General features: G+C 37.8%; 1 protein-coding gene, 4 long non-coding RNA genes, 1 other non-coding gene and 2 pseudogenes across 13 annotated transcripts; 4 read left to right on the top strand and 4 right to left on the bottom strand.

Annotated features, from left to right (window-relative positions):
* Window positions 1-10811: 10811 nt before the first annotated feature.
* LOC116589814 lies at window positions 10812-17221 on the bottom strand. The gene is made up of 3 exons (XR_004285404.1): window positions 16940-17221; window positions 11078-11146; window positions 10812-10914 (listed from the first exon to the last, which is right to left on the bottom strand). It is a non-coding gene; the product is annotated as an uncharacterized LOC116589814 (long non-coding RNA).
* A 14406-nt stretch (window positions 17222-31627) lies between these two features.
* Window positions 31628-41126, bottom strand: LOC116589813. Of its 2 annotated transcripts, none has more exons than XR_004285403.1 (4): window positions 41058-41126; window positions 35639-35811; window positions 33783-33939; window positions 31628-31794 (listed from the first exon to the last, which is right to left on the bottom strand). It is a non-coding gene; the product is annotated as an uncharacterized LOC116589813 (long non-coding RNA). The 2 variants fall into 2 exon arrangements; XR_004285402.1 differs by lacking the exon at window positions 31628-31794 and adding an exon at window positions 32341-32513 and having other exon boundaries at window positions 41058-41121.
* Window positions 41127-52347: 11221 nt separating this feature from the next.
* TCF12 (transcription factor 12) lies at window positions 52348-438126 on the bottom strand. 7 transcript variants are annotated; one of them, XM_032341444.1, is made up of 21 exons: window positions 437807-438126; window positions 436746-436842; window positions 435628-435700; window positions 275376-275449; window positions 234241-234343; window positions 166628-166692; window positions 136476-136611; window positions 132097-132149; window positions 99524-99629; window positions 98373-98512; window positions 97960-98104; window positions 97574-97638; window positions 88407-88485; window positions 80645-80718; window positions 79561-79632; window positions 78603-78809; window positions 70275-70389; window positions 69086-69248; window positions 64270-64502; window positions 57796-57949; window positions 52348-54707 (listed from the first exon to the last, which is right to left on the bottom strand). In XM_032341444.1, the coding sequence occupies exons 2-20, from the start codon at window positions 436818-436820 to the stop codon at window positions 57807-57809; spliced, it is 2121 nt and encodes a 706-aa protein (XP_032197335.1). In that variant the 5' UTR covers window positions 436821-436842; window positions 437807-438126; the 3' UTR covers window positions 52348-54707; window positions 57796-57806. The 7 variants fall into 7 exon arrangements, with proteins under 7 accessions (XP_032197335.1, XP_032197336.1, XP_032197337.1 ...); XM_032341445.1 differs by lacking the exon at window positions 437807-438126 and adding an exon at window positions 437400-437566; XM_032341446.1 differs by lacking the exon at window positions 79561-79632 and having other exon boundaries at window positions 437807-438124.
* Window positions 91272-117448, top strand: LOC116589816. The gene is made up of 4 exons (XR_004285406.1): window positions 91272-91360; window positions 111628-111835; window positions 114661-114712; window positions 117281-117448. It is a non-coding gene; the product is annotated as an uncharacterized LOC116589816 (long non-coding RNA).
* Window positions 294229-294335, top strand: LOC116592152. The gene has a single exon (XR_004286340.1). It is a non-coding gene; the product is annotated as a U6 spliceosomal RNA (small nuclear RNA).
* Window positions 328364-329234, top strand: LOC116589809 (annotated as a pseudogene).
* LOC116591977 lies at window positions 388215-388751 on the top strand (annotated as a pseudogene).
* Window positions 402147-416004, bottom strand: LOC116589815. Its single transcript, XR_004285405.1, has 3 exons — window positions 415907-416004; window positions 409532-409534; window positions 402147-402162 (listed from the first exon to the last, which is right to left on the bottom strand). It is a non-coding gene; the product is annotated as an uncharacterized LOC116589815 (long non-coding RNA).
* Window positions 438127-472193: the final 34067 nt, after the last annotated feature.

Here is a 472193-nt window from a genome sequence, read left to right as displayed (position 1 = left end):
CTCTGCTTTCCCAGTCCCCTAGGAATGAAGAACCTGGAAGTTGAATGTGTAAGAGTTTGACTACTGTGTGAAATTGGACGAAGTCTACAATGAAAAGAAATTGGCATTTCCAATAGATGGATGGTATTCAAGGCCATAATTAATGGCCTCCCTGTACCCACCCCTTGGCTTCATGACTTTGCAGCTCCTCCCATTAAGAGGTAGATATGATTTCTCTCCCCTTGAATCAGAGCTAGCCCTATGACTTGCTTGGGCCAACAGAATGCAGCAGAAGTAGTGATGTGCCATTTAGAGTCCAGGTCAGGAAGCCTTGAATGTGTCTGTTCTTTGCCTAGGACCCCTGCCTCAATCATGAAGACAAGCCAGGACCAGCCTGCTGGAGGAAAAGAGGACCACCGTGGGCTAGTCTGTGTAATAGAGCCAACTCATCCTGCTCAAGGCCATGCCAAATCCATTAGTTCTAGCTCTGGAACCAATCAGCTGGCCACAGAGTAAGCCCAGGTGAGATCAGCCAAGCTTGACCCAAATCACCAGAACCATTTATCCAACCCATAGTCATAGGAGCAACAATAAATGGCTACTGTTTTAGCTGCTAAAATCAGGGATGTTTTGTTACACGGCATTATTGTGTGATAGATAACTGATGCAGAATAGTTCACACTTAAGAGGCAAATGGGAAGTGAGTGCATGGATGGCTGTTGGAATGGATAGGAGGGAGTCGAGGAAACCCATATACTTTATTATTTTAATTATCAAAATTTCATTCTAGGGAAAATGAGTTCCTTTCCTCTTTTGATCTGTATGCACTGAGAATGCTTTTCGTTGGCTTCTTCCTGGTGTTCACTTGGGGACTAGAAGCAGGAATGGGTTCCAACACTGTATTTTCCTGAGTGGAAATAATTAATTCAATGTTTCCTGAAATGAGGAAGCCATCAGAGACCTGTTTTTTTGAACCTGCCGAATGGATCTGGTGTTTGCATTCTGGATACTGGTTTCAGGAAGACAAGCCTGGTGGAAAAGGTCTCTTGAGGAACACTGTGTTTGGAACCTCAAAAATAAAAATAAAGATAAGAGCCAATGTGACCCTGCAGTTTTGACAAACTTAGAAGTGAGGAAACAGTCAGGGAGCCAAGGGGCTGGAGTTGAGGAGACGGTGGGGCGGGGAGGGACACCTCGAGGCATCCCAAGGACCTGGAGGGTGATGACCAGCTCAGCCCATCACACCCTCCGCACATTCACATCTGTCTGGGACAGGTTTGGCCTGGCTCCTAACATTCCCTCCTAACTCATGTGGCCCCCTTCCAGACTAATTTGGCAATTGCTTGAAAGCACACTGAAGAATTTTCCTTCACAGAGATGAGGAAAAAGGACAGAGAGGTTGCTCCTGCCCCTGACCCATATTCGGATCCTCCTCACCATCCCCAAGGGCTACGGCCCCCCTCTTGCTGGCTGGAAGTGTAACTCCAGTGTTGTCGCTCTTGCCAAAACTCTATAATGGTCTTAGGGACTTCAGGGGCAAACGCTCAACATTTAAAATGGATGAATAGGCACCTGGGTGGCTCAGTGGGTTAAACCTCTGCCTTCAGCTCAGGTCAGGATCTCAGGGTCCTGGGATCCAGCCCCACATCAGGCTCTCTGCTCAGCGGGGAGCCTGCTTCTTCCTCTCTCTCTGCCTGCCTCTCTGCCTACTTGTGATCTCTGTCTGTCAAATAAATAAATAAAATCTTTAAAAAAAAATTTTTTTTTAATGGATAAATAAAATTTTAAGGGGGAACTTGGGAACCCCACACTGCACGTGATGGTGCCTCCTTGGGAAACATCTCCCTGTTCTTAAACAGCCAGGCCTACCGATGAGCTCTTCCCGGGGCACCAGCCATTTCCAAAGTGGCTCCTCTTTGAGCAAAGGAGAAGCACACCTCCTCCCTGCGGGGCCTTTTAATTTTCATTAAGCTCTGCATTCAAAGATGATTTTCCTGGTTTATCTGTTGCTCTCCTTCAGTTTATTCCTTTGGTCAGGACTTTCCCCAACCTCTGACCCAGAAATCCACTCTCCCTTTCCTACTCTGCGGTGAGCTTTTCCACGCTGCTTCTCTCACTGCAGCTCCTTGCTTACTCAAGGGCTCTAGTGACAGGACGCCCGAGAGCCTGGCCACATGGGATCGGCCCCTCTTCCGACCTTGGTCCCCATGGAAATGGCGGTGAAGCCAGGCTTGGATGATCAAGGCCACTGAGATCACTCCCTCCTGGGACGCGCCCACAGGACAGGAGGCAGAGAGGCCTGGGAGGTGCCCCCTGGGCAGTGGCAGCCAGCAAAGGGGTGGGAACGAGCCTGTGGGGTCCAGTCTACTGCTGACCATGGCAGGCCTGACAGTCACCTCGACCACTGCTTTACCTGTGATGTTTCTCTTTCAATGTCCCCTTTCATAGTTACTTTAAAAATAAACGAACATGGCAAGATGGACAATTTCCAACACACAAAAGTAGGAACAAAACAAGCCCCGCTCCCCATGCCTGTCCCCCAGCTCCCACAATTGTCTACTTCTGGCCAAGCTCCTTTCATCTGGACTGCCGCCCATTTCCCTCTCTCCTGATTTGGAAATAATTCCCAGGCTTCATTGCTTACCTTCCACCCCTGTAAATTCTTCAGTAATTCTAAAACGTAAGGACGCTTTTCCCAAAACACAACCAAAAAAAATGCTACTATCAGATCTGGAAAGATTCAGTATAATCCCTATCAAAATTCTAATGGTATTTTTCACAGAAATAGAAGAAAAAATCCTAAACTTTGTATGGAAGCACAAAAGACTCCGTCAAACTGTATTATAAAGCTAGAGTAGACAAAACAGTATGGTACCGGCAGAAAAACAGACATAGGGATCAATGGAGGTAGAATTGAGAGCCCAGAAATAAACCCGTATATATATGGGTATGGGTGTATGTGTGTGTGTGTGTGTGTGTGTGTGTGTGTGTGTGTGGTCAACTAATATTTGATAAGGGAGCCAAGAATCCTCAATGGGGAAAAGGTCTCCTTAATAAATCGTATAAGGAGACTGGATAACCACATGCAGAAGAATGAAACAGAACCCCTTTTCTACACCACTCACAAAAGCTAACTCAAAATGGATTAAGCTTAAACATAAGATCTGAAGCCATAAAACTCCTAGAAGAAAACAGGGAAGAAGCACCTTGAGATTGGTCTTGGTAATAACTTTTTTTAGACGTGACACCAAAATCATAAGCAATAAAGGCAAAAACCCATCAGCAGGACATCAAACTACGAGCTTCTGCGAAGTACATGTCCAAGAAAAACAGAAACATGCTCACACCAAAACGTGTACGTGAATGGGCACAGCACCATTATTCCTTAAAGCCCAAAAGTGGAGACAACCCAAATGTCCATCAACTGAAGGATGGATAAACAGAATGCAATCTTTCCAAACAATGGTTTATTGCTTCAGACTAAAAAGGAATGAAGTATTGATAAAAGCTACAATGTAGGGGTGCCTGGGTGGCTCATTGGGTTTAGCCTCTGCCTTTGGCTCAAGTCATGATCTCAGGGTCCTGGGATCGGGCCCCCGCATTGGGCTCTTTGCTCAGTGGGAAGCCTGCTTCCCCTTCCTCTCTGCCTGCCTCTCTGCCTACTTGTGATCTCTCTCTCTCTCTGTCAAATAAATAAAATAGTTAAAAAAAAAAATTCCTCACTCTATCTGATTAAGAAAAAAAAAAAAGCTACAACACAGACGAAGCTTTTAAACCTATGCTAAATGAATGAGCTGGTCACAGAAGACCACAAATAATTCCACTGATACGGAATGTCCAGAAGAGGAAAATCCAGCAAGACAGAAAATGGATGAATGTTTGCCTGGGCCTGGGGACAGCTCGGGGGAAGATGGAGGGACTGCTAGTGGGAGCGGGGTTTCTTTTGTGGCTGGTGAACATGTTCTGGAATTAGAGATGATGGTTGCACAAACTTGTATAAAGACTAAAAAGAGACCCCACTGAGTTGTACACTTTAAAATAGTGAATTTTATAGTATGGGAATTATAGCTCAGTTTGAAAAAATACAGACAGGGGGTGTCTGGGTGGCTCAGTGGGTTAAGTGTCTGCCTTGGGCTCGGGTCATGATCTCAAGGTGCTGGGATCGAGCCCCACGGCCCCATCTCACCTTCCCACCAAAGTATGAGGCCCCCATCCTCCACACTCTTGCCTGACACTTGCTACTCTCATCTTGGTGAGGACAGCCCTCCTCCTGGGTGTGAGTCCTTACACAGGCTTGGGCTGTGCTCAGTTCACAGGGAAGCTCAGACATGCTCTATGCTCAAGGCAGGCAGGCTGGTCCTTGGAGCTCCCCCAGCTTGCCTGTCGTGTTCCTGTGCCGTGTGCTGCACACAATAAATGCTAAATGAGACACAGTCTCTGTCCTCCAGGCGCTCGGGGTCCAGTCAGGGAGATGTGAACCAGCTCTTTCCTTGGCAGGACCAGAGGCCCCGGCAATGGGCTTCATTCAGCAGGGGGAAGGTTTGCTGCGAGACGGCCCAGCAGGAACAGGAACCAGGATACTGTCAGGAGTACCCCCCCCACACCCAAACCTCTCTTTCTCTGCCCCTCTCTGGAAGGGTCTGCTTTCTTCATTCCATACCTTCCAGCCACCAGGGGCTTCTGTAGCAGGCCATGGAAGACTGGGAAATGTCCGCTAGTCAGACCGGCTGTGACCAGGGAGAGGAGCAGGGGCTCATGGAATCAGAGAGAGCCTTCAGGGTGGTGGTGGGGGCAGTCAGGGAGGACACAGCCACATCAGAGGGGTGGGCTCTGCACAGAGAGGGGTGGTGTGCCTTCAACCCCAGAGAGTTAGAAAGACAGAGAAGGCAGGGCCTTCTAGTCCAGACACAAAGGCAGGAAACCAGATGTTCTCACGGCCTGATGAGTGAGTGACTTTGGAGAGAGGGAAAAGCAGACAAACAGAGAGGTGGTCCTCGTTGCACTGTTCTGGGTCGTGAGGGTTAAGCTGAAGGACATGGATCCCGTCGCACAGATTAGCTGTTTCCCAAACTTATTTTTAACCACAGAAACCTTTTGTTTCCATGTCAAATACTCCGCAGAAGCTTCAAGCTTGACTCGGGAAAGCAGGGCCAGTCTGGCCGGAGCAGAAGCGCCAACGAAGTGGCCCGGCCGGGAGGGGCGTCCCTTCCTCCCCGCATCCTCCCTTCCAAGCCCCACCCCCCCTTCCCCTGAGCGCTGAGGACCCCAGACAAGCTCTGATGGGAGCTGCTCTGTGAGGAGAAAAGAGTGGACAAAGGAATGGGTTGAGCCAGCTGAGGAGGGGAGCAGGGAGCCCACGGGCAGGTGTGGATGGCCTAGACTGGGCAGAGGCGGCCACAGGGGCAGAGAGGCTCTGAGAAGGAAGATCAAGGAGGGCTCGTGAAGGTCTGAGGAGAAAAGAAGGCTTTTTTTTTTTTTTTTTTTTTAAGATTTTATTTATTTATTTGACGGAGAGAGATCACAAGTAGGCAGAGGCAGGCAGAGAGAGAGAGAGGAGGAAGCAGGCTCCCTGCTGAGCAGAGAGCCCGATGCGGGACTCGATCCCAGGACCCTGAGATCATGACCCGAGCCGAAGGCAGCGGCTTAACCCACTGAGCCACCCAGGCGCCCGAAAAGAAGGCTTTTTAAGGGCCGATTGGAGCCTGGGAGCCGGGTGGATGGACGGTTGCGGAGCTGGGGATGCAGTCCGGGAGGAAGGCGGCGGGAAGCTTACAGACACGTTGAGTCGGCAGCGATGGCAAGCAAAAGCAAAACGAAACAGAGGAACAGGTGACCTCAAAGCTGCTGAGCAAAAGTGGGGTGTCTGCTGCTGCCCACAGAGGCCAAGCAAGGTAGTCTCCCCAGACGCCCCCCTGTCCCGATAAACGCCTAATCCAAGCAGTTTGCTGAGAACTTTCTGGACTTGGGGCGGGGGGAGGTTTAAGGCACAACACAGAGTTAATTAAATCAAAACCAAATTAGAGTAAAACCTTACCATTTCTATGCTGGTTAATTAAAAATAGCGACTATTTCAAAGCCACAGCTAGTCCCCAACCAACGTGTGGCCTTTTATTACTATTTAATAAAAACGCTGAGATAAGCTGAACCTGGTAAATGCAAAGTCCACTGGGGGTTGGAGAATTTTCCTTTTTGTTCTTTGGATTTCAAATTAATAAGGTTTTATTGTAGAAGAAGTTCAGGTACCTGTAGGCAGCAATGTCAGCAGAATGCTGACGGCCAAGAAACAGAGCTCTGAAATAATTCATTTTGCTTCTTGGCCTGGCAACCTCAGAGACCAAGAGCTGTAATTTCTAGGTTTTTTTTTTTTCCATAGAAAATTGCCTTTATATGCTAGGAGGATCTAGCTTACCCATACAAAACTAATTTTTGAAAAAGCTATATTCAGTCCACCAACTACTTGTTTTTAAAACAATAGTTAGCTGTCGTCACCAAAACAGAGCACGGGTCCCGGATGCTACCTGTGGCAGCTCCTTGGCGATCCTGGTCCAGTTCTGGGTGGGAAACCCCCACGGGGACCAGGCACGTCTGCTCATTTGTCATCCCAAACTGGAGTCTGTACCTGGCCACGGTTCTGGTTAGTGCGGCCGTGAGTCTGTGGAAGATGGGGGACTCTCTCTCTCTCTTTCACTCTCTCTCTCTCAAAGATTTCTGTCACTTTCAGGCCATATTCAGTCACAAAGAAACAAATGAGCACATTTGGAATTTGAGAATTCGTTATTCCCTTTTGATGTAATTAGCTCCTTTAAGAAGGCAGACACAAGTCATTCTAGAAAAAGCAATTTACGGTTTCTAGAAAAAGGGATTCCTTTATACTTATTGTTTCATCCCTGTTTGTCTATGTAGCTCAGTGTCTTCATCCACAGGGGTTGTTGTAACAAAGAACCACAGAGCAGGTGGTTTAAACACCAGAGACTTAACTTCTCACAGTTCTGGAGGCCACAAGTTAGTGATCAAGATGTTGGCATGGTTGGTTTCTCCTGAGACCCCTCTTTCTGGACACAGCTGTCTTCTCCCTGTGTCTTCATGTGGTCTTCTCTTTATGTATGTATCTAGGTCCAAATTCCCTCATCTTATAAGGACACTAGTCATACTGGATAGCAGTCTACTCTAGTGACCTCATTTTAATTAAATTATATATTTTTAAGATTTTATTTATTCATTTGACAGACAGAGATCACAAGTAGGTAGAGAGGAAGGCAGAGAGAGAGAGAGGGAGAGAGAGAAGCAGGCTCCCCGCCAAGCAGAGAGCCCGATGTGAGGCTCGATCCCAGGACCCTGGGATCATGACCTGAGCTGAAGGCAGAGGCTTTAACCCACTGAGCCACCCAGGTGTGCAATTTAATTATCTCTTTAAAGAGACTATCTTCAAGGGTACCTGAGTGGCTCAGTTGGTTGGGTGTCTGCCTTCAGCTTGGGTCGTGTTCCCGGGGTCCTGGAAGCAAGCCCTGCATTGGGCTCTCTGCTCTGCAGGGAGTCAGCTTCTCTCTCTACCTGCTGCTCTGCTTGCTTGTGCTCTCTTTCTCTGTCAAATAAATAAATAAAATCTTAAAAAAAAAAAACAAAAACTATCTTCAAATATAGCTGTATACTCAAGTACTGGAGTCAGGACCTCAACATATAAATTTGAAGGGTGGGGGACACAATTCAGCCCATAACATTTGGGAACTGGCATTATCACTACACAGACTAGAATTTAATCATTTGAAAGACCTTCCAGGTGTTGGTGAAGTGCAAAACACCTAAAAATATTCAAAGCCCTCCTGGGTGGCTCAGTCAGTTACATCTGCCTTCGTCTTAGGTCAATATCCCAGGGCCATGGGATCAAACCCCATATCAGGTTTCCTGCTCAGTGGAGCCTGCTTTTTCCCTTCTCCCTCTGCTGTTCCCCCTGCTTGTGCTCTCTGTCAAATAAATAAATAAATCTAAAAATATTTTTTAAAAATACAAATATTTGAAGCCCCTTAAATCCAAATTGTTAAATAAAAAATTAGTATTCCTACAGTGTGTAGAAATTATGCTATGTTTATTGGTCTTATTTGTTGATAACCTGCTTTTATATTCTCTTATAGAACTGTTAGAATTTCATGCTTCCTCATAAGGACTTGTACAGAAGGAAAGTTTTTCTGAGTTGCACAGCAATGAAACTTGAATACAAAATCTTCTATGAACTTCCTTTATAACTATATTTAAATAAATCATAGCAATTATTTTATATGACATTTTAAAATATTCATTGTTCTCATTTTTTAGATTTTGTGCCATAGTTATGAAAATAGATACCTGTCATCTTAAGATAATAGGTTTTTAAAAAGGTTTTTAAGGGGGGTCTGGGTGGCTCAGTCAGTTAAGCATCTGACTCTTGATCTCAGCTCAGGTCATGATCTCAAGGTTGTGAGATCAAACCCTGCATCGGGCTCCATGGTCAGCAGGGAGCCTGCTGGAGATTCTCTCCCTCAGTCCCTCCTCCCGCTTGTGTCTCTTTAAAATAAATAAAATTTTTTAAAAAATTGTTTTAAGGTATCTCTTAAGCTGTAATTCACAAAGTTTGTCACAGCACTTTATGGGTTTTTTTGTTTGTTTTTCCCCCAGCACAGCTTAGACTCTCTAGCACTCCATATTCCTTCTAGCAAATTCTCCATTACTGGATACTCACAGTATGAAGACTGGGCTAGAGTTTCAGAGAAAATAAAAGGTGGAAAGCACTGTTGAAGAGCTTTGGGCTCTCCCCCACTGGGCTGTTCCCTCCAGGAGTCAGAGTTCACCAATGAGGACTCTGAGGTATGCCCCAAGGCCCTGCCTTGCCCCCTAGCAGGAAGCCACTCTCCATCTGGCCCCTGGGCAACAAGCTGCCCCCACACACAGTCATACAGTTCATGCCTGAGTCCCTGAGAGCCTCCTTCCCCGGCTCCTTTCCTGACCCTTTGCTCTATTTCTGACCTTCTCTGAGTTATGGGAAGCAGGTGTTTTGGAGGTTGTTATGACAAGTAACTCTACTTGCTCCTTCACCTGCTCTCTGAAGGTAATCTTGGGCATGTCACACTGGGAGTTGTGTGTTCCCCATGTGGGCCTCACCCACTCGGGACTCTGGCTGCACCATTATTTCCTTCCATCAGGAAAGACCCATCTCTCCACATTTCAGTGCCTGGGGTCTCTATGTTGACTCCCTACTTCTCCTGGGGGATATTCCCCACATTTGTAGAGTATGTGACAGACACCCTCGTGGCCACAGTGGAGCCATTCTTGCCCCTATTGTGGCCTTCCTAGGAACTTCAAATCCAAGAACCACGTTAGCAATGGAGAGGACCCTTCTTCCATCAACAATGTGAGAGATCTTATTCTTCAGTTCTCTCCCCTCCTCTCTGTCCAACTCCAAAGCTCCTCAAGCTCCCAACCCCATACAGAGGCAAAGGGTAGACTGTGTAACGCTGCCTGCTTGGCCCCCCAGATACCTGGTCAAAGCCCACCACTGCTCTTGTCTGACCTCTGACCTCTTCACTTTCAACCCAGACCAAACACCTGTCTCTACCACCCACTCAGGCCAAGGTGGAAACTTCATTAAAGAATTCATCCCAGGGGTGCCTGGGTGGCTCAGTCGTTGGGTGTCTGCCTTTGGCTTGGGTCATGACCCCAGGGTCCTGGGATTGAGTCCTGCATCAGGCTCCCTGCTCTGCGAGAAGTCTGCTTCTCCCTCTCCCACTCCCCCTGCTTGTGTTCCTGCTCTATCTCTGTCAGATAAATAAATAAAATCTTAAAAAAAAAAAAAAAAAAAAGGAATTCCATCCAGTCAAGGAAGCACAGCATTTTCAGAGACAGACCAGATTCTATTAAAAGATCTAACAAGTCAAAATATTTTTAAAATAGTTGCTAGGTACAAAGGATATCTCTGCTAAATAGATGAATTAGTAAATGGACATGGGCGGACTGAGTGAATTCTTATGCAGACAGCAGCTGTTGTCATCGGGGGAACATGAGCAATGGACAGGCATGGACACAGTCTTGCTAGGCTTATCAGATCTTCAGTGACTTTTGGATACCCTTTCCCATCCTGTTCTGATAGCAGCCAATTGGGTGTGCAGCTGCTGTGCAATGGTGCCACCTGCTGGTCATTGTTAGAATAATCACCGTGGTCGCTCCTATCCCATCCCTAAATTCCTGAGAGACTGAAATTTCTGAAGGCTTCTGTTGTCTCTTGTCTGCCGACGGATCACCCCAAATGAAAGGAGTGAATATGGACATTCCCCTCTCTTGCTTTTGTCAGTCTAAAAAAATGAAATTGGTCAGTTGAGCAATATATCCACTGATATATGATGGAAACACAAGAGTTAAAAATAAGAGGTTCAGGGTCACCGGGGTGGCTCAGTCAGTTAAGTGTCCAACTCTTGATATCATCTAAGGTCTCGTTCTCAGGGTCATGAGTTCAAACCCCATGTTGGGCTCCACACCCAGTGTGGAGCCTTCTTAAAAACAAAATCGGTTCAGGTTCAAATCCCAGTTTGGCCACCTACTAGTTATAGGATGTGGGAAAGTTACTCAGCACACTTGGCACCCATTTCCTTATCTGGAGGATGAAAAGAAGCAGAGGATTCTTATGAAGATGACACAATACATGCACAACTGTGAGGGCAGTGCCAGGGGCAGGACAGGGGCTCAGAATCAAGCATGCACGTTGCAGAACCCCAAGCCATAGCGAGGCATCTTCTGAAGAAGGGCTTAGCCAGTCCTACCATCAGGTAGGTGGAATGTGATTGTCACTTGGTCATGTCCTACCTGTTCACCGGCAGTGGCCGAGGTTGTGACGGAGGCCATGTCTCAGCAGGTGGGGTTCAGCTCGGGGGCCACAGGCAGTGCCTGTCCTCCTGCCTGGCACTGGTCCAACTGAATGTTTAAACAAGGGGCCAGCTTCTCGGTCAACGTCAACCCAGGGCTGCTGGGGAACGTCATCCGAAAGTCGTGACTGCCAGTGGACTCCTGAGCGGGACCTGAGCACTCAGAGGCTCCTCACCCCCTCCCCCGTCCTTAAAACGTGGGCTCCTCTTACCTTGCCTGCTCCCGGAAGCTGCTCCAAGGACAGCGCCTGGAGATGAGGATGCTGTGGTGTTGATGACACCTGCACAATACACATGACGGAGCCCAATTAGGGCCTTTTCATAAACTCTTAAGATCTGGAGGGCAGGTGTTGGGATTTATTCAATCTGCTGCCCTGCAAGACAAGCCTCACATGTTAAGTTCCCTTCATTTTTCTTCAAATTGCCACCTTCCCCGGGCGCCTGTGTGGCTCAGTCGATTAAGCGTGTGCCTTCAGCTCAGGTCATGATCCCGGGATCCGGCCTTGGGTGAGGATCCCCACACTGCAGGGAGCCTGCTTCTCCCTCTGCCTCTGCCCCTCTGCCTGCTCATACTTGTGCACATATGCTCTTTTTCTCAGATAAATAAAATCTTTAAAAAACTAATTGCCACCTACGAGCGTAGAGTGGTCTGCCACTTTTCTCCAGTCGCTCCCTGTCCTCCACACGGTGGGGAGCAGTTTCAGATTAACCCAGGAAAGCTCCCTGGAGGGTTAGGAACCTAGAAGGGCTGAGAGGCAGCCCACGCAAACCCCTCTTAGCCTTGGTTTCTTGGTCTGTAAAATAAGGCTATTGTAACAAGGTGAGCTATTTGGTAAAATGAAAAAACTGGGGTTTTGTTTGTTCTGTTTGGTTTCGGGGGGGAGATGGAAGGGTCATTTGGCTAATAGTGCTTTTGCTCTGGATTAGCACCTTTCTTCCTCCGCGTTCTGGGGTAAGAGACCTCTGAAGGGCTGAGCTCTCCCACACACCTATCAGCTCCACAAGTCAAGGACTTTTATGCTTTACCCCTGGGGAGGAGGGAGTAGTTGAGTGGTCTTAGAGGGGAAGAGGCTGAGATTGGTATCTTGACTTAAAGAGGGGCAGTCAACAGTGCCCAGAGAGACGGGAGACAGGAGTGGCAGCCTCAGCAAAGGGAAAGGAATCAGGGTTGGGGGAGCGCCCGAGGTGGCTCATGGAGATGGGGCATGAATGGGGGAGGGGGGTTGAGCCTGGGCTAAGTGCCTGTGGGGACCAAGGCGACAAAGGGCCAATCACTCAGCAGTGTCCATGGTGTCTAAAAGCCCAGAGCAGCACTTCTCAGGTCCCTAGGACCCAAGGGAGCAGAAAAGGTCGCCAAACACAACAGATGGGATTTCCTTCCAAGCCTGGTAGAGGGAGCTGGAAAACCAAAGGAAACCGCAGACTTCCGGCCCAAGTCTCTCCAGCAAATCCACAGCCCGCCCAGGGCACAGCAGCCTGGGGGGTGGGGGTGGGGGGTTGCTGCCAGGAGGCCTGGGCGGGGCGGGGGGGCGGGGTGCCTGGCCACACGGCTCTATACCCACGGCCCCTTTCCTGGCCACCCCCAGCTCATGTATATAGACTTTGGCTACAGAAGATGTACACAAGCAGAAAAGGGCTCAGAAAGAGACTTTGAAGCTCCGCTTCCTGAGGCAGGATGTGCTTTTTTTCCCCAAGAAGTCCTGGCTCCAGAGCCCTCATTTCCAGCAGGAGTGTGGCCAGCCAGCTTGTATCCTCTGGCCCGGCGTGGACAGGGCGCTGAGGAGACAACTGTCCTCTGCGTCAGAGAGGGAAGGCCAGGGCTGCCCTTGGTGGCCTGGCTTGTGCCCGTCCCTCCCCAGGGAAGCTGCTTCCATCAGGCCCCAGTTAGGCACGTGAGGCAAGTCCCTACTGGGCACAGGGGACTGTGGAGACATAGCTTCTGTCTGTGCAGGAGGAGGCTTCGGGGAGTTCTCAGTGGCTCAGGTCTGCCCCTGTAGCCTTGTATTCTGAGAGCCCCCAACACCTCTCCACCCCCAGTCGCAAGCTCTCTGAGCCCCCTCCACTGTGATAATAAACCTGGCATGGGGAGAGGCGACGGCCTCCAACAGTTCCCCATCATCGCATGGTAATGTCCCCGTGAGCCCCAAAATGTTTCCAAAGAAAAACAAAGACACTGAAAAACCACCAAATAACGTGAAATCACCTTTATAACATGGGAAACGTGATCCTAGTTCTGTTTGTTCTGTAACACAGGTTTCACAATTAGGAACCGGGAACAAAGAAAAGCTCCAAGAATCACATTCTGGAGAAGGACCCCCTCTCCCCAGTCATCTCGATCAGGCCAGGCCTCTGTCTGTGGGCCCTCCTTCAAGGAAGCCTCCCTTCTTGGGGTGGCTTGGGCTGCTGAACCCACAAGCCCCATGGCCTCTCTTCTTTCTCTGGAGCCACCGTAAGCCCAGCCTTAACCACTTGGGGCCCTGTTGGCCCATGGGGCTGGTCCCGCCTGCCCCTCCTCTGAGAAGCCCTCCCCTTGCCAAGACACACTTGACATCCAACCCAGGAAGAGCACCCCTGGGTCTGCAGGGTGGAGAACGTGGGGGTCGGTGAGCTGGTTTCCTGCGTGGGTCCTGGTGTCCCTCCCTCTGGTCTAATGTGAGGAGGGCCAAGGGCCAAAGCCCCTTCTCACAGTGTCCTGCCTTGTGGGCTTTGCAAGCATCTTCCCATTACCACGTGACTCCCAGACCCCACGTGCAAAAGAGACCCCGAAAGAGATGTCCCTTTTGGCAAATGAAGAAACTGAAGAACAGAGAGGTTATGGAATCTACCCCAAGATCACACAGCAAGTCAGCGGCAGAGCCATGGTGGTTCCTCCGTCCCCAGGCCAGCAGGCCTGCAGACTTTGGAGTCATGATCCTCAGTTCCTCCATCAGCATCACCGAGGGAGATCTCCCTTCCTCTCCGGCCCTAGCAATTCAATCATATCCTCCCCAGGTGTCGACTGTGGGTTTGTTCATGGCAAAAGCTCCCCCGGGAGATTCCCTGAGCCGCTGGATTGGGGAATTCTTCTAGATTCAGGTGTAGAGGTCCCGTCTGCCTTCAGATCATGGGGCTGTGTGATTTTAATGAAGTCACTTAACCTTTCTGAGTCTCGTTTGCAAATTGTTGTGTAACGCTGCCCATCTTCCCGATAAAGAGCGAACAGAAGGATCTGCACACTAGATCCCCTCCGGAGACCAGATAACAGGCGTCACGAGATAGGATCGATTCTGGAAATATTCTTATAAGCTTGCAGTTTTATAAGCTCTGCAGTTATCAGATTCACAAGACTGGTTTTCTGTTTCTACCAGTCTTCATTTCAAAAATGGTGGTGGCCCTTCTGTGATACAAGTGTCCCCCACAGGGGCCACATTCAAGCTATTAGGCCACGGCAGTGGACACACCGTAGGCCTTCACTATACGTTGGCTGAGCATAATGGGGTGGGAGCTGGTGCTCCTTGAAGGCACCTGCCATGCCCACTTGCCCACCGGCCTCCCTGGTAGCTGGTGAGTCTAGGCCAAGGTTGGGGAATGAGGCTGTCCAGAGGAGCCTCACCTGTTCTGAGCCTTCACTCCAAGGGACTCTTAAAATGACAAGACAGCCAATACAGCGCTGGCTTTGTGGTTCAGAGAAGGGCAGGGTATCATTTTCCTGGGAGGAAAAATACATTAAAATAGGTCTTTCCCTCTCGGCAAAAAATAAGTAATTTCCTCCAGCAGTCTTAGCCAAGTTTTTTTTTTTTTTTTTTTTTTGCAAATAATCACTGGACAAGGACGCGTAAAAGGCCTGAGTGATCGTGTGGCAAAGGGCCAGCTGACGAAAAAGACAGCGGAGCGTAGGGAATCACTGTGGATTCTTGAGAAGGGAAGGGGCAATGACAAGCCCAGGGCTGGGGGCAGATGGGAGAGGATGATAAACCAGAACATGAGCAAGCCACTGGGGCTCTGGCTCCCTAACTGTAGGAAACAGAGTCCTGTGGTCACCTGGGCCTCCTGCCTCTTGAATAGCCACAATGTTTCCACCCCCAGAGATCACACAGTCCAAATGCCTCTTGGAAGGTGTCTCTTAATAAACCACTGTGCCTGAGACAGTATGGGCCTGCCCAGCCACAGGCTGTCCCATTTCTTTTGCACTGAGTCTTGAGGTCAGAGGTACCTCTTCATCTTGGAAGATCCTGTGAAGAGGCAATCGCCATCTTTCTGGGAAGCCTGTGTTCTCTTTGAATAGTAGTCATTATGATAACCATGACTGCCATTGATGGAAAACATCTGTGTGACTCTAGATCCATTTAGGACCTCACCCTGGCTCTGAGGTTCCCTACCTCTCCTTTGGTCACTTTGCCCTATATGCTGGCTTGAAGCTGTCCTTGAACTCAAGAGGTATACTTCTACCTCAGGACATTCGCACATACTGTTCCTGCTCTCTGGAATGTTCTTCCTGTTGGTGACTTCAGGACTTCCTACTGAAATGTCACCTTCTCCCTTACAGAGCTCCTACCGACCCGTACTCCCTCTTGATTTTTCTTTTAACCGATCACACCTGATGTATATACATTTGTTTCTTTGCCTGTTGTCTGTCACTGGCTACCCCACTCTTATTAATGAGCTTCTGGGTTTATTTTTTCCCCATTTCTTCCCCAGAGCTTAGAACTGGCTGGACAGTCACAGGCACTGGGACAATGTTTTGTGGAGTATTCCACCCCCCGCCCCGAACGGTCTGGGCATAGGAGAGCCCCTTGGTCTTATATCAGGGTCTCGGCAAACATCAACCCTCTGAAACCCAGAAGCAGAAGGGGTGACCTTGAGGGTCCTTACAGTTCCAGGACTCATACTCGGTTGGGGGAAGCCAGTACTGCCCCCTGGACCTGCGGACACAGGCTCCTTCCTTCCTTCAGGCACAAGCCCTTGTACCTCCCCACTGTGGGAGTTGCCCCTTCCTGCAGTCAGGAAGACCTGCCACCCCCTCCACCCATGCTATTGCACCCTGAGACTGCCTGTACCCACCTGCCAGCCCTGCTCAGTGCCCTGCTCTGCACTACTTCCTACCCGCCCCCTTTCCCTACTTTTAACTACTCCTCTTCTGCATTTCTTTATTTTTCTAAAAAAAAAAAAAGATTTTATTTGCCAGAGAGAGCGCGTGCACAACCAGGGGGAGAGGCAGGCTCCCCACTGAGCAGGGAACCCAGTGCAGTGAGGGGCTCCATGCCAGGGCTCGATCACAGAATCCTGGAATGATGACCTGATTCCCAAGCAGACAGTTAACCGACTGAGCCACTCAGGCACTAGAGTCTCTTTCTATCCAGAGCAGCGCTACCCTTTAGAATTAGGATGCAAGGGGCACCTGGGTGGCTCAGTGGGTTAAAGCCTCTGCCTCCGTCTCAGGTCATGATCTCAGGGTCCTGGGATGAGCCACGAATCAGGCTCTCTGCTCAGTGGGAAGCCTGCTTCCCTTCCTCTCTCTGCCTGCCTCTCTGCCTACTTGTGATCTCTATCAGATGAATGAATAAAATCTTTAAAAAAAAAAAGAAAAAGAAAAAAAAGAAATAGGATGCAAGCCACAAACACGAGCCACGTGTGTGATTTCACATGTTTTAGTAGCCATGTTTCAAAAATAAGAAGAAACAGGAAATATCATGTTAAGAACACGTTTTCTTCGACTCAGTATCCCGAAAGATACATAAATTCAGCACGTGATCATTGGAAAGGGCAGGATATTTTACATCTTTTCTTCCTAAGTGCTGGGAATTCAGCGTGTGTTTTGCACTCAGGCGTGTATCAGTTGGGATTCAATCACCTTCCTGTGCTCTAGTCACAGGTGGCCCGTGGCCACTGTCTGGGACAGTGGGCTCCTGAGGACACAGTGCGTCCTATGTGTTGATGAAGGAAGGTGAACTGTGGGCATGTGGGTGAACCGCTGGTACCGCTGGAGCGGGGGCCCCACAGTTCACGTGTGCGTGTGTCCGCGTGCGCGAGTGTCTGTGCGCGTGTGTGAGTGTGCCTGCATGAGAGACAGTTTGGGGCTCTGGAATCGGACCCACCTTGTGTCAGTCCCTCCTCTGCCGTCATCTCGGCCGGGGCTTGCTTCTCTGTGCAAGCGGAGGCGGAGATACCTCCTTACCGCGCGGCGTTGGGAAGTTTAAGCAGACAGCGCATGTGAAAGAGGACGGCTGGAGCCAGACTCAGAGAAGCTTCCCTTCTCCTTTCCGTCTCTGCTCACAGGGCTCCTGGGAGACCCACACGCGATCATGCTGCGGCAGAGCCCCGCAAGCCGCCGCCGGTCGGGGGTGACCGCCGCGTTCCTCCCGCCTTCCGTCCTGGCCACGTGCTCGCTGCGCCCGGGATGCGCAGGGCCCAGTGGTGGGTGCTTGTTCAGGGCTGCTTCTCCCGCCCGCGGCGCGGCGCCGCTACCGACACAGGACAGGTGCTCCGTATAAATATTTACTGAGCGCACCAATGAGAGATTGAATGGACGTGGGAAAGGTTGTAGCCTCTGCAGCTGTCAGTGCTTCCAGAAGCCGCAGAAGGCTCCCACCTGCGGGAGAACCCGGGTAGGGTGAGAAGGAAGGGCCCGCCCCGTGTGGCTTGGGCATCCCACCTGTGTCACCAGACTGAGCAGCAGGGGCTCGTGGCAGGGGTCAGTCTGGAGAGCTGTTCAGCTCCCTGGTGAGGGGGGTTTCCTCTGAGGGGCAGATCCCCTTCCTCCGTGCTCAGTACACGTATGCGGCAGAGACAGGCCTCAGGCCTTGGTTGTTTGTCTTTGGAAATGGCTAAAAGGCATCACCCAGATTTGTTTCTAAAATGAGCCTGGAAAATGTTCAGGGAAAGATTTATTTTTGCAAGCAGGCTTCTGCCAGACACAGATTGTATCTTCTGGGAAAATGCTAGGTCCTGTCTAATGAGGGAAAAGAAACATGAAGCAAGGCGGAACGTTTAAGTTCAAGGTCACTGCTAAGCAGGGCTAGGGTCCATGAGCCCCAGAAGGGCTGAGGACCCAGCTCTTGAGGGCTGATTAGGGCTTAAATGGCCTCCACCTGGAGGAGCCCTCTCTCTCACTTCAGGTAATAGGGCCATCGGCTGCACCCACCATGCCCCCAGCAGCTTTTCTGCAAAGTCATGTGGCAGGACACCAAAGCCCACTTCAAATGCCCCAGGAGCCCATGGTCACCTGCCATCCAGGGCATAGCTACATGATATCCCCCCAATTTCCCACAGGAACAGGAACATGATGTCCCCCTCCCCACCGCTTTCCTCAGGAACGGGGTCTGCTAAGTCAGGGAACCCCTGGGGCAGAGGTTCTTCCTCCCGGGTTGGGGTGCGCCAACCACAATCTAGAAGACCGATATCAAAGGGGCCCTCAAAGCTCCCTCACTAGCCAAGATAGCCGTAGAACTGAGTTCACTCCCAACCCAGTAGCTCATAATGAAAACTCAATCAGGGAGGTGTGGGGAGAGGAGTCCAACAGCTTTCCTGTCCTGTCCTGTCCACTCCCCAGCCCTCTTCTGGGTACATGAACTCAGCAGGTGCACGGATGGCGACTGTCATTGTCCAGGTTCTTGCCCCTCTTGGAAAGCTCCGTGTTTGGCCTCATCTCCTCACCAGGATTCTGATCCCCCTAATCCAGGGACCCTCAGGCTTCCCAGGGGCTGTAGCCACTTAGCCCCTCACTGTCCACACTGTCTGTGGGACCCTCACTAACCACCACCTCCCGACTTCCTCTAACTCTGGGCGTCCTCTCTGCATTTCCACACACAGCCCTGCTTCCCACCCACCCTGCCCTCTGTGAAGGCAGCGAGGGCGGTCTGCAAGCTCTTTTCAAGATTTCAAAAAGCCCAAAGGAAATCATACATTTACCTCAGTGAGGTTTCCAGACTAAATAAAACATTAGGTTTATTTGCTTTTGGCTAGAGTCATATCAACTCAGTGTGGTAACAGTGGTTATCTTGCCTGATCAGAAGCACTAATTGGCAGTTATACGTCTTTGATGAATAAAACTCAAAGAAACAAATTATTATTCAATAAGTGTAGTTTGTTGGGTAGATAAAAGCTTTCAAAACATGGAATCCCTTGAGGAAAGAACTAAAAAGGATCTTTCGTGGTGAAAAGGGCGGGAACCTCTGATCTACACAAATGTCATATTTTCTTTAGAGCAAAGCGCATGCATTTTTCCATCGGCCTTTGATGCCAGATTCCTCATTAGTGAATTTGACTTCACAGGGTTCCTACAAATAAGACATTGTTCATGGCAGTTTTTCCCAAAGACTGATTCACCAAACCCTGTTCATAGGTATTCCTTGGGAACTCCCAGGTAAGTGTTCGTGACCAAAAGAGTTTCGGAAAAAACTATAGAAGCAGAATGAAACCAGTGGTTATGGGATTTTTCAGAACTCTGAACAGATAATGTGCGTCAAGAATCCCAAGAGGGAGAGGGAGGGTATCCAGCATTCCCTGCTGTCGATTTTCTGAGGCACATCCTCAAGGAACAGGTGTTCCACAGAGAACACTTTGGAAATCATGAGTTTATGATGACAAAGGTGACCCAAGAGCCCATTGGCAGCCATAAGAACAAACAAAAATGGAGAAATAGGGAGACAGCGGAAGGGCAGAGGCAGGGAGGCCGCTGAGCGAGGGGTTGGGGTGCCAAATGCCAATCATGCCAGCCCTTCCGGTGTCACTCCCTCCCCCCTGCAGAATGGTGTGCCTTGGTGTATGGCTGGCAGGGCCTGTGACCCCTGTGACCTGGATTGAAAGGCATAGCTCCAGCGACTTGGGAAAGCCCAGCTTAATTTGATTTCCAGTCCTGGGTGTCCCCCAGAAGGATGGCAGGAAGTAGGGACTTTAAGAGCCTTCAGTTCAACCCCCACTCACTAAGATCCTCCTTCACTTCCCACTTTAGGGACTGGGGGGGGGTCCCTCTTTCTGCCACTGGGGCCACCCAGCCCTTTGAGGAATTCTAGTGAAGCCTCCTCGTGGCTCCCCAGCAGCGCCAACGCCACAATTCGCCACAATTCAGGGTGTGCCGTGATGGTGAGGCTGTGGGACACCTCCAGATGCAACATGAAAACTGAAGTGACCCCGCCCCCAGGTGATTCCCATCCCCCACCCCTCCAACCCCAAATGTGGAGACTCTGGGACCAGGCAGAAAAGGCCAGTGTGGAAGGTCAGGATACAGTCTTGTGAAGACTTTTCCAGAAGGATGCACACACCTGTGGCTGAGTTTGTGTTCCAGACCCCCTTGGCAGAGAGAGCAAACGGAGCAGAGAATCAGGAAGAGCAGACAGCGCGTCCTCGCAGGCCGCAGCAGGGGAAGAAGGCAAAAGGGAGAAAACCCTATATTCAGCTCCTACTGTGTATCTCTCTTATCTCATCCTCTTGAATACCCAGTAAAGGATATAAATCATCTCCATTCTACACGTGAGAAAACCGGGGCTCGGCAAGGCCCGCGGATAATTCATAAGCAACCTGTCAGGCCCACAGGTTACCCCTACGCTCTGCTGGTCCTAGGAATTCGAGAGAACTGACTTGGCTTACCGAGAGTGGGTGCCCAGCCAGCGATTGTGTGTGAGGATGGCCGTGTCAGGAAGAAGCCGAGAGGCTCTTCTGTGGCCCCCGCTTCTCCAAGGTCACCGGCAGGGGGCGTGAGTCCGTGAGCGACAGAACCTGAAGGCGGGCCAGGCTGAGCCCCAAAGGTGGGGCCAGAGAAAAGAGGAAGGCCTGACTGCCCACCGGGGGTTCGACCTTTGAACTGGCACAGGCTACATGGCAAGCGCATACTTCATGAATCCCTCAAACTGTGGCTGGAAATGATCGAAAAGCTTCATCAGAGAGAATCTAGCAACGATTTCCACTAGTGCTTTCTATCTTGAATGGTAATTTCACGTGCCTACTCTCATCCTGCAGGTTAACTGTCCTGGGAGGGAAGGCTGAGGAAGTAAGCAATTAGTGTTTCCGCCTGACAGATAGGGAAAGTGTGGCTCAGGGAACTGGGGGAAAAGGAGTCCTTGATGTCTTACAACTGGTGATTAACAGAATTCCTTACTTTTCTACACATTTGATACAGCACAATGGCTAATCTCTAAACACCTCTGAGATGAGCCATCCGGTGTCTCGATTTGCTCAGCCCAGTCAACATCTGTGACAGAACTAGAATTCGAGTCTCCTGGCACCAAAGGCGTGGTTTTCTCCCCTCTCACCATGTGCCATTTCCAGGCTTACCATGAGAAGTCACCTTCCACAGATTTCAAAGACTTTCCATACCCCAACGGCCTCCTGCCTCGGGTAACACTTACTGGGGTACTCAACGATAGTCACCCAAAGTTGCACTGACCAAGGTTTGGTGACTTCATACGCAAGCCATCTTCAGCCCAGGCAGTCTCTGGAATTTACCCAGAGGTCTTCTGGAACCACAAGCAGATGATCATTTAGCAAATTGACCCTGGCATTAATGGTAAATTTAACGCCAGCGCTTCTTCCCAGTGACCTCATTTGTTGAGTCAGACTTAATTCGATCACAATCCCCTGAGCTCAAAGGCCCAAGTCATCGGGTGGCACGTCTCCAAGGCATTCTCAGATGGGGCACTGCACTTGATCACCTTAAGGAATGGGGAAAAAAATTCTGTCAATCAACAGTTGCTGGTTTTCAGTGATGTATCCATTTGGCTACCCTCCCCCCCCCCTTTTTTTTAATGCAGGGAATTCAACCAGGTACTTTGGAATCAACACATTCATTCATCATTAATCTTCAGTTAATGTTGTCATCAAATGTCATAGGGTTGAGAGAAATTGAAATATTATTCTGAGGAGAAGACCATTCTAAAATCTCTGCTAGGGACAGGCAGCCAATTTAGGGCAGCTGAATTTAGGGGCTCTGTGCTTTCTGCCTGCTACTGACACAGCTTCCATTCCGTGGGAATAGAAATGGGCTGATTATAAAGTTCATTATTATGTTACCTTGGTGACAGAGACAATGGCACTTTAAGGCAGCAGAATAGAGAGTTATAGAGTTATCAAGTCACTTGGTTAAGATAAGGAAAAAAGAAACAAGATCTGGTTAAAATAAATAAGCACTGTGGGCCTACATCCAGTAAACAATTCTTTTTAATTAAGGAGGAAATTTAGAGCATGAAAGAAGAGAAAAGGGGCTTAAAGACAATTTCTGTCAGTGTGAGGTATTTTCAGGAAAGAATTAGGGCAACCAGGGATTATCATTTTCTTAAGCTTTTGATTGAAATCTCAGACTTTCATCCCTTCTGCAGTTAGAAAATCAAGAGGCAAATGGCGCGAGCTTCACAGAGGGGGGAACAAGAGGCCAGAAATAAGCTGGGGCTGTTGACATTCCTGGGGCAAAGTTAGCGGGAGGGGGGTGGCTGCTCACCCATCCTTAGAGTAACCCCTTTTTTTCCTACTTAGCTTCATGGCCTGGGTGCCTGCTTGCTTTAGTCGGTAGAGCACGTGACTCTTGATCCCAGGGTTGTGAGTTCAAGCCCCATGTTGGATATGGAGCCTACTCTCTCTCGTCTCACAAAAATCCTGACTTGGCTCATGTCTTGGCCACACAACAAATCGGATGGTTTCCAACATCAGTGTTCCCCCACAAGGCTGTGCCCTCTCGGTGGAGGTGGGGGCGGGGGGTGGGGGGTGGGGAGATGGTCAGGCCTCCATCCTGTGGTTCAGCCTTCCTCATAGGGCTGTGTGTATGGGGTGGAGGGGCTGCCTAATGGCAGGAAAGCTAACTCCTTGGGGCAGAACCATTTCTTTGTCTTTACCAACAAACTCACCGAAAGATGCTGGTCTTGGCTCTTAACTGTCCAGGTAGTTCGGTTCCTTGCCAGATAAAATAAATTCACTAAAGTCTCAGAATTAAAAAAATTCTATTTCTATTTTGCCATTGGGGAAAAATCTCTTAGCCCTGTAGGAGCACTCTAGGAAGGCCCTACCATGGAGTATTCCACATCATTAAAAAGGAGAAGATCCGTATCTGCTCACACAGAGGGATTTTCACAAGACATTCAGTGGTAGGAACTGTATTTGACATAATCCCGATTTTGCACAACAAACAGTGACTTAAAAGGAGCGACACCCTTTACGGGTCATGCTGTCTGAACCTGAACGCACAAGGAGAAAAGCACCCAGGCTTATGAGCACAGGGAAAGGGCGCGGAGGGGCATAAAAGAAGATGTTGTGAAGAAAGAATTTCTAAACAAGCACAAAATAGTATCTGTCGCCATTACAGATCCTCACGGAGGGTTAAAATGAAAAATAAAAGTGACTTTCCAGTTGAACTTCAGAGTTTTAGTTAGAGTCACTGTGGTACAGACAGACATTGCAGGCCTCCTGCCTGCAGATGAAGACAGAGGGATGCGAGACAGGGCTCGTCCAAGAAGCAGGGACAGCCCCCGCTAGGACAGCGGACAGGTGTCCTCCTCCTCCTCCTCCTCCTCCCTCAGTCCCTTCCCCTCTTCCTGCTCTGGCCCTTCCACATCTTCTCCCTGACTCCTCCTCTCCCGCACCTTTCCTCCCCTCCCCAGCAGGGTCCCTCCCCCTTCCTCTGCCTCCCCTCCCCCTTCCTCTGCCTCCCCCCCCCCTTCTCCTCTCTTCCTCTCCCTCCTCTTCGTCCAGGAAACCATCAGTGGCAGTGCAGCCTGCTCTTCACCCAGGGCCCTGGTGAACGGAGAGTCCTAAGCCTCTGGAGAGGGCAGCTCTGGTTCTTCTAGCTTCTCTCCTTTCCAGGATCTGGTGAGATCAGTGACCTATGGAAGGTCCCCAAATTTGTCACCCCCCATAACTGGCCTAGGACCCAATTCCCCCAACTCCATGTAGGGTTTTCTGCCGGCTCTCAGATCCCGCAGGATGGAGGGGAGAGTCCCAGCCGGTGGACTGTCTGTTCATGGGTCTCCTGCAAGGGAAGGTGGCAGGCAGGGGCTGGGCTGCCCTGGGCAAGGGGCTGAACAGGCCTGTGTGTTCCCCACCTCCAGGCCTTGTTCCATCTCCATTCCAGGCACTCAGTGAGGGACGTGGGCCACTCACCAAGCCCCACTCACCTGCCACCCCCCCCCGTCCCCCCACCCAGGCCTCTGCTGCTGAGAGCTGTGAGGGGCTGACGGGGAAGCCCAGGAGAGCAAGGTCTCCCCTGCCCCAGGCAGGCGCAGAGCTTCGGCTGGGTCTCCCGGAGCCTGTGTGCTAGGACCTGCTTCCTGCCCCTGATATCAGGTCTTCCCCGTCTCCCTGTGTCAGGGCATACCACTCACTGTCTACTTGCATAATCCAGAAACTCGGGGCTCAACCCCCACACATCTTCTCCGTCATCCACAGGGGAATGAATTGCCAAACCTGGTCACTTTTATCTCTAAAACTTGCCCCAAGTCCCTCCGAGTCCCTCCATTCCTGTCTAAGCTGCTCTCGCCTCCTAACGGCACCACAGCACCGTCTCCTATTAGGCTTCATCTTGACTCTCTCCTCCCTCTAGACTCACTGAATGGGGAGGTCTGGCCAGAAGGCAGGGTTGGGTCCTTCTCACACTTGGTGCTCCTAACACTTCTGGAGCAGTCACTCACTGCTCTAGGCCATTCTCCGCACAGCAGCCGAGATAATTGTTCCAAATGTAAATGTGATCTGCCACTCCCTCCCAAAACCCCCCTCAGAGGCTCCTCAAATGGCTTCTTTGATCCAGACACCCTCCAGGGGCTGTCTTCTGCCTGCCCACCCACCCGGCAGCTCACTTCCTCCTGGCCCCCTGATCTGGGAGGCCTGCCCCGACCCCCGCCTTCCCTGTCCTCTGCCCAGGCTCCTCCCCTCCTAGCCACACCTCCTTTCTTCTGCCCAGGCTCCTCCCCTCCTAGCCACACCTCCTTTCTTGACCACCCTCACTTCCCCATACCAGATGAGCTCTCAAGGAACCCTTTTTCTCCCTCACACTTCTCTGTTTGCAATTACACATTCATGAACACGATCATTTGATGAATGCCTCCCTCCCTGCCCCCTCCACGAGGGCAGAAGTTTGTCTGAACTTGTCATATTCCTAGCCTTCAGGAATATATGTTGAACCCAATAACCAGATAATTACAACACGTGTGAAGGTGAAGGCGATGATGGTGGATATGGGATTGGAAAGATCACGACCCCAAACTCAGTATTCCAGGAAGACCTCCCGAGAGAGGTGGCATTTTAACAGAGAGCTGTATGACTTACTGGATGTGTTCAGGCCAGGGCACTGGGGTGGGAGGAGGTGTACTTTGCAAGTAGAGAGTATTAACACAGGTGTGGAAGCTGGGTGGTTGGAACAATAAGTAATCCAGAGGAAATAGCAAATGGGAGATAAGACTGGAAAGATGAGCCGTGAGCAATCACAGAGCGTTGAGCTGCAGGCACGGAGTGTGGGCTTGAGCTGGGGGCCCCAGGGAATCCTTGCACGTTAATTTTGGCATGGAGAAGGCTTTGCTAACATTTCCAGTGCAGGTGCAGTATTTAAGCATGTCATCACTGGAAGGATCCAAACTCATTCAACTCATTCTAGTCCTGCCCCTTCAGTTGGCAGGTGAGAAAGTTGCGTCCCAGAGAGGGAGAGTGACTTCCCCAAGGTCAACAGCTGACTCCCTGTACAGCGCTCCTTCCAAAAGAAAAGGATTAATCAGATTTCAATCTCATTTTAACCCCTCATTACTTTTTTCTATTGTTCCAAGAAGCCAGCCTCCTTTTCTTTGCTCATTATTAGGAAAGAGTTGGCTCATAAACATATTCCTTCTGCTCTGCTGGCCACACATGTTTAGAATGCCTGGCTTCTGGGCCTAACTCTGGACCTTACATACACTAGGGACTTGGGTTAGTATATCCTCTCTGTGGACCTCAGTTTCCAGGCTGCTCTATGAACCCCAGGCTTTCTGGAGAGAGTCAAACTAGGGAAAGCCTTCTGCCCAGCCAGTCGTAGTGTAAATGAATGTGCAAAGGCCCCATGGCACCCTCAGGCTAATAACTTCATCCAGCTGGGCAGGCCCAGAAGTGGCCATGAAGACTCTTAACAGTAACTCCCAGGTGAGCCTCTCTGGGCATTTCTACATTTTTAACACCTGCCCTCAGATTTGCAAGTAGGCAAAGGGAGGTGTCAGGCATCAGCTAGAATTCTGTGTGCAGAACAAGGCTCTGAGGAAGCTGCTGGTGGGCCCTAAGCACGCACAGAATTGAAGAAGAAGAGGAAACATGCACAAACCAAAGCCGGTCATCATTCCTCTTTTAAACACTATTACATCATGTCGTCCCCAAGGACACACTCTGTTCATCCTGAAAGAACTTGTGAATCATTCTTTTTTTCTGAAAATGATGACTCTACAAATGAAGGAATCCCCATAGCAACCATTTTCTGTCCTCGGAGGCCTGCAGAGGAAGTACAGTGAGAGCTCTCCCCAAGAGTCTGAGAGACAAAGAAATTGGCCTAATCTTCAGATTTCAGCTGAGGTAGAAGCTAAAAGGAACATCTAAAAGGAAACAATAACCAGGGATATGGGTGTCGGAGCCAAATCCACGCGCCTTCTGAAGAAACGCGTGGGAAGCACAGAGGAGCAGGGCCGGTTTGCAGGCGGGAGAGCCCGCGCCATCTGCTCTCCTCAGGCGGTGGTTGGGCCTTGGCTGCAGCCCAGGCCTCCCCCCTGCAGCTGCTCAGGGAGGACTCCTTCCCTTCGCATCCCTCCTTTTCTGCCCCCCACCCCCGCTCCCCCCTCCCCCGCCTTTTCCCTTGAGTCGGGAAGCGTCCCCTTCCCTTCTCACCAGAACCACCTCAGGTCGGTCTGGGCCTCCACCACTTGCTTCACAGCGAAGACACTGGGCTGGGAGCCCTCCTTCCAGGGGAGCAGCAAGGTGGGGTCTGCTGGTCCCAGAAGTGAAGCGGTGTAGACGTGTGCGTGTGCGTGTGCGTGTGCGTGTGTGTGTGTGTGCAGTGACTGACTCCCACATGGCAATGACTGTCCAGAAGCTTCCAGCTCTCAGGAAACCAGTCTCTCTCTTCCTCACACGCCTGGTGGCTGCTCCTCTTGTCCTCCCCATCCATAGGAGCCTCTGCTGGAGTGAATTTGGTCAAGCACCTATTTACAGCCGCAGGGACTTCTGTGGGGTCCCTGCCAGGCAAGGGGCCAAGCGGGGGTGAAGTTCACCTCCTGGACTGTGGACACCTCCCCACATCCCAGGCCTACTCTGGACCCCCAAGGCATAGAGAGGCAAAAAAATGGGCTGGGGAAGGGTGGAGGCTCACCCAGTTGGATACCATGGTCAGGGGCTCTATCCTGCCTCCTGGGCCCCAGGATGTCTCTCTCTCTCTCTCTCTCCTTTGGTTCAGAGCCTTAAAGCACCCGTGATGGCTACACCATCCACCTCAGTGTCCATTCAGGCCTGCACTACACACCACTGTCTAGGACTGCAGAACCTTTTCTCTCGTCTCCAACCCCCCTGCTTTAAAGCTTCACATTGGGAATGCAGGCTGTCTGGGACATGGGCCTTCCAGGCCTGACTCCGACCGGGAGACTCCTCCCAGGTTTCCCTCTCACAGCACGAGGGGCCACCAGCTGCCATCCTGGTGAGCCCCAGCAGCTTCCTCTCTGCCCAGAAGAGACCTCCTTATCTTCCTCCCCTTCTTCCTCACCCACAGCCAGACGTCCACCTGGGGAGCAGGAGGGAGGGGAAGTACAACCATCCTCAGGGGAGGCATAAATCCCAACAACTATGCCTGCCTGTTTCCTGCTGGGACCCCCAGCATCCGGTCAGCAGACCTGGCCAGAGAGGAGGCGGGAAGGGGGAACACCATCAGTAAAGGGCGGGTGGGTTCTGCTCCGAGTGCCGGTTGTTGGAGTCTTTTCCTCGGGGCGTCTGCTGTTCACTGCTGTCACTCTAAAGAGAAAGAAAAACAAAGCACTCTCACTGCCCATCCACACTTTAAGGGAAAAAATAGTGCAAAGTTTTCACATATGCCTCTGTTTCAGGCTCTAAGACCACTGGCCGTCTCCTTCCCCACTTCCTAGCATCCCCTCCTGGATATTTGTTCCCGGGGCACCTCCCAGGCACCCATGCTGTGTCACCGCCTGTGTTTGTGGCTGGAAAGGAGGGTAGACAAGATCCTGCCTTCAAGTCTGAGCAACCCTTTCGGGGAGAGGAACAGACCCCTCAGGGAGGATGTTGTCAGGGTCCAGAGGAGAGGGTGCTGTCCGCCACCTCCCTCCTCCCTCCTACAGGCTTTCTCTTCTGGACTGAGGTTTAACAGTAAGGTTTTCACCTGGTGATGTCCTTTGGGCCAAGTCGGCCCTGGGTTATGATAGAGACAGTGTTTATATACATGTTACTCAAAATTCCACAGAAAGAAAAAAAAAAAAAATTCCACAGAAAGGGGGTTCTTCCCTCAGGCTGAGCACAACTCTCTCTTGCCCTGGCGGACGGCGTCCCCACTACACTGAAAGTCATCTGAAAGCCTGCTCCTCACCTCTGCCCCGACAGCGCCTGGGGAGCCCCAGGGGTGAGCCCCAGCCTGGCACAGAAGGGGGCCCATGGCAGAACCAACCTGGCAGGCAGAGGCGGGGGCCCTGCCTCTTCCCTCCTGGGTGGGCTCCACCAGAGATCGTCATGCCCTCCTGGGGGACTGCTGTGATGATCACAGACTGTGTGTATAAAACCGAAACCACACACGGCAGAGGGCCCTCTCATAATGGGTTTTCTAGAGAAGCATTTTGGTAGGGAGTTGAAATGTCCAAGAAAGAGGTTCTTTAGTCCCCAGACATTTTTGGATCCATGCTAGGTGCTGGGGCCCCTCGGAGTACTGGAGAAGGAGGGAACAGAGCCCGCAGGGCAGGGAAGCTGTGCGGGAATGGGTGGGCATGGATGGGCTGGGCAGCCCACCTCCAGCGAGCAGCCCGCCAAGGAGCCCGGGACATAGCCCCGCATCCAGCATTTGCCCTGACCCAGGCACCAGGGAGTCACAGAGGGCACTGTCTCCTCTGCCCTCAGATGGGGACCGAGGTGGGCGAAAGGGCCGTGGGGAGATTCACCAATGGGCTGCACCCCAGAGGACATGGGTGCAGCCCGCGCATCCTGTCTGCAGGCAAGGAGGCTGCAGACAGGACTGAGGCTGATTGGCAAAGACTCCTTATCGGCAACATGGGGGGGTGTGCAGGGCACCGGAGCCAGGGTGGCAGGATGTCCCGGATCCCAGGCTGGTTCCCCGGAGCGGAGAGGCGTGGTTGCAGACAGCACCCACAGAAACGGCTTAGTGTGGCCTGAGCCAAGCATGGCCAGGCCAAGGCCACCCTGACATGTACCTGGTGGCAGGAGGGCAAGAAACAACTTGCAGTGCCACTATCAGGCCCAGGGAGGCTGGGCAGGCATTGGATTTTCCACTGAGCAAGAGCCTCTCCTGGAGTATAAACCGATGGTATGTCCCATCCGCACAGGAGCCTGGAGGGCTTTTTCTGCTTCCAAATGAGGTGAATTCTATTTTCCATGACCGAGAACTTGCACATGGTGCCTAAGCAACTCTTTAAACCGGTGACGTGCTACAGTTCCAATGTGCATCAGCGCACGAGGGCACACACAAAAGCCGGCGTAGCTACACCGCAGAGGATGGTTCCACCCCTGGAAGGCTGGAAGACTGATGCACGCTGCAGCAGCGACAGACCCCAAACGTCTTGGGCTGTGGGACGGAAGCCTGACACAAAAGGTCACACGGTCTATGATCCCATTTGTGTGCCATGCCCATGGGAGGTAAGTGCGTGGAGCCCTGGGAGGGGGAGGGAGGACGTGGGCAGGACTGGTCCATGGGGTGGGGTTTGTCCCTGGGGCGATGACTGGATTTTGAAACTTGATATAAGTGGTAGTTGTGCAACATTGTGAATGTCCTAAAGGCCACTGAATCGGCCACTTTTATTTATTTATTTATTTTAAAGATTTTATTTACTTACTTGACAGACAAGTAGGCAGAGAGGCAGGCAGAGACAGAGAGAGGAGGAAGCAGGCTCCCCGCTGAGCAGAGAGCCTGATGTGGGGATCAATCCCAGGACCCTGGGATCATGACCTGAGCTGAAAACAGAGGCTTTAACCCACTGAGCCACCCAGGCGCCCCGAATCGGCCGCTTTAAAATGGTTCGTTTTAGGGGCATCTGGGTAGCTCCATCGGTTAAGCGTCTGCCTTTGGCTGAGGTCATGATCCCAAGGGTCCTGGGATCGAGTCCCACGTTGGGCTCCGTGCTCAGTGGGGAGCCTGCTTCCCCCTCTGCCTACCACTCCCCCTGCTTGCATGCACTCTCTCTCTCTCTCAAATAAGTAAAATCTTAAAAAATAAAAAAGATAAACTGGTTCATGTTATGATTTTATGTTATGTGAATTTCACTTTTTTTTTTTTTAGTTGGTAGATGAGAAAAATGGACAGAGCAGGTCTCACCATGAGAAGGAAGGAGGGACTTACTCCCCAGATGGCTGGGAGCTGCTCATAAAGAGGGCCTGGGTTGTCAGCACTGCCCCCCACCACCATCACGAGGCACCTCACCCACAGTCTTACCCCATCCCTGGGTGGCCACACCTGATGCCTGACTGACTAGGAAAGAGGAGGAAGGGGTGGTTTTCAGGCCCGACCCCCTTTGCCCCTGTGGGGCCACCCAGCCTCAGAGTGCAGAACTGTCTGCCCAGACTGCATCCCAGTGCCACTCCTCCTCTGCCCCTCCCTTCCCAGTTGCGGATCCCGGCCCCCCCCCACCGGCTCCCCCAGCAATCTCCTGCCGGCTGCCCTCCACCTCTGAGCCCAGTCAGCAGGCCAGAGACCCACTACAGTAGAGTTTCAGCTCTAAAAGCTTCACACAAAGCAGTGGGACGACAATCCAGACCACTTGGGGCCCAGGGGCCAGAAGGTTCTTCGCGTCATCAAGCAGAACAGACTGTGAGGGTCCGGGGTGCCTCCGGTGTTTCTGTTTTTATCACCTGAGGATCAGGTTTGGAGAGAGGGCCCTGTCGTGGCATTTCGGTTTCACAGTTGCTCTGGGACCCCGGCCAGGACAGGGCCTTTGGCTGGGAGAACTTTGGAAAGACATTCCCCCAACTGCCCTGAGCCCCCAGGTTGCTTGTTTCCAAGGCTTTTAAAAATAGAAGTGTGAAAACCGTTTAATTGCCAAGAAGCTGCGGGGTTCCGTGCTTCTGTGGCCATGGTCAAGTTGGAAGGCAGCCTTGGACATGTATGAGGAAAACAAGGCCCTGTTTTTCCCACTTGCCTGTGACTCAGACGGGGCCTCGTGCCAAGCGGAGTCACGTGCTGGGCAGCGGGCACTGGACAGGCTGTGTTTGTGCTCTAATGACTCAGGGCGGTGGAGGCTTCCGGAGCTGCCTCCCCTTCAGCCCCGTGCCGGGAGCAGAGGGAGGATTGCCCAGTAAATGGGGTGCAGATGGGAAGTGGGGATCCTGGGAACTCAGGCAAGGAATGAAGTCGCAACCTCAACGTTTCTGCAACTCCTCTTCAGAAAGAAAACCTCAGCGTCGCTTCTTGCCACAGGTCCGAGCAGGTTTCTTGAAAAAGCATTTTAAGAGCCTGGGACAAAGCCAGATAACGTATCAAGAATTTACTGAAAGGCAGCAATTTTTTTTTTTAAGATTTTATTTATTTATTTGTCAGAGAGAGAGCAAGAGCGAGCACAGGCAGACAGAGTGGAAGGCAGAGTCAGAGGGAGAAGCAGACTCCCTGCGGAGCCAGGAGCCCGATGTGGGACTCGATCCCAGAACGCTGGGATCATGACCTGAGCCAAAGGCAGCTGCTTAACCAACTGAGCCACCCAGGCATCCCATTTGAAACGTGCGAGATTTTGCAGGATCCAGGTCGACGTGTACTTTGGTAGAAGTGATGAGGTCAGAGTCAACTGAACAAAGGAGAGTGTAAAACCAGGTAGCACTGCGGTGGAGAAGAAACAGGCTTTTCCAGAACCATAAAAATCTTCCATTTCAATAGAGTAACTGATAAGCTGATGATAAACCATTTTCGGGTCTTCATGAAAAACCCCGAGGGAGTTTACCTGCCTGAAATGTATCTCCCCTAAACTTCTCCACGCCCTCAAAGCAATAAAGCTGTTTTGTTCAAAAGATGGAGGTTCAGATTTCATTTTACTACTTCAGTGAGATTTCTGCCATGTGAGTGAGACAGTGGTCAGTAAAATGCGACACCAGTTACTGAAAATAGCAATACGTTGATGATTTTGAGAATAAACTGAAATCATACACATGACGTTATTTTAGGCGAGGGGTTAAGTCAGTTTGCTTGGCGGAAGGTAATCTCGGACTCGGTGCCCTTGGCCACATTTCTGGGGGGTCATGCTTTGTGACGTGACCTGTGGTGTTCCATGCACACGCCGACACTGCGTCCAGCTCCTCGTCGAGGATAAATTACAGCGTCCACAGGGAGCATGGGGGACACCAGCAAGCTCCCTGCCTTCCTGACACCACCCCTCTGGGGCTTGGACCTCTCAGTGGAGGAGTAGGGGGAAGCGGGGGGCCGCGGTGTGTTCCCCAGACGTGTGACGTGGAGATGGCCTCTCTCTTCTCTCCAGGGTCCCTACTGAAAACTCCAGGCCGAGCTGACCTTTTCACACCTTGAAAATGCCTTCCCTGTTTTCCCTGTTGCCGTATAGATGTAATTAGGAAAACGTTCTCTAGTTTCTCATCCTTGGCTTTGAAAAATGTGCACACACACACACACACACACACAATCCCAAAGCCTCTGCTTTGAGGAAACACTGAGTAGTTATCTTGGGACTTGTTCAAACATGTCTTCTTTCTTTCACTGCTCTAGAGTAGCATGTGGGCATATGACCTGGGCAGCCACTGACCTGGGCCCACAAGGGCCACACTGGCTTAGCACTCTGCTGTCACACTGGATGAGCCTTGAAGACATTCTGCTCAGTGGGATAAGCTGGACACTAAAGGGAAAATGCCTCCTGCTTCCACATATATGAGGTACCGAGAACAGTCACGCTTATAGACACAGGGAATAGAGGGGTGACTGCCAGGGCCCTGGGGGCTGGGGAATGGGGCGTTATTATTTAAGGGCTACAGGGTTTCGGTTTGGGAAGATGGAAGAGCCTGGAGATGGATTACAGTGACTGTACAATACGAATGTAGTCAATGCCACTGAATCGTGCACCCCAAAAGGGTTAAAATAGCAAATTTTATGTTGTATATTTTGTACCCCAGTAAAAACAAAACAGAATTCTGCAGCTGTTTTGAGATTGTTCATCTTTTAACAAGAGGACCCTCATGTGCGTTTGCACTGGGGAGTTACATGGCTGGAACTCAGCGGGGTTTCTGGAACCCTGATGGACACGAATCCCTCAGGGGTTCAAAGATATGAGTTCTGAGTCACTCTATGGGGAGGGGCCCAAGAGTCTGCCTTTCTCACATGCTCCCAGGCGTTGCTGATGTGGTGGTCTATGGGCCACTCTCTGCAGCAGCATGGAGGAGTGAGATCAGGTTCGGATCCCAGGAAAGTTCCAGGCACGGTTCCTAAGGACCTTAGTCTGTTTTGAGGAGTGCATGACTTCTGAGGTCCTCTGGTGGCCACAGGACACACTGAAATGTGAGCCAAACACCTTGCTGCTCCCCCCACAAGGAGCAATAAAGTCACCACATCTTCCAGCCCTCTGGGGCCCCTTTGTTAGTTTGGTTAATGGGATTCCTGCCACACTTCCATCTCCAATCCTGCTCTTTGCTGTCTCTGGCAAAACAAGGAACTGACCCCAGAGGTGCGTCCCGATGCCATGTTGGCCTCAGCAAACCCCTTCAGGTCCTTGCCTCTTTTGCAGTCCCCAACTCACAAATTAGGCCTTGGGAAACATCCATAGTCCCAAGGCTTGGTTTGGCCTTGCCTTGTCCTACTCAAACACTCACCTCCGTCTCAGGGGCGTCCAAGCCCCCTCACCCGGCGGAGAGGAGCCCTGGACTTGTGTAGTCCACTGTGTGTGGCCCGGGACCCCCTGAAGCCAGCATGGTGAAGCCCAGAGTTCTTCCAGCATTTCTGTCTTTCTGACCCTGACTTCCTAAAGGGCTTATGTAAAGAATGCAAATAATAAAAATAATAATAGCTCACTGTGTCCATTGTTGACTTCCTGCATCTCTGATTTGACTTTATCCCTTCTGCCTGCTCTGTGAAGTTAAATAAAGGCCCTTTAAATCTTCCCCCCAATGCTGGCAGCTGGCACCAAAGCTCTGTGAGGAGAGGGCACTGGAGAGACACTGAGGAGGAAAGGGTGTGGCTCTGGGGTGCCCAGGCGCAGGCTCTACGACCAGCCTCAGCGGCTTCACTGGGTCCAGCTTCCCCTTCCACAGCCCGGGCCGCACACCCACTGCAGGCCAGAGGCGCGTGGTGGCCAACAGCACCCAGAACCATCAGCAAACCCATGCCTATGGGCTGACACCTTCTTGCCCAGCTTTCCCCAGCCCCCCAGATGGTGCATTCCTAGCAAGTTCCACCGCTGCAACACCATGGTGACTTCTGTGGTACCCAGTGGGCCCAGGTGTGCCCCCTATAACAGGTCTGGTGTGGGGGCCCTTCCCCCTCAGCCAGCAGCTTTTTACCAGTTCCTGTCATGTGCTCTGCTTATACTCCCTAGTGTTACTCCAATCCTCTGTTACAGCTGGTAAATTTTTATGTTAAACCTTCCCTGTTCAGAGGCGCCTGCGTGGCTCAGTGGGTTAGAGCCTCTGCTTTTGACTCAGGTCATGATCCCAGGGTTGAGCTCTCTTCTCAGCAGGGAGCCTGCTTCCCTGCCCCACCCCCACCCCTGCCTGCCTCTCTGCCTACTTGTGATCTCTCTGTCAAATAAATAAATAAAGTCTTAAAAAAAGAAAAAAGAAAAAACTTCCCTGTTCTGGGACGCCTGGGCGGCTCAGTTGGTTGGATGACTGCCTTCGGCTCAGGTCATGATCCCGGAGTCCCGGGATCGAGTCCCACATCAGGCTCCCAGCTCCATGGGGAGTCTGCTTCTCTCTCTGACCTTCTCCTCACTCATGCTCTCTCTCACTGTCTCTCTCTCAAATAAATAAATAAAATCTTTAAAAAAACAAAACAAAACAAAAAAAACTTCCCTGTTCAAATTACTGTGGAGTTTTCACTCCAGAATGGACCCTGACTGATAGACTCACATAGTAACATTTATATAGCATCGACTAGGTACCAGGTACATTTTTAAGCAATCTGTGAAATATTTAAGATATATATTCACTTAACTCTGAAAGGCAATAGGTATTTTTATTATCCCAGTTTATGAGCGGAGAAACTGAGGCACAGAGAGGTGCCTTTTCAGGAACTCTTCTTCCTGGTGTTGAATATATCCCCACCATGAGCAGGGTAGACTCTGGCTCTACTACTCCACAGGGCACTGGCAACACCCCTGTCATATCCCTGAGTGCCTGTCCCTGTGCCAGGCCCATCACAGAGTTCCGTAATGCTTCGTTACTGTTAGTATCGCTCATTCCCTGTTGCTCTGAGGGGAGGCTGGGCCACACTGCAAGGAGGGTCTCCCTAGTTGGCCACAAGCCGGTAGAGGCAGGGGGGCCTTGGTGGAGGGCGCTGGGTCACAGCTGAGCTGGCAACTTCAAAGTGCCTCCTACTTCAAGATTTCATGATTCCCTCAGGTCACAAGGGTTTGCATACTGGTTTCATGTGGGGGCCTCTTCGGGGGGCAGTGATTCCTGCCTGACTTCTGCTATCAAAACCATGAGAACCCAGGCTGGTGTCAACTTACCTCCAGGCGTCTCGGGGGTAGCCCTGGGGTATCAGGACCACGGGAGATGGGAAACGTCTCAGGACAGAACGGCAGGCGAGGGAGGCCCCCCCAGCGGAGCTTAACCCTGGGTTCCAGACAGAGCTCCATCGGGTGAGTGTGGGCCTGCAGCCTCCAGGACTCCGAACCGTTGACTGTTGTGGGCGAGGAAGGAAGGAAGCGATAAGTGTGTTTTGGACGGAGGTGCCTGAGAAGAAAGACTGAAGAAACGGGCAGTGAAGAACAATGTGGGGCCTGTTCCCCGCCTGCCCCCGGGAACTAAGTCTATTCCTTGTGAAGACTTTATCCCCCCCACTCCACCTTTTTTAAGATTTTATTTACTTATCTGAGAGAGAGCACGAGAGAGAGGGAGAGAACGCACCTGAGGATGAGCAGGCAGATGCAGTGGGGGGAAGCAGGCTCCCCACTGAGCGGGAAGCCAGATGGGGGGCTGGATTCCAGGCCCCTGAGATCAGGACCTGAGCTGAAGGCAGACGCTTAACAGACTGAGCCACCCAGGTGCCCGCCCCCGACGTTAAAAAAAAATCTTATTTTTAACGTGAAGATTTTCACAAGGGTCTTGGGGCGGCTCGGGGCCCAAGTAGCGGCTCCAGGGTCAGGGTGGAGGACGAGACCGGGAGTGGGAGGGGAGTCTTCCTAGCCACACGGAGCACAGTGGGACCCTGGGCTGGGGCCTCCGGGCTGGTGCAGCGCTGTTCCTGCTGTTCCTGTTACTCCGGCGCTCCCCCCTGAAGAGATGCAGGCCCAGGGGCAGCGCCTCGCAGAGGCTGGGAGGGGGCTGAGCTCTCAGTGTCTCTTCATCCACACAGGGCACCTCTGAAAGGCCTGTTGGTGGGCGCAGGCACGACAACGTCTGGAAGCTCCCAAGGGGACCTGGGCAATGCTTCTGGAGAGCGTCCCAGGCCCTGAGGTGAGCAGAATAAAGTGGGCAATGTGAGCCTGTATGCTAACGCAGCTCTCTGGGTCGGCATTTGCCCCGAGTGTATTGGGTTTGGTGAGGAGAACAGGGGCGCATGGTGTGCTTAGGGAGGTGAGATACAGAGGCAGGATGTCTTGGGAAGCTCTTACAGGAGTTCCCAGAAAGGCTTGCGGTCTGGTGCAGGCCCTTCCTGCCAGAGAACGGGGCAGCAGAGGAGGCTGTGTTTCGTTTTGTTAGGGAAGGCGAGGCACCAGACAGCCTGGCTCACTCCGGGTTTGAACTCTGCATCTGGGGGCCACCGGTATTCTGTACCAGCAACTCGGGGCGGAGCGGCCATCAGGCTGGGACTGACAGTTCCTCTGAAGGCCAGTCAGCGTCTGGAGATGGGAGCAGAGGGGTTTGCTTTGAAGGAGGTGAGACAGCTGCAGGAGTTGTCCTCTCTCACCTCCCTCAGCTTCTACCTGGAGGGGGTGGGGAGTGGGGGATGAAGGGGTGGGGCAGGGGAGGAAGGGGGAGGGATGGGGAAGGGGTAGGACAAGGGGCGAGTTGGGGGGAGGGTTAAGGGAGGGCCAGAAAGGCGCCCAGCCAGAACCGGTAGGATTAAGAAGTGACTCTGGCTCTTTCTGACTTTACTAGCAGAATTGCCGGGCTCAGAACACAGATCTGGAAGTGTAGTAATGGAAAGGAGCACCGACTTGGAAAGCGCCAAACAGTATTTTATCTTAAAATATATATGTATGTTTAATTTGCATTTGGCTTTGGAATCCTGGGAATAATTCTTTTTGGAAAAGATTACTCTTTCCCCACTTTATCCCTCTTCTGGCTTTTTGAAGAACTTGACTCAGAGTAAGCACCAGCTAAATGAGTGGGACAAAAAAATCTGGGGGTGGGGGTGGCAGAGCGGGAGGCCCCTTGGAAGTTAGTATCCTTTTTTTTTTTTTTTTAAAGATTTTATTTATTTATTTGACACAGAGAAATAGTGAGAGAGAGCACAGGCAGAGGGCGAGGAAGAAGCAGGTTCTCCACTGGGCTGGATCCCAGGACCCAAAGATGACAACCAGACCTGAAGGCAGATGCTAAACTAACTGAGCCGCCCAGGTGCCCCAGGAAGTTTTCAAGAATGTTCAAAAATCCAAGCACTGGATATGCGTAGACTAGTTCTGTAAAAGTTTCCTCTGAAAATAATTCTTTATGAGATTCTTCGTAAATTTAATTCATGAATTTGGAGTTTTAGCAGTTGAATAATTTTTGGAACAAGGATCTGAACTTTTGGTTGGAAAAGCAAATAATATCTGGGTTGAGGCACCAGGGGCCAGATAGGTCTGGGGGATGGAGGGCTGCTACTTTCTATTGTAATTTTTACATGGGAGTACAAAGAGTATCCATCAATTTAGATGAAGGGGCACTAAGTCCTTCCTGTTGATGATAACTATTTCACTAGCGTCGGGAGGCAGTCTTTTCAAGGGGTTGCCAAATGGATCCATCTGAGGAGAACCTCCTCCTCTCCCAGACAAGTGTTCCCTCTCCCAGTCTCCATGCTGGGCACACCTCAGCAGCACTTAGCCTGTCAAAAGCTATAGTTTCCATCAATCTACCTTATGGCCCCCCAAAATGTCTGTCCTTTTGTCAACCATTTCTGTGCTTGGAGATGGAAGTGGTGGGGGATATCATGGGCTGAATTGTGTCATTCCCCCCAACTCATATGTTGAACCCCCCAGTACCACAGAATGTGACTGTATTTGGAGATAGGGCCCTTGAAGAGGTAATTATGTTAAAATGAGGTGACTGGGATGGGCCCTAATTCAATGACTGGCATCCTTCTAAGAAGAGGAGATTGGGACACACATATGCTGAGGGGTGACCCTGAGAGGATAGAGAGGAGAAGTGGGCCAGCAACAAGCCAGGGAAAGATGCCTCAGAAGAAACAACCCCACCAGCACATTCCAGCCTCCGGAGTTGTGGGAGAATAAATTTCTGTTGTTTAGCCACAGAGTCTGGGGTGCTTTGTTATGGCAGCCCAAGCAGACCAACACCCAAGCAGACCAACATAGTGGGGGAGGTAACAAAGTGGATAGGGAAGAAGGTTCCAGAACCCTGAGGCGGCTAGTGCTGAGGACACTTAGGAGGGTGGCCTGTTAAAAGAAGATAAGCCTCGGAGCTGTTGGACTGGGAGACGGCCTGGGGGCAGGTCTGGGATCTGGAAGAAGAGCCCTGGAAGTCAGAGCCAAGATTCCAGATAGATCAGCCGGGGGAGGGAGCGCTGGAGGGGCTCACTTGCTCACTCCACCCACCAACATCCTGATGTACTGCCCCTCCATTCCAAAGAGGGTCGAACCTGTGACTACCAGGAACATGAAGAAATAGCCAAAAGTACTCGAGAACCATTTCCTAAGATGTGAAACACAAGCCAGGGTTCTGTTTGTTCTCTGGCAATGTAAGCATTACACATTTTTATTAAGGAGAGAAAATAAAAAGCAAAGACTCCACATGAGGCTCTACAGAGAGAATCCGAACACAGCAAAGTTCAAGGAATCTGACCTTTGCCAACACCGTAGCTCTGCGGCACCTCAGATGGCTGCCCAGGTGGACAGTCATGTCCGGGGGTTCATTAGGACTGTGGGGGGCCCTGAGCACTTTTGCCTTCACGGACCCTTTTCTACATCAAAATAGTATTTAGAGTTGTATTTTACAACCGTGTTGCTCTAAAGATGGAAGTGCTAATATTCTATATCAAAGTATTTTAAGCCTAAACGTTTGTCTTCCTTCTGATTTTAAAATAAATTAAAACATTCCCGGGGGGCCCCTTCAGTGTGCTGGGCCGGGGGAACTGAGCCTGCTTAGCCTCATCGGTAAATGGGCTCCGGTCCTGGTGTGCGGGCCCTTGGAGCTCCGAGGGGTCAACGAGGGCTGGAAGATGGAAAAACGGGCTTGGTTCTTGGCGGAACCCGGCAGAGAGTGTGGCACAAGGGGACGCGGCCGGGCCCCTGTCATTGGCTGCTGCGTAGTCCCCCAGGCAAGCCAGAAGAGCACGGGGCGCCTTAGCTCGATCTGCAGGGAAGGACCCTTGACGCTGCCTCGCCCGACCCACTCCTCGAGGGCGCGTGGAGTCTCCCTTCGGAGCGGGGAGGCTGGCGCAGAGCCTGGAGGCTGGCTGAATGGGGGGAGGGGGTCAGGTGTACGTGTTGGGGGGCATGGTGTGGCGCTCCGGGGCAGGAGGTGGGGAGGCTCACAGCGTGTGGTTTTGCTACCTCGCCCCCCAGGCCGGAACCCAGCAGAGACTCACTCTGTGTCTTCCCCGACACCAGCACAGTTCCGGCCCGTGGGCCACTGAGAGGTTCTTTTTTTATCGAGAACCACTAAGGTCGTGTCCACGTGACGGAAGACTCAACGAGCACCCCCCAGACCGAACCCTCGGCCCGTAGGTCACAACAGTTCCGGGCAGCAGGGGGCGCCCCAGCGCTGGAAGTTAGAGCTGGCGGGGCCAGGGATGGGAGCCTCGGGCTTGGGTGACAGAGGAGGGCAGGGGCTGCAGGAAAACGGGGGGTGGAGGAAAATGCCAGCGGGTTCGCAGAGTGGGCTATACCGTGACGCTGAGGTAGCAGCGGGCGGAGGCAGCTTCGGTCTAGAAAGCCCTCCCAGGCAGGAGAGGGCCGGTTTAAAAAATCAACTGTTTATCCGCCTCACCCCAACCCCACCTCTGAAAAGCCCTTTCCCAGCCTGGGATCTCTGTCCCCAGACTCCTTGCTTCCTCCCTGAAAGGGCAAGAAGGGCTCCGCGTCAGTCCAGGAACACGCCACAGCGGGCTCGTGAGTGATTGCGCGGAAAAACCTGAGGCTGACCCTCCCTTCCGGAGGCTTGGAGTCCCAACAGCCTTTCTGATCATGGCTTGCCTTTGCCAAAACATGAACAAGGAGGGGCGCCTGGGTGGCTCAGCCTGTTAAGCCTCTGTCTTTGGCTCAGGTCATGATCCCCGCGTCTTGGGATTGAGTTCCTCATGGTGGGGGGAGTGTCGTCCTGTGCTCAGCGGGGAGCCTGCTTCTCCCTCTGCCTGCCTTTCCTGCGTGTTCTCTGTCAAAAAAGTAAATAAAATCTTTTTTTTAAAACCCATAAACGAGGAAAAAGGATAGGATCCCCTCTTCAGAAGGGCCACCCCTGAGGCCTGCATAAAGCTGTCCCCCCAGGGGTCCATGTGGCCCTGGCAGCAGCTGGGGAGCAACAGGAGGGAGCAGTCGTGGGGGTGGGGCAGTCAGGTGTGGGTGCAGAGAAGCAAAGGGGGCCTGTGTAGGAAACAGAGGGCAGAGATAGGCAGCGCAGACACTAGAATTCTGAAAAACCTCCAACAATGACCCGGTTCTTCTATAAGCTCCCAGATTGCTGCATTTGCTTTGAAAGTATGGTGGGAAATTAGGCTGGGTCAGGAAAAGTGGGGTGCCAGAGGGAGAAGCGGGGTTAGGGCCTCACCTCTAAGGCCTGGGCCTCGTCCTCTTCTCTCTCAGCTTTCTCACAATTTATGCGGATAGAATATGAAGCCCAGACAAGTTGAGTCATTTGCTCAGGGTCACAAGGCAAGTGGGCAGAAAAATCTGGAAAGCAAGATCCAGATAACTGGCCCTAGGCTAGCGTTGTTTCCAGTCATGGAGCTGTTCTGAGAATGAGGAAAGCTCTCCTCAAGAGTGGGCTGCAGGATAGTTTCTCCGGTGTTCGATTCCCACGAGCTTTTTACAATCTTCCAAATCAGTCCACAAAACACGTCTCAGCAGAGCCCCTCTGGGCTCTCTCCACCTGACTGTCTCCCTTTCTGCCTGCAAGGCTATGCCTCCAGCAGGCTTTTGGTATTCTACCTCCAGAACTCCCTTCTCTTCTCTGGGTTTCACAGGACAGAAACAGGCGAACGCCAGCTCGGCTCCAAGCGGCCCCCTCGCAGGCCCTTCGCTCCCAGCACCGAGAGCCCTATGGTGGACCTCAAGGCGATCCCCGCAGGTGGTTTGATGTGTTTGTGGATCATTCCTGATCATTGGATTTAGCCTTTGCTGGTGCTCAGTGCTTTCCACAGTAGTCGGTAAACCTTCCCAGCAGCCCTCTCGGTTGAGGCCAGCTGTTACCTGCACTTCACAGATGAGAAGCTGAGATTTAAAAGGACTGAGTGGAATGAGGGACAAGGGACAAATCTTCCTCACAGAAGAATTCCATACATAAATGTGAAGACTCTTCCTTGTAAGAGGTGTGGCTGCATGCCCTTGTCCTCGAGGGTGGACTGGAGTTAGTGACTAGCTTCAGAGCCATAGAAGCAGGAAGGTGAGATGGTAGGTATGAGCTCAACCCAGACGCACGTCCTCACTGACCTCCTTTTCTAAGCCGACTAAGAAACATGATTTGTTTTTAGCAGGAACAAGGTTGAAGCCAGCATGCACTCACACTTAGGGGTCTCATCTGGGTTGGGCATGGGAAGGATTGGGGGGCAGGTCAAAAGGCCATGAGGTAGGGGGGCCGAAGACAGGGTATGGTGGGGGTGAGGGACTGTCAAAAGTGAAGCAGGACCACCAAGCTCCAAGGGGGCTGAGCGGTTGGTCCTCGTGCCTGCCCGAAGGAACACAAAGGAGGAGTGTGGGAAGGAGGATTTCTCCCTCCAGGATATATGGGATCGGGGTGCTGGCAACTGAAAGGAGGCTGGGACGGGGCATAGAGAGTCTCCCCACGAAAGGTCATCTGGTCGCATGTCACTCTGCTGCTCCCGATGCGGCCACGCTGGGGGGAGGGGGCACTAAAGAAGGCCTGGGGTTCTTTAGTGGGCCCTGGAACACTCTCCCCCGCAGGTGTGGCAAAACAGGGCAGGACAAGAGTTCCTGACACATGGGATCATAAGAGATGCAAGTTCACTTTTAAACTGTTTAGGGTCCTCAGCTACCTGAGTCACCTAGTTTCTAAAAGGACTTCGCCTTCCTTGCCACTTCCGCTGGGCTTCACTGAGGAGGGGGAGGTTGACCAGGCTCTTGTTCATTCAGCGGGGGGCTCTCTCCTCCTGCCCCCGCCCCCCACCCCATTTACAGCCAGCAGAGGGGCAGGGCTTCCATCCCAGCCCCGACTCTGAGAAATCGCCTCCCCCCCATCTGCAAATACGCACCCACTCGCAGGGGTGTGTGCACCCCCGAGCCAGGACAAAAGGACATTTCATGACGCAGTGTCAAGTCTTGGAGCAGAATAATATGCGGGCAATGTGCTCACGGGATTGGATGCCCCCTTTCCCTCTGTCCATCTAGAGTGATGCCGAATGACTGGTGAAGCCCCTGTCTGGCAAGAAGTAGGACCCAGGAGAGGAAGAGAAGTTAGAGGAAAGAGAACCACGAAGGAGAAGGGGTCCCCTAGTAGATGAGCTGTTGAGCGGCTCTCAAGCCTTAGTTGTAGGCTGAGTCTGCAGGACTCCAGGCATCAGGGAGCTGGGGGAGACAGTGCACAGAATGGGGTACAGGGGTTGTCTCAACACGTATACCTCGTCCTGCCCTGGCCAATCTGTGTTTGGAAGGTAGGACTTGAGCTAGGAGGAAGGTACTAAACTGTACATTTTCTAGACTGTGTGTGCTCCGCTGGCTAACACAGTAACATTATCTAGCCAAGAACCCTTTCATCGACAAGGAAGGACTCATACTCATGAAGACCAGAGATTTGGGGTGGGGGGGGATTATTTATTTATTTATTTATTTGATAAATATGTAGAGAGAGAGCACACAAGCAAGGGGAGGGGCAGAAGGAGAGAGAATCTCAAGCAGACTCTGCCCTGAGCATGGAGCCCGACGTGGGCTCCATCTCTTGACCCTGTGAACATGACCTGAGCTGAAACCGAGAGTTCGATGCTTAACCAACCGAACTCACCCAGGCTCCCCCAAGATTGAAGCTTTGAAGTGTGGTAATCATGTAGCATTGTAACTATGCATTAATTCACCTGCCTCTGCAACTAGGCAGTGAGCTCCTGGAAGGTAGGGTGAGTCCAGCCAGCACCCCATGGAGCAGAAGAACCACCCAGCAGAGTCCTGCCGGAATTCCTGACCCACAGAATTGGGAGAAATGAGAAATGTCTTGCAACTGGGTAACTGAAGGAAGGAGGGAACAGATAGGGGACTGTAGCTCGTCTGGGAATCCTGATTTATTTCTATGAAGAAGAATGAAGTCAGTGGCTGGAGGCACCTTATAGCGCCCTGATGGCTCAACAGACATCTGATTCCTGTCTCAGGAGACTCTAAATGGGTTCAAATAGAATTCAGCTCCATTCAGCAGCTCTAAGACTCGATGTGGTACAGTGCATCAGCTTCTGCTCTGAAGCCCCCAACAACGTGGGGCCCACAGGCCCCCAGGGCACCCACCAGTGGTTCTGACATGATGCTCTCTGATTGTCTCCATGGTTGGTCCTCCTGGACACCCTCTCTTCTGAGTTAACTGCTCCCTCCTCAGGTCCCAGAGCCTTTCTCATTCATCTCTTGGCCTTTCCTGCTGGTCTGTGCCATGACCGTCTTCATTTCTCAAAGCACCTAGTATGGCACCTGCCATTTCATGAAAATGTTTGAAGGGGGGGACGCACAGGGAGCCCCATCGCTCCCCCAGCTGGGAATGGAGCTCCAGGGGACTGGAATTTGTTTTCATGATTTTAACTTTTTATTGTGTGACAACATACAACTTTTTATAATATGGTTAACAGTGTTAACCATACACAAAAGTAGGAGCAATTGTAAGAACAAATCTTCATGTAGGTTCATCTAGTTTCAATGATTATCAATATTCTGATGTTTTTGTTTTATCCTCTGTACTTTTTTTTCCTGGAATATTTAAAAAACAAATCCCAGGTATCATATCATTTCACCCTAGAAAAAGTGAGAATGTGAGATTGTGATGTAGGATCAATGAACTTCGGGGTTAAACGAACCTCAGAAGTCATCCTGTGTTCCAGCAGGCCGGTCTGGGCAGTGGGGCCAGCCCTGGGAACAGCCCCCCGTCCCCGCCCAGGAGGGCCTGGAATGCACAGTGCAGCCTGTCATCTGCCCTCTGCTTCCTTTGCTCCAGCTGCTCTTAGGGACTGTCTTTTCCACTTTACAAGCAAGGCGGTTTATGCTTAGGCTGTCACTAGCCCATGGTCCCTCACCCTGCTGGTGGGGGCGGAAGCGGGATTCTCCCCCACTTCTTTGGAACCCCGCAGCCCGGGCTTGCTTGACTGCACCACCCGTTTGGGCCACACATCCTCTTCTCAGTTTACCAAGCCCAGAGCAGTCGCGAGCGCTCCCTTCCCAACAGCGAACAGCGGAGGGCAGGCTCCTGTGTTTCTCCTGGTTGGTGGTGAATGGTGCTTTTGAAAAGGTGGCTTGGTTAGGATAAATCTTCAACTGAGAGCTAGGTTTTAGGAAGAGCATGATATGAGTGGGAGATGGTTTTATGAGGGGGCTTCAAAGTGATCCTCAAGACACACACTATTGGGAACTTGCCGCCCCCACGCCCAGGACTGCTGGGTCTCCAGCCCAGCCCTGCCCACGCTGCCGTGAGTCTCATTCCCCATTGTATCTCCTGGCCTTTGATGTCGGCTAAACCCAATTCATCTCTTTCATATCACTACAAAGGAGCCTCCTAATTACTTTGTTTAGACAGCCTCTTTCCCAAATATGAAACATTTGGTCTTCCCAGGCCCCTCAAGCGCCCAATACCATCCAGGTTGTTGCAAAATCTACCTTCCCCACACTGGTTGGCAGATGCTTTCCTCTCCATTACTAGCCTCCCTAGGCAAATCTGGACATGTCACCCCCCCTCCACACACACATTCTTTCCCCCGTGCAGGCTGCTCTAGGATACAGCCCTTCCTCTGAGAGAGGGTCCTTGTTGGAGGGTTCTCAGAACTGCTGGAAACCTCTGGAGAAGTCTCAGGGAAATGACAATGCTTCCCCCCCTCAAGGACTCAGGGGTGGCCTGTCATTGGTGAGGAAGGCCTGTGGGAGAAGCTTTGCCCTTGTGGCAGGTCCGGCCCCTGGGCCTGGTTGGGGAAGAGACACCTCCTGGAGGAGGCTGTGTGTCTCATAGCCCCTCCTTCTCCTTCAAAAAACCACTCTCACTCTCCTCAACCCAATCTCAAGGGCCCTGCCACCCTCCCCTAGGTAGGGAAGGCTCACATTGCTTCTGATACTTCTCCCTTCTAATACCTCCTTCCTGGTCCCATGACCCTTCCCCACTTGGTGCCACAGGTACCACCTGAGCTACACTCCTCCACGTCACCCTGTCCTGCTGTCTCTCCATGATGTAGGCTGGTCCCCGGGGGGGTGGGGTGGGGAGGCTCCCTGCTTTGGGGCTGCTCCCTGGATGTCTCTCCTGTCTCCACATGGGTCTCATCTCTGGCTGAGCAGAAAACAGCCTGCTCTCCTCCTGCCGATGCAGGGAGCAGGGAAGCTGTCGGAAGGGACGCTGCAGCAAGAGTTTTTCCTTCTTTCCTTCACTCCCTTCCTCCCCTCCTTCCTGCCTTCAAAACTTTCTCCTTTCTTTCAACTTTTGACTATGAAACATGTCAAACATCGCAAAAGCAAAAAGCGTAATGAAACCCCACCTAACCACCGTCAACTCAAGCCAGCCTTGTTTCATGCGGACCTCCTCCTTCCGCACGACCCCTACTCCCACCCCCTGGACCACACTGGGGCTAATGCCAGGCACCGTTTCCTTCCGTCTGTAAACACTTCACCGTGCATCTCTAAAAGGCAAGAACTTTTAGAAAAACAACCACAATATCACTTCCAAAAATACAAACGATTATTTTCTTAATAGCATCAAGGGTCCAGCCGTGTTCAGATTTCCCCGAGGGTCTCGTCGCTGTACTTTCAAAGTTGGTCAGTCTGGATCTGGATCCAGACAAAGAGAGATCACACATTGAGTAGGGAGACTGGAAGGGGTTGACAGAGGCCACCCTGTGGTGTGGACGTGGGGTGGTTGGGGTGAGGAGGGGGCGGAGGATCCTCTCCATTCTCGCTCTGCTGCTAACCCTCCAGAGCTCATTACCAGCTCGCCCTTGAACCCTCACCTGCTTTCCTGGTCAAACTCAGTTTGTGGCATGGCTTCTTTGCGTCCCCATGCTGGCCATCACCCCTGGCCAGGGTCCTTGTCTCTCTGTACTGAGTCTCCTATCTTTCCCTGGCCACGCTGTTTGCAATGCCGTTTGTCTGTCTTCCCTCCGTGATCTCAGCAATGGTGGGGGCGGCACGTGCCTGGCACACCAGCAGGCCTATCAAATGTGGGTGGGTGGGGAAAGAACAGGAGTGCAAGTCATCATTTTCTGATTTGCTGCTTCCTCGGGTTGCTTTCATTGGGGGGGGGGGCTTGGAAGTGCCTCCTGTGTGCCATGCACCTCGGAATTCCTCAGTTAATTCTCACAATCATGGGAGCTAGTGTGATTATTATTTATCCCCACCCTACAGAAGAGGAAACTGCAGCTCGGTATGGTGGTTTAGTCAGATTTCAGGGCTGCAAGGTTATAGGTCCCTCCTACTTCACATTGCCCTCCCCACTACCAGGGAAGAGCCACTTGGGCTGTCAGTCCTAGCTGGAAAGTTCTAGAAAATGTCAGTAATAGAGCAAGAGGTCTCCTGCTTCCCATCTGCAGGAAATGGTTCTTTCACTATCTCTACTCCTGTCTTGCAGCAATTATCCCCTTCCCATCCAACCTTTCTCCCCCAGCCCAGTGGAGCTGGGTTCTCTGCTGGCGTCCTCAGTCCCCAGTGGATGGGCGAGCCTAGAGCAGGTACTTCAAAGCCTCCTGCTTAATTGTGCCTTCTTGTGCACCATTAGGCTGGGAACAAAGTTGGAAAATTAAACACGCATTTTCACAGGCAGTCCTTGCAGGAAGGCATTGTTTGTACTCAGGAGCTGGTTGCCCCAGGATGGGACCAGGAGGGAAGTACTCTGCTGCTAGGACCTGTTTACCTGCTTCCTCGTCCTCGGTTTCCTGCTCCTCCCCCTCCACCCGGGACAGAAAGGTCGATGGTTCTAGGGAAAGAATAGTTCCTTTGTGTTTTGTTTCTTCCTATGCCTAATTAGGAATTATGCTTGGGAATCAAGCTAATTAATCTCTGCCAACGCTGGGGTGAGATCAAGCTCCTCACACTATCAGTGTTGATCAATAACTCACTGCCGAGAATCTGAAAACAACTGGCCCCTTTCAGCGGGGGCTTTAATGAGGATGAGGTGGATGAGGTGGAATGGCCTGGGGGAGGCTAGAACGAGGAGGTGTGGGGGCCCGGTCTGACAGGATGGAGGTGTCGGGGAAGAGGACCCTCTAGCCTGCACCTCTGAGTGTGAGGTGGCCCCCACCGGGCAGCAGGGCTTTTGAATGTCCGAGGCCCTACAAGGCAGAGGTTGGAGCTTCATTACTGTGTTGCTCTCAACCACCACCCAGTTTCTCTGAGATCCAACAGTAGTCACTGGGAGCACTCAGAAGATGGAGAAAAACCGTCACAGCAAATGGCTGGGTCGTATTTCAGGTCAATGTGGTTCCTGCTGCACAGCCTGCTCCCAACACTGGGCTGCTGCCTCTGCCCATCAAGGACCAAAGGTTGAGGAGAGAAGACTCAGGCTTAAAGAAAAAGATAAAACAGGTTGTTGAAGGCCAGGGAAATGCGAGAAAGCAAAACAAACAAACAAACAAACAAACAAAAAAACCAGGTTGTTGAAGGCCAGGGAAATGGGAGAAAGCAAAAATAAATAAATAAATAAATAAAAAAGTCTCATAGGGCCCCAAGGGACCGTGCATGGAGCAGGGGAAAACGAGACTATTTAGTTTAAAAAAAAAAAAAAAAATCTGTGCTTTTTTTCAGAGAGGGGCTTTGCTCCAGACAGGGAGCCAAGTCTTCTGTTTCTTCCCAAGGAGACAATCAAGAAACAGAAAAGAGAAAGTGGTAGCTGAAAGAGACTGTGGAACTGAAGAAACCCAGAATGATTTTATGACCTTTGGAAGTCCTAGTCTCTATCATATCCAATATGTTAAGGGGCACCCGACTGGCTCAGCTGGTAGAGTGGGTAACTCTTGATCTCAGGGTTATGAGTTCGAGGCCTACACTGGGTGTAGAGATTACTTGAAATCTTATAAATCACTCCCCCCTCCCCAAACAAATATGTTAACATGAGCTCAAGTCCCACATTAAAAAGTATTTTTATTCTACTATGAAATTTTGATACTTTATAATTTTTAAAATTTTCTTTTTTTTTTTTTTAAAGAGATCTCATGACATAGGAGCGAGAAGAGGGGCAGAGAGGAGAGTGCAGATCTTGAGCAGACTCCCTGCTGAGTGTGGAGCCCAAAACCATGACCCTCAGCCAAAATCAAGAATTGGATGCTGAATGGACTGAGCCACCTAGGCGTCCCCATTTTTGCAGTTTTTTATTTTTAGCTCCATGTTTTCTCCAGTTGCAAATGTTTTCACAAGCTTTGAGGGCCTAGAAGCCTGTGTTTATAGTGCCTAAGGATAATAAAATGGTTCAGAGAGCCTGGAGACTTTAACCAGGACTGTCTTGCGGAGCATCAACCCTCAAGAGTGAGAAAGGAGAACCTGGCAGTATGTCGCCGTACCCCATATCGGTTTTTGTAGAAGACTGGAGATCTAGGGGTGCCTGGGTGGCTCAGTCAGTTAAGCATCTGCTTTTGGCTCTGGTCATGATCCCGGGATCCTGGGATGGAGCCCCACGGTAGGCTCCCTGCTCAGTGGGGAGTTTGCTCCTCCCCTCTGTCCATGCTCTCACTCTCTCTCAAATAAATGAATAAATATTCCTAGGGGGGAAAAAAGAGCCTTGATGTCTAGGCCACAAGGAACGGAAAAACCCTTTCAGGCTGTCCTCTGGAATAACTGATTTAAGAGGGAAAGAAAAAGAAGACAGGAACATTATTTCTAGTCCCATGGATGCCCCAGTATAGAGCAGAGGTAAGAGCTCCTGGGGCTGGGGGCATTCATAAGGGAACACCCCAAAAAGATGAGGAAGTAGTAGCCTTGTAAACCCAGGTGGCTGCAAAGACACAGATCTGGTAGGCAGCGACTGTCACAATGTCCCGTGAACATCAGAACACTGGACACAGCAACTTCTTCTTCAGGACCTGAAGAAGTTCACATTCAGATTGTACCAGTCTGCATCACAGCTCACAAAAATGGAGGAATGGGATTCACCCTTCTCAATAACATGTGTAGGTTTACTTGAATGTGGAATGGCCAGAGTTAGGAATGGCAATTTTTCAAACACCTATTGGTCTGTTAAGCTCTGCTATGGTCCCAGCGACTGCTCCGCAAACCCTCTGGGTTTTGCCAGTTTGTAGGAAGTAGCACTGAGGTGCCAGGGAAGCCCTGGCGGGCCACCTCCACCTCCCCTTGAGGGAGAACCTGTCGGGGGAATTCACTGTCAGCTTCCAGGCGCAGCACCTTTGCTGCAGTGTTCCCAAGGTCTGTCTTCCCAGGTGACTACCAGGAAATGCTTCGACACAACAGGGACATTACTGCCTCACCATTTCTGCCCAACACAAGAGCAAGGAGCGGTCTTCATGGACTCCATTGGACTGCTCGGGGACTTCCTCGAGGCAGCTTGAGGCTCTTCCTACCTAATTCTTTTTCCTTCTCCCTTCTTTCATGGATGTCAGACCTGTATCATGGTAAAGCCATTCCCTGACTACTCCTGATTCCTTTCCCTTTTGTTTCCCACTGGTACTACTGCCAACAAATCCCTCTAACTCCACGTTGGCATCTGCTTCCTGAGGACTCAATCTGATGCAGCTACCAACCCACACAGTGTAACTGGCCAAAGGCTACCAGCTCACTCCTTTGAAATGTGAAGGCTTAAACAACAGTCCTCAAAGGAGGGTGCTGAAAATAAAAAGAATGTAGACCACTTAGGGTAGCCTTAGGGTTGACTGGACCACCATGACCTCTCACAGGATGGCTAATGAGGATGATTCCTGGGAGTTGGTTTTAAGGAAAGCTACTATTTATTTAAAAAATATTTATCATTTATTGAGGACTTATGTGACAGGAACCATGGTAAGAGCTTTCCATACATTGTTTCATTCAATACTTAAACACAATTCTAATACCTATCTCCATTTTTCAGGTGAGGAAATGGAGCTAATTAGATGAGCTTGGATTTGAACTGAGGACTGTTTGATGCCAAAGCTAATACTCTTTAATCATGACACACACAAACAGTACACACGCGTATACACATGATGTCATTCAAACTTTGAGTTCCATAGAAGAAAAAACATATGAACCAGAGGAGAGGAAAAAAATGTGTAGAGGAAACAAAAACAAAGTCACTGAATAAAATTGGCCTAAACATCGATAAAGCAAGAAAAGAAAACAAGGGCAGGGAGGTTTTGTTGAAGTTTTAAATGTCCTGATCTGTTACTAATCATGTGCTCTTGGAGACATACAACCTCTCTGGGCCTCAGTTTTTATAATCTATTAATGAGGCAGTGGGTTAGATGGTCTCCAGATGTCACTTCAGGTCTAACATTATTTTCTTTTTAGAACTTTTAATTTAGTTTACTGTTTTTAATTTAGTTTTATTTAGTTGACTGTTTTAGAAAAATCAAAGTACAATGTTTAAGTGGTTTCTCCATATCCCCAAATTAGTAAAATGATCTGCTGGGCCTCCAGTGTGAACAGTGGACTTTACAATTAACCAAGAGAAGCAATTTGCCAGGATGCCAAGAGTGTGTGATCACAACCATGAAACTTTGTCCAAAAAGTTTGTCCACAGTTTGTCTCAGATTCTTGCTTGGCATGAAGTCCTCATGGATAGTCTCTATGCATATTTTTAGTGGTGATGGGTAGGTGGCATTGTGTGATTGAAAACCTAGATGAAAAGAGAATTTTTTAATCTGAAAACAGTAAATAATATCAGGCCCTACTTACGACAGAGGCTTTTTTGTTTTTTTTGGTTGGTTTTTGTGGGTTTTTTTTTTTTAAGGATTTTAAAAATTTATTTGTCAGAGAGATAGCACAAGTAGGCAGAGTGGCAGACAGAGAGAGAGAGAGAGAGAGAGAGAGAGAGAAAAGCAGACTCCCCGCCAAGCAAGAAGCCCAATTTGGGACTCGATCCCAGGACCCTGAGATCATGACCTGAACCGAAAGCAGATGCTCAATGACTGAGCCACCCAGGTGCCCCATGACAGAGGCTTTTTGTAAGAAAAGGGATTTTAAACACAAATTATTTTGAAAACTTAATTTGAAAAGCCTCATTTGAGCGTTTTCCCATCTTTGCTTTCCTCTCGATCTGCAAGAGAGTAGATCTGAACTACTAATCACTGTTTGGTCAACCTCCAGAAAAAGGCTAAAAGGCCACTATTCATAAAGAGGGCAAGGGGAGAAATACACAAGCCAGGGCAACTACAAAGTAGATTACCAACTTAGTTCCACAAGCCTGATTCTGTCCTGATAGGCTTCCCAGATAATATAGATAATGCAGATTATGAAAAAGCACTGTCAGCCTTAAAAATTCTCACTGCACACAAAAAAAGCAATTATGTGAGGTGCTAGGTATGTTAACTAACCTTACTATGGTAGTCATTTTTGCAATATATACAGATTTCAAAACATAATATTGTCCACCTTAAACTTACACAATGTTATAATGTCAATTAATTATATATTGATAAAGCTGGAGGAAAAAAAAGAAAAGCAGTGTGGGAGGAATCAGATGGTGACAAGAGCAAAATGCGTTATTCTTTTAAAAGAGGAATGTAAAAAACTCACTAGTTTACTATGTTAAAAAAAAGATGGCACATTTATTGCTACATAAATGTTATATACATATTGTGTTTTCTGTTACAGTGACAGAAAAAATTTTGAACTTCTTGCTGCTGGTTGAAAAGGTTTATCAATAATACCTTGAATTTGACACAGGATACAAATCTGCAATAAACCAACAATGGAAACTGGAGAACAAGATGAGAAGCAATTCATCTCGGACAATTAGCTCTTACAATACTCCATAGGTACTACACGGTATGCTAGAATCCTACTATGGTCTTAAAATGCTATTGTAAATTTCTGGTATTAATGAACAGGTTATGGTAAATAACCCTACATTTTTACTACCTAATATAATAAAATAAAGTAAGAAACTTTTTACTGAAAACTTTTCGATTTCAAAAATCTAGAAAGAGTAATATTTAGAATTCAAGAAATTTTCTTACAAGATTATTGTATAAAAGACTAGCTACAGTGAAAAATAAGCCAAATGTTTTTTCTTTCTATTTTATGAAGGAAAGCTTCTGGGCATACTGCAAAGTCTAATATAGCGAAAAAGACAACAAGCTCTGAAGAAAAAAAGGCCAGGCAGTGGCGTATGTTCACTCACACATCATAAGCAACAACTTCTGTTTAGCTGATTTAACACTGAAATGAAGAACAAGGCCACAGATAGAGTCTGATGTAATTGGAGAATATATGCAAATTAAAGTAACCAAAAAGTCCACTAAGTTCACAAAAGACGGATTTGTTAGGAATCATCCTGATTGGAGGATCTGAAGTCCTGTCTTAATTGTTTTTGTTCTTTCAAATTAACAGAAATCTTTACGTTACAGAGTGATTTGGGTCCATTCTTCTGTGTGCTGACTGCCTTTGTTGATATTGGCCATAAGGAATTATTAAGCCAAGACAACCTTGTTTAGCATGTTTTTCTCTCCCAGGGCTGTTGTGGTGGAAGACAGATTTCATGGAAGTTCAAAGTGATTATGATATCTTAAAAAACAACTCTGAAGGATTAGAAACAGAGGGGTGCCTTAATGTACTGTGCTAAGATGGACTGACAAGCACTGGTTTACGGCTAATCTGGCTCATCTTCTTGGGACAAGGGCAGATGGTTTGAGGTTGATTAAATCACCCACTGAATTCCTCCCCATTGACCAGCCATCCAAGTGACAGAGAAATAAAGGCAAGGATAAGGAAACACGGTGACCGTTGCTCTTGTATTCCATTAGGTAATTAGCCTCAGAGTGGTGTGTTCATTTATCACACTACCTGCCTTGGTGACTACTGGGTTTTGTTACGGTCACCATAATCACAGCCTGAAAATCTTCTTTGTATTTTAAATCCATTTTGTGCTTACTTTACAGCTAACACTTTACAAGTACTATATGTAGTACTTACTGCTTGGAAAACAAAGCAATTTCTAAGAAGTAGATTCTTCCCTTATAATTTACACTCTTGCTATTACAAGCTTTACTATGAAATCTAGAAGCTTGAAAAGTCTTGGTTATTATTAGAAATAAAGCAATGTTTATTTTGGGGAAAATCTAGGGGACAAAATTTCCCCCTTAAAAATCTTAGCTAGGCTATGGTCACAGATGGTCTCTGTTTATTTTTGTAAGGTAAATATGCAAAGCACATAGGGCTACATGAGGATTCTGGATTGTGACCATAAACTATTCAGCTTCAGAGACCAAATAAAACACCCACAAAGAGAAAATAAAAGTGAATGAAAAACGAGAGCAAGAGAAATGCTATACCAAGTAATATTTTCCTATTTCATGGAAAACACTATTCATATGGCAAAAGGATAGGAGAGGGCAAACAAAAGACTTTTCCCTTCCTTTTTAAGACACTAATAGGTATGCCGGGAATGCTAAGGGCCAATGGTTGTCACTGCTTTGTTCTGCACGTGAACAGCTTTAACGAATGCTGGCATCAGCTGAGTTTAGATCAGCTTTCCACATTAACTTTTTCCCTTTATATGTAGACCTTACAGTTCCATAACAATAAATAAAATTTGTAGTTACAATGCATTTGTCAATTCAGTTTAGGCACAAGGCAACTTCCACGATGAGTGGAGAGATCAAGACAGTCTCTGATTGTGCAGAAGCGACACACTGTTTGCAACAAAGTGATATGCTGCAAACGTTTCATGGGCTGACGTTCTATCTGATGAGCTTCCTATCTTCACTTCTGATGGAAGTGTTGACCAGTTGCTTTGATCGTAGAATTACATTTGAGTTTCTTGCTTCAAGTGTTTTGTTTTTTCTTCTCCCTCCTAACAGGTTTGTGTCTTCAGATAATCTGAGTTGTCCAGGTCCTTATGAGGAGAGGTCACCTTCTATCTAGCCTACTGATAACTCTGGAACTGGGGCGGGGAAAATCAAGGGAAAGAACAGAACCAGTTAGGACATCATCATTAAAAATAAATACCTCCCCAGAAAAAAAGTTGATACTGGCATTCCTCATTTAAACCCAGGTTTATACTAAATCAGCAGTCTGCTAAATGACTTATATAAGAGCTTCAAAATTTCTTTAAAGGTGTAATTGAAATGGTATGGTAAGATTTTTAAAGAAGATAATGTGATTACAGCAATCACAAGATACAGGATTATATGACAGCTGTGGCAATTATGCAAACTTCTATTTTGGCAAAATTCAAGTTGCCAATACCTGAGCTCTGAGGTTCCATTTATCCATTTTTCAGTGGAGAGACAATGGTAAAACATACACTTACTGATACATCTAGTCTACCCCATTGTCTTAATAGGTTATGTCTTCTCTAAACTGAAGGTTTCTGAAGGCAGGACCGTCTGGTATTTGTTTTCATAATGGTCCCTTCTCCTGGTCCACAGAAGTTCCTCAACAAATGTTTGTTCAATGAATGAATGATTGATTAAAATTTACTGGTATTAATACAAATTTCATATACATACAGTCTCAATATTCATAGCAGTAAACACTGTAATTTTCCATTTTGGCCACTTCTGATGAAAGTAATTTTACAAAGAATCATACATTTTACTTCTTTATTAAATAATAACAATATTGTTTTATAATAGAGTTATGCTCTTATAAATGGGTAACTGAGATAGTCAAAGCTACCTGGCCTTGTATCATGGGGTGGCAAATTCTGTGCTTTTTTAGTCAGTCATTCTATGGTCATTTATCAGCCATTTTGGTTCTAGAAGTAATTTCCCTGCTGCGCAGTCTTTTTGCTGGTTTTTAATTTGTTATTCGGTTCTATAAAGAACTGAAGGTTATAAGGTGAAACCAGACAACCACCTTTGTGAAATTAGCAACTGTTAAAACATATGTTAAGGTGATAAACACAAACCTATAAAATTTTATGGAACCAAGTAAATTTGCTACATTTCTTATAACCCCGAAACTTTTTCTTCCTTTTTTAAGGAATCTTCATCTCTTTTTGATAGGTGAGAATGCCTAGGTTTAATTTTAACTTAAGTGGGGGAATATCCTCATTCTCAAGAAAAGGGTAGAGACATGAAAGCAGTATCAGATATAAAAGCAGTAAAAGAACTGGAAATAAACATGGGAAGGAGAGAGATGTGAGGTGGGGAATGAGACCAGGAAGACAGTAAGAGGAAATAGGTACAACTAGAGAGAGACACAGGCTCTGTGATAAAAGTGACAACTCAACATCAAGTGCTCTTATCATAGCCTGGTGGCTACCTGGGACCTGAGCATAACAAGTTACCTCTCACCACTCTTCTTTAAAATGAGATGCCAATTTAGAAATATTGAAAAATAATGGCATGTTTTTATTTTAAAATGTTAAAGTCTATTTTTGAACAAAAATATCTATCTTTTCATGATAGTCTATATTGTTTACAAAATATGAAACAGTGGCTTGAGTATTAAAGGATCTGTAGGGGTGTCTGGGTGGCTCAGTCGTTAATCGTCTGTTTGGCTTGGGTCACGATTCCTGGGTCCTGGGATCAAGCCCCATGTCAGGCTCCCTGCTCAGTGGGCAGCCTGCTTCTCCCTCTCTCATCTCACACCCCACCCCCACCCCGTGTTCCCTCTCCTGATGTGTCTCTCTGTGAAAGAAAGAAAGAAAGAAAGAAAGAAAGAAAGAAAGAAAGAGAAAGAGAAAGAAAGAGAGGAAGAAAAAGAAAGAAAGGGGATCTGTAAGTTAACTAGCTCTCATCTGGTTTCTTTGACATGCATAATCTTTTAGGTTGCTGGGTACTGTTTTGTGGGGGAGTTGGAGGTGGGTTAGTTTTCTCCAGTGTTCCAGTGCTACAAGTATAAGTGACACTTAAATAATCACATTAACCCTTCTTCCTTTTGTCCCAAATGAACTCTTCAGTTTTGGTCTAGTTTGATCTTAGGAAGGATATATACAGAGGTGGTAGGAACCAAATTCTTCAGGAAAAGGTGAGTTAATGTTTGTGTTTTACAAAATATTCTATCAAATCCAGACTTTCAGCTCAGAATGAGATAGCTACAAAGATGACTAAATGAAATTGTACTTGACATTTTTTTGTGCTCCGCACCTCCCATCCATTCACCTTTATTTACTGCTTTTAATGTCCTGATGAAATTGAAAAAAGAACTATACACTGGTGTAGGCAGATTATAAAAATGAAGTTCCCAGATGTATCCCTAACACATGCTGCTAGTTAAAATACTTAATTACATTCTATATTAACTTCTTTCACCTAAATAATAACTACACAACTTAGGTTGTTATAGATCATATAAATGTAAATATTTAAGAAAAAGGATGATTCACATTAACTACTTGGGTGACAACCTCATATTACCCTCATCACACTGTTAAACAAAAAACATAAAAAAGTGAATTGTGTTTAATCCATGAAGGAAAAGAGAGAAAGAACAGTTTTCAACATGTAAAATTCCAAAGAGAAGGGCACTGTGGTTCTATCAGATGTAGTACCCTTTATATCCACTAGTAGATTCCAGAAGGTATAAGTGATATACTTATGAAAGAAGATGCATATTACAAACTTGCATTATTGATCCAAATGGAAGCAACTAGTAAGTGTATAAAGATTTCATGACAGGAAGAGGTGGATGGTTAAGAGAAAACTAGCTCCTGATACAGATGAGTATTTCTGAGTAGAGGAACGAGGACTCTGAGTGGTAACAAACTTAATTGACCGATTAGTCACTGTACTATTTTCTTCTTGGATCAGAGTAGTATTCTTGTGAGAGCATATACATGATGATCCAGAGCAGGAGAACCCAAAATTCTTTGTAAATTACAGGATACTATCCCACTATGAATAGTAATCTGATATTAAAGGGCACTGGCTCTCTAAGAACAGAAAAGTAAACTGTTGGGATTTCAAATTACATGTGACCTTTAGCATGACTACTGCTACTAGAGAATTCTGTTCAAAGGTTCTAACTTAGTTTCAGACGAATCAGGTAATTTCCTTGCACTTCCTCTTCATACCCAGACTTACCTGGCTGATGTTTACATATGACCCATAGGGTTGGTAGTTTCACTAAGCCCAGGATGGGTTCCTGGCAGTGTGGTTGGCGGCTCTGCCGATACGGCAGAAACTTTTTCTTCTTCCCTTCTCTTAAGGCAGGCTGCTTTGGGGTTAAGGTTCCTCTCTGAAACAGGGAAAAAATAATTTTTATCGTTACAGTGGTTAAGTTATGAATTAGGGACTCTTAGGTCTTAAATTGAACAAACTGCTCTTACGTTTTCTTTCTTTCTTTCTTTTTTTAAAAGGTTTTATTTATTTGACACAGAGATACAGAGTACAAGTAGGCAGAGCATCAGGCAGAGGGAGAGGGAGAAGCAGGCTCTCTGCTCAGCAAGGAGCCCGACAAAGGGCTCGATCCCAGGACCCGACATCATAACCTGAGCTGAAGGCAGCCGCTCAACTGACTGAGCCACCCAGGCATCCCTTATATTTTCTTTCTAAGGGGAATACCACTCTCTGCAATTTCATTCCCACAAGTAACATCACACAGAGGCAACAATGATGTGTTCACATAAACCTTCAGATTAAATAAGCCTCTAGTGAGTATTCGGTGTCGTCTTATTCTGCTTCTGATTTAGTTTTCTGGGTTTGGTTTGATCTATATCAACATCCAAAGGTAAAGGCAGTTCTTTTACTGCTTTACTCAAACATTCTGGCAAGTGCCAGTGTTAGTCTACCAAATCTCCTCAGTATCCTGCTAAGATATGGTACATTGGATTAATAGGAATGTGACATTCTCTTATGTACCTGGAGAGAGACATCTGTACTTTATCTAGAATTTTATCAGCTTAAAAAATGATAAAATAAATACCCTCAGCCATTCCTCTATAAAAAAATGTGCCAACTCCTTAAGGTAGAGAGGTAGCTGGCACATTATCTTGCTTTTCTACTTTTATATGTAGAACGAGATGATTGAATGTTTCTTTCTACTGTGAGGTGGGATTAAAAGGGTGATAAAAACCTTCTCTACTGCTTTGTATATATAAGATAGCAGAGACATGAGGCGCCTGGGTGGCTCAGTCATTAAGTGTCTGCCTTTGGCTCAGGTCATGATCCCAGGGTCCTGGGATTGAGCCCTGCATTGGGCTCCCTGCTTGGCGGGAGGCCTGCTTCTCCCACTCCCCCCTGCTGTGTTCCCTCTCTCGCTGTGTTTCTGTCAAATAAATAAGTAAATAAAATCTTAACAAAAAAAAAGCAGAGACAACTAGATGGAATTTTTGAAGTGGGCATTTTCAAGAGTAGAGGGTCTATGTAAAATAAAGAGAAAGAAAACTACTGGATTGAAAACCCACTGGATCAATATTCACTTGGGAATTATTTTTCATGATATCTTTTCCTTAAACGAGTATTTACTTATTTTTAAAGATTTTATTTATTCATCTGAGACAGAAAGACACATAGAGAGAGCATGAGCAGGGGGAGAGGGAGGAGAAGCAGACTCCCCACTGAGCCAGTACTACCGCACCCCCCCGCCCCAAACGCAGGGCTTGATCCCAGGACCTGGAGAGCATGACCTGAGCTAAAGGCAGATGCCAAACCCTCTGAGCCACCCAGGTGCCCTCCTAAATAAGTTTTACGGACAAGATATCCAACCCATGACAGCTTTTGGTTAGTTTTTTGTTTCTGATAATATCATAAAGTGAAAAGTTGTTAAATGCATTTTTGTGAACTGATTAAAAATGTCCTAATGAATGTAATATAAAAGGATCACTTAAAATTAGTCTGTAATGAAGGGGTGCTTGGCTGGCTCAGTCAATGGAGCATGGCACTCTTGAGCTTGGGCTTGTGGTTTGAGCCACACACTGGGTGTGGAGATTACTTAAAAATACATCTTGGGGCACCTGGCTGGTTCAGGTGGTAGAGCATAGGACTCTTGATCTTGGTGTCATAAGTTCAAGCCCCATGCTGGGTGTGGAGACTACTTAAAATCTATAAAGAAAAAAAATCTGAAAAAAATTTAGTCTATAATGAAAACCTATTTTGCAGAAGATGGGAATTTTGTTAGATTTTCTTGAAATGGCCAGCTGAATGCAACATAGCAGGACTCTTCTTTTTTATTTTTTTTTTAAAGAATTTATTTATTTATTTATTTTTTAAAAGATTTTATTTATTTATTTGACAGACAGAGATCACAAGGAGGCAGAGAGGCAGGCAGAGAGAGAGGAGGAAGCAGGCTCCCTGCTGAGCAGAGAGCCTGATGCGGGGCTCGATCCCAGCACCCTGGGATCATGACCTGAGCCGAAGGCAGAGGCTTTAACCCACTGAGCCACCCAGGCGCCCCAGGACTCTTCTTTTTTAATGTTATTTCCTGTAAGCCAAGTAAAATGTATTTGAACATGCGTTTATTTACAATACATATTTATACTCACTTCTAAGTTTCAAAAAGTAGACAAAAGACTTTATTATGGTAAACTCAGCTGATTCTATTGACAATTACTCATGCACAATGATAAAACTTCATTTTAGAGTTCTTATTTTCTCAGCCCCTCTATTTGGGAAAAGACATAAAGCCGCTTCAACTATTAAGAAGATCAGGGGCGCCTGGGTGGCTCAGTGGGTTAAAGCCTCTGCCTTCACCTCAGGTTATGATCCCAGGGTCCTGGGATGGAGACCCACATCATCCGGCTCTCTGCTCAGCAGGGAGCCTGCTTCCTCCTCTCTCTCTGCCTGCCTCTCTGCCTACTTGTGATCTCTGTCTGTCAAATAAATAAATAAAATCTAAAAAAAAAAAAAGAAGAAGAAGATCAATGAAGAAAGAAAGGTATACACTTATTTATTAGGATAAGTAGTAAGAAAAAAAGGCATGTTCATCATTATGTAAAAATACCAGGAATTGTTTTCTTAACAAGTAAATGTGCACTTCTAACTAATAACTAGAGTTCTGTCTTTTATTAGGTGTCATGTCCCTTTGCTGTGCAGAGAGCAGTCTTCTATAATGACTGGAGAGACTGAAAAGGGCATAAATTAACATGTTAAATCCAAAGAGGAGAAAGTTGAGATTTGAAAGTTTTCCAGCTGAAACAGGTTCACATTTATCTCATTAAAAAAACACTGCTCTTAGCTAACTATGACCTTGTGTCACACAAGGATGATCAGAATAGCTAGAGAGGACCAGAACCAAAAACTCAAGTTGGGTAATTATCTCGCAAGATTTCTACGGTCAGTCAGAAAAAGAACATTCAGGGCTGTAAGAATCAAGAGAATAAGCGCTAGAAAATGTTAAGTGAGGTTTGATCCAAAAAAGGCAAATGCTAGTGTTGTCTTTTAATACCCTCTGGTGTGTGGGATCAGCCCATGGGAAATGTATTAAGTAGCCAGAAGCCTTGATGTACAGGTGAGCAGCCATTACCTGCAGGGCATGAGAAGTGACTGTCTTTCTCACATGTCAATTACAGTAATAATATTATTGACTTCCAGTATGTAATTGAGGACTTAGCTGTCTTAAAATACCATCTTCTCAATGTACCTAAAGCTCAAATTTTGGCTAACTACACGGTCACTTCTTACATTATTATGACCAGATAAATATTCGTTATAATAAATATGTGGACATACTTGCAAGTCAAGAATTTTATATTTTTTCCTTACTTGTATGACTGCTTGTTTTTCCTGCAGTTAACACTTGCTTTGCTATTCATTTGCTAGTAATGCTAATTTTTTCCCCTCGACCCATGCTCCAAGAGAGCTAATAAATGCCTATCATCATTTTTTTTTTCCTTAAAATCTCAAACATACCATCATTTCATCTATTAATTCCATTTTCTTACCCTGGAAAGAAAATTGGGAAAAATCCCTTTCTTTTTTCTGCAGCTAACCAACATCTGTTTTTTTTTTTTTAAGATTTTATTTATTTTAGAGAGATACAGAGCGAGCACGAGCAGGGGTAGGGGTAGAGGGAGCAGATTCCCCACTCAGCGGGGAGCTTGATGTGTGGCTTGATCCCAGGATGCTGAGATCACGACATGAGCTGAAGTCATATGCTTAACCTACTGAACCACCCAGGTGCCCCACCATCTCCTATTTTCAATGTATAGGCACACTGATTTTCTAGGCCTAGTAGATCTTGTCATGAGATCTCCTTTTGATGCTTTCTGTGTTAGATTCTTTGTTTCTCGGATCACATGCCTTTATCTTTATTGATTATGTCCTTACTTGGCTAAAGCATATATTCCAGAAGCCTTCTGAGAACATGTACATAGGAGGTAAAATTTTCAAGTCCTTGCATATCCAAAATATCTTTATTCTATCTTCACCCTTTGATTAATGGTTTGGGTAGACACAGAATTCTAGACTAAAAATGATTTTTTTCCTCAGAATTTTGAAGGCACTGTCTTACTATGTCCTGGAATCCAGCATTATTGGTCTAGAATTCTGATGATATTTTGACTCTGAGGGATCCAACTTTTCATATGAGACAGACCTTTGCTTAATTCTCCAATATTAGCACCTGCCTACTTGTGATCTCTCTCTGTCAAATAAATAAATAAAAAATCTTAAAGAAAAAAAGAAAAAAAAAAAAAGTCAGTACCCATTAACAGTTACCAGAAAGTTATCAGGCAGTTGGATGAGCTTATGTGTTACATCTTCTCTCAGATTCAGCTTTTCTGCCCTAGCTACCTACAGGGAACCACTACAAAGTCAAATCTTACAAGTGAATGAGTAAAATCCACCCAGGCATGGTGGAGTTTACAACTTTTTTCAAACACAGAGGTATTTCTCATTTTGATGACTCAGATATAAGAGTCTGATCTTAAATGAGGTGTTTTTAAAAATAAAGGACTCTGTATTCTAGCTCTAATAAACAGCAGGAAGGAAAGCTGTACAGGGATAAGTTCTTGCATTGCTGCTGTCCAAACACACCAGGTGCTGACAACAGTTTTTACAGCAAATAGCTGGGTAGAGCCAGGGTAGAAAATATCTTGGGTCTGCAGAGCAGAAGGAGGAATGTACAGGGACCACAAAACACAAGTGCCTCACTGCCTTCAGAGTGAGAAAAAAGGTGTCAGACACAATGAAAAAAAACAAAAAAACCCAAAACTCTGATAAAGTGAGAGCAAATACTGAAGGCTCAAGGAATCATTGATCCTACCACAGATGAGTGGGCAACAATCAGACTCTTTGTGAGCATCCCAAGGGAGTCTATACATTCTTGAAAATCAGGTTTCATTAACATTCACCCTTTACAGATAGTCCAAGGGCCTTGACAGGAGCAAGTATCTGAGTTTAATGGTATACTGGTTATGCATGAAATAATCTATTCATCATCCTTATTAAATATATTGGAGGGAAGTGGATGGATCAATTAATTACTATGGTTAAGCTCTTCTGAAAGTATATTCAAGTTCTCCAAACTCTGGTTTCCTTAGTGTATTCCTGTTGTGACCAATGCTGAGGGTCCATGGTTATAGTTGTTAAGTGTCTGCTCTATTCATATTCTTTTTTCTTTTCTAACTTTCTTTAAGTAAAATCCCATATAAACATCCATTAAATAAGAAAGAGTTGTTCTTAATGAAGAGAAGCTAGAGGTAGTGTTTGGAACCCAAGGGCACATCTGTAATTCTTCACAAAAAGACTTAGGATAAAACATTCATAACTCTGAATGAGAAAACAAAGAGGAATATGAAAAAAATAAACAGTAATAAAAAGTTTCAAGGGCAGGAAGCTTATATTAATTGATAAGATAGGGTCCAGCATAGAGGTGATTTAGATAGGAGGTGTGCAATAAATAGTTGTTTAAAATATGAAGTTTCAAAACTTCTTCAAGATTCCATCAAACTCCTCAAAAGATTAAACAGTTGGGGGCACTTGACTGAGCCAGCAGTTGATAAGCCTGTAATAAACCACAATTTGCCCTGAGAAACACACAAGCATGTCGGTGCACATTAGGCCAAGAAGTTCATAGCATTCCTGATCAGGAATCAACAAATAAGCCCCGAGACCATATTAACCTGGGTATGAAGAACATCTATATGAAGTAAAGCTGGGAGGGGCCATGATCAGGCATCCTATTAATCAGCAGGGCCATTTTAATAGACAGCCCAGGGTAAAGTAGGAGAGAAACTCAGTACAGAGAATGGGGAAGACAGGAAGAAGCAGGGAGGAAAAGAGACCTAGGCAGGTAAATTCAACAGTGTGGGAGATCAGACTTAACATGAACAGGAACAAGAAGGGCATAAAGCACTAATGCTGAGCAGAAGGCAGAGGCTGGTTATTCTCTGCAACATTTCAAAGGGTTGTGCTGGTTTGTGGGAAGCACCAAGCCTACAGATATGGACAAATACTAGGAGGCAGAGGTGAGAGAACTACACAGAAAACTTGATGATGCAGTGGCAGAAGTAGGAGTTGAACCTAACAAACAACTTCCCAAGCAGAAGAGCAAGTGAAAAAAGAAAAGTCTGCCCACCTAAGGCAGAACAGTTATTTATCTTTGCTGAACCTACTTACCTCTGACTTGCTGTTCTAGACTAAGGATGACTGCCACGGCCTGATGAAGAATAAGGAGTTTTGTTTGGGGTTTTTCACTCTTTAAATGGAGCTGACACATTCGACCAAGCTCTTTGAATGCCTCATTAATATCCCGCACACGTAAACGTTCTCTGGCATTGTTAGCCATCCGCCTTTCTTTCTCCCTTTCTATCTTCTGTTCTGGGTTCAAATCCTCATCTTCATTAGTACTGCTAGAAAATGAAGTAACAACAATGTCTATTAGATCCCTATAAAAATTACCTATAAATTTTACCAAATAGTTGACATAGTTACAGTTAACATGATTTTATATATATATATAGATATATATCTATATATCTATCTTTCCAGTCTTTAATGCATATATATATATATAGTTGAAATTATATCACATACACTTTCAAAATTTTTTATTTATTTATTTACTTACTTATAGAGCAAACACATTGTATAAGTGGGGAGAGGGGCAGAGAAGAGGAGAGAGAGAATCCCAAGCAGACTCCACGCTGAATGTGGAGCCTGATGCAGGGCTTGATCTCAAAACCCCGAGATCACCACCTGAGCTGAAATTAAAATTCAGAGGCTCAACCAACTGAGCCACCCTGGCACACCACAACATACATTTTTAAATGCATTTTCCATTGCATATTCAGCATAAACACTTCTCCATACTAGCTTAAGTCTTTATAAACATAATTTGAATGACTACATAACATTCTAGGGCCTTACTACAGAATGTGATCAGCATCAGCATTACTGGGACTTGTTAAAAACACAGACTCTCAAAGTTCTACTGTAAGCCTATTGAATTGAAAGCTTTATTTTAACAAGATCCCTGGCTGGTTCATATGTACATTAAGGTTTGAGAAGCACTGTCCGAGTATACTAATGTACTATAATTTGCCTAACCTGTGCTCCTAAATATATTCCAAATCATCTCTCTCACATGCTTTTTTCCCCCCTCACCAGATGAGGAGGAAGAAAAGCTTAAGACACAGAATAAGAGAAGTATCTCAGAAAATGACTACTTTTTGTTTAAGAGAGAAATATCGTCAGTGGCGATGATTCTAAAACAGGCATGGGGTGCCTGGGTGGCTCAGTCTGCCAGGCATCTGCCCTTGGCTCAGTCACAGGGCAGGGTTGAGCCACAGGGCAGGGTTGAGACATAGTCTTGAGGTACTGGGATCAATCCCTGTGTTGCGCTCCCTGCTCAGCGGGGAGTCTGCGTCTCCCGCTCCCTCTTGTGCTCCCTCTCTGTCATGTGCACACTCTCTCTCTCCAAAACATAGATAAAATCTTAAAAAACAAAAAAAACAAAAAAAACCCCACAAAAAAACCCATGAATCAAATGGAACAATTTTTTGAAGGACAAATTGGCAAAATGAACCCAAAGCCTTAAAATGTTCTTTATATCTTGATCAGCAATTCTAACTTAAGAAATTCACTCTAAGGACATAATTAGGGATATGCATAGGAATTTATGTAAAAAAGTTGATAACAGAATTATTTATTCTATCAACTAATTGGGAGTCCAATAATAGGACACAGGTTAAATAAGTCACAGTACATCCAGACAATTGTCTACTGTGTAGTCTCTAAAAATTAGGCTGCAGATTGTGCTAATAAGTAAAAGATGCCAGACACAAGACTACATATTGTATGATTTACAAGAACCTCTAGAAAAGACAATGCTCTAATAATGAAAAGCAGATGAATGGCTGCCAGGGGATTGAAGAAGGGTACTGATTACCAAGGGGCATAAAGGCAACTTTTTGGGGTGGTAGAAATATTCTTATTAGTAATGTTGTGGTGGTTATAAGACCATACACATTTGGACAAAAACTGTACCCTTAAAATGTGTATTTTATTATATATATATGTGAATTAAACTTCAATAATGCTGACTAAAAACAAAGGAAAAAACATGTGAGAAAACTCAGGGACAGATGAAAATATGAAAAATACATTGATATGTGAAAAAGTTGATATTGTAAAACTGATAACCAATTTAATTCCAATTTATATTTATGGGATATCTATTCATTAAAGAGTAAATAGTAGTTAATTTTTGAAAGTTCAGTTTCCTGTGATTTTTGTGTTCTTTTCTATATTTTCCAAATTTCTGTAATGAAAACAGATTAAGTAATCAGATAAAAGCCCAAACATTTGAAGGAGATGATCTGGAATTACTTTTAGAAAATTCTATTTATTTTTCAGAAATAAATGACTGAGGAGTCTCTCAGAACCCTGAAATAATATGCACAAAGGAGCTCTAATAAACTTGAGTACTGTAATAAAGATTAAGTACATAATAGATTTTTTCTAGCTAATTGTCAAGAATTACATAAAAATATTCTTTTATATTAGAATCACTAGCTCTTTTATTCAAAGGAAACTTTACAGATCATCTAGCCCAAAGGGTTCCAAATGTGGCCACCCATCAGAATCTTCAGGGGTTCCTTAAATATATAGGCTTTGAAGGTCCCACTACCAGAGATGCTGATTTAGTGAGCTTGAGTTGGGACTAAGACAACCTGTTTTTCTAAAACATTTCAGGATTTTGTGCTTTAGGGCTGAGAACTACTGCCAGATCCAGAGAGATCAGTGATGATCCTAGCATTACATAGCTAATTAGTGGCAGTGTAATGACAAGGACCCAGGTAAGTATTCTATGGAAACAAGGCTATACCACACTCCTAAAATCATCATTATCATAATAGTAACTATAGTACCTTACAGCATGCAAAAAAGTGGCAAAGGGCTTTATATGCATCATTTTCAGTTTATTTCCATAAGAACCCTGTAATACTCTCTTTTTAGAGAAAAAAAAACCCCTGAAGTTCAGAGAGTTTTAACAACTTGTCCAGGGTAACTTGGCAAGTATGTGATGAAGCCATAATTCAATCAAGGACCATGATATTAATCTACTGATTATCATTAATTACTAAGCACTGCTGTTACTAGTAAACTATTATACCTCCTTTTCATTTTCTGATGACCTATAATAGGGTTCAGTAATCTATGGCCCATGAGCTGGCTTCTTGTTTTCTTACATAAAATTTTACTCAAAGAGCTATGCTCAGTTGTTTATGTATTGATTTTCGTTGCTTTTATCATAATGGCAGGGCTGAGTAGTTGTGACAGAGACCCACCCAATGGCCCACAAAACCTCAAATAGCTACTGTCTACCCTTTACATGGAAAGTTTGCTGAACTCTGACCTTTAAGGTGAAAAGATGAATAAGAAGGAAAGAGGCAAATTATTTCTCTTAAAATTCTATTTGAATAATAAAACTACTAAAGAATTAAGATGCCTCAAAGGAATAGTCTCTGGATTCTCTGACCCAATTTTTACTTCTTCATGCTCCTGTACAACTGAGTATAATGCATACTAAAATGATAATATTAAGGGACACCTGGGTGGCTCAGATAGGTAAGCATCTGCCTTCAGCTCAGGTCATGATCCCAGGGTCCTGGGCTCTCTGCTCAGCTGGGAGTGTTTCTCCTTCCCATTTCCCCCTCCCTCCAGATTGTGCTCGCTCTTGCTCTCTCTCAGATACATAAACAAAATCTTACCAAAAAAAAAAAAAAAATGACAGGGGCACCTGGGTGACTCAGTGGGTTAAGCCTCTGCCTTCAGCTTGGGTCATGATCTCAGGGTCCTGGGATCTAGCCCACATCGGGCTCCCTGCTCGGTGGGGAGCCTGCTTCCCCCTCTATCTCTGCCTGCTGCTCTGCCTACTGTGACCTCTCTCTCTGTGTCAAATAAATAAATAAAATCTTTTAAAAAAAATGACAGTATTAGAACCTTAAAATTTAATTTTTAGATTAATTTTCAATTTAATTTTTTTAGTTATATCTTCCACGCTCATCGTGGTCTTCTTTGTAGCCTAATTTAATACAAAGAACAATGTTTTAAATATCTGTGTGTGATATATATACATATTATTGATGCCAAAAAACCAGGGTATGCCAGAAATACACCAAACCATCTAAATTTAATGTAGAATTAGAAGAAAAATTCGAGGGAAGAACCTGAAAATCATTTGAAACTAATGTACTATGTATCAATATCCATAGTGAAAAGCAAAGTCAAGTCTGGTTTCTAGAAAATCTTCTCCAATATCAGTCCACCTGGAGTACTTCCTTTTCCATATTCTCCTCAAATCATTGTTTAAATCAGGAGTTGGCAAACTTCCCCTGTAAAGGGCCAGATAGTAAATATTTTCAGCTTTGTGGGCCATCTGGTCTCTGCTGTAACTACCCAAATCTGCCACCGTGTTGGGAAAGCAGCCATAGACCATATGCAAATGAATGGGGTATGGCAGTGTTCCAATAAAACTTTATTTATTAAAAAAGACCATGGGCTAGATTTGGCCCATGGGCCATAGTTTGCTGACCCCTGGTTTAAATCATACAACAGAGTTTTACCATAAACATAGCGTTAAAATAATATATTTAAGTATTTATTGGTGTACTGAATCTAAATGTCTCCAAATGTAAAATTTGACTTGTTTTAATTATTTTGTGCTCCAACTGAAGGGAGAGATATAATTCTTTTTTATATGTAGCCCCTAAAATACTGTGGTATAATGGAATGCATAATTTTGAAGTCAGCATTTTATGACCCACCCTTTTAGGGCTACTGTGAGCACTAAATGAGGTAAAATATGAAGTCCTAACACAGTATCTAGAACATAGATGACACTTAATAAATGCATGACACCCTTCAATTTTCCAAGCATTTTCACCCATGGCGAGTGAGTGAAATGTAATACCTGGATGCTAACAAATACCTTGTTCTGCCTCTAGATGAAACCTTGATATCTTTTTGGGAGGATTCATCATCTGATTTCATGTCATCTGATGAAGGAGGTTCATGAAGGTTTTCATCTTTTTCTTTGTTTTCAGTCTTGATTTCTGCTGGAACAACAGTTCCAGACTGACTTTGCAAGCCACCTAACAAAGAGGCAAAGAAACATAAATGTCCAGAATTAGAACTAAGACAGTAAAAAGCCTTCTAGATGGTGAATGTTTTTACTTGTTACAGGACTCTTACGGAAGTCTGAAGATGTATGATAATATACTATTTAGCGGTGGAAAGAACAGATCCACAAACCTTGGAGAGAATTACTTTTAAAGCATCTGTATTTAAAAGAAGTCTGGGGTGCCTGGGTGGCTCAGTGGGTTAAGCATCAGATTCCATGCTCAGCAGGGAATCTGCTTGAGATTCTCTCTCTCCATCGCCCCCCAAATAAATAAATCCTAAAAAATTAGTAAATAAATAAAAGAAGAAGTCTGACCTTGATGGTCACTCTAATGCTCACTTTAAGGCACTATTTAACAACTGAACAAATATGAGAAACCTGATGCAGTTTAGAAACTGACTTCTAAGATGCTGCTAAGGTAAAGGAAATAAGCTTTAACATTTTCCCAGATAAACACAATAAAATGGGTCATATGATTAAATATAACTGGGAAAACTTTACTTTGGTGGTCTTAAAATTAGTAATATATTTGTATTTATAAGCTCTATTATAACATTTATCAGTTTGTTTTTATCAGTTTATTGTTTGTCTGTCTCTCCAATTAAATTATAATCTTTTAAATAAAAGCTACTATCACTTGGAGCTCTCAACAAACTCAGAAAAATTCTTTACTGCCTCTAAGGACCATAAGGGCTCAGTCATGAGGGGAAGTGACTAGGAAAGAGATGTAACAGAAGCATGAACAGGTAAGATGACCAGAAAATACTGAACAGTTTGCATGTGGTTCTATCTGTCAATAAATATCTATAGTTGGCCCAGCCAAATAGGAAAATTGGAACTAAATACCTACCCTCTATATTCAGTGGTACTATTGTTTGGAATTGCCCCACCTAAGATGACTTTTGGTTCACAGATGTCAATCTGCTTGTAAGAAAGATGACAGTGTTCCAAATGATATCTCTGTATGCATTACTGCTGAGACCAACAATACAGTTACCTCTGTAATTTTCTTGTGTTTTGTGGTTCAAGTCTGTGCTTGAAGCAGTGACCGTACTAGACAGGACTGAATGATTGCCATTGAGATTGACAGAGTCTTCTCGATGAGTTCCAACCTAAAGTTTAAAAAGGAAAAAAAAAAAAAGTCAAGACCATTTAGGGGCAATGATTGTTTAAATTCTTTTAATGGGCTTAATAGAGAAAATGAAATCTATCATTCATCTGAATTTAACAAATTTTTTTGGGATGCTACTCTTCTGATTTTTGGATTTCAAATGACTTGCTGGTACCACTGCTTCTGAATCAAAATAAAAAAAAAATTCCAACTTTAAAATTTTATATTCCACAGAAGGTTGCTGTGTGAAGTGAATGAGCTAACAGAGATAAAGCACTCTAGAAACCATAAAGCACTACACATTATAGCATCTGTTAATTATCCTACATCAATCAATCTGCAAATCTACTCCATATGCATATTCCATATGTATGAATTTGCATTTAATAAAATATTGCTACACTCCAAGTAGTAACAGTATTTATCTATACTTTGCTATGCCCTTTCCTCACACACACGTACAGTTTCTTTTTTCTTCTTCCTTTGTCTCCCTCAAAAATTTTAAAAGAGCAGCAAAAGCAATATAAAATAAAATAAACTTAAAACAGAAGTTCTGCATTGGCAGGCAACAAAAATGACGTATTTTTATTGTTTTAGAGAAAAAGATGAATTATGCTAATTGCATAAATCACAATTAGCCTAAAATTAGAAGACATGCAAGTATCACCAAGTATTTTAGCTATAGTTGTATTTTTAGAAAAACTGGTTACAAATAAAGCTTTTATTAGAACAGTAGCACATGTGTCAACTACAAGATTAAGCCTTTAATTAAGAGGTTTATTGCTTGGAGTTATATATAAGAATCATTGTTTTTCAACAAATCCCTCAATCCCAGCAAACTCTTTTGCTCTGGATCCCTCTTGAGTAATTAATTTAGTTTTTATCTTTCATGAATTTGTACGGATTTTACCCTAAGAGGTATAAATACCCCTGTACAAGTTTATCCTTTGGTTTCCTGTGAACCCAACAAAAGGCACCAAAGCAAAGTTTCAGGCAACAGGCCATTTGGTACTGGACTAGATTAGAAAACATCAGGTTTTTCACCACCCTTTTAAAGAAATGTCTGCGCTCTGTCCTTACTCTTATCTTTCATGTAGCTTTTCTTTTTAAAAATTTCCAAGGAGGGAGGGTGGCATAGGAGAGGGGAGTAGGAGTGGGGAGAGAGATTCTTAAACAGGCTCCAAGCCCAGCATGGAGCCCGAGGTGGTGTTCCATCTCTCACAACACTGAGATCATGACCTGAACCAAAATCAAGAGTCACTTAACGGACTGATTCATCCAGGTGGCCCTTTAATGTAATTTTTAAAAACCCACTTAATGGGGACGCCTGGGTGGCTCAGTTGGTTAAGCAGCTGCCTTCGGCTCAGGTCATGATGCCAGCGTCCCGGGATCGAGTCCCACATAGGGCTCCTTGCTCAGCAGGGAGCCTGCTTCTCCCTCTGCCTCTGCCTGCCATTCTGTCTGCCTGTGCTCGCTCTCTCCCCCTTTCTCTCTCTGATAAATAAATAAAATCTTAAAAAAAAAAACCCACTTAATGTATTCCCTGTGTACTTCTAAATTTATTTAAGGATCAGTCATTGCTGAGGATTAGCTGCTTTCTTTGCTTGCTATAAACTACTTAATGATCTAAGAAGGTCAGTTTAAAAATCCCATTTATAAAAATAAATATAATATAAATACAATATACAGCTGCAAAATCTTTGGGACTTTAGGAGCCTAAGCCTATTCTAAAGATAAATACTACCAGAACAATATTGACTGGCTGAAGAAATCATTGCAGGACAAAGTAAAAGCTAAGATTTCTGTGTTTGTGTTTAGAATGTGAACTTAAAACAAAACTTCCCCTGATCTTTGGTAAATACGTGGTAAATTTTGTTTTCACCTACTATTCTGAGCCAAGTATTCATACCAAGTAACTTAAAAGAAAATAGTCTTTTAAAACTTAAACTTTTAAACATATGTGCATTTACTCTATACTGTATATGTACAACTCATTTTACAGCTTTGTAAGACAATACTGTCGAATAGTCACAGACTGAATTTCCATCCAACCAATAAGTGATGATGCATCTTCTGAATTCTTACTTCTTTTTATTTTATTAGTAAAAACAATTCTTTGATTTTCTGAATCATTATCTAAGTAAATCTTAGATTCCTTTCCCTGAAGGAAAATCGGATGGCTGATCAATTTGTTTTGGGATATAAACACCAACAAATATTTTCATCTCTTTGGAATACTATAAATTAAGTATTTTTTTGGATCCCCCCCCCCAAATATTAAAGCTTTAAATAATGGCCTCAGACTAGCAAAAAGCTTGAAGTCTGGAGTTCTTCATGTTAATGAAGTTAGCAGTAACTTTTTTTTTTTTTTTGTAACTTGATTCCCCTTGCAAATGGCCCTCATATATTTTCTGGAGAATTTGACTTTCACAGTTCTTAAAGTTCTATTTAACCCTTGCTCACACTGGCTCCCATGTCCTCCTTTTAATCTGCAGCTACCCATTCAAAAAGCTCTGTCCACAGACACAACAGGTGTATAAACAGTTCTTTGTCTGAGCTCAGAGACTGGGCCAGCCAGATAGGACCCTATGTTTAATTGTTCCTCTCGTTAGCATACAGCTGACAGGCTGCTGCTACTGGGGGAGAAGTAGGGGAAGGCAAACCCCTAGGCCTGCTATGCTCTATATTTCAATTATTATGAAGAGCTCTATTTCAGAATAAAAGGCCCATCTCATTAAATGACATCATCCTGCATTCTGAATCTTCACAATCTGTGTATGGCCTTACTTTTGTGGGAGCACCCAACAAGGGACCTGTTTTCATTTAATTTGGCCAATAGCCTTAGCACCCACAATAGAAAAATGCTAAATCTAATTAGTTGATGAATAAGAGGTCTTGTGAATTAAGAAGCAGACTGAAAAGTACTGAGTATGAATTCCTCTCTGATTCTGAATTCTATTCTAATAATTTGTTCCATTTGTACTGTTCACTGAATACTAATTAATTAAATTAATCAGTATTAATCTACAGACTGATTTTCTGTATGTATTTTGTTTTACCTAAAGAGGGGTTTTAGGCTAGAAACGGTAGAATGTGGTGCTTCTTTAATGATATTGCCATAAACATATAACCTATATGGTTTTCAAACTTAAAAAAGTTGCCATTTGGAACAATTCTGAATTTAAAAAATGGCATCGAATCTCTTAAAAATCACCATAATGTAGTTTTAATGAAAACAAAATTAAACTGCCCACTTAGGAAAAAATTGGTTAGAAAAAGTAAAATATAGTTAAAAATAAACTCCTTCAATTCATTTGAAACCTAGACGTGCAATTTCTATGGCATACACCTATACTAATAAAATTAAATACTGTCTAAATGTAAGGTTAAAACAATTCAAATTTGCTATGTGACAAAAGTGCTAACTTTGAATAAATATTACTTTATTTGCATGTTAGTCTTTAATAACTTCATCTTATGTCTCTTACAACTATTCTCGATTCCCTAACTGCTTTAAGATTTAGAAAACAGATAAAACATATATTTACATCATTATATAAGAGACTTTAAATCCTACAATTTAACACTATTTATTCTGCTGTCACAAAAGAACACCAGACATCTTCAACCATGGCTTAAACAAGAAAAACCCAAATAATTAAAAAAATTAAAAGAAATGGTTGGATTAAATTTCCTTAGTATTTATAACAAAGAAATCAAAAGACCTTATGGATAAGTTTTATATCATAAATAAGGAACTTTTTAAGATTTCCATCAAGCTTCCATTAATACAAAAAGCTTCTCATATAACTTAGTATGACGTTGAAATCACTCTTAGAGGAATGAGTACTTTCTGTTAAAGATAAAAGCGATATCATGAGCTATCTACACAGCCATAAACAGATATGACATACAGTAACTTTTATACTGTTGAGACCTTTTAATAATGTCCAGGTAAAATTAACAATTCTGGTCCTTTTTGGTATTTTTTCCAGTTAGTAGTTTATTCCAAGAGTTTATTCTTACACTAAATAAGTGGCAGCAAAACTGAAGTCCAATGTTGACATTTTAATAGTTCCCAAAACCCTGACTTTAAAATTTGAAAGTATACCAATCATATCCTAGTAAGACTATCTGACAAAAAAGTCTCAAGTTTTATAATTGCATTCAGCAAATATGAAGAAATCATCAAAAATGTTGAAAGGGAATATGAAATAAGTAAATGAAAATATCAATCCTATTAAAAAATAAGAGCAAATATTAAAACTATGTCAGGCTGGCTATACTAATTATATTTCAAAAAGCAGGAATTATTTATTTCTTAGTTTCTTTTTCTTACACAGTAATCCTTCTAAGAATTTAATTTTTATGTGTATTAGATAGTTAAAATAATGTTAAAAGCTTTCTGTAGTAGAAACCTCATTTACTTCTAAACTTTGAGGCTGGTCAAGTTTAGTTGAAAGTAACAGTCAAAATCCAGTCTTTTGATTTTGGCTTCTATTAACATATGTTTCTCACAGTTGGCAGTCTTATCTCCTTGGTGTGAAATATAAAAATCTTCTTCTGGAATACCAATTATTTCATCTATAAGACAAGAAGATGGCCCTTTCAAATATCAATACTATCAGCTATGGGTGACTATTATTGACATAATCTTCTTACAATAGAAAACAATGTAAAGAAAGTTTATCAGCAACTAAGTTATTTCCCTGACCAAGAGACACTATTTTGATTAAACCTGTCTATGTAGCCTGTTATAACAAGCAATCTTGATAGCATTCATTGCAGGTGAGCGCTGGGCTGTCTGTACCACTTTTTTCTAGATATCAACTCTTACTCTTCTACTCTAAGTGTATTCTGGCCTACCTCAAATATTCCAACTACTTCAACAAAACTCCCAAACAGATTTCATTAAAAAAAAAAAAAGGCAAGCAGTTTTAATCTACAAGAAAAAGAAGAAAACTTGCTAAACCCTTGTTACCTGCATTGGGAAGCTAATTTATGTTGTAATTCAAAAACTGGCAAGGTGTGAACTATTGGTTAAATCTGGTCCCGGTTTTTTTAATAAATTAAGGCACTCTTTGGTAAATGAAGTTTTAGTGGAACACAGCCACACCCATTTGATTTCATAATGTCTCTGGCTGCTTTCATGCTACAATGTTAGAGTTAAGTAGTTGTGACACAGACCATATAGCCTGCAAAGCTGAAAATATTTACTATCTGGCCTTTTTTTAAAAATAGATTTTATTTATTTATTTGACAGAGATCACAAGTAGGCTGAGAGGCAGGCAGAGAGAGGAGGAAGCAGGCTCCCTGCTGAGTAGAGAGCCCGAAGCAGGGCTCAATCCCAGGACCCTGAGATCATGACCTGAGCCGAAGGCAGAGGCTTAACCCACTAAGCCACCCAGGCACCCCTATCTGGCCTTTTACAGAAGAATGCTGATCCCTCTTCTAAATGCTAGGAGAGAAAGCAACATCATATTTAAAACTTGCAATTAGGATAGTGACCTACAGTAAATAAAGTCCCATGAAAACCAAAATTTTATTTGAATGTTCTGTGGAATTCCTGAAATGGTATTTATTAGAATAATTCTATTGTCTGCAACAAATAAATGGAATGATGAAAATTACATACTTTAGAGAGAAGCTGACCTTACAAATTCTATATGGCGATACAGAATGGTTTATAAACTGATATTTCTGTGGTTACTTCGTAATTTTGGCCACGTAACTTCCATTTTTAGAAACCTTTAAAACAAATACTAATTTATGTTAATATAAAGGAAAAATATAAAAACTACCAGAAAGTCAAACAGGACCAAAAAGGAAAAGTGATTTGAGAATGTAAAATTGTGTAATTTCTTAGTCATCATCAGTTAGAATACAGAGGGGCAGGAGGGAATAATAAAAGCAGGAGATTAATTCTTGGAGATGGCTGGCAATAGCTACATCACATACCTTCCAATATGAAGAGAGTTGATTTCACACAGGTGGGTTACTGGGCGTGTAAGAAGGGGGCTCCTGGCACTACTAATGTCCTCAGATAGTTGAAGAGCTGCCAGGATAAGAATCCTCCTCAACCAGATGCCTAAGACTTAGCTGGGAGAGTCCCTGGCTCACAATGAGCTTCATTTCATTCTATCCTTGGATCTTTTTGCTGAAATTGAGAACTGAGGACTCAGAGCTAAACTGTTCATTTCAGAAGGATGGGAGATGGAGAGTGAGTCACCGGAGAGTTTCAGATTTTTTTTGACAGTTAATAACTTTTATATTTTGAGGGTAAGCCTGGCAGAAACATCTGTGGATCCATTACTCACTCCACTACTGACTGAATCTGGATGGGATGGATCGAGCAGACGATGTCTGGCAGATTTTCACCAGCTCCACGTCTCGAAAAAGGCCAGAACTGGAGAGAGGATCTTGGTAGACATACTGAGCAATAGTGTGGACTTAGGTGCTCTAGAACTGTGGCTCAGACCAAGTCAGATGTACCTCCTAATAAGAAGACTTTTTCTATACTACATTTTTTTTTCCTTTTAAAAGAATATTTCTGGCAGCCTTTTTGTTGATGCTCTGAAGTAGGCAGCATATTCCTAAAGGATATAACAGAAGCTACTTTTTAAATTAAACTTCAGAGTAATATCTAATGACACAATCTTTCCCTCCAAAAGTCCTTCTAAAATGTACTAGATTTCTACATGGCTTTGGAGGACTGGGTTTTGAAAAGTCTCTTTCCAACTCACATCCAAAGTTCATAAAAACAACCTCCGAAAGACAAAAGTTTTTATACAAACTTGACATTTAATTGGGAGGAGCCAGAGATATATCAAATATTATATAGGAGCAGTGAACTATTAACAGGGAAGAATCAAAAGACAATTAAGAGGTGAAGGAATAACTTCAAATGTTGCAGTTCAGGCAAACTTGGGATTTAGGTATATTTAATTTTTAAGTCATTCTTGTAAAGAAGGATAAGCACTTATTTCAACAAAATAATTATTTGACATTCTGCATTTATATTTACAACAATGCTATCTTATTAAACTACTGATATTATTTTACTATTACTATTAACAGTGATAATACCCCCTTCTATTTCTATGACTTTCATAATTTTAAATGTTTCCACATTTTATTAGCGTACTGAATGCAACAAAAATTTAGAAAGAGCCTGAATTTCAAGTTTCTGACATTGCAAAAAAAAAAAACACAAAAAACAAAAAACAAAAAAAAACCAAACTGGTTGTTAAGATATGCAGGCATCTAATGTTACTTATGCTGCCGAAAACACTGTATTCAGGAAACTAGGCAGCCGTGTTTGATGTTTACTTCAGCTGCTCCAAAATGAGTATAAATGGCTGTCTGACATGTGAATGTGAAAATCTGGAACCAATCCTGTTTTATAGAACACAAGCCTTCAGCATTTGGGGCACCTAATTATTTTGGTGATAGGTGAATTTTACCCTTGATCACATGGCTTACAGCTAGAAATCTGTATCATAGGAGAATATTTCATAGCATGCAATAAATCCTAAAAACAAAGCTATAAACATTCAAACACACGGCATCAGTTAAACTGTGGGTTCAAAAAGAGCTTCATTCCTTTCAAAGACAATCTGGATAAAAAATAACATAGGACATGTAAAAAAATTTTTGACTTGCTAAAAAATTTTACTTTTTTCTCTCTAAAGAATTATTATGTTTTTAAAAAGATGGATTGAATTATCTTATTCTCTTCAGAAATTAACTGAATATTTTTTCCTTTCATTGTCATTTCAATTACAGCTATTCTTAAAATTACTCCATATTTTCTTCATTTGGTAATAAAGCTTAAATTTGGAGTGTACAAATAATTTCACATTCCTTCTGCCTTTGAAGGCTGGTCCTGAATTATAACAAACAGCCAGACCCCTTAAAATTCAGTTTTGCTTTACTGTTTTTTGCTCTTCAGACTTCCTACACACTATTTCAAGGCAAAACTGTTCTGGCCACACATCTGGAAAGAAAAAATCTAAGTTTAAGCTAAAATGAACTTGCAGAGAGTTTTAGCTCTTTGCACATGATTGTAGCAGGACTTTAAGGGCCAATGCTCTGCCAATGACCCTGTCCAATAAGTACTTTTTAAAAAAGGACTTCTCTTCCAAAGATTTCATGAAAAACATTTAGGACTATAGGCATTAGTGGTCATTACAAAAGAGATGAGCACTACTTTACCATTGAAGCAGATCGACTGCTTGTAACAAGGCTTGATCCACCATAGTTTGAATTGAGGCTTCCAATTGGTGCATTATGGGATGGTCCCAATAAACTGTGTATATCACTGTGACCAGCAGGCAAACTGGTGGACGGTCCCACAGCATGGTTCCGCAGCACATGGATAGCATCATCCAATCTGTCTAAACGATCCTCCATTCGAGACTGCTGTACAGATTGAAAAAAGACATGGACGTTACCACTGATATCTGTTAAATTATTAAACTGCTATGTTTCCTACTTTGGGATATATGGAAGACAGCAAGTAAAATGTACTATCATGTAGCTTCAAAAGCAACTACCTGTACTACAATCGAGAATCAAAGCAAGGATATTTGCTGACTATGCAAAATTAACAATGCTTCAGAAGCAAATCACTGCTTCATAAAAATCTATTTACCAATCTACCATGAGGCTATTTCTTTTAGCTTCCTACAGAAGATGAAAACTATTCTGCTGTGTCTGATAATTATTGGTAATAAAAACGGTAACGTGGACTTTAATACTGATCTTTGAGATGCAGGCAATTTAGAGAAGGGTCCTCAAATTCATCAAGTTTAAGCTGTAATTTTGTTTTAAGTGAACAAAGCATACCTATCTGAAATGGTGAACACATCCAAATATGCTCTTTCACAAAACTGAGGAAATGATATTGTCTGTGGATACACACATGCCCCATACACAAACATATTAGAATTTTAAAAATCAAAAGCACATGCCAGTAGAGCTCTTTTAAAAGGAAATCACTCTCAATAACATGAAAGAACAAAAGTCTATTCTTATATACTGTACAAAAACGAAAATGGTCATTGTGTGATTTTAAAAGACTTTGGAGTCTGTACAGGCTTGAGTTTAAATGGATAATAGGAAGTATAATTAACTGAAACACAAAAAAGGCACCATCTAAAAGAAATAGTACCTCACAGACATCCTTTAAGAAGGACATTGCATCTTGCAAATGCTCGTGAAGTTGCTGCTCAACTCGATTTTTCTGGCAAAGTCAAGACAGAACAGGAGGCAAAGCACAGGTTAAGATTAACTCCAAAAGAGATGAGGAAATAGCTGATGCGCATGTCAGCATAACATGTTAGTAAAGTTAACGCGGAGACCTGCAAGATCTACTTGTATTAAAGTATGAGAAGGCTGGGATTTAACAGCAAAGTTATAAGGTTAGCATCTAAACAGCACACATTGCTTATATCTGCTTGCAAAATATGAGAGAAGAAGACTTTCCTTTCAATTGTTCTGTTAGTCACAGAAAAAGAACTTTTCTATTTGCAACCTGGAATTATTGAATGATAGCATGACTTAGCATTCCATCAAGTTATCCCCATTTTGTTTTTATAATCCTTTGTAATTCTGTGGTAAGCATTGACAAGCAACAGCAGTTAACATTCTACCACAAATTCTTCATGCACAATACCTAGACAGGCTCTTTTATTCTACTGCTTTATTCATTTCGTTAAAGAACATTTTTGCTTTTACAATGAACACGATACATTTTTTAAAAAAAAGAAACATGGGAAATAACACTTTTCATGACAAATATAGCTGATACTACATTTTAAACTTTTAATAGGAATGTAATAAACCATTACAGAATAGTAACATGAGAAAGAATAAAATGTGCCCTTTTCCCCTGCTGGACTAACTTTCTTGCTTTTACTTGGTCTCTGTGCTTTTTTTGTTTTTTTGTTTCCTCTCATAGGTAAACATAAAAGTATAGAAGAACTGAACTCTAGATTTATCAAAGGAGCAAAAATCCTGTAACTCTATTTTAATACCAGCTGTCCTGAGACCAGAAGCCTGAGGTCCCAAAGAACAGATGGCAAAAGGCACACCCAATGTATCTTATATAGTTAAACTACATCAGGCCATTTGTTACTAAAGAATTTGTATGTAATGCTATCCTACTGTTTTTTCATTGTTACTCAAGATTTACTGAAAAAATGCACCCACACTATCAGATAAAAGTGACCCATTTATTCCTAAGAGGCTCTTACCAGGGAGTGGAGTGAGTTTTCATAGCTCGGGGATGAAGGAGCTTGACCTCCAGGTCTGGGCCACTGACTGGTACCTGTTGAAACAAAACACAAAACCACATATAGGTATTTTGGTTAATTCAAAGATCTTGGTAATGTTCTGAAAGAAACAGTAATAATGTTCTGTCGCTATATATAAACTTATGTAAGCATTTTTATTCAGCCTTCAATGTAGTATTGGCTACTTATAACCCCAATACATTAAAAACATTTTTTTCATTATTAATACAACAATGTAGGGAGTTGGAAAAAAACTATACTTTTTAAAAATACTTTAAAAAAATTTGTATTAGTTATTATTAACTACTGTTATTTTGTAACAAAAAAAGCAGGAAGAGACCCACGAATACAAAGTACTGATGGTTGGGAGAGGAGAGATGGGGGAAGGAAAAAGTGGGTGAAAAAGTGGGAATTATAGGCTTCCACTTATGGAATGAGTAAGTCATGGGATGAAAAGTACAGCATAGAGAATCTAGTCAATGGTATTGTAATAGTATTGTATGGTGACAGATGGTAGCTACACTTGCAGTGAGCATAGCACAATATATAGAGTTGTTGAATCACTAGGTTGTACACCTAAAATTAATGTAACATTGTGTGTCAACTATACTTCAAAAAACAAAATCAAACAAACAAACAAAAAAACCCCAAATTACTTTTATGTTTGTGTATTTTCAGACTTTATCCGTTAGCACACATTAACTTGAGAAAATGTGCTTAAAATATATGTAATTTAAAATTCTATTCCTTGGGGGTGCCTGGGTGGCTCAGTGGGTTAAAAGCCTCTGCCTTCGGCTCAGGTCATGATCCTAGGGTCCTGGGATCGAGCCCCACATCGGGCTCTCTGCTCAGCGGAGAGCCCGCTTCCTCCTCTCTCTCTGTCTGCCTCTCTGCCTATCTGTGATCTCTGTCTGTCAAATAAATAAATTGAAAAAAAAAATTCTGTTCCTCGCCCATGGCTTTACATAATCTTTATGATCGTGCTATTAATGACTATGTTAATATCCACCTGATTTTCTAGATCATAATTTATTTAACCACCATTATTACCTCACTATTGGATGTTTTGGCTGCTTTCAGTTAGCTATCACGAAAAGTATCACTATACTGTAAATGGTAAATACTGTTATTTTCTTTTTGGGAACATGTCTTGAGGATAAATGGCATTTCTTTCTTTCTTTCTTTTTTTAAACTAGAGCCCACCATGGAGCTTGAACTCATAAGTCAGATACTTAGGGGCGCCTGGGTGGCTCAGTGGGTTAAGCCTCTGCCTTCGGCTCAGGTCATGATTTCAGTCTCCTGTGATGGGGCCCGAATCTGGCTCTCTGCTCAGTGGGGAGCCTGCTTCCCCTTCCACCTTCCCCTCTGCCTTCCTCTCTGCCTACTTGTGATCTCTCTCTGTGTCAAATAAATAAATAAAATCTTAAAAAAAAAAAAAAGTCAGATGCTTAACTGATTTAGACACCTAGGCACCCCAAGGATAAATAGCATTTCCGAGTTAAAAGGTATAAGTATATTTATGATCCTCAAGTCACAGAGCCAAACTGCTTTCTAAAATGTCTTACTAACTTGTGCCATTAAATTATACACAAATGCACCAAGTTCAAATGTCTGCAAATACATTTAGGATTATCTATTGAATATTTTCCTGGTATAATTTACACTAAATTTGGAAAATGTCATTATGAAACTTGTTAAATGTTTACCCTTCAACTTTAGAAGGTAGCAATATAATAACATAAAGAGAAAGAAGTAGTTCAGAGTAGAAAAAAAAAAAAGGAAAAAAAACTATTAAAAAAATGAAAGGGTTAATTCATCCATGTGTTGGGGAGAACGCAGTGTTTAAATGGTCATGCCAAATAGTTAAAAAAAAAAAAAAAAAAACGACTGATCGAAAATACTATTTTCATGACTGTGCATTTGGAAACAAATTATTTATAGAAAATAACAAAAAACATTCACTTAATACATATTTTTGTTCTTAATAAAAGCATCACTGACAACCACTGTTGTATTAGAAATCCGAAGTTGGAGAACTTGAAGGTTACTTAATTTGTCTCATTTACTGCTAACTCAAGTTTTTTTTCTTTTTTAAACATTTTATTTATTTGACACAGAGAGAGAGATCACAAGTAGGCAGAGAGGCAGGCAGAGGGAGAGGGGGAAGCAGGCTCCCCGCTGAGCAGAGAGCCCGATGCGGGGCTTGATCCCAGGCCCCTGAGATCATGACCTGAGCTGAAGGCAGAGGCCCAACCACTGAGCCACTAAAGCTAATGTTAGTCTTAACCTATGTTCCATCAAGCCTATTGTTGCAGATTATTTGCTACATTTAGGAAGCACTGAAAACTTATGATAACTATTGTAACTATTATAGTTCACTTTAGCTGAGTAACTTAGTAATTGTATTCCCATCAATCATATATATTTTGCAAGTTGAAAAGTTGGATACATAGATTCTTAACCTGACTGTATTTCACAATTATATGCATAGTGTTGTGATTACATAGAGAAAATTTAGACACTAATATTGTAAAAAAAAAAAAAAAAGTATTAGTATACTTCATCAGCTAACAGGTTTTTTTGTTTTTGTTTTTGTTTTTTAACCTGTAAGCATATCACAATATTTTGAGGACAATTAAAGGTTTCCTGTGAGACATACAAAGACAATCCTATTTCAACTACACAAAGTATGGACAATCTAAAGCTGTACATTGGAACAGGATAATTTATATAACAAGCAGAATTCAGCAGCCATTAGTGTGTTCCAAGCATTGATGTAGAATTATGAATTTTATGTGAATAAGAGGTTAATCATAATCCATTTTGAAAAAGACTTTACTTTGAAAGTAGTTTCTTTTGATGTTTACAATATTTTATTTTCAAACATTTTGTTCCATCTTTACCATTTCCCTTTGGGTGATTGGACTGTAACAGGATACTAATCATCAAATTATTTAATCTGTATGGGATATTAATACAGGTTTTATGTTTAAACACCTCAGGATTATTAGCATGTATCTGCTTGGCAAAAGAGGCATTTTTTGTGGTTCTTCAACGGGTTTAGTGTTGAGGAATGAGATGTGCGAAGAGTTACTTAGGTAAGAAATCTCCTACACTCATTATTTTTTGATAATGATATGAAGAAACCATGCTAAGGTCTATATCCAAAATGTAATTCATTAAACTGGAAAAATACACTCAAAACTGTTTTGCATTGGGGGCGCCTGGGTGGCTCAGTGGATTAAGCCGCTGCCTTCGGCTCAGGTCATGATCTCAGTGTCCTAGGATCGAGCCCCGCATTGGGCTCTCTGCTCAGCAGGGAGCCTGCTTCCCCCCCCCCCCCCGCCTGCCTCTCTGCCTACTTGTGATCTCTCTCTCTGTCAAATAAAATAAATAAAATCTTTAAAAAAAAAAAACTGTTTTGCATTTAGTATAGACTGGGCTGCCCCACTGTGACACACTTGGTTAAAATAGAGTAACATGCTTAAATCACTGATACCTGCTTGAACTTCATAGAAAAGCCAAGTTATAGTTGATGGATGGAGCTCCTTGCACCCCAGCTGTCTTTTCAAAAATTCATGCTATTGTCCCAAAGGGGACGAATGGATAGAGTTAGTTCAGTAGCTGCTGTCATCTCCCTCTCTCTCTCTAGCCTGTAATCATCAACTGTAGCATTATTACACACACATGGAAGAGGATAGGGTTATTTCCTGCCTTCCTTCCCTGTCACCTGATATCTGGTATAGAAATATGTACTGACTTGGGACTTATCCTTTCCTTCTACTAGATAAGCACAAGCTTTCAACTGTTTCTGTAGTTAACAATTTCTATAATTACCTGCGCCTTTTAGAGATCACCCCAAAGAGCTAGTTCTTATTCAAGAAGGATTGTAATAAACTTACCTGCTATTAGAATTTAGTGACCATTTCCAGAAAACAAGGTAGCTAGGTGATTAGAATAGGAGAATGGAATTATCTGGCTAGAAAATGTGGATAGGCTTCTTTGATCACTAAATCTAAGATCCACCTAGTGTTTCTGATCTGTTCTCATTCTGAGTGGAACTTAGAGTTAACTGGTTAATAACTTTAGAGACTAGATACCAACATAGTGAATGGCTGGAAGAAATTCTTGAAAGACCATTCATCATGCATTTTCTAATTTTTTTTTTTTTTTAACTTGCTTCTCTTAGTAATCTTACCTTAAACTCAAATTTTCATGAGAGCCCTCATACTTAGAAAAGGTTGGATAATCCTTAATATAGCACGGAGTGCTTTGCATTCCATAATCTGGCTCCAGCCAACCTTTCCGAGTGCTTCATACTTCCATATGTGAAGAGATCATAATCAGTCATGTCCATGACTCTGGATGAAGAAGTCATGCGCTTTCTCGCATCTAGATCTTTGTTACACTCTTTTCTTTAGACCTAGAATCTTCCTCCTCTTTTTAAAGTCTTGATCTCTTCATGAAGTTTATCCCGACCACTCGAGCTCAGAGTGAATTCTGATGGCTGTATTTTTATGTGTTTATTTTCTCAGCTAAACTGAAAACATGCTGACATCAGATAAATGCCTAACACCAGGCACACTGACAGATAATAAAAATAAATATCTCATTGATTAAACTAGCCAAAACTAAGGAATCTTTTCTTCCTCTTTATTTCCATTGTAAATATTCTCAAGATTGCTATTGAGCATGGCAATTATTAAACCTTTATTTATTTATATTCTAGAAGGAGGTAAAGAAAGCAAAACAAATTTTGCTTGTCTACTCTCCAAGTTCCCTTGGAAAATATACCCTTTTGGGGCGCCTGGGTGGCTCAGTGGGTTAAGCTGCTGCCTTCGGCTCAGGTCATGATCTCAGGGTCCTGGGATCGAGTCCCACATCAGGCTCTCTGCTCAGCAGGGAGCCTGCCTCCCTCTCTCTCTTTCTGCCTGCCTCTCTGTCTCCTGTGATCTCTCTCTGTCAAATAAATAAATAAAATCTTTAAAAAAAAAACAAAAAAGAAAAGAAGAGAAAAGAAAATAAAACATATCCTTTTAAATACTTGTGTCGGTTCCCAAATGGCAACTGTAATAGACATAGTCATCTCTTCTACCTTGCTGCCAGAGCCCTAATTTTGTTCAGAAGGCGGATGGGATATCTGTCCTTTCCTGGTGTGAACCAGAAAAGAGTAACTCTATTCTTAGCTTTTGGGGTAAATCCTAATGTCTAAGATAACCATGGTGGTCCCATTTCTGTTTAGAGCAGGTGTGTTGGGGGCCCAATGCTGGCCAAGACTCATGAGGGCCAATCTGTTGAAGAAGCTTCTGAAAAAGATTCTTAAAATACAAGGAAAAGATGGTCTTTTTCTTCTACTGAACACTGTTTTGGCCACATATGGTACCTTGAACTACTGAACTTGCCACCAGCCTGAGGAAAATCTACAAAGCAGTAGAGCAGGAGTTCTGACATACTAGGGTCCAGGAACCTGCCCTGCCATGGGCTTCTTCTTGTACAAGATAAGCAATCCTCTCATTATTTAATTAAAGCCAGTCAAGACAAGAGTTTCTCTTCCTTTCAGCCTAAAGCATCCTGACTGATACAGTATTACCATCTCCGAAGTTCCTCATAAACATGCTCTAGGCAGATATACATGTTCTTGGCCTAAAATTTTCCTAAGGAAAATAAGTGGAATTTAAATAAGAATGATGGTTGCCTTAGAAGATGCCTGTGTGGCTCTTTGCCTGTTTATCTATCCTCACAGGCCGGGGCCAGTCTGACTGATGGGTCAGGCATAGAGAATAGGACAAGCATAGAGAGCACACAGTGGGGTAGAATTTTTTACTTTAGGTAACAGGCCACTACAATATAAGGTACCAAATGATTTCCACATATTGTAATAGAAGCTTTGGTTTGCTCCATCTTTTTCATTTTTCCTTCAGCTGTGAGTAATTTATCACATTGTGCTTTCCTTCCTCCTTCTCTCTTTTACATTTCTGTCAATTTAGGGTGTGTGTATATGTATGTCTGTGGTAGCAGGATGGAAATACTAGATACAGGGAATGGGAGAGATACACTTAAAATCAGTCTTTGATGTACTGTTTCAGTAGGAATATATGAAAGAAAGAATTTTTCTTTGATTATGACTGCTGAATTGAGAAGGAAGCCTATCAGTACCTTCGTTACACAACTTCAACAGACCACAGATATCTATTAATCAACTGAATTAAAGAGGGGAGAAGGATATTACCTATTAAACCCCAAATAAAGATGGAGGAGGAAATGTGAGATTTTACTTTGAACCACGATTTTTTTGAAAAATGTCTAAGTCTCTGATTCTCCATTTTAGTGATGTCTCCTCATTTTTAATCCCTGAACTCTGCTGCCCGACCTCCTCCCAGTATTAATTAAAACCAAAGGACACTTTTACAGTTTACTTTTGGCAGAGGGGATGAGGAGGTGGGAACACATAGTAAGGACAGATATTCTCATCTCGGATGAGAATAGGCTGTGGCAAAAATGACACCGACAATTTCAGTAAAACTGTGCCAGAAGGGTGAGTAGGGTTAAAGTTACATCATTCTTCCTGTAATTTCAGCTCTCTGTTAAATAACAACTTTAAGTCAATGGGTCTTTCATAGTCCTGACTATGTGGGGAACAGCTGTTCAACTTTTACTAGACAGCTGAAGCCATGGTGTCTGAGAAAGTGGCAGAATCCACTAAGAGCTGAAAGCAGCTGCCAGCAGTTCATCATCTCCACACTGGAATGCTTCTCAGCAGAGTCACAAAGCTGATACACAAAGCACAGGTGATAGCCAGGGCCCTGATATACCAGAAACCTTCAACAACGCAAAAAGGTTTAACAACAACAACAAAGCCACACGGACTTAATTAATGACTTGATCAGAAAAAGAGAATCAATTCTGAGGTCAACTGGTGGAGGAATAAGGCAATTTTTACCCAGTTGCCTAATGTCTTTTCCTCAAAACTAATGCATGTCTTCTTCAGCATGTTTTTTTCTCAAACACTGCTCAGAAAAATACATGACAAGTTTTAAAATTATAGCTTAATAAATACTAAAACTTTTCTTATAATTTTATTTATTCCTAGTATCTAAAAATTCCAATTTACAATAGTAACAATTGTACCTCAACAAATTCATACTGTAGGATAGTAACTGGAACTTGTTAGAGCAAATGTGGAAAAAAAACGGAAAACAAATCTAAACTGCTTATCTAACTCTACTAACAATATTCATCCACATTTATAGACTCTTCTTTTCCTTAGCAAAAAGCTACAGTATTATGAATAACTTAGTGAATCTGAAAATAAAGACAAACTAGTAGAAACTTAATCATTTCTGAGTCTTACACATGGTACAAGGAAAAGGCAGAGAACAAGAAAGAAGTTACATGTACTTCTAAATAGGGTAATTCTGTTTACTTCCTATGTCACCTTACCAAAAATTTTGATTTATCTCCTTCTCTATTTTGCTTTCATCCCAATTGTCAGCCTTTTTTACCCTGTTATAACAATTATTCTTAGAAATTATACCGAATTAAGAATTAGAGAAGAGTCAAACTAGCAAATATTATTCAAAATGAACAAGACTCGGTTTACATATTTTCTCAAAATTCAGAAAATTTTTCATAAATTTTTACTAGATTTTATTGGAAAATAAAAAAATTTCAAATATTTCAAAGCAGCCCCATACACAAGTCAGTAGTTAAAACAGAAGCCTACCTGTGAGAGGTGACGGTGATCCAACTGGTGTTGATGGATTTGATGGAAAACTACTGCTGGTATGGTCAGGAGAATAAATCTAACCAGAAAACAAAACATACATGTATCAATATGTGATAACAACAAAAATGGAAATCCAATTGCATGGAGTTATTCTTATAATCTAAGCTGCCACCACTAAAACTCAGAGTGAAAAACTGGTTTCATCAATTTAGTACTATCCATTACCTGAAGCTATACATGGTTTTAAAACCAGGATTAAAAGATATCTTATATAGTCTAGGGGCACCTAGCTGGCTCAATCAGTAGAGTGAGTGACTCTCATGAGTTTGAGACCCACAGTGGACACGAGACTACTTAAAAAAAAGTATTGCATATAATAATGAGAGGAATAAAACAGATTATATCTATTTATTATCCCAACTGAAAATTATTTAGGTTTCTGTTAGAACAAAAAAGAGAAGTGACTATAGAGTTAACACATCTAATAAACAATTTTTCTTGGGATGCCTGGGTAGCTCAGTTCTAAGGTTAAGCATCTGCCTTCAGCTCAGGTCATGATCCCAAGGCCCTATGATCCAGCCCCGAATCCAGGCTCCCTGATCAGTGGAGAGCCTGCTTCTCCCTCTCTCTCTGCTGCTCCCCTGTTGTGTGCTCTATGTGTCAAATAAATAAATAAAATCTTAAAAAAAAAAAAAATCTTTCTTAAATATATCATCCAAATAAATGGTATTCATTAAAAATAATTATCTCAGGAAACTATTATCTTTTGACAAGTCTTTAAAAACAGTTTTAAAAGCCAAAGAAAGTAATTTTTTAGAACAGATATTCTTTCTTTCTCATTTAATAAGTTCTCAGTTTGATCAACTACATTTTTGCCAAATTTAGCTTTAAATGATGTATCATATAAAATCAAACTTGCTACCAAAGGGTATTTTGTCACTCTTGAGGAAAGTGGAAGAAACCCTAAAGTCCTTCCGAAAACGTTCCCAAAATGATTTGTGGATTCCACCACCTAAGAGGTCCACTTTATTCATTCATTGAGAGAAAGCATGCAGGTACAGGAATGGGGGTGGGGGGCAGATGGAGAGAGAGAATCTTAAGCAGATTCCATGCCCAGCACCGAGCCTCATGTGGTATCGATGTGGGCTTGATCTCACCACCCTGAGATCATGATCTGAACTGAAATCAAGAGTTGGATGCTTAATCCATTGAACCATCCAGGCATCCCTAATGGGATACACTTTATTTTTTTTTTTAAGATTTTATTTATTTATTTGACAGAGAGAGATCACAAGTAGGCAGAGAGGCAGGCAGAGAGAGAGTGCAAGAGGAGGAAGCAGGCTCTCCGCTGAGCAGAGAGCCTGATGTGGAGCTCGATCCCCCGACCCTGGGATCATGACCTGAACCCTAGGCAGAGGCTTTTAATCCACTGAGCCACCCAGGTGCCCCTGGGATCCACTTTAAAGAGTATAACATCTGGATGCATAAATTTGGGTATTTTGGCTAAAAGTTTTGTTGGCAGTATTTTGTATTTATTTTATATTGCTAAAAAAAACAGTGACAGAGAATAGGGACAAGTTTACTTAATTAACCATTAAATATTTAAAAAATCTCTTTAATCCAAATACTAAGTGTTCCTAGGAAGTTTTCCCTAGGAAATTCTATTTCTATTCTGTAACAAGCATAATAAACCATCTTCACATCTTAGCACTTAACTTAGGCAAACAAATCAACTTATGTGGATGAACTGTGGTCAAACATTTTTAAAAAGGAAAACTACTTGTGGATGAAAGGAGTCCTCTAACAGAAATACCCTTGTTCTGTATAAGCTTAGAGCTCTAATGAATTTAAAGAGGCCCAAATTATGGCAAACAAGAGGGTCTCAGCATTGGTTTTAAAGACAGCATAATATGCTGAAAAAGTCAGATACTGGAACAGGCTCATGAGAAACAAAATTCAACAAGTCATGATCATTAAACATAACAGCTTTTATTTTTTAAAAAGAAGAAAGGACTAAGTGAATTGCAAGCAGCCAGAAAGCCCATTTTCCTTCTACTGCAAATGGATATACCTACCTCAAAGAAAATACACTAATTTGTATAATGTTACTAAATTCTAATTGTAAATGCCTTTAATCACGAACTCTCTCCAAACAGCCAGATCTAGAAGTTGTATATTCAAGTTAAAAAGCCATTTTGGGAAGGGAAAAGTATCGAGACTTTGAAAAATGTTATGGAAGGACTTAGTAACAGGGAAGGTAGTATTATTAAGATCAATACTGTTGATCTTACAGTTGTTACCTTGGAAAAAAATCAGGATGCACATGTGAAAATTAGCTAAAGGTCACATTTTTAGGAATAACTGATTTTTTTTAAAAAGATTTTATTTATTTATTTGACAGAGACAGAGTGAGAGAGGGAACATAAGCAGGCGGAGTGGGAGAAGAAGAAGATGGCTCCCACTGTGCAGGGAGCCTGACGCGGGACTCAGTCCCAGGACTCTGAGATCATGACCTGAGCTGAAGGCAGACAGTTTAACCGACTGAGCCACCCAGGCACCCCCTGATGCTAACTCTGATGAAACATGTTTTAACTGTAATACTGGTAATAGAGGGAAGAGTTGATACATGGAGAATGGGTGGATGAACAGTGAGAAGTTTCAGTTTCACGCAAAACTTCAGCATCAAGTAGACCAACTTGCTGTAAAGATCAACAGCATGAAAGGCCTGGAGAAACAGTGCTGCTTCTGTCATACCCTTCTGGTTTCGTTGTGTTTCTTCATAATGTTTACTTTGATCCTTAACTGTAGAAACTTGTTCACTTGTTTTATTATCTGACTCTTGCCTTTTCTCCCAATAGAATGTATGCTCCAGAAGAGCTAGGACTTTGTCTTATTCAGACAAAATCTGAAGTATACAAGAATTGCAGTATTCAGATTCTACAACAGTGATGGTAAATATATACTTGTTGAAAGAATGATAATTATCCTTGTGAGAAGTTACTGTTTGAGTATTTCTTTTAAATCACTGGATATAATACTTAGGCTCCATTTCTCTTTCACCCTTCCAGTTTTTTAATGTAGGTTTCCCTCAGAGCTCTAGTCTCAGTTTTCTTTTCTATCTACCTGTGTTTTATCCCTTAGTAATATCATTTCTGAAAGTATCAACTATGACAGCTCTATGAATGACTACTAAGTTGACATTTCTATGTGCATACTGGTTGCTGGACCTCTCCAACTGGACATATGGCTTCACCTCAAGCTCAATATGCAAAGCCAAACTTTGCATCACTGCCCCAAGCTTCCTGTCCTTCCCATATCTACTCCTCTGTTTCCTCTACTTCAGCACCAGCATTTTCATGGTTACCAAATCCACTCTCTCTCCCCCGGCTCCTACTACCCTCCCTCTAGGCTTCCCACCACAGACTCTAATACCTGAAGTTCTCTGTGTTTCTGGAATAGGAACAATTCTTTCTCACCGCTCTGACACTACTTTAAACCTTTAGTAGAACTTATGAATGGATCATTTAAGCCTTTATATTTCTAGTTATTCCCTGCTCCTTTTACCCCATATATAATTGCCTGAGCTACTGTCCCCAACCAGTTCTCAACAGTCAAATCCCACGAAGTACTTCCTGTTGCCTACTAAATAGAAGAGAATGACATTTGATGTCTTCCATAATCTGGACACAAAATATCTTTCTACCTTATAACCTAATTATAAACATTATGTACCCTATAATCTAAACAAAAGATGTATTTTTTTTTCATTTTCTGAACATAGTTTGTCCTTTCAAAATTTCTATTTTTTAAAAAATTTCTTCCTGATGGAATTCTTTTTTTTTTTTTAAGATTTTATTTGATAGAGAGAGAGAGAGAGATCACAATTAGGCAGAGAGGCAGGCAGAGAGAGGGGGGAAGCAGGCTCCCTGCTGAGCAGAGAGCCCAATGTGGGGCTCAATCCCAGGACCCTGGGATCATGACCTGAGCAGAAGGCAGAGGCTTAACCCACTGAGCCATCCAGGCGCCCCTCCCTGATGGAATTCTATACCACATGCTACAACAGCTCAAATGTCACCTCCCCATTTACACTCATCTTTACCTCCTTTATACTCTTAGAATAATTACACTGTTCTTGGGTCTTTTACTTCACAGTATGTTCTACACGATCATTTTTTATATACCTGTCCTATCTTCTCTCCTTGATTGTAAACTCTTTGAAGGCAGAGACCTTATAATGTTCTACATTGAATCAATCATTGCCTATCACTGTCTTATACAAGTAGGTGTTGAACAGTTTATTTAAAAAAAAAACCTGGAGTAACTAAACTGTACTTGAAATCTGCTACAGGTACTTTTTGATAAAAGGCAAGACTCAGTAAATGTGTATTTCTTAGTATTTACGCAATGGGGTTCAGTAACAGAAATACCAAAGGAGGTTAAGAGGTCCCATAAAGGTAAATTCACTTACAAAGCAGTTTTATGGTATAAGCTTTGAGAAAAATGGTATGGTGAGGTTCCATGATTATTTTTGACAATTAGTGTTCATGTATTAAGCTGTCCATATGACACTCGTAGGCAGGCATGAGTATAGACTATCAAGATAATCGAACGAGAACTTTAAAAAAATCACTGTAAAAACATGTATCAAATATAAAATGTATCAAGTATAAAAATATATAATTTTGGTGTTTTTTCAAAAACAGTTTCTCCGTTTGTATAATAAAAGGCATTTTCCTCCATTCACCCATCACACTGTCTAGTTCTCTTTTGCCCTAAATTAAAGTGATGGCAGGCAGAATTGTTATTAATATCTTTCCTGAACTGACAGAGAGCCTGACAAATTACAGGACTTTTTCTTGCCCCTTCTATTTTCATAGAAAGAATGGGTACTGGGGCGCTTGGGTGGCTCAGTCATTAAAACTGCTGCCTTCAGCTCAGGTCATGATTCTGGGGTCCTGGGATGAGCCCTGCATGGGGCTGCCTACTCAGCAGGAAGCTTGCTGCTCCCTCTCCCACTCCCCTGCTTCTGTTCCCTCTCTCACTGTTTTTCTCTCCATCAAGTAAATAAATAAAATCTTCAAAAAAAAAAAAAAAAAAAAAAAAAAAGAATGGGTATGTGGGGGATGTCTGGGTGGCTAAGTCAGTTAAGCATCATCTTCCTTCAGCTCAGGACATGATCAAGTCCCAAATCAGGTTCCTTGTTCAGCGGAAGTCTACTTCTCCCTCTGCCTGCTGCTACCCCCTTAACCCCACTTGTGCACTCTTTCTGACAATAAAATCTTTAAAAGAAGAATGGGGATGTGGGAAGAGGAGGAGCAAAACAACATTAAAAAAAAAACAGGGTAATACAGCTTTTTAGATCACAGATCATTTCATTAAACTTCACCTCTGTATGTATACTCTATCACTAAACCACATACAAATTAAACTTATTCTACAGAAATTGTTGTTACTTTAAGAAATCCTAAAATTAGACTTTATTTGACAAAGAGCATTCTAAAACAGGATTTCATTACTTCTTGTACTTTCTGACCTTAAGGAACGCCTACACTGACGTTTCAAAGAAAAAAAAAAAGAAAAAAGAAAAAAGTCAGTCACTTAAAAAATGGGGATGGGAGTGATTTAGAATGTAAAGCATAAACACAAAGTAAGAACTCATTCTGCATGCAGTCCATGGTCCTCATACTGTTAAATGACCAATGATGAATAACTCCCAATACCTTCTGCCAGGCTTAAACGGTAATATGCCTCATTTTACTCAACAAATGAGGCTCCTCCTCCTATCAGTCATGGTCCATTCCAATCAGCAGGGTGCCAATAAGCCAGAAGCTAATGAAAAGGGCCTCAGACAAAAAAGAAACAATGAAGGGCTCCCAAGCCCAACCTTGGAACTGTGAGCCCAATTTTTTAAACACTACAGTGCACATTTCAGTTAATCTTTATTATGCTAATGTTATTGAGTCTAAGGAACAAAGAAACTTATTTCATGAATTACTTTTAAACGTCAACTTCCCTGAATTTTCTTTTCTTTTGTTAGAGACTACTGACCATTTAACTATCCAGATTAAAACACACACACACACACACACACACACACACACACTCTCTCTCTCTCCTTCTCTCTCTCTCTCTCTCTCCCTCCTTTGCTCGGAGGTAGAAATCAAAACATAAATTATCACAAAGAAGTCTGATATAATCAACAAAGTTAAACAGTCCTCTTGTTTGATCTCCTCTAAATTAAAGACCAAGTGTTTTGATATGGTATTAGGCATTGAAATAAACCAGATGTTTCTTCCTCTATATAACTCTCCATGGGCACAATCTTAAAGGGTTATTGTCTGGCAAATGTTCAGGGAAACACATTAGAAATGGCACGAATACCCAGATTTTCCTTTCCTTCTATCTACCCTAGTTTATTATCTAAACTAATGCATAATCCACAGGGCTTTGGGAACTTTGTGTAAATACTTTCATGTACAATTCTCTTTCTAGCTATCCTGAGATTAAGACCACAATTATCCCGGCTTAAACCTAAAATAAAGGAACCTTTGCAAATGCATTATCTGGCCTTACATGTTTAATCACAGTATTCTGTGTGCTCTTTAATACCTAAACTAAAGAACAAAGGTTGTATCCTGTGATGTTTCACACATGAAAGACCTTCTAAGGCATGTATCAGACAACTGGGGAGCTAGAAATAACTTCTAATGACAATAGCATAGTGTTTTCTCCATCTAAAACTAGATGCTATATTAAAAATGTCATATTCTAAAGAACTTAAAATTTCAAAATACCCATGCTCACCATTTCCAAAGATCTGTAATACCTAACATAAAACTCTGATATGCATGTTAGACTCTCAAATGTAATCCTCAGAAAATTCCTTCTCCTCATCTCTTCTAATCCTTCCTACTCCCCATGTAATGTTTTTGTTTTTCAGTACATTCTGTGAGCACTAAAGTGAATGTGAGTCTGTAATGCAAGTTAGAGAAAGAATGTGTTTTGGGGAGGTGTTTGCAGGGAGGGGGCAGCAGATGGGTTGAAGGAAGGGATTTCAAGTGTGTACACTACGGCATGCAGTGATGGAGCAGATGGAATGCATCACCGTCAGCTATGACAGAAATGATTTATGGAATGACCTGGCTGCTCCTGCCTAGTAACAACACAGGATGACAGAACTGAGTTTCCATGACAACCAAAGCCCACCCACTAACTAGATTAAACATTCTTCCCTGGCTTCCACTCATGGAGAATTTGGATTTTTTTTCCCCTAATGCCAACTGGTTTCGCTAGTATACTGGTCATAAATGGGAAAACAGTCAACTACAAGAAAGGGTAACTGAAAGAGAGCTTGAAGGACAACCACCAAGAACATCACAAATTCTTGCCTGCCTACCTGCCAAGGTTCCTTTATAGAAGTTTCCTTGCGTAAAATCAACAGAAGACCTTTGAGAAAAAAAGCTCCCAAAATGCAGTCTGTACTTTTTCAACATTCTTTGTCCTCCTGCATGTGAAATATCTGCTACTGAATTCTTTCAGAATCAACAGAAAATATGGCAAGCCAATCAAATTCCTGGGAGGCACTCAGATTTAATATTAGAGAATAATTTTATTTCTAAGCAGGTAGTTTTTATCAGGTGGGAGTAAGTCCAGAACAAGTAGGACCACTTCCTTTAATCCTCAACATCCTGTGAAACCGCAGTCACTGTAGCAATTCTCTTCCTGGAGAAACAGTAGCGAAGATAGTTGGATCCAGGTTCTTACCTAATATATGTGGGCTTTACCCTTCCTAGCTTGGTGATCCCTAGGACAAACTACTTAATCTTTCTGAGCAGAAGTTACTTAACCTTTGAAACTTTAGTTCCTCATCTGTAATGTGAGGATAATAATGCCAACCTTACAGGGTTTTCTTGAGGATTAAATAAAACAAAGCACATAAATGCTTAGTATAATACCCAGTACCTACTAAACATTCAAATTATAGCTGATATTTTTGTGGGCTTTGTTCTTATCTTTGCTATTTTTGTCATATGATGTAAGACTGTATTCAACAAACATTTACTGAGCTCTATTTTTTTGTGGGGTGTTCCACTATGTGGTAGATGAATCTGCCTTCACTTTTATTTCTCAAGAAACTTGTACTGGGATGCAGAAGAAGGTTTATTTACAGAAACTTTATACAAAGAGGTTTATCTCCTTAAATGTTCAATGGGTGCTTCCTCTATAAGTGGTCTGCGTTCCTCAGGAACAGCCCTAAATGTGTCTGATAGAGTTAACTGCACTTCATAGAAAATGTAAGACAACTCTGGGAATTCTGAGAGGCATACCACTCAAAGGGAAAAGAAAAGAAAAAGCCTAAGGAGAAAATTCAGACAGTACAAAGCAGAAGTGCCTCTTTTAAACAATTAGATTTGGAGTCTTTGTGAATTACTGGTAAATGCTCTCCCAAAAGAATTCTGAAAGAACGGATTTCATTTTTAATGTTTTAAGGATCAGCTACTAAAACAATCATTGCTTTGTCATTAATATCCTGAGGTGATATAAATTAGCTGCTCAAGAAAATACTATGGGATTCCTTCAAATCAGTTTTACTCATGTTAGCATGAGTTCTTCAATAAATCTGGCTTTTTTGGGGAAGACTCTCCTATTTCTTGAATGAATCAGTTTAGATAATTATTTTTCCTTTTAAAAAATACGTAAAATACTTTCTGCCTAAGAAAAATTTCTTATGAATGCACTTTCTTCTGTGGGCCAGAAGAATAACTGAATTGTCTTTCTTGGTTCCATCTGACTTACGTTAAGTGGGCAACTAAGTATGTATTTAAAACTAATAAATAAATTTAACAATTAATCTCAGTAATTTTGGCTTTAGATCTAAAAACTCCCAAATTTCTCTTCTTTCTGTCTATTCCATCAAATCAAAGACATTTTTAAACAGAAATTAGAAGGACAGATCTTGTGAGAATGGGGTGAGAAGGTGTTCTCCTGAGTTATTTTAAGGGCAGCAAGAATTAATACACACTGAGAATAGTTCTAATGGAGATATGAAGTTGATTGCTTTGTAACTACACCCTCTAACTATGACACGTACTGTCCACAAAATAGTACCACTGCGTTTAGCAGTGTAAAGCTCATTCAGCAGAATAGGTAAAATCAATACTCACAGATGCCAAAGCCTTTCCAAGTGCATCACCTGTCTGTGAGCTTCCAGCAGCCGTCCCTCTGGTTCCTGAATATTTCAGGTAGAAAACAAATAAAGAATTTTAATAGGCAGGGATGCCTTTTTTTTTTTTTTTTTTTAAACATTCTGCCATGATTTCAAGGGTGTTCTCTACCATTATCTCACCCATTGCAGCAAATACTGTGTATGTGTTACGCTTAATAAGTTAAAGATGGGTTCGGTATCAGCTTCTACATTAACGAAAATTAAAAAGTTTTCCCTCCTTTCATTTTAAAACCCAATACTAAAAATATATTGAAGGATGGGGGGTTCACTGAAAATCCCCAAAGTAGGTTTTTAGGGAGTTCTGCCAACCCCCAAAAAGCTCACCTAGAATGCTATCTGATCCATTGATGGGAGGAGTGTGTGAGGCAGCAACATAAGGCGAACTGCTAGTACTGCCACGATGGAAGCTAGACATCGGTGGGAGACTCGTGTTTATGTCTGTTGGTGAAACTGAGTGCGGAGGATAGCTCTAGAGAAATGGGGAAAGAGACATGATCTATTAAATACATTTTCTAAATAATATGCACATATAACTGGACAACTACTATAACAAGTCAAAAAGAACATTTGTTCTACTATTGTCATTTACTTTTAAAAAGGCATGCTAAATGCAGTGAGCCTAGAAGTATTTCAAATGTCACTAGTTTTGGCAGAATCAAATCTTACACTTATAATCCAAAGAGAAACTCAAGTGAGGACAGGGTGTTTTTGCACCCTAGTCATGTGTTATAGCCTACCAAGCGGTCATGTGAATGAAGGCTGCCGTAACTACTGGATTGAGACATGTGGGAAGTGGAGGTGCCCAGAATTCCACCAAAACCAGGCTGGCTCATCCCATTTGATGAACTCCAAAGGTCAGAAGAATTGTGGGTCCCATCTAAGATGAAAAGAGAAATAAAAAATTTTCCTTAGCTAAAATTTATTTTGATGATGTTGTAAGACCTCAAAAGGATATCTTCCAGATACCTTTCCCCAACCCTTTCCAACCCAGTCTTCTATCTAGTTTTCTTCCATCAATTACTATTTAAAAAGAGGGAACAAAGCTTTATAGTTAGAGGGGGGAAAAAACTAATCTAAACTGTAGTAGGCATGTTGTTATAGAAATCCTTGGAAGATTTAAATTCATATCAAAGAAGATAATAAAAATCTCAAATTTGGGGATGGGTTGGATTTAATTTTGGTTAAATGGTATAATCATCAATATACAAAAAATTCTTTGTAACAAGCAATGTACATTATATCAAACATTCTGAAATTGTGGAATAAAGAAGTTTCTCTAAGAGTAAACATACGTAATTGATAATGACTATATTATAGACAGCCTTCAAATGAAATGTGTTAGCAATGACTTCACTCATCAGTGTAAAGACAAGGAAGCGTTTATGTAGTGATTTACTGCTCCCATAGTATATGCTTCCCATAGTCCAAAACCACAAGAGACCAAATAAAAATGATTTGCTAGAATGAATTAAAGGAAATGCAATACTTTTTTCTCTTAACAAGTCTTATTCTGTTCTTTGATATTCATTCTTTATATTGATCATTGTAGGGGTGCTAAGAGTCTGTAATTTAAATAAGAAACTAGAATCGTTAATATCTTTCATTCGTTTAAATTCTAAAATGAGAAAGAGTAGCTCTACTCATTTTTCTTAACTGAAGTCCTTTATAAGTTTGACCAATGGTTTGCTGGATAGTCCAACTACAGTGCTATCAGCAAAAACATCTTTAGAAATTTTAAACCTAAATTTTAATTTACTTAAGCCAAAAATACCTAGATAAATAACAACTGAACTCCTTTGTAGGTATTCTCTTTCCTCACAATCTTAAATATTAGCTAATACACAACAGATAACTGCTGTAGGATTGACAACTATTTGGCAGTACTTACCTTGCATAAAGAAAGTGCTAGCAAACATACTGGTTGGTGGCTTGGGAGATGGATAACTAGGAGATTCACGGTTGAAATCATCTGAATTTGGGGATGGTGCATATACCTTAAATCAAACAGAAAATTTAATTAAAATGTAAATGACAATCATATTTATCACTTAAGAAAAATGAGTGTTGTATTTCATAAAGCTTCATAAAGGACCTAAAAAGACCTAACTAATATCTATAAAGGGCTGCCACAAATCCAAAGAAACCAAAGAAACTAAATCCATTATATATAATAACCTAACTTCGTTACAATCTACATATTTGTTTTTAGCTGATTACTAGAGAAAAATACTACTCCAAATATCTCCATAATGCATTTTTGTGTGATAATTACACCAAGTGGTTGAATAAAGTCATAAAGGTTTACTTTGCTTACAAAACAAAAATCTAGGGCTCCTGGGTGGCTCAGTGGGTTAAAGCCTCTGCCTTTGGCTCAGGTCATGATCCCAGGGTCCTGGAATAGAGTCCCACATCGGGCACTCTGCTCAGCAGGGAGCCTGCTTCCTCCTCTCTCTGACTGCCTCTCTGCCTACCTGTAATCTCTGTCTGTTAAATAAATAAAATCTTAAAAAAAAAAAAGAAAAAAACCCCCAAATCTATATAAGCTCATGATTCAAAATGTGGTGGTGGAAACAAGTGTCTTTTGAATACAGGATGAAATAAATTTGGGGTTCATAAAATTCATTCTTTTCACTGTTTCAAGTTTTATCAAAGTTAAAATGAGTTAGATTAAAGGTTACTATACTTTGTTATTATTAAAGGATAACCACAAAAGGCACACAGCAAGTTTTCAGAAATTTGCTTAACTTAGTAGGATTAGCAAAATTAAAACAAAATTCTGCTGAGGGATTTTAATTTCAAGTAAACTTTTAAGTCTGGCATAGCTTTAAGAAAAATCTTATTTAGGGGTGCCTGGGTGGCTCAGTCAGTTGAAGGTCTAACTCCTGGTTTCACTCAGGTCATGATCTCAGGATCATGGGACCAAGCCCAGCACCAGCTCTGCAATCAGTGCAAAGTTTGCTTGAGATTCTCTCTCTCCTTGCTCTCTCCCTATCCCTACTCATGTGAATGCAAGCTCTCTCTCTAAAATAAATAAAATCTTCAAAAAAAAGAAAGAAAGAAAACTCAATTTGTCAGAGGAGTATTAATTTCCTTTGGTAACCTTTGCTTCAGATAAGCAAACTATGAACATTTTGAATTGGCAAATGGCCATCATTGCCACTTCCCTACAAAACTAAATGGGCATCTAAATAACCTTAATAATCAAAGCATGATAAGGCCATTCTCATGATGATTACTAAAATCAAGAAGGAAAACAAATAAACAACAATTAAGGTAATGCACATTCTCTAAAAGCAAAAGTAAACCAAGAGCCAAAAGAATGGAGAGGTGTCCTATTGTGAACAGTGTAGGAAACCGGTTTCTTTTGTTTAGTTAGATAAGGGTACATCTAATAAATGTCACTCTAAAATACACATCCTAAATATTCACTTAAGTGGAAGAAAGTAGTTACCTTGTTAAAGTTATGGGAGCATGCGTAAAAAGTCATAAGCATAGAAAATTTCTGGAATTATACATAAGAAACTTAGTGCATAGTTGCACCTCTGGACTTTGAATTGGGAAGGAAGACATTTACTTTATGTCCTTCCACATAGTCTGGTATTTTCTCCTAAGCATGTCTATGCACTAATAAAAAAGTTAAGGAAGCATACACACTGAGATTAAAATGCGAGCCAAAATTTTATTTTACATGAACTATTATTTATATTCATTTATTCTTCCTCTGAGGCATTAACTAACTATGGAGACTCTTGACAAATTACCCAAGCTTCCAAGACTCAATTTCCTCATTGCTAAGATGGTGCTAACAGTACTTGCATCAGGGGGTTGATGGAAAAATCGGATGAGATAACATATACAATGCTCAGCACAGTAAGCACCAAGCATTAGCAAACAGTATCTCAATCATTTCTGTCATTCTTGCAGAAGCTGTTATTCTACAAAATATTGCCCTTGTTCAGTTCTTGAATGGTGTTTCTTACAGTTTTTTGTCCGCATAATCCTACTTATAAATACAACTCATGCTAAATAAAAGATTAAAAAGTCTATTTTTACATTTTTTGCTAGTCAGCTTCATACTAGCACAGGTGTTTCTTTTCAGTGAACCGGCATTTAGGTTAGTTTCCTATAACATCCCACACACCTGTGGTACCTAAGTAGTTTGAGACAAGATGGATTCCCAAGAACTACCTAGAAAGATCGCAGATAAAGGAATATGGCAGATAAAATATCTTTTCTTTCCCATTACACATATTAAATGTATTTTTCTAGTTTAGTGCTATTACATAAGATAATGTCAGAACGAAATAAATGGGTATATACAAATGTGTTTGGAATGTATTATATAGACTGATGGGCAGGAAAAGTTTTCAGGAAAGGAATTTTGCACTTTTTTCTTTTAATCAAGTTTCAGTGTCTAAACTTAGCCACAGCCAGATGTCCTTTGTCTCCTTTATACAAAGATTTTTCCAAACTAGGCTGAAACTACAATGAAGAATAAAGTAAATCCAAAGACCCAGTAAGAAAATACAAATGAGATAAAATTTTGAAGAGAACATTAGAACATATGCTTTTTTGTCACAAATGCTTCTTTACTGTATACACCATCACTGATCTCAAAGTATGAAATACAAAATTCTCTAATCCTATCTAGGTTATAGACTGAAACAGTATGTAAGCCTCCAACTTATGGAAAAAAATCTCCAGTTGAGATTGTCATCTCATTGTCATCTCCAGTTGAGATGTGAGTTGTGTCATCTCACATACAAAAAAATCTACATAATTTGTCAATTTACATGCATAATTTGTCAGTTTATATTTACATATCCTATTCCCATTCAATTCACTGTATTCCACATGCTATACTTACACTTTAGAAAATTCGAAATGTTTGCAATTATAAAAGCAAATAAAGGATAAACCTGACTGTACTGATTTACAAATCAGAGTTAAATAAAGGAGAATATGCTGATCAGATAATGGTTAATGACTGCTGTCATGGAAAACAAGGAAACCAAGTCAAACCGCCAAAGCAGAAGAGACTGTCCTATTCCTATGTAAAAATTTTAAGCTGTATGGAAAAAAACAGGGCTCATTTTAGATGTAAAGTTTTTTAATGTTAGTCTTTATAAACAGACTCTGAAAAAGAATAAACAGACTCTTAAAAGATAGACCTTATAAATGAAAATGGTGAAAACTCTAAGCTATTAAAAGTTTATCATTTATTTACTAACATACGTTCAAAGTTTTTAATCATAATAAAAATGTTTTGAAAAACGTTATTCTCAAAGAGGCCCACCTAACAGCATTTCTAACACTGTCCAAATAACTTTACTTTTGGTATCTTAACCATAGCTTGCAAAAACATAGATGCAATGTTATGAAGCAGCAGTTGTGCCAGTCTCAATTTTTCAGATCAAAGAGTTCCTGCGGCAAAGCGCAACTGATGTGGTCTCAAAGACTTTATTAACTCCAGATGTAGGAAAATAGTCAGCCAATTCCACAAAAAGAGCAAGTCTCTTTTAGTTACAATCAGTGCTGGCCACAAATTAAAACCAGACTGCTTATGTCATCTGATCACCTGCACATAGATGCCAGTTTTTTTCCTAGTTAATGATCTAATCATACGTTTACATCTTAAGTATGATTTTGTATCACAACAAACAATCTTAAAATTAAGAGAAAGGAATATATACGCTTACATATGCTTTAAGATGATTAAAATCCACCAGGAATCAAACTATTTAAAAGAGAAATAGAGGGGCGCCTGGGTGGTTCAGTGGGTTAAGCTGCTGCCTTCGGCTCAGGACATGTTCTCAGGGTCCTGGGATCGAGTCCCGCATCAGGCTCTCTGCTCAGCAGGGAGCCTGCTTCCCTCTCTCTCTCTCTCTGGCTGCCTCTCCGTCTACTTGTGATTTCTGTCAAATTAATAAATAAAATCTTAAAAAAATAATAAAAGAGAAATAGAGGGGCATCTTGCAGCTGGTACAGTGTGTGACTCTTGGTCTTCGGGTTGTGAGTTTGAGCCCCACCTTGGGCCTAGAGATTAACTTAATTCACTTAATTAAAAAAATAAAATCTTAGAAAAAGGTACAATTAAGTAATTTAAGATATTCCATTAGAATGTGGTTGATATTTAGAAATTTTCTTTAGAATTCTAACTTCCATTTCAGAATGTCAGGCTCACAACTGTTACCACTTTATCCTCTTCACTCCCACTTTACTTACACTTTATCCTCTAGGAATTGTGATGAGAGAAATTCTGAGTTTCTGGTGAACAGAACTATACCATTTATTTCAATTTGAGTGAATATAAGTGAAAATCTAAGATACCTCCCTGTTAAGTCTAGCTGAACAGAACAAATCCACATCAGTATCTTTAATGTCCTCATCTCATCCTACCCAAACTTACTTTTTAAGAGTGACAGAGCATTTCAGGGATGAATATTTATAATCACTCTTTACAGTGGTTACACAATTATCCTTGGGATGTTTTAGCTCATTCAACCAACTGGGAGTCAAGTTAATAAAAACATGCCTTTTTACTTGCTTGGATGATTCAGTTTAGTCATATGGATAACTCCAAATTCAGGGCAGATCATTCTCTGTTTAGCTCGAAGGCTGGAACTGTGCACTGTGTTCTTGATTTTAGTGCATCCTTCCTGTGATTAATACTGGAAACATCCCTGTCAGGCAGGGAGCCATAACGATTTTCTGATAGTTTTTGAGAAAAGATGCAAAGAAATAGTAGCTTTTGCTAAAAAGACAGGTTTTCCTTTTTCATTTTGTTTGTTTTTTTAAATCTTGTCACATCCAGTGATGGGTTAAAAGACGATGTCACTCCCCATGCCTTTAAAAATAGATCCATAGCTTGTGTGGTGGCTGATATTTTTAAATGTCCCAAATGATGAGGAGATGAGTTGGGAATTTTCCTTAGTATGTGAGAATAGCTATAAATCTTAATTAAGATACCCTTCCACAGAAAATGAGAGGAATGCTTTAGATGAACACTATCCAATAGAGGTTTCTGTGATGATGAATATGTTCCACATCTGTTCTATACAACAGAGTCGCCACTGGTTACATGTGACTACTGAACACTTGAAATATGAATAGTACAGCTGAGGAACTGAATTTTTAATTTTACTTTAATAAAATAGTCATATGTGACTAGTGGTTACTATATTGAACAACATAGGTTTAGATCATTTTTCCTTACTCGGTTTAGAATTATATAAATTATTTTTAAAGAAATATTCTTGGACTCTTGTAAGCTCCAAAGCCTATGAAAACCAAAATCAGCCTAAACTGTCAAACAATTTAGGAACATCGTCAACTGATTTGGAAAAAAGAAAGATGGAGGAGCTTATCCATTTTTCTGAACATGCTCTAATACATGTAATCTCTATCAGAATTTCATTATGTTTAGGCTTCTATTAGCCCTACTGTCAAGATGATTTGAATAGCAGTTTTCTTTAAATTCTAGTAAGTATCATTAAACACTTTAATACATGCTAACATGGGCATCCAATATGTGAAAAGTCTAAAATAATAAGACAAATCACCTTCAGTACAGTCTTTATCAACTTACCAAAATAACAGAACCAAACATTTGGCTAGTTTACCCTACCATCATAATTTCAAAATAAAAGTATAATATTATATACAAGAACATCCACTTAATTTACCTTATTTTTATATAACTATATTTTGTATTAAATAATACGAATATCACAAGACATACCTGAGTATCTAAAAACCTGGAAAAAAAGTCTAGATCACTGGGAAAAAGAAAACCACAACCTAAGTCAAAGCCCATCTTTTTAAAAAATGTAATTAAACCTCCGGGCCAATAATTTTTAAGATATGCATGTTTAAAGATCAACACTTAAAAATTAAGAAAAACTAGGTAATTACTATAAGAATTTATTTTTTAGTTACTGCTGATTAACCTATTCAAGTTCCTCACATAATAATACAAACAACAGTTTCTATTTCCGAATTTTTGTAAAAAGAGGCTGTTTAAAAGAATAAATAAAAATTTGGCTTGGGGTGCCTGGGTGGCTCAGTGGGTTAATCCTCTGCCTTCGGCTTGGGTCATGATCTCAGGGTCCTGGGATCGAGCCCCACATCGGGCTCTCTGTTTGGCAGGGGGCCTGCTTCCTCCTCTCTGCCTGTGTCTCTGCCTACTTGTGATCCCTGTCTGTCAAATAAATAAATAAAATCTTAAAAAAAAAAATTTGGCTTTAAGAATTATACTGATTCAGACAGGATGCTAGGTAGGTGTTAGAAGAAGTTTAAGAAATTTCCTAAAAACAATTCCCTATTGATTTTTCTCATCATTTTGGGTCCATTATACTACTAATTTATTATCATTATACTACTAATTTATTCTACTAATTTACATATAAATACTGATCCAAAGTATAAATTCAAATACAAAGCATCTTTAACCTAAATGGCAAATTTTTGAAGTTTCTGAAATTTAGGTCTTCCCAATTTCCTTATTCCTTCTCTAATCAAAATTAAAAGAAATATAACCCCAAAGGAAGACATTAACATTTTTAAACAAATCTATGAAACAGTCTAATTTAAGAATTTTCTAATATCTAAGAATATTTAGATAACATTTAATATTTCAATGTTTTTAGTATTTTAATATTACATAAAAATAGAACTTTTGCCACTTTGCCAGAAAGTCCAATCTACTACTGGAGTTTTTATGGTAATTCCAAGCCTAAGAGGGAAAATGTTTAGACAGTTTCAGTAAGAATCAAAACCAAAGGCATCATGACACAGAATGTCTGAAGTACAAGGACTAATTCAAGGACGTACAAGCCATCTCTATCAAGGATTCGTTTTACCTAAGTAGCCTGCTAAAAACACAACTGGCATTTTAGTAAAAGGGATAAAAAATGCATGTTTTTATTTTCCTAAATAAAAGTATCAATGTCTTTTCCCAAGAATTCCCGGAGACATGTTTAGGGATGAAATAAAGTAAATTTTCCTAACAATAAGAAAACAAAATTCTAGTTTTCAGTACAAAGCAGCTTAAAATAAATTACTAGTTCTGCTGTCTAACAAGCATAGTTAGATATAACTGGTTTTCAATTGTGAGAAAAATGTCTTAGGAGGTCAAGCACATTTGTATTAATCTTAACATCACTGGGCATTTTTCACCTGTTCCTTTTATAATTGCTATCATTGTCATAATGACCACAGTTTTTCCCGAGAGATAAACTATGGAATTTTTAAGGGACTGATTCTGAAACTTGTGTTCTAGGGTAATATAGTAAACAAACCAATGAATGTCACTCCTTAGCTGCCTACATTTAAAAAAAAATTTAGATCCAACAATACAGAACCTGATCTCTTTCTTCCACATTCATGAACATTCATGAAAGGGATATAAGTTTCTTTCTAAAATATTAATAAAGCTGACCAGTGATGAGATACTCTGCTGGCAACACCTATAGTTTTAACTCTTTGGTATTTGTGTCCACAAATTAAAGGGGAAAAAATCCTTGGACTTATGTCTGGAATATAATCTCAGGCAGTTTGATAAAGAGGAGAAAAATCAAAGTAGGTTTAAGTTAAAGTCCTTGTCCTTCTATGTCGTTAGCATTGTATCTTTATAGAATTCTTAAATTAATTCTAGTTTTCCTCATCATACAAATGTTAGGTTTAACTCTACTGGGCCTAGAGACAAGCTGGAAACTTGAATTAATTCACTTGTACTTTCCTCTCTCATGTTAATTAGCAATAAATCCCCAATGGAACTGAAATGTAGCTCTATATACTTTCACGCTGGTTTCTGTGCTTTATTAAGTGAGAGTGTTTATTTGCAACACAAGGCTTAGATGTATTTACAACGAAATTTTAGCTGCTTCCTACTCTTAATTCTTATGAAAATACAAACTACATGGGCAGACAGGTGCCAAAACCATGGTTAAACCAATTTTCAGTACTATGAGTTCTATTAAAAGAGGAGACCATCGCTAGTCTGATTTCCTGAGTTTTTAAACAAACCTAGTTTAAAGCTCTTCATCTTAAACAGAAAGTAATAAATATCTGCTTGACTGACCACATCAATTTGCATTCATAAAACTATTAGTCTTATTACATATGCAAAATACATTAAGTATTTATAAGAATGGCCTTGTGTTTTCCTGTTACATTTTCTTTCCAGTGTAGTATATTTTGATACAAATTATAGTAAGGATAAATGAAGTCTGGCCCTTTGCTATGAAGGCTAGTTAACTTGCCCTTAGGAAAACCTGCTCTTGGGAGACAGATCTGGGTTCAATTCTGACCTCAGCACTTACTAACTGGCTGGGGCTTGAGCGAATCACTTAACTTCCCTGAACCTCATTTTCTTTATTTATAAAAGAATGACAGTAACAACTAAATGACAGAGTGGTTGTGAGTTAAATGAGGTCAACATAAAGCCCTCAGTGTAGCTCCTGACACAGAGTAGCCCTTATAATCATTTTAGTTCCTGTCTCTTCTTTCCCAGATTCCATCCAAAGAAGCTCAATATTAAAAATATTTCTAAGCTTGAGTTTCAAAACTTGGATTTCTGTGTTGTCTCTCATAAGATTAAAATAATCCCCTCATACAATTAAAAGAGCATCATGTCTGTACTTGCTACAATTTTTATACCTGGAACACTCTGTAGGATCTCTTCATTTCAAGGCCTAGAAAATGGAGGCTGATCAGATCAAAGGCAGGCCGAAACTCCAGAATCCTCAAGATGAAGAAAACAGTTTCCTCCCAAAACTTTACTTCCTTTACCTCTAAGACTTTCTACCTTTCTGCATAAAGGACACAATTTAGTCATATCAATGAGAAAACTGAATGCAGGCCAAGTTCTTTATACATAAAGAGCTCAGAAACTCATTTTTCCTTGCTATTTTTTAAATCTCAAAAAATTGATATTCCAAATGGTTTTCAGTTTCCTGTTTATGATAAACACATATTAATATTTTATAGTATGTTATAGAATACAAGTACACAAAGGCTACATACGATACAGATCATTAACCCCTTTCTTTATGAATAGTGGGAAAAATAGGGTTAACATCTTGGCTTTTCTGCATATAGATGCGCAAGCCTTTATATTTCAAACAATATACTGCTATCAGAAAATCTTAATTAATAAAATATGGAAAGCCTATTCTCTCATTAATCTGTTTTGTTTTTTTTTTTTTTTGGCTAGAGACTATTCAGTCTTACTGTTAAAGTATCTCAACCACCCTTAAATGCATGAAACCAACTTGAAAACTTAAAAATAAAAACTGGAAAAAAAGAGAAAGTATTTTAAGACCAGGACCACTTAGGATTTCTTGCTCCCTAATACCCACAATGGGATTTTAAAAATGAAATCAATGGGAACTTGTTAGTATTTCAAACTATTAATCTGCCCTATCATCTAAAATAAAATGTAAGGTAGGATTAAAGAGTGAGCTTAAATTTAACTTGTTCACTATGAAGATTATATAAGTATTCCATAACTGAAGTAAGGAAGTATATTTCACTTAGAGACTGGAAATTCTAAGTTAAAGTGTCAGTTTTTACCATGATATGGAGACATTCCCCAATATATATAGGAAAATGAGGCATTCACATAGTTTTTGGATAATGTAATTACATACTACATCATTTTCTTATTGAAGAGTTAATAAGAGAATAAAAGAAACTAGAGGTGGTAAAAGTAAAATATATATAAGAAAATACATTAAGACTAGGGTCTTATGATACAGAGAACTAAGCAATATATCAGCTCTTTGTGCATTTTTCAAGAACATAAAAGTCACCTTTGACCTAAATCAGGCACAGGCTATCAATTTTCAGGCTACACTTCTCTATCATACTAGCTATGTCATCTACCGTAAGTCTGGAAATACTTAATACAATCAAAGCTGTCCCCTGCCCCCAACCCAATGTAGAACAAAGAGAAATGTTGTAATAGAGTGTTCTGTGCTCTTGAAAGAATAAAATCTAAACTCAATTTGAGTTACAGGCTCTCTGCTTCAGAGGTCCTGTATAATTAATTTTACTGAACTCACAGACACATATACACACAATCTTCAAAATGTCTATTTTACTCAGAATTGGACATAAAAGAATTTTCACACTTTAAAGACAGCAAGGAAGCTATACAGAGATCAAGTAATTTCACTTACATTCTAGAGCTACTGCTCACATTTTCCAAAGCTCTGCTTATATGCATAGTGTGAACATATAGTTTTTAATGGGTTTCCAATATTTTGGCTTGATTATCATCTATTAGAAAAGCTTACCCTAAAGTTAACAACCAATTGCTAACAGAGTCCAAAGAGGCCTTCCCAAAGCAGTCAGAGAATGAAAAAGTGCTTTCATTAGTTCTCATGTACCCTGGTTAGAACCACATGCTACTGGAAAAGATTTTCAACTGGTAAAAGGGAAGGAACAAATATATCTGATTTTACACCTATTTTAGGAAAATGTGATTGTATTTTCTTTATAACTTCAAACATTAACATTAAAAATGCCTTTACTCCCAAACAACAACAACAAAATCACCAAAGTCATATATATATTTAATAAGACACCCGAGGGAAAATTTTTTTTTACAAAGACTGAGGAGGAAAATACTGAATTTCTGACATAAACCCAAGATTGTAATTCACTAGAACAACATTTTTACTATGTTGATCAATGATCTTATAAAAGTAACTGCTGATCTTCCAGTGAAGTTCACTTTTAGAATATATAAAATCCTCTGACTTAAAGATTCTTTTGCAGAAACATTCTGAATAATACTAAGTGATTGAAGAATAGAAAAGTCTTGCTTAGCAACACAGAAAGGTATTATTTTAAAACATCTAACCATGTGCTATAAATTGACCAGAAATACATTCTCTGGAAAATGTTTAAATGCATTCTTTGAAAAACAGTGATTTATTTTATGAATCTGTACAGGGTCAAAATTCTGCTTTGATTGGAAACAGATGGTATCCCAGTAAAGTCAGGCTCTGGACCTGAAACTCCAAACAGGAAATACGGCCCTCACTAGCTGACTGCTTCCCTAATCATTCCCAGAGCTTCATACTTGTTATTTTTATGAATATCCAAGAGGACTTTCATCTTTCCTTTCTATCTACAAAGCATCAAGCAATCCTCTCTCTCTGTGAGTGTATGTGTTTTATATATAGATTATATGTTTACAGTATTAAAAAAACATTGAAAAATAAGTACTTTCAAGCTCATTGCTAGTAAAGACATCAGGCATTAAAAATAGTAACTCACAAATTCAGGTTTATTTTCTATCCTATTTTAAAAATAAAAGCCAACAACTATTTAGTAACACTGTCGAAGGCAACTTCACTGACACTACTTACAAAGAAATACACAGTTTAAATGTATTGCAGAAAATGATAAAACCTCACAGGTTTTAGTAAAAAGCAATTAATCTACACTGTTTTCCATTAAACAAGTCAGTTAGAAGCTATATGAACAAAGAAAAAGACTTACCGTTTTCCCATTGTAGTAATACATCAAAGAATTGCTGCCCATTCCAGGGACAGGATAAGCACAATACATGTTGATTTTGAAAAGGTTAGTTTGCAGCTAATGCACACAGCTTCTCTCCAAGACATACATCCACACAGCCAAACAGAGTTAAGTCTTCAGCACTATGCATCCACACATGGATCTACTCAAAAGGAACTTATGCAAAATAGGACTGAACCAACTCACAGAGCAGAGAGGGAGGGTTTATGCTGTAAGTAACCTCTTTCAATTTCTATCAAGTCCTTGCATTCGTGGAGGATACCAGTAAGACAAAATTTGGGTATTTAAAAAAAAATACCAGTCACTTAGGAATGCTAAATAATGAAAAGAGATATAGTGTCCTAGAAATAAATATCCCAAATTGTTAATTTGGTCATATATATGATATATATACCTCTCTCTCAAAGAAAGGCAAACTGACATCTCTTAATCTGTTTTTAGTTTTAATTAGAGTACAGGTGGCAGGAAAACCCAGCTTGCTACACCTCTAGCAACATTACCATCTGGCCTGGTCTAAAGTTGCTTCCAACTTTGATATACACATGATCAAGCTATCAGGAATTGGAAACACTGAATCATGTGTAACAAGAAGGATCTAGACAGTTAAGCCTTGTACAAAATCACTTCCGGGAGAAAGCAGACCCGTCACGTAAGTACCCCTTAACTAGCTAGAACAAATCATGATTTTTTTTTTTAAGTTACAAATATCATATTGAAAAAAATGTTAAATGGAGCACATTTCATGTAAAAGTTCATTATAAAAACTTAAAAAAATTATCTTGAAAATAAATGTTTTTAAAAACAAACCTATTAGTACAGATTTTCAGTTATAGATGTCCTTAAATTTTTCATTCACAACACCAATTTAAAGTTTATAATGGACTACAATCTTCTAGACCATTTAATATGTAAAAGCAATTTAGTAGTTAAATACAGTAGTTTTATTATCCCTTATAAATAGTAGTAGTTTTGTTTTCCCTTATATAAAAGTATGAAAGGCTGGTATGTATAACAGATAAGATGTGTACTACAGCCGATAAACCAAAAAAGGTTTCTTAGATGTCTTTCTTCCATGTTTATTACTGCTCTTAAACAATATTTTTTATATTTATATTTTATGTTAATGATCAGATTTCTCAAAAAGGAAAAATAAGATGTAGGAATGAATGTCTCACCGACTTAAACATTTTATTATTCTTTTAAGTCAAAAGGTTTTAGGCACTGTCTGCAAATACATATTTTTCCCACATATTACTTTGTTATTTAAAAATTTTTCAATTTGTCTTTGCATTTGTCGGATTCTAACCCAGAGAAACAAAACAGAAACATTTCTCTCTTTTCTCCCCATCAAAACCTCTTTGTATTACTCTCTCTCCTCCCCGTGCCTTGTAGCTTCTAACAAAACTTTGCTAATCAGAGGAGAACTAACAAGCTGCAAAAAGGGGCACATCACCTTTTTTTAAAGGCACCTTTCATGAAGCAGAGGTCTTCTAAAAAATATTCCAGAATCATTCAATAAGAGGGCAAAAAATAAAAAACTCAACTCATTCTTATGAAACATACTGATTGAATTATAGTCATAAAACCAAATCAGACAATGAGGCCAGCTAACTTCACAATGTTTAAAAGCTGATGGTATCGGAGTAACAATAAAACCTCCCCACATTCTCCAGATACAGAAAAGACTAAGCAGCAGCTGCAAAAGAACATCACTGTACAGCAGACTATTAAAATGCCAGTCTGCAGAGTGGTTTGTAACTTCCTCCCCTCCTGAGAGACCACAAAGACCCATTTCAATCCTTAGAGAACTGTGTAAAAAGCTTTGATTTACAATTAACAATGCCAAGCCTTAAAACCATTCAAGTAAATTTTACTCTTTCATAGATATAGTCGTTCTCTGACAGAAGAGCTAGTCTTAAAAAAAAAAAAAAAAAAAAAAGGAAGGGAAATCAATCACCTTAAATAAAATTTCCTTTTTCTCTTAATAACAAAAAATTAAAAAATTCACTTTTGAACAGAAATTGAGGAGGAATGGGAAAAGAAGGAAGCCACAAGCACTGATAATACTTGAACATTTTCTTCCTACAATCATGCTCCAACTTGAGACAACTTTTATACATTGGTAACAACAACAACAACAACAAAATCCACTTACAGTAAAGCTCATTTCTCTGGGGCTTGCCAGAAAAGAGCACTAGTTTGTCTGATAAACAATATAATGTAAACCCAACTATACAATTTTTGCTATTAAAGCAGATGAAATTTTTAGTATTTCATCAACAGTTCTTTATTTTAGAGACAACTATATGGTACTCTGAAATGAATAAATAATATTCAGGCAAAAAAAAAGTTCAGAGTAAAGTCAGACACTATAATCTTTTACTGTTCTAAAGTAATTTATTAAGCAACTGGAGAAGTTTGCTATTAAAGCTGAAATCTGAATGTGAAACATAATAGTTTCTAAACAGAGTTAAGTAATTAAAAGCTCTTGCTTCTCCTTTTCATTCCTACTTTCAAAAGCAGAGATACAAAATCCATACATGTGTATTTAAGACACCTTCCTCTTCCCCAGTACACAACATATTCACTTGGTATACACTACTGCTGAAATTGAAGGTAGAAGCAGAAACTTAGATAGATCTACATATTTATGATATTAAACTAATTTTTCAAACATAGTAAATCATCAAGAAAGCGGTGGTAATCTAAATAAAATGTTCCCAGAGTCTACTTGTGTGTTATGGCAAGGTCTTTTGTTATCCCCAAATATTTTTTTGAAGTTGGCCTTACCCTGAAAAAACAAGTGGTTGACATAGACTGTCATTTTCTTTATCACAATTACAAATGATCTTTCATGATGTCTTTTTTCCTTCCTCAAAAATATTTTTTGAAAAAATTCTAATTTAATCTATGCAACAGCTGCAGCACAATTTTTCTTCTTAAGAAGACTCATATTACAGGAAAAAAAAGGCATATACATGGATCAAGTGCTGCTCTAGTGAATGCAGTTGTTTAATCTTTGCCTTTTTTTTTTTTTTTTTAAAGGAACATGTCAAGGGTTAATCCTGTGACTCAGTATGACAAAACGAGTCAGCTGGAGACAGGGCCACTTTTTAAACCTGATTTCAGACAGACGTGCAGTCTGCACAGGAGCTCTGAACTGTCCTGCACTTTTTATCCTGAATTGTTTCCACTAACAATTCTATGTAATCACTTATGTGTTATTCTAAGATGATGTGATCTGACATAATATTCATGCTACCTCATCTAACAATCTAAACTTATCAACAAATTTTATAACGAAATGGGCATTACTATACACATGAGGGACATGACTAATGAAAATATCACAAAACCCTGGAAAAACTGTGACTTGGACATACATCTTTTATTAACAAACTGATGATACTGGTTTGAGGACTACTGCATTTCACCGATTTTCAAATACAGTTCCCCTTCCTTCAATTGGTTTAGGATGTGATATTTACTGTCATTCCAGCAGCTGTCAAGCACAGACCTAAACTAGGTAAGACAAAGCTATAATGTACTTTGCCTAAGCAATTTTACTTCTTTACTTAAGATTTAGGAAACGGTGTTTTCAAAAAGTCTATTAGATAGGGACTTTCTGGAAGCTTCTGTTTAATTCCAAGCCTCCATGCAAAATTTCCTTCTTCCTTCTTATTTTTCTGTTGGTTGGGAAACAGACATATCTTCCCTGGAGAACTACGCAAAATTTCATGGGATTACCAATGCAATATTTTATTTTAATTTATTTTCTTATCTCTCCTTATCCCTATTTGGATCACTATTAACTCTCATACCTGTCTTGTAAACTATTCTTAAGCAAGAATATTTCAGAGTGATCTAAAATTCTAAAAAGTTTTCAAAAGAAAATTTTAACTGAATTATACATCTTGAATTAATTAGTTAATAAAAGCCAATTAATGGTTAATCTTATTGTACATTTTTCTAAAACAAGGAGGCAACATTCTGTTGTCCCAAGAGGCCAGAAGATCTGGCTAGAAAAGTGAATCTAAAACGCGTTAGAAGATTCTTCATGAAAAGTTTCAACATCATTTCTAAGTGAAACAATTCCTGGAAAATACGACTTTCAGAGTGATGAAGCCAAACAAAGTTCACACGTGAATAATTCTACAAATGAGCTCTGTGTTTTCTTAACCATGAAACTCAGTAAATAATGAATAAATTAATGGATGCAAGGGAGGTGGGGTGAGGATAGGTTTAAGAGGGATAATAAGTGATAGAATCTATGAGTAGGCAGATTCAAAGCAAAAGACCCTTCCCTAATGCCTCCTCATCCTGATTTAGGTTATAGAGAGATGACTTGTGAATGAATGTCGTCTCCTAAATGTGTAGTATTTTATTTATTTATTTATTTTAAAGATTTTATTTATTTATTTGACAGAGATCACAAGTAGGCAGCGAGGCAGGCAGAGAGAGAGAGGGAAGCAGGCTCCCTGCTGAGCAGAGAGCCCGATGCGGAACTCGATCCCAAGACCTGGGACCATGACCTGAGCCGAAGGCAGAGGCTTAACCCACTGAGCCACCCAGGCGCCCCAATGTGTGTAGTATTTTATTTAGGCTGGCTAACAAAATCAGATACCACAATACCAGGCTTTATATGTGAACACTGTATTGTAGATTTTTCTAGTTTATGGTGCTTTGTTACTAAAGTCATTCCTAAGTGTTCAGGAGGTTGCTTCTGGTCTTTTTCTAAAACCTTCACAATTTAGAAAATTTACTTTTGCAAAGGAGAAAACCAGCATATAAAACTCTAGCAAAATAATGCATCTCTCTCTCTCAGTGCACCTGGGTGGCTTGCTTAGTTGGTTAAGTGTGTGCATTTGGCTCAGGTCATGATCACGGGGTCCTAGGATCAAGCCCCACATCGGGCTCCCTACTTAGTGGGGAACCTGCTTCTCCCTCTCCCTCTACTTTTCCCCCTGCTTGCGCTCTCTCAAATAAATAAATAAATAAATAAATAAATAAATAAATAAATAAACAAACTTAAAAAGTAATGCATCTCTCTCAAACGAAATGATTAACATTCAAGGCATATTATTTAAAGATAATAATGCTACTGATGTTAAATCATGTAAGGCATCTTCCAATACAACAGTGTCATTCTAATTTTGCTGATACCATTCAATCAGTAAAGAGGCCTCCAAATACTGTTTTCCACTGTATGAAATCTTTAAAATCAAAGACTATATTGAGTGTTATATCCTCAGGTGATACTCTGAAAAAACTGTTCCAATTATGCCTTAATTTTGAGTACCTAAATCTTAGCCAAACCAAATAATAATCAGACTTAGAGTGGATGATATTGAAGGCTGGTCTGAATACTGATACAGTTTATTTTTATATTGACTGGATATGAGGAGCATCAACACACATGTAAATATACACTTCTCAGACCAGAGTAAAAACAATGCTGCAGTTCACAAATCATATTACCTGTCTCAGACACAGAACATTAGATTTCTTATTGCTTCTTTACAAATATCTCAAGTCTAACTTGAGTTTTACAGATCCTTAATGATTAACAAAACAGAAACCAACGATCTATATAGCCAGTGGTAAGAACCAGCTATATAAACTGCATTTATAGGGCAAAAGAACACTTGTTTAGTTCCTCTTTGACAACCATATGAATACAATGAGAATGTGTAAAAAACAACCCTAACTCCTGGAGAAGAAATCAAATAAATCTCATTTTGGGGTAAATAAATAGTATCCTCCTGATATCAATACGAAAAGAGCTGACAGATCATACAAAGCCTCTCAAAGGCTATCATTAGACACCCTTCAAATGAGATAGAACTGTAATTACTGAGAATATATAAAACCTGAAGCAAATTGTATGTTTCTTTTGATCACAAACTCACCATGACAAAGCAGTTTTCTTTGAAAAATTAAAGGAGGGGGTCCCCCCTCCCTAGTAATTCCTACATCTCTTGACTCTCCATTTCTTTCCCCACATGAATTGCAGTTTGTCACTTCTCATTTGCCACTTGAAATAACATGGTAAGAGAATCATTAACTATGCTGCAACTTGATAACTTTCCTGCAGATGGCTCTATAATCACAGGGCTGCCTAATGGTGTGTGTGCATGTAAAAACAATGAGGAGGATGACACCCAGGTTTTCAAATTCCTCAGTGAACCAGCACTTCTGAAGAGTTTTCAAGACAAAGTCTTTCACTATCGATTTATTAGGCAACCCAACAACAAAACTTTAAGCAAACAAATTTATTATTTAAAATCATCTGTAAAAGGTAAACAATGTGGTCTTGGGTTAAGTTAGCTCTCACTTAGAGAAAGTGCCACACAACTCTTTTTGTTTCTTCTATAGTTTTTTTCTTCTGAGTTGGAAAGCACTAGATCCTTTCAATTTATGAGAAATGGAACAGCAACACGGTACTAAGTCTTATTTTTAAAGAGACCAAAAGTAACACCTGCATTTTAGTCCACAGTCATTTCAAGAATCTGCAACCTAAAGCTCTAAGTAATTTATACATGAATCTATATCTGGCCCCAATCTATGATTTTAGTTTCAGTAAAAATTCTTGTCCGTGGTAGTAATTTTTAAATACTATATATCTATAATTAATTAAATATCTAGAGTCCACCAAATCATCCTGCCTCATATCTGTAATCAAGTAGTCATATATTCACTGGAAGAAATCACCCAGATCCCAAATTTATGGAAAAATCTATCTTAAAAAGAATGGTTTCTTACTATTAAGTTATGGTGAACATTCTCAAGAAAAGTCAATTAATAGTTCATTTTGAAAACACATCTAGAAGGGTATCATAAACAGGAGGAAATAAGAGATGCTGTCAGTTCAACACAGGACAAAGCAAAGCAAAACAAAACAAAACATAATTTCACTGGGAAATGCAATAATGCCACCCCAATAAGTGTCCTTTATCAGACAGACTAGGTCACAGATACAAAACTTTGAAAAAAGAAACCTGTTAAGTTACTTGTTCTACGTACTAGAAAACTATTAAAAGGAAACCTCACTGAAGTGAGGGGAGGCTGGAATGGGAGCCCTTTCAGTCAATGTCAATTACAAGAATGTTTGTCAATTATAGAGCCCTAAAAGAAGAATCCTCAACTGGAACAATCATCATTTACAGTGCCCAAAGGGAAAGACTTATATTGCATTTCCTATAAGAAACTGACTACCTCCACAGTTCATCAATGAGAAATCTTCACCCTGAAATCCTGCTTTCCTCTAAGGGGCTTTGCTTCAAAACAACCTTCCCAGCTTTCTTTTTCTTCCTAAAGTAACATTCCTTTCCTTTGTCGGACTTACCTATGGTTTTGTCATAGTTTCTTTGTCGTGAATTGCAATTCTCTGTTACTCCCAAATAAACTCATTTTTACTGGTAAAATAACTTTTATTATTAAGGTCAACAGTATCTGTATTACAAGTGCATATAATATGGCAGAAATATTCTCCCTACCACTCATAGTACTCTGTGAGATAGGCTGCTCAGGTTCCAGAACTATGGAGTCATACCATATAATGAAAAAGAGCACTGGATTAGGAGTCAGGAGATAGGGATCTAGGTTTTAGCTCTGTCTCTTAGAAGGTACGGGAGTTTAGGGTAGGACATTGCATTTCCCTGACTTGAAGTCTCCATTTCTGCAAAGTACAGGCATTAAATTATCCCAAAGATTTCACAGCCATTTCACCACCAATAAAATCTTTTACTATCTATTCCACCTCAAAACACTGAATCCCTTTTTTGCAAGAATTTTGTCTCTCAATTTTTAAAATTAAATTATAATGACTATTTTTCCCTGTTTAAAAAAACAACAAAGGGGCGCCTGGGTGGCTCAGTGGGTTAAAGCCTCTGCCTTTGGCTCAGGTCATAATCTCAAGGTCGTGGGATGGAGCCCCACATTGGGCTCTCTGCTCAGCAGGGAGCCTGCTTCCTCCTCTCTCTCTCTGCCTGCCTCTTTGCCTACTTGTGATCTCTGTCAAATAAATAAATAAAATCTATAAAAAAACAATGAAGCCATATAACTTTCATTCAGAACTTCTGATTAAAGGGGAAATGAAACTTTGCCATGCTGAGCTGAAATCATTCTAGTGAAAGAAATGTGATATCTTACAGATTGGATACTTTTATTTCAGCAAACTACACAATTTGTTAGTTTTAAAAAATATTTTACATCTTCTTATATTATTATTTTTGAAGACCCAGGGCTGTGACTCACTGGCATAGATGAGACCCACTGTCCACACCAAGCTTAAATTATATTTTTATAATTGTATCTGTGAGTGGCATAATTAAAAGCTTAAAAGCCTTACATGAAAGGTTGATCCAAAATGGAATTCAAAAACATAATTACAACTTCTTGGTCCCAAAGCTGACTCTAAATGCTTTACATTCTAATAACATTTTTGCTAGCAAATGAAATATCTTTATAAGGGGTTAGTTATATATTTCTATTACCTAGTAATATTTTCATTTAAAACTAACTTTTGGGGCACCTGGGTGGTGCAGTCATTTAAGAGTCCAATTCTTGATTTTGGCTTAGGTCATGATCTCAGGGTTGTGAGACTGAGCCTCATTTCAGGCTCATGCTCAGCATGGTGTCTACTTGAGATTCTCCCTCCCCTACTCCTCCTCACTTGTGTTCTCTAAAACAAATGAATACATCTTTAAAAAAGGATAAAACTAACATCTTTGTAAATAGCTATGCAGTGTCTAAAAATGGTAAAAAAGAAAAAAAATGAGGTTAACATTATACCAATAGGTAACTGCTCTTATCTAACTTTGTCTTTGTTCAATTAGCTCAGTATCAATTTGATTTCTTTTTTTTTTTTTAAAGATTTTATTTTTAAGTAATCTCGACATCCAGCATGGGGCTGGAACTCAGAATCCTGCGATCAAGAGCATACACTTCACCAACTGAGTCAGCCAGGGCCCAACAATTTTGATTTCTCAGTAATGTACAATTCGATCTACATGCAAGACATTTTATGTTTTTGACACAGCATCATCTGAAAAACAAAAGATTTTTGGCTATGTGCTTGAAATATACATGTAGGCCTCTACAAAGACGGTTTGTTATAATTTTAGCAAGCAACAAAAAGTTAAGGAGTCAATGGGGAGGCTATGGTAATTAAGTAGGCTGTGGCTCCTGCTCTATTCTGTAATAAAGAATTTTGGGCCTGTAAGTTGCTTCTTTGTGCCTTTTGGCTGGAGAATTTAGTAGATCGATAAAAGAGATTGTCATGTGGATTATAAACAGGTAATAATCATGTAGGCCGGTTAAGTTTACTAGATACAATAGGAAAGTAAAGAATGAAAAGCAGGTAGCAATAGTAGCTTTACAGTTGTGTGATCTTGAGAATGCTTGTTTACCCTAATATTGGTTATTTCAGATTGTAATAATTGATATACTATATAAATAAATATATAAATACATATATAAATAAATATATATAAATATAAAGGTTCAAACTATTATTGCTGTTAAAACTGGAATATAAGAACACAGCTATCAAATGCTAAAACCTCACATGGAAAACCAAATGCAGATCTTCCTAACTCTAATATATCTAACACAGGGAAAGACTGAATCTATATAAATGGAAAGAATTTCAGTGATCTTTGCCACTAAAAAGACTTCCACTTTTCTGATAAAAAATTGTGGAGATTTTCTTTTCCTCCCTGAAAAGCTTTATACAAAGTTTACGCGTGTTAAACACTTATAATATAGATGGATAAAATAAACCTAGTTCATCTTGAAGGATAAATTAATTTCAGATTACCCAGTATGTTGGTTGTGCTTTCTGAGATGACTCAGCTGAGCATGGTCCAGGGTGAAAAAAGAGCGATGCCTATACTGCAAATCATTTGAGTTTGTTCATTTATTCAACAAGTATTCACTGAGCATCTATTATGCACCTAGGTGCTGCAGATAAAGCAATAAACAACATAAAGAAAACTCCTGCCTTATTAAGTTTCTCCTGGCTAAAACAGATGAACAAATTCTAGTATATCAGAGGGTAATAGGTGTTATAGAGAAAAATTTAATAGGTTAGAAAAGGGGGGGTGATGGAGACATGTTACCATTTTATGTAGGATGGTCAAGATGCCTAGTAATAAAGTGATATATGATCAAAGAGAAAAGTAGGTAAGAAAACTAACTACAGGGATAAGTTGTGCTCTGGCAGAGAAAAGAATAAATACAAAGCCCCCAAGGCAGGCTTGATATATTTAAGGAGCAGTAAAAAAGGGCAATTGTGTGGGTAGAGGGTAAATTAGTAGAATATGGTATCTGTGAGGTGGTAAGAAATGCTACTGGAGGATTCTGAACAGAATATCATCCGATTCAGATTTTAAAAGGCTCTTACTGTGTTAAAAAAAATGACTGAAGGAAAACTGAAGACTAGTTGGGAAGATGTTGCCATAATTCAGGAAAGAAATAAAGGTGGGCCCGGACAGGGGTGCCTGGGTGGCCCAGTCCTTTAAGTTTGAGCCTTCAGTTCAGGTCATGATTCCAGGTCCTGGGATAGAGCCCTGCATTGGGCTCCCTGCTTGGCAGGAAGCCTGCTTCTCCGTCTCTCTGCCCCTCCTTCTGCTTGTATTCCCTTCTCACTATCTCTCTGTCAAATAAATAAATAAAATCTTAAAAAAAAAAAAAAAAGTGGGCCTGGACAATGATGAAAGCAACAGATGATGACAAATGGTCTAATTTCTGAAGATAATTTTAGTATGAGGAATTTAGTATGGGAAGATAACCACTGTTTCATTTTTGTGTCAGGGAAACTAACTTTTTTTCCCCTTTAGGAGTACGTTTCTTGTATTTTGGTTTTCCATACTCCTCTGTCACATGAGGATCATGACCAAATATTGTTAATTAGGTCAATCCTAGTGCTCTGTAGAGTAATGGCTGAACTACCTGTAATTTATTTTATTTATTTTTTAAACAAATTTACTCTTACTATTGTATATAACCAGGAATTAACTGCATAAATGAGGAGGAAAAGTAGGGCAAATAATTCAGTTTCTTACACAAAGGAAGTAAGTTCATATATTTTGATGATCTGAATAGCTGGAGTAGCAGGAAGATGAAAAGTACAGCTTGGAGCAGGAAGTCATTAACAGATGATGTTCCCCATCATAGATAACATAAAATAATGGCTCTACAGTATTTATTTTTATCCTTTTAATTTAATTCAAAAAGCATTTCCTGGATGGGCCCAGAGGGCAACAATTACTCAATAGAAAAAAATTGCAAAGTTACTTCTTTCCAAAGGCCGAAGTTATGTTTTGACTATAAGCATCGTGAAGACAGGGTACGAGGGTCCATGCTTTATTCATACTTAAATCTATAAAGTCTTAAATAATTCTTCTCTCATAATAAGCACTTAATATAAATTTACTGACTTCTATAGACTGGATTCATATTCCACTAACTGAAGATCTAGTAAATGGAGCCCACTCTTGTGTCAAAGTGTTTCTAACTCTAATCAAATTACTGGATTTTAAAATATAGAAATATCTTTGGTGATGTTGAAAAAAATCAACTTGATTTCAAATAGTATCAAGTTACATAGTTTACAAATTATGAAGCACAAGTCAGAAAACTTGATAAGATTTTAATTACTTATTTCTTATTAATACTGGCCATCATAAAGCTAAAAAGGGAACTAAATAAGCCATAAATATTAACTTAAATTTATAAATATAAATTTATATTTAAATATAAAAAGTGATTTATGAAAAAGTGATTTTTCTAGTCACAGGATGGAAGATTCTCTTACGTTTCATTTGAAGGTTTTATGTTTAGAAGTGTTCATGTTTCAACAGAATCTGTTTCACAATCAATCACAATCTAACAGCTTCTCAAGCTGTTAGAACAACCTTTTAGCTTTGGGTTCTCTGAGAAAGTTGGACCAGGATAAAAGATGATGATTGGGCACACACGTATCTAAGTTTAGGTAAAAAATTATAGTAGGGCTGTTTATATCAAAATCAAATTATTTAAGTACTTTAAACCCAATTGTTTAAAATAATCATTTATTAATATATATATTCATAGGCTTACTTTTGATGTAATGAACTCTCCTGCATATTACCTCATGTGACATTTAAATCCAGAAAAATTGGGACGCCTGGGTGGCTCAGTTGGTTAAGCAGCTGCCTTCGGCTCAGGTCATGATCCCAGCGTCCTGGGATCGAGTCCCACATCGGGCTCCTTGCTCCGCGGGGAGCCTGCTTCTCCGTCTGACTCTGCCTTCCACTCTGTCTGCCTGTGCTCGCTCTCTCTCTCTCTCTCTCACAAATAAATAAATAAAAAATCTTTAAAAAAAAAAAAATAAATCCAGAAAAATTATGACACCGTACCACCCACTTTATACATTGAGGCTTTACCACTATTATAGTTAGAGTAAGGTAAATAACAGTTTTGGAAAGTTTCTATCAATACAATAAACTCTAGCTCAGTGCCCAGAGCCTTCAGGAAATGAAGAAGGGACTAGTGAATATTATCAGATAATGAATCTAAAAAGCCCATAAGTAACCAGAGAACAGACCTAAAAATATTTAGGTTTATTTAATTTTGTTTCTCTTTGAGTCTGTTTTTCACAGAAACTATACTGTGGGAGTAAGAATGCATTAACTTTAAGCATATAACTTGTGTTAAGTCTAATGCAGGGGTTGGCAAATATGACTGTGGGCCAAACTTGGCCCACCACTTGATTTTACAAATAAAGTTTTATTGGAACACAGTCATGTCCATTCATTTATGTATCATCTGTATGTGGCTTCTTTCATGTTCTGGTAGCAGAGTTGAACAGTTGTTACAGAGACCATCAGGCCCACAAAGCCCAACATATTTACTACATAATCCTTTACACAAAAAGTTTGCTGACTCCTAGTCAAGCACATTGATGTAGAGTAGAAATATAGGCTATTAACAAAGAGATAAGCAAGTTCTAGCAGCAAATTTTTCAGAAACATAATTTCTAGAACCAAATTATTTTTGAACACTAATAAAATGTTGGCATATTATAGAAATGTTGCATTACATATTAAAATAATTACATATGGGTGCGTCTGGGTGGCTCAGTAGGGTAAGCATCAGACTTGGTTTCAGCTCAGGTCATGATCTCAGGGTTGTCAGACTGAGCCCTGCATCTGGCTATGCACTCAGCGCAGAGTCTGCCCGTCTCTCTCCCTCTGTTCCTCTTCCCCCCACTGTCAAATAAATAAAATCTTAAAATAAAATAAAACAAAACAAAACAAATACAGATGATAAAAGACAAAAACTCTGAATGGTCAGCACATTAAAATTTGTTTAAAATATATTTTATATACAAACAATGAATCATGGAACACTACATCAAAAACTAATGATGTACTGTATAGTGAACTAACATAATAAAAAATAAATTTAAAAAATAAAAAAAATCTCAATAAATAAAACAGTGGAAAATTAGAAACTATCGTTGGACTAACAGTGTTTAAAATGCTTCAAAGTCTAACTATGCATTTATCTATATAGCATAACAGTCCTTGAAATTAGGTACTACACAAATACAATGAATGACTTTTCAAAGTAAAATCACTACTGGTTAAACAAAGGGAGTATCAGAGATGGCAAATTTCAGGTCAGCAAATTACTTAGGATATAACTGCCTTCCTTAACTTAGAATGAAATTCAGAGCCCCAAACATCCCCAGTGATAAAATTTGGAATTTCTTAATTTGTTCCTTCTTTCCTATACTTGTAAAAATAATCCTCAATTTTATTAGATTCAAATGACAACAACAAAAACCCTTCCATGGTTCTACTGATGCTGAACATCCTGATAGTAGGCTTAAACTCTAAAAGTAGTCACAAAATTCAACTACCACATATACTTTAGAAACTACACAAATTATACACAAACACACATTGGGTCTTATCCTACATCTGGTTTGTGAAGTATTAAAGATCTGAAATACCAGCAACTGAAGAGTTTAATAAACCTTAAAAGGCAGCTCTGAAATTCAGACATTTGTTCTTTTTAAAAAGAATATTAAAAAAAAAGAGACGTTCTTATTCTTATTTTTTATTTATTTTATTTCTATTTTATATCTTTATTTTTTAAAAAATAAGAGACATCAGAAAATAATAAATATTGATATGGTTGTACAACCACATCAGTACAAAAAACTGGCTACACAGAACTTACTCACTGGTTACGTATCCTTCTACTTTCTGTCTTAAAATAAGATCAAAGACATTACTGGCTCATCACAAAAATGAACATCTTAGAACTATGGATTAAAAGCCTATTATCTATACCGATACAATTCAGACACTGTTCAGAACAGTGGCTACTGTCAGCATAAACAGAAGCTATTTCTTATTAATGTATAAAGAAAATCTTTCATTCAATGGCTAAACTGAATATAAGTTTGGAATGGATTATAGAACCATCCTCTTTATATACTAAGATTTTTCTGCTAGTCTGACCTATAAAGTCAGAGAAAGAATTGGCCACTTTGGAAGTTTTATATCACGTGGACTTCAAATAGAGACAGCTTATCTAACTGCCAGGAATAAGAAACTCTCAAGTACCTACAGTTGTTCTGTGGCCTCTATGTTTGTCTGCCAAAGGAGCTAAGCTAATACCTATTCCAAGTCGTTCAAAAAATGGAGGGTTCATCATAAAGCTCAGCTGAAGCTGTTGCTGTGTAACTACCGTTTATTCCAGAAGCACTAGGATTCTTGCTAGTCTTAAAGGCCTCAGATAATTGTCTATAATCACTCTGTTAGCTTCCGAGAGACTTGCATAAGACACTCCCTTTGTGAGTATTCTACTTGCTGCTCATCTTGTTTGCTATTTGTGTGGATTAACTTGGAAATAATAGTCACTCTACAGTTCCAACCCTTTACCTTTTTCTTCGTTTTTTTCCCCTTCCTTTACCTTTTTCTTACTGGCTTAGATTGCCAGTGATCTTTTAAATGGTAGTTTTCCAAGTCAAAATTCACACTAATTTTTATTTTTATTTTATTTATTTATTTTTTAAAGATTTTATTTATTTATTTGATAGAGATTACAAGTAGTCAGAGAGGCAGAGAGAGAGGAGGAAACAGGTTCTCTGCTGAGCAGAGAGCTCGATGTGGGGCTTGATCCCAGGACCCTGAGACCATGACCCGAGCCGAAGGCAGAGGCTTTAACCCACTGGGCCACCCAGGTGCGCCTCACACTAATTTTTAAAAAGCCATTCCTAACAATAAAAAATCCCATAAAAACTTGGGGAGAAAGAAGGCATCATTTCCCAAACTATAGCCAACTACCAAACGAAAGTCTAAGAAAGAAAAGGTGGATTCTAAGCTGCTCTGATTGACCTCAAAAGCTCAGTTCCTTATGGGTAAAGAGTGAGCCAAAAAAAAAAAAAAAAAAAAAAAAATTTCTTCTTGATGCCTGAGCTGGTAAAATACACTTCGAGAGTTTAAGTACAAAGCAAAAAAATTATGTGATAAACTGTATTGCTTTTGTGGGGGAAATTCATACACGCTCAAAAACAAAGGACAAAGTACAACATAGCATTTGATCAAGAAACAAACACTGCGTCATCAGCCTATGCCTGGGACTACAAGCCAGTTACATTCAAAATGAATTAATAAGTACATGCCACATTAAAGAAGATGTTAAAATTTGATGTTCAAGAGACGTTTTCAAGTGCTATTGAACAAAAACAAAACTCGAGGAAGAATTTGGGTCTAAAAAAGGCATTTTGGAATTTGTCCTGTGTGTTTATTTTCTGGTGATAAAAATTTTGAAAGTGTCTTGCTTCTTTCTTACTTCAGAATTCTGCATCTTCTGCAGCATATTAAAAAAAAAAAAAAGGATCTAGGTCTGAAAATACTAACAACAAATTAGAAGATAAAGAATAAAGAGCAAAGAAACTTCCTTCCATCTGAGAAATGCTTCAGAGGGACATAAAGATGTTAAACCAATGATAAAAATCCAGGATGGGGGGTGGGGGAAGAAAGCATAAACTCCTGATAGTTCAGAAGACAAAAATAAGTAGTATGAATTCTAGGCAGAATTTGATTCAACGAATTTTTTTCCTACAGGTTCCTTTTCTGAAGAGAATGCTTTCTAAACAACAAGCGCAGCTACAATTTACCACGCATGTACCAAGCACATACAATACATATACAAGTCTAGGTAACACAATAAGTTTTTTCTTTCAGTCTAACATTTATCCATCCTTATGTTTTCAAACTTTTGCTTGCTTTTCAGCAACATTTGATAAAAATGAAATGCTGATTTAAATTTCAGGCTGCAGTGTAGGAACTAGAAAAAATAAAGAATATTTATCGAGCATCTATTATATGCTGAGCACATGCTGGGCACAGGATACCTGGCACACTAACATTTGAGAGGGGCACTGTATTCTCCTTGCTGTTCAGAAAACTTAAAAGCAAGTTCTCGGGTTTTAAAATAAAACGTAGCTGAGGTCAGGTAAAACCCATTAACTCCTGGACTGGAAAAGATTGTGCTTTTCTACATCATCCTTTTGATGGTGATAGGTTCTTAAAAGAACAAAGCTAATTAAAAATAAATTTGATCAACAAAAACATAATGACAGAATAAACTATGGCTTAAATTTAATATACTAAACAGGATGTTTTATGAGTAAACCAAGATATGTAATAAGCTTTAACATTCAAAATAAACAGAAAATGGCCTTTGATATTAAATTAGGTTGCAATCTTGGTTGTATGTGTGATCTTAATATCTCTGAGTCTCAATTTCTTCATTTGTAAGAAGCGGGTATTAGTTATCTTAAAGAGGTGTGTTACAAAGATTAAAGATTAAGGTAATACAGATAATGGTGAACACAGATCCTCATATATGTAAGTCCTACACCTCTAACAGAGTGACACTGAGGCTATGAAGGATGCTAACACTGAACAACTGTTTCCTTTTTTTTTTTTTCCTTTTGGAATTATTGGAAAAAAATCACAACCGCCCCCAGTCCCTATACAGTGCTTCAAAATTTTCCTTAAACGTTGTATCTTGGTACAAATCTGATACAGATGAAAAACAACTGATGTACACAGAAGGATAAAGACTAAAGTCAGTGGTTAGAGAAGGGGAGAAGCAGCTCAGGAACCCTAAAAAAGGAGGAAAACACCTCACAAAGTCAAAACACCATACCTTCTGAAAGTCTCCTAGACAAACCTTAATAATTACGAATGCCACCTATTATTTATCAGCCAGGATACTTCAGTGACTGTTTATACTGTTTCATATCTGGACTGATTTTGTATGTTCCCCAATCCTCTTCTGGAGTGGGAAAGTGAGTCTGTTAATAGGGAAAGTACAAAAATTGTGTCTAGTATAGAATCCAGTAATGTCGTACTTCTAGATGTGTCCTGAGCATGTGTTTATTTTCTCATGTTTATGCCTTTCACGGTTCATCCTCCCTCTTCCTAACAGAAGAATTGCTACTTATCTTTCTGGACACAGTTCAGATGTCAACTCCCAAGGCCATTAGTACTTCCCAAGGTAGGATTAGTTCTACCTACTCTCTGTTTCCAGAGTGCTTGGTATACATCTTTACTTGCCTCACTGCAATATAATTAATTCACTGAATGCTTGTTTCTCATACTAGATGGTAAGTTCCTTGAAGGTACTGGTAGTGTGTGTATATGGTAGAATTTTCAATGTTTAAGCGTCATTCCAATGTTGTTGCTACCATTCTACATTGTCCAGTATTTCAACCTATCTAGAAAAGCAAGTGGAAAATGTAGTGTGCTTAAGGATGCTTTTCTTTTTTTTTTTTAAATATCAGGAAGGAAACTAGGATCATTATGCTTTTTGGTTAAGTGCTGGGCACATCAGGGTTTTTCTGGGGGGAGGTGGAGGGGCACATCAGTTTTAAAACTGTAAGTACTTAGCATTTTTAGACCTGAAAGGAAATTCAGATTTCCCACTTCAAACTTCCTAAGGGCTAACTGACTAAGCCAGAGTCATACAGTCAATCATTAACTGAGCCAGCAGATTTGAGCAGATCATTCTCTTAACCTTACTGACCATACTGCTTTAATGATGCCAACACACCCTTACTGGGACTTTATCCACAGATAGGAATTACCATTCAGTTGATCTGCAGAGAGGAATAAAGGAGCTTATGATACCTAAATTTATATCATGACTTACAAAAAGAAAAGGCCTCTTACCAATGCTATGTGGTCAACTAAGTAGATTATCAATGCCTTTTGCATGTTAAGTAACCCTACCTTCTGTTTTCCGTAGCAGTACAAGTAGTACAGTATTAACCTAGTTCTTCTACTGTTTATTTAGTAAAGGTAACATATATTTTACAGATGATTGAAGATATTTGGATAAGCAGCAAACTGTGAAATCTGAGATGTTACTGCCAAGTTTCTACTTTTGTTTGGGAAGTATAACATTCAAATGGTCATGAAATAAAATACACACAGTCCACATTTTAATACCTTTTTATGATTCATATTGTTAAACGTCTATACCCTGCATATATTTCAGTAAAAGCATTTCAATAGTAAAAGCACTGTAACTTTAAATTCCCATTTGCTTAAATACTGAAAAGGTAAATACTGTAACCATAAGTATTCTCAGAAGTTTATTATTTTGGTAATATTTATCAAAGTATCATTTTTAAAGTTTAAAAAAATTCTCTTTAAAAAACCTGAGATTTCAACATATCACTTAATCTAAAATACACTTTCAATTAATTAAAATGCATTTATTCTTTATATATCCTTAATAACATTCAATATGTCTAAATACTATTTTCAGCATCGTTTCTAAGTAGTGTATGTCAGATGCGGATGTTAAATATAGAATTGAAAACACTGAATTCTATTCTGTTCTGAGTAAGGTAGTTAGTAACACAATATATAAGTAGGCTTGGCTTATGAAATTTCCTAATGGTTCTCAAAGAAATCAAAGCTCAGAATTCAGTGCCCTTCCCCTTCTCTGTGGCTTGTCCTGACAACAGAAGACTAGTAGAGGGAACTACCCCCAAGCAGTGAATGCTGTTATGATTAGAACTGGAGGGAATATTGGTTACCTCTTGTGTGTATACTCTTTCCAGGCTGTTCTATTTTGTCTTTTGTTTTAAACAAGAAAAAACTACGAAACACTGAAAATAGGTTGTTTCTTAAAATCAAGGTCAGGCTAAGAGAAATAGGATGAATTTTTCATTTATAAATCTTATTTTTTTTCACCTGTGTCGTTCTGCTAAGTATTATATATATAAATATGCAATTTAACCTTTATTACTTTCATAGAATTATGGCAATAAATTACAAGAAAATTGCACAGTTACATGTTTTAGCAGTTCCGTCAATTTTAAATATGATTTCTGTTAATCTAGCAGAAATCATCTGTTTTACTGTTGAACCACCTACCCCAGCACAGCACACAACTGTTAAAATGTAAATTGCCCAACTATTTTTAGCTGTTGTGGAAAAAAATTCCTGTCTTCGGGAATAATGATTTGAGGCATTGTGTTCATTTTGTTTATCAAGCAGCTATTCAGCCTCTAGTGGGCCCAAGTGCTTATGCAAGCAAAAGCTTTTAAGAATGCCTGCAGCTGCAATCCAACCTTCCAGGTAGGCTGCAGGTTCAGAGCACAGCTGCCCTAGGCTGCATTAAACTCAGATCCATCTGGAATTGGGTTTCAAAGAGGATTTCAAATTTGAGTTTTCATGTATCACAAGGAAGAGAAGGCAGGGGAAGAACACCGGAAAGAAGGAAGGCAAACAACCAAAAAGATGCTATCTCTACTTCAGCTTTAATAAAAAATAAAAAGCTCAGACCCATGCTGCTCCTTCTAGATTACTACTTGCCAAGCCGGATATTCCATTCAGTGTATACTTCGATGAGCTGTGACTCATCCAGCAGCACCTGCGCCCATGTGTTAAGTACTGCCAAATAAAAGCCCAACATCCATTTACACAACAAAGAGATGTACCCTACAAGGCATGGGGCCTCAATCCAAAAGCCCCACTCCCCATTTGTTCTAAGCAAAGGGAAAGGAGAAAAAAAAAATCTTCCCTTCTCACACCAGAGATTTTTAAAAATGTAGGTGGATTTTTGATGTAGGTTAATTTACAAATACTTTTACTCTTTAAAAGAATAAAGTATGTTTAATAGCATAAACACCCCTACAGCATTAGATTATCACGGCCATTAATGATTGTTCACCAAACCTTTCCAGCCTCCTTCATGAAAGCTCTTTATTCTCAAAGGATACATTTTTTGAGCAAAGGGGGATCAACAAACTAGTTGCTTGAAAGCTTTCCTGATGCTAGGCTGAAGTTAGGAAAGGCTTAATGAAGGCTTTAAAATCCACAAGGGCTTCACAATGAACATCTGACTCGGTGATTTATGCATATTAATAACTTCAGTCCTACTGAGGCAAGCTGAGCCGAACATGTCCTCCGAATCTTAATGTCTTTAGCTCCACTGGGATTATTACAAATGTAAATTTCTAAGATTCTCAGCTATTAATCTCTGTCTGTCCTCCTGTTCAGCAACATAATGACTAATTAAACATCAAAAGACCTGTACAGGAGATCTTCTTTGACAGCTACCGGCCTAGTCCTCTTCCCAAGAGAGGAATTCAAATGACAGGGACACTGAGTAACAGCATATGAGTAAGCTACAAATTACTGCAGAGAAATCTGAAAACCTAACATTAAATGTGGATTTATCTCAATCAATGATTCCATTAAACAGTTAAGAGTTAATATGTAAAGTGTGCCTGCTGACGCCAATCGAATATATCCTTACAGCCAGCAAATATTGAATACCTGAAATCAGTTTCTTTACCACAAAGTCAAAAAAATGGGTACTTACTGAAGAAGGCAAACCAGGAGGCACCTTTCTGACTTTCTTTGCTTGCAAAGGATCTGCATTTGGAAAACAATATCATTTCATCAGAATTTCTATTTTAAAAGGTCTGACTTCAACTGAACAGAAATTTTTTCCTTCCAGTGCCTTGTTTTCCAGTACTTAGGAAAAAGCAAGGGCATATAGGGATCGGGGCTTCGTTCTTTCTGATGGTTCCTGGGCAAAACAGTTCTCCTAATGAAGGGATATATTCTGAAATACGTATCAGGTAAGTTTAGGAAGATGAAAAGCAAACAAAGTAAAACAAGAAAGAAAATAACAAACCAATAAGCATGTGTGAAGGGAATTAATATTTCTTAAAAACTCTTTATGTGCCAGGCTCCATACCAGGCACTTTACACCACATATCTCACTTTCACTTACAGAGGGCATTTGGTACAACAGGTCACTTTAATAATAAAACTGCTAAACAGAGACACAAATTCAGTGTCCACATCACATGAAGAATTAGGTTTAAAAGCATACTAACCAGACTGAAAGCTAATGCTGTGCTATAATTTATTATGTTAAAAATTTGAAATAAAATTTAATCAATGAAAAATTATGCTTGTAATCATGTCAGAGAAATGCTACATAAACTATTAAAATACAGGCACTGTCATATACAATGTCATCTAGTATTCTGTAAGAACACTTACTGTTTACAATGTGTGGTTAAAACTGCAAATTCAGTACTAACTGTTGGGTGATTTGTCCATGGGTGTTTATATTATTTCAAAAATAACTAGAAAAAGTCTATTTCTTTATAAGATATAAACGAGAACCTATTTTCACAGATAACTGATCAGCTTTACTTGGTAGTTTAATTTTACTTATCTAAAATTTAAAATTTAAATCTTGTTCATCTTATTTACTGTAAAAAAAAAAAGGTGGTAAGCGCAGCTTTCCAATCTTAAACAAATAATGGATGAAATTCAGGATTTTTCAGAGGGTTTTGCTAGTAATAAGGCTGGCATAAAGTATACTATTTTGCAAACCATAAAAATGAGAATTAAATAAGCATATTTTCCTGTGTCATAAATTATACGACACAGTAAGACACACAGTTGTTTAAGAAAGAATTATATTCGTATTTTAAATTAGGACAGGGCATCTTTACAATAAGGCTGCAAAGCTAAAAAAGTAACTTTAGAAGTAGCATGTGGGAAATTTTATACATTAAAAAAGGGGGCAAATCATTCATTCATTACTTTTTAAGTTCCTATACCAAGAGGCAGCCTATATTTCCTTAAAAGAAAAGTGCCAAGATAAACAATATCTGGCACACTCTATACTTATAAATCTTAGAAGCAAATTTTTTCTTTGTGAGGCTTTTCTAGAACCTAACTCTTCGAAACTAACAAATACAGTATCCTTTGAGCAAAAACCACACTCTATACCAAGAGAGTCAACTGAACTGCTCCTATCAGTTTGGAGCTCATCAATCTATTTTGGATTAATAACTAGCAGAAGATGTTTTATTTAGTTTAGGACAGTTTATACTGCCTATGTAAATAGAAATGTTTCTTATCTTTCTTCCTTTCTTTTTTTTTTAGTTAGAGAGGAGGTGGGGAGGGGCAGAGGGAGAGGCAGAGAATCAAGCAGGCTCCACGTCCAGCATGAAGCTTGACATGGGGCTTGATCTCACAACCCTGAGATCATAGTCTGAGCCAAAATCAAGAGTCAGAAGCTTAACCACTCAGCCACCCAGGCACCTGGAAATGCTTATTTTATATCTTTATCTCCTCACTGGCTGCCACTGCACAATTATGTACATAATGTTCTATTTAAAAACAATGAATTTGGGATTCACAGTTTACTTTTGAGGGGTTGCAAAGTCTAACAGTTTAGAGTAAGCTGGCTGGATTCAAATTTCAGCTCCTAATTTCAGCAGCAACAAATACAGTGGCTGTGTGAACTTGGGCAAGTTATTTTTAATCTCTTTGAGCTTCCGTTATATAAGATGTAAAAAGGGAGTAACACCCCTTAGAGCTATTGTAGTAAAGATAATATGGAAAGATATTTGGGGCAGTGCCTGACAAGAGAGTGACAATAAATTTTAGCCATTATTACTATGTTTATATTAAAATCTGTGGCAGAATATATATATACATATATATATATGTATATATATATTTAATATTTTATTTATTTGACAGACGGAGATCACAAGTAGGCAGAGAAGCAGGCAGACAGAGAGGAGGAAGCAGGCTCCCCGCTGAGCAGAGAGCCCAATGCGGGGCTCCATCCCAGGACCCTGAGATCATGACCTGAGCCGAAGGGGAGGCTTTAACCCACTGAGCCACCCAGGCGCTCCTGTGGCAAAATATTCTAATTTAGATAGCTAGATGCTGTTTTGCAGAATGCAGATTTCGTAAAGCATCTAAGCAGCTTGAGAAGATACTGAGGTGGGTAAAGATGATCTCTGAAGTCCTTTCAACTCTGAGATTTTATGAATAACTACAATGCCAAGAAAGAGTGGCAGAGTGATAAATGACAATGAAGAATGGACTAACACTCCACTAAGTGATATTCATACAGGAAATGAGCGGGCTTCCCTGGGTACCAAGTCTTGGCTAAGTTGCTAAGCTTCCTGGGTCTTGATTTTTCATCCGTAACACAGGTTAGTATTAAAACCTCAGAGAACTTTTGTAAAGATATATACCTGGCATGGAGGAGATAAAAGTATTGATCACTATCATAATCAAAATGAAAAAATGAAAATGAAGATACAAGTTTTAATTTCTGGAAAACTTGAGTTTTTATACCTCTACCCTAATTCCTAGTGAATCAATAACTTATTTTCTCCCTGAATTTTTAGTAATATTATATTGGTCCGTATTAGTGCTTTTTGACATAGTATATACTCACATAGCTTACTAACAAGATAATTCTCTAGTGACACTAACACATGTAGATTTCAATGAGTGTTCCTACCCTAACTCATTTGGTGGGAAACAAAGGTGAAGATGGAGAAAAGATGCTTTACAATTTATCATTTCTTTAATAAACATTATACTAGTCTACATCTTCTGGGCTTACTTTATTACACATATTAAGTCACCCATAATGCTGAGAGGTGGACATATCTAGTCAGAGCTCTCTATGCAAACATGATTATCATTGCCCTTTCATATATTCAAGCATACTCTAGACCCAGGGACAAGGGCTATTTCACAAAAATCTCGTTTTCACAGAAGGTAGATATATAAATTGGTATTTGCAGAATAAATAACTATACATATTTTCTTTTTTTTAAAAGATTTTATTTATTTACTTGACAGAGATTACAAGTAGGCAGAGAGGCAGGCAGTGAGAGGAGGAAGCAGACTCCCCACTGAGCGGAGAGCCTGATGCGGGGCTCGATCCCAGGACCCTGGAATCATGACCTGAGCTGAAGGCAGAGGCTTTAACCCACTGAGCCACCCAGGCACTCCTATGACATATTTTCTTTTAGTAGGATGTATTTATTTCAGAAGCTGGCCTATCCTTGATAGAATTATCCTGTACAACTTCAATTCTGTATAAAGAAGATTCCTATGAAGGAATCACCAATAATTCTCACACTTAAAAACTGCTTGGATAAGGTGCCAGAGTGTACCTGAGGCTTGCTATAAGCAGCAACACAAAACAAACTGGCCTGGTTAGGGTATGTATAAGGCGTAAAAGAAGGAAACTAAAGAAAATTAGGGTTCAAAACTTAATAGACACTGAGTTTCCTTTTGAGGTGATGCTTTGGAACGAGACAGAGATGATGGCTGCACAGCACTGTGAATACACTAAACTTCACTGCATTGTATATTTTAATATGATTGATTTACCTCAAATTTTTAAAAAATGGGGAGTAGAAAACTTCAAATGCAAAGGACCTTGATGTGGAGTCAAAAATTCTTAAATTTTATCTTGGATAAACCATCTACTAATTATACGAATATGTCCTCTTGAGCCTCATTTTATATTAAATCTAGTTATTACACTCATTGACCAGCAGGGCTGTTGGACCTAAGAGATGACAAAGTATATAAAACCACACTGTTAACTGTTCAGCATTATATCAATCTCAGTCAAAAATAAGGTATTAATATTAGCCCATGGCATTTTTATTATAATAGGAAAAACCAGTCCCACTTTTCACTATTTAGTTCCTCTTATGATGACCAAACAAGAATATTAAATTGATTGTTTATTAAATATCTGATACATTATTATATGCAAATTAGCCTTATTATCAACATCATATCTAAGAAACCAAATTCCTACTAAATAAAAGTGTAGCCAGAAGACTAAGAGTTTAAAAAACGAAAAGGAACATTTTTAAGAAAGGATTTGTTGTACAACATACTTACCAAGTGCTGTAGAATCATGGAGTGGTCTTCTCCTGGAACTTGAGGCAGAGAATGAGTAGTATGGTGTTCCAGGTTTTCCTGAAGAAGAGAGCTGTGCTGGGCTTCCAAGCCCCAGATCTTGTCTCAGGAGACTAGACTATAAAACAAAGCCAAGGAAAGAAGTTATCTTCCTACAGATACCAACCCAAACCTGAAAGTGTCACCACTTCTGAGTTACTCCCAATGGTTATTCAGAGGATGCCAGTACCTTCAACCATGCCTTGAATTTAGATGCATCCGATAAAATACTTGAGTTCTAGGAGACCATTGGTTTAAACTTATATTTTCTTTCCCTATCTTCATGTTGCCTGCTTTCTAGTAAATATTCAGATCTATGCAATCTTAAGGTTGAAAGACACTTTAGTTACAATGTGGTCCACCCATTAATCAAGAATATTTTTGCAAAATGGTCACCAAGTCTTTGCTTGAATGCTTTCATGACCATACCTGGCAGTCTATTCTGTTCTTTTTCCTTTTCTTTTTCCTTTAGGATAGCTTTCATTATTTGAAGACTGCCAATATTGTCAAGACTAGCCATTCCTGTTTTCTTCAACTGTGTCTCATGGCATGGGACTGAATGAAATCCTCATCATTTCTGACATAAGACCTCTGGATTTATTTTCAGTTTCTAAAAGTGTCTTGTGAAACAGAATGGATAACAATGCCCCAGATGTGGCCTGATTAGTGCAGAGTCATTTAAATAACTGCATTTAAATAACCCATTTGTGCTAGCTCGTATTAAAAGTTTAGGAGTGATATCACATGTTGTTACTCTTTACTGCATATCTTGCTATCAAATCCTGTCCCCTCCAACAGTTTCCTTGTTCAGTTGTGTTTTTTGTCCCAAGTGCAACAGTTAACATTTACCTGATAAAATTCATTTTCTTACATTTTACCCATAATATTCATTTCTGCTTTTTTTAGATTCCAAGTCTGTCAACTGCTGCATTTACTAGTCTTTCTAGTATTGGGGCATAAAAAATGGGATTAAAAAAAGACATCAGGATGACAAGGCTGAGGAGATCCCTATGCTATGCTATATGCTACAGTGACATGAAACTTTGTTAAGTGCGTCACTGAAATCCAGAGATTCAGCAGCCCTGACCTACTAAACCAGTGACCCTAACATAAAGCAAATGAAGTCAATTTGGCAGAATTTGGTTCCAACTTTCTAGTAGCAGACAGAAAAAGGCCTCAACTGGAAAGGGTGCTGGATACGGTTGAGAGAATGCTCTCATGTGAAAAGAGCTGTGATCCCTCTAATAGACTATCCTCCTACCCCAAATTTAATACCTACCATATTCTTAGTAGTTGTCCTTTTAGCCACTGATTAGCACAGAGGTACTGCTTTGGTCAGAAAAAATCAGAACTTTGTAATAGTGGTCATAGTAGCCCAGTTCCTGCTTCCATTCTAATAATCAAGGAAAACTCTCTTTCAGTTTATCACATATTTAATGATTTCAAGTATTTTTTGTTTTGTTTCAGCTTAAAAAAATTCAGCTGGAACGTACATAGCATACAATTAACCATTGCAAAGTTTCCACTCAGTGACATCTGGTGCATTCACCATGTTACATGACCATCACCATCTAGTTATAGAACATTTTTATCACCTCCAAAGGAAACCCTATTGCCATTAATCAGTTACTTCCATTCTTCCCCTCCTCTAGCCTTTGCAACAACTAATTTCCTATCTCTATCAATTCACCTATTCTGAATATTTCATATAATTTGGAACCATACGGGACCCTCTTTCACTTCACGTTTTTTGAAGTGCATCCTCACTGTAGTTTTTATTAGTACTTCATTCCTCATTAGGGCTGAATAATATTCCATTGTATAAACATACTATAATCTGTTTATCCATTCATGCATTGATGGGACATTTTAGTTGTTTCTAGCTTTAGACTACTGGGCATAGTGTTGCCATGAATATCGTGTATGGGTATTTGTCAGAGTACCTGTTTTCAATTCTTATGGGAGATACTCAAGAGCAGAATTGCTGGGTCATATGGCAATTTAAGGAACTTCCAAACTGTTTTTCACCATGGCGGTGTCACTTTACATTCCCCCCAGCAATGTAGGATGAGGATTCTAATTACATCCTTACCAACACCTGTTACTTGCTCTTTTTTTACCCCTTCTTTTCTCAATTATAGCCATCTTTGTGGGCATGAAATAGTATCTTATTGTGGTTTGATCCCCATTTCCCTAATGATTAATGATGTTAAATATTCCTTTATGGGCCTGATGACCTTTTGTATATCTTCCTTAGAAAAGTATCAGTTCAAGTCCTTTGATCATTGCATTTTTGAATTGGGTTGTAGTTCTACTGTAAGAATATTATACTGTAAGAATTCTTATATATTATGTTTTGAAAACTAGACATTTATTAGATATATGATTTGCATGTCCCATTTTGTAGGTTGTCTTTTCACTTTGTTAAAAAAAAGATTTTATTTATTTATTTGAAAGGGGGAGAGAGAGCATGCGTGCATACAGGCAGGGGGAGCAGCAGAGGGAGAGGGAGAAGCAGACTCCCTGCTGGCAGGGAGCCTGATGCAGGACTCCATCTGAGGACCCTGGGACCATGACTTGAGCTGAAGGCAGGTGCTTAACTGACTGAGCCACCTAGGTATCCTGGTCTTTTCACCTCTTAACATCCCTGAATAAACACAAGTTTTTAATTTTGATAAAGTCTAACTTACATTATTTTTTTTCTTTGTTGTGCTTTTGGTGTCATATCTAAGCATCCACTGCCAAAGTCAAGGTAATGAAGATCTATCCCTATATTTTCTTCTAAGAATATATAGTTTTAACTCATACATAGATCACTGACGCACTTTGAATTAATTTTTGTATATGGTAGAAGGTATGGGGCCAACTTCATTCGTTTGAAAGTGTATATCCAGTTATGCTAGCACCATTTGTTAAAAAGAACAGTATTTCCTTACTCAGTGCTCTTGGTACCCTTTGCTGAAAATCAATTGCTCATAGATACTTGGGTTTATTTCTGGACTCTCAATCTTATCCTATTTGTCTGTATGTCTGCCTTATGCCAGCTCCATAGTGTAGGTTTGTAGTAAGTTTTGAAATTGAAAAGACTACATACTTCAACTTTACTCTTCTTTTTCAATACTGTTTTGGCTATTTGGGCTTCTTTGAAATTACACTTAACTTTGAGAACCAGCTTTTCCATTTATAAAAAAGATACCATGGGAATTTTGATAGGGATTGCACTTTGAGGAGTTTTGTCATCTTAACGTCATTAAGTCTTCCGACCAATGAACACTGAATATTTTTCTATTTACTTAGGTATTCTTTAATTTCTTTCAGCAGTGCTTTGCAGTTTCCTGTATATAAGACTTACACTTTGTAGTTAAATTTATTCCTAGGTATTTTATTCTTTTTGGATGCTAAATGGAGTTGGTGACTTAATTTTATTTTTGATTTGTTCATTATTAGTGTATAGAATAGAACTATTTTTTGTGTGTTGATCATGAATCTTGCAACTATGGTAAATTCATTATTAGCTCAAATAGCTTCTTTTTTAGTTTTTAATTTTAATTTTTACTTTTTTTTTTTTTTAAAGGTTTTATTTATTTATTTATTTGACAGAGACAGAGAGAGAGAGACAGTGAGAGAGGGAACACAAGTCAGGGGAAAGGGAGCGGTAGAAGGCTCCCCACTGAGCAAGGAGCCTGATGTGGGATTTGATCCCAGGACCCTAGCGTCATGACCTGAGCTGAAGCCACACACTTAACCGACTTGAGCCACTCAAGCATCCCTAGACGTCCTTGTCTTTTTTTTTTTTTTTTAAAGATTTTATTTATTTGACAGATGGAGATCACAAGTAGGCAGAGGCAGGCAGAGAGAGAAGAAGGGAAGCAGGCTTCCCGCTGAGCAGAGAGCCCGATGCTGGACTCGATCCCAGAACCCTGGGATCATGACCTGAGCCGAAGGCAGAGGCTTTAACCCACTGAGCCACTCAGGCGCCCCCCTTGTCTTGTTCTTAATCCTCTACACCAAACATGGGACTCAAAGTCACAATTCTGAGAAAAAAAGTTACATGTTCTACTGACTGAGACAGCCAGATGACCCATCTTGTTCACAATCTTAGTGGGAAAGGCTTTCATACTTTTACCATTAGGCATGATATCAGCTACAGGTTTTTCATAAATGACCTTTATCGAGTAGAAAAAGTTCCCTCCTAGTCCTAATGTGTTAAGTGTTTTCATCATGAAAGGATATTGGATTTTTTCAGATGCTTTTTCTTCACTGATTGAGATGATCAAATGATTTCCCCCCCTTCATTCTGTTAATAAATTACAATGATCACTTCTCATATGTTGAACTATCCTTGCAGTCTTTTTTTTGTTTTTTAAAGATTTTTATTTATTTGACAGACAGAGATCACGAGTAGGCAGAGAGGCAGGCAGAGAGAGATGGGGAAGCAGGCTCCCTGGCAAGCAGAGAGCCCGATATGGGGCTCGATCCCAGGATCCCGGGATCACGACCTGAGCCGAAGTCAGAGGCTTTAACTTACTGAACCACCCAGGTGCACCTACCCTTGCATTCTTGAGATAAAACCTACTTGGATCATGGTGTATATTCCTTTTAATATGCTGCTAGATTTAGCTTGCTCTTTGGTAAAGGATTTTTACATTAATATACAAAAAAAGATATAGAGCTGTAATTTCCTTTTCCCTGGGATATCTCTGTCTGGCTTTATCCAGGGTAATGCTGGCTTCATAGAATAAGTGTTTATTTAAGAAGGATGGGTGTTAATTCTTTAAATGACTGGTAGAATTCATTATTGAAGTCATTTGGTCCTAGGCTTCTCTTTTTCAAAAGAATTTTTATTACTGATTCAATCTTTTGTTTTATCTCTGTTTAGATTTTTTATGTCCTCTTGAGTCAGTTTTCATAGGGTGTATATTTCCAGGACTTTGTCCATTTCATCTGGGTTGTCTAATTTATTAGCATACAGTTATTCATTCAATTATTTTTGTAAGGCTGGTGGTAATACTCCCTATTTTCATTTCTTATTTTAGTGATTTGACTTTTTTTTCTTAGTCAATGTAATTAGGTTTGACAGTTTTTGATCTTTTCAAAGAACCAACTTTTGATTTTTTGATTCTGTTATTTTTTATTCTCCATTTTTAAAATTTCTGTTCTAATCTTTATTATTCCCATCCTTCTGCTGGCTTTAGGTTTAGTTTACTCTTCTTTTTTTAGGTTCTTATGTTATGAAGTTAGGTTATTGGTTTGAGATCTTTTCTAATGCAGGTATTTACAACTATAAATTTTCCTCTGATCACTCCTTTGACTGCGTCTAATGTTTTGCTATCCTTTCCAGTAATTTTCATTTGATTTTTCAGTTTGTTTAAAAAAGCCTATTCAGCAATGCTGAAGCACACATGAGATAACTGATTACTAAACCAAAGATCATTACATCTTTCAGAAATGTTTATAATCAAGAAAATTTTTTCAGACTCATCAAAAGGTAAATTATTCTTTGAAGAGTTGGTATCTTCCTTTATAAAGGAGAAAAGTGAGGAAAAGAAAATTTCAAACACCAGATAATAAATATGTGTACATGAAAAGACTACATAATATCAATATAATTATTTAGTGTTTATTGCATAAATTCCAACAGATCAGAATTTATGATATGAGGCTCAACAGACTGGAAAGGAAGGTGTGATTATCAGACATAAAGGAGAAACAGTCCCTCTTACGATAATAATCTCCAGAAGAAATGCTGAAATTGAGAAAATATATGTAACACAGTTTTATTTCTATTTCTATAAGAAACCATTAGCAGTGACTCTCCTGATTATGTTACTCATGTGAGTAGTGCGACCCAGTAATCATCAAATCTCCAACACATTACACTGAGATTTCCATTGTCACACCTGTTTTGTCTTTCTTTTGTCATGCTGGGCACATTCAACATACCTAAAATAGCAATCAGAATATGGCTTATAGTATGCTAGATGGAACATATTATTACTAACACGTTTAAGGTCAGGGGTCATGTACCTTGAAATTTTCCTCTAAATATCACTGATCTTTTATTAAGATGTTCCCTCCTCAGTGTAAAACTTACTTTCAGGATGGCATGCTTTGAGGCACCTGCTATATATATTATATCATGTACATTTTCATGTAGAAGGGACAAAAGAACTTGGGTCATTTTACAAAATTAAACAAATTCAGACAGGAGATGGGCATATAAGATGATGATTTACAATAGGGGTCAATTTCAAGGCCTACAGGTCAAATTGTACCTGGTTTTGAAAATACTTCTATTAGAACACAGTCTCACCCATTCATTTATGTATTGGCTATGACTGTTTTCATGCTACCATGGGAAAAGGTTAGTAGTTGCAATGGAGATTGTATGGTTAGCAAAGCTTAAAATATTTACTATCTGGACCTTTTTGGAAGATGTTTATTGACCCACCAAATGCTTTGGTGGAGGGACAAAGACTAAGTTATGTCGAATGGTGAAGAACTCTTAAGTTTTAAGATAAAGACAGAGAAACTTTCAGATGAGTAAAATGTAGCCAGTGAATTACTTTTTCAAAGAAGTAAAATACAGTTATAATAAAGACTGAAAGAGGCATAAAATAATCTAAATGGTGAATAGGGAAATACATTTCTTATATTCCTAATATTCCTAAAAGTAGGCAGAATATCTACAAAAACTGTGATGTCCTAAAAACAGCATGGGCTTTGGAATTAGCTACCCTGAGTTCCAATCCTGACTGTATGATTCTGGTTAAATTATCTAACATTAATGCATTAGTTTCCTTTTGTATAATGGGCATATTAATAATTTGCTCACATGGTTGTCAGTAGAAGTAAATAAGGGTTAAGTAAAAGTGAGTATCATGGTTTTAGGCCCTAGTGAAAATAAAAAACTCAATTTCTTTGGGTTTTTCCCCATAGATTACCACATTGTAAGAGTCACAAAAGAATGAAAATGAGGTGAATGGCATTTTATATACTGTTTCCTGGGCACAAAACTCTATCCCCTAAGTCAGGAGACCTTGTCTGCCCTGAATCCAAGCTGGCTAAGTTACAACTCCTAATGGCTAGTAAGAAAGGATGTTGGAAATCAGAGAATGAACAGTTCCCTAGAGAGAGGGTTGACAATTAGAGGCTAAATTCAAAGAGGAGTGTGACAGATTCAAACTATACCAATCGAGATCAAGAAGAAATAGAAAACTGCCAACTTATTCTGAAAATGATTCAGCAGATGTCTTTGTATTATAAACTCACATACAACATACAAACATATACACATATTGAGTGAAAGAAAAGGAATGTGTATGCATAAATGTGGCGAAATATTTATGAAATTTCATATAGAGCCCATGGACATCTACTATATTATTCTTATATCTTTTCTGTGGGTTTGCAATTTTTCAAATAAAAAGTTGGGAAAAAATCAGAATAAATATCAAGGATTGACTAGCATACTTACAAATGTACCATCTCAATTAATATTTACTGCAATCTTATTATTATATAAATTATATGTTGTATAGATAACAAGTAGTAGAACCCTAATTTGAATCTAGGTCTGTTTAAGAGGCTCTTTCTTTATTACAAAGAAGACTTCCACGACAGCCCAGGAACCTAATTACCACTTACAAGACTGTTAACTTGAAAAAAGAGAAGTAACCTGTAAATGACTTTATGGATTACAATCCTAAAACTGTATTATCTATAGAATACATACTGGTAGGTTTTTCACATATGCATGAAATAAAGGAAGAAAAAAAGAACAAAGGTTTTTAGAAGAAAACCTTACTTGTTACCAATTTTAATGTTGATAAACCTTATGGTTAGGAAACATTCTATATTCTTGTTCTACGGCGAATATTAACACTAAAATCCCTCACTCAGCTGTCCTAATAAAAATAACCACATCTGCCTGTTCAGTCTGTATTATGATTTATAGGATTAGGTAAGGTAAATGTAGGAGAAATTGTTTCTTTTTAAGAACATAAGATAATATTCTATCCTGTTAATTCAAATGAATTTTTCAGGACTATAAGAAATACAAAAGAAGTTTAAGACAATATTTTCCTCACAAGGATTTGATAATCTAGGAAATAATACCCATGAAACTAATGGAAAATGACTAAAAAATCAAGGGCTAAGCTGTATAAAGCGTAACATTTTGATATTCTACCACTAATAAAATTATCTTTTATTTGATTCTTCAAACATTTTGGTAACACTAAAGCACGAATAATAAACTATTTTAACTTCTGCCCTAAAATAAAATTATCTATCAGCTCCTATTATTGATTTTCCTGCCTGCTTAAAAACAAATGAGAAGCATTATTGATTACCACTGATCTTGTCCTGGAGGTATCTCAGGCAAAAAGAATACACAATCCCCGAGGATACAGAACTAGGCAAAGCAGTTTTATTCTGCGGAACTGTCTTATTCAAGGCAGAATTAGTTTTCTGAAATGACAGACCGCTAAATTTCTTAACACAGGCTTAGAGGAGAATCTTTTTAATAGTCATCTAGAACCTCAACTATGAAAAATATATCTAATTACTGAAGAATAACCAATGAAGGTTCATCCCTGGAACACTAATACAGCCTAGATTATTATAATAAAAACTAGAGTAAGTTTCATTTTATTTTTTATATTTATTATTTGTTTTATTTTAAATTAGGTATGACAAACCTTTAGCCTTCCATAAAAATCCCTATTTTGTATGGAATTTTAGTAGTCTGTGATAAATATATATATATATTCATCCCACTCCCCCAGTTCTCGCTCCCTCTTTAAAGTGTTTGAAAAACACTGACTCTAAAATGTGAACTTAAAAACAGACTAGTCAGTGTAAGTCTTCATGGTGATACTGACTAAAAAGTAAAGGAGAGGAATAGAGTAGTGAGCTTGGCCAACATCATTTATTGATGTAACTTCTTAAGTATCTTGGAAGGCACACTAAATGTGATTTAATAGGAAATGCAGAAGAATATCCTATGTAAGAATGGTGGGGCTCAGCAGCCCAGAGGATTCAGAACTACACTGCAGTAATTTGGATATTCTTTACCCTTAAAAATGGAAAGTGTCTGAAATCTTGATAAACATAAATGTGCTTCCTCAGAACTGCTTTTCACCATTAAATGGCTTGGCTCAAACAGTACTAAATATACTTTGCTATCCATTCATAACTTCGGTTTAAATTAGGACCTAATTAACCCTATGTCAAAAATTGTTAGTGTCATTTTATGATCAGAATGAAGCACTAACTCATCAGTGATTTGTTTTCTAGAAAATTAAGATTCAAACTAACTAATGTTATAGTCACACATTGCAAAAACTTTAAAATATTTAACATGGACTTACAGAACCTCTGTTGTGTACTTTCTACACAGTTCTTTAATTTCATGCCTATTTTACAGCCCTGAGACGGTACGCAATTTTAATATATAAGGCAAGCAGCTGTTCCCAGATTTGTCTTTTTGAAAGGGGAGTGTACTAATTAAAGAGGTTAAAAAAAAAAAGTATAAAACACAATCAAGATAAAGAACATAAACTGTTAGAATTTCTCAGTTGAGTTCTTTATACTATATCATGCGTTTCTTTTGTCACTGAGGGATGAAGAAACAAAACTGTTCTAAGAGCAAAATTAGTATAGTTTTGCCGTATTTGTAACTTTTTTTTTTACTTGAGAAACATCACAGTACAAAGTCCGCTTGAAGTTTCAGAGATTATGACAGGGAAACTGGAGAGTGATAAAGAAGCCTCTCACAATCAAATAAACTCAGAGGATAAAGGAAACTAGGGCAAAATAGAAATGTAGGGCTTTTATATTGTACCAGTCTAATATTAATTTTTTACAAATAATTAAAAAACAGACTGTAATAAACTTTGAATTTGGAAAACACTGATATTTGTGAAATAATTGTATTATGATGCAAATTCATTTACATTGAAATTCCAGGGATATGTTAGCAATTATCAGCATGTTGTTAAAGAATTCTATCCTGAGAATCTCATTAGATAGTGATGCAAACTACAGTTGTTATCATTCTGAGAACAAAGGGATCTTGAATGAGTAATCAATAGCAACTGGCAGAAAATGAGACATTAATTATGATCCTCTCTAGTGTTTTGTCTAAGGCAAGATTTCATTAAATGCTTTGTGCAACCTGAATAGTTCCAAGTCATTACCAACACTTTGGACAATACATTAATGGGTGGGGGGGGTAATGAACAGGGAAATAAAGTAAAAGAAAACCTGAGATGTTTCCATTCCTTCCCCCAGGTCAATAAAAACACACCAACCACGACTACCCAACTGTTAGGCTTGTTCTTTTACAAGCCCCAAATCTTATAATCTCAACATGGTCTCTTGAAAATTTAATTATCATTTTCTCTACTTAAAGTGTCAGGCAGGTTTGAGAAGATAATGACAGTCATCCATCAACTGCATGCCGCCAAGGCAATCAGCCCAATCTTTAAGAAACTACCTATGTACTATTAAATTAGTAAAACATGGTAATCTTAGCAGTTTAAATTTCCCAATCTTCTTTAATTATCAGTGGCAGAGGGAAATTTTACTCTTACTATTTCATTTTCACTAATTTTTCTCTGAAATTTTCTCTCAAGTCCTGCATCAGCCAATGAAAAGGTATTGGAGTGGGAAGGTATGGGGTACAGATCAATAATGGAAAAATTGGGGGGTATAAAAAGAAAAATTATGATGAAAATCATTAAAAACCATTTTAACATATCCAGTGTTTAAATAATTGCAAATATGCAATGAGAATGACTTTCTTTTAGGTTTTTATAGGTTCCCATTAAGAGAGTCCCTACTTTCGAAATGCTATAAGGGATTTCTTGAAAGCAAACTTCTGAGGTTAGCAAGCCAGCATACTCTAAGCCCATCTTCTTCCTAAGTGAGCAGTTTTCTGAATGTGTGAAGTTGGAAAGTTCCTTGTTAAATATAGTCCTCTGAAAGTCTTCCTGCAAAGTTACAGTGTGCCTTTGAACCCTTTCTTTTATGAATAAAAAGGAGCCTGCTATGTGAGGTGCTAACCAACATTAGAAGAACAGGAGATAAAGAAATGTCATTTCTCTCCTGCTTTTGTGAAGTGGTATTATATAGTCCTAAGATTTTCAGCAGAGTTCTGATACTTAGAAACCACTCCTGGGGTGCCTGGGTGGCTCAGTGGGTTAAAGCCTCTGCCTTCGGCTCAGGTCATGATCCCAGAGTCCTGGGATCAACCCCCGCATCTGGCTCTCTGCTCAGCAAGAAGCCTGCTTCCCTCTCTCTCTCTGCCTGCCTCTCTGCCTACTTGTGATCTCTGTCTGTCAAATAAATAAATAAAATCTTAAAAAAACCCCAAAAAGCAAAATATTCCATATTAAAAAAAAAAAAAAGAAAGAAAGAAAAGAAACCACTCCTTTTCCTTTTAATGCTAGCTTTCACACCTTGTCAATGACTACCACCCCTTCCCAACAATCCCTTGCATTTTGAAGAATACAATTAAGACTAACATAAAAAACCTTACAGCAGCAGGCATGTAGTTAGATAAGCAATACTTTTGAATTGAAACATTCCCTACTGGAACATCTAGAAGTTAAGCTTTTTATTTTGGGAGTTTTCAAATATAAACAAAAATAGGGGGAAAAAAAAAACAGTATAATGAACCTTCCTATACCTCTCACCCAATTTTTTTTAAAAAAAAGATTTGAGAGAGCGCAAGAGAATGTGTGTGTGAGAGAGAGAGAGAGAGCGCGCACAAGCTCAAGCAGGGAGGATGCGGGGCTCAATCCCAGGACTCTGGGATGATGACCTGAGCTGAAAGCACTTGCTTAACTGACTGAGCCACCCAGGCATCCACCTTTCACCCAGCTTTAGTAACTGCCAGCATTCTGCTGTTCCTGCTTCATTTATTCTGCCAACTCTCAGTTCTTGGGATGGCCCTCACAATTGACAACAATATCTTACAATCATGTAATGCCCAGTCTGACATGTAATGCCCGGGTGACAAAAGGTCACCTCTTCTGTCAATTTTTTTCCTGAGATGGTGTCTAATCTCTTGCCATTATTTAATATACTCTTTTCTTCTAAAATAAGTTTCCAAAAGAATAAATTGACTTTTAACCAATGTTCCCAAAAAACACTGAGTACCACCAAAAGTATAATTAGCAAGTTTTATGGAGCGAACAGAAACAATGACGTTTTCCCCTGCCAAGTAACCTCTGCACCATCTTTCTTTGGCCTTTAGCAGAAGCAGGAAATTATACTTGCCTACTGCCTAATACTTTAGATGAGACTTTCATTCTACAAAGTAATTTATTTTACCTATGTTACAAACTTAGAAGCTCATTCTGCAGGTAGCTAGCTGATCGCTTACCCTGGTTATGTTTTCCTTCCTAGGTCACAGAATTCAGATTCAAAGATTATCTGAATACCCACTGTATACCAGTAAGCACAGCTCCTTCACATGCTACTTCATGAGTGAATCATCTTTTTGAGCTTCAACACTGATCCACAGACACTTTTATGTCTTTTTAACACTCCTGACTCCCAACAATCCTCCCGTCATCATCAATTAATCTACTGCTAAAAGAAGCTGTACGTACTGGAAACCACTTGACTCCTGCCAAATTTTAAGTCCAATATTCAACTCTGACATGACCTATTCTTACAACACTACTGCTCCTTTACTACTTATTGCACTTGTTCTTTTGTCTCGAGGTATTCAATATCAAGACTTTTTCCCCCAGTCCCAAAGTTTAATCACAGCTTCACTTCCTTCTTTTGGAAAACTAGCCCACAAAGTCTATTACTTTAATCATTACCTTGTCACTACTTCGGTTCTTCTATCCTTAGCCATTTACCAGCTATGAAACACTGGATAAATTACATACTCTCCGAGGCTTCAGGTTCCTCAGTTGTCAAATGTAAAAACAGTAACAGCAACAGTAGCAACACTTCTGTCACATGCAAGGACCATATGAAATGTCTGTAAGGTGCTTAGCACAAGGCCTGGCACTAGTAAACTATGATAGATGTTAGTCCTTATGTTTAGGCATACCTTGGTTTTTTTTTTTTTTTTTTTTTAAAGATGTTATTTATTTGACAGACAGGGATCGCAAATAGGCAGAGAGGCAGGCAGAGAGGAGGAAGCAGGCTCCCCACCGAGCAGAGAGCTGGACGTGGGGCTCAATCCTAAGACCACAAGATCACGACCCGAACTGAAGGCAGAGGCTTTAACCCACTTAGCCACCCCCAGGTGCCCCTAGGCATACCTTGTTTTATTGCACTTTGCCGAGACTGTACATTTTACAAACTGCAGGTTTGTGGCAACCAGGCAAGAAAGTCCATGGGCACCATTTTTGCAAGAGCATTTGCTAACTTTGTGTCTCTGTGTCACATTGGTGATATTTCTTTGAGAATTGAGAATTTTGGTAAAAATTCCTGCAATATTTCAAATTTCTTTAATATTACTATATTTGTTGTGGTGATCTGTGATCACTGATCTTCGATGTTACTATTGTAATTGCTTTGGGGCACCACAAACTGTGCCCATATGAGACAGTAAATTCATTTGATAAATGTTGTGTGTGTTCTAACTGCTCCACTGACCAGTCGTTCCCTGTCTCTATTCCTCTCCTTGAGCCTCCTGACTTCCCAAGACACAACAATATTCAAATTAGGCCAATTAATAACCCAACAGTGGCCTCTAAAAGTTCAGGTGAAAGGAGGAATCCCATGTCTCTCTCTTTAAATCAAAAGCTGGACATGATTAAGCTCAGTGAGGCGGACATGTCAAATGTGGAGATAGGAAGAAAGCTAATCCACTTGAACCAAACAGTTAACCAAGCCCATGAATACAAAGGAAAGGTTCTTGAAGGAAATTAAAAGTGCTATTCCAGTGAATATGCGAATGGTAAGAAAGCCAAACAGCCTTAATGTTGATAGGGAGAAAGTTTTAGTGGTCTGGATAGAAGATCAAACTACTACAAACTACAATATTCCCTTAAGGCAAAGCCTAATCCAGAGCAAAGCCTTAACTCTCCTCAATCCTTTGAAGCTAAGAGATTAGAGGAAGCTGCAGAACAAAAGTATTAATTCAGAGAACCTGGTCCATAAAGTTTAAGGAAAGAAACCATTTCTGTAATATAAAAGTGCAAACTGAAGCAGCAAGTGCTGATACAGAAGCAACAGCAAGTTATCCAGAAGATTTGCTAAGATAATTAATGAAGCTGGCTACACTCAGCAAGAGATTTTCAGTGTAAATGAAACAGTGTTCTATTAGAAGATGATGCCATCTAGGTCTTTCATAGCTGAGGAAGAGGTGTCAATGCCTGACTTCAAAGCTTCATAGGACAGACTGATTCTCTTGTCAGGGGCTAATACAGCTGATGACTTTTAGTTAAAGTCACTGCTCATTAGTCATTATTAAAATCCTTGAGCCCTTAAGAATTATGCTAAATCTACTCTGCCTGTGCTCTATAAATATAACAAAGCCTGGATGACAACGTATCTGTTTAGTTTACATGGTTTACTGAATACTTTCAGCCCACTGTTGAGACCTATTGCTTAGGAAAAAAAAAAGAAGCCTGTCAAAATATTATTGCTCATCAACAGTGAACCTGGTCACTCAAGAGCTCTGATGGAGATGTACAATGAGATTAGTGTTGTTTTTATGTCTACTCACAAAGCATCCATTCTGCAGCCATGGATCAATGAGTAGTTTTGACTTTCAAGTCTTATTATTAAAGAAATACATCTCATAAGGCTAGAGCTGCCATGGATAGCAATTCTTCTCATGGATCTGTTCATATCAACTGAAAGCCTTCTGGAAAGGATTCACCATCCTATGTGCTGTTAGGTAGGATGTTAAGAACACTTGAGATTCACAGAAAGAGGTCAAATTATCAACATGAACAGGAGTTTGGAAGAAGTTGATTCCAACCCTAATGGATGACTTGGAGGAGTGGAGGAAGTAACTGCAGATGTGGTAGAAGCAGCAAGAGAACTGGAATCAAAGTCCGAAGAGGCAGCTGAATTGTAGTAATCTTATGATTTTAATAGATAGGAGTTGCTCCTTATGGATGAGCAAAGAAAGTGGTTTCTCGAGATGGAATCTACTTCTGATATAGATACTATGAAGATAGTTGACATGACAAAGGATTTAGATATTAGAATAAACTTTGGTAAGAGGAGTGATCTCAATTTTAAAAAGGTCTACTGTAGGGGCACCTGGGTGGCTCAGTCGTTAGGTGTCTGCCTTCAGCTCAGGTAGGGGTTCTGGGGTCCTGGGATCCTAGGTAAAACTGTTTATCAAACAGGATCATGTGGTACAGAGAAACTGTTTGTGAAAGAAAGAGGCCACTGATGTGGCAAACTTCATTGTTGTCTTATTTTAAGAAACTGTCACAGCCACCCCAATTTCAGCAACCACCACCCTGATTGGTAAGCAGATATTAACAGTGAGGCAAGACCCTCCAAGAGCAAAAATATGATGGCTCACTTGAAAGCCTGGATGATAGCTAACATTTTTAAGCAATAAAGCATTTTTAAAAAATTGTTTTTAATGATTACAAATTTTTATTTATTTTATGGAGGGGGGAGGGACAGGGAAAGAGGGAGAAAGACTCTCAAGCAGACTTCATGCTGAGTGCAGAGCCCCATGTGGGACTCAATCCAATGACCACAAGATCAAAACCTGAGCTGAAACCAAGAGTCTGATGCTCAACTGGCTGTGCCACCCGGGTACCTACAATAAAATATTTTTTTTTTGAAGATTTATTTATTTGTTTTGAAAGAGAGAGAGAAAGGGTGCAAGCGTGTGCATGAGAGAGAAAGCACATGCATGAGAAAGAGCAGGGCAAGAGGAGACAGAGAATCTCAAGCAGACTCCTAACAGTGTGCAGAGTCCAACATAGGGCTTAATTTGATGACCCATGAGATCATGACCAGAGCTGAAATCAAGAGTCAGATTTAACTGACTGACTGAGGTTAACTGACTGAGCCCCGCAGGTACTCCTGCAATAAAGTATTTTAAAATTAAGATATTTACATTGTTCTTTCAGATATAATGCTACTGCATACTGTAACAGACTAAAGTATAAATATAACTTTATAAATGCACTGGGAAAGCAAAAAAATTATCTGACTCACTTCATTGTGATACTTGCTTTATTGCAGTGATCTGGAGCTGAACCTGCAGAACTTCTGAGGTGTATTTGTATTTTCACTATTATCCTTAACCTATCCAGTCAAACATTTGCTATCTATGCTTCTACATTTAGTCTGCTGAGTACTATTGGAGTAACAATTAAGACATATATAAAACTATATAGGTTAAGTCAACAGTTTCTGGTCTCTAACCTGAGCTGAATCATCAACACCTCTTGGAAAGCCTTTTACTTGTCATGAGAGAGCCCACAGACTTGCAAGAATATTTTCAGGTATTTTATTTCAATAAAACAACATATGCTCTAATCTCTCTAATACAAAAATCTCAGTAAAGTGTATGTCTAGCCTATGCTTGAATACATTCAGTGAGAAGAAAGTCACTATCCACCAAAGCTGACTATTCCATCCTCTATATTATGAAAACATTCCTTCTTACATTAAGTTAAAATCAGGATTGCTAACGCCTACCCATCATCCAAAGTTTTAACCTTAGAAGTTATAGAACAAGCCAAATTATGCTTCAGATATTTCAAGATGCTTCTCATAAAAATCTTCTTAAACGTAGACAGCCCTCAGTCCTTCAATCACTTCCCATACGCTAGAGTTGCAAACTACTTTATCTGCAAGTTCTCCAAGTCAGTTTTAGTTTACTTAATCCCGTTTTGAAATGCATATGCTCAGAATGGTATACAGTATCAACTTCCTTATTCTAAATAATATGTTTCTAGTAATTCAGCCTAAAACTAAAGTCCTTACTATTAGGCTTGCTGTTATGAAGAAATATCCAAATTGTTCTTTAAAACACTAGCTTAATTAAACCTCTTGGGGAAATAGCAGGTCAATACAGGATTGGCCACATATGAAAGCCACTGATTCTCTTGTCAGAAACACTACTTGTGTAGGAAAAATTTGTGTTTTGATGGAAAATTATGCATTACGTGGAGTAGGGTTAGTTCTGTAACTATTCAACTCTTATCTCTGCAGCAAGAAAGAAGCCATAGTCAATATGTAAATGAATGGGAATGGCTATGTTCTAATAAAACCATTTACCAAAAAAATGGGGGTGGGAACCTTTGGCTGATAGCCATAAATTCGCTGACCCCTACTCCAGAACACAACTTTCTGGATTTTATGGGAGCTACTTTACAACTCTGTAAATTGTAGGTAACTGATAGCAATGTAAAATAATTCTTACCTACAGACCCGTAAAGACATTCTTTTCAGTGAAGGGATGAACAACTATTCTCCACTCTTAATACCTCTACTACCCTGCTCTAAAGGAGAAAAAAAAGTTTGGCCTACATTTGAACATTAATTTCTATAATTTTAAAAATTTATTAAATGTTTGCTATTGAATTATAATTGACATATGTTTTAGTATAGTTTCAGGTATACAATAGGTTTACATAGTGATTTCACAATTCTATATATTACACAACACTCACCATGATAAGTGTAGTTTTCATTTGTTACCATGTAACGTTATTACAATATTACTGACTGGAAGTATTCTCTATGTTGTACTTTTTATCTCCATGACATTTATTTTGTAACTGAAAGTTAGCATATCTTAATTTCCTTCACCTATTTCATTCACCACCCCCCCCACCTCTGGCAACTATCAGTTTGTTCTCTGTATTTATGAGTCTTTTTCTTCTTTTGTTGTTTTGTTTCTTTTTTAGTCATTTCCATAATTTTGATCTATGACTGTACTTGTTTTTGGATTCTCTTTTGAACTGGTTTAGACACCTTACAAATTTCTTCACTGATGAGATAAAATCTATATACATACTCAGTTTTTATCTGGAGGAGAGTCATGAATTTACATATTTTAATAAATCGATCTTTTAACACATGGAATGTGCTGTTCTAGGATAACTAAGATCTGTCTAAACTACCCCTTATTCCACTGTTCATGCTCATGTTCTAGAGCAATTAGGCCATCTCAAATAGTTTCCTTGGGTCCAGTTTGTAAATTCTCTTGTATATCTGGAACCAAAATTTAACTTTTCTAAGAAACACCTGTATTTTTTATCCTGCCATGTGTGCAACCTGCAACCCTTACAGGATAAAAGTCTTTGGGGTTAAGCATTCAAGCAACATTCTTATAATTCAAACACCTCACACCAATCCTCAAAACAAGTATTTCATTCAAAACAAACTAAAATGTTACTATTCCTAGAATACACACTCACTTTTTTATTCATTCAAAGTACATTCATTCAAAAGGTATCCATTGATACTTCAATTTGTCAGGCAAAAAGTAGCTGATGAAAATAAAACAAACAGCCATTGACCCTGCCCTCACAAAGCTCAAAGTTTCAGCGGGAGAAAATTAAGGAAGCATCTACAAAAGGTGTTGAATATTATTACTTCTATTCATATTGGTCATATGTTCTCTCTCCCTAAGATGTCTTCCTCTCTACTTGGTCAAATTTCACCCATTCTCCAAGATTTTAGAGTTGTACGCTTCCTTTGCAAAATCTTCTCTGTATCAAAAATCACATTAATTTCACTCTCCATTTTTTTTTTTCCTCTTCTGAGTTCTAACTCACATCTGTGCCACTTTCTTGAGATTTACTACAAATTATCTTATCATTCTAATAAATTTTCTGTGTGTACAGAGCTAGTGTCCCCCATCTAGAATGTAAGCTTCTTGAGGACTGATGCTAAATCTTTTATTCTGTTGCCTGGTCCAGATCCTTATACATGGTAAAACAAGAAAATTCTTGTTGATTCCTTATCTCTTAATCAAGTCTTATAGTGTGTGAAGCCCTTTCCTTGATATTTTTCGCCCACTAAGAAGGAGAGAAAAAATGAAACATTTAAATTGTAAGTGATTTGGTTTGCTTAAAATGGAAGTTGCAATAGATTTTTTAAAAATTGGGAATGCAGTTAATTATTAAGGGCATAACAGTTCTTAAATAATAGAGGATTCTTATTAAAAATAAAGAACACTAAAAATGCTAAAATCTGGCCAATAAAATGTTAAAATGCAATGAACACATTATGCAGTGGAATATGGATCTGTAATTAGTATTATGTAATCTGTGCAAAACACCCATTATTTGATTAAAGGAGTTTTGAAATAAAGTAAATCACTTAAGGAATTTATTTTAAATGTATAAAAATTTATAAAAAAAGACCTCAAACCAAACGAAATCTAAAGATGAAACAATTAGGATTACTAATACTTTATTACTTTAAAGCACATTAAACGTTCTGTGTTAACTTAATTTTATGAGTAAAAGCAGTGATAGGGTTCAGGATATACCACCTCCAAACATGGTACCTTGCCATATTGAATATTTTAAGGTGAGGAGTTTGAGAAAGTGCCAGGAGCGAGAAGGTCATTTTAAGTGTCCCCTCCCAGGGCCTATTTCCCTAAAATAGACCATAATAACCTCACGTGAGAGATGCCATTCCTATGCCAAGAGGAAAGGAACATCCTATATCCAAAGACAAAGGGATGTAAAAAAAAATCCTAAGAAATAGGCCTTATGAAAATTTCCCCTAGTTTACTACAGTTACCTCATATTCCTTAATCTGTTCATATTCTTCCATGACTATCCACTCTGCATCAAACCTAGCATAAATATAACTAAGTCTGTGTCTTCGCCTTCATATCCTTATGAAGACTCTCCTAAAACTTACATTAAATAAACCTGTATGCTTTTCTCCTGTTAATCGGTCTTTGTCAGTCTCCTTTTCAGATCCAGAGAGGAAACTTAAGAGGGTTGAGGAAAACTTTTCTCCCCTATGGGCAGTAAGATTTTCTCATGTTCTTATGGATATCTTAGGCTAGGTAATTATTCCACAGGCCTCATCCTTTAGGGGTTTCTCTAAATATACTGTCAGAAATCACCTCATCAAGCAACACAGTTAAACTCCAGAACTATTTGTTCTTACTGGCTAAGGTAAATAGTCCTCCTTAGGAAAGCAGCCTTATGGGGAGGAGGGGGAGGCAGGAGAAAGAAAAAGAGAAATAGCCACACCACAAGAATCTTTTATTAAGCAACTTGTAGTCCTAAAAATGATTCTGTTCTTGAAATTACCATGGAATTATACAAATCCACAAGGACTGGTAATTTGTTCATCCACTGCACTTAAACTTCCTGCCATGAAGAGAAAACCCACAGAAGCGTTGGGTGACCTTATTATATACTTGTAGATTTCTTTCTATATCCTGGATACCAGTTCTTCGTCAGATAGGTTTTGTAAGTATTGACTCCCAGATGTGGCTGTCAACTCATTTTTTTTTTTTAAATTTGAGGCCTTTTTATAAGCTTTTAATTTTGATTAAGTCTAATTTATCATTCTTCTCTTTCGTGGTTTTTAAATTTTTGTATTCAGTGTAAGAAAGCTTTGCTTACTTACTCCCAAATTGAGGAGATAATTCTCATGTTTTGTTCTTAAAACTTTGTAGTTGTAGCTTTTATATTTAGGTCTAGGAGCCATCTTGAATAATTTTTGTTTAGTGTGAGAGGACTGACAATCATTATCTGTCCACATGATTATCTATTTGTATTACATTTTTCACAAAAGCAAAAACAAAAACATCCTTTCCTTTCTCCAGTGGACTACTTTGGCTGAAAATCAAATTAACTATATAAAGCGTCGGTGTACTTCTGGGCTGTATTCTGTTCCAGTGTTCTATTTCTCAGTCAGGCCAGTACTATGCTGCCTAAGTACCACAACTGTGTATCAGGTGTTAAACTCAGGTAGAATACATTCTCTAGCAGTGCTCTTCACTCTTCATTTTTTAAAAACTAAGCTATTACTTACATACAATAAAATGTTCAGATCTTAAGTGAACTACTCCATCAGTTTTGATGAATGCATATCAAGACAGACATTTCTATTACATCAGCAATGGGGTCCCTTTATAGAAGAACCTTCCTATTGGCAACCACTGATTTGATTTTTATCAACACAGGATAGCTCTGCCTATTACAGACGTTCTATTAGTGGAGCCATACAGTATTTTTGAGATGTGGCCTGTTTTTAGCACAGCATTATCGAGATCATTAGATCATTCCATTTTATTGCTGAATGCCATTTAGTGTATGAACATGATACAGTTCATTTATCCATTATCCTCGATGAACATCTGTGTTTCCAGTTTTAGGCTAAAGTGAGTAAAAGTGTTACAAACATTTTTGAGAAAAAAGCTTTTTGTGAACGATATTTCACTTGGATAAATACCTGGGAGTAAACTGCTGAGTCGTGGGGCTGATACATGTTTAACTTTGTAAGAAACTGCCAGTTTTCGGGGCACCTGGGTGGCTCAGTGGGTTAAAGCCTCTACCTTCGGCTCAGGTCATGATCCCACGGTTCTGGGATCAAGCCCCGCATCGGGCTCTCTGCTCAGCGGGGAGCCTGCTTCCTCCTCTCTCTCTGCCTGCCTCTCTGCCTACTTGTGATTTCTGTCTGTCAAATAAATGAATAAAATCTTTAAGAAAAAAAAAAAAAAAAAAGAAACTGCCAGTTTTCTAAAGTCATTATACCATTTTACAGTCCCACCAATAATGCATCATCTTTTTGATTTTAGCTATTCTGGGTAGTTGTATACTGGTTTTAATTTTCATGTGTCTAACAGCTAATAATGTGGAACCTGTAACGTGCTGATTATCCATTTGTATTTTTCTTTTTTTTTTTGTTAAGATTTTGTTTATTTATTTTTGAGAGAGAGAGAGTGAGTGGGAAGGAAAGGGAGATAGAATCTGAAGCAGGTTCTGTGCTCAGCACATGCCCCCTGCAGGGGACATGATCCCGCAAGGGTGAGATCATGACCTGAGCCAAAACCAAGGCTCACCCCATTTGCATATTTTATGTGAAGTGTCTCTTCAAGTGTTTTGCCTATTCATTTATTTACTTTTAAAGCTGGGTCCCCACCCAATGTGGAGTCCAATGCAGCACTTAAACTCATGACCCTGAGATCAATACCGGAGCTGTAATCAAGAGTCAGATGTTTAAATGACTGAGCGAACCAGGTGCCCCATGTTTTGCCTATTTAAAGGAAGGTGGGTTGCTTGTATTTTATTAATGAGTTATCAGGGATCATTTTATTTGTCAGATATATGGGTTGCAAATACCTTCTCCCAATCTGTGGCTTCTCTTTTCATTTCCACAAATTTTTACTTTTTGAAAAAAGATTTTATTTATTTATTTGAGAGAGGGAGAGAGAGGGCCCGGGATTCTGGAATCATGACCTGAGCTGAAGGTAAGACACTTAACCGACTGAGCCACCTAGGTGCCCCTTTAGTATCGATTTAGTTCAATTTATCAGTTTTTCTTTCATGTTTGATGCTTTTATTATGTGTTCCCTATGAAATTTTGTTTACCTGTATGTGGCAAAGATACTCATCTATTTTTTTCCCAGCAGCTTTATTACTTTAGCTTTCATATTTAAGTCCATTATCTATCTCAAATTTGTTTGTGTATGGTATAAGGTAAGGTTTTAAGTTCTTTTCTTTCTTTCCATACTGATAATTCAGTTGTTCAGCACTGTGCACTAGAGATTTTTTTTTTCCTCACTGAGTTGCTAGGTTGCTCTTACCAAATATCATTTAGCATAAAGGTGTGAGTCCTTTTCTGAATTCTATTCTGTTCATGATCTGTCAGTCTTTATACTATGCCATCCTGATTAGTATTGCTTTATACTAAGTCTTGAAATGAGGTATAAAGTAAGTCCTTTCTCCTTTCTTTCTGGATTGTTTTGGCACTTCTTAATCCTATGCCTTTTTCCATTAACTTTTATTTTTGTGTTAACTTCCCCCAAACTTTTTATTTAAAATTTAGTTAGTTAACACATAGGGCAATATTGGTTCCAGGAGCATAATTCAGTGGTTCATACAACACCCCGTGCTCGTCATAACAAGTGCCCTCCTTAATTCCCACTACCCATCTAACCCATCCCCTACCTTCTTCCATTACTCCTCAGTTTGTTCTTTATCATTAAGAGTCTCTTATGGTTGGTTTCCCTCTCTTGATTTTTAATCCCCTTGCCATATGTTCATATTTTCTTTCTTGAATTCCACAAATAAGTAAAATCATGTGCTATTTGTCTTTCTCTGGCTGACATATTTCACTTAGCATAATACACTCTAGCTCCATCCACAGCACTGCAATGACAAGATTTCCTTCTTTTTGATGACTGAATAATATTCCACTGTTTATATAAATCTTCTTTATTCATTCATCAGTAAGGACATCTGGGCTCTCTTCATAGTTTGGCTATTGTTTATAATGCTACTATAAACATTAGGGTGTGTACACCCCTTTGAATCTGTATTTGTATTCTTTGGGTAAATACCTAGAAGTATAACTGCTGGATCATAGGGCAGTTCTATTTTTAACTTTTTGAGGAAACTTCATATTGTTCTCCAGAGTGGCTGCACTAGTTGCATTCCCACCAACAGTTTAAGAGGGTTCCCCTTTCTCTGCATCCTGGCTAACACCTGTTGTTTCTTATGTTAATTTTAGCCATTCTGACAGGTGTGAGGTGGTATTCTTATCATGGTTTTGATTTGTATTTGTATTTCACTGATGATGAGTGACGTTGAGCATCTTTTCATGTGCCTGTTAGCACATAATAATCTTGTCAATGTCTAAAAAAAAGTCTGCTAGAATCCTGATTGGGACTACATTAAATCTATAGCCTAATGGAACGGACATCTAAATGATACTGAGCTTTCCAATTCATATCTATTATATTTTATCTATTTATATATCTATTTATTTAGATCCTCTTTGGTTTACCAGCAATATTTTACAGTTTTCACTGTTGAAGTCTTACAATCTTTTGCTAAATGTATACCTCAGTATGCTTTCTGATGTAACTACAAATAGTACTTTTTGTTAATTTCATTTTCTAATTGTTCATTGTTGGTGTGTAGAAATACAATTAATTTTTAGATTGACTTTATATCCTGTGAAAAAGTTAAAGGTTTATCAGTTCTGGAAGTTTTCATGATGATTCATTCAGATTTCCCATGTACACAAACATGTCATCTGCAAATTCAGCTTAATTTATTCCTTTTCCAATTGTGTCTTTTTTTTTTTCCTTGCCTTATTATACTAGCACATAAAGTTCAAGTAATAAGAATTGAAATTCTTATCTGGTTCCTAATATGGGGGGACATTTAGTTTTTCACCAATAAATATGCTGTTAGAGATCTTTCATATGTCTTTTATCAAACTGAGGAAGCTGCTTTCTATGGTTAGTTTGTTGTGAGGTTTTATCATGAATATTTCATTTTTGTTGTATACCTTTTCTACATCTATGGAAATGATCACATTGTATTTCTCCTCTCTTCTGTTGTGTCGAACTAAACTGACCAATTTTCAAATGTTCAGCCAAACTTATGTGTGCAGTTTTATTGCTCATCTCGTAAAATGACCTGTAAAGTGTTTTCTCCTCTCTATTTTCTAAAATAGTTTGTATAAGATTGGTATTTTTTTCCCTGAACATTTAAAAAAATTCACCAATGAAACCATGACTCTCAAGCTTTTTTTTATGGGTTTTCTCTCACAATTTTTCATGCCCCCCACATTTCTTTCTTATTTTACTTTAATTCCAGTATAGTTAACACACAGTGTTATATTAATTTCAGGTGTACAATATAGTGATTCAATAATTCCATACATTACCTGGTGCTCATCACTCTTTGTAAAGAATTTATGAAATGAATTTATTTTCACCAATAGATGCACAGCAATTCAGACTTTCTGTTTTATCTTGTCCCTTTGGCAAGTATTCCTCAAGAAATTTATTTCACCTAAGTTTTCAAACTTATTCCCAATATCTCTCTTTTTTTTTCAACTGATTTTTTTTTTAACATTTTATTTATTTGACAGAGAGAAATCACAACTAGGCAGAGAAGCAGGCAGAGAGAGAGGAGGAAGCAGGCTTCCTGCTGAGCAGAGAGCTCAATGATGCGGGGCTCGATCCCAGGACCCTGGGATCATGACCTGAGCCTAACGCAGAGGCTTTAACCCACAGAGCCACCCAGGCGCCCCTCCCCAATATTTCTTTATCATCTTTTTCATGTATATATGGTTTACAATGATAACCTCCTTTCTATTCCAGATATTGGTAAACTCTGTTCTTTCCCCTTCTTCCCTTTCCCACTTTGTCTTAATCAGTCTAGCTAGAAGGTATTAATCGTTTAAAATTTTATTTATTTATTTATTTTTAAAAGATTTTATTTATTTATTTGACAGAGAGAGGGGAAGCAGGCTCCCAGCTGAGCAGAGAGCCTGATGCGGGGCTCGATCCCAGGACCCTGAGATCATGACCTGACCCAAAGGCAGAGGCTTAACCCACTGAGCCACCCAGGCACCCCTTAACTTTTTTTTAAAAAGATTTTATTTAGGAAGAGACACACAGAGAGAGGAAACATAAGCAGGGGGGGAGGGACAGGGAGAAGCAGGCTCCCTGCTGAGCAGAGACCACCCCCCCGGCAATGTGGGGCTCAATCCCATGACCCTAGGATCATGACCTGAGCCGAAGGCAGACGCTTAATGACTGAGCCACCAGGCAGCCCTAGTAGTTATTAATTTTATGGATCTTTTAAAATAACCAAATTCTGGTTTTGTTGCTTGTTCTATTAATTCTGTAATATTACACTGATTCCTGCTCTTATCTGTATGATTTTCACCCTTCTATTTATTTTGTGCTTCATTTTCTAGCTTCTTAGGGCAGAACCTCAGGCTATATAATTCAGATCTTTTTTTTTTTTTTTAAAAATATAAGCACTTAAAGCTATACCTTTTCTTCTAGGCACTGTTTTAGCTGCACCAACAGATTCTGCTATATCCTATTTCACTATAATTCAGTTAGAGATAGTTTCTAAATTCCCTTCTAATTTTTTAAAACCACAGATTATTTATGTATGGGTTGTTTATTTTTCAAATATTTGGTGTTTTCTTAAGTATCTTACTAACTTCTAATTTAGTTTGCTTTTGGTCACACAATACACTGTAGGATTTAAAATCTTTTCAATTTATTGACACCAGTTTTATGGATTAGCACATGATTCAATCCTGCTGAACAGAACATATACCCTCAAAATGAATGTATATTCTTCATTTGTTGGGAACAGTTTTGTAAATATTAATAAGGTCAAGGTAGTTGACAGTAAATGAACTAAGTTTTTTGTCTAGTTATTTTGTCAATTGCTAAGAGAGATAGTCAAACATTTAACTATAGTTTTGTATTTACTTCTCTCTTGAATTCTGTCAATATTTCCTTCATTTATTTTAAAGCTCTTGGGTTATTTACCTAAAGTTATTATCATTATGTATCATTTGTTATATCTTCCTGATATATTGACACTTTCATAATTTTCTCATTATCAAATGTCTGTATATAGTGAGACTGGTTATAATGAGAAAAGAGGATGATTAATAAGCAAATGGTATGGGTAAATTTCCAAATAACTAAGTGCTACCTGAATTTAAAGTTGTCATTTCCTAAAGCATATAATACCTAAATGCTGATGAAACTTAAATCTCCTCGGAAAAAAAAAAAAAAAAAACAAGACCCTGCCTCTTCTGGGTTTGAACACTTGGGAGAAAAACTTACATAAACTACTTGAATACATACTTGTTTTACAGGTATCAGTGAAAAACTTGTAATGATAAAAGGATTTTTCACATCATGGTGCAGTATTATACCTATAGTTAATAATGATGTTGGCTTCTATGTTCTGTGTCGAGTCAATTAAAAAAATTTGATTGCAGAATGATCTATCAGTGTTTCCAGTAATACCACTACACCAGTTTCCTTTTAATGGCTCATCAGTTATGGGATTGCCATGAAAGTAATATGAGGAGACTCATTTAGCAACATATTATTACATCATCTTAACATGAAGTAAGGCCCATCAGGCATTATTAAATTAGAATGAATTTTGTAGAATGTCAGCAGCATTTTATGTACATTAATAGGAGAGTCAATGTTCCTTTGGGAATTATGTTGAAGAGAAATGGTTTCAAAGTGGTGTTTGGATAGAATTTTGCAGTCACTGTTTACATTTCCTTCTATTATCATTGTGTGGTTAAGATTTTTGTGTCACTTGTGAACACGTAAGACAAAATGGCAGCCAATTTGATGTTTTAGTGTATTGTTTTCTCTGACCCCTGATAACAAATACTGTTTGGAATACTGGTTTTTCTTTGAATAGGAGTTATACGTCTTTTTTTAACTCTTGAATATCCTGAGTTTACTATTTAGGTCTCAAATCAGCTGGTGCCATCCATTATTTTGTCTAGTAACTGCAGCACAGTGAGAGCTAAGTAACAATAATAAATAGCAAAGCCATTGTTCCTTTCACAGTGAGGAATTCTTTTACTTGTTTTAAGAGCCTTCCTATCTTCACTGATGCCATCTGTCTTTGTTGCCATAAAACCTCTCCTCTGTGCTGAATTTTGGGCTTCCTCTTTGGGGCTCATGCACTGGTTCTGTGAATACTTTACAAATAAATCTTTCCCTCATTTGAATACCTTTACATTTCTTGCAATAACAATACTGTTATTTTACATTTCATATATCCCGGTAACATTGTTTCTCTTTTCCACAGGCCAACCTGATCTCTCCAAAATGTTATAAACAATTGTTAAACAGTGATCTTACGGTTTCTTTCTTTTTTATACTCCATAGATGCTTATATTTGGCATATACAGAAGAACTGGTTTTTTCAAAGCATAATCCCCAACACATGTGAATTAGCATCACCTGGGGCACTTGTTTAAAATATAAATTCCCAGGTCCCTCCTCATCCAAACAAATTAAAATGAAAGGGTAGTAAGGGGACAGACCTGGAACCTGATACTGTTATGCTGCAGTATAGTTATATCATAGTTAAAAGTATCAACCCTGTGTTTAGAAAGTTTACCACTTGCTAGATGCATACTCTTGAGCAAATTACTTAATACCTCTGGAGAGCATCCATTTCCAATCTGAGAAATGGGTATTGTTAAAGGGATTAAATGTGATCATGTTTAATTCAATGCCTGGCTCCGTTCTCAGTAAATGGGTGCAATTGTTATTATAGTGTTATGTACCTAGGTTTAAAAAAAATGTTTTCTGTGTATGAGAATTAAAACTAGTATTGTACATCTCAAATTAATATAACACTGTATGTTAATTATACTGGATTTAAAAAAACAAAAGTCCTGAGAAGAAAGGAATTAAATCTGGTATAAACACATATTAATCTTTGGAAAAACTGTTAAGATTTGTCTTCTCAAAACTTGAGAATTATATAAATAGAGCTTACCACTAATCCTAACTAAATAGCAATACTTTTGCCAAGGGAGTATAAAAAATGTTAAGTGGAAACTCATTAATATAAGCATTAGCTGATATATTAGATGCAGCTGTATTTTCTAAGAGCTTACAACCGTTTCCCCCTCAAATTGAGCAATAGTATTAACAATAGAACGGTGGCTCTCAAATCTTTTGGTCTCTTAAAAATAATATTAAGGATTCAAAATGGCTTCTGTGAAGTTTATTGCAGGAATGCAAGGATGATTTAACATACCAAAAAAAATCACTGCAAGTTACCCTATTATATAATACCACTACTGGGCACTGTTTCAACTCATCCTCTGCTCCAGCATTTATCCATGTGCGCTCTTACATGCATGCACTGTCCACGTACAACACTTCCCAATCTATGTACAAAGGATGGAGAGAATAAGAGGAAAGAACCACTCGAGTTGTGAATTACTGGCCTGTGATGGGGTTGTGCCAAGGATATTCTCTCATTTCCTAAAGCCAAGTGAGAACTCCAAGAGATTCAATACAGGACACTTCATGGAATAAAATAATGACCTTTCCTGATAAAACTGGGAATGTAACGACTTGAACCAACAATACAAAAAACATCCCCCAGAACACAAAATAGCTTTTGTTTTGTAGGTTATATGAATGGAAAAAAAATTAAATACGGATTTATTTTGTAAAATGCTTCCGGGAGTACATGGAATTTAAACCTTCATTATATATAACTTTATAGGTCTTCATAGACCTATAAAGTAGGATGAAACAAAACTGCTAATTCTATTTTTCAAATGAGGAAATCAATGCAGAGATGGAATTGAAGGTTAAATGGCTTGTCTTAGGACCATTGGCCAGTAACTTGTAAAGATGGGATTTGAACCTAGGTCTTCTGTTTTTACAGGATAATTTTAATATTACAGGATATATATTAAATGTAGTAGTACTATTAGAATGAGAATCTAAAATTAGGGCAGACCTCATGAAAAGCATATAGACAGCAGAAAACATATTTCATATATTCTGCCCTCCTCTTCTTTTTGGCTTGGTTCTGATGGGAATCTAGAGGTGAACTGAGTGTTCAGGATTCTCTCTAAAGATATGGGGAAATAAGCAGAAAAGATGGCCATCAGTAAAAATACTACATGCTAAGGATTATGGAAAAACTGAAACAACATTTCCAAGTCAAAGAGACTTCTGAAAGCCTAAAGAATTGGTTAGGGTGTAGGACAGAAATGAAAACACTTAGAACATTAGTAAGTTTAACATTACAGGATAGTAAAGCTACACAGAGCAATCATATGTTCTTCATGTAATATATTAGCAGCCCTGATCTTCTTATGAGGAAATATGCAAAAATCATTTTCAGAAAGGCTATAAGAATTTTGGAAAGGGAGAGGAAGGTAATTGTTGCTTCTACAGAAAGACAATGGTGAATTGGGGAAGAGAAATCATTTTAAAAGAGGGAAAAGAAAATATCTTTAGTTACTAAAATCTTACCACATTAAGTTACACATTAAAGTCACAGATAATGCTGAAATTGGATAAATTCCTACCTCTTCTATCAAAGCTTTTATTTATGTATTAAAAATGACCTAATTTTTGTATTTATTAAACTTACCTGACAGCCTGGTAATCCGGTGTCTCTGCTGTACAGGGAAAATGAGCCTCTCTCTGACGTTTTTCCTATAAAACAAAGAAAATATCTGTATACAAAAGTCCTCATTTATTGACAATCAATTCAACCACTAGACCATTCTTAGTAATTACATTGTGATTTGGAAGTACAGAGAACAAATTAGAAACAAGAAGATAAAATCCAATAATTAAAATTTTAAAAACTTACTATCATTCTAGTCAGTTTAACAAATCCTGACACTTTCACTGAATAGCATGTATTTTATTAAATACTTTCTGCTGAAACGCTGAAAATATATTCAAAAGAATGGAAAAGAATAGACATCTAGTCTATTCTATAGTCAACAGTACAATCTACTCTGTAGGGAGAATATTTTCCCTTATTTGCTTCAGACTGAAGATATCTCCTTCTCCTCTCCTCTCTCTCTCTCAGAAATAAAAAGTATAGCTACAGCTCAATTCTCACCCCAGACCTCAGGATAACCATTAGCGAAAGGTTAGTATATATGATTCCCATGTTTATTTTGAAACTTTTAATATAAATTCATGCACCCAAACAATATACATTACTGTTTGTGTTTAATACATTTAAACAGATGGGATTATATAGTAATCCACCCCTTTTGAAATGTGATTTCTATGTAATATGCTTTTGAGATACATATTGATAATAAGCACCTAGTTCATTCATATTTACTGCTATAAAATGTCCCATTATAGAAAAAACCCCACAGTTTCTCTATTCCCTTCCCGAGAAATAGATGGCTCCTAGTTTTTTTGTTTCAGGAAGAATGGTAAAACATGTATCCTCGCACATGTATTATACATACACATAAGACTTTCTCTAGAAAAGACACAGAGAAGTGGAACTGCTGGATTAAAGGATGCACACTTTCAACTTTCTAAGTATTGCCTTACTATTCTCTGAAGTCATCATGTCAATTTACATTCCCAGAAATGTGTAAGAATTCCTTTTGGGACTGTATCTGCAGTTTCAAAATTGGATGGTTAAATGTCAGAAACGGTATGGGCCAGTTCTGGAGGGAAAGTAGATGTCCCACAGTGCTGATACCAACAGCAGTTCTTGCTTACTTGCTTTTCAACATATTGTTCAGTAAATTTACAAATATTATATTGATTTTAACTAAACAGTCTCTAACAGACATGTTGCTCAAAAAGATTTCTGTAAACATCACAGTTTGATGTTAATAACAAAGATGGAGACACAGATAAACGACAATAGCAGAGCTAATTCTTTTTCTCCATTCTGAGGTTAAAAACAGTAAAAATATCATTAAATCTGACAAGTTATCCAAAATAATTAAAACTATTGAGGCTATATGAACTTCCCCCCACACTTGTATATTACACATTGAGATATCAGGCTTATAATTATATAAAAATGTATAGTTTATTGATTTTTAAAACTCCCCGTATAAATGGGATGCTCAAAATTATCTACTGATACAGTGCATAAAATTTAAAAAAACTTGGGAGACACAGGAACTAATATTTGATTATTTTCATTGACATCTACATGCCACAGTGGCTAACTGATATAAAATCTTGGCTGCTCTAAATTTGGCATGTAATGACTCCTTAGATATACAAAATAATCCTTGTAATAACAAAGCTAGTTATTAGAAAATACTGTAATAATTCAAGGTATAATTTCAAAGCCCATTAGGATGTTGTAGCACATGTCTTAAAAAGCACTTATTGGCTATTAGTGATGAAGCACATATTTCAGGGGAAGTAATGCCAACACACAAAAATGCAGATTAATGAGAAAGGGTTAATTAATGTGGTCTATTTGCCTCACTGTCTCACCATAAAGCAGTATGTTCTATTTAAAGAGCTTTAATTTGCTGGGGCGCCTGGGTGGCTCAGTGGGTTAGGGCCTCTGCCTTTGGCTCAGGTCATGGTTCCAGGGTCCTGGGATCGAGCCCCACATCGGGCTCTCTGCTCGGCAGGGAACCTGCTTCCTTCTCTCTCTCTCTCTCTGCCTACCTGTGATCTCTATCTGTCCAAAAAAAAAAAAAAAAAAATTATATATCTTAAAGAGCTTTAATTTGCAACATATACGTATAGAATAAAAAGCAAAAAACCTAACTCTCTAAGGATATATATCTTTCAAGTAAGACTGCTTGTAAGAGTCAAGATGATCTGTGGGGATTTTGGACTCAACCCTTCTCTTGGAGCTATTCCTGTGCCTCATCAAAAGGGATCAGAAATCCTGCTGAACCAAGAAGATGGCAGAGACTGAAGGGAAATGCCAAATTAGAAGGACTGGCAGACAAATTACTAAGGGAAAACAGAACAGCACACATTTATGGTTTGAAGGTATTACTTTATTCATCAAATAAACAAGTTTATGAGATCTCAAAAATCATTTCCAGTACATAGCTAGTTTTTTTTTTTTGGTAAACTAGAAGCCCAGGGCAGGTTTGAACTCATGACCCTGAGATCAAGATCTGACCTGAGACCAAAAGTTGAACGCTTAACTGAGTCACCCAGGCGCCCTTAACGTGTCTTCAATTTTAAGAAAATATCTTAATTATATTGACATTCTAAACAAATACCATAGAGTTAAAAAAAGAGTATATTGGTTTTTCATCACAATATACCATGAACTTACTATTGGCTGAAATACTTAGGCCCTTTCTATCTTGCAAATTCCTCTTCCTGAAACATTAAACAACTAATGAAGACTTAAAGTTAAACAAGTTACGGTCTGTTTTATTTTCACTCAACTAGACCAGAGTAAGAAACATTTCTTTTTTCAAGTGTTCAGGCAGAAAAGGGAACAAAGTAAGAAATCAATATTAGCTCTCTTTTTAATAAAGTACAGCTTTCAAATTCAATTTTAATTATATGTATGGACACTACTTGTTATTTAAGAAAATATTAAGTTTTGGGGCACCTGAGTGAATCAGTGGGTTAAGACTCTGCCTTCGGCTCAGGTCATGATCTCAGGGTCCTGGGATTAAGCCCTGCATTGGGCTTTCTGCTCAGCAGAGAGCTCTCTGTCTGCCACTCTGCCTACTTGTGATCTCTCTATCAAATACATAAAATCTTAAAAAAAAAAAAGAAAGAAAGAAAGAAAGAAAACACAAGTTTTTAAATATACTTTCCTGTGCCTATTAAAATTCCTAGACTTCTTCCTTTCACAAGGATATTCAAACAGAAAACAAAAACTAATTTAACATAAGCTAAAAACATTACAGAGAAAAAGTTTCTTCTGAAATGGGAAGTTGATAGCTTGTTTTAAAAATGATACTTAACCTATTCAAATTAGATTTTGAAATGTGAATACATTTTCATTTCACCTTTCATTTATTAAGAGCTAATTATTTCTGAGGGACTTAGAAATCTGGTTACTCTTTAAATATATAAATATATTAAATATATATTATATATAAATTATATATATAAATAACATATATATTATATTAATATAACATATTAATATATATTAAATATATAAATAATATATAAATATAATAATGTATACTCAGTCTGAGATTTAGAAGACATCTTTTATTCTTTCAAATTACTTTTTAAAAGAACTATTTTCATGAATTAAAATGAATCTCTAAGCCTATTTTATTTCAGGTGTCTGACAACTAACAACTTTGGTTAGTGTATTATGGTTTTCTGCTAAGTATTATAAATGAATGCTATATATAGATAATGTTAATATATGTCAAATGAACATGGTTGAGTAACTGCTAAACAGGTATGTAACTTCCCTTGAATGGTGAGGAATCTAGAGACCAGATCAACTAAAAGAATCAAGATGTTAGCCTAGAGAAGAGAGGATCTGGGAGAAGTGCAGTCTGTATGTTTTAACACTTGCAAAACTATCATGCTAGGAGGGAATCTAGATTATACTGTCAGGTCCTAGGGAAGAGATTGAGCAACAAAGGATAAAAAAAGAGATGCATTCTTATACCTTGTTATGAGAAAGAATGCTCAGAAAACAGAATTTCCAAGAGTAAAATAAAACCTGCGCAGAAAATTATATGGTATTCCTGGTATTCTTATTAGTAAGGATATTTGTGGAACAATTAGCTCTTTTGTTGTGGACTTATTTATTAATGCAGTGGGAGACTTAATACATTTTCGCAACCAAGTTTCTACTAGTAAATCACTGTGAGTTCATGTTTATTGGACAGTTGAATATTGTACAATGAAATGGCCATTCAAGTATATTGTTCACTTTTTTACTCGTGGGTTTTCATTTACTTGTTGATTTGTTGGAGTTCTCTATGTATTTTTGATATAAGAGCTTTTATTATCTCCATATAAATATTTTCTGTAGATTGTCTTTTCACTCTCTTAATTGTGTCTTTTGATAAACAGAAATTCTTCATTTTCATATTGGCTAACTTGTCCCTCCTTTTTTTTGTTGTGTGTACTGTTTTAAATGTTTTTCCAGAGATACCCAATTGACTTAGTATTATTTACTGAAAAGATGCTCTACATCTAAAAAGTATCATCATGACTGCTTGTGAAGAATAAATTATAGAAGAACAAGTGCAGAAGCTATTAGAAGACTACTAAACTACTGAAATAACCCAAATGAATTTGAACACTACTAAAATAATCCAGAAGAATTCTAACAGTAGCTTTAAACTTCCCGTTCACTGAGGCAGGTACTATTAAGCCCCCTTTTCACTAACGAGGAGAAATAACTTGCCCAAGGTCACAGAACTAGTAAGTAGCCCAGAGAACCAGAATGCAGGGCTATCTGATCCCAAATTCTTAAAAAAAATTTTTTTATTAATTTTTTATTTTTGTAATTTCTTTCCAGTGTACCAGAATTCATTGTTTATATACCATACCCAGTGTTCCATGCAATACGTGCCCTCCATAATACCTACCACCAGGCTCACCCAACCTCCCAAACCCGCCCCTTCAAAACCCTCAGATTGTTTTTCAGAGTCCATAGTGTCTCATGGTTCGTCTCCCCCTCCCATTTCCCCCAATTCACTTTTCCTCTCCATCTCCCCATGTCCTCCATGTTATTTCTTATGCTCCACAAGTAAGTGAAACCATGTGATAATTGACTCTCTCTGTTTGACTGATTTCATTCAGCATAATCTCTTCCAGTCCCATCCATGTTGCTACAAAAGTTGGGTATTCATCCTTTCTGATGGAGGCATAATACTCCATTGTGTATATGGACCACATCTTCCTTATCCATTCGTCCATTGAAGGGCATCTTGGTTCTTTCTAGAGTTTGGCAACCGTGGCCATTGCTGCTATGAACATTGGGGTACAGATGGCCCTTCTTTTCACTATGTCTATATCTTTGGGGTAAATACCCAGTAGTGCAACTGCAGGGTCATAGGGAAGCTCTATTTCTTAAGGAAACTCCACACTGTTTTCCAAAGTGGCAAATACCCAGTAGTGCAATTGCAGGGTCATAGGGAAGCTCTATTTCTTAAGGAAACTCCACACTGTTTTCCAAAGTGGCTATACCAACTTGCATTCCCACCAACAGTGTAAGAGGGTTCCCCTTTCTCCACATCCTCTCCAACACACATTATTTACTGTCTTGTTAATTTTGGCCATTCTAACTGGTTTAAGGTGGTATCTAAATGTGGTTTTGAAATGAATCTCCCTGATGGCTAGGGATGATGAACATTTTTTCATGTGCCTGTTAGCCATTTGTATGTCTTCATTGGAGAAGTGTTCGTTCATGTCTTCTGCCCATTTTTTGACATGATTATCTGGTTTGTGTGTGTTGAGTTTGAGGAGTTCTTTATAGATCCTGGATACCAGCCTTTTGTCTGTACTATTATTTGCGAATATCTTCTCCCATTCCGCGGGTTGCCTCTTTGTTTTGTTGACTAAAGTTTTCTTTGCTGTGCAGAAGCTTTTGATCTTGATGAAGTCCCAAAAATTCATTTTCGTTTTGTTTCCTTTGCCTTTGGAGACATATCTTGAAAGAAGTTGCTGTGGCTGATATCAAAGAGGTTACTGCCTATGGTCTACTCTATGACTCTGATGGATTCCTGCCTCACGTTGAGGTCTTTTATCCATTTTGAGTTTATCTTTGCGTATAATGTAAGAGAATGGTTGAATTTCATTCTTCTACATATAGCTGTCCAATTTTCCCAGCACCATTTATTGAAGAGACTGTCTTTTTTCCACTGTATATTTTTTCCCGCTTTGTCGAAGATTATTTGACCATAGAGTTGAGGGTTCATATCTTGGTTCTCTAGTCTGTTCCACTGCTGACCCCAAATTCTCAATGGCATACCATATTGTACTGTTTTCCAGTGGAGGTTTAGGACACAGTTCCCATATTAAGATCATACATATACACATCTGTTGGAGCCCAAATACAGTATAGGAAGTTTTGTCTATTCAGCCCTCTCAGCAGCCTCTACCAATCAAATGATATGACATTATCTATTCCTGCTGCAGAGAGAAATGGATGACAAACCATCTCCAAAATGATTGGCAGCAAAACCCAACTTCCAAAGACCGGTTCTAGATAAAGAACATGGTCAGTTATGCTGGTTTTACTCATAAGTAACTGCTATTCTTTTCAGTTCTCGCAAAGGGCACATGTTGCTGTTTCTCTTGCTTCAAGTGACTATTAGAAAAGTATCTATTCTGATCTTGTTTTTCTGGGTCTCAGTTTCCTAATCTATAAAATGAATAAGTTGGACAAGATCAGAGGGGGCAGAAAAGCATCCTGAGAGGCTGGGAGCCAAGCAGGGATTTGTTTTTGTGTATATCTTAAAAAAAACAATTTAACATATTTAATTGCTAAGCCACGAAAACCCATCTTGCAAAGCTCTTCCTTCAGGAATAGAAGTGATGGAGGTCTCCAGCTACTATGCTCTGAAATTACTGCCTCTGCACTGAGGCTCACTTGCATCTAACACACTTGGATAGAGTACATCAGGGAAACTAAACCACACTTCCTTCCAGGAGTCATGGCATTCCTATGTTGACCAACTCTGGCTCCTATGCTGACTAGCTCTGGTTCCCAGGCTGCTTTGCTGAACCCTCCTTATAGTTCACAGCGATCTAGAACTCTTCTACTCTTCTTCACTCTTGAGACTGCTGTGAGCAAGGTGACAGGAACTAGCACTTGTTGGCGAGGTATTATGTGTAAGGCACTGTGAAAGATGCTTTATTTACAGTGCTGGTTCCACTGCCACTTGTATGCTTCTTCCTACTAGAAATCCTGTTAATAGCAAGGAGTGACTGGAGGAAGCTGATAACAGGTGCGAGATATGACAGTAAAACTGCAAGATCTCCTGTAGATCTGAATCTACTGGCTGTAGAAACATGCCCCATAATAATCTCCTGGCTGTATGTGCTCTTTTCCTACCAACTCAAAATAACGTTTTCATGAGGAAATGGCCAGACACAGAGCTATTATGGAAGATACAGATGGCTCAGCATTTATTTCTGCAGCGGTCTAGTGAACACCTGAAAATTTACAACTAACTTAAGTTTAGTAATTTTAATGAATAGGTAAAATAACTGTTGACTTCATGAGTAAGAGCACAAATTAGAACAAATAGTTCCCCTATTTGTCTGAAAGCCAGTATTGTTTCAATGTTCATTTTTGTAAGGCATAAAGAACTGCATTCATAAATTCAAATTCATCATCTATTACATAAAAAACCCCATGTGTTATATTTTAAGTGAAGCATTAGACTGGTTTTTCTTGAAAGATAAAGACTTAACCTAGAAAAAGAATCCTTGGATGTTTCAAAAATGTTACCTAGATCAACATTACTATGTTTCAAACTCAAATACTCTGATACATATAAATCATGAGAACTTTTCCAGATACAGTTTTCAGAGGAACAATATGAGATCCCTACACAGGCCAATCTAAATATTTGGACACAAATCTAAGTAAGATCACAGTTTTATGAGCAGACTGTCTTCCTCCCCCTTATGTATCTATGCAAAATCATTATTTACCTACCATCTTTGGCTCACAGAGAATCTTTTCCTCTTTTTTTGTGGATGAACACTACCACAAGTTTCATACAATTTCAATCGCACTAACTACTTGGAAAAACACAGGAACACACTATCCTACAAAGTGGGGAAATCTGTAATGCCATTTGGTATGTAACAGAGCAGAGACCCTGGATTCTGATTACTGGATTAATCTCTTGGCTCTTGTTTCTTTCCACTGAGTGAACCAGGCAAGCTACAAGTCACTTAACATCAATGCTCCCACTCACTCTTTTAGGAAAATCAACTCAGTAGCATGTACTTCACACAGGTCTGCACAGTTTAATTAATGCTTATAAAGTACTTGGAAATTCTTGTCTGAAAGAACCCAGGCCAATGTTAACTATTAGTATTACTGACTTCATTTTCATAGCGATCTGATCAATCTTACACACAAAAAAATCTAGCAAGGATCTCAAACTAACATATTTCTAAAGAAAAGAAAAGAGAGAGAGGGTTTTAACATAAATGCCTGCCTATTTTCTTCACAACAATTTGTTTAAGTATTATTGGCTAACATTTGTGCCAAGCACGCTGCTGGCTACATTGAAGATATTTAAATATCTAGTGCCAACAAGCACAGCTGCTGGACTCTCTATGCCCTCCTCTTGTTCACTCCATGCCAAATTACTCACACAGCTATGAATGATGAGGCAGCAGCACAGGAAAGTGCCAAGTGTGCGTGAGATTAGTGATAAACCAGAGGATCCCTATAGAGGTCAGTGATTAGCAAGTTCCCAGTTGTAATCACTTTTCTAACCCAGCCTTTATCTCATCACTTATTCCGTCCAAACCCTGCACCAACTTCCTGTGACAGGCATCAGAACTGTAAGCAACTTCCTAATCAATAATTCCTGCAGAATTGCTATAAAGTATCTCATTATCCTTGATAAGAGCACACAGTCAGACCTGGGTAATTTGAACAGGTTTCGGAAATGACTTGAGACTAAAACCTGAGATGCAGTAGTCCAGGTTGCAAACATTCACCAATCCAGCTATTTTTCCTCAGGCTCTCCAATCCCTCCCTAAAATCAGATTCACACATTAAATATGAACACATAGACAAGGATTAGAAGGTTTATACAAAACAGTTTCTTTGCCTTTCAGCCATTAGAATGCCCAGGGAGAACATTAAAATGCAGAATTGAAAATGAGGGGGTGTGGTGGATAGGCAGGTAGAAATTAGGAATGAATGAACGGAGTAGAATAAGATTTTGATCAATTTCATTTATTAAAACTTTCTGGGCCATTTTATGGCTCAATTTTGCCGCATATAAAAATACAACAAGGTATTCATTACAGGTAGCTCAAAATCTAAACTCTGCTTCTCTGAGACATTTTAGTTACTAACTGCATTTTCTAAATTGTCCCTGAACACATATTTACATCCATATTGCATTGTTGCTTTTCCTTAGGTTCAGAATTTAAGTGTTTTCTCACTTAATGTCTCCATACTTCACTAACCACATGTTGTTTAGAACTTAGAAATAAAGACATTTCATTTTTATAGCAAGCCAAAAGATTACAGAACTAGGAATTATTTCTTCATTTTTGGCTGCATTTCAGGATAAAATATGGTGAATACATATTCTCTAAAAATAATCTAATAACTTTTGTATCTTAATGTTTATTCCATTCTTAAATAAAAAAGGATTTGAAATTATTCAGTTGATGTTTTACAACTTTCTAGGGACTAAAATAAACTAAGCCAGTCTTCAACACCTTAATCGTAGTTTATTCCCTTTTCCCCAAAATAAAGAGAAAAAGAAAATCAAGTAAAAGTCGTTATCAACAAATAATTTGGCTGTGGGAAGTGTCTTGGTAATCACACACTACCTTCTGGCATACTATTTCCACCAAATCTTTGTATAGATGCTTCTCTCTGAAATTTCTTGCATCATGTAATGATAGAGAGCACATTAAGCTCATTATTGTTAATTCCTGTGATTTTTCTCACAACTTTTTGTATTTTGTCTGTTTAATTTACATCATGACTTTACTAGGCAAGGTCAATGTCTGAGTTTGTTTTTATGGCACTTGGGGACCAGAAGGCAGTTGCCACTTGTTCAGGGAACACTGGTCTGGAATTTTAGACTTGTTTTGTTTGCATGCCAGGGACAGATTCTACTCTAAGCCTCTATCTACGGCATACAGCCACATGGAGACAGAGACAATATAAGAAAGCTGTGCTCCAAAATAGTGGATAACAAATGATTGTTAATTAGCTAGTTTCCCTTGACAGCAAGAACTGGAATAGAAAGAAAGGAACTAATCAATGAAGCTGCTACCATTCACCAATTATGTCAGAAACATGGGTAAGTGAAATGAAATTATGTCAGAAACAGGGTAGTGAAATGAAACAAGCATGGGAATGAAGAGTCAGAAGGGTCTATTCCTGTCTCTGCTATGAAGTAGCTGTGTGAAACAGGTTAAGTTGTTAAACCTCCTAAGGCCTCAGTTTCTTTACCTGGGGAATGGGATTGGGTAAAGCAAATTTAGATTGGGAGATCTCTTTCTGTCTTAATATCTCATGAAACTGACATCCCTATCTATTTTTGCTATTAATTAAGCACCCTGCTTCTGACAGAATATAAATGTGGGCACCATCAACAGTAAGAGGAAGAAAAACAGCAAACAAATATAAGGACTTTTTGCAGAATGGCTAAAATCAACAACACAAAAACAACAGGTGCTGGTGAGGATGTGGTGAAAGGGGAACTTTTTGCACTCTTGGTGGGAAGGCAAACTGGTACAGCCCCTCTGGAAAACAGTATGGAAGCTCTTCAAAAAGTTAAAAACAGAACGTCCCTAGGTTGTTTTTTTTTTTTTAAACATTTTATTTATTTATTTGACAGAGAGAGCACAAGTAGGCCGAGTGGCAGGCAGAGGGAGAAAGAGAAGCAGGCTCTCTGCTGAGCAGGGAGCATGACACAGGGTTTGATCCCAGGACCTCTCATTACTAGGTATTTACCCAAATACAAAAATACTAATTCAAAGGGATATGTGCACCCCAATGTTTATAACAACATTATCTACAATAGCCTAATTACGGAAATGGCCCAAGTGTCCAGTGACTGATGAATGGATAAAGATATGGTGTGTACACATACACACACACACACACACAGAAATATTACTCAGCTATCAAAAAGAATGAAATCTTGCCATTTTCCAACAACGTGGATGGAGCTAGAGTATATTATGCTAAGCGAAGTAAGTCAGCCAGAGGAAGGCAAATACCATATGATTTCACTCATATGTGGAATTTAAGAAACAAAACAAATGAGCAAAGGGGGAAATAGAGGCAAACCAAGAAACTGAGAACAAACTGATGGTTATCCGAAGTGGGGTGGTAAGGGATGGGTGAAACAGGTAATGGGGTTGAAGGAGTGCACTCGTTGTGATGAGCACCGGGTGATGTATGCAGGTTTTGAATCAATATACTGTACACCACAAACTAGTATTACACTGTGTTAACTAACTGTAATAAAAAAAAAACCTTTAAAATATACATGGACTTTAGGAATAATGATGTGCAGTCATAAAAATGAAGTGTATAAGCATTTCATCATACATTCATTTAATACATTTTGAGATATTAAATATATGTTGAATTGGCAAATTAAAGTCAGTCTACTTAGTTGCCAAGACTTTATTCTACTCATATTAAGAAAATCTCTGTTAATAACATTTCTCACTGGGGCTCAACAACTTCTACCTGTATAATGCAGAAAGTTAAGCATACTTTGTAAACCACAGAAAATATACAGACATAGAACAATTGAAAGGAGACTATTTTATTTTGTTGAAACAGATGGAGAAAGCCCAAAGAGAGTCTTAAATCCCCTCTGTGTTCTAAGACTTAAATAAGGTTCTTGCTACATAATAGGTACTCTGGGGGTAAAATATGACACATTCAGTTTTCATTGTATGGCCTCCAGTGTTGCATGCAATTTACTGCCATCCTACCTTTGCAATTTGAAAAATAGGTAAAGGCTAGCCTTGAGTGCTCAATGGGTTGTAATCCGAAATTCATTTGTGAGTTGGGCATAACTCAAAATAATTTTTTTATATACTAACTCATTATAAATGCTATACAAATCAATTTAAATCACAGCATATATGTATAAAATATTTGTGGAAGGGAGGAATGAAGGAAGAAACCAAAGAATAAAAGAGCAAAAGAAAAATATTTGCAATAATAAAATTAGGGAGGAGGCATGCAGAAATGGTTATGAACAGAGACTTTGGATGTACACAAACCGGGTTTAAATTCCCACTAAGTTCCATCTCACTGGTTTTTGGAGGAGAAAATGTACTGACATATAAAACGCTTAGAAAAAATGAAAAACAAAAGGTCTAATTAGATATTAGTAATTACTTTTAAATGAAAAAATATATATATAAAGATTTCATTTAAGACAGAGACCAAGCAGGGAGCAGGGACAGAAGGAGGGAGAGGGAAGGGAGAAGCAGACTCCCTGGTGAACAGGGAGCCCAATACAGGGCTTGATCCCAGGACCCCCAAGATCATGACCTGAGGAGAAGGCAGACGCTTAGCCAACTAAGCCATCCAGGCGCCCCTTAAATGAAATATACTGACCAGAAAATCCATATGTGTATCTTGAATATCAGTGTTTGAAAAGGGCTTAAATAGAGGAAAAAAAGAAAGTAGATTCCAGGGAAATAATTTAAAGGAAACTTTTGGATACTCTCAAAGGTTTTAGAATTCTTTATGACTTTCATTTCATTAAATTTCATTAAAGGTTGAAGGCCTCACTCTTCCCTTGGCATTAAGGAGTTGGTCTGTCTCTAGCAATAACTGTACACTTAGCCACAAACAAGTTTCTGCTCACAATTCAAATAAAGAGAAAGATTTACCCAAGAAAGCATGCATGAACTGGAAAAGGGGAGTTAGGGATTTGAAGAGAAATGAAGGTATAAAATGACTCCCTGTTGAGCAGGGAGCCCAGTGTAGGGCCTGATCTCAGGTCCTTGGGATCGTGACATGACCTGAGTCAAAGGTATACACACTTAACTGACCGAGCCACCCAAGCTCTCCTAAAAGTAACATCTTTAAAAAAATAAAAAGATAGTAAATCTTTTCATTTGGGGAAGAATCTATAAGAATAAAAGGTAAAAAGCTATTTTTAAGTCTCTGCGTGCTTCATTTTAACTGTTTATATTTAATGCTATTACAGATATGGTTGGACCTACCATTTGTTAGATGTTTTCTATTTGTCTCATTTGTTCTTTATTTCTTTTTCAGACTGCTTTTGGATTGAGTATTCCATTTCATCTCTCCTACTGGCCTCAATTTGCCCATCTGCTCTCAATTTACAAAATTTATCTTTAATTAACAGGATCTACCTTTAAGTAATTATGTAATAGTGTAATATTTCAACAGTATACTTCAAATATTCTCCCTCCATCCTTTGAGTTAATGTCATCACATATTTTACTTTTATTTATTTAGGTACCTCACATAAAGTGTTACTATTTTTGCTTATAATTTTCATTATTTTAAAGTGTAGTTAAAAATGAGAAACATGGGGTGCCTGGGTGGCTCAGCTGGTTAAGCGTCTGCCTTCACCTCAGGCATGATCTCGGGGTCTGGGATCAAGTCCCGCTCCGGGCTACCTGCCCAGTGGGGAGTCTGCTTCTCCCTCTCCCTCTGCCCCCACGGTGCTCTCTCTCCTGCATGTTCTCTCTCAAATAAATAAAAATCTTTTTAAAAGATGAGATAATGTATCTTTTATACTTTCATTTTTACGTTATCTGAAGCTCTCATTTCTTTTTATAGATGAGCAGTTGGCATACTATGACCCATGAACCAAAGCTGGTCTGTTTCTTCTTTTTGTAAACCAAGTTTTACTGAAACACAAGCATACCCACTTGTTTATGTCTCATCTATGGCTGCTTTGGGGCTATAATGGTGGAGTTGAGTAGTTGCGACAGGGATTATCTGACTTAAAAAGCTTCTGGGCCTTTACAGAAAAAAATCTGCTGAGTCCTGATGTAGATAGAAGTTTCTGTCTAGTGTCACATTCCCCCTGCCTAAAGAGTTCTATTTACTTGTTACTGTATTAAAAAAAATAGTTACTGTACTGTCAAGTCTGCTGGGGATCTTCTCTCAGCTTTCTGTGTATCTGAAAAAGTCTTTACTTTGCCCTCATTTAAAAAAAAAAACATTTTCGGGGCACCTGGGTGGCTCAGTGGGTTAAGCCGCTGCCTTCGGCTCAGGTCATGATCTCAGGGTCCTGGGATCGAGTCCCACATCGGGCTCTCTGCTCAGCAGGGAGCCTGCTTCCTCCTCTCTCTCTCTCTGCCTGCCTCTCTGCCTACTTGTGATCTCTCTCTGTCAAATAAATAAATAAAATCTTAAAAAAAAAACATTTTCAATGAATATATAATTGTGGGTTGACAGTTTTTTGTTGTTTTATTTTTAATAATCTCTACATCATGAACTCATGACCCCCAAGATGATGAGTTGCATGTTCTTCTAACTGAGCCAGCCAGGCGCCTCTTTGCTTGCAAAGTTTTAATTTTTTTAAAAAAGATTTTATTTAATTATTTTATATACAGAGAGAGTGAGAGAGCACACATAAGCAGGGGAAGGGAAGGGGCAAGAGAGGGGGAGAGGGAGAAGCCGTGTCTCCGATGAGCAGGGACCCTGATGCACAGATGATACCAGGACCCTGGGATCACGACCTGAGTCAAAGGCAGATACTTAACAGACTGAGCCACTCAGGTGCCCCTTGCGAAGTTTTTAAAGAGATGTCTGTTATTGTTTATTTTTACTGCTATCTATATAGAAGATTTTCTCTTAATTGTTGGTTTTCAGCAGTTTAAAAATGTAAGTCTAGTCAAGTGTATTTATTTTGTTATTAAACTCTTCAATCTACTAATTTTTCTCCTTCCCTCTATATCTGAGATTTTAATCACACATATATTAGACCATATGACATTATCCCATAACTTTAATCACTCTTTGTGTTTCAGTTGGTTTATAGTGCCCTATACTTAAATTTACTGATTTCTTCTGCAACTACTATCTACTGCATCTGCATCTACTATCTATCTACTGATGATCCCGAAGGAATTCTTTATCTCTAATGTCTTTCAATTCTAGCATTTCTTTTTTTTTTTCTTTTTTAAGATTTTATTTATTTATTTGACAGAGACAGAGGTCACAAACAGGCAGAGAGGCAAGCAGACAGACGGGGAAGCAGGCTCCCTGCTGAGGACCCTGAGATGATGACCTGAGCTGAAGGCAGAGGCTCAACTCACTGAGCCAGCCAGGTGCCCCATTTCAATTAAATGTATTACTTCCATTTATCTCCTAAAAATTTCCCAGTCTATTTGTGTTTTTTATCCAACTTTTTCACTAGATCCTTCAATGTGTTAATCAGAGTTACTTTAAAATCCTTGTCTGATAGTTCTAATGGGAGTCACCTTTCAGTCTTGTCCTGTTGATCATTTTGATGCTTGACCTTTTATCCCCTTGCACATGTACAAATCTCGTAATTTTGATCGAAGGCAAGACTACTGTGTGTAGAAGAGTAGAGAGGCCTGGAAATGAGCATTCCTCAGCAGGAATTCCTCCTGCTGCATTCCTCCTCTTGTATAAGGCCTTTGGTGTGGAAAAATGATTCAAACTAATCAGGAATCTAGCTGAGTGTAAGTGTCACTGCGGTTACCTTCAGTTCACCAGAGGCCTCAGCTCCGTTTAATGATTGGCTGCTTTTGCCTAGTGCTTAGCATATGGTTGGGGTGCAGAGGACTTTTATTAGTATCAGTAGTTCATCCTCCTGCTTTCAACCACCCTATAAACTTGTGCCCCAGAGTGGGTATCTACCCATGCTTTTGCCCCTTCCCCAGTGGTAGACTGCTGTCACTTTCTTTTTCTCCTTTATTTTTTTTGCTGTCACTTTCTTATACCTTATCCCTCCTCCCTATAAGAGTGAAACTCAACTCTACATCTCGATGACCGTGGGTTGGAATTTTCACCTCTGACTGAGAGGAGACCTGCATTTGGTATCAGTGTTAAGATCTTAAGTCTAAAATGAGTTTTCTCTCCTCCCCTAATCAGAGTGTCAGTTTGTGTCCTTTGGGCAAGAGGCTTTGCTGCCTCACCTAGGTCTTTCAAGTTCCTAGGGTCCAGGGATGTTGGCATGCTTTACTGCTGTTTCCACAGTGACAGCTGATCACCAACTGCATGCCTGCAACATCAACAGGAATTCTCTTTAGTCTCCTGTTCTACCCCCAAATCCTTGTGAATACTTAGTGCAGGTTTGGGGTGACGGGGGGGGGAGTTTGACGTGAGTGTGAAATCCCTTTTGAACTATTCTTTTGTTAGCTTCCCCTAGCTCTTTCAAATTGATATGCTGCTGGTCTAAAACTGGCCTTCCAATTAACTTCAAAATTTTAAGTAATTCTTCTTACCTGCTTGTGTTGTGACTGGTATGACACTTATTCTCCCATGGTCTGCCATAGCTAATACAGTTCATATGTCTCACTTCTCCTTGGAATTCAGGTCACATGACTGCCTTGCAATTTCAGTTTTCTGATGGGTTCAAAAAAGAATTGTGTAGCTGGGGCGCCTGGGTGGCTCAGTGGGTTAAAGCCTCTGCCTTCAGCTCAGGTCATGGTCTCAGGGTCCTGGGATCGAGCCCCGCATCGGACTCTCTGCTCAGCAGGGAGCCTGCTTCCTCCTCTCTCTCTCTGCCTACTTGTGATCTCTCTCTCTCTGTCAAATAAATAAATAAAATCTTAAAAAAAAAAAAAAAAAAGAATTGTGTAGCTTTCAGACTTTTTCTTTTTTTCTCATCACTAATCGTGGGAATGGTATTTTTGCAGCTCTCCATACCCTAAGTAGAAGCTAGATGTCCTGTGATCTTCATTTAGGATAGTGTGTTTCCAAGTCTGCAAAATCACTGATCTTCTATGGTGAATAATCTTCTGTTAATCCAATCCAGTGTATTTTTCATTTCAGGTATTGTATTTTTTTCACCTCTACTAATTCTAATTTGTACTTTCTTATTTTCCTCTACATTTCTGAGCTATAGAGTATATTTATAACAAATATTTTAATACATTTGTTGGCTAATTCCATCATCTCTGTAATTTCCTGCTCTATTGTTTCTACTGACCAATTTTACTCTCACTTATAGAATATAGTTTCCTGCCTTTTTTTATGTTTAGTAAGTTGACATTTGAAGTTCACATTTGTCGGGAGCTAGATTTTGTTGCATTCCTTTAAAGAATGTTGGGCTTTTTTCTGGTTAGCGGTTAAGTTACTAGGAATCAAGTTTGATCCTCTTCCAGGGTATTCTTTAAGCTTTGTTAAGGCAGGTCCAGAAGAGTCTTCAGCCCAGAGCTAAAGTAGCCTCACCAACACAATACCCTTCTATGGATTCTACACAATGCCATTTATAATGATCTTTCCACTTTCACTAGCTGCAAGGAGAACTATTCCTAGCTTTGTGTGAGGTTTCAGGAACTGTTCAGCATTTTCCTTTCTAGTGATTCCCAGTCTAAAATTAAGTTTCCTCTCAAGCATATATAGATCAGTATTTAGTCAAGGACCTGAAGAAACTCCTCGACAGATCTTGAGCTCTTTCTCTACATTCTCTCCTTTTTGCTTGCAAATTTGACCCACCTTGGCTTCTCTGAATTCTGTTCTTTATCTCCTCAACCCAGTAAGACTGTTGGATTCTGTTGATTTCCACTCTCCCCTTGCTGTGGACTGGCATCAATTTGGAGAATTGTGCAATTCACCTCCTTTATTTCCCTTCTTTCATGTATCTCCTATTGTCCAATGTCTGAGAACTAATGGTTTAATCAGGACTACTATGGAAATCCCTCATCTTTTTACACCTCTTGAAAATTCTTCCACCAGTAGAGTTCCAAGTAAATATCTCCCCCACAAAGAAGGGGGAAAAAAAATATTCTTCTAGTCTTTCCCCAGCAAACCCATTTTTATAGATTAGAAAGCTAGAACACAGCAAAACTTGACTCCAATTAATTATCAGACTTTCCTATTATTAAACTGCTGGGAAGAATGCATATGGTAGAAGATAAGTAAAAAAAACCAGATTCCAAATTTGTTATTCTCTTCACATATTCAAGTCTCCTACATTATATACATCCTGTTTAGCTAAACTTTACCATAACAGAAACTGGGTTTGACAGAATCTTGGAAAATCTAAAAACTTTATTAAACCATTTTTATTTTCATGACATTGTAAGGAGGTTTCTTATTTCAAACCTCTGATGTTTTATTTCTAAAATACTTTGAATTCCACTAAGTTTGCTGACATATTTAAATTTGGGACAAGCTGCTTTAGGAATATGATCTCCTGCACTAACTATACACACTGTTATTTCTAAAAGGTTAAAAAGCTGGCAATTTTCCAGTTCTTTCTCATCACTTCAGTTATGGAATACAATGTCGAGTTTGCGGTTTCTCCTCTACTTTCTTTTGGCATTCTGACTAGTTCTCTAAATTCAATACCAGGTTATTTTTATTGTACAAGCCTTCAATTGTTGGTCCTAATGTATATGACATGATACACACACAGACATACATACATTCATTTATAATATCTCTTCTAGATACCATATAACATTAAAAGTATTTGTGAAAACTACTGTTACTAAACTATATTCTTTTAGAGGTCATTGCTTAAGAGAATTTTCTCTGCAAACTAAATCACATTTATAGTATTTTTGACACATTTTTTTCCTGAATTACTTCTTGCCTACATCAGAGTATATTCAATGAAAACCAGTAATTTCATTAAAATATTCCAAAAAAACAATATTAAATAACAGTAAAACTCACAATGATAATCTTTATTTTGAAACAATCCATTCTTCCTCCGAGAGAGTCCTATGTCCTCACCACCTAAACTTTGATTTAGGCTCTAATCCTGGATCTGTCCCATGTGAGAAAACTAGACATGTTCTAGTTAACTGTGTTGCTTTAAAAGTCTATTAGAACACTGTTCTTTTCTTCAACTTTTATAAACTTTTAATTTTATTATTTTCTTTAAACATTTCAAGTTTAACCCCACTGAAGGATGTCAGGCTTGCTAGCCTCTCTAAATGAAGAGTTCTTATGCCAGAGTATTCAGGTCTATGCTCAAATGTTACTTCCTCAGAGAATCCTTCTCTAACTAACCTATATAAAACAGTCCATTCTAATTCTTTTTTCTCTCTCATCTTTTAGGAAGTCATAAAAACTTGTCTTATTTCCCTTCATGATTTAACTTAAGCTGGGTAACCTTTAGTAAAACCATCATAACTCATAATTTTTCCCTTTCCTTTATAAACTTTAGAAATTCTACCTTAATTTGTATCGCCACTTTATATTTACTATCATTTCCATATTTGTATTTTGCTATACCACTTTTGCTATAACTGAACCAGAATTCCTTTGTATTTTTTATTCCTGTAATGTCTCTTTTTATTCATGACTTAAAAAAATATATATAAGGATTTACTTAAATCTTCATGTTTTAAAAAGTTTTATATTTTCTTTTCTATCCCAGACCCTACAATTATCTTTGTGTTTCAGTAAGTTTATTTTGCATAAAGCTCCCCCTAGCACCCAATACAGAATGCCTTAAAATGTTTAGAATAGAAGATTGTAACAGGTAAGTAGCATGGATGAAAACAAAAATTCAGGGATCAGAAGCAATTCTTTAATAGGATATAAATTTAGAGTTCCAAGTAAATATCTTAAGACCAAGGAAGAAGTACAAAGACAGCTACTTAATGGTGTAACTATAATATTGATGTTAAAGAAATACCATGCTCACTAGAATTCAACTTTCTAGCAGTAAATAGCTTAACAATTGTATATAGTTATATTCTTAGTACTGAGAACAGACGTGATCCAGAAATGACTGCATTTATTCCACATTTACTTCCTCAACTTTTTTTTTGAATTATATTCAGCATATATCTATTTTAGGAACTGCTTTGGAAGGTCCTTATGTTTTATGCAAGGAACTACTATTTTCCCAGATGAATAGAATATCCATTCTCTGGCTCCAAGTTTCCATGACAATAAAAACAAAACATTCATCAGCACCAACTTGGTATTTGATGGCAAATGCAGCTGCAGCTTTTAACAGTTCAATCTTTATCCCAACTCTTTTCTGCATAACAGAGGCACTATATTTCTCCAAAGCAACTGAATTGTTTTTACAGTGATTTCCCCCTTACTACAGACCTAAACACTAACAACTAAATGTGTTACACAATCTCTAAACTTCAAATCACCCAGTCCTCCCAAACTCATGCCAAATATGATGAAAAGTTTCTGAATTTTGCTAAGAGCACATCTGATTTGTGAACTCCGAAAGCTTAGTTGGTTTAAGTGTTACAGCTTTAGAGAAACATATAGTGTTTAAATTTTCATGGTAACTACAAAGAACACAGAATTTGGGGACATTCACAGTAAACAAAAAGCTGTTAAATTCAATCAGATTATGGTAAAACAGTGCCCCCTTGTGTTTTGGTATTTCTGCCTTGACTGAATCCAGTATTAATTTCTTTAAAGTTCTATAGTACAGATGAGTAATTTTTGTATGATCTCAATAAATAAGACTTGATAACTAGCAGTTCTCTTAAGACAAAACTCCTAATTTGTTAAAATATTAAAAATACACTGGCTATTCATTATCAGTGACTTTAACATGTATAATCTTTAATTAAGATTGATCTTTAAGAGAAGCTGACAAAGTTTTAAAAATGAGAAAAAAAAATAAAACCCTCACCACCATCAGTTACATTTTCTTCTGGTAGTAGCTCTCATCTGTAACCACTTTACACTCGTATTGATTATCTGCATTATCACCTTGGATTAACTAGTGAGTGCTAAACTTTACTCAGCAAATAGTCTGCACTAAATGGAGGAAATTAATATTTTAAAAGGTATCTATGGGGCGCCTGGGTGGCTCAGTGGGTTAAAGCCTCTGCCTTCGGCTTGGGTCATGATCCCAGGATCCTGGAATTGAGCCCCACATCATCTGCTCTCTGCTCAGCAGGGAGCCTGCTTCCTCCTCTCTGTCTGCCTCTCTGCCTGCTTGTGATCTCTGTCAGATAAATAAATAAAATCTTAAAAAAAAAAAAAAAAGAATCTGCCTTTGGGTCAGGTCATGATCCCAGGGTCCTCAGGTGGAGTCCTACATAGGGCTTCTTACTCAGCGGGGAGTCGGCTTCTCCCTCTCCCTCTGCCTGCCACTTTCCCTGCTTGTGCCCTCTCCTTCTCTCTCTCTCTGACAAATAAATAAAATCTTAAAAAAACAACAACAAAAAAGAAATGAAACATACAGAAAAATATCATCCATGCTTTAACTGCACTCAAAACATAATGCTCATACTAAAGGCTTGGGCATTATGTTTGCAAAAAATCAGAATCCCAGGTCCCATCCCAGATGATCTGAATTAGAACCTGCATTGTAGCAAGACCCCTAGATGATTCTTATGAACATTAATGCTTGAGAGAGACACCACTCCAAAGTCTTTGCCCCTCCTATCCCTAACTACCGTGGCAGGTGGGGGACGGGAAGGGAGAGGAAGAAGCTGGGGAAGGAGAGGTTGACTGACTAGAGACCAGGTGGATCAAAGGGAGGAAGAGAATCAAAAAATTTTAGGAAGCAACTGTGAGTAAGTAAGGTTGGCCTGCTAACCTAAGTGACTCCTACTTCAATTCTGTTTTCCCACTCTCAGAGATGACTTTTTTTTCTTTTAAGTAACAACTAGAACTCTGCCAAATAAGAGTTTAATCTGTGTGATCAAGAAAAAAACTTTTCAAAATGCAAGTAATTATGAGAATTTTAAATCCATCACTTATTTATCAATGATATCTAGCACATACACTTTTTACATACTACAACCTACATTTACTATACATTATCCCCTTTGACACCACAGCCCTCATAAGCTAGTGTTAACACTCCCATTTTAATGGGTGACTCAAAATCACTGAGATCAACTAAATTACCAAAGGTCACTTAACTAGTGAAGGTTAAGCAGACTGCTAAGGTACAGGTCCTGATTCCAAATCCTAGATTCTTTGTATTGGACCATGCTAATATTAATATGAATGACTTTAATTAGACTATTTTCTTTTTTTCTTTATAAGATTTTATTCATTTATTTGAGAAAGAGAGAAATAGTGAGAGAGCGTGCAAGAGCAGGGGGGAAAGGGAGAAGCACACTCCCCACTGAACAGGGAGCCTGACAAGGGGCTCGATTCCATGACTCTAGGATCATATCCTGAGCCAAAGGCATACGGTTAACCAACTGAGCCACTCACGTGCCCCTACACTGTTTTTCTTTTAACAGTAGCTGAAGTCAGTATGTTGAAGATCTAGTAAGCCACTGGAGAAAAGAGATAACTCTGGACAGATTGCTCTGGGGCAAGAAGTTTACAGCTGAAAACTAAAGCAGCATAGTAGCACTGGGCCTATGGAAACTTGGGAGTAAAGGACTCTGAAAAGAGGGCCTTTGCAGGCATGAAGGTGGGAAGATTCAAAAGAAGCATTACACTGAGGAAATAGATATATATTTATGCCTGACCCACTAAAAAAAGGAAAAGTACTTTCTTTGAGGTACTCCTTTTGCTTGTGTGCTATACAAGAATCCTCTTTCTGGACATAAGTTCAACCACATTATGTATCACTTTCTCATAGACCAGTCTGAATACCTATTCCTTTTACTTCTAACACTGTATTTATGGGAAAAGATGGACGAGTTCCAAATGACAGGCATACTAGCTTTTAGAATACATAACAAGTCCATGTGTCGATAAAAAAATCATATACACAAATCAAAACACAGTTGAGGCAGATAACCAAAACGGGACAAGTGGTGGATTTAGATTCAAACAGATTTGGGTTCCAATTCTTGATTCACTACTTAGTGTTAGGATGTTGGATCAAGTTAATCAATCTTTGATTTTTAGTTTCCATATTTTTGAGTGCTAAGGAGTAAAGAGTGATTTATCTTTGGTAATAGTATTAAAATGTTACTTTTAAGTTACTTATATCTTTTCTATAATAAATATGTATTATATTTGATGTAGGAGGAAGATTTTTAAAAAATGTACATAATACATTCTTTTTTAACTTTGATCTTTAAAAGAATTCATGGATGTAAAGAACTTAACATGTGCATGAAGAAGTTATTTACCCAATCATCACTACAAAACAGTCCCTGTGAATACAAATATAGGAAAACAAAGCATAAAAAGTATAAAAATTCTCAATAATTTGTGTAGTTAGTAGTACTATTATTTATAGAATAAGCATTATATTGAAGCAGTAATGTTTCATCAAATTATTTTCAAATAATTTCAAAAATATTGGCTATTTTGGTCCAGAATTTGAGCCTTTTTGTACTAAGTATCATATATTTCCTTTCTGTCTCTCTCATTTTAAGAGCAAACAGATTCCAAAAGATAACCCTTAGGATGTGTCTCATATCCGTCACTTTATTTCCACCCTCAACTACCACTATTCTCACTTCAAGCTCCTATGGATAAATACCCAAGCAGTTATCTCCCAACCGACATCCCTGCCTTTGTCTCTCTTTGCCCCCATTTATCCACAGATTGTTAAGAAACTCATATTCCAAGAGCACTTTCATTCTATTACATTCCATTGTTCAAGAATGATTAAAGTTTCCCAATGCATGTGATACAAAATCCATCTATTAATCCTGACATTCCAAACTCTCCATATTTAGGTTCCAAACTTACCTTCTGCTGTTTTCTTTTAAATTTGTGGGGGAGGGGAGCCCAAAACTTACCCAAAAGGTCCAAGTACAGTAAAAGGAACTTTTCGCAGACATGACACCCTGTCATCCCTCAATATTTTAGTATGTTGTACTAAACATTTAAGTACATTTAAGTACAATACAAGCATTTAAGTACAATACAAGCACCAGAATCATCAAATTAACATTTTTAAAAAAGATTTTTATATTTGACAGAGAGAGAGATCACAAGTAGGCAGAGAGGCAGGCAGAGAGAGAGAGGGGGAAGCAGGCTCCCTGCTGAGCAGACAGCCTGGATGTGGGGCTCGATCCCAGGACGCTGAGATCATGACCTGAGCTGAAGGCAGAGGCTTAACCCACTGAGCCACCCAGGCGCCCCTCAAATTAACATTTATACATTACTACCTTTTAATCTTTAGACCCCATTTGAGTTTTGCCAAACATGATCAAGTTCAGAATCATGATTGCCTATAGTGGTCTTGTCTTCTCTTAACATTCCTGACTTGTCTCATGTCCTTGATATTACAGGCCAGAATGTCCCTCATTCTGAATTTGCTTTTTCTGATATCTTCTCAAGACTAGTTTCAGGTCATGAATCTTTGGCAGGAATATCACAAAAGTGATGCTGTCCTCTTCCCAATGCATCCCATTAGGTGGCACATGAACTGAATTATCCCATTATTCATGATGTTCACTCTGATTACTTCATTAAGGTTGTGTCTGCCAAGGCTTCTCATCAAATGAGAAGTTACTTTTGCCCCACTGTAATTAATAAGCATTTTGTGGGACGGCACTTTCGGAGACAAGATAAAAATCTCGTTCTTCATAAAACTTTCAATTTATATCAGCATGGACTAATGGTTTCTTCTTTTATTCAGTGGGCTACAATCCATTACTATCATTATTTATATTGTTCAAACTATCCCACATTTGGCCAGAGGGAGCCCCTTCAAACTGCCTTCCGCGACCTTCTGACAAGATCTCATCATTCTCTTGAGTATGTCCTTACTTTCCAGCATAACAAGATGTTCTAGGCTCATCTTGTATTCTTTCTCCTTGCCCTGGCTTTAGAATCTGTCATATCTCCAAGGAGCCCTGGTTTCTTTTAGAGGAGTATAGTATTTGGAAAACAAATGCTGGACTCCAGGGATGGTCACCAGGCTTTTTACTTACAGGCTTTCTTAGTGGACAGAGCTGAGAAAATATATGCATTATGTATATATATATACAGAAACACAACACACATTTGTATCTACATTTCTCTCTCTCACTGTGTATTAAAAACCATGAGTTCGCACAAATATTTCCGATCTCAATCCAATAAAGGATTCCTTCAACTTTTCTTTCTTTCCTTATTTGTAACTTCCTTCACCAGCAGTGAGAAATCTCCTTATCCATAATATATTATTTAATCAATTCCCTTGTATATAACCCATTTCCAGTTGCTGATGCTATAGCATCCTCTACCCTTCTGTGTGGCTGTCCTCTTGCACAGAAGCTCTTATTTCTCCTCCTCATTTGCTGTGATCACTGGCTTCCAAAAGGGGTGCTTCACAAAACCAAGCCAGACCATGCCTGTGCCCTCCCTCCTTCAAGCTATTAAACACCTAAACTGCCCCTCTGGTCTGTGCTTCTTCCGTTTATGATTCTCAGGGAAGAGTTCCTAAATCTTTTCTCAACCTTTCCCACAACATATCAATCTTCCTATGTTATGCCTACCCATTGAACCCCCTGCAACAATCAGAAGAGCTACGCCTACATAATTTCTGATATCTGAGCTCAGAACTAGAAAGCCTATACAGTATAAAAAGAAAAGGAAGGTGCCTCTTTCCTTTTCAGATGTTTCTAAGAAAATAATCACTAAATAAATGGAGGGTCTCTAAGAAAAAGGAGTGGGAAATGCTTCTACCACTTCAGCTGGAGAATGGTGCTGTCTTTTCTCTACACTGGGAGGTAATGCAGCAATTGCTGAATCCACAGTAAGAAAACTCCAAGCAATCCAAAAGTTACACACAGTGACTGAGATAGTAAAGACATTTGAAATAATGGGATTTGAGTAAGGAAAAATTTCTGGAGGAGAAAAGGTGATAGTTTGCTTTAAATATCTGAAAGGCTGATGTAGTTTGGTATGATCCCAAGAACATACCTAGGGCCAAAACAGGACAATTCTAAAGAGAGAGATTTTGTTCTTGAAGTATACCATAAAGCAGATCTATCTAACAGAGATATCCAAGGATTTGACAGCTATCTTAGGGAGAAAATAAGTATTACATTATTGAAGATATTCAAAGCACAGGTTGGACAACACCTTGATGAGGGAGATGTAAAGGCTGGCAAAAAAAAGTAAAAGGGAGAGTACTGGACTTGGAGTCAGAAGTCAGGATATACTCGTTAAAAGCACAGATTGTGGAATCAGACAGATCTGGGTTTGCAATGTAAATTGTCAATCCTATGTAAGTTACCCCATTTTTCTCATATGTAAAACAAAAACGGTTGTGTCTGTTGCATAGAATTGTAGTATAAACTTAATGCACTGATATACACCAAAGGCTCAGCTTAATGTCTGTCATAAATAAATGCTAAATGTTTTCTTTTATAATTATATAATTCTTTGTAATCAATAAACCCTAAGTTACGAAAGACTTTACTATTAGGCACTAGTTCTATCAACCCAGAGACTTTATCAATCTTGTTCCATTTCCCTAGTCCTTAGCACAATGCCTGGCATTCAGCATGATCTATAAATATCAAAATACTGATGAGTTATTGGATTATGAAACTTTTAAAGTCCCTTACAATGCTGTAATCCATAACCCAGGCATGTGGTATCAGTAAAAGTATATTCTATATCAATATCCATAATCCTTGGCACAATCTTCTCTTTTCCATCTACAGTGCTCATTTTGATGAATACCTTTTATGGGCCTAACACATTTACATACAACCTAGTTGATGAAACAAGACAAACACATGGCACAATACATTTAAAATGAGAATTTAAGTTCCATGAAGGTGGGGCCAGGAAATTTTGTTCACTGTTACTTTCTTAGCACCTAGCATTGCTGATAACCTCAAATTCAGAAAAGGAGCTAGAAAAGAGAAAGCTGGGTAGACAAGAACTGTTATGCAACATTTCATAGAAAGACAAATAAAAGCTGGAAAGAATGGGAACACAGAGGGGCGAAGAAAAACAAATACCACTGCATAAATAAAAGTGACCATCCAAAGCAATTATAAAAGAGAAAATGAACACAGTGTGTGAGTGGACATGTCTATTTAAAAAAAAAATGAAAAACTAAGATCTAGTGGAAAGCAGCATTGTGTGTACTCAACATATATCTACTTAGGACTCAATGCATATATGGAGCACCAGGTGTCCCCAATACCTGGGTTTAGGGAGAAAATAATGAACAATTTTATTTGCATCAGAGAACCATCCAAAAAATTCACAACTAGTCAGCTTCTTAATTATTAGAAATCTGTTCTAAGGATATAGCCTAGTTAGAACAAACTTTACACATAAGAGATGTTGCATATGGAATTGTTTATAAGCAATTTAAATGGCTGATAATAGGTGAGGAGTGGGGAAAATTATATATACGACATACTATAGGACAGATTATCCTAGAATCCTTCAAACTTGTATTTATGGTAAGTACTTCAAAAACAAGATTATTTAACTATATTCTCACCTATGAAAAATTATGCAAAGGAAAGAGATTAGAAATATACTAGATAAATTAACTGTCCAGATTAAACCAATGTCCTTTCCTTCCTTCTAGAAAACATGACTGGTCTCAAGAACATACTAAATGCTCATGACTGACAGACTGCTCTCTTAATAACCTCAAAACTGGGGCGCCTGGGTGGCTTAATTGTTAAGCATCAGCCTTCGGCTAAGGTCATGATCCTAGGGTGCTGGGATTGAGAGCCCCACATTGGGCTCCCTGCTTGGTGAAAAGCCTGCTTCTCCCTCTCTCACTCTCCCTGCTTGTGTTCCCTCTCTTGCTGTGTCTCTGTCCAAAAAAAAAAAAAAATTACGCTCAATATTTCTACTCACACCAATTCAGTTATATGCTTACCAAGAGCTACTTCTATTTACCCATTTACCCCCAAATGTGTTTTACACCAATTCTACTTTTTGTTGTGCTTATGTAACTAAATGAAATCTACAACTGAGGAAATATGAATGCAAAGAAAGGTAGTCATTTCTATAAAATTACGGTGAATGTGTTAAGAAGTAGGCTCCAGGGGCGCCTGGGTGGCTCAGCGGGCTAAAGCCTCGGGCTTCGGCTCAGGTCATGATTCCAGGGTCCTGGGATCGAGCCCCGCATCGGGCTCTCTGCTCAGCGGGGACCCTGCTTCCTCCTCTTTCTGCCTGCTTCCCTGCCTACTTGTGATCCCTGTCTATCAAATAAATAAATAAAATCTTTAAAAAAAAAAAAAAGAAGAAGTTGGCTCCAAATCATCATCTAATTATGTGGTAGCTAAACAACTACAAAAGATTGGAGTGGGGTGTCATGAGAGTCTAAAGGAATGTACACAAATGCTCCAAAAAAATGTAAGTTTTCCTATATCTTTGTACAAAACTTTTCCTGCTTAAACTACACTTGTCATTCACCATCTGTGATTTTCAGATGGTGAATGATGGGTGTAATTTAAGCAAGAAAGGTAATCTAAAACCCAATCAAACTGCCCCATCCACTAATGGCAAGCCTTGTCTCTAATTCAAAAGACTGGGGACAGAATGTACACTTAAATGTTTTATCCCTGTTCCAATAAACTGTGTTTTAAGTTATGGTAAAATATATATAACATAGTATTTACTATCTTAACCATTTTGAGTGTACAATTCAATGGTGTTAAGTATATTTACACTGTTGTACAACCAATCTCCAGAATTCTTTTCATCTTGTAAAACTAAAATTTTATAACCATTAAATAATTCTCCATTCTTCCCTACCCCCAGCTTCTAGCAACTACCATTTTATTGTCTCTATGAATTTTACCACACAAGGTACTTCATATAAGTGGAATTATACAGTATTTGTCTGTTTGTAACTATCTTTTTTTAATTATTTTTTAATTTCTTTAAAGATTTTTATTTATTTATTTATTTGACAGAGAGATGACAAGCAGGCAGAGAGGCAGGCAGAGAGGGGAGGAAGCAGGCACCCTGCTGAGCAGAGAGCTGGATGCGGGGCTCGATCCCAGGACTCTGGGATCATGACCTAAGCCGAAGGCAGCGGCTTAACCCACTGAGCCACCCAGGAGCCCCTGTTTGTAACTATCTTATACTTAGCATAATGTCCTCAACTTTCATCTACATTGTAGCATGTGTCTGAATTTCCTTTTTGTTTTTTAAAGATCTTGTTTTTTAATTGAAAGAGTGAGAGGGCAGAGAGAGGGGCTGAGGAAGAGCGAGAAACAAACTCCTGGCTGAGCACAGAGACCTACATGGGGCTCGATCCCAGGACTTGGGGATCATGACTAGAGCCGAAGGCAGATGCTTAACTGACTGAGTCACCCACGGCACCCCTTGTTTTAATTTAAAGATGTAAACATAGAAGAGTTTCTTAGTGACTATGAATAAAGACGACAGCTAGGTACATGGAAAATTTCTCCAGTGCTTAAGCTATGAAACATAAGGCAAAGCATTATGTCATGAGTTGATACTACTAACTTTTCGAGGGAAAAATGCTAAAATTCACTAAAGTATTCCTAGATTTGAGAATCTATCTTCTGACCCTGATTATTAGTTACTGCTAATACCCTGAAAATCTGTAAGGGTCAAATAAAGATAGGCAGGTAAAATCTAGTTATATTTATTAAGATTTCCAAAAATATTCATATGATATGACACTAAGCCTTGGCTTTTGAAATGGCGTATATGTAATTAATTAACAGCCATAGAGTAGGTTATCAAAGGCCATCATTCTTTGTGGACCTATGAATAAGAAATTTGAGAGCAAAAGGAAAATAAATACCAAAGGGAAAAGAATCAAAGCAAAAGAAAAGGACACAATAAGGGTAGCAACTAGAAAGGAGAGGGATGGGGGGAAGGACAGAAAGAAAGACTGAGATAGTCACAGACTAACTTTCATGTGTTTGGGCATCCTAAACATGATCTTAGCCAGAGGAACTTTGAAGATCCTTTTTACAACTGGTATTCTATAAAAACCTCAGATATGAATTCAAGTTCTCAGCTGAAATAGGGGTAAATAATTTCAGCTACTAGTTAATATAATCATAAATTCACTTACTTAAAATGTCCTAATTTTAAAAAGTTAAAATATTCTAAAATTTTGATCATTTAATAATGGCAGAAGTCTTAGTAATCTAATACATCAACTAAGAGCATGCATCAAAAAAGCCTGTTTTCACTGCTTATTATTTGTTCACATATAATAATAATTCTTGGTCATTTCCTTTTTATCTTTTAACCCCCATAAATACAGCTAGCCCTCTTCTAATCCCATTTCTTTTTGCCTACTTCCCTATCCAAATCCTAAGGAATTCCTTTGACGGTAAGTCATTTCTTAAATAAACAGCTGCCTTTTCTTAGAACTAATTTCTAGAACACCTGAATAACCCCCACGAAATTTTACTATTTTAGTATGGTTCAGATATGAAATAGATAATGGTTGTTTTTGCTGGTCTTGTCGTCTGGAGTAGCAGATGTAGTTGCCTGAACTTCCACTGGAGGCAGCAGACCCCCCCAAGCAATCCCTAATGCATTAACTTCCCAAATAATTTTGTAAGGTAGGCATAGCTAATAAATAGTATAAAGGAAAGAGGCCTTAAATTAAGGCCCATTCCAAGCTCAAGAGTCTTCCAAAGTCTGATTTAACAGCTGAGAATCAGTTCCAATTGCAGAGGAATAGTGTTAAAAAAAGAAAAAAGCATGAAAAACAGCAACTTCGATAGTGCTAAAATGTTTAGACATAAGCATCAAAGTCCAATCTTATGAAATACTTAGCCATTAAGTGATAATAACAAGTGGAAAAAAAATTAAAAATTGGAACTCCTTTTCTTTTCTGTCTCTGTTCTCTTTGATGAAGTGCTACCAAGGAGAGAGCAACCAAAGGATAGGCTGCTGAAAAGAGAAGAAAAAGAATTGGTGGTAGTAGTCTTTAAATCAAATCTTCATGATAAATACTTAAGTATCACTGGAGAAAACAAGGTACCTCAGAACCATAACCTCTGCCAATATAAAAACAAAAACTTCTGCAAAATTATTGCATTCTGCAAGTTAAATCTAGATCATAGCTGCAGTACCATTGTATTATATAGAAGCAATGCCATCACCACTGAATTATCAATGGTTGGAATGTTTAAATTCTACAACTGTTCTAACAGTCCTAGTTAATTAAGAAATATTTTTAGAAAATAGCACTTTAAGACATACAACTTAGATCTGCAACTTTAAAAAAACCTTTTCTTTGTTTACATGTTTTTCAAAATAATATTATAAAAGCCTTCCATATCTAAGTGTCAAACTTTTACCACAGTGGAAAAAAGAACACTGTTTCATTATTCATTCACATATCCATGGTAACCTACAACATTTAAAAAAAAATTTACTTATTTGAGAGAGAGAGAGAGACAGCATGTGGAGGGGCACAGGGAGGGGAGAGAAGCAGACTCCCTCTCCAGCAGGGAGCCACATGTGGGGCTGACCCCACAACCCATGACATCATGACCTGAGCCGAAATCAAGAGTCAGATGCTAAACTGACTGAGCCACCCAGGTGTCCCAGCATTTTTTACATATTAGAAAAATGTGTTTGATTTATAATGTGTTTGATTTATCATATTATTTACAAAAACACTTACTATAAATCTGCAATAAATTATTTTTATGCCTCTGAATTTTTTTTTACTATTTTTAGGGGAAAGTTGACATAGTTCTTGTCTATGCATGTAACAGTGGAAGATAATACACTAGAAACTGATAATCATTTTTAACAGTTTGGAATGTAGAAATAAGAAATACCTATTGATCTGTTAAAAGATGTGACTTAATTATATCATGAGGATATTACTGTTTTATGTCTAAATCCTTAAGGTTCTTATACACCAGTATGACATCATAAAAGAGAAAATGTTTGACCAGAACCAGCAACCACGCAAGTAAACAAACAAACAAAACAAACCAGTATGGTATTCTGCATGGCCTCCCACCCTAGCTCTCTTTCAACTTCTAGTGTTTTCTGAGAGCAAAGATGGTTAAAAAGCTCAGCCTTTGACTTCTGTATGTGTCTCAAATACTCAAAGTAAACTTTTAAAGATGTCAGTAATTTGAGGGCTAGAGTTTAAAAGGACCAAGAAACACATTTCTTTACCCCCTGTGCTCAGGGAGGGCACACTACCTAATGTATCAAAGAGATTCTAACTCAAAATCATACACCAATGATTTTATTCAGATAGAAAAAATGCAGAACCCCACATAATTTAATTAATGAGATAATTTCACATTTTACATTTTAAAGCTTTTTAATAAAGACTAAATCTTAAAGATCAAATTTAAAAAAAAAAAAAACCCTGAAAACAGTCAAGTAAACCAGTTTCTAAGTACAAGACTGTTTGAAGAAAAAAACGTTCTAAAAATTTTCCCCCTCTAAGTTAAAATAGATGTTATTTCTTAACAATGCATTTAAACATTCTATAGATAACTAACCTTTGGTTACACTGATCATTTCGCCAAAGTGTCTTTTGGTTTTCTTCTTCTCAACAGATAAATTAGAGTATCACAAGAATACATATAAAACCAAGGAGCCTGCAGTTAGGAATTTTATTATTATTATTATTATTTTTTAAGATTTTATTTATTTATTTGACAGACAGAGATCACAAGTAGGCAGAGAGGCAGGCAGGCAGAGAGAGAAGAGAAAGCAGGCTCCCTGGTGAGCAGAGAGCCCGATGTGGGGCTCGATCCCAGGACCCTGGGATCATGACCTGCGCCGAAGGCAGAGGCTTTAACCCACTGAGCCACCCAGGCGCCACCAGGAATTTTATTATTGTTTAACAAAACAACATATCTTTTCCTCTACTATACGTAATATATTTCAGTTAAAAAGCAGGATTCATTTAAAAAATATTTTTTTCTATCTTAAATCTTACAAATCTAATTCATCTCAGGGAGAGCTACATTACTAAATTAGTTCAGAAATGACACTGCTTGCTCCTTCAGGTCTTCAAACCTGAAACACTGGGATACAATAAAGCTGATACGGATAATTTTCCAATCCCAAGAAAGGAAAATTCATTTTAGACATTCTTCTAAAAAGAATAAATAATATAAACTTATGTAAACCATGATTTTAAAGTGATGTGCTATATATATAAAAATAGTTTCCATAGCATTTTACAAAGAGACTGCACAGAATTCATTTTTTGAACAATCTTTCCCTCTTTGTTTACTTCTTTATATTTTGCTTCTTTAAAAAAATGTTCTTTTTCCAATTACAGGGAGGAAATAAAAAGAAATGCAACTCTTTTATGTAAAGTAAATCCATCTGGATGTTTGCTGCATCCCATACTATAAACCTGTGATCCCCAACCAGAATGAGTTATAGTAAAGCTGCAGGCAAAATTGTCTCCATATACCACAATCCATTATCCCTGTCAAGTTAATGTTCCATGTTGAGCCATATGGCACGGGTACACATTCAACAAAGGAAATTCCTTAAACTTGTTATAATCAGCACTTGCAGTCATCCAAAAAACTGACATAAACAGCTTTATTGTGTTTAGTGCATTTCAGTTAATATCCATGACAAAAACAGGAAACAGTACAGGAAAAGGAGGAGGAATGTGGGGGAGCAGAGTTATTAAAAAAAAAAAAAACTGTACATTTTATAATTAGATTTTTTCCCTAAGCATGTGATTTTCAATTACAGTAAGCTCCAACCTCTTGACAGTGATCCACTGGGCCATATTTAATAAAAACAAAACAAAACAAAATTTAATGACATCAATTTTCCATGGTATGAACAAACCTAAATCTTAAACTCTTACAGTATCTGATTCATTTAAAGCAGTTCTGGCAAAAGAAGGAATGATTTAAATTTTCATGTTTGTTTTCTTTCTACAGTTGTCTCTTAATTGCTAAAATCTAATAGTGCTTCATTAAAAAATAAGGCGATTTAAATAAAGTGTCTTTATATGCATCAAGTGTAGGTCACAGACAAATCGAGGGCTCCCAGAAGCCTTTGGTACCTGGCACAGCCCAGCACATCAAACTCTAGTCAAGGTACAAGTAGAGCAGAACTTCATTTCAGCCCCCGCAGTGACAACAATAAAACGCTGAGAAAACACACTATCAAATACTGAACTCAGCATCAATTTCTGTTAATTACAGCCTTGTCAGCAACGTGATTATTCAAACAACTCATGCAAATGTTAATGAGGCCTTATTTGCATATTTATTTTTTCCTTTGTTGAAATGTCATTGATTATTACATTCTACTATGATGAATGTGGCTGATGATGTGCTCTGATATGTAATTAGTCATTAGGTGGAATGAATAGATCAATTATGAAAAAGAACTAAGATTAAGAAATATCAAACAAGACCGCCCAATATAACTATAGAATCGTTTTAAAAAAGAACCTAATAAATAATTTCTTGACATTTAAACTGCAACATCAGTAGTTTTCAATAAATAAACCACTACTTTTGTGAGGTTAAATGAAGGCTTAAAATACATCAGTACTTTGATAATCCAATTATGATCATAGAAACCATCTTTTAAAAAATTGCAAACCATCTCAAGTGACATGTCAGAACAACAAACAGCAAAAAAGAGATTTTGCTTTAGACTTGCACAAATTAGAAAGATATAAAACGCATTTTAATTCAGTATGAGGAGGGTGAGGTGAAAACAGGGCAAAAGAGAAAGGAGTAGAACATCCTAGAGAGAAGGGGTAGGAACCTCATGAAGAATGACTACCTTCCTAAGAACAGGGCAAGGAAAAACAAACTCCTTCAAATCCCAATTTGTTCTTAGAGGAAAAGGATTATTTAGCCTCTGAAACTGTTTGCTGTAACTATCTAGCCAGTACTTGCTATTCACAGATGAAAAAAAAAAAAAAAAAAAAAAAACACATTACTGCAGACCAGATGGGAACATTCCACATGACCAAACCAATCAATCACCTCGGTGGGGCGCAGGTGCAACACAGCCGTGTAGCAACACACCATTTCACAGTCTATCGGGCACAAACACATGGCCACCAATCAATGGCACCCCGAGGACCTCAGAGGGGGCAGGCTCTCTGGAGTCTTACTGGTCCATGCCTGATGACTTCATAATCACACATCATTTCATTCACTAGAGGATACAAACTAGCATTCTAATAACCTTCTACTGAAAATGGTCATGTTGTGCATATTAATACAGTGCTGTTTGGAGTGAAGCAACTGACTTTACACGGCAGGCTAGGCAAGGCATGCAAGGCTGAAACAACCTGAAGCTAGAAACTTCCTATTTGAAGATGGCTGTTCTGTTCAGGCTGAGATCAATGGCAACATGATTTATTCTGCCACATCAAAGTTGGCATGCAAGGCTCATATCTTATACAAAGCAACTGTTAAACAATAGTATGCTTGAAGAGATAAAGGACAAAGGAGGATGAAAATAAAAAGAGAAGTTGGTAATCGTGTATAAAGGACAAAAAGGCTTTACAACTTTCTAAAATAACCTAACTAAAATTGAACTGCAAATAAAAATTAAGTGACCATGAATAAAAAACTTAAATGTGTGTTCTTCGCCTTTGTTTTCCTCACCTTTTTTCAGCGCTTGAGGAGTGACTCTGTACAGTACAAAATTATAGGAGATGATACATAGAACAATTTCCAGCAAACATTGCTATAATTCTATTAGGTAGCATTCACAGAGCTCCTATTGGCTCCTTTTTCAGAGAGGTTGTAGGCAGAGTTATCTTGGATAACTGATTCACTACAAGTCATATAGAGATGACCTAATTTAAATAGAAAAACCAGGAAAAATATGATTCATCCTAAAAAAAGCAAATCTGTCAACTCAAATCTTTGGCAGAACAAGGCCAGGCATACATCTGTTTTTAAACAGCAGATTTCTTCGATAATTCATTGGGCAGTTTGGGACTTTACAGATCCTTAAATCCCATTAGGAACATCAATCATCAGAGCCAGGGTTCACGTGGAAAACAGTGAAAGACACGTAGAAACAGACAATTCAACGATACTAAAAGTTGGCTTGGGTGATTAATTTTTGATGCTATATTCTTATTATTTTGACTCTCACAAAGACAACATATAGAGCAAATCTAATTACACTTCAGATTTGGATTCTGGGTATACATACAGCTGTTTACTTATTTATAGATATAAATAATATGCTTTGCCCACCGGAACCTAATAACGATTACATCTTCTGTAGCCTAAAAGAATGAAAATACACCTGCTATAATAAAGGTCCCCTCAGGAAAAAAATCTAGTGTTTAGTAAAAAAAAAAAGATATTATTATTCCACAAAGAGATAACTGGTAAGATACTCTCATTAGTGGTTTACTGCATATCACTTACTTCAAAAGCATGCCTAGTTTCTTTCCAAATGAAAATATGTTAGACTACAAGAGGATACAAGATTCAAGTCAGAGTACTATGATTCTAGCTCAGGTTCTTACTAATTAGCTGTTTAGTCCTCATCAGATCAGAAAAGCCGATGACTTCAATTTATTAATTTGTAGGGTGACTAGATTAGAGACAACCTTGAAGTTTCTCCTAATTTATGATCTCCCTTTGTGGCCTGACATCTTTAAAGGCTATGTTTAGTAGTTTTCAGTGTACCACATAAGGATGAATAGAGATCAGGTAACACCAGTCCCAAAAATCTACAGGGAAGCATAATAAAATGTGCTTATTGTTAAAATGAGCAAGTAGTCATTCAAATGGATAAGGTCCCTCCTATGAAGATACAAAAGACAACCATCCCGTTGGTTTATGAAGTATGCTCAAACAAAGTTAGTATTTGAGTTGCGGTTTGCTTGTTCCCCAAACAGTGTAACAAAACCAAAATTGTATCATATTACACCACTCCCTCCCCTAAACAATAATACAACTAAAAAGGAGCATAAAACCTTTCCAAACAGTCTTTGAGCTAAAGTTTTCTGAAATGACTCATGGAGAGGCTAAGGTTTCCTAGCAGTAGCTCTACAGAACCTGAAGACAATGTGGGTTAAGAGCCACCTATTTTATAGAAAAAGAAAAACACGAAGAGTGATAAATGGCCTTGGCATATCAGCAGGAGGGACTGAACAGCATCCAAACTGTTACCACCAGGCATATCTTGGGTGACCACCAAAACACATTTTCTTTCTTTCTTGATTCCAAGTTCAATCCTAAGAGAAAGCACCTATGTTTGAACCTTTTCCCTCAAAGACATAGGAAATATATTACTAGAAACATACCTGACAATAATGCTTTGAAAAGCGAAGTAAAAAACTATACTTTCACCTTGAAAACAAAATGGTTTTTAAAGACAATGTAGAGAAAAGTCAGGAGAGCTCTAGGGTCAGACAGTATTTGGCTTAAATGCCATCCCCACAGCTTATTAATTTTGTTTGTGACTTTGAGACTAGTTACCTCAACCCTCTAAACCTCAATTTCCTGATCTGAAAAAGATGAATAATAATACAGGCAATACCTCAGGAGTTGTTGAGATTAATTGAGCGAAAGCATATAGTGCTTAGCAACATATCCAACACATAGCAAGTAATCTATTTTTATATCATTCAATATTAATAAAAGCATTAACTTGAAGGTACCAAAATTACGAGCAATCTCTTTAATGCTCTAGTTTCAGTTCATAAACAGTATTGATCCGAACTCTGTTGTTTAAAAAAATACTTCACAAGGGACGCCTGGGTGGCTCGGTGGGTTAAAGCCTCTGCCTTCAGCTCAGGTCATGATCCCAGGGTCCTGGGACCAAGCCTTGCATTGGGCTCTCTGCTCAGCAGGGAGCCTGGTTCCTCCTCTCTCTCTCTCTGCCTGCCTCTCTGCCTACTTGTGATCTCTGTCTATCAGATAAATAAATTAAAAATCTAAAAACAAAAACAAAAACAAAAAACAACTTCACAAGAAAACTGAGGGTTCTCTTACGGTCTCCAACAACTAACTCCAGGTATTTGTCAATGTACTCCTCAGCTGGCCCCTTGATAATATATCTTCGAGAACATGAATCAGGAAAATCTACCAAAAGAGTAGAGGTTTCTGCTTTTGTCTAGAAAGAGCTCTCCCTTTTTTTCTCTAAAGTTAGCTATGCAAAATTAAAAAAAAAAAAAAAAAAAAGCAAAAGCTGGTCAATCTATACACAATTGACAGATGCTGTTTCTCTAGTATCCACAAAAACCAAACATAGTCAATGAAATGTCAGCTGTTCTGTTCACAATTAACTACATTTAAAAACAGTATGGTTAAAGATAACAGCATGATCTGGAAACCAGAGTTTCTCAATTATTTTAGTTGAAATATCATTTTGGTGGTCACATAAAGACATTCCAAAAGTGAGCCTTTCATCTATTTTCTTTAAATTAATTAATTTATTTATTTATTTATTTATTTATTTATTTATTTTGGGGGCGGGGAGCAGAGGGGAAGGGAGAGAATCTCAAGAAGACTCCCTGCTGAGTGCAGAGCTCAATCTCACAACCCTGAGATGATGACGTGAGCCAAAATCAAGGGATGGACGCCTAACCCACTGAGCCATGCAGGCACCCTGAGCCTTTCATCTATTAAGAGACATTTTATCCAAGAGAGGTGAAAGTTTAAGAGAGCCTATATTTACAAAGGTCCAGCACATTAAAAACTGATCCAAAGACAGAGTTTCTTGAAAAGTTTTTTAAAAACTCAGCTAGCTATATTTGCTCTTATAGTGAAGATATAAAAGACAATACCACGTAATTATGTTTGCCTACTCAGGATAGTCATTTCACAGTGGAGGCAGGTTTCCAGCAGGGGCAAAAGGAGGAACTGCTGGAAAGAGTGCAGTGTTGAATCTAGCAAGAATCACGAAGATCTGGATTTGAATCCAGCACTGGCAAACTAAATGTCAAATGAACTCTGGTGAATTATTCTCTCTCTCTCTAAGCCTCAATTTCTTCATCTGTGAAATTGGAAGTGAAGTAGAAGAGAAGAAACATTTAATAAAAATCTTTTAAGTGTCAGGTCCTGTGCTGGGCACTACATATGTCCTTCCATTAAATAATCCTCAAAGATACAGGAGAACCAGAATTACTTCAGAGATTCAAGTACCAAGTCTCGAAGAGACATTTCTCTAAAGAGAATACACAGGTAGCAAGTAAGCACATAAAATGATGCTTAATATCATTATTCATTAGGGAAATGAAAGTCAAAACCTCAATTAGTTTTTCACACCCAGTAGGATGGCTAAAATAAAAATGATAAATGTTGGCAAGGATGTGAAGAAACTGAAACCCTCCTAAGTTGTTGGTAGGATTGTAAAATGGTGCATAGCCACTTTAGAAAGTAGTCTGGCAGTTCCTTAAATGGTTAAATATATAGCTGCAGTACTCAGCAATTCCACTCCTATGTATATACCTAAGAAAATTGAAAACATGTCCACACAAACACTGTATGCCAATGTTTGTAGGAACATTATTCATGATGGCCAAAAAGGAGAAACAAATCTCAACCAACTGATGAATGGATAACTGAAATGTAGTACCTTCATACAATGGAATATTCAGCATAAGAAGATAAGTACTATTGATACATGCTGCAACGTGGGTGAACCTTGAAAATACTATATTATGCGAAAAAAATCCTGTTTCAAAAGACCACATATTGTATGTTTCTGTTCATATGCAATGTCCAGAAGAGGCAAATCCATAGTGATAGAAAGTAGATTAGTGGTTTCGAGGGTGTGGGTAATGGGAGCAATGAGGACTGATTTCTAACAGGTACAAGGTTTCTTCATGGAATTAGACAGTGGTGATGGCTCCACAACATTGGGAATATACTAAAAACCACGGAACTGTATACTTTAAAAAGATGAGTTTTACAATATGTGAATTCTATCTCATTAAAGCTGTTACTAAAAAATACTGAGTTTCAAAATTTAAGAATAACAACAAAACACAACTCCTACAGAGTTATGAATATTAAATGCATGAAGCTTAAGCACTCTGCATGGTGCCTGTGGGACACATTGAAGGTTCTTAATGAAATGTGATCTCCTTTTCCCTTTGTCAAATGCAGGAACAATAGAAGTTAAATATGATTTTGAGTCTAACCTAATAGCTTAATAAAGCTACCCAATTCTTGTCACCTGATTAGCAAAAAAAGGAGTAGAACTACATGTCTATAGATATATAGTACAGCTAGGAAAACTAGTACATATCTATCATTAGTATAAAAAAAATGGACTTACTACCTAGCCCATATCTCAAGATGACCCAGGTGAAGAGAATTAAGAGTACACTGATCTTGATGAGCACTGAGGAATATACAAAATTGCTGAATCACTGTATTATACACCTGAAACTAATTTAATACTGTATATTACCTAAATTGGAATTAACATTAGAAAAAAAGAAAATATACTGAAGACAACCAATTGAGCTTATACAATCTCAAAGAATTCCTCCTAAATCTGTGTCAGCAATCATCTCAAAAACAATTAGCCATGAACATCAATTCTTTTTTAAAAAATTACCATATGATCTCTCTGATATGAGGAATTTGAGAGGCAGGCCAGGGGTTTGGGGGGTAGGGAAGGGAAAAAATGAAACAAGATGGTATCAGGAGGGAGATAAACCATAAGAGACTCTTTTCTCTTTTTTCAAAGATTTTTTAAAATTTATTTGACAAACAGAGATCACAAGCAGGCAGAGAGAGAGAAGGGGAAGCAGGCTCCCCGATGAGCAGAGAGCCCAATGCGGGGCTCAATCCCAGGACCCTGAGATCATGACCTGAGCCGAAGGTAGAGGCCTTAACCCACTGAGCCACCCAGGTACCCCACCATAGGAGACCCTTAATCTCACAAAACAAACTGAGGGTTGCTGGTAGGTGCGGGGCGGGGGTAGGGATAGGGTGGCTGGGTTATGGACATTGGGGAGGGTACGTGATATGGTGAGTGTTGTGAAATGTATGAGCCTGACAATTCACAGACCTGTACCCCTGGGGCAAATAATACATTACATGTTAATAAAAATAATTAATTAATAAAGTATTAAAAAAAAAAAAGGAATACTACTGTTCAAATGAATTTAGTAAGCCATAATTTAAATTGCTCTAATTTCAGAATTGGATAGATATTCTGATGTTCAGAAAAGCACTCATTTTTTATTTTTTTACTTTATTTGACAGAGATCACAAGTAGGAGGCAGGCAGAGAGGAAGAAGAAGGCTCCCTGCGGAGCAGAGAGCCTGATGCAGGGCTCCATCCCAGGTCCCTGGGATCATGACCTGAGCCGAAGGCAGAGGCCCTAACCCACTGAGCCACCCAGGTGCCCCCATTTTTTAAATCTCAAAACAAACCAGCAAAATATTTGTGTCACACACTATCAGATGACTCAGTGGGTTAAAGCCTCTACCTCCGGCTCAGGTTATGATCCCAGGATCCTGGAATCAAGCCCCACATGGGGCTCTCCACTCAGCAAGGAGGCTGTGCCCCCCATCCTCTGCCTACTTGTGATCTCTACCTGTCAAATAAATAAATAAATAATCTTAAAAAAACAAAAACAAAACCACAATGTAACAGGCAGGTCCTCATATGCGAATTAATTTATCACCCCAGGTGATAGTAAAAAAAAAGACAGGAAGACCTCTCCCCATGGGGTACCAATATCTATAGGAAGAGTTCTCTATATTTATTGTTATACCTTCATTGTAAGTGACCATAGAATTACTTGGTAAATAATTTTACTACTGATTACTATATTCTCATATTCATTTATTCCATATTTCACAAAGACTTCTCAAAGTCACTTAAGAGTTTCTGCTTTGTTTAAATCAATGTGGAAAGCACTGGAAAGATACCTTTTAACAAGCCCTAAACCTAAGGGGCCCAACAATTCTCTACACAAATGGTGACAGAATTTATATGATAAAACAACTCTCCGTAATACAGCCTGCTTTTATTTGTGTGACCTGTGGATGACCAAAAAACTATAAACACTGAAAATATTCCTAACCATCTTTGTCTCCTCCAAGTTCAGCAGAACTTCTTGTACATAGGTATTTTATAAATGTTTACAGAATGCATGAATGAAAAAAGAGATAAAAGAAGGGTAGAGGGAAGAATAAGAATAAATTGTTTTAATTTGTCTTCATGAAAAAGGGCCCTTACTCTTCAATGCAGCTTTATCCCTTGCTAATACACAAAACAGACTGCTACATTGGACTGATAAAATTATAGCCAATTACAAAGAATTCTGAAGATCTTGTTACCCTGTGCTGCCTTATCACAGGAAATTTCCTTTAAATATTAATAAATATGTAGCATAGATCCCCACTGTGACCTTTTTGGACCTACTGTGGGGACTAGATCATCAGATAATAAAGCAAAACTGGGTAGATGCAGTCTGATTTAGGGCACATTAAAGAAGAAGAAAGATGAGATTTGACCAAGCAGCCAAGGACCACCGTTATCAGAGAAATAGATAGAATTTTAAGCAACTAAGGTTTTTCCAGTATATAGATCAAGGGGAGGGAGCACTTTTGGGTTTTGTTTCTTACAGCAATATATATAAGCAATGATTATCCAAAAGGAGGGAAACAGAGTATATTATATTGAAGGGGAAGGGGAGTAGTTATAAAATTTGAAAAAATATTTCAGTATACCTTTTTGGTTTTATAGATAAACAGAATGGAAAGCTCTACTAAACTTTGGCTAATAAGAATATAAAGATGATACCACAAGTAGTCATCTTCGGAAAAAACACTGCACTAAAGATAAATTATAGTAGATCATTAAGGTCTCTAATTTAAGACAACAGATTTTTTTTTTTTAAAGATTTTATTTATTTTGGGGCCCCTGGGTGGCTCAGTGGGTTAAAGCCTCTGCCTTCAGCTGAGGCCATGATCCCAGGGCCCTGAGTCGGGCTCTCTGCTTAGCGGGGAGCCTGCTTTCTCCTCTCTCTCTCTGCCTCTCTGCCTTGTCAAATAAATAAATAAAATCTTAAAAATATATATTTTTAAAAAAATCTTTAAAAAAATAAATAAAATATATTTTTTAAAGATTTTATTTAGTTAGTTATTTTAGAGAGCAAGCACAAGCAGCGACAGGAGGGAGAGAGAGGGACAAGCAGACTCTGAGCTAAGCACAGAGCCCAACATGGTGCTCTATCCCATCACCCTGAGATCATGAATGGAGCTGATATTCAGAGCCAACTGCTTAACTAACTTAGCCACCCAGGTGCCCCAAAACACTAGACACTTTTTACACAAAATGTGTGATAAACCTAAAAGTTATAAAACATTGTATGAACTAGAATTATTAGTGGCCTTCATATCTTTACTCCAATTTTAGCTTTCTGTATGTGAAGAAAACAAGCTAAGAATAATTTCTATTTACAACCATGCTACAAAGACATATACCTTTTACTTAAAAGGTTGTAATATAATTTAACACTAGATTAAAAAAACCAGAAATAAGTTTTTAAAGTACAGTGCATTCTATACTTATCAAAAACACGAGAGGTATTAAATTCATCAATGTAAAGGAAGAACTTACTGTTTTCTACAAATTAGCTGAGTTTAATAGTAATAAAGTAAACCAGTTTTACTTTATTAGTTGTTGAACCACTGCTGCTCAGAAATTTACTCTTTGTTAGTCTGATGTTTTAATTAGAGTTTAAATGTAAATGCACAGTAATTTTGTATTTATTTATTTCATGAGTACCAGTGCTCACTCTAAGTCTGCCCAGGGTAATGGTAAAATATGAATCAGTCCATTTGTGGCCTGCCTTAACTGGGTACCTCATTCTACCAATTGTAGTAGTAGTTGTATGATTTTACGCATGCTTATCAGCTTGAGCTACTACAATAAAAATTTAAAAATACTATAAAAAGTCTGTAGCCTCTATTTTATTTTAGGCTCTTCCAAGGGAGAAAGAAAAGCAGGGCCAGTTACACTTCAGCCTTTAAATCATACCTACGCTCCTCAGGTTTCCATGCATACAGAGGCCCCAAATAATTTTCCACAGAGACTGGGCCAGGGAATACTGCCAGATCTTGGAGTGGTGACTGAACCTGGGCCTGTGGGATCTGCCTCATTACCCCATTTGATTTTCCCAACCAATTGGTGATTTCTTCTGCTGAGGCACTGCTTAGCCATAAGGGGTAAAAAGAAATATAACTAGGATGTGGCCAATCTAAGAAAAAATGAACAGTCTGAGGCTCAGCTCAACTCATTGTGTCTGGTGAAATGCCAGTGCACTGACATGAAATGAGCAGCGGGAGGCCAGCACAGGCGACTTCCTGGGACATGGTCACCCGTGTTTCCTTCATTTTTGTGGAGGAAATGCAGCTGTCACCTGCAACACCTGGGAAGTCTGGGAACACTCATGGAATCCATCTGATCTGCTACATAAAGAGGGCACCAATCAAGCTAGCTAAGAGGAAGTTTGACAGAGCACCCTGAATACGAGGTAGAACAGCAGCACAGTAAAAAAGCACCCAAGTGCACTGGTTCCCAAAGTCCCCAGGCAGTCTCAGACGACCTTCAGCATTATTTGCCATAGCTATACTAATAGTTTCTTCACAGCTTATTTTTTCCCCTAAATCAAGTCACTGAAAAAGAAAATGATACATCTTTGTGGAACAAAGTGAAAGCAGAAACACAGAGAATCTCCAATAGAACATAGTAGAAAATCAGTAGCACTTGCCAAAAACAGAAACCCTTCCTGTCCTAGACTCTGAGAACGAGGTCTGCTTCTCTCCCTTTCAAAGGAAAACACACAAGAATTAGAAAGGTGGTAGAAATATGTTAGCAACAAAAGATTATCTACCTAAAGAGAAAAAAATGAGAAAGATTGAAAAAAATCGCTGAAAAGGAATTCAAAATTATGGTATTCAAAGTTATCTAACTCTGTAACAGTAACACAAAGAAATAATTTCAAGAAATAAAAAAGTCGGGATGGGACGACTGGGTGGCTCAGTTGGTTGGACGACTGCCTTCAGCTCAGGTGATGATCCTGGAGTCCCAGGATTGAGTCCTGCATTGGGCTCCCAGCTCCATGGGGAGTCTGCTTCTCCCTCTGACCTCCTCGCTCATGCTCTCTCTCTCACTGTCTCTCTCTCAAATAAATAAATAAATAAATAAATAAATAAATAATCTTTAAAAAAAGAAAAAAAAGAAATAAAGTCTTTAACAGTCTTTAGCAGTGGTTGCAGCTTCAAAATAAAGCTCATTGTAAAAAAAAAAATTATACTAATTATGTACTTTGTTAGAAAAGCCTCACTCAGACTTTCATTCATATTCATTCATTTCTTTGATGTTGCCAAAGACACGTAAATAAAAAAATTTTGAAAATAGCAAAGACCTAAAGTTTTAAATTTAATGAGAAAGAAATGCACATAAAGGCAGGTTTTAGTAATACTTTTATCTTTCATAGTTGTGAATGACATCTCTTTTTTGCTTTAATCTGTTGCTATTTTAGTGTTTAAGTGTTTGATTTTTCTCATCCCCTCAACCTCATCTCCACTATAATTTATGATTCCTTTCTATTAAACCATTTTATTTTATTATTTTTAAAAGATTTTATTTATTTGACAGACAGAGATCACAAGGAGGCAGAGAGACAGGCAGAGAGAGAGGAAGAAGCAGGTTCCCCACTAAGCAGAGAGCCCCATGCAAGGCTTGATCCCAGGACTCTGGGATCATGACCTGGGCTGAAGGCAGAGGCTTTAACCCACTGAGCCACCCAGGTGCCCCTCCATTAAACCATTTTAAACATATTTTTAGTCAGTTTATCCTGCTTAATTTACAAAACAATGTAACAAAACTATTGTTGTTCTTCACCTGAAATTCTTCCAAATAACTAATATTCTATGTGGACAGAATCCTTCAAAATCTCTAGTTTTTTCCTATAGCTAATGAACATATCCTCAAATTCATGAGCTGTTTATGATCAGCTAAAAGAGGTTTACTCACTATACACTTTTCTGAAAACTAGACTCCACGTTTAATTTTATTTAAATGATGTAATCCAAAGGTCCTAATGAAAATAAAAACAGGCAAGAAAAAAATAGAGGAAACTGGTTCCTTGCGTAGTTCTGTATGAAGCTAAGAAACTACAGCAACAATACAGTGCTGTTTGCAGCCAGAGAGAGTGGAGTTCTACTTCCTGATTCATAATTTAATAGCCATTGAGGCAAGTTTGCTAGTTGACTTCTCAAGTTTGTTCCTTTATTCATAAAATAATACCGATGTAGGAAATGAATGAAATGATTAACATAAACACTTCTCACAATATCTGGCCTATGGCTCTATGCTGAACAAACTAACCTTAGTTCAAACTAAGCAGGTAACTGTAGGCAGGTAAACAGTACTAGAACCTAAGGCTCAGGCAAAAGGTAATTGGAAATAAGGATGAGGTATTTTAATGTTCTGGATTTCACTGAGGTTCTCAAATACAAGCAAGGTTGGTGGTCAAGAAATGTTTAATGTAGCAATGTAAACAAGTCATTGACTTTGTTTTTCAAGAGATACAAACTACTACCAAGAAGAAGAGAAAGAGATTAATTCCTTTTTAGGACTGTGAAGAGAACAGATGGTAAGGATTTATTAAATGTCTGCAAAGTCAATGACACTGTGATAACACTGCCCATTCATTTATGAGTTACAGTGTTTCAAAATCCAAAGCATCAAGTTTCCACATGGAATGAGGGCTGCTGGATAAAGTGGGAAAAAGAAAAGAAAATCTATTTTTGATTTTATGTCCAAATAATAGAAACAAGAAAACTTATATTAGCTGGTTTAAAATTATCTGTCTGCAGAGTCTCAAAAATAACATTTTTGGTTTTTTTGAGTGCCTAGTATATAAAAAAGATACTAAAAAATCTGCAAAGGCGTGCATGATATAGATAGCCCTTCATTAACTGCAAATTCACAATTAATCCATCATAGTACATGAGAGAACAAAAGAGTTACTCTGAAAAAGTGACCGGTCACACAGTCACATCTCCTTAAAAAAAGAAAAACTGCTAGCTTTAAAAATCTAAAGAATCTAAAGAATCTAAAGAAATCTAAAGTGTACTTCAAGAAGACAATAAAATATTTTCAGTAAGTAGTGTGTATATACACAGATATGCAAATTCTAATTTTGGCTAAAGAAGCATTTATTTATTTTTAAACACTTTATTTATTTATTTGACAGAGAGAGTGAATGAGCACAAGCAGGGGGAGCAGCAGGCAAAGGGAGAAGGAAAAGTGAGCCTGATTCGGGGCTTAATCCCAGTATCCCAGTATCATTACCTGAGCTGAAGGCAGATGTTTAACCAACTGAGCCACCCAGGCACCCCTAAAGAAGCCTTTAAAATGATTTTTTTTGGGAGATAACAACTTTAAAGACATATAGGCTGCTTTTGCACTAGTTATGTAAGAGAAGAAAAACTGGAAAGGAAATGAAAAACAAATTAAGACAAAAATCTAGCTGCTTGCCTGTCTGTCTGGCAAGGCTACTAAGGAAGAATGACTAGTGAATTAATCCAGACAGGTGGGTCAGAGGAAGTAACAGACACATGTGCAAGGCAACTAGTGACTGAAAAATCAATAATGAAGATATGAAGTTAGGAAGGTTTTTAACAACTGCTCTGCAAATTAAGGTTAACATCACTGTCAGATACTGATCAAATTGGCCAGATGTCAAAGTATAATTAAAAAAGAGAAAAAGAGATATTTCAAATGAACAGCACATATCCCAGATCCAAAACATCCATTAAAGTGAAGAGAGGCCCTTCATCTGTGTAGTTTCTAGTTCAATTGCATCCAAAGACTCAAGAGACAGTCAGTGATTCTTTAACATGGGTTAACAGAAATAAGAGTTAATTTGCTCAGACAAAATTCTTTCCTAATGAATCACTGCCCTTCAATTTGCTCTTTTATTTAACATTTACAAAGGTTGTTATTGACGTCTGCTATATGTCACTGCCAGGGGACCAAGCTGTGTCTGTACTTAGAAAGAACACAATGGAGAGGAGGCGGAGTTAGAATCAACACTGAAGCTTGCCTTCCTCAGACTGCCAAATACATCCTGGCCTAGCAGCCTCATCCTAAATACTGCAGAACCAAGTCCATTGATCACTGTACTGAACATAAGACAAGGCTTCTACATTGTGAAAGCTGATAGAACAAAGACAAAAATAATAAAACTTTCAACCACAAAAGTTTAATATGCCTTCCCTGTTATTTTTCCAGTGGACAGATTACTTAGTTGAATACGATCTCTTCACAAAATAAAAACAAGTTTTTAAAATACCCGCAAGCTTTCCTATGCCTTTTGTGAACCATAAAACCACTTCTGAAATTATGTAATTGTTTTAAAAATAGTTCTCATATTAAGAGTGGCAGGACTCTAACTGAAATAAAACGACCTTCACCTAAAATTAAGAGAAATGTTACCACAAATTTTAATTCATCAATAACAGAGGATGTTGAGTGCTATCAACATGCTAGGTACTGTGTTAAGCTCTTTGCAGTGTGTCCCTTAATTTTGAAACCAATCCTATAACTTAAGAATAATTACTATTATTTTGTATAATGTGTATAATTATATTTTTATATATAATTACTTATATTATATAGATATATATAATATAAGTATAATTACAAAAAAAAATAAAGAAACCAGAGCCAGAATTTAAACCAAGGTAGTTTGACATCAGTCATGCTTCAGGAAAGTAGCTTTTATACTTATAGTAATGAAGTAGTTCTTCTGCTCATTCAAGACAGATCTTAAAATTATAGTAATCTGATAGATCACTTCCTATCAATGTTAATAACATCTAACTTAAGACCTGATTTTTACAAGAAAGAATGAATTGATGCTTTTTTTCAACCTCTTTTATATTATTGGATTTTAAATATGCTGACAGTTGAGTCTCAACATAAAGCATTTTTTTCCCTACTTTAGTTCTGTTATTCTTCATAAGCAAAACTGCCATTAAAAAGAATAAACCTGCATGGTTAGCAGTTTGACACTGATGTCAAAGAATGATGAAATTTGGAAACTTAGTACTCAAATCAAGTCACACTTGGGAAAGGAAGTCCATAAAAGTTCTTATTAAATTATTTCATCATTCTGTTTCCAGGTTTCTTCTCAGTAACTTGATCACAAGTGAACAAAATACCTGTCTCCCAGTGATTAAATTGTGTAGGAAAAATAAAATGATGCAGCAGTCTAAATGAAGTGAGAATGGCACTTATTATATAAAACTATACTAAAATGTAACCTCTCAGAGGACGAGATTGTAAACCTCTCACACATCATGTAAATAAATAATTACTAAAAGAAAATCCACACTTAGAAAATATTATGCAACAATATCCAGCAGAGTAAAAATAAATAAATAAATAAATAAGCAAGAAACAGAAAACCCCCAAAAAACGTAACCTGTGAATCACTGAGTCCCACAGTCTTATTTATAAGTCAGTCATATTAGGAACCTGGAATTTATTTGTACACGAGAAAAGGTTTACATGTGGAATCCAGGGTTAGTATAGTGTGACAGTTAAAAAGCATAAGCTTTGGGGTGCCTGGGTGGCTCCGTGGGTTAAGCCTCTGCCTTAGGTCATGATCTCAGGGTCCTGGGATCAAGCCTCACATCAGGCTCTAGGCTCAGCAGGGAGCCTGCTTCCCCATCTCTCTCTGCCTGCCTCTCTGCCTACTTGTACTCTCTGTGTGTCAAATAAATAAATAAAAATCTTAAAAAAAAAAAAAGGCAAAAGATTTGGAGTCAAGAAGACCAATATTTCCCTATCACTACTAATGGTATTAATAAAACACTTAACCTTGGTGTGCCTCCGTTTCTTCATCTGTTAAAATGAGCATAAGGATACCTACATCTCACAAGTTTTCTTGAGGATTAAATGAGACAATGTTATAGAAACAATTAGAACAGAACCCAACACAGTAAGGTCCTATGTAAATAAGAGGCTGGCAACTGGACAGAATTGAGAAAGAAAATGGCATCTTCCCCTTCTTTCCTAGGTGTAGGTGGAAGGAGTATATCTTCTTACCTCTGACTGTCTAATCCTCTCCTACCATCTAGCATCCCTCTGCTCACCAGGTACCCTGGGTGCACAACTCTTCACTGTAGATCCCTGCAGTGATTTGTCATCTATGGTCTATCACACTTCCAAATAACAGAATTACCTTCTCCCTCAATTTAAGCTTCTCTCCCAGGAACTAAGCAATACAACTTGACTAAGTTTTAATAATACATTAACATTCTGACAGATTATGCTTATTAACCCAAACCAATCACTGGTAAAATACGAGGCAACAAGAAACAAAATAAAAACTCAGACAAAAATGACAGACCAGGCTTTTCTAAGAATTTGCCTAAAGACTTGCTCTTTTAAGTCATTTTTATTAGTCACAGCTTCTTCCAATATAATCCACATCTCAACCAGGTTCTGAATAGTTTCAAAACTGATTCCATGGTAGTGTGTAAAGACAGCCAGTTGCTTATAAGTTTCCAATGTCACCAATGTTACTGTCAATTTCACAATAACTATAAAACCATATATTTTTATGTTAAAATCTTAGAAATTATAGAATTTTTAATTTACCTTCATCAGATACTAACATCTAGAAGAATATGCCTTTGTTTCATTTATTTGCTCATGTAGTTCATTTCTTAAATATGTTAATGAAATGCATTAAAGGTGGTGAATGTAACTGTTTTAACTGTCTTGCAATATATACAGAGGAAAATGAAGATGCTCCAGGTTAATTTGCAATTTTTTTTCCTTTTTACATTTTGTCCCCCTTATTTTTCTTTCGAGTTTGATAAGGAACAGCTTTTACTCATTCATTTATTCAATTCAGTATGCACAAGGCATAAAGACTCCAAAAGACAAAACAATTTAAAACAATTTAAAAGTCAATCAACTACATTACGAAACCAAGAACACTGTCTCTTTGGGAAGAAGATCAACACTGAGATTTTCTCAAACTAGAACCAATTCTGTGAGAAATTCATACATCTTAAAAATGCTTACAAAAGCTGTCTTTCTGCCCCACCCAACCCACCATGACCTTCACTTAAAATCATCATTACTTACATAAACATTATAGTAGGTTAAAGAACCTATAATTTTTTCACTGGCTGAAAAGCACCTTGGGATGACTGCCAGTCATAACCAGTTCCCCTTAAGAACCAAGCTCTTGCCCGAGTGATAAATAAAGATCATGCAATATGTTTATATGTTAAAGAGCAAAAAATAATACTTACATTAGAGATAAACAAGCTTTCAAAAAGGGATCAGAAAAATAAATTCAGTTGTTAGGCTTAAATATAGTTCTCAAAATTTTAAGCCCATTCACTACAGTCTCCTGTCCCTACTGAGAAAGTCATTACCAAAGCCCAAGACTCTATTTCAAGGTCGGGACCATCGCCAGGTTCACCTCTAAATTTACTTTTCAAAGGTGGTTCTGTATCATCTAGCAGACAAGACTCTTAAATACAGTACTCCTTCCTAGAAAGGTAAGGGAAAACCACTCAGGAAATGTCACCTTAACTATTTAAGGGCACTTACATATCTATCTGTGTAGATAGGGCACAACGGACAACGATGTAGAGATATGTATGATAGTTTCTGGTCATGAAAAAGTAAAATTCTTAAGAGAAAACTGAAAAAGCATTCAAACTGAAAATCATGTTTAAGTTAAATGAGCTTACATTTTATTTTTCTTTTCCACTTAGATCAAATATACTGAGTTCCTATAGTTTAATCTGGAACTTAACGTCTACACAATATTCTATTTTTATATACATTATAAGCTTACTGAAGCACACATCTGAGTCCTTAATAATTCTTCTGAAGACACTCTTTTCATCTTGGTATTTGCTACATTCTCAACCACAGTGTTTAGGATATAGAGGCACGCAACAAAACATGAAGAGATGGGTGGTGTATTAAAACTCCTGCAGAAAAAACTGTAAGAATTTGTGCTATACCAAAACAATTTCACAAAAATGAACTGCCTGTCCACTGGTTTTCCACAGAAAATCAGTATTGCCCAGGCCTTGATGAAAGGACAGAATCTCAACTGCTATACTCCCAGCACACAGCAATCTAAGCTACTCTAGTGCAGCTCCTCTGCTTCTGAACAGTTGTAGAGATCAAGTTGCAGCTTGGCCATGCACAGGCACAAACACTTAGCAGATATCTTAGGCCATTCCAAGTGCTAGTGTCCTTTTCTCAACTTATCTGCCCAGGAGTCATCCACCTTCAGGCACAGGATTAATCCTGAAAAAGCTACCTGAGGCTTGGTTCCTTTGCACTTTGATGTCAGGTCACTGGAAAGTCAGATCACCTAGAAACTCAAGCATGGTCAGGCAGGGCTAGTTTGGCATGAAGGTTATTCGCAGCCCCAAGGCTTCCTACTCAAACCTAGGAAGCTAGAGACTTCAGCTGCCAAAAGATTCGTGTTTCTGGACTGAAAAATTTCCATTACAACTCTTCATTTCCACCTTCTCAAGACTCCTCTATGCCACACAGGCCAACTATGAAAACTTACCAAGGTCTGTTGATCAGTTATCTCTGTGTCATTTTCCCTCAATAAGCATATACCATGGGCCTCAGTTTAAAACAGCTCCCTCTCTTAGATTCAGGGAGGGATAAGCATGCCACTAACCCCCAGTGAATCCCAAATTTCTTTTTTTAAGCCTGCAACAAAGCCCTAAGAAAGGCGGCTGGCACTATGTTTTCACTGAGTTTGGCCTGAAACTCACTGGGATTTAGCTATTCCATGATTATGTCCAGGGGTGAAATAAGAAGACATTCCAAGAAGCCAACCAGAAGCAAATCAGTTTACCCCTAGCCAGTTCTGCCACAGGTGAGCTTCATCGTCATAAAGCTAAAAATAAAACCCAAAATACTAGAATGGGATTAGAGCAAGTCAGAAAAGGGAGGACATTCAAATATGCCTTCACCACAAGACCCCATACATGAGACTAAGACCAAGTACACTGCACCTAGGACAGGATATAAATGTGTTCTTTACTCACTGAAATTCTACATTTCTGTTGACTCTATTACCCCAGTAATCCACACACTGCACTGTGAATCTCCTATTATCACATCAACACTTTTTTCCTTGCCCTTAACAACTCAATAAATGTTACGAATATTCTGAAAGTGAGGCCTCTAAGCACCTCAATCTTAACATCTCAGCTTCCTCATTTGTATGAGACGGACTAAGTCTATTTTTAGCTTTCAACAGCCAACACATCCATTCTATCTAGGTTGAGCCCAAACAACCTATAAAGACAGACTGACTCTCCCAAATTAAAGGGTTTTGTGGAAATAGACAGAAGGTAGCAGGCTACATTACTAACTCTTGCATTCTTTTCTTTCCTATACACAAGAGCCTCACTTTCTCCAATTAAAAACAAATTTTCAAAGTTCTAAGAGCCTGGTCCTAGAGAAATTAAGTAATGGGCACTATGGAAAGATGATTCAGTTTCTTGCATGCGTATTTGTTTAGATTCTGTATTAAAAATGAGAATGTAAAAAGAGAGAGAGAGAGAGAGAATGTCATGTATATTAGATTCGAGACTATAAATACTAGCCAAGAAGATTCAGAGTCTTCTAGTTTCACATAATTAGTGACAGTATTCTGCCAGAGCTTTCAAAGGCAAATGAAAGGTCCTTTTCCCTCATTATGGTACACATAAAATGCTTTAAAACAGAATCCTTCAAAATAAAATCTTAATAGTTAGATGAATACAAAGTCTTGTTTTTTTGGAATCCAGACTGACCACATTAATTCTTTCCTACTGTGTGCTTTACTGATTCTTAGAACCATTATCTTTCAAGGCAATCCATTATGACACTAATCAGATATATACTGTTATGTTAACAGGAGTATGCATGTTGAGAAAGCTATGTCTTTACAACTTGCTGAGTAATTTAGGGAGTCATTTTTTAGTTTTTCCAAATATCTGTAGTCTGGTTTCCTATAACACTGAATGACATATGTATCTACATATGTAGAAATATCAGGACCATTTGGATCTTGATTTAAAATATTACTCTGTCCATTATATACAGCTTGATGGCCATTCTAACCTCTTCATTTTTGCTCCTTCACAAATTAATGTCTCCTGGATATCCTAATGTATTTGCATTGAGTAGCAATCCTTACGATTGACATAAGTACAACTGTGGTTTACGGTAATGTGTAAATTATTTAAATAAGAATCTTTAATGACATTAAATAAATCTCATGACCTTAAACTAGCAGTTTTTATGAAGAAAGGCAGAAAGCCAAGTAAGCTGCCTTTGACATTTCTATTCATTTGTGATATACAATAGTATTCAGTGTTCATTTCAAAAAAATCTAAAACACTACTTTTGACAATAGGTTAAAATAAATAACCTGAACTAGCTTAGTTAGTTAATGGTTAACCTAGGCCACAGGTTCATAAGTCAAAATACTTTATGTTAAGAGAAATAAAAATTCCAATATTCTTATGTTAGTCTCCAATCTAAGTGTATGACATTTTTTTTGAAACTCTCATTTTTAATACAGAATCTAAACAAATACTTATGCACCTAAGAAAAGCATAAGCCAAGTACAAATTACAGAATTAATCATTAAATACCACTGAACTTAGCAGACTGCCCCATTTACAATATTAATAATTATCATTATTGAGCATGCTTCCAACTAACAGCTTCATAGGAAATAAGAAATATATATTTTTTGAAGATCAGATGCCCCACTCCCTTTCTAAGACAAGATCTTTGTACCTTTATAACAGCTGACATCTTAGCCCTTCTAGCTTTCCCCAGCTGACCCCATACACTGAAGCACAGCTACAAATGCCCAAAGAAAGAAGACCCATTGGGGAAAATTGTACTTGGCTCAGCTTTGCATGCATCAGTGGGCTTCAGTTGATAAATATACCCTACAGCCAGATTAACTGACACACTGAGGCAAAAAGGGAAATTTGAGATTTAGCCACTTTATCTTAAACCTCTTTTTAAATAAGGGGAGGTTTGTTTTTACTTCAGTGTTCACTTATACAAAAAAAAAAAAAAAAAAAAATCTGTCCCTAAAGACTCATCCACATTTCTAATGCTAATCATTTAAAAAATATTTCTAAAAACCTTAAATTTATAATGCACCAGTTCTGATTTTAAAAGATCCATAATTATAGTCTTTGTTTTTTACAAATGACAAAATTTTTGACAACATAGAAGCATGCATGTTTTTATTAGCTCTTTGCTCCCCTATTTAAAAGCAGGACTTTTTAAAAAGCTTAGGGAAATTTGAGCAATTAGGTAGAAACTTTAAAAATGCAGGGGAAGTTATGAATTAGCCTACTGATATTTTTTCTCAACTCCCATGTCTAAGAACCCTCCCCTTTTCTCTACCCAATTACCTCAAAAGACTCCAAGAGTACTTCCACTAAGGAGTTGTTTGCCTATAATACATAACCCCAAGCACCACCAGAACAGCCTCACCTAGATTCTCAAACTCTTCCTGTGGAAGCAGCTTCCTGGGACTAGTGAAAATCTGAAAACTGCAAAAGAATTTCCTAAGTAGGATTAGCATTTTAAGTGAGGGGAAGGAATTTTTCCTATCTAACTGAGATTATAAACAGCAGTCAACCTGATTCTCAAACCTCACTTCTCACTAAAGTAAAATGAGGATAGGCCCAGACAAAATTTGTTGTTGCATCTCTAGGGGAGAAAAGGTGAAAAAGACCAGCCCCAGGTGAAGTTTAACCACTAACAAATTAACTTTAGGACCTTCCAGTGTTTTTCTGACATGCTTACTCTCTTTCCCTCACCCCAGGCACCAAGTATTAGATGCTGCCCTCTTGGAAATATTTTTCAATGTAAATACTCAATAATGATATGTAGATTACTTTGATTTTTTGACGCTTTCAAGTTGTTGATGTCCTCAAGAACACATACACAGCCTTTTGGCCTTTGATGTTTCCCACCCACTTTCTATTGCCCAAGGGTACAACAGTGCTGTGTACACAAAGCAAAAGACAAACATTGACAAAAAGATTCTTCTCACTTTCTAAAACTAAAAGTTCAGAGACATTCTTCCTTTAGAAATACATGGGTTTTCACAGGCTCCAAAGGTGACTATTTTGGTACAGATTTCCATTAGACATGTTTCTAGAAAAATAATCTCTGCACACTCTGGCCCTTCTCTTCCTTCCTGTAATCCTTAACCTATACACTTCTACATTTTTAAGATTTCCTTCAATTAATTTACTTATATATTCAGTTATCTATTTGTATATGTATTTTTGAGATAACTGTAGATTTACATGAAGTTGTAAGAAATACTAGAGAGATTCTGTAGACCCTTTATGAATTTCCCCATCTTGCCATATCACAATTAGGATATCAACACTCATGGAATCCACTTATCCTATTCAGATTTTCCCAGGTGTTGTTGTTGTGTGCATGCACCTGTGTATGTTTAGTTATATACAGTTTTACCATAGGTGTAGCTTTATGTATTCACCATCACAAATCATAATACAGAACAGTTCCATCAGCATGTAAGTATCTCTCGTGTTTATCTTTTATAACCACACGCACCTGTCTCCTTAACCTCTGGTAACCAACTATCTGTTCTTGATTCTTTAATTTTACCATTTCAAGAGTAGTATACAGATGGAATCATGCAGTATGTAATCTTGTGAAGGTGGCTTTTTTTCACTCAGCCTAATTCACTCAAGATTCATTTAAATTTTTGCATTGTTTAATAACTGAATAATATTTCATGGTATGAACGTATCACAGTTTACTTAACCATTCACCCAGTGATAGACATTCGGATTCTTTCCAGTTTTTGGCTATTATCAAACAAGGTGCTATTAACATTCATGTAAATTTTTATTTCTCTGGGATAAGTGTTCAAGAGTACAATTGTTGAGTTTTATGGTAATTGCATATTTACTCCTATAACAAACTGACAGAATGTTTTCTGTAACAGCTATACCATTTTACATTCCTAATTAAGTTTTCAGTTACTTTCTCAGATTAAATTCCTTACAGGTAGAATTAAATAGAGACACAATGTATTTTATTTAATGGGTATATAAATTCATCTTTGTAAATGTGTTGGGACACTGTTTTCCCATCCAGGTGTCATGGTAAACTGGAAAAGTAAAAGCACATTGTACAAAGAAAACAGTCTGGAAGTTCAGATGAGCTGCAATGTTCTATTACTATTCAGTGTAGCAAGCTGACCAAAGGAATCTTGGACAGATTATAAGAAAGATATAAACAGATACAGAGAGTACCACAATGTAAGAATCAAGAATGGATATATACATATATCCTTTCTGTATCTCTGGGGAAAAAGTATAAGCAGACACCTGCTACTATGCTAGTATCTGAAAATGTTTTCTAGTATCTTATAAAACACCTAAAGATAGGGGAGCCTGGCTGGCTCAGTCAGAACAGTGTGAGACTCTTGATCTCAGGGTCCTGGGTTCAAGCCCTTTGTTGGATGTAGAGACCGCTAAAAAAGTTTTAAGAAATATTTTTTTGAAAACCCTAAAAATAATACTTACATTTTTAAAAAGATACCTCATTGAAACCTTACTTTAAAGTAAAATAAAACAAAAGCCTATACTTCCTATATTTGTTCCTATCTTGTCTAAACATGCAGATGTGCATGTGTGCACACACCTGCACACAAATACCAAGAATAAAAATGCTCTCTGCACTGAATGTTGTCACTAAGTGCAGTTTCCTGTGACCCTCAGACTATATGAAAGGAAAATTAAAAAAAGATGAGACTTCTCTGATGTGAGCTTATTTCATTGTATGTAAACCTGACCAAAAATTTACAAAAATCATCCTAGAGCAAATATAGCACTAGATCTTCTCTTAAATCTTTTAGACAGAAGACAGCCTAAAAACTGAGGGTGAATAGCATATCAAATCAGAAAACTTCTCAAACACAAACCATTAAGATACTTCACAAGAAAATTACATGAACTGTAACAAAAATCCATAATTTACACTTATCTTACAGAAGCTGTTCAGATACAAATCTGAAAATGTTGTAATTTTTTCACTGTACACACTCAGTATGTGAATCTCTGGGGAGACTCCCAGATTGAGAGTACAGACTCTCACTAAAGCAACAATGCACTTTTCTGATGATTATGCCGTTATCATCTACTACCCTCTCAACACAGATATTTCCTACAGACTCTTCTGCACAGCTCTTCTCTGCAGATTTCTCTCTCTAAAGAGCTGCCTCTCTGCCACATCTCCACTCGGTTGCCCAAGTTTCATCTTTTCCTCTCCTAATGTGCTAGTTCAACTCACTACAGCTACAATTTTACATTAGTATTTTAAGGAGGAGCTTTTTTTTTTTTTAATTCAGATTATACAAAACAAAGGGAACAACAAGATTTCAGAAGAAGGAAATCGACATTTGCCTAAAAAGTCAATTATCAATATCATTATCTGAAGAGACAAAAGCAAGAGAAAACTACTAATCTAGTGAATAATTTACCATTCTATATAGAGGGAATAAAGCCCTAGGAATTTTAGAAATAATTCACCACTAACACAGCCACCAATCACTTTGGTTATTCAAAACACAAATACACACACAACCCTGTTATGTTCAATGGAATTTCACATACACACATATATAGCATTTGTTACCTCTTCAAAAACTGACAGAGTTGCTACTGTTTAAAGTATTTTTGTAACGTTATCTAGAACAAGATTAGCACACTATAGCCTTTAGAGTAAATCCAGGCCACCAAATGTTCTTTTTATAGCCCATGAGCTAAGAATAGCTTTTTACATTTTTAAATGGTTATATAAGTACCTACAGAATATCACTGATTTTGCATCCTGGGCTGCAAACCCTAAACTATTTACTATCTGGCTTTTTGCAAAAATATCTATTGACCCCCTGATCTCAGGGATCAGTGTAGAAAAGTATGTAACAGAAATAAATATAATTTATGACCATAAACTAATTAATTTGCAGTAAAGTGGCTTTGTGCTCTACTCCCATTTAATTGTGACTCCCTAGAAATTTTGTACCATCTGAGAGTCTGACAATCCTCCAGAGCTATTCTTAAAGTGAAAAACAAGTATGTAATACAAGGATGACTGTTTATATATTTCAATACACAATGCAAATGTCAATAGGCAAAAAAAACATTACTCAAGAAGAATTAAAACTCAGCCTGGTGTGTGTGTGTGTGTGTGTGTGTGTGTGTGTGTGTGTGAGAGAGAGACACACACACACACACACACATACATACATACATGTATCAGAAAGCCTTAAAATATAGGTAGAAGGGCAAGTTCTACTGTTCATAAAAATCTAAAATCCCAAATGACAAAAACAAAACAAACCCAACATGAACACCACAGAAAACGTGAGCTATAAAAAACAAAGGCTGGAGGCATCTGGGTTGCTCAGTTGGTTGGGGTCTGACTCTTGATTTTGACTCAGGTCATAATCTCAGGATTGTGAAATCGAGCTCCATGTTAGGGTCCTGCAATGGGTCCCACAGTGAGTCTGCTTGTCTCCCTCCCTCCCCTACTCTGCCCCTCTGTGCACTTGTGCTCTCTCTCTCAAATAAGTAAATAAATAAAATCTTTAAAATAAAAAGCAAAGGCTGAATTTTTAAGGAAGAAAAGAGAAATAGATGTGAAGAAGACTATAAAAATGGCAGACTGACATTCAAGCAACAACCTTTTGAGGAGCTTACAGAAAACACAAGGCTTATTGAGTAACAGCAACTCAGTATAAAATCTATGCAACAGGTAGGATCTGAATACCTTCAAACAATATTTCCACCAAGAAAACCAAAGCAATTGAGGACATGCTTTCAAATTTAAAAAACAATTCATTTTCAACTGGTGGCTAATTAAAACCTGTACAAACATTGTGACACTAACCAAGCTAGTACTAACTCTTCGTTTTGAAAGGGTAGGGGGAGTGCCAGTTGCACCTCTTCCTACTTCTAGTCTTTATGATGACCTCTAAGATCCATTCCAGTTCAACCATTCTATGAGAATTTTATTATTTAAGTATTTAACAAAATACTCAAAAAACTGACCGTAAATGATAAAGGCATCATTTATAACCCTAAGCAAGGAAATGTGAAATAATACCCATAGAAGGGAAGATCTGATAATGTTGCTCTAGGACTTTCCCTAATAGAAAGAGTGCCCCAAATTCTCAACTATGTGCCATGGTGTGGTCCTCAGATTATACAAATCTAGGAAAACTGTAAAGTTTACAAAAATTCCTCTTAAAAAATAATTCTTTTGTTCTCTAGTAACCAAGTAGCCACACCTCCTGTGATGGATGCCACTACAGGCAGAGTTCATGTTTGGTTGGGTAGAATTAGATACAAACAACGGGAAGATTCAAGGAAGAACTATTTATCAGATCTATGCCACTGACCTATGATAAAACTGTGCAGAGCAGAAAGGATTACTGTTGATCACAGAACATACACAAGTAATGATGAGCAAACAGACTGGGTAAACACAGGTTTATAAAATAAAGGTGGTCTTTGTAGGAGTTACCACTTTGCAACATTGCAACCCCATGAAAACATTCATTAATAACCAGAAAATTAAAAAAAAAAAAAAGTAATCCCAGTGAAATAGCCCTCACAGACAGTGTGGCTATCTCAGGCCAGAGTCAATGATGTTGTTGGTCAGTCTTTTGTTAAATATCCCATTATACAAAGCAAATACAAAGAAATCCATCAAAAGCTGAGTATCATGCAAGAGAAGCAAAACTGCAGGAGGTCCTTAAAAATGATGTGAAAGAACCATTTAATTAAACACAAAGCCACTGACAGATTGGAACCTAAACTGAGAGTCAGTTAATAACTAAAGAGAAAAATCAAGAAGGTTCAAATGTAAAGTAAAAGACATTTCTATATATTACCAAACATTTTTCTGAGGAAAAAAAATAAACCAAAAAACTGAGTAATTAATTCACTCTTTGTTCACTTAAGACCTAGGGAATTATATAAATTATTGCTTATTTTCTTAATATTACTTTTAATTTTCAAAATAAAGCCCCAATCAAACATTTTTTCCTCTATCTTCCAAAATCTTGGCATCTCTTTTAAGTAATTCTAAGTAATTCTTCTAAGTAATTCATTCAGGTTTAATTATGCTTAGATAAAAGGGACCTGAGTCTACACACGAGTACCCCTGAAACGCTGGAACCCCTTTCAAAGTGAGGCATTAGTACTAGCCTGGTCTTTCCCAGACTGGGTACGAAAACAAAACAAAACAAAACACATTAGCTAATCTCTGGCTCATAGAAATGGTTTCAGAAAGAATGGTTGACAGGTCATTTTAACTATGGAAAAGAAGATGCTTTTCAGGTTGTGAAGGTAAAGTAGGGACATAGAAAGAGAGAACACAGACAGGAACAGAGTATTATTTAAAAAATACATAACTGCACTAAAAGAAAACATTCCAAATCACTAAGGAATAAGGTATCCTGTAATATGGGAGCCAGAAGGGACAATTTACAACAATTTGGAAAGACTGGAGTATGGGAACTAGAAGCAGAGAGGAAGAGAAAGTAGTAAACTCTGTACCCCTCTGTCCCCCACTTTCCCACTTCTCAAATCTCCTCGTGGTCCAATTTGCCTCTCCAGAGTTATCTAATTCTCTCAACAAACACTTTCAATTGGAAAGAGGGAGACCTGATGACAGTGTTTGAACCCCTGGACCTGCCATGCCTAAAATCAATCTACCTCTAGCAGTCTGCAATATGTGACTCAATACCACTTTTTATCAAACACAGTTTAAGTTCATTTCTGTCATTTTTCAGAGAAAGAGTTCTGACTAAATAGACTGGATTATGCTACTCCACAATAAAACTTTTCCTGATCATTTCTGGTTGTACCTTCTTTTAATCTCTTCCGATTTTCTGTGAGGACTTCTCTGTATCACTCACATTTTAACATGTGTAATAATTATTGAAATTACTTCTCCTACCACACTAAAACTAAAGTCTGTAAAGACAGACTGAATCTTAATTTTATATTCTGCCATATGGTATTTTCACATATTAAACGCCAGAAAAAAGGCATGAACGGGTACATGATGGAGAAGGAGGAAGGTACTCAACAATTCAGAATGGTTAATCAGGGTCTAATCAGTAGCAGGAGAAAGAAAAAGATAAAAGAGCAATAATGCGGAGAAAAGGATCAAACGGACAAATAGTTGCACAGGAGAGGTAAAAAAGGAAAAGAAGCAGTGTAGTAGAAAGGGGCCCGAGCTAAATTAGAATCAGAAGGGTGGGCGCCTAGGTGGCTCAGCGGGTTAAACCCTCGGCCTCCGGCTCAGATCATGATCCCAGGGTCCTGGAATCGAGCCCCGCATCGGGCTCTCTGCTCAGCAGGGAGCCTGCTTCCTCCTCTCTCTCTGCCTGCCTCTCTGCCTACCTGTGATCTCTGTCTTTGTCAAAATAAATAAATACATGAAATCTTTTAAAAAAAAATAATAACCAGAAGGGTTGGGTCCCTGTTTCCTACTCAACTAGTAGTTCCTAATTAACTACTCATTTCATTTTTCTTGGCTTTGGTTTCTTTAATGGTAGCTAGATCTCTTTCACTCAAGTTTCTCTCAGTGCCAACATTCTGTGTTTGTAAGCAGCTAAAGATCAGAGAATGAAGATCAATGAATATATAACCCATATCCTTTCTTGAGATGGGAGGCTAATAAAACACTGGTGAAAATAAAAAACACTGGACAAAGTATGAAGGCCTCATCTTATGAAGTACTGTCAAACCAGATATTAAGCTACACTGTTTCCCCTAAGCATAATTATAATCATTTTCATTATCTCATCTAGTGAAGGAATTTCATGTACATCAAAGTTAGAAATCTTTTGAGGGCAGAGTTCTGTTGTGCTTTGATATTCTGAAAATGGTGATTCTACATTTTTTGTGACTCTAGGAGAATTCTGGATTAATCAGAAGTCATACTGCAGGCAGGATCAAAAACAAAAGAGTTTTCTTGGAAACTGGTTGTTTGAAAGAGCAAATATATAGGGAAAAAGTGTACTTATGTTAAAATTCCCAGATAAGCCCATAGAAATCTATTTAATCCATAATGAAATGAAAATAAAACATAGTAACTGCTATTAGAAGAGGCCCGTTGAACTCTGAGGTAAAGAAGGGCTGAGCAAATAGACATCAAAGGAAGGACAGCTGGTTTGTTTATAACTTAAGTACTTCAGAAAAAGAGATTTAATAATGTACTGGAACAACTGAACCCAACCTGCAATATTAGCTAAAATGTCTAAAATAAGTTTTAAAAAGCAGTATCATTAACATTGTTGCTATTTTGCATTTCAGAGAACTTTCATGTATTGTATCTTATTTTTCCCCTTTAAAACAATCAGAAGCATTTCCTAGTGTGTGCTTCATGGAAAAGTAGTTCCTCAAAGGCTAATGATTCTTTTTACAAAAGGGCTTCTGTGTGCTGTGTGAATCTGGGATGTGACAGAGCTGAAGAAAGTTAAATAAGCTTTTCGTCCCCTTTTTTCCCAGAGCCTTTAATATCCCAAAGTACAATCTGAATCTCTAAGAAGGGTCACATGATATACAATGTGTCCTAAAGTTATGTCACTATGGAACCATTTTTTCATTGTTGTTTCTCAAGATCAGGATCTCCATAATCAAAGTTGAGGAAAATGACAAGTTAGTAAAAACTTCCAAACATAATATAGAAAGAACAAATACCTTATATGCCTAATGGAAAGACTATTTGGGAGTCAGGAGACAGGGATCCTACATTCAATTTTGCCATTTATTGACTGTGACCTCAGGAAAAACACACTTAATTTTCCTGTGCCTTGGTTTTGTCATTTGCAAACTAGCAGTTATAATTCTATTTGCAGTCTTTTTCAGGATTAGATAAAAGATATTAGATATATGAGATTATAAAATTATAAAATTCTAGACCTGCAGAAGACTTCTGAGACTACCTAGCAGTTCCATATCAAAAAGGTAATTTTAAGGACGTAAAATGAAGCCCACATCTCCTAACTCTTAGCCCTGCATTTTTTCCTATATCATCACATGGGCTCTCATTCTTTACAGGATAAAACCTCTCTAGCAGCAGAGTAAGTCTCAGAAAAGAACACAATTGAAGGTATACCTATCCTTAAAGTCTCCATTGACACTCTCTCCCCCTCTCCATCTCTCTCTCTCTCTATATATATATAGATAGATAGATTTAGCCTAAAATAAGTAAAGCTTTGATAAACATGGAGAGGTAGAAAGATAAAAGGAGTTCATTCCCCAATCACTTGGGAATTGAAGGTAGGCAAGTCTATGAAATAATTCATTTCCATATGTAATTAACAGACTGATCTACCATCATCAAAAATTTATCTAATCAACAACAGATAAAGAAAAGCAAATTTTTACTGAAATTACGGAGAGAACCAAGGGTAGTCTGAAATGGACTAAAGCCGGAAGAGACTAGAAATAGGTGACTATTTGGTGATACTTGTACAATTCATTGCTATTGTCAAAGCTTTGCAGCTTTCCTATAATAGAGTACAGAATTGTTTGATGCTAATTACTTAGTGATGTGCCAAAATGATGTATTTATTTCACTTGAAACATAAGAAAAACCCTTTTTCCCATACTGACAAATCAATGGGATAATTCTGGAATTCATTAAAAAGAAACACTAAGTGATCGAACAATAATAGCTTTACTTCCTGTGTAAAATACTTCAAAATACCTAAATGAATACAGAAATGCATGTTTCTGTGGCAAATTGTTCATTACTGAATCATTATCAATCCTTGTTAGACAAAATTTCTCATTTTTGCAATGTGCAAAATCATTAAAGTGTTTGAGAGCTCCATCACGAAAGACAGTAGCACTTTATAATCCATGATTTCTTTAGGCAAATGTGCTTATGGTTGAACATAATACAAAAAATAACAACATCCCCTAGCATATGATTCTTCCCCAGCCTTAATGGTATTTTTATATGTTGACAGCAATAATGAAATATGTCACTGCTTTCCTATTAGCTTTAACTGTTTTTGAGCATTCTTCATTCATGGCATCACTGTGAAGTGTTACCTGTTAGGATGATTAGGAAGGATTTGGAACTATACAGTTCCAAATGCTTCTAATACTGCTATGCACATCTTAGTCATGCTTTAACAACATAGGTTTTTAGCCTGAAATTTGCTTAAATTACCAAATAGCTAGAAAAGTAACCTATCCACTGTAATTCTACCGAGCGCTATCAACCCACATATTTGGATATGTAACAGTTCATTTCCTTCAACTCACATCAAGTTGGATTGCCTGTTGTTGTATGGAACTACTTTATAATTTAGGAGATAATAACTTCCAAAAGCAAGTTACTGTCATGCAAAGTGCTTACACTAAACTGCTAGATACCTCATTTGATTATTTTTATTGAAAATAAAAGGGAAAAAATATAGTAAATTAGGTATTGCCAATGACCAGTGAAATCCTTTTGAAAATATCTGCCTAATCTTTTCAGGGTTCATTTCCCCCTTCTTTATAGGTAAATAAACGTTTTTAAGACTTGATAATTACGACTTAAAATGAAAATGTAGCTTCGCCTGATTAATTGTACACTGTAGTTCAGATGAATGCAGGTTTTTTTTTTTTTACTTATATTGTGAAGAGATTGATATATTTATAAATTTGAGTTTTTATAATATTTTAAGACTTATTTTAGATGCTGATTTAATACACAGGGTATGCATGACTATTAAAAGTATTCTAATAATTATCTGTAAACTGAAGCAACCAACAGGCACACACTCATAACTGCTGTTTTAAGAAAATGTTACCTCAAACTGAATTACAGAAATATTTTTAGCCAACAGATGCTCAGACCAAGTGACTGACATGCATACTTCTTAGAATTCATTTAATTCCCACACTTATCCCCACAATTTTAACAGTCACCTTGGCTCAAAGCTATGCTAATGATGCAATTCTACTGGGCTTAAGAATCATAACTGTTAGCTAAGAATAAATATAAACACATACATTTTAAAAAGGGCAATTTCTGATTTTTCATGTTTAAGAAGTATAGCCTCAACTAAGAAAGCTTAGTTCAATCTGAAATTTTAAAAAACTGACTGAGTTTGCTCCACCATATTTACAATAAATTAAATGCTACTTGGGGAAAAGATATACTATAGAATGAAATTATTTGGAGTGTCACATCTATTTTACTTTGATAGTAAGTTCAACAGAAAATTTAAAAGGATAATTATTTTGTTCTCAATTTAATTTTGATTTTTATCTGGGATGATATGATTTTCTTTTGCATTTATGTTAAAACAAACTGTCATTTTAAACACAAGTTTTATTGCTCATTAGATTTTTAACTCTTATGTCATACTCAATGATTCTGGCTTAAAAGTGGTAACTGCTTTAGGCAAAATCCACACTAGAATATCAGACAGTCTCTTCAACACTTTATAGTGGATAAGGGAATTAAACAAAGACTGTGCAAAGCAAAACCATTTATAAAGAAATTGCAGACCACCAGGATTTTGGATTTGGATAATCCACTTAGTTTAGCATGGCTGTGTATTAAAAGGACAATTCCAAGACCATAATATAGGTCACGTCCTTAAGAAACAGTAATGAAATCAATGTCAATTACACAAATTTCCATATTTACATGATGCCACTGACAACAAGTAAAACAGATTAAACAAAGCTTTCTAATATGCCCAGGCCCAGCACAAGCAAGAAGGAAAAATAATGGTATAAAACACAGGTTCTTTTTAATCAGGTTCTGCAAAAAGGTAAAACTGTTGCTTAAAAAAAAAAAAAAGGGCACCTAAACTAGGGGGGTAAAAAAGCTTGGGCTTATCACTTCAGCTTGAACAGCTATAAACTTTCACATGAGAAAGAAAGAGGTGAGGGAAAGAGTGATATGTATTTTGCAGGGAGAAGAGAGAAATAAAAAAAAAAAGCTAACCTAAAGGTTTCGCCAAAATATAATAATCCGGTTCAGGTGGTAGGTAGTATCCTTCAAAGTACAACTTCATTAATGCAGAACACAACTTCAAAATTCCCAATACGAACCCAAGTGCTTAAAACAAATGCTGCCAACCTCTAAATGCTCTATTAAGTTCTAAACAAATAGTGTCAAAAGAAATATTGTAAGTAAAATCTGCTTAAAATCAATCCTTTATCATATTTTTAATTGCCACATATAGATTCGACTGTTAAGACAAGTAGTAAATTACAAATGTCTCAAAATGCTTCTTTGCCCAGAAAGCAGAAAACATAAAATGCCTGATATCACAAAGACACTGCCAAATTTATAAACAATGCTGCTTCCTTTTTTTGGTACCAGTGATATTTCAGAATGCTTGTTCCTCAAACTGAGCTGAAAAAGGAAAGCCTGGATGCCCCTAGAAACACAAGAATTTTTTTTCTAGATACTTACATTTATTTCTTGGACAAAGGACTAAAAAATGTCTCTGACCAAAGAGGCTTTATAAAGACTACTTGCAGAGAATTACCAACTTACCCATCAGATTTGAGTTCATGAAAGGTGTTGGGGACAAGCCTTCATGGGCCCCTAATCGACTGTCATTCAAGTGATCACTGTAATGAGGGCTGTCTGTAAAACCCTAGAGGGAAAAAAAAGACCAGAGTATTAAAGAGATTATTTGGCAGCCCTGCTAATTGAGCATAATGACACTCATCTAATTAATATACAGACTTACAAATGGTCATTCCTAACCAAGTTCCTTGTTCATTACTTGAAAAACTAAACAGAAGTGCTCCTTTTATTCCTTTTAAGGTTTTAAAGTAGTTTCTTAATGATCTTAAAGAAAATTAGCCCTATGAACTCGTTATAGCCAAAAAAAGTTCTACAGATCATTTTTTTTAAAAAAAGGATAAACTAAGAAAATATAATTTTAAGTTGTAATAAATTAGGAAAATATTTATTTCTACCTTCCTTCCTCTGTCTATAAACCCTACCTATTACGAGGTAATTACAAGTTTAAATTAAAATATTAAAAATAATCCATAATCAATATAGTAGAAATGAATCTTTTCCTGAATAGCGAACATATATTTAACAATACAAGTATAACAAGACAGACTACTAGAAAAACTGACCCATGTAAAAAGGAAAACATTTGTTAAAAGCAGCTGATTTGGGGTACCTGGGTGGCTCAGTGGGTTAAGCCTCTGCCTTCGGCTCAGGTCATGATCTCAGGGTCCTGTGATCGAGCCCCACATTGGGCTCTCTGCTCGGCAGGGAGCCTGCTCCCCCCCCCCCCCGCCTACCTCTCTGTCTACTTGTGACCTCTCTGTCAAATAAATAAATAAATAAATAAATAATCTTAAAACAAAAACAGCTAATTTAAATTCTTGAGTCTTTAAGATGAAATTGCACACACCATGAACATATTAAAGTTAATGTTATTATTTCAAAATAGATGTTACTAAGTTTCTCTTTATAACTTAAGACATGTTTAAAAGAAAACAAAGGAGGAAAAAAGATACTAAGGTTTACAAATAAATGTTACAAAAGCTCTGTAGATTAAGAACTGTTATAGTTTTTAACTCTTAACACATACTAAGCACAGAATCATATTGTTTTTAAACAAGGCTTTCAATCCTGGTTAGTTAAACCTCAGGTGATATCTACACTTTTGCTAACTTAAAATGATTTTAGTAAAGATGAGAAAAACTTCCTAGAGGCCCAAACAGGGAAGCAAACTGCCTTGGCTCACAAAAAACAGAGATCACCCAGAATCCCCTGGGACTATAAAATCATCAATCACTGAACATTTATCATTATCCCGACCACAGACTAACATTCAAGAAGACATTAATGGGACTGAAACAGTCCTCACTACCTTCGCCGGCATGCTGTCAGTTCAACCACAGGGCTAGGAACTGAGGGCTAAATAACTGTCAAGTCATTATAATTGCTTATGGATGCATGTCACAACTCCTTCTGCTGTTCTGTTTTAAAACTAACCTTCTGGGAGTGCTAACTCCCAAATGAATCTTTGTTTCATTTTTATCTACTTGAGAATTACTGATACACATGTGATAGACATTCAAGAAGAATCTTGGTGACATTTACAACTTGGTTATGACCACAAGGGTGTCCTCTGGTAACCCCAACGAGAGTCTCCTCGGTCACGGCCACATGCAGCAGAAGCTGTACAAAACAGAATGGCTCCTAGCGAAGGTCAGTTCTTGGGAGTTTACTTCTGTTATTTAAAACTTAACACTCTTGAGGTGCTAAGTGACATATCACTATCTCACAGACATCTGGGTATTTTTCTGCCACTTCCTCCCACTGTCACTTTTAGGTATTTAAGTCCAAACAAGGCATTGAAACCTACAAAACACCCACTGAAATACTGTTTACCATCATTACACAAAGATATTACTCCAGAAAAAGGCCAACAGAAATGTGTTTGTAGGTGAGCCACATTGTTCACCTTCATTTAAATGCAGAAGAATAATAAAAGATTAATTTTGTGTGCTCTCAGAACTCTTCATTTTTGAAGTACCAAAAAGAACGTTTTTTTCTTTCCTGATCATAAAAATAAAAACATTCTAGTTTTTTTTTAAACTATCTCCTAAAGCAGAAGTATACAAATAGATCTAAGTTTTAAGATATCACCAAATTATTATACACACATAGTATATTAACTTCACAGATCACATGTAATAAAGTTTAACATAGGGCATATTTATCTCTAAGCCCCCATTAATATGTGCTCAGAGAACACAGAAATTATTTCATGATCAACCATACAAAATAAGTACTGTCCCTTATTCATGTACATCCACAGGCTGTAGGACATAGTACAGAATTTACAACAAGATTATTTCCCAGTCTACTCAGAAAATGTGGGACTGTCATACCGTACTACAGAGAAGTAGTCTATAAACTTTTTAAATCACGTACAAGGAAGATTTGAATATGGGCCATTATTACCTATTTATTCATAAATTGTATACATATATGATTAACCAACATATAAAATTTCAGTAAAGCTTAATTTTTGCTCATGTAAGACTAAAAATTTACTAGAAATTTGATTATTTTTCCCTACACCTGAAAGGTTCATCTTTTCTTTTTTTTTAAGATTTTATTTATTTGAGAGAGAGAATGCGCAGGGGAAGCCGACTCCCCACTGAGCAGGGAGCAAGACATGGGGCTCCATCCCAGGACCCCGGGGGGATCATGACCTGAGCTGAAGACAGATGTTTAACCAACTGAGCCACCCAGGCGCATCTTAAAGGTTCATCTTAATGCATACATTTTTCTTGAAAAGTCACAGCCCAAGAAGCAAAAATAAAAAGACAGATCTTCATCCACAGATGCAAACTGATGCTAGAGGACAGAACAAAGAAAACAGGCTTATAAATGGCTGTCATAGTTTTGGATCTAGCACACACCAAAACTCACTTCAAAGACAAACTGGCTACTGTTTCGAGATTATTCCTGTCATTGCTTCTGCACAGTAGTAGCGATATCCACCAGAACAGAACTTTTTGTGAACCATGATGAAAAGTTACAATGTTATTTAGAAACATTTAAATAAGATCACTTTGTCACATGTGTAAGACTGGTTCTAGAAAAGTACAGTCTTTATCAGCATGATAATGTGTCAACTGGCTGGCTGATACATAGAACAGTGCTTTGCAAACTTCAATATTCATATCAACTGACTAGAGATCATGGTACAATACAGATTATGAGCCACAGGGTCAAGAGTGGGGCCTGAGATTCTGCATTTCTACCACAAAGGTGATGTGATGCTACCAGTCCGCAGCCAACACTTCAAGTAGTAAGAACCAAGACAATCTGGAAATAAAGATTTCTTTCACATATAGACAGGAAAAATTCAAGGCTTGGAACATAATAGCCAGGTACCATCACTCCCTCAAATAAGAACCACATTAAAGCCTCTGCCTTTGGCTCAGGTCATGATCCCAGGGTCCTGGGATGGAGCCCCACATTGGGCTCTCTGCTCAGTAGGGAGCCTGCTTCCTCTTCTCTCTGCCTGCCTCTCTGCCTACTTGTAATCTCTGTCTGTCAAATAAATAAATAAAATCTTAAAAAAAAAAAAAAAAAAGAATCACATTAAAACGCCAGAAGTTTCCAGGTAAGAATAATTAGGGAGAAATCCCATAGTTCACCAAAAAATCTAAAGCAATTAGAATAACAAACTATTTTTATGTATGTAGGTATATATTCCTCCATCTAGTTTTAAGCAGACAAGGGATGTCAAATAGAGCTTTAATGGAAGAAGTTAGTTAACCTGGTGTTTAAACAGAAGACTCCCTGAGTACCACATAGAGTAAGGCAATGAGGATGGATGCTCATAAGCAGAAATGGCAAAAGAGAAGACTGCCATAACATAATACAGTATGGGATAACAGAACAGTAAGGAAGATAGCAGAATCACACAGGGGCCAGCCAGAATATTAAAGAGTGGAGAAAAGAAGGGGAAGGTGACTGGCCTGACAGAGGAGTTAGAGTAAAACAAAAGGAACAAAAACAAAGCAAGAAATTGTTAAGATGAAGCCCAAGTAGATCAGTCAATGGAATTGACAAATGAATGCTATATTCAATTCTGGAATGAAAAGGAAATAAACCAGTAATATCATTAAATACAGAACAACCATGGTATGTATTTTAAATTGATAGAGCATTACTATGCTAATAAAAATGGTCAAACCTGATCCCCTACACCTCCTAATTCAGATCTTGAATTCTGTAAAATGGATTTACTATGACAACCATGAGACTTTTGTATATGAGATGATAAACACTACATTATGAAGAATATGTAATATTACCAGATTCATCTATCATACAGCTTTTGTCATAATATTTTTAGTCAAAAATACTTCCAAATGCACCCTAAAAAATTACTGTTCCCGTTTTATGATAAAAATGGAGGGGGCACCTGGGTGGCTCAGTTAGTTAAGTGTCCAACTTTTGATTTCGGCTCAGGTCATGATCATGGAATTGAGCTCTGCCTTGGGCTCTGACCAGCGGGGAGTCTGTCTGAGATTCTCTCTCTCTCACCTAAAGGAGCTGGAGAAAGAACAAGAAAGAAACCCTAAACCCAGCAGGAGAAGAGAAATCATAAAGATCAGAGCAGAAATCAATGAAATAGAAACCAAAAAAACAATAGAACAAATCAACGAAACTAGGAGCTGGTTCTTTGAAAGAATTAGTAAGATTGATAAACCCCTGGGCAGACTTATCAAAAAGAAAAGAGAAAGGACCCAAATAAATAAAATCATGAATGAAAGAGGAGAGATCACAACTAACACCAAAGAAATACAAACAATTATAAGAACATACTATGAGCAACTCTACGCCAACAAATTTGACAATCTGGAAGAAATGGATGCATTCCTAGAGACATATAAACTACCACAACTGAACCAGGAAGAAATAGAAAGCCTGAACAGACCCATAACCAGTAAGGAGACTGAAACAGTCATCAAAAATCTCCAAACAAACAGGGCCAGACGGCTTCCCGGGGGAATTCTACCAAACATTTAAAGAAGAACTAATTCCTATTCTCCTGAAACTTTTCCAAAAAATAGAAATGGAAGGAAAACTTCCAAACTCATTTTATGAGATTCTCTCTCTCTTCTTCCTCTGTGCCCCCACCCTGTGCTCGCATGCTCTCTCTCTCCAAAATGATGAATCTTTAAAAAAAAATGGAAAGAACTCAAAATATCAATAACTGACAAAATCAGTCATTACACAGGTTACAAAAACCGTTCAACTTCATACTTAAGAATCTATCTAAATTGCAATTTAATTTGCAAATCCTAAACAGCCTCATCTGAATGCATAACACCCTACCAAACCTTTATATTGTGGAACATGTTCTATAAAAAATGCATTTAGTACTCTTTTCTATGCTCTTTTCATGGTATAGAATTCAGAAATGGTAATACCTGCTCCAATGTGACAGTAGACCTAAAGTAATCAATCAAATCTGCTACCATTTTTAAACTAATTTAAACGGCACGTAAGTCAAATATTTTCTCCTACCACAAACAACAAAACAACAAAACAACAAAACAAAACAAAACAAAAGCACCTATTATTTACATAATAATACTCTATTCTTATTTGTCTCCTCAAAAATATAAGAACTTTTTACCACTAGATAATTTTGTAAATAGCTCATTTAAAAAATTTATTTCACCCAACCAATAAATAAAGTGTAAATCACTGGAGTACCTCCCCAGGTTGAGAACAGATTCCTGGTTTTTCTAACCTATTTTGTTATTTCTTTGTATGAAAACTAGTGTTTAATCCTATTTTTAAATATTCTTTCCAATTTTTTTTCAATAGTTTAAAAGGGCAGGGTGGGAAAAGTCTATTTCAATATTTACTTTCTCAGAAAAGCTTCCCCTCTTTCCCAGACCCTAATAAGACCAAATTGGGTGAATTCATTCTAGGCTCCCACAACAGCAAGAATTTCCATTATATCACTGCTCACACTTACTGAAATTACCTATTTAATTATCCATTTAAATTATACCATAATTATCTGTTATAATTGCACCGTACTGTGTAGTGGATAAATGTGGAAGTTTTGGAGCCAGACTGGCAGATGTGAACTCCATCTTTTCATCCACACATGCTAGCTGTGTGACTTGGGGCAAAGTAATCTTTCTTGCCTCAGTTTCATGATCTATAAAATCAGAATAATAATAAATACTACCTTCATCTCACAAGTTGTTGTAAGGAGTAATGAATTAATATATTGTAGCAAATGGAAAAGTGCTTGGCACATAGTAAGGACACAATAAAAGCTCATCATCATTTTTATCATTTCACTTAGAAGTCATTACGTCAAACAGATTTTGAGAATGCAGGGACTGTGTCTGGTTTTTTTGATGATTATATCCTCAGAACAATGGCTGGCACATATATAGCAGTTGCTCAATAAATGACAGATTGGAGATTTCAGCTGCTAAATCTTTATAATGCTGCAGGGGGTGTATATAGTATAAAGGTTAAATGAGCTTTTCTACAGAACACCCAGTAAGTAGCAGAAAGAAGGCTGATGAAGTACCAGTTTATTTAACTGGATTGAATTAAGAAATCACAGAATTTTGGTATTCAAAGAGCCACAAGATTTCACACCAGCTATCGAAATCCTCTAGCTTCTACCTGGTCAAAGCCAGTAGAATCAGCTAAAAGCCATAAGCCATCAGAAAGCTTTGGACCAGACCTGGGTACAAATGGGTGGTTACATCTCAAAGAGAAGTAAAATGGAAATAAAACCATGCAGAAATAAAACAAATGAAATTTAAAAGAAAACAAGTGACCTATTGTATTTCTTTATTTACCCCTATGATAAATTACCAAAATAAATGTCTAGATAAGGAATGTCGTATTTTTTTAAGCTAATCCTTGAATGTGATTATCTCTCAGTTAAAAATACCCATGAAAAAGAGAAGTGAGTTGACTCGATCACAGTAGTCTGTTATCTGAAACCAGGGACTGTGTCTTTATCATGTTACTCTACACTAGTGACAAGCACATTAATGGGTACACAGTATTAAAAATAAAATTTGTTAATTTAATGAATGAGTGAAAAACTAACACTGTTAATCAGGCCTACATTTGGAAAAGCTACTTAATATTCATTATGTGAAGGTTCTGTTATCCTTTAACTGGTCAGATGCTAATATTTAATAAATTTTCTTGACAGACAAATAGATTTTGTCATCCAGATTCATAAATTCCTAAAGGGAAAAAATGTTTTATTCCTCTTTACGATTCCAAAAGAGACCAGCAGAGAATTTTGCATGTCATTAGGTAAGTTTTTCTTTTTTCTATTTATTTTAAGAAAGAGAGAGGAAAGTGTGAGGGTTGGGGGCAGAAGGAGAGAGAGAATCCTAAGCAGGTCCCACGTCCAGCACAGAGCCTGACACAGGACTTGAGCTCATGATCTTGAGATCACAAACTGAGCCAAAATCAAGAGTTAGACATTTAATCAACGAGCCTCCCAGGTACCCCATGTGTTTAAGTTTTTCTTGAGGATGAATAACCCTTCCAGATAACTTTTATAAGTTTTTATTATTATTATTATTCTTTCTTTTATATTCTCTACTCCCAACTCAAACCCTGACCCTGAGATCAAGAATCACATGCTCTTCCTACTGAGTCAGCAAAGCACCCCTCCAGGTAACTTTTTATTGATGAAGGGTAGGAAGTGGTTCCATACAATTACTGTAACACCAGACTGAACAGCAAGTCTTGAATTGTCTTGTGTGTGAGGGGAGGGAGAATCAAACTCTTTGAGAGGTGAAAGGATTCTCCAAAACTATGATGGATACATGAAGGACTGCTTAGTACAAGGACTTAAATTACTTTGGAATGTGAGATCCCAGAGGATCATCTAAAAAAAGTACATATGGGTTCAGTTCTAAGTGAGCCCACTCATATTCACAAATGTATCCAAGTAATTGCTAATGTCATCTGTTAGAAACAGATTTGATGCTTTCTTGCTCTAGCCTAATGCTTTGTCATGTTTGAAAGTTTACAAGCAGAAAGGTTTCTGTATTTCATCTGTTCAAAGTTCCTTCTCTATACGGAGAAATCAAAACATCTCTAGGCATAACAGGAAAAAGTTTATTGAAATGGGAAAAGTAAAAAATATATTACTGAATCCAGATGGTATGTAAGATTTTAGAGCCCTAACAAACCATATAGTTCACACTCATTTTATCTACCATACAGATGAGGAGACATTAGTTAAGCTGAGTGTTTTGCTAAAGATCTGGAAGTGAGGGACTGGGCTCACTGAAATTAATAAAAATGCCATACACCTCATAATAAATTCACAGGGGATTCTAAAACTAACACTATGAGGCAAATATAGCCAAAATTCTCATTTTACGTATTAAAAAACTAAAGTGTAGGGTAACCAAGATGACAAAACAGATGGACTCAAACTCTGATCATTAACTTCTAATAAGAAGCTTCCCTCTTATTCTGTACCAGTATCATATATATAAAGTAAGTCTTGGGGCGCCTGGGTGGCTCAGTGGGTTAAAGCCTCTACCTTCCGCTCAGGACGTAATCCCAGGGGTCTGGGATCAAGCCCCACATCAGGTTCTCTGCTCAGCAGGAGTCTGCTTCCCCCTCTTTCTCTGCCTGCCTCTCTGCCTACTTGTGATCTCTGTCAAATAAATAAATAAAAAATATTAAAAAAAAATAAAGTAAGTCTTGCTCCTAAAGTCCTTGTAAATTTCCTTGATATTAAGTTCAATAAAGACGAGCAAATCTCTTTTTGGTGCTTTTAAGAGATTTAATTCTGACTAATTTTTTTCCCATATTGTAGGTCTCCATCTTTTAGGTTTTTCGATTCTAAATTCTCAATTACCATCCTTCTTACAGATTTTGAAAGTTAACTCTTCAGGAATGACTATATCAAAATCATAAATCCATTAATACATGAAACATAAAAAGTGAAGAACATTTTTATACTACGAGTATAAAAGGATGTAACATAATTAGTTCATTAAAAATATTAACACATCTATACTGTAACTATTTCATATATAAAATTCAAGGGCAAAATGTAAATTAAGAATAATGCTGTTATATTAGTTTATGATATTATAAATAAGCAGCACCACAAGGATTGATGTTTCTAAGAATACAGGAAATATTACATAGAGGAGGTTCCTTTTTTTTTTTTCTTCTTTTAGTTTTAGCTCCACCTACTACGTGGTTCTCGCCAAAACTACAGATAGTAGCTCCAGACAAGAAGCATACTATTCTGTTGATGGTTTCTAATCTTTAGATTTTGGCTGCTTCTCATTAACTAGCAAAACTTACAGAGTCTAACTTATTTCCAGTTCAGAAACAGATGCTCCATTTAGGGCAAAAATTTGAAAAACAATAAAAAGTAAACTCAATTAGAAAATTCTCTACCTTAAAAAATTATATTATAAAATATTGTGCAAATGTATAAAATTTTTAAGACACCTGTTAACTTAGTTTATTCTTAATTTAACATCCTGAGTTTACACCTATAAAAGGTCTCTTTTTAAAAGATTTTATTTATTTATTTGAGAGAGAGAGAGCACAAGCAGGAAGGGGGATGCAGAAGGAGAAGCAGACTCCCCACTGAGGAGCTGATGTGGGGCTCAATCCCAGAACCCTGGGATCAGGACCTGAGTCAAAGGCAGATGCTTGGGAGCCCCTATAAAAGTTTTATTAAAAAATTACAAACGTGGGGCACCTGGATGGCTCAGGCAGTAAATGTCTGACTCTTACATATTTTAAAGCTTTTATCTTCTACTATTGTATGTCAACAGATTAAGATGAAGCATAAAATAACTGTTCAATAAATATTTTTAAATATTTGGGGTCCAGGGGTAGCTCAGTGGATTAAGCATCTGCCTTCAGCTCAGGTCATGGTCCAGGGTCCTGGGATGGAGTCCTGCATTGGGCTCCCTGCTCAGCAGGGAGCCTGCTTCTCTCTCCACCCCTCCCCCTGCTCACGAATCTCTCTCTCAAATAAATATAATCTTTTTAAAAAATTTAAATATTTGCTATTTGTGAGATCAATTCAAATACATCAAATCCAGGAACAATTAACATTGCCACAGTAATTCTTGCATTAAGAAGCGATAACTAATTGTGAGAAGAACGATTACGTACCAATAAGCAAAACAATGTTTTTGCATTCAGTACAATAACATATTTTCATTTTTTTTATAACATATTTTTAAATAATTTTAAAACACCAGTTCCATGTGTTAAATTCTGTTGAATAATGTTTATTTTGTATTAGGTGAGAAAAATAAAAACAAAAGTCAATTAGTAAATAGAATATTTAAGCTCTATACAATTTACAAGAAAAAGACTAGAAACTGTTAAGTATTATGAGTTTTAAATTATACTTGTCTACATTTTCTAAAATTTCTATGAAAACCATTTACTGCTTTCAAAAAAAGATAAGTTTTTTAGTTTTTCCTCTAACATGATTAAAGAACCAAATTTTCATTGTAGAAAATGGGTAAGTAACTATACAGAAAGAGCATCCACTAAGTAAGGAAAAAAAAGAGAGTCCCATTTTACCTCAAATAAAATGCAAAATCAGTAACATTTTGACATTTTCTCCCCAATTTTTAAATGTTTCTAAACTAGTTTACATACATAAAAATGGATGTAATAAATAGCTACATATCCACCACTCAACAAATAAAACATTACCAATACAGCTCAACCCCTATGGAATTCTCTCGAATTCCCCTCTGAAGTAAACAATATCCTAAGTTTGTCTTTTTATTGCTTTCATGTATTACTTAACACTTCTATTACATATGCACATTCCCTAACATATAGCACCATTTAGCATGTTTCAAAATGTTGTCTAAATAGAATCCCTTTTTCTTTACTCACTTAACATTCAATATGTAAGACTAACACATGTTGAAAATGTGTAGCACTGGTATATACATGTCACTACTATATAATATTCTATTTATAAACATACCACAATTTATCTATCCATTCCCCTTTCAATGACATTTAGCTTGCTTCCCAATTTTCTCCATTACAAATAAGACTGCTATGAACACTTCAGTAGTATGTCTCTTTGCATATACAAGACAATTTATGTGAAATTTTCTCTAGGAGTGGAATTCCTAGGTTATAGAGTATGCATACCTTCAAAGTTACTAGATATTGCCGAACTGTTCTGTAGAACAGAAATACACTATCATTTAGGAAAAAAAGTCTAATATTTCATACTAAATTCAGAAAGTTTCTGAGCTATACAGAGAGCCCCAACTTATGAGAGAAAGCTTCTAAAGCCCACTTACAAGTTTTATGTAACTTGTGATGCATTTTCCAGATGGTAAAAAACAAAGCAATCAAGAGTACATTTCCTTATCAATTCACTTAACCCTTATGTAGTTCTTTTCTTATCCAAAAGAGACCAACCTGGATTAAAAGCTCATCTTTTGTCATAATAAATATTCAAGACCACATTTGTTAAATGAGTTCATCTTCTCTAAGCCCCTTAGTTTACATTAATGTTCTATAAATAAAACTGCGTCCATTACTCCAGGTGTTGAGCAAGCAAAATTTGACAGAAATACAGTAATAGTTTCAGTTTGTTACCTGGTCTTGACGTTCAGTGTTAATACAACAGTTCAGTGTTAAAACAACAGTGATGACTGTGCTAATTGTCAGATCCTGACCCTACAGGCATAACAGCTCACAGTTCATGATCTAAAACAGTAATGTGTATCCTGGTAATATCTAGAGGACAATACTTTTGGATTCCCTTGTCAGCCACCGTGATACTGACCAGGATTCAGCCATTTAAACTGCCTCTTCCTGCTCCTATGAAGAAAGCCACTCATCTTTAAGGGTAAGCCCAAATTAAAAGAATAATCTTCCTTTGATAACGGGCTCATATGGGTGGTAAATCTGTGGCCTGGATTTAGTGCCCTGAAAATAAAAGTAAATAAGCCATAGATGAAAGATCAGGGATTCCTTTTAGGAATACACATGAAGTCTTCACTTGATCTATATAATTTAAGGTTTACTGTGCCAACAATAATAGCATCGGCATCCGTTTGATGCTATTTGCAAGAATAGGAGTTAAGGGTTCTACTCACTTAAATCTTACAACATCACAAATCCTCACAACCCATGAACTGTTATTCCCATTACCTAGATAAGAAAATGAGCACAGAGAATTTACATAATTCACATGATATTCAATAGCAAGTAGCAGGATGAGTCTGAACCCAAGCAATTTAATTCCAGAGCCCACCATGGAATGTTGCCTCTCTAGTAATAACTGTTCCTCCCTAGAATTATTGTGAATTAAAAGTCTCAATGACAGGTTAGTGACACAAAAGGAAGAGTCTAATTGTTGAAATAGTAATTCACAGGTGAAAAGAAATTAAGCCAGGAAAATGCAACAACAGTAAAACAATTAAAAAAAAATTTTTTAAACCACCCAATTTGTCAAGAGGTATTGGAAATAGTGGAGGTAGTTATAAGAGCTTTTGAGAATTTTCTGAACCTGTGGATTCTGGTGGGAAAAAAGCAAACAAAATGGGAAATGGAAAATTTTCCTATGGTAAGTAGATAATCAAGTATATTCATTCATTCCTCCTGCGGAATATTCCCCTTGCCCAAGATGGGGATAAACTGCAGCAACCAGGGCAACTGGGTGGCTCAGTGGGTTGGGCCGCTGCCTTTGGCTCAGGTCATGATCTCAGGGTCCTGGGATCAAATCCCACATCGGGCTCTCTGCTCAGCAGGGAGCCTGCTTCCCTTCCTCTCTCTCTGCCTGCCTCTCTGCCTACTTGTGATCTCTCTCTCTCTCTCTCTCTCTGTCAAATAAATAAATAAATAAATCTTTGAAAAACAAAACAAAACAAAACTGCAGCAACTTTCTGTGATGCTGAGATAGGTCCTGCAGAGAATTGCAAACAGAGGCCCCAAAGAACCTAAAAGGAAATTCATACACCATTAGGACTAGTAGTTGAGTGCCCCATGTAAGATGGGGTTTATAAAAATGACATGGCAACTATAAATAATAATAAATATTTATTACAACAAAATGGACAGGAAAGTCTAGAGAAAGACTATGTAACTCTATCCGAATAAACTAAAGTGAACATCTGAATGACATTGAAAATTAAAAAAAAAAAAATTTTTTTAAGAATCTTTAGGGTCAGAGCCTTAAATACAACTTCAATCTGAGGCCTACCCTGAGAAACAGAGTCAAAGGAAACACCTAATTTTCCTTCAGAAATTGGTGACTTGTTTTTGCAGCACTGAAGCTAACCAGACAAGAGAAAGACCCACTATCCCTTCTTCAGCTCCTAGATGTCTGGAAACCCTGGTAGTCACCAGGCTAAAGGACCACAGGTGCCATATAGATATTCAAACAAAGAAAGAAAACTTTACTTCTACCTAATACCAAAGGAAGATAGTGCCCCTGATTGCAGATATATAGTTTCTCTTGGAGAGTTCTCAGCTGCTGAAAAGTTAGGACTTCCTTTTTTTCTTTTTTTAGAAATTCCTTTGAAAAATAGAAAAGCTTCATCATCAGGTAAGAAAAGTAGGTACAAAGACTCCGTGCGGACGTATCTGATACAAAAACCCTAACTTTTAGAGATGACTTTTTAAGGATAAATGGGCTTCTGAAAACTAAACATGGTCCTCTTAGCTCAAGCTTCTATATTAAATGAGTAGGTCGGTCAAAGAGTTCAAGTTCTTCTTGCATTTTGTACATTAAGAATTTTTAAATTTGACAAAACATTCAAAATTTTTTTTAATTTTTAGTTTTTTATAAACATATAATATATTTTTATCCCCAGGGGTACAGGTCTGTGAATCATGAGGTTCACACACTTCACAGCACTCACCAAAGCACATACCCTCCCCAATGTCCATAATCCCACCCCCCTTCTCCCAACCCACCTCCCCCCAGCAACCCTCAGTTTGTTTTGTAAGATTAAGAGTAACTTACGGTTTGTCTCCCTCCCAATCCCATCTTCCTTCATTTATTCTTCTCCTACACCCTTAAGCCCCCATGTTGCATCACCACTTCCTTATATCAGGGAGATCATATGATAGTTGTCTTTCTCCACTTGACTTATTCCGCTAAGCATGATACACTCTAGTTCCATCCATGTTATCGCAAATGGCAAGATTTCATTTCTTTTGATGGCTGCATAGTATTCCATTGTGTATATATACCACATCTTCTTGATCCATTCATCTGTTGATGGACATCTAGGTTCTTTCCATAGTTTGGCTATTGTGGACATTGCTGCTATAAACATTTCGGGTGCACATGCCCCTTCGGATCACTACGTTTATATCTTTAGGGTAAATACCCAATAGTGCAATTGCTGGGTCATAGGGCAGTTCTATTTTCAACATTTTGAGGAACCTCCATGCTGTTTTCCAGAGTGGCGGCACCAGCTTGCATTCCCACCAAGAGTTTAGGAGCGTTCCCCATTCTCCACATCCTTGCCAGCATCTGTCGTTTCCTGACTTGTTATTTTTAGCCATTCTGACTGATGTGAGGTGATATCTCATTGTGGTTTTGATTTGTATTTCCCTGATGCTGAGTGATATGGAGCACTTTTTCATGTGTCTGTATGTCTTCTTTGCAGAAATGTCTGTTCATGTCCTCTACCCATTTCTTGATTGGATTATTTGTTCTTTGGGTGTTGAGTTTGCTAAGTTCTTTATAGATTTTGGACACTAGTCCTTTATCTAATATGTCGTTTGCAAATATCTTCTCCCATTCTGTCAGCTGTCTTTTGGTTTTGTTAACTGTTTCCTTTGCTGTGCAAAAGCTTCTGATCTTGATGAAATCCCAATAGTTCATTTTTGCCCTTGCTTCCCTTGCCTTTGGCGATGTTCCTAGGAAGATGTTGCTGCGGCTGAGGTCGAAGAGGTTGCTGCCTGTGTTCTCAAGGATTTTGATGGATTCCTTTCGCACATTGAGGTCCTTCATCCATTTTGAGTCTATTTTCGTGTGTGGTGTAAGGAAATGGTCCAATTTCATTTTTCTGCATGTGGCTGTCCAATTTTCCCAACGCCATTTATTGAAGGGGCTGTCTTTTTTCCATTGGACATTCTTTCCTGCTTTGTCGAAGATTAGTTGACCATAGAATGGAGGGTCTATTTCTGGGCTTTCTATTCTGTTCCATTGATCTATGTGTCTGTTTTTGTGCCGGTACCATGTTGTCTTGATGATGACAGCTTTGTAATAGAGCTTGAAGTCCGGAATTGTGATGCCACCAACTTTGGCTTTCTTTTTCAATATTCCTGTGGCTATTCGAGGTCTTTTCTGGTTCCATAAAAATTTTAAAATTATTTGTTCCATTTCTTTGAAAAAGATGGATGGTACTTTGAAAGGAATTGCATTAAATGTGTAGATTGCTTTAGGTAGCATAGACATTTTCACAATATTTATTCTTCCAATCCAGGAACATGGAACATTTTTCCATTTCTTTGTGTCTTCCTCAATTTCTTTCATGAGTACTTTATAGTTTTCTGAGTATAGATTCTTTGCCTCTTTGGTTAGGTTTATTCCTAGGTATCTTATGATTTTGGGTGCAATTTTAAAAGGGACGGACTCCTTAATTTCTCTTTCTTCTGTCTTGTTGCTGGTGTAGAGAAATGCAACTGATTTCTGTGCATTGATTTTAGATCCTGACACTTTACTGAATTCCTGTACAAGTTCTAGCAGTTTTGGAGTGGAGTCTTTTGGGTTTTCCACATATAGTATCATATCATCTGCGAAGAGTGATAATTTGACTTCTTCTTTGCTGATTTGGATGCCTTTAATTTCCTTTTGTTGTCTGATTGCTGAGGCTAGGACTTCTAGTACTATGTTGAATAGCAGTGGTGATAATGAACATCCCTGCCATGTTCCTGACCTTAGCGGAAAAGCTTTCAGGTTTTCTCCATTGAGAATGATATTTGCGGTAGGTTTTCATAAATGGCTTTGATGATACTGAGGTATGTGCCCTCTATCCCTACACTTGGAAGAGTTTTGATCAGGAAGGGATGCTGTACTTTGTCAAATGCTTTTTCAGCATCTATTGAGAGTATCATATGGTTCTTGGTCTTTCTTTTATTGCTGTGTTGTATCACATGGACTGATTTGCAGATGTTGAACCAACCTTGCAGCCCAGGAATAAATCCCACTTGGTCGTGGTGAATAATCCTTTTAATGTACTGTTGAATCCTATTGGCTAGTATTTTGGTGAGAATTTTTGCATCTGTGTTCATCAAGGATATTGGTCTATAGCTCTCTTTTTTGATGGAATCCTTGTCTGGTTTGGGATCAAGGTGATACTGGCCTCATAAAATGAGTATGGAAGTTTTCCTTCCATTTCTATTTTTTGGAAAAGTTTCAGGAGAATAGGAATTAGTTCTTCTTTAAATATTTGGTAGAATTCCCCTGGGAAGCCGTCTGGCCCTGGGCTTTTGTTTGTTTGGAGATTTTTGATGACTGTTTCAGTCTCCTTACTGGTTATGGGTCTGTTCAGGCTTTCTATTTCTTCCTGGTTCAGTTGTGGTAGTTTATATGTCTCTAGGAATGCATCCATTTCTTCCAGATTGTCAAATTTGTTGGCGTAGAGTTGCTCATAGTATGTTCTTATAATTGTTTGTATTTCTTTGGTGTTAGTTGTGATCTCTCCTCTTTCATTCATGATTTTATTTATTTGGGTCCTTTCTCTTTTCTTTTTGATAAATCTGGCCAGGGGTTTATCAATCTTATTAATTCTTTCAAAGAACCAACTCCTAGTTTCGTTGATTTGTTCTATTGTTTTTTTGGTTTCTATTTCATTGATCTCTGCTCTGATCTTTATGATTTCTCTTCTCCTGCTGGGTTTAGGGTTTCTTTCTTGTTCTTTCTCCAGCTCCTTTAGGTGTAGGGTTAGGTTGTGTACCTGAGACCTTTCTTGTTTCTTGAGAAAGGCTTAAGAAAATACATATTTTCCTCTCAGGAAATATATATCTTGAGAAAATATATATTTTCCTCTCGGGACTGCCTTTGTTGTGTCCCACAGATTTTGAACCGTTGTGTTTTCATTATCATTTGTTTCCATGATCTTTTCAATTCTTCTTTAATTTCCTGGTGACCCATTCATTCTTTAGAAGGATGCTGTTTAATGTCCATGTATTTGGGTTCTTTCCAAACTTCCTCTTGTGGTTGAGTTCTAGCTTCAGAGCATTGTGGTCTGAAAATATGCAGGGAATGATCCCAATCTTTTGATACTGGTTGAGTCCTGATTTAAGACCGAGGATGTGATCTATTCTGGAGAATGTTCCATGTGCACTAGAGAAGAATTTGTATTCTGTTGCTTTGGGATGAAATGTTCTGAATATATCTGTGATGTCCATCTGGTCCAGTGTGTCGTTTAAGGTCTTTATTTCCTTGTTGATCTTTTGCTTGGATGATCTGTCCATTTCAGTGAGGGGAGTGTTAAAGTCTCCTACTATTATTGTGTTATGGTTGATGTGTTTCTTTGATTTTCTTATTAATTGGTTTATATAGTTGGCTGCTCCCACGTTGGGGGCATAGACATTTAAAATTTTTAGATCTTCTTGTTGGACAGATCCTTTGAGTATGATATAGTGTCGTTCCTCATCTCTTATTATAGTCTTTGGCTTAAAATCTAATTGATCTGATATAAGGATTGCCACTCCTGCTTCCTTCTGATGTCCATTAGCATGGTAAATTCTTTTCCACCCCTTCACTTTAAATCTGGAGGTGTTCTTAGGGCTTAAAATGAGTTTCTTGTAGGCTACATATAGATGGGTTTTGTTTTTTTTATCCATTCTGATACCCTGTGTCTTTTGACAGGGGCATTTAGCCCATTAACATTCAGGGTAACTATTGAGAGATATGAATTTAGTGCCTCTGTATTGCCTGTAAGGTGACTGTGGCGGTATATTTTCTCTGTTCCTTTCTGATCTACCACTTGTAGGCTCTCTCTTTGCTTAGAGGACCCCTTTCAATATTTCCTGTAGAGCTGGTTTGGTGTTTGCAAATTCTTTCAGTGTTTGTTTGTCCTGGAAGCTTTTAATCTCTCCTTCTATTTTCAATGATACCCTAGGTGGATATAGTATTCTTGGCTGCACGTTTTTCTCATTTAGTGCTCTGAGTATATCATGCCAGCTCTTTCTGGCCTGCCAGGTCTCTGTGGATAAGTCTGCTGCCAATCTAATATTTTTACCATTGTATGTTACAGAATTCTTTCCCGGGCTGCTTTCAGGATTTTCTCTTTGTCACTAAGACTTGTAAATTTTACTATTAGGTGACGGGGTGTGGGCCTATTCTTACTGATTTTGAGGGGCATTCTCTGCACCTCCTGAATTTTGATGCTCGTTCCCCTTTGCCATATTGGGGAAATTCTCCCCAGTAATTCTCTCCAGTATACCTTCTACTCCCCTCTCTCTTTCTTCTTCTTCTGGAATCCCAATTATTCTAATGTTGTTTCGTCTTATGGTGTCACTTATCTCTCAAATTCTCCCTTCGTGGTCCAGTAGCTGTTTGTCCCTCTTTTGCTCAGCTTCTTTATTGTCTGTCATGTGGTATTCTATATTGCTAATTCTTTCTTCTGCCTCATTTATCCTAGCAGTGAGAGCCTCCATTTTTGATTTGCACCTCATTAATAGCTTTTTTGATTTCAACTTGGTTAGATTTTAGTTCTTTTATTTCTCCAGAAAGGGCTTTTATATCTCCTGAGAGGGTTTCTCTAATATCTTCCATGCCTTTTTCAGCCCGGCTAGAACCTTGAGAATTGTCATTCTAAACTCTAGATCTGACATACTACCAATGTCTGTACTGATTAGGTCCCTAGCCTTAGGTACTGCCTCTTGTTCTTTTTTTTGTGGTGAATTTTTCCACTTTGTCATTTTGTCCAGATAAGAGTATATGAGGGAGCAAGTAAAATACTAAAAGGGTGGCAACAACCCCAGGAAAATATGCTTTAACCAAATCAGAAGAGATCCCAAATTGTTAGGGGGAGAAAGGGGATAAAAAGAGGTTCAGAAAGAAAGAAAGAAAGAAAAAAAAAAAGGAAAGAAACAAAAGAATTAAAAAAAGAAAATGAATAAAGTATATAAAAAAGAAAATATATATATATTAGATAAACTAGTTAAAAAACGTTAAAAAAAAGGGTAAAAGTTAAAAAAATTTTAGCAGAAGAAGAGAAAAAAAAATGAAAAAGAAAAAAAATTAAATTAACTGCAAGACTAAAGAATCAGAGGGAGAAAGCCATGAGTTCCGTGCTTTGCTTTCTCCTCCTCTGGAATTCTGCTGCTCAACTTGGTATTGAAAGTGCACTCCTTGGTAGGCGAACTTGGTCTTGGCTGGATTTCTTGGTGATCTTCTGGGGGAGGGGCCTGGTGTAGTGATTCTCAAGTGTCTTTGCCCCAGGCGGAATTACACCGCCCTTACCAGGGGCCGGGCTGAGTAATCCGCTCGGGTTTTCTTTCAGGAGCTTTCGTTCCCTGAGTGCTTTCCGTAGAGTTCCAGAGGACAGGAATACAAATGGCGGCCTCCTGGTCTCCGGCCGGAGGAGCCGAGAGCCCAGGGCCCCACTCCTCAGTGCGCCCTCAGAGAACAGCGCCCAGTTACTCCCGTCTGCCTGACCTCCGGCCGTGCTCCGAGCTCACCAAGCCTGCGACCAGTTCAAGGTATCCCCAAGCTGTGAGCTCACTGTTGGCTCTGTCTCTGTAGCCGGCTTCCCCGTTTTAATATCTGTAAGCTCTGCGACACTCAGACACCCCCGATCTTCTGTGACCCTGCGGACCTGAGGCCATGCTGACCCCGCGTGGGCTTCACCCCGGTTTAGCCTCTGGAGCGATGTCCCTCAGCAGAACAGACTTTTAAAAGTCCTGATTTTGTGCTCCCTTGCTCCGCTGTTTGCCGGGAGCCCCCCCCCCCGCCCCCCGTCTATCTTCCAGATGCTTTGGATTCACTACTCCGCCAGTTCTAACTTTCAGAAAGTGGTTGTTTTTCTGTTTCTAGAATTGCTGTTCTTCTTCTCTTCGATCTGCCGACAGATTTGTAGGTGTTTGCAATCTTTAAATAAGCTATCTAGCTGATCTCCTGCTAGCTGAAGTAGTCTCAGCCTGCTACTTCTCCGCCATCTTGACTCCTCCCCTCGCATTCAAAATATTTTTGAGAAGGCTTCTAATTTTTTTAGTTTAAGTACTTTGAAAAATTATATTTGTAAATGACCATATCTGCAGCTTCAGAATCAGATCTCCATCAATATGTTAATATTTCAAAGATGTATTTAAATAAACTTTCAGATTAGCCTTTATAGTTAAGAATATGAAAAAAATTAAACTCTAAATACATTACCCCTCCCATTTTCATGGCCCTTTTATAACAAAAAATCCATCCCTCATTCTTGCATGTTTGGCAGCTTATCAATATGTAGAGCTATCTCCTCCATCAGTTGCCTAATCAGGAAGGCCTCCAAGCAACTCTAACATATTGCTGAGGAATGACCTGTGGGGGAGTACTCATTTACCAGTTTGAGGGACACATTCTAGATTTCCATATGGACAAATCGACTTTTTAAAATCACTAAAAGCTGAACTCTTATGGTTTATTCATGTTTCCAGACATCTTAGTTCACTCACATCATACATGTATTTAAATAACCAAATTAAGTGAATTCAAGAATAAAATTAATGTAATAAAATGGTTCCATCCTTCTTCTACTCAACCAAAAAACCATGCACCCTGGAGTAAGCATCTCACTCCATAGCTATTCTACTGTACAAAGATAGTATTCTTAACTACACTACAATATTAAAAAACACCAACAACTTTTATCTAGTAAATAACATAAATAGATATCTGATCCATTATCAGAGGAAAACTCTATTCTGGGGTGTGTGTGTGTGTGTGTGTGTGCTCTATTTATCCAATTAAATAAAATTGACAAGGCAAGTTTAAATGGCATTACTTTACTAGAATACGTCTGGTTAATACACATAATTAAAAGTAAAAATAGTGAGACAGTTACTTCTTTAAAAGTAAAATTATACTGTATTTCAGACATGCAATCCAAACTAATACTGTTTTACTGTATTTTCAAATACTTACAAAAATATAAGCTTATAACTACATTTGCACACAATACAAAATTTTCAGTTACATAGAAAAACAGGAGACCAGGATCCCTTTGCTAATCAACAGCAGTTCACAGTATTACCAGTCTTTTTAAATATACTTCCTAAGAGAGACTGGGTGATGTGCCACTTAAATATTAAGACTAATTGTGGCACAAACTGAATCTTGATCAAATGTGACAGTTTCATTTAGAGCAATAACTGAAATTGATTTTCTCTTCTTTTCTGCTCTCTGCTTTGAGTTCTTATGTTTTCAACGTATACTATCAACTCTTACCTAGATGGACTCAAGTATGTTTATGGACACTTCTGTGAGAGGGACTTTTTTTTTCTTTCCTGCTCTTGACTTCCTTCTCATTATCCTCTTCCCTATAATCTATCCATTTTACCTGTCTTCCATACCATTTTAATCTAGTTACTCATAAAATTAAAGAAATTAAATCAAATCATGCATATGGAAGTGACAATGCATATGTATACCTCAGTAATACTGCCAATAATTAATCAGACTGATACAAAAATGAGTAAGTCTTTAACTGCAAGGAGCTCATAGTTTAGAAAAAAAGAAACACTACCTAAAAACATTTTAATAAAATGAGTAACTTCTGCATGAGGTCTAAGTCTGAGATGAGTCACATTAATGGGCAAGATGGCATAACCAGTAAAATCTTAAATGATGCCCAAGCCAGTGTGCAAACTTCCAAGATAAACTTCCTGAGTTGAGTAAGAACAGTTTAGAGATGGTAATATATCAGCACAACCTCAAACGAGAACATCAAAACAGAAGGAGCACTCTAAGGCAGAAGAAACAGCATTAAGATTTGCTAAAAATGCCCTAAAGCATAATGAAACATGTTGCTAACTAGAAAACAAAACTGTCAACAAGCATACACCTCTGGTGCCATCATAATCATCACAGTTAAATTCTACTGAGTGCCATCTATGTGCCACTATCTATAGAAGATCCATTTTCCCCATCTTAAAACTGAGGAAATTTTGTCTTAGAGAATTTAATCTTCTCAAAGTCAGTGAATGGTAGAGAACTGATTTAAACTTGGGAACTATGACAGTAGATGACTTAATGTTAGTCACTGATTTTTTTCATTTCCAGCACCAAGAAATCTGGTAATAGAGTACACCCTTAAATAGAGAATAATTACCATTAGACAAGCCATTTTTGAGGTCTCAAAATCCCTCTGGTCTCAGGACTTGTACAAAAATATTCTTCTTAAAAAAAAATTTTGTCCCTTCAAGCTCTATTACAAAGCTGTCATCATCAACGTGGTACCGGCACAAAAACAGACCCACAGATCAATGGAACAGAATAGAGAGCCCAGAAATAGACCCTCAATTCTATGGTCAACTAATCTTCGACAAAGCAGGAAAGAATGTCCAATGGAAAAAAGACAGTCTCTTCAATAAATGGTATTGGGAAAACAGCTACATGCAGAAAAATGAAATTGGACCATTTCCTCACACCACACACGAAAATAGACTCAAAATGAATGAAGGACCTCAATGTGAGAAAGAAATCCATCAAAATCCTTGAGGAGAACACAGGCAGCAACCTCTTCTACCTCAGTCGCAGCAACTTCTTCCTAGGAACAACACCAAAGGCAAGGGAAGAAAGGGCAAAAATGAACTATTGGGACTTCATCAAGATCAAACGCTTTTGCACAGCAAAGGAAACAGTTAACAAAACCAAAAGACAACTGACAGAATGGGAGAAGATATTTGCAAATGACATATCAGATAAAGGGGCTAGTATCCAAAATCTATAAAGAGCTTAGCAAACTCAACACCCAAAGAACAAATAATGCAATCAAGAAATGGGTAGAGGACATGAACAGACATTTCTGCAAAGAAGACATCCAGATGGCCAACAGACAGATGAAAAAATGCTCCACATCACTCAGCATCAGGGAAATACAAATCAAAACCACAATGAGATACCACCTCACACCAGCCTGAACAAGTCAGGAAACGACAGATGCTGGCGAGGATGCGAAGAAAGGGGACCCCTCCTACACTGTTGGTGGGAATGCAAGCTGGTGCAGCCACTCTGGAAAACAGCATGGAGATTGTTCAAAAAGTTGAAAATAGAGCTAACCTATGATCCAGCAATTGTGCTACTGGGTATTTACCCTAAAAATACAAATGTAATGATCCGAAGGGGTACATGCACCAGAATGTTTATAGCAGCAATGTCCACAAAAGTCAAACTATAGAAAGAACCTAGATGTCCATCAACAGATGAATGGATAAAGAAGATGCGGTATTTATATACAATGGAATACTATGCAGCCACCAAAAGAAATGAAATCTTGCCATTTGCGATGACATGGATGGAACTAGAGGGTATTATGCTTAGCGAAATAAGTCAATTGGAGAAAGACAACTATTGTATGATCTCCTTGATATAAAGAAGTGTAGATGCAATAGGGGATGGGGGAGCTTAGGGGGATAGGAAAAGAATAAATGAAACAAGATGGGATTGGGAAGGAGACAAACCAAAAGAGACTCTTAATGTCGTAAAACAAACTGAGGGTGGCTGGGGGAAGGGGTGTAGGGAGAGGGAGTGGAGTTATGGACACTGGGGAGGGTATGTGCTATGTTGAGTGTTGTGAAGTGTGTAAACCTGGCGATTCACAGACCTGTACCCTTGGGGCTAATAATACATTATATGTTTATTAAAAAAAAAAAAAACATTTAAAAACTGTAAAAAAAATTTTTTTTTATCTTAAAAAATACTGAGAACTTGGGGCGCCTGGGTGGCTCAGAGGTTTGAGCCTCTGCCTTCGGCTCGGGTCATGATCTCAGGGTCTTGGGATCGAGCTCAGCAGGGAGCGTGCTTCCTCCTATCTCTCTGCCTGCCTCTCTGCCTACTTGTGATCTCTGTCAAGTAAATAAATAAAACCTTTAAAAAAGAAAAAAAAATACTGAGAACCTGAAGGAGCTTTGTTTGTGTGGAACATATTCAGTGATATTTACATTAGAAAGCAAACCTGAGAAATTAAAAACACAAGAACTCAGAGCAAAAACATTATCATATATCATGTAGCATTTGCATACTCCAGAGTACAGTTAGGAAAGAACAAGACTGAAATGGCAAAGAATGTTTTAGTTGTATGAGAATAGTTTTAACCTAGCAAACATCCTAAAGGGTCGCAGAGACACAGAGAGGCCCTTGGAACATACTACATAAATTGCTGGAATAGACTATTCACTATATTTTTAAATAAATTATGAATCCTGATTAACTAGTACTGTCAGAATCTGGAAACCCTACTTGAAGACTATTTATAACAGAGACCTCATTTCACAGAAAGGAAAAAAGATTCAGGGAAGTCAAGGGGCATTCCTAACATCACACAGCTGGTTCGTGGCAGTTTATCTATTTATTTATTTATTTATTTATTTATTTATTTATTTAAAAGATTTTATTTATTTGGGATAGAGAAAATGAGAGAGAAAGCGAGAAAGAGCATGGGGGCAGGGAGGGTCAGAGAGAGAAGCAGGCTCCCCACTAAACCGGGAGAACAGTGCGGGACACGATCCTGGAACTCCAGATCAGGTCCCGAGCCCAAGGCAGTAGTCCAACCAATTGAGCCACCCTGGCCCCCCTGGTGGCAGTTATTTAATCTTACTATATTAAAGAACAGATTTTGTCTTTTGATTATAAAATATCAATAGACAATTATTTGGGGACAGTTGGTAGTAAGGAAAGCAATTACATAATAATAAGCAGGTATCAAAATTCCAGGGCTTTCTGAAATATCCCCTGTACTTTCAGTCTTGTTCAGAAAAAGCTGTTGTGCAGGCTTTGTTTCTCCATTCACTCATGTATGTTGCTCCTAGGGTTTCTACTTTCAAGGCAAATCCATGGCTCTTATCAGATCATTTCCATTTCCATTAGCACTTCCAGACAGGATAGAGTAACAGTAACCAGATTAACCCTCACACTTGAAACAATAAAAAACCAAATAGCAGTTTTGAGACATCAGACTTGGACAGCACAGAGTACTGATCCCTGAAGAGTGGGGAAACAAAGTGAATCCAAGGATTGCTGATGACTACTAGGGAAGAAGGATGTATCTCCACCTAGAGCTCTATACCAGAGAAAAGTAAAGAATATTTCAGACACAGAGAAGATGAAAAACCTCATCAGCACCAGAGAAGCACAATGAGAGTGTTAAAAGAAGTTCTTTAATCACAAGAAAAATAATACCAGCTAGGAATACGAACCTACACAAAGGACTAAAGCATGTTTCCTGATCATAATGGAATTAAATTAAGTATCAATAAAAAAGTTTCATTACAGAATCCCCAAATATTTCAAAATCAAACAGTACACACTTCTCAGTAAGTATTCAGGGAAGAAATCAATAGGAAAATTGTAAAATATTTGGAACTGAAAGAAATGAAAACTCAACATAGTAAAAACTGTAGGATGCAGGCAACAGCATGATCAGAGGAAAAGTTACAGCAATAAAGTGCCTGTTAGAAGAGATAAAAGGTCTCAAATAAATGAGCTCAATTATACCTTAAGAAACTAGAAAACAAGGTGCCTGGGTGGCTCATAAGGTTAAGTGTCTGCCTTTGGCTAAGGTCATGATCTCCAGGTCCTGGGACAGAGCCCTAAATTGGGCTCCTGCCTGGCTCAGCAGGAAGTCTGCTTTTCCCTCTCCCTCTACCCCTGGCTTGTGTGCTCTCTCTGTCTCTCTTTCAAATGAATAAATAAAATCTTAAAAAAAAAAAAAAAAGGAAAAAAACAAACAAACTAGAAAACAGGGGCACTGAGTGGTTCAGTCAGTTAAGCATCTACCTTCAGTTCAGGTCATGATCCCAGGATCCTGGGATGGAGTCCTGCATCAGACTTTATGCTCGGCAGGGAATCTGCTTCTCTCTCTTTCTCTACCCCTCTCTCCTCTCCTTATGCTCGCTCTCTATCTCTCTCTCAAATAAATAAAATCTTAAAAAAAAAAAAAGAAACTAGAAAACAAAGAACAAATTAAATTCAAAATAAGAGTTACAGAAGTCAAACATACCGAAAACAGAAAAACAACAGAGAAAACCAGTGAAACCAAAAACCAGTTCTTTGCGAACATCAGTCAAATGATAAGCCTTTAGCCATAAAAAAAAAAAAAAAAAAAAAAAAAAAAGAAACAATTCATTGATAGTATCAGGAATGAGGTAGGGACTGTAACTAAAGATTCTACAAATACTGTGCCAGGTAGACTCTAAGATAGCCCTCAGTGATCTCTGGTATTCATACCCCCTATATAAACCATTCCCCCGGAGTGTGAGCTGGCCTAGTAATTTGCTTCTAACCAAAATAGTATGGCAAAAGTGTATGATGTCATTTCTGTGATTAGGATCCATAATATTGTGCCTTCAATCTGGCTAAGCAGACCTCCTTACTTGCTGGCTTTGATGAAGTAAGCTGCCACAATGGAAAGGCCTGGCTAGCAAGATAATGAAGAATGCATTTTCCTGCCAATAGCTACAGGGAACTGTGGCCTTCAGTTCAACAAATAAAGGAACTGAATCCTGACAAACAAATAAGAATTTGGAAGCAGATTGTTCTCCAAAGGTCTTACAGATGGAACTCTGGTTCTGACCAGTATCTTGCTTAAAACCTTGTAAGAGACCCTGAAGCAGAGGACCAAACTACGCTATGCCCAATCCTCATGAATAGAAACTGAGAGACAATATATGTGTATTATTTTCAGACAGACACTACATTTGCGGTACTTTGTTGATTATTTCAAAAGATAATTAACACAAATATTTAAAAGATAACAAATGCTACAAACTTTATGCCAATAAATTCAACTTAGATAAAATGGACAAATGGACATATTTCTTAAAATATACGAACTAGGGGCACCTGGGTGGCTCAGTGAATTAAAGCCTCTGCCTTCAGCTCAGGTCATGATCTCAGGGTCCTGGGATGGAGCCCCACATTGGGCTCTCTGCTCAGTGGGGAGCCTGCTTCCCCCTAACCCCCGCCTGCCTCTCTGCCTACTTGTGAGCTCTGTCAAATAAATAAATAAAATCTTAAAAAAATATATATGAACTAATAAAGCTCACTCAAGAAGTAACTTGAGAGTAGTCCTTTATCTATTCACAAATTTGAAATTGTAATTAAAAATCATCCCCAGAAAAAACTCCAGGTTCACGTATCTTAACTGATAAATTCTACCAAACATTTAAAGAGGAAATAAGAATAAATGAAACAAGATGGGATTGGGAGGGAGACAAACCATAGGTGACTTTTAATCTCACAAAACAAACTGAGGGTTGCTGGGGGGAGGGGGTTTGGGAGAAGGGGGTGGGATTGTGGACATTGGGGAGGGTGTGTGCTTTGGTGAGTGCTGTGAAGTGTGTAAACCTGGTGATTCACAGACCTGTACCCCTGGGGATAGAGTATTATGCCTCCATCAGAAAGGATGAATACCCAACTTTTGTAGCAACATGGACGGGACTGGAAGAGATTATGCTGAGTGAAATAAGTCAAGCAGAGAGAGTCAATTATCATATGGTTTCACTTATTTGTGGAGCATAACAAATAGCATGGAGGACATGGGGACTTAGAGTGGAGAAGGGAGTTGGGGGAAATTGGAAGCGGAGGAGAACCATGAGAGACTATGGACTCTGAAAAACAATCTGAGGGTTTTGAAGGGACGGGGGGTGGGTGGTTGGGGTACCAGGTGGTGGGTATTATAGAGGGCACGGATTGCATGGAGCACGGGGTGTGGTGCAAAAATAATGAATACTGTTATGCTGGAAATAAAAAAAAAAAAAAAAAAAAAAAGAAGTTAAAGAATAAACCTCTCAACTCATTCTTCGAACCCCATATTAGCATGACACCAAATTCTGACACAGTACCAGAAAAAAAAATCCTACAGATCAGTATTACTCAAATATAAAAATTCTTAACATCTTAACAATAATTCAGTAATACATAAAAAGGACAGTATATAATAACCCAGTGCCATTTATCTCAGGAATGCAAAGTTGGTTTAAAATTTAAAATAGTAATCAATTCCTAGAGTAACACACTAAAAAATTTTATTACCATTTCAATAAATGTGGAAAAAAATTTCATAAAATCCAAAGTCCATTTTCGATAAATACTCTCAAAAAATTAGGTATAGAAGGGATTGACCTCAGACTAATAAATAACATCAAGGAAACTTATAACATCATGCTTAATGGTGAAATGCAGTTTTCCCAACTTCAAGGACAAGGTAAAGTTAACCATTCTTATCACTACTATTCAATACTGTAGAAGATATCATAAGCAACTCAATAAGAAGAGAAAAAATCCTGATTGGAAAAGAAAAAGTTACTCTCATTCACGGATGACATACTATCCAAATAGAAAACCTTCCAGCATGTACAAAAGAGCTACCACAACTAGTGAGTTTAGCAAGGGGCAGGATACAAGATCCATATACAAAAATGTATTGTAGTCACATTTATAAGACATGAACACCCAGAAACTGAAATAAAAAATTTATACTAGAATCAAAAATTATGAAAGAGATAAACTAAGTAGAAGATATACAAGATCTGATCAGTAAAACTACAAAACATTACTAAAAGAAATTAAAGAACTGAATAGAGATATACCACATTCATGGATTAGAAAACTCCACATTGTTATCAATTCCCCTTAAAATGATCTATAAATTCAACACAATCCCAACCAAAACCTCATAATTATAGAAACAGGGGACACCTTAGTGGCTCAGTTGGTTAAATGTCTAAATTCAGCTCACTTCAAGATCTTGAGGTCTTGAGATGAGCCCCACATCAGGCTCTGTGCTCACCAGGGAGTCCGCTTGTCCCTTTCTCTCTGCTCCTCCCACTCTCCTGCTCCTGCTCATGCTCTCTTTCTCAAATAAATAAAATGTTTAAAAACTGATATGCGGGTTTAAAATTTTTCAAATTATATGCAAAGTCCCTAGAATTTGCAGAACAATTTTGAAACATAATAACAATGTTGGAGAACTTACACTGCCTGACATGAAGATTATTTTATTATTAATTTGTTTTTTAAAGATTTATTCATTCACTTGGTGGGGGGGCAGAGAGAGAAGGAGGGAAAATCCCAAGCAGGAACCCTCCTCCCCACTGCCAAGTATGGAGTCTGACATTGTACTTGATCCCACCATCCCAAGGATTATGACCTGAGCCAAAACCAAGAGTCAGTTGCCCAACTGACTGAGCCAACTAGGCACCCCTGAAGATTTATTTTAAAGGTACAGTAATCAAGATGCTATGGTATTGGTGTAAAGACTTTGAAAAATCAGTAGAACAAAAGAGAGTTCAGAAATTGACCCTCACATACATGGTCAATTGATTTTTAGCAGAGAAAACAAGAGAATTCAACAGGGAAGATAATCTTATTCAATAAATGATGGTAACAAAACTGGAGAGCTTTATTTTTAAAAAAATCAAATTTAACCCTTAATTTACACCTTTTACAAAAATGAACTCACAATGGATCACATATCTAAATTAATGATTAAATGTATCTCATCTAATGTACTATTTCTTGAGACTAATACTAGTAATCAAACTCAATTCATAAGTAATGCAGAAGGATTCCATGGTGGGGAAAAAACTGTGATAAGTGTATTCTATTCCTTTCTTAAGGAATTATAATTTACAATACTTTATTAAAAACTGATAAATCCAACAAAGGAGTCTAATTTTGTTTAACTCATTACATAAATATATTGGACTATGAGCTCTCTATTTACACGTTACTTATTAATATCTTATTAAGCACAGTTTGAAAAACCATGATCTTGATGAAAATTTTTGTTTTACATGTTATGAACTAATGTCCAGCATAAGTAACATTTGATCAAACTCACTTGTCTAAAGGAAGAAGTCTCCGGGTTTGAGTCCTTTGTTCTTTGTATTATAAAACAGACTACCATTTTCGACTGATATGCCCTAGAGGTTTCATAACCAAACTCTGCTTCAATTTCTGTGCTTCTACTCTCCCTGGGTCATCATTATCATAACTTTTATCACCATATAGTATAATAAACTGTTTTTCCCATGAGAACGAACACTCATTTGCCCAGACAGTATGGACTCATCATTTTGTTTTGTTTACCTATTCCAGAGACCAGAAAATTATGGAATCTCAATAAATGCTGCATGAATGAAAGAACTGAGCAAAAAAAGCATTCCATGTGAACAGCCTACAAAGAGTACAAGCCCAAGAGAAGACTGCAGAACTCCAAATTGTGAAGAAAGATTCTGAGTAAAAAGTGATCTAAGAGAGTAAGGTAAAGTTAATGGGAAATCAAGAATAATATTTAAAGAGCAAGAACTCAGAAAACTATAAACTCAATGAGATGTAATGGTATCACCAATACAGAGCAGATAATTGCCTACAGGACAGATGATACTTTCTTGCTAACCACTAAGTAACTTCTTATATTAAACACCAAAGATCTGCTCCATGCAAAAAGTAGCACATTATAATATAAAACCACATGAAAGTAATTATTCCATTTGACAGCACAAAGGTTTAAGTATCAGCGCAATGCATTGAAAAACACTCCAAGCTTGTTATTTGCAAAATAAAAATGTTAGAATATATGACAAAAGTACATCACAAAAGGAATTAAAATTAATCTCTCATGCTAAGCCTTTGACATACACAAGCTCATTTAGGTCTCATAACTACCTTGTGGGGTAGATACCCCTTCAAACAAATTTGAGGAACTGAAGTTTATACATCCTATTGTAAGAACATAGATTACCAAGAATCTATATTCATAAAAATCCGGGCTGCCCAATTTTTTCCAAATAATCTCTAAATCCCCAAATCTATAATGCAATAAACTTTTCCAATAGTTTCAATTTTGTGAACAATTCACTTTTCTTGACCTACAGAACCTCTTGTTGGTCATTTAAAAACTGCAGCAGGTCCCTCATCTTGTTCAGTACATACTCCAGGAATAGTGACCTCGCTAAGGAGCCTCTCAGACTTGTGTAATTCCTATGAAGCTTTGTATCAAAATGGATCTGTAATTTTTCATGACACTGAATGTAAGAGGAGGAACACTTACAGACTACTAATAAATTCCAGATATTGTGCTTTCTAAAACTTCTTGTGTTAATTCTCACACACTCATTACAAGATAAATCTCTTTGCCGATGAGAAATCTGAGGCTCAGAATTAAGCATCTTATCTTTTCCAAGGTCAGATATAGTGGTGAACCAGGAAGGAAACTCACCTAATTGATTCTAGAACTTATATTTTTTAAGTATAAAATGTAAATAATATTTTTCTAAGAAATAATGACAGTACCATCATCTTAAAACTTGCAGAATATCTGTCTTTAAAGTCCTGAACAGGAGAAATAACAACTGTTTCCGGGTTTCTTGTATACTTTGGCAAGTTATATGGTAGAAGGGAAGACTAACTTAAGAGCCCAACTGCCTGGCTACTAGTCTTGGATGTTTAATATCTGTTAAGTTATTCACCTTCTCTGAACCTCAATTTCCTCACCTCTAAAATGGACAGGATTTTTAAAATGGCTTCTTGGTAGCTGGTGTGAAGCTTAAAATAGGGAACATGTGAAAGGTTTTAAATGATATTGTAACAAATGATAGTTATGATTACTGCTTTTAACAAAAAATAGGCTAAGTGGACCTAGAAAGATATCCAGCCCAAATCTACCTTCCATTCTGTTCTTATGGATAAGAAATATGTGAATCTATAGAAAATTTAAAAAGCTGCCAGAAATAAGACCTCAACAATTACAAAAAGGGACATAGGAGATATTCAAAGAGTAGTAAGTTTTGACTTTCATCTGTTAATTAATTTATTTTTTTAAAAGATTTTATTTATTTATTTGACAGACAGAGCTCACAAGTAGGCAGAGAAGCAGGCAGAGAGAGAGGAGGGAACAGACTCCCCACTGAGCAGAGAGCCCGATGTGGGGCTTGATCCCAGGACCCTGGGATCATGACCTGAGCCAAAGGCAGAGGCTTTAACTCACTGAGCCACCCAGGTGCCCCTCATCTGTTAATTTAAAGACTAAATAGGGAGGGAAAAATGAAACAAGACATAACCAGAGAGGGACAAACTGAGGGTTGCTGGAGGGGAGGTGAGTGGGAAGGATGGGGTGTCTGGGTGATGGGCACTGGGGAGGGTATGTGCTATCGTGAGTGTTGTGAATTGTGTAAGACTGATGAATCACAGACCTGTACTCCTGAAACAAATAATACATTATACGTTAATTGAAAGAAAATTTTAGACTAAATAATGGTAAGATTTTAAAGTAAGAACTGTAAAGATCAGTCCTGATAAAGATGTTATATGACAGGCATGCAAAGTTAGGTAAAACAGTGAGGTGACAAACCGACATAAAGGCTGGTTGCAAAAGCTATGTGACAGTATCTGATTGCATACTATCCCTGGAAGAACAGGTAAATGAAAAAAATAGGTCTGCCTAGATCTTAAAACGGAAAAGTAGACAACCTGATAGCTGTGTGATTTCTTTCATTTTAAATATATGATAGCAAGAGATTTAAAGGAGCTTACATCATCCTAACCCAATATTTTCCTTATCTAAGAACTAAGATTACAAGTTATAGGCAGGTGTTGTTTTGAATAGAAAGAGTAACACACAACATTTTCCCTCATGGGTTTATTTAAACCTAACTTTAAAATGCACCCTTTTCTCATCCATAGTTTTTTTTCACATTCAGAACATTCAGAAGGAGCAGTTACATAACAAAACAGAGATTAATGGGAACATAGATGCAATATATAGAAAACACTTACTTTAATTCTCTGTCCCTCCTGTCTTGCTTTGCTATTTAACTGCTTCATCTCGTGTTTTGTACCTGAGATCAAGAGGCATAAAATACTATTTCAAAATTTGTGTGTCCTTTCTAATTATTGCATTTGAACTTGTAGTAGCTATAAAACCTACACCGTTTCCCCTTTGAAAATAAAAACAATAGCAAACAATAAACAACTAGAGAAAATATCTACTCTAAAGAAGAGAAAGTAGCACTAAACTTTATTACCCATCAATGCTATCAATGGAGGACAATGAGTAAAAATTTATTTTTTTATTCACACAACTGGATTTTCCTATTTATAAGGGAAACTATTATAACCAATCTGGTAGTTGCATCACACAACTGCAGCTACCTTGTCAAACCTGAATAAAACACGGGAATTTAATTCAGGAGTCATCATTCTGTGGGAAGAGTGAATATATACAATTTTATATCTTCCTCAGTTGCCAATGTGCCAGTTTTGGTTTTTTTTTTTTTCCTTTGAGACACCACTCCTCTTTCCATTATTTTGTGGTCTTGATCCTATCATCCTAATCTGTCTCATTTCATCGCAAGTAGGCCTATGTAGTAGTATTTTACCAGATCATCCTATTTCTTGTCACTCTTTTACTTTGGATCCATCCCTCATTCCACAATATATTGATCTTCACAAAATCCTTTGTGTCATTCCCTCCCTAAAAATTTATTTTAACTTGCCAAAGGACAGACTATGTTTCTTGAACAGGGTTACGTGCCTTATCACATTATATGCGTATATAGCAAAATCATTTACTCTTTACTGAATTTCGTGATTTTGAGGGCTCTGTACTTGTGGTCTCATCATTCCACACTTCCAAAAGCTGTCTTCCTTTTAATCTTATTCATACAAATACTGTTTGTCCTACAATGATCTACTCAAACACTTCCTCTTCACTCTTTCCCAATCACCAAAAGTAATCTCTTTATCTCCTATAACCAATGAAATTAATTTGATAATTAACTACTTGTTGCCAAACAATTATAGCTTCTTCACTGCTGCCTTAAGAGTTAAAGTTTTATAATTTATTTAACTCTTTAGGCAACAATGACTTGTATTTCTAACCATTATTTCCTGAACTCTAAGATATACTTTGTTCTCTATTAATGATGGAGAAATTGAGTGCCTCTATAAATCTCATCATCTTAAAACTGGGGCACCAAAGTAAGCTCATGTTCCTTAAAAAGCAGAATGAGAACATTACCATCCTTATTTACAAAGGTAGCTCTCAGACCACTGTGCTATACTGGGAGAAGGAAATTACAGGTTCTCTCTATCCCTAGATATTCCTAGGCCTCTATGGTCAAATGTAAATGAAATACTCATCAGTCTCTCCAGTATACTCTGGCCAGTATAACCAGTATAACCCTTCTTAGGGTCAGAAGAACCTCTGTGTATTATGTATAAATAGCACACAGATGAGGCTCTATTATCTCATCTCCAACTTGCTATCCACCCAACTATAGAATGGCTGTTTGCAAGCTCAGCCACATGAATGAAAAGATACTGAATGCCTGCTAAGAAGGAAGAGAATGCTAGGCAGAATTAAAGGTCACTTTAGCTACATCAGGCAGAAATGGTCTAGGAGCAGCTAGAGAGGTAATATTTAACTCATTCACAATACCTTATAGACTCAGTTTAGTTTCCATAGAATCTGAAAGCCAGGTGTCCATTCTAGTTGAATTTTTACTTATTTTTGTTTCCCTTATCCAAAGGAAGTAGTACCCAATCTATGGCTTTGAGTATGAATCTTAGAAGGCTAGAGCAACTCCTGAATCTCTGTACTCTCATATTTATTTTCTACCTGACTTGGGTCTATCAGGCTGCCATCCATGCATATTCCTGATAAACAGCCAAAGAAATGACCACTGCTGGTGCTTTTTAAACAAGATGAACACTCACCCTGCTACCACACTGTACAGGTAGCAGAAAGTCAGAGTATATATTAAAACAAAAGACCTCAAAACATACCTACTATTTATTTCTTGATTAAAAGTCTGAAATTATTTTGTGCTGAGTCATAGACAGCCGCCAAACGTTTTTTAAAGCCAACTCATCACCACATAACTGGTTTTCCCCTTCTCCACTAATAGGCTTGAGTCTGGAACTTTGCTAAGGTAGTTACTATTAGTACCCACCTCCCTTCAATCAATGAAAAAAGGAAAAGGAAAAAAAAAATTTGAGGCAAAGAGAAAAAATTTGCTTAGAGTCATATAGCTAGGAAACAGTGCCAGAAATAGAACCCACACAACTTGATTTCAATGTTCAAGCTCTTAAATCCTATGCTTGTCTGCCTCATGATATACTATACAGGCTAGCAAACTTTTTTTTCTTTAAATCATATCATGTCCCATGTCCTCTTCTGAAATATCAAAGACAGATCCTCTTTTTTCTTCAGCTTTCTCTTCTCCTTTTCCATTCCTTCCGTATGTGGCAAAAAATTTAAGACACTTCTTCTTTGGCTTGGGAAATACTAAGGTAAGGGTGTTAAAAAGTAACTGTATAGAATGTGGAGTATCTGAGTTCTAGACCAAAGTCTGTCATTAACTAGATAAATTGTCTAGCCAAATCTTATGTGTATTTTGTATCAACACCACCTATTTCAACCTAGCCAAATTTCAAATTCTCTTAGTTTTTTCAACTATACAATTAAAGGACTGGACATAGAGAGCTAGCACATTTTCTAGTTTTGAAATTCTATGATACTGCAAAACGGGGAGGAAAGGAAGAACAACATGGACATGACTGTTTCAATCTGCAAACCGTATTTTATACAGAGAAGGGGAAACCATGGTAGAAATTTCGCCACTGAAAATATAAGCAGTCAAACTCATGTAACTGAATGTTGCTTCTTTCCCTCAAAGTAACTACAACAGATTATAACCTGAAAAATGCTCACAATTAAAATGCCAACTGCTGGTCACTGCTAGTCACTGCTGATGCCTATAAATATAAATATAATTTCTATTAGTGGTACTGATCTCTCTTACTTTTTAAAGGGAGGAAAGAAAAATTCTGTATCTTACGGAAAGAATGTCAGTGGGAAGACTTCTCCCATTTCCTGTGAGCCCTGCCATAACACTAGGATGCAAACCCCAATGGTACTTCAGTACTTTGAGCTTGGCCTAGGTTGGATTGCAGAGCTGAGAGGGCAGGAAAACCAAGATGTCATGGCCCCTTGAAATTTCCATGAACTAAAATGATCACACAACATTTCAGAAATGGAATTTGTACATCAGGAAGTACAACCAAGAAAAAGAAAAATGAAGTACTCATTATTTGGAAAGAATAATAATAATGATGGTAATAATAGTAATAGCAGCTTTCATTTATTGTATTAATAAATGAAATGAAATACTTCATAGCTATTATTACATTTCATCTTTACTCAAACCCAACAAAGTATGTGTAAAATTATGATAATTTTAGAGATGAGAAATCTGAGCCACAAAGAGGTTGAGTAACTTGTCCAAAGTAAGAAAGTGCAATTCTCCAGAGGTGGTGATCTTAAATAAAATGTTTCACTAAGTAGTATCATTAATCAGGACAGTAATTTGTTAAGCATAGGAGAAAGGAAGCCTATTACCATTAATACCACCACCACTGACTTCAAACTTTGAGCTTCATCATAAATCAACTTTGATTCTTCTCCATCTCCAGACACAATTAATTTAGTAAATCTAACAATTCTTCCCAAATTTGATTATATTCAGCAAACATGTATAGAACATCCATTATGTAAAAAGCCTTGTATTAGAGTAAAACTTTTATATCTAAGTTTATCACAGGACTTCTGCTTTCCTAAGAAAGAAATAGATAGTTGACAGGGTAAGGAAATAGATTTTATCTATGCCTTTCACAAATCTAAAGGGAAGTATATTCGGCCATGACAGAATCAGCAAATACTTCTTACTCATTACACTTAGGAAGTAGCACATCTGCAAATGTATTCCTTCATTTCAATTTGGTTGATTGTTACATATAGATCTAGTTAATAAATTCTGATATACATAAGATTAAAGCCAACACTTACACGCCACTATGTAGCAGACACTGATCTAAGCACTTTACACAGACTTATCTCATTTAAAAATAGATTTACATGCATTTAAAACTCATGACAACCTTATAAAGTAGTTATTACCCCCATTTTACAGATGAGTGAACTGAGGTACAGCAGATTTAGGTAACTTGTCCACAATCATACAGGTAGTAAGTGGCAGAGATTGGATTCATACCCAGGCATTCTGGCTCCAGAGTCTATGGCCTTGACCACTGCCTTCTAAAGGGGAGGGGGGAAAAGTCTGGAACTGGAATTAAGCACTGATGTGATGGTAAATAACAAAAATCATGGTATTCTCTGCCCTTTATGCCTGGTGCAATGTCAAATATAGAAAACACTTGTTTGCAGGAAAAGATAAAAACTAAGGGAAAGAAGGAACTATACCTCTTGCTCACATCTAAACTATTTGAGATCTTAACTGCTCTATTCAATCTCTGGTGCTTTAACCTCAAACACGACTTCTCACATATTTCTGAAAATAAGTGCTATTCACAGCATGATGGTGCTTTTTCTGTTCATTTGTGTGTGTTGTTCTGCAAAGGCAGGCAGTAGGTCAACAGTGCAGAAACCAAGTCTCTAACAAAGGTAAGAGAGATTTGAGGTACATGCCACAAATGTTCTTACTTCCTTATGAGTGCCTCAAACTTGGTTGTCTCATCTCCACATTTTGTTAAGAATGCTAAGAATGTCTACCATTTCTTCTGTAACCACTATTAGGTACAGCATTTGTTTCTGTGTCTGCCTATCAAAAATTCTTTCTTGATTCATGTGCTATGGATAGTTCTGATAACCAGACCTCAACAAATCACCTGCATACTGTAAGGCTACTTAACTTGTGAATTTGGGAAAAATAGGGCAGACTGGACTAATTATTCCTGCTTCTGAAAGAATACATATAAGACTAATTACATTGATGAGAAGTTGTGGCCTCTTAACCAGAGAACTCTGGTAGACCTCATTTACATATCAAGGTTATTAGAGCAGAATGCTATCTTTGTTAGATTTAAATATATTTCTTGATTTTATTTATTTGAAAGACAGAGATCACAAGTAGGCAGAGAGGGAGGCAGAGGGAAAGGAAGGGAAGCAGGCTCCCCGCTGAGCAGAGAACTTGATTGTGGGGTTCGATCCCAGGACCCTTGGATCATGACCCGAGCCAAAGACAGAGGCTTTAACCCACTGAGCCACCCAGGCGCCCCTCTTTGTTAGATTTAAAGCCAGTTCCAATTAGGCAAAAAGCGTACAAAGCAAAAATTCCCTTTAAAAAGTTGTTAAACAGATATTAAGTTCAACCTACATGATTTGGTGTAACCAATCTTATACAGTAAAATGCAGGGTTGAAATACATTAATAGAGTAGTATTTAATAGAGTTCATGTGCCAAATTATACAGTAACACAAAAAATGATTCTTTTTCCCCCTTACAGTTTTAGCGTGGGGGTGGGGAGACAGGGAGGGAGGGAGAACAGCAACTCAGTTGAATCCAACGAAACTAAAATCATATACTTTATAACCCCACCAAAGTACTCATTCTGCAGGTTTACATACTTTTTATTGTGGCCTATTAAGTATTTTCAAACTTTACAAAAGTAAAATAAAAAAATCTTCAATCAGGAATGTAAAACTAAATTATTTTTTAAATGATGCAACTTGCTGTGATGGAAATTTATTATTTATACTGGTAAAGTCTAAATAAATGTCACTAATATAATTTCTACAAAAGTATCTGCAATTTCATTAAAGTTTACATTGACTTGTTAATAATTTTACAATGCATCAAATTTCATTTATAGCTAATATCGGTATTTACTCCTGAATTTAAAAAACTGAAGATACTATGATACTCAGTAGAATAAATACTTTGGTAAATCGAGATTCTTATTAACAAAATTATATCCACCTATACTTATGACTGTGAAAAAAAATGGTCAACTTAAAAGATGACATTTAACAATTAAACTCAGAAAGTTGGTAACATTCCTATAAAGGAGTGCTGAGGGCAGCTTCAAAGATAACCATAAATGTCCTTCCCTGGTGAGAAGAGTTCAGGGAATTTAAGTGATTGAAATTATAAATGAAACATAACTTCTTAACTAGATAACTAAACCATTTTAGTTCAAAATCATGACCAGGACAGAAGAAGCAAAGTGAGTGGAAGAGTAGATTTCAATGAGAATAAAAATAAATGGTAGCATTAAATCACCACTCCATCTGATATCTCAGTAGACTGGTAAGAAGAAAAAGGAAAAAAAAAAAGTATATATATATATATATATATATATATATATATATATATTTTGTATGGTAGACTGGGAATAGCTAAAGATTAATCTGGGTTTTTAAAGAGAAAACTAGTTTACTATTAAATCAATTTACAATGTATACAATACACACTCAAAATATTAAGAGTAAAAAATAGCATTTCATATTCACCTATCTATCAAATAGCAAAACAGAAAAGGAAGATTTGCTTTGAAGTCCATCTCTAGAGGTAAACTTAATTTCACAGTCATGAAATATGTAAAGTTTGGATATACTATTATGTTCCCTTTTCCTAGAATCCTATTTAGCACTCAAGTAAGAAAAGAAATTGAAGTCTGAAAGGAAACATAAGGTACAAAGGCACCATTTAATGTATTTTAAGAAATAATGTTATCACACATTAACTCAAGACTTTGAAAGAAAATAATCCAATATTAATAAACAGTATTCTGTTCTCCACTATATAAATAAAATTCATACTTAACAATTAAAACAGGAAACCTACCTTTCCTATTCACATATTATTTAAAGCATCAAAAACTTTTAAAGGAAGGAAATTTGGACATCAACCAGTTCAACTATCCCCAAGATAAAATAAGGTGTCCGAGATTTCACCACAGAGTTGACAGTAAACCCAAGTCTTATGGTGCCCGAGACAGTGCTCTTTACACTACAACCCAGCTTTCTCAGCACTGAGTCCCAAAAGGAAAACACTAAAAACCATGTTTAATTGTCTCTCTATGTATCTTTTTGGATTCTACATGACTATTTTGTTTCTTCCCAAAGTATTTAAAATAAATTAAACATAGGCTACAGCCAAAGAGAGTAACAAACCACATGTTTTAACTTAGCGCTTTTTTAATACAAAGCAGTATAACCCATAAGGACACTAAGAACTCCAATCACATACTGTTTCCTTCCATTTATGCCAATTTGCTTCCAGTATTAAGTATCCATAAATTTTATGCTTCTCCATCTTCTACTGGTTAATTCTAAGAGAAGTAAATAATTTACTGTTCATGCAAAGCATAACATTTTTGAAAAATTATCCCTTAACCTCACCACTTTACTGTGGATTCTGGGAACAGAGTTTAATTTTACTGATAATTCTTTGGTCTAATTTTTAATATTTCAGTCTTATTATTTTAAACTTTTGGGGGATTTATTGTTTGTTTATTGATTAAAAAAAAAAAAAGTTCTAACCTTTTGACCTTTCCAAGCATAAAACACTAGCTTGGTCCTATTTTCTCTTAACTGCCAACCAAGAAATGTCATCTGTTATGTCTGTTTTGATATGCTTCCAAGAGACAGGGCTATAGAGTCCCTGGTATAAATGGCTGATGACTACTACTGGAACAAGAACGACAGAGGAAAGACTAGAAACTGGTATTTGGAAAGTCAGTGCCATCTCTCTAAAGGTAATACATGAAGAAAACAATACAGAAAGAAAAATGACTATGTATGGTAAGAATACTTAGTGAGGCATTCCAAATTCTTCCAACTTTAGTAAAGAGTACTGCAGGTAATCCAGGTATAGAAATAACACCAAGAACATTTCCTTCATTATAAGAAATAAAATAAACTCCCAAAGTATGACAATAAATTAAAATATAAAAAAAATTAAATCTACCACAAGGGTACTACATATTCTATGGTATTCCCATGTAAATATGTTAATATTTATTTCTCTTAAGAAACAGAGCTCATATATGAAAAGTCTTACTTATTCTGCCAAATTACTTTATAGTTTTAATCAAGGGTTGGTGAATGAACTTACTCTAGATGAGTCATAAGAGGGACTTGGTTGACCACTTGTTCCCCAAGATGTTGTACCTCCTCGTTCATCCATACCTAAGGAGAGAAGAAAGTGAAAGATATAAATCCAAAAGGCTATGATGGATTTGTTTTCATACAGTATGGCAGAGAGTACAAGTCAGCAAGTAGTATTTGCATTTGTATGGAACTCACTGTGTACCAACCAATTCTTGTCTCAGAAATCTGAAGAAAATAAGCTACCTCAGAAAGTCTTCATCACTGCTCCATACAACTCCTTTTGAACAATGCAGACTTTCAGAACCAAAACATCTTTGGAGGCTTCAAAATAGGGCATATCTAGGTCTCCACATTTCTGTCACATCCACTGCTACTTCTAAAAGTAGATAAAACCCCCAACTTTCTATAGTTTAGTGCTGTCTACATGAAAATATGAAGAATTTAGTTCTTATGGATAAGCCTTAGAAAATGAAGCAAGTTGGGGAGCCTGGGTCGTTCAGTTGGTTAGGCGGCTGACTCTTGATTTTGGATCAGGTCATGATCTCAGGGTTGTGAGATCAAGCCCCATACTGGGCTCTGCACTGGGTATGGAGGCTACTTAAGATTCTCTCCCTGTTGCCCTCTGCCCCTCTCCCTCTCTATTTAAAAAAAAAAAAAAAAAAAAAAAAAAGAATGAAGCAATTTGGAAAACTGTTAATAAGTTAACAAAATTTTAAGTTTATTAAGTTAATAAAATTAAGTCAAGTTAATAAAATTAGTTTCTAATACGACATTGACTAGATATTCTTAACTGAAGGTATCAAATTAAATCAAACTATACCAAATCATAACAAATCAATGTTATTTACATTAAAACTAATAAAAATGTAGTGACAACTCATCCTAGTAAAATCTCCTCTAAAATCTGATTTTAAATGAGTAGATCTACTGTCTCTCTCTCTCTCTTTTTTAAAAGATTTTATTTATTTATTTATTTGACAGAGAGAGACACAGCGAGAGAGGGAACACAAGCAGGGAGAGTGGGTGGGGGGGGGAGCAGGCTTCCTGCTGAGCAGGGAGCCTGATGTGGGGCTCTCCATGTCAGGACCCTGGGATCATGACCTGAGCCTAAGGCAGATGCTTAATGACTAAGCCACCCACGAGCCCCAAGTAGATCTACTCTTATGAAAATTGCAAAGGATAACTCAAAGTGAAAAAGGATTAACAAAAAATCAATTTATTGTGTTCCTTAATGTACCTTCTGAAGCTTTGGCTCCATTATTTTCACCTTCCCGCCACTCCCTAGAAAAAGTTGAAAGAGCTAGAGACCTCTCAATCTAGGTATCTCTCCCTTTGCTGTTTCAAGGACCAGTCCTTTTCATCCTTGACCCCAAGCAGCGTATGCTTTCCCAACCCTTTCCAAGTTTTCTACAAACACGAACAGCTGACTTTTCTTCATGCTTTCATAAGAAAACTCAAGATGTTACAAAGACAACATTCTACTAAGTTTAGAACCTCCTTTTCTTTAAAAAAAAAAAAAAAATTCCTTGACATCCTCTGTGATTTAGATGAGAATGTGGTCTGTAGTGAGTTAAATACCACAAATTCTCCAGTAACTAGCCATGATTCTCACTCTTTCACAGGGACAGAACTGCCAACTGAAGGGATAGGTGACAAACAGGAAGAGGACTCACTTTCCAAAGTAGAATTTACTAATCACTAAATCAGCTAGTAGGACCTTAATTTATTCTTTTTATGAACCTGTACTTTCTGTATTAAGTGATTAATGTACATTTTTAAAAGTTTTTTAAAACACCATAGTAAAAAGATGGGTGCCTACTACAGAAAACACTCTAGGCATAATTTCAAGTGAACCAGAAGCTTTGAAAACAAAGAGAGATGATAAACAAAAATACACAGTGTTTTGTTCATGCCTGGATAATTCTTACTAAAATTCTAGATTTAGGAAAGATTCTTCTACAAGTTTGGGAAATATCACAAAAAATATACTTTGTTGCCATCTCTCCAGTATCACTAATTACTTCGGGCTATATTCCAAGCATTTTCTTTGTAAGCAACACTGTAGAATAGCAGTCAGAATTCCTATGAGACCCACTCCAAGAAAAGGCTACTTACTAACACACAAAATCCTATAATAAAAAACTACTTATGAAACTGCAAATAATTTTCTGAAAATTTAATTTTTTAAATCATACTTCCCATTTGCAACTGTTTCTCTATATAGGTAAAGTTTTTTAATACTACATAGCCAAAGTAAAATACAAACTTAAATTGACTACTGAAGGCAGGGTCTCAAATATTTGTACACCCCTGTTCTATTGCATTATTTAAAATAGCCAAAAGGTATAAGCAACTCAAGTATCCACTGACAGATGAATGGATAAATAAAATGTGACATATACATAAAATGCAGTATTATTCAGCCTTAAAAATGAAGGAAATTCTAGTGCCTGGGTGGCTGAGATGGTTAAGCGGCTGCCTTAGGCTCAGATCATGATCCTGGAGTGCCAGGATCGAGTCCCACACCAGGCTCCCTGCTCAGCAGGGAGTCTGCTTCTCCCTCTGACCTTCCCCCAGTCACGCTCTCTCTCTCTCGAATAAATAAAAAAGTCTTTTTAAAAAATGAAGGAAATTCTTACACACGGTACACCTGAATGCACCTGAAGACATTTATGTTAAGTAAAATAAACCACCACAAAAAGAACAAATACTGTACAATTCCATTTATATCAAGTGCCTAGAGTAGTCAAATCCCTGGAGAAAAAAAAGAATGGTGGGGCTGGGAGGGGGAAGGTAATCATACTTTCAGTTAAAGTTCAGAACACAGAATAGAAACTTATAGCCTAATGAAAATAATCAGACCATAATTTGTTTTATGACTCTGAACGGTCTTATATCAAATGAGAAATAAATATGAGGTCTATGTGTTATTAACATACACCCGTAAAAGAAAATACAAAAAAAAAAGATGAGTGCTTGCTATAGAAAACATCACAGACAAGATTTTAAAAAGATATATGAAATTCTGTGAAAACACATACTCAATTTTCATCAAGTGACACTAATTACTCCCACAGTGTAAAAGAAGAGCAAAGATTTAATGAAATTAAAAGAGATGATAATTAAGCCAACAGCTAAGGAGTGTGACATATCAGTGATACTGGACATGGCAGGGGGATTCAAAGGATGCTAAAGACTAACAAGGATTTGGCGTGGTTTGAAACTCAGAGCTCTATAGTTTTATTGTTAACATATCCAGTCTCTGAGAAGGTCGTGGCTGGCACTGACAAAGTCAAGAGTCATCTTTCAGCATCAATGACTCCTTTCTGCTGAAGACAATGGCTGTACAAACAGAAATATGACAGGAATAATAAACTTTCCAAAGCTTCAGCCATAAGACCAAGGTAAGCAGAAAAAAAGAAATCATACACAGAAAATAATACAGAACTGTACAAACTGACCAAAATTTAGACAAATTGATAAAAATCTAAAGAACTATTTATCAATAGGAAAATAGAATACAGTTGCAATACAGTGATTAGGAAGAAAACATTCCTATTAAGATACATCTGTACCATCCCTGCCATGTATTTTCTATCTTCCCATTTCTAGTCTATGAATTCCAATGTCAACAATTTTTAGAAAAGCTAGTTCCTCGACTAAAAGATTAAACTACTAGATGTAAGAGAAAGCTTAACAATCACTGAGTGGTAAAAATACTTAGAATTTTAACTTTCTAATAAATTATTCTATTTCTAGTCAACAAGATTAAAAGGGTTAATCAATAATTTAATATAGAGATTTAAATAACCTTTTGCTTTTTTCAGTATTTTATATACAGATTCTCTTACATACCAGCTTTTTTATATAGAATCAATTAAATACAGTCTAATATATATTTTGATTCCACAGGCCCAGTTTCAATAGGTATACATACTATTTTTAATATTTTCCAGTAAAGAACATTAAATTTTTTACATAAAAAACACAAGGGTCTATAAATTTAAGATAACAATTCGCTACCTTCTCATTTAATAGGAAAAGTAACTAAAACCAAATCATAAGTCACTACATACACAGGCAGTTCCTTAAGAGGGTAGGAAGGACTCTGGAGAAGGAATAAGAGGTAAAAACTGAGTTTCTGAGGTGTCAGAGAGGAAAATTCTTGGAGAAGCAAGCAAACTTCCTGGTAAAGTTTAACATACAGCAGTATCCTCTTTTCTATGAAGAACTCAGATATTAGTCTATTTGCTTCCTCTCTGTTGCTACCGTCTTTAGTTTTTGCTCAGAAGTATTCTCTTGAGTTGATCATAAAACTACTTCACAACTTCTATCCTACCTCTTCTTTTATTCTCCTAGTATAGAGTCCTATAAACCTCGAGGTTTTTATCCATTAGCAAAAACTGGAAACAGACTTTGGTGGGGGAGGGGAATGACTTTTCTATACTCTAAACATCTGGGTTTTTTTCCTCCCATGTGGGCCCAAAACAGTACAGAGTTCGTGTACACAAAGTACTACTCATGGTTTGATTAGACTCCGGGAAGATCTGCCAGGAGGTAAAAGGAGTGAATAAGGAGAAAAGCTGCTGACCAGTTCCATCTTTTCCTACTTGCCACTGTCACCAATGACTGCCACCTGATGTTGAGACCAGAGTAAAGTGACAAACAGCTCTGGAACTGGGAAAATATTTCAGATAGTAGTGGGGAGTCTATTGAGCACAGAAAGAATGAAAGGAAGAAGGCAGACAATACAAAGAATGGAGTGAAGAGTGGTTAGGACATCCCTGCAGTAAAAGCTGATAAGAAAAACAAGACACTACAACCACTCTGCTTGGTATCTACCCTTATGAAAAAGGGACATACATAAAGTTGGAAGGAAGAGCACAGGGAATCTCTCTCTCTCTCTATCTCTCTCTCTCTCTGTCTCACACACACACACACACACACACACACGCACACACCCCTTTAGGAGCACTGAAATCAAGTTTTTTTTCCTAGCAAGTAAAATGTACTTTACAAATATCAAATCCCAACACTGTTATAAATAAGAGAAAGACAATATACTTGGCAGGACTGCCATCTGCTATAATGTGATTCAATAAATAATTTGATGAAAGAAATTGGACTGGAGATGGCTATGTTAGATAACCAAAGCTATCCATGTGTCTCTTCAACAGTTTCTTTACTCAATTTTATTTGTGGAGTAATGGTATTTGTTTAGTTAACACTCCAAGGCTACAATCAATTTTAAGTTATTATACAAATAAATCCCAACACCATTTTTATTGTATGATTTTACAGACTTATAAAATAAATCTACCAATGTGTTTTTCCAGAAATTCATTGTGAAGTAGGGTCAATTAGAATATAATAGCAAAGCTGGGGCACCTGGGTGGCTCAGTGGGTTAAGCCTCTGCCTTCGGCTCAGGTCATGATCTCAGGGTCCTGGGATCGAGCCCTGCATCAGGCTCCCTGTTTGGTGGGGAGCCTGCTTCCCCCGCTTTCTCTCTGCCTGCTGTTCTGTCTACTTGTGATCTCTCTCTCTATTCAATAAATAAAATTTAAAAATCTTAAAAAAAAAAGAATATAATAGCAAACCTTTTGCTGTTATGCTAAATATTAATGAAAACAAATAAAACAGAAAAGCTATGATAATCTTAAAATCCCAAGGGGATTTAAGAGAAGACATGGTTCCTCATATGAGGTATATAATAGTGATTACAGAGGTTTTTTTTAAACATAAAAATTGAGGGGTGTCTGGGTGGCTCAGTGGGTTAAGCCTCTCCCTTCAGCTCAGGTCATGGATCTGAGGATCCTGGAATCGAGACTGGCAATCGGGCTCTCTGCTCGGCGGGGAGCCTGCTTCCCTTCCTCTCTCTCTCTGCCTACTTGTGATCTCTGTCAAGTAAATAAATAAAAATCTTTAATTAAAAAATAAAAATAAAAATTGAGATACTGTGCAATAACAGTCAAAACAATCTAATTCTTTTTAAAAGTATGTAAGAAAATGAGAACAGTAAGAAGAGTAAAAGGAATCACAGGTCACCTTTTAAAATTCAACCACAATTTCTATTTGATATTACTAAAAACAAAAATATAACGTAGGGATATTCTAGTGCCAAAATATACTAATAAACACATGGCTAATTCCAAGAAAATGACTAATTTTGAAAATAACTTGTAAACACAGTTATTTTGCTATGTTATTAGCTATAGCACTCTATATAAATACCATGTAAAGATACATTTGAAAGGATATTTCAGTAATTGAAACAGAGCAGAGGATCCAAAGAAAATGGCAAGTCTACCTTTTACAAAAAAAAAAAAAAAAAAAAAAAAAAAAACCAGATAATGCCTGATTGCCAGAGATTGAAACTTAATTCCAGAGTGCAAGCAGGTATCTTCTACCACACTGGGAACTATCTGGTGACCTGGTATCTTGTTTCCTTTCCTATCTGAAAGTAGAGTATTCCTACAAAATGTCCTATGAAAAGACTTTTGTAATTTGAAATGGCAAAAAGCAAAGAAGCAATTACCATTGGTAAAAGCAAAAATCCTCTTCTGATTTCTTTCAGTTACCAAAAACAGGTACAAATGTAGGTTTTTGGTAAAAGCAAAGTGGCATAAAAGTTTTGGAGAGCAGGGGACACCTGTACTCCTCTCTCCAATATAAATGCCAAAGCCCTGTATCCAAACAACACTATCAGTTGTTTTACCTCATAGAGGCGCTAAAGACAGTCAACTCTTAAAAACAGGCTTGACTGTCTCAGACTCTAATGAGTCTCAGCAAAAAAAATCTCTCACTCGTTAATACATTCCCCTTCTTCTAGCCCTTCTAGTCTGTATTCTTTACATACCAACTAGAACGACCTTTTAGAAACAATCATGTCCATCTTGTGCTCAAAATCTACCATAGGATTCCCATCTCACTCAGAAATAAATAGGTCTACAATGTTTTACAGGTTCTGCCTGCCACCTCTCTAACTTTATCTCCTACTACTCCTTCTCTTGGATGAATCTATTTCAACAATATGGCCCCCTGCTTTTGCTCAAATACACCAAACAGCCCCCTTTCTGGGGCCTTTCCACTTGCTCTTTCCTCTTCATAAAATGCTCCCCACCCAGATATATTGAATGCTCTTTCCCTTAATTTCCTTTAGGTTTCTGTTGAAATGTCATCTTACAGTGGAGGTGTTTATTATCTGCTCTTTTTCCAACAGATTGAAAAATCCATGAGAATAAGAATGTAATCTATTTTGTTCACTGTTAAGTATTTGTTACCTAGAAAAGTGAATGACACAAATAGGTACTAATAAATATGCATGGAAAAATGAATGTATAAAATGGAAATAAGATCAGTTTAATAAAAGTGAGGCTGAAACTGGTTCCCTATTTGTTAGCTTATCATTCCTTTTTAAAATAATAATCAAAACCAATTTTCTAAATAACCATACTTTTTTTGAAATTCTGTGAGGAGCAGTGAGAGGTGAGATTGCAAAGGACTCTATAAGCTAGACAACTACTCCCAAACAGCAAAAATTATTAACTTTTAAAGAAACTTAAATCCTGACTAGGCTTGGTAGCTAAACCAACACTGACCTCATATACCATTAATGGTGAAATGACCTGAACGCATGTTCTAAGACAAATAACTTTGTATTCATTATAGTACACTCTATACTACAGTACTAGAAAAGGAATTTTAAATAATTAAATATGTTCCAAAAATATTCATATACTCAGCATGATGCTGGGATATTATAAATGTGGTCAGAAACATCATTAATCTCTTGATTCACACCCTTCTCTTTTGTATTTCCTTAACCAGTCACTCTTCACAATAATTTCTACCTCATCAGTATTTCAACTAACTATCCACTTGTTCTCTTCATGTATATACAGTGCCGTGGTTCAGGTATTGTGTATTGCTTGTTCGTCTTTTATGTTTCCATTTCAATCCACAGTTAACATTGACCGCCCACTTATCTTGCCATAAACACAAGCTGAATCACATCCATTCATTCCATAAATGCTATCCTTTGCTGCTTTAGGAATAACATTCACACTCCTGAGTATGGCATTCTTCAACGTGGCCTTGATCTACCCTTTCAGCTTCAGTACGTATTATATCCCTTCAAAAACTCAATGCCCTCAATCTCATCAGGGTATTAATCACTCCCCAAACATATCAAATTCATATTCTACTGTTCCCTACCCCAGGAGATCCCCCATCATCTAACCCCTAACCTAATAAAATTTCTAATTTTGATTCATCCAAAGATCAAATGCCTCCTCCTCTGAGCAGTGTTCTCCATTAAGTAAGTCTAAATTAATTGCACTTCTTGAGAAGTTTATATGCACTTACTCTGCCTTAAACACTGTTAGCTGTTTTCATTTATGTTCTAACAATAAAACTTATTAATAGGGAGCATACCTTGTTCATATCTATGTTGTTTTGGTACTTAGGAGAAGTATATTCTGCTTTCAAATGTTTACTGAATGCCTAAGCACATAAAAAATTAAGGCATTTGTGTAACTGTCATAAGAATTCAGTAGCTATGGATGGATTAAAAAGAAGATACCCTGGGACACCTGGGTGGCTCAGTGGGTTAAAGCCTCTGCCTTCCTCTCAGGTCATGATCTCAGGGTCCTGGAATAGAGCCCCACATTGGGCTCTCTGCTCGGCAGGGAGCCTGCTTTCCTTCCTCTCTCTCTGCCTATTTGTGATCTCTGTCTGTCAAATAAATAAATAAATAATCTTTAAATTAAGCATAAATAAATAAATAAATAAGACACCCAAAATAAAAAAGTTATGTCTAGCAGTCTAAGTAGATGAAGAATTAGTAAAATAACACTTATTTTTTAAACAAAATATTATTTTTGAAAGCAGATGGCAAATATGTTGGAGGAAACCTCTCAAGTGACCTAGTAGGCGCAGCTTCCAAAACAATCTAGTAAGCTCCCACAGATAGCTTCTATAAATTCTGGGAAAAATACAAACATAAAACAACTACTTAGAGGCTCTGGGGAGTGAAAAAATTAACAGGCTTACTTAGATGGTAACATAAATGTGGAAGAAATGACTAGAATGAGTGACTTTCTCTTTTTAACAGTTTTTAAGGATCAAAATAAGTGATCTTCCTGTTCTCAAAGCTTTTATCCTGTACATAAGAGGTAGCCACAGCATGCAGGAACGAAAATTCCAATAAATGTCTTTCTAGCTTGAAGAGGTCAGAGCCAGAACAGCCATAGTCATTACAAAGTAATGACTGAATCCCAATAAGAGATGTAGAAAAGAGGAGTCCCAAACTTTGGTATATCTCTACGCTAGTCTTGGCAGAACCCTGAAGCACATATTCACCGGGCAAGACAAGGCAATATGTAGTTGAGACTAAAAAAATCAAGTTAAGATTTGAACAGGTGCCAAGCTCAGGCAACAAAGAGTTTGTACTTTAAGTTTAAATCCAATTAATGGCTCACTAGAACAAAGAAATCCAAACTCTTTTGAGGAACATGAAAGAAAACAAAATTTCCATACAAATAACATTAACAGATACCCATAATACAATCCCAAATTCCTTGATAATGAAATGTGACCCAATCTCAAAGGAAAAGATAATCAAGGGAGGCCAACCTCAAATGGCCCAGACATTGATATTTTTCAGACAAGGACATTAAGGCAGTTACTATAATATGCTTAATGAGGTAAAGGACATATGCTCATAATACAAGAAAAGACTAAAAATCTAACAGATAAAGAAAACAAAAGACAAGATGTAAGCCTTAGAAATAAAAATTAAAATATCTAAAATGTTAAAAACAACAACAACAACAAAAACCCAAAAACTTCCAGGATGAGTTTAAGGGAGGAATGGTGATGACAGAGGAGTGAGTATAAATATGATAAATGCTCAATAGAAATAATTCAATTTGATAAAAAGAGAAAAATATTAAAAGAAAAATAAACAGGCCCTTAGAAACCTAAGGGAAGATGTTAAAAAGTCTAACATAGGCATAGTGACAGAACAGAGAACAGGAAAAAAAAGGTTAAAGAAATAATGGCCAAAAATTCCACAAATGTGGTAAGAGACATAAACTTACCAATTATAGGCACTCAGTGAGCTTAAATAGGATAAATGTGAAAAGCCCCACACCTAGACAAATAACAAACTTCTAACCAAAAATACACAGAAAATGTTGAAAGTGGTAAAGAGACATATTACAAACAGAGAAACTGCAATTCAAATTACTGCAGAGTTATCTCCAGAAACTATGGATGTCAATACATATGGAAACATATCTTTAAGGTAAGGGGAGTAGAGAAGAACTCGGGTGGCTCAGTTGTTTAAGCGTTTGATTCGGCTCAGGTCATGATCCTGGGGTCCTGGGATGAAGCCCCAAATCAGACTCCCTGCTCAGCTGGGAGTCTGTTTCTCCCTCTGCCCCTCACCCACTTGTGTTTTCTCTCTTTCTCTTTCTCTCAGATAAATAAAATCTTAAAAAAACAAAATTTAAAAAAAAATAAAGGGGAGTGTGGGGGTTATCAGCCAAAATACAAATATCCCTCAAGAATGGAGATGAAATCCATTTTCAAAAAAAAAAAAATAAAAGAAACTGCAGTACAATAAATACTAAAAGAAGTTTTTCGAGTTGAAGCAAATGTTATGAGAGAGAAACTTGGAAACTGAGGAAGGAAAGAAGAGCTCCAGAAATAGTAAATATAAAAAACTGTATTTTCCTTTCAACTTTGTTAAAACATTTATATAAAAAAATTACAGGCATACTGTTGTGCTTCACAGATACTGTATTTATACTGTATTTATTACAAACTGAAGGTTTGTGCCAACCCTACACTGAATAAGTCTATCTGCACCATTTTTCCAACACCATTTGCTCACTTCATGTTTCTATGTCATATTTTGGTAATTCTTGCACTATGTCAAACTATTTCCACTATTATATTTATTATGATGATCTGTGATCAGCGATCTTTGATGTTACTATTTTAACTCTGCTCTGTAGAGTCGCTGCACCCATATACGATGGTAAACTTAATAAATGTTTTGGTGTTCCAAGTGCTCCACAAACCTACCACTCCCCAACTCTCTCACTCTTCTCATTCTCCATCTCCTCAGGCCTCCCTGTTCCTTCAGACACAACAATATTGAAATTAAGCCAATTAAGAACCTTACAATGGCCTGCAAGTGTTTGAGTGAAAGAAGAATAATAGCACGTATCTCACTTTACATCAAAAGCAAGAAATGAATAAACTGGGGCACCTGGATGGCTCAGTGGCTCAGTGGGTTAAGCCTCTACCTTTGGATCGGGTCATGATCCCAGTGTCCTGGGATCAAGCCCCGCATAGGGCTCTCTGCTCCGCAGGGAGTCTGCTTCCTCCTTTCTGCCTGCCTGCCTCTCTGCCTACTTGTGATCTCTGTCTGTCAAATAAATAAATAAAATCTTTAAAAAAAAAAAAAAAGAAATGAAATGAATAAGCTTAGTGAGGAAGGCATGTCGATATCCAAGAAAGGTCTAAAGCTAGGTCTCCTTGCCAAACAGTTAGCCAAACTGTGAATACTAAGGAAAAGTTCTGGAAGGAAATTACAAGTACTTTTCCAGTGAATACATGACTGATGAGAAAGCAAAACACCCTTATTGTTGATATAAAGATTTAGTGGTCTGGATAGAAGACCAAAGCGATCGCAACATTCCCTTAGGCCAAAGCCTAATTCAAAGCAAGGCCTAGGGGCTATAGTTCAGGGGTAGAGCATTTGACTGCAAAGCAAGGCCTTAACTCTCTTTAGGTCTCTAGGGGCTGAGAAAGATGAAGGGGCTGCACAAGTCTGAATGTAGCAGAGACTGGTTCATAAGGTTTAAGGAAGAAAGCCATCCTCACAATATAAAAGTGTAAGGTAAAGCAGCAAGTACTGATGCAGAAACTGCAACGGCTATCCAGAAGATCCAGCTTATATAATTAAGAAAGGTGGTTATAGCACTGGGTATTATATAAGACTGAAAAATCACTGACCTCTACCTCTGAAACCAATAATACATTATATGTTAATTAATTGAATTTATATTTAAAATTTTTAAAAAAAAGAATGCAAGAGGACGGTGGAACCCAGAATTTGGGTTTTTGTTGCCACAGAAAATACTTTGTCTTAGAGATGAATTAATGTTTCTATTTCTGAACAACAAAAACATTTGATAACTTTTAATTAAAAGGCTCTCTTGGCTTAAAAAAAAAAAGCTATAGTAAACAACAGATTTCCAATGTAGATGAAACAGCCTTATTTTGGAAAAAGATGCCATCTAGGACTTTCACAGATGGAGGCCTGGCTTCAAAGCTTCTTAGAATAGGCTGACTCTCCTGTTAGGGGCTAATGCAGCTCGTGACTTTCAGTTGAAGCCAATGGTCATTTACCATTATGAAAATCCTAGGGCCCTTAAGAATTATGCTAAATATACTCTGTCTGTGCTCTGCAAATGGAATGACAAAGTTGGATAACAGCCTATCTGTTTACAACATGGTTTACTGAATATTTTGAGCCCACTGTTCTGACCTACTGCTCAGAAAAAAAAGGATTCCTTTCAAAATATTACCTCTCATTGACAATGATGCACCTGGTCATCCAAGAGCTCTGATGGAAATGCACAATAAGACTAATGTTTTCATGCCTGCTCACCCACCACATCCATTCTGCAGCCATGGATCAATGAGTAATTTCAACTTTCAAGTCTTACTATTGAAAAAATACATTTTGTAAGGCTAGAGCGGCCATAGATATAGCAAGTCTGATGGATCTGTGCAAAGTCAACGGAAAACCTTCTGGAAAGGATTCACCATTCTAGATGTCATTACGAACATGCATGATTCAATGAGAAGAGGTCAAAAATATCAATATGAACAGGGGTTTGAAAGAAGTTGATTCTAACCCTCATGAATGACTTTGACTAGTTCAAGACTTCAATGGAGGAGGTTACTGCAGATGTGGAAACAGCAAGAGAACTAGAATTAGAGAAGTGGATTCTGAAGATGTGACTGAACTGCTGTAATCTCATGATAACATTTTAACAGAAGAGGAGCTACTTCTTATGGATGAGCAAAGAAAGTGGTTTCATGAAATGGAACCTACTCCTGGTGAAGATACTGTGAAGATTGCTGAAATGACAACAAAGGATTTAGAATATTACAAAAAAACTTAACTTGATAAAACAGCAGGGTCTAAAAAGACTGACTCTTAATTTTTAAAGTCTTACTGTGGGTAAAGTACTATCAAACAGCATCAGATGCTACAAAGAAATCTTTGGAAAAGGAGGTGGCAATTGACAGCAAACTTTACTGTCATTTTCAGAAACTGCCCTAACCTTCAGCAACGATCACGCTGATCAGTCTGCAAGTCAAACCAGTCAAAAGTCAAAGCAAGAACCTCTACCAGCAAGAAGATGACAAACTGCTGAAAGCGGATGATGGTTAGCATTTTTTAGCAGTATAGTATTTTTAAATTAAGGTGTGCACATTTTTTTTTGACATAATGCTATTGCACACTTAACAGACTACACTATAGTGTAAATTTAACTTTTAGATGCACTGGAAAAGCAAATCATTTGACTCAGTTTATTGCAATATTCACTTTATTATGGTGGGTGGAAATAAACCCACAATATCTCCAAGAAGCGCCTGCATAACATTCTCTCATAGGAGTTAAAACAGAGGTAATACAAATGAAAAATACAGCATAAAGGAAGGCAGGGCCATGGGTAAACAGACTTGTAAAGTCACAAGATTTCTGCATTTTACGTGAACTGGTACCAATATAACTCTAAATAGACTGTGAGAAGCTAATGATGTGTATTAACATCCTTAGAGAAGCTACCAAAAAAAAGCAGAGCATTGCTCAAAAGCTAACAAATAAATTAAAAGGAGTCCTAGAAACAGTCATATCTAAAGAAAAGAACCAAAGTACAATCCAACAAAATACAGAGAAAAACAGAAAAAAAATTAGTATCCCTAAATCCAACCACACAATTAAACATTCCATTTTTGTCTACGGAGGAAGACAGAGAAGCAATCAGATACTACTCCTTTCAATGAGAGCACACCTCATTGCTCTGTGCGCTCATAAAGTTCATGGTGCTGCTCTTTCGAACAAGACAATTATATCTGGGTTTGGTGGTGGGGAAAGAAGATGAAAGCACTACAACTGTACTTTTACATTAAACAAAAAACATACAGTAGCATACCAATGTGAAAACTGCATACATAGGTTTTTAGTTTGTTTGTTTTTATAGTACCCATTAGGATCATAAGTCAGTACCAATAAAGCAGCTTCTGCATAACTATCAAGTACATTTTAGTGGATTTTTGCTGATTACCTAACACAATTCGCTATTTAAAAACAGCTGTGTGAGCAATTACTATTCTTAACTTAATTCCACAAACAATTCTATTCATTTCCTGTAATGAGGCCTGTGTACTCCCTGCGTTCAAGTCTTAGACCATTAATTCCTGCAATAGCAACACACTGTGAGTCTGAGAACTCCGTAAGAATTTTCCTTCATATTTTTCCCTATGTTAAAAAATCTCTTCCTCATATATCCTTTAAACTATGACTCATTTCTCTCTAGACTCAACAAAAATTTACATTGCAGTCCTCACATTTTATTCACTCACTCATTAATGAATTTCTTGAAACTATCTAGTCTCCTCCTAGACCACAGCAGCAAATCCAAATGCCAGGCACACAGAAAGCTCTCAAACAAATATTTGTTTATAAGGTAAAACTGAACTTTTTCAAAACACCAAAGGTTATCCTAAAATAAAACACAAAGGTCCTCTGTTGGTCTTTGTTTCTTACATCTCTGTATCAGAGGTCAGCAAACTTCTGTGAATGGCCATAAAGTTAATATTGTAGGCTTTATGGATACACTCGCCCTACAACTATTCAACCGTATTATGTAGTACAAAAGCAGCCGCGGATAAAATATAAACAAATGAAGAGTGGCTGTGTTCCAATAAAGCTTTATTTATAAAAAATAGGTGACAGACCATGGATCATATTTTGCCTACCTCTACCCTACGGCATTTAATCCTGTTAACCACCATGCCTCTCTGGGATTTGCTGACATTAACCTTTTGACCTGTATTTTTGCACAGTTATTGCTTCTTCTTCTGTGTGAAAATTAAAAATACCTGCTCTTCGTCCCATGTTCTTCTCATTTTATGCTCCATCCTTTGGAAAACTAATTCAGTTTTATGATTTTGACTGTCTCCTCCAAATGACGTTTCCAATGCACATTCCCAGCCTTAATCTCAGTTCTGTATTTTGGGTCTTAAATCATCAAATTCTTGCTGGAAACTTTCACTTGGTTTTCCTGCCATCACCTAAACCCCATTATGTATCTTAATACCAAATTCTCTGTATGTCCTTCATCTCTTCCTCCTATGCCTTTGGACCCTAATTATTAATATTTCTAATACTGCAGGTAATGCTATATAGTTCAGGTCAACCAGACTTATAAACTGGCATCATCTTTGATTCTCCCTTCTCTTCTCCCTCTCTATTCCTATACTGAGTATTCCTTCTGAATGTCTCCTTGAGGCAGCCTTTCTGTTCCCTTTTATTCTGGGATTTCATGATACCCTAGAGTCTCTCTGAAGCTTCCTAAAACAGTATTACACAACATTTCACTAGCTTATAATATCCTGTTCAAGTAATCTTCCTAAAACAACCCTTTAAAACACATTACCCCAGATTTTAAAAGTAAGCAGTTTCAGTGCCCCACTACCAAGAAAATAAATCCCAAATTCTTCAATCTGAAATGGAATATTTAATCATCTGTTCTACAAATGTTTACTGTCAGTTGTGCTGGGTTTTGTTCCTCCTAGTTCAAAGCCTTTGAAGACCCAGTTACAATGGCCTCTTCCCTTCTAATCCTAGGAGTCAAAAAACTTACAAATTTCTTATTATGGCATACACACTCATGGTTTAGGGAGGATTCTAGGCACTGATGATACAGAAATGCACAAGACACAGTAACCCCACCTTCAAGCACCTGTCATTCAGTGGCTTATCATTCAAACTCTCAACTGTAACCATTAGGCATATTTATAATACATAGTATTTCTTATTATTTCTCTTGGCACTTCTATCTCCTCTATACTTAAGTGTTATTGGTTTAATGCTCACTTTCAACTTCACCTTTGTTGTACAATTTGCCCAACCTCATTAATCTTTACTCAGTCCTCTTCAACACTTTTACTGAACTTAAAAATCTACGTCACACACCACAAAAGTTGTAACTGTTAAAAGTAAACACCATTTAACAAGCAGCCTCCAATTATTTTAAGAGTACATTCAGTTCTGGGGTGCCTAGGTGGCTCAGTGGGTTAAGCCTCTGCCTTCAGCTCAAGTCACAATCTCAGAGTCCTGGGATCAAGTCCCGCATCAGGCTCTCTGCTCAGCGGGGAGCCTGCTCCCTGCCCCACCCCGCCTGCCTCTCTACTTGTGATCTCTGTCAAATAAATAAATAAAATCTTTAAAAAAAAAAAAAAAAAAGGAGTACATTCAGTTCTTACACTGTATCACCTATAGTGCTAAATACATACAACAAGTTCAATTAAAAAAAAGTTTTTATACACAAAATAACACTGGAAGTTAATATAAGGGCAGGTTTTCTAGTGGCAGGTATAGCTTTTTACTTATCAACTTATACTGATTCTCCCCAGTCTCACTTAACAGTAGGAGTTTGCAAGGGAGACTTCAAAAAGGACATAATTGATGACCAAGACACAAAAGCAACCACATTAAGAAGACTCTTAGCTGAGCCCCTGACTTGTGTTCTCCACAAGCATGTATATTTACTATAGTAACATATAAGCAAAAATCAGCACCATGTATGGATTTCTAAATTTTGAACTCTCATAATTAAAGCTTAACCCATAAAAAAATAATTGAACTTAAGTCATTTGAAAATATCTACAACTTAAAAGATGAGTAATTAGATCAAAAACCTACCATAGCAAACACCTTTGGGGCGGTTAAAACTAGCTGAAAAACTTGGTCTCTGCCTTTGTAAATAAATCATACCACTTTTGAAATCTTTACCTCAGAGTATTTTTAGTTTAAAATAGAGGAGTGTTTATCAAAAGTATTTATCAGCAATGAAAAACACATACTAACAATGACTTCCATTAAATAATAATATAATCTTGACATAAAAATAAGATCTGTACACCAAATCTTACACTTTAGAAAATTGGCAGTTTCTTCAAAGATTAAAATATACATACCCTATGACACAACAATCTATCCCTAGGTATTTTCCCAAGTCACAGTGAGGAAAAACATACAGTCACAAGAAAACTTTTACACTCATATTAAGGACAGCATTCATATCAGCTAAAACTGAAAACAATCCAGATAACCATCACTTTATTAAAAAAAAAAAAAAAAAAGAATAGGGGCACCTGGGCGGCTCAGTCAGTTAAGTGTTGCCTTCAGCTCGGGTCATGATTCCAGGGCCCTGGAACTGAGCCCCATGTGGTGCTCCCTGCTTAACTGAGAGTCTGTTTCTCCCTCCCTCACCTCTGGCTTATGGTCACTCTCTCAAATAAATAAATAAATACCTTTTAGAAAGAAAGAAGGGGGGGGGGGCGGCCAGAGGGAGAGAAGGAAAGAAAAGAAGGAAAGAAATAATTAAAAAATCTATATAGTTTATCCATTTAAACCAATCCCATTCAGCAACACAAAGACATGGACTAGGGGTACATACAACAACATGCATAAATCTCGGTAACCATATGCTTAATAATAGAAATCAGATTCCATTCATATGCTGATCTAAAAACAACAAAATCACACTGATAAAAATAAAGACAGTGGTTGCTTCTGCAGTAGAGTAGACTAGGAAGTAGTGCATGGGATACTTACGGAATAAAAAAAAAAAGTTTATCAAACAAAATATTCTAGTGACCAGTTTTCTAAGGTATTCAATTGAAAATAACAATTATAAACTATGGACAAAATTTTTTAAAAACTATTTGAAGGCAAGGAAGAGTGAGCAAAAGGCAGAAATTGGAAAGGACCTGAAGAGTGAAAAAATAAACCAGATTCACTGACTAAGATCCAAATCTATCAGGTTTGTCTAATGAAGACACCCCATAGCCAGTATGGCATATCATGGCTGAACAAGCAGAAAGCTACTATCTTCTTTGTTTAAGAAGCCAGAAAACAGAATTTGGGAAATGCCAGTGTGGCTGGAAAGTAAGGAGGGGAAGCATAGAAAGGATAAAGTCAAGCCACAGATTTGACTTTGGGGAAGGTGCAAAGATTTACATTCAAATCCTTGGCTGACCTAACAACATAAATACAGGGGACAACAGAAGAAACCCAACTGAGAGCAATGCCTAGAAGGCTAAAATAACTGATCATAGATTTCATCTACCGGTACCACAGAGGAAACTAATCAGGGATGCTTGGTAAATAATTTGGGCTTTCTACAAACCTGTTCTAACAGAGCATAAAACCAAGCCTCCAGATAATTGATCAATAATGTAACTACTTACCAGAGCAAAAAACAAAACTCTATAGAGAGAAACCAAAACTTCTACAGCACATCTCGTACATTTTCTAATACAAAATAAAAAATTAACACAGGAATGGAGAAATAAAAATATGACCTCTAGCCCAGGAAAAACAATCCATATATCGAGATCACAGATGTTGGAATCAGGAGGAAAGAATTTAAAACAGCTATTTTATATTCAAAGACTTTAAGAGAAAGATGGTCAAAATGAATGGACAAAGACACTCTCAGCAGAGAATGTGGAAATATATTTGAAAATGGAAATTCTAATGCTCATTTCAGCAGCACATACACTAAAACCAGAACGATACAGATAAGATTATCATGACCCCTACACAAGGAAGACATGAAAACTTGTGAACCACTACACATTAAAAAAAAAAGAAAGAAAGAAAATCTAAATGGCAATTGAAGAATTTAAAATCGTATTAACTGAAATAAAAATTCACTGAATAAACTAAATGAACTGGAACCAGAAGAAGAAACTGTTAAGTGAAAATGGATAGGAATCAATAAAAAATTATTCAATATGAAGTAGAAAAAAAATTCGAGAAAAGAAACAGCAACTCAGCTACTTGTTAAACAATATTAAATGGTCTAAAATAAATGTAATCAGAGTATGAGAAGTATATGAGAAAATGATGCAGAATATACATCTGGGGGAAAAAACTGCAAAAATGTCCCCAAATCTGTGGAAAACATCACTGAATATATGCAAATCCAATGATCTCAGTAATCTCTAAGCAGGAAAAATACAAAGCAAACCTCAATAATACACACAATCATCAAATGGCTAAACGCAAACACAAAGAAAGAAATCTTAAATTCAACCAGAAGGAAGAAGGACAAATTACATAAGGGGAAAGTGACATAAATAAAGGCTGAGCACACATCAAAAACAATGGAGGCAAGAGACAATAAAATGACATCATTAAAGTTCTAAGAGGAAAAGAGAAAGTCGTCTGAAGTAACTGCTTAGAGATCTGAAGTACAAGAAATACTAAAGTCTTCATGCTGAAGAAAATGACACCAGGGGAGCCTGGGTGCCTCAGTGGGTTAAGTAAGCCTCTGCCTTCAGCTCAGATCATGCTCTTAGGGTCCTGGGATGGGGCCCTGAATTGGGCTCTCTGCTCAGCAGGCAGCCTGCTTCCCTCCCCCCGCACCTACCTCTCTGCCTACTGTGATCTCTGTCAAATAAATAAATAAAATCTTTTAAAAAAGAAAAAGAAAAAAATGACACCAGATAAGATTTGGATCCACAAGAAGGAAAGAACAGAAATGGTAGTTACATAAGGATAAATGACTATTTTTCCTCAATTTTCTTTAAAGTGCACAGGATTATTAAAAGCAGAAACTATGAAGCTGTTTTGAAAACTTTAAAATAGTCTTATGACAAAGAATAAAAAGAGGCAAATGAAATAATTCTTTACAAGATTCTTAATTTTGTCTTGATATGGTAAATATAAAGTTCACGTAGACTGTAATGAATGTATACTTTAATCCCTAGAGCAACTCTTAAAATAATTAAAAGAGGTACAGCTAAAAACTCATTCAAGAAATTAAATTGGAATACAAAAATATATTTGATTAACCAAAAAGAAGTGAGAAAGGCAAGAACCAAGGCACAAAAAAATTAAATAACATGATAAAACTAAGTATAACATTTCAATAAGAATTCAAGTATTGGAAAGAGGGTAGAGCAACTAGAACTCTCATACATTGCTGGTGGGAGTATAAAATAGTGAAATCACTTTGGAAAAAATCTTTAGCAATTTTTTAGAAAGTTGCATATTTCTATATATGCTGAGAGATTCCACTCTTCATATTTACCACAGAGAAATAAAAACATTTAAGTTTGCAAACTGAATTACCGAAGACTGTTTCTAACAGCCTCATTCATAATAGCCAAACACTTTAAAATATTTCTAATGACTGCAGACACCTAAATGGATAAATATATGATGATTTACTAACACAATGGAACACTGCTATTCAGCAATAAGAACGTAGTGCTATACACAACTTGGGTGAGTCTTTTTAGCAAAGAAGCCAGACACAGAAGAGAACATACTATTGTGATTCCATTTACGTAATATTCTAGAAGTGGCAAAACTAATCTATGGTAATAAAATAAGAATGATCATTGTTTGTTAAGTGACGGAGTGTTTCTAAGGGGCCATAAGAGAATTTTCTGAGGTGCTACGGGTTAGGTTTCCTGGGAAACAGACTCTTAGATGGATTATTTGCATTCAAGAAGTCCACTGGGAAGTGCTCTCATGGGCAATACCTATGACAAGTTGAAGGAAGCACAAGCGGGTACACGAAGAAGTCGAATTGTGATGTGACAGCCACAAATGCCTTAGGCTATCACAAAGGGAGTCCTCAACCTGGGACGGGCCTTAGAAACTGTCCCAAATTACAGCAAGTGGACCAAGAGCTTTATACCTCTCCCCCTACCCTACCATTGCATTGTCAAGTCACTGGATATACCCAGTAGGTGTGACAAGATCAAGATAGCTCCCTTCAGCAGAAGACAACTCTTAAACTCTTTTTGGTCAGAGTTGTTCACCAACATTCCCAGCAGCTTCTTGAAAAATAAGTGTTCAATTCTGGAAGCATTCCACTGTATTCATAACATGGCATGAGAGTAATGTTTTCATCTCGGATGAGGTACTGATTATACGGGTGTGTATACATTTATCAAGCTCACTGAACTGTACATTTAAGATCCATTTAGGGCACCTGAGTGGCTCAGCTGGTTAAGCACTGGACTCTAGATTTCGGCTCAGGTCATGATCTCAGGGCTGTGAGATCGAGCACTAGACTGGGCTCCACACTGGGCATGGAGCCCGCTTAAGATCTTCTCTCTCCCGGTGGACCTGCGTGGTTCAGTCGGTTGGGATTCGGACTGTTGATTTTGGCTCAGGTCATGATCTTGGGGTCCTTGGGCCCTGAGTTGATGAGCTCCACGCTCACAGGGGAGTCTGTCTGGGATTCTCTTTCTCCCTCTCCCTTTGCCCCTCTCCTGGCTCACACCCTCTCTCTAAAAAATAAATAAAACAAATCTTAAAAGGAAAAAAAAAAAAGATTCTCTCTCCTTCTCCCCTTACCTCTCCCCTCCCTCAAAGTCCATTTATTTCACTGTGTGTAAATTCTATCCCAAAGAGGTCCCCCCCACTACATGCTTTAAAAATGTTATACTCTTTTTCTGTCTTTCAGATATTTCCAAAGATTTAATGCATGAAGGCGATTTATACTGTGAAGGGCAAAATACTAGTTTAAATCAGTATCAGATTAAAGGTGACTTTTATCACATTATGAACACACATGGTTCTGTGCACATATAACTATAAATTTGTAGGTTCCCAGGTGAGAAACAGTTTATAAGTAAGTGAAATAGCAGCAAATTATGTTCACTAACAATGCTAAGTTAGTAGAAACCAAAATGATATACTGAAAAACTACACAAATGACAGTAAATGCATGCCTTTTTTCAAAAACAGGAAAGAAGATTTGTTGGTCTTTCACCATGGTTACAACTTTATTGAAAGAACATAAATAGTGGCTTAAAGTTGGTAAGTCCTTCCAATTACACCTAGGAAATAAACTTAAATTAAAGGGTGAAAAGGTAAATGCAAAGTTATTTTTGAAAATTTAATGCAAGTCAAATGTAGAAAAATTCATGTTTTAAAAATATGTGTTTTAGGGGCACCTGGGTGGCTCAGTGGGTTAAAAATACGTGTTTTACACTCAATATTTAAGAGGAAGGTATTTCTCAACTGAAGCTAAAGTTCTGTTTATAAAATGTTCAGAAATATTTGTTTTCCTTCATGATCCACACAAAACAGAAGGGGGGGAATTAAGTATACTTTTGTAATACTTTTGTGCTACTGCAATAACATAATACTCCTAAAAATTGATCTTCAATTTCTGCTCAATGTGAAAATCTCTATAACCCATTAATTTGCGGTCATTTACCTCCATTACAATTTCTTATATTAAGCATCTCTATTAAATTACTCAATTTATTACTTCAAAATAGGTTTAAGTATATGAAATTATTACCTTGTTAGTCTTTTTGAAAACAAGATGGTAATCAAGATACACATAGAAGACAGTCTATCCTAATGGAATTATTTATAGACCCACATCTTTGCTAACCTTAAAATACAGGGAAAGGGCTAGAATCTCACAACTTTATTTTATAAAAATCTATGTAAAAACCTGTTTGTACTCCTGAGTATCATTTAAAATGTTTTCTCAATATCATTTAGAATACCTTTCAAGTATATAAAACCCTATGGAGAAAGTGGTCAGTGATAAAATGCTGGCAAAATACTTTTATTGGCAATATTTCCTAAAGCAGGAACCCCATTCATTCTGACTTTGTCCTATGGCTTCAGGGTGAGTTAGTCATCATTATCATGTTAAAATCCTTAGGACTTTCAACCCAAAGAATCTGTAAAGATGAAATGCATAGTTTAAATAGATTTCTGCCCAAGAGCAAGGAACTAGACTTGGATTCTTGACTTCCTCAATTATTCCATTTACAAGAGGGAAGAAAAAATGGGCAAATATGAGGAGTTCATAAATTGCTCAGAGCTGCTTTAGGAAAAAAGAGGAAGAAAAACATCACCATACTTTGATTTCACAGTAATTAAAAACAGATCTGTATCTTCCAGTAACTCATAAAGTGAAGACACACTCAATTCTAAGTGGTATACACCCATCAATCTCAAAGTAAGAAGGTCTGAACTGTATTGACTTATCCAATTCTGTATCCAAACACAATATCAAGTATCTTAGTTGTTTGGTGTTCCTCCCATCACTTTTCAATATTCAAACCCCTGATCTACCTTCTTCCCCTGACTTTTCTTCAAAACCACATTCTTATCTGATCAGATTGAGTTCCAAATCTCCTGCTGTCCCAGAAAAACTTCTCGATTTCTCCCTTGGTACATGGGTGTGTATACATCTGTCAAGCTCACTGAACAGTACATTTAAGAAAAAGATATTTATTGGCAGTGTGAAGAAAACCTAATATATTCTAAACATTTAATATATTCTTTAAAAAGTACCAGAAAAACTAGATCTAGCTGATTTCCTTCCATATCCAATTTCTCTCATTAGTCTCTCACTTTGTCTTTTCAGCGTTAACAAAGAACAAAATACACATAGTAAACAAAAAAAAAGCTGTTATCAGGAAAATATGCTTTATAGGGCACTGGACCTAAGTACAATCTCTGACTTTTCCATTTACTAGGCATATGACAACTCTACTAAGACTATTTCATTCTCAAAAACTGGAAGTTGCTAATAGTACATAATGCATAGACTAAGGATGAGAATGAAATGATACCTACAAGGCACTTAATATAGCATCTGTCACATAGTAAATGCTCAAGAAATGTAAGCTGTCTGAAACTTCAGAAATGTCTTTTTCATTCTCATTGTGGGAGGACTTATTTGGCAATCTTGCCACTGAGAAAAATTGGGAGAGGCAGGTATCTGGTGCTTAAAGAAGTGACTGGATCTAAGTTAGATTTCCCATTTGTGGTACTTCTTCAACTATCAGTTCCTCTCTGACTTAAATATTGATAACCTGCTGAAGCAATTATATTCTGTGTTTAAAACTCTTCAATATAAATGACTATTTATAGTAAATGATGTTATCTTCCAAAGTCTAACCATAAAGCATATCTGGAGCCTACTATAAAGATGCTCAGACTGCAAAGGCATTTAAGTTTACGACAAATCAATGTTGGTTCGTCCCACTTTTATGAGAATACAAACCAAGAAAATAAAAAGGAAACAGTATCTTCATATTACAGGTCTTTATAATCACAGGGGTGAACAAAGGATTTGAGGTAGGAGGCCAAACATAGTTTAAGTTATATGACTTGTCACACTGTTTTCTCTGAGTTTTCTCATTTGCAAAAATCAGGTAACACCAGCTCTGCCTACTAAATGAGACAGTACAAAATGGCTGGAGAGCATCTTGCATGTAGTAGTTCCTAAGTATTTACAATTAACTAACCTCACAAAACCCTTCCCCTGCAATGCTTCAGTGGATTGTTTAAAAAGATAAGGTAACAGGTGGTAGAAAATTTTATTATTATGTCATTAATTAGATCTGTTTCCCCAATTTAACAATTTCTCTTCAATAAGCATCTACTGAGTAACTACTGAGAGTGAGGAATCATATTTTGTCATTCACTCCCCCCACCAAGTTTTTCTTATTTGCTTTTTGTATTTTATGTGTGGCAGGCATCAGAACCACAAAGACCAAGTTAAAGTCAATAAACAGAGGAAGTTTTCCCCCTTATGTACTTCCTTACATTTTATATTTACTGACCTCAAGACATATACTTGTGTATCAAAAACATAACAAATCCATGAACCTTTGAAAATACTGCATTATTTCTAGGCAGAAGATGTTGCCCTAAAAATAGTACTTTAAGAAACTAACCTGAAAGTCACATGTGAATGGAAGTCAGAATGAAAAATTTTAATTCTAACACAGTAAAGTTAAGAAGATTTTTAATTCTGGCCAGAAAAAAAATGTGTAAAAAAAGGACTGATAAAATATTAGAACAGTTGGGAAAGAAGAAAAATTAGTAACGTGAATCAGTGTTAGATCTGGAAGTCTTTCTGAGCATGATGAATCATTTAACAAAAGAATGTATGCCCTGGAAAACTTTCTCTAATGTGATCAAGAAGTTCATTGGAATAAAAATACAGTTGACCCTTGAATGACATGGAGGGGGTCGGGCACCAATTACCTATTTGTCAAAAAGCCATGTACAACTTTTGATTCCCTAAAAACTGAACTAATAGCATACTGTTTAGAAGCAGGCTTGCTGATAACACAGCTGATTAATACATATTTTGCATGTTATATGTATTATATGCTTTATTCTTATAGTAAGCTAGAGCAAAGAAAATGTTATTGAGAAAAATCATAAAAGAAAATACATTTACAGTACTGTATTGTATTTATTGAAAAAGATCCATACATAAATGGACCCGAACAATTGTAACCTACACTGTTCAAGGGCCAATCATAACTAAATGACAATGTAGAAGGGCTAAATCACACTTTATTTTTAAATAAATTATTTATTATTTTATTTTCATTTTATTAATTATTATTATTATTATTAAATAAATTATCTGATAAATTCTTTGGGCGCCTGAGTGAGTGGCTTAGTCAGTTAAGTGACTGCCATCAGCTCAGATCATCATCTCTGGGTCCTGGGATGGAGCCCCATGTTGAGCTCTCTACTCATCAGGCAGTCTGTTTCTCTCCTCCCAGCTTCCACTGTCCTCCACCCCTGCCACCACCCCGGCCACTCATGCTTGTTGGTGTGCTCTCTCTTTCTCAAGCAAATAATCTTTTCTAAAAAATCTGGTAACGTCTTCACAAATTTAAAACCCAGTACTCATGTGGCTCATGACTGTACAGATTTAATATAACATGTTCTGACTTAGGTTTACATTTCTAAGACGACATACATGGAATAATTCAATTACTATTTCCCATCTTCTCCTCTTAGTTAAGTAATTCAGCACCACCTATCATTTCTGCTTTTTCACTTTTCCCATTTAATTTAAAAGCTTTTACTTTGTTTCCAAATTGAAAACGTCCCATTTGAACATACAAAATGGTTCTACTTTTTCTTTTATCTGTTAAGGCTTCTTTTAATATTTTCTTTCCATAACAGTTAAATTAAAAAAAAAAAAACTCAAGATACAAACTGCATGGTAACTATAATGCCTGAGGAGGAAAGAAAACTGGAAGAAAATACAAACAGGACTAATAGTTTCATTTGAAAAGTTAGATTCTTATTCCTTTTTTACTGTTTTTCAACTATTCTGAAATTAGTTTATATTACTTGAAAATCTTAAAATGAATTTATGTAATTTTAAAATAAGTTTTTTGAAAAATTGTACGCTAAACCAAAAGCAATCACTGGGAAAATACTGAACTACTTCCAGTCTAACATACATTATCATTTAAACATTTACATATTTAAAATATTTTTTGTCAATTACAAATAATTCAAATGCAATCACAAAAAACTTGAAGAAATTCATTTTCTCTTTATTTCACTGGCATTTCAGTGACTTAAATAGTTCATTAAATGGATAACACCAAATTTCTCCAAGGAACACATACAGATGGCCAGCAAGTACATAAAATTATTCTCAACATCATTAATAATCAAGGAAATGAAAATCAAAACCACAATTAGGTTACACCTCACAACTGTTAGGAAGGCCATTACAGAAAATGAACAAATAAAAAACAAATTATGTGTTAAGTGAGGATCTGGAGAAACTGGAACCTTGTACACTATTGGTAGGAATGTAAAATGGTGCAGCCATTTGGGAAAACAACATGGAGATTCCTCAAGAATTAAAAATAGAACTACCCTAGGATCTAGCAATCCTACTTTGTTTAATTTATCCCAAAGAACTGAAGACAGGATCTTGAAGAGATATTTACACTCCTGTGTTCATTGCAGCATTATTCGCAACAGCCAAGAGACAAACAACATAAAATATCCATTGCTGAAAGGTTGAAGGAAACAAGGTATAAGGTATAGTCATACAATGGAATACCACTAAGTCTTAAAAAAAAGAAGGGCCTTCTTTTTTATGTTACATAGATGAACTTTGGCTAAGTGAAATAAGCCACTCACAGAAAGACAAATACTGCATGATTCCATTTATATGAGGTACATAAAGTAGACAAATTCATATATGCAGGAAGTAGAATAATGGTTGCCAATGGCTAGGGGAAGGGCAAATGGGGAGTTGTTCAATGGGTATAATTTTAATCATGCAAGATGAAAAAGTTCTAGAGATCTATTGTTCAGCAATGTGCATACGGTTAATGATACTGTATTGCACACTCAAAATTTTGCTGAGAATGTATCTAATGTTAATGTCCTTTTTTATCACAATTAAAAGAAAAAAGAACACCTAATAACTCATAAGGAACAATTTTCCTGTGTAAATAATACCATCTAGTGGGGGTAGAGGGCAGAATCATTGTTTTTTGAACATAAAGAAAAGTGATGCCCATTTCTTATGTCTTTTTATTTTTATAAGAATAATCTGCTTTCATTCCTTAGTTCTATCTTTGAAGAAATCTTTATATATATATATATATTTATATATTTATATTCAGTAAACTGACATATATATATATTTTTTTTTTCAGTAAACTCTTGATGTAATAGCTATGTCCTCTTCTTACGTATCCAAAATAACTTTCATGAATATGAAGAAAGCACACTAGTAATGGGATTAAGTAAACAATAAATGGGTTTTTTGAAGCAGCACTCTTTAAAGGCAGCACTCTTCATACAAACTATATGGCTACTATAAATTTTGAAAGACTATTTTCTTTAAAAATTATTAAAAAAAACCCCAAACACCCAAAAACCTACCTCAATTACTTTTGCCTTTGTATGAGTGATGTCTTTTGTATTTTAACTCCAAGAGTTGCCAAAATAAGCCCATTTACATGTGATGCCTGTCAACTAGCAAATTTACATTTGGATTTTGTTGGCTTTGGAACCTGCATTCTGTTCTCTTCTTTGTGCCATTGTTGTTTTTAGGTTTGGCAGTAGCTCTAGATCTTTGTTTAACTTAGTTCCTTTGTCTAACTTCTGTAGTATATACACATTATAAAATTAGCATGAAACAACATCTCATTTTCCATCATCACAATTAATTCCCATCTTGGCAAAGTCTTGCAAATTATGCTTATGTGAACCCAAAAGAAAAGAGAAAAAAAAAAAACCACAAATACAGCACCTGATTTCTCCACCTGAAGATATAAAAGCTAAGAATAAGATCTGTTTGGTTCAACAGTATACACAAAAAAATTCATTGTAAAGATCACACCCAATCTTAATGTCTTAAAAGCTGAGTAATCAGAGATGACCCCAGCAATCAGAGCTAAATTTGTTTGGCTGCCAAAATGCCCATGTTTCTCTTCATCGTAATTTCTTCCAATGTCTTTTTAGTTCTATCTAATACAAAAGTACTTTCTGTCAGGCAGTCTCCTACCTCGAATTTATCATGTAACTGTGAAAGTGATAGCTTAATTTGTTAAAGTTAATACTTGAGAGCCTCATTATAGATTCATTTAAGTAGATCCTGCAATGGATCAATAATTTAAATAGGAGTTATGAAACATTGTGAATTTTATCTTCAGCACTTTATGGTGAAACTTAAAAATATGTATGGATATCCTACCTGCACATAAGCAGAGAATTTGTAATAACTTTTACAACACACATTTATATAATCATAAATATACTCAATTGCCTTCATATTCATATCATGAGTAAATTAATTATCCTAAATATAATTTTTCATCCTAATCAAGGCAGCAGTATCATTAGGAAAATTCAAAAGACTTTTATCAGCTATGAACTATGCTTTTTATATTTATATCTGATCATGAGGTATTACTGATGTTCTGAGAACTCAGAGCCCTTCAAAAATAAACCAATCATAGGTTTAAGACTTTATTTGAAAGGGCTTTTATCTCCTACTGAATACCAGCCTAAAAACAGCTGTTCCTTCATTTGAAGGTTGAGCTCTTATTCATATCACTTCTGGAGGAGAGGAAAGCCAGTAAAGCTATTTTTCAGAAATTCAAACTCCTACTATTCAGCCAGTTCCTATGGAACTCCTTTCCATCTGTTCTCTGACATTTCGGTCAGGTTATGCACTTGCCAAAGAGCTTTCCTTGGATACTAAATCCACTGGTAAAGACAAATCGAAAAAAAAAATCAATTAACTTGTTACTAAATATCGTTAATTTAAAATATGAAAAGCTGTCACGCATCATGTCAAAAAAACCTCTACAATCAAATATGCAGTCCATGTTATAAACAAAATCAGGACTCTAGACTGAACAAGAAATTAACAGTTTAGAAACTTTTGCTTCTAGTTTTCATTAAAAATTCATTCTATGATGGACAGATAATAAATAAGAACCAATACAATGTTTTCATGGCGAAAGACAGCATCTTATGAGAAAATAATAACCCTGAAAAGGAGTCTGGTAATCATAATGCAACTGACTTTTTGAAAGTATTTTAATAATAAAAGTTTTTACTCAGTAGATAAAGTAAGAAGAGATATCCATGTAATCCATGTTTCTGTATTTATTAGAAAAGTTGATCAAGAAAGATATAAATAATTTTTAAAGCACAAGTTAAAGATATTAGATCAAAAAGTAATAAAGAAATTGACAGAAAGAAATTAACTAGGTTTGGATGACAACTAACCATGACTTTGCATAATTTCAAAGAACTGTGACTACTGAGTGATTAGTAGATACTATGTCAGAGGACAAGCAAATTAGTAACTCTACTTGTCCTTGTCTACTTGTCCAAGAGAAAGCCTGAACTGAACAGGTAAATTGGTTCATGTTTCTTACAAAGCTGGTCTAGAACAAAAAGGTCCACTGATTCAATAAGCATGCATAACCTAGAAAGAGCAAGGAAACAAAGTTTATTGGTATGGATGGGGAAAGGTAGGAGGGAGAAAGACATAAAACTAATCTCTCTTAGACTTCCTCTGAAGGGTATAATGTCAAAAGTAACTGAGCCTGGGTAGCTCAGTTGGTTAAGCGGCCTTCGGCTCAGGTCATGATCCCAGGGTCCTGGATTTGGGAGTCCTGTACTGGGCTCCTTGCTCAGTCAGGAGCCTGCTTCTCCCTAGGCCTGCCTCTGTCTCTCTCTCTGACAAATAAAAAAATAAAAATTAAAAAAAAAAAAAAAAAAGGTTAACTCTTGGTGTAATTATTTATTTTCTCAGCATGATAAATATACTCTTTAATCTTCAGCACCCCCCCATCTACCCCTTCCCCTCACCCACCTTCCTCTGGTATTATCAGTTTATTCTCTACAGTTAAGACTCTTTTTCTTGGTTTCTCTCTCTCCCTCTTTTCCTTTGCCCATTTGTTTTGTTTCTTAAATTCCACACGAGTGAGATCATATGGTATTTGTCTTTCTCTGACTTATTCAACTTAGCACTATACTCTCTAGTTCTATCCTTGTTGCAAATGGCAAGTTTTTTTTTTTAGATATCATTCTTTTTTACAGTTGAATAATACTGTATTGTGTGTGTGTATATATACATATATATATATATGTATATATACACACCACATATTCTTATCTGTTAATCTATCCTTGGACATTTGGACTGCTTCCACAGTCTGGCTTTTTTTAGTAATGCTATAATATTTATTCATTTTTTTAAAAGATTCTTTGATATGGACTTTCAAAGCAACAACAGAAACAAAAGCCTATGTTATATTGTGATGGAATTAAGGGTATTTGTTTTTTTTTGTCCTGGTTAAACATTTAACAGACAACAAAACCAAGGAGAGGAAAACATTTGTTGAAATAGATGTTGAAGTATAAATGGATTCTACAATGATCAGAAAAGGTAAATAACCAGGACAGGGAAACCAACTTAAACGGCTAGGTGTACAAGTAACAATGAAGTAACTCTGGCTAACAAAATGCTAAGCCTATTGCTGGAATACTTCATAGGGCCTCCTCCTAAATGCGGTAAAGTAACACATAAGTTATAGTATGAGCAAATATGTAAGAAAAAAAACAACCCAAGGTCTGTTTACATGATATTCATCATTAATGAATTCTCGATTCATCAATCACCCAGAGAGGTGAACACAAATGGGTCCACTCAACCCTAATATACTAAAAGCAGAAGACAGTCTATAACGTACTTTGAGAAATCTTAATTAAAATAAAAAGCTAAAAAGTACTAGAAAACTTTAGATAAATTTTTGTGAACTGAAGATCCAGAATGAACGTAAATGCAAGCCAACTAGTCTGGCCTAAACGGTGAAAGTGGTTATATATGTGTCAGGAGCACCAGAGGGTGAGGGGAGGAAAACATTTGATAATTAAGAGTTAGGAAAGGAACTCCACCACAGAAATCATAGAATTTGGAGTACCTTTCTCTTTTGTTCACACATGGAGGTGGGGAGAAACATGGCAGAGAGGCTGTCACCTATTCAATGTCCTAACTCTATCAACTCTGGAACACAATATATATATACATCTGAATATGTCCAGGGAACCACTGTACTTTAATGTCATTTCAAGTTTTATCTCTTTGTCCTCAATATACTTGAACAACTGGGGCACCTGGGTTGGTTGAGCGTCTGCCTTTGTTTCAGGTCATGATCTCAGGGTCCTGGGATCGAACCCCGTGTCAGAATCCCTGCTCAGCAGAGAGTCCACTTCTCCTTCTGTCCAAGCCCCCTGCTCATGCTCTCTCTTCTCTCTAATACATAAATGAAATCTTTATATATAATATATATATTTCCTATAGATATCGATATCTATATAGATATATATGATATCTATAGATATATAGATATGTTTTATATAGATATATAGATATAAAAACTAAAGGAAACTATGATCTTCCTAATCTTCCTTTCTTCTCTTCCTAATGTAGAAGTTTCTGGTTTAAAGGTACAAAAATACATTTTTAAAAGAACAAAAATATTTTAGATAAACTCCATGATTTGTCTTTTATTTCCATGCAAGTTATATTTTAATTCTCCTTTCCTAATTAAGGGAAGGACAAAATTTGGCAAGAAGCTGGAGAGTAGATTTTCCTGTAGGTGATTCAGCTCTAGAAATCTCAAACAGCAGATCCCTAAAACTCAATCTGTGTATACAGCAAAATAGTACTCAGACATTTTTCTATTACTGACAGCTTTCCCTAACCCAGTTTCCTATTCAGACACTGTAAGTTAATAGCTACTGATCCCTTTCCAATAAAATTAAAATGTAATTTTTTCATTTTATTTTGCTCAAATATGTAACATTAGTTCATTTTTAAAACTACCATTTTGTAATTGAAATTCCTTTCCCCTAGAAATCCACCAAGCTGTTTTAAACATGGCTTGTATCAGAGGCACCTGTTGGCTGGGTTGGTGGAGCATGCGACTTTGATCTTTGGGTTGTGAGTTTGAACCCCAACCTGGGTGTAGAGATTACTTTAAAAAAAAAAAAAAAGATATAAACATGGCCAGCTTATATCTTACTACACTGTTGACTGTGCCATGCCATAGGATTTGGTTCAATAATACACACGTGTTTAACACTACAAAGTCCTTTCTGAATAAGGAATACTGATTTTCTGCCATGTCTATCTAAATTATGTGTACACACATGTGGGGGGGGAGAGAAGAGATCAACTACATATTCATAAACACGGGGAGAAAAATGGAAATCAGTACTAAAATGGCATCTACCTTTTAGTTAATTTGCCCATAAAACCAAGAGTGCTTCTTGTAGCAGCATCAGAAAAACAAAGAAATAGAACACATGTACCTAACATATTAAACAATCTCTGGAAGAATTGCTACCAACAACCAACATGATCATAAGAAAATGACAGCCCGGACTGCTCTTTATCTCTCTTCTCCCCAGTCCCACACTGGATCCTTTGACACTTCTACCACCCTCACGCTCACCTTACAGTCAGGTAGCTTGTACTATCCTTTAAAACCTACAGAGGAAGCAATTTTCTAAACTATTCTGGTTTTATTACTTTACGTTTTATCATTTCACAACTATCAATTTAAGAAAATGATCATGTTATAAATTTTTACTTCTTTTTCCAGGGAAAAACAATTGACCTCTCCCCTCAATTAGCTGACCTCCCCTCTTAATTAAAGTAACCACATAATCCCAACATCCCAGTTATTTGCAGCTGTCCAAATCCTATGACCTACTATAAGGAAAGCCTAAAAAAATTCTTCTACAGATGGAAAAATGATACAGGGCTTGCTTCCTTCTTTCCTCTGCTCCATTTAAAAGTCTCTGACATAGGGACACCTGGGTGCCTCAATTGGTTGGGCAGCTGCCTTCGGCTCAGTCACGATCCCAGGGTCCTGGGATCGAGCCCCGCATCGGGCTCCCTGCTCAGTTCTGCCTGCTTGTGCTCTTCTTGCTCTCTCTGACAAATAAATAAATAAAATCTTTAAAAAAAAAAAGTCTCTGACATATGACACCAAGAAGAAACACAAACAATAAAGGAAAAAGGTACAGTTAACATCATGAAAATGAAAAGAAATGAAAAAGACAGCAAAATTATATGTCTGATAAGGAACCTGTATCTAGAATACATAAAAAACTATGATAACTCAATAAAGAAAAATTATAAAATCAGCAAAGGATCTAAGTAGTTCTCCAAAGAAGATGTACAGATAGCCAATAACCCCATTCATTATTAACCATCAGGGTACAAATCTAAACCAAAATAAGATACCATTTCAAACTCACTAGGATGGCTATAATCAAAAGACGATAATCACAACTGTGGGTCAGGATTTGGAGAAATTGGAGCCCTCATACATGGGTTTGGCATTCATACATGGGTGGTGACATTGTAAAAGGTACTAACCACTTTAAGAAGAGAGTATCAGAGTTCCTCAAAATATTAAACATGGAATTACCATAAACCAGCAATTCTACTCCCAAGTAAGTACAAGGACTAATAAATGGCAAATTACAAAATACAGTCAACCTGCCCTTTAAAATAGCTCCTTTCCAACTCTCTTACTCCATTCCTGTTATCTCCCTAATCCAGGCCTTTATCTACATCAAAATGCCTTCATTACCCTCAAAATTGGTATTCTTTTTTATCCATTCCATGCCAGACTTAGTGAGGATCTCACAAACACTGCTTCAAAGATGTCAAAAGTCCCTCAAAGCCCCACTCAATTTATCACTCAAGGCTTCCCACATTCTCATCTTGACCCACTTTTCTAGTAATATCATAAAATCCCATGTGATTCCAATTAGAAGTTTTCCAATTCTTTCAAGTCAGGATCTTCAGTGTCTTTCCCCCCCCTCCAGAAAATAAATATAAATATAAAAACAAATTAGAGAATTAAGAAAATTTTAATGCATCTAAGATACCCTTCACAGTTCATCCAAAGCACCTTGTACATAATATGACCTGAATGCAAACACTTTCCATATTGTCAGCTGAATAAAACTACTCTTTTAGGAAACACTACCATTTTTTTTTTTAAGATTTTATTCATTTACTTGACAGAAAGAGAGAGAGATCACAAGCAAGGAGGGGTGGAGGGAGACATAGACTCCACTGCTGAGCAGGGACCACCACCCCCCCCCCCCCCGCCACACACACACACAATATGGGACTCAAATCCAAGATCCCAGGACCATGACCAGCGCCAAAGGCAGATGATCAACCAACTGAGCCACCCAGGTACCCCAACACTATAATTTTAAGAGTTTGAAATCAAATCACCAATTAATTATTGTGCATACATAACCTATACGAATTACTTAATAACAAAGACTGTTCCTTCATTTGGTAGGTAAAGAAAAAAACTGTACCTATTTCACAGGGCAGGCTATAGGAACAAAATAAAATCATTCATGTTAAGTACATGTAGAAAGCACTCAGTAAAATCTAGTATTATTATCATTATTTCCTAACATATGTACAAAGGTCTGGAAATGTACATGTTGAGGTAAATATTTTTTGTGTTAATACGGTTTCTCCTATGGCACCCACATTATACCAGGGTACTAAATGTCCTTAAAAACAGAAATCACAGTAAAAGGAATTTTAAATGACAACATCCCCTTTTCAAATGGTAACTTAGATTCTCACTACTTTTTAAAAGGCAGTATTGTGAAACACAATAATGCTGAGCTGGGAGTCAATGTCCTAGTTCCATATTCAAGTCACAATTTTACTGTTTATTAACTATATGTTTTTGGGAAAGCCATTTAAATCTTCTAAGTCTTGTCCCTTATATATAAAATAGTGATATTAGCACTACTAAATTCACTATACTGTTGTATTAGGTGAAAAATATACATACATGAGAAAATGCTTTGTCAACTACTTACATCTTCTTATAAATCCATACACACACACACACACACACACGTATGTATAGAGATACAGCTCTATTCTTATTTAAAAATTTTCCCTCTATGTTGTCATAATTAAGAAGCATATTCACATCCACAAAGACAAACATATAATATCCATAAATGACCTTAAAACCACACTTTAATTACCTATTTCACTGCTGCCTCTTCAACATTACAATCCCTTTCAGAAATAGAAACATTTTATTGAGCTGAGTTCCAAAACTTCTTGTTTACCTAGATATGGTCAACTATAGTGACAAAACATATAAAAGAAGACAGAAGCAATAAATAAGGATAACCAGTCAATCAACTTAATCATCTTGAGTTTCAGCACTTTACAGTTCAAGTCCACTAACCATCTAGATAGCGAGCTGTCAACTGGAAGAACAGAAAAGTCAAGATTCTTCCATTCATAGTATAATCAACAGCAAAAAATAGTCTTGGATACTCAAGAAAATCTGAAAATTTGAATAATTTCAATACATATTACCTAGGTAACCCAAGCATTCCCCCCAAAAGGGCAGCTATTTGCCTAAAGAACTGCTAATTGTATTCAAATACAAATAGGAACTATCAAACTAACATGGTGATCAATAATGCAAAGAAGCTCGCTAATAAACTTAAACTGAAATAGCCTGAATTTCATAACTACCATATAACTAACTCTGAAGAATGAACAGCTTTAGTTAAGCATTCTTTTATTTTTTTTAAAGATTTTATTTATTTATTTGACAGAGAGAGAGAGATCACAAGTAGGCAGAGGCAGGCAGAGAGAGGAGGAAGCAGACTCCCCGCTACGCAGAGAGCCCAAGGCAGGGCTCAATCCCAGGACCCTGAGACCATGACCTGAGCCGAAGTCAGAGGCTTAACCCACTGAGCCAACCAGGCACCCCAGTTAAGCATTCTTTTAGAGAGCAAACAGCATTTACATGGATTCTAAAGAGTCAATTCATGGCATCCATTTCTGAACCATGTCCATTTCTTTTTTCTAATAGATACCCTAGTGTATACTTTCCTTTTGAACCTGTGCAATCCCTGCCAAATGCCTGTAGAGCTCTGAAAGTATACGTATTTAGTGAATGGCACATTTTTTAGAATTAAATAAGCAAAGCTGCCAACTTTTCCTAATGTTACATAAAATACTCTAAGGTAAAAAAAATAAAAAGTAAGAACCTTCGTTCTTTCTCAGGCCTGTTCATGTCCTTTTAGCTCCTTGCAGTTAGCAGGAAACTTTCACTGTTTAGAAAATAAGATGTAAGGAGCCAAACTATCATATATACCAGGAGTGGCTCTAAAAATAATAAAAAAAAGAAACCAAACATATTGCCACCAATGTTCACACCAAATTATTAACTCACTTCAGGTAATAAGGTGGAAAAGGAGGGAAAAGAATAAAACATTTGCCATCACCAGCCATGAAGCCAGTAATGCCTAAGGTCAAAGTAGTCCAGGATTTACCACGGCTGAATAAACATTCCATGTTACCACCACAATAAAATACCACCTCCTTTCAAATTTTAATTTTATTTTTTAAATTCTCATACAGGAAAACTGCTCCCCCCCCCACTTTTGGTGTACAGTTCTATGAATTTTAACACAATTATAGTTTTCAGCCAGTATTTCCTCAAACATTTTTTTCTGCACTGCACTGTTTCTCCTCTCCTTCTGGTACTCTAACGACACAAATGTTAGCCCTTATGTTACTGGCCCACAGTTTTCTGATAATTTTTTTTCCTATCATTTTTCTCTTTATGATTCAAGACTGAAAAACTTCTATTGGTCTATCAAGTTCACTGACTCCTCTTTCATCTCCATTCCATTATCATATTGAATCCATCCAGTGATTTTTTTTTCTATGATCATTATATTTTTCAGTTTCAAATTTTTATTTGGTTCCTCTTTATTCCTTAAGGTTTTTGCTGATACTTTTAGCTTAACACTTATCACAGAGGTATTTGCAATGGCTTATTCATGTGTTTTTATAATAAATGATTTAAAGTTTTATCTATATTATAATCCTTTACCATGATTTGAGGTATTTATGGTTCTTTGTATTTTGAGTAATTCTGGATTATATCCTTGACATTCTGAATAGTATGCTAATATGATGAAGGAACAGAAGGCCAGCTGAGGACAAAGCAAATGCTGACACCCTGCAACTTTCCCCCACCCTCCTCCTGGGTGCGACATATGTGACATTCTTTAGGAATCTCCCGCCTATCTTCATGTTAATATCTTGCTAGAGGGAAAAATGACCCTGACAATGGCAAGACCTCAAGGCTTCCAGTATCTTGTAGGTCCTCTTTAGCTATGAAAGTTCTACTGAAACCTCCCTTTTCTTTACCTCCCCAACCCCATTGTACATAACCTGCATAACCCCTAACAACCCTGGGGCAGCAGTTCTTTCTGCCCACTGGTCCTGTCCCCGTGCTTCAATAAACCAACATTTTGCACCAAAGATGTCTCAAGAATTCTTTCTTGGTCATCAGCTCTAGACCTCACCACACCAAACCTCACTTATATTATAAAACTTCATCATTTGGCGCCCACCATGGGGCTTTGAGTCTTTACATTTGGGCGCTGAGGTTCGTTTAGTGCTCTCCTCTTCCTTTAGTCTCATTTCAGGGGCTTTTCAAGGAGTACGGTCTTATCGGAACACTTGCATGTCGACTGCTCAGGCTGTAATCCTCTAGCCCATGGCTACTCTACGGGGAGGAGAGTCTGACTTTTAGCTGGAAGTTAGTACCCTGACCCAGAAACTTGATGCCCTCTCTTTATTCCTGTTCTTATATAAAGTTGTCTGTCTTGGGCACAGGACAGCCACCTAAGTCACCAGGATGGCTGCCAATCTTAAGACCCCCATGTAAGGTTTCCTCCTGATTGATCTAATGTGATCACCTCCATATCCCTGGTCTAGCTGCTTCTGGCCACAGGACCTCCACTAGGAGCTGGCTGAAACCAGTACCCGACTGAATTAAAACCCAATTGGGGACCATTTCTTAGGGAAGTTGGCTGTAAGGATTACGTGTGTTGGAATGTCGCTCTGACCATGTGGATTTCAGTCTTTACTATTTCTTGTCAGTGTCTTCTGCTAACTACTTAAAGCTACAAAATTTGGTCATTTACCCTTGTAAAACTTGTCTAATATTTTCCACAGGTTAAAATGACAAAACAGGGGCGCCTGGGTGGCTCAGTGGGTTAGGCCGCTGCCTTCGGCTCAGGTCAAGATCTCGGGGTCCTGGCATCGAGTCCCGCGTCGGGCTCTATGCTGGGCAGGGAGCCTGCTTCCCTCTATCTCCCTCTCTGCCTGCCTCTCCGTCTGCTTGTGATCTCTGTCAAATAAATAAATAAAATCTTAAAAAAAAAATTTTTTTTTAATTTAAAAAATAAAAAATAAAATGACAAAACAGTACGAAACCTTCAGGACAGATGTGGCGCAACATGGCACGGCATTTCAGTCTGTTCACCAGGCATCCATGGACAACCTAAGATGAGATGGGGTAGGGGAGGGGCGCCAGCACCCCTCCAGGGCCTTTTATGGCAGGAATGCCTTCACAGGGAAGGCAGGATCATGATAAATAGCGATGTCTTGTTGAGGGACACCTCCAGTTGCTTTTGACACATGGGAACCTCTGACATATCCTATGTCAGACCCCACCCAGGAGTTGGGAGGGATTTGGTAATGGACCTTCTTTACTTTTCTGGGAGCATGGCCTCAGTAGGCTTCTTCAGTTCCCAAGGACTCTACCTTGGAGTGCCTTTTAACCCAATGGAAGCAAACTGCATTGCGTTTGGACTGAGCTCCTGGAACACTGCATGGCCTCAGTGGGATCTAACAGTTAGAGATCCTCTGCAGGAAACAGGGCAAACGAACCTAGGGTACTTCATTGCTCTACACCAAGACCCCGACCTAAGGGGCTTTTGCAGAATGTGTTTGCCCAAATGGGTCGGCTAGTAAACTCCCTCCTGACATGTTGGATGATAATTATCTAAATAAACCTTCTCCTAGTAAGCCCCGGTTGCTGGAGGATATACAGACCATCCCTAGCAAAGAGGGACTCTGACTTTATCTCTGTTCCTCCTAATCAATGCGGAGGCTTCTCCCTCACTCATTTCCCATGTTAATGGCTACAACTAGAGGGAAAAATGACCTTGACAATGGCAAGACCTCAAGGCCTCCAGTATCTTGTAGGTCCTCTTTAGCTATGAAAGTTCTACTGAAACCTCCCTTTTCTTTACCTCCCCAACCCCATTGTACATAACCTGCCACCCCTCACAACCCCAGGGCAGCAGGTCTTTCTGCCCATGGGTCCTGTCCCGTGCTTTAATAACCCACCATTTTGCACCAAAGATGTCTCAAGAATTCTTTCTTGGTCATCAGCTCTGGACCTCACCTCACTGAACCTCACTTATATTCTAAAACTTCATCAAATAGTTTCGTTTTTACAGGCAGTTGACCCGATTAGGTAGGTTCAAGCTGCAAGTTACAATATGCTTTCTGTTGGTTGTAGTTCTATTTATCAGTCCAGTTTTCAAAGCCTTTCTATTTGGATTTTTCCTGTCGGTGGGCCACCCAGCGGTCAGTCTGCAACCTGGGTGGTTTTAGCCTGTATCAAAATTTACTTTGAAATGCTAATTAGGATCAGACCTTTCTTTGCATCTGCACAGATTTATAGGGAGCCCAGGTAGTTGTACACAAACAACTTCCTGAGTCTCCTTCCCAAGTTCTTTACTCTTCTTCTCTCCTGGCACTTTCCAATTTACTGAAGACCACTCTTCTCTGTCCTCCACCCAGGACCAGTCCACATCATACCTATCAGATGACATATACTGGGAGAGTGGATTAAAGAAAGCAATGGAGTTTGTCACGGCCTTCCTGGAACTAGAGCTGCAGCAAGCAGACATTAATTAAGGTTCCCCTCCATCAGAGTTGTGGCTCCCGTAGGCACCCCATGCAAAGTGATTCATTAATCACTTGAAACTGAGTGTGACAAAATACAGTAAAAGGGAAAAAACAAAACAAAACAAGGGGTGACCCCAACTCTTAACAGCCTTTCACCCTTTCTCATTCCTCAAGCCAAAACTAGAGAGCTTCTGGATCTCACTCTATCTATATCACTATGTTCAATTCCAGGTTTCTGGCTACACTGGATTAGGTCAGGGGATCCTGGAGGTTTGGTTCTATTTTGAAAACTGTTGCTTTTCTCCAATCAGCTTGTTACTGTTTGCCATGTATTCTGTCCAGGTTTTAAAATTACATTCAGTTGTAAAGAAAGAGCAGTGTGTGTTTATTCCATATTACCCAGACCCAGAGGATACTACCCATTTTTAAGTAAGTAAAAGAACCTTGTATTTCCCGATTTCTAAATTCTGGGTTTTGGGTCTATTAGCCTAAGATAATTTGTAATACCCACCTGTGGTAAGAAATGAGGTCAGAAAGATGAGAAGATTGATTTAATCCCCCAAACCTCAAGCCAACAATCGTTTTAGCAGAGCTCATGGCTGCAAAGGTGACAGAAACATCACTGACCCAGCTTCTGGCAAATGGCAAAGAAGGTAATGTTTATCTGAGTTCCACAAGGCCACATCAGGGAAGGCCTCAGCAATCACATGACAAAAGCCAACACTCTGATAATAGGAGTAGCCCATAGCACTTAAAAGTAAAGGTAAGGTGTACAAAAATACGGAACTAGCAGCATCTGGTTAAAAACTTCATAAAAACATTCCCATGTTGTTTGTTTCATGAATACAAATAAGAGTATTACTCTATTTAGATGAAAAGTCTATCTGCTCCAGAAATAATCACTCACATATTAAACAATGGCAAATATGTAGGAGCCACCTTAAGGCTCTATTCAGTACAAGTGGCAAGCGGCTAGGTAGCATCAACCACAACATATCCAAGATCAGGGAAACGGATGGAGTCCATAGTTGCCCAGGATTTGATAAGAAAGGTTGATCAATCCAAAATATCAAACATTAGCCAGTTGTCTAAAAGTTAGCCAACTGCCTATAAGTCCACCATACAAATATATATTACTGTTATACATGCTATACTGTGATACTATGCTATATGCTAGCTAGAAAATTAATGTGTAATGAGTCTTACATATAAATAATGCAATTAAGAAAAATAAAATTGATAGTAAGCTTTATTTTCAATATGACTACTGCTACGTAAAAACAGAAGGAAGAGGAAAAAGAAGACATGGATGGAAGAAAGATAAGATGAGGAAGAGGATAAGAGGAGAAAAAAGATGGGGAGGAGGTGGGGAAGAAGGGTAGAAGGGGAAAAGGAAGCATACTAAAATGTTTACAGTATTTGGGTTTTAGCAGAGAGACAATGGGCAACTTTATCCCCATTTTTTTCTTCCTGCCCACACTTTCTAAATTTGCTCTAATTACTGCAAAAATAAGAAAAAAATACTTATTAATATGGCAAACTACCAACAATAACCATATGACCTAGACGTCCCACTCCTGAGTATCTACCCTATGGAAACGCAAACAGATGTTTACCAAAAAACTGATATAAAAATGTTCATAGCCATTCTAATCATACTCTCCAAAAACTATAAAATAACACAAATGTCCTTTAACAAGGGTAAAAACAACAATAACTGTGGTACCTCCACTTAATGTAATACTGCTCATCAGTAAAAAGGAACCAACTACCAATACATTCAACAACATAGTTGTATTTCAAAGGTAATATGCTTAGTCAAAGAAGCGAGTCTCAAAATGTTATATACTATATTACTATATTTATATAAAAACTCCCAAAAAGATAAAGCCATAATAATAAAGAACAGATTAGTGGTTCCAAGGGATTAAGATAAAGTAAAGGGGGGGAAACAGCATGAGCTAGTTTTTTGGGGTAATAAAGTTATTTTGAATCTTGATTGCGGTAGGACTTACATGAATCTACACTTGTGTTAAAATTCACGGAACTATATACCAACAAGATGTCAATTTTAGAGGTGCCTGGATAGTGCAGTTAAGCATCCAAACTCTTGATTTCAGCTCAGGTCTGATCTCAGGTCATAAGATAGAGCCTGCTCAAGATTCTCTCTCTCCCTTTCCTTCTGCCCTGCCCCCACCCCCACCCGCACACTTACATGTGTGAGCATGAGCGCACACTGTCTCTCTCAAAAAAAAAAATCAATTTTATTACACATTAATTTTTAAAATAAAATTTTAAAACAGCCATACTGAACAACTCATGTGTAATGATACAAAATACATTTTTTTCCAAACAACCAGAATTGCAGAGTAGCAAAAATAATTTTAAAAAACAAAACAAAACAAAACACAGAATCAATGAAATTCAAATAAAAATTCTAACAAGCTTATTTGAAATAAATGCATATGGAAATACAAGGCCCAGAATGGGCTAAATAATTTTTAAAAAGAGAAACAAAGTTGGACTGACTTACAGTATCTAAATCTTATGATTTATTTTAAATCAGCAGTAATGAAGACACTATGAGGAAGGCAACAATGAAATATACTGATAATGAAAGAGAACAGAGTCCAAAAATGGAACCAAAGATATGTGGTCAAATAATGTTCAACTAAGACCCTAAACAGAAACTCAACAATGAAAGGACAGTCTCAAATAAATGGTGTTAAAACAACTGAGTATCTTATGGAAGATAAAAAAGAACTTCCAACTCCTATCATACATTTTACAAAAAAAAAATTGAAATGGCTTAGAGACCTAAAAATGAAATCTAAAACTATTAAAGTTCTGAAGAAAACAGCGGAGAAAAACATCCTTGCAATTTGGAATTAGACAAAGATTCTTTTAGGCAGAACAAAACTTTAATCACACAAAAAGCTTCATTTGGTTTCTTCAAAATTAAAACCTAATGCCCTTCAAAAAACTGTTAAGAAAATGAAAAGACAAAAATTAGGAGAAAATATTCATAATACATATATCTGACAAAGATCTTACATCCAAAATTGACAAAGAAGATACATGAATGGACAATAAGCCCATGAAAAGATGGTTAAAATCATCAATCATCAGGGAAACATAAGCTAAAACTAAATACTACCACATACTCACATTAATGGCTAAAAAGACTTGCTTAAAAAGACTGACGACAGCAAGTGTTAAGAGGATGCTGAGCAATGAGAACAATCAGCCACTGTTGGTAGAAGTGTAAAATAGTACAACCACTTTGAAAAGCAGCTTTCCCGTTTCATAGAGTATAAACTATATACTTCTAATATGACCCAGAAACTTTACTCAGAGGTATTTATTCAAGAATAACAAAAAACAAAATATTCAGGGGCACTTGGCTGGTTCAATCAGCGGAGCATGTGACTCTTGATCTCAGAATTGTGGGTTTGAGCCTCACACTGGGTATAGAGATTATTTAAAAATTAAATCATTTTTTAAAAAATGTCCATAAAAAGCTATATACTAATTTCAGAACAGCTTTATTCATAACAGACAAAACACTGTAAACAATCCAAACATTTATTAACAGATTAATGGATACACAAACACTGGTATATGGAAAACTATTACCAAGCAATAAAAAACAACTAATTTCTAATGTATGCAACAACCTGAATGAATGTCAAAAACATTATTTTATGGCTAAGAGATACATGAAAAAAAGATCAACATTACTCATCATCAGGGAAATACAAATAAAAAACCACAATGAGATACCACCTCACACCTGTCAGAATGGCTAAAATTAACAACTCAGAAAACAACAGATGTTGGCAAGGATGTGGAGAAAGGGAAACCCCTTTGCACTGTTGTGGGAATGCAAAGTGCTGCAGCCATTCTGGAAAACAGTATGGAGGTTCCTCAAAAAGGTAAAAATAGAGCTATCCTATGACTCAGCCATTGCACTACTAGGTTATTTATCCAAAGAATACAAAAGGGCTGATCTGAAGGGGCACATGCACGCCAGTGTTTATAGCAGCACTATCAAAAAAGCCAAATTATGAAAAGAGCCCAAATGTTCATTGACTGATGAATGGATAAAGAAGATATGGTGTATATGCACAATGGAGTATTACCCAGTCATCAAAAAGAATGAAATCTTGCCATTTACAACAATGTGGATGGAACTGGAGAGTATTATGTAAAGAGAAATAAGTCACTCAGAGAAATACAAATATTATATGATTCCACAGAATATTATATGATTCACAAATATTATATGAGTTCACAAGAAACAAAACAGATGAACATAGTTTCAGGAAAAATAAAATAACATAAAAACAGGGGGGGGCAAACCATTAGAAACTCTGTAGTTAAGAGAACAAACTGAGGTTTGCTGGAGAAGAGGTATATGAGGGGATGGGCTAAATGGGTGATGGGTATTATAGAGGGCGCTTGTTGGGATGAGCACTGGGTGTTATATGTAAGAGAGCAATCACTAAATTTTATACCTGAAACCAATTCTACACTATATGTTAACTAAGTTGAATTTAAATTTAAAAAACTCCAAATACGTAAATTTTAAACACATTTTTAAACACTGCAAAAATCATAATACTCTGAATAAATTCTCAGTGTCCCACTTTTTGGGACTGCATCAAAATGTAAAACTAAACTCCTCAAAGATATAAAATAGAAAGTAAACGGCAATTTCACCCAGGAAAAACAAAAACCAAAACCCAGAAAACATTGTTTAAGTCAAAGAAATCAGATACAAGAGTTTATTTTATATGATTCCATTATTATGAAGTTATTTCTATAACAGACTAAAACTAATCTACAGTGATAGATATAACCTAATCTACAGTGACAGGTATCAAATTATTCCAAGGGATTGGTGTTAAGGAAACTGATTACAAATGATGACAATAAGGCAACTTTCTGGAATAATGATGAACATGTTCTTACATCTAACAAAATAAATCTCAAAACTACTGAAATACATACTTTAAATGTAAGTATTTACTAATAAATGGATTCAGTAAAATTACAGAATACAAAATCAATATTCAGGTTGTATTTCTATACACTAAAAAAAAAAAAGAAAGAAAGAGAGAAAAATTAAGAAAATAATCCCATTTACAGTTGCATCCAAAAGAAAAAAGTGGGACACCTGGGTGGCTCAAACGGTTAAGGGTCCAACTCTTAATTTTAACTCAGGTAATGATCTCAGGATTTTGAGAATGAGCACCATGTCCAGCGTGGATTCTCTCTTTTCCTCTCTCTCTGCCCCTCCCCCACCTCTCTCTCTCTTAAAAAAGAAAAGGGGGTGCCTGGGTGGCTCAGATGATTAAGCACCTGCCTTCAGCTCAGGTCGTGATCCTGGGGTCCTGGGATCGAGTTCCACATTGGGCTCCCTACTCCGTGGAGCCCCCTTCTCCCTCTACCTCTCTCTCTTTCTGTATCTCACGAATAAATAAAATATTAAAAAAAAAACAACAACAACAACAAAGTAACTAGGAATAAATTTTTTTTTTAAGATTTTATTTATTTATCTGACAGAGAGAGATCACAGGCAGGCAGAGAGAGAGGAGGAAGCAGGCTCCCTGCTGAGCAGAGAGCCCGATGCGGGCCTTGATCCCAGGACCCTGAGATCATGACCCGAGCCGAAGGCAGCGGCTTAACCCACTGAGCCACCAAGGGGCCCGACTAGGAATAAATTTAACCAAGAAGTGAAAGACCTATACTTTGAAAACTATAAAACATTAATGCAAGAAATTGAAGACTGCACAAATAAATGGCAAGGTATACCATGATCATGGGTTGGAAGAATTAATATTGTTAAAAAAAATCTATACTACCCAAAGCAATCTGTGGATTTAATGAAATCCCTATCAAAATATCAATAGCTTTTTTGTCTTTACAAAAGTAGAATAAAATTAATCCTAATATTTGTATGGAAACACAAAAGACCCCCAAATAGCCAAAAAAAAATTGAGAAAGAGGAACAAAGCTGAGGGTATCACAATGTCAGATTTCAAACTCTACTACAAAGCTATAGCAATCAAAATAGTATGGTACTGGCACAAAAACAGATTTAGCTAAAAAGAACAGAATAGACTTTATAGAAATAAACCCACACTTATATGGTCAATTAACCTCCAACAAAGGAGGCAAGAAAATACAATGGAGAGAACACCGACTTTTTAATAAATGGTGTTGGGAAAACTGGATAGCTCCATGCAAAAGAATGAAACTGCACCACTTTCTTACAACACATACAAAAATAAACTCACAAGTGATTAAAGACCTAAATATAAGACCTAAAACCATAAAACTGCTTTAAAAAAAAGAAACAGTACCAAAAAACCACAGGCAGTAAAATCTAGGACATCAGTCCTGGCAATATCTTTCTGGATATGTCTCCCCAGGTAAAGAGGAAAAAAAAGCAAAAATAAATAACTGGTACTACATGAAACTACAAAAAGCTTCAGCACAGTGAAGATTATCAAAAAAATGAAAAGCAAGCTGCTGAAATGGAGAAAATATTTGCAAATGATATATTCAATAAGGGGTTAATATGGAAAATATATAAAGAACTTACATAACTCAACAAAATATATATATATTAATCAGAATATATACATATTCAACTAAAAATGGGAAGAAGAACTAAACAGACATTTTTCCAAAGACAGAAGGCCAACAGACACATGAAAGGATGCTCAACATCACTCATCATCAGGGAAATGCAAATCAAAACCACAATGAGATATCACCTCACACCTGTCAGAATGGTTAGAATCAAAAAGACAGGAAGTAACAAGTATTGGCAATGATGTGGAATAAAGGAAACAATTGTGCATAGTTGATGGGAAAGTAAACTGGAGGAAACACTCTGGAAAACAGTACAGAGGTCCCCCAAAAGACTAAAAATAGAAATATATAACCCAGTAATTCCACTTCTGGATATTTACCCAAAGAGAACAAAAACACCAATTAGAAACAACTGCATTATTATTTACAAGCCAAGATATGGAAGCAATGTAAGTGTCCATCAACAGACGATGGACAAAGAAGATGCGGTATATACAGACAATGGAGTATTATTCAGCCATGAAAACTAATGAAATCTTATCATTCACAACAACATGGATGAACCTAAAGGGTATCAAGCTAAGTGAAATAAGTTGGACACGGGCACCTGGGTGGCTCAGTTGTTAAGCATCTGCCTTCGGCTCTGGTCATGATCTCAAGGTCCTAGGATCGAGCCCTGCTCAATGCTCAGCAGGAAGCCTTCTTCTCCCTCTCCCCTTCCCTTTGCTTGTGTTCCCCTTTACTGTTTCTCTCTCTGTCAAATAAATAAATAATATCTTTAACAACAACAACAAAAAAATAAATTAGAGAAAGGAATTATATGATTTCACTTACAAGTGGATCTAAAAACAAAAACAAAAATGAATGAACAACAACAACAAAAAAAGCAGGCAAATAAATGTAGAGAACTCGTAGCTGCCAGAGGAGAAGGGGGTGATGGGATAGGTGAAATAGTGAAGGGGATTAAGAGGTACAAATTTCCTAAACTTATTATGATGAACACTGAGTAATGTACAGAATTACTGAATCATATATTGTACACCTGAAACCAATATAATACTGCATGCTAACTATATTGAAAAAATCAGTCAATACATACATAAGTAAATGGTACAAACTTCCAGTTACAAAATAAACAAGTTGGGGTGCCTGGGTGGCTCAGTGGGTTAAGCCTCTGCCTTTGGCTCAGGTCATGATCTCAGGGTCCTGAGACTGAGCCCCACATCAGGCTCTCTGCTCTGTGAAGAGCCTGCTTCCTCCTCTCTCTCTGCCTGCCTCTCTGCCCACTTGTGATCTCTGTCAAATAAATAAATAAATTCTTAAAAAAAAATAAATAAACAAGTCACAGGGATAAGAAGTACAACATATGGAACACAGTCAAAAATATCACGGTAATCTTGCAGGGTGACAGGTGCTAACTACATTTATTGTGGTAAGCGTTTCATAATGTGTATGTAGTTGTCAAATCACTATGCTGTATACCTGAAATTAATCAGCCAACTATACTCAATTTAAAAATTTAAAATTACGTATTTTACTATAGATAAATACACACACATGTATATATAGTATAAATAACTGAATATACAAATATATACTGTATTTTATTACATGCAATAAAATACATATATAAAATCAACTACTGTACTGAATTAAATTCAATAAAATAAAATTTAGCAAACTCATATAAAGCAAAGTATACTACAGATCTATTTACTGGCTTGAATCTTTACCAATCAAGGTATAAATATTCAAACAATTAAATCAAAGAAATTTTGTCAGTCAGAACATAGAAAAGTGGCAGGGAACACTGGCAGAAGTCTTAGGAGTCCTTTAGTCTTCCCTTCTATTTAGTGCAAGAGTCCTACCAACAGCATGTGAAGCTGATGGTTTTAATGAATCAGTGCAGGTGTGCCCAGACCTCTTAGGCAGTCTTTCTCCCTACTGAAATATCTTAGAAAATTATCTTCAAAAATTCTGAGAGATGAAAATTGTGCTCTTTTGCAGCAGGAGTTGGCCTGTGGATAAATCCAACCTACTGTCTATTTTTACAAATAAAGTTTTGTTGGAATACAGTCATGCCTGTTTGTTTTCCACATTACTGTATGGCTCCTTTCATGTTACAATGGCAGAATTAAATTGTTGCAAACAAAACCCAAAATATTTAACTGGTCCTTTACAAAAAAGTTTGCCTTCCACTTTTCTAAAGCAAAACCAGTGAAGTCTGTATCCTCTTTTCCATGACAGTATTAAAAAACCTAGAGATTATTAGTCCCATTTGCCTTTAGTCTTTTCTTCCTGTTTATGGACTATTACTCCTATGTCACTATTTTCAGTAGCTCAAATCCTTAAACATGCCCTTCTCTACATTATAATTGATGAATGACGCTTAGATAAAGTAGGAAAATGAATCCATCATCCCATCTAAGATGACAGTGGAACCATTTTCTGATACAACATTTCTATTAATGCAGTTTAGAGTTTCATTTATCTTTTATATTCATAAAGAAAAGAGGTTTCATTTACTTATTTCTTGCTCCTTCATGTTGCTGACACATATCTTTTACAGTGATAACTTTTTTTAAAAGGCAATGTGTATGTATTACTTTTGCAAACAAAAACACTCTATGAGGAAATATCCACACATTCTTTTTTTTTTTTAAAGATTTTATTTATTTATTTGACAGAGAGAGATCACAGGTAGGCAGAGAGAGAGAGAGAAGCAGGCTCCCTGCCGAGCAGAGAGCTCGATGTGGGACTCGATCCCAGGACCCTGAGATCATGACCTGAGCCGAAAGCAGCGGCTTAACCCACTGAGCCACCCAGGCACCCCCCACACATTCTTTTCAACACAATTTGTCTGGATCTGGGGACCAGATGTTATGTCACATATTTGAAGCTCCTACGTCATAATTTTCTCTTTCTCTTCTCTTACTGTAAGCTATAGCTCTATTCTGTTGTTTGATACACGTTTTTCCATATGAGAATTATTCTCCTGAAGGAAACAAAACAGGCTCTATTATACTGAAAGTACCAAAGGAACATTCAGGAAACTGGTACACAGATGAAGAGCTTAGGAAGAAGCAGGAGAGTGCCCCAAAATACCAACAAGTGTGGTTTGGTGAAAGATGCAAAGCCTTAATGATCAGACAACACTAAGCTTGACATAGATTCTGTTCCTTCTTAGCTATATCATACAGAATAATTTCAAAAGTAGATTAAGGTGAAGATACAATTAATGAGCCAAGCATTACCTTAAATATTTTTTTTAAGATTTTATTTATTTAGTTTTTTCATTTGACAGATAGAGATCACAAGTAGGCAGAGAGGCAGGCAGAGAGAGAGAGAGGAGGAAGCAGGCTCTCCGCGGAGCAGACAGCCCGATGCGGGGCTCGATCCCAGGACCCTGGGATCATGACCTGAGCCGAAGATAAATATTTTTAAACAAAAAACGTATCCAGTATTTTGATGTAGGAATCACCTTTACCTGGTTCCTCAGACTTCTATCAGGAAGAACTCCCTTACCTGCCTTCACCCAAAGAAGAATAATAAACCTCCTGACTAATGTGCACATTTTTCTTTCTTTCTTATTTTTCTTTAAGATTTATTTATTTATTTGACAGAGAGAGAGAGAGAAAGAGAGAGAAATCATAAGTAGGCAGAGAGGCAGGCAGAGTGCAGAGTGAAAGGGAAACCGGCTCCCTGTTGAGCAGAGACCCCGATGTGGGGCTCGATCCCAGGACCCTGAGATCAGATCTGAGATCATGATCTGAGCCAAAGGTAGATGTTTAATCCACTGAGCCACTCAGGCGTCCCTACTGTGCACATTTCTTGAATATTCATTTCTTGAATATGTGGAGCTAATATCATAAGGAGCTGCCAACACTAGTGATTGACACTATTCTTCCGATCAGGTTTTGGAATGGAATAATCATTATCAATCAATGGAATAATACTCAGAAATTCTGAGTATTTTTTTTGTTGCATCGGCAAGCCCATTTGGCAGCAGCAGCTCTAAAGCTATGAACTCTCATCATTGTACCATTAATAATACTGATGTTTTAAACTTCATATGGAACTCTCTTATGTCTTAATTTTCATTTGGTTCCAAACTCAGGACCAGGACCCCCCCCCCCTTTCTTAAGATTTTATTTAATTATTTGACAGACAGATCACAAGTAGGCAGAGAGGCAGGCAGAGAGAGAGGAGGAAGCAGGCTCCCTGCTGAGCAGAGAGCCCTACTCGGAGCTCGATCCCAGTACCCTGGGATCATGACCTGAGCTGAAGGCAGAGGCTTTAACCCACTAAGCCACCCAGGTACCCCCAGGACTCCTTTTCTGAATATGGGTCCTCTGATTAGTGTTCTACATCGCCCTTCTTGCATAAGTCACACTTGTAATTCAGTGTTCAGCTTACTTCCTTTTTAAAAAAAAGATTTTTGTCTATTTATTTGAGAGAAAGAAAAGTCGAGAGACAGCATGAGTGTGGGGAGGTGCAGCACAGAGGGAGAAATAGACTCCCTGCTGAGCAGGGAGCCCAACATGGGCCTCGATCCCAGGACCCTGAGATCATGACCTGAGCCACAGGCAGACGCTTAACTGACTGAGCCACCCAGGCACCCCTCACCCTGCTTCTTTAAAATATAACAAAAACTAATGCATTTGCAAAGAAATAAATTCAGAATCTCCCACATTTGTTTTTCCTACAATCTATTATAAACAGTCTCATTATGTCTAATTCAATAGCAAGTGCTTTAGCTCCTTATCATTATGTCTTTCCAAACTTTCAATTCAGCTTTCATAAAGCAATCTTTGTTAGGAATTCATAGATTTAATTGTAAGGATTTTTTTTTTTTTATTTGACAGAGAGCACAAGTAGGCAGGGAGGCAGGCAGAGAGGGGAGGAAGCAGGTTCCCCAGGCACCCAGGTGCCCCTCATAGATTTAATTTTAAATGAATAATTATTAACAGGTCTGGGAACAAATAGAATTAACTCTTGGTAAGGCTACAACTCATATATTAGAGCAGAAGCACAGAAGCACGCTAGAGTATAACTGATTAGGCATAAATGACCAATGGGTCCATCATTATCAGTCAATGTATTTTCCAGGGGGAATGGAGAGAACTGATTAATCTGACTGGAAGAAGAACTTCAATATCCTCACCTTTAAAATGGGGATACCACTATCCTTCTTTTAAGTTTCCCATGAAGATTAAATGAAATACTAGGTATAAATTGTCTAGAGAAGTATTTGGCACAAACCAAGTGCTCAATAAATACACGAGGCCAACACTTAATGGAACCAAGCTCCATATCCAAAAAGCAGAATCTTTATGACACAAGTAAATCTTATCTGAATAATCTACTTGAGGTAAAAACTGGCAATGTTGTTGGGGATTACTTCCCACAATCCTGGCTAACGTTTCAGTATAGGAGACAAAAACAAATTTTAAAACTTCCCCAATAGTGTCGGAGCCGCTGCAGCCAAGTCCAGATCCAGTCTCATGCACTGCTGATGCCCGCCCTCCCGACGTGCACTCCCAATTCCTTTTGGTTCTAAGTCCAAAATAGCAATTCTCAAAGATCAGCTTGATTCAGAATCTTCTTAAGGAAGAACATGTCCCCCAAAATAAGATTACAGTTGTTGGGGTTGGTGTTGTTGGCATGGCTTGTGCCATCAGTAACTTTTTTTTTTTCTTAAGATTTTATTTATTTATCAGAGAGAGAGAGGGAGAGAGCAGGCACAGGCAGACAGAATGGCAGGCAGAGGGAGAAGCAGGCTCCCTACTGAGCAAGGAGCCCGATGTGGGACTTGATCCCAGGACGCTGGGATTATGACCTGAGCCGAAGGCAGCTGCTTAACCAACTGAGCCACCCAGGCGTCCCGTGCCGTCACTATCTTAATGAAGGACTTGGCAGATGAACTTGCTCTTGTTGATGGCATGGAAGACAAATTCAATGGAGAGATGATGAATCTCCAGCATGGAAGCCTTTTCCTTAGAACACCAAAAATTGTCTCTGGCAAAGACTATAACGTGACTGCAAACTCCAAGCTGGTTATTATCACAGCTGGGGCATGTCAGCAAGAACCATGTTATTGGAAGTGGTTGCAATGTGGATTCAGCCCGGTTCTGTTACCTAATGGGAGAAAGGCTGGGAGTTCACCCATTAAGCTGTCATGGGTGGATCCTCAGGGAGCATGGAGACTCCAGTGTGCCTGTATGGAGTGGAGTAAACATTGCTGGTGTCTCTCTGAAGAATCTGCACCCTGACTTAGGCACTGATGCAGATAAGGAACAGTGGAAAGAGGTTCACAAACAGGTGGTTAACAGTGCCTATGAGGTGATCAAACTGAAAGGCTACACTTCCTGGGCCATTGGACTGTCTGTGGCAGATTTGGCAGAAAGTATAATGAAGAATCTTAGGCAGGTGCATCCAATTTCCGCCATGATTAAGGGTCTCTATGGCAAAAAAGATGATGTCTTCCTTAGTGTTCCTTGCATCTTGGGACAGAATGGAATTTCAGATGTTGTGAAGGTGACTCTGACTCCTGAGGAAGAGGCCCGTTTGAAGATCCCCCACTCTGGAGGATCCAAAAGGAGCTGCAGTTTTAAAGTTTTCTAATGAACCATTTCACTGTCTAGACTACGACAGGGTTTTAGTTGGAGGTTGTGTACATTGTCCTTATTATCTGATCTGTTACTTAAATAATATCAAAATGGCCTAAGGAAAAAACATCAGTTTCCTAAAGTTCTAAATAGGAATGGTTCAGCAAACCCTGCAGCTATACCCTAATAGTTGGATGATACCTGCCTTTGTAGCCCTAAATGGGTTCATCTCAGAGGCACCACTGCCAATACTGCATATGCAGCAGGTGCTCTTCAAACCAGATGCGTATTTCCTGTGTGTTCTATGACTTCTGGTTCCTTCACTCAACACCCAACATGCCTAGTCCATCTTTTCCAGTCAGTCACATCCTGGGCTCCAATGTATAAATTCATTATTGCATGTATCGTGCATAACTGTTTCAAAGGATCTTACTTCGTGTACCACGTATGTGAGAATACAGTGTACATTGCCATATAATGAAAAAAGACCATGCAACCAACTAAGTGTCATACCAACTAAAATAACAAATAAAATTTGCAGTGACCTTTCTTTGGGAAAAAACAAAAAACAAACAAAAAAACATTCCCCAATAACGTAAACATGACATTTAATGCCTCTAAACATCAAGAGAAAGGAAAAGCCTCAGTATCCTAAAAGACAAGAAAAACCAGGTGGTGGGGTTATGACATTGGGGAGGGTATGTGCTATGGTGAGTGCTGTGAAGTGTATAAACCTGGCAATTTACAGACCTGTACCCCTGGGACTAATAATACATTATATGTTTATTAAAAATATATAATTAAAAAAAAAAAAAGACAAGAAAAACCACCTAGCACTCTGCAGATTATTCCATTCTCATCTGTTGGCCGGGAAACAGCAACCTGTTCTCCTTTCAATTCAGAAATCTTGTAAAATCAGTATATTACTATTTCTTTCTACTAACCCCATGGCCTGACAAGATAGGATCCATCTAAGGAAATATAATCACCAGAATCTAAGATAAGGAAGAAAGGAAGGGAGGATGGATGGATTATAACTACTCAGAATTATAGTTTTTACCATTATAGGCCAACCCTGAAAAATAAATACAGTACACTTAAATGTTAAGTTCATATCTGCTAGGTTTTAGTCAATGCAATAGTAATATATAGACCAAAAACGTCACTTATTTGCAAAGAACAAGACTTATAACCTGGTTCCTATCCTATATAAACATGTTTTTCTGCTACAGATTCTGAGGCATAGATCTTATTGTGAACAGCATTCCCAAACTGACTCTTCATGGTGGCTGAGAATCCTAACCTAACCTATACACTACGCCATTGTTAATGCCAGTTTCCTGTTCCTCCACTCCTGTCATCTACTATACTCAGGACCTTACCCCTGTCTTCTATTTTCACTATGACACTCTAGCCTCAGTATGGCCCTCAAATCTAGAAACACTTTAAAGGTTCTGCCTCAGCTCTTAGTCCCAAGTGCTCTATGTACTCACATTCTGCCCAAAAGCCAACAAAATGCTAAGCTTTCTGTATTTGAAATCTTAAGTTTTCTTTCAAAAAAACTGAAATTTTGTTAGCATGAGTCTATAATTTTGTTCTACATGGGACACAAAAGCAGCAGAAAAGATAATCTACTTAAGGGAAAGAGATTAATTAAAGAGAATACATGGTGAAAGAAGTAAATGTGAAATTAGCATAACATACATGAAGTCTAAAAAAATGAAAGGTGCTATGTGTCTTACCTCCCCCATCCACCTCATATAATACAAAACGTAATGATTATCCTTAATTTCAAAACTGACAGATTGCTCCTGTTGATTCTGAAGCTCTTCACAAGGACAGCCATACCCACCCTCTGTTTCTTATCCACACTTACTCATCCCTCTTCCATGAAGTCTTCCTTGATTAACTAGAAGAGAGCTTAGCATTGTTCCACCTACACACAGTCTCAAGATTCTTCCATGTCTGCCACCTGAAATAACATGCTTTCCTAACTGCCCATATAGAAAAATAAACCACTTAATCTATTTACTTAATTGAACACATTTCCCAAGTGATCTTATTCAGCTAGCCAGCCATTTAGTTTTGGTCAGGTCATAATGGTTCTCTGTGTTGCTTGTCTACTTAAGATTCCTTGAATCTCAAACTTAATGTTTGAGGCAAAATATAATCTATGGAAATTATGCAGCAAGTTAAATAATAAGATTTCTCCCTCACTACTTTTACATTTTTTTCAAAAGGAAAAAAAACAAAAACAAAAAACCACCTTTTAAAAAGACTTCCCAGGGAGCCTGGGTGGCCCAGTCATTAAGCCTCTGCCTGCCTGGGCTCAGATCCCAGGGTCACCGCATCAGGCTCCCTAGTAGGCAGTGAGTCTGCTTTTCCCTCTCCCACTCCCCCTGCTTGTGTTCTCTCTTTCGCTGTGTCTCCGTCAAATAAATAAAATATTTTTTTTTAAAGATTTTATTTATTTATTTGACAGACAGAGATCACAAGTAGGCAGAGAGGCAGGCAGAGAGAGAGGAGGAAGCAGGCTCCCCGCTGAGCAGAGAGCCCAATGGCCCAATGTGGGGCTCGATCCCAGGACCCCGGGATCATGACCTGAGCCGAAGGCAGAGGCTTTAACCCACTGAGCCACCCAGGCGCCCCTAAATAAAATATTTTTAAAAAATTAAAATTAAAATTAAAAAAGACTTCCCTACCAATATGTGTGAAACTTTGCCATGTAAGGTATTACACTTCCCCCAAATTCACACCTGAAAAAATATAAACACAAAGTTTACAACACAAAGAATTCTCTGGAAGAGGACCTCAAGATGCATTCAATATATTTGCCTCTGCTCCTACCCCAATTATCCACAGGTTCGCGATTTATCTCCTGACCACAATATGTATGTAACGCTTGACTACATAAAGAGAATACATGTCCTAGATTTTCTAGGACAATCTCTATCTCATTTACCCTTTTCCCTTCCGTACGCATGTCATAAGTATAATGAAATGTGATTGAACTGTTACAAATTTTTAAGACTTTGTGAATACAAAGGTCTAATGAAAGGAATTAAATGACACGGATTAGTTGTACAAAACACGTGGTCACTACATTTATAAGTAAAGGCAGTGAACAAAATACATCTGAAACATCTTTAATACTGCCCACTAAAAACTTGTATTTAGTCAATGCTGGCAACCACAGTATTAGAACTTGGCCTTCTTTCTCTTAGATGGATTTCTAAAATACAAGTTGCTACCAGGCTAACTCCTCCCCTTCTTAGCAGGTTACCAAAATTCCAAACAGTTTGGTCTTGATTTCCTTATTCAAGGCTTATTAAAATACAGTTGACCCTTGAGATCCTTGAATAGTGAAGGGACAGAAGACACCTAGAGCAGTCAAAACTTTGCGTATAACTTTTGACTCCCCTGACACTTAACAACTAATAGTCTGTTTACTGGAAGTCTTACCAATAACATGAATAGTGGATTGACAGATATTTCATATGTTTTATGTATTTATATATTGCATTCTTACAATAACGTAAGCTGTAAGGAAAAATGTTAAGAAAATCATAAAGAAGAGAAAATACATTTACAGTACTGTAACATATTTATTGAAAAAAAATCCTCATAAGTGGACCTCCTATACAGTTCAAATCCATGTTGTTCAATGGTCAACTATAAAGTAAATTTACTTCTCTCCTACAAATCAGCACAGGCCTTCCACCTCATTTAAGACTTCTATTCTCATACTTGAGCACAGAGAAGGTCCTCCTTAACTGAAAGATTTAGTAGTTAAGTGCGGCTCTTCAATATCAAAAGCATTACCTTTGTTGTTGCTATTGTAATACAGTCTCTTCTGTTTTGTCTGGGTTTTGTTGTGTTTTACTTTGTTTTCCGATGACTATGTTTTGACTGGCTTTCAAATATCTTTGGACTAAAATGCAAAACTTAACAGCAATACCCCTGGCCTCTTACTAGGTAATCCTTATACTCCCTGGAGTTTAGAGGCTTGCCAAATTAATCTGGTGACCCTTGCTTTCTCTCCCAGATAGTATTTACTGACAACCCCTTATCCTGGATGAAGAAGGAAATAGTGTTTCATGTATATTTAAGTTCAAGAACATAATGTGGTGTCTCAGACTCACTGGGCAGAGTTCAGTCCAAGGGATGATGTGAAAATCTGAAAACAAGTACAATCTTCAAGCAATAAATCTAGACCTCACGATTCCTGAAGTTGTTTCCAGTTTTATTTATTTTTTTTACTATTATCAACAATCCTGCTTTGAGCATCTCTGTACATCTATCTTGACACACTTCTGCAAGCATATTTAAAGGAAATAATGTTGGGGTAGAGTGCTAGAGCAGGGCTCTAGAAGTTTTTCTTAAGAGGACAAGTAATCATTTTTGACTTCGTGATCTATAAAGTCTCTCCTTCAACTACCCAACTTTGCCTTGTAGTGCAAAAGTAGTCATAGATAGACAATATAAATATAGATGTGCAGGACTGTATTACAATAAAACTTTATTTAAAAAAAAAAGGCAGTGAGCCAGATTTGGTCCCAAGAGTGAGGGTAGTAGTTTATGTCCTTACTACAGGTTAATATACCCAGTACCAGGCTGAAAGTTATATGCATTTGACATTTTTATTACTATTCAAATGGGTCATTTTTAAAATAGAGATATGGGGCCCCCAAATGGACACTCCAGAAACAGCACTCCTTATCTCAGTGTCAAGAACTGTGAAGGGTCTGAGATTAGGCCTTGCTCCTAAGATAACAAGGTAAACCCTTCAGTTTTGTAGATGAAGGCAGAACACATGAGACTCCTGAGTCAGAGATCAACTACTCTATTAGTCATATCATAGCAAGCAGCATGAGCATCAGTGCCTTTGCATCAGTCCCCCTTACCCCACATCCCAAGGCAGCAAATAAATGAGTCCAAATGGATGTGTGCACAGTGAGTTTATGGGAGAGAAAACCTTTGTTTAGGTAGCCCAATCTTTTGTAGTGCACAGTAAGCATGGCTGACCTTTGTCTAGAGAGACATTATCTCCATTATACTGAACAGTAAAATATATCTGACCTTTGCCCTAGAAAAGGACACTAAGTCTATTTCCCAAGACTGTTTACTACATAAGCATCCTTGAAAGGATAGTCCAAAACAAAGCCAATCAGTGCCTCTACTTGCAAAACATGCGGAAATATAAGTGGCGTGTGGAAAATTAACTCCAGTACCATGTATCCTTTGTTTCTACATTGTCAGGACTCCTAGCAAATTTTTCCAAAGCATTCCACTCTATTGCCCAAGCTGATTAATCTGACAAAGGGAGGACCAAATCTATTTAATTTGTCTTACCCATCATGTAATGAAAGCTACCACTATAAACAGGATTCCAAAGCAACAAGATAAGGCCAACATAGAGTATTAAATCCACCATGTCCTCCAGGGTCCTGGGGCAAAACAGTTGAACAAATCCCATAAATCCAAGTGGCTTCCTCCTTATGTGTCTGAACTGACCTTTTCACTTAGATGGAAGCACTAATCCAGGTATAGGAAACATGTATTAACAATTAGACTCTGCATGGCCCCCAAGGAAATCTAAGGCAATACTATCATCCATAACAACACCGGCCGGTAACTTGAGGCTGACTTAAATACTTTCTAGAGACATGGTGGTATTATTGATCACTTCAGCTACAGTCGGGGACAAATTTCATAATACCTATCCTAACAGGATGATTCCATCGCAAGGATAACTGCCTGCAGAGTTCATGTAAATAATGAATTAGTCATCCTTCCAAGAAATTCCCCCATGTGTTCAAGATTAGCCTCATTTTGGAGAAATCTCTATAATAATTTTAAAACTACATAATGTTTCATTAAATAAAATACATAAAGGTTTCTTACAATTCACCTTATAGTACAAGTCACTGTGTTTTCGGTAAGGAGGGGAGTTGATGCCTGGCTTTCATACAAGAAGCACAATGCCAGAAGTGTTGCTTACAATTGTTGGAGATCCACAAATAGGACCTAAGTCACAAGCTAATGGTGGATCAAATGTGGCCTTTTAACGGGCTGGTCTGCTTTAGGACTCCCAGTTTAGTTTGAACTGTGAAAAGACTGCCTAAGAAGTCAGGCCAAACTATCCTGTTTGTTCAAACATCAGCCAGCTGGCATTTGGCCACTTCTATGAAATGACTGAACAATGGCTACTGGAATGGGTGCAGGGAAGGCATGTGGTTTTGACAGGTGTTTTGTGTGGGAGGTAGAGAAGTTAGGCTCATCCCCTGCTGTTTTCCGTAGACTTCTCAATAAAGTTAAGAGGAATGATAAACCATGATCAGAGCTATCTGGAGGTGGACAGCATGCCCAGCACTCAGTTAAATGTAAGGCACCTGGAGCAGCTTACGGGAGCTGCACCAGAAGTTTTCATTCCTGAGGAAGGTTCTGGGGGTGATTTTGAAAAACAAAGTTCATGAATGGTTTCTCCTCAGCCCCTACTTCCCACAGCTTAAGATATTACCTACCTAGAATCCAGGGACAACTGGTATGTCCCATTCCAGTAGCCATAAATTCAATCTTTATCTAATAATTTCCTCCCCAGACCCAGACTCTTCATCTGGAAAAATCAAATGCAAAAGAAACAAGGGCTTTCTAAAAATAAAAATTCTAGAGAACCATTATATACCCGTTTATTTTGACTCCCATAAGCCATCGTAAGGAGACCTGATCAGTATATTTGACCAAATGGTCATTATTCTTATAACCTAAGATTCTAGAATGCAACAAAAGAACCAACGTGGCTGAATGAGAATTAGGTTTGAATCCCCTACAACTGTTTCTTAAGGTAGGCTGTCACCTAAAGGGTGTACCAACTAGACTGCCCTATGGCTACTTTTAGGTTATTTAAAAAAAAAAAAAAGACCTATGATACCCAGTGATTTTCAAGATGGGTAACATCTGTATAACTCCCTATCCCTTTTATCCTGATCATTATTCAGAAAGCAGCCAAAAGGAGAAGATGCCTTTCTGGATCTACCTCCATTCAATGACCAAACCACTTACGAAAGTGTGTGAACTAGGAGGAAGTGAGGGAAGGTTAGAAACTTTCTGAGTCAACTTTCAGACAATTTCAACACAAAACAATACTGGATGACCATAGATGACTGGCCATGTGAAAGGTCCACTGAATACCTTAACTCTCAGCCAACTGTTGAGTGGCTTTGAGAAATAAAGGTATATCACTGTTAAGATGCACATGGTCTGGGGCGCCTGGGTGGTTCAGTGGGTTGGGGCCTCTCTCTGCCTTTGGCTCAGGGTCCTGGGATCTAGCCCCACATCGGGATCTCTGCTCAGAGGGGAGCCTGCTTCTCCTTCTCTCTCTGCCTGTCTCTGCCTACTTGTGATCTCTGTTTGTCAAATAGATAAATAAAATCTTTAAAAAAAAAAAAAAAAGAAAAGAAAAGATGCACACGGTCTGAGAGCTGAACACATGCCATAGATTAGTTTCAAGAGCCACAATGGTACAATCAGAATTGGCTGATCAGACTGGTACAACAACACTGTAATCTGAAAAAGTGTCAAGAGCAGTGAGGCATTACCAATAGCTCCAAGAAAAGGTCAAAGGCTTAATGCCAAAAAGAACAGACCTCTATCACTGCAAGAAAACAGGGTCAATTTCTAGAATGAGTCACTGCCTGGTATACAGCAGTGGTCTCTGCATTAGAGACATAAAAGTACTCTCACTTTGTGCCCAACACTAGCATCTCACACCTAACCAGTTTTCAAGAGATGGTATCAACTTGCTAAGCCATTTAGATTCCACTGAATGCATTCAAAAGAATAATATAACCACTTTATTTCTAAATGTAAATACCATGCTCTGGTTTCTCTTCAGATTGTATAAATCTTTCGCCTTTTACTAAATGTAAATACCAAACACCCAGGTTAAATCCTTTGTAATTACTAAACTTATAATTAAAAAGTTTAGATGTCAACTTGAAAATGTACCAAGAATTTCTTCAGATTTAAAAAAAAAGTCTAAAGAATTTCTCTATATTATGGTATTTTCTCTATACTATGGTTGAAACCCTATAATTTCATTACTTCACACATGGTTCTTGATAAAACTCAGGACTATAGAAATGCTTCAGCTTGCTGAAAATGCCTAGTTGTTAAGCCCATTTTCTTGCTGCAAAGTTCTATTCTCTCCCAAAGTCTATGACAGTGTCTGGTACATAGTAGGCACTTAAACTCACTGAATAAATTAAAATCAAAAGCCAATTTTTTTTTTTAATTTTCTCTTTCTAATACATTCCATCCCTACCTGACACAAGGCAGATTAAATGCCTCAAGACAACCAGGAGAAGATGTTGTGTAGGGAAATACAAAAGAGAAAAACATATTATCTTTCTTTTTACTCATCATTTTATTCAGTTTAACAAAGAAACAAATCTGTAGCATCTTATATAGAATGATCTCAAAGAACTTCTTCACATTTATTCTTAAAAAATGGAATCCTTGTGCACTTTTTTTTTTAAGATTTTATTTATTGATTTGAGAGAAAGATAGTGAGAGAGAACATGAGCAAGGAGAAGGTCAGAGAGAGAAGCAGACTCCCCGTGGAGCTGGGAGCCCGATGCAGGACTCGATCCCGGGACTCCAGGATCATGACCTGAGCCGAGGGCAGTCGTCCAACCAACTGAGCCACCCAGGCATCCCTCCTTGTGCACTTCTGATAGGAATGTAAATTGGTTCAACCACTATGGGAAACAATACAGAGGTTCCTCAAAAAATTAGAAATACCATAACATTCTATTCCTTTACTAAGGAGTAAAGAAAACAAAAGCACTAATTTGAAAAGATATATGCACTCCTATGTTTACTGTAACATTATTTACAATAGCCAAGATGTGGAAAAGATGCAAGTGTTCATCAAAAAATGAATGGATAAAGATTTGGTAATATCTACAATGGAATATTACTCAGCCATAAAAAAGATGAGATCTTACCCCCTGCAACAACATGGATGGATGTAGAGGGATTATGCTAAGTGAAGTAAGTCAAAAGACAAATACAATATGATTTCACTTATATATGGAATCTAAAAGCAACAACAACAAAAAAACAGAAATGGACCCATAAATACAGAAAACAAACTGGTAATTGACAGAGGGGGAGTTAGTGGGGGTGGGTAAAATAGGGGAAGGGGAGGGGGAAATACAGGCTTCCAGTTATGGAATGAATGTCACTTGGAAAGGATGAAAGGTAAAACAAAGGAAACACAGTCAATGGTATTTAATAGTATTGTATGGTGGCAACACTTATGGTGAACAGAGCATAACATATAGCATTGTTGAATCACCACGTTGTATACATGGAACTAATGCAATACCATGTCAACTACTTCAATAAAATTTTTTAATAAATAATCTTTAATCCTAAATTCTAAAAGGTTCTCAGTAATTCTTCAAGTCAGTTAAAAGTAAGCCAAGCCCCTTGCCCTTGCTCAGAGGAGAGAAAAGTGACATAACTTACCACAGAGGCACAAAGACAACCATAAAGAAAAATAAGCAAAAAAAGAAACCACACCAGACTCAACAAAATTTTCCTGTAGAGAATACTGTTTGCCACCAAACCCCTCTTAATAAAGAGCTCACTGCCTTAGCTGCTGTGTCTGAGCTATAGAGAGCAGTTTTGCCCAAGTTTGCCCCACCCCCCTCCACTTCCTAGGCAGCCCCTATCCAATGACATCCATGCAAAGCTATGAAGGCCTGCAATTGTAGCCCAGCTCAGGACAACTCTAAAGGGACAATCCATCTACTGAATTCATAGTAGAGTAGGTCAAGAATGTCACTGGGCCTGAATCACAATTCAACTTTATCATATACCCAATATCAACTTTATCATATACCTAATTCTGTTTCCTTCCTTTCCTTTTCAGATATTGATCCCAAGAACATTCAACGAACACCCTGTAAGCTAAGCTCTATCTCACGCTTCCCATGGAAGCAATAATTCCCAAGAGCAATACTTTTATTTGCAGAGCACACAAGCCTTTAATAGTTTCCACTCATATATTCTAATAGTTGGAGAAACAACACCGTAAAAGAAAATACCATCACTTTTTCTGTGATAGTCCTAACTGAACCAAAATATTTTCCTTAAAAAAAAAAAAAAAATCGATACACTGAAAGTTACGAACATGTTAAAGACCTCAGTTTTTACACCTATTAGCACTGTTTTCCAGGCTGGGACAATATTTCTTTCCTTCTAAACCCAAGTAACAGTCATTGAACATATTAATTTAGTGTATTAAACATTAAGTTATTAACATGGTCTTATGTTTTATGTGATTTTCATATTTCAATTTCTAATCATAACAGAAATTCCCCACTTAAATATTCTGTTTCCTCCACACAAATTAAAATTCAAAAAGTCTGCCTATTAAGATCCCTTAAGAGGAAGAAAATACTTTACTGAAATGTAACAGCAAAGAGCAAACATTCAGAAATGATTAGTCATATTAGTAAAAGTATCATTTCATACAAATCTCATTATAAGAAGCAAAGTTAGAATATGAATTAATTACATGGAGAAATGTAGGAAAACACTTCCTAGGTCTACTTTCATAGCCGGCTCTCAAAATGTAATTTCTTCTCTTAGAAATCCTTGAAATCATAAAAGTCTTTAAAATTTGATAGAAAGTCTTTAGACTCTATAAATATCTGAACTGAAAATTAGTTTTTGCCAACACAAGCAATAGAGAATGTGGATGACAGGAGAAAGGGAGAGCATTCTTTGGTAAAAGACAGTTGGTTTGTTTTTCAGAGTCCATAGTCTCTCATGATTCGAAGTGGCGGAGGGGTGGGAGGTTGGGGTACCAGGTGGTGGGTATTATAGAGGGCACGGATTGCATGGAGCACTGGGTGTGGTGAAAAAATAATGAATACTGACTGTTATGCTGAAAATAAATAAATTTAATTTAAAAAAAAAAAGACAGTTGGTTTGTTTAGTATTTAATCACTCCAAAAACTTAAAATGACTACTATGGTTAACAAAACTTTTATTAACCATTTTATACAATGTCTATATGCTGGTATCAAGGTAAGTCCAACAAAAAGCCAGCACAAACTCAAAGATCATCTTCCTTTACCTGAAGAAGAATCCCAGGAATTTTTCTGACACCCAAAACTTAAAAAACACCAGCTCATGGCTCTTCCTTCCCAGTTCATAGACCTACAACATTTTGACTAAATAAAAATGCAGCCACATGAACTACCAGAAATTCTGTCTTAAGGAATCAAGAACATCTGATGACTCATCCAGAAGAATGCCTAATAACCATCTTCCAAAATCAAGGTGGTCTCCAAACTTTTTCCAGAACAGCACTATCCACACACCCTAATATCCAAGTGGATCTCCCCTGCCCAGGGGCTGTTTTTATATAATCAACAAATCAGGCAATAACTGTTTTCCTTACTTTTGCTTCAAAAATAGAGAGAAAAAAAAAAACTTTCCCTATAAATAAGATCAGCTTTGACAAACTATGAGTTAAAAACTCTCTAAATGAAAGTTAACTGATTCTCCTGTGTTGCTCCTTCTTGTTCTTTTGTCATGTCAGGGCTATGATGGACTTGCTTTAAAATTTTATTCTTATAAAGAATTTGCTGAAGAATTTTCCCTTTTTTACTAAAAGTTAAGTTATACATCTTGCATTTAAGCTCAGAGTTTACCAACTACGCTGTCTCACATAACCCCACCAGCAAATGAAATGCATGTTACCATTGTTCTCTATTTGGGTCCATGTTTTACACTTCTTATCTTTCCTGGCCTTCACCTATTGTCAAGGAGTTTTGGGGTGTGCATGGGGGAGACAGGGAGAAAGCAGGCAAGAGGAACAATTAAGCAAAACAGATACTGCATGCAAAGGTAAATAAAATCAGATACACAAAGAAATCAGTACTTGTCATAACCTTACAGTCCAATAAAGGTGATACTAATATGTCTAATAAAGTATCAAAGGTTTGCTAAAAGATCTAATAGTAAGATTATGTTAAGAAGCCTTTAAAGGGCATTTTACCAGTAAAATAAAAACCTTAAGAGTGATATTTAGCTTCTTTAAAATACTCAAAGGACTATTATGTAGAAGAGGAAATAAATTCACTTCATTTTGCCACAAGAGCAGAAATGAGATCCATGGGAAGTTGTAAGGAGGCTGTCAAAGCCAGTATTTCCCCAAGTTTATTCCATAGACCACTGACTGACCCACCAAGTAACCTCTCAAAAAGAATTCCATTTTCACATAAATTTAGGAAACATATGCAATGTGTTTATACAATATATACAATACTTGAGTACCTCTGGGAGATGAAAATGTACATGAGTACTAAAAAGTCCTATACTAAGAAAGTCTATTTAACTTTTTAAAATCAAGTATTCTCCAAATTTTTACCATGAGTGTTGTTGTATTTACACCTATTTTTATTTAAGTAACCCCTAAAAATATTGAGAAGTATCAATAAAGTACGCTTTTCTAAGGATAATACACTGATCATAAGTCCTTAGAAACTAGATGAATTTCCTAAAGAATAATAAACAGATATTCACATTATCTGGCTGGAATCTATCTTATAGGCACAAAGTTTTAAGCACAAAATGTTTTTAATGAAGAGAAGAAAAACAGTTCCATAAAAGAGACATACGGTATAGCTAATACTTTTAAGAATTAGAATGAATTTCTAAATTTCCTGAAAAGTTAGAGAATTGAGTATAAACTCACAATTTAAAAAAAAAGAATAAATGAGCCACACAAAATATGAATTAATGTTATGTTCCATGTTGAGGTTTTAGTTGAATTTTTAATCATCAATATTCTGAGGAGAGGATGGAAAACACTATGTAATTTTTCACATGAAGTCAGAATATTAGTTTATCATAACCTGGGAGTGAGAATCAGTCTCAATAGAAATTTTATCACTGACAACAAAAGCTATATTCATCATTAAAGGTCAACAGCCCATATCCTCCTCAAAATACTGGGAGACTGATGCCTTACCACATGAGGAGCCAGAGTCAACAAGCTTTCAAGAAAGGGAAAAGTTCCATTTAATTTTAAGTTTGCCTGTGAGACCAAGTAAAGAGAAAGCTAAAAACACAGAAGAGAAAAATAACATTATTTAGCTCCCATTCTCAGTCTACACAGGTACCCAAGGATCATTAGATTCCATTGAACCTCATTATTCACAGGTTCTGTATATGCAAATTTGTCTACTTACTAAAATTTATTCATATACTGGTTGGGCTTTCAGTTATTTGTGGACATGTGCAGAGTCACGAAGAATTGGGAATACCTGGCATACGTGTTCCCAGCTGAGGTCAAACAAGGCCTTCTTGTTTTAGTCCTCGGACTATAAAAAAGCATCCTTCCTGCAAACGATTTAGTGCCATTTTTAATGGGTTTTTTTGTCCTTTTTGTTGGTGGTTTCACTGTTCAAAATGGCTCCCAAGCCATTTTAAGTGCTTTCTAGTGTTCCTAAAGCACAAGAAGGTTGGGACATGTCTTATGGAGAAAATATGCTTAGTTTCAGGTATGAGTTATAGTACTGTTGATCATGAGTTCAATGTTAATGAATCAATGAGATACATTAAGTCCTTAAACAGAAACACAAATAAAACATAAAACAAGTGTATATATAATGACTAATTAACAAAAGTTCTGTGACCAGAGGCTTACAGGAACCTAATTCTGTATTTCTACCAGAAGCACTGGTTCATTATTCATTAACTTAGCATCTGATAACTTTATAGAACATAACTATCTTGAAAGAAAACTATTGTTACCCATTACCCTACACCACGCCATCTTTAGGTTACCTCAACCAATGGAAAGTGTGAATCTGAAAGTTTCCAGAAATGAATGTTTGTTAAATTTCTAATATAAAAGCCCTTAGGAAATAATCGTGATCCTCCTCTAGAAGAATAAATTTTTCTAAGTATACTATTAACTAAGTAGTGATACAGTCTGGAAGAAGTATGGTAGTATTAACTGGTGAACTCTCAGCTCACTTGGAAATCCAATTCACAGACTTCAGAATTGATCCTGTTTTCTTAGACGCAGAGTTCATATTATCTGCTGGTTTCCCAGGTATGAACATGATAAAGGATTAATCTGAATCACTCATTACCCACAAACTGTTAAGTGTTATGCGTGACTAGTGCATCGTAACAGGATCCATGGACTAGGCTTGTTTTATTTTATCTGTTTAAACTTGAAGTTTTTACAGAGACATACTGAGTGGAAATTGAGTTTCCCTTTAGATTGACAGCTTGTCAATCCAAAGAAAAGCTTTTAGGACATTCTCTCAAATCAGTTTCCTTTTCAGATTGGGGTATATCTGTGTAGGACTCTAGAAATGACATGCTTCACTGGTAACTGTCTTTTGCTAGTTGAATACTCTGTGCTGTGTCAAAAAATACATGAAGGCGGGGCGCCTGGGTGGCTCAGTGGGTTAAGCCTCTGCCTTCAGCTCAGGTCATGATCACAGGGTCCTGGGATTGAGCCCTGAGTCGGGCTCTCTGCTCAGCAGGGAGCCTGCTTCCCTTCCTCTCTCTCTCTGCCTGCCTCTCTGCCTACTTGTGATCTCTCTCTCCACCCCCATCAAATAAATAAATAAAATCTTTAAAAAAAAAATACAAGAAGAAATCAATTAATTGTAGGCAATCAACACTGGTGCCTATCAACACAGAAAGAAATCTCAGGTTAATGAATACAAAATACATGTGTCAGGTGGATTGCATTTGTTTTAATAGACTTGACATGTTAAGTTATCCTAACATTAACTGTAACTAAATATGACCTTACATATACTCACCTAGGGAGGAAAATGAGAATGCAATTTCTTTGAAGGCATATTTGGTTATTCCTCTTTGTGCTCAGTTTTATGAAGAGTGAAAAGTAAAAGAAGTGTGTGTTTTTCAAGGAGCATGTTGAACACCCCCCTTCCAAACACTCAAATCCACCCCACCACATACACACCCCACTGCCGCTACCATGTCTCTGCCTATAAATAAAGCAAGAGCTTCCAGTTTTTCTCTTTTGGAGCAACAGTTCATGTCACCTTGTACTCCAGGACTGGCCTCTTTTTGTAGACAAAGAAAACCCTACAGAAGAACTAGACATAACGTTCCTCAATCTCAACATACCCATACCCCAAAACCAAACCTCACTGGTCCCTCTTTTTCTAGAAACAGTTTGATATTCTCCTCAATCCAGTTATGCTAGAGTTGTTCTACCTGTTATACCTGGACACATTTTTTTACTCCTATGAACTTCTAAGGACAGTGGCAATCCTTCCCTTCTACCTTTTCCCTTGAACTCTTAAAAGAAAAACAACCCACAGAACAAACTATGGTTAAAATAAAAACCAGTTATTCAATATTATGCACCTCTTGTTGTTATACATAAGAGCATCAATTATAAAGTTTCATTGACATAAAATGTTTTAGGAAAAAAATGGAAGATAGTGGAACACATTTAATAAACTTCAGGAAAAATCACACAAATGCAGAATATAAGACATTCTACCATACAGCTGTTCTGATTTCTTTAGAAAGTCAATTGTAGGGGCGCCTGGGTGGCTCAGTGGTTTGTTAAAGCCTCTGCTTTTGGCTCAGGTCATGATTTCAAGGTCCTAGGATCGAACCCCACTTCAGGCTCCCTGCTTAGCAGGGAGCCTGCCTCTTCCTCTCTCTCTCTCTGCCTGCCTCTCTGCCTACTTGTGATCTCTGTGAAATAAATAAATAAAATCTTAAAAAAAAAAAAAAGTCAATTTTAAGGGAAATTTTTAACTTAAACTGAAAATATGTAGCAATCAAATGCAAAGACTATTTTTTTAAACCCAAGAAAGACAATTTGGGTGACAATTCATTAAGTGTAAATAGGAACAGTGTTAGAGGAACTGCAGTTAATTTTCTTTGTCATGAAAAGGGTGGTATGGTTATGTAGGAGAACTTTTTTTTCTGAAAGGCTTACTGTAGTACTGCAGGCTGATTTTCAACGGTGAAACCTATAAAAATCAAAACAATTTTGTGGTATTCCTGGACACTGAAATATAAATAAAAAGATAAGAAGAATTAGGAGAAATGTAAAATTTATGACTAGGAAAGATATTGCTACAGAGTCATATTAAGTGCACACCTGCCATGAAAGACTGAAATCGAGAAAAAGAAGCCAAGCCCTGAAACAAGTATTACATAGATGATACCTCAGTGGAAAGAATAATTAGGCTTAATGCACAAAACCAAAAACCATTAATAGAGAGATAAAAAAAAAAAAAAACAAAACCAGACCCTGAAAAGTGGCACTGGAAAACCATCAGCTTCATCATGTTTTATCTATCTGAAGAATTTTGACTTTTGGCTTCACTGATTTTCTCCATTGAGTTCCTATTTTCAGTTTCATAGATTTTTTATCAAATTTTCTATTTTTATTTCTGCTTACTTTGGGTTCTTTTTCTAGCTTCCTAAGGTAAAGTTTACATTACTGATTTTATATCTTTCTTCTAATATATACATTCAATGCTATAAATATCTAACCACTGTTTTTCCTGCATGCCACAAATTTTACTAAGTTGGGTTTTCCTTTTTAGTTCAAAATATTTTTTAATTACTTTTGAGGTTTCTTCTTCAACTCTGTTTTATTTAGAAGTGTGTTATCATTGCTTGTTATATACATTTTAAAAATTTCAAGAAGCGAAAAAGATCAAAATGAAAATTGGTAAGTTTTATATATACAGAATATGTTTTCTCTCAAATTTTACAAAGTAGGTTGAATGAATATTCCAAATTAAAAACAAAATGAGCAAGTTTAGCAGACAATTATGAAAAGAAACATTTTAAAATGTTTTTAAAAATAATAACTTGTAGTTGGCTTTCACATTATGTAGATAATACAACCATTGAACCAGTGCTTTCTTTTCTTTTCTTTTTTTTTTTTTTTTTAAGATTTTTATTTACTTATTCGACAGACAGAGATCACAAGCAGGCAGAGAAGCAGACAGAGAGGGGTGGGGTGGGGAGCAGGTTGCCCGCTGAGCAGAGAGCCTGATGCAAGGCTCGATCCCAGGACCCTGAGACCATGACCTGAGCAGAAGGCAGAGGCTTAACCCACTGAGCCACCCAGGTGTGCCTCAGTGTTTTATTTAAATCCAGAAACAAATTCCTGACTTTTGGGGCCATTTTGGTCTCTACCACCTTTCCTACCCATTTTCCCTAACTTCTATTTTTAGTTCTTAAAACTGTATTTGGCAAATTGTCATAGAATAAAATTAATTTAAAATTGTCGTGTGCAAGTCTATGAACTGGGTAACGTTATGTTCTTGGAGCCAACATCAAATCATGATAGAGAATGGTTACATTACACAAAAACCTCCTTCATGCCTTTGTAGCCACATGCTCCCACTAAAGCTAACTGCAGCAAGGACTGATATGTTTTTTATCACTATAGTTTTGTCTTTTCAGAATGTTGTATAAATAGAAACACACATTACTGAATCTTTAAAGGGGTTTCCTTAGTTTGTGTACTGCATTTGACATTCATTCAATTTGTTGCATGTATAAGCAATTTTTCATTTTAACTGCTGAATATCATATCATTGTATAGTTTGCCGGCACTTTGTGTAACCCTTTATCTACTGAAGGACAGCTAGGTTGCCTCCAGTCCTTTTCAACTATGAATATAGCTTCTGTAAGTATTTGTATACAGATTTTTGTGTAAATATAAATTATTATTTCTCTAGGGTAAATGTCAAGGCGTGGAGTTCTTGGGTCATAGGCTAAGTGTATGGTTAACTCTATAAGAAACTGTCAAACTCCTTTCCAAACTGGTTATGCCATTTTGCATCCACACCAACAATATGTAAGAAGCTCCACTGATCTCCATCCTCAATAGTACTTGATATACTATCATAAGATTTTTTAATTTTAGCTGTTCAAATAGCTATGTAGGGGTATTTATTTCAACATGGTTTTAACTTGCATTTCCCTAATGGCTAATGAGTTGAACATCTTTCCAGATGTGTATCTGCCAACCTTTTATCCTCTTTAGTGGTATGTCTGCTCAACCTTACACCCACTCTTGAATTGGGCTGTTAGTTTTCTTAGTGTTGAGTTTTGAGAGTTACTTATATGTTTCTGAATACAAGTCTTTTGTGAGATACTTATTTGCAAATATCATTGCCTAATCTCTAACATGTCTTTTTGTTTCTCAACATTGTCTTTTGTAGAGCAAAATTTTTATTTTAATGAACTCCAATTTATCAACTTCTTTTAGGACTCCTGCTTTTTAAGTCATGTCTAAGAACTCTGCCTAACTCCAGATTGGGAAGGTTTTTTCCCATTTTCTTCTAAAAGTTTAATAGTTTACATTTTACATTTAGGTCTATGGTGGGTTTCGACTTAATTTTTATAGAAGATGGAAACTTAAAATGAGTTTTTTTTGTAAATAAATGTCTAATTATTGCAACATCGGATTTTTTATTTGCTCTAAGAAGTATTATCTTTTAGGGGCGCCTGGGTGGCTCAATTGGTTAAGTGACTGCCTTTGGCTCAGGTCATGATCCTGGAGTCCCAGGATTGAGTCCCGCATCAGGCTCCCTGCTCAGCAGGGAGTCTGCTTCCCGCTGAGCTTTCTCCTCTCATGCTCTTTTTCTCATTCTCTCTCTCAAATAAATAAATAAAATCTTAAAAAAAAAAAGTATTATCTTTTAAAAATCGTTTGTTCAGGGGCACCTGGGTGGCTCAGTGGGTTAAAGCCTCTGCCTTGGGCTCAGGTCATGATCCCAGGGTGCTGGGATGGAGCCCCACATCGGGGGGTCTCTGCTTCGCAGAGAGCCTGCTTCCTCCTCTCTCTCTGCCTGCCTCTCTGCCTACTTGTGATCTGTCTGTCAAATAAATAAATAAATAAATAAAATCTTAAAAAGAAAAAAAAACTATGAAAGAAATTAAATTCATAATTGAAAATTTTTCAAGAAAGAAATATTTAGTCCCAGAGGATTTACTGGTAAATTCTACCAAATACTTAAAAAAGAACTAAAATAACATTCTTTCTCTATTATTTCTTCCAAAAAATAGAAGAGAGAATACATTCTGTCTTTCTGAAGCCAGAATTAACCTGATATCCAAACTAGACAATGACAGTAAATAATAACGTAGAAAGAAACTATGGGCCAGTATACCTTATGAACAAAGTTACAGAAATCTTCAATAAAAGATTAGCAAATTAAATTTTATTATCTACAAAAAAGAATAAATAATGCATGACCAAAATCCTTACCAAGAAATCTACAGCCAACAGTATACATTATGCTGAGGGACTCTGTGCTTTCTCCCATGAATAAAATCAAGGCAAGGATATCTACTTTTACTTCTCCTATTCAGTATTTTACTGGAAGTCTTGGTTATTGTTCATATGATAACAAAAGGAAGTACAAGGCATACAGATTACAAAGGAAGAAATAAAACTGTCCCTATTTACAGACATGATTGTCTATGTAGAAAATCCCAAGGAAATCTTTAGAGATTTAGCAAGGTTACTGGATATAAGACTAACACACACACACAGATTTGTATTTCTATATACTAGCAATGTACAATGGTACAATGACATAATGAATACAATTTACATTAGTTCCAAAAGAATGTAGTACTTCTGTGTAAATATAATATACATGTGTATATGATATACATGCTGTGAACTATTAATGATGAAGGAAATCATAGAAGACCTAAGTAAATATAGAGGCATACTGTGTTCATGGATTGGTAGACTCAAAATAGTAAAAATGTCAGTTCTGATTTATTATGATCTGCCTGGGTACGGATTTCTTTGGGTTTATCCTGTTTTGGATTCTTCAAATCTGTATGTCTACATCTTTACCTACATTTGTGATATTTTAAGGCCATTATTTCTTCAAATATTTTTAGCACCACATTCTTTCTTAAAATGTCTTTAAAAGTCTAGCACTTTGGGGACGCCTGGGTGGCTCAGTTGGTTAAGCAGTTGCCCTCAGCTCAGGTCATGATCCCAGCGTCCTGGGATCGAGTCCCGCATCGGGCTTCTTGCTCAGCAGGGAGCCTGCTTCTCCCTCTGTCTGCCATTCTGTCTTCCTGTGCTCGCTCTCTCCCCCTCTCTCTCTCTGATAAATAAATAAAATCTTAAAAAAAAATTTTTTGAAAAAAGAAAAAAAAAGTCTAGCACTTTGTTATTTTCTCATAGTACCCTGAGGCTCTGTTCAATTCTTAAAAATTTCTTTCCTCTCTGCTATTGAGTCTTCCAGTGTTTTTTTTTCACCTGTTGTACCTTTCAGTTCTAACAATTCCACGTCTTTTTTATACCTTCTCTTTCCCACGATTTCCAATTATTTCTAGAGCATTCACAAGTGCTCACTGGAACATCTGTATAATAGGTACTATAATCTCTCCACCATGTTATTCCAATATTGGTGTCATGATGGTATGTATATATACCATTGCTTCCCACCCACGTGAATGAAATTTTCCTGGTTCCTTATATGCTACATAATTTTGGATTATAATCTGATTATTTTAAATATGAAACTTTGGTTCCTGTTTAAATCCTGTGGATAATGTTAGTATTTTTGTTTTAATAGCCCAACAGTTAGGTTCAACATACAGTTGAACTGTATGTTGAAACAGTACAGTACAGTACAGTACAGATGAAACAACTCAACAGTTGTTTTAATAGATCAACAGTTAGGTTCAGGCCACAAGTTCTAAAATGGTTGTTATGGCCATGGTTCCAATATCAGTTCAATTTGCAAAGGCTTTGATGTGCTATTTGAATTTGTCCCACCTTGTATGATCCAATGAGCAGTCTAGGACTTGAGTGGTAGTATGTATGCACAGGTCAGAGGTGAGTCCAGAAATTCATAAACAAATTTATGGTACTGTCTTCCCAAGTTTCTCCCTCTTACATGACCTCAGTACTTTCCAATTCCCTGGGGCATCCCTTTTCATTTTTTCAGCAAGAATGCTGGGGCTTTAGGTAACCTGCTTGGTCACATACTTCTATTATTCTACCTGCTCTGGGGCCAGGCACTAGAAAAACAGAAAGAGGAAACAAAAAGTAATGGGAGTTGTGAAATGAAAAGGAGGATTCCCATCCCTCACTGTTTTCACTGCAGGCTACTGCTGCAGTCTCTGCTGCCATTTCTACAGGGATACTTGGGACCATGACATGAGAGAACAAAGAAAAGAAAAAAAGAGAATTTCCATGTTCACATTGTGCATTAGGAGTTAACTTTCCCACTCCTGGAGCCAGAACTAGTGGGCTTCTTTTGGAGCTCTCTTTATATACTTAAGTGCCAACTTGTAGCCTTCAGACTGTGTTAAGTTTGGCCTCAGCAATAATGAAAGGAACGAAATGGTAAACTGATAGTCATTTTGGTTATTACTTTAAATTCTAGTCTTCCTTCCCAATCCACTAGTTATTATTTATTCTTCAGAATCCTCAAATAGCTGTCCATCCATTTTGTCCAGGTTTTACAGACGCATTCAGTGGAATAAAGTGTATATGCTTATCTATATAGCTAAAAATGAAACTATCCTCTAATTTCTATTCTTAGTTATGCAATTCTCACTGACATACAGACTCCTCAAATATCCTTATCAGAAGATATCAGTAATCTAAAAAAAGAAAATAGTCTTGGGGTGCCTGGGTGGCTCAGTCAGTTAAACATCTGACTCTTGATTTTGGCTCATGTCATGATCTCATGGTTGTGAGATCAAGCCCCGCATCAGGATCCATGCTGGGCATGAAGCCTGCTTAAGATTTTCTCTCTGCCTCTCCCTTCCCCTCCTTCCTCTCTAAAATAATTAAAAAGAAAAAGAAAAAACTAAAATAGTCTTAGGAGTTCTCTTTCCACTTACCAAAAAAGCCCTAGTCGATATAGTAACTAATTCATGGACAGACACCCATTATACTATTAAGAAAACCTGTTCATGTTTTGGCTAAAGAGCTTTAATAGCTACAGACTATCACTGCACGGTCCTCAAAATGTTAATATGTACTATCAGAAAATAAGGATTCTGCTTAAGACAAAATAAATGGAAAGACATCCTATGTTCATAGATTGGAAGAATTAATATTGTTAAAATGTCCACACAACCCAAAGCCATCTACAGATTCAATGTAATCCTCATGAAAATTCCAATGGCATTTTTTACAAAAGTAGAAAAAAAAATCTTAAAACTTTACATGTAATCCTCATGAAAATTCCAATGGCATTTTTTACAAAAGTAGAAAAAAAAATCTTAAAACTTTACATGGAACCGCAGAAGACCAAAATATTTGTAAACAATGTATCTGGTAAGGGGTTAATATCCAAAATATATAAAGAACTCATATAACTCAATAGCACAAAAATAAATAATCCAATTATAAACTGGACAAAGGTTTTCTTTTCCAAAGAAGATATTCAGATGGCAAATGGGTATCTGCAAGATGCTCAAGATCACTATTGGGGAAATGGCAAATCAAAACCACAGTGAGAGGGCGCCTGGGTGGCTCAGTGGGTTGGGCCACTGCCTTCGGCTCGGGTCATGATCTCAGGGTCCTGGGATCGAGTCCCGCATTGGGCTCTCTGCTCAGCAGGGAGCCTGCTTCCCTCTCTCTCTCTCTGTCTGCCTCTCCATCTATTTGTGATTTCTCTCTGTCAAATAAATAAATAAAATCTTTAAAAAAAAAAAAAAAAAAACCACAGTGAGATATCACCTCATGACTGCTGGAATAATTATCATCAAAAAGATGAGATAAATGTTGGGGAGGATGTAGAGAAAAGGAAACCCTCATGCACTGCAATCTTGGTTCAGCCACTATGGAAAACAGTATGGAGGTTCCTCAGAAAATTAAAAACAGAACTATTATATTACATAGCAATTCTACTTCTGGGTACATTTCCAAAGGAACAAAATCACTATGTTGAAATATCTGCACCATCATGTTCACTGAAGCATTATTTGTAATAGCCAAGACAAGAAAACCACCTAAGTGTCTTATCAACAGATGAACAGATAAAGATAATGTGATGAGTATATACACAATGGAATACTATCCGGCCATTAAAAAAAAAAAAAAAAGAGATCCTGCCATTTGCAACAACTTAAATAGAGCCTGGAGGCCTTATAGTAAGTGAAATAAGTCAGACAGAGAATGATAAATACTATATTACCTCACTTGTATGTGGAATATAAAAAAACAAAAACTCATAGAAAAAGAGATCGGATTTGGGGTTACCAGAGGTGGGGGGTAGGAAAAGGAAAAACAGGATCAAGGCAGTCAAAAAGTACAGACTTTCAGTTATAAGATAAGTAAGTCCTAGGGATGTAATGTACAATATGATGATACAGTTAACACTGCTATATGGTATATTTGAAAGTTGCTGAAAGAGGAAATCCTAAAAGTTCTCATTACAAGGAAAAAATTTTTTTTCCTCTTTTGTACCTACAGAAGATAATTTATGTCCACTAAGCTTATTATAGTAATCTTAATTAAGTCATTATGCTGTATACCTTAAACTTGCCCAATACTGCATGTGAATTACATATCAATAAAGCTGAAAGAGAAAAAAATTTTAATAAGAAAAATATGTCTGAAATATTATTATTTATGTCTGAAATATTATTTAATCTACAGAACTATAATTATAAAATTATATTACATAATTAAAATACAATGATACAAAAAATACAAATACAAAAAAGTAACACAATTTAAAAACAAATTATAAATACAAATAAATACAAAATGGTATTTGTAATTAAACCTAAGTAATGCAGCTCATCCAACTTTATATCCTCCTATATTCTTTTTTATTTTAGAGAGAATTTTTCAACATAAAATATTTTAAAAATTAAAAAAGGAATCTGCTTCCCCACTCTATGAAAATCACAATGACATGATGGTTACACCACAGGGTATCTATGTGAGTGGTTCATTTTACAGGTTAATTAGTTAAGAATCATCATTCTAAGAAATGTTAAATACTTTTCATAGCAGACTCCAACTAAAATCATTAAGGACAAATTTCCTTTCAAAAGATTGGCCCAGGCACCTGGGTGGCTCAGTCATTAAGCATCTGCCTTCAGCTCAGGTCATGATCCCAGAATCCTGAGATCTGCCCACATCAGGCTCCCTGTTCAGTGGGAAGCCTGCTTCTCCCTCTCCCACTCCCTCTACTTGTGTTCCCTCTCTTGCTGTGTTTCTGTCTGTCAAATAAATAAACTAAATCTTAACAACAACAAAAGGCCCTTAAACCCTTCCAAACTCTCGACTGCTAAATGATAGAAAAATTGAAGTTTTAAAATTTCCCTTTAAAAAAAAAAAAAGAAACAAACAAAGAACAACAGAGAAAAAGGGGTACATGGGTAGATCAGTTAGTTAAGTGGCCAACTCTTGATTTTAGCTGGGTTGATGAAAGAGTGTTGGGATCAACACCTGCACTGGGCTCCACACTCAGCAGGGCGTCTACTTCAGGATTTTCTCTCTCTCTCTCTCTCTCTCTCTCTCTCTCTCTGTCCCTCCCCTTCCACCCTCCCTCTCTCTAAAATAAATAAATAAATCTTTAAAATAACAACGAAAGATCAAAAGCAGATATTCTGTACTCTGAATATTATAAGACTATTAACTCCTATACAGTGTATTAGTTAACAAAGATACATTTAAAAAGGGTACTATAATAAAATTATTTGTATGAGATTCAACTTCATGGTCCTAACAAAAGCATTTGAAGGGAATTAAGGTACACAAAAATCTGTACTGACTTTCATTTATTTAAAAAACATTAAATGCTCTGCCATGAAAAATTATTAACCCCAAATGTGTTTTAAATCTTTAGATGATCATCATTTAAACAGTAGATAAGTCAGTACACCCACAGACTAAAAATGACATTTTTCATAATGCATACTGATGAGATCTTACTTCCCCCAAACTTTATTTAAATGACCATCCTTTACTGTTAACCAATTAAAAGTCTGATTAAATAAGTTAACACATTATAAGGCAGCAATAAGAATTACATGGAAGATAACATAAGGTCACAAGCTTTATCCTTTTGAATGCAAGTTCAATATTAAGCTTTTTCCTATGTTCACAGATCTGGTCAACCTTTTCATCTAGTCAGTGGAAAGAGAGGGTCAAAAAGGGAAAACGAGAGAAAAAAGGCAAAGAAATCGTAGGAGAATGTATGGTTAGTCAGTGCAAATACTTTACTGTTAGCGGAAAAACAACTTGTGACTAAGATGGTGTGTCATCTGAAAAGTGATGTGGAGATTTTTATAGGCTTTTTAATAATTTTCATTTTTATTGAAGTACAGCTGACATACAATGTTCTCTTAGTTTTAGGTGTACAACATAGTGAAGATTTTTAATTTAGGTCTCCTGCTCAAAGTTGCTAAGAAACTTTTAAAAGTTCAGCAGTATCTTAAAACATATTTCAAGAACAACACATTGACCCACCAAAACTTCCTCTGCTCCAAGTTCTGCAGGTAGCATGCTGCAGGCTAACAGATGCATAGGGCACATAAATAACAGCAAACTGCCCATTAGAAACTAATTATCACCCTTCCCTATTAAAATAAGTACATTTGGTGTTTCAGGAAACACAAGCTATGAAATGCAATCTAGAATTCACCAACTCGAATGTGTGGTTCCAATATTTATAAAATGAATAAAAGGGCAAACGAAGATACAGCATTGTGTCCCTCCAAATGTTTCTGTGAAATATAAGCGCCACAAAGGAAAACGGTGGAGCTTTGTTTGAATAAAGTTTCAGTATATAACTGCCCCATAACCACAGTCTAGAAGTATGTTTATAAACCCGCCCCCCAAAGAGACACAACACTTTGGTTTTGTATCGTATCATTAAGGATACAGCTTCAAACAACAGCATGAAATCTTATTTTACATCTACTGTTCTGCTCCAAACATTTTCTTTCACTGAAGACATCATAAAGTGCAATGAACAGACAAGAGTTAATTGGAAAAGCTTTGTACTTTTCCAAATGTGTAAACTGATACACACACACACACACACACACACACACAATACCTAATAATAAACAGTATTATTGCAATATCAAAGCAGCAGCAATTGTCCCCTGCTGGATACATTTTAAAATACAATTTCTATCCTAAGATAAGATAAAATGTTTTTTGACACTGATTTTTAACTACTTTATTTTTTCCTTCTTTTCCACCCTTACTCCTTACATACATATAGAATAATAAAGTTTTTATTATTTAGTTCTATCTCTGAACTTAGAAAAATGGATACTAAAAAGAAAATACAGCCAGATCAAGGAAAACTAGATTTGGGAGCATGGCCCTGACATTTTAAAGCTAAATAACACTTTTAGGTAGGTCTATACTCCTACATAGTATCCTCGTCTCCTATCATCAAGCCCAAGTACAAAAGTTTCCTGCAAAGGATGAATTATGCTCACTTTTAAGCTCAAGTTAGTTCTACTACGGAGACCGCAAGTACCATATTTTACAAAGTCAGGGTCAGCCCTCCTTCTAGGAGCCAACAAACTCATTCCTGTAGCAGTAACACTGGAATTACAATCTGGGTCACACCCAGGCTCATTCACTGCCTTTGCAGTAGAATGTCAAGAACTGTTAAAGCAAGATTTACTTACACACACACACACACACACACACACACACACACACACACAAAATAAAATATTAGCAAATAATCTTCTGAAGCAGAGGTTGCAAACTACAGAGGATAAGCCAAATCTAGCCAGTTCTGGTTTTGTTGTTGTTGTAGTTATTTTTAAGTCACTCAAGTTAAAAATGGCTTTCACATTTTTATTTTTTTTTTATTTTATTTATTTATTTATTTTTTTTTAGATTTTATTTATTTATTTGACAGAGAGAAATCACAAGTAGATGGAGAGACAGGCAGAGAGAGAGAGGGAAGCAGGCTCTCCGCTGAGCAGAGAGCCCGATGCGGGACTCGATCCCAGGACTCTGAGATCATGACCTGAGCCGAAGGCAGCGGCTTAACCCACTGAGCCACCCAGGCGCCCCGACTTTCACATTTTTAAATGGTTATGAGAAGCTACTATATCATAAATCTTGCATCTTCACCTACAAAGCCTAAAATAGTTCACTATTTGGCCCTTTTAGAAAAATTTTGCTGATTTCTCTAAAGCAAAAACTAGGTTCCCCTATAAATTCTAGCTATAAGATGCAAATATGATTTAAAGTAATATTTTTATGTTAAATCTGAATACCATTACAGAAGTACTATGATCCCAAATGAATACCATTACAGAAGTACTATGATCCCAGCTATTTATTTATTTATTTTTATATATATATATATATATATATATATATATATATATATATGCGCGCATGAAAAAGGGCAGGAAGGAAATCAACATCAAAATGTCAGTATACAGTTAACATAGCTCGGTAAATATTATTTTCACCTTGATTTTTTCTGTACTTTCCAAATCTTAAGTGAGCCTATCACTGCCACAATCAGGAAATAGTTTTAAAAGATTACAGTGCACTTCTAAAAGCCTACAGTGTACTTTTTAAAGGATTACAGTGACTTTAATTATAGTTATAATGGTTACTCACATGTAGGTTCTGTAACACTTCGGTATTTACCACTGACTATAAATCAAACTGTTACAAATTAAAATGGTATCTTTACATCTTTCACCATACATAAAAAAGATAAGGGCCTCTGTTTTGATTATCAGAAGTCAGAATTGTTGATTTAGACTCTCAAAAGTCACTGCTTTGGAATTAATGCTTGGGCACATCATAAAACACTCAATATAATTTAAAGTTCAAGTATTAACTGGCTACTATATTCAGTTAGCTTCAGTGTTTTTTTCAAAACATGGTTTAAAAAACTTTGACTAAAACACTACATATGTTTATATATACTCCACATACTCTTTATAACTAAAGCATTAACATTTAAAGTCATACTAGACAGCAAAATTTCTTAAGTCATTAATCAGTTCAAACAAAATTATTTTTCCTGATAAAAAATAATATGTTACTGTTTAAAAATCAGACAGATGTTCTGCTGACACTGAAGTACAATGAAACAATCTTGGCTGTTTTTATAAATAATATTTTAATTTTCTTGTTCAATAATTATGGCTTCTATGTTTCAGTTGTTATTTTGAAACACATTATTAACTTTGTAAATGTAAGACAATATACTAATATACCTGATATATGATATATCTTTATAACCAATGTAACTCTAACGTGATAAATAAAAGGTTTATTTTGAAAGGTTAGAAGACATTTTAAAAGTCACCTCTCCAACTGTGTTCTGAAACAAAAACCATTCTTTGTCTTATAGTTTATTTCCTGGGTTTATCACAAAAAAGCACGTAAATCTTACTTCTGAAGATGTTAAAGTCCAAATTTAATTCTCCCAAAGCACAAATTTAAATTAGAATACAGCCTATCAGACTACAAACAACAGCTTTTCAAGTGCCACAAAATATTTCTGTTCCCTTTATAGTGCACTGTTAATTTAATCTTATTAAATGTAATCTCATTGAAATGTAAAAATACCAACTTCTTAAAAGTAAAAAGGACTGGGGCGCCTGGGTGACTCAGTGGGTTAAGCAGCTGCGTTTGTCTCAGGCCATGATTCCAGAGTCCTGCGATGGAGCCCTGTAATGGGCTCCCTACTCAGTGGAGAGCCTGCTTCTCCTGCTCCCTCTGCATGCTGCTCTGCCTATTTGTGCTCTCTCTGTCAAATAAATAAATAAAATTCTTTAAAAAAAAAAAAAAGGGTAAAAAGTACTGATCATGCCATGTGCCAAAGCTGCAAAGTAATAAAAGATTCCATAGCCACTTAACACTAACTAGAGTCCTAACTTCATATAAAGTAGTAGTTTTAAGAGTTTCCCACGCCCCTCTCTTCTAGATGACAGAAGCAAGCCCTGAGAAAGAAACTTTTTATTCAGAAAAAAACAAACCACATTCCACAGCCTTTATCAATAATAATTTAAAGGCAAAGACTCAGTCTCATAAAGGCAAAGACTTACTATCATATACTATTGAAAATTACTGCACTTTGCAAGTAAACACCAAAATTCAAGTTATTGGCCTTATCCTCAAAAATTTTAAGTAGACTAATATTATAAATCCAAATTCCTTTTTTTCCCCGTTTTTTAAATTTTTATATATATATATTTTTATTAACAGATCCAAGGATAGTCAAAATCCTCAAAAAAGCCAAAAACAAGTTACTTAAGATTTTAAAGACATTTTATTTCTTCCAAAATAAGTCTACCCTGCTAAATATTCCATACAAATAAATCTTGTCAAAATTACATTTAATTAATGTATTTTACAGGTTACCAACATCTCTAACAGATAACAGACAATTTTGCAACTTATTCTAAGCTAGGGCCACCTTTAAAAAAAAAACAAAAAAAAAACTGTAGATGTGTATTTAGTAAATCAAGTAAAAAAAGACCCTTTGTGTATGAGGATATACAAAGTAATTCGGTCCTATAGTCAACAGAATCTTTTAAAAACTTTTAAAACTAATTTACTTCAAACGATATACAGAAATTCAATAGATTATAAAACTGCTGGTAGCTTTCTATTTCTGTATCTGCCATACTAAATACCAGGGGTTTAAGCTGAGCTGCTTTTTTGACTTTAAAATTTTTTTCACAGTCAGCAACTTACAACAGGACATACTGTAATACCAAAATGGAAACTACTTAATCAACATTTCCTCATGGAAACACAGATCATACATAACAGTCTATATGGGTAAAGTTTTATTTTAAAAAGTAGCATTTCAATTTTATTGAGCAACATAAGCCCAATTTTTCCCTCTGATTCTGTCAACATATTAATTTTAGTCAACTGATAATATGCACACCAGAAAACTGAAATGTAAGCAGTAATGTAAGGCAATTTATTTATAATGTTGAATAAAACCACACTTTCATCTTTCTAGAACACAAGTCACTGGTTTTTCAGTTCTATAGAATAAATATGATCTTGCGCTCATGCTATGGTGAACCATGTGGAAAAACCCAACAGTATGTGAAACATACAAAACACAAATCTTTCAGATTTCAAGTTTCAAACTACAGTCATCTGTAGCATCACAAAAGGCTGACAGAAGATTGAAAGTTGTTGGGTGTAATTTCAGAATCTTCCCCTTCCCTTTCTGCCCACTCTGTAAAACACACAGTTTAAATTAATAAAAAACAAAATCCCCATAAAACTGTAATTCCCTTAGGCTCATAGTTAGTCCTATTGGTTTTACCACGTATAGCTTCTAAATTCTATCATTTCAGAAAAACTGCAGGAATTAACTTTTTAGTTGTTGAGCTCCTCATTTAAACAGGAAATAATAACTGTTCAGAATTAAACAGGTTATATAATTCCTAAGCTTTTTATCTTAAAAGGAATAATAAAAATTAGAATTTATTAAGTAGGCATGATGGGGTAAATAAAGATACACTCTAAAGACAAGCTCTTCTTCACGAAATGCCATCTATTTTATAACCTTAAATTACAAGGCTGAAGTTCATTTTTATATTTTTTATGAAAATAATTATAGTTACAAGCATACTAATTGAGCTTTTTGGTATGAAAAAGAAGGGATTTGATAATGCCAACTTGCTACTATCTACATATCTGGATAAACTCACCAGGTAAGAAAAAAAATAAATCATAATATACATATGAAGATTGGTATACCCGAGGGAGGTAATATTAATTTGCCTTCTGACTCACACTTTTAAATAGTCCTTTGCAATACTCCTCATCAATTGCCTCATTCTTAGGGCTTCCTCTTCAGAATGTCTAAGCTCACTTCCTAAGAGCTTTCTTCTTGCAGGAATCAGCATTTATTGACCTCACAAAGTACACACAATTGCTGCTGTCAGCAAAGAACACAGAGTCTGGAGAAAAGCATCACAGAAGCATTGGAGGGGTATGAAAGTGTAGCTTCTCAAAGAGTAATGTCTGTAAAGATCTGGGACCTTAAATTTAAGAAATAATGAAAACTCTTCCTGAAATCAATATTACACTATATGTTAACTAACTAGAATTCAAACAGAAATTTGGAAGAAAAAAAAAATACTGAAGATTGTGAATACTGAAAAAGAAACACTACGTTTCAACCCAGGATTTTATTTCATCTGACTTCATCTGATATTTAGTTTATACAACTGAAGATAATTTCTAACCACATTTACTGGTATTTACATTATGAAAGCCTGAGTATTTTTCACAGTGTCTTAGAACCATCTTACAAAGGTTCTTACAAACAAAAGTGCAAGCCTCTTGAGGTCGTCTGAGATCTCATGGGACTTTTCATAATGGGAGGGTGTTAATCCCCAATGCCCTGGCCTATTTCCAATATGGATCATTAGTTTCTGCTTACCTAAATTCCTATTACCATTCCAACTGGCTCAGATACTTGTCACTTCCTGTCTTGAACCACAGTCTGTGTACTAATTATTAAATAGGCAAAGTGAAATGGCTTCTTTGGGTGCCTAAACACCACCCAAAACATTTCATACAGGGGCACCTGGGTGGTACAACTCAAGAGTTGAGCATTCAACTCTTGGTTTTGGCTCAGCTCATGATCTCGGGGTCCTGGGACTGAGTCCCAGGTAAGGCTCTGCATTCATCAGGGAGTCTGACTGAGATTCTCTCTCCTTCTCCCTCTGACCCTCCTGCCTATGGGCTCTCTCTCTCTCTAAAATAAATAAATAAATCTTTAAAAAAAATTTTCATATTCCTTGAGGATTAGTAAAACAGTAGTTTAAGCCAACTCTATTTAACTGTTAGTTTAATATTTTTTACTATCAATTTATATGACACACAGAATGTTCTGATTATAGCTTCACACAGAATTCCCAGGTTTTATCTATGTCAACAGACTTTGTCAATGATGAGCTTAAGTGCTAACAAGGCTATGAAACTACAATTAAGGTTTTATTTCACACCATGTTAGTAACCAAACCTGAGCAAGCACAAGGATAAAACATAGCTAAACGGACCCAGTTCACCATTCCCTGTCCCTATCATCCACACACACACACACACACATTTTCCTTCACTCTCTCCAACACACATACACAAACACAATATGCACATGCTTCCCTAAATCTGTATATATGCATATGTACGTGTATGCATACTACATATTTATTTCTATATATACACATCATCTCAATCAGACACACACACAATTCATAAAGATCAAAACAGAAGAACAGTATATCTTTCTTCACAGAAATAGGTTCTACAGATCCTTGGGAATATCAAAACAAAGACAGGTCCAAATCCCTCATTCAAAAATTTTAAAATCCAAAAATTTCTGAAAACCACAGTTTTAAATAACTTATTTAGTGGTAAAACCTGAAATGAAGATAATTACAGCCCTCATTTATTCCACTCAATGTGCATGTCAATATGTTTCAACTCAGAAATATTGATTTATTTGATTATAAGGTTTTACCATAGATTCCTCTAGGGGACGTTACATAATACATAGTATATACTGCTAATTTATTTTTTAAATTTCAAAAAATTCTGGATTTTCTTTTTTAAAGATTCCATTTATTTATTTGACACAGAGAGAGAGAGAGATCACAAGTAGGCAGAGAGGCAGGCAGCAAGAGAGGGAGAAGCAGGCTCCCGGCTGAGCAGACAGCCCGATGTGGGGCTCGATCCCAGGACCCTGAGATCATGACCCGAGCTGAAGGCAGAGGCCTTAACCCACTGAGCCACCCAGGCGCCCCAAGAAATTTTGGATTCTAAAGCAAATCTAATTTTAAGGTTTGGGGCTAAGTAACTGTGAAGTAATACTTTTATTTTTATATTTTTTTTAAGCTTTTATTTATTTATTTATTTGAGAGAGAGAGAGTGCCATGTGCACATGCATGTGAGGAAGAGGGAGAGGAAGGGAGGGGGAGGGAGTCTCAAGCAGACTCTGTACTGAGTGCAGAGACTGATGTGGGGCTTGATCTCAAGACCCTGAGAAAATGACCTGAGCCAAACCCAAGAGTTGAAGACTTAAATGAGCCAGTCAGGCACTCCAAGAAATACATTTATATTTAAAAATATGGTTTACTTTATATCATTATCTGCTTCTCCTCTACAGTTTTCATTAATTCCAATCTTCCATAAATTCTAAAGGAAGGAAGAGAAGAAGATAGGGAGCCACAATAATGTTCAGGTTTTTAACTCCTCTCTTTAAAGCTTATTAATCTCCCTTTTGCCAAGGAAGGATTACCTTGGACTACAGGCAGCAATAGCAGCCAAAGAGTGACTAGGAGACACAGAAGTAACAGAAGAGGGCTGAATACATTTTAAAGTTCACAGAAAATATTCAAGCCAGGAATCTTGAATCCTAAGAATTTCCCATATTCTTTTTTTTTTTTTTAAGATTATATTTATTTATTTGACAGACAGAGATCACAAGCAGGTAGAGAGGCAGGCAGAGAGAGAGAAAGGAGGAAGCAGGCTCCCCGCTGAGCAGAGAGCCCGATCTGGGACTCGATCCCAGGACCCTGAGATCATGACCTGAGCCGAAGGCAGAGGCTTAACCATCTGAGCCACCCAGGTGCCCAGAATTTCCCATATTCTTAATGTTACTATTATTTCTAATAATAACTTTGCATTAATAACAATGGTTTATTTTGACTCTGTTCAACTTCAAATATGTCATTTGACCTTCATACTCTGTAGTCATCCTATAGTCACTGTATATAATTCATCTGTAGAACTGTTACCTATTTTAATCCCAACTATCTAAACCCTACAACTCATCTAATACCTACCTCAAAGATAATTCAGAAGGCATATCCGGAGTAAGAAAACCAGATGATGTATTTTAAGATAGAATATAAAAAAATTTTCCATTAGCAGTTACCTTGGAATTAAATGATACTGTTTACCTCTCAGATAAGATATGTTTTGAATTAAATCACTAGTCAAGGAGATTCCATTTCATCTGTTTTCTACATAGAATGCATTCTTCTTCCTTGAAACATTAAAGTATGTTCTATATAATTAAGATGTAGATATAGGGGTTCCTTTCTTTAAACTGTAGTGAAACTTAAAGCAATAATGTGATTTAATATTTACTGAAATTAATTCTGCAAATTTGTCTGAAATTAACAACTTGGCTACTTCATCACAAAAGTAAATGAAGCAGATACTATGTTATTGCAAAGCAAAGCAGCTCCTGAAATTCAACAGGCTAATTACTGATTTTATGGAAATCTATAATTATACTTATACTAGATGTAGTCACCATAAAAATCAATAGAAATTTTGAATTTACCTATATTCTTTAAAGCATAAGGATTCTAAACACCGTATATAGCTTTTTAAATACATTAGACATATAAAACGTGATTACCTAAATTAAATTTAATCTAGTGATATCAACCAAGAAGCTTAAAATTTTTCATTATTCTGTATAATCATGCTTTATTTTTATTCTTTTTACTTTTCAAGCAGCTCCATGGACTTATAGATGTCCCACTCACCATTGTATCTCCAAAGTCTATATGAGTGCCTGGAGCTTAGTAGACGTGCAATATTCACTTAATAAATTTACATCTAAATTTAGAATTTGTTTTATATATACATGTATAACTTTCTGTAAAAAAAAAAATCTACTATTTGACGCTTATTATTTCAGCAAACTCTGATGAGTTTAGTATCTTATCAAATGACTTATATAAGTTCTTGTTGTTAGATGAATCACCATTGGGCCTGATTACTGAAAATACAGAGAAAAATGAAAACTTGTAGCTCTCAACATAAATAAATCCATTAAAGTGATGACCCTGTCATAGCCTAATCTTCCACAAATACCAAAAACCAAACTCTAGTTTTGAGTACTAAGAATTTAGGTAACTCAATAATTTATTAAACACTTATCTACTTTGTGGCCAGTATTATGCTAGGCATCCCAAATACATATGCAAATAGTATCTATCTTCCAGAAAAGCACAAATGTGAGAGAGGAGAGGCACATGAGTAAATAACCAAAGATGACTGGCAGGATGAACAAAATCTTACAGGGGGAAAAAAAAAAAAAGACTGAAATTAGAGGTCAGATGACAACTGATCTGGTAACACAGGAATGTGGAGTAGGATGTGGATGTTGAGAAACTGCTAAGCCTAAGGTGTCAGAGAAAGGCATTATGAACAGAGGGCACAGCATGAGTAAAGGTACAGAGGAATACACACACACATACATACACACACGTATATACACAAATAGGAGAAAGATAATAAAAACATTCTAAAAGACAAAATAACGTTAAATTATTTTGCTATGGACATCCCTTTTTATAAAACATTCTTACAAAAGAATTTAACAAAAAAAAAATTTAACCTAATTTATTCTCTTCAGAATCTAAAATTCTAGGACTAATGTAAAATTTATAAATAGTCCCAAAAAAGTAACTCAATCTATTTTCTAAAATAAATAGAACAGATCTTACATCATTTCCTTTGATGTTTAAGCTCAAGTCAAAACCACACGAGCAATAGCTTAAAATCCTTACCTTTCATTTTTACCACTCTCATGAACCTCATGTCATGTCACTTACTCTAAAACTCACGAATTTCAGTTCTTTCACAGCTATTAACCTTGTCTCTTCAAAGAGGACCATAATTTCCTTAAAGGCAAAAAAAGTTTCCTAATAGTCTTTGAATATCCACAAATCGAGAAAAACAGTAAATGTTCAATTAAATATTTACTGACTACATGTTTATTGAGATTGCGATTTTTAGCATTTCAAACCACATGCTATTTTAAAATATACTTGACATTATACAGACTTGCAGCTTTTCATTCTAGTTGACCACACTGTCTAAGAAAACCAGAAAACAGTGGAAGTTAGTCTTTTAAGAATTTTTAATTTGTGGGGCGCCTGGGTGGCTCAGTGGGTTATGCCTCTGCCTTCAGCTCAGGTCATGATCCCAGGGTACTGGGATAGAGCCCGTCATCGGGCTCTCTGCTCAGCAGGAAGCCGGCTTCCTCCACTCTCTCTGCCTGCCTCTCTGCCTATTTGTGATCTCTGTCTGTCAAATAAATAAATAAAATCTTTAAAAAAAAAAAAAAAGAATTTTTAATTTGCATCCTATCATCATAACTGGGCATCCCGTTTGATTATAACCTTGTCCTTCATAGATAATTCTATTAGTCAACCAGCTTAACATAGAGCAAACAAAGGAGAGACCCTAACGGTAAGGTTTGCAACCTGTAGTTTATACACTAAGCCAACACTGTAAATAAAATAATGCAACATTGAAGTTTAAATGTTTTTATGCTTCCCAATTCTCCCACCACCATGAAGAACTAAAGAAAAACATAAGATAAAAAGAGTCTTAACTTTTCTGTAGGAAGGCACAAACAGAAGACACCCAAAATATCCACTGAAGGAGTAAATAAATAAAACTGGAATTAAAAATGCACTTAGACTGTGCAGACAATAAACGACACTTCAAAAACATTTGGCAGAGAAAAGTATACTTGGTGAGAATCAGCAATAAAAGGAACTATTCTTTTTGTGACTGACAGATAAATGTATTAATTGTAAAGGTGATTATGCTTAGAATATTGGGTAATAATCCATGAATACATCTGTGTATTTTTAAAAAAGGAATAGGTTGAGGTAAACATCGCTAAGAATGTGTGTGAAATAATACATAGTACTATAAACTTGAAAAATATAAAACTAAGGATATTTCCCTAGAAGGAAGAGAATGAATTCATTTACTAAAAGGCTTTGATTATAGTATTATGTATGCTTTGCTTCTAGAAATAAAAATATTCCTAGAAACTGTCTATAAAGTGATTTTAATAGAAAAAGTTCTCATTAATTTTAATAACAATTTTGAAATATTACAAGAGAACGAAAAGGGCAAAAGATTAAAAATAAGGAACAAAAGCTGTGGCAAAACTATTAAAGCAATAAGACATTCTGTGAATATGGAAGCTTTCTGATGATTATTTAGACTTTTACTCTTGGAGTACATTATGAGAATTTCATTCTAATCTTTCCTTTCTATCAATGGCTCCAAACCAAGTCCACTCTTCAAAAGAAAAAAAAAAAATTTAAGCTTTGAGCTTCTTGAGCAGTTTATTTCAACTGATTATTTATAAAATAGCCCCGGCTATAGTTGGCTACACTTGAAGTCTTGATTTGTTTTGTCTTTGTTATCCTTTGAAAATTCTTAATGATAAAGAAACTAGGACCTACCATTTAAGAGGTTTAAAAAAAAGGTATCTTTAAAAAAGGATTACATGGTTTACGCAATAATACAACCATGAGCTTCTGAAAACATAGGCAGTGTCCATTTCCACTCAATTTATACCATGATCTATCTAGAGAAGGAATATCTTACACATAGATGAAACTGACCTGGGCCTACACAGCTAGCTTTCTTTTTCATTTTCCAGCAAGCCAGACTGTTGGTATATAATTACTACCTCAGAAGCAGTAATGTCTGTTCTTTTAAGCGGCTATCTCATAAACACTAGGAAGCTTCAATTTTGTTTCAGATGCTACAGAATGTATAATACCTGACTTCAAAATGCATGAGCCAACTTTTATTTTTATTAAACTAGTCATCTCTGATTCCTCTACGTTGTTATTTCTGAAACCTCAACAAGTCCCAAAGTGTTTGACTTAAAAGGTAGCTGAAATCAAAGGCACAGAAAACTCAGCTTGATCCTAAAAACTAGACCAAGAGTTCTGTACTTCATCATGGAATCATGAATTGCATCCAACAGCTGTTCTACTCACCGGCTATTTTAAACCATTTAATATGATCTGTACCAAGACTAATTCTTTTCTAAATAAGCATGTCAACACTTATCCCAAAACTATGCTATTCTTCAAAATTGTCTCCTTGAAAAGCTTAATACTTATTTAACTTATGTTGCCACTTTTTAAATAATTTCAGAACTTTCTTTTCAGAAAGCTCCATCATAGAAAATTTACTAACCACATAAAGACATCACTCTCATTACTGTGTAAACACTGACTTAGTACTCTTGACCTGGATTTTTCAGCTTTCCTTCCTTCAGCTCCTCTATTCCCATGTTTCCTTAAATCGAATCCCCCTGCCTTTTTCTTTCTTTTGTACTTTTAAATTAACACTGAGAATTTATAGGGTGGAAGTGAACCTTTAAGAGACCCAGGGGTATGGACAGTGGAACGACAAAAAAAAAATAGATCTGGAAGTAGAAAATCATTTTCAGGCTTCTTACTTGCTACAACCATGGGTAAAAATGTGTTAAAGGCCATGAATATTTTTTAGAAAAATATTAAGTTGTATAATGCCCAAACTTCCTCCTGAAAAAAAAAAATATGTTCCAAGCCAACAGTTTCCAAGTTAACACTCAGGGGGATTAGAAGAGGGATGTTTCCAAAATGTTACCTGAAATCAGTATTTTCTGAGTTCTGCCCATCTGGAGGTTAACTTGTATATTACCTTCTTTCCCTCCAACACATTCTATATATATTTTTTTTTATTAAGATTTTATTTATTTATTTATTTGACAGAGAGAGAGATCACAGTAGGCAGAGAGGCAGGCAGAGAGAGAGAAAGGGAAGCAGGCCCCCTGCTGAGCAGAGAGCCTGATGGGGGACTCGATCCCAGGACCCTGAGATCATGACCTGAGCCGAAGGCAGCAGCTTAACCCACTGAGCCACCCAGGCACCCACATTCTATATTTCTTATCACTCTGCTCATCACACCCTGCACTAAGATTAACTTTCTCCACAACAGTGCTCTAACTTGAAGGCAGCCTAAACTACTAAAGAATACCCAAATACAAATGAAGAATGCTCAATAAATATTTCCAAAATTGGACTTTGGTGGAAGGGCTAACAAATCCCAAGAATTTCTGGTAAACAAGGCAACCTCCCAAAATAGCTGCTATTAGCACAGGTGACCTTTTTATCCCCCATTTTCTAAAATGAAAGCATATTTTTAAGGATGGTTGGGGGTCAATAACCAAAATAGAGGAGGGCAACTTGAGCTAGGTAATCCATTTAAATCATGGATCTGAAGAAAAATGTGTATTTCTTAAGAAAACAGCTAAAAGCTCATTTTCAATAAATAAAAATTAAAACTAATTTGGTAAGATTAAGTTGGATGGGCTTTTGTTTTGTTCTTATAATGCTATTTTTATTTATTTATTTTTTTTAAGATTTTATTTATTTGACAGAAAGAGATCACAAGTAGGCAGAGAGGCAAGAGGTGGGGCAGGGGATGGGGGGAAGCAGGCTCCCTGTTCAGCAGAGAGCCCGATTCAGGACTCAATCCCAGGACCCTGGGATCATGACCTGAGCTGAAGGCAAAGGCTTTAACCCACTGAGCCACCCAGGCACCCCTGTTCTTATAATGCTGTTTTTATAACTTGAAAAATCAAGGTCCTTTTTAAAACCTCAATATATTAATGTTTTATATAAAATAAATATAAACTCTTTCCAAACCATTTTCTCTCCTTACCAGCTAATGGGCAATTAATTAATTGTATACACACAGATTCACTTCTGATTGCTTTATCTCAATAAAGAGATTCAAATTCAGTTATTTAAGTAAGACATACTTAGAAAATGAGGCACCTAAAGATTATTTAAAAATACATATGAGACGAAGTAGATAATCAAACAGGTGCAGAGGTTTTTGAAATTCAGTCTTAGGAAAGAATATTAAAACCAGGCCTTACAAATAAGACTCCTATGTCTGATATAGAAGGGAATTTAGATTTGGACAGGATATTCTGATGTAAGAGAACTCAGCTATGCTCCTACCTTGAGTTTTGAAAAGCACAGTAAGGAATCAGAAATAATCACGAAATAAGTGAAGATCTTCCAAAGTCTCTTCCTTGCTCACACATGCAAATCTGTCTCTATTCCCATAATGAGACAGGAGTTGACATCAATTATTTTTGAGTCATAAAATCAGAAAGGTGATAAACAGCTGAATGATGGAGAAGACATGAACCACTCAATTTGCCTGGGACAAAAATATCATCTGTCACCGTACAATGCTATTACAATACCACTGACTGTATTTCTTATGCTGTACCTTCTCTCCATGTGACTTATTCATTCCAAAACTGGAAGCCTCTATCTCCTGTTCCCTTTCATTCACTTGCCCATTCCTCCAACACCCTGCCCTCTAGCAACCTGTTCTCTGTATTTAAGGGCTGCTTTTGTTTTGTTTTTGCTTATTTATTCACTTGTTTTGTTTTTTAGATTCCATATGTAAGTGAAATCATAATGGTATTTGTCTTTCCCTGTCTGACTTACTTCACTTAGCATAATCTACTCCAGGTCCATCCATGTTATTGCAAATGGCAAGAGCTCATTGTTTTTTTATGGCCAAATAGTATTCCTCTGTGTGTGTGTGTGTGTGTGTGTGTGTGTGTGTGTGTGTGTGTGTGTGTGTGTGTGTTTCTCGTGCGCGAGAAATACACCACATCCTTTTTATCCATTCATATATCAATGGATACTTAGATTGCTTCCATATCCTGGCAGTTGCAAAGCTGCAGTAAACATAGGAGTAACTTATATCCAATTGCTCCACATCCTCAGGAACAGGTGGAATGATCACTTGTTATTGTTATTGTTATTAATTTAGCCACTCTAATCAATGTGCAATGTTATCTCATTGTGGTGTTAATTTGTATTTCTCTGATAACAATGTTAATGACATTGAGCATATTTACAAGTGTTGTTGGTCATTCGTGGATCTTCTTTGATGGAGATATCCCCTTTGATCCTTTACCTTTTTCTCTAACTGAGCTGTCTTTTTTTTTTTTTAAGTTCTTTCTATCTTATAAGTCCTTTTTGAAATATAATATTGTGCAAATTCAAAATTCAAATCCTTTACAAAGTAACAGGAACAGTGCTAAGAATTTTGGTGGATAATCTGTTACCATCAAGTGACAACATAATGAAGTAGAAATATATAAACATTTTTGGTTGGTCCCTTCCCAGTCATATACTTTCTTACTTTCATTCCTCCAGCTATTTCATATGACTCTTTGATGCGTTTTCTCAGGTGCATTCTACTTTTAAAAATACTTCCAAATATACTCACATCATAAGTCAGAGTCTATCTCCTCTATCTTTCCCCATTTCTCAGGAATGCATAGTTCACAATAAGTAATACTTACTCAATGACTTACATATTAAATGAATTAATTAAAAAGAATTTTGCTTGGGGGCTCAGAATAGTCAATAGAGAAGTATTTTAAATAAAATCAACAGAAAATCAAAGTAATAAAACCCTGACATACATAAAAGGTGATTCTGTAAGAATTTCAAATAATATTATCAGTAAATACTACTATGCTTTCAATAATTTTTATAGTACAGCAGCTTCTGATCCTGAACACTCATTTTAGGAATATAAGCCATGAGAAAGTAAATCAAACTGCCGCCACTAAACACAAGAAGCAGAAGCAGGAGTCAAAAAACACAAGATAACAGTAAAAAAACCAATGACCTAATAAACAAAATGTCAGCAAACTAAAACCGAATATTCTTTGGAGAATTATTAATAGATTAAGAATTCAACGGAAAACCCATGTTCTAAAGTGCCTAGATTATACTGTCCAGTATAGTAGATACCAGGTATATGTGCCTGTTTATACATACATTTTAAATAATTAAAATTCAAAATTCAGTTCAATTTAACTAGCCACATTTCAAATGCTTACTAGCCCTACTTGACAGCACAGATAGAAAAAAAACATTTCATCACTGCAGAAATTCTATCAAGACAGTGCTGGTCTGGGTTATTCAGCAGGCCCAACTGAAGAGCTCTAAGGGAGTTTTATTCTCATTCAGATTTTTTTCTTATAAGAAATAGAGCATTTTACTTTAGTATTTTATTAGTCTTACTCAATACTCTAAAAAAGTATTTATATCATACGCGTATACTATCCCCCTAGGAGGTAACCGAAACATTGAATTAAGCTTTATCATTCCCTTGCTATCTGAAAATAATTTTACCAAATGTTTCCCTAAAAATGTAGTGTTTTGTTTTGCCCACTTAATTTTATATAAGGAGAATCATACTTTTTCTTTACACCACTTGCTATTTTCACTATTTCCACTTACTCTGAAGTTTATGCTCTTCTATCTAAATAACTCTATTTGATACATTACACTACAAAGAGCTCAGTTTCATTCAGAAAAGCTAGACCTAAATCAGTGAAATCACCACCTATATATCAAAGCTCTGTAAGTTATAAACAGAAGGCTAAAGATTCCAAATGATTCCCTATAAAACAAATGTATGTTTTCTCATATACATTTAGCTGCTCATAAACAGAGAAAAACTTTCTTGTGCATCAAAGACAGATCTTAGTTGCTACACATAAATATATCTTTTCTGTTCTCTTTTTAATTCAAGAGTAGTGGTTATCAAAGTAGGTTTCCTCAACTAGCAGCATCAGATCACAGGGGAACTTGTTAGAAAGACAAATCCTCTGACCCAACCCAAACCCAGTGAATCAAAAACTCTGGGGATGGGGTCAATCAGTATTTGTTTTAACAAGCCCTCTAGGTGATTCTGATGTGTGCCGAAGTTTAAGAACCTCTAGAGAAGTATCTCAACAATCAGTATAGGCAAGATGTTAAACATATGTACAAATTTCTAACAATTAACCAACAAACTCAATTACTAAAAATCGATTAGCCTTTTTCCATTTGCTGAATTTCATAAACTTCATCTTACTCTAAAATATTATATTCAAAATAATTGGCCAATTACTCACAGAAAACAAGAAAGTCACCATCTTAAGTAAATATATACTTATAGTTTACTTTCTCTCCATCTCCTTCTCTCCCCCACCCCTCTCTCTATATATATACAGTTTTTGTTCTAAAACTTTCTAATTTTTTTAATTAGCCATTTTCTAATTATGGTCTCTCTCTTTTTTAAACCATTTTTCCCACATGCACCTTGGCCAGTTACCTTTCTTTGGCAAATACCATCTATCTGTCCTTTATTTCTAAATAGGGAGATTTTCTTTTCCTTGACAACTTTTTAAAGGCTATGTATAAATTAAGACTCTCAACCCATTGTTATATACTGCAAATTCTTCACCAAATGTGTAGTTTGCCTTTATACATCATTTTAACTTAGATTTATACACAAAGTTTGGCTTTTTTAAATCAAAAGTATTCTAGCATATAAAGATAAAATAATATAAAATTCATGTAGCCACTGCCCAGATGTTAACATCTTACCATATTCGTTTCAGACTTTAAGACAGAATATTGCAGATGACAGAATTTTTTAGAGTAAAATCTTTTCATATTTTTCCTTTGAGTTTTTTGGGTTTTTTTTAAGATTTTATCTATTTATGTGAGTGAGAGAGAGAGAGACAGCACAAAGGCAGAGAGAGGGAGAAGCAGACTCCCTGCAAAGCTGGGAGCCCAATGTGGGACTCGAACTCAGAACGCAGGGATCATGACCTGAGCCGAAGGCAGACACTTAAATGACTGAGCCACCAGGCACCCTGAGTTTTTCTTTTTTAGGTTTCGTTTTTTCTTACTCTAAAATCAGACCAATAGTCAAATTTATTTGTCAGAAAGTTTAACATCTGGAAAATTTCAAAAATATATAAAAAGTTTTTAAGTATTATCAATTTGTGTCCTACCTTGCTTCACATCTGTACCAGGGGTCAAAAAACGTTCCATAAAACGCCGCACGGTAAGTATTTCAGGTTTTTGTAGGCCCATGGATCTCTGTTCCAATCACTCAATTCTGCCTCTATATCCCAAAAGTAGCCATAGACCGTATGTAAATGAATTTAGTGTGGCTATGTTCCCATAAAACCTTATTTACTGAACAGGCTACAAGCTAAATAGGATGTAGCTTTATAGCTCCTGATCTATATCCCTCCCTACTTCCTCATTTCTCTATTATGTTCAAGAACCTCCAATATAACATTTCAACTATAAATACTGCTGTGCCTCTAGAAGATAAAGGCTCTTTCTTTAAACATAATCACAATATCATTATTATATGAAAGAGTTAACAAAAACTTTTCAATATAAATACCCAGCATTCAAATGTACAATCATGTCTTAATTTTTAATTTAATAATCTCTTTGTTTGCATCAGGATCTAAATAAAGTCCAGGCATTGAATGTGCTAAAGATGTCTCTTCAATCCATTTTAATTTTTAGAAGCATAACTATAGTGCATTAAAATTATTTCTCTCCAATAAATTATGTCCAAGTCTTAACCTCTGGTACCTGTGAATGTGAACTTATTTGGAAACAGGGTCTTTGCAGATATAGTTAGGACGCTCAAGATGAGAGCATGCTGGATTTAGAGTGGGCCCTAAACCCAAAGTATCCTTATGGTATCCTTATAAGAAAAAAGAGTGAGAGGGACACCTGGGTGGCTAAGTGGTTAAAGCCTCTGCCTTCCGCACAGGTCATGATCCCAGGGTTCTGGGATCAAACCCCACATCGGGCTCTCTGCTCAGCAGGGAGCCAGCTTCCTCCTCTCTCTCTCTACCTGCTTGTGATCTCTGTCAAATAAATAAATAAAATCTTAAAAAAAAAAAAAAAGAAAGAAAGAAAGAAAAAGGAGTGAGAAATCTGAGACACTGAGACAAAAGGGAAAAGGCTATGCAAACATGGAGGAAGAGATGGAAGGTATGGTGCCACAAACCAAAAACATTAGAGTGCCAAAAGAAGCTAGAAGAGGCAAGTATATTCCCCTAGAGCCTTCAAAAGGAGTATGGCCCTGCCAACACACTGACTTTGAACTTCTGGCTTCCAGAACTGTCAAGGACTAAATTTGTTATTTTATGCCACCTAATTTGTAGTAATTTGTTATGGAACCCCATGAAACTACTTTATCTATCCAACAGAACTTTCTACAATAATGTAAATATTATATATCTACAGTGTTGAATATGGTAGTCCTTAGCCATATGTGGCTGTTGAGCTCCTGAAATGTGTAAATTTTCAAAGGTTTCCCATCACATTTTTTCTTTGAGATTTTTATGGGGGAGAGTAAAGAAACTGGTAAATTGTTCTATAAAGTTTACCATAGTCTAGATTTTTCTGATTAATCTACTTGTTATTACTTAAAATTTTCCTCTTTTGTATTTTCTATAAGTTAGTAGCTGAATTTAGATGTTTTCTCAGATTGAAGTTCAATTCTTTTTTTCTCGGGGATGGTGAGCAAGACTACTCTCTGGGTAGTTATTTTGTCTTCTATCAGGAAGCAAATGTTCTAGCTGTCTTTCTCTGGTTTTAGTAACTACATTGTTCAATTATATTCCTTAATTTATTAGGGCTTACAAAAATGGTGATACTCTAATTTTATAATTCCTTTCCCATATGTTAACTAGAATAGTTTCACAAAAAGAAACTGTTCATTTACTATTTAGTAGCCCAATGGTACTGATCTTAGAGGAAAGGCAATATAAACATTCAAATCTTTCCACTTTCAAAAATAATAAATGGTTTATTAGTATCCCCACCAGTATGAGCAGTAATTTTTTAGGAATCACTATAAACTGCAGCATTTAAACATATATGTTGTGTCTTAATCTATCATAGATATTAAATTTATTTAAAGTTCAAATTGTCCCATTTTTAGCCAGTAGAAAGTTCTTCAAATTGGACCGCGAGTCTTTTTGACAAGACTCTATAGTTCCTGAAGCTTTCGTATTATCTCGTAAGACAAGATGTTTCAGGCTTATTTTGAAAATTTCCTGCCTCAAATACGAGATTGGCCATTTTCTCCACATACCTCTGATTACTTTTAATGAGAAATTAATGCGTAGAGACCTCAATTGAGATGTTAAAAAATTTTTTCGTTAAAACCTGAATTCTAATCTTTTATTAAAATTGTTATTTACAATTGGCTGTTTGTCAGTTAACTGCTATAAATACTTAGAATTGCCTCATGTTAAATAGGAAGAAACAAAAAGCCAGTTTTTTGTTACTAGTGTATCTTAATATTTTCACACAAATTTTATAGAAAAGCAGATTTTATTAGGTAATTCAAATTTTTTGGATGGATTCTAGTAACTTGAAATTACCAAAATTCAGTTATTACATCATTTATTGGCAATCATTAAAATACCTACAGTTTCACACTTTTTTTTTTCCACAGTATAGTGTTATGATTATTTACAAAGTATGGGAGTATGATTATAACCATATATATAATTATATATTTTTAATATAATTTTAAAAGTAGGGTTTACTAGCAAATTCCAGTACATCTTTAATTCTTGCTTTAGACTATATTTTGTCAACTACAGATAAAAGTATATTGATTACTACTATTTTAAATGACCCATTACCATATCCTAATTATTATTAGATCATGGCCACAAGCTAGATGCTGGTACATAAATCCAAATGTCAAAATGAATTTAATCTATTAATCACGAAAGATAGCTACAGACATGTTTTCCACTTGCATGTAAGCTAAAAATGCTTGCTACTGGAAGTTCTTTAATAATATGTTATCAATATTACAAACATTTTTCTTAAAAGAAAATTTGAAGGAACCTTTACAAAATTAAACCAAATATATTTTAAGGAGGTCACTACTATTCACAAATAAATAGCCAGAAGTCTAATGTTTTAGCAAATGTACTTGATAAGTCTTTTCAGTAAATGGCTCAACTACAAAAACAAAAATAGCACCTAAATAATCTCATAATATCTCACCTAGCAAGTTTAGTCAATGGTAAATATATTGAATAAAAATCATTTAGCAAGATTAGTGCAAGGGAAGTTGGTACAGAAACATATGAAATAAACAATACACACACACACACGTTCATACATGTATACTCACACACACACACATCTCACCTATAACTATTCCTTAGACAGATGGACGGATGCACGCATGCATGGAAAGAAAGAAGAGTTTATATTGATACTTCACATTCTAACTGAACACTATAGTATTTCGTCATTCCAGTCTTCCCTCTTTTCATATTTAAAAGTGTCTCCTCAATAACAAATCTGGCTTCCATTATTCATAAAATAATTATTTACCTATTTTCTCAATAGAGAAGTTTTCTCAATCTCAAAAGAATGTACTTTTGGATTTGGTGACCTAGAACTCTATACAAAAAAAAAAAACAACAGAGCCTAACAAACCAGAGTTCAGTATGTTTTTAAGGGTTCTTTTTGTCATCAACCTTAGGGCATATAGTCCAATACTATGTTCTAAAGTTATTTATTGGGACTCCTGGGTGGCTCAATCGGTTAAGCATTCAATTCTTGGTTTCAACTTGGGTTGTGATCTCAGGGTTCTGTGATTCAGTCCCATGTTAGGCTTCAAGCATGGAGTCTGCTTAAGATTCTCTCTCTCCCTCCCCGTCAACCCCCACACCTCTGCTCACACTCTCTAACAAATAAATAAATTCTTTAAAAAAAAAATAAAATTACTTGTGTTAGTATCCTTCCCCAACCCATTGTAATTATGCTACTCATTTGAAATTAGTTGAGTTTGCTCATTCATTTGTTTTAGTCCATTTTTGTTTTCATTTTTTTCTAACTTTACATATTTTTTTAAACATATGAAACATTAACATAGTTCTAAATGTCAGAATCTTACAAGAAGGTATACACAATCTCTTCTGTTACTTTAATCTCATGCCACCCCTAATTCTTTCTACCCTGTTCTTACTGTGTCAGTGGATTCTGGTTTATTCTTCCTGTAATTCATTTGCAGATATGTGTATATTTTCTTATGTTGCCTTCTTTCTTTAATAAGGTAGTATACTATGGCTGCTCTTTTGTACTTTGCTTGTGTACTTAAACATATAATCCTAAAAATCACTACTTATCAATTCACAGAGGTTGCCTCACTCCTTTCTATACCTGTATGGTGTGTGGATGAACTACAGTTTAATCATTTTTCTCTGTATTGACACGTAGGTTGTTTCCAATATTTTACAACTACAAAAAAATGCTGCAATGAATAATCTTATCCATGTATATACTTGCATTGCTGGATCTTTAGGGTAAATTGCCAGAAGTGCAACTGCTGGGTCAAAAAGTAAATGTAGGGGTGCCTGGGAGGCTCAGTTGGTTAAGTGTTTGCCTTTGGCTCAGGTCATGACCCCATGATCCTGGGATTGAGCCCAGTGTCAGGTTCCCTGCTCATCAAGGAGCCTGCTTCTCCCTCTCCCTCTGCCGCTCTCCCCTGCTCACGGTCTCAGATAAATAAAATCTTAAAAGTAAAAATAGGGGAGGAGCAAGATGGCAGAGGAGTAGGAGACCTAATTTCATCTGGTCCCAGGAATTCAGCTAGATAGTTATCAAACCATCCTGAACACCTACAAACTCAACAGGAGATCGAAGAAAAGAACAGCAGCAATTCTATGAACAGAAAAGCAACCACGTTCTGGAAGGTAGGACATGCGAAGAAGTGAATCCGAAGCGATATTTGGTAAGACAGACTGCGGAGGGTGTAAGGGGGAGCCTCCACCAGCCAGCTACCAATAATTGATAGAGCAGCGGAGGACAAAATCAGAACTTTTAGAAGTCTGCTGCACAGAGGGACATCACTCCAGTGGTTAAGGGAGGGGGTGGAATCCTCGCTGGGACAGTGTGGTCTCAGAACCCTCAGCATCAAAGAAAGACTGAGGGTGCCTAAGTACAGAAGAGCTCCCACGTATCAGAACAGGAAAGCCAGCTGCAAAGACAGAGTGAGAAGCGGGCTCTCAGCTCAGGGTTGCCAAAAACTGTGATCCATGGCACAGCCATGCCACTACTCTTCAAGCAGGAGCCCCACAAGTGGCAGATTTGGGGTCTCTGGTAGGATATGTGACAAACCCCACCTTCCTCCACCGGGAGGAGTGGCACAGGAGTGCGCTGCAGGAATCTGCTGGGTTTGGAGACTCCCAACAGGGGCCATGCACCAGAGTCAGAAACACTGAGTCATAGGCCAGGAAAGCATGGAGCACAGTCAGAAACCAGGGAAACAGGAGTGAATGACTGCTTTTCTTTGATGGCTCACTAAAGGTGGGGGCAGAGTGGGCAGCTCTTGGCTGCTCCAGGGCCAGAGACTGTAAGGCTGTCGTTTTCATTCTCATTCTCCAAAGCTATACATAAAACTTTCAGGGAACAAAAGCTACTGAGAGCAAACCCCAGCAAATGGCTTTAGCCTGGCCCCTGGTAAGGGGCCTCGGGCAAAGATATTTGAGAGTCACTACAAGAGGCCCCTCCCCCAGAAGATCAGCAAGAACATTCCCCCAAGACCAAGTTCACCAATCAATGAGAACTGCAAAACCACAGCACTAGAAGAATACAGCACATAGAATTCATGACTTTTTCCCCATGGTTCTTTAGTCTTTCAAAGTTAAATTTTTAAAACTTTATTTCTTTTTCTATTTTCTTTTTAATTTTCCCCTTTCCTACTTTCACTAACACCTTATTTTATCAATACCTTTTTAAGAATCTTTTTAAATTCCCATTTTCATAATCATAACCTATCCTTTCATTGCATTTAATCTTATTTTTTGTATATATGTGTTTCTTTCTTTAAAATTTTGGAATATAGTTCTTTTAACAGACCAAAATATACCCTAAATCTAGTGTATGCCTTTGTTCTAGTCTCCCACTCCTCTCTTTTTTTCTAAGTTTTTTCTTTTTTTTAAAATCAACTTCTTAATTTCTTTTTAAAATCTTTTAAAATTATCATCTTTACAGTCATACTCCATCCTTCCATCGTATTTACCCTTATTTTTGTATATGTATGTTTTTCTTCCTTTAAAATTCTAGAAGGCAATTTCCTCTAATAGACCAAAATCTAGTGCGTAGCTCTATTCTATTCACCAGCCTGATCATATTTTTTCCCCTCTTTCTCTTCCCCACAGTTTCAGGTCTCTTCTGATTTCTTTAGTGTATATTTTTCTGGGGTCATTGTTACACTTTTATTATTTTTTTCTTTCATTCAACTATTCTTCTCTGGACAAAATGATAAAGTGGGAAATACCTAAAAAAAAAAAAAAAAAAGAGTGTACCAACTGCTAGGGACCTAACTGGGATGTTAGTAAGATATCAAAAGCAGAGTTCAGAATGACAATTACAAATATATTAGCTGGCAGCACCTGAGTGGCTCGGTCAGTTAAGTGTCTGCCTTTAGCTCAGATCATGATCCCAGGGCCCTGGGATCAAGTCCTGCTTTGGACTCCCTGCTCAGAAGACAGCCTGCTTCTCCCTCTCCCTCTGCCTGCAGCTCTGCCTACTTGTGCTCTCTATCTCTCTCAAATAGATATATAAAATCTTAAAAAAAAAACATACTAGCTGGGCTTGAAAACAGCATAGAAGATACTAAAGATATTTCTCCCTTTCTGGAGAAATAAAAGAACTAAAATTTAACCAAGTTGAAATTTAAAAAGCTGTTAATGAAGTGCAATAAAAAATAAAAACTGCTAGGATAAATGATGCAGAAGAGAGAATTAGTGATTCAGAAGACCAAATGACAGAGAATAAAGAAGCTGAGAAAAAAAGAGACAAAGAACTACTGGACCACCAGGGGAGAATTCGAGAAATAAGTGATACCATAAGATGAAACGGTATTAGAATAATTGGGATCCCAGAAGAAGGGGGAGGGGAAGCAGAAGGCATATGGGGCAAATTATAGTGGAGAATTTCCCCAATTTGGGGAAGAAAACAAGCATCAAAATCCAGGAGGCACACAGAACCCCCTCAAAATCAATAAAATTAGGTCAACACGCCATCATCTAGGTAAGCTTATAAATCTCAGAGACAAAGAAAAAAGTCCTGAAAGCAGCTCCAGACAAGAGGTCTGTAACCTACAATGGTAGAAATATTAAATTGGCAGCAGGCCTAGCTATGGAGACCTGGCAGGCCAGAAAGGACTGGCATGATATATTCAGAGCACCGAACGAGAAAAATATGTAGCTAAGAATATTATCTCCAGCTAGGCTGTCACTGAAAATATAGGAGAGATTTAAAAAGCTTCCAGGACAAACAAAAAGTAAAAGGATTTGCAAACACCAAACCAGCCCTACAGGAAATATTGAAAGGGGTCCTCTAAGCAAAGAGAGAGCCTAAAAGTAACATACACCAGAAGGAAACAGAGACAATATACAGTAACAGTCATCTTACAAGCAATACAATGGCACTAAATTTGCTATCTTTCAATAGTTACCCTGAATATAAATGGGTTAAATGCCCAATCAAAAGACACAGGGTATCAGAATGGATAAAAAAAAAAAACAAGACCCATCAATATGCTGACTGCAAGACAGCATTTTAGACCCAAAGACACTTCCAGATATAAAGTGAGGGGGAAAAAATTTACCTTGCCAATGGACATCAGAAGAAAGCTGGGGTGGCAATCCTTATATCCAACAAATTAGGTTTTAACCAAAGAGATGAGGAAGGACACTATATCATACTTATAGAGTCTGTCCAACAAGAACATCTAACAATTTTAAATATCTATGCCCCTGACATGGGAGCAGCAAATTATATAAGCCAATTAATAACAAAATCATAGAAACACATCAACAACAACACAATAATGGGAGGATACTTTAACAACCCCCTCACTGAAATGGACAAATCATCTAAACAGAAGATCAACAACAAAATAAAGGCTTTAAATGATACACTGGACCAGATGGACATCACAGATATATTCAGAACATTCCATCCCAAAGCATGAGAATATACATTCTTCTCTAGTGCACATGGAACACACTCCACAATACATCAATCCCGCGTCACAAGTCAGGTCTCAAGCTGTACCAAAAGACTGGGATCATTCCCTGCATATTTTCAGACCACAGTGCTTTGAAACTAGAACTCAACCACAAGAGAGAAATTGGAAAGAACTCATATACATGGAGGCTAAAGAGCATCCTACTAAAGATTGAATGGGTTAACTAGGAAATTAAAGAAGAATTTTTAAAAATTCATGGAAACAAATGAAAATGAAAATCCAACTGTTCAATATCTTTGGGATGCAGCAAAGGTGATCCAAAGAAGAAAGTATATAGCAATGCAAAACTTTCTCAAGAAACAAGAAAGGTCTCAAATATACAACTTAACCCTATACCCAAAGGAGCTGGAGAAAGGACAGCAAAGAAAGCCTAAACACAGCAGAAGAAGAGAAATAATAAAAATCAGAGCAGAAATCAATGAAATAAAAACCAAAAGAGGAGTAGAACAGATCACTGAAACTACGAGCTCTTTCTCTGAAAGAATTAGTAAGATTGACAAACCCCTGGTCAGGCTTATCAAAAAGAAAAGAGAAAGGACCCAGATTAATAAAATCATGAATGAATGAGGAGAGATCACAACCAACACCAAAGAAATATAAACAATTATAAGAACATACTATGAGCACTGTATGCCAACAAGTTAGGTATTTAGATAATTAGATAAATCTGGAAGAAAAGGATACATTCCTAGAGACATACAAACTACCAGAACTGAACCAGGAAGAAACAGAAAACCTGAACAGACCCAAAACCAGTAAGGAAATTGAAACAGTAATCAAAAATCTCCCAACAAACAAGCGCCCAAGGCCACATGGCTTCCCAGGGGAATTTTACCAAACATTTAAAGAATTAATGCCTATTCTCCTGAAACTGTTCCAAAAAATAGAAATGGAAGGAAAACTTCCAAACTCATTTTAAGAGGCCAACATTATCTTCATCCCAAAACCAGACAAAGACCCCACCAGAAGGAGAATTATCAATATCTCTGTTGAACATGGACACAAAAATTCTCACCAAAATACAAGCTAATAGAATCCAACAGTACATTAATAGGATCATTCACCACAACGAAGTGGGATTTATTCTTGGGCTCTGAGGTTGGCTCAACATCTGCAAATCAAGCAATGTGATATAATACTTTAATAAAAGAAAGAACAAGAACCATATGAGACAACAGATGCAGAAAAAGCATTTGACAAAGTACAGTATCCTTTCTTGATCAAAACTCTTCACAGTGTAGGGATAGAAGAGTACATACCTCAATATAATCAAAGCCATCTATGAAAAACCCACAGCAACTATAATTCTCAATGGGGAAAAACTAAGAGCTTTCCCCCTAAGGTCAGGAAAATGGCAGGGATATCCACTATCACCACTACTATTCAACATAGTACTGGAAGTCCTAGCCTCAGCAATCAGACAACAAAAAGAAATAAAAGGCATCCTAATCAGCAAAGAAGAAGTCAAACTCTCACTCTTTGCAGATGATATACTTTATGTGAAAAACTCAAAAGACTCCACTCTAAAACTGCTACAACTCATACAGAAATTCAGTAAAGTATCAGGATATGAAATCAATGCACAGGAATCAACTGCCTTTCTACACACCAACAAGACAGAAGAAAGAGAAATTAAGGAGTCGATCCCATTTACAATTACACCCAAAACCATAATATACCTAGGAATAAATCTAATCAAACAGGCAAAGAATCTGTACTCAAAAAACTGTATCATACTCATGAAAGAAACTGAGATAGACATAAAGAAGGAAAAAGTTCCATGCTAGTGGATTAGAAGAACAAATATTGTGAAAATGTCTATGCTACCTATAGCAATCTACACATTTAATGCAATCCCTATCAAAACACCATCAACTTTTTTCAAGGAAATGGAACAGATAATCCTAAAATTTATATGGAAACAAAAATGACCCCAAGTAGCCAGAGGAATGTTGAAAAAGAAAACCAAAGCTGGCAGCATCACAATTCCAGACCTCAAGCTCTATTACAAGTTGTAATCGTCAAGTCAGTGTGGACAGTATGATACTGGCACCAAAACAGACCCACTGACCAATGTTAAAGAATAGAGAGCCCAGAAATGGACCCTCAATTCTATGGTCAACCAATTTGTCAAAGCAGGAAAGAATGTCAAAGGAAAAAAAGACAGTCTCTTCAACAAATGGTGTTGAGAAAACTGGACAGCCACATGCAGAAGAATGAAACTGGACCATTTCCTTATACCACACTCAACAATAGACTCAAAATGGATGAAAGTCCTCAATGTGAGACAGGAATCCATCAAAATCCTTGAGGAGAACACAGGCAGCAACCTCTTCAACCTCAGGCACAGCAACTTCTCTCTAGAAACATCGCCAAAGGCAAAACTAGTGGGACTTCATCAAGATCAAAAGCTTTTGCACAGCAAAGGAAACAGTCAACAAAACCAAAAGCAACTGACAGAATGGAGGAAGATATTTGCAAATCACATACCAGATAAAGGGCTAGTATCCAAAATCTATAAAGAACTTATCAAACTCAACATCCAAAGAACAAATAATGCAATCAAGAAATGGGTAGAGGACATGAACAGACATTTTTGCAAAGAAGACATCCAGATGGCCAACAGACACATGAAAAAATGCTCCACATCACTCAGCATCAGGGAAATACAAATCAAAACCACAATGAGATACCACCTCACACCAGTCAGAACAAGTCAGGAAACGACAGATGCTGGCAAGGATGCGAAGAAAGGGGACCCCTCCTACACTGTTGGTGGGAATACAAGCTGGTGCAGCCACTCTGGAAAACAGCATGGAGAGTTCTCAGAAAGTTGAAAATAGAGCTAACCTACAATCCAGCAATCGCGCTACTGGATATTTACCCTAAAGATACAAATGTAGTGATCTGAAGGGGCACGTGCACCTGAAAGTTTATAGTAGCAATGTTCACAATAGCCAAACTACAGAAAAGCCTAGATGTCCATCAACAAATGAATGGATAAAGAAGATGTGGAATTGTATATACAATGGAATACTATCCAGCCATCAAAAGAAATGAAATCTTGCCATGTGCAACGACGTGAATGAACTAGAAGGTATTATGCTAAGCAAAATAAGTCAGAGAGGGTCAATTATCATATGATCTCACTGATTTGAGGAATTTGAGAAATAAGACAGAGGATCATAGGGGAAGGGAGGGAAAAATGAAACAAGACAAAACCAAAGAGGGAGACAAACCATAAGACACGCTCAATCTCAGGAAACAAACTGAGGGCTACTGGAGGGGAAGGGGCGTGGGAGGGATGGGGTGACTGGGCGATGGACACTGGGGAGAGTATGTGCTATGGTGAGTGCTGTCAATTGTGTAAGACTGATGAATCACAGATCTGTACCCCCCCCTGAAACAAATAATACATTACATGTTAATAACATTCTAAAAGAAAGAACAAAAAAGGCGAATGCTAATGTAGTCTTGTGAGATACAACCAAAGTCCCTTCTCTCTTTTTTTTCCTCCTCTTTTGTTATACCAATTTACATTCTCACCAGCAATGCACAAGAATGGGTCACAGACATTTTAGTGATGGGGAAAAAAACTTTGTTAGTCACTACACACAGGTAACTCACTTCTTTTATAACAACTTCATATAATTTACATACCACACAATTTACATATTTAATGCATGTAATTCAGTAGTTAATATATTCATAGTTGTGCAACCATCAAATAACCACTATCAAATTTTAGAACATTTCATCACACAGCACCTCTGAGAAATCCATATCTGTTCACAGTCCCTACCCTTTTCTCCCCTCTAATCTACTGCTCATTACCTACCCTGCCCCAGACCTTGGTAACCACTCATCTACTTTCTATCTTTACAGATTTGCCTATTCTGGACATTTCGTATAATGGAATCATATAATAATGTGAACTTTTGTGACTGCTTTCTTTCAATTAGCATGTTTTCAAAGTTCATCTATGTTGTAGCATGTATTAGTACTCTATTTTTATTTTTTTTAATCACCAAATAATACTCCATATTATGGATATACAACACTGACATGTTGATCACAAGACAGACCTCTGGCTTATTTTTTGGCTATTATAAATAATGCTGCTATAAACAGTCATGTACACGTTTTTGAGTAGACATGTTCTCAACTCTTATGGGTATACTTAGGAGTGAAAATGCTAAGTCATATGGTAACTCTGATTAACCTTTTGAGGACCAGCCACGCTGTTTTCCAAAGCAGTTTGCACCATTTTACATTGCCACCAACAACATAATTCACTTGATTTTTATTATTACAAATTGCCACATCACCTTCTATCCCAGCTCTAGTAACAAACACAAACAAAATAACTCTGAATATGATGATATATAATCAGGGCACTGTTGAGTTCAGATTAGTTAACTTTCCTTGTGGCATCACTGATCTAAATATTAATCAGCAATGCATACACACAGGAGTGCAGGATAAAATGGTTGTGAATTAAAGCATAAAGTTTGTATTTACACAGCACATAACAGTTTCTATTCAAAGTACACATGTGTTTTGATATATTCCACAGATTATATATATTTATATATATATGTATATTTATATATATGTGTGTGTATATATATATATATATATATATATTCCCCAAAACATTTCTCTTCACACATACATATATAATGCATACCTTATGCAAACCACAGTTAAGGAGGATAATTTTACTTAATTAGTAAACTAATTTTGGTCTTTCCAATCACCTGACCTTTGCTCTCACAGGCCTGACGAATCCAATAACCCTGAAAGAGAGAATATGACTTGCTAGCAAAGGAATATAATAAGATAGAGTTACTGAATATTCAGTTTCCTGTAATCAAAAACAGGATTCATATGTTGTAATCCAGCTGTCTTGGGAAGGAATTGTTTATATTCCTCTTAAAGCCTATCTTGGTAGGGAAGACCATAAAGGTTGAAGGTAGGCCCAAAATGGGAAGAAAGGGATGGGAATTCCCACCTCAATCTCAGGGATTTGTGAGAAGCAGAAGGGACCAAGCAAAGGGGTCAGATGTATGTCCTAAAGTGCCTCAGATAATAACAAACACTTCTCTTACTTTGCCCTGTTGCTCTGGAAGAAGTCACTTCTTGAGCTGTCCTGAACCAAACTGGGGTACAATCATATAAAAATACTAGTATGCACTGCTGTCAACAAAGTATAAAAATACCTTTCTTCACAGCTAATGGACTATTTGGTTATACTTTAAAATTTCTACCAATCTCAGGTGAAAACTGTCATCTTGATGTAAATTTTAACTTGGACTTCTCTTATTATAAGTGAAAGTGAGTACCTTTTCAAATAAGGAAAAATTTTATACCTTTTGTGAAAACTGTCCATTTCTTTTGCTTATTGCATCTCTTTCGATTTGGTCTTTTCTCTTTACCCTTTATTTTTAAAGGTTTGTCATAGAGGAGGCATATTAGTCCTTTATCTGTGATAGATAATGCAAATATTTTCTTACAGATTTGTATCTACTGACTTTGTTATTAGTGGGTGTCTGTGCTTTTGCTATACAAAAGCCTTACTTTATATTTTTATAGAATCAAATTTATCAGCCTTTCCTGTTGTTGCATCTAGATTTTGAGTCACAGAGAAAACCTTTCTTTATACCCAAATTATAGAAGAATTCATCCATCTCTTCTGTTCATATTTGTAGTCTCATTCTTTACATTGAGATCTCTGATCCATTTGCAGTTTATTTTTCTATATGATATGAGGTATGAATTTAATTTTATCTTTTTTCCAAATGGTTAACCATTTCTTAAAAAGCTCATTTTACCATAGTGTTCTGATGCCAGATTTATCATGTGCCAAATTTCCATATATTCTTGTGTCTCTATCTCATTTTTCCTATTCTATAACCCTGTTTTGTCTGTATTATATTAAACAAAAATCTAACTTACAAATGAGACAGACCAGTCGTAGTTTAAGATTCCTCCCACGGTATATCTAACTCTTAAAAAGAAACTTACACCACATCTATACTCAGTCACCATGAAGTGGTCATGCTAATACTAACTGGTCTAATCACATAAAATTGACAATGATTACTTACACTAGTTGTGTAAGCAAGCTAAAGCATGTTAGGATGTGCTGATTTACAAATATTATCTTAAAAGTTATGCCCATCAATTAATAACCATGGAGAAAGACAGTGACTTTGTATGAAGGGCAAAATTACTTAATTAAACATATTTCAACTGCTTTCTTTAAATAGAAACATTTTATAGCCCCTCAACACCTTTCAATACAAACTTTATCATAATATTCACATATTTACTATTAGATTTAATAAGTCACGTAGAGAGAAATACTGTAACAGTATTTACACTTCTATATTTCTAAAAAATGAATCATACTGATTAATTTAATGCACTTTACTTTCTCACTTGCTACCATGAACTGCCACTGTTCTTAGCCAAACCTATTCCCTCCACCTGTGCATTTGATCTATCCTCCTCTCAGCTCAAGCAATTCTTCCTCTCCCTCCAGTAACATCAGTTCTTTTTCTCTCTACTAACTCCATGATCCTATAAATATGCTATATTAACTCTCAAAAGAGATAAAAAAGATTAAAAACTACTTCTGACCCACTTACCTCTCCCCATCATCACACAACTACACAACAGGACATTTTCTACCTTTCCCACAAGAGCAAGATTCTGGGATAAAGAGCCTGTATTTGCTGACTCTATTTCTTTCCTTCCACTCTCCTAAACTTCTTCTCACTAGATTCCTGTTCCTTCCAATCTACCACTACTGCTCCTTTCGAAGTCACCAATGACCTCCACATAATTAAATCAAGTGGTCAGTTCGTCATCTTCATCTTGTCTTATCGGCACCACTTAATACCCTTATTAGCAGCCCCTCTTCCTTAAAACGCTCTCTTCGTATGCCTTCCATGATGCCATACTTGCCTTGTTTTCCTACTTTATTTCTGGACAGGCCTTCTTAAGTCTGTCCTGCTCAATCACCTCAACCTGTAAATGCTGAAGCACATATACAGTCTTTCCATCTCTTTTTCATGGATAGTCACTCCAATCCCATCACTTTAAATTCCATATTTTCAGATGATCCCAAGATTATAACCTCCAGCTCACTTCTCTAGAACATCCCAGACCAGAATATTGAATTACTACTAATACCACCAACTGAATGTCTAATAGGTATTTAGCATGCCTGAAAGTGGATTCCCAATCCTTTTTCTAAAAAAATGAACTGGGCTATTCACAGAACAAGCTGAACATGAATGTCAGAGAACTTAGATCTCAGTTAAAGGACAGTGTTCCAATTATTGAACTTTCAACCAGTGGACCTTTTGAAAGCCATGATCATCTTCAAAAGGTTTTCCTTGTATGAAAACGAACTTTCACCCAGTCATCTTCTTGAATTATCAGAAAATAATTTCTAGCTCAACCAAGCTAAAATAAATTTTTCCACACTGAGAACACCCATGGTCTATTTGCTCCACTAAAATTTCAAATGAAGTTCAAGATTGTGTAGCAGGCTTAGCTTCTATTTCTTCTAAGATCAAACCTTTCATTAGATATTCTGAAGAGTAATGATGGGACTACTGGATTTGAAGATATTCTTGACCTGTCACAAAATAAACTAATGGGAGAACCATACTTGATGGTGAAATATAAGCTCGGTTTTCTGTATAATCTGTTGTACTAGTCTTGAAAATAGAAGGTTTGCATCTTGTCTCTAGTCATCTTTTCACTAAAATGTGATGTACACAACATTAAAAGTACTGACACATGAGAATTTTTGCCTACACAGTATCTGTGGTCATTTGAAATTATTTGGGGTCTTTGCTTAATGACCATGTGAAGATTGAAAGCACTGAAGGGAGACGATTTTAAAACATCCAATTATATAAAACAACAGCCTTCTATGTCTTTAAAAAAATTATTGTTAATGATTATTTCAAAACTGTCTACAGGTTCCAATTAAACCTATTATCTGGGTATTCCATAAATTTAATTTTGAATAACGACTACCAGTATTTGAGTCTCCAACTTTCATAGTAGCATATTTCAGAATAAACATCTATAACTGATTTCAATGGCAACACTTCAAATTAAGTACAAAATAAAAGATTTATATTTTATACCTTGTTTCAGTAGAGCCCATTAATATTCATAAGAATAATACTGGGCTTTATTGATGCTATTTTAGAACTGTAGCTATTATATGACTCCTTCAGGTTGAAAAGTGTAAGTTTAAAGATTTTGATTTTGGTCTTTTTTGGGGGGGCGGGGGGTCCTTGTCTTTAAAGTAAAAAATTAAAGCAACCAGCATATGTTGATTTAAAAAAAAAAAAAGGACAGGGGCACTTGGGTGGCTCAGTGGGTTAAAGCCTCTGCCTTCAGCTCAGGTCATCATCCCAGGATCCAGGGATGGAGCCCCGCATTGGGCTCTCTGCTCAGCGGGGAGCCTGCTTCCCCCTCTTTCTCTGCCTGCTTCTCAGCCTACTTGTGATCTCTGTCAAATAAATAAACTCAAAAAAACAAAAAACAAAAAAACAAAAAAACCCTACTCCTTTAGTCTTCTCCATTCTCAACTAGAGTAACTATTCTTTCTGTTTTATCAGTTCTACCTTCAGTGTATATTTCAAATTTAACCAATGTTCTTAGCCTCCTAAGAGGTCTCTTTTTTTCTACCCTATTCTCTACACTGCAACCAGGGTAATCCTCTTAAAATATTAAATGAGATGTCATTCCCTCCAATAGCTTCCCATTTCAGTCAGAGTGAAAGTCAAAGCCACGCTGCTGCACTTGCAAATGGCTCCTACTTGTTTCAAATTGACTGAAAAGTAATCTGACTTCTGGTTCATGTTCTAAAAGTAATATTATGAATAGATCCAAAAGAAAATAATGGAAGCCAGCTTTTCAACTATTTCTAATTAAACACAAGCCAAAGAAATGGAATCAAAATTATTATTTTTAAATTTACTTTAAATTTAAAATTTATTTTAAGTTTATTCATTTATTTAAGTAAATAAAACTCATGATCCTGAGATCAAGAGTCACATGTTCTACCGACTGAACCAGCCAGGTGCCCCAACAGGGATCAAAATTATATTCTCATTTAGTAACCACTGAGAAGCTCAAAAAATTTATATTTTTTTAATCTAGCTTCAAGAGAAACTCTTCCACTTAACTAGCATAATATGAAACAACACTTTTTTTTTTTTTTTTTTTAAAGCAATTCCACTATGGTTACTGTGTTCAAGTTCCTCGGATTAGGCTTATACTTGATCTCCTTCTCTCACTGCAGGGAAGACGGAGCTGAAAAACCTGCAGTAGTGCCCCTCCCCACACCATCCAGGTAATGACCATCCTCTCTCTCTTTATGAACGTTTTTGAACCAGAACAATTCCGAACCAGTTGGTTTCCTACTTCTTCCCCCATGAACTTGGCCTACTCCCTAATACAGAAAACTCAGCAAAAAGCCAAGAGTGCCACAGTGAGGAAAGAGGGACATCTGGGTCTTGGCAGACACAGCTCTATCCTCCTCACTCAGTGAACTAGACAGACTGACAAACATAGAAGAATGAATGGAAGCCAGAGTTTTAAAGATTTTTATTTATTTATTTGTCAGAGAGAGAGCGAGAGAGATCGAGCACAGGCAGACAGAGTGGAAGGCAGAGTCAGAGGGAGAAGCAGGCTCCCTGCGGAGCAAGGAGCCCGATGTGGGACTCGATCCCAGGACGCTGGGATCATGACCTGAGCCGAAGGCAGCTGCTTAACCAACTGAGCCACCCAGGCGTCCCTGAAGCCAGAGTTTTAAAAAGGCTCATATAGCAGCCACGAGTTTCAGGAACTATACAAAACCCATCATTTTAGTAAACTATGTTTCATCCAGTACCAAAGAATATCCTTGACAAGTATTTAACTGAGCCATTCAATCTCTGCTCTCAATAACCAAAAGGGATGATTTAAATATTCTTTATTTTCTTTTACATTTACAAAAAGGTTTCTTCACACCAGAAAAGACTAGAAGGTATTCAAAAGAATGCTCCTTGGTCAGGGCATATTAGAGTTTAATGAAGTAATCACTACCAATAATTATAAATCCAAATCAACTTAATCCATTTTATGCCAAAAATATTTGTGTTATTTACTAAGTACTTGATATACCTTTAATTCACAATTGGTTGAGTTCATATTCAAACATAATTAATATATATAAGTCATTTATTTTGTTATATTTTTTCAAATTTTGTTACTATATGAAAGAAAAAATATTTAATAAATTGCTTTTAATATCAGTCACTTGAAGAAGAAATCACAACAGTCTATATATCTCGTAGTCACATATCAAGTGACTGCAATCAACAATAACCAGAAGCAAACAGAGAAATAAGCTAGGAAAAAAAAAAGCTTAAATAAAGCTGATGCACTCTTCCCCACAAGGTGAAAATCATTCCCTGGCTTATTTTCATATACCAAAAGAGTCTCTTGATTTTAACAAGAGACTTTACAACTTACCTACATCATTAATCCTAGTCAGTTTTTAGCAGGTTAGATTATAGAACCAAAAAGACTACACAGCATAATAAAAGCCAAAAACTGCTCAGTCCTGCTAAAAACTGACAAGGTAAGAAATTACTATAGGTAATAAGGAAATAAAAAATAAAAATGCCACATATATACATGCACAGAAATCCGAAAAAGAGTCCCATAGAAACAAACAACACTACCAACCTTCATCATAATAAATATCCTTGTATTAGAGCAAAGTACAAGAAATATTCATGACTCTAACCCTGACAAAGCTAAATATCCAGTAAGCTTTAAGAAAACAAAACTTATAATACAGTTTATAAAGATTTTATTCAAAAATGACTAAAACAAAGTGTTGCTTCTTCAAGAAAATTCAAGTGACTGTAACTTATACTATCAGAAACAGTGACAAATGATATGTAAATCCTCAACTGTCAAATCACTTTCCCTATCAGCTAATTGCAAGAGTTTCTTTACTCTACTTGTATTAAGGGGAAAATAACTATCCTGTGAATGGGGAATATCCCTAAAGTTTTATCTGACCCAAAAGACCCAAGAACCCCCAAGGCCCTGGGCATTTCCCCTAAACCTGCTCAGTAAACAAAGGCAAAAAGCCTAATGTGAATTTTGAATTTAATTATGTACTTTAGATACTTCTTAAATGAATAATGACTTTTAAAAACAATGGATGAAGTTTAACATTTCTTGGTATAAAATGCATGCAAATATCCAATGGATTCTTTTTCAGATGGAATAATAAAATAATCTTAAAAACCTGATTCAGCAGCTAGATTTGCTCTTTCTCTTCGATTTTAGATTAGAAGGAGAAAATTTTTTTCAAGTTTCTTTAATACCAAAATTTTTCCCTTTTCAACTAGGCTAAAAAGCAGGAACTGTATTTTAAATTTGCAGATAGTAGTGCTTAAAACAGGGTTATCATTTCAATAGCTTCTAATAAATCAAAATGGCAAGACTTCTACCTGGTCCCTTGAACGGCTTTCCTATAGAAGTGACACATGCATCCCATTTCCAAAAAAGAATTAAGCCTTTGCCCTGCTCGGCAGGGAATCTGCTTCTCCCTCCGACCCCCTCCCCTCTCATGCTCTCTCTCTCTCTCTCTCACCCCGTCAAGTAAATAAATAAAATCTTTAAAAAAGAAAAAAAAAAAAAAGAATTAAGCCCTCGTACTTTGAGTCATTCACTGTATGTGCTGTATTCCCTTCTCTCCTAGGCATCTAAAATGATACCAGTTACATATACCATTCTCTGGGAGGAGTGAGAAAAGTCATCCAAATAATTTCTGGGTTCATCAGTGAAAGATGAATAAGGATGGATGGGGAAAAAATTATACAAATTATTATCCATCTTGGGATCAAGCATTAAAAACAACACAGCATCCTCAAGATAGCACACTATCTACAGTGACTACATATACAACCTACTAAAAGACTAGTCTAGGGGCACCTGGGTGGCTCAGTAGGTTAAAGCCTCTGCCTTTGGCTCAGGTCATGATCCCAGGGTCCTGGGATCGAGCCCCGCATCGGGCTTTCTGCTCAGCGGGGAGCCTGCTTCCTCCTCCTCTCCCTCTCTCTCTCTCTGCCTGCCTCTGCCTACTTGTGATCTCTCTCTGTCAAATAAATGATATCTTTAAAAAAATTTTAAAAATAAAAGACTAGTCTATTATTTGAATATGATTTCTTGATCAATATATTTCAATTTAAAACAATCAATAAACTAGTTTTTACTAAGTCCTAACCATGTGTCCAGTCTTTTCTTAAAAGGCACCAGAGTGGAGGACACAATTTCTACCAAAAAGAGCTTATTATTAAGACACTAGGTCTAGCACACAACACAAAAACACATAAAAAAGAAGATGCAAGAACAGCCACAAGAGCAAAACCATGATGAAGGTGGAGATTCAGGGTGCAGAACAGAGAGAGAAAGTTGGTTAGGTAAAATAAGGATCCTGAGAACAGAAGGCAAATCATGGAGTTTGAAGATTTACTTGTGTTTTTTACTAGTTTTTAAACAAGACCAAACTCCGAACAAAGTAATTTTTCAAGATTTTTTTAAAAATTTTATTTATTTGTTTGACAGAGAGATCACAAGTAGGCAGAGCAGCAGGCAGAGAGAGAGGGGAAAGCAGGCTCCCTGTTGAGCACAGAGCCTGATGTGGGGCTCGATCCCAGGACCCTGAGATCATGACCTGAGCAGAAGGCAGAGGCTTAACCCACTGAGTCACCCAGGCACCCCAATTTTTAATGATTTTTATCTACTCTGCTTTTAAAACCAAAACGCATTAATATTAGACTGCATTATGCTACACTGATTTTTCCAAAAATTAAGACAATCTTTGGCCAGCCAAAGTATCACACAGCACATGCTTGGGAACTTATGTTCTTGAAACAGCATACATGTGAAAAGAAAACCTCATATAAATATTTGTTTGGAGCTAAGATTAGCTTTGGGGGGAAACTCAAAATATACTTGCTTTCAAGCTAAAGCTAAAAACTAAATGCTTATTTTCCTTGTGCTGGCCTACAGTTGCATGCTTACTGCTGACTGGATCCTTTCCTATCAACACAACCAGCACTTCAAAGACCCGACTGTTCTGCCAAGATTTCTGCCTTGAAAGAGCCTTTGTTGCTATGGCAATCTCATGTTCTCAAGGAACCAAGTTAGCAGCATACATATGATACATACATGAACAAGGTTCAAACTTGGCCTGTTTCCTCCTCCAGGCACAAGGAATATCCTGTGTCACAATCATAACAATTTTTACTTGCTGTTATACAAGTTATCAACAATATCTGCCAATTCATAGAGAACCAGAGATACTTCAAAATAAATAGCTGCATCTAAAGAAGAGGAGAGAAAATTGTGGGTGGGAATCTCCATTATAAAGCAGATGTACTAAACTATGAAAGCCAATTAAATAAAACCCTGAGTCCAACTGAAATTTGATCAAAAATTTCTCCCTTTTCATATATCTCAAAACACTTTCCTAAAAAAAAGAAAAAACCTGAAAATAAAAATACAGCTCTGATCCCTTGGTTAAGAATGTCCCCTACCCTGACTGAAGATTTAGCATCTTATTTAAACAAACAAAGCTAAATTCTGCCTAGAATTAAAACTTTCCTTATGAAGAAAGAGCAGAGGCTCTGAAAGTTAGAGGTTACAAAGTATACTCTGCCAAAATTTCAAAAAGAACATATTTGCTAATAAATGGCACATGTGAAAAATCACAGCCAGAGTTCAAGTGTATGTTTCTAGATGTAAAATACTTCTGACCTAAAGAAATTATTTTTTTTCGTCTATAATGCCCCACATTCCCAAATCAAGTAAGCTGTGTTTTTATGCTCAAGTAGCTCTCATATTAACAGAAAATACCGTAACAGTAAACTCTAAAAATCAAGCACTGAAAAAGCATGATGATGGCAAGGACCTGCGAAGATTCTGAAAATAACCTCAATTTTAAGAACTATATGTGTTCCTAGAAAATGAAAGTCAGAGTGAAGAGTATTCAAATGCTGAATTTATCTTTTGCATTTGATTTTCATTACAGTATCAAAAAATAGTTCTACAGGGAGTGAAAAACAGTGGCCTTGACACATTAATACAAATTAAATCTGCTTCAAAGAAACATTTACTTCAAGGATATTTTTTTCCAATATGCAGGCTATGAGCATTTAATTCTTCTATATAAACTTTTTTTTTTTTAAGATTTTATTTATTTATTTGACAGAGAGAGATCACAAGTAGGCAGAGAGGCAGGCAGAGAGAGAGAGAGGAGGAAACAGGCTCCCTGCCGAGCAGAGAGCCCGATGCGGGACTCGATCCCAGGACCCTGAGATCATGACCTGAGCCGAAGGCAGCGGCTTAACCCACTGAGCCACCCAGGCGCCCTATATAAACTTTTTCAAACAGACCAGACAGGCTCATGGAAAATTATTTGAATGCACACATATTAATTAATGCAGTCCATTTCCAGTTCATTAGGGGTTCCGAATTCCCATGAATCAAGTTGTTCATAATATCATTCCAAATATTTGATGGAATTCCAGAGCTGAAAGAGAAGTAAAGGTGTCTGAAAAGTTCCACATTTTCTATGAGAAAATAACCTGAGAAATCAAGTAACAACAATCTCCTTTTTCTTTGCAAACTGAGGTATAGGTAGGTTACATCATTAACTGGAAGAACGGTCTCCTCTGCGATACTGTGTTTTGGTTATGGATTTTACAAAGTTACAGTCTAGTTTCTCTCTTCATGAAAGTCAGTTCTTCCACATCATTAACTGGAAGAACTGTCTCCTCTGCGATACTGTGTTTTGGTTATGGATTTTACAAAGTTACAGTCTAGTTTCTCTCTTCATGTTTCTGGACTCTATCCTTCACATGGATAGAAATATCAATTGCCGGGGCACCTGGGTGGCTCAGTGGGTTAAGCCGCTGCCTTCAGCTCAGGTCATGATCTCAGGGTCCTGGGATCGAGTCCCGCATCGGGCTCCTGCTCGGCAGGCAGCCTGCTTCTCTCTCTCTCTCTCTCTCTCTCTCTCTCTCTGACTGCCTCTCTGCCTACTTGTAATCTCTCTCTGTCAAATAAATAAATAAAAAAAAATCTTTAAAAAAAAAAAAAAAAAAAAGAAATATCAATTGCCTCCAATGTCAATGAAATTACCCTCTTTCTTTAAAGGAAGATGTCTAAGGCGAGTTAAAGGTGACTGATCTCAAAGACTAAAGGCTACCTAGAATAAAAACAGTTGTAACAGACCTTTTATTCAATACAGGAATCTGGAGTGGAGTTTAAGCCATAGTGTCAAGTACTTTGCAAAGCTGCATTAACAAAGACCAAACCCATCACACCTCAGATGTGCAAATCCAATCATTTTCACACCTTACAAAATAGTAAAGAGAAACTGGCAGCTAAAATCAACTAGGAGATCATGGTTTTCAAAGGCTTTTTCAGGGTGTTTTTTGTTGTTGTTGCTGTTGAATTTTTTTTTTTTTTACTACTATCCATTGTTAAATACATTTTTTATCACCACCTAGTGTATATAAATGTATATTTATATAACAAACTAAAATTATATAAAAACAACCCTGTAAGTACATATGATGCATTCTCATAGCTTCTGTTCTACTGCATTGATCATGATGTGTGAGATCCACTAAATTCTTTTCTCGATTCACTAAAGGGTAATGGCCTGCAGTTTGAAAATGATGGAAAGTATACCTTAACCATTACTAAGACAAAGCTTTAAGAAGAACAATTTTCAGGCATTCATTCCCCACATGCTAATACTACATGCATAATACTATGTATTTGACTATACTGTACTACCTATTATACCGTAATATCTTGAGACTACTCATACAAATGTAACTATAGAGTACTGTACTCTGGTGGTTTTTATTTTAATAATAAGGTTAGATACACAAGGGGAAGAAGACAGATGGGTTAACTCATTTATTCATTAAGTTTTTTCACACTATTTTTTCCTAACATGTCTACAAGAATACCAAAAAAAGGTTTATATTTGTATTAGAATTAGTAGTATAGTATACATAGTCTCTCTTCTTAGATATATGGAATAATATTAACCATATCCAATACATCTTTCTTATCCCTGAAGGAGTTAACAAAGAACAGGTACTTATTTACTGAACTAATGGTTTTATATCATCTTAAAGAATAGTTTAAATCTCAAAGAATTAGGATAAGGCACAATAAAACAGTTATGGGTTAGCTAAGTAATTTTGGATACAACTACCAAAATACCTCGAATATCGAATCAAATCTCTGGAAGCCTAAATTTTACTCTATGTATTTGTAAGATCTTTGAAATTACTTAAAAATAGAATTTTATTTTTACAATGACTCAAACCAAATTCCAAAACCCAGTTATTATTAATTAACTCCCGATTTTAAAAATCCACGAGTAGCTAGTAAGTCTTAATTTAACCATTTCTTTTCTACAACAAGGGAATAGTCTGACTCAAATTCTTTTCCAGATAAATCAGAATACAAATAAATTACATACTTAAATCCATTTTCTAGCTTTACAACTCAGAGATAGTGATTTCATTGATAAAAGATATTATATTTTACAGCATCTATTTACTCTGATTACTCAGATTAGTTCTGTCATTTCAAAAAATTGAATGATGAGTTCACTATTTCAAGACCAAAATGAAATGAAAGAGATGGCCTGTGAACTTCATCTAATTCAGTATTTGCCTGCACCATCACCAAAACGTGACCTTTTTATAAGCAATTCTATGAAGTGATAAACAACATACATAACCATTTCAATAATGTAGATATATGAATCCTGAATGTGAAATTCTTTTCTCAACAATAGAGTAGACTCAACATCCAAGTCAAAACAAGAAACTTAAAGATTGAATAAACTGTCTCCAATTCTTCAATTTACAATGGATTAGACTCTTGGAAGAAAATGGTCTCCTATGTGCAGAAGGTTTCTTCTCCTATAAAAACTGGATTCTGGGGGCGCCTGGGTGGCTCAGTGGGTTAAGCCACTGCCTTCAGCTCAGGTCATGATCTCAGGGTCCTGGGATCGAGTCCCGCATCGGGCTCTCTGCTCAGCGGGGAGCCTGCTTCCCTCTCTCTCTGCCTGCCTCTCCGACTACTTGTGATTTCTCTCTGTCAAATAAATAAATAAAATCTTTAAAAAAAAAAAAAAACTGGATTCTGGGATGCCTGGGTGGCTCTGTCAGTTAAGGGCCTTCCCCACCGGTCATGATCCTGGAATCCCAGGATCAGGATCAGGATCAAGCCCCTCCCCCTGCATCAGGCTCCCTGCACAGCAGAAAGTCTGCCTCTCCCTCAGCCTCTCTCCCCACTCTTATCCTCTCTCTTGCTCACTCTCTCTCTCAAATAAATAAATAAAATCTTTAAAAAAAAAAAAAACTGGATTCTTACTTCCATTTTTCATGAAACCAGGCAGGTGATTAACATCTCACAGCTCTTTAAGAGTACTCATCAAACTGTTAAGAGACTTTGCTCTCTACATGAAACAGTTCTGACAGTCACTAGGGCAAGGAAAGAACTGTATTTCCATTGGACTGATTGATTATACTGCAGCTCAGTTGTGCCATCTTACCTGGAGAAATGACTAGAAATCTAGTTTAAGCTTTAGGATACAGGTTCATTCCACTTTTAGGGTATTGTAGCCTCTCTATGGAAACAATGGATACTCACAGTCTATTAGGTTTGCAGCACAAATTAGTCTTTTACCTGCATATCACAAAGAAAATGCCAGGCTCATAGTAAGTGCTCAAATATTTCTTGAATGAACAAGTATCGAAACAGCTACCACATGCCAAGCACTGTCTTAGTCCTAGCAATATAAAGGATACAGAATATTATCAATCAGAATCCTATTTGCCATAAGAAACAAAAATTCAAAATAAGACATGACTCAACAAGAGTTTTCTCACTCTGCTACAGAAAGACAATATAGATTTTTTTTTTTAAAGACTGAAGTTGAGACCCATTCTCAGTTTCACAATCCACTAGAAAGGTAATATAAACTTGTTAACATTAAAAAGCTAGATTTCTCTTAATATTAAAAAGCTAGATACAGGAACACCTGGTTGGCTCAGTTGGAAAAGAACCTGCCTTTGGTCATGACCCCAGGACCCATGACCCCACTTTGGACTCCTTGCTCAGCGGGGGGTCTGCTTCTCCCTCTGCCTGCCACACCCCTGCTTGTGTGCACATGCTCACCCTCCCTCTCACTCCCTCTCTGACAAATAAATAAAATAAAATAAAAGCTAGAAACATAAACCTAGTTTAAACATAAACTCAATAATTTTTATGTTAAAAAAAGCTAGTTGCAGTTTTTATGTGAGCTTTTAATAAATGTAAGAGCACACTACATACAACAATTCATGGCCTAATATGCTTAGAATGTGGCCAGTGCAACTGTGGAAACAAGCTTTCTTTTTTAAAAATAATTTAAAGCAGAAGCATATAACGGGAAAAGACAGTTTCTTCATTAACTGGTGCTGGGAAATCTGGACAGCTACACTCAAAAGAATAAAGTTGAAACACTATCTTATATCACACACAAAAATAAATTCAAAACAGATTAAAGACCTAAATTAAAATATGAAAACATAAAACACCTAAAAGAAAACATAGGCAATAACTGTTGGACATTGGCTTTAGGAATATTTTTCTGCATGTCTCCCTAGACAAGAGGAAAACAAAAGAAAACTAAACAACTAGGACTACACCACACTAAAAAACTTTTGCAGAGCAAAAGAAACCAACAACAAAACAAAAGACAATCTACTGAATGTAAAGAGATATTAAAAAATGTATGCCTAATAGGTGGTTACTATCTAAAATATATAAAGAACTTACACAACACCAAAAAAACAAATAATCAAATTTAATAATGGGAAGAGGACCTAAACTTACATTTTGCCAAAGAAGACATGGCCAACAGATCAATGAAAAGATGCTTGACATCATTAATCAACAGGGAAATGCAAAACAAAACCACAATGACGTAACACCTCACACTAATCAGAATGACTGTATCAAAAAGACAAGAAACAACAATTGCTGACCAAGATGTGGAAAAAAGGGAACATTAGTGCACTATTAGTAGGTCTGTAGATTGGTGCATCCACTGTGGAAAACAGTGTGGGGATTCCTCAAAAAATTAAAAATAGAAGTACCATACAACCCAGTAACTCCACTTCTAGATATTCAAAGAAAACAAAAACACTAATTCAAAAAAATATATGCACCCCTATATTCATTGCAGCATTATTTACAACAGCCACACTATGGAAGCAACCTGTGTCCACTGACATGTGAATGGATAAAGAAGATATGATACATGAACACAATGGAGTATTACCCAGCCATAAAAAAGAATGAAATCTTGTCACTTGTAACTACATGGATAGGTGACCTAGAGAAAATTATGCTAAGTAAAATAAATCAGAGAAAGGTAAATACCGTATGATTTCACTTTTATGTGAAATCTAAAAAAAAAAAAAAAATGAACAATTAGAAATCAGAAACTGACTCAGAAATACAGAGAATAAACTTCTGGTTACCAAAGAAAGGACAGGGGGTTAGGCAAAATAGGTGAAAAAGGATCAATAGGTACAAATTTCAGTTATAAAATAGGTGATGCAGATTAAAAATTACACCATAAGGAATATAGTCAGTAATACTGTAACAAATTTGCATGATGACACAGTAACTATACTTGCTATGGTGAGCATTTAGTAATATATATAACTGCTGAATCATTATGTTGTGCACGTGAAACTATGTTATATGTCGACTATACTTAAATTAAAAATTCTAAAACACTAATTTAAATATAAATAGGCAGAACTTCTGTTTCCAGTAAAGACAGATTTACATTCTTGCCTGAAAAAAAGCATAATATGAAGATAATATGAAGAAAATAAATGTCAGTGCTTTCTCAAGACACTGAACAACAGGCAACAAAGAACATTAATCTCCAAGATACAAATTATATAAACCCTACAAATGACCAAACTTATCGACTTGAAAACGTTTCCAGGCTTAGATACAGAGAAGTGGAATGAAGATGGAGAATGATGGACTCATAGAGTTGAAAACATGGACATGGACCTCACAGAGTGAACAGGACAGAGAATCTAAGTGCAGCACTGAGAGCAAGCAAATTCCTACAGACAGTTCTCTTTGAGTACTAATCAACACATGCATGTGAGGAAACTACCTGAAGCTTTAGAGAAAATAACCCCCCAAAATAAAAGGTAAACATGCCAGGCACTCACACTGGGCCAGTAATAGTATCTGTTCCTAGCAGGGAGACTAGAAAACTTCATGAATTCTGGGGTACTGGTAGAACACACAAAAACAGATTCCTTCAGTAGTGAGGAATAATCAGCCCTAAATTAAGCACTGCTATAAATCTACCTAACAAATCTTACCAAGCAAGGCCAGAAAGGACCAAGCTGTTTCAAAGTAATTTAACTACAAACTAAAACAAACTTCAACATTTTTAGTAATACAGAAATACATATACAATGCCACGGGAGGTAAAATTCATAAGACAGAAATATATAATACATACATAAAATACAGAATACAAAATTACCAGGCATACAAAGAAGCAAAAAAGTACAAACCATACAGAGGGGCAGAAAAAAAACAATTAAATCCAACCACAACTGACACAGACCTAACAATGAACAGACCAGAATACTAAGTTAGTTCTTATAAACTATTCCATACATTGAAAATGATTAGAGACATGGAAGATATAAAAAAGTACAAATCAGTTTCTAGATATGTAAATACCAATATATGAGAAGGTTGGAAGATGGTGGTAGAGGAGGAGAACCCTACAGTCATCTCGTTCCCCAAATACAACTAGATAACTATCAAAATCATAAATACCCCAGAAGTTGACCTGAACACTAGGAGAACAAACTCTACAACAAAAGACAGAGAAGAGGCCACATCAAAGGAAGCAGGAAGTATGGAGACACATTTTGGAAGAGAAACTGTGATGGGGAGGGAGCAACAATCACCAAGAAGGGCAAGAGAAAAACTAGCACACAGGGGAGCATACAGGAAAAACCAATTCCCATAGCAGTTGGCTTGGAAAGCCAAGAGACAAACTAGCACACAGAGGAGCATACAGGAAAAACCAATTCCCAAAGCAGTTGGCTTGGAAAGCAAAGGGGCCAAATTTTGTAAGTTCTTGAAACCAGCAGGGCTTAACATCTGGAGTTTTAAAGGTCACTGTGCTTGGCTCTGTGAGAGCCAGGAGAGTCTTGTGCAGCTCTTAAGAGAGATGGCAGGCAAACAACCTATGGAAATACAGCATGGAAACAGTGATCTGAAGAGTGCCTGTGGCACACAGTGGGGAGATTATTTGCTCATCTCAGAGCACATTCCAGACCAGAGAGACAGAGTTCACAAAAAGACCCCCTCAAGAGATGAGCTCATGCCATTTCTGTCTCCTACCCCTTAGCATAAGCAAGAGGTGACCTGCAGACACCAGCACAGCACCAACACTCTGTACCTAACTTGCATACATCAGGCCCTACCCTTCCTGTACATCAGTGGAAATGCCCTTCACAACTACATTTGCCTAAGTCCCAGCACAGCAGGCTCCCTCCCCAAGAAGAGTGGCCCAAACCCCTGTTCACGCCATGTCTCCCAACATAGGAGTTTTGGAGTTTTGGTTTTGCTGATGGTGGCAACAGGTCTCATTTCATAAACAGACCAGAACACATGTAATTAGAACGTGCCATATGCAGGCCAGGGACCAAACACTGCCTCAAAAGGCAAAGAGCGGTTCTGCAGACTTGAACAGTAAAGCAACTAGGATAAAACAGCAGAGCACACACAGCACACAATGGAGATACTCCAGGAAGTGCCAGGCCCTGGGGAACAGGGGACACTACACAGCAGGGCACTTTTTCCTAAGGCCATTACCTTCAAGAACAGGAGACAAAGCTGACTCTCTCAATGCACAGAAACAGACACAGAGACTTACATAAAAATAGAAGAAATAAATTTATCCCAAATAAAGGAAGAAAACAAGCCCACAGCCAGACACCTAAGCAAAACAGATATAAGTAACATACCTGATAGAGAATTTAAGTAATGATCAGAAGGATACTCACTGGACTTGAGAAAAGAGTGGAAGAAATAAGTAAGATCTTTGACACAGGCATAAGGAATAATAAGATAGGAGAGATTAAGGGCTCAATAAATGAAATGAGAAACACACTTGATGGAATGAACAGCAGGCTGGAAGAAGCAGAGAAATGAACTGATGATAACCTAGAAGAGTAATGGAAAGTAATTAAGGTGAACAAAAGAAAGAAAAAGAGAATTTTATAAAATGAGAACAGAACTTAATGACTTGATCAAATACAGTAACACTGATGTTATAGGATTCACAAAAGAGAAAGAAAAAAAGACAGAAAATTTATCTGAAGAAATAATACCTGAAAACTTCCCTAACTTGGGGAAGGGAACATATCCACATCCAGGAGGAGCAGAGAACCCAAAATCAACAAAAGCAGATCCACACCAACATGTACAATAATTAAACTGGCAAAATATAGTGATAAAGAAAAAAAAAATGGGGGCACCTGGGTCGCTCAGTGGGTTAAGCCTCTGCCTTCAGCTCAGGTCATGATTTCAGGGTATTGAGATCAAGCCCTGCATCGGGCGCTCTGCTCAGGGAAGCCTGCTTCCCCCTCTTTCTCTACCTGTCTCTCTGCCTACTTATGATCTCTCTCTGTGTGTCAAATAAATAAATAAATAAAATCTTTAAAAAAAAAAAAAATTAAAGCAGCAAAACAAAAGACCACAGTAACTTACAAGGGAAAATCCAGAAGGCTACTAAGGAATTTTTCAACAGAAACTTTATAAGCCATAGTGGCAGGATATATTCAAGGTGCTGATGGGGAAAATCAGCAGCTAAGAATAATCTATACAATAAGGCTATCATTCAGAATAGAAGAAGAAATAAAGAGTTTCCCAGACAAAAACTAAAAAAGTTCATGACCACTAAAACAGTCTTGTAAGAAATATTAAAGAGAACTCTCTGAGTGGAAAGGAGAGACCGAAAATGACAGTATAAGGCAGGAAACACAAAAGCATTAAAAATGAGTATTTCTGTAAAAAAATCAGTCAAGGAACTCACAAAATAAAAGGATGTAAAATTTAATAACATAAATGTTTTAGGTAAAACATGGGGAGAAGAGGAGAAAAGAATGACTTCAAAATTAAATGACCATCAACTTAATATAGATTGCTATATGCAGAAAAGATTATATACAAACCCAATGATGACCATACATCAAAAACCACTAGTAAATATGGAGAGAAGAAAGAGAAAGAAATCCAAATATATCACTAAAGAAAGTCAGCAAACCATGAGAGAAAAACAAGAAAAGGAACAGAGAAAATCTTCAGAAAAAAACATAAAATAATTAATAAAATGACAATACATATTTATCAATAATTACTTTGAATGTAAATGACCTAACCACTCCAATCAAAAAACACACGGTGACAGATTAAAAAAAAAAAAAAAACCACGATCCATCTATATGCTCCCTGCAAGAAAATCTTTTTTTTATAAATATTTTATGTATTGATTTGTCAGAGAGAAAGGAAGAGAGAGACAGGGAACAAGCACAAGCAAGGGGAGCTACAGGCAGAGGAAGAAGCATACCCCTCATGTAGCAAGAACCCTGATGCAAGACTCAATCCCAGCACCCTGGGATCATGATCTGAGCAGAAGGCAGCCACCTAACCATCTGAGCCACCCACGCATGCCAAGAAAATCATTCCAGACCTAAAGACACCTAAAGATTGAAAGTAAGAGGACAAAAAAAAATCTGTCATGGAAATGAACATTAAAACAAACAAACAAACAAAAAAAAAAACCCCAAAACTCAGTAGCAATACTTATATCTGACAAAAGAGACTTTAAAACAAAGACTATATAATAATAAAGACAATGCAAAAAGAAGATACAATAATTGTAAATATTTTTGCATCTACCACAGAAGTACCCAAATATATAAAGCGCTAATAACAAACATAAAGGAGCTAATCAACAATAATACAATAATAGTAAGGGACTTTAACATCCCACTTACATCAATGCAGAGATCATCTAAACAGAAAATCAATAAGGAAACAATGGCTTTCAATGACACACTAGAGAAGATGGCCTTAATAAATATATTCAGAACACTGAAGTCAACCACCACAACAAAAAATCTGGAAAGACCACAAATACGTGGAAGATAAATAACATGCTGCTAAGTAATGGTCAACCAGGAAATGAAAGATGAAATTAAAAAGTCTATGAAAACAAATGGACCAAAACCTCTGAGATGCAGCAAAAGCAGTTCTATGAGGGAAGTATATAGCAATATCGGCCTACCTCAAGAAGAAAAATCTGAAATAATCAACATAATCTTACACGTAAAGGAGCTACAAAAAGAACTAATGACACCTAAAATAAGCAGAAGGAAGGAAATAATAAAATAATGAAGGAAAAATAAGTTATATAAAAACTAAAAAAAAAAACAAAAAAACAAAAAACAGATCAATGAAACCAAGGAGCTGGTTCTTTGGGGGTAAAGAAAAAAAAAAAAAGATAATAAAATTGCCAAACCTATTGCCACACTTATCAAGGAAAAAAAGAGAAAAGACTGAAATAAATAAAGTGACAAGAGAGGAGAAATAGCAACGAACATCATAAAAATACAATTATAGAAATGGATAAATTCCTAGAAACAAATAACCACCAAAACTGAACCAAGAAGAAATAGGAAATTTAAACAGACCAATAAAAAGCAAATGAATTGAATCATGAATCAAAAAACTCCCAAGAACAAAAGTCCAGTCTTCACAGGCAAATTCTACTAAACATTTGAAGAAAAATGAATACCTGCTCTTCTCAAAATATTACAAAAAAACAGAAGGAAAACTTCCAAATCCATTATATGAGGCCAGCATTACCCTGAAACCAAAACCAGACAAAGACATCACTAAAAAAGGGAACACGAGGCCAATATCCCTGATGAACATAAACACAAAAATCCTCAACAAAATATTAGCAAACAAATCCAAAAACACATTAAGAAGATCATTCACAACAATCAAGTGAGATTTACTCCTTGGTTTTAAGGGAGGTTTGGTGCTTACAAATCAACATGATATATAAGAAAGGATAAGAACCGTATGATCACTTCAGTAGACACAGAAAAAGCATTTGACAAAGTACAACATCCATCCATGATAAAAACCCTCAACCAAGTAGGTTTAGAGGGACTATACCTTCAAAATGATAAAGGACATATATGAAAAATGCATAGCTAACATCATCCTTAATGGGGAAAAACTGAGTGCTCTTCCCCCAAGGTCAGGAACAAAACAAGGATGTCCACTCTCACCACTTTTATTCAGTAGAATACTGAAAGTCCCAGCCAGAGCAATCAAACCAAAAAGAGAAAAAAAAAAAATACATATATACATACATACTTTCATCCATAAATCTCATCTAAATCAGTAAGGAAGAAGTCAATTTCCACTATTTGTAAATGACATGACACTCTACATAGAAAACCCAAAAGACTCCACCAAAAAACTCTTAGAACTGATATACAAATAAAATTGCAGCATGCAAAACCAATGCACAAAAATCTGTTGCATTTTTTTAAAGATTTTATTTATTTATTTGACAGAGATTACAAGTAGGCAGATAGGCAGAGAGGCAGGCAGAGGGGTGGGGGGGAAGCAGGCTCCCCGCTGACCAGAGAGCCTGATGCGGGGCTCAATCCCAGGACCCTGAGATCATGACCTGAGCCGAAGGCAGAGGCTTAACCCACTGAGCCACCCCAGGTGCCCGAATCTGTTCCATTTTTACACACCAATAATGAAGCAGCAGAAAGAGAAATCAAGTTATCAATTCCATTTACAAATACATTCAAAATAATATCATACCTAGGAATAAAGCTAACCAAAGACATGAAAGACCTGTACTCTGAAAACTATAAAATATTGATGTAAGAAACTGAAGAGGACACAAAGAAATGCAAAGACATTCCATGCTCATGAATTGAAAGAACTATTGCTAAAATGTCTATATTACCCAAAGCAATCTACAGATGTAATGAAATCCCTATTGAAATACCAAGAACATTTTTCACAGAACTAAAACAATTCTAACATTTGTGTGGAACCACAAAAGACCCAAATAGCCAAAACAATTCTGAAAAAGAAGAGCAAAGCTAGAGGCATCACAATTCTGAACTTCAAGCTACATTACAAAGCTGTAGTAATGAAAATAGTATGGTACTGGTGCAAAAACAGACAATAGATCAATGGAACAGAATAGAAAACTCAGAACTATACCCACAACTATATGGTCGTCTAAATTTTCAACAAAGCAGGAAAGAATAGCCAATGAGAAAATGACACCCTTCAACAAAGGGTGTTGGGAAAACTGGACAGCCACATGCAAAAGAATGAAATTGGACCACTTTCTTACACTATACACAAAAATAAACTCAAAATGGATGAAAGACCTGTATGTGAGACCTGAAACCATAAAAATCCTAGAAGAGAACACAGGCAATAACTTCTCTGACATTGGCCATTAACAACTTTTTACTAGATAGGTCTCCTGAGGCAAATAGAAACAAAAACAAAAATAAAACATTGAGGGCGCCTGGGTGGCTCAGTGGGTTAAGCCGCTGCCTTCGGCTCAGGTCATGATCTCAGGGTCCTGGGATCGAGTCCCACATCGGGTTCTCTGCTCCGCGGGGAGCCTGCTTCCTCCTCTCTCTCTCTCTGCCTGCCTCTCTGCCTACTTGTGATCTCTCTGTGTCAAATGAATAAATAAAATCTTTAAAAAAAAAAAATAAATAAAATAAATAAAATAAAACATTGAGATTACATCAAAATAAAAAGTTTCTGCACAGCAAAGGAAAAAGCAATCAATAAAACTAAAAGGAAACCTACAGAAGGGGAAAAGATACTTGCAAATGATATATCTGAAAAGGGTTAGGTCCAAAATATATAAAGAACTTAAAATTAACTTAACATCCAAAAGAACAAAAAATCCAATTAAAAAATGGACAGAAGACATGAACAGACATTTCTCCAAAGAAGAATACAAATGGACAACGGACACATGCAAAGATGCTCATTATCACTTACAATCAAGGAAATGCAAATCGAAACTACAATGAGATATAATCTCACACGTGTCAAAATGGCCAAAATCAACATCACACAAAACCAGAGGTGCTGGCAAGAATGTGGAGAAAAAGGAACACCCATGTACTGTTGGGGGGAGTGCAAACTGGGGCAGCCACTGGGGAAAACAGTCAGGTGGTGCCTCAAAAAGTTAAAAACAAACAAACAAACAAAAAAACCTACCCTACGATGCAGCAATTGCACTACTGCATATTTACCCAAATACTACAAAAACTCTATTTTGAAGGGATCTATGCACCCCTATGTTTATAACAGCATTATTTACAATAGCCAAGATATTCACTATCAACTGATGAATGGATAAAGATGCAACACACACACACACACACACACACACACACACACACACACAATGGAATATTATTCAGTCATAAAAAATGAAATTGTAGGGTGCCTGGGTGGCTCAGTGGGTTGAGCCACTGCCTTTGGCTCAGGTCATGATCTCAGGGTCCTGGGATCGAGTCCCGCATCGGGCTCTCTGCTCGGCGGGGAGCTTGCTTCCTCCTCTCTCTCTCTGCCTGCCTCTCTGCCTGCTTGGGATCTCTGTCTGTCAAATAATTAAAATCTTTAAAAAAAAAGAAAGAAAGAAAGTTGAAGGATATATATTAATATCATGCAAAGTAGATTTATAACCAAAGAGTATTACCAAGGATAAAGGAGGCCATTTTATCATGATAAAAGAGTCAATTCATCAAAAGGACATAAGAATCCTAATTAAAGCACTTAATAAGAGCTTCAAAATATGTGAAAATAAACTGATATAACCACAAGAATAAATAAAAGACACAATTCTAATCAGAGATTTCAATTTACACTTTCAACAACTTATAAGAGTCAACCAGACAGAAAATCTGAAAGGATATAAAAGACTTGAACAACACCATAAACCAAAATGAACTGATACTGGAAAAGAAAAAAAGAAAACACTCCATCAAACCAGAGCAGGAGATGCATTATTTCAAGTTCATGCAGAACATCTGTAAGATAAACCATATCCAGGCCATAAAACAAGATTCAATACATTGAAAAAAAAAAAAAATCAATTCATACAAAGTACGTTCTCTGACCACAGTGGAATTAAACCAAAAATCAGTAACAAAGGGGCATCTGGGTGGCTCAGTCAGTTAAGCATCCACTCTTGGTTTCTGCTCAGGTCATGATCTCCCACTCAGAAGCTCCACCTGAGAATCCCACTCAGCTTAGAGTGGGCTTCCCCTCTTTTCCTACCCCCTACTCATGTACACTCTCTCTTTCTAAAATAAATAAATAAATCTTCTTTAAAAAAAATAAGTAAGTATGGGGCACCTGGGTGGCTCAGTGGGTTAAGCCTCTGCCTTTGGCTCAGGTCATGATCTCCGGGTATTGGGATCAAGCCCTGCATCAGGGCTCTCTGCTCAGCAGGATGCCTGCTTCCCCCACTTCTGTCTGCCTCTCTGCCTACCTGTGATCTCTCTCTCTCCCCCTGTCAAATAAATAAATACAATCTTTAAAAAAAAAAAAATAAGAAAAATTAAAAAATAAATATGTACTATTTATTATAAATAACTTCCAAAAATTTAAATACTCACGTGTTGCTAGTTGCTACTGCACTGAATGGCTCAGACTTACCGTAAAAGCACATCTAGAGCCTTTTCCTGTTTTCCCCACTCACTATGTCTTCACCTAGCATACTAACAAATGACGCACCAACTCTCTGGACAGAAGTAGATGTTTTAGGATCTGTAGGGTGTGGGGGTCCAATTATAATTATTGCTCTTTTTTTTTTTAAAGATTTTATTTATTTATTTGACAGACAGAAATTACAAATAGGCAGAGAGAGAGAGAGAGAGGGAAGCAGGCTCCCCGCTAAGCAGAGAGCCCAATGAGGGGCTCAATCCCAGGACCCTGGGATCATGACCTGAGCTGAAGGCAGAGGCTTTAACCCATTGAGCCACCCAGGTACCCCTATAATTATTGTTCTTAAAGCACTTTCCAGGTTGTACTGTTACAAGTAACTGTTCACGACTGTCTTCTCCAATAAAATGAGAAGCTCTTCAAAGAGGAAGGCCATACCAAGATCACCTTTATATCCTAGACACCAAGCACAGAGCATGGCAAAAAGTACATGTCAAATAAATGTTAAAGTATGTAGTTCAAGTCTTTTATGAAAGTTTTTTTTTTGTAAACTAGTCTTTTTACTTGTGTTCTGTACCAAGAAACACCATTACAATTAGATATGTTTATGTGATAAGGAAACTGTTTAATCATCCCTGCCTAAAGGGAATGCTTTTAATTCATATGACTGAGTTTCAAGACTTTTTTTAGACTGGTTTTAAAGATCTATAATTTTTCATCAACAAAATTACTGAATCCCTAATATATAACAATGTCCTATGTACTCAGAATAAATTATAGAATAAAATGAATAAAACAAAGGATGTTCTCTTCATTCACATTCTAATGAAATAATTGAAAAGAGTGGGGTATGGTACTTTCTTAGTAGGTACTTTTTAAAAATTACCAAGAAAACCAAACTGCATATTAGTAAGTATTCATAAAAATATTAACAAATACAGATATACACAGATTATGTTTAGGATACAGAGTAACGCAAACAGTAATGCAACTGTTTATCTCTATTGATGAGATAAATAGCCCAGCACACCTAAAAAATTAAGACATCAAAAATAACTCAATGAGAAATGCCTGGGCAGCATAGTTGGTTAACTGTACACCTTCAGCTCAGGTCATGAACCCAAAATTCTGGGATGGAGTCCCACATCTGGCTCCTTGCTCAACGAGGAGCCTGCTTCTCCTTCTGCCTATCACTCCCCCTGCTTCTGCACACTCACTTGCCTCTCTCTCTCTCTGACCAAAAAATAAATAAAATAGTTAAAAATAAAATAACTTAATGAATAAATATAAAAATCAAGGATTTCAATGATATTTTTAAGTGTTTAAAAACAGTTTTGCATTTTAAGAGTGCTATGCAAATGACCTTTTCTGGAAGTCATGAAACGGGACATTTTCTCTCATACACAGTCACCAAAAAAATCTGGAGGGAATCAGAGAAATCAGCAGAGAAAATCAATTAAAAGGTAATTATTATATTTATACAGATAATAGGTAAATTATTATATATTAATATAATACTAAATTATATTTTAAATTAAATTTAAATAGTTAATTATATAATTATATTTAATAATTTTTATAATATATTATAGATTATATATTATCAATATATATTATAAATTATAATGATTATATTATATAATTTTAATCATATAATATATTTACGCAGATAAATTCTATCTGTATTTGAGTCTTGTCCATTTCGTATAGATTATGATTTCTCTGGGGAAGAGAATGGGACTTTTCCTATCCTTAACAAGGAAATGTATAAACATTCTGTTCCCTCTAATGATACAGGAAAATAAGTGTAAGTAGAATACGTAGGCAAGTGAGTGGGTGGTAATACTTAGAATAACAGAGCATTTTGATAGTCTATGGAGGCCTTATAGACTGCTGTTACTTCTGTAGTTTTGGCTATAACCTTTGAGCTGATTCTATCATAAACTTCAATCCTCAGCTTCGTTCTGAGGTGAGGGCACCATTGAAAACAATGTTTTATCTTCCTCAATCTACATAAAATGTCATTGATATTTACTACTCCACTGGTATTTACCCCAGTTTGTCTAAACAGTCTCTTCTGGAGTCAAGGAATAAAGCGCTGTCTTATGCAGATTGCCCTGAAGGCAAGAAACTCTCATATACTAGCCTGAATTCTTCAAAGAGAGAAAAAACTTCTCCCTGGATATAAATTCTGATGGTCTGGAGTTAGAGTAACCTTTTCAGGTCACTGTGACACCAGGGCAACATTATTACAGGCTTTTTTGTAGAGATTCAGAGGATGGACTTGAGCAACAAACACTATTTCAAGCTGTATACTCCTCTGTAACTTGGAAAGCATTTTCACATGCACAATCTCATAAACTTAAAGAAATCCTTGTCAACAGGACTTATTCACTACTACAGTGATAATAAATCACAAAATATAAAAACCGTGACATCACCTTGGATGGCCCACTGTACCTCACGCTACTAACTCATTTACGGAGAAGTCCCATCAACTCCACATCACCATGTTCTCACATCTATTCTCACCCAGCTGTGCTCCACACAAAGCTGCCATGTAAGCTGGGCACCACACATCTCCAGGGGCATCACTCACAATGCAGTGTAACACCTGGCCAGGCATATGTGGTTGTCCTACCTTCATGAACACTGCCCTCATTCAAGAACACTGCCTCCACTCTGTTATACATTTTCTCTTAGCCACACTACCTTCCTAAAAAGGAAAGGCAATTTCTAATTTCAGCCATAATGTAGTAACTGCAACTGAATCTAACCTTCCACTACAAAGAAGCAGGAAACTGGAAAATATGTCAAATGACTGCTTTCAGACAATGGAAAACAAATAATGTAAGACTATAATCCCTGAAAAAAGGGGAAACAAACTACATGAACTCTACCATCATCCTGGTTTCCTGCCTAGATGCAACTTGTATATCAATATGCAGGGAGGAGATCTCAAGCAAACCAGAGGATATCAGTGAGTTGAGGGAACAGATACTAGAATTCTGGAAGATAAGGGCAGCTATAATTTGTGGGACAGAAATCCAAAGAAAGGAGCTATGCAAAGAAAGATCTCCAGAAATCTCCATGGAGTCCCCCTGAGTATGTTACTAACAGGAAATCACACAAGCATATGGTAAAACTCCACAAAGGGAAGCAAAAAATAACCTAAGAGTTGTTAAACTGAACAATTTCCAGAACTCAAACAGGACTAAAGTTGAAAGCAGTCACAGTGGAGCATAATCACTGAAAATTCAGGCATTAAGTAAAAATCTCAGAAGGGTTATGACTTCATAAGAGTAAAATATTCTTAGCATAAAAGTTACTCTAGATCCACTATAACAAAGCTTAAAAATAAGACTTGACTTGAAGTGGGAGGCACCTGGGTGGCTCAGTCAATTAAGTGTCTGGCTTTGGCTCAGGTCATGATCTCAGGGTTCTGGGATCGAGCCCCATATCAGGCTCCATGATCATCAGGGAACCTGCTTCTCCCTCTGCCTCAAGCTCCCCTGGCTTGTGCTCTCTCTCTCTCTGTCAAATAAATAAATGAAATCTATTTTTAAAACAATAAAAAAGAAAAAGGCTTGATGGAATGGTTGATTTCCAGTACCGTTTTTTCCTGTCATAACAAAGGTTTACATTTTTAAAAGACAACAAATCCAAACACCCAACAATGTAAGATTCACAGTACCTAGAATCTAATTGAAATTTATCGGCCACATGTGGAGGTAGGAAAATGTGACCCACAACCAGAAAAAAAAAAAAAAGTCAATAGAAATAGGCCTAGAATAAAAAGATAACAATTATTAGTAAAGAATTGAAAACAGAATGAAAATAAAAACACCATGAAGAAAGAGATGCAAGACCAAAAGAAAAAGGGGGGGTGGTTTTCTAAAAATAAAACACAGTATCTGGAATGAAAATTTAATGAGTAGGATGAACAACAGATTAGATACTACAAAAGAAGAGATCAGTAGATTTAAGACACAACAGACACTATTAAAACTGAACTATAAAGAGAAAGAAAACTGAAACAAAATTTCATATAACCTCAGTAATTTGTGAGGTATCAAGAAAGCTAACATAGGTGTAACTGGAGTCGTAAATGGAAATATACTTGAAGATATAATGACCAAGGGATGCCTGGGTGGCTCAGTCTGTTAAGTGTCTGCCTTTAGCTCAGGTCATGATCCCTTGGATCCTGGGACTGAATTCCAAATATGGGACTTCTTGATCAACAGGGAGTCTGCTTCTCCCTCTACCTGCCATTCCCCCTGCTAATGCTCTCTCCGACAACTAAAATCTTAAAAAAAAAAAAAAAAAAAAATACAAAGGCCAAAATGTTTTCAAATTTGATGGAACATTATAAACATACATATCAAATGAACATACACACATAAAAACCTCATAATCAAATTACCGTAAACAAGAAAGTCTTAAAAGCAGCTGGAAAAACTATCACACACACAAAAAAAGAACAAAGATTAAGACTTATTCCAGACTTGTCATGAAAATGAGAGCAAAAATACAATAAAGAAACATCTTTAAATTGTCAAAAGAAAAAAAAGTTAATCCAGAATTCCATACCCAGCAAAAATATCCCTCAAAAGTAAAAGCAAGGTAAAGTCTCATACTGTAAGAAATTTAAAGGAAATTCTGCAGGTGAAAGGAAAATGAGACAAGAGAGAAATGAGACAAGATTGAAACTTGAATATAAGGAATGAAACTTGGACATAAGGAATGAAGAATGATAGAGTTAAACTTTTTCTTAAGACTATTTAAAAAAAAAAAAAAGGAAAGACACAACTACCAATATCAAGAGGTAAAGATAAAATATGAGTACATATCCTATACACAATAAAAAGGATAAAGGAGGGGTATCCGGGTGACTCACTCAGCTAAGCATCTGCCTTTGGCTCAGGTCATGATCCCAGGGTCCGAACATTGGGCTCCCTGCTCAGCTGAGAGTCAACTTCTCCCTCTCTTCCCTTCTGCCTCTCCTTCCTCTTCAATCTCTCACTAATAAATAAATAAAATCTTTAAAAATAAATTAAAAGAATAAAATTGAAAAATGAATGAATAGAAGATTATGAATAATTTTAGAGTAATAAATAATAATAAATGAACTGGACAAATCTCTTGGAAGACACAAATTACAAAAACTGATTCAAGAAGAAAAAGAAAACCTGAATCACCTTAACAACTAAAGAAAGTGAATTCACAATTTATAACCTTCTTACAAATAGTAGGCCTAGAAGGCCTCACTGGTGAATTCTATTATGTACTTAAGGAAGACATAAAACCACTTCTACACAAAACTCTCAGAAAATAGTGGAGGGGCAAGGGAACATTTTCCAATGCATTTGATGAGGCAAACAGGAGACTGATGCCAAAACCAAGAAAAAGATGTACAAAAAAAGAATAAAACTATAGATCAATATCTATGATGAATACATATACAAAGACCCTGGGCAAAACAGTAACAACTTCAGTAATATTAAAATAATGTATCATGGCACCTGGGTGGCTCGATGGGTTAAAGCCTCTGCCTTCGGCTCAGCTCATGATCTTGAGGTCCTGGGATCGAGCCCCACATCGGGCTCTCTGCTCAGCAGGGAGCCTGCTTCCTCCTGTCTCTCTCTCTCTCTCTCTCTCTCTCTGCCTGCTTCTCTGCCTACTTGTGATCTCTGTCAAATGAATAAATAAAATCTTAAAAAAAAAAAAGAACCAAACAAAAACTTTAAAATAATAATAATAATAATGATGTAGCATGACCAAGTGGAATTTATTCCAGGAACACAAAGCTGGTTTACCATTCAAAAATCAAGGTTATTCACTATATGAATAGAACAAAGGAAGGAATCCGTCTCATGATTTCAATGGATTTATTTGACAAAATTTCAATCCATTCCTGAATGAAAACATTCAGCAAACTGGGATGAGAAGGATATCTCCTCAATCTGGTAAAAGCCATCATCAGAAAACCTATGTTTAAAAATCACACTTACGGGGCGCCTGGGTGGCTCAGTGGGTTAAGCCTCTGCCTTCAGCTCAGGTCATGATCCCAGGGTCCTGGGATCGAGCCCCGCATCAGGCTTTCTGCTCAGCAGGGAGCCTGCTTCCTCCTCTCTCTCTGCCTGCCTCTCTGCCTACTTGTGATCTGTCTGTCAAATAAATAAAATCTTTTAAAAAAATAAAATAAAATAAAAATCACACTTACTATTGAAAAACTGAACATTTTCCTCTAAAACTGAGAACAAGACAAAGATATCCACTCCCATCAACTCTATTTAACACTATATATTTACTATAATTGCCAGTATCCTAAATCAGTAAAAGAATTAAAGATACAGAGATAAGAAAGAAAAATATACATCCATCTTAATTTACAATGTGATTATACACATAGTAAATCCTAAGATATCCATATTTTAAAAAGTTATTATACCTAATAAGTCTATTTAATTCAGAAAGGTCACGGGACATAAAGTTAATATATAATAATATTATTTTGGTCTCTATATAGCAGAACAATTTATACTACAAAGCTGCACTGATCAAAACAGTACAGTTGGGGCGCCTGGGTGGCTCAGTGGATTAAGCCGCTGCCTTCGGCTCAGGTCATGATCTCAGTGTCATGGGATCGAGCCCCGCATCGGGCTCTTTGCTCAGCGGGAGCCTGCTTCTCTCTCTCTCTGCCTGACTCTCCGCCTACTTGTGATCTCTCTCTGCCAAATAAATAAATAAAATCTTTAAAAAAAACAAAACAAAACAAAACAAAACAAAAACAGTACACTACTGGCACAACGGAACAGAATATAAAACCCAGAAATGAACCCACTATATGGTCAAATAATCTTCAACAAGGCAGGAAAGAATATGCAATGGAAAAAAGACAATCTCTTTAACAAATGGTGTTGGGAAAACTGGAGAGCCACATCCAAAAGAATGAAACTGTACCCCTTTCTTAACAAACTCAAAATTCATGAAAGACTTAAATATGAGACTTGAAACCATAAAAATGCTGGAGGAGAACACAGACTAACCACTTTGACATTGACTGTACCACTTTTTGTCTAGATAGGTCTCCTAAGGCAAGGGAAACAAAAGCAATAATAAACTATTGGGACTTCTTCAAAAGAAAAAGCTCCCGCACAGTGAAGGAAACAATCAACAAAACAAAAATGCAACCTGTGGAAGGGAAGAAGATACTTGCAAATGGCGAATGAAGAGTTAGTATCCAAAATCTGTAAAAAACTTATGAAACTCAACACTCCAAAAATGAATTATCCAATTTAAAAATGTGCAGAGACATGAATAGACATTTTTCCAAAGAAGACAATATAGACAGCCAACAAACGTGAAAAGGTGCTCGACATAATTCATCATGCAAATCAAAACTACAATGAGAGGGCGCCTGGGTGGCTCAGTGGGTTAAGCTGCTGCCTTTGGCTCAGGTCATGATCTCGGGGTCCTGGGATCGAGTCCCGCATCGGGCTCTCTGCTCAGCAGGGAGCCTGCTTCCCTTCCTCTCTCTCTGCCTGCCTCTCTGCCTACTTGTGATCTCTCTCTGTCAAATAAATAAATAAAATCTTAAAAAAAAAAAAACTACAATGAGATATCACCTCACAATCGTCAGAATGGCTAAAATCAACAACACAAGAGACAATATGTGCTGGAGAGTATGTAGAGAAAGGGGAACCCTCTCACACTGTTGGTGGAAATGCAAACTGCCGTGGCCCCTCAGGCAAAGAGATTCCTCAAAAAGTTAAAAAAGAGAACTACCTACAATCCAGCAATTGCATTAATAAGTATTTACCCAAAGAATAACAAAAATACTAATTCAAAGGGATATATATATATATATATCCCAGTGTTTATAGCCAATTTATGGGGGGGTGGTGCCTGGGTGGCTCACTCTGCTAAGCATTTGCCTTTAGCCTGGGTCATGATCCCAGAGTCATCACGCTCCCTGCTCAAGTGGAGAACCTGCTTCTCCCCCTCCCCCTGTTGCTCCCCCTGCTTGTATTCTGTCAAATAAATAAATAAAATCTTTTTTAAAAAAATAGCCAACTTCTGGAAACACATCAACTGATAGATGGCTAAAGATACAGTGTATACACACACGCACACACACACACCCCTGGAATATTACTCAGCCATCAGAAAGAACAAAATCTTGCCATTTGCAATGATGTGCATGGAGCTAATGAGTATTAGGCCAAGCAAAGTCAGTCAGGCAAAGACAGACAAATACCATGTGAGCTCACTCATATGTGGAATTTAAGACACAAAACAAATGAGCAAAGGGAAAAAAAAGAGAAAGGCAAACAGAAACCAAACCAAAAAGCCACCAAGTGATTTATTTTTTTAATTCTTTTTCTTTAGAAGCACTGTAATATAACTTCAACACTTAAAGCAATTATAAGGCAAGACATCTGATGCACGATTATTTCTTTGGGTAAGTATTATTCTGCTCTCAACTAAAAATGATACTGATAAAACATTTCTAGAGGCTTTTGAGACTCAATCACTTAATTTCGGTTTCCATTCTATGCATTTTAGAGATGTATTTACAAAATGTTTCCAAAGCTCACCTGTGCAGGAGACAAGGTAAAGTCTTCAGTTTAATTCACCTTCAGTTATAGTGTGGCCCTATGAAAAAAGTCCTTACAGCACAATATAATATAGCTCAACAAGGAATGCTTTGTTTCCAAATGTACCTTTACATTTTACACGTGTTTCTATAAAGTCATGGTTCATTATCCTCAGAAAAAAATAAGTGAAAGCTAAAACTTTATATTCATAAATTTCAAATAAAGACATACTTCAGTGAAGCCAGGTTGGTTGCTTAAGAATTAAGCAGCAGCTTATTAAAAATTCAGATTCCTAGCCTCTACTCCAGATCTGTGCAACCTGAATATCTATTAGGGTTAGTGATCCAGGAACAGGTATTTGTTAAAAGCTCCCCAAGTATGCTAATCACTGTTGAATTTGGGATCAGGAAAAAGCCAATCCCTCCATTAAACACATTATAACAACAATGACTTAAATAACTGTGATATTTGATATCAGGATATTAGACAACTATCCATGAGACTACATTTTTTTTAAACAATCTAAATAACTAGCTACTGCCACAAAATTGCATGAAACAGCTTTGAAACTGATTCTGCCACTTAGTATTTATGTTACAACGGCGTAAAACCTGTTTCCTCATTTGCAAAAATAGGAGTAAAATTGAATTTGCCTCAGCTATTCTTATGAAGATGGTTAAATAACTCATGTAAAAGTGAGTCCTGTGCACAGCACATAAAGAACTAGTATCTTACCAAATGTTTTCCATTTCAATAAAATTCATTCGTGTGTTTGTTTTCTAAAGGGAAGAACAATTATTAAGTGGGTGAAACTGAAATCTTACCAAATGCTAAAGCTTTTGCATTTTTTAGCTTCATTAAGCCATATGTACTATGTACATATGTACTATACAATTATGTTACTTTTTATAACAGGTCAAATCATTACACATATCTTAGGGAATCAAATGTCCTAATAAAAATCTAAATAGGCTCAAGAATGGCCTTTACATAGTGATCCCCCACCTTCCCTCTCTTAAGTAAAAAGGTTAAGTTGCAGAACTGTTTTTCCCTGTGCAAAACAAAAGCTATTACATCGTTTGCGTATGCATGAAAAACTTTGAGAAGAAACTGAACAGTATCAATCTCTGCCAAGGGAGTGGAAATGGGGAACAGGAAAAAATGACTAGAACTTATTTTTCACCATGTACCTTTCTGTGCTGTTTATATTCATTTAGGTTTGGCTTATATTTTTAAAATTTTTCAAAAGTAGTTTAAAAAGAAAAATCAGCCACTTACATATAGGTTCTCAAAATTAAACACTCTCCTCCCACATGAAAATCACTACATATAGACATAATACGCTTCCTCTGAAAATAATACTTCCATACCTGACCAGACAACTTCCTTTAAAAAGCCAAGAGAAGTCTTTAAAAGAAGAAGGAATTGGAGGGGAATGTAAAATCAACCACGTTGTTTTACAAAATCTGAAGACCACTTTGAATTTTGCCTGAAATCCACTTATTTATACCTAAACTTTTACATCATTTCTTTTTACCTCAACCTTTGTAGCCATATAAAAATATTTCTGTTATGGGTCCAATACCAGAACAACTTGTTCATCTTACATCGGAGCACTAAACAAATGCTTTCCTAGAGTTTCCCAAGACTATTTTTACATTGAAATACACTGTTTATCAAACATTCTTCTAAACCTAGACAACAGTTGAAAACTCCAAACTCCCAGGAGTACTGGATACCAAGAAAATATTTTCCTACCACAACCCAGTGTAAGGATTATTTTCAACACAAAAAGTTCTAAAAATCAGGTACTCTTTAATCAATGCGACAGTCAATGAAAACAGTTAGATTATTATAGAATGTTAACAAAAGCGCTTTTTTGAACTTTCTTGCTATTCAGTGAACATCTTTACCAAAAAGTGTCATTTATATTTTTGAAATGTGTTTACAAACACAGCTTTGTTTCACAAAATTCAAAAATACAAAGCCTCCATTCAAATAATAAAAATACCAATTATCTCATCTTAGATTCACTGAATAAATGCAAACCTGTTCCTTTCACAGAGAGCAAATGGGCACTCTGAGAGAAAAATCAACCAGAAGTCTATAAAGGTGGCAACTCAGAAATCTTTGAGTTTTACAAGCAATGAAAATTACTGTTTGAAATAAAAAACCACTCTCTCAGACTACGCAAGAAAACATAATCTACATATTTCAGAGGTAAGCTACAATGAGATCTGAGTCATGTAAGAGTATTCTAGCAGCCAAAAGATGAGATAAAGTGGCTTTAAGTAAGTGAGAAGCTTATAATGGAGAAATTTTGTTCTGAGGTAGATTACTGAGATGAGAATTTTTACTATCTTTATCACAGATCACATCTCCAGCTTGATACATCTCCAGATTTCTCCGCACAAAACTCCTTAACCTTCAACTGATGTTTCCCTCAAAACAAGTTTTTTCCAAATTCTACATACAAGGGTAACATTTTAGTTCCAAATTACATCAGAGTGATCAACTCAATTCCTAGTTTAAAAAAAAAAAAAATACACACACACACACATTTTAAGATACAACTGCCAAAGATACCATGTCTAGATCTGCAAGCTAACTTCAAAATATGAAGATGACATATATTCTACAGTAGACAAATGCAGCTTTAGCCCAAAAATCTCCAACTGAAGATGATTTAGAAACATTCAGGGGCTCCTTGGTGGTGTACAAATTAAGCAGGTGATGGACTCCCTTCCATTAAGATAATATTTTTCTGCCCTTACGGATGTTTCCCCACAACAACTACAATGCTAGATCATATAACCAACCTCTCTTCCATGGCTCAACCCAAATACTAAAAATCAGGGTTGTCTCAGGGAAATACCACTTCCAAGGTTTTGGCTATCTACTGGTTTCCAGTGTGTGGTAAAATGTTTCCTATACACCTCATAGAACAGATCTCCTCTACCTGATCAATCCCAGCATCAGATAAGCCATTCTCCCCACAACCTGACATTACTAAAAAACGTAAATGACACATATCTTGTCAAAAGAGAACACTATGAAACTATCACTTCTCTTTGCTTTTCAGAGCAAGGGCTGGCTATGGTTTGGTAGAGGCAGATATATTCACAAACAACCTCAATGACTTTACCACTTGGGACACTTCCTGCTCATCCCTGATATTTAAATGTGGAGTCCTGGATGGGCTAAGATCTTTTCAGAAGAAAGAAGAGAACAGATAAAACATTCTAACAAACACCCCAGTCTCCAGTCAGCTAATCCATACAAGTTCAGTGCTTCCTTAAAACCTCACCGTGTAGCTGATGCTAGAAAAGAAAACTGCAATAAAGGGAATTTAATCTACAAAATTTAACTTGGGAAATTTAATCTTTCTTTCCACCAAACTATCACACATCTCCAAATCTAAAAACAGTCAATCACCACGTGTTTTCTGACCTCAAAAGCAAGGTATTTTGCAGAAATACAAACTTAAAACACTATCTTCACTTCCAGGGATTTTTATAATCTGGGACTATATATATATATATATTTTTTTTTTTTATTTTTTTTTTTACAGGACAGTATTCTAAACAATTTTAGGCAAAAAAGAACTTAGAACACCAAGTTCAACTCCTACAAACAGAAATTCTATGTTCAGTATTCAACAGAAGTAGGCTTCAATCTTCTTTTAAACTACAGTGTTTATAAAGAAGCTGTCCAGCTACAATAACTGGTTGGACTCAAAATCAAATGGCCCTAACTGCCATACTGACCCTAGCTTTGCCTTCAGGAGCAAAAAAGAAATCCTTTACCTGAAAGTCTTTAAATCATCTCGAAGCCATACTTTGACAAAGTTGTGGCTAAAATGGCTGGAAAAGATTTCATAAGAAAAGGAGGTTGAAACAGCACAAAAACGGCAAGAGGAAATCCAGTTTGTGAAAAAAAAAATAACGCAAAGGCAAGAGGTCAGATAGGAAACCAGTGTAAGTGAACCACACAATTCAGACTAGAAGTAGTAATTATAAAACTAAGGCAAGTTCCTATCAGATTATTAAAGAACTTAAATGCCAAGGGGAGACTTCTGATTGTTTTGTTTGTTTTAAAATTTTATTTATTTATTTTGGGGAGAGGGCAAAGGGAGAGAGAGAAACTTTTTTTTTTTTTTTTTTTTAAATTTACTTGATACAGAGAGAAATAAAGAGAATACAAGCAGGGGGAGCAGCAGAGGCAGAGAGAAACAGGCTCCCTACTGAACAGAGAGTCCAATGTGGGGCTTGATTCCAGGATCCTAGGATCATGACCTGAGCCAAAGGCAGACACTTAACCGACTGAGACACCCAGTTGCCCTGGGAGAGAGAGAATCTTAAGCAGATTCTGCGCTTAGCACAGAGCCCGACACCATGCTTGATCTCACAACCCTGAGATCATGACCTGAGTTGAAATGAAGAGCTGGATGTTTAACCGACTGAGTCACTAGGTGCCCCCTTTTGATTGTTTTGATTGACAGCCAACAAGGAACAAATCTGACAAGAATCACAGGAGGAAAATGTTTAAAAAAATATGAGGATTGTGTTATGGACTTGTGTCCTCCCAGAATTCATCTACAGAAGCTGGTATTTGGAGGTGAGGGCTTTGGGAGATAATTAGGATTAGAGGAGGTCATAAGAGTGGGAATGCTGGGGCGCCTGGGTGGCTCAGTGGGTTAAGCCGCTGCCTTCGGCTCAGGTCATGGTCTCAGGGTCCTGGGATCGAGCCCCGCATCGGACTCTGCTCAGCAGGGAGCCGGCTTCCTCCTCTCTCTCTCTCTGCCTGCCTCTCTGCCTGCTTGTGATCTCTCTGTCAAATAAATAAATAAAATCTTTAAAAAAAAAAAAAAGAGTGGGAATGCTATGATGAAATGTGTCCTTGTAAGACAAGACACCACAGCATCTTCTTTCCTACAACCTCTCTCCATACACATTAAGGAAAGGCTATGTGAGAACGAAAAAAGAAGGCGGCTATCTGCAAAAAAAGGAAGAATACCAGAACCTGACCATATTGCGCTCAGACTTCCAGTCTCCAGAACTGTAAGAAAATAAACTGTATTGTTTAAGCCACCCAGTATGTGGTATTTTGTTATGGCAGCTTAGCAGATTAAGATTGGAAAAGAGAGCAAATGGACACAAGGAGCCCCAGTAAGGAGACCACTGCAATGCCTGCAGTGAAGTACCAGATCAGAGCTGGCAGCAGGCATGCAGATGCCATCAACTGTTATGGAAAAAAAAATAAACCATCTCACCTGGCCCCTGGATGAGAAGTTATATTCAGAAACCCTCAATCTCCACTCCCAAAGGTCCCTCATTTTATTGTCTCAACAACCATCTATTCTCACATCATTGCAATTTAATACACATCTTTCAAGAAAGGACTAGGAATTCTTACAATGGGAAGTGCAGAGACAGAAGGCCTCAGAACTTTGTTGATGCCAGGTAAGTTGCTGTCAAATCATGCTATATTCCAAACCCAGTCATTGTCTTCTCCTGAAGAATAATTAGCAAAGAGCTCCTACAGAGCCCAGAAGTCCACAGACTTCCATCAAAACCACCGTCTACTGGCTCTGGGTTCTATGAACTTTGAATTTGCTGATTTCCTTCTTTAAAGAATAATTCTAAACAACACAATCCCACAACACATACATACAAAGAGTCAGTAAAAGCCTCAGTATTTCCTAATTTAACAGGTAAGCCAGGTGTTTTATATAACCAAGACAAGTATACTAAATGGAAAGCAGTATTAGGACCTGGGGAGGCCCCCGTCTTCCCTAATCACACACCCAGAAACAGAAGCATCATCAGACATCTCAGAGCCCTGATACCTATGTCATTTATGGGTAAGACTGAGTCCTTCCTGCTTCAAGCACAGGCATAGAGCAGATGGGAGTTCCACTTGCATTTCTCAACCTCATCCTTGCAACCTCTTGTCTTCACTTGGGAATATACCAAGGACACTAGATCTCATACTTTTAAATCTTTAAAATGTTAACTCTTACTGACATTAAAATTTTGTTCAGATTACTGCTCATCAAACAAAGCAAAAGCAGACTATTCCTAAGAACCATTCAGCTGTCACACCTACTTAAGCCTGGGATTAACCTTGTCACTACAAGAGAGCCTCAAAAAGCATTTAAAACAACTAAGCTGAGAATAATGGATTCAGAGATACTAATTTGGGGGCTCCATGGTTTGGGATATAACTAAGAGTTCTACCAAAGAACATGCATGAGAATTTTACTTCTCTGACTTAACATCCCCCATCTAAACAAAAATAGAAAGAATTCATTTGAAGAATTTAGAAATTCTGAGCATTAATTACCATAAGGAGTTCCTTACCTCTCAATCACCTGATGTAATCTTCACTGATTGTCAGAAATATTGTGAGTTTTGCATGAATAGTCATTCTCTCCATCTATACTTGTGATCTTAGAATCCCTTCAAGAGTTGTTATGCCTCCTAACATAAGGCAACCAATATTTTGTACAGTACTGTAAGTCTCCACATTTTAGAAAGTAATTTCCTTAAAAATTACTTAACTTGATCACTATCGCTACCCCTTAGGGCAGTATTTTATTTTCCTCATTTTACAATAAGATAAACAGGTTAAGAGGAGTTAACATACTGCACAACGATCACAGATCTAGTAAAGGATAAAGCCAACACTGAACCAAAACTTTTTGACTCCAAACCCCTCCTCTTTCCAATATACAACAATGTGCTCTATTCTCCACCTCCTTAAATGTAAATAAACCATCCTGCAAACACCAGTGAAAAACAGCCAGGTATTACTAGGTGTTCTCTCAAATATCTCTAGATGCCCTTCAACAAAATGAAAGCCCAGTCTACTTTCAAATAAATGAAAATAGAAAATGGACAAATCAGCACCATTCACTACTATAAGAGTTAGCCTAAGTCTCTTCATTTTAATGCACTGAAAGTTCTGTTCCCAAAATTAAATTTTAATGACTTCAATTAAAAATCTCTTCTGTATGTTTAATAACATTTTTAAACTACCCTTGGAATAATTATTTTCCATCTGCTCTTACTTGCCTTTATAACTAAATAAGCATTAAATCTTTGAAAATGGGAAAGTGAAAATAAAGAATTTTCCATACTATCAAGCAACCATTCTTTCCTAGGATTCAACTCTGTAATACTGTGAATATTCCAGTATCTTACAACTATCAAATTTCATCTTCTTCCCAAGGCACAAAGTCTGATGATAGCTGGACAATAAGACCACACACAAAAATTACATTCTCCTGAAGACATTTCAGGGTGTAGCTATTTATATTCAATATCTTCTAATACTTTTTTAAAAGTTCTATTGTATAAAAGCTCTGATTATTGTTTTCTTCTTAATAAAAATAAATTTTGAAACACTTTCTTGTGGAGAATACCAAGATTACACCACTTTAGCCCCCAGTTACAACAACAAATTTTAAAGATTTCTAGAGATACTAAATTCCTCCTCAAGACAAACCTTGCCCTGGTGTAGATTGGTATCAGTGCAGGTGCAACTACAACTCATCAGTTTGCTACTTCTGAGGGGCAATAAGAAACCACAGGCAAATGTGTATCACTGTTGATTTCTTTATTTCCTCTACAAAATGAAGTTACCAACTTCCTATGAGAATTATGAAGAAAACAGTGTATGAGTAAATATTTACCAAATAGTTTTATCATTACTGATTTCTTTTCAACAGTAAGACTCCTCCTTCCTTCAGTCATCCACTGGGCAAAGTGCTACTACTATACAACTTGTCTAGCAAGGCTCCACAGTCAAACTCAGAGTCTGTTCGTTGCGGCACTGCAAGAGATTATATAAATATGAAGGCGAGAGACAGCTTGGCTATATGACCTGTTCTGTGTTCCTACAGGAGAGAATCTCAAACCCCTACAAACTTTAAGTGGATTTAATTATTCAATTATTTAATTATTTAATCTATTTAATTGAGCTTATTTGTTTAAGTATTCATGGTTCTTAAGACAGCATCACTGGGAACATTACAGGGAACAGGTTTGAAAGGCAACCAGAGTCTGAATGGCCAACAACTGGCATGCCCCTCAAAACATACCCAACTAGTTTCATAGCTACTTCCACAGTTTTTATCAATAGTAGAAGTGAGCCAATGACAGGTTACTGAGGAAAATTTTATATACCCATTAGAATCACAGTGTGTTTTCAATGAAGATGCCCTTAATAAGTATACTGCAGGAATAAACATCAGGCTACGTATCAATCCATGAAAACTGTTAACTTTAATATAAAAGAAGATAATAAAATTACCAAAGACTGGAGGCACCTGGGTGGCTCAGTCGGTTAAGTGTCTGCCTTCAGCTCAGGTCATGATCCCAGGGTCCTGGGATCCAGCCCCACATCAGGCTCTCTGCTCGAAGAGAATCTGCTTCTCCCTCTGCCCCTCCCTGCAACCCCCTCACCCCTGGGCTCTGTGTTCTCTCCCTCCCAAAGAAGTAAAAAATAAAATTAATTAATAAGTTAAATAGATAAATACATACATAAAATTACCAAAGACTGGTTTTGTTATCTGTCCCATACCAAACTTTATCTTAGCTCCTCTTTTTTGTCATGATTACTCACTAGAATTCTCTTCTCCATTTGCTCTTAGTCAACAGTTAAAAGTGACTATGGTCAGGGTTCAGGCTTCCTTTTGAAAGTAATCATACAGTACCAGATTTATATTTTACATATATATGTGTGTGTGTGTATATATATATATAATTATTTTTACTTGGGTTTATATATCGATCTGTAAATATGTCTCCGCTTAGCACTCTGAAAATTCTCATGCAAACTGACCAGGGAAATATTGGTACACTCCTTGGCCCAAAAGATGAAAAAGTGTATCCCTCCTCAAAACAGAAATTGATTCCCTAAATCAATGTACTGGCCAAAATACTCAAACACAAAGCTCAGCCTGAAAAGTCAAATTCCAAAAAGAATTTCCTTTATGTTAACAAGTTCACCACCATTATTTTTTCTGTATTTAAAATAATAAATTCTCTACTCTAGGCTTTTAGTCCAAAAAAAGAAATTATCTTGAGTTGTAAACAATACCTGGGAGACACACACAAGGGGGGACCGGGGCGTCTATAATACCTTTTCAAAAATCCATGGAGATAGGTGGATTTTATAATTCTTTTTTTCAAATTTAAGAAAGAAATACAGTGCACATACCATATATTACAAATCACTTCCAGCATCTGGTAACCATACAACTAGGAAAACAGACTGTCAATGGCCTCTGAACCTTCAGATAAGATCAGATTTTGCCATTAAAATAATGTATACTGAATTTAAAGGAAAAATTCTGAATCAGACTCTTTGGGATTTCAAAATCGCAGATCAGGGATTGTGGATCTATGGCAGGTAAAAGGTGATCTTGGCGTATAATAATTAATCACACCATCCCATAGAATAAAAGGAACGAGCTGATGCTTAGACAAGAGACATTGAGGACATTTCTTATGCTCTTGAAATGGCTCTAATTACTTGCCTACCTAGAAAAGCATTATCAATTCAAGCTGTCTGTAAGTTCTCACCAAGAGAATGAACATGAAACAACTTTCCCCTTAAACTTCACTCTACCTAAATTGGGACCAAAAGCGAAAAACATTTTCTAAAACCTTTAGCATGTCAATGCCAAGCAGACAAGCAATGGGCCTCAGACCAGATGACAAAGTCAGCTAGATATAGTAGGCCTTCCAAACAGCAAAAACGTAAGAGGACCTGCTAACTCAGGTTTCTGCTATTTGAGGACCCATACAAACTCAGATTCTCTAAATTAACTTGTGGCCAAAGCATGCTTCTGCCACTAGTTCAAAGTGAAGCCTAGTATTTTTTTCCTCTCTAGTGGTACAGCAAACCTTTTATTTATCCTCAACAACCTCAAAACAACATATGCCTCAAGGACTGAGAAGCTTGATGACTGTAATTCCCTCCTAGCAGGGATCCCTGTGGTGCCCCACCACTACTCCCAACTCTTGCTGAGAGCAGGAGCACATTTGCTCATTGACTGGAGCTGCACGGTCATATTAAATTCAACCTGTGTTCTCTACATTAACCACCAATGAAGTGGTGGAAGAGTAATCATGAGTTGATCCCGTTCATTTCAAAGCCTCGCAATGGCTCCCTGGCAAAACCACCGGAAGAAAATAAACCGACAATTTTTGAGGGAGGTTTCCAAAGAGACTTTCCTTGGGTAACTGGAATAATCCTTCAAATTCAGAGAACTCCCTCAATTCAAATTCAGGCACCTTCCTAGCACCTAAAACAGACCTGACAAAATGACACATTCCGCCAACATTTTTAATAGCCAAAAACATGGTTAAGGTGTGGTAGTGGTTGCTTTTTTTTAAAAAAAAAAAAAAAAAAAAAAAGCATTCTCTTCTATCTTGCACCTTATCTTAAATTGCTTTATTGTTATATTTTGAAAATTTCATCACTGAGTCACTACTCAATGCAATAAAAATTAGCAACTGATCCCTGATCTGTTTATACATTTCAGTGTGATCTTTAAATATGATCTTTATGCTCCCAATCAGCTTAGAGTAACTTGGATGACTCACCACGGTCTTTATGAAAGCACATTTTTAACATGGAACACACCAGAGCACACTGCAGACACAGAACAACAACAAAAATACAAAGCTTTCTCTATAAAAATACACATTTTCTTCTCAAGTCATGGACATGTTAAATTACAAGATGATCTGGCTGGAAACAGAAAACAAGGGTTCAAAAGACAAGCGACATTACTAACAAATTTTTCTGTGCGTTATGGAATAACAATTTCCTCCCTAACAAAACAATTTGCCCCCTAATGTGATGATCCTTTTTCATAGACTTCTGTGGGAGCAAGAGAAGACCCAAGAATAAAAACAGCTGAATAATATGCTCCAGATAAAGCATAAAAGTGGGCTTCTCACTAAGATAATATAAGCCTACATCCCACTCCACCTTTGCCCCAACCCCAAAGATACAAAGCAAAACAGGGGGAAGGCAACGCTATAAGCTAATCAGACACACCTCCCTAGAACCTGTTTTACTCAATGATTAATTAAAACTTTTTTTTTTTAAGATTTTTATTTATTTGACAGAGAGAGACACAGTGAGAGAAGGAACACAAGCAAGGAAGTGGGAGAGGAAGAAGCAATCTTCTCGCAGAGCAGAGAGCCCGATGTGGAGCTTGATCCCAGGATCCTGGGAGAATGGCCTGAGCCGAAGGCAGACACTTAACAACTGAGCCACCCAGGCACCCCAAAACATATTCATATTACAACAAATATGTTTGTGTTTGGGAGTAGAAAGTAAAATGCACATAAATTTTTAAGATAAGATTTCTTCTGCTCACTTGCAATGTGTTGCTTCAGGCTCCCAGGGGAGTTTATGTTACTTCTCCTCTGCTATTAAGAAAAAATTGGAGAAGCTCTACTCTAGAGACTCTTAACACTCTCTCCAACCTGTCTCCCAGCTATTCTATCCTCTCAGGCCACGTAATTTTTATTTTACTTATTTATTTAATCTATATCTCATTCCAGAAAAAATTTCAAGTAGTTAAGAGAATATGGAGAAAACACTACATCCAAATGGCAATGCCTAAGCATGGAAGAGGGTTTCAAAAGCTGTACACATTTCTGTCTATCATTCTGCACTATACAATATCTAATCTACAAAATAATAGTATTAAGAAGAAATCCACTGTGAAAGAAAAAAAAAGGTAAGGTTTTTAGGTCCCTGGTGCCCTTTCAAAGCTACTCTTCTAGGGGAAAAAAATCTTTTAATTTTAAAAAACTACTGCCTGATTTCTTCTTAGACTTCTGACAACATATATAATTTTATGGCACTGAAAAGAAACTTTGATATTTGCCCTTGTGGGGGGCATTTCCTCACCTCCACCACCACTAACATAGCACCTAGTAGATAAAAATAGTTCAATAAACATTGCCTATAAAGCTGGTTCTAAGTATTACTGTTAATTATTAATATTATCATTAGTATTACTTAAGAGGATGCCACAATAATAATGGCAGCTACCATTTTTATTTTTAGAGAGGGAGTGGAGTGGGCAGAGGAAGAGGGAGAGAGAATTTTAAGCATACTCCACACCCGGCACGGAGCCAGACACAGGACTCAATCCCACAACCCTGAGATCATGACCTGAGCCAAAATCAAGAGTCCAGACGATTAACCAACTGGAACACCCAGGCACCCTTGGCAGCTACCATTTTTGAAACTGCTGTGTGTCAGGAAATACATAAAGATAATCTTGGGATGCCTGGGTGGCTCAGTGGGTTAAAGCCTCTGTCTTCGGCCCAGGTCATGATCCCAGGATCCTGGGATCCAGCCCCACGTCGGGCTCTCTGCTTGGTGGGGAGCCTGCTTCCCCCCACACCCTGCCTGCCTCTCTGCCTACTTGTGATCCCTGTCTGTCAAATAAATAAACAAATAAATCTTTTTTTAAAAAAGATAATCTTACTTGATCCTCATAAAGATTCGGAAGGTAGGCAGTATCATCTACTTTTCACAAAAAAGTATGGTCAGATCATTGAAGGACCCCCAGCCAATAAGCTGCAAAGCACTGATTCCATTCCAATTGTCTGGTTCCTGAGTTCAATTCCTCTCACTATCCTATAGCGCCTCTCTTAAGAAGTCAAGAATTCAAGAGCCCTCACCGATAGACTCCAATTAGATTACACTCCATTTCAAAAGGCACAGGTCGAACAATGATGGAAATCCCCTCAAGTTACCACACAACCAATTTACACACAAATATAAATCTCTACATAATGCCATCTTATACTCTACTTATATACAAATAGAAATTGTATTTTTACATTAAGTAATTATCCAAAGTCACTAATTTTATACATCTAATTCCACCATTAACATCAATCCTTGGCCTGATAATTTAGCTCTCTCTGAGTTCATTTCCCTAAGGGTATTCATTCACTCTCTTAGCTTTAATTATAACTTGCAGGCACAAAAAACAAAACCTACATCTCCTATCCAAAGGAAATCGAAGTGTAGATAAAAAATCCACATGTACAAAAAGGTGTTCACTATCATATTTTTTATAAAAAGCAAAATAACAAAATCCCTAAATGTCAAGCAGTAAGAAAACTAAACTGTTAAGTTATACTATATCCATTCCATGTAATATTATACAATAGTACACCAACTTTATAAAGTATCTTTAAGTACATGATGAAAATGCTCATAATATTAAGTGAAATAAAAAAGGAGGACATAAAATGAAACCATCATTAAGCTCTCAACTTTGCAAACAAAGGACTAACTGGAAAAACAAAACCAAATGGAAACATATCAAAACATAACAATTTTCTCTGGACAGTGAAATAATGGGTGTTTTTTTTCCTTTGTTGCTTTTTCTGTTCTCCAACTTTCTTTTCAACGATGACTATTAATTTTATAAACAAAAAAGAGCTGCTGTTGTTCTTTTTTTTAACCAACATCTTTAACTCATCTCCCAGCACTTTTCTCTCTCTCTCTCATAAATCCCACAATTAGCTAGAAGAGTCCCCAGGTCCTGGAAATTTAAAATGCTCAAAACAATTCAGCATCTTTATTTCCTCCAGTACAACCACACTCCAGTTATGTGAGAACTGCAACCGTAAGTCGTTTTTCTTAACCTAGAGAAATCCAGTTCTTCAAATTCTGTCAGTCCTTTCTTTCCGGTATTTTTTCCTTCCTTCCCCATATACTAATACCAAGTCAAACCTTCACCAGCTCACCCGTAGATTAGCATATTTGCTTCCTGAATGAACAAATTACTTTCAAAAAGCATAAAGCCTATACAAATGAAAAACTTCCCCCCAAAACAGTGATCAGTAACTGAAGAATGAAAAGCTGTATTCCTTTTAAAAAATTAAAAGCCGGAAAACAGTTCTTACAATTATGTCCAAAAATCTTGGGCAAGAAGAAACTATGTTACAAAAATCCACTTTGAATAACAAAAAGCAAAACTTTACTTGCTAAGTAAGATATTTTTCCAGAAATATCAAAGATAGATTCAATATGTACAAAGATAGCTTATAAAATGAATATACCCGTTCTGTTTCAGTATCTCTTACTACTTAGATTCAAAAACTAATAAAGAAAAATTTTTGGATATCGTGTAAATATTTAAACTACTAAAAATTAAATCCAATACCACAATTTCGTTCTACACACTCAAACTCTGAAGTTGGAGGGAATAGTGGATTTAAACACCTGAAGTACTTCCATTTTATCAATCCTTTCAACAAGTTTTCTCCTGATATACTGGCCTAACATAATACAGTAACCTCACTTTGAACTCCTACAGAGAGACACACCTCTCAAGGTCACTGTAAGAACATCACAGACTCTATCATACGAAGGGGACAAATTCAGTCTTATGATAATGCAAGAAAATTTACACCTTGATGAAGAAATAGCATTATAACACATTTCTCCAGACAAATAAGTAATAGAAATACACTCTCATCTTTTCCAATGACTTTTGAAGTGTCAGCTATCATACAAGTTATTAGTTTTAGGAATAAAACTTTTTTAAAAATAATGTTTTTTTAAACTATAAAATATATTGTATGCTTTCACCTAAAAATATTCTAAGTCTGTTTTACTATTTCTCAAAAAAAGTCCAACGTGAAATTAAGTTATCCTCCAAAAGAACATAAGAAAGGAAATTACACTGCACAACTAGTTTTCATGAAGCAAAAGCTTAAGGTCTTAACAATGTTACTCCAAATACAAGAAAACTCTAATCTTTAAGTCAGCTCTTCAGAAAGATCTTTAGCTCTCTTTAGCTCCTTATATTGCTGCAAATAAACAGGCATTAGGACATATTAATATCCTTTGAAATCAGAATAGAAAATTATTCAGATGTCAATAAAGTATATAAATAAAATAATACTGCTACACCAATTTCTTCTAGACATTTAAGATAACAAACTGACTATAGGAAAACCACATATACCAATATACTCTGATATAAAATAACCACTTATGCCATTATGCTTTCCCAAAAATTTAAATCCATTCACTAATTATTAAAGGTCATAGCTTTTGTTTTTCCTGGTATTTAAAACAAACCACAAAGATAAATATAACTATATCCACTGAACACATGTTTAAGTTCAAACTTTCAATGGACAAGTAACAAATCTACCAGTTTTAAAATTAAAAATTTCCTACTCCAAATAATCAAATACCATATAATTATTTCAGCAATATAAACAAATAATTTCTTTCTTCGCATAATGCAAGCGACAAGAAAGGCCTACAAATGTTCCAATGTCAAGCTTATAATAATATATACCACGTTCATGCATACTTTTTAGTTTCACACACTACATAAACCACACATTAATTTTAAAAGGTGAAAAAATATAACTGGCTTTATTCTAAAAACAAAATATTTCTAATAGCAAGTTTCTAAATAAAGTTCATGTCCTTGATGCCAATATCAGTTAAATATATTTTCCACAAAGTTTGAACAAACAACCTAAAAAGAGCAATGTCACTACTCAAAGAAATACACTAAGCATCTACTATGTATCAGACAAAGTAAATTTAAAGTACTGAAAATGAATAAGTTGCAAAAATTGAGACATACTCAAAACAGTAGTAAAGAAAGTAAAAGAATATAGCCTTCTTCTACATTAACTAGTAATTTTTTCTCCTCACCCCAAAAAAGTGACAATTTTCAAATAATTACCAGTAAATGAAAAGGAGACAGGAACAGAGTTGGAGTTGGGCTAACATTTTATGATATTCTTTTGAATAGAGACAGTATCAGCCTTTAACATATTTAAAACCTAGAATGCTTTTATTTTGCTTATTTGAGGTGTTAAACATTCTGTATTTTACCCATAAGCTATAATTTCATCATGAAAAATAAATTTTAATAAAGTTACTGAATTATTTTTAAATAGAAACACTTTTTAAATATAAAGCGGTATTAAGATGTTATCAGTTATGACATTTCCTTCTTTCCTGATGTTTTGCTCTTATAATATCTTAAAAATTCAATTACCATTTTACTAGGGAAAATAAAAGCACTGGTCAAAGAGGAATTACCATATTTCAGCCCAGGAATTTGACAGCAGTTTTAAGATGATGTCCATGGCTTTTTTTTTTTTTTTTATCTTTGAGAACTAAGAAATAAGTTTAACTTAAAAAGAAAATTATAGGTTTTGAACACTGAAATGGACCTTGCTTCTTACTGTTTATTTTTCAAATCATTGAGTTTAAATAAGTTGGAAAAACAAAAAACGCATTCTTAAAAAAAATGGGATAAATGTTAATAATGAAGCAGAGTAATCATAAATATACAGAAAGTCAACTTAAAGACAACAGCACCAGTGTAGGAATAGAAATCTAAATTTAACTTATTCTAAACATTATCCTAATGTCATCGGAATATGGAATTCAGACACCTAATAGATGTCATCTGAAAATAAATCTTTCTATTTATTTATTTGTAACATCATTCCTTTAACATTTTAACTAACTGTCCTCAAAATTGTTAATTTGCTGCAGTCTTTCAATGGAAGGGCCATCTTTTAAAATGAGTCTTACTAATTATTTCTTGACTCAATTCTACTTTTCATACTCTTATATCAAATAGCATTATTTCACCAATTTTTTATAACCCAAATGTAAATAATGCTAATAGGCTGTAATTTTGGCAAAAATTAAAAATACACGTATGTAAATAAACATTAAACAAACAAACAAAAAAACCACACATGGACCACAGAGTGTTTTCTTCTGATACTCATCCAAACATAAAAGCAGGATATAATCCCTTGTACTCAAACAAGACAAATTCAACTTAAAAATTCATGGAAAACAGAAAAATTTTACATCAATATTTAAATTCTCTGAAGTATCATGGATCCTAAAAGCAACAGCTCTCATCTGAGGCTTGTTTTTGCTTCTAATTTGAACTAGACACTATAAAATGACAGAGAAATATTAGAATACTTCATATTTTTCTACTAAAATGTATCACAACACCAAAATATGAGTGTCTTATTTTAGATATCATCTTACCTGATCCACTGAACTGACTGCTTCCCAGTGTCGTTGGTCTGGTCTTCCCACTATTAACAGGTGGAGAAAACATCTACAAAATAACCCAAATGTACCTGTTAGTCCTGAAATTCTTCTAGACTCCTTGCAAACAAAAGTCCACCAAGAATCATCAGTTACTGTACTTCAGAAGAAAGTTAAGATAAAATTGAAAATATACATTCAGACCCAGAAAAGCAAACACACTAAGTGATACTATTTCCTAATGCTACTTGGAAATACTGGTTATAGTCTGTTCTCAAAACCCAGTCACTTACATTAAGGTTAAAAATTATATTAAGGTTAAAAATTTTGTCCATGATCTTCACTTTCTAGCAGAGATCTCATTACATTTACACTACTATTCAATACACACAGTCAGAATCACATCCAATGAAACAACGACATAGAGTAAGGATCCATTATAACCCAGTTTTAGAAAGTAGGTATTGGTCCTGCCTCCTAACAACAGTTAATAAAGGAATTCAACCCATTAGAGATAAAGGCAGTAGGCCTTAGGTTTCAGCTATTTTTAAGTCCTTTAATTATTTCCCCATGGTAAAAGATTTACAAATATACATATATATGTTTATATCTATATACATACACAAATATACATGTCCTTAAAAGTGTTCAAACAGGCTGGAAATTCCTGCCTTTAACTGGCTTTCTCCTAACTGACCTCTTTCGGGTATTATAAATTCTATCACATCTTAGGAAGAGAAATGGAGTGCACCAAAAATCTTTTTTTTTTTTCATATAAAGTTCAAAATCCCTAATAATCATCAGGGTCAGAAGATGACTCAACCAAAGCTCATGGTTACATTGTTCTCCTTTTAACTGGTTAAATCAAATGACCCCTCTGGCATTAAAGTTTTAAATCTGCAAGTCTAGACATTACATCAAAGTTCAGGTGTCCAACTTGGGGGAGCTGGACTCCAGCCCTGAGAACTACTGCTCAAAGCAGATGGAGTTCACGCTGCCTAGTCTCCACGTCGCTTTCCCCCCTCCCTTTTCTTTTTTTTTTTTTTTCTTTTTTTTTTTTTTTTTTTTTGGTAAACCTCAGCAGAACCCCAAGATGCCGCGGAAAGCTCTCATACCGCACTGAAGTCCAGCAGGTCACTCAGCTCCTTGTCGGTCCCTATAGCGGCCATGCGCTGCTGCTGGGGATTCATCTTCAGCCACTTCTAGCGGGTCCTAAAGCAGAGGAAATAGGTTCAGACAGACCACCGAGGCCCAAAGAGTGTGAGAGGAGGAAGAGGGGCGTAGGGCAGGAGAGCCGTGAGCTGACTTCCACTACCCCACTCGTTCCCACCGCCGTGCGGGCAGGGGGCAGGAGAGCCCAGCACCGCGCCGGGTCGGTGAATCCACGCGTTTCTCCGCGCGGCCCGGGAGCGTCGCGGCGGCTCCCGCAACTCGCCGCCTCTCCCGCAAGTTTCCGAGCTCAACCCTGCCCCCTCCGCGGCGCCCCCACCCCGCGCGGCCGCCGGGTGTTCGGCGCGGCGCCCGGCCGGGCGGGGGTCTCGAGGGGCGGGGTGAGGGGCGACTGGGCGTCCAGCGAGCGGAGCGGCGACGAGGGGAGATGCGAAGTGACTCACAGGCTCGGCAACAATAGAACTGACAAGTTGCAGGGAACGCGCCGCTCGCAGGCCCGCGTCTGCCGCCGCCGCCGCCCGGACGTCCCCAGCGGGCCCCGGGGGTTGGAAAGCAACCCCCGCGCGTCCGAGGGGCGTTTTTAAAAAGAAAATACAAACCTCGACAACTAGTCTCGCTCTTGCCCGGCGTCCTCCTCCCCCGACTCGGCCTCCTCCCACTTTTGCTGCCCTGCCTGCGGCCGGCCAGCCCCGGACCTGCCGAACAATGAGCCCGGCGCGGCGGCCGAAGCAGCCTGCTCTCCCGCGCGCCCCAGAGCCGGAGCCGAGTGCCGAGCGGGGCGCGCAGGCCGAGCGCGCCGCCAGCGGGCCTGGCCGCCCGCGACTCTCGCCTCCGCCCCCACTCCGCTCCCCAAGTTGGAGGGAACCCCGGGCTCGCCTCTGTACAAAGGGGCGCGGAGTTGGGGCGCGGGGCCGGGGTCGCCTCCGCTCCGGCAGGGACGCGGCGGCGCCCCTCAGCCCCTAGCCCCGCCACGGCGTACCCCTCCCGCTCGCCTCTCCGCAATTACCTGCCGCCCCGTCTCCGCATCCAACCACCCCGATTAAAGTTCACTTTGGCCGGGAGAGCGGGCTCGGGCTTCCCCTTGCACCTCCCGGAGGCTCGGCTCACTTTGCCCCGCGCGAGCTCTCGGATCCGGGCGGGAGAGGCGGCTCTCGGGCCTGGCCGCCCCTTCCTCCCGGGGCGGGCTGGCGGTCCCCCCGAATAGAACTTGTGGGTCTCCTCAGGCGGACATTTTTTTCGCTGAGACGGCCTCAGCACCGCGCTCGGCTCCGCTCCGGATCCCTCCGCGCCGGGAAGAGCCCCGGGTTAACCCTTTCGTCCCCTGCTCGCTCCTGCCGCCTGCGCCGAGGAAGTGGGGCCAGCGGAGGGGGTGGGGAGGAGCCGGCGGGAACGGGGAGGAGCCGCCGCGCGGCCGGTGGACAAAGCCCGCGGTGGGGTGAGGCGGGACGAAGTCGGGGCTGCCGGGGAGGGGCGGGAGACGCGCGCGGGCACCCCGCGAAGTAGGACCGGGCCGCCCGCCGAGGGCGCCGAGTCCGTGCCCTCGGGAGCAGGGAGGCAGGCACCGTGGCGCCTCCTCTGGCTGGTCCCGCTCCTGCCTCGGGCGGCAGAGCGGCGCGGTGGAGACGCAGCTGCGGGCGCATCTGGATCCGCTGCTCAGGCCACCCTGTCCGAGGCCGCAGAGCCCTGGAAGCTGCAGTTCCCGACCAAGCCACACTTGGGCCCGGACGTTCCAGCCCCGGGAGGCTGCGCCGCGCTGGCGGGGGATGCTTGTGTGGGGAACGGAGACCGAGCCACCTCGGTCCGCGCTTGGAGTTGCTGGAGCTGGTGGAATTCGTTGCTGAGCAGCACGCAGGAAAAGGGTCACAAGCTCCCTCAAACTATACAAAGCAGTGTGAGCTTCAGGTACCCAAACACTCCACTCACACATCCCCCAAGTCTACAATCACCTCTTCCCACGCGAATCGTGTTCGGGGCCACGGAATTGGACAGCAAGACGAGTTCTTGGAAACGGATCAAGCCAGTGCCTTCATTTTGCAAAGATGGCCCAGGGAGGTTTGGTCGCACAGCCGCTGTATTGGCGCAAGTTCTAACTTAGCCCGAAGAAGCTCCAAGCAGAGAAAAAAGAAGACAAAATAACCTAACTTAAATTCCTTTCAGTTTGGAAATGGAAGTAAGGTTTTCTCCAGTAACATCCAGTGTTTTAAGTCTTTTGGCTCAGTGTGTGTAGTAAAGACCAGTAAGGGCCAGGCAGAAGAAACACTGAGGAAAGAAGACACATCCAAAGTAACAAATTGAAGGAAGCAGCCAACGCCTTGAGGGCAACAACATGGCAAGAAGGAGTCATTGAAGCCCAGACTTGCATGGAAACAAGGAGGTAGATTTAGCTGCAAATATGCAATTGCTTTACTTTATCACAACCCAAGCTGTCCAGAGGGAGAAAGTAATTGTTGCTTGGGGCTGGGGGTTTCCAAGACGTTGCCAATGGACACAGCCTGGACCTTGTGCCATATCCTGTGGTAGTTTCTCTATTATCCGCTCTCCCTAGGTTAACACTCCTTGTTCTTAGCCGTCACATCCCTGCCCTGGCTGAGGCCTGCTGGAGCATGTGGTTCCAATATAAACAAATTAGCGTAATTCCAACCTAAATAAAGCAACATAGCCCCATCCCTGCCACAGTTACTGGTTGGCAATGGGCACGACACAATTTGAGACAACGAGAGGAAAAATTTGCTGTGGACTTTTGGGGGCAGTTTTGTTTGTCTGTTTCACGTATTCCAAAACAACTTCAGTGGCAACCTCTTCTTTCTGCATGTACTCCAAAAATCAGGGATCGTAACAACAACAAAAATTGAAGGAACATCACTAGCCTGTTGTATGAAGGAAAAAAAAAAAAGGAAGAAAGAAAAGAAAAATAAAGAGCCCCTGTTTTCCAAGCAGCTGTTTTCCAAGCACAAGGTCCAGCTAGATTAAATGAAGTAGGCATGGAGAAAGCAAAGAGATAGGGTCTTTGATGATGCTTTTGAGGCTCTGATCAAACAGCTTCTGAACCCAGGTCTGCTTTCATTGATGAAACCAACAGAATTCGAGTTTTCTGCTATTTGTAATCTAGTGTGTTCTAAGTAATACAGACCCAATGGCCATTTTTTGCAGCAAAGACCTAAACATCAGATGGGAATTCTGACTAGAACTTTTAAGGTCCATTCTATCACTCAGTGGTAAACCTGAAGAGAAATATTGGAGAAAGGAGAATGTAATCCCATCTGAAGGATTAATGCTATTTTCAAAAAAAGGGGGGCGAAGAAAGAACTAGTTTCTTTTCTTCTTTCTCCTATGACTAATTCAGAAGAAGAAATAGCTATCTACCCAAACCCTCACTTATGAGAGCTCCTTTACTCCTTTGAAGGAGTGACTGTTGAAGTTTTTCACATCTATTATGGCCCATACTGGTTTATACTTTATTTTCTCTTTAGATTAAATACTCCTTAGGCAATAGGCTTGCCATGCATCTGTCTGCACCATGCACCTCTCATGGGACTGAATACATAGTAGACACTCAAGAAAGGGAGGTTGGAATTAAATCTATCAATCATTTGACATTATAACATGAATTAGTTTTTCATGCTGTTATGTAATCTTTGTATATATCATTTTTAATACAAAAATACTATTCCCACCAATGGATTTCCTGTAATACTCCCTATATATATGGAAGACAAAGAGAGTATAGGTACCACAGTTTTGTGTCACTTATAACTAATTCCTGGGCCTTTGCTGACCTTGTTAAATAGAGCCAGAAGGCTTTACTGAAAAGCTCAGGGGGAAAACAACTAGTAATACAAATTCAGCGATTATTTAGGGTACTATAACTATAGTGTAAATTAATCAATATCAAGCAATATTGAAATATAACGTATTTCTTGATTTATTACATCAATCAATATTGAAATATAACGTATTTCTTACATCCAAGGTCGGTGCTGAATGCTGTGAGGAACAGAAAATCTCAAACCCACCCTGCCTTAAGAATGTTGTAATCTGATATATTTTATTTCCACATCCATTCACCTTACCCTGCCACTGGGCAGACACAATAATTCTGTCAACAGAGTTTCAGTAACCACTTCCTAAGAGCCCCCACTCTATGCTCAAAAACACATAGACACAAATTTATGAGGAAGACCTGAGTTGCGCAGAGAAACCTTTACAGTCAAAAAGAAAAGTAATAAAAGCAGTGGGCTTTGCTTTCTTGGGAGATTGACTTGAACTTGGCCTCTGATTTAGAAGGAAGTATTCTTTTTTTTTTAAGATTTATTTATTTATTTATTTGACAGACAGAGATCACAAGTAGGCAGAGAGGCAGGCAGAGAGAGAGAGAGAGAGGAGGAAGCAGGCTCCCTGCTGAGCAGAGAGCCTGATGTGGGGCTCGATCCCAGGACCCTGGGATCATGACCTGAGCTGAAGGCAGAGGCTTTAACCCACTGAGCCACCCAGGTGCCCTAGAAGGAAGTATTCTTGAAGGTTCATAGAAGGAAGAGGAGGAGGAGGAGGAAAGAGAGTAGAGATAATCAAGTCAAGTGGCAAGTTGCTATCTAGATGGGGTGAGTGGCCTCTTAGCATAATCCAACTAGAACCAAGTTTGGTGGGTAATGGACTCCCTTGTAACTCCCTTCTCCACAGGAGAGCAGCTAGGAGTTCTTGCTTTCTTTTCCACAACTATCCGCTTGGGACTAAAGGGAACAATTTTATGTAACAATTAATTTTATAAATGTTAACTTCAGTTCATGGCATTTCCATCGCTGATGAACTAAAAGCCAAGATTTTCCACACTATTGTCAATCACATTCTACTAGTCAGCAAAGGTCCACTCTCCTCATTCTCTTCTATCAGCTAGCTAGAACCCCTTACGGGATTTCCTGGTACAGATTTTGCCTTTTCTCTCTGTTCATAGGTAAAAAGAGTTCTCTATTCCTTGCTAATGTGATTTATTATTTAAGCCACTAAATGGCTTGTGTGAATGCTATTTTCAGACTTAAGGAGATATCTCCTAACGGTCCATCTCATATTCAATGTCTTTTTCCCCTTTAAGATCCTTCTTTCATATTTCATAAAAGTGTGCATTTATACCAAAATCAAGACAAATTCAGATTCAGAAAAGGAAAAAAAAAATACTGCCACTCTAAAACATCAAGCCTAGATGCCCATAGATTTTAATTTTTTTAAACTCAGTATAGTAGACCAAGTAAATTAAATAATTTCTTTTCCCAATTCCTGTGTATATCCTTGCACAATGCCTAGTACATAGTAGATGCTCAATAAATATTTATTGAAAAATAATGGTTCTGTACTTCTAGATGGAGATGGCAGTTTAACACACGCTCTGAAGTTTGCTCCCTCCTAACATCACACTAAGAAATCAGTAAAAGGATTTTTTTTAAGATTTTATTTATTTATTTGACAAAAAGAGATTGCAAGTAGGCAGAGAGGCAGGCAGAGAGAGGGGGAAGCAGGCTCCCTGCTGAGCAGAGAGCCTGATGTGGGGCTCAATCCCAGGACCCTGAGATCATGACCTGAGCCGAAGGGAGAGGCTTTAACGCACTGCGCCACCCAGGCACACCAGTAAAAGGACTTTTTTTTTTTTTTTTTTTTTATAAACATATATTTTTATCTCCAGGGGTACAGGTCTGTGAATCACCAGGTTTACACACTTCACAGCACTCACCAAAGCACATACCCTCCCCAATGTTCATAATCCCACCCCCTTCTCCCAAACCCCCTCCCCCCAGCAACCCTCAGTTTGTTTTGTGAGATTAAGAGTCACTTATGGTTTGTCTCCCTCCCAATCCCATCTTGTTTCATTGATTCTTCTCCTACCCACTTAAGCCGAACTAATTCCTATTCTCCTGAAACTGTTCCAAAAAATAGAAATGGAAGGAAAACTTCCAAACTCATTTTATGAGGCTAGCCAGTAAAAGGACTTTTAAAAAATATTTTTATTATAGAACGTTTCAAACCTCTAAAAGAAAAAGTAGACAGAGTAGTATTAAGAGTCTCCAAGTACTTAATCACCTATCTTTAATAATTATGGATTTTTCTATCTTTCCTCCTGCTTTTCCACCCCCATGTTGTTAAAGTAGATCATGCCATAAAATAACTTTGTAAGGATTAAAATCATAGGGAGCAAAAGAAGAGACAATGGCAACAAAACCTGACGAGTCTTTTAGCTGGAAAAGCAAATGAGTGATAAAAGTTGTAGTAGACTATCACAACTGCATCTTAAAGGAGCAATCAGGTAAATCGATAATCAAACCTATATACACTAAAGTGTCACTAGAAGACTCATAACCAGCCGGTTCCAGGTTTCCCTTGAAGTGAAGTAAGGAAAGGAGGGAATACTATAAGGAGGATTAGTTGCCAATCTGTTTAAGAAGCAGTCAGATTCCTTCCCAACTCCATGCAGTCAGGCAGACAAATGCCTCTCCTACTGAGGCAAAATACTGCAAACTAACTCTCTGCGGATGGTGAAGCAGGAGGTCTCTCAGGGGTGAGGGAAGTAAGTTAACATTGTGTATTAGACATTAAGGCCTCCAGGTATGTTTACCAGTTTGGCTCCCAGATTCAGGGCAGCCAGGATTTCAACTTCCAAGGAGAAGACTAGAAGATCCTTCTATATGGACTCAGATCAACCCCAAAGAAAAGACCTGAAGATACTGATTTGAAAGGTTCCCTATCTATAAGCCCAAAGAAAATTACTCTAAGGTAAGTTTGCAACTAACAAATCCCCACCTGTATACTCAGAATTGCCTGTCAGCAGCTTGTTGCTTTATTCTTAAATATGAGCAGATGACCGAGGATTATCAGACACTTAAGAGAAGCCACTATCATATGAGACATTTAGACCTTAAGAATTGAAAATAAGACTGTATAAGCTTAATAAAAGGATTGGAAGAAAAAGTTGAGAAAATTTCCTAGAATGCAAAACCAAAAGAAAGTACTAGTTCAGGGAATTCAAAATCCAAATAAGAAGGGTTCCAAAAATGGGGCGAGGGGGCAGGGGAGAGAGGGATAATCATCTATGAAACAATCTAAAAAAAATTTTCAGAACTGAAGTACGTGAGTTAGCAAATTAAGTGGGTTCACCATGAGCCTACCACAATGGATAAAAATAGATCTATACCAAAGCCTGTGATCAGGAAATTTGAGCACACAGAAGACAGAGAAGATCTTCTAGCTTCCAGAGAGAAAATAAAACAGGACAAATACCAGGGACTAACACTCAAAATGATATTGTGTCCACTGTTCAACAACAATACTGGAAGCTAGCAGGGAGTGGAACAAGGACTTCAAACATTCTGAAGTAGCAATATTGCTAAATGAATTAATGATCTGGAGATATTTTTTTAAAGATTTTTTTTTTTAATTTTTAAATAATCTCTATACCCAATGTGGGGCTTGAATTTACAGGCCTGAGATCAAGAGTAACATGGTCCACCCACTGAGCCAGCCAGCACTCCCTGGGAGTATCTTTAAAATAACTTTATACATCATTATTAAACCAAATATTGCTTTTTTTTTTTCCTCTGGTTTTGGTCAATGTGAGATAGGGGTGAAGAGATATGCCTGACTGGGTCCAATAGAACACACAGGGTAATCAGGGAGCCTGGGTGGCACAGTCCATTGAGTGTTCAACTCTTGCTTTCAGCTCAAGTTGTGATCTCTGGGCCCAGGGGATCGAGCTCCAAGATAGACTCCACGCTTAGTGCAGAGTCTGCATGAGATTCTCTCTCCCTCTGCCTCTCTACTCCTCCCCTGCCCTGCTCTGCTCTCTCTCATAAATAGATAGATAGATAGATAAATAGCTAATCAAAAAAAAAAAGAACATACAGGGGCATCACCTGCAAATATACATACAATTTTTACTCTCAACATTTCTAAAGCATTTTGAAAATATTAGTGTCCTCTAAGCTTTTAGCAAAGATTCTTCTTAATTACTATATTCTCTTTTGAATATAGTTAAATTCAATAGGCATATCTCTTACAGTCAGATCTCATTCATTCACTACAACAAGGGAAGCATCCCAAACAGCAAATGGCTTTTTTAGAATGTATCTTTGCCATGTATTTTAAGGGGCAGGTATCTAGAAACTAGACCAATTAATAGAATTGTCTTGCAGAAGCTGACGTACAGCTGCAGAATAAGCCTATTTATTCTGCTCTACCCACTTAACCTGCCCTTGTTTGGAATAAAAATTGAAAAAGTGATGTGTACTACCAACAGGGACTGAAGACATCCCACTAGAACATAAGCTCTATGGGGGCAGAAATGTTCTGCTGTTTTATTCATTAGTGTACTTCAAGCATCTAGAAGACACTGCCAGGTACGTAGTATGTGCTTAATAAATACTGGTTGGGTTTATGAAAAACTGAAAGAGTACATGAATGACAGAAGCCAAATTTCCAAGTAACAGCTAAATTTCCAAGTAAATGAAAAATGAAAATGAAATTTGCATCCATATTTTCCTACTGACCACTACTAAAATAAAACTGATAAGAAAAATAGTAGTAGACATTTGTCATAGTCATGAATGTTCACCACATTGTAAACAGCCTTTCTGTATTAAAGGACATTTCAATGATAATGCCCTTCTATTTCTAACATGTAAAAGTCAGACTCAAAATTTCCCAAGACCCTTTTGCATCCAGGATATAGACTTATGACCTGGGAACCTGCTTGACATTTTGGTTCGGAAGTAAGCAACTTGAGGAAACAGGCTCTTGTTGGAGCTGCCACTTTGTCATTAGGGTGTTGGTCTTTCCTTATTGATTTGTATAGATCTTAACATAGACCTAGCTATCTTTTTGTGATACTAATAGCAAATTTTTCACTTGTATTTTGTCTTTATTTCTTTTTAAAGATTTTATTGGGCGCCTGGGTGGCTCAGTGGGTTAAGCTGCTGCCTTCGGCTCGGGTCGTGATCTCAGGATCCTGGGATCGAGTCCCGCATCGGGCTCTCTGCTCAGCGGGGAACCTGCTTCCCTCTCTCTCTCTCTGCCTGCCTCTCTGCCTACTTGTGATCTCTCTCTGTCAAATAAAAAAAAAAAAGATTTTATTTATTTATTTGATAGAGACAACTCAAGTTGGGGGTGGGAGGGACAAAGGAGGAGGGACAGGCAGAAAGGCAGACTCCGCACTGAGCAGGGAGCCTGATGCAAGGCTCAATCCCAGAACTGTGATATCATGACCTGAGTCAAAGACAGATGCCACCCATTGGCTGAGCCACCCAAGCACCTCTCGTCTGTTTTTTAATATGCAAAATTTTAGAAATATTTTATGTAACCCAATGTATTCATCTTGTTTGGGCATTGAGGTGTATGTACTTAGAAAGGTCTATCTCCCTTTGAGATTGTTAAAAAAATAAATAAATAAAATTCACTCATAATTTTTTTCTAGAACTAGTAGTTTGACTTATTTGTGTTTACATAAATTACATAACTGTAATTTCTTTTGGTGAAAGCAGTGTGGTAAGGGTTCAGTTTATTTTTTCCAGTTGGCTATCCAATTGTCTTTACCTATCTATTTATTTATTTTAAAAAGATTTTATTTATTTATTTGTCAGAGCGAAAGAGAGCAAACACAGTTAGGGGGAGTGGCAGGTAGAAGGAGAAGCAGGCTCCCCGCTGAGCGAGGAGTCCAACCTGGGACTCTATCCCACAGCACTGGGACCATGACTTGAGCTGAAGGCAGACGCCGAACCACCCAGGCATCACACTAATCATTTACTGAAAGCAATGCTCTGAATTAGATATCTATACTAAATTACTTAATACTTTCATTCAATTCACTGTGTTAAAGAACCAGTGCTCAATAATCAAGAAAGAAAAGTAGATGAAAGAAAAAGGATAGTGGAGAAATCTAAGTTTAGAGGTAAAGATTTTATGAGATTCTTGTTACTATTAGTGACAACCTCTTTTTTCATTACCTGGGAAGACAACCTGGTGTTTGGAGTTGATTACACTCTTAACAGCTATTTGAAGAAGAGCCCTCCCTTTCCTATTATGATCACGTACCAACCCTCTCATACTTGGGTTTTTAGTGTGTAGAAGTTTTACTTTGTTGGAATAAGGAGTCACTTATTACCTGTGTTATAACATAGTAAGGATTCTCTGAGGTTCCTTGTTTTTCATCTCATCTGTTTTGGAAATAATTAATCATTGATCTATGATTGTGGCCTGCACAGCTCTCTAAGTATGTAAGCTGACCTCCATCCTGCCAATAAGAGCACATGTGGGTTAGGAGCTACCTGCCTTAAAAAGACAATCTGGTATTAGAACCCTCCAGAAAGGAAGACATTGGCCTTAAATATTTGTACTATATGCTCGCTAACTGGACATAATAAAAACAAAATAAAAATATATGAACATATAGAACCAGGCCTGAGATGTTTCATGGGAGTAAGAAAATTCTTTTTTGGCTTCCTCAACTCCTCTTGTGACCTCAGCTCTCTAACTTCTGAAAATAAGCAGATAGAAATTACTTAGGAGAGTAGTTCTCAAAGTGTGGTCCCAGAGGCACCTGGCTGGCTCAGTCGGCAGAGCTCCTGACCCTTGATCTCAGAGTTTGCGCCCCATGTTGGATGTAAAGATTACTTTTTTAAAAATAAATAAATAAATAAAACAACCACAAAGTGCAGTCCTTGGAATAGTAGCAGCAGTTTCACAGTTCATTAGAAAAGCAAATTCTTGGACTCCATCCTTAGAAACTCTGAGGTTGGAGCTAGCAATCTATTTTTAATAAGTCCTCTCTGTTATTCTGTTGGACACTAAAATCTGAGAAATGACATCTTAGTTCTATTGGTTCTATAAGGTCTTTAACGCCTCGGGACAAAAAAGATGAACATGAAATGGATTGCCAGAGTGTATTTACTTTGAATAGATAAACATCATTGGAAAAATGTACTTGGCAAGGTAGACCAATGCTGAAAGGAATAAAGTGTGTATGAATTAACTGTTTTTAAATGGTTGCTAAAAGCAAATGTTATTGCTGGTGGAAAGTTCAGGAAGGGGGCGCCTGGGTGGTTCAGTGAATTAAAGCCTCTGCCTTCGGCTCAGGTCGTGATCCTGGGGTCCTGCAATTGAGCCCCACAATGGAGACCAGCATTGGGCTCTCTGCTCAGCAGGGAGCCTGCTTCCCCCTTCTCTCTGCCTCCCTCTCTGCCTACTTGTGATCTCTGTCTGTCAAATAAATAAATAAAATCATTAAAAAAAGAAAAAAGAAAAATCCAGGAAGAGGTGACACCAAGTTCAGCTTTCACCACATATCAGGTCTTATGAATTTTTTTCTTTTAAGTTATTGGTATATTAGGCAAATAAACTTACTGTTTATTTTAACATTTATGAAAAAATCAGGAGAATGCAGTCAATATTCTCAAGTTCTTAGGTGGATATGCCTTCAGTTTCTTTCAGCTAGGGATTCTTCGGGGGAGAGGCTATGGAATCTCCTTTTCTTATTAATAACTGTATCTTCTTTCTAGCCCCAGTAATCTCTCAGTAATTGTTTATTAATTAAATGAGAAATTGTATTTTCAGTGAAAGTTGCCTTGTCTTGAGTTCATTCCCCCGAGTGTTTGATAAAATGAATTGATTGACTTGGATTGGATGATTTAGATTGCACTTAATTATCTGCACTTTCATTTGAGAAGAGTTAGGGAACAATTGTTCTCATATACTGCAGAAATATTTTATTTTAGGACCATCTGTTGAATTTCTAATTTCACTGCACTAGCATTTTTATGCAATTAAACATTAAATTTTGGTGATTGGCACATTCTTCTCTAAATCCAAAATATCTTGCTGTAATTTTTCCTGTTTCATTTGCATTATAAGCTTACAGGATTTTTTTTATTGTTTCTAATCTTTAAACATATCACCTTAAGCTTTCAAACTATATTCAGTAGTATGATAAAAGGATGCCATTGAATATTTTAAACATCTTTTACTTCTTAGGGTTTGGGAATGAAACCTGAGGAAAATACTAGATGGGACTGGCTTATTATTCCCCAGTTCCTTGGCTACTGTTTTCCATTCCATTACTAATTTCTATTTCCATCTTGATTTTACTTTATTTTTACTAAACTATGTTTGGTGGGATTTAAACTGGCAAAGACATAAATATTCTTTATTTTAAGGTTGCATTTAGTCTTTAGATATGACTTAAACTAGGATTAAAGAAAGTGAAAATGAAACCACTAATAATCATTTAGAATACACTTCCATTTTCTTCAGTAACATTTTTATTTGAACAAGTAGATTGATATTTCATTTCTCTTTTAACCCAATAATTCAGTTTCCTTAGAAATGCAGCTTCATTGCATTCATTTGTGGAATCAAAAGTGCTCTGATTTGTTTTATGATGAGCTCTGTAAGAACAGAAACACTAATCTATAAGAAAAAAAAAAACTGTCTAACTTGGCTCTCCCAAAATGCTCCTGTATTGACTTGTGTGACTGTCAGTCACACTTGAATGGAGCTCAGGATGCTAATGAGATCAAAATCATAGGCTTATCCCCAAAGGATCCGTTAACTTCTCTCAGAGAAGCAGGAGGTCTCTTCACTACAGATCAGTCTTCTATTCCTGACCATCTTAAAAAGTACTGGTCCCAGGACAGAACAAAGAATGCAATTAGCTCATCAATAATATCATCTGTGTGTGTGTTTTTTTTCTCTCTGTCTATAGAATGGAACTGATTTGGAGTTAAGTACACATAGAGAACCTGAAGAAAAGACCTATTGGGAACATTAGGATGATCAGGTAATGGGTAAGAAAGGGGAACTGGGGGAGGACATGTGTTCAAGGGGGAACTAATTCTCTGCATTTATTTTACAAACTTAAAATTGAGATCATACTCTAAACAAAATTTTTTTATTTTTTTTTATTTTATTATTTTTTTAAGATTTTATTTATTTGATAGAGATCACAAGTAGGCAGAGAGGCAGGCAGAGAGAGAGGAGGAAGCAGGGTCCCTGCTGAGCAGAGAGCTTGATGCGGGGCTCAACCCTGGGATCATGACCTGAGCCGAAGGTAGAGGCTTTAACCCAGTGAGCCACCCAGGCGCCCCTCTAAACACAATTTTAAAAGCTAATTATTTCATGGACATTTTGAAACACATGCAAAGATAGTATAATCTGCACCCTTGAGCCTACCCTGTGGCTTCAACGATTATTCAAGCATCCCCAAGTCCAGGTTAATTTGAAACAAACATCAAATAGTTCATCCACAAATAGTTCAGAATGTTTATATACAAAAAATAGAATGCTTTTTTGAGCTATAATGACAATATCATCATCACATCTGTGCTTATAAAAATGCTTTAATATAAAATATTCAGAAAGGAACTGAATGTAGATGGATACTATGAATAATGCTGCTAATGAACGTGGAAATGCAGATATCTATTCGAGATAGTGATTTCAAATTAAATTTCTCCTAATTATCTCATGAATGCTTTTTTTAAATCACCCAGCTGATATCGAATAATGTGGAGTGTAGGGGCACCAACTCCTACACAGTTGAAAATCCACCCATTACTTTTGACTCCCCCAAGCCTTAAATACTAGGAGCCTACTGTTGACTGGAAGCCTCAGTGATAACATAAACAGTAGATTAACATATATTTTGTACATTATAGGTAGTATATACTGTACACTTTAATAAAACAAGCTAAAGAAAAGAGAATGTTATTAAGAAAATTAAAAGAGAAAATACATATACAGCATTTATCCAAAATAATTCCAGTTTTAAGTGGTCCCCCACAGTTCAAACCCATGTTGTTCAAGGGTCAGCTGTAGTGGATCTGTTTAAATTGAGATCCAAACTGGGGCACCTGGGTAGCTAGTCAGTTAAGTGTCAGACTCTTGATTTTGGCTTGGGTCATGGTCTCAGAGTGATGATCTCACGATCTTGGTATTAAGCCCTGCCTTGGGCTCTGCACTCAGCGGGGAGTCTGCTTGAGATTCTCCTTCCTGACCCTTGCCCCGCGCTCTCTCTTCTCTAAATAAATAAACCTTCTTAAAAAATGGGATCTGAATAAGATCCACACAGTGAATTGTTTAATATGTGTTAAATCTTTAAATCTATGATTTTCCCCTCATTTTGTTCAATTGATTTATTAAAGCTTTAACCATATGCTTTGTCCTGTAAGATTTTCCATAGCCTGGATTTTCTGATTTTAGTATATTATTTAATATATTCCTTTATCACCTGTATTTTCTGTAACTTATTATTTAGCTTGATCAAATTCTAGTTTTATTTTTGACAAGAAAAAATATATATATATACAGGAGTTAAGTAGTATCTGCTTGTCTTTTTGTGAAATTAGCCATCATTATGGTCACCTCTTAATTGCATTATTTCATTAGGAATTACAATATGTTGTATTCCATCATTTTTGCTTCAATTATTAACTAAAACCTCCCCTTATCAACTATTAGGTTACCCTGGGGTACAATATGTATATGAGAAGTAAAAAAGATGCTTGATTCATACTCTTTATTTCTAGATTTCAAAATCATAAATCAGTTTCTTTGCATTTTCCAAGGACACCAACAGTTTTTTGTATAGGAGTATCAAGCTGAGCTAATAGATTGAAACATATATAATATGCATTGACCCATTCCATTTCAGTTATCTTAATTCATACTCAGATTGCCTCTTCTTTGACCAATGCGAGCATTTTCAAGATAGCTCCTGAATTCCTTTTGACATGACCCAGAAGTCTTTTACACCTTCTGGTATGACAGGGTGTTCCAGGATCATCTTGTAATTGCCTACTCTAGTCCTAGAATCAGCCATTTCTCCAAAGATCTCTGGAAAGGATGATTTGTGATGGCTGCATCTCATGCAACCACCATTATTTATTTAACTAGTCCACCACTGGGGAGGAAGAGAATTTATGTAGTTTCTAGCTGTTCTCTATTAAAAATTAAGTGCTTAACTCTTTTATAAAAACAGCATGTATGAGTGACTGACGGTATACTAATAAATGGGTGTTTTTTCCTGTTATTTAATGTTTTTTTTTAAAGATTTTTTATTTATTTATTTGACAGAGAGAGATCACAAGTAGGCAGAGAGGCAGGCAGAGAGAGGAGAGGAGGAAGCAGGCTCCCTGCTGAGCAGAGAGCCCGATGCGGGACTCGATCCCAGGACTCTGAGATCATGACCTGAGCTGAAGGCAGCAGCTTAACCCACTGAGCCACCGAGGCGCCCATTGTTTAAAGAAAGGCTAGTAAATAGGCCCATTTATGGCCGGGCCTATAAACTAGGGCATATCATTCACCTAGTATAGACATTTGACTCTAGGGTGGAGCTTGCAAACGATTAATTAAAAGGTGGTAGCAAATATAATATAAAATCTCTGTGGGGGGACACTATGTATTTTAGTCCCTAACACTTGTCAGCTCCTAAAGATATGCCACTTCTTGGAACTGTAATGCCTCTTACAGTCCCTGGACATTTCATCACTAGCCAAGAGAATAAGATAAGGCATGGTGAGAGTATTATAAATGGAAGATTTTTCTTGATAAACTGTATTGGTGACTCACTGATAACTATGCAGAAGGTTATAAAAGGAAAGTCACCATATCCTAGTCACCCCAGATCCCTTATTTAGCTGATTGGAAATACTGGGACTGACTAAAATGTTAAAATGACTCAAAACATCTTCCAAATAAATGCAATTGGTATATATTTTGGAATACTAAAAGTTTTCTTTAACTTTTGAGTGTAATGCTTCTAATTCCATTTGATGTATGATGCGATCTGCCTCTTTCCCAGACAGAATGTTTGAAAGCTCTTTCCTTTAGGAAGAAAATGAAATGATAATAGCAGTCTCCGGAGGGAAGCCAATGGTGATGTGATCACTCATTTCATTTATTTACTCCGTTCATGTAGTCAGGTTCTGTGGGATAAAGGTGCCGTTGGTCAAAACTCATTAAAATATATCCGTTGTAATTCATAGATGTATTAAAAATAACTTATCCTACAGAATAGTTAATATTCAGGGCTAGGGCGCCTGGGTGGCTCAGTGGGTCCTGGGATTGAGCCCCGCATCAAGCTCTCTGCTCAGCAGGGAGCCTGCTTCCTCCTCTCTCTCTCTGCCTGCTTCACTGCCTACTTGTATCTCTGTCTGTCAGATAAATAAATAAAATCTTTTAAAAAAAAAATAACTCAGAGCTAGCAGAACATCCACCTTCATATTTTAGGGGATCTCAAGCGTTCAATGCTTATAAACAGAACTCAAAGTGGGTTTGAAACTGTATAGAATTTCCATGTTCTCATCTCAGGATACTTAAGAGCCTACCATGGCGAAATAGAAAACTGGTGTAAATGTTTTTCTGTAGGCAGTTACATTAATGACCTTTCTTTTCGTTAATTTCTGTTCATTGTGGTGAGAGAGTTTTGTTGTGATCATTATTGCTAAATAAAATACCGCATACCCAGTTACATTTGAATCTCAGATACATAAGAACTATTTTTTAGTATAAGTATGTCTCAAATATTTCATGGAACAGATTTATTCTGAAAATGACTTTTCTTGATCTAAAATTCAGATTTAATTGGGGATCATCCTATATTAAAACTGGCAACCCTGTGGATAAATAGAGCCTAATGGTGACTGATCTTTGAAAATTAAAAAGAAATACAATTTGTCTAATATAGAGCAACACTTCTAAAACTTTAATGTGCACACAGATTACCTAAGCCACTTGTTAGAAAGTAGATCTTGATTTTGCAGATCTGGAATAGGACCTGAGATTCTGCATTTCTAACAACCTTCTACTTTGCATCGATGCTGCTATTTCATGAACCATCATTTATGCAAGGCTATAATGGACATCGTTTTTTGTTGATTGGTTTTATTTCAGTGACCCGGCATCGGAACTCTCTTACCTTAGAGAATTCAGTGATATTTGAATCTTGGAAGAAAGTGGGAAGTGAATCCCCTATTCTCACTATCTAGAAACGAACAGAAGTTGTCAAATACTTAACCATCTGCCTTTGCAGCTTGGGTTCAGATACATAACCTGCCCTTTGCCAATCAGAATCACCTGCTTAGCCTTGAGCAGAGAACTAAAAACAAAAGGAAACAAAGATAGCAGTCCGTTCTCCTGCAACAGTGCAGTTGTGGCCAAATTGAGTTCCCAGGGCAGCGGTGGTGGTAGGAGAAAGGGGCAGAGTCCAGTATGCTTAGCAGCATCGGTGATAGCAGTGTCCACACTTTGTTTCTGCAGCATGATTTTGGGTATCGTTCTTGGCCGCACAGCTCTGAGCTGGGTCTCAACCCTCATAGTGATTCTGTGAGTTGGCCACTTTCTTTGCTACTAAATCAGTCAGAATTAATTTTCATTGCTTGAATCTAAGAATCCTGATGAAGGCAAAGGGTCTGCCAGGAGCTAGCTGGCTTGCACTACCCATCAACCGTAGGATGTGTATGATATTCCACTCAGGATGATGTCTGCCACACAGGGTGAAGACAGTTCTGCAAGAGGTATAACCTCCACTTGGTGGAAGGGTATCTATTTCCTGGCATCACTTCTATGCCTCCTCTGGAGATGAGGTTTCTGATACCAACTAGTCTTGGCTTACTAGAATTAGATTTATTTGCTAATCCTGTCATAAACTAGTTATGTTGTGACTTTAAGCAAATCACTTAGCCTCTGTGAGCTCCATTTTCTTGCCTATTAAAGGGAGTCACAAAAACTGAGTTAAGACCACATGTTTATTATTGCATTTTTTCACATTATATAATAATTGGGTTTTTTACAACTTTATGGAGGTATAATTTATACATTATGAAATTCATCCCTTTTTGAGTGTGTACAATTCAATGATTTTAGCATAGTTTTTAGTTGTGTAGTCATTGCTATTTCCAGTTTTTAAAACATTTTCATAACCCCAGTAAGATCCTTCATGATGATTTACAATTAATCCCCATTCCCACCACCAAGCTATCTTCTGTCTTTATAGAGTTGCCTTTCCTGGATATTTCATATAAGTAGAATCATATTCATAATTATTTGTTACACTAGCTTTTTTTCCTTCTATATGGTGAGTTTCCAAAAGGCCTTTGTGCAATGGAACTGTTTATCTTTATTGAAGTGTTAATAGCACAGTGCTTTGTACATAGTACAAGTACTCAAGATAATAAAATAAAAAAACACTGATAATTTCTTATGAAGTTGTTGTGGGAATTAAGGAACCTATTGGGCTCCTGCTACTCAAAGTGTTGTCCTTACACTAGAAGCAGTGGCGTCACCCAGAAGCTAATTAGCAATGTGATCTTGGGTCCCACCTCAGACTTAGAACCTGCATTTTCACAATCTCCTCAGGTGATCTATACTCTCATTAAGGTTTGAGAAACAATGCTCTATGCTGTAAGTTCTACGACGGCAGAGATTATGTGTGGCACACAGTAGGTAAGGTACTCAATACTATTTGTTGTATGAATAAATGGTGATTCACATGAAAACATTTTATAAACTGTTCAAGGCCTATATACCCAAGATTGCCAAAGAATAGAAGCATGGATTTTTGGCTTAACTAAAATTTGTTAGAGAAACAGTTTGGACTGATATTTTATAATGCCAGTTTATATACTGAAGCAAATATATATATATTTTTTACATTTAAATGACAATTCCATGAGGAAACCCAGTTTTAAAATTTTTTTTAAAGATTTTTATTTATTTATTTGACAGACAGAGATCACAAGTAGGCAGAGAGGCAGGCAGAGAGAGAGCAAGGGAAGCAGGCTCCCTGCTGAGCAGAGAGCCTATGTGGGGTTCGATCCCAGGACCCTGGGATCATGTTCTGAGCCAAAGACAGAGGCCTTAACCCACTGAGCCACCCAGGCGCCCCGGAAACCCAGTTTTAGATTACAAAAAAAAAAAGTCCCTTAACAGAAATGGACTTTATAGTGAGTTTATTAGCATGACAGTTAATTATAAAACCTTTTACTTCTAAAGGTTGACAAAGAAAATTTATTGCAGCTCCATTTTCTATGAGATAAGATCTTGATCAACAGTTAAGAAGCCAATGTCAGACTTTAAATAAGAGACAGGATTGGTAGATGTTATATAGCTAGCACCAACCTTTAACAAGGAAAACCTATCTAGTTTCCCACTTAGAGTCTGGCTCTAAATGCTTTAATTTATTCATTTAATCATTCTTCAAATCATCAAACATTTATCAAATTTGTCACTATTTGACAAGTTCTGTGCCAGGGCTTTCTGATGGATTATCAGGTACAATATTCTTGAAGAGTTCCTATCAATACAATGATGATAGCTTTTTAACTACATAGGCTAACAAAAGATTTTTCATGCTTTATGAATTCATGAATGTTAAAGTCTTAAAATGCTATAAAAATTAAGCCACATTAGTTATATATTTAACAAATGTATTGGAAAAGATAAAATTAGATTTTCTTGGGAAATCAGGCTATATGGTTAACACTTACAAAACAGGAGTAGTTTTTATTGAAGGTTGCTCTAAGGAATATAGCAAGGATGTCCTGGTTATTTTCCATTTGCTCCTCCAGATCCATTTTTCATCCCATTTACCTTGCTCTATACTGAAGACTGACCTCCACAGACTTTATCTATTATCTAAGCCCTATAGCTTCTGGTTGAATTTGGCCAATGGGAGGTACCAACAGAAGTCTGGAAATTGGGGGAGAAGAGGACAAGTGTTTATTTCCCAGTCCCCTCCTGGGCCACTTTTGGCAGTGGCTGCATTTCTCTATTTATAGTCAGAACGTTTGTCAGACATCGCCTTCTAAACTGTAGCTCTCCAAAGTTCCTTTCCGCTGCTCCTCCAGGTTTCAGTCTTCTCCTTGTTACCAGTTAAGTGCTTTACCATTGCTAGTCGGTTCCCTTAACCCTTCCCACATCTCTGTAAATCATCCTTTTATTAAGCTCTTTTACCCTCGTTGGTGTGCCATCTTTAGTGTTACAGGAAGAGACTATCAATCAGCCAGTATCTAAGACTGCCTGCTGGGCTGGCACTGTTAAGACATATAATACATGATCCTGCTCCAGAGAGACTTACAGTCCAGTGAAGGAGATAAAACCAACACATGTGAAGCAATTAGGAATCACTACGCATTGGTATCTAATGAGAGACATTTGGTTTTTTGCCACTCAGCACTCACTCTTTTGATAACCATACCCTGTTTTCCTCTATTACTCTCAGTCAATGTCTTTTAGGAAGACTGGACTCCACTCTTAACAATAGGAGTAATCATTCTTCTGGTCACATGTCCTTATCAAAACCAATAAGATATAAGGAGATTATTGCTGGCACTTCTGGGAAAAAGGCATGTACTCTTCCACTGAGATTGCTAACAGTAAGGATTATGTGAACTGGAGCTGCCAGGAGCCACCATATGGAGCCCGAGAATGAAGCCAACACAGAAGACAGAGCCAAGAGATGAAATGAAATAGAATTCTAATGACATTGCTTAAGCCCTTGGATCAAGCTATGCCTTAAGCTAAATATATCACTAGTTCCTTAGCTATGTGAGCTGATAGCCAATATATTCTTTTTTGTATAAGTCAGTTTGTGTTTTTTGTCACCTGCAACTAAAATAGCTCTAACAATTCACAAATTGGTACCAGAAGTAGGGATTAGTAAGTGAAAGATCTTAGAATGTTGAATCAGTTTATTCAGACGAGGCCTCATCTATATTGGGCTGGGAATTCAATAGCAAATAGTACATTAAAGTGGCACCTGTTGTACATGAGAATTCAAAACATGTGTCTATCAAGTATGAAATGTAGAAAATGTTACTAAAAGGTCAGATACCAGAGCACACCAACTATTACATGTTGGCATGTTGGCTTTCAGTTAGGTCCTATAAGAAAGACTCAAGTTTAGGATTGAACTTGATTTATCTAAGCCCAAAAGGGAAAAATACTGCTTTGTTATAAGTGACCATTGTTGCTAAAGGCTGCAATCAGATATGACAGAAATTCCAACAATCTGGAGCCATTAGAGTTGGAAAAGCCCCAAGAGAATTTTAATGCCAATCAAGGCAAGAAATGGAAAAGACTGGCACTTGGGAGAAGTCTGAACACACGCAAGCCTCTGTCAAGCAATTCCTACCTGCTTAGACAGGTAATAATTATCCCATGCTACTCCCTCCAGCTCCACTATGCCCATGTCCCCGCTTGCAGAACTAGTGGCTATTGTTTCTTTCTTCTTCTTTTTTTTTTTTCTGTAGCAATTGTTTCAAATTATTCTCAGGCAGAAACCAAAATGGAGGCCACTAAGTGAAGAATATACCACGGTGTATTATGGAAAGATTAAAATATCCGTATTGGGATCTAGATGCAAAGACTGCAGCTTAAGATAACATCTAGCTTTGGAGGTTTTCTTCCCCATGATATTGGCCAGGGGCAAATAGACTGGAAGCTTAGTAAGAAGGAAAGAAAATTGTGGCACCTAGCTGGCTCAGTCTGTAGAGCATGTGACTCTTGGTCTCAGGGTCACGAGTTCAAACCCCACACTGGGCATAGAGCCTATTAAAAAAAAAAAAAAGTAAATTGTATGGTGAGAGAAATCCTAAGTCTGGAGAATAAAGGCTAGTTATTAAGCTTAGCACTAAGTGTTGTAACACATAGTGCAGAAATTTGTTTGGTGTAACACCATCGGTGTTTATTTTTTCACTTTTGTAAAGTCCATTATCGGTATTCCTGATTAGCAAGTGGCCTTCTACAAGGTCATTCAGCTACCCAGACTCCTTCTATGTCATGGCTCTCTTATGACTATTCTCTAGGGTCTTAGAGTCCTTTCAGTGCAGCTAGAGGAAGAAAAAGAAACCACGGAAGACATATCTAGTTCTTAACCACATGGGCAAGAAGTGATTCACATCACTTCCACTCATATTCCAAAGGAGGTAATTAGTTGTATGACTTTACCAAGATTAATAGGAGAAGCTGGAAAATGTATTCCCTGCCTATGCAGCTACTTCCTAGCAACAATTCTACGTAACAGAAGAGTATCACAGCTATTTGGTAGTAAAAGCTAATTATCTCTGAAATACCAAGTTTGTTGTTGTTGTTGTTGTTGTTGTTTTTCAGCCACCACTATATCAGGAAAGAGAATGTTGAAGAGGCGTGGTCCCTAGAAAGATTATACTCTCACTGTCCATTAGAGATATGGCATGGAGGAACAATGGATGAGAGATTCTCCAATAGTTGAACATATGGCAGCCAGATGTGTTGATCAAAGAACTTTCTCCTCTCTAATGGAGGAAGCCCTTGGTGTTTCTGTCCAGCATGATATATGCTATGAATTAAAGACCACTATGCGTTTGCCTTTATTTTTCCAAATATGAGTTTTCGTTACAGTTGTTCTTTTCTTTTTCTGTCATTATGTATTAAGCATTTTGTAACTAATTTTTTTTGTAGTTAATTTTATCTTGTAGCTTTAGGTTACTAGACCTTGAGGAACTATATTGTTGTATAATAGAGAAACATACTTACTACCCTGCTGTTCTGGACTTGGGAGTTATCTTCAGGAACTACGAGAATTTGGATCCTCTCTCTTTGGAGAGGAAGTGAGCATATTTTTGGTGGTAAATAATATTATTGCATTGAATAGGCATAAACATTTTGAAGGCATATGTAGTGGAAGAATGTTTGAAAAGAATCAAGAGAAGAACAGGGGTGTGTGGTACGTCTGCTGTTCTCATTATCCAAGACATATAACAACACTCCTATTTTCCTAAAATCACCTTCTTGTGCTTCACGTGTTACTGATAGTCTCAACTTTTGGGATGGGCTTATCAATCAGTGCAGGCCAATCCCAGCATCTCTTTCTATGGCAACAGTGATTGGTTTAGGAATAGGCTCTTGACCTTTGCTAGTAGTGAGGATAATGTGACCATAGAGTTGCTGGTTGTTCATTTGTAGAACTGGAGAATGAAGCCAACAGCAGAGGAAAGAGCTAGTGTGTCAGGGAGAATCCAAATCTGGACAACATGATTTGAACCCTTTAGCCAAGCGACATCTAACAAAACTATCTTGAGCTATTCAGTTACGTGAGCCAACAAATTCCTTTTTCTACTTAAGCCAATTTGAGTTGGATTTTATGTCATCTACAACCATACATCCTTACTGAATCAATACTAACTTGTGTGAAGGTAGATCCATAAACAATACACATAGGAAAAGTTGGGGCACCTGGGTAGCTCAGTGGGTTAAGCCTCTGCCTTCCACTCAGGTCATGATCTCAGGGTCCTGGGATCGAGCCCCACAGCGGGCTCTGCTGAACGGGGAGCCTGCTTCCTCCTCTCTCTCTGTCTGCCTCTCTGCCTACTTGTGATCTCTGTCTGTCAAATAAATAAATAAATAAATAAAATCTTAAAAAAAAAAAAAAAAAAAGTAAATGAACATGAATATACTTAAGAGACAGACCAAACTAGAACTAAAGGAGTAGACCGATAAATGGTTCAAAGGTTGAGAGGGAACTAGATTGGGGCAAGAGCTTGACAATCAGTCAAAAGAACTTAAATTTAATGGAATAGAAAATATAGCCATGAAACTTGGAAGCACAAAGAGATGTACTAAAGTGAAGATTTAGAATGATTAATCTGATGGGACAGATAGGAGCAGAGGAAGAAGTCAGAAAGACCATCTCTGTTTTCCTGCTCCTTGCATAGCATTCATGTTGGCCTCCTTCCTTCCCACTAATTCAAGTTCCCTAAATACACTCTGGCCTGAGAGCCTTTGTACTTGTTCTTTTCTCTGCCTGGAAAGTTCCTTCCCCCAGACATTTGCTTGGCTTTCTCTCTCATTTCACTCAGACTACAATTTGAACATGACTTCATCAAAGAGGCCTTTCCAGATCAATTTACCTAAGGTATTAAAAAAACCACACTACTCTTACCTGTATCTTTGTCCTTCTAGTCTGTTTTGTCCTCGTGGCCTTCATCGCTACATGACATTGTACTGTACATCTATTTGTTGTACATGTATTGTCTTAACTATAATGAGATTCCAGGAGAGCAGGGACTTGTTTTATTTACTGATGTAATCCTGGTAAGTACATCAGAGGATGGCACATAGAAAGCCCCCAATAAAAGCTTGTTTGAAGATGAATGAATGAGTTAAGTGCAGTAAATAAGGAGGGAAAAAACAAAAAATCAGAAGAGGGACGAGTTGGTCACTTAAATTCCTAGCACATTCCTATCATTTCGGCCAAAAACTCTGCTTAAGGCTCTCACTTCTGCTCCATCTCCCCCAAAGGAAAGACAATTTAGGGAAGTTCGCTACTGCTAAAGCAGATGCTTCCCTGGATGATTCTGGTGAGACCGTTACTTTCTCCCGAGGTACCCCTGTTTACAAGAATTATCTCCGATCCCAGAGTTGGCAGGGCTCTTTCTCCATCTTAGCTCCAAGGAGAGCTCTGAGAGAAAAACGAGGTGGTGGTGGCTGAAAGACTCAAACGTTCCAAATTACGTCTCTTCCCGGAGATCAGCAACCAGGTGAATTTCAGAATGACGACAACTTGGAGGGGCAAGAGTCACGTGCCGGGTGGTTAGGGTACCAGGGTAATCTCCGTTGATCCTTCCTGACCACCCAGCTTTCTACGGCGGCCTGTACAGAAACAAGCACGCCAACACGTCAGGGCAGAGTAGTGCTTTCACCAAGTTTCCTTCCCAAGCCGCTGCTCCCCGACCTCTCTTCTCCCCCAACCCCCCATCCCCCCCCCCGCCCCCGCAACCTGCAGGCTCAGCCTCCGATTTCCGCCGATCCCGGCTGGAGGGAGCCGGGAATCCAATTACTTTTCCCAAAGGAGCGCAATCCACTCCTCAGGCCGCCAAGAGAGGAGCGGGGGGTCGAGCAGCGGCAGAGCAGCCCCTCCCCCGCCGCCGGGGCCTCCGGGCCCCGGCAGCCCCGGGCGGGGCGAGGCGAGCCTTGGAGGGGCGCGCAGCCCCGCCGTGGGGACTATTTGTCCTTCCGCGCGTCGCGCTGCGGCCCCGGCGCCGACGTCGACCGGCCTGAGTGGCAGGAGATTAGCCAAGGGCTTCCCCCGCCGCGCGCCCCCGGCCAATCGGCGCCGCGCGGGCGGTGCTCGAGGGCCGCGCACACGCACATTCCAGGATCGGCGCCTCACGCGAACGGCCTCCACCCCGCGCACGCTCCCCGTCCTCCCCCGCCCTGTCGGCCGCACGCGCGCCCCTCCTCGGGGCCTTCTCCAGGTCCAGGCCTGGACCGCGTCTCCTGGGCCCCAGATGCTGCTCTCTAAAGTGAAAGTGAAATGAGGAAAGAAGACCAAGTGGTCTGTAGGGGAAGGGTAATTAGCATCTGTGTCAAGGTTTACACTCCTGCTCCGCCGTCCAGGCTTGCCTAACAGATGGAGGGAAGCTACAGAGACTCACTGAGGAGGAAGAAAGAGGACATCCCTCCTCATTCCGTAGAGAGTGGGTGGAGAACTCTTGAGTGTTGTCTAGTAAGAGGATCTTAAACTGGTGGATTTCTCACTGGGTTTTCTGCTGTGGCCAGAGCCCTCGACACAACCTTTCTCCATCGGGAAGAAAAAAAAAAAAAAAAAGCAACTCTCTCTCCTGCACACACTGTCAGACTTCTGAGGCCACAACTGACATACTGCTTGGAGGAGAAAGTGCACTACTGTGTCTTGTTTTTCCTTTTGAATTCCGTCCTCCTGAGACCGTGGCTGACCCTTAGGCCCATGGCCGTCCTGAATGTGATTGACATGCGTGATTAGCAGGCTAGTGAGAGAGAACCAGGGAAATTGCTATCAAAACAATTACATACAGGGACGTCAGAACAATGGCTTGAGAGCCCCCAGGGACTTAGAGACCATCCTAGCTCTGCCACGGATGCCCTCTGGGACCGTGGCCAAGTCACATCATCTCTTTGTGTCTTCGTTTCCTCCTGGTAAGTTAAAACTATTCTTACTGCTGCCTGTCTCAAAGTATATTATAAAAAATAAACTTAGGTAACAGAGGTGAAAACATGGAAGTTTTCGTTTTGGCGGGGAAGGTGTTGGTGGTGGTAGAAAGTCGTTTCTTGGGACAGAAGATTCTGTAACAGGAAGCCATCTGACCTTCAGCCTACAAAGTGGTCATTTCAATTAAATTTAATACACATCTTTTGAGACCAACTCCGTAGCTGCAGAGTTCTGTGTTAGGTGCTAAGTGGTCTTCATAAGACTTATAATCTAGTAAAGCCATGCTAATTCCTGCATTCTCAGACCTTCTCCCTTGTCGGTGCCAGTTCCCATTCCTAAGTCTTGGCGGTTTTCATCCTCCACTTGTGTTCAAGGACCACAGAGCATTGCGTGCTATAGGAACAGAATGATGCTGCCGTTGGGGCTCCTCATTTGAGTCTAAGATGTGGCTTGGGGTTCAGATATATCTGAATATGTCTGTGGAATGGACGGCCTCAAAAGCCCCTTTTGTGGAGTAGCTGAGGAGCTTCCTGGGACAGACTTGTGTTAGTGAAGAAGGAGCTGAACACAGTGAGCTCTAGGTAGGAAAGACTCAATATTGAAAAAAGGAGAGGTCCTTCTGCATCTAGTCTCCTGGCCTTCATCTGAGTCCAGTAGATGTGGGAAAGGGGAAAGAAGATGGAGAGAGGCTGTAGGTGAAAACTGAACTATCTGTTTCAAACTTTCAAGTCCCACATTTCACATTCGGGTACATACTCTCACCTTTACAAGAAAAGATGAAGCTATGGACAAAAATGCAAGCAACAGAAAACTTGACTAGTGGTGTCTTTTGAAAGAGAAGGAATTTATTATCTCATAAAATAAGAAGTTTGAAGGAAAGTCGTTCCTATATTGATTAATTGAGTAACTCAGTGTTGTTGTCGAGGACCAAAGGGGATTTCTTCTTTCTGCTCTGCCATCCTCAGATGTTACTCTCGGGCCATCTCCCTTCAAGGCTGCACCCTAGCTTCTGTGTTTTTGGCATCAGATGCAATAAGGGCATTGCCCAAAGAAGAGGAACATTGTCTCCCACCTGTTTCTGTCTTTCTCTGTCTGTCACTTTCTCACAAAAAGGATAACCCTAGTTCCTAGAGGCCCCTGGCAGAACTGAGTGCCATTGGGCAGGACCTAAACTAACTGCTTATAAGAAGGATGATGTCAAACATAATTTACATAATTTACCCCTCCTGCTGGGGAGAGAGAGAAATCACTTTCTGTGAGCACGTAGGAGGCTATCATCCTAACAACATCAAATTTTGCCATGGGAAAAAATAAGGAAAAGTGACTGTGGTTTAGGTCTGAGGAGTTGCTTCAACTTTCCTTTCCTCTACTTCAAAATGTTTCTGTGTCTACTCTCCTCCATCACTTCTAAGTTTTTCTACCTTACTTCATATTCCTTTTTTTTCCTCTCTCTCTCAATGGAGATGTAACCCAGCTCCATTTCAGGATCTGGCCCTCCATTTCTCTACCTCCCTAAGACCTTGCTCTTGTCTTAGCCCCTCACAGTCGTCCCTAAGCCACATGCAGTTACCTGCAGGCATCCACCCAGCATTCCACTAGTGAGAGTTAGAGATATGAAGCTCCTTTTGTTGTGCCAGGAGGATCCAGATTGAAAGATGCAAGAACTTGTTCAGATCCTATTCAGTGGGGCTCGGGCCAAGGACCAGCTTCATTCATCTTCATCTATACGTAGGGCTTCTCTGCCTCAGCAATGTGGGAGTGCTACATGGTATCCTCAGTGACTTGGTTTTAGACTGCTTCCATTTTTACCTTCTCCCTCTCCACTGATAGAGTCTCCTGGAGTTTGGATCCCACTCTGTTTTTCTGAGTCACAACCTGGTGGAACATTGATATTGGCTTGGTTTGAACCTGAAACTTGTTCCATTTCTTCCCTATACTCATATTCATTCTTTTTTTTTTTTTCTTAACAAATTTTAAAATGTTGACTCTTTCAAGGACGGCAGTATGTGCTAAGGAGACATTGGCAAATAAGCTGGAATTCTCTGCCTTCAATGATTTTACATTCTGGTGGTGGAACTTTGTTTCTCCACAAGGTGTGGCATGAAATTCAAGGCTATCTCAGGAAACCTTCAAAGCAAAGTAGCCGAGTTGTTAACTCTCTGCAGCATAATCTATTTTTTAATTCTTCAAAAACAACTACCACTATTAGTGGAAATTATTTTGGTCTTTACACAGCTCATAACATCTTTTCACAGAGGCTATTGTTTCAGACAATTACACTTTCCAACAAGATAAACACCATGTAGGGCAATGCACTTGTGGTACAGTACATTTTATTAATAACATGTCTTGTCAGCTGAGCGGGCTAGGCTATGGATGGATGATTATAGCAAAAAATGGAACCTGTACGTGATATAAATTTATGTATCATCCGAATTGTTACTCTATCTCTGCTCGCAGTCAGGAACCTGCCAGATCTTATTCAACAGAATGGTTTGTAGATGCTTTGGCAGAAGATAAAAATATTTCCTATTAATCTGCCTGCCTTTGGCTATACCCACCTGAGGATATATAGTAACATCAAATTTTAATTTTTTTAGCATTTTCATATTTCACCTAGGTTTGCCACTTTCATTTTTAGTAGAAAACAGGCTCTCCAAAGAATGCCTATACTATATTGAAATATAAAACTGCTTGTGTATTTTCAACTAATAGCACTTGTACTTCACATGGTTTCATGGGCACTCAGTGTCTAATTTATCTTGACAGAGTCTGAAGTAGAAGTAAACCAATTCAGACTGCAGGTCCTAAAATACAAGCCAGAGAGGGTGGATGTAGCAGAAGTGAAATGAGAGCATTTAAATGAAATATGAACTCTAGTCAATTTGAATGAATTCCCTTAGCACCTCAGTCCAGAAAACCCCATCAGGGTTTTAATCTTCACTTGACTCATGATGAAGTGCATGACCCTAAATGAGTCAGTTAATTAATCTCAGTGTCTTGGTGTCCCCATTTTTACAACAGGGTTAATAAGGCAGGTAGTACACCTGTACTTGGAATTTGGGAGAAGAGAAAATTATACTGTTTCTGAAATGTAGCTGATAATTATCAATCAATTATCAATGGGAATTTATTAAGCCCTGCATTTACACAGCACTATAGAGAGAGAGACTAGCAAGCCTTAAACATAAATAAAATGATGAAGAAATTTGTGTTGCTTGAATGAATAAGAAAATGAATCAGTGAGCTACCTACTATGTGTCAGGTCCTCGGCTATGGAAGATCCAAGATGTATCCTTGCCTTTAAGAAACTTTCTAGTGAAATAAGTCATATATACAATGAAAGGTATTTAACAACTGAGGTACGAAATGCCCAGTAAATTTTATGGTCCATCGTCCTGAAACTAGAACTCTCAGATTCTCAGCTTCACTATGGCTTCTTCCATAGAATTGACTGGCTTGAGAATGTGCATATAGTTTTTTTGTGTAAAGGTAATAGAGTATGTTTCATAAAAGACTTAAATATAGACATATGTTTCATTGGAATAATATTCTGCAAGGAAGTGGAATTGAAGTATAAATTCAAGGGGAAAATATATAGAACTATTAAAGATTAAGAACTATTTATAAAATTCTCAAAATTTTTATTGAGGTACAACACTCATACAGTAAAATGCACAAACCACCTCTTAAATTGTGATATAGGTGATTCTTCTTCCTACTATGACCTTTCTTAGTTAATCTCCTCCCCCCATCCCAGAGATAACCATTATTCTGACTTCTCAATGCCATAGACTACTCTAGCCTGTTCTTGAAAGTTGTATAAAGTAAATTATACAGTATGCTGCCTTTTGTGCCAGGCTTCTTTTGTTCAACATTATGTCTGTATGACGCATCCATTGTTGCATACACCAGAGTCCATTCTTTTTAATTATTTCAAAATAGCTTTTCTCAAAGTGTGGTCTGAGAATCCTTGGGGGGAGTGCCTGAGAATTTTCAGCGGGGGTCCATGAATCAAATTCTTTTCATAATAATTTAGGATTTTATTTATTTGTCTTTTTCAGTGCATTGATGTTTCAATATATGATGCAAAAGCAATGATGGTTAAAACTGCTGGCACTTTAGCATGAATTTTTTCCCTTGGGTCCATACTTTTTGTGTCCTCTCTGAAATATCTTTTGTCTACCTTCAGGACATGAATATTTTCTCTGATTTTTTTTTCCAAAACTTTTATAATTTTAGGTTTTACATTTAGGACTATGACCCAGTTCACGTTAATTTATGCATATGGTGTGACTTTAGGATCAATAGTCCTTTTGTTTTCTTAATATGGATGTACAGTGTCCAATTGCTACAACAATACTTACTATAAAAACGACTCCTTCTCCATGGAATCACATTGGCACTTTTGTCAAGCTGACTGTATATTTATTCTATTTCTAGACTTTGTATTCAGTTTCATTGATCTATATATATCTATCCTTTAATAAAACCACAGTTTGAGGAGAATTGTTCTGCTAATATTGAATCTTCTGATCCATGAACATGGTATATTTCTCTATTTATTTAGGTATTCTTTAATTTCTTTCAACAATCTTTTGTACTTTCTAATATAAATATCTTTTGTTATATTTATTCATAATTTTTTAAAATTTTTGTTTATTTACCTACTGTAAACAGAGTGGAGTTTTGAATTGCATTTTACAATAGTTTGCTGTTAGTATATAGAGATATATGTTTAATGCTTGCTTTAAATAGGTTCTTATATATGAACCCTGTATTCTGAGACCTTTCTAAGTTTACTTATGGGCTCTAGTAATTGTTTTCTAGGTTCATTAGGTTTTTACATTAATAATCAAGTAATTTGCATATAGGGACAATATTAGTTCTTCCTTTTTTATCTTAGTGACATTTATTTCCTTTTCTTTTTCCTCTCAGTGACCAGGACTTCTAGTACAATGTTAAATACATGTAATAATAATGGCATGTTTGCTTTATTCCCATTGTAGGGGAAACCGTCTTTTATTGCTAATTACGCTGTAGTTTTATAAATCCCTTTATTCATTTGAGGAAGTTCCCTGCTATTTCTGGTTTGCTGAAAGTTTTTTTTATCAGGGATGAATGTTGGATTGTGTCAAATGCATTTTCTTTATCTATTGAAATTAGCATATTGTTTTTTTCTTTTAGTGAATTACATAGTTACAGTGAATTACATTGGTTGGTTTTAAATTCTTAAACTAATCTTTCATTTCTGGGATAAATTCTACTGAGTCCTGAAGTGTTAATCTTTTTATATATGGTTCATTTGATTTGCTAGTGTTCTGTTAAGGATTTTGTCTCTATCACCATGAAGGATATTGGTCTGTAATTTTTTTTAATATCATCTTTGTCAGGTTTTGATATTCAGCTTATGTTGGTGTTTTAGTTTCCTAGGGCTGCTGTGACAAAATACCATGGACTGGGCTTAAACAACAGAATTTATTTTCTCATAGTTCTGAAGGCTTGAAGTTCAAGATCAAGTTGTTGACAGGTTTGGTTTCTCCTAAGACCTCTCTCCTTGGCTTATAGATGGCAGTCTTCTCACTGTGTCTTCACATGGCCTTTCTCTTTAAAACCACATGCCCCTGTTGTCTCTTCCTCCTCTTATAGGGATGCTAGTCAAATTAGATTATGACCCTACTCTAAGCATATTGTTTTAATTTAATCACCATAATAAAGATCTTACTTCCAAATGTGGTTATATTCTGAAATACGAAGAGTTGGGACTTCATATGAGTTTTCAGGGAGGTGGGACACAATTCAGCCAATAACTGTTAGCCTTATAAAATGAGTTGGACAGTGTTCTTTCCTCCACTGTTTTCTGAAAATCATTTGTATAATTTCAGTGTTTTTATCAGTGAAACTATCTGACCCTGGAGTTTTCTCTGGGGGAAGGTTTTTTATGACAGTTCAATTTGTTTATTGGATGTAGGACTATTTAGATTTTCTGCTATTCCTTGTGCCTATTTTGGTACATGGTAAATTTCAAGAAATTTGTTTTTTTCATCTATGGTGTTGAATTTGTTGTCATAATATTGTTTGTAGTGTTGTGTTATTATTCTTCTAATGTCTGTAGGATCTCTGTTGACAGCTAATTTGTTTTAAGCCCTTGTTTTAAACAGTCATACTCATTTTAAAGAACTCAAGAGGAAAATAATTCAAAAGTTGTTTGTTTATTCTAGATGCTTGGCTTTACCACGTAAAGCTTAAAATTAGCTTATCGGGGTGCCTGGGTGGCTCAGTAGGTTGAAGCCTATGACTTCGGCTCAGGTCATGATCCCAGGGTCTTGGGATCAAGCCCCACATGGGGCTCTCTGCTTAGTGGGAAGCCTGCCTCCTCCTCTCTCTCTCTCTCTCTCTCTGCCTACTTGTGATCTCTGTCTGTCAAATAAATAAATAAAATCTTAAAATTAGCTTATCAATTTCTACAAAAAGACTGGGATTTTGATTTGTTTGGAGAAAATTGCCACCTTAACAAAATTAGATCTTTAGATTCGTGAACATGGTTTATGTTTATTTGTATCTTTTTACATTTCTCTCAATTTATATGTTTTAAATTTCTCTCATGAGTATATCGTGGTTTTCAGGATACAAATCTTGCACAAATTTTGTTGGAATTATTCCTCAGTATTTTCTATTTTTAAAAAATTTTATTGTTTACATTTCAATTTCCAGTTGTTGGTTGCATATATTTTTATATTGATATTATATCCTGTGAATTTGTTAAACCCATTTTTAAATCTAGCAGCTTTTTTGTTATTATTTTTGATATTTATATACAAATGATATATAAATACATATATAATTATGTCATCTATGAATAAAGACAGTTTTCATTCTTTCTTTTCAATCTATGTGCTTTTTATATCCTTTTTTTTGTCTTATTGCACTGGCTAGATTCTTGAGGAAAATATTGAGAAGAAGCAATAAAAGCAAATATCCTTGCCTTGTTTTCAGTCTTGGAAAGGAAGTAATTCAGTTTTTTGTCATTAGTTATGATATTACAAATACATGTTTCATAGTCTTTTATTAGATTGAAGAAGTTTCCTTCCATTCATAGGTTGCTGAGACTAATACATGTCTTCTTAATGTTATATGTGATGAAATGGGAAGTACATATGAAGCACATCTGCATATAGGAGTATGATGATTGTCTCAAGAAAAAGCACTTGTGCAACTGAATTGTGAACTGAACTGGTTGTTTTTTTCCTAGAACATCATTTTTACTTGATAAAAAACAAGACAAACTATTACTCTGATTAAAGTATTTGGCAGATATTTTGTTAAGAAAAAAATGGAGTGAGCCTTTTACTTCAAGGCAAACAAATAACTTATTTGTTGGCATTGATAAAATTTGCATTTTTGAGCAAAAATAGAATTTTGGAAAATTTATATTCACTATTCTGGGCTTAACATCTTCCCAGTACTTCACAACTTTTCTATTGAGATTGGTGGTGATATTAACAAATGTGATTTTTCTGACATACAATGAAGTATGTCAGTATTTGGAAGATCTGCATATAATAGTGAATGAGTATTTTAAGAAACTATCACTTATCAAGTTTTGATGTAGTATTAAGACAATTCAAAATTTTCTGAGAAGACTATTAAAACGATCTTTCTCTTTTCCATTATATGTTTTTGTAAGGCCAGATTTTCTTCATATACCTTAACAAAAGAACACATTGTGACATATTGAGATTGAAGCAGATATTAAAATATAATGTGTTCTATTAAACCTTACTATTAAAAAATTTGCTAATAATTAAAATAAGGCTACTACTTCTTACCAGTATTTTTATTTGGAAGATACTGTCATACATGAAAATAGGTACCTTAACATGTAATGGATTTATTATTTTTTAAAAAGATTTTATTTATTTATTTGACAAAGATCACAAGTAGGCAGAGAGGCAGGCAGAGAGAGAAGAGGAAGCAGGCACCCTACAGAGCAGAGAGCCCGATGTGGGGCTCGATCCCAGGACCCTGAGATCATGACCTGAGCCGAAGGCAGAGGCTTAACCCACTAAGCCACCCAGGGGCCCCCAAAATTTACCATTTTAACTATTTTTAGGTGTATAGGTAAGTGACCTTAAGTACATTCACATTGTTAAGCCATTGTCACCACCATTCTTCTCTATAACATTTTCTGTTCCCAAACTGTAACTGTTTATGCATTAAGCAATAACTCTGCCCTTCTTCCTAGCCCTTGGCAACCATCATTTTCTTTTCTGTCTCTATGAATTTAACTACTCTAGATACCTCCTATAAGTGAAATCATACAATATTTGTGTGTATGTGTATCTGGCTCCTTTCACATAACTTCTTTAAGGTTTATCTGTGTCGTTGTTATTTAAAAAATAGGTTAATAAACATTTAAAAATGTCTCAGTCCTAATTTTTAATATGACACATGTTTATAGAAATGCCCAAGTAGATTTTAAAAAGTCACTGGTGTCCTCAATAAGTTTTAGGAATATAAAGGAGTCCTGAGACCAAAAAGTTGGAGAATCATTGCTACATAATATGCCAGTGTATGTATGTACGTATGTGTGTACGTATGTATGTATGTACTGTAATTTACTTAACCTTTGTATTGCTGAGGAATAGTTGTTTTTTCTTCAGTTTTTGGTTATTATGGATAAAGTTGCCATGAGTACTTTTGTATATTGTCTTTTAGGGGACCTCTATACTACTTTCCATCTGATGTCTAGGAGTGGAATGGTTGAGTGTTTGTGGCTCATTTGGCTCACCACTATGAATAGTGGTGGATATCAAATTGTTCTTGTATTTATGTCCCATTGGATACATTTCAAAGAATATTGTGTAATAGATTATTTTAAATGCTACTATTTATAATATACATGATATTTATTGTTTGCATTTACTTAAACTTATGATGAAAAATTATAGGTAACAACTTAAATGTGTGAAGCATTTATCATTTCAGTATATTGTTTTAGGAGGTATACAAGGAAAGAGTTTTAAAGATTAACAGATAGTAGACCCTTCAAGAGTTCAGAAGAGCAAGGTGATTGAGGATTGTGCAGGTCTCTTCTTCTCCCCGTCTTTATTCCCCTCTTTTGCTGTCTTCTTCATGACTTAACCAGTCATTTGACAGATATTTACTTAACAACTATCACATGCCAGATACTCTGTTGCACATTGGGAGTATACCTATGAACATGACAGGCAAGATTTGACTCACAGTTTAGTGAAGAAAACAGTAAATCTAAAAACAATCCCTTGAAATAACTATAAATGATGTTAAATCACATGAAGGAAACAAATGTATGATAGAGCATAGTGGTAGCATTGGCTTTTATGTAAGATGGTTATGGTGGCTTCGTGCTGGAGAAGCTGACTGTACCTAAGAGCCAAGA

This window comes from Mustela erminea, chromosome 5, assembly GCF_009829155.1.
Source record: "Mustela erminea isolate mMusErm1 chromosome 5, mMusErm1.Pri, whole genome shotgun sequence".
Classification (NCBI taxonomy): Eukaryota; Metazoa; Chordata; class Mammalia; order Carnivora; family Mustelidae; genus Mustela; species Mustela erminea.
This window is presented reverse-complemented; position numbering and strand designations above follow the sequence as displayed.

Excerpts from the sequence above, each read along its gene's own strand:
- TCF12 (XM_032341444.1), bottom strand. The coding sequence starts at position 436,820 with ATGAATCCCCAGCAGCAGCGCATGGCCGCTATAGGGACCGACAAGGAG. Across the intron at positions 99,630-132,096 it reads CTCCTGGTTTGCCTTCTTCA|GTATATGCACCATCCCCAAA; the intron begins GTAAGTACCCAT and ends GTTTGATTTAAG. Across the intron at positions 57,950-64,269 it reads TCTAGAACAGCAAGTCAGAG|AGAGGAACCTTAACCCCAAA; the intron begins GTAAGTAGGTTC and ends TCCCTGTTTCAG.